At 35.6% G+C, this 563,032-nt stretch overlaps 5 protein-coding genes and 1 non-coding gene across 18 annotated transcripts; 2 read left to right on the top strand and 4 right to left on the bottom strand.

Moving 5' to 3' along the window:
- Positions 1-82,937: 82,937 nt before the first annotated feature.
- Positions 82,938-93,371, top strand: PolG1 (DNA polymerase gamma, catalytic subunit tam). Of its 2 annotated transcripts, XM_069824348.1 has the most exons (4): positions 82,938-83,075; positions 84,569-88,540; positions 88,835-88,910; positions 91,047-93,371. In XM_069824348.1, exons 2-3 carry the CDS (start codon positions 84,654-84,656, stop codon positions 88,857-88,859), a joined length of 3,912 nt encoding a protein of 1,303 aa, XP_069680449.1. In that variant the 5' UTR covers positions 82,938-83,075; positions 84,569-84,653; the 3' UTR covers positions 88,860-88,910; positions 91,047-93,371. The 2 variants fall into 2 exon arrangements, with proteins under 2 accessions (XP_069680449.1, XP_069680448.1); XM_069824347.1 differs by lacking the exon at positions 88,835-88,910 and having other exon boundaries at positions 91,047-91,221.
- A 65,883-nt stretch (positions 93,372-159,254) lies between these two features.
- On the bottom strand, positions 159,255-344,910 carry LOC138698435 (E3 ubiquitin-protein ligase TRIM33-like). 2 transcript variants are annotated; one of them, XM_069824342.1, is made up of 14 exons: positions 344,274-344,910; positions 233,102-233,319; positions 228,381-228,506; positions 228,105-228,253; positions 224,646-224,756; positions 224,308-224,502; positions 223,986-224,098; positions 221,208-221,842; positions 210,217-211,062; positions 207,898-208,084; positions 184,862-185,015; positions 165,056-165,248; positions 164,275-164,427; positions 159,255-159,652 (listed from the first exon to the last, which is right to left on the bottom strand). In XM_069824342.1, the coding sequence occupies exons 1-14, from the start codon at positions 344,608-344,610 to the stop codon at positions 159,488-159,490; spliced, it is 3,582 nt and encodes a 1,193-aa protein (XP_069680443.1). In that variant the 5' UTR covers positions 344,611-344,910; the 3' UTR covers positions 159,255-159,487. The 2 variants fall into 2 exon arrangements, with proteins under 2 accessions (XP_069680443.1, XP_069680444.1); XM_069824343.1 differs by having other exon boundaries at positions 210,217-211,029.
- A 205-nt stretch (positions 344,911-345,115) lies between these two features.
- l(1)G0020 (RNA cytidine acetyltransferase l(1)G0020) lies at positions 345,116-375,468 on the top strand. Of its 4 annotated transcripts, none has more exons than XR_011331869.1 (18): positions 345,116-345,384; positions 351,063-351,511; positions 353,297-353,507; positions 355,355-355,559; positions 356,267-356,388; positions 357,126-357,262; positions 360,162-360,291; positions 362,036-362,184; positions 362,458-362,539; positions 364,850-364,966; positions 366,505-366,681; positions 368,285-368,426; positions 370,457-370,601; positions 371,025-371,263; positions 373,603-373,775; positions 373,919-374,155; positions 374,237-374,398; positions 375,326-375,468. XR_011331869.1 is itself a non-coding variant. In XM_069824344.1 (18 exons), the coding sequence occupies exons 1-18, from the start codon at positions 345,277-345,279 to the stop codon at positions 375,408-375,410; spliced, it is 3,054 nt and encodes a 1,017-aa protein (XP_069680445.1). In that variant the 5' UTR covers positions 345,116-345,276; the 3' UTR covers positions 375,411-375,468. The 4 variants fall into 4 exon arrangements, 3 of the variants coding, with proteins under 3 accessions (XP_069680445.1, XP_069680447.1, XP_069680446.1); XM_069824344.1 differs by having other exon boundaries at positions 374,253-374,398; XM_069824345.1 differs by lacking the exon at positions 345,116-345,384 and adding an exon at positions 348,620-348,673 and having other exon boundaries at positions 374,253-374,398.
- A 13,304-nt stretch (positions 375,469-388,772) lies between these two features.
- Positions 388,773-496,204, bottom strand: msps (msps cytoskeleton-associated protein 5). 5 transcript variants are annotated; one of them, XM_069824336.1, is made up of 37 exons: positions 495,978-496,204; positions 486,219-486,307; positions 482,620-482,813; positions 480,630-480,836; positions 476,042-476,213; positions 473,426-473,555; positions 469,028-469,248; positions 463,763-463,957; positions 461,426-461,606; positions 461,203-461,315; positions 458,780-459,145; positions 456,768-456,916; positions 455,017-455,238; positions 454,522-454,545; positions 451,114-451,297; positions 449,811-450,008; positions 446,926-447,162; positions 444,748-444,910; positions 442,261-442,430; positions 440,981-441,166; positions 439,101-439,220; positions 438,571-438,723; positions 436,534-436,737; positions 436,187-436,322; positions 435,899-436,092; positions 434,322-434,551; positions 431,228-431,410; positions 423,378-423,551; positions 418,373-418,447; positions 416,869-417,190; positions 414,019-414,206; positions 411,997-412,162; positions 408,905-409,078; positions 406,478-406,603; positions 403,946-404,138; positions 398,613-398,938; positions 388,773-389,590 (listed from the first exon to the last, which is right to left on the bottom strand). In XM_069824336.1, the coding sequence occupies exons 2-37, from the start codon at positions 486,273-486,275 to the stop codon at positions 389,495-389,497; spliced, it is 6,429 nt and encodes a 2,142-aa protein (XP_069680437.1). In that variant the 5' UTR covers positions 486,276-486,307; positions 495,978-496,204; the 3' UTR covers positions 388,773-389,494. The 5 variants fall into 5 exon arrangements, with proteins under 5 accessions (XP_069680437.1, XP_069680439.1, XP_069680440.1 ...); XM_069824338.1 differs by lacking the exon at positions 418,373-418,447; XM_069824339.1 differs by lacking the exon at positions 431,228-431,410.
- Positions 467,874-467,950, bottom strand: TRNAC-GCA (transfer RNA cysteine (anticodon GCA)). Its single transcript has one exon. It is a non-coding gene; the product is annotated as a tRNA-Cys (tRNA).
- A 3,439-nt stretch (positions 496,205-499,643) lies between the features above and the next one.
- Positions 499,644-545,426, bottom strand: LOC138698433 (protein SPT2 homolog). Of its 4 annotated transcripts, none has more exons than XM_069824333.1 (8): positions 545,237-545,426; positions 539,059-539,199; positions 538,795-538,930; positions 537,297-537,460; positions 534,129-536,004; positions 530,081-530,204; positions 517,526-517,717; positions 499,644-516,182 (listed from the first exon to the last, which is right to left on the bottom strand). In XM_069824333.1, the coding sequence occupies exons 1-7, from the start codon at positions 545,294-545,296 to the stop codon at positions 517,534-517,536; spliced, it is 2,685 nt and encodes an 894-aa protein (XP_069680434.1). In that variant the 5' UTR covers positions 545,297-545,426; the 3' UTR covers positions 499,644-516,182; positions 517,526-517,533. The 4 variants fall into 4 exon arrangements, with proteins under 4 accessions (XP_069680434.1, XP_069680435.1, XP_069680436.1 ...); XM_069824334.1 differs by having other exon boundaries at positions 499,644-507,004; XM_069824335.1 differs by having other exon boundaries at positions 499,644-506,735.
- Positions 545,427-563,032: the final 17,606 nt, after the last annotated feature.

Genomic DNA, 563,032 nt, shown 5'->3' with positions numbered 1-563,032 from the left:
ACAGCTCGATTAAGCGTATTTATAGGAGATGTTGACGAACATCTTAATGTTGCACAATATTTATTGGACTTAGTACCTTTGAAAAGTAATACCACAAGAGAAGAAATATTCGATGTCCTTTCCTCGTGTGTACATAAACACAATCTACAGTGATCCAAACTAGTGTCTAATGAAAAGAAATACAGGAAGATTCGCAAATTTTCTGAAAGCCATGTTTGGAACTATATATATACCTATACATACACACTAAATTTATGGTGGTTGCACGAAGTGATCACGTTATGATTTCGTTTAGAATTCATAATTTGGAGTTTGAACAACTGTCAAAATTTACTTTACTTTTCTTAACTGCAATATCATAGATCAAAATCAAATCCAAAGAATAGCCTCCCTATGGATATAAAAATGAAACTCAAAACATCAGATTATTTAGGGACAAATTAAAGAAGTACCTAATTTCTCACGCCTTCTATTCTGTAGGTGAATTCATGACATTCCATAACGATTCATGAAATTGATACTAAAACATTGTGTTGTACTAGTAGACTATAGTGTAAACCTCGAGTGTATATATTTCATCTAGACTGTGACTATAAATTAAGACTTTATAATAGTATTAAGTTTTTTGACTTGTTCCATATTCTAGCTGTGAAGCAATGTATGAATACCATGGAATGTCAATAAATACAATACAATACAATCACTGAGTCTCCGTTTTTTAAATCTTTCAGTAGTGAATGCCCGATGTTCTGCTGACCAACGAGGCATGTTTATTCAGTACATTTACTGAGATAATTCAGATTTGTAACAAAACAGAAATCGAATAACTTCAAGGGAAAAATTGTTCCGGGGCCGGGTAGAGCGCTGGTACGTTCAACCAGAGGTCCCGGGATCGATACCCGGCCCCGGAACAATTTTTCCCTTGAAATTATTCAAATCTGCTTTACAGGGAGCTTCACCTGAAAGACTAGATTTGCATAATATATACGTCACTGTGTACGTTAACAGAAAACCACAATTCCAAGTCACACAGAGATTGTGTGCACTCGTTGTGGGTCTCTGGCGTTTCGTCAGCCCACGCGAGTCGTGTGGATATAAAGGGAAAAGTTGAGACGGTGTCGGGTGGAGTTCCCGGGTAGCTCAGTGGTAGAGCGCTGGTACGTTCAACCAGAGGTCCCGGGATCGATACCCGGCCCCGGAACAATTTTTCCCTTGAAATTATTCAAATCTGCTTTACAGGGAGCTTCACCTGAAAGACTAGATTTGCAAAACAGAAATCGTTGCCATGTAAACCTAAAAAACTAATACTCTAACCAAATACTTTACTATAATAATACCGAACAGCTGTATACTAGCAGCATTGACGTGAGTGCGAAATGTTGCGGAGCTGACATCTAGCGGAGAGGTGTGGTATTACGACCACAAATACAAATTAACATAGTGGGAATCGAACTGTTGTTGAAAACGTGAGGTACTAATGTGGATTAATATATGAGACACTTAAGAAATGTTGAATAGTATTTAATGTAACATCATTATATATGAAAGCTGCATATTATGAGAAATATTGCATACTTCGCATTGCTTTCCGTAATTAATTGTTACATATTTTTTCTTTGCTTTAGTGAGACAAAATTAATTCTGACATTAAGAATGAACTTACAATAACGATTCATATACCCATTGCTGACAGCTGCAAAGAGAAAATTGGTAGTAATCTGATGCTTGTAATAATTAGTAAAGGCATGTGGACAACAATAAAACTTAGTTTGATAAAACCTTAAATTTTCCAATATATTTTAACGTCTATTTATTTATTAGGCCTAAATAAAAAAGGCTAATTTTTATTGTTCTATGAACACAGAGACGAAGCCATTAGGCGTATTAAAGAATGTTGTTGACTCACGTTTTATGATCCCTCGGAAATCTAAAGTACGATTTGGAGCAGTTTGTAATGCTGTAATTGTAGCAGTTATAAACAGCACATATACACCCTGACATTTTAACACAGCACTAATTAATAAAACTATTTACTAGCCCAGCATCAATCTACAACTGTATCTTCTTTATACTGTGATCAGAGTCAGTGTATATTGGTTTATATTAGAGAGTACCGAATTCTCGGCGGCGATTTTTGGTTTCAGAATGATTAATTATATCTGTTAACACCAATAATTTTTTAAAAAGAGAAAATTACCAGAAAAATTTCGGTTACAGATTTATTATTAGTATAGATTACCAGTTGTGAAAAAGAAAAGAAAATTAATTAAAATTAGAAAGTCTAAGGAAAAGTTTCTTTATAATTATTGTTTATATTATAATTTCAAATTTTTACAGAATAAAAATAGATTTTTAAATATAGTTAAATCGATTATGGAACACTGATTCAAATTAAATGAGTTAATAAGAAACTAACGGATTATTAATTATACATGTTAACACCAATTGTTTTTGGAAAAGCGAAATTTACCAGAAAAATTTCGGTTACAGATTTATTATTAGTATAGATTACCAGTTGTGAAAAAGTAAAGCAAATCAATTGAAATTAAATAGTCTAAGGAAGATTTTCCTTATAATTATTGTTTATATTATAATTTTAATTTTTTACAATATAAAAATAGATTTTTAAATATAGTTAAATCGATTATGGAACACTGATTCGAATTAAGTGAGTTACTAAGAAACTAACGGATTATTAATTATACATGTTAACATCAATTATTTTTGGAAAAGCGAAAATTACCAGAAAAATTTCGGTTACAGATTTATTATTAGTATAGATTACCAGTTGTGGAAGAGAGAAGCAAATAAATTAAAATTAAACAGTCTAAGAAAAAGTTTCCTTATAATTATTGTTTATATTATAATTTTAAATTTTTACAAAATAAAAATAGATTTTTAAATACAATTAAATCGACTATGGAACACTGATTCAAATTAAATGAGTTAATAAGAAACTAACGGATTTCATGGAAAAAATATAACTAGATTAAATCAAACTTTTCTCTAGGCGTCCTGTACATACGTATACGATAAAATTACTTTTTTTTTTTCCAGCGGAGACACCAAAATAAGCTAGAAGGTGTCATGATGTCCGCGACATCACGCTGGGCAGCATTGCGTGTGAATGAAATATGTAATTCTGAGCAAAACAGAAGGTCCTGGAAGAACTACTGTCTGTACTAATCCAGTGAACGCTAAGAACAGGACCGAGTTTCGCGGAATGATAAGCCGTATTCTACAACTGACTACCGGATGGAAAATTTAGCTCGTGCTCTAGCATTCAACTACAGGAGGGAAACTTCAGATCGGTTTCTAGCACTAAGTCAGAGGGAGGAAAACTTCAGCTTGTGTTCTAGCACTAAAACCACAGTCTAATATATACAGTCACGAAGCTCAATATTTAATAAATATGCATCCATAGATAGTTGCTAACCACTAGGATCGCTGCTACCGCCTCATCACATCCCCTTCCCTAGCAGACGATAAAATGTATTGTACTTTCGATATCGTGTTCTTTTGAAAAAATTAACACCTTCCTTCCACTACTGAAATATGAAATACATAAGGTTTATATATTATTTTCATAAAGTATATATTATATTTTATAAACTCACCTTCCTGAATCTTTCGGAAGAAGGATAACTCTGACCTCTTTTTCTACAATTTATAGTACTACAAACGTCTCCTTGTCCCATATTATTATTCAAATTATTGTATTTTAGACATTTACAGTTATTACAACCGATAACGAACATTTCACAGTTTACACAACTTTTCACAATGCGAAATACTGCACAGTCAATGCCTTTTCGTTCTAGACCAGGCCGTAATGTATGTTCGGGGTTTCTATTTCAGTGTATGGAGCTCAGTGAAATATTATATTATAACTGTATTGCCTTTCATTGCTAAATTTTATTTAGTGTAATGTGTCCATAAATTCCGTTTACTTCTTATTGCTTATGTTGCAGAAATAATTACAAAACTGTGTTATTTTAATGTAAAGAGAATTTTACATGTTAACATAATTTGTTCGCGTCAACATTTTAAGTTTAGAATGGAAGCTATTTTTAAGTTTAATAAATAAAGAATTTATATTGTGATTTTAATTTAGCACATGTACCTTCCTTAATTGTAGACAGAAAATTTACCACACCACTCCTATGAAATTAGTGTACGTACGATTGTGTTACTTCGTCTCTTAAATAGTAGATAAATACAATAATTCAGTACTCAATTGTAGAATTAAAATACGGACAAATTGAATGTCCGAGGTATCATACATGACATTATACTTAATTATAATGTATAATTGCGAATATAGGAATATAAGTTAAATATAGTAAACATAACCTATAATTTCCATATGAATGGCAGGGCATTGGAGACCACTAAAATTAGACAGAAAGGGGCAACTGATACAGTAAACATAACCTATAATTTCAACATATCTAAATATCCGTGCAGTGCAACTGATATTTATTGAATCGTGCATAAATGAATGTCTAAGAATTTCGCAACATTTAATCGAAATCAAGGCCGGTATTAAACATACGAACCAACGTAATTTTCACACCAAAAATAATATTACACCTTAACTCGCAAGTGAAATATGTCGGAAGTGTCTCATAATCATTGTTTTAAATCTTACTAATGCAATTACACTACATTTTAGAGAAATATGTTACTCTTTATTCATTCCAACGAATTTATATGGTTGAAGCGCCGCTCTTCGTAATCGGGTTAAGCGAGTTACATGGCGATCACGATGGCATGGCACAGTCTATTGTTCCTAGTACTCACAGCGCTCCAAGCGGCTAGCAACTATCGCGATAAATGCAAAAAAATCATCCCGAGCTTCGTGACTGTATATACTGTATACTAGACTGTGCTATAACTCCAATTCTGAAAACTGTAGAGTATAGGAGACGAAACAAGTCCTTTGCGCAAGTGGTGAGTGGAGTGGACCAGACCAACTAGTGCTCTGGACTGAGGGGAGCGAGTGACTGCAGAGAGGGGATCATTTCTATCTGAACTCAACTGCAGTTACGATGCCGCCAGCGTACCTTACCCTTTAGCGACTGCGAGCTGATGCAGCCCGCAACACACTCCCGCAATGATGGACTTTCCTCTTCCCCTACTTTTCAATTTGATGTCACTTAGTGTGACACTTTGTAAACGTAACGTTAGCTAATATTTATTGCTGGTCCTTCTACAGTTCCAGACATACCTATCTTCCGCATCAGTTCTGTAAGCACGATATTTATCTTCGTGGTTCTTATAACAACCCCATTTCGCTTTATTTGTTTTGCAAATTATCAAACATGTATATTCCAACATTAATCTTCCCCAACCTAATTTTTCAGACTGCAAGACTTTATATGTTGCGAAAGTTGCATCCTCTTTTCAACGGATGAAACTGATAGGCCTAATCCACTTACGCTCGTTTGAATGTCAACCTGTACCAGCACACCAGAACTGATATTCTTGTAAATGCAGTCTTCATGCCACTTTTGTTATTTTTTTTAGTTGGTATTTAACTGTATCAACTACTAGGTTATTTAGCATCGATGAAATTGGTGATAGCGAGATGGTATTTGGCGAGATGAGACCGAGGATTCGCCATAGATTACCTGGAATTCACCTTACGGTTGGGGAAAACCTCGGAAAAAACCCAACCAGGCAATAAGTCCAAACGGGGATCGAAACCGCGCCCGACCGAAACCTGAGACCGGTAGGCAAACGCCTTAACCGACTGAGCCACGCCAGTGGACTTTTGTTACGTAATTTGCAATCACATTATATTCGGTATTTTAAGACTATACGTCTCAGGACGCTGGTAAATGCTGCCTTTGCTCTACTCACAATTTCTCTCTCATATAGATTACAATGACTAATAATCATTACTGTAATAAGTAATTTTATTCCCTTATACATATATTTTATCGTTAATGTTCAACCTATTTTAACCATCTTTTAACTCGTGATTTTATATGTACCCTTGTTTTTCATTATGTATTCCGTTCATCATATATACAGTGAGTTCGTAGCTCGGCCGGACCGTTCCGCGGCGGCCTTGGACTGGGTAAAGATTGGCGAGCCTGCCGCCAGAGTAGCGCTGTAGCTACCGCTGACGCGCCAGTCAGTCGAGTTGAATCTGTCGTGAGGGAAAGACGTCTGTGCGCGTGTTGTGAGTAAAATTGTTTAGTCTCGTGGTGATAAAGTGTCTATGCGAATGATTCTCAGGGGCTCCGTCCGCGGAATTGATGAAGATGACAAAAATTGCTAATTCCATCTAGTCTCTAGCGGGAAAAACGGAAACTACTTCCATCAAGCTAAAATTACTTTCTGAGAAAGTAGTTTGCGTTCTTCTTGCTACATGGAAGCATTAATATTAGATCTACTCGTCACTGGAACTATCTCGATCTTTCTTGCTTGCCAAGTACTCAATGATTCTCGAAATTAATTTTATTTTTTATATACTGGACAGGCAGCGTTTATTATTCGTGGTACGTGGAATCTACAGGAACATCATTTTATTTTTACTAACATTTCTGATATTAACCTGGCTATACCTTTGGGTCAACGATTAAGAACCGGAAACGCCGTTTGCTACCCCCTTCCACGACTGGAGTTCGATGATATTGGCGTAATATACAAACAAATTACTTTACTAGGTACAGGAGGGAAGAAAAGTAGTTCATCCATTCACGTAAACTAGGAAATATCGCGATTTTGAGTTTGATAATTTTCATTAGGTTTTTGTTTAATCAAAATACAGTACAGTATTAACAATGAGTGTTTTTACTCTCGAACTGAGTTATCCATGAGGACGTATTTATTATGCAGTGTATATTATACTGTCTACAACACATTAGCATACAATATAGAGAATGAAGTTAAATAGAAAAATAATCATAATATGGATATTTAAACACATTTTTTAAAATGGTGGCCGTTCATTTCGATACAAGCTTCAATTCTTTTGTGCATATTATCGCACTATAGACTATTGTACGTAATTCCAATTACCAGGTTCGTACTTCGTATTAGTAACTCATGTTGAAATAATTCTGTACCTACTCTATAAAAGAGACCTTACGTACTGTAAATTCAATCTTCACTTCTGCCAGATCCGAAAGGATAAAATTACTCAGACATGCTATCTACTGTCCGTCCAAGTGGTTACGTCGCAGCATCGTAGAAAGGGAGGAAATCACGTGACAGTTAATTACTTAACGAGGTCCTTTTGTTTAAGTTATTTTAAACAATTGTATGGGTATAATATTACTTAGACGTCCAATTCCTAACAGAAATTAATGTTCCCAGAAAAGAGCTGACAGCCCAGCCACTAGCATTTACAGAGAGGCGAATAGAAGCAGGTGGGGGAAACCGGGATGCGACGTAGGCAAATGGAAAATGATGCAATATTGAAAGCTCTTTCATCACTGGAAAACGCGAACATATTTTTGGAACGTACTGTTTACTATGACCGTAAGGCTACTATGACTGTATATGCGGTCTTGGATCTGTATGGAGGACAGTTGAACTTCATTAGTAGAAGGGGTGGGAATGAAGTACATTCAAAAACTCAGGCACAATAAAAATTGAAGTAAAAATAAAATGATGTCCCTGTACAATCTATTGACTGTTACGTTACCTCAAAAAAAATATATACCATATACCAGCATGTTAATTTGATAGCAGATGTGTTGGCTAAACTTTCATTGAACCGGAACTGTGGCTTAAGACGGGCTCCCTAAAACCTAAAAGTCATTAGACATCAACCATTGCTCAGTCAAAGGGAGATAACAACAGCTATAACCTTACTTTCAAAGAAGATAGTGCGAATATGTTGAACATGATCCTGTCTCTGAGTCTACGATGCCTAGTATAGAGGTATTGAAAGTAACAAAAATATTGTGATTTATATTTGGACATGGGATTCACTGAGTTTGCTGATGAACATCCACAGTGTGTGATACATAACAAAGTTTTTCCCAATAGTTTTATGTCTCCTGCCAAGCTTAGACGGTATTTCTCAATTCAAAACTTCACAAATAATACTGCAGACTACTTCGAAAGAAAAAGTGACGAACTCCATGTAGTTCAGACAAAATTTTACCTCGTGTAAAAACAAACGAGAAAGCACTGAAAACGTCGTACTTGGTTAGTCATGACCAGGCTCTTCCTGGTAAACCTCACCCTTGCTGAAACTCTTATGAAACCACTATTAGTGAAGGTAGTGAAGTGCATGGTGGACGAGAAAACTGCAAACTTGAATCCACTGTGCCCTTGTCACATAACACTGTGCATGATGGAATCTAGAATATATGAAAAGACGTAAAAATATCATGATTTTCCGTATCAGTTCAACGAAATTTTCGTTACAACTTGACAAATCCACGGCCTTTGCCGGGTTAGCTATGTTAATGATGTTTGTGCGGTGTTAATTTTCAGGTTCTTTCGTGAAATATTTTGTTCTGCAGCCATTGTCATCCTCTACAAGCGGTACTGAAATTTTTTCTTCTTCATTGAAAAGTCGATACCGTGGGACAATTGCATTGACGTGTGCACGGATGGTGCAAAGGCCATGGGAGGTCCTGTTGCTGGCGCTGTTACAAGGATGAAGAAAATTAAAAAAACTGAACAAGTAGTCACTGTGTACTATACCAACACGTCCTCGCAACGAAAAAATGCCAGCTTATTAAAGCAGGTCCTAGACAACGCCGTCAAAATTATCAACTTTGTTAAGGCACGACCTTCGCAGTGTAAATTACTTAAAATTCTGTGTGAAGATATGGGTAGCTTACACAAGTCATTGTTAGTAATATTACACACAGAAGTGCGATGGTTGTCGCGCGGTAAAGCGTTGTCTCGATTACATGAACTTCGAACGGAAGTTCATTCACTTTCGAATTACCAGAACAGTTTGCTAGCAGATTATTTGAATGATCAGGAATGGTTGTACAAATTATGTTACTTGGCAGACTTTTTCAAAAATGAATTCAGCACATACATACAAGGTAAAAGGAAGATTATATTCGATGCTGATGACGAAATTGTCACACTGAAGAAAAATATAGCGTTCTACATAGAAAGCGTCGACATTAAGGATGTTACGTTTCTCATAGACTTCAAACTTTATAGAAGAAAACAACATAACAATGAATGTCTCATTCATAGCAATAATGAAAGAGCACCTTGAAAATTTGCTTCAAAATATGAATTCATAATTTCCAAGGGACACTCAGGAATCGATTATAAAGAAATATGAGTGGCTTGTAGATCCATTTCCAGTGATGTCAAAACCAGCAGCCCTCACTGCTTCAGATATGAGGTCCTTATAGACATGGTTTCGAACAGCCACTGTCAGGCATAATTTAAAAGCAAACCATTTCCGAAATTTTGGGCTATGTTAGGGGAGGGTCTTTTGATATTAAGTTCAAAAGCTAAATTTCTCTCACTGCCTTTTGGTACTGTGTACGTCAGTGAAACGACCTTTTCGAGGTACACGGCTACAAAAACAAAATATCGAATTTGTTTGGAGACAGAAGACGATATAAGTCTTCAACTGACTTCTATGACACCGGACTTTGACGAACTCTGTCGCAAGAAACAGGCACATTCTTCACATTAACTTCGGGTGGGTCGACCTGGTTGGCGAGTTGGTATAGCGCTGGCCTTCTATGCCCAAGGTTGCGGGTTCGATCCCGAGCCAGGTCAATGGCATTTAAGTGTGCTTAAATGAGACAGACTCATGTCAGTAGTTTTACTGGCATGTAAAAGAACTCCTGCGGGACAAAATTCCGGCACATCCAGCAACGCTGATATAACCTCTGCAGTTGCGAGCGTCGTTAAATAAAACATAACAATTTAACAACTTCGGGTGAACATGTTACATTGTAACATTTTTTAAATGTCTTAACTACGTGTTAATATCATTTTGTAGATTTAAATAAATTATATCCAGTACTTATTTACTATTGTTTCCTTTATATATATATATATATATATATTCATACTTCCGTTTATGTATCGTGTGAAATATAATTCATAGAACGTAGACAGATAAAACTAAAAAGTAAATATTTCTTGGGGCTCCACGAGAAACTTTTGCTTCAAAAAGGGCTCCGTGGCTGAAAAAGTTTGGGAACCGCTGCTTTAGAACAACGTATTTTTCTCTATGATGCGTATGTGAAATATTCTTCTGCAAGAAGGTGTCGAAGAGAATTTGAATATCGGTTTGCAGGTGTTCGACTTCCTAGCAGGTCAACTATTCATGATCTTGTCAATAAAGTCAGACGTACAGGATCTTTTTTGAACAAGAAACGTGTTCAACAAGAGAAGCTTGATGACGTAGGGGCCCGGTTAGAGCACTCACCCCGCAAATCACTGCGACGCTTAGCACAAGAGGTTAACATTTCCAAGACGTCAGCTTTTGTGGCAACGAAACTTCTGAAACTTAAGCCATACAGGGTAACTGTAGTTCATACTTTACAACCACAAGATCCTGTAAGTAGAGTTAATTATTGCAATTGGTTTGTTCAGTCCGTTCATAATGGTGACGTGGACCCACTTTTAACGTTCTTCACTAATGAAGCGTGGTTTCATCTTCACGGTCACGTTTCTACTCAGAACAATAGATACTGGGCTACCGAAATTCCCCATATTATTCATGAAGTTCCTCACCACGCTGCAAAGGTTGGGGTTTGGTGTGCAGTGAGTACGAGTAGAATTATAGGTCCCATATTTTTCGACACAATAGTTGATTCACACGTTTATGTAACTTCATTTTAAATAATTTTTTTCCGCAACTAACAAGAAATGAACGATTGAGTGGCTGGTTTCAGGAGGATTCAGCTACAGTGCACACCGCTGCGAATTCTATGCATGAATTGCGAAATCTGTTTGGTGACAGAATAATTTAGTCGAGGATTGTGGCCACCTCGTTCCCTTGACCTATCTCCATGCGATTTTTATTTATGGGGAACGTTAAAGAATAAACTGTACGCATCAAATCCGCACACGTTACAAGAATTGAAGGATAACATCACTAGAGAAATACAGGCAATCAGTCAACATGAACTTTTGTGAGTGAACCAGAATTGTTTTCGGAGATATAGGGAATGTGTTCGAGTTGAAGGTCATCACTTTCAACATCCGTTGTGATGCAGGTAAGCCTAATGTTAGTAGAGTAGTTAGTGTTCCATGACTTGCCGGTCGTTTACGTGTAACTCTGGCGGCAGTCCAAGGCCGCCGCGGAACGGTCCAGCCGAGCTACGAACGCACTATACGTATCTTCACTGTTTGTAACATAAAAATTTAGTGATCTGATGATGGTTCTGTGGAACCAAAAACGTTGTTTTTTATGTAAAAAACAGTATCTTTGTGTTCATCACATTGTTGAATTCACAAGTCTGACGGTCTTTATAATAAAATCTTTGAGAATTTACATAGCTTATCGGACCAACATGGTTTTCAAATAGTATTATAACATTCGGTTTTAAAAGTTTGGAATAAGCTATTATTACGTATTATTATTATTATTATTATTATTATTATTAATACTAATATTATTACTATCATGAATATATCACGTACCTCAAATAATAGAGGGTCACTTATAATATCCTAGATGATTGGGAGTTTCAAAAAGTTACTGAATTTAAATACTTAGGAAGTATCTTAATATATAAAATTGAATGTGGATATGTATGTACTCTATACAAATCTACACGCTTTGACCGATATGTGCCAAAGTTTGCACATTTAACCTTCATAACCAGGGGAAGAACATAGGCTACATTAAAATTGTGCAAATGGAAGTTAAATTAATTAAAATATAAAAAATAAAAATAAATAGATCAAATATTCATGTACAATATTAAAATGCAAAATCTTCTACAGTCAAATCGTTCTTTATTATTGTCTGTTATATTCAACATCGACTTTCACGAGGCCTTGGAAATTTTAACACGAAATTAAATTACATTGTTGTTACACATCATGAAGGCTAAAACTAGATAATTCATTCAATAAGTATCTTTACGCAGTCCAGGACCGTATTATGAATTCCTCGATGCAGTTTTGTAGATAGTGAGCAGACAGTTTTATACAACTGAATTCTAGAATTCTTTGAAACTACATGGATTGCTACCACATAATTTACTTAATATTGAATAACCAATAGTACTATTGCGAAATATTAACCCACCAAAATTATGCACGAATAAGAACTGGTGTGAGAAACTCATACGAAACCTAAAACAATTGTCAATATTAACTGCAAAAATAAAAGGCAATGTTTTTATTCCACGTATTGCTAGGATACTCATTCAATTTTAAGGCAAGTGCCATTTCAATGCCACTAGCATTTGTAATGGTCACATTAAAATGAAGCTCAAGGACAGTCGCTCAAAGTTGCACACATTAACTTAAAAACTGCGTGTTTTTCACATCCTCAACTATATTTTATACAAAGAAGTGACAAAAAAAAAAAAGATTTTACACATATCAATAAGCAATTCAATGATACTTTTGTCATGTTGTTAATGTAGTATGTGAATGTACATAAGCCCACTGAAAATAACATTATATTAATTCTCAAAATATTGTTGTTCACGTCCGAAAATATGTTGCTGCGAAATTATAATTGTATAATCACGTTGCCAATGTCGTATGTTAAACGTTGTGGAAATAATCTCTTAATTTCTAAAAACCTGGTATACGTCTCTCAAAATATTCGTCTCTCTATGTTAAAAAACGACTTATTGCGAGTTTATATTGTATCTGTATTCTGTGTATGAAATAAGAATTAATATAGGCCTAATATGTTCTGAATTTGTGAGATATAGCTTCTCAGGTCATATTAAAAATAGGCATGCAGTTGTCAAGGGGTAAAAATTCTTCCAATATAAATTAAATGATATATGTATATATTTATTCTTTGGTAAGACCGAAAAGTCTAACAACCAGTTTAATTAAAAAAAAAAGAAGCAAAAAGAACAACTCGGGCAACGCCGGGTGCTTTCAGCTAGTAATTAATAAAACAGGCTTATTTGCGAATGAAATTGAACATAGACTCGTTACGGAAAATAAGTGTTACTACTCCCTTCATAAATTACTTAGTTCCAAACTCCTCTCTAGATTATCAAAATTAAGATGCTATAAAACAATAATCCTACCAACTCTCCTATATTGCTGTGAAACTTGGATATTAACAAAAAAAAAACAACAAAATCCCTTTTTGCTTTTGAGAACAAAATCTTGAGGAAGATTTTTGGTTCCATTCAAGAAAATAACACACGGAGAATTTTGAACATGGAACTAAGGGATATTTATAAAAATCCGGACATAATAGCCTTAATAAAAAGTCGAAGACTACGTTGGCTTGGACACGTTCTACGGCGTGATGAAGACTCTCTTCTATGCAAAGCTTTCGACTATTCTCCAAGATGTACGAGACCTCTTGGTAGACTTCGTCTCCGTTGGCAGGACCAAGTATATGATAATATTTCTACAGTGGGAGGACGACAAGAAGATTCAGAGAACAGAGACGAATGGCGATATATCGTGAATGAGGCTAAAGACCTCTTAGGGTTTGAAATGCCCTAAATTAATTGATTGATTGATTATTACTATCACTAGCATTATCATGATGATTGATAGTATCATTACTATCACAATCATCGTCGTCAACATTTTCATAGCCATAGGCAGGGGTTTAGTTGGAAAATAAAAACATCTGATCTGTACTCAAATAACACTTTAAAATGTACACGTTCGCTTCTGGAATTGAGAGCCTATTGTCATTGTCAATAACAATGATTAAGAATTGATCGGTAAGTAACATAGCAACCATGATGAGACAGCAAATTGATGTATTATAATTCTTTCTTTTACATGTGATTTCAAATTCTGATGTCTTTACTTCCAGTGCATAGTGATTTAATAACGTACACGTCACCATATGCTAAGAGATAACATAAGTACAATACCAAACTATGCTTCACTGAAAGAGGACAAGGAATTAAGATGAAAACAGATCTAAAAAGGGTCAGAGGTATTTCGGATTCAGGTAACATGTTTTTTCCTAATAATCCTTGGCTAATACAGTCCAACTAGTCTAATTCCAACGTTTTTAATTTGAAATCGTGAATAATTCGAACTTCTCCCACGGTCTCCATACACTCCGATAAAATTCCATGTAAAAAAATAGTTTGTGATTCAAATTTTTTCGGAAATTCGAAGTAAAATTCAGTACCTAAATTATGAATATCAGTCCGCAATATAAGCCGAGCAAACTGTAGCCGTGTCTTCAGATAAAGAAGAAGGGTCAGAACATCCCGAGAAACCATTGCCTACAATCGACCAAGCCATGGATCACATTCAGGAATTTAAGGTGCTATGTTAGAGGGCAACACAATGTGAGTGAAACTATTTTACAATTGTTATTAAATAAACTGAAAGAATTTTGCATGAATCAAAGATTGAATGTTAAAATCAAACAAACCTAAGTAACAAGCTTTTTTAATTAAATATGCTGTACTTTGGGAATATTGTGCAAAATTTTGAATAAATAGTTTTGTTCTTACTATATTACATTGATTTTTTTATACAAGAGGTGCGACATATGATTCCCATATGGTCTGCACAAATTGATTGTTTTAAACTATTTATCTTCAAAAAGTTTATGTATTTAAATCAAAATGCCTCTGGCGTAGAAAGCAAGAAAATAATTGAAACTTGAATAATTTCGAGGGAAAAATTGTTCCGGTGCCAGGTATCGAACCTGGGACCTTTGGTTAAACGTACCAACGCTCTACCAACTGAGCTACCCGGGAATGGATATAGAAGGAAAAATTGGATCGGTGTCTGGTAGAGTTCCCGAGTAGCTCAGTTGGTAGAGCGTTGGTACGTTTAACCAAAGGTTCCGGGTTCGATACCTGGCCCCGGAACAATTTTTCCCTCGAAATTATTCAAATCAACTTTACAGGGAGTTATACCTGAAAGCTTGATTAGCATAATTGGAACTTATCTATTTTTTTAAATCTTGGATAATTCGATTATTTTTAACGGTCTCTTCAACTTCGAATTAACCAGGTTGCACTGTATTTTCGGTGGTGCACTAATAACTGCTTAATATCTACAGCATCACAGATTTGAATACACGCAGATTCAGTTATCACCTCTCATTCAGCCATAACTTATTCCACAATTCTTAGAATTGAGAGTAAGTAGTGTCATTTAAGTGCATGAGCGATCCCGTTGACCACCAGAGGCCTTGGCTCAAAATGGTCCAAATCAAGTGTTTATATTTGGAGCAAAACGTTATTCGCTGAACAATAATGCTGTGTTTTGTTGCTCCCTGAGTCCTGACTGCTTCAACTTGTTAAAGCAAGAGTAACTCTTAAAGCTGTATGACAGGGGCAGCACTGGCATCCCAATATCTGAATCTGAAATGCAAGCAATACTCACAAAAACAAGTAAATACTGCTGGGCAGCAATAGAGTTGAGCTTAAACGATATTTCCAAGTATCTGTGACAACTGTGACTGTGACAATTAAATATCTGTGACTTTTATCTGTGATTTTGTCACACCGATATTTTATATCGATAAGTAAGCAGAATATGCATGAATTACACCGATATTTTGTCACAGCGACAAAAATTAACAGGAAATATGGAAGAGCAGTGCAATGTGAATACGAATTCTCTATACACGCCACACATCAGTGATGGATATGGGAAAATGCAACAAATAAGTTATGTACATGTACCATTAACAAATAAATACTAAGCTAACTCAACAGAAACATGTAAAAAGTTAACCTCATATACCAAGAGGTTATATCGTAGTTGATTTTAGATATGGAATCAGTTGATAATTTTTTAATGTAGTTGGGTATGGAGAAATTGAGGTTATGTGATTATCCTAATCGTTTTAAAAATTGATCCTTTCTATTGTATATAATATAATGGATAAATAATTATTTTAAGTCGTGCATCAACATTATAATATTGAGTCAGAATAAAAATTAACGAAACATCAGTATTCGGAAAAACAATGGAAAATAATTACAAAACAAAACTGTTGTTCAGATAGGATTTTACACAAGATAAAGTATTGGTAACCAATGGTATTATTATTATTTAAATCGTGTAATCATTATATAATTTATAATAAGATAGTGAAACTAGCGCTGAAGTAGTTTCGGCGAATTCGGATGTGAAAATCGTTGCATATATAAGGATTTTTTTTTTTTTTTTTTGTGGAGAGACAGTTCCTCGGGTTAAACTAGCGCTGAGGTAGTTTAGGTGATTTCGGAAGTGAAAATCGTTGAATTTGATTTTTTATGGAGATGCAGTTGGTCGTATATCCAAGGCATAACAAAGCCTAAACTAACCAAACCTAACCTGTCACAGATTCGTATATGCAAGGTTTATATGCGGGAGTACGAAGGGAACTACCTCAACGCTAGTTTAGTCGTTGATCGTATATGTCTAGGCATAATAAAAGCTTAAACCAACCAAACCTGACCTGTCACAGATTCGAATATGCAAGGTATATAAGGGGAATACGAAGGAAACTACCTCAAGGTTAGTTTCGCGAAATAGGTTGCCCATCATATTAGCCAGTTTTGTCTCGTTCGGTTTTAATTTAGTGGAAAATACTTACACATTACTATGAATTGACAGTAAGCTTAATATGAAAATGTGAAGATCTCGGGGGAATATATAAAATATTTATAAAACATATATACAGACTAAAATATGAAAACAAAATGTCAGATTCATGATTATATTATTATAATGCCGCTAATAACTTTGCAACACATCATCACTTTGAAAAAAATAATATTGAACAAAATATCACGAAAAAATAATCAAATACCACCGCCCGATTGCTGTTATTGTATCATGCGCATGCGCAAACCCACGATGTAGAGGAGAAAATATCAGTCACAGACGTTGCAAAGGTGACAGAGTACTGAATACGGAGCAGATTTCGATAGCGATATTTTGTCACAGATATTTCGCGTCATCAGAAGCAGGTTTATCTGTGACAAAAAAATACTTGTGACAAAATATCGGTTTGTGAAATATCGGCCATTCTAGGCAGAAAGAAGTGGGCCAGATTCTGTCCTGTGCGGTACGTTTCAAATACCTCGAAATGCGGGACCGTTCTCAAAATGAAGACGGTTCATCAACCTAGCCGCGAACTTTGGACCCTGACTGATGCTGGTCTTTACCTGGGTGAAGGGACAGATTTGGTAGCCATTGAAACTGATGCTGCACAGACGAGGTACATTCCCACCCTCGGGGAACGTCACGAGTATTCACACGGATAGGGGTGGAGGCGACGGCTGCACCATTTTGCCCGGTTGAGGGTTGAGAACTGCAGGTTGTTCTTTGTCTGCACCTCGCCCACCCAGGTCTGGAACCAAACAGCACGGTGTCATTTGAGATGGTGGCATACAGAAGTAGACAGGAAGAAGAGAAGGTTGTTCACGCGGTGCTTACTATCAGATCGGCACTTCTGATGGTCAAGACTCCAGCCACCTCTGCCCAAGTAGGAGGCCTTGCTCCACTGGGGATCTACGGCTTTTATTATTATTATTATTATTATTATTATTATTATTATTATTATTATTATTATTATTATTATTATACTCAAAACCATAACTTTTATCACAGAACTTTGGTAAAATATTTTATAAAGTTCCTTGTCAAAGTTGCCAAGCCACATCTATGTTCTATTCTCATCCTTCAGTGTATGACAACGCAGAATTCCTGCACGGATATATCATACGTTTTTATTTTATTGGGTTATTTTACGACGCTGTATCAACATCTAGGTTATTTAACGTCTGAATGAAATGAAGGTGATAATGCCGGTGAAATGAGTCCGCGGTCCAACACCGAAAGTTACCCATATTGGGTTGAGGGAAAACCCCGGAAAAAACCTCAACCAGGTAACTTGCCCCGACCGGGATTCGAACCCGGGCCACCTGGTTTCGCGGCCAGACGCGCTGACTGTTACTCCATATATCATACGTACTTCGGTACATCATAATATGATATGCGTAAGTAATCACAGAGGGTGCTATTCATAGACATTTCGCTAGCCCGTGCTACGAGCGTGCTTAACTAGCTCCGGCTATCAACTGATTACTTGTAAAGGATTGATATCATAGTATATCGCTAAGACTGGTTTATGAATACGAAAAACGTTAGTTCGCTGATCATCCACCGGAAGCCCGCGCAAAGAATGTCTATGAATATGGCCATTAGTGATTTAAGACGGCGCTCATCCCGTCGGATTCCGGCTACTTATTCACTCGTAACGAGTGCACCTCTGTACATAGTGCGTTCGACATTGTGCCACTGTCACATATCTGTGACATAGTACATGACAGTAGGCCACCAAAGGGAAAACTGAGAGTTATAACTTAAACTGATGGGATTCGATCCGGCATCGGAACTGGAATCCAGTGTCGCTTAGTGAATAAAGCGTCAGCACGTAGAGCTAAAAACCCGGGTTCGAGTCCCGGTGCCGGAGAGAATTTTTCTCTGTTCTATTCATCATATTAAACGCAGAATTCCTGCACGGAAATATCATATGAACTACGGTACACCATAATAATATTCAATTTGCTTGTTTTCAGTAAGAGTCTCTATGTACTCATTGTATTTCCTATTTTACACTACCCATATTATCCACTGATGCTCATGACTTAAAAAATTATTAGTTCATTGATTCATTGATTGACTGAGTAATTGATTACAGGAGAAACTAAAAAATGGAGAAGTGAGACGAGGGAATGAAGAATTTTATTTATTTTTGGGGGGTTATTTTACGACGCTGTATCAACATCTATGTTATGTCTGAATGTAATAAAGGTGATAGTGCCGCTGAAATGAGTCAGGGGTCCAGCACCGAAAGTTACCCAGCATTTGCTCTTATTGGGTTGAGGGAAAACCCCGAAAATACCTCAACCAGGTAACTTACCCCGACCGAGATTCGAACCCGGGCCACCTGGTTTCCCGGCCAGACGCGCTGACCGTTAACTCCACAGGTGTGGACCAGGAATAAAGAAAGAAAACAGATAATTATTACAAGGAGACAATTTCGAAGAGAGAAATCACAATAAAAACAGGAGCCGCTATATGAATTAATTTCAGGTGCAATCTGAATGCTGCACTTAAAGAGTGGCTTGTAAATAATTCATTTTGTAGCCTTAGTAAGTTTTAAATACAAATGTAGGCAAAAATGTTCCCGTTTAACGTCCATTTGCTTTTCTTTAATAATAGTCTAAATATACTCATTGTATTTCCTATTTCACAATATCCATAGCATCAAGGGACGCTCATGACTTAAATAAATTGATTCGTTCATTGATTGATTGATTGATTGATTACAGGAATAATTAAAAAGAGCAGAACTGAGACGAGAGAAAGGAAGAAATGAGATAATAAATATTACAGGGACAAAATTTCGCAGAGAGGAAAGAAGATCATACAATAAAAACAGAAGCTACAATATCAATCACTTTCAGGTGAAGTCTGAATTCCGGTCTTAAAGAGTGCCTTGTAAATAATCCATTTTGTAGCCTTAATGAGTCTCAAATACAAATGTAGGCAAAAATGTTTCAGTTTAACTTCCAATTGCTTGTTTTTAATAATAGTCTAAATATACTCATTGTATTTCCTATTTCACAATACCCATAGCATCAATGGATACTCATGACGTAAATAAATTGATTCGGTCATTGATTGATTGAATGATTGATTGATTCATTCATTCATTCATTACAGGAATAATTAAAAAGTGGAGAAGTGAGTCCAGGGAAAGGAAGAAATGTGATAAAAATATTACAAGGACATAATTTCGCAGAGAGGAAAGAAGATCATACAATAAAAATAGGAGCTGCAATACGAATCAATTTCAGGTGAAATCTGAATTCTGCTCTTAAAGAGTGGCTTGTAAATAATCCATTTTGTAGCCATAATGAGTTTTAAATACAAATGTAGGCAAAAATGTTTCCGTTTAACTTCCATTTGCTTTTCTTTAATAATAATCTAAATATACACATTGTATTTCCCATTTCACAATACCCATAGCATCAATGGATGCTCATGACGTAAAGATATTGATTGGTTCATTTGTTGATTGATTGATTGATTGATTGATTACAGGAATAATTAAAAAGTGGAGAAGTGAGTCCAGGTAAAGGAAGAAATGAGATAATAAATATTACAGGACACAATTTCGCAGAGAGGAAAGAAGATCATACAATAAAAACAGGAGCTGCAATATGAATCAATTTCAGGTGAAATCTGAATTCCGGTCTTAAAGAGTGCCTTGTAAATAATCCATATTGTAGCCTTAATAAGTCTTAAATACAATGTAGGTAAAAATGTTTCCGTTTAACTTCCATTTGCTTGTTTTTAATAATAGTGTAAATACACTCATTGTATTTCCTATTTCACAATACCCATAGCTTAAATGGATACTCATGACTTAAATTGATTCGGTCATTGATTGATTGAATGATTGATTGATTGATTACAGGAATAATTAAAAAGTGGAGAAGTGAGTCCAGGTAAAGGAAGAAATGAGATAAAAAATATTACCAGGACACAATTTCGCAGAGACGAAAGAAGATCATAAAATAAAAACAGGAGCTGCAATATGAATCAATTTCAGGTGAAATCTGAATTCCAGTCTTAAAGAGTGGCTTGTAAATAATCCATTTTGTAGCCTTAATGAGTCTTAAATACAAATGTAGGCAAAAATGTTTCCGTTTAACTTCCATTTGCTTTTCTTTAATAATAATCTAAATATACACATAGTATTTCCCATTTCACAATACCCATAGCATCAATGGATGCTCATGACGTAAAGAAATCTATTGGTTCATTTGTTGATTGATTGATTGATTACAGGAATAATTAAAAAGTGGAGAAGTGAGACGAGGGAAAGAAAGACATCAGATAATAAATATTACAAGGACATAATTTCGCAGAGAGGAAAGAAGATCATACAATAAAAACAGGAGCTGCAATACGAATCCATTTCAGGTGAAATCTGAATTCCAGTCTTAAAGAGTGGCTTGTAAATAATCCATTTTGTACTGAGTGTTACATAGAAATGTAGGCAAAAATCTTCCCGTTTAACTTCCATTTGCTTGTTTTTAATAATAATACTCTAAATATACTCATTGTATTTCCTATTTCACAATACCCGTAGCATCAATGGATGCTGATGACTTAAAAAAAAGATTCGTTTATTGACTAGATCATTCATTGACTGATTCCAGGAGAAACTGAAAACGTGAGAAGGGAGACGAAGGAAAGAAGGAAGAAACGACAAAAATTTGCAAGAAAACAGCAGAGCAGAGAGATGACAAAAGGGTATACAATAAACAAAAGAGCTGCTATAAGAACAAAAGTGAAGCAGCAAAGAAGAAAGACAGGTATGAAACAAAAACAAGAGCAGCTATAAGAACAAAAGAAAAGCAGAGAAAAAGGTTCGCACAGTGAGATAACGTAAAATAATGCCTGCTGCAAGAACAAAAGAGAAGCACAGCAGAAGGATGGCAGAGGGGCATAAAGAAAAAAAAAGGGCAGCTATAAAATATCAGAGAAGCAGAGCAGAAGGATGCCAGAGGGGCATAAAGAAAAAAAAGGGCGGCTATAAAAAAATTAGAGAGGCAGAGGAGAAGGATGCCAGAGGGGCATAAAGAAAAAAAAGGCGGCTATAAAAAATTAGAGAAGCAGAGGAGAAGGATGCCAGAGGGGCATAAAGAAAAAAAAGGCGGCCATAAAAAAATTAGAGAAGCAGAGGAGAAGGATGCCAGAGGGGCATAAAGAAAAAAAGGCGGCTATAAAAAATTAGAGAAGCGGAGGAGAAGCATGCCAGAGGGGCATAAAGATAAAAAAGGCGGCCATAAAAAAATTAGAGAAGCAGAGGAGAAGGATGCCAGAGGGGCATAAAGAAAAAAAAAAGCGGCTATAAAAAATTAGAGAAGCAGAGGAGAAGGATGCCAGAGGGGCATAAAGAAAAAAAAGGCGGCTATAAAAAAATTAGAGAAGCTGAGCAGAAGGATGCCAGAGGGGCATAAAGAAAAAAAGGCGGATATAAAAAAATTAGAGAAGCAGAGCAGAAGGATGCCAAAGGGGCATAAAGAAAAAAAGGCGGATATAAAAAAATTAGCGAAGCAGAGGAGACGGATGCCAGAGAGCATAAGAGAAAAAAAGGGCGGCTATAAGAGCAAAAGAGAAGGAGAGCGAAGGATGGCAGAGGAGCAAAAAGAAGAAAACAAGGGCGGTTATAAAATCAAAGGAGAAGCAGAGCAGATGAATGGCAGAGGGACAAAAAGAAGGAAACAAGGGCGGCAATAAGATCAAAAAGAACAGAGCAGATGAATGGCAGAGGGAAAAAAGAAAACAAAGGCGACAATAAGATCAAAAGAGAAGCAGATCAGATAAATGGCAGAGGGACAAAAAGAACAAAACAAGGGCGACAATAAGATCAAAAGAGAAGCAGAGCAGATGAATGGCAGAGGGACAAAAAGAAGAAAACTATGGCGGCAATAAGATCAAAAGAGAAGCAGAGCAGATGAATGGCAGAGGGACAAAAAGAAGAAAACTATGGCGGCAATAAGATCAAAAGAGAAGCAGAGCAGATGAATGGCAGAGGGACAGAAAGAAGAAAACAAGGGCGACAATAAGATCAAAAGAGAAGCAGAGCAGATGAATGGCAGAGGGGCAAAAAAGAAGAAAACAAGGGCGACAATAAGATCAAAAGAGAAGCAGAGCAGATGAATGGCAGAAGGACAAAAAGGAGAAAACAAGAGCGGCAATAAGATCAAAAGAGAAGCAGAGCAGATGAATGGCAGAGGGACAAAAAGAAGAAAACAAGGGCGACAATAAGATCAAAATATAAGCAGAGCAGATGAATGGCAGAGGGAGAAAAAGAAGAAAACAAGGGCGACAATAAGATCAAAATAGAAGCAGAGCAGATGAATGGCAGAGTGACAAAAAGAAGAAAACAAGGGCGACAATAAGATCAAAAGAGAAGCGGAGCAGATGAATGGCAGAAGGACAAAAAGGAGAAAACAAGGGCGGCAATAAGATCAAAAGAGAAGCAGAGCAGATGAATGGCAGAAAGACAAAATGGAGAAAACAAGGGCGACAATAAGATCAAGAGAGAAGCAGAGCAGATGAATGGCAGAGGGACTAAAAGAAGAAAACAAGGGCGACAATAAGATCAAAAGAGAAGCAGAGCAGATGAATGGCAGAAGGACAAAAAGGAGGAAACAAGGGCGGCAATAAAATCAAACGAGAAGCAGAGCAGATGAAGGCAGGGGGACAAAAAGAAGAAAACAAGGGCGACAATAAGATCAAAAGAGAAGCAGAGCAGATGAATGGCAGAGGGACAAAAAGAAGAAAACAATGGCGGCAATAAGATCAAAAGAGAAGCGGAGCAGATGAATGGCAGAGAGACAAAAAGAAGAAAACAAGGGCGACAATAAGATCAAAAGAGAAGCAGAGCAGATGGATGGCAGAGGGACAAAAACAAGAAAACAAGGTCGGCTATAAGATCAAAAAGTGAAGCATATCAGAAGGATGGCAGAGGGGCATAAATTAAAGACAATAGCTTCTATAAGTACAACATAGGATCAGAGTAGAATGATGGCAGCTGACATATTCCCAGCAATTTGGCAGCCATGTCCAGCTTCACGTCGAAGTGCAGTCCCGTGACGAGTTGGGCCACTTTGAGCAAGATGACATCGAAGCTGCGACATCGTTCTGACCCGCGGCCGTCGATCGAATATATGCTTGGGCAGGACGAAGTGGGTAGCTGCAGACTGGAGTGCTTGGAGGGCGAAGACAGGGCAACGCCAACAGCAGCACCGGAGGACCAAACGCCATTTCTACACTATACATAAGTGACTGACGAAAGAGAGAAACGGAAGACGAGAGTGGAAGTAAAGAAGGAGTTTTGTGAGAGATTAGATAATTAGTTAAATTAGTTAGATAATGGCAAATTTCTGTATTAGATTAATATTACACAGCTGCCACGAACTAGTTTTTTCTTTTCGACTTTTAATTTTTATTTTCATCTGGAATTTATATTATTAATATTTTAAAATACTTGTGTACATATGGTACTCAGAATTGTTATTCTTGAGATATGTTATAATAATATAATATTGTACAGTACAATCTTTGTAAATGTATTTAATTTTTTCTGAAAGATATTCATAGTCGTGTAGAGAAGAAGACAAATATGCCTAAAGAAATAATATACCAAGGAAAAAGAAAGGACGAACAGAGAAATTACTTAAAAAGAAGAGATATATATAGAATGAACCCTAAATAATATCATTAATTTCGAAGGCTTATTCTTTCAGATATTTCAAAAAAAGAAGTATAATACAATTTTTCTTGTTTTTACTACCTTTTCGATGAAAATTTTGTTTTATGTGGTATATTTCATAACGTGTTTTCGGAAAGCCATTGATTTAATTCTCAATTTTCTCAGTCAATTTTGAAAAACAGCGTATTACGTTAAGTGACTGAAAGACTTTCAGTTTTGTCCTTAAATGTGCAGAAATTCGATCGGAACAAAATGTAACATTTTAAAATTCCTTTGCATAAAGAAAAGTTACATTTGTTCCCATAAAATATAGGAACATTCAAAGGGCATAACTAAAATTATTTCAATCGCTTATTATCATAATACATTGCTCTCTGAAATTGACTTAGCATATTGGACCTTAAATCAATGGATTTCCCATCGCGCGGTATGAAATGTTTCAAATAAAACATTTTTGTCTCGAAAAGATGCAGAAATGAGCAAAATTGTATTAAGCCTTTTTGTTTGAAATATCTCAAAGAATAACCACCTGAAATTAATGACATTGCTTACGATTCACTTATATACAGTATATATACATACATATACACACGATCGTTATGTGCATACACACAAACACGCACGCACGGACACACACACACCGATCGTGTTGAACAGGAACCTCGGATGTCAAAATATTCAATTTTACAGTAGACCGGAAGAACATTTTAAAATCTTGATAACGAACAAATATCTGATTTAAATATCTTCTTGTAAAGTTTGTATCCATGCTTTGACCTAAAATGTGTTTGCAGAATATTCGGGATAGGCTTTTTTGATATGGATCAAATTAAATCTCATTTCATTCATTTTTTTTACATAGGAGGTTGCTGTTGAACACCATCGATATACTGGGTGTTCATTTCAAAGTGTGTCATGACGTCACTGTTGTGAGTCAGCGATTTGAAGCGAGTTTCACCTTTTATGTCAGAGAAGTTGCCTATTAATCAAGGCGTTCAATCTGAACTTGAGAATGTGTATGGTATAAGTTGAACATCGTAGCAACAGATGACGGTCTGTACGGTCTGTGTGCTACCATAACCTCTTTCGAACTGTGTTTTGCTCGGGCAAGTCGTACGCAGGGTATTTGTTATCATCGGTTGCTTACGGCAACATTCCACAACACAAATCAAATGCTCTGTGTCCATGTTGACAGTCGAAGTTAATGTCGACAAATACTGTACGTAAGTAATCGTCTTAACCCTCTTCCCATATCCCGACAGTAAGAAAAAAACTCACCCGAGTACGTGTTTCCAAACAGTTCACATTCTTGCCACTATTGGAGTTACCGTACGTATCGGTAAGTACTCTTCAGAATGAACGCCGTACTTGCTAGGCAACTTCTCTGGAAGATTGGTAATACGTCTCTGCGGAAGTGTAGGAATATTGAATTGTCTAGGCTCATCGGCTAGCCACATGACGTCATACAGCAAGCCATGACACAATTTGAACTGAACACGCAGTATAGACTGGAAGTAGTGTAACTGTGTAGATTTCAAGTGCTTATTCCTTGATAATTATAATAATGATAACAATAATAACAATAATAATTATAACAATAACAATAATAATAATAATAATAATATCAATAATCTACCGAGGAGGAAAAGATACATTGGCAGACTTTGAAAGAGATGGACAGAAAAAGCAGACTGTAACGGATCACGCGGCCTAATACTTGTCAGGATGATGATAATGATGATGATGATGATCATCATCATCATCATCACCATCCGTGGTGCTACAGCCATTTAAGGGCTCACGGCAATCAGCTGGCTGCTGGTTTCACGTGCACATGCATAACCAGATGTGGACAATCATCCAACCGGAATGGATGTACAGTAGAACCCCGATTATCCGCCACCCTATTAACCTATCCGCGGATTAACCGACTGTCTTCCTCATGCTTTTTCTTCTGCAGAGAAAATACGAAGCTCTGCATATTATGTCGGTATACTGTATGTATTTTTTATAGGTAGAGTTATTGCAATCCTTTACCACTAGCATTACACAGGTTGTCATTATCGGCAATCATAAAGTTACTTATGGTAGGGGTGTTTTCCCAAATTGTAAAATAGTCGCATTGTGCTCTCAGAAAAATGTCCCCAAGAACTTACACACAACTGCAAACCCGTGCACCATTCAATGTTGTCCTCCTGCTTGAATGGCCGTACTATATTACTTGTATGCAAAATGTCTTCCACGAATGTCAAAAGAAAAATAAAAAAATGTACAAATAATTGAGCGGCTGAGGAAAAGAGAAATTGTGGTACATGTCGCATCAGAATACGAGATTGGCGTTACAACTTGAGCGATTTAATAGAAAGCAAGGATAAAGAGCTACATATTACTGTACTTAATTGCTTATTATTAATTACGAGCATAATAATATGTTAGTGTGAAGGCATCAGTGATTGCAGCGTGGCAGGAACTTTAAATTATGTATTGTACACTTAATTGATGAAAATCATTCATAGCTCGGATTATCCGATTTTTTCGATTAACCGTTCAGTTCAGTCAATTACCACGGATAATAGAGGTTCTACTGTATTGTGTGGTTAGCATGCTGAACCCTCCCAGCCGTTATAACTGGCTGCAGTTGCCCTATTTCGCTACCCATCGCAGCTTCCCAAGTGTATCACGATGCTCGGTGGGTACTGGTCCGAAATTACATGAGAAAATTTCTTCCACCATAGGGACACGAACCAGAGCGTATTCCGTAATGCGAGTCCTAGGCAGATAGGCCTTCTCAGAGATCTTTTTCCCTCCGACCTCCCAACTAACACTCTATATGCATTGCATTTCTGGATTCGCACATACGATCTACATGCCCTGCCCATCTCAAACATCTGGATTTAATGTTCCTAAATTATGTCAGGTGAAGAATACAATGCGTGCATCTGCGTTGTATCTCCATTCTCCTGTAACTTCATCCCTCTTAGCCCCAAATATTTTCCTAAGAATTTCAAGCTAACACTTTTTTTAATTAGGAGAGTTCAAAATTGTGAATTATAAACGGCAATATCAGCGGTACCATGAATAAATTGTTTCAAACCACATATAATGATTATTGAGAAAGTATTGTATGTTATCTCGTAACTGGGGATCGGAAGGTAAGACACTAAAAATTGTGTTTCAGGCTCCTAAAAGGACACTAAAAATTGTATTCCAGGCACCTAAAAGGTACAAAAAATAAAAATTTAAATAAAATTTACCATTAAAATTTATTCGACACACAATAATTAATTTGGGCTATTTTCTTACACGATGTTTTAATTAAATGCCAGTATTCGCTTTTTTGTTCATTATGTATACACAGCAAATTAACATAACACTGCATGACCACTTAAAAAAATAGATAAGTGGTATTTGTCCTACAGAATGTGCACTTATTCGTCTCCATGTTCATAATTTGAATGACAGTACACAACAAGCAACTTTTCAAGATTAAAACACTCGCTCTTGTGACGTCTATTGGACAAAATCTGTTTATATGCCGAAAAGGATCTCTCAAATGCACTGAAGTGACTGGAACGTGTTTATACAGTACCATCCTGGCTACATTAAACTCCTCAGGAAGCTCACCACCGATCTCACTTAGAACTTTATACACAGAATTAATGGTTTCATAGCCAGGATTTCTTGAAATAACACTTTTTAGCTTCTCATATATTTCATTAGCATACTACACATAATCTGTTCTTTGCATTCAAAAACAGGGATATGGATTCACAAAATGACAGACTGCTGGATTCCAGTTGTTGAATGGCATCTGCTACTAAAGTGAAATGCACATCGATATATGCTAAGTCTTCTTTAAGTCCTTTTTCTTGAAACACACACTGAGCTTCTTTGACTGACAGAGAATCATTCTCTGAAAATTCCTTAACAGTTACTGCTATTTGTTCAAAGTTATTCGCATAGTATTTCACTGCTCTCAACCATGTTCCCCACCTCATAACAACAGGAACAGGGAGTAAGGGAGTGTCAGGTAACTTCTCTGTAAGTACAAAGATAATCCTAGCAGTGGCGTATGCTGAACCTGGAGTTTAGATGCTCTGTTAAAAATATATAGTTGGTCTATCTCGCACTATTATTATAGGCCTAAGTGAAATATTGGGTCAACATTAACTGCCATTTTAATATATAATTTAGTATTATTTATATTTAATAACTAGGCGGCGGATGTTGATGACCTAAAAATCGACTTAAAGTGATCATTAAAATGCCCTTAAACTAATGGAAAAATGACATAAAATTAAAAGAAAATGACATTTAAATATTATTCAAAGTACTTTATTCATGTATTGTGGGTCCCTATCACCACGGCATGGCGCGTCCTCAGGTTGCGGATAGAGGAGACGGCCTCCAGATATGGAGGGTAGCTGCGAATATATTGAATAAGCAGTCGTGGACAGCCGATAAGGGGTGGTCCTCCAGCTTGGGGGTTGGGCGAAGGGCTAACAACCCATCACCGTAAAAAGCAGCTTGTTACGAATCCCTACAATAAGCCTCGGAATAAGACTGATTCTCTGGCACGACCACAGCAAAGGAATAAGGGATTTGAGGGAGGTGGGATATGATGATAGAGACTGGATTAATCTTGCACAGGATAGGGACTGCTGGCGGGCTTATGTGAGGGCGGCATTGAACCTTCGGGTTCCTTAAAAGCCATTTGTAAGTAAGTAAGTACTCGCACCACAACTTCTTAAAAATTAATCACCTTGTTTCAATGTCTGCCCTGCAAATGCCGGAGAAAGGAGGCAACTACAAATAACGTTATTCAAAATTGCATTATTTATGATCAAACAATAAGCATGACCAGCAAAATAACCTGTTTGAAGTTCCACAACCCGCTAACTATTCTACATTTTCATATTGTGAAATAGAAAAATGTCTAGTATATTGTTCGCTTTTTGTTTTATATTGTTGCACTAAATTCGGAAGTGGCGGGGTAGATCTACCCTTATTCACTATATGTAATTTCTCTCCTAATGGGCGAGAAGAGAATGGCTTCTGCAAAAGATATTTTACAGTGTACATTTCCAAGTGTTATTATCATTAAATAAGTAATTTAAATAGTTAACCTACGCTGGCACTCAACTATGAACCCTAGTAAAACCTAAACACAGTAAATTCACTCACACAAACAGTAAACACACATGTCAAACACAATATTTTGTAACGCTACAGTTGACAAGTTGACCTGCCTGTATACAGGACGATCTGCGAGCTTGAGAGAAGCGAGTATCCCCACCATGCCACTTTGCGCGCGCAGAGAATTATAGCAGTAACTCTCAGCAGGGGATGTTCTTTTATACTGACAGACCAGACCTCATCTCACTTCGTCAGGCAGAGCGTACGTTATAAAACAAAAGCCGTTCTGGGGATGGTGTGCGCATTCACCAGCAGACATTTAAAATATTTAAATGGTAATAAATTAAAATTAGTCTTGAACTGTATACGTCAACTTCCAATGAGATTATCACGCATTTAAATTGTGATAAATTAAAATTATTGTTGCATTCCATAAAACAACTTAAAATAAAAAATGAGATTACCGAATTTACAGGGTGTCCAGCGCACACCTTGAACACCCGCAATATATGCCCCTGAATCCTAGACTGTGTGCTTCAAGCAGATACGTCGTCTATGCTATGCAGGAGAAGGGTAGATAATAATAATAAAGTAAACCGTTATCTGAACTCAAGACGGTGACTGGTCGGTATGAACGATGGGACTAGTTACTGGTGACAGACTACAGTCACTAATCGCGATCGAGTTTGTAGTGTGTCACCGTCCCGATCGCGATCAGGAGCTAAATCCTGTTCCCAGAACTAGATAATCGCGCTGAAGCACGGCCCAGTGGACGAAAGTAACATTTTAGTAATCTTTGGTTTCGAATCACCTTGATTTATATTATTTAGGAAGTCGTGATAGCTTCTGCTGTGGAATTTTGTTACTCCTGCCATTGTATTATATGAAACAGAAATGAAAATGAATGGCTAAAAAATGAATTTGGTTACTATTAGACGTAGTGGGGAAATTTAATGCAGATGTGAGAAAAGTGAAAAGAAATATATTAACAAATGACAGACGCACTATTCATATTTCATATATATAGAGAGCAATAGAAGGCTGCTGAAAGATGTTTAATTTCAATAAATAATGTATTACAAACTGGAACTGTTTTCTTTTTCAGATTTTCAATTTCAGTCTCCATTACGACGCTATCGTTGAGGTTAGGGTTGATTTTAAAAATAGGTTTTATTACAAAATAATATAAATTTTTGGGACGATGATATAAATTTTATAGGTAATAAAATCGCTTTTCAAAATAATATAAGTAGTAAAGATATAAATTGTATCAGTTTACATTGTAAAGCATATAACAATTTTAACAAATAAATTCCCATGTCAATCTGCAAGAAACAACAGAAAAAAGAGAAGAAAAACAATGAACAAACATCAAAAGAAAGTATGAACTTTAGATGTTGTCCAGGAGGGAAACAAACATATACGCATGTACATACAGAAAATTGTTTCCTCTATGGTAATTCAGCTGTTGACCAGACGAGACCAAGCGTGACCTAGTGTGTCACCGCATTTTCGGTAATCGCGATCGGAACTAATCGCAATTATCGACCTAATCGCGATCGGGTTTGTAGTGTGTCACCGTCCCGATCGCGATCAGGAGCTAAATCTTGTTTCCAGAACTAGACAATCGCGCTGAGGCACGGCCCAGTGGACGAAAGTAACATTTTAGCAATCTTTGGTTTCGAATCACCTTGATTTATATTACTTAGAAAGTCGTGATAGCTTCTGCTGTGGAATTTTGTTACCCTTCCATTGTATTATATGATATAGAAACGAAAATGAATGGCTAGAAAATGAATTTGACTACTATTAGACGTAGTGGAGAAATTTAATGCAGATGTGAGAAAAGTAAAAAGGAGTATATTAACAAATGACAGATGACCGATTACCCCTTCCATTGTATTATATGAAACAGAAACGAAAATGAATGGATAGAAAATGAATTTGACTACTATTAGACGTAGTGGAGAAATTTAATGCAGATGTGAGAAAAGTAAAAAGGAGTATATTAACAAATGACAGATGACAGATTACCCCTTCCATTGTATTCTATGAAACAGAAACGAAAATGAATGGATAGAAAATGAATTTGACTACTATTAGACGTAGTGGAGAAATTTAATGCAGATGTGAGAAAAGTAAAAAGGAGTATATTAACAAATGACACATGACAGATTACCCCTTCCATTGCATTATATGAAACAGAAACGAAAATGAATGGATAGAAATTGAATTTGACTACTATTAGACGTAGTGGAGAAATTTAATGCAGATGTGAGAAAAGTAAAAAGAAATATATTAACAAATGGCAGATGAATTATTCATATTTCATATATAGAGAGAGCAATAGAAGGCTGCTGAAAGATGTTTCATTTCAATAAATAATGGATTACAAACTGGAACTGGTTTCTTTTTTAGATTTTCAATTTCAGTCTCCATTACGACATGAGTCAAATTGTTTTGTCTCGTGGTGATAAAGTGTCTATTAATAATGGTTGAGTACACTTTAGAACAACGTATTTTTCTCTATGATGCGTATGTGAAATACTCTTCTGCAAGAAGGTGTCGAAGAGAATTTGAACATCTGCATCGGTTTGCAGGTGTTCGAATTCCTAGCAGGTCAACTATTCATGATCTTGTCAATAAAGTCAGACATACAGAATCTTTTCTGAACAAGAAACGTGTTCAATAACGCCGTGTACTGACAGAAGAGAAGCTTGATGACGTAGGGGCCCGGTTAGAGCACTCACCCCGCAAATCACTGCGACGTTAGCACAAGAGGTTAACATTTCCAAGACGTCAGCTTTTGTGGCAACGAAACTTCTGAAACTTAAGCCGTTCAGGGTAACTGTAGTTCATACTTTACAACCACAAGATCCTGTACGTAGGGTTAATTGTTGCAATTGGTTTGTGCAGTCCGTTCATAATGGCGACGTGGACCCACTTTTAACGTTCTTCACCAATGAAGCGTGGTTTCATCCTCTCGGTCACGTTTCTACTCAGAACAGTAGATACTGGGCTACCGAAAATCTCCATATTATTCATGAAGTTCCTCACCACGCTGCAAAGGTTGGGGTTTGGTGTGCAGTGAGTGCGAGTAGAATTATCGGTCCCATATTTTTCGACACAATACTTGATTCACACGTTTATGTAACCTCATTTTAAATAATTTTTTCCGCAACTAACAAGAAATGAACGATTGAGTGGCTGGTCTGAAGCAGGATTCAGCTACAGTGCACATCGCTGCGAATTCTATGCATGAATTGCGAAATGTATTTGGTGACAGAATAATTAGTCGAGGATTGTGGCCACCTCGTTCCCCTGACCTATTTCCATGCGATTTTTAGTTATGGGGAACGTTAAAGATTAAACTGTACGCATCAAATCCGCACACGTTACAAGAATTGAAGGACAACATCACTAGAGAAATACAGGCAATCAGTCAACATGAACTTTTGTGAGTGAACCAGAATTGTTTTCGGAGATAAAGGGAATGTGTTCGAGTTGAAGGTCATCACTTTCAACATCTGTTGTGATGCAGGTAAGCCTAATATTAGTAGAGTAGTTAGTGTTCCGTACCCATGACTTGCCGGTCGTTTACGTGTAACTCTGGCGGCAGGCGCGCCAATCTTCACCCAGTCCAAGGCCGCCGCGGAACGGTCCGGCCGAGCTACGAACACACTGTACGTATCTTCAATGTTTGTAACATAACAATTTAGTGGTCTGATGATGGTTCTGTGGAACCAAAAACGTTATTTTTATTTAAAAAAAAACAGTATCTTTGTGTTCATAACATTGTTGAATTGATAAGTCTGACGGTCTTTATAATAAAATCTTTGAGAATTTACATAGCTTATCGGACCAACATGGTTTTCAAATAGTATTATAACATTCGATTTTAAAAGTTTGTAATAAGCTATTATTACGTATTATTATTATTATTATTATTATTATTATTATTATTATTATTAATACTAATATTATTACTATCATGAATATATCACGTATCTCAAATAATAGAGGGTCACTTATAATACCCTAGATGATTGAGAGTTTCAAAAAGTTACTGAATTTAAATACTTAGGAAGTATGTTATATATAAAAGTCAATGTGGCTATGTATGTATGTATGTATGTATGTATGTATGTATGTATGTATGTATGTATGTACTCTTTACAAATCTACACGCTTTGACCGATATTTGCCAAAGTTTGCACATTCAACCTTCATAACCAGGAGAAGAACATAGGCTACATTAAAATTCTGCAAATGGACGTTAAATTAATAAAAAAAATATGAAATAAAATTATATACGATCAAACATTCATGTATAATATTAAAATACAATTTTCTGCAGTCAATTATTCTTTATTATTGTCTGTTATATTCAACATCGACTTTTACGAGACCATGGAAATTATAACACGAAATTAAAATATAACATTGTTGGTACACATCATGAAGGCTAAAACTAAATAATTCTTGCAATAAATATCTTTACTCAGCCCAGGAACGTATTATGAATTTCTCAATGCAGTTTTACATAGTGAGCAGACTGTGTTTTATCCAACTGAATTCTTGAATTCTTTGAAACCACAAGGATTGCTACCATATAATTTTATTTAATAGTTAATATTGAATCACCAATAGTACTATTGTGAAATACTGACCCACCAAAATTATGCAATGAAACAAGAATTGGTGTGAAAAAACTCATTCAGAACGTAGTGACAGAAGTGACAATATTAACTGGCAAAACGAAAGAAGATGTTTTTATCCACGCATTCTTATGATACCCACTAACATGCGTTTCGATTTTAAGCAACAGCAATTTCAGTGCGACTAGCATTTGTAATGGTCATATTAAAATTAAGCTCAAGGACAGTTGCTCAAAGTTGCAGACATTAATTAAAAAACTTCGTATTTTTCACATTCTCAAGTATATTTTATACAAAGAAGTAGGAAAAAAAAATATTTTACACACATCAAAAATAAATCCAATGATACGTTTGTCATATTGCTAATGTAGTATGTGAATGTACAGCTGTCAAAAGAAAAAGTGGCCGCTCTCCTGGAACAAAGTTCCCTTCGGGTATTTTCGCTATAATTCGGAGACAGGCGATGTTACATGTTGTTGGACCACGTTGCCTGATATCTACAATTATAATTGAAGTATTCTCTCTGTGATTCGATAGCGTAATGGTAGCGTTCAGGCCTCTTACTCATGAGGTCCTGCGTTCGACTACAACCTCGTGCTTTTTATGTTCTTTTTTGTTATGTTTTTGAGAGAGACAAACTATACATAATGGCTCCTTTCTCTTTTACGATTATTTTAGTAATTAACATCAGGTTCATTAATATATTATGCCATGACTTTATCATTATGATATTGTGGCTGCAAATGGAAAGAAGAAAGATTTTATTCTCAATAAAAATATCTTTCGTGGCATAAACAAAACAAATTTACTGGCGTCGGCCTTAAAACATTCAAACAATTAAGCGTTCAAAAAACAAAACAAAAAACCCCAAAATTCAATATTTAGTCTATCTTTCTCTTATCTCGATCATCTTGCAGTCGAGTGGGCATGGAATTGACTAGTCTTTGCAAATAGCGACTGTTCTTAGACACGATATTCCAGGCATTCTGAACATACCCACATACATGAGTGTTCTGTCCATGGGCAGGTCTTTCATTGCAAACCCAGCAATCTCCAATCTTTCCTATTTTCTGCCTTCCTCTTAGTCTCCTCATATGATCCACATATCCTAATGTCTTCTATTATTCTTTTCAACCAGAGACCCAACCAATTCCTTTTTCTCTTTCTAATCAGTTTCAGCATCATTCTTTCTTCACTCACTTTTTCAAACACAATTTTATTTCTTATTCTGTCTGTCCACTTCACACGCACTGTTCTTCACCACATCCACATTTCAAATGCTTCAATTCGTTTCTCTTCATTTCGTCGTAATGTCCATGTTCCTTCCCCATACAATGCCACACTCCACACAAAGCACTTCACTAGTCTCTTCCTTAGTTCTTTTTCCAGAGGTCCGCAGAATATCCTTCTTCTTCTGTTAAAAGCTTCCTTTGTTCATGTTTGCAGTTTTTCTTGGGAAGGATGGGCCTAAATGCGGTAACATCCCGTTGCTTTCCGCACACCACTATCTCTTTCGCATCTTATTAAATTCCAGGGGACCCAAGCATGGAGATGAGGAGAGTGGATTTGACTAATTGGGCCCTCCGGACTTCACCGAAAGTCACGGCAAGGGTTAAATATTAATTCTATCAGGATGTTTGACCCGATCAGAGACCGGGAAATCTCAATTAGCCTTTGCCCCCCGCATCCTGGACTAGCTTCTACGAATCATCAGAAAATCTTAGAGTGTGATTGGGCCAATTTTTCCGAAAATGTTTCCACACTTTTGCCCTCGTAGCTCAGCGGACGAACGTCGAAATTTAGATGTCAACGTCTCAGGTTCAATTCCTCGTTACTCCTTTTCATTTTATTGTGGTTCAAGATAGTATAATGTAATAATACAAAAAGAAAAACTAATACCAGTATTATGCAACTGGATTTTTCCAAACCTAATATTAAATTTACGTTATTTATATCGCTAAAGAACGATTACAATATAAATAACTAGAATATTATTTATACAGTATCACTAAAGAACGATAACAGAATATAAATGATAAATATCGGTTTGTTTAATTAATATAAGATATTATATAATACTTATTTAATTATCTAAATAAAATAACCTATTTTACAAAGAAAGATGGTTATTTGTGTTATAATAATTACTTACATAAAATACAGATTATTTATATTGCGAAAGAACAATAACAATATAAATAACTTGAATATTATTTTATAATGCTAATGAAGGAAAACAGAATATAAATGATAACTTGAATATTATCTATATCGCTAAAGAACGATAACAATATAAAAAACGTGAATATTATTCATATCGGAATTTCACAGATTTATTACAGATATATTTAAGAAATTGTAGAAGAATAGTAATTAGTAACAGTGTCCTACTTATTCTTCTTGGAGCCAAATTTGTAACTTTTAAAAGTGTGGTTACTATGTTGAAGTGTATGTGTTGTAACGGATGCTTGATTTGTTATGTATGTGAGTCAGTTATGTGATGCTTGATGTCGTCGCAATGTCGTAATTATAGTTTGATTGTGTTTGTGTGACCATTGTGTATTAATTTATGATGTATGGTACGGAAGGCCGCGTATTTGTGTTATAGAAGTGTTACGATGTGTGTTGTTAATGTTTTTGTATGTTTCAAATTGATACCTGATATTTATTTTGCAATCGCAATGCCTAATTTACGGTTTGTTTATGTTTTGTTTACATCGCGTAAGCTAATTTAATTTTCTTTTCTATTTCTCTTTATGCTTATCTTTTTTGTGTATGAAACTATAGCCCTAACATACATATGTAAAATAGGGCTAACCACCATTGGAGATACAATAATAATAACTGTTATTCATATCGTTATAAAACGATAACAGAATACAAATGATGACTTGAATTTTATTCATATCTCTAAAGAACGATAACAAAATATAAATAACGTGATATCCATAAAGAACGATAACTGAATATAAATGATAATTTGAATAGCATTTACATCGCTAAAGAACGATTAAAAAATAAAATGAAAACTTGAAGAAGGCCCGAACCCATAACCTTTGAATCATTAAACAAGCACTCTACCGCTGGCCTACGAGGCGCACACATGGAACACTTTCATAGTTCGGGAACTGCTTGTACAAGCACATGCATTGTGTAACATCGCCGCGACCCGAAGTGGACTTTGAAAATATTCGCTGTTCACGAGTGCGGCCACTTTTTTTTTTTTTGACAGCTGTACATAAGCCGACTGAAAATAACACTGTCAGGTCAGTTATTAAAAGTAAAAATAATATCACATGTCTCTCAAAATAATGTTGTTCCTGTCCGAAAATGTGTTACTGCGAAATTATAACTGTATAATCACGTTGCCAATGTAGTAGGCCTATGTTATGCGTTGTGGAAATAATCTCTTAATTTCTTAAAAAAAAAAAAAAAAAAAAAAACATGGTATACGTCTCTCAGAATATTAGTCTCTATGTTAAAAAACGACTTACTGCGCGTTTATATTGTATCTGTATTCTGTGTATGAAATAAGAATTAATATAGGCCTAATATGTTCTGAATTTGTGAGATATAGCTTCTCAAGTCATATTAAAAAAATAGGCATGCAGTTGTCAAGGGGTAAAAAATCTTCCAACATAAATTAAATGATATATATATATATATATATATATATATTATATATATATATTATATATATTATATATATATATATATATTATATATATTATATATATATATATATATTCTTTGGTACGACCGAAAAGTCTAACAACCAGTTTAATTAAAAAAAAAAGATGCAAAAAGAACAACTCGGGCAACGCCGGGTGCTTTCAGCTAGTAATTAATAAAACAGGCTTATTTGCGAAAGAAATTGAACATAGACTCGTTACGGAAAATAAGTGTTACTACTCCCTTCATAATTTACTTAGTTCCAAACTCCTTTCTAGATTATCAAAATTAAGATGCTATAAAACAATAATCCTACCAACTCTCCTATATTGCTGTGAAACTTGGATATTAACAAAAACAACAAAATTCCTTTTTATTTTGAGAACAAAATCTTGAGGAAGATTTTTGGTCCCATTCAAGAAAATAACACACGGAGAATTCTGAACAGGGAACTAAGGGATATTTATAAAAATCCGGACATAATAGCTTGATAAAAAGTCGAAGACTACGTTGGCTTGGACACGTTCTACGGCGTGATGAAGTCTCTCTTCTACGAAAAGCTTTCGACTATTCTCCAAGATGTACGAGACCTCTTGGTAGACTTCGTCTCCGTTGGCAGGACCAAGTATATGATAATATTTCTACAGTGGGAGGACGACAAGAAGATGCAGGGAACAGAGACGAATGGCGATATATCGTGAATGAGGCTAAAAACCTCTTAGGGTTTGAAATGCCCTAAATTAATTGATTGATTGATTATTACTATCCCTAGCATCATCATGATGATCGATAGTATCATTACTATCACAATCATCGTCGTCAACATTTTCCTAGCCATAGGCAGGGGTTTAGTTGGAAAATAAAAACATCTGTACTCAAATAACACTTTAAAATGTACACGTTCGCTTCTGGAATTTAGAGCCTTTTGTCATTGTCAATAACAATGAGCAAGAATTGATCAGTATGTAACATAGCAACCAAGATGAGACAGCAAATTGATGTATTATAATTCTTTCTTTTACATGTGATTTCAAATTCTGATGTCTTTACTTCCAGTGCATAGTGATTTAATAACGTACACGTCACCATAAGCTAAGAGATAACATAAGTACAATACCAAACTATGCATCACTGAAAGAGGACAAGGAATTAAGATGAAAACAGATCTAAAAAGGGTCAGAGGTATTTCGGATTCAGGTAACATGTTTTTTCCTAATAATACTTGTGTAATACAGTCCAACTAGTCTAATTCCAACGTTTTTAATTTGAAATCGTGAATAATTCGAACTTCTCCCACGGTCTCCCTACACTCCGATAAAACTCCATGTAAAAAAATAGTTTGTGATTCAAATTTTTTCGGAAATTCGAAGTAAAATTCAGTACCTAAATTATGAATATCAGTCCGCAATATAAGCCGAGCAAACTGTAGCCGTGTCTTCACATAAACAAGAAGGATCAGAACATCCCGAGAAACCATTGCCTACAATCGGCCAGGTCATTGGCCACATTCAGGAATTTAGGTGTTATATTAGAGGGCAAAAAAATGTGAGTGAAACTATTTTACAATTGTTATTAAATAAACTGAAAGAATTTTGCATGAATCAAAGAGTGAATGTTAAAATCAAACAAACTTAAGTATCAAGCTTTTTTAATTAAATATGCTGTACTTTGGGAATATTGTGCAAAATTTTGAATAAATAGTTTCGTTCTTACTATATTACATTGAATTGTTTTATACTAGAGGTGCGACATATGATTCCCCTATGGTCTCCATAAATTTAGTTGATTGTTTTAAACTATTTATCTTCAAAAAGTTTATGTATTTAAATCAAAATGCTTCTGGCATAGAAAGCAAGAAAATAATTGAAACTTATCAATTTTTTTTTAAATCTTGGATAATTCGATTATTTGAACGGTCTCTTCAACTTCGAATTAACCAGGTTGGACTGTATTTTCGGTAGTGCACTAATAACTGCTTAATATCTACAGCATCACACATTTGAATACACGCAGATTCAGTTTTCACCTCTCATTCAGCCATAACTTATTCCACAATTCTTGCAATTGGGAGTAAGTAGTGTCATTTAAATGCAGGATGGACTGTATTTTCGGTAGTGCACTAATAACTGCTTAATATCTACAGCATCACAGATTTGAATACACGCAGATTGTCACCTCTCATTCAGCCATAACTTATTCCACAATTCTTGGAATTGGGAGTAAGTAGTGTCATTTAAATGCATGAGCGATCCCGGTGACCAACAGGGGCCTCGGCTCAAAATGGGCCACGACAATAATAATATTTGTGGCTGAAAATAATAAGGGAAATACCGGTTCTTAAGAAATGGAAAGAATAATGAACTTTATAAATCAGTGTGTATCATATGAAGGTTTAAATCCTCCCCTTTTCATTTTCAAGTTTACCTCAGCGGTCGAGTTTACCTCAATTTGCGGTATGGAAATAGGGAGAGGAGTTCACCACGTGATGTATCCTACGAGATAAACCCTACAGTTTTGAAGCTACTAATTTTGACACTTCTCATAGGAAATATAGCGTTCCAATGATGGATAAATATATTTAGGAATGAATTGAATTAACCGTCCACGTATAAGCAATTATATTATTTCAAACTGTGATACGTGATCAGGGCCATTATTCAGTTGTAAGGAGCAGAAAGAATTACGTTTATTCCCAGCTTCTGAAACTTGTAGATTAACAGCGTGTGAAATTCTTCTAGAATTCTGAAGTAAAATTAATAAGAACCAAGTTCACTTACTGTATAGCATAAAAATATAAAATAAATTACGCAAAACCCGTTTTCTGATGTGTAATAATATGTCGTCTGCACACTTTTAATTTGCCTGCCGCTAGGGCGCTGGCGTCGCGCCAGCTGTCAAATGTTGGCATATGTTATACGTATGAGTTGCGTGAATGTATGTATTAGACTGTGATGAAGACGGTTCATCACCCTAGCCGCGAACCTTGGACCCTGACTGATGCTGGTCTTTACCTGAATCAAGGGACATACAGTATTTGGTAGCCATTGAAACTGATGCTGCGCAGACGAGGCATATTCCCACCCTCGGGGAACGTCACGGGTATTCGCACGGATAGGGGTGGAGGCGACGGCTGCACCATTTTGCCCAGGCTGAGGGTGGTGAACTGCAGGTCTGCACCTCGCCCACCCAGGTCTGGAACCAAACAGCACGGTGTCATTTGAAACGGTGGCATACAGAAGTAGACAGGAAGAAGAGAAGGTTGATCACGCGGAGCTTACTACCAGGTCGGCACTTCTGATGGTCAAGACTCCAGCCACCTCTGCCCAAGCAGGAGGCCTTGCTCCACTGGGGATCTACGGCTTTTATTATTATTATTATTATTATTATTATTATTATTATTATTATTATTACTAATATTAAAGTCCAGGATAACAGAGAAAGTATGGAATTGAACGGGTTATACCAGCTCCTAGTGTATGCGGATGACGTGATTATATTAGGAGGAAATCCACAAATTATTATTATTATTATTATTATTATTATTATTATTATTATTATTATTATTATTATTATTATTATTGAGGGAAGTATTATATGATATTCTCATTGAATTTGGTATTCCCAAGAAACTAGTTCGATTAATTAAAATGTGTCTCAGTGAAACATACAGCAAAGTCCGTATAGGTCAGATTCTACCTGATACTTTTCCAATTCACTGCGGGCTAAAGCAGGGAGATGCACTATCACCTTTACTTTTTAACTTCGCTCTAGAATATGCCATTAGGACAGTTCAGGATAACAGGTAGGGTTTGGAATTGAACGGGTTACATCAGCTTCTTGTCTATGTCGATGACGTGAATATGTTAGGAGAAAATACACAAACGATTAGGGAAAACACGGAAATTTTACTTGAAGCAAGTAAAGCGATCGGTTTGGAAGTAAATCCCGAAAAGACAAAGTATGATTATGTCTCGTGACCAGAATATTGTACGAAATGGAAATATAAAAATTGGAGATTTATCCTTCGAAGAGGTGGAAAAATTCAAATATCTTGGAGCAACAGTAACAAATATAAATTACACTCGGGAGGAAATTAAACGCAGAATAAATATGGGAAATGCGTGTTATTATTCGCTTGAGAAGCTCTTATCATCCAGTCTGCTGGCCAAAAATCTGAAAGTTAGAATTTATAAAACAGTTATATTACCGGTTCTTCTGTATGGTTGTGAAACTTGGACTCTCACTCTGAGAGAGGAACATAGGTTAAGGGTGTTTGAGAATAAGGTGCTTAGGAAAATATTTGGGGCTAAGCGGGATGAAGTTACAGGAGAATGGAAAAAAGTTACACAACACAGAACTGCACGCATTGTATTCTTCACCTGACATAATTAGGAACAATAAATTCAAACGTTTGAGATGGGCAGGGAATGTAGCACGTAAATGCGAATCCAGAAATGTATATAGAGTGTAAGTTGGGAGAACGGAAGGAAAAAGACATTTAGGGAGGACGAGACATAGATAGGAGGATAATATTAAAATGGATTTGAAGGACGAGGGGTATGATGATAGAGACTGGATTAATCTTGCACAGGGTAGGGAAAAATGGCGGGCTTATGTGAGGGCGGCAATGAACCTTCGGGTTCCTTAAAAGCCATTTGTAAGTAAGTAAGTATTATTATTATTATTATTATTATTATTATTATTATTATTATTATTATTATTATTATTATTATTATTATGTACAGTTATATGTTCAGACTGTCAGTGTTCATTAGGCCCACTTGACAGGTCATATAATAGGATGTACGCCTCTTTAGAGGCCTTTCAGCCCGCCTTGGGGATAAGGAAATAATTTGTCCTGCAGCAGAAAATATTTAAATGCAACAGTACCTACGTTGTTGTCTGCTAGAATTAAGTAAAACACGTGAACTCTGTTTGAACGTTTGAACTGACCGGTAACGGCTACGGTTAACCGAGTAACTTCGATGCTCCGCTGCTAAGCACATAAACCGATAGAACCGAGTAACTCAACAGTTCTATTCGCTCCGTCCCCAGCTCTAAGTCAGTGTATGACAACGCAGAATTCCTGCACGGAAAAATCGTACGTACTTCGGTAGGATAATATGATATGCGTAAGTAATCAATTAGTGATTCAAGACGGCGCTTATCCCGTCGGATTCCGGCTACTTATTCACTCGTAACGAGTGCACCTCTGTACATAGTGCGTTGGACATTGTGTCACTGTCACATATCTGTTACAAAGTACATGAGGGTTGGCCACCAAAGGGAAAACTGATAGTGATAGAGATAGATTTATTTATATTAGTTCACAAAAGTACAAAACTTAATAATTTAACAAAAAGATCAATACACAAAAACAGTTATACCTAATAAATATACAATTCCCTAAACTAATTTATTTATCGCAAATGTCAATAATTTATTGGTTCAAACTTGCACTTACGTCTAGAAAGGGAAAACTGAGAGGTAGAACTTAAACTGATGGGATTCGATCCGGCATTGGAACTGGAATCCGATGTGGCTTAGTGGATAAGGGTCAGCACGTAGAGCTGAAAACCCGGGTTCGAGTTCCGGTGCCAGAGATAATTTTTTCTGTTCTATCCATCTTCATTATATGAAAACACAGAAATCCCGCACGGAAATATCATATGAACTTCGGTAGATCACAGTAATATTCAATTTACTTCTTTTTAATAGGAGTCTGTATATACTAATTGTATTTCCTATTTGACACTACTCATATTATCCATGGATGATCATGACTTAAAAATTATTAGTTCATTAATTCATTGATTGACTAATTAATTGATTACAGGAGAAACTAATAAACGGAGAAGTGAGACGAGGGAATGAAGGATTTTATTATTTATTTTTGGGGGGGTTATTTTACGACGCTGTATCAACATCTATGTTATGTCTGAATGTAATAAAGGTGATAATGCCGGTGAAATGAGTCAGGGGTCGAGCACCGAAAGTTATCCAACATTTGCTCTTATTGGGTTGAGGGAAAACCCCCAAAAAATTACCTCAACCAGGTAACTTGCAGCGACCGGGATTCGAACCCGGGCCACCTGGTTTCGCGGCCAGACGCGCTGACCGTTACTCCACAGGTGTGGACCGGGAATGAAGAAAAAAAAGAGATAATAATTATTACAAGGAGACAATTCCGCAGAGAGAAAACACAATAATAACAGGAGCCGCTATATGAATCAATTTCAGGTGAAATCTGAATGCTGCACTTAGAGAGTGGCTTGTAAATAATTCATTTTGTAGCCTTAGTAAATTTTAAATACAAATGTAGGCAAAAATGTATCCATTTAATTTCCATTTGCTTATTTTTAATAATAGTCTAAATATACTCATTGTATTTCCTATTTCACAATATCCATAGCATCAAGGGACGCTCATGACTTAAATAAATTGATTCGTACATTGATTGATTGATTGATTACAGGAATAATTAAAAAGAGCAGAAGTGAGACGACGGAAAGTAAGAAATGAGATAATAAATATTACAGGACACAATTTCGCAGAGAGGAAAGAAGATCATACAATAAAAACAGAAGCTACAATATCAATCACTTTCAGGTGAAGTCTGAATTCCGGTCTTAAAGAGTGTCTTGTAAATAATCCATTTTGTAGCCTTAATGAGTCTTAAATACAAATGTAGGCAAAAATGTTTCCGTTTAACTTCCATTTGCTTGTTTTTAATAATAGTCTAAATATATTCATTGTATTTCCTATTTCACAATACCCATAGCATCAATGGATACTCATGACTTAAATTGATTCGGTCATCGATTGATTGAATGATTGATTGATTGATCGATTGATTGATTGATTACAGGAATAATTAAAAAGTGGAGAAGTGAGTCCAGGTAAAGGAAGAAATGAGATAAAAAATATTACAAGGACACAATTTCGCAGAGAGGAAAGAAGATCATAAAATAAAAACAGGAGCTGCAATATGAATCAATTTCAGGTGAAATCTGAATTCCAGTGTTAAAGAGTGGCTTGTAAATAATCCATCTTGTAGCCTTAATGAGTCTTAAATACAAATGTAGGCAAAAATGTTTCCGTTTAACTTCCATTCGCTTTTCTTTAATAATAGTCTAAATATACTCATTGTATTTCCTATTTCACAATATCCATAGCATCAATGGATGCTCATGACTTAAATAAATTGTTTGGTTCATTGATTGATTGATTGATTACAGGTATAATTAAAAAGTGGAGAAGTGAGACAAGGGAAAGTAAGAAATGGGATAAAAAATATTACAAGGAAACAATTTCGCAGAGAGGAAAGAAGATCATACAATAAAAACAGCAGCTGCAATACGAATCCATTTCAGGTGAAATCTGAATTCCGGTCTTAAAGAGCGGCTTGTAAATAATCCACTTTGTAATGAGTCTTAAATACAAATGTAGGCAAAAATCTTCCCGTTTAACTTCCATTTGCTTGTTTTTAATAATACTCTAAATATACTTATTGTATTTCCTATTTCGCAATACCCGTAGCATCAATGGATGCTGATGACTTAAAAAAAAATTCGTTTATTGATTAGATCATTCATTGACTGATTCCAGGAGAAACTGAAAACGTGAGAAGGGAGACGAAGGAAAGAAGGAAGAAACGACAAAAATTTGCAAGAAAACAGCAGAGCAGAGAGAAGACAAAAGGGTATACAATAAACAAAAGAGCTGCTATCAGAACAAAAGTGAAGCAGCAAAGAATAAAGACAGGTATGAAAAAAAAAACAAGAGCAGCTATAAGAACAAAAGAAAAGCAGAGAAAAAGGTTCGCAGAATGAGATAACGTAAAATAATGCCTGCTGCAAGAACAAAACAGAAGTACAGCAGAAGGATGGCAGAGGGGAATAAAGAAAAATAAGGGGCAGCTATAAAAAATCACAGAAGCAGAGCAGAATGATGCCAGAGGGGCATAAAGATAAAAAGGCGGCTATAAAAAAATTAGAGAAGCTGAGCAGAATGATGCCAGAGGGACATAAAGAAAAAAAGGCGGCTATAAAAAAATTAGAGAAGCGGAGCAGAAGGATGCCAGAGGGGCATAAAGAAAAAAAAAGGCGGCTATAAAAAAATTAGAGAAGCTGAGCAGAAGGATGCCAGAGGGGCATAAAGAAAAAAAAGGCGCCCATAAAAAAATTAGAGAAGCTGAGCAGAAGGATGCCAGAGGGGCATAAAGGAAAAAAGGCGGCTATAAATAAATTAGAGAAGCAGAGCAGAAGGATGCCAGAGAGGCATAAAGAAAAAAAGGCGGCTATAAAAAAATTAGAGAAGCCGAGCAGAATGATGCCAGAGGGGCATAAAGATAAAAAGGCGGGTATAAAAAAATTAGAGAAGCAGAGCAGAAGGATGCCAGAGGGGCATAAAGGAAAAAAGGCGGCTATAAAAAAATTAGAGAAGCAGAGCAGAAGGATGCCAGAGGGGCATAAAGATAAAAAGGCGGCTATAAAAAAATTAGAGAAGCAGAGCAGAAGGATGCCAGAGGGGCATAAAGGAAAAAAGGCGGCTATAAAAAAATTAGAGAAGCTGAGCAGAATGATGCCTGAGGGGCATAAAGATAAAAAGGCGGCTATAAAAAAATTAGAGAAGCTGAGCAGAATGATGCCAGAGGGGCATAAAGAAAAAAAGGCGGCTATAAAAAAATTAGAGAAGCAGAGCAGAAGGATGCCAGAGGGGCATAAAGCAAAAAAGGCGGCTATAAAAAAATTAGAGAAGCTGAGCAGAATGATGCCAGAGGGGCATAAAGAAAAAAAGGCGGCTATAAAAAAATTAGAGAAGCAGAGCAGAAGGATGCCAGAGGGGCATAAAGAAAAAAAAAGGGCGGCTATAAGATCAAAAGAGAAGCAGAGCAGATGAATGGCAGAGGGACAAAAAGAAGAAACAAGGGCGACAATAAGATCAAAAGAGAAGCAGAGCAGATGAATGGCTGAGTGACAAAAAGAAGAAAACAAGGGCGGCAATAAGATCAAAAGAGAAGCGGAGCAGATGAATGGCAGAAGGACAAAAAGGAGAAAACAAGGGCGGCAATAAGATTAAAAGAGAAGCAGTGCAGATGAATGGCAGAGGGACAAATGAAGAAAACAAGGGCGACAATAAGATCAAAATAGAAGCAGAGCAGATGAATGGCAGATGGACAAAAAGAAGAAAACAAGGGCGACAATAAGATCAAAAGAGAAGCAGAGCAGATGAATGGCAGAGGGACAAAAAGAAGAAAACAAGGGCGGCAATAAGATCAAAAGAGAAGCAGAACAGATGAATGGCAGAGGGACAAAAAGAAGAAAACAAGGGCGACAATAAGATCAAAAGAGAAGCAGAGCAGATGAATGGCAGAGGGACAAAAAGAAGAAAACAAGGGCGACAATAAGATCAAAAGAGAAGCAGAGCAGATGAATGGCAGAGGGACAAAAAGAAGAAAACAAGGGCGACAATAAGACCAAAAGAGAAGCAGAGCAGATGAATGGCAGAGGGACAAAAAGAAGAAAACAAGGGCGAAAATAAGATCAAAATAGAAGCAGAGCAGATGACTGGCAGAGTGACAAAAAGAAGAAAACAAGGGCGACAATAAGATCAAAATAGAAGCAGAGCAGATGAATGGCAGAGGGACAAAAAGAAGAAAACAGGGGCGACAATAAGATCAAAATAGAAGCAGAGCAGATGAATGGCAGAGTGACAAAAAGAAGAAAACAAGGGCGACAATAAGATCAAAAGAGAAGCAGAGCAGATGAATGGCAGAACGACAAAAAGGAGAAAACAAGGGCGGCAATAAGATTAAAAGAGAAGCAGTGCAGATGAATGGCAGAGGGACAAATGAAGAAAACAAGGGCGACAATAAGATCAAAATAGAAGCAGAGCAGATGAATGGCAGAGGGACAAAAAGAAGAAAACAAGGGCGACAATAAGATCAAAAGAGAAGCAGAGCAGATGAATGGCAGAGGGACAAAAAGAAGAAAACAATGGCGGCAATAAGATCAAAAGAAAAACGGAGCAGATGAATGGCAGAGGGACAAAAAGAAGAAAACAAGGGCTACAATAAGATCAAAATAGAAGCAGAGCAGATGAATGGCAGAGGGACAAAAAGAAGAAAACAAGGGCGACAATAAGATCAAAAGAGAAGCAGAGCAGATGAATGGCAGTGTGACAAAAAGAAGAAAACAAGGGCGACAATAAGATCAAAAGAGAAGCAGAGCAGATGAATGGCAGAAGGACAAAAAGGAGAAAACAAGGGCGGCAATAAGATTAAAAGAGAAGCAGTGCAGATGAATGGCAGAGGGACAAATGAAGAAAACAAGGGCGACAATAAAATCAAAAGAGAAGCAGAGCAGATGAATGGCAGAAGGACAAAAAGAAGAAAACAATGGCGGCAATAAGATCAAAAGAGAAGCAGAGCAGATGAATGGCAGAGGGACGAAAAGAAGAAAACAAAGGCGACAATAAGATCAAAAGAGAAGCAGAGCAGATGAATGGCAGAGGGACAAAAAGAAGAAAACAAGGGCGACAATAAGATCAAAAGAGAAGCAGAGCAGATGAATGGCAGAGGGACAAAAAGAAGAAAACAAGGGCGACAATAAGATCAAAATAGAAGCAGAGCAGATGACTGGCAGAGTGCCAAAAAGAAGAAAACAAGGGCGACAATATGATCGAAATAGAAGCAGAGCAGATGAATGGCAGAGGGACAAAAAGAAGAAAACAAGGGCGACAATAAGATCAAAATAGAAGCAGAGCAGATGAATGGCAGAGTGACAAAAAGAAGAAAACAAGGGCGACAATAAGATCAAAAGAGAAGCAGAGCAGATGAATGGCAGAAGGACAAAAAGGAGAAAACAAGGGCGGCAATAAGATTAAAAGAGAAGCAGTGCAGATGAATGGCAGAGGGACAAATGAAGAAAACAAGGGCGACAATAAGATCAAAATAGAAGCAGAGCAGATGAATGGCAGAGGGACAAAAAGAAGAAAACAATGGCGGCAATAAGATCAAAAGAGAAGCGGAGCAGATGAATGGCAGAGGGACAAAAAGAAGAAAACAAGGGCGACAATAAGATCAAAAGAGAAGCAGAGCAGATGAATGGCAGAGGGACAAAATCAAGAAAACAAGGTCGGCTATAAGATCAAAAAGTGAAGCATATCAGAAGGATGGCAGAGGGGCATAAATTAAAGACAATAGCTTCCATAAGTACAACATAGGATCAGAGCAGAATGATGGCAGCTGTTATTTTCCCAGCAATTTGGCAGCCATGTCCAGCTTCACGTCGAAGTGCAGTCCCGTGACGAGTTGGGCCACTTTGAGCAAGATGACATCAAAGCTGCGACATCGTTCTGACCCGCGGCCGTCGATCGAATATATGCTTGGGCAGGACGAAGTGGGTAGCTGCAGACTGGAGTGCTTGGAGGGCGAAGACAGGGCAACGCCAACAGCAGCACCGGAGGACCAAACGCCATTTCTACACTATACATAAGTGACTGACGAAAGAGAGAAACGGAAGACGAGAGTGGAAGTAAAGAAGGAGTTTTGTGAGAGATTAGATAATTAGTTGAATTAGTTAGATAATGGCAAATTTCTGTATTAGATTAATATTACACAGCTGCCACGAACTAGTTTTTCTTTTCGACTTTTAATTTTTATTTTCATCTGGAATTTATATAATTGATATTTTAAAATACTTGTGTACATATGGTACTCAGAATTGTTATTCTTGAAATATGTAATAATAATATAATATTGTACAGTACAATCTTTGTAAATGTATTTAATTTTTTCTGAAAAATATTCATAGTCGTGTACAGAAGAAGACAAATATGCCTAAAGAAATAATATACAAAGGAAAAATAAAGGACGAATAGAGAAATTACTTAAAAAGAAGATATATATATATATATAGAATGAACCCTAAATAATATCATTAATTTCGAGGGCTTATTCTTTCAGATATTTCAAAAAAAGAAGTATAATACAATTTTTCTTGTTTTTACTACCTTTTCGATGAAAATTTTGTTTTATGTGGTATATTTCATAACGTGTTTTCGGAAAGCCATTGATTTAATTCTCAATTTTCTCAGTCAATTTTGAAAAACAGCGTATTACGTTAAGTGACTGAAAGACTTTCAGTTTTGTCTTTAAATGTGCAGAAATTCGATCGGAACACAATGTAACATTTTAAAATTCCTTTGCATAAAGAAAAGTTACATTTGTTCCCATAAAATGTAGGAACATTCAAAGGGCATAAATGAAATTATTTCAATCGCTTATTATCATAATACATTGCTCTCTGAAATTGACTTAGCATATTGGAGCTTAAATCAATGGATTTCCCATCGCACGGTATGAAATGTTTCAAATAAAACATTTTTATCTCGAAAAGATGCAGAAATGAGCAAAATTGTATTAAGCCTTTTTGTTTGAAATATCTCAAAGAATAACCTCCTGAAATTAATGACATTGCTTACGATTCACTTATATACACTATATATATATATATATATATATACATATACACACGATCGTTATGTGCATACACACAAACACGCACGCACGGACACACACACACCGATCGTGTTGAACAGGAACCTCGAATGTCAAAATATTCAATTTTACAGTAGACCGGAAGAACATTTTAAAATCTTGATAACGAACAAATATCTGATTTAAATATCTTCTTGTGAAGTTTGTATCCATGCTTTGACCTAAAATGTGTTTGCAGAATATTCGGGATAGGCTTTTTTGATATGGATCAAATTAAATCTCATTTCATTCATTTTTTTTACATAGGAGGTTGCTGTTGAACACCATCGATATACTGGGTGTTCATTTCAAAGTGTGTCATGACGTCACTGTTGTGAGTCAGCGATTTGAAGCGAGTTTCACCTTTTATGTCAGAGAAGTTGCCTATTAATCAAGGCGTTCAATCTGAACTTGAGAATGTGTATGGTATAAGTTGAACATCGTAGCAACAGATGGCGGTCTGTACGGTCTGTGTGCTACCATAACCTCTTTCGAACTGTGTTTTGCTCGGGCAAGTCGTACGCAGGGTATTTGTTATCATCGGTTGCTTACGGCAACATTCCACAACACAAATCAAATGCTCTGTGTCCATGTTGACAGTCGAAGTTAATGTCGACAAATACTGTACGTAAGTAATCGTCTTAACCCTCTTCCCATATCCCGACAGTAAGAAAAAAACTCACCCGAGTACGTGTTTCCAAACAGTTCACATTCTTGCCACTATTGGAGTTACCGTACGTATCGGTAAGTACTCTTCAGAATGAACGCCGTACTTGCTAGGCAATTTCTCTGGAAGATTGGTAATACGTCTCTGCGGAAGTGTAGGAATATTGAATTGTCTAGGCTCATCGGCTAGCCACATGACGTCATACAGCAAGCCATGACACACTTTGAGCTGAACACGCAGTATAGACTGGAAGTAGTGTAACTGTGTAGATTTTAAGTGCTTATTCCTTGATAATTATAATAATGATAACAATAATAACATTAATAATTATAACAATAACAATAATAATAATAATAATATCAATAATCTACCGAGGGGGGAAAGATACATTGGCAGACTTTGAAAGAGATGGACAGAAAAAGCAGACTGTAACGGGTCACTCGGCCTAATACTTGTCAGGATGATGATAATGATGATGGTGATGATGATCATCATCATCACCACCATCCGTGGTGCTACAGCCATTTAAGGGCTCACGGCAATCAGCTGGCTGCTGGTTTCACGTGCACATGCCGAACCAGATGTGGATGATCATCCAACCAGAATGGATGTACAGTAGAACCCCGATTATCCGCCATCCTATTAACCGATCCGCGGATTATCCGACTGTCTTTCTCATGCTTTTTTTTCTGCAGAGAAAATACGAAGCTCTGCATATTACGTTAGTATACTGTATGCATTTTTTATAGGTAGAGTTATTGCAATCCTTTACCACTAGCATTACACAGGTTGTCATTATCGGCAATCATAAAGTTACTTATGGTAGGGGTGTTTTCCCAACTTGTAAAATAGTCGCATTCTGCTTTCAGAAAAATGTCCCCAAAAACTTACATACAACTGCAAACCCGTGCACCATTCAATGTTGTCCTCCTGCTTGAATGGCCGTACTCTATTACTTGTATGCAAATTGTCTTCCACGAATGTCAAAAAAAAAAAATAAAAAAATGTACAAATAATTGAGCGGCTTTGGAAAAGAGAAATTGTGGTACATGTCGCATCAGAATACGAGATTGGCGTTACAACTTGAGCGATTTAATAGAAAGCAAGGATAAAGAGCTACATAGTACTGTACTTAATTGCTTATTATTAATTACGAGCATAATAATATGTTAGTGTGAAGGCATCAGTGATTGCAGCGTGGCAGGAACTTTAAATTATGTACGGAACTGTATTATACACTTAATTGATGAAAATCATTCATAGCTCGGATTATCCGATTTTTTCGATTAACCGTTCAGTTCAGTCAATTACCACGGATAATAGAGGTTCTACTGTATTGTGTGGTTAGCATGCTGAACCCTCCCAGCCGTTATAACTGGCTGCAGTTGCCCTATTTCGCTACCCATCGCAGCTTCCCAAGTGTATCACGATGCTCGGTGGGTACTGGTCCGAAATTACATGAGAAAATTTCTTCCACCATAGGGACTCGAACCAGAGCGTATTCCGTAATGCGAGTCCTAGGCAGATAGGTCTTCTCAGAGATCTTTTTCCCTCCGACCTCCCAACTAACACTCTATATGCATTGCATTTCTGGATTCGCACATACGATCTACATGCCCTGCCCATCTCAAACATCTGGATTTAATGTTCCTAAATTATGTCAGGTGAAGAATACAATGCGTGCATCTGCGTTGTATCTCCATTCTCCTGTAACTTCATCCCTCTTAGCCCCAAATATTTTCCTAAGAATTTCAAGCTAACACTTTTTTTAATTAGGAGAGTTCAAAATTGTGAATTATAAACGGCAATATCAGCGGTACCATGAATAAATTGTTTCAAACCACATATAATGATTATTGAGAAAGTATTGTATGTTATCTCGTAACTGGGGATCGGAAGGTAAGACACTAAAAATTGTGTTTCAGGCTCCTAAAAGGACACTAAAAAATTGTATTCCAGGCACCTAAAAGGTACAAAAAATAAAAATTTAAATAAAATTTACCATTAAAATTTATTCGACACACAATAATTAATTTGGGCTATTTTCTTACACGATGTTTTAATTAAATGCTAGTATTCGCTTTTTTGTTCATTATGTATACACAGCAAATTAACATAACACTGCATGACCACTTAAAAAAATAGATAAGTGGTATTTGTCCTACAGAATGTGCACTTATTCGTCTCCATGTTCATAATTTGAATGACAGTACACAACAAGCAACTTTTCAAGATTAAAACACTCGCTCTTGTGACGTCTATTGGACAAAATCTGTTTATATGCCGAAAAGGATCTCTCAAATGCACTGAAGTGACTGGAACGTGTTTATACAGTACCATCCTGGCTACATTAAACTCCTCAGGAAGCTCACCACCGATCTCACTTAGAACTTTATACACAGAATTAATGGTTTCATAGCCAGGATTTCTTGAAATAACACTTTTTAGCTTCTCATATATTTCATTAGCATACTACACATAATCTGTTCTTTGCATTCAAAAACAGGGATATGGATTCACAAAATGACAGACTGCTGGATTCCAGTTGTTGAATGGCATCTGCTACTAAAGTGAAATGCACATCGATATATGCTAAGTCTTCTTTAAGTCCTTTTTCTTGAAACACACACTGAGCTTCTTTGACTGACAGAGAATCATTCTCTGAAAATTCCTTAACAGTTACTGCTATTTGTTCAAAGTTATTCGCATAGTATTTCACTGCTCTCAACCATGTTCCCCACCTCATAACAACAGGAACAGGGAGTAAGGGAGTGTCAGGTAACTTCTCTGTAAGTACAAAGATAATCCTAGCAGTGGCGTATGCTGAACCTGGAGTTTAGATGCTCTGTTAAAAATATATAGTTGGTCTATCTCGCACTATTATTATAGGCCTAAGTGAAATATTGGGTCAACATTAACTGCCATTTTAATATATAATTTAGTATTATTTATATTTAATAACTAGGCGGCGGATGTTGATGACCTAAAAATCGACTTAAAGTGATCATTAAAATGCCCTTAAACTAATGGAAAAATGACATAAAATTAAAAGAAAATGACATTTAAATATTATTCAAAGTACTTTATTCATGTATTGTGGGTCCCTATCACCACGGCATGGCGCGTCCTCAGGTTGCGGATAGAGGAGACGGCCTCCAGATATGGAGGGTAGCTGCGAATATATTGAATAAGCAGTCGTGGACAGCCGATAAGGGGTGGTCCTCCAGCTTGGGGGTTGGGCGAAGGGCTAACAACCCATCACCGTAAAAAGCAGCTTGTTACGAATCCCTACAATAAGCCTCGGAATAAGACTGATTCTCTGGCACGACCACAGCAAAGGAATAAGGGATTTGAGGGAGGTGGGATATGATGATAGAGACTGGATTAATCTTGCACAGGATAGGGACTGCTGGCGGGCTTATGTGAGGGCGGCATTGAACCTTCGGGTTCCTTAAAAGCCATTTGTAAGTAAGTAAGTACTCGCACCACAACTTCTTAAAAATTAATCACCTTGTTTCAATGTCTGCCCTGCAAATGCCGGAGAAAGGAGGCAACTACAAATAACGTTATTCAAAATTGCATTATTTATGATCAAACAATAAGCATGACCAGCAAAATAACCTGTTTGAAGTTCCACAACCCGCTAACTATTCTACATTTTCATATTGTGAAATAGAAAAATGTCTAGTATATTGTTCGCTTTTTGTTTTATATTGTTGCACTAAATTCGGAAGTGGCGGGGTAGATCTACCCTTATTCACTATATGTAATTTCTCTCCTAATGGGCGAGAAGAGAATGGCTTCTGCAAAAGATATTTTACAGTGTACATTTCCAAGTGTTATTATCATTAAATAAGTAATTTAAATAGTTAACCTACGCTGGCACTCAACTATGAACCCTAGTAAAACCTAAACACAGTAAATTCACTCACACAAACAGTAAACACACATGTCAAACACAATATTTTGTAACGCTACAGTTGACAAGTTGACCTGCCTGTATACAGGACGATCTGCGAGCTTGAGAGAAGCGAGTATCCCCACCATGCCACTTTGCGCGCGCAGAGAATTATAGCAGTAACTCTCAGCAGGGGATGTTCTTTTATACTGACAGACCAGACCTCATCTCACTTCGTCAGGCAGAGCGTACGTTATAAAACAAAAGCCGTTCTGGGGATGGTGTGCGCATTCACCAGCAGACATTTAAAATATTTAAATGGTAATAAATTAAAATTAGTCTTGAACTGTATATGTCAACTTCCAATGAGATTACCACGCATTTAAATTGTGATAAATTAAAATTATTGTTGCATTATATAAAACAACTTAAAATAAAAAATGAGATTACCGAATTTACAGGGTGTCCAGCGCACACCTTGAACACCCGCAATATATGCCCCTGAATCCTAGACTGTGTGCTTCAAGCAGATACGTCGTCTATGCTATGCAGGAGAAGGGTAGATAATAATAAAGTAAACCGTTATCTGAACTCAAGACGGTGACTGGTCGGTATGAACGATGGGACTAGTTACTGGTGACAGACTACAGTCACTAATCGCGATCGAGTTTGTAGTGTGTCACCGTCCCGATCGCGATCAGGAGCTAAATCCTGTTCCCAGAACTAGATAATCGCGCTGAAGCACGGCCCAGTGGACGAAAGTAACATTTTAGTAATCTTTGGTTTCGAATCACCTTGATTTATATTATTTAGGAAGTCGTGATAGCTTCTGCTGTGGAATTTTGTTACCCCTGCCATTGTATTATATGAAACAGAAATGAAAATGAATGGCTAAAAAATGAATTTGGTTACTATTAGACGTAGTGGGGAAATTTAATGCAGATGTGAGAAAAGTGAAAAGAAATATATTAACAAATGACAGACGCACTATTCATATTTCATATATATAGAGAGCAATAGAAGGCTGCTGAAAGATGTTTAATTTCAATAAATAATGTATTACAAACTGGAACTGTTTACTTTTTCAGATTTTCAATTTCATTCTCCATTACGACGCTATCGTTGAGGTTAGGGTTGATTTTAAAAATAGGTTTTATTACAAAATAATATAAATTTTTGGGACGATGATATAAATTTTATAGGTAATAAAATCTCTTTTCAAAATAATATAAGTAGTAAAGATATAAATTGTATCAGTTTACATTGTAAAGCATATAACAATTTTAACAAATAAATTCCCATGTCAATCTGCAAGAAACAACAGAAAAAAGAGAAAAAAAACAATGAACAAACATCAAAAGAAAGTATGAACTTTAGATGTTGTCCAGGAGGGAAACAAACATATACGCATGTACATACAGAAAATTGTTTCCTCTATGGTAATTCAGCTGTTGACCAGACGGGACCAAGCGTGACCTAGTGTGTCACCACATTTTCGGTAATCGCGATCGGAACTAATCGCAATTATCGACCTAATCGCGATCGGGTTTGTAGTGTGTCACCGTCCCGATCGCGATCAGGAGCTAAATCTTGTTTCCAGAACTAGACAATCGCGCTGAGGCACGGCCTAGTGGACGAAAGTAACATTTTAGCAATCTTTGGTTTCGAATCACCTTGATTTATATTACTTAGAAAGTCGTGATAGCTTCTGCTGTGGAATTTTGTTACCCTTCCATTGTATTATATGATATAGAAACGAAAATGAATGGCTAGAAAATGAATTTGACTACTATTAGACGTAGTGGAGAAATTTAATGCAGATGTGAGAAAAGTAAAAAGGAGTATATTAACAAATGACAGATGACAGATTACCCCTTCCATTGTATTATATGAAACAGAAACGAAAATGAATGGATAGAAAATGAATTTGACTACTATTAGACGTAGTGGAGAAATTTAATGCAGATGTGAGAAAAGTAAAAAGGAGTATATTAACAAATGACAGATGACAGATTACCCCTTCCATTGTATTCTATGAAACAGAAACGAAAATGAATGGATAGAAAATGAATTTGACTACTATTAGACGTAGTGGAGAAATTTAATGCAGATGTGAGAAAAGTAAAAAGGAGTATATTAACAAATGACAGATGACAGATTACCCCTTCCATTGCATTATATGAAACAGAAACGAAAATGAATGGATAGAAATTGAATTTGACTACTATTAGACGTAGTGGAGAAATTTAATGCAGATGTGAGAAAAGTAAAAAGAAATATATTAACAAATGGCAGATGAATTATTCATATTTCATATATAGAGAGAGCAATAGAAGGCTGCTGAAAGATGTTTCATTTCAATAAATAATGGATTACAAACTGGAACTGGTTTCTTTTTTAGATTTTCAATTTCAGTCTCCATTACGACATGAGTCAAATTGTTTTGTCTCGTGGTGATAAAGTGTCTATTAATAATGGTTGAGTACACCTTAGAACAACGTATTTTTCTCTATGATGCGTATGTGAAATACTCTTCTGCAAGAAGGTGTCGAAGAGAATTTGAACATCTGCATCGGTTTGCAGGTGTTCGAATTCCTAGCAGGTCAACTATTCATGATCTTGTCAATAAAGTCAGACATACAGAATCTTTTCTGAACAAGAAACGTGTTCAATAACGCCGTGTACTGACAGAAGAGAAGCTTGATGACGTAGGGGCCCGGTTAGAGCACTCACCCCGCAAATCACTGCGACGTTTAGCACAAGAGGTTAACATTTCCAAGACGTCAGCTTTTGTGGCAACGAAACTTCTGAAACTTAAGCCGTACAGGGTAACTGCAGTTCATGCTTTACAACCACCAGATCCTGTAAGTAGGGTTAATTATTGCAATTGGTTTTTGCAGTCCGTTCATAATGGCGACGTGGATACATTTTTAACGTTCTTCACTGATGAAGCGTGATTTCATCTTCACGGTCACGTTTCTACTCAGAACAATAGATACTGGGCTACCGAAATTCCCCATATTATTTATGAAGTTCCTCACCACGCTGCTAAGGTTGGGGGTTTGGTGTGCAGTGAGTATGAGTAGCCATGACTTGCCGGTCGTTTACGTGTAACTCTGGCTGCAGACGCAAGGCTTCTAAACTTCTCATAGGTTGCATTATTATTGAGCTTGATGGCGAGGGATGGACGGGGAAAGGAGAGCGATTCTGACGTCACAAGATAGCTAAGCGCGCCAAAGCTCAAATGCTTCAAAGCAGTATCTCGTGTTTTTTCTTGTTTATGTTGTTTTGAATGCATTATGCCAGGTCAAAGGTGTGCTGTTGCGGTATGCAACAATTCTAAAGATTTAGAAATTAGAAAAAAAAAGTGGGTAATTGCCTGCAAAAGACAGGATAAATTCAATCCTGATGGAAGCAGATTATGCTCTGATCATTTTAAAGATGACGATTTTGTTTCTGATTTTCGAGTAGCTTTAATGAAAATAAAGCCGAAACGACCGACAATGTTAAAGCCTGTAGGTAAGTTTAAATAAATCACGTAGCTCTATACAAGTAGCCTATGTTAATACCAGCTTTATATAATTAGATTAGGTTCATCTATGTTAACCTACAAATTATTTTCTTTCTTTTGTAATCATGCTACTTATATAAAAAATACTAACTACTAATACTAACAGTTGCATACCAAAGGGGTGGAGGGTTAACGACTGATACCAGTGATGTTTTTTCACTATAATTCTCATCATATTGATTTTATATTAACGATTTATGACATTTTGGCATTATAGCATAATCAATGGGTTAATCATAATAGCCTCCAGTGACAATTCATTGTTGAGTTATAACGATTATTGTACATGAACGTGTTGTTGACATTTCATTACCGATACATGCCCCATTTTCCAAACTTTAGAATGAGATATTAAAATCAATCAATGTTAGATTTTTTATAAACATCCATTTACAACAAAAACACCACCATCTTGGCCCTCTTTAAATTTTAGTACATTATTCTATCTTTTGAAGGTTTAACCATGCCATCACCAGCATGGCTAAGTACTTTCAATAATACTTAAAAATTCTGCAATGAGTTTCATGGCAAGAACACGATTAAAAAGGGGCGGAATATTATAAAAAGAACCAAAGAATATGTGGCAATGTTCGTACATAACGTTCCACGTGAAATTTTATTGTTGATTGTACGGTCAAAACTAGGTTCTTTATACGACTCTAGTATGTGAACACAAGACTGGAAACTAGCAGACGAAAACGGACGTCAGACACTGAGAGCAGACGAATTGTTAAGAAATACAGAAAAATAATGCAGTGACAAGTACAGCTTTTATATACAAGGTATAAACATTTTCAACGTATTTATTTTATTCCATGATACGTATACACTGGGTTTATATTCCTTCTAATGTTTTTATTTGAGGCGATTATTTTTATAATGCACGCGTATCATTGAAATAAAGGACCAATCAGCATGGACTCTTCACCCGTCATCAGCCAACTAGCTATTTGATTGGCTGTTGAAAAACGAGCTAACCTATTGAGAGTATAGAAGCCTTGCTGCAGACGCGCCAATCTTCACCCAGTCCAAGGCCGCCGCGGAACGGTTCGGCCGAGCTACGAACGCACTATACGTATCTTCACTGTTTGTAACATAAAAATTTAATGATCTGATGATGGTTCTGTGGAACCAAAAACGTTATTTTTATGTAAAAAACAGTATCTTTGTGTTCATCACATTGTTGAATTGATACGTCTGACAGTCTTTATAATAAAATCTTTGAGAATTTACATAGCTTATCGGATCCACATGGTTTTCAAATATTATTATAACATTCTGTTTTAAAAGTTTGTAATAAGTTATTACTACGTATAATTATTATTATGATTATTATTATTATTATTATTATTATTAATACTAATATTATTACGTTCGAATAATTTTATATTGACAAGATAATGTTATTATTTAACTAAATTTTCTCATCAGAAGCAATTGCTAAATTACTATAATTTGGTTTAAGAGACCATTACTTGCTTTCAGTTATCTGATGATTCATTTATTTTATCATGAATATATCACGTACCTCAAATAATAGAGGGTCACTCATAACAGATGATCGGGAGTTTCAAAAAGTTACTGAATTTAAATACTTAGGAAGTATAATTATTGAAACAGGCTTATTTGGGAAAGAAAGTGAACATAGACTCGTTACGGAAAATAAGTGTTACTACTCCTTTCATAAATTGCTTACTTCCAAACTCCTTTCTAGATTATCAAAATTAAGATGCTATAAAACAATAATCCTACAAAATCTCCTATATATTGCTGTGAAACTTGGATATTAACAAAAAAACAGCAAAATCCCTTTTTACTTTTGAGAACAAAATCTTGAGGAAGAAAAGAAAATAACACATGGAGAATTTTGAACAAGAGGGAACTAAGGGATATTTATAAAAATCCGGACATAATAGCCTTAATAAAAAGTCGAAGACTACGTTGGCTTGGACAAGTCCTACGGCATGATGAAGACTATCTTTCACGAAAAGCTTTCGACTATTCTCCAAGATGTACGAGACCTCTTGGTAGACCTCGTCTCCGTTGGCAGGACCAAGTATATGATAATATTTCTACAGTATCAATATTTCGATAGTATCATTACTATCACAATCATCGTCGTCAACATTTTCCTAGCCATAGGCAGGGGTTTAGTTGGAAAATAAAAACATCTGTACTCAAATAACACTTTAAAATGTACACGTTCGCTTCTGGAATTGAGAGCCTTTTGTCATTGTCAATAACAATGAGCAAGAATTGATCAGTAAGTAACATAGCAACCATGATGAGAAAGCAAATTGATGTATTATAATTCTTTCTTTTACATATTATTTCAAATTCTGATGTCTTTACTTCCAGTGCATAGTGATTTAATAACGTACACGTCACCATAAGCTAAGAGATAACATAAGTACAATACCAAACTATGCTTCACTGAAAGAGGACAAGGAATTAAGATGAAAACAGATCTAAAAAGGGTCAGAGGCATTTCGGATTCAGGTAACATGTTTTTTCCTAATAATCCTTGGATAATACAGTCCAACTAGTCTAATTCCAACGTTTTTAATTTGAAATCGTGAATAATTCGAACTTCTCCCACGGTCTCCCTACACTCCGATAAAATTCCATGTAAAAAAATAGTTTGTGATTCAAATTTTTTCGGAAATTCGAAGTAAAATTCAGTACCTAAATTATGAATATCAGTCCGCAATATAAGCCGAGCAAACTGTAGCCGTGTCTTCAGATAAAGAAGAAGGGTCAGAACATCCCGAGAAACCATTGTCTACAATCGGCCAGACCATGGGCCACATCCAGGAATTTAGGTGCTATGTTAGAGGGCAACACAATGTGAGTGAAACTATTTTACAATTGTTATTAAATAAACTGAAAGAATTTTGCATGAATCAAAGATTGAATTTTAAAATCAAACAGACCTAAGTATCAAGTTTTTTTAATTAAATATGCTGTACTTTGGGAATATTGTGCAAAATTTTGAATAAATACTTTCGTTCTTACTATATTGCATTGATTTCTTTTATACAAGAGGTGCGACATATGATTCCCGTATGATCTCCATAAAATTAGTTGACTGTTTTAAACTATTTATCTTCAAAAAGTTGGTGTATTTAAATCAAAATGCATCTGGCATAGAAAGCAAGAAAATAATTGAGACGTATCTATTTTTTTAAATCTTGGATAATTCGATTATTTTTAACGCTCTCTTCAACTTCGAATTAACCAGGATGGACTGTATTTTCGGTTGTGCACTAATAACTGCTTAATATCTACAGCATCACAGATTTGAATACACGCAGATTCAGTTTTCACCTCTCATTCAGCCATAACTATTTCCACAATTCTTGGAATTGGGAGTAAGTAGTGTCATTTAAATGCATGAGCGATTCCGGTGACCAACAGGGGCCTCGGCTCAAAATGGGCCACGACAATAATATTTGTGGCTGAAAATAATAAAGGAAATACCGGTTCTTAAGAAATGGAAAGAATAGTGAACTTTATAAATCAGTGTGTATCATATTAAGGTTTAAATCCTCCCCTTTTCATTTTTAAGTTTACCTCAGCGGTCGAGTTTACCTCAATTTGCGGTATGGAAATAGGGAGAGGAGTTCACCACGTGATGTATCCTACGAGATAAACCCTACAGTTTTGAAGCTACTAATTTTGACACTTCTCATAGCAAATATAGAGTTCCAATGATGGATAAATATATTTAGGAATGAATTGAATTAACCGTCCACGTACAAGCAATTATATTATTTCAAACTATGATACGTGATCAGGGCCATGATTCAGTTGTAAGGAGCAGAAAGAATTACGTTCATTCCCAGCTTCTGAAACTTGTAGATTAACTGCGTGTGAAATTCTTCTAGGAATCTGAAGTAAAATTAATAAGAACCAAGTACACTTACTGTATAGCATAAAAATATAATATAAATTACGCAAAACCCGTTTGCTGATGTGTAATAATATGTCGTCTGCACACTTTTAATTTGCCTGCCGCTAGGGCGCTGGCGTCGCGCCAGCTGTCAAATGTTGGCATATGTTATACGTATGAGTTGCGTGACTGTATGTATTAGACTGTGATGAAGACGGTTCATCACCCTAGCCGCGAACCTTGGACCCTGACTGATGCTGGTCTTTACCTGAATCAAGTAACATACAGTATTTGGTAGCCATTGAAACTGATGCTGTCCAGACGAGGCATATTCCCACCCTCGGGGAACGTCACGGGTATTCGCACGGATAGGGGTGTAGGCGACGGCTGCACCATTTTGCCCAGGCTGAGGGTGGTGAACTGCAGGTCTGCACCTCGCCCACCCAGGTCTGGAACCAAACTGCACGGTGTCATTTGAGACGGTGGCATACAGAAGTAGACAGGAAGAAGAGAAGGTTGATCACGCGGAGCTTACTATCAGGTCGGCACTTCTGATGGTCAAGACTCCAGCCACCTCTGCCCAAGCAGGAGGCCTTGCTCCACTGGGGATCTACGGCTTTTATTATTATTATTATTATTATTATTATTATTATTATTATTATTATTATTATTACTAATATTAAAGTCCAGGATAACAGAGAAAGTATGGAATTGAACGGGTTATATCAGCTCCTAGTGTATGCGGATGACGTGATTATATTAGGAGGAAATCCACAAATTATTATTATTATTATTATTATTATTATTATTATTATTATTATTATTATTATTATTGAGGGAAGTATTATATGATATTCTTATTGAATTTGGTATTCCCAAGAAACTAGTTCGATTAATTAAAATGTGTCTCAGTGAAACATACAGCAAAGTCCGTATAGGTCAGTTTCTATCTGATACTTTTCCAATTCACTGCGGGCTAAAGCAGGGAGATGCACTATCACCTTTACTTTTTAACTTCTCTCTAAAATATGCCATTAGGAAAGTTCAGGATAGCAGGCAGGCTTTGGAATTGAACAGGTTACATCAGCTTCTTGTCTATGCGGATGACGTGAATATGTTAGGAGAAAATACACAAACGGTTAGGGAAAACACGGAAATTTTACTTGAAGCAAGTAAAGCGATCGGTTTGGAAGTAAATCCCGAAAAGACAAAGTATATGATTATGTCTCGTGACCAGAATATTGTACGGAATGGAAATATAAAATTTGGAGATTTATCCTTCGAAGAGGTGGAAAAATTCAAATATCTTGGAGCAACAGTAACAAATATAAATGACACTCGGGAGGAAATTAAACGCAGAATAAATATGGGAAATGCGTGTTATTATTCGGTTGAGAAGCTCTTATCATCCAGTCTGCTGTCCAAAAATCTGAATGTTAGAATTTATAAAACAGTTATATTACCGGTTCTTCTGTATGGTTGTGAAACTTGGACTCTCACTCTGAGAGAGGAACATAGGTTAAGGGTGTTTGAGAATAAGGTGCTTAGGAAAATATTTGGGGCTAAGAGGGATGAAGTTACAGGAGAATGGAGAAAGTTACACAACACAGAACTGCACGCATTGTATTCTTCACCTGACATAATTAGGAACATTAAATCCAGACGTTTGAGATGGGCAGGGCATGTAGCACGTATGGGCGAATCCAGAAATGCATATAGAGTGTTAGTTGGGAGACCGGAAGGAAAAAGACCTTTAGGGAGGCCGAGACGTAGATGGGAGGATAATATTAAAATGGATTTGAGGCAGGTGGGGTATGATGATAGAGACTGGATTAGGCCTAATCTTGCACAGGATAGGGAAAGATGGCGGGCTTATGTGAGGGCGGCAATAAACCTTCGGGTTCCTTAAAAGCCATTTGTAAGTAAGTAAGTAAGTATTATTATTATTATTATTATTATTATTATTATTATTATGTACAGTAATATGTTCAGACTGTCAGTGTTCATTAGGCCCACTTGACAGGTCATATAATAGGATGTACGCCTCTTTAGAGGCCTTTCAGCCCGCCTTGGGGATAAGGAAATAATTTGTCCTGCAGCAGAAAATATTTAAATGCAACAGTACCTACGTTGTTGTCTGCTAGAATTAAGTAAAACACGTGAACTCTGTTTGAACGTTTGAACTGACCGGTAACGGCTACGGTTAACCGAGTAACTTCGATGCTCCGCTGCTAAGCACATAAACCGATAGAACCGAGTAACTCAACAGTTCTATTCGCTCCGTCCCCAGCTCTAATTCAGTGTATGACAACGCAGAATTCCTGCACGGAAAAATCGTACGTACTTCGGTAGGATAATATGATATGCGTAAGTAATCAATTAGTGATTCAAGACGGCGCTTATCCCGTCGGATTCCGGCTACTTATTCACTCGTAACGAGTGCACCTCTGTACATAGTGTATTGGACATTGTGTCACTGTCACATATCTGTTACAAAGTACATGAGGGTTGGCCACCAAAGGGAAAACTGATAGTGATAGAGATAGATTTATTTATATTAGTTCACAAAAGTACAAAACTTAATAATTTAACAAAAAGATCAATATACAAAAGCAGTTATACCTAATAAATACACAATTTCCTAAACTAATTTATTTATCGCAAATCTCAATAATTTATTGGTTCAAACTTGCACTTACGTCTAGAAAGGGAAAACTGAGAGGTAGAACTTAAACTGGTGGGATTCGATCCGGCATCGGAACTGGAATCCGATGTGGCTTAGTGGATAAGCGTCAGCACGTAGAGCTGAAAACCCGGGTTCGAGTTCCGGTGCCAGAGAAAATTTTTCTCTGTTCTATCCATCTTCATTATATGAAAACGCAGAAATCCCGCACGGAAATATCATATGAACTTCGGTAGATCATAATAATATTCAATTTACTTGTTTTTAATAGGAGTCTGTATATACTAATTGTATTTTGTATTTGACACTACCCATATTATCCATGGATGCTCATGACTTAAAAAATGATTAGTTTATTGATTCATTGATTGACTAATTAATTGATTACAGGAGAAACTAAAAAACGGAGAAGTGAGACGAGGGAATGAAGGATTTTATTATTTACTTTGGGGGGGGTTATTTTACGACGCTGTATCAACATCTATGTTATGTCTGAATGTAATAAAGGTGATAATGCCGGTGAAATGAGTCAGGGGTCCAGCACCGAAAGTTATCCAACATTTGCTCTTATTGGGTTGAGGGAAAACCCCCAAAATTACCTCAACCAGGTAACTTGCAACGACCGGGATCCGAACCCGGGCCACCTGGTTTCGCGGCCAGACGCGCTGACCGTTACTCCACAGGTGTGGACCGGGAATGAAGAAAGAAAAGAGATAATAATTATTACAAGGAGACAATTTCGCAGAGAGAAAAAACAATAAAAACAGGAGCCGCTATATGAATCAATTTCAGGTGAAATCTGAATGCTGCACTTAGAGAGTGGCTTGTAAATAATTCATTTTGTAGCCTTAGTAAGTTTTAAATACAAATGTAGGCAAAAATGTATCCATTTAATTTCCATTTGCTTATTTTTAATAATAGTCTAAATATACTCATTGTATTTCCTATTTCACAATATCCATAGCATCAAGGGACGCTCATGACTTAAATAAATTGATTCGTACATTGATTGACTGATTACAGGAATAATTAAAAAGAGCAGAAGTGAGACGAGGGAAAGTAAGAAGTGAAATAAAATAAATATTACAGGACACAATTTCGCAGAGAGGAAAGAAGATCATACAATAAAAACAGGAGCTGCAATATGAATCAATTTCAGGTGAAATCTGAATTCCGGTCTTAAAGAGTGCCTTGTAAATAATCCATTATGTAGCCTTAATGAGTCTTAAATACAAATGTAGGCAAAAATGTTTCCGTTTAACTTCCATTTGCTTGTTTTTAATAATAGTCTAAATACACTCATTGTATTTCCAATTTCACAATACCCATAGCATCAAGGGACGCTCATGACTTAAATTGATTCGGTCATTGAATGATTGATTGATTGATTGATTGATTGATTACAGGAATAATTAAAAAGTGGAGAAGTGAGTCCAGGTAAAGGAAGAAATGAGATAAAAAATATTACAAGGACACAATTTCGCAGAGAGGAAAGAAGATCATAAAATAAAAACAGTTGCTGCAATATGAATCAATTTCAGGTGAAATCTGAATTCCAGTCTTAAAGAGTGGCTTGTAAATAATCCATTTTGTAGCCTTAATGAGTCTTAAATACAAATGTAGGCAAAAATGTTTCCGTTTAACTTCCATTTGCTTTTCTTTAATAATAGTCTAAATATACTCATTGTATTTCCTATTTCGCAATACCCATAGCATCAATGGATGCTCATGACTTAAATAAATTGATTGGTTCATTGATTGATTGATTGATTGATTGATTGATTGATTACAGGCATAATTAAAAAGTGGAGAAGTGAGACGAGGGAAAGTAAGGAATGGGATAAAAAATATTACAAGGACATAATTTCGCAGAGAGGAAAAAAGATCATACAATAAAAACAGGAGCTGCAATACGAATCCATTTCAGGTGAAATCTGAATTCCGGTCTTAAAGAGTGGCTTGCAAATAATCCATTTTGTAATGAGTCTTAAACAGAAATGTAGGCAAAAATCTTCCCGTTTAACTTCCATTTGCTTGTTTTTAATAATACTCTAAATATACTTAATGTATTCCCTATTTCACAATACCCGTAGCATCAATGGATGCTGATGACTTAAAAAAAAATTCGTTTATTGACTAGATCATTCATTGACTGATTCCAGGAGAAACTGAAAACGTGAGAAGGGAGACGAAGGAAAGAAGGAAGAAACGACAAAAAATTTTCAAGAAAACAGCAGAGCAGAGAGAAGACTAAAGGGTATACAATAAACAAAAGAGCTGCTATAAGAACAAAAGTGAAGCAGCAAAGAAGAAAGACAGGTATGAAAAAAAAACAAGAGCAGCTATAAGAACAAAAGAAAAGCAGAGAAAAAGGTTCGCACAGTGAGATAACGTAAAATAATGCCTGCTGCAAGAACAAAAGAGAAGCACAGCAGAAGGATGGCAGAGGGGCATAAAGAAAAAAAAAGGGCAGCTATAAAATATCAGAGAAGCAGAGCAGAAGGATGCCAGAGGGGCATAAAGAAAAAAAAGGGCAGCTATAAAAAATTAGAGAAGCAGAGCAGAAGGATGCCAGAGAGGCATAAAGAAAAAAAGGCAGCTACAAAAAAATTATAGAAGCTGAGCAGAAGGATGCCAGAGGGTCATAAAGATAAAAAGGCGGCTATAAAAAAATTAGAGAAGCTGAGCAGAAGGATGCCAGAGGGGCATAAAGAAAAAAAGGCGGCTATAAAAAAATTAGAGAAGCTGAGCAGAATGATGCCAGAGGGGCATAAAGGAAAAAAGGCGGCTATAAAAAAAATTAGAGAAGCTGAGCAGAATGATGCCAGAGGGGCATAAAGGAAAAAAGGCGGCTATAAAAAAAATTAGAGAAGCTGAGCAGAAGGATGCCAGAGGGGCATAAAGAAAAAAAGGCGGCTATAAAAAAAATTAGAGAAGCTGAGCAGAATGATGCCAGAGGGGCATAAAGAAAAAAAGGCGGCTATAAAAAAAATTAGAGAAGCTGAGCAGAAGGATGCCAGAGGGGCATAAAGAAAAAAAAAGGCGGCTATAAAAAAAATTAGAGAAGCTGAGCAGAATGATGCCATACGGGCATAAAGGAAAAAAGGCGGCTATAAAAAATTAGAGAAGCTGAGCAGAATAATGCCAGAGGGGCATAAAGGAAAAAAGGCGGCTATAAAAAAATTAGAGAAGCTGAGCAGAAGGATGCCAGAGGGGCATAAAGAAAAAAAAAGGGCGGCTATAAGATCAAAAGAGAAGGAGAGCGAAGGATGGCAGAGGAGCAAAAAGAAGAAAACAAGGGCGGCAATAAGATCAAAAGAGAAGCAGAGCGAGCAGATGAATGGCAGAGGTACAAAAAGAAGAAAACAAGGGCGCGTATAATATCAAAAGAAAAGCAGAGCAGATGAATGGCAGAGGGACAAAAAGAAGAAAACAAAGGCGACAATAAGATCAAAGGAGAAGCAGAGCAGATGAATGGCAGAGGGACAAAAAGAAGAAAAGAAGGGCGACAATAAGATCAAAAGAGAAGCAGAGCAGATGAATGGCAGAGGGACAAAAAGAAAAAAAGAAGGGCGACAATAAGATCAAAATAGAAGCAGAGCAGATGAATGGCAGAGGGACAAAAAGAAGAAAACAAGGGCGGCTATAATATGAAAAGAGAAGCAGAGCAGATGAATGGCAGAGTGACAAAAAGAAGAAAACAAGGGCGGCTATAATATGAAAAGAGAAGGAGAGCAGATGAATGGCAGAGGGATAAAAAGAAGAAAACAAGGGCGACAATAAGATCAAAATAGAAGCAGAGCAGTTGAATGGCAGAGGGACAAACAGAAGAAAACAAAGGCGACAATAAGATCAAAGGAGAAGCAGAGCAGATGAATGGCAGAGGGACAAAAAGAAGAAAACAAGGGCGACAATAAGATCAAAAGAGAAGCAGAGCAGATGAATGGCAGAAGGAGAAAAAGGAGAAAACAAGGGCGGCAATAAGATCAAAAGAGAAGCAGTGCAGATGAATGGCAGAGGGACAAAAAGAAGGAAACAAGGGCGACAATAAGATCAAAAGAGAAGCAGAGCAGATGAATGGCAGAGGGACAAAAAGAAGAAAACAAGGGCGACAATAATATCAAAAGAGAAGCAGAGCAGTTGAATGGCAGAGGGACAAAAAGAAGAAAACAAGGGCGACAATAAGATCAAAAGAGAAGCAGAGCAGATGAATGGCAGAGGGACAAAAACAAGAAAACAAGGGCGGCAATAAGATCAAAATAGAAGCAGAGCAGATGAGTGGCAGAGGGACAAAAAGAAGAAAACAAGGGCGACAATAAGATCAAAAGAGAAGCAGAGCAGATGAATGGCAGAGGGACAAAAAGAAGAAAACAAGGGCGACAATAAGATCAAAAGAGAAGCAGAGCAGATGAATGGCAGAGGGACAAAAACAAGAAAACAAGGGCGGCAATAAGATCAAAAGAGAAGCAGAGCAGATGAATGGCAGAGGGACAAAAACAAGAAAACAAGGGCGGCTATAAGATCAAAAGAGAAGCAGAGCAGATGAATGGCAGAGGGACAAAAGGAAGAAAACAAGGGCGACAATAAGATCAAAAGAGAAGCAGAGCAGATGAATGGCAGAGGGACAAAAGGAAGAAAACAAGGGCGACAATAAGATCAAAAGAGAAGCAGAGCTGATGAATGGCAGAGGGACAAAAAGAAGAAAACAAGTGCGACAATAAGGTCAAAAGAGAAGCAGAGCAGATGAATGGCAGAGGGACAAAAGGAAGAAAACAAGGGCGACAATAAGATCAAAAGAGAAGCAGAGCAGATGAATGGCAGAGGGACAAAAACAAGAAAACAAGGTCGGCTATAAGATCAAAAAGTGAAGCATATCAGAAGTATGGCAGAGGGGCATAAATTAAAGACAATAGCTTCTATAAGTACAACATAGGATCAGAGTAGAATGATGGCAGCTGACATATTCCCAGCAATTTGGCAGCCATGTCCAGCTTCACGTCGAAGTGCAGTCCCGTGACGAGTTGGGCCACTTTGAGCAAGATGACATCGAAGCTGCGACATCGTTCTGACCCGCGGCCGTCGATCGAATATATGCTTGGGCAGGACGAAGTGGGTTGCTGCAGACTGGAGTGCTTGGAGGGCGAAGACAGGGCAACGCCAACAGCAGCACCGGAGGACCAAACGCCATTTCTACACTATACATAAGTGACTGACGAAAGAGAGAAACAGAAGACGAGAGTAAATGTAAAGAAGGAGTTTTGTGAGAGATTAGATAAATGATGGAAGGAAGGAAATAATGAGGAAAATTAATTAGTTAAATAATGACAAATTTCTATATTAGATTAATATTACACAGCTACCACGAACTAGTTTTTGCTTTTCGACTTTTAATTTTTATTATCATCTGGAATTTATATTATTAATATTTTAAAATACTTGTGTACATATGGTACTCAGAGTTGTTATTCTTGAGATATGTTATAATATAATATTGTACAGTACAATCTTTGTAAATGTATTTAATTTTTTCTGAAAGATTATTCATAGTCGTGTAGAGAAGAAGACAAATATGGCTAAAGAAATAATATACCAAGGAAAAAGAAAGGACGAACAGAGAAATTACTTATAAAGAAGAGATATATACAAAATGAACCCTAAATATTATCATTAATTTCGAGGGCTTATTCTTTCAGATATTTCAAAAAAAGAAGTATACTACAATTTTGCTTGTTTTTACTACATTTTCGAGGAAAAATTTGTTTTATGTGGTATATTTCATAACGTGTTTTCGGAAAGCTATTGATTTAATTCTCGATTTTCTCAGTTAATTTTGAAGAACAGCGTATTACGTTAAGTGACTGAAAGACTTTCAGTTTTGTCCTTAAATTTGCAGAAATTCGATCGGAACAAAATGTAACATTTTAAAATTCCTTTGCATAAAGAAAAGTTACATTTGTTCCCATAAAATGTAGGAACATTCAAAGGGCATAACTAATATTATTTCAATCGCTTATTATCATAATACATTGCTCTCTGAAATTGACTTAGCATATTGGAGCTTAAATCAATGGATTTCCCAACGCACGGTATGAAATGTTTCAAATAAAACATTTTTATCTCGAAAAGATGCAAAAATGAGCAAAATTGTATTAAGCCTTTTTGTTTGAAATATCTCAAAGTATAACCTCCTTAAAAATGACATTGCTTACGATTCACCTTATATACAGTATATATATATATATATATACATACATATACATATACACACACGATCGTTATGTGCACACACACACATAAACACGCATGCACGGACACACACACACACCGATTGTGTTGAACAGGAACCTCGGATGTAAAATATTCATTTTTACAGTAGACCGGAAGAACATTTTAAAATCTTGATAACGAACAAATATCTGATTTAAATATATTCTTGTAAAGTTTGTATCCATGCTCACCCCTAAAAAGTGTTTGCAGAATATTCGGGATAGGCTTTTTTGATATGGATCAAATTAAATCTCATTTCATTCATTTTTTTTTTTTACATAGGAAGTTGCTGTTGACCACCATCGATATACTGGGTGTTCATTTCAAAGTGTGTCATGACGTCACTGTTGTGAGTCAGCGATTTGAAGCGAGTTTCACCTTTTATGTCAGAGAAGTTGCCTATTAATCAAGGCGTTCAATCTGAACTTGAGAACGTGTATGGTATAAGTTGAACATCGTAGCAACAGATGACGGTCTGTACGGTCTGTGTGCTACCATAACCTATTTCGAACTGTGTTTTGCTCGGACAAGTCGTACGCAGGGTATTTGTTATCATCGGTGCTTACGGCAACATTCCACAACACAAATCAAATGCTCTGTGTCCATGTTGACAGTCGAAGTTAAAAGTTAATGTCGACAAATACTGTACGTAAGTAATCGTCTTAACCCTCTCCCCATATCCCGACAGTAAGAAAAAAAACTCACCCCAGTACGTGTTTCCAAACAGTTCACATTCTTGCCACTACTGGAGCTACCGTACGCATCGGTAAGTACTCTTCAGAATGAACGCCGTACTTGCTAGGCAACTTCTCTGGCAGATAGGTAATACGCCTCTGCGGAAGTGTAGGAAGATTGAATTGTCTAGGCTCATCGGCTAGCCACATGACGTCACACAGCGAGCCATGACACACTTTGAACTGAACACGCAGTATAGACTGGAAGTAGTGTAACTGTGTAGATTTTAAGTGCTTATTCCTTGATAATTATAATAATGATAATAATTATTATTATAATAACAATAATAATAATAATAATAATAATAATAATAATAATAATAATAATAATAATATCAATAATCTACCGAGGGGGGAAAAGGTACATTGGTAGACTTTGAAAGAGATGGACAGAAAAAGCAGACTGTAACGGATCACTCGGCCTAATACTTGTCAGGATGATGATGATGATGATGATGATGATGATGATGATGATGATCATCATCATCATCATCATCATCATCACCATCCGTGGTGCTACAGCCATTTAAGGGCTCACGGCAATCAGCTGGCTGCTGGTTTCACGTGCAAATGCCGAACCAGATGTGGACGATCATCCAACCAGAATGGATGTACAGTAGAACCCCGATTATCCGCCACCCTATTAACCGATCCGCGGATTAACCGACTGTCTTCCTCATGCTTTTTCTTCTGTAGAGAAAATACGAAGCTCTGCACATTACGTCGGAATACTGTATGTATTTTTTATACATAGAGTTATTGCAATCCTTTACCACTAGCATTACACAGGTTGTCATTATCGGCAATCATAAAGTTACTTATGGTAGGGGTGTTTTCCAAACTTGTAAAATAGTCGCATTGTGCTTTCAGAAAAATGTCCCCAAGAACTTACACCAAGTGCAAACCCGTGCACCATGCAATGTTGTCCTCCTGCTCGAATGGCCGTACTCTATTACTTGTATGCAAAATGTCTTACACGAATGTCAAAAGAAAATAAAAAAATGTACAAATAATTGAGCGGCTTTGGAAAAGAGAAATCGTGGTACATGTCGCATCAGAATACGAGATTGGCGTTACAACTTGAGCGATTTAATAGAAAGCAAGGATAAAGAGCTACATAGTACTGTACTTAATTGTTTATTATTAATTACGAGCATAATAATGTCTAGTATGAAAACATCAGTGATGGCAGTGTGGCAGGAACTTTAAATTATGTACGGATCTGTATTATACATTCATAGCTCGGATTATCCGATTTTTTCGATTAACCGTTCAGTTCAGTCCATTACCACGGATAATAGAGGTTCTACTATATTGTGTGGTTAGCATGATGAACCCTTCCAGCCGTTATAACTGGCTGTAGTTGCCCTATTTCGCTAACCATCGCAGCTCCCCAAGTGTATCACGATGCTCGGTGGGAACTGGTCCGAAATTACATGAGAAAATTTCTTCCACCATAGGGACTCGAACCAGAGCGTATTCCGTAATGCGAGTCCTAGGCAGATGCCTTAGTAATTAGACGTAGTGGAGAAATTTAATGCAGATGTGAGAAAAGTGAAAAGAAATATATTAACAAGTGACAGACGAATTATTCATACTTCACAGAGAACAATAGAAGGCTGCTGAAAGATGTTTCATTTCAATAAATAATAGATTACAAACTGGAACTGGTTTCTTTTTAAGATTTTCAATTTCAGTCTCCATTACGACGCTATCGTTGAGGTTAGGGTTGATTTTAAAAAGACGTTTTATTACAAAATAATATAAATTTTTGGCACGATGTTATAAATTTTATAGGTTATAAAATCTCTTTTCAAAATAATATAAGTAGTAAAGATATAAATTGTATCAGTTTACATTGTAAAGCATATAACAATTTTAACAAATAAGAAACTGCAAGAAACAACAAAAAAATTGGAAAAAAAAACAATGAACGAACATCAAAAGAAAGTATGAACTTTAGATGTTGTCACAGTCTAGTATATACAGTCGCGAAGCTCAATACATAGTAAATATGCAAACATTAGATAGTTGCTCACCACTAGGATCGCTAATATCGCCTCATCTCAGGCAATCCAAAATAGAACCTTCACAGGCTATTGTTTCTAGCACCCTCAAAACTCAAGCTTCGTGACTGTATATAGTAATCTGTGATGTTGTCCAGGAGGAAAACAAACATATACGTATGTATATAGAGAAAATTGTTTCCTCTATGGCAATTCAGCTGTTGACAAGACGGGACCAAGCGTTACCTAGTGTATCACCACATTTTCGGTAATCGCGATCGTAGCTAATCGCGATTAGCGACTGTAGTCTGTCACCAGTATTAGGTACAGAGTCTTAAGAATTCCATCACAATATGTGTCCGAAATCTTTGTACTGTATACTATAAGAACTATAAGGTTTTTTTTTTTTTTTTTTTTTTTTTCAGTTTCAAGCAAAAAAAATAACGAGTGCTGTTAACTATATATGCCTATACAGAAAAGGGAAAAAGAACAAATAAAAATAAAAAAAAGGTACAAACTGTACAAAAGGCAAATATAGGCAATATAAAACTTCACCACAACATTCGACTTTTCGTGATTCGTATACATAAATTAACAGCCTTAAAATACGTACACTCAAACAAAATAGACATTTTCCTAAACTTCCTTTCCCTACTCGTAACACTGGTATTTTATTTCCTATGTTGTCTCTCATAACCTGGCTGTGATGTCGAAACAAGACAGCTCTCATTCGTTCTGCACGTGATCATTTAAAAGAATGCCCACTGATTTCGGATCGTCACTGAAGTGAGTCAGCATGTCAGTGGCCTGTAACTGACGGGCGTCTACTGACGTATCTTCTTCCATTTATGTAACACAGCTTCTCAGGAAGGTCCAGAAGTTAAGTGAGCCATTGTTTCTTCCCTCTCAATTAATTTGTCATTCGTTATTAATTTTTTTCACAATCTAAACCATAAATGATTACGTCACAATAAGAATGCTTGCGATCAATTGGAGTCAATGCCAAGTCCTTGTGGCGAACACTGCGTTCTTTTCCCTTGCGACATACGCAACCCTCACAACACGCAGTTCTTATTGCATTCGTACGGGAGACTCGAGATACGATCTTCCAAACGTTTTCAGCTTCTTCTGGCAGTTATAAAATAATTCAATTTCCGGATTTCGTTTGAGTTTTGGTAATTTCTTCAATGTTATCTGTGTACCAATTGCAACAAAATACCATCATAATCATTACTAAATTTATTTTGCTATCTGATATTCTGAATATAAACAAATATTTAGTTGTAACTTATTTATTTACTTACTAGCTGAAAGCACCCGGCGTTGCCCTGGTTGTCTTTTTTTTTTTTTTAACTGGTTGTTAGACTTTTCGAAAATCTCAGAAACTCAACTATAGACAACCAAAACGAAATGTCTTTACTAAGATTTCCTCGTCCATAAAGATGAAATATTTACATACCATAACCTCTTTCGAACTGTGTTTTGCGCGGCCAAGTCGTACGCAGGGTATTTGTTATCATCGGTTGCGTACGGCAACATTCCACAACACAAATCAAATGCTCCGTGTCCATGTTGACCGTCGAAGTTAATGTCAACAAATACGTAAGTAATCGTCTTAACCCTCTCCCCATATCCCGACAGTAAGAAAAAAACTTACCTCAGTACGTGTTTCAAACAGTTCACATTCCTGCCACTACAGGCGTTACCGTACATATCAGTAAGTACTCTTCAGAATGAACGCCGTACTTGCTATGCAACTTCTCTGACACATATGTAATACACCTCTGCGGAAGTGTAGGAAGATTGAATTCTCTAGGCTCATCGACTAGCCATATGACGGCATACAGCGAGCCATGACACACTTTGAACTGAGCACTCAGTAGTGTCATTTACATGAATTAATGAACTTCTTAGCCGAATGCCTGAAAAGGATTAACTCAATTTAAAACTGTAGGTCAGGCAGCGAAAGAAAACATATCACGTGCCATACGTTCAAATGTTTTTTTTAAATTTGTATGTATATACAAGATCTTAAAAATAACGTTTACAACGTTTCAGGGGTAATAGAGGAGGTAAAAAGAAATATCTTTTGTAAGTGACAAAACTTTGGCAGATGCGCCTTTTATTGTGTACGTAAGTGTTCGTATAATCCATAAAGAACAAGATCAATTGTCGTTTTAGATGTGGTGTTCAAACTGCAGTTCATTGAAGGCATTGCACAACTGGTACCTTCGTACTATGGAGTGTTCTGCAACGCTCAAAAAGGCCAACATTGTCTCTAATAACATGTGCAGCTTCAACAACGCGAGCAACCAAGTCTCCTACCATATCTATCGGTGTCTCATGCACAAAACATTTCTCGTCTCCCCACAAAAAGAAATCCAGTGGGGTTAGGTCCGGTGATCGAGGTGGCCACGGTACCGGCCCAACCCTGCTAATCCAACGATCGGGGAATGTAGCATTTAGGTGGTTCCTGATACGACGATCAAAGTGTGGGGGGGCACCGTCATGCTGAAACCATATTCGTTCTCTGATGTTCAATGGGATATTTTCTAAAAGTTTTGGTAGAACGTCGCGTAGAAAAACAAAATAATTATCACCATGGAAACTGTTAGACAACAGACAAGGCCCTACAAGGTGGTCGTGCACAAACAGAACTAACCAGTGTGTGTTGTGACGGAAGTCAAGTCATCTTTTCCTTCAGGCCATCTAGTGGCAAAACGGCGCATCTGCTAAACTTTTGTCACTTAAAACAGAGGTTTATTTTTACCTCCTCTATCATCCCTGAAACGTTGTAAACGTTACTTTTAACATCCTGTATATATAATATATAAGTGTGTGTATTTATTTATTTTGGCGTAGTTAAGGCCGTCTTTTCCACATCACCGGAAATACAAATAAAATAATAGAAAAATCAAACTATAAATAAAATAAAACCAAACGAAAATATATACAGGCTACAGCCACACAAACTTTAAATGAGTTAGCATTGCTTTGATTTTCATTCTCCATTCTCTTGGCGCTACAGTCTAAGTAGGACCCTGGCCTCTCCTACAGCTCTCACAGAAACTTTCTTGTTCGCAGCACACCTCCAGCATTGCTTTGAAGCTCAGCAAAACAAAAACGCACCCCTCGGCCCACTTAACGTTAACTCAATGTTCTACAGATCTTATATTTTATCTCTGCCGGTCAGTGACTGTTAAATTCCAAATGGCTTATCTTAGCCGTGGAAGTCAGCGTGTTAAAAATCATTACAACCTTTCTGCCGTCTCCTTTCCTCCCCACCGCAAATGTGACGTTGCACAGAAGCAGAGATAAAATAATTATAAGATCTGTACATTAATCTATGCTATGCTGATATACATTTCACGTAACTTCATATCTATGTACGCTTTCACTTAAATTTCAGAGACAGCTGACGATGAACAGGGAATTCCCTTGTTCCCAGTCTGAACCCGTTGGGGTGTCATCGTGAGCCAAAATTTATCTCTGTATCGGTCGTACCAATGAATCAATATAGCATATACGTATATTTTAATTTATATTGGAAGATTCTTTTACCTCTTGACCGCTGTACGCCCGCTTATATAATACCCAGTTGTTTTTAATCATGACTTGAGAAATTATATCTCACAAATTCAGAACATATTAATTATATTATTATTATTTTATATACAGATACAATATAAACTCGCAAGAAATCATTTTTTAACATAAAGACTAATATTCTAGGAGACGTATGCCAGTATTTTAGAAATTAAGATATTGTTCTTTTCACAACGCATAACATACTATAAAATAACACAGATATTGGTACAGTAGAACTGGTAATGTTCACTCGCGGAGTTACGAAGTATCTCTCTGTATAATAATATCTGTTCGATGTAATTATACTTAAAGGAAATACAACAGAAAAGGGGTTATTCCAAACATAAAGAAAATATATGGAAGAAATGAATCTGAACATAAAGCAATATGATCTGTAGTAACAGACGGGACTCGAAATATGACTTTAAAAAGTATACTAGGTGAACTAACGTGTTATTAAGAGATCTGGAAATAAGTGAGGACATAAAATGTCGCCACTGTATAACACACCTCACTAGCTTAGATTTATTTAAAATGCTATCCATAGAAAAATATCTATAATCCTATCTTAGATCTCTGCCGCTACCCTACATAGCTGCTATGTTTGCCTGTATATTCAGTATATCTCCGAACAATTACTTTCTGAATGAAAACTTGTACAATCTCAACAAAGATCGTGACTAGCAGACGAAAATTTACGAGTTGTATTAAGAGTGGCAAACTGTGGCGTATTTTCCTAGGTTGTTGTGGTACAGTAAAAATTAAGGTGAATTATAATATAATTCGTCCATCTATAAATCATTAACGTGTAGACTACATGAGATGCGTTGAGAGTCCGCCACTGGGACCCGAACGGAGTGCTCTATACTCCTCGATTGATATTTACTTTAATAGGTTATTTTACGACGCTTTATCAACATCTTAGGCTATTTAGCATCTGAATGAGATGAAGGTGATAATGCCGGTGAAGTGAGTCCAAGGTCCAACACCGAAAGTTACCCAGCATTTGCTCATATTGGGTTGAGGGAAAACCCCGGAAAAAACTCGATTGATATTACCTCATATGTAATGCGGCTTGTGTCCAGTGATGTCATCGTGAGTACGAATTTGCCAATGTCTGATATAAACACTTAATGTTTTTTTGTAGGGATGTCAGTCCTACGTGCCCGTCATCGTTATCCTCAAAGAAATTTACTCTGGTACTAATTTCTGTTTGAGGCTGAGTAAATCCCAGGGCCATAGTGCGGCAGGAAGGATTGGATGAATGGAGAAAATCCATGACCGCATCAGGAATAGAACTCGCTTTAACTGCGTAATTTTATTTAGACCCATGATATGTTATGTTCACTAGATATTAAGATAATATAGTGAATTATGTAACCTTAATTTGATAACGATATAAAATTTTTGTTTTAGTTTACTTACTTACAAGTGGCTTTTAAGGGACCCAGAGCTTCATTGCCCCCCCCCCATCACATAAGCCCGCAATCGGTTTCTATCCTGAGCAAGATTAATCCAGTCCCTATCGTCACATCTCACCTCCCTCAAATCTATTTTAATATTATCCTCCCAGCTACGCCTTGGCCTCCCCAAAGGTCTTCCAACTAACACTCTATATGCATTCCTAGATTCACCTACACGTGCTACATGCCCTGCCCATCTCAAACGTCTGGATTTAATGTTCTTAATTATGTTAGGTGAAGAATACATAGAGTGCAGTTCTGTATTGCGTAACTTTCTCCATTCTCCTGTAACTTAAAGTTTAGTTTTAGATTTGAGTCTAATCTGATAACACATAGAACCTAAATAGGCCTACATATTTAGGATAGCATGTCCCTGTCATAAAAAAAATGAAACCAGTGTCTTAATTAATTACAACACCACATTAAGTTTTTACTTCTACAGTATATTTTTGTTCTTCGAGAAAATCAAAGCAGCTCAGCAGCTGACTTAACTCGTCGCAACAATCTGTGACGTCACAAGCATTCGCCGCCATAATAATACATCGGTCATTGGGAGATAACCAAAAAATAATTATTATCCGGTGGATTTAGCGTTGAATTAAAAACCAGAGTCCTTGGATAAGTCGAACTCTGTTACAAACCAGTGATCTCAAGAGCCATACTTCGGCAACACTGTAATTAACTGTCACCCGAAGGCCTACCCTGGCCTACCATACAGGATACGTGTTAGTGCTAATGCCGATTTTCAATGTAAATTAATGTTACAATATAAGTGTGTGTCGATGGAATTATGTTCGCGGTCGTACCAAACGTTCATTGTTGATGTATTATAAACTAAATGCGTGTTGGTGATAAAAAAAACAAGACAATAAATGAAAATAAAATGGTTGCAGTCTTTGGCAATTTTTACGGTTATTGATGACAAAGTAGCCTAATTGACTATTCTACTAAATATTAAATATTGTACAACTACATTTTTATAGTCTTATTTGAGGTTTGTGTGTATCAGAGTTCTAGTCAAATTGTTGGGTCTCGCCTGCTATATCAATAAAGTTACGCGTTGGTTTTCACATTCATTGTAAACAGCTGTTTTGTGATCCCATAAATGTTGCAGTTTTGTTGAAGATTCGGAATGCCTGCTATACGTCAGAACTACCTATAATTTGTAGATGCATATAATCACTTTGTTGGTTTTCAAGGTTTGTTTATTAATATTATTTATTTTGTAATACATTAGGTATAAACATGTTTCTTTTCACTTCGTATTTACAGGATTTAAAGTTCACTGAGTTTACGCTAATTGACACATACATGTACTTAATAGATAATGTTGCGTTTTGTTACGTATTAAGTTGAAGATATGTTTTTTTCGGTACAGATGCATTATAGGGGCCAATCTCCTTATTGGTTGAATGGTATGAATGCTACTATATCGATATGTATTGTTGTAATAATCGACATAAAATATATTGCCAACTTCTAAATTAACAGTCGGTTTTATTTTGTTGACTTATTTTCCTACACAATCGACCCTATATTCACGTTGTTTTTAAATGATTAATTGAAGATGGTTTGCTTATTGTTTATTACATGCACATTTGTATGTAATTTCTATTCCATACGTTTTTTTCTATCCCAAGATCATTAAGAATGGTGAATATTATTGATGCTTGTTTCCTGTATTTCTTAAAGTAATGTTATGTGGCATGTTAGTTTTTATTTATCGTTATTTACGTAAAAATGATGCGCCAAAAAATAAAAAATAATAATAATTTCGTACTCACTCCACATCCTATATATTCACATTTGTTTTTCAGTGATTTATTAAAGAATGTACCGGTGTTTAAAAGACTAATTTAGAAACATGTTACATAAATCATCCTTGTGCCAAAAGAGAAAGCTCCCTGGATCAAATTGTCGTATTTTGCAGTGGTCGTCAGTACTCGCTGAAATGGGTAATAATATAATATAATTATGTTGTACGTAGCATTTAGAAACAGGTTACATAAATCATCCTTGTGCCAAAAGAGAATGCTCCCTGGACCAAATTATCGTATTTTGCAGTGGTCGTCAGTACTCGCTGAAATGGGTAATAATATAATACAGTATAATTATGTTGTACGTAGCAAACGGGATGATGATCCGACGTGTAGCACATGATGTAAAAAGCGGGGTTTCGGGGCTGCAAGCCCCGATGATGATCCGACGTGTAGCACATGATGGAAAAAAAGTGGGGTGGACAGGCACTGAAAAGTGCCTTTTCGAAAGCATAGTGATGCGCATTTGACAAACGCAGTGTACGTACTTGCTAATAATCCCTTTTTATTTGTCGTTATTTACGTAAAAATGACACTCCAAAAAATAATAATTTCGTACTCACTCCACTTCCTATATTCACATTTGTTTTTCAGTGATTTTTTAAAGAATGTACCGGTATTTAAAAGACTAATTTAGAAACATGTTACATAAATCATCCTTGTGCCAAAAGAGAATGCTCCCTGGACTAAATTATTGTTGGGATATCTATTGTCAATTGCTTTTATTTGTCAGTAGGCATTGACTGACAAGCAACAAGTTATACTAAATATGTTTAGGATTAGTATAAAACTGGCCTATGTATCCTATAGTGGGCGGGACATAAGTAACATTCACCCAAAAATATAATACAAAGTGACTAAAATCACATCGGTAGTAACAAATTGTTTAATTTTTTTTTATTTTTTAATTTGGTAGCATTTAATGATTATCGAATATCGAATGCTAAAAACGCTAATCGAACCATTACTTCCGCTGACCTTTTTTTTTTGCGTATAATGTGTGATGGGTGGCCCCTATAATGCATCTGTTCCGTTTTTTCATTTTTTCATAGATTTTTTTACTTGGCTTAACTGTATTTACATCCTCATACTTTTATTATAATAGGTATGTCAATAGTTTCTTCTTTTACATTTTATTTTAGGCCTATTTGCATAATTTACATTCTTAGCTTGTTTTCTGTAGTTATATTTATTTAAAATTATATTTTAAAAAGTTTACAACGAATAATTTAGGATACTAGTATTGTTATGGTGACTGGCCAGGTTCAAACTAAAACTGGCTTTCTGGACATCTGAAATATTTATAGAAAAGCATGACATATTCACATGAAATTAAAATGCATGATATCCTACATCTTTCACGTCAGAGGTGAAACAACATTATGCGGCAAAACATTGTCAATTTACTAGACACAAATTTGTTAACTAAATGGAACTTAAGAATACTGCGTAGGAACTTACGTCTTTATTGCACTATTGATTTTATTATTTTCGGTGCAAGGAATATCTTTTTTATTTATTTATTTACCTTCGCACTATCAATAAAAACATGTTTTTTTTTGTAATTATTTTAAGTGACAGCGTTTGTATGTAAGTAGCCTACTTACACCGTATTCTGAAGTATAGCTAATTGATTGCAATAAAACACAATTTTCGAACCCGTAATAATTGACATTACTACTCTGAATCTTGATCTTACCTTTGTGCACGAAGTAATATTGAAAAAATACGCGTTACGTATAACGAAAGCAATGAGCAAACACAATATCACTTTAAAATCTCCCGCCTCCACTCTGCGTTGCCAAACCTACCCATGCTCCGGCTTGTAGAAGGCTCTGCAAGAGCTCAATGTTGAAAACAGGTCCATAGTGCCATCTATCTTTGAGTCTTGTTCTGCTTGCGAGATATTGAATTACAATCGACCTCATTATATATCGATTTGTATTGCATGTATGCATTGCGCGTGGCCGATTCACAAACACCACATGATACTACATATTGCAAAATTGAAAGTAACACAGCGTGTTTATTAGGGTTATGTTTTTTTTTCTGTTTCTGGACAAATTATTAGTGAAGTTCGTATAATAGAAGGTAATTTAAATCTTCTTATATTCTTTCGATTGTTATAGACACATTCCACAGTTCAGTATCTGAAATTCAGAGTAATACAGTTTGTTTCCCCAATTTGTTGGATTCATACATTTGAAATGGGTATATACAAAGTTATGCTGTACGGTATTTAATATTTCGGATTGTACAATTTTACAGTTATGTTACATCAGGTCAACATTATAAACAATAATTGGGAATTGCCCGTAATTAAATATGTGATGTGAGTTGAACACCGATAACTTTCTCACGGTTTAGGTTTATTTAACTACCTATAAATAATAGTCTACTCTTACAATATTTGTTGTTTCGTTTCTTGCATAAATACAAAACATTATAATCTCCTGTTTTCTTAGTAACATGGAAGGTGTAAGATGCTCCATTTAATAGCTATTTATATGTAGGCCTAGCCTAATTGTTTGTTTTCTCAATTATCTTTTTATTCAATAATAACTTATATGCACATAGTAAATTAATTTTTCGCTTTAATCTTTAAGATATTTCGGCCAATCTTCGATATCGCCCCACACCACACACAGGACACACAGGTTAAATACGGGGATAGCTAAGTGACATTAAGCCGAGATATTTGACAAGGTCAGCGGGTTAGTTGAGGGAATTATTTAAGTGTTACGAGGCTGAAGAACGTGAAATTTATTTAAGTACCTTTTTTCTCCCATTTGTAGTGTGGGGGGGGATAGCAAAGTTTCACCGGTATTTCTTTACAATTGCGTTACCACGTTAAGGTAAAAATAATGTATTTATGTTCTTGGCTTCTAGTTGAGTCATATGTAGGCCTATCGCAAACAAAAGAAAAAGTGAGTGTTGGCACCAATTTCATTGCTGTGAAAGTGGGGACTGGCAGAAAGGGGCGGGCAGGCAGGATCGCTCCATCGAGGTGGAAGGGGTAAGCGGCAGGGGGAGGCAGTACATCTCATTTCCTGGTTTCCTTACTGATCACAGTGTAAAAGCAATTTTTCATAAGGTCGAATCAGTGACGGGTTAGGTTAGGTCAGATTAGGCTTTTGGTTTGCCTTGCATATACTCACAATTGCCTAAAAATGTGCTCTTTCTTCCAAAACATACCAAAACTAACTAAGCCTATTAAATTAATCTAACCTAATCTGTCACTGATTCGACATTAGAAAACTCTCTTTTTCTCCGTGATCAGCATGGAAATGATAGGCCTATGTATGTGCTGCCACTCCCTGCTGCATACCACTTCCACCTCAATGGAGTGATCGTGCCTGTCCCCCCCCCCCCCCACCATTTCACAGCAACTTTCCACCTTTATTTCGGTGCGAAATTGGTTTCAGAACTCAATTTTCCTTTTGTTTATGGCACACGACTTGACATGACCAAATAGCTAATAAATTTGTACCTGATCGTAGTAACGCAATTGTAAAGAATTAGCTTCGTGTTAAATACAGTGTATTTCATTTCAATTTGATAAGAGAACTTTATTAATGTTACAGTTTCATCACAATGCTGGTCCATAAAATACAACTGTTTTGAGTGTATTTATATTCTATTACATGAAGAATTTTAAGACACCAACTCATGTTAGGGAATCGTAGTAATATTGTGAGAAGTCAACATATATTTGGACATAATAATAATTATAATGTGTCTTCAGTACTACGTTACGTGTGGAATGAGAGAGGACCACCGAAAGTCGGCAATGGGCAGACGGAGAAAAAATTTGATATTCCTTTAGATAACCAGAGTTGGATCTCATCACAGAAAGTGGATAGTTGTAAAGATGATGTTGAAATTACTCCACCTGCTGCAGCAAGAAGTCTAGAGTTGGCTTTATCCGAGTGCATTCCTCATAGTGTCAGCACCATTTCTGTGAGTCAGAAGGGAGCAAAATTGAAATTAAAACGGAAACAAAAAGACAGCTTACCGAATAAAAGTTCCGAGAGAAATAGTGTTGATGTGTTAGAATTTAAGGGTAAGAAAAGGAATGCGAAAGTTGATGAAGAATGTAAAAATGAGAATTTAGAAAGAGGTTTGCAACAAACGCGAGAAAGAATGCACAACAGAACATCAAGAATAAGTGAAGTGAATATTCAGATGCTTTCTAAAGGACTGTTTGAACAGGTGTTTGGTAAAATGGAGAAATGTCAAAAACCCAGACAGGAACAAATCATACGAGCTCAACAGGAGTTGGCAAAGCATGACTTTCTCTCTTCTGAACAGCCCTGCATGGAAGATGTCAATTTTAAGCTCCCTTCCTTAGAAGGTGGAACTCTACAGAACCACTTTCGTATAATTGGTGAACAACAGTGTCGGCCATACAGGACTCTTCTTGAAGGTTTAGTCTGCGAATTGCCAGAGATGCCAAAGGAATGGTGTTTACAACCAGGCTGGACTAAATACAACAGAGATAACTCTTCTCCTGAACCAGTTCCATTTCCTGCTGAAGATGCTCTTGTGTTTGATGTAGAAGTCTGTTGTAGTGCAGGGGATGTTCCTACAATAGCTGTAGCCGTGAGTCCCAATGCATGGTATGCTTGGGTAAGTGACTCTGTGATCAGTGGCAGCAGTGGTTCTGTTGGACAATATTATTTGACCAAGGACTTGATTCCCTTGGAGAGTGGTCCTCTGCAACGAGGTGTTGGTCATGGGATCACTACTCCCAGAATAATAGTAGGACACAATGTTTCCTATGATCGAGCTCGAATAAAAGAACAGTACTGGCTTGAGGGCACAGGAATGCGTTTTATTGACACAATGTCTCTTCACGTGTGTGTTAGTGGAGTAACAAGCTACCAAAGAACACTGCTGAAGTCAGCCGTCACGAATTCTTCTGAAGACTCTGATAAGGAATCCAGAGAAGATGAAGACTGGCGGCAATACAGTTCACTCAACAGTCTGAGTGAAGTGCACAAGCTGTACTGTGGCGCAGCCCTGGACAAGACCACTAGAGACATATTTGTGAGTGGTACACTGGAAGATGTGGCTTCACAGTTTCAAACAGTGATGAAGTACTGTGCAGGAGACGTGGCAGCTACTCATAATGTCTTACGAGAATTGTTGCCACTTTTCCTTTCTCGTTTTCCCCATCCTGTTACATTGGCTGGCATGCTGGAACTCAGCACTGCATATCTTCCTGTGAATTCCAATTGGAATCGTTACTTGACAGATGCTCAACAAACTTTTGATGATTTAGACACAGAAGCAAGGTACCTGCTTGCTAGAAGAGCAGACAATACATGTCAATTGCTTCATGAAGACAGGTATCAAGATGATCTGTGGATGTGGGATCAAGATTGGAGTGTACAGGAGTTGAAACTTAAGAAGTCTGTTGGTAAAAGAAGTAAGGATGACAACAGAGTTAAGAAAATCTTAAGTGAAGAAATTGATAAGGAAAATGAATATAATGGTGATGATTTAAAGGAAAGGAAGGGGAGAAAGAATCTCAAAGTACAGAACAAAACTATATCCAGTGAAAAAGAAAACAAATTAGAGGAAAGTAGAAATTCTAGTTTTAATAATGACTGTGATAACTTGGATGAACCTGACATACTAAGTGAAAAGTTTCAGTACCTAATAGAAACTCGAAAATTGCTTCCTGCTAAAATGCCACATCTGCCTGGTTATCCTGCTTGGTATCGAAAACTATGCCCTAGACCAACTGTGCCAGAATGGATTCCGGGCCCACAACTTATTAGCACATCCATGCAAGTTACTCCAAAACTTCTATGTCTTTCGTGGGAATCCTATCCTTTGCATTATGTGCGAGGACATGGCTGGGGATTTCTTGTACCCTACAGTGTTGATGGTGCAACTGCAAGTGAACAAGTGCCACGAGTTCCACTTAAAAAACTCTTGGAAAGTTGCCCCATTTCTGATCCAAGTCGTTTAATGGCAGGACCTAATGAGAGCAAGGCTGCCCTTTCTACCTTACACCAAGCTGTGGAGGCAAATGTGTCCATGAAAGCTTTCTACAAGAGGAAGATACCAGATGAAACGCCAAAATGGTACAGAGGAACTGGCATTTGGTGCAATGTAGACATAGGAGGCTGCTGCTGGTTCCTGAAGCTGCCTCATAAAGATGGAAACAATCACAGGGTGGGAAACCCCTTAGCAAAGGATTTTCTTAACAAGTTCTCTGAGAATGTGCTGACTGGAGCAGATGCAGGGGCAGAGAAGGTGCTCACAATTGGTCGAATGTTGTCATATTGGAGAAACAACAGGGAACGGATTGAACAACAACTTGTCATATGGCTAGGTAAACGGGATCTGCCTCGTACACTGCGAGAGCTAGATAATGAGTTTGGTGCAATAATACCCCAAGTTATAGTCTGTGGAACACTGACACGTCGGGCTGTGGAACCTACTTGGATGACAGCTTCTAATGCCCACAAAGAGAGAATTGGTTCTGAAGTGCGTGCTATGGTGCAAGCACCTCCAGGATACAGCATTGTTGGTGCTGATGTGGATTCACAAGAACTGTGGATAGCATCTATAATTGGAGATTCCTATTTTGCAAAGATTCATGGGGCTACACCTTTTGGCTGGATGACCCTCAGTGGTAGAAAAGCAGATGGAACAGATATGCATAGTGTCACGGCAAAGGCTATAGGTATTTCACGGGACCATGCCAAAGTGATCAACTATGCTCGTATATATGGTGCAGGACAGCAGTTTGCCGAGAGACTCTTGAAACAGTTTAATCCTGCCATGTCAGATAGTGAAGCAAAGGCAAAAGCTAGCAAAATGTTTGCGATGACAAAAGGAAAAAGAAAGTATCGACTCAAAGAGTCTTATCGTGAGGTCCTGGAAGATCGTTTATATAGTATGACAGAGGCACTGAAACTCAGAGCCAAACATGGCATCACACTTGAAGAAATGTTCGAGCACCCTCAATGGATTGGAGGCACAGAATCTGCTATGTTCAATCGCCTGGAAGAAATAGCAAACAGCAAGACACCAGTAACACCATTTCTCAATGGACGATTGAGTCGTGCTCTGGAGCCTAAAGAAGGAATGGATGACCGTTATCTGCCAACACGAGTGAACTGGGTTGTTCAAAGTGGTGCTGTTGATTTTTTGCATCTGATGCTGGTCAGCATGCGCTGGCTTCTTGATAATCAAGCTAGATTTTGTCTCAGTTTCCATGATGAAGTTCGATACCTTGTACCAGAAGAGCAAAAGTATCAAACTGCTCTAGCTCTGCATGTCACAAACCTACTGGCTCGTGCTTTCTGTGCACAACAGTTGGGCCTTCATGACCTTCCACATTCAGTGGCATTCTTCTCCTCTGTGGAGGTAGATACAGTTCTTAGAAAGGAGGCACACCAGGACTGTATTACACCTTCCAATCCACATGGTCTCAGCAAGGGCTATGGCATCCCTCAAGGAGAATCTCTGGATATCTATCAAGCACTACATAAAGCTGGTGGAGTGCTGAAGGCAGCTAACAGAAGAACAAAGAAGAGGTACTGGTACTTGATATGAATATTGTACCTACTGCTAATTAGTTCCTAAAACCACTATGATTTTTGTAAGAATTTAGAAACGGTAGTTTTCTTGTGTGTACTTAAACATGAGATCACTGAAGAATGTATGTGCTATTCATAGTTGAGACTAACCCAATAGTAACGCAACTCAAACTGAAGCATGTGTCTGAATAATACTATTGCTGACTCTCTCAAGATGTGAAAGTGTAACAACATGACGAGAATGCAGATCAACAGGAAGTTAACAATGTTTTTACGTGGTCTTTCTTACAGACCTGCTGATGTCACTGATGTTTAATGTGGAGAGCTGTTTGATGCCAAAGAATTGAACTCATCACAGCAATAAAAGGCAAGAACAAGAATATACATTGCTTACACTAACCAGATGGAAAGTTTTCAAGATTGTGGTTTCCATTCAAAGACAATAGAAGTGTATTTTACTTGAACTTTTTACCACATTGTAACTGTAATTGAATCAGTTGTTTCAGAAACAGCACTTCTTCACTTCTTGATGGTATTATGACATTCATATTTTCGATGCCAATCCATAAAGGACCATCGTTTTGTGCAGAAAGAACATTTCTTTATTCTTTGTTCAGATTTAAAATATGAAGAGAAAATTGTTTGGTTGCTGCTGAAATAGCACTTCTCTTGCAGATGTATTGTTTCTGCTCTGGATTATGATGGTGCTAGCAGACCAGTTTTGCAAAATGACGTCTAGTAAAAAGAAAATAAGGAAAACAGACTATTTATTCACTGAAAGAATATATAGAATTAATTGCCACTTCGAATATAAGCAATAGGTTTATGATACAAATTGTTGACACTGGTGATATCATTGATTATAAGATCTAGTGAAAAACGTACTACAAGAAATCTGTTTTGTCTCTAGAATCAGCAGGAAGGGTGAGGGGTGTAAAACGAGAAAAGAAAGTTGCTTTTCAAGTAGGCTAGTTCATGGAATTTGAGTACAAAGAAGAAAAGTCAATTTTGTGACAGCCATTAGACCTTTTCTTCCCCTCTATATTCACACAACATATAGTACCAGTGAAGATTTTTTTTTTTACTAAATATTCTGAGACTGCACAGTTATTATGAATGTGAAATGTTGAGTGCTTGATGATTCTCTAGGAAATAAATGTGGTATTATTTTTAAGTTCCAAGGTTCTGTATGGTGATTTCAGATAGAATTACTTAAAAATTGACATACCAGTACTCATTACATAATTCACAAAATATTACACATTTTTATCTGTTTCAGAAACAGCACTTCTCCATGACTTCAAAAATATCCAAAATTGTTCTACAAACACAACTGGGTCAGGAGTATTATCAAATGTTTAATTATTTATGGTTTAATCGACAAAAGAACTTGTTTAACTAGGTTTAACTTGGTTCTTGGAGATGTGCTGTTTCTGAAACAACCGATTTAACTGTCATTTCATGTGTCCCTGGATCACTATATATTTGTTACATAAACTTTCGTCATTAATCTACAGTGAGTTATATAAGATTCAACTGTGGCTCTGCAAAGATGACAGTCTTTGACCCCATGAGATCAGTATTCAATTCCTAATATCCAAAAGAGCTATGGGGACGAGTGCTTATCCTGCTGACCTTATTTTGCTGATTGGGCCAACACTCCAATCCTATTGTGTAACTCTTCATAGAGATCTGTTCACTTTAATATTGAAATGTGAAATTTTGCAAGCCTGAAGAAGTATAGTAAATTAAAGAAGTTCCACGCCATAGTGATATGGTCCAAGACATCTGATGTGAAAAAAGTTTTGTCATGAAATTTTAGGTATATATGGTACCAAAAGTCCACACAGCATCATAAGGAATTTGGGAAGATACAGTGAGTAGCAAAATCTGGTTTCGTAAACCAACTGTAATGGCTTGGGAAATTATCATGCTGTCCACAAGTTACCCCCTTTTTGGTTGGATTATCGTTCGCCTCTGCTGAGGCATGTGGATGTGAAGCCAGCAGTTTGCTGGTTGGCCTTAGCCCTTCATGGGCTGTCGTGCCAAAGATTTAGTTAAATTAAATAAATTGGTAATGAACATAAAATGTCATGTAAAAATGTATCTTGGAACATTATGAACCACGTTTTCATTATAGAGAAGGTTGTTTTTACTCTCACTGAAATGTTATTGTAAACAGAATATGGCTATAGAGTTCTTTCACAACCCTCATGATTAGTCTTGTCTTTGGATGATGATTATAGATAAGCAAGCAGTGTAACTAATTTCTAATTGGTAAATTCATTACATTTCCTTTACATATTTTAATTACTGTCCAGCTCTAATAATGATTTACAGTCAACTCTCAATTATCTGCGATAATAGAGGGGAATACTATTGCAGATAATTCAAAATCGCAGTTATTGCACATTTTCTACTTAAAACCCGTTGTAAATCAACTTACAATTCATGTTGAAATTTTTAAACAACTGTCACATATTAAAAAAATTCTTTCTTTCAGATGTCACGAGCAACCAAACGGAAACATGTGATCAAGGAGGTGCTTCTGGACGATTTGGAATTGCCAAAAGATAACCAGGAAGTAGTTCGTGTACTTGCCAGTAGAGGAAATAATCTTCACGAGGTTGAAGATGCTGCAGGATCACAGTTCCTAGTCTCTATGCCAACCAAGTTCCGTCGTAATGTCTGGATTAAACGTGGGGACTTTGTGTTGGTGGAACCAATTCTGGAAGGCGATAAGGTGAAGGCTGAAATAGTTTCAATACTGACTTCGGAACATGTGAAATACTTTCAAGCTAACAATCAGTGGCCGCAACAGTTTCTAAAAAAGAAAGACAATGAAGAGGAGGATGAACTCTTTGTCAATACAAACAGGTTGCAGCAATATCGTACAGCTAGTACCAGCAGTAGCAGTAGTAATAGTGAAGAACTGAATAGTTCAAGTTGTTCAGAAGAATCAGATGAAGACACAGACACACAAGGTACTTAAATATCAAATTTTGAGTGATTTGTGTAATCCCTGTTTGAAACTACAGTTGGTTCCTCATTGCCAGAATGATGCCAATATTTTTATTCTCTTATACCAGAAATCTCATTTATGCATAACATTATATACAGTTTTCGAGAATCGTGTAAATAAATCTGATACAACATTTAAGAATTTACAGTTTTCTTCTTTGTATTTATTATACACGTTGTTTCTATGGCCTGCAATGAAGTATTTCAGCCTAAGAGGAAAGTCTGTGTAAATTATGCTAAAGAAATCTAAAATTAGTGTTTATATTTAATAATTAAGTGAAACTGTCGAAGTGCTGAACAGAATTTATTGTTCCAGCCAGATATTATATATATTGATACCAATTTGACAGTGAAGAAAATGTATTTTGATAAATAGATTATGTAAATTTTGAAATGGAATTGGCTCAGATTCTTGTTTAGAAATGTGTATTGGATATTACTAACACCATTGTCTCGTTTGATGAGTTATGATCACGCAAGATTTAACACAGCAAAATATCTTACCAAGACATTTTAATCAATATCTAAATACTTTCGCCATAGCCTCAGATAAATTTTGCTTGAAAATCTTGCATAGTAATTTTTTCATCAATCTTTTTACAACAAACTCATTTGCAAAACTGGACATTAAATCCAAGTGCAGGGAATTTAAATCATTTAAATACAAGCCCATGGGTTAAGGCTGGTTTTGTTCTACTAACTACTAATACAAATTTCAGAAACTAAACTGAAATAGCCTAATTATGTTAAAACATTGTGCAGTGTTTTCAGAAAGGTATTGTATGATAAGATTTAGAACTATGTCAGCACTTTTTAAAAGACATTAATCCTTCTTTTGTATTAATTGTTATATATTTGTTTCCCATTAAAATATGTTCTTATTCTTTCCATATCCAGGCATTTCAAATACTTTTATTTTTACATTAAAATTTACATTGAAAGTACAAAGAAATTTCATTCATTCCATAGGTCTGCTAGAATAATGGCATATTAAATAACTTCACTGTCAACAGAGAAATCAATAGAATCCATTTAGATGGTGAATTGTTTAATGTTGTTTGCATACTTGTAAATTATATTTAAATTTCGTTGCAGAGATGCATTTCAGTTTAATTTAATTTGAAACTTCCAAAATATTATGATCAGGAAGTAGCAAGTGTACTTGTCAAAAGGAGAAATTAATCTTCACAAGATGGCGGTGATGTATGATCACAGTTGGTTGGATTATTTCTAAAGGATGTTAAGGTGAAGTTAAAAGAAATTAGATTACAGAAGACTAAACACTCCAAGTGGCTCTGAGAAACCAAGCGAGGACATAGATACAGAAGGGACTTCAATATAAAATATAAGTTATGTAACCCTTCTTTGAAACTTTTATTTAATTTAATTTTACTTCTTCTGTGGAATGGGGAATGGAAAATGATAGAGCCTTCAACTCTGCAATAAAATGTTGGCATAATTATTCATAGCATAATATCCTGCGAGATAAAATAGAATTATAAATGCATGAAAAATGTTTCGTTAAAAGCCTGTACGGGTAATCATTAAACTGATTACTGAAGCATAAGTTTCAGACGGTAAAAAATAATACTGATGTGTTTGTGGTTTATTACATCTTTTCCAAAACCAGTATTTTATCTGAGGCTTCATGCAGATAATTGTTCAGTGCTCAGGAGTAAAATAACTATAAATTATGACTGCAAAAAGTAAGTATATGTATTATTAGTAGAGTGACTATATAATGTTCATATTTTTCATATAGTTGATAATGTAGAACCTTATGTATAATAAAGCATTTCATTAAGAAGCGGCTTTGTTTTTGTTCCTTTCACCTATCCTCTTAAAGTAGGCCTCCCATAACTTTAGGACAGACTGTCTTTGAAGACTTTTCAGTTTTTAATAGTAGATTCAAATTAGAGCGAAATTTCTAGTATCAACATTAATTAATTACTGAAATCAGAAGTAAACACTGAAATAATGAAACAATTGTCTTTAGAGACAATTAATATTAGGTACCCTCCACAAAACTGGCTTCTTTCGTACACCAACAGAGCCTTGATCTCCAGGGAACAAGGTGCAGGTGTTACGTGCTGTCTCTTCTCATATTTTGGATATGGAACAACAAGTTTTGATGGAGAAATCATTGCAATAAGTGAAAGTCTCAGGAACTTCTATGCCACATCAATAAATTTAAGAATGCAGTTATATTGTTAGACTCCAAAGCAGCTATTCTATCAATAGTGTCGAGACACACACACACACACCATCTCAAACAGTAGAAATAACTAAAATTCTCTCTCAATAACACTCAATAAAAGATAATTGATTAAATGGCGATCTTACTCGTGTTAATTGTGTAAGCTTGTGCTGCTTACAGCTGTCGGTGCTTCTTCACACCATCCTCAGAGCCTACTAGATCTCGGCGTCATCTCGAACTTCACTGCCTGTTGTGTAGGTGCGTTCAATTGTTGAAATGTGGTGTCAAATAGTGTGTGTTCTGAAATTGATCTGTGTGTTGACACAATTAACACGAGTAAGATCACCATTTAATCAATTATTTATATTCAAGTGTTAAAAGTAGTGTACGAAAGATTCAACATGGAGGATCAATAAAAAAATTATATTCCAATGGATACCATCCCATTGTGGAATCCTGGGAAACTATAATGCAGATGCTTTACAAAGAAGGGCAGCACTGCTAAGACCTGTTACTAAATCTACGTATTACTCTGTGAAAAGATTTATTAGCTCTACATACTTAGACTCCAACAAACAAAATCTGATAACACAATTTTAAGGGAAAAAATGGAATTCTCTGCATCATAATCCACAGTTAATTCCTGATTTACCACGTAAATTGTCTGTAGCTACATTTAGATTGGCAACAGGCCATGACTGTTTGACCAAACACCTGCACAGAATTGGAAATATATCAGTCCTCTAACTGCCCATTGTGCAACTCAAACCAAGAAATGGATTCGGAACACCTAAAATCTGTGCTTCAGTTGCTGACCATGACAATATCTTTGAAAAATATTGGTGCAAGAGGTCAAATGACTTTATTGTCAAACGCCTAGCATTGGAAAACAACAACATTAATTAATGTATCATTTCACAAAACTGCGACAGTTATCGAAATGATAATTTAAATCAATGTTATAGCAACAATTTGTTCTAAAAATAAAACCTAGTCAAATATAAACATCTTTCTTTTTTATGTGGTTATAACTACTGAGAGACAAAATATGAAATTTCATATTCTAAACCATGCCTGTTAGAGAGTATAGGAACAAAGATATTCATGATGTGTAGAATGCAATTAACGCAAATTTCATAAAATTATTCGTTTTTGTAAATTTCGCCTTCTCCCTCAGTTAATATTTTCATTACTACCACTCAACCAGGTTTTACAGGGATTGTTGTAGTTTAGTGAACTGTTCGAAGACAGATCTGAACCTCTCATGTGTTATCCAAAAGGCACCACTTATGAGGAAACTAGGCCAGAAGATAATGGGGCCAGCAGCAATCTGCTTGTCAACATTTTTAAAATAATTATACACCTTAAACACTTTTTCGCGCCTGCCTGTGCAATACTTGTCTTTATACAGTCTCTTCTTCCATTTATTTATCTTACACACACACACACACAGTATATGTTAGTGTTACTTATTCTATGTATTGAAACACTCACACATGAACAAATGAACTAAGGAAGTACTTGTTACAGACTGATTCCGATTGGTTCTACCGTACAAGCTTGTGACATCACATACTAGAAATGCTATGGCGCATATAGCAGCCAACAGCCTTCCAAAATGCCGTCTAGTTTAGCTACATATTATACTAATCAGACTTCAGCATAGGTGGAGTTATGGGGAGGCACTGCCCCCCCAAACTTGTCTCAACTCTTTTTTTTTTCTATTAACATTAGAAAATATTGAATTCAAAAGACCTTTTTTTTTTTTTTAATGATTAAGTTTCTATGCTTAAATTGTTGAATTAATGTCTTCAGATCATGTGTCTGGACTATAATATTTATTTTAAATTTCTGAATATATGAGAATGTCTGTATCATTTGAGGAATGGAAATACTAATGTTTCTTTTGTAACAGCCTGTGTTCATGTTTCAGAAGTCTGCAGGTGTTCAGGCCACCATTTGGAGAAATATGAGTAACACTGCACAATAATGCAGAAAAAAGAAAAGTGATCCTGGTAAAATGTGTAAACTTAAATGTGAGATTAAATAAAATAGAGTTTACATATCTTCAGGAAGGCAAACTTCATACAAAAAAGTTTCTGTTAGCACTGTTACATAGTTTTATTTATGTATCCATGTGTTTCTGTACGAGAGAGAAAAAGATGGAGATTGTTTTAAGTTATGCCCTATTAGTCATAATTTGTAGTAGACCTACAGTTCAAGCCAAATACAATTTGCTCCGAACGTCGCTGATATGGATGTAACACTGTAAGAAACATGCCTCCGAGAAAAAAAAAAGGCTTTATTAAAGTATCATATTTCTATATACTGTACCATGGTCATGCTATAACGGGAGAGGAGGTAAATGATGTCCCCTATAACCTCATTATATCAGAATTCTTTGGTTTTGCTTTGCCTCCCCCCCCCCCCCCAAAGGAAACAGTTCTCTCTCCACCTATGGACTTCAATTGTGTACAAACAATTGTTCTTCTTCCAACACATAGTCAAGTAAGATGTATTGCCTGATAATAGATGTAAATATCAATCAAGAGGATTTACAGAGATTATAAGGATATACTGTAATAAAGATGTTTTCCGGGAAGCACTTGGAATATACCTTATTTTATTTCAAGGAGTGCAGTTCGGTGGCTCCTTTGAACACCCACTTACAGATTTATGACTTCCTACACAAACAACTCTGACAATTCCATCCTGTCCCCTCGTCCCAACATTGCACAGTTGCCACAATCCTGACGACCCTCGAAATTATGCAGTGAAACTGACGGGATTCTTGGAATTTGGAAAAGATACGACAACTCTGCCTCCACGTGGATTTGACGGGAGACTGTCAATTCTTCTGAACGAAGGTTGTGATTGGTTACTGACAGGATAAGACAAGATTTCCGTCACAGTGAGGAAGACATTTATTTATGACAACCAATTAGTAGGGGGCAGTAGAAGGTCTGTTGGCAAAGTCCTTTCTATGAAACTGCACTCCATGAAATAAAATAAGGTATACCTAAGCCATCCATTTCATTCTATGAAGTCAGAAAGGTGCGATGCTTAAAGGTAAGAGCAACCGAAGTACCATCAAGATTGTTTGGCCAAACACCTGCATAGAATTGGAATATATCAGTCCCCTAACTGCCCATTGTGCAACTCAAACCAAGAAATGGATTCGGAACACCTTAAAATCTGTGCTTCAGTGGCTGACCACGATAATATCTTTGAAAAATATTGGAGTGCAAGAGGTCAAATGACTTTATTGTCAAACCCCTGGCATTAGAAAACAACAACATATTAAACTACCAAATATAGCATAATACTAATATAGAACCATTAAATCATGTGATACTGAGTGATATTTTCATTGTACAAAACAATATTAACTAACAGAAGGTGTAATTTTTTGCCAGAAAATGCAGAAAAGTTATTTGTGTTGTATTGCACCAGTGTTGAAGCCAGCCTATAGTATAAGAAGATTTTTTTTCTGTTATCTTCATTGTTGAGTTGCCTAATTCTTGCATGCAGGTAGGGTTTGATGTTGAAAAACTGTTTACTTGTGCAAACTTATTGTATTTTATTCAATACCAATGAAATATAGGCAAGTATTAATTTCTAAAGGATAATTTTGTAAATAATATTGTAAATCTACTCCAAATTACTTATGAACGAAGATATTTTCGCACTGAAAAATATGTGTGTTCCTTCCCCTCTCCTATTTTGGCAGAAGAAATTCATATTGTGCCAGTCTCTAGTTATAACTTCGAACAAAACTATGTATTACAAGAAATATTTCGTCTCAACACACTATCACATTGATTTAACTTAATGAAAATGGTTAAATTCATTACTATTTCCTTATAAAACGGTAACAGAACTGGTTAACCCTTTGTTAGGCACATGGGGTACAGGTGTATACCAGACATTTTCGTTGTGTGATATCTTTTTTCTACATATTTCTGCACATATGCTGCTTCAGGTACCTTCCTGCTTATCTGTCTAGAAAGATCTGTGCTACTTCTAGATTTAAATTGTCATTTTTACTTGTAAAAGTAAGATGTTATACATCTTGATTACATAACTTTTAACACTATATCACTTCGGAAAAAGTATAATGTGTCTTTCACGTGTTAAATTTTATTACCTGTTAACATGTTTCGGCCTGGTATTGGCCATCTTCAGAACTGGCTGTTGCTGCTGAAATTCTCAACACACAACTCAATTTCAGAACACACACTCTTTGACTCCACATTATATACATTGTACAAAATCTTAACGAGGACCTTGAATCTATATCTGCATGGGCCAGAAAGTTTGGTTTGACTCACAATGCAAGAAAATCACAAGCAATCCTAGTGGGACATCAACGTCTATTATGCAATATTACTCCTGATCTTCCAGTCAAGTTAAACGACACAATAATCCCTTTTGCTTCCTGTGTTAAAAACCTTGGAGTTTACTTTGATACGCATTTAAACTGGAATAACCAAGTAACCCATATTACCAAAAAAGTGCTTTCCATACTACATTTCTTAAACAGCATTCGAAAATTCCTTCTAATATCACTCAAGAAAATACTAGTGGAAACACTAGTAATGCCCCACTTCGATTATTGTGATTTTCTACTGACTTACTTCAATGTCAACCAGTCGCAAAGATTACAACGTTTTCATTATTCTTGTGTTCGCTTCGTCTGCGATGTCTGTCACGCTGACCACATTACCCGATCCTTCCAATCTCTAAACTGGCTACGGCTTAACGAACGTAGAAATTTTCATTCTTTTGTTCTCCTTTTCCAAGACCTTCACACTTCTACACCTACCTACCTTGCCTCCCGTTTCAGTTATCTGTCATCATATCATAATCTCTTCACACGCACGCAAAATAGCCGCATATTAGCCATACCAACACATAAGACATCATCGTATTCATCATCATACACAATCTCGCTCTCGCGCTTGTGGAATACCCTACCGAGTGACATCAGAGACTGTCGGAATTTAGTAGCATTCAAAAGCAAACTGATTAAGCATTTTCTTACTGCGTAGAGTAGGTTTAATTTTTACTTAATAAAAGAAATGCTTTTCTCTTCTTAACTTTTACAATAAACTGTCTAGCTTTTATTAATCAGTTAATCTTTTAGTACTTTGATTTTTATTGTATTTGTAAATTTAATATTAATTGTAATTGTAAATGTATTCTTAATATTGTAGTTGTAATCTTCTGGTAGAGGAGAAGAGAAGGCCTGAGATGGCCTTATCTCTACCAGGTTAAATAAATAAATAAATATATTATACTACACAAACACACCCCCACGGGAAACAAAACCAAAGGCGCCAAGACCAGCAACAGCCAGTTCTGAAGATGGCCAATAGCAGGCCGAAACATGTTAACAGGTAATAAAATTTAACACGTGAAAGACAAATTATACGTTTTCCGAAGATTTGTTATTTAGTGAGCACCAACAGACCACACAGCCTTCAAAGTTACAACGATAAGCATGTGGTGTACAGGTGTAACCTAGTGATTTTAGTTCTTTTGTAACTTTCTAAATATTTCTGCATTTGTTTCGCTTCAGGTATCTTCCCGCTAAACTGTCTGGTGCGTAAAATTGAGAATTTTTGTTTAATGGGTGCCATCTTATAAGTGGTGCCTTCTTGGTATCACTTGTGAGGTTCAGACCTGTCTTTGGACAACTGACTAAACAACAACAATAGGACCACATAGCTACTCTTCTAAGTTATAGCTTCAGCTAAGTTTGGAGGTATATTTTTCACTTATTACTGAATATATCTACAACTTATTATTATTATTATTATTATTATTATTATTATTATTATTATTAGCCTATTATTATGGAAGGACTATTTCAGCAGTAAGATTCAGTTACTACTAATACCGCTACTGCTTTGAGATATCTCGTTTTTTCACAAATAATGTCATAGGCAAAAAGAAGGGAAAAGTTAACTCTAAGAAAACTTTAGATCCTGATGTTTTATTGAATTGGTTCGATAATATTAGTGAGAATGAAGAATCTTCTGCAGATGATGAATCTGAGGGGAAGAAAACTACGTTACATTAAGTGATCATGAGACAGATTCCGAGCCGGAATTGTCCAATGCAGAGGAAGACGGTGCTAATGTGGCACTTTCAAGTAGGCCTAGATAGTTTGTAAGGAAAAACGGGAAGACGAATTGGAACGAAGTGTTAATTTCAGTCTGAGTCTATTCATATAATAGGCTAAGATTAAACATTAATATAATCTAACATTATAATGAATATTATAACAATGAAACTAATTTTATGTACCAGTTGCGAAGTAGAAGACGCAGATAAACTAAAAATAATGTTTAGACGTCAGCTGAGCGTCAAGAGAACTTAATAATTTGAATTTAAACAGTGGGATACAGCTGTACCCTATGCGCCTAACCATGTCACAAAAAAGAATGTGCCTAACGAAAGGTTAATAAAAGTTATGTAAAATTAAATAAACACCAAATTACATTTTATGATATGACTCCATGTTTGTTTACTGGCTTGACAATGAAATTAACAGCTAACATGCTCAGGGGCGGATCCAAGGGGGGGGGGGGGATTAAGGGGATATATCCCCTCCCGAAATTTTGAGAAAAATACGAAACAAGAAACAAAAATAATATTAATTTTAATTCGTGAATGTACATAGGAATTAGAGAGTTTTCCACGTAAATTCTCTTTGCTAAAATGTTAAATTCCAAGAACTGCAGGAAGACAAACACAGCGTTCTTACTTCAAGACAGAGAGTCTTGAAGAGTATTTTAGGCTTTTAATTTTCCTTCTCTTCTTAGACTATTTTATTAATCAGCTCAAGGACAGGTTTTTAAATCATAAGGGAATCCTAAAGTCCATACAAACTTTGCTGCCTAAAAACATTGTGCGAGCATCAGATGAAAATTTAGAAACTGCTGTTGAGGCTATAGTAAATCAGTGGCCCAATGATGTTCATGCATCACCAGGGTCTTTCTTCAATGAATTGAGGATGTGGAGAAGAAATTTCCTTGATCAGAAAAATTTTCACCTAATACCTATTGATTTTATATCTTTGAACAGGTGCAATGAAATTATTTTTCCCTGCACTCGCAAGGCGCTGAAACTTTTCTGCACGTTGCCTGTAACTACAGCAACACCAGAACGGTCGTTCTCAACATTGCGGTATTTGAAGACTTACTTGAGGAGCACGATGGGAGCATACAGCTTAAATGGACTGGCCTTGATGTATATACATAAAAATGTAGAAATAAATGCTAATGAAGTACTGGATGAAATGTCTAAGAAGCCTCGTCGCCTTCTTCTGTAAATGTCATTCTGTCATTGTTTTTGTATTGCAGTCATTGTAAATGTTAAAATTAAAAAATTATGGTTTATTTAACAACGCTCGCAATTGCCGAGGTTATATCAGCGTCGCCGGTGTGCCGGAATTTTTTCCCTCAGGACTTCTTTTACATGGCAGTAAATCGACTGATATGAGGCCTGTCGCATTTAAACACACTTAAAATGCCATCGAGCTGGGTTGGAGTAGAACCCTTCGAGCACAGAAGGCTATACCGACTACACTACTCAGGCCAACTTGTAAATGTTTGTGACTCAGAAACAAATTGTGAGTATATAAACTTATTTCTCATTACTCTATTTTTACTATCTCCTCAAATCCCTCCCCGAAAAAAAAATCCTGCGTCCGCCCCTGAACATGCTTATAGGACAGTGGGTCTATGAAACGAAACAATTCAGGCACACAATTGGATCTCAAGACTGCACATGTTATGTCATTGAGGAGAAATATGCTAGTACATGATATGGCAAAAATCGAATTTAATGGTATTAAATAACTAATGACGATTAGTAAGAACTAGTGTCCTGCAATGTTCGAACATGAGAGAGGTAGCGAAGTCATTACAAACTTCGTCTTATGTCATATGAAAAACTAATCTCAAAATCTGTGCTAAAATCCATAAGCAATTATAATATGTAGAAGTGGGGTGAAGGACAGCAAATATTTTTATGACAAGATGAAACAAACATGACAGGCCTCCCTAGTCACATCAATATTACGAAAAATAATATCATTAAAGGGAGGATTTATGAGATTATTTTGGGAAATTTTGATTAAGTCTTTGAGCCCACCCAATGTTTTTTAAAAATTGGCGCCACTGACAAAGAATGATACTGAAACTGATCAAAAGGAGAAAACGGAATTGGTTGGGTCACTGGATGAGAAGAAACTGCCTACTGAAGGATGCAATGGAAGGAATGGTGAACGGGAGAAGAGTTCGGGGCAGAAGAAGATATCAGATGATAGATGATATTAAGATATGTGGATCATATGAGACAATTAGGAAGGACTGGAGAATGCTGGGTTTGCAGTGAAAGACCTGCCCTTGAGCAGAACATTATGAATGAATGAATGTAAGGGTGAAGAAGAGTTGCGTGGGTTTTTGTTTCGTCACGGTATTTTGTGTGGTAAATATGTACGGTATGTGAAAATATTGTGGCTCAAGTTTTAACCCTTTCTAACCCAAATTAAATTTACAAGCAATCCATGTTGAAACAAATAGCTGTATTAGGACCAATTCAGTGACCAAGTTACGGGAGTGGCAACATTTGCAACAAAACTATATTGATGAAAATGTATTGAAATAGAAGTTATCCAGCAAAATTTACCTACATATGTAACACACAAGTATATAAATGCTATAAAGTTAATTATTGCCATATGGTATCTATAGGTAAGAAAGGGTTAAGGCAGATTGGAAATCTGGATAAATATCTAGGCCTTAAGTAATTACTGGTTCTGTCTTTTCGAAAAGAAAAAAAAAACATTCCAAAACCCCCTCTTTTTGCCCTAAAAATTAAAACACTTAGAAAAAATGAACGGAAAGCGTTAAAATTTCTTATTTGTTTTTGTGATTTTTTTGTATTTTGAAATTACTTGCGAAAATTGGAAGTTTTCAGATTTTTTTCCTTGAACTTTTTCGAAATTTTAAAAGCTTTCTGCTTATTCTTCCCAAGTGTTTTAATTTTTGGAGCAAAACTCGGGGTTTTTGGAATTTTTTTTTTCGAAAGGACAGAACCAGTAGGTACTTATAGAGATTTACCGATATGATTACGATTCCATCATATTTCATACAAAAAAGATATTTTTGTGAAAATAAATAGAAAAAGAGTATCGTAGCTAAATTTTGAACGTATTTATTCATTTAGTTTCTTATAAAATAACAAAACCATTTTTAAATTTACCTTAGATTACACGTTAAAAACACGCGTTGACGTAAAATTGAGGCCATCCGAGCCAAAGTGATGTAGGCTACTGTAAGTAGCATGGGAGATGTTCTGAGATATTTGACTTTGAAAGTTAGAAGGTAGCATACCTCCAGTTCAACATTATTTTGTAATGTTTACAAAAAGGTAAAGGAGCTCATGCATAACACACTGTCCCTCAGAAGATACAACATTTTAAGTCTATACGCCAGTGCGTTTCTCTCATTTTTCGTAAATTTGTCACTTATATCACTGTGGTTCTAACGGCCTCATTATTATAGTCTACTACAGCACAGCACTTCAAATACCCGCACTCTGTTTTTTTGGTAGGTTATTTTACGATGCTGTATCAACATCTTAGGTTATTTAGCGTCTGAATGAGATGAAGGTGATAATGCCGGTGAAATGAGTCCAGGTTCCAGAACCGATAGCTACCCAACATTTGCCCATATTGGATTGAGGGAAAACCCCGGAAAAACCCTCAACCAGGTACAGACCGATTATTTAGTCCTGACAGCTCAGCGACGCGAACGAGGGGAAGTAATAGGAGTAGTGAGGAGAGCTCCGGAGTGGAGATAAGGGCGAGCAGTCGGTAAAGGCAAGTGAGTGAATAAACCAAACACCCCTTGGCGTAACTAAATGGACTCGCCTGTCCCACGCGCACATCCGGGCACCCGGTTTCGCGGCCAGACGCGCTAACCGTTACTCCACAGGTGTTGTATGAGTATAATGTAATCCATGTGTAGGCCTATAGTGTAACCAATAAAACTCATTGCTTAGTTCTAATATGTGTCATTTTACCTTTGCAGTTACTGTACTCTAATAAGTAACTTTTTTATTTCTCAATGGTAGGCTATTTAAAATATCAGAAAACACGAAGAATTATTTATCTTCAATTGAAAATTAAAAGAGTACTGTATGTAGGAAATCGTGAACTCAGTAGTTGACTAACAGCTGTTAACAGCATAGCAGACGATTTAAATATTAAAGGACGCAATAGAAATATTATGAACTTTATTGTGAGATTTTTGCACCCCGTCTTAACGTTCCGAAGATGCTGGACAACTTTGTAAACCAACATTAAACTTATACGCACAGTGTGTTTAGAAATCGAAGCGTAATTAGAAAAGGAAACCGTAGGTAATATCCTACTGTTCACAGACATTTTTACATTGCCAATTTAAAAGTCTGTCTGAAATTTAACGCTACGATTGTGTAACGTTTGTAATTAATACTGTCGTCACATATTCTGTATACTATGCGTGTTTAGGCTACCCAATAATGACAGAATTATTGTGTGTCAAGTTGGTCAATCAGTCATTTCATTCACTAGAGTATCTTCTATCTGCCAAAAGTACCTACATCCACATCAATAATATAATTAATAAGAGCAATAATTATATTTTTCTTTTACTTACGTTATTTTTTTACAAAGCGAGGAAGACGACAAATTCTTGACTACCAGCACACTTCTACACATCCACAGAACACATCCATAGTACGTAGGTCTACTATCCACATTTCGATGCACTTGAAATTATATTAAATTAATTTATTTGTATTTCACACAAGAATAACGCGTTTTACTTATTTCCTTATCACAGCCTAACTTTAACTCGTTCGTTAGTTAGTTCATGAACTTTTACAAAGAACAAAAAGATTCACTATTTGGATTGGAACTCCCTCCAAACGCCAAAACATAACATCACTCATCTTACCCATCGAACTGCTTCAGTCTTCGAAGTTTCCAAGCATCTGTTTTACGGTAGATCACATGACATCACAAATCACCCATACAGTTTACATTGTCCGTAACCTTCCGCGCCAGAAACTTAGAAAGCATAATAAAAAAAAAAGTAGCCAAAGAACATTATATGCAAGAATGGAACGAAAGATGGGTCAATAGTGATAAGGGAATTCTTACAAAAGAGCTGTATTTTCCAAATGTCTATGATCGTAATGAATGTAAAGTAATAACGCCAAATTTCGTACTGACACAGTTTTTGACTGGGCATGGAAAATTCGGGGAATACTTAAATAGATTCCATATTCAAGACGATGCAACTTGCATTTGTGGGGAGGAATCTCAAGATGTCAAACATGTATTATATGATTGTCCAGTCTTTTGCCGTGAAAGATACGAGCTTGAGTTGTTACTAAACACTCTAAATTATACATTTACCAAACCGTTAACCAATATACTTACCAACTCCAAATCATATAAGTATTTCATGTCCTTCTTAAATAGAATATTCGTGAAACTGTAAAATGTTAAATTATTCCGGGGGAAAAAAATCGTATTAGTTCTAATCAACTATAATGAAACTGTAAGTCTTCAATTTCGCATACTATAATATTGTACTACTGGTTTTAATTTTTATTTTAATTAGGCATTTGATTTCTAATTTTGAGCAATTTCTTGTAATACCTGATTATTGCCAATTGTTGTTACTAAATAATGTATTTAATTCGTAAATTTTAAGCCATCTCTTAGTATAGCTATTTATTGCTTCTAAAATAACATGTTTAATAGCTATTATATATATATATATATATATATTTCTTCCTATAACCATTAGATATAAATATAGAGACATGCCTTGAGGCTTTATGAAACGATCCATTCTTTCATTAAGGTGCATTCTTGTACATAATTCATGTGAATTGTAACCTTGACCACAATTTTGTATGATAATTTTATTATTGTTTATTGCTTATAAAATATGTATTTTGATACCAACTATAACCCTAATATACCTCAGGGTGAAATAGGATTTATTAAATTGGATAATATTAAAAAAAAAAACAAAATTCGTTGTTTTGATTCAAGTCGATTACCGGACCATATTACCAATAATTGGAGCTTAGTAGCTACTGGCATTCCGTATACTGTAGCTTTTATTTAGGCTAAAGAGGGTATGGTACAATATCAATTAAGTACTAATATGCATGGAAGAATTTTATTAACCTTCCGGCTGGCGCGGCAGCGCATGGTGTGCTCCATGTCATGATTTTCCGATTGTGTGTGGAGGGGTTAAGTTCCTATTTCTTCTGTGCGCGCCTATTCCTCCATTCGAGTGTTCGCTTTGTATTAAAGTACAGGGACATCATTTTATTTTTACTAACATTTTTAATATTAACCTCTCTATACCTTTAGAGAACCGGAAACACCGCTTGCTCCCCCCTCCAAGACTGGAGTTCGATGATACTGGCGTAAAACACAAATCACTCTACTAGGTATAGGATGGAAGAAAAGTAGTTCATCCATTTACGTAAACTAGGAAATATCGCGATTTTGAGTTTGATAATTTTCATTAGGTTTTTCTTTAATCAAAATACAGTACTGTATTAAGAATAAGTGTTTTTACTCACGAAATGAGTTATCCATGCGAACGTATTCATTATGCAGTGTATACTGTCTACATCACATTAGCGTACAATATAGAGAAAGAAGTTAAATTGAAAAATAATCATAATATGAATATTTAAACACAATTTTGAAAATGGTGGCCGTTCATTTCGATACAGGCTTCAGTTCTTTTGTGCATATTATCGCACTATAGACTATTGCATCTAATTCCAATTGCCAGTTTCGTCCTTCGTACTAGTAACTCATGTTGAAATAATTCTGTACAGTACCTACTCTGCGTAGCCTACTGTAAATTCAATCTTCACTTCTGCCCGACCCGAAAATATAAAATTACTCAGACATGCTATCTACTGTCCGTCAAAGTGGTTATGCCGCAGGATTGTAGAAAGGGGGGAAATCACGATACAGTTTATTACTTAACGAGGCCCTTTTATTTAAGTTAAATTAAACAGTTGTATAATATTACGTAAACGTCCAATTCCTAACAGAAATTAATGTTTTCAGAAAAGAGCTAAGACAGCCCAGCTTTTACAGAGGGGCGAGCAGAAGCAGGTGGGGGAAATCGGGATGCGACATAGCAAACGGACAGTACCTGTGCGAAAATATGATTCAATATTGAAAGCTCTTTCGTCACTGGAAAACGCGAACATATTTCTGGAACGTACTATACCCAGTAACTCAGTACTGCTTACTATCTGCGGTCTTGGTTCTGTGTGGAGTTGGAACTTCCTTAGTAGAAAGGGTGGGAGTGAAGTACATTAAAAAACTCAGGTACAATAAAAATTGAAGTACAAATAAAATGATGTCCCTGTAGAATAAAAATGTATAAGAACGCTCTTAAAAATATTCCTTTAGCATTATAGAAAAGGCCGTTTTTTAATGAAAAATTGTGTGGCGCACAGTGTGCTTTGCGCGCCTGGTCGTGTTACCAGAAAAGACGCGCCCGCCGAAGGGTTAAGGGCTTTTACGTTTTAGAGCTTTTACAGTACGATTATTTAGTCCTGATAGTCCCTGGCGATGTGCGCCTGGGTCAGAAGAGTCCATTTAGTTTCGCCAAGGAGTGCTTGGGTTAGTCTCTCGCTTTCCGTCGAAGCGATCGGATGTCATGCGTGCGGTAGAGCGGTATGTTTCTAGTACAGTTAAGCTGTACTGCATTCCTTTACCGACCGCTCGCCCTTATCTCTACTCCGGACCTCTCCCCACTATTCCCATTATTTCCTCTCTTTCGCGTCGCTGAGCTGTCAGCACTAAATAATCGGTCTGTACTGCTATTTTAGCAATATTTGTTACGTCGAATGCACTACAAATAAATTTCCTTCTCCTTGAAATACATCCATTCCTCAATGGCGCCATGTTAGTCGTTCAGATTAAATAATTAAAGACAACTTAGTATTCACATTGTCAATAGATTTCAGTCAACCAGCCAACTGTACGATTTTTCCAATGTATGTAGCCCTGCAGGGTCCGGACAAAGGAATCTGCCGGAACCAAAATATCCAGTTTTATACATAAAATTCTAAACATTTTGAAATATATTTATTTTAAATTAAAATGCTCATGTTCTCAAAATAAATATGAACTTAATTTTTAATCAATTCTAATTCATAAATAGAATATACCATACTATTAATTATGGATTCGTATGTGCATTTTCGACTTTTTATGTTATATTACGTTTGAATCACCATGGCAATCCAGCGCCTAGAGCGCTGTACTCGGAATCCTGTGGACCCGAGTTTGATTCCCGACATAATCTCAATTTACGATTTGTGTTGGGCAAGGTAACATAGGGGGTTTCTCTGGGAGCTCCTGTTCCCCTACGGCATCCCAACAAATATCCATCACAATTTTATCGCGGGTGTAGCCTCCTATGGCGACTCTGTCGATAAATAGGTCTACACATTACTGGCTTCATTTGATTGAATGGCGACCTTTGACTATGTTACAACTTGGAACTACTGTACTCACAACATTGAAACTTAAATGAGTTTCAATTTATTAAATTAAGTCTTTATTTAGAATTAGAGGGGAAAAAATTAAATAACAGGCGAACCTCAGTTTTTTTACTTGGTTATTTAACGACACTTTATCAGCTACGAGGTTATTTAGCGTCGATTGGATTGGTGATAACGAGATGAGGCCGTGAATTCGCCATAGATTACCTGACATTCGCCTTATGGTTGGGAAACCTCGGAAAAAACCAAACTAGGTAATCAGACCACGCAAAATCGAACCTGCGACGGAACGCAACTCTGAATCAGCCGGCAAGTGCCTTAGCCGACTGAGCTACGCCTATGGCTCGAACCTCATTTCCCAACTTACCAATGAGCAACATTATGTACGCTAACATTTTTGTATATTATGTGAATTTTATTAAATGTTACAGTACACAGGGTGATTCACGAAGATTGTGCAATACTCTAGGATGTGATTTCTGGCATCATTCTGATGAAAAAAGTTGATATAAACATGCCATATTTTTTTAATTGAGTTACGGCCTCCTGAATGTTAAACATAAACGTAGAAATTATGAATGTTTAAGCATTTAAATTATTTACAACAATGGTACTGGTTGCATTATAAATTCATTAAAGAACACGGACTGGAAGGTCCGGGGTTCGATCCCAGGTGGTGAAAGGATTTTTTTCTCGTTGCCAAACATACTGAACGGCCCCAAGGTTCACTCAGCCTCCTATAAAATTGAGTACCGGGTCTTTCCCGGGGGTAAAAGGTAGTCAGAGTGTGGTGCCAACCATACCACCTCATTCTAGTGCTGAGGTTATGGAAAGCATGGGGATCTACCTCCATGCCCCTCAAATGCCTTCATGGCATGTTACGGGGATACCTTTACCTTTTTACATTGACGTTATTACTCACCTGAAATATCTGTATTAAAGCCGGTTTCCAAAGACCCTACCTTCTGCATCAATATGCATAGCCACCCGAGTGTGAATAATCATAGCAGTTGATAAAGTGTCGTAAAATAACCTATTATAAATGATAATTATGAATGGCGTAACTGAAGGGTATCATACTATGAAAACGGTGTGACATGACAAATAATTTAATTATAATTATATCAATCATTCAATGAAATTTTGTAGCATGTTGTAGTTTTCTCAAGTCAACATCATTAATTAATTTATGCTAATAAACCTGTAAGTAGCATATAAACCTTTTTCTTTATGCCCCTCTGCCATCCTACCACTTTTTTTTTTATCTTGGGGAATTTAATTGAAGTGAATTTATTATGGCAGGCAGAGTAACTATCTCATGCCCCGATGTTTTAATTTCCTACCAGTGCACTTCATTAGAACCAGGTACTCAGCTTCGAAGCCGTTAGCCCTGTGAACTTCCGCTCTGCTCCTCTTTTGTTCTTATAGCTGCCCTTGTTTTTTTTTTCTTTATGCTCCTCTGCCATCCTCCTGCTCTGTTTCTCTTTTGTTTTTATAGCCGCCCTGGTTTTTTTTTCTTTATGCCCCTTTGCCATCCTTCTGCTCTGCTTCTCTTTTGTTCTTATAGCCGCCCTTGTTTTTTTCTTTATACCCCTCTGCCATCCTTCCGCTCTGCTTCCCTTTTGTTCTTATAGCCGCCCTTGTTTTTTTTTCTTTACACCCCTCTGCCATCCTTCCGCTCTGCTTCCCTTTTGTTCTTATAGCCGCCCTTGCTTTTTTTCTTTATGCCCCTCTGCCATCCTTCCGCTCTGCTTCTCTTTTGTTCTTCTAGCCGCCCTTGCTTTTTTTTCTTTATGCCCCTCTGCTTCTCTTTTGTTCTTCTAGCCGCCCTTGTCTTTTTTTCTTTATGCTCTTCTGCCATCCTTCTGCTCTGCTTCTCTTTTGTTCTTATAGCCGCCCTTGTTTTTTTTTCTTTTTGCCCCTCTGCCATCCTTCTGCTCTGCTTCTCTTTTGTTCTTATAGCCGCCCTTGTTTTTTTTTCTTTATGCCCCTCTGCCATCCTTCTGCTCTGCTTCTCTTTTGTTCTTATAGCCGCCCTTGTTTTTTTTTTTTTTTGCCCCTCTGCCATCCTTCTGCTCTGCTTCTCTTTTGTTCTTATAGCCGCCCTTGTTTTTTTTTCTTTTTACCCCTCTGCCATCCTTCCGCTCTGCTTCTCTTTTGTTCTTCTAGCCGCCCTTGCTTTTTTTTCTTTATGCCCCTCTGCTTCTCTTTTGTTCTTCTAGCCGCCCTTGTCTTTTTTTCTTTATGCTCTTCTGCCATCCTTCTGCTCTGCTTCTCTTTTGTTCTTATAGCCGCCCTTGTTTTTTTTTCTTTATGCCCCTCTGCCATCCTTCTGCTCTGCTTCTCTTTTGTTCTTATAGCCGCCCTTGTTTTTTTTTCTTTATGCCCCTCTGTCACCCTTCCGCTCTGCTTCCCTTTTGTTCTTATAGCTGCCCTTGTTTTCTTCTTTATTCCCCTCTGCCATCCTTCTGCTCTGCTTCCCTTTTGTTCTTATAGCTGCCCTTGTTTTCTTCTTTATTCCCCTCTGCCATCCTTCTGCTCTGCTTCCTTTTTTTTTCTTATAGCCGCCCTTGTTTTCTTCTTTATTCCCCTCTGCCATCCTTCTGCTCTGCTTCTCTTTTGTTCTTATAGCCGCCCTTGTTTTCTTCTTTATTCCCCTCTGCCATCCTTCTGCTCTGCTTCTCTTTTGTTCTTATAGCCGCCCTTGTTTTTTTTTCTTTTTGCCCCTCTGCCATCCTTCTGCTCTGCTTCTCTTTTGTTCTTATAGCCGCCCTTGTTTTCTTCTTTATTCCCCTCTGCCATCCTTCTGCTCTGCTTCTCTTTTGTTCTTATAGCCGCCCTTGTTTTCTTCTTTATTCCCCTCTGCCATCCTTCTGCTCTGCTTCTCTTTTGTTCTTATAGCCGCCCTTGTTTTCTTCTTTATTCCCCTCTGCCGTCCTTCTGCTCTGCATCTCTTTTGTTCTTATAGCCACCCTTGTTTTTTTTTTTCTTTTTGTCCCTCCGCCATCCTTCCACTCTGCTTCTCTTTTGTTCTTATAGCCGCCTTTGTTTTTACTTTACTTTATGTTAAATTTCGTTTGATAATTAGTAGTACATGTGTCAAAATCAAGTTCAAGTGTGAATGATTAAGTGTATATATAGTTTGTGTTTCTTATATTTTCGATGGATTCGTGACTTGTTGGAAAGAACTTCAAAAAGTGTAGCATCTTAAATTGTTTCTATGCTTTTTTTTTCTCCTGCTTAATTTGAAGAGTACTGCATTCGGAAACATTCAAGCAGCCACTGAACTCTGGAGACTTACCTCACGGCCGAAAGTCTTAATAATTTTTGCCCATACACAAGGTGTTTTTGCTGTGGATTTAGGATTGTACAGACTTACCTCCTGTGTGTATGGAGCTCTCGAGAACTGTATCGTTCTTAAGGCTATGGATTGGTGAAAATAACGAAAAAACAATAAAAATGGAAATTGTGTTTGTAACTCTAAAAAATAAAATAATGTTTCAGTTTTGTTTTGGTCCTATGACAACTTAAAGCGCCTCAAGGCTAATTTAAAGGGACTAGAGCATGTGTGGAGCTGAAGCCCTTTAAACTGACACTCAGCTGACATTCTGACAGACTTTGTTTTTCATTCTAACTCATTTTACTTTTCATTCAGTTCATATTTCGCTCTGTTATGTAGGAGAAAAATTTGTGTGGTAGACCTGTATAGGAAGGAAGAATATCAATAATTATATCATATACATGCTGTACTTTGATACTCATTTTCTCGATTTTTCAATTTTAAAAATTTTGTAACATTCAAAATGCCTAATTAATGCAGTTTTTCTCCAATCCCAGCGAAATTTTGCAGAGATGTCACACAAAAGCATGTGAAATAAATTGACACATGTGTTTTCTTCTGCTATTGAAAGTATTGAATTCACCATGTGTTGAGGATGTGATAAGTTTTAAAAATTGAAAAATTAACAATTAAAGAGTTCATATTTTTTTCTCAAAAAGTAATTGGAAAAATATGAAAAGCATGTGTCACATTTTACATACATCTATCAGGAATTAACTGAATATAAATTTAAAGAAAAATTATGTAAACTTTGAAAATTGGGACGATAATTCAATATTAAAACAACAATAACAAAAATTAATTATAAGGAAACTAATTGGAATATCAAAGTGAAAATTCGTGTATTGCATGTCCAAATTGTATGAAATATGTGGTAAAAGTTTTAGATTAATTGGTGTAAAAATGTAGAAGTTAGAAATTTCACAGATTCATAGCCTTAAACATCTATCCCTCTTTACGAAATTCGAATGTGTGAACCTGGAATCTAACAGCAAGTACAGCAGTTACTCGCTGACATGGCTGAGCTAATATTTAAATGCTATCTTCCTGATTATGAATAGAAATGTAAAAATTCACACAAAGGACAGTCTCTCGAAGTAAAAAAGTGAGTGGGAACATAGTATCTAGAATTTACAAAGGTTTTTATTCTCTCTTCTTTCTAGAATCCACAGTCCTGTGTGTGTAGATATTGAGGGCAATAATACAAACAATTAAGATAAAACGTTCATTTCTATTTTAAAAATGAAACAATATAAATAACAGTATTACATAAATGTTCATTTCATATGAAGCAAACGAAGGTACTTGAAGATATACAAATCAACATTACACAAATAAGACAGAACTATTACGACATTATTACATTTCTTTTGGAATAAACATCACCCAATGAAAACAAAAATTTGGAATAATAATGTAATTCAAAAAATACACTGAAAAGTTATTGATCTACCAATTTATAAGTTGTCATGTTTAAGGAGGAGATGAAAGGAGCCTGGTTAATCATGAATTTTGTTAAAATAATTTTTTTTTCTGCGTAAATTCAAATTAATATGTATATACATTTAAAGATGTGTGATCGGATATTACAAATTTTTCCAGCATGGAAGTGGAGTGTGCATTTAAGAAAGGATTAATGCATTTCATTTGAGAAAAAAAAATGACAGTTACTCTAATTTGTTCTTTCCAAAAATAAAAAGAAACTACAAAATCGTGAAAACTTCAGGAGACGTTATCCTATACATAAAAAAATTATGCATAATGCAGACAGTGGCAGTATGATTTAAAATTATTAAATATAGCCTACATAAATGCATAATTCTGGAAAGCATATGCTGTCAAGTATAAACAATTAACACAGAGGCCTATTAACACGCAGGTGTTTTAAATTTTCTTACGGGGGGGGGGGGAAATAAACTATCATCCATAATAGAACAATATATTAATAATAATTTCACAAAGAAATATAAATAGGGTAATTGTGAATGAATTACAGGAACGCCATTTATTACCTTTTTAAAATAGCTGAAATAAACTATAAAACGAAAGTATTCAAACAAAAAAATCGTGTTAGAAGATTGAATTTGTGTATTTTTGGTCCAGGGAGCATCCGCTTTTTGGTGCAAAATAATTCGTTTGGCATGTTTCGTAATTGAAATTATGAAATGGCGTTCCTGTGCTTCACATTTAATTTTAATTTATTATTATTATTATTATTATTATTATTATTTCTATTATCACAATTAAAAAACAGAAATTTAGATAAATTAGAATACTAGAGCCTTTCAGATAACGATAAAAAATAAAGATAGAGTAGCTGTTCGCTGCTGTGAAAAAATTCAACAATTACAACGTTATGTATGGTAAACTAGAATGCTAATAAGACAATGAGATAGTTTGAAAATAATGGATTAATGTTGGAATGAGAGCTGCAAGCAACAGAAGAAGAAAACCTGTTCCACAGCTGCTTTGTACATGATCTGATGGAAATCGAACCCAACTGCGACTGACCATGAGAATATAACAGTTGCATAAAACTCCTGTCGAACATAAAGAGTAATTTATATTTGCTCCGTATATTTTCTAATTGAATTCATGGCAATATTAGAATATCCATTCAAGTTAATGCGAAAATTTAATTTTTAAATATATATAAAAAGTCTTTTGATTATTTCTTAAGGCCTTTCACATTGTAGTATTAAAACTAGGAACTCTTAAAACTTCGACTTACAAGTGATTAAACACTTAAGACGATAGTGCTATTTTATAATCACTTTTTTGAGATTAATAAAATGGTGAGAACAGTTAAAACTTACATAAATATACTTAAAATGCTTACTTAATTTGGTTTACATGTTGTACTAGGTATTACATAACCAATAAAGATATGCTTTGATATACTTCCGGTTTCAGATCTGGGACACTAATAAAATTGGCAGTGAGAGAATTTCTCAAAAATACTGAAACAGCACTTCATACTAAAAGACTTCTTAGTACCGAGTACTTTCTTGAATTTTTAATTTTTAACACTAGTGACTATATAAAATTATGGTTAAATTCTACAGATGGTTACCGGTACAGGAAACGACTAAAGCCAATGTAGGCATTCGTGATCACAATCTAAACATAAAGAAGAAAAAGATGTCGCATAAACAACAGTAACTAATAAATAAAATCATTGATTTATATTTTTCTTAAGTAATTAAACACGTCACCTTTAATTGTCACAATGTTCAAAGTCTCATATTTTAAATGTACAATTACGGTCCTCTTGGAAATTTTGAGTCCAGTTCATTCTATTAGTTTAAAAATTTTAAGTGGAAGAATGCTAAAATTTACTATTTTATACGAAACATTTTATAGATGTTTCCCCTGTTTTTTCAATTATATTTCTACGAATTTCGAAGTCGAATAAATAGTTCATTGTAATGAATGAAATGCTAACTGCTTATGAAAGAAGTGCACAAAATAAAGTACCAGTTCCACTTCAATGATTTTTATCCTGGTCTCTTTATTTTAATAAGCCATGGTACCGTACCGTAATTCTTTGGTCCTAATGTCAAACATTCATTAATAGATGGAAATACCACAAGATTTTAATAAAATAGTCTCTTTTATAATATACTGGTACACTGACAATGTTCGGTGAAAAGAACTTTACAGAAGGTTTTCTTTTGTTTTGGTACTGATCACTAAGTTGATCACATAATTTGGAAGGTAAACTAATTCATGTCTGTAATGAATTAACGAAATGTGAAATTCATAAAAGCAATTAAAATTTACTTACTACTTTTCTATTGTAGTAGTAATTTTTATACTAAAATTTCACACTAATGTAAGTTTAAAATGACACACTGTTAGCAAGAACGTCAGTTTTTCATGGTCAAAATCCAAGTTAAATTAAAATGCCAGTGAGTCCAAATAAAATTTGTAATGAATAAAGGCACAGCCAGGGAAGATTTTGTCAGGGTACTCAACATGATACCTATAGTGAACGTCCTATGGAGGAAATAACCATAAGAATTTCTAAAGTTGGCGCCAATGCCTGAGTATTTGGGTATGACACCATGCAAGACTAGATAATATTTAGTTAATGTACCGGTACTGTACATACAAGTTACAAGTTTAGCATTTCTTTTATGTTGGCCAAATGTTTGCTTAAAATATGACAACATATTAAGCATCTTAGAGGCAATACATCTCTGATAAAGGTAATTATATAATTATTATTAACTGAACTGATAATACCAAAGAAGTCATTTTGTTGATTTTGATAAAACTATTTTGTCTTTAGATCAATATCATAAAATCTACAATAATAGTACTTTCTGTATTACTATATTTTACACAAAATTGCCACTATGCATGTACTGTCTCAATTACGTCTCTGATTATAGAATGAATAAATATAATATTTTTAACTCAAACTGAAGGAACGTTAGTTATTACTTTCAAAACAGCGTTTTCATATATTCAGGTTCTGTTTTCTGCAATATGTTACCATTGTCTTGCGGTGAATCAACAATGAAACCACAGTAATCTTGCTTGGACCATTCCATCTTTACTTCATCTTTATACAATGTTCTCAAATATAACGTTGTCATTTATATCACAGATTTTGATATACCACAGGTCTTACTGTTTTACATTGGAAAAAAATAGCCTTCAAGCGAATTTTTTTTTTTGCTCTGCAGGCACGATTAAAAAAATAATGTACGCAATCATGGAATAGAGCTTAAAAAATACCGTAAATATGATTGGGATTCACCTGGGTATATATTCAGAGTCCATTTGAAACGAGAATCAATGGATTTGAGGAAACTACATAATAGCTGTCAGGTATAGCGTAGTTCTCTTTTAATGTTGATCAGAACTGTGCCCCACAAACTCATGTTATAAGTGGTAAGTACCGTAGTCTTAATTTTTTGTTTTAAACTATTATAAACATTTTGCAATGAATGCTAATTGTTTCTTGTTCCTGATTCTGATAGCTTTATACAGTACTTTTAAAATATGAATTAGTAACCATTTGGTTGTTGTAGCAAACAATTTTCGTAATAATAAGTAAGTAATAATAAGTCATATGGATATGCGAAATTTTCACCATAATCAAATTTGTTTATGAATTCTTAGTTATGTATTCAACTCTAACATTGATAATCATAGACACACATATTATATGCAAATATATTTATGGACGTATAATGTGCATTTTGTTCCTGCACAATTGTACCAACAGTGGTATAAAAAGTATCTCCAAAGATTACATATTGTGGTCTTTGAAGAACTCACAAGCATTAAAAAAATATCTATTTTTATATGTTGTTGTTGTTTAGTCAACTGTCCGAAGACAGTTTTGAACCTCATAAGTAACACCAATAAGGCATCACTCATGAGGCAACTAGGCCAGGAGATAATGGGGTAGGGTGGCCAGTTCCTTTCCCCCTCCAATGCACACATCGCCAATTAGCTACATATTCCACTAATAAGACTTCAGATGCATACAAACAATTGTTTTTCCTCTGACACATTTAGTCAAGTGAGATGTACTGCCTGATAACAGATATACATATCAGGCAGAACCTCAATCAGAGGTACTATTGTTATATAGAGTACAAAATTATTTCTTGGAGCATGCTAATCATTGTAGACAAAAAATATTTCGGAAATGGACAATTAAATATTTTACATACAGTACGTAAATTTGCAACATTTTAAAAATAAAATGCGGAAAGTACAATATATTTTATTTAAAGTGAGAAAGAATGAAGAGGTTCAAATTAATTAAAATGCATTTTTAAAAAATTATAACATAACCTCTTCAAAATATGTTGGTGTGGTAGGAACAGATTAAGCATTTGCAACACTTCTGATATTTAAGTAGGCACTCCACTCGGTTTCACAATGTAAAAATTTAGATTTTTAAATTGAAGTTGTTCTTTGGATTAGGGAAAAAAGGACGCAGTTACAGTTTGGATACAAGAGTTGCTAATATGAACAATAGCTGCAAATATTACAATAGTATCAAATATTATTAATGAGCTATTAACCCACAAAATTATTACTCCAAATTTTTGTTTTTATTCTTTCTTTGTTTGGGCTCTTTCAAAATGATTTCCTCTTGCTTATAATAGCATTTGTCTTAGTCATGTAATAATACAATCTAATCTAACATACCAGAGAATTATGGTTGTTCTGAACAATTACCACAATATTGGTGCATTAATGAATCTTTCCTGTAACACATCACACACATATTCTACATGAATCTAAATATGATTTTGAATATATTCGAGGGATGATGTAGAGCCTTGTCTAATACTACTCCATTATGCCTATATATACTATTGAATGCCAAGCTTCTAACCATCTAAAATATAAATTTACAGAACGTAGTACAGAGTTATATCAATACGAGTAATAAGAGCTCTCAAGACTTACTTATTTTCATTTAAAGTTGCAGAAATCTTATTAGCTGCTATAATACATGTTTTAAAAAATTACGTCTCAGATTACATGAATGTACATATAGTAATCATGTACGGTACTGAATGTGTAATGTTTCTTCATAGGTGCGGTGTTCAGTATACTGTAAGTTATATGACATTTTGTCAAAATCCTCAAAAGACTTGACACAATGCAAACATGAAATTGGATTTTTAGGTTATGTGATAGGACTGAGATCTGAAATTCTTTTCCCTAAATAGAGACAAGTTATAATACTATTAATTTTATGAAGTAGACAGCTGAAAAACACGACTAAACATTTAAAATAGAATACTGGATATTTGCCTTATTAGAATATTTTATGCTTTGTGCAAGAAGTTATGAGAATGTTTATTAACTTCATTTTGATGAATATTGCATTACAGTACTTCATTTATGAAGTTGGCACGAATATCCAGATGCAGTTAAACGTTTATTTCAGACGTTCTCTACCTTTCTTTGTGATAATGATTTAACAATAATACACAACAAAAATAATATTATATATTCCAATTATTATTGCTATTATACTCATTCTTCTAAAACTTCAGAAGATTAAATTTGATAATTTTACTGCAAGAATTTAAATTCCAGCTCTCAGTTGCATTTATATCACGTTAAAGTCCTAAAAATCCATTACTCTCGATTTGTATACAAGTTAAAATTAAGGTGTTTTTAAAATGTATGGTACCCTTATTAGCATGTAGATTATATCATACAAATAGGTGAACATGCTTCTAATGTAATCATCAATGTTCCTTAAACTTAAAAAAAGAAGTCTCGACATCATTCTGTCTGGGAACTCTTTTACATACTTCCCAACTAGATTGTATACAACATGTGATTTGGCAGTTTATCTCCGGTTTATCATACCACATACGCAAATATGCACAACAAATGACAGTCTTTCTACTTACATACTAATCGATTTACATGCTTGCTCTTTTTATCTTATAAAGAATTTCTTTAAGAAGAATAGAAAGAAAATGTTCCTCAGGAAATAGTTACATAACAAAAAGGTTCGTAAGAAACAATAGTAAAGATATAAGTTCATTCACTCTACTCTTCATTCCATTCTTCACTAAATATTAAATTATGTTAATGTTCAACAAATTTTAAAGATATAAATGATAATACATAGAGGGTTGAAAGTGTGGCAGTTAAGATTGGAATATGTGATATCACGTCATAGTTAACAACTTCTTGTTAAAGACATAAGCTGTTTATAATATTGTGAAGAATTTAGGGCCAGTCATACTGTATGAAGAGTGTAGGAAAATATGTTCGTTGGCATTGACCTTCACATTTAAAATTACTTGCAATTTAATATTCACAGTTTTTATTATGTACTGAAAAAAAAATCGCTAAAATGTTACATTAAAATGGTTTTGAAACGTGAGAGAGGTGAAAATATGTAATGCTCTGAAAGGTCTCTATTGGAAACATGCAACAACAACAAATAATGACATTGGTTATTTTACACTGTTGGATTGTTCTTATAATATTTACCATTTCCACTCTATCTTAGAGTCCATAGTTTGTACACAGGCCTCATCAATTTCAATTTGATGTTCTATTACATTGTTGTAATATGCATACAGGTTTGTAAACACTTGAGCCGAAAAACCATTTCGTTCACTTTAAGAACTACTTTCTACCTCATACATTATGGAAAAATAAAAATATTTGTTCAGGGGCGCACCCAGAAATATTATTTGGGGGGGGGGGAGATTTTTTAATTAGTGTCATAGAGTAACTTTAAAGAGCTTTATAGTCAAGGTTGCCAGGCCATACGACAATTCTCCTTTTGTACTATAATTTCACCCAACAAACGATATTCCATTTCATTCATTCATTCATAGTTTTCTTCCCAAGGACAGGTCTTTCACTGCAAACCCAGCATTCTCCAGTCTTTCCTATTTTCTGTCTTTCTCTTTGTCTCTGCATATGATCCATTATCTTAACGTCGTCTATCATGTGACATTTTCTTCTGCCATGAATGATATTAAAAATCCTCCCTAAATTACGATAATTTGGAGTTAATTTTTAGACTATAATAAAATAACTTTTTTTTTTACTTATTTTCTGTTATCACTGATCACATTGGTCTACGTCTATGAAAATGTAACTTAAATTGATAAGGATGCTAATTGCCTGCATTTACATTAAAAATGACGAATAATTGCTATTGATTCGAAATTAAGCAAGCCATTCCTTTGCGACATGGAGCAGTTGTGAATTGTTGACCTTTGCAAAGCAGTAATTGTTGTAATCTTTAACTTACATCGAATTTAGTATTTCTTGCATGTGGTGACAAAGGAATAATTAAAACACATATAACTTGTCCCCTACCAGGATTTGAACCTCGGCTCTCTCGTTTCAGTCAGACTTGCGACTTGCTAACCGTTATTCCACAGCAGTGGAAGATTTGAGAAGTACAGACTGCATCACTGAGATGTGATTGGCTGGCTGAAGCTGCCAGACATGCTCCGAATAAAAGCTACAGGACTTCGAACATTATCGAAAATTAGATCTTTTTTTTTTAAATAGGCCTATATAATGTATTGGGTTGGTGTATAAGTTCGTACTGCTTTTGTTTCCCATTGCAATAGGACATTTGTAATGGATGAAAGTAGAGAAAAACGCTACGAACTTATATCCATTTACATACAGGCATGTTTAAAAATAAATGTTTCAAAGATCACACACTTTCCATAATAATAGATACAGACACGTCAATACAGTAAATAGCTTTATTCTCTCTCCCTTTCCTTCCTTTCTTTTTCTTTTGTTTGTTTGGGAGGGGGGTTGCGCCACTAGGTGCGCCACTGTATTTGTGAAATTCTATATTTACTGCTGAAGTGAATTAAAGTTGAAGCATATATTTATCTTTTGAATAATGTAACAGGTATATGAAAAAATCTTCAAATCTTATTGAAATTTAAAATGATGTGCAGGCACTGGTCTACAGTTAAGTCTCATTTAATTAATGTAATCTGATATAAAATTTTCACGTAAACAATTGGTCAATAAAATACAAACACCTTATACCTTTAGACTGTATCTATGATTTTCGGCACATTGGTTACACAGAATGTCATAAATTTCGAAGAAAAACAATTATTTGCTCATTTTTTGCCCATTTGTGTTTAAATCATGACGATATTAGAAACACTAAACACTTTAAATACATCCTGTAATAAATCCACCTTGAAAGATAATGTTTTAATGAAAAGAATTAAATTAGTTTAGATTATATATAGAAGATTCATAAGGTCTGGGTAAAGCTTGGGGTTCCAAGTAGAAAAACTTTGAACAGAAACTCACATCCACCAGATTCAATATATAGCACTATGAGCACCTATGTTCAGTTGTTATACTTAGAGCTGGCCATTCTAATGGTGATAATTTTACATTCACTTTTATAATTATTTCAGGTTATGTGTATGTCAAACACATCTCTGAAGTTTGGCTAAATGGTAACTATGAACATTTAATGAAATACAGTAACCTTTATATTCTACTGACAATGATCTTACAGAATAACCAAAAATGATCCAGCTTTCATACTGTCACTTTACGTGATTTACTTTCAGTTATGGCACATGTAACATATTTGTCACTGAATCCCGACCTATTTGTTAAATCGCCTGCTTAGAACCATGTTGTTCTAACTCCACTTTTAAAAAAACTCGTTTTTTGTATCCATTATGTTCTAACTCCTCTTCTGTATAGTTTCATACATAAAATTGTACATTTTGCGATCAGAAAGTGTTAAAAATAACTGTTCCATATTGTTCCAACTCCATTTTCCAAGCACTGTTTAGTTCCATATTATTATAACTCCACCAGTCAATGACCAACCAATGATGGAATGATGTGAGCTGAGACAGCCAATGAGAAGCAAGCTAGGGCAGAAGGCTTTTCCTAAACTTGCATGAGAAAGTTAATGTGATACTGCGTGCATTTACTAATAAACAGCTTAATGCCACTTGCACTGATACATTTTTTGGAAGAGGATGACCATGAAGTACAAAAAATAGAAACAAGTATCAAGAAACAGGGCATAGTGCAGTGCAGGAAGTAGACACAATGCACAGTGTGATTGATCGTCATGTCAAACGACTTGAACTTCATTCTCCTTTTGCAATAATAAGGGCCCTGATTTCGTGTAGAACTAACAAGCAATACAAAGTACATCAAATGAGATTTAATAGTTTTTATGACTTCAAGACTGTAGCTAAACTAAGTAACTTGAACAGCATTCCATACAGTAAAGTGAAGCATATTGTATACACAAAAGGCTGTGAAGATATTGTGTACAAATTTTGATTCTCTGATAATATGTTTAAGATTACAAAGTTTCTGAAACCTATTACAACAAGAGCAAGGCAAAAACAGCGTCGAGTTGATAACATATTGCCTGCACCAAAACAAATAACAGTCAAACCAGTTATAGAAGCAAGTAAAGTTCAAGATATAAAGTCCCTATACAAATATTTTTCAGGCGTGGACAAAATTTTTTGGGATTCAGTGTTAAAAAGGTAACAATGTATGCACTTATCTCTTCAAAATGTAACCTGAAAGGAGTTAGAACATTGAATTGTCAAAATCTGTTAACATGTTTGTTCTAACTCCAAACGTTTTTTCTATTTTTTGTAAAATCAATTTATAAATAAGGCAACTGAAGAATAAAATAAGCTTTCCCATGCTCTGTTTATTGCTTTGCAAACCCCTTTCCTCACAATAGTCGTATTACTATGATTTGGGTAGTCTCCAAAACTTCATTGTGCTCCCCTGAAAAATTGATAAAAATGGAGTTAGAACAACTTGGTTCTAAGCAGGCGAAATATAGGTGGCAATTCCTTGAAATTAATGGAGTCTAATGTTACCAACCATACTGCACAGATAACAGTATTTCTCATCTGTGTCAGAAATGTGATTGAAATGGTCAATACTTTTGAGTTTTTAATCTTGGTTTACATAATTCATTTAACAATATTGTACACTTATATCGCCTCAACGAAAGTCCAGGATAACAGAGAGGGTTTGGAATTGAACGGGTTATACCAGCTGCTTGTCTATGCACGTGAATATGTTAGGAGAAAATCCACAAACGATTAGGGAAAAAACGGAAAGTTTACTTGAAGCAAGTCAAGAGATAGGTTTGGAAGTATATCGCGAAAACACAAAGTATGTGATTATGTCTCGTGACCAGAATATAGTACGAAATGGAAATATAAAAATTGGAAATTTATCCTTTGAAGACGTGAAAAAGTTCAATTATCTTGGAGGAACAGTAACAAATATAAACGACACTCGGGAAGAAATTAAACACAGAATAAATATGGGAAATGCAGCTTTTGTCACCCAGTCTGCTCTCAAAAAACCTGAAAGTTAGTATTTATAAAACAGTTATATTACCAATTGTTCTGTATAGTTGTGAAACTTGGACTCTCACTTTTAGAAAGGAACAGAGGCTAAGTGTATGCGAGAATAGGGTGCTTAGGAAAATGTTTGGGGCTAAGAGGGATGAAGTTACAGGAGAATGGAGAAAGTTACACAAGCAGAACTGCACGCATTGTATTCTTCACCTGACATAATTAGGAATATTAAATCCAGACGTTTGAGATGGACAGGGCATGTAGCACCTATGGACGAATCCAGAAATGCATATAGTGTTCATTGGGAGGCCGGAGGGAAAAAGACCTTTGGGAAGGCAGAGACGTAGATGATAGGATAATATAAAAATAGATTTGAGGGAGGTGAGATATGGTGGTAGAGACTGGATTAATCTTGCTCAGGATAGGAACTGATGGCGGGCTTATGTGAGGGTGGCAATGAACCTGAGGGTTCCTTAAAAGCCATTTGTAAGTAAGTATATCAACTCAACAATGGTACAAAAAATGGCTCACTGTAAACACTGTCATATCTATACTGTGATTAAAAATGTAACCAATGTGGATTTTGATGAAGAATAAATAATATGGGCACCTGTTTCAGGATCTGTGGTGGAACAAAAGACAGAATTTCAAATGCTTACCATAACAACACTGTAAGTCATAGCCCAATGCTAATTTTATTATTACTTAGGCCATGAATGAATGTAATGAATGACACTACCTCCCATCGCTAGAGGTATAAGGGTGGTGAAAATGTGTATAAAATTAGCTATGTTGTGAGGCCTCTCTCAGTAATATCTGGACATTGAGGGGAGCTATATATCTGTGCCACCACTAGTTTGATTTGTAATCTCGAGTTTTGCAATATTAAAACGATAACGGACACTTATGATGGACTTTGAGTGAATCATAGTGAAAAATTTTGTTCTGAGCTGGGGCTAATTTCGGAATGTCGCTTTGTACGAAGATAAAATATATTACATGCATTTCATTAATTATTTCTCTTATCATAGATCCATAATTTCGATCTGTAAATCTAAACAAAAATAAAGAATTAAAACCAACACAACTGTAGTTTCATTCTTGAACCTGGGTGACGTATTCTACATGCACAGTGTATCCCTAATACATTGTGAAACTTTTTTATTGGTTTCAAGATTCCTGCATTATAACACTCCACACTATTGTGCCTGCTTGTATGAATTCCTGCTATGTCTCTTCTGAGACCTCCACACTATCATGAGATGTTACAATGCAAAGATATCTGCAGCTTTAGTCCCTATGTTTTTCTGCAGAGATATCTGTCTACGAAGCAGGAAACTTGGTTAGATGAAGAATTGGATAGTACATTTCGCCTCAAACCATCTCACTCAGAAACAGGATTCTTTCACATAATGTAAATTTTGATGTACGACTTTAGTCTTATGTTATTCTGTAGAGATATCTGTTTATAAAGCAGGGAACTTGTTGGATGAAGAATTGGATAGTACATTTCACCTCAAACCATCTCACTCAGAAACAGGATTCTTTCACATAATGTAAATTTTGATGTACGACTTTAGTCTTATGTTATTCTGTAGAGATATCTGTTTATAAAGCAGGAAACTCGGTTAGATGAAGAATTGGATAGTACATTTCACCTCAAACCACCTCACTCAGAAACAGGATTCTTTCAAATGATGTAAATCTTGATGTACGACTTTAGTCCTTATGTTTTTCTGCAGAAATATTTGTCTACAAAGCAGGGAACTTGCTTGAATGAAGAATTGGATAATACATTTCACCTCAAACCATCTCACTCAGAAACAGGATTCTTTCACATGTAAATTTTGATGTACGACTTTAGTCCTTATTTTTTCTGCAGAGATATCTCTCTACAAAGCAGGAAACTTGGTTGGATGAAGAATTGGATAGTACATTTCACCTCAAACCACCTCACTCAGAAACAGGATTCTTTCACATGATGTAAATCTTTATGTACGACTTTAGTCCTTACGTTTTTCTGCAGAGATATTTGTCTACAAAGCAGGGAACTCGGTTGGATGAAGAATTGGATAGTGCATTTCACCTCAAACCATCTCACTCAGAAACAGAATTCTTTCACATGATGTAAATCTTGATGTACGACTTTAGTCCTTATGTTTTTCTGCAGAAATATTTGTCTACAAAGCAGGGAACTTGCTTGAATGAAGAATTGGATAATACATTTCACCTCAAACCATCTCACTCAGAAACAGGATTATTTCACATGATGTAAATCTTGATGTACTACTTTAGTCCTTATGTTTTTCTGCAGAAATATTTGTCTACAAAGCAGGGAACTTGGTTGAATGAAGAATTGGATAATACATTTCACCTCAAACCATCTCACTCAGAAACAGGATTCTTTCACATGTAAATTTTGACGTACGACTTTAGTCCTTATTTTTTCTGCAGAGATATCTATCTACAAAGCAGGAAACTTGGTTGGATGAAGAATTGGATAGTACATTTCACCTCAAACCATCTCACTCAGAAACAGGATTCTTTCACATAATGTAAACTTTGATGTACGACTTTAGTCTTATGTTATTCTGTAGAAATATTTGTCTACAAAGCAGGGAACTTGGTTGAATGAAGATTGGATAATACATTTCACCTCAAACCATCTCACTCAGAAACAGGATTCTTTCACATAATGTAAACTTTTATGTACGACTTTAGCCGTATGTTATTCTGTAGAGATATTTGTCTACAAAGCAGGGAACTTGGTTGGATGAAGAATTGGATAATACATTTCACCTCAAACCATCTCACTCAGAAACAGGATTCTTTCACATGTAAATTTTGATGTACGACTTTAGTCCTTATTTTTTCTGCAGAGATATCTCTCTACAAAGCAGGAAACTTGGTTGGATGAAGAATTGGATAGTACATTTCACCTCAAACCACCTCACTCAGAAACAGGATTCTTTCACATGATGTAAATCTTTATGTACGACTTTAGTCCTTACGTTTTTCTGCAGAGATATTTGTCTACAAAGCAGGGAACTCGGTTGGATGAAGAATTGGATAGTGCATTTCACCTCAAACCATCTCACTCAGAAACAGAATTCTTTCACATGATGTAAATCTTGATGTACGACTTTAGTCCTTATGTTTTTCTGCAGAAATATTTGTCTACAAAGCAGGGAACTTGCTTGAATGAAGAATTGGATAATACATTTCACCTCAAACCATCTCACTCAGAAACAGGATTATTTCACATGATGTAAATCTTGATGTACTACTTTAGTCCTTATGTTTTTCTGCAGAAATATTTGTCTACAAAGCAGGGAACTTGGTTGAATGAAGAATTGGATAATACATTTCACCTCAAACCATCTCACTCAGAAACAGGATTCTTTCACATGTAAATTTTGACGTACGACTTTAGTCCTTATTTTTTCTGCAGAGATATCTATCTACAAAGCAGGAAACTTGGTTGGATGAAGAATTGGATAGTACATTTCACCTCAAACCATCTCACTCAGAAACAGGATTCTTTCACATAATGTAAACTTTGATGTACGACTTTAGTCTTATGTTATTCTGTAGAAATATTTGTCTACAAAGCAGGGAACTTGGTTGGATGAAGAATTGGATAATACATTTCACCTCAAACCATCTCACTTGGAAACAGGATTCTTTCACATGATGTAAGTCTTTATATACGACCTCCAAATTTATTTCTCTTCCAAAGGTCATCATGCTAAGAATTTTCATCACCTTTTCAAAATCCATCACCCATGGTCAAAATTAAACCTACTAATTTGGAATACAATAACAAGTACAAATTAGCATTTCACATGTTACAAGTATCCTGTTGGCATGCAATCCATTTCTCTACATTTAGTTTTAAATGGAAAATATAAATAATGATTGTCAAGGATGATGAAATTGCGTTTCCTGATTTAATTTCGTTTTTATATGAAATGTTGAGATGACAGAATTATAGCTGTTTCTTGCTGAAAACTAAGTATCAAGCTTGATCATTTGTATTTGCTGTGTGTTCCAGCATTTAATTTTAAAATTCCATTTATGATACGACAAATAAATATGAGGCTATAACACTAAGACTGTTACCCTAAATGTGGTACAAACACAGTACAAAACTGCATGTGATATAAATGCATAACTCATGCCACTTTAGACTACAGCTCTGGTCTGCATAAATTATACAATATTACTAACAAGTATTACAGAATCCCTGGATATATTTTACATGGAATGACATGACAACATTCATTGTAATTATGTATTTTTTAAGGATGTTCTTTCTATCTTCTTACCACACAAATATTATTCACATCCAGTGTCTCTTTCCATGTTACTACCTGCAAAAAATCTGAAAAAAGTGACAGGGGATTCATTGGATCCCTGTAATTGCGTGAAACGTTTATGTTCTTCTTTGGGTATTGTCACAGTCTAGTATATACAGTCACGAAGCTCAATACGTAGTAAATATGCATCTATAGATAGTTGCTAACCACTAGGATCTCTACTATCGTCTCATTACAGACAATGCAAAATAGTACCTGTACAGTCTATTGTTCCTAGTACCCTCATAAACTCAAGCTTCGTGACTATATATACTAGACTGTGGTATTATTGTGATATTTAGATTTTTAAGGAATTGGTTTTTATTTATAACGAATATGAATATGATTGAGAGTGAAATAAATTTAATGCAATTTATGTGTTTTATGATTCATGATTTCTTTTCATTTCTTTATTGAGTATATACCATATATCTGTACAAGTATTTACAATGAAATTACGTGTTTCATCTCAATGATCCATTGCTAAGCAAGTGATGTCAGAATAGCGTGAAGTAACTCATTGCCATTGCTAAGCAACTGATGTCAGATGTTTCGTAACATTTTATTCATTTAACACTCGAGCATAAACGTTTCACATTAAAAACAACAAAAATTGGGAAATATTTTACAAGCTTATGATAGAAGTAGGAGCTGATACATTCATGTGCATCTCTGTGCTTCAACTGATACAGTGTTCATATTAAGTAAAGATAGCAAAGAATGATAGAAAATGCAAAATATAAATTGAAAATGTATTTGTTAAAGGGGGATAAGGTTAGCTTTATTTAGAACACTTAATTTATTTTTTGAACTGATCACAACAAAGCTAATGAAAGGGAAGTACTTTATTATGAACCCATCAATGGATTATAAATTTACAAACAAATTCTGAAACTGTAATCATAAAACGAAAAAGTCTAAAGATATGTTCTGAAATAATGACCTTTCTAAGTCCGTGGTATATACAATGCAAAATATATTTAAGTTCTGTCTTGTTCCAGAAAGCCTTCATTTTTAATAAATTTTATGAATATTTTATTACAAAGTTCTGTAAAAATGAGGGAGTAGACGAAAATAAGAACACAAAAATAGCTAATACAATATTCAAGGCAGCCGCAATGGTGGTCTTGTGGCTAGAACGCTGGACTTATAATCCTGTGGATCCAGGTTTGATCCCCAGTGTACTCCCATTTTATAACTTGTGTTGGGCAAGTCCAGGTAACACAGAAGTTTTCTCCGGGAAACTCTGGTTCCTCTGTGGAATCCCTATATGCTGAGAGTGTGGTAGGTAATAAGCATTAGAATGATGATTATTTGTACGTTTTTTCTCTATATTACAGAGAAGAGGCTCGAAGGCGAAATCTTCAGACTCTTGTGGGTGTACTGTGCCATACCGTACAGTGATAGTTAACAGAGGGGGAAAAATAATCCAAATTTTAAAAAACAACAAGTTTTTGATGAAATACGAACATTTTACCAAAACATTATGAATTTTTTTTATGTTGAATGGATTCTACACATAGTGGATTGTGAAAATTGTTGTTTACATACTGCTAGCAGGTTCCGCGCCGTGGCGTAGCGGTCTAAGGCATCCTGCCTAGGACTTGAGTTACGGAATGCGCGTTGGTTCGAGTTCTCATGGGGGAAGAAATTTTCTCATGAAATTTCGGCCAATGTATGGGATCGGTGCCCACCCAGCATCGTGATGCACTTGGGGAGCTACGGTAGGTAGTGAAATCCGGTTGCGAATGCCAGCTGTAACGGCTGGGGGGATCATCGTGCTAACCACACAATACCTCCATTCTGGTTGGATGATCGTCCACCTCTGCTTCGACATGTGGGCGTGAGGACAGCAGCCGGTTGGTCGGTCTAGGCCCTTCACGGGCTGTAGCGCCATGGATTATTATTATACTGCTAGCAGGAATGGTTTAGAATATGAAATTTAATATTTTTTGCCTGTCACTGGTCATGACCCGTAATTAAAGTAGAATCTCTGACATGAAAGAAGTTCTAAATATCATGTGGTAATTACTCCGCGTTATTAATGAAAGTGTACATTTAACTTCGCTCATCCAAGATTTTCAAGACGATATACAGTTTTTTTTTTTTGCATATAATACAGTGCATACATTTTATATTCCTCCGCTCGTGGAAGTAGAAGTGAAGCAAAAAAAAAAAAAAAAGCATAGCTGCACACAACCCAACATGATGCGCAACCAGTGAAGTATAGAAAACATGCTTCTCTTTTTCAAAGATGATGTTCAAAGTGTTCCCCATTTGCTGTAAGGCAGCTGTTGTAGTGTCTAAATATATCTGTGTTCACAAGCTGTAGCTCAACTTCCGAAATGTAGGCTATTCGTTGTTCTGCAATTCATTCAGTGTATGTGGATTTGATTTATAAACTCTGTCTTTTAAACTGCCCCATAAATAAACATCGCAGGGAGTTAAGTCTGGGGATTGAGGAGGCCATAACCCTATACTAATCATCCTCTCGTCAAACACATTAGAGCCACTGGCATAGCTCAGTCAGCTAAGATGCTTGTCTGCCGATCTGGATTTGTGCTCGGGCATGGGTTCGATTCCTGCTTGGGTTTTTTCCAACTGTAAGGCGAATGTCAGGTAATCTATGGCGAATCCTCGGCCTCGTCTCGCCAAATATCACCTTGCTATCACCAATTCCAGTTGATACATAAAATATTTAAATCGTAAAAACCACACACACAATGAATTTCGAGCTGTATGGGCAGTAGCTCCATCTTGCTGAAACACATCGTACTCTCATTCTTCTTCAGTTAGTTGAGGAAAAAACTGATCCAAAATTAGGATTTTGTATTGGTCAGCATTGTTTCACGGGGGGGGGGGGATAAGGTCGATTATTCATTTTGCACTTGATGCACACCATACACTGACCTCAGAATCATGTAATGGACTTTCACAAATAAGTCGTGGATTATCTACTAACCAACACCGATCATTTTGAGTATTAACTCGTCCATGCAAGTGAAATCGTGCCTCATCACTAAAAACCACAAATTATGGGTCTAAATGAGTGTTATGTACAGACTGAATACACCAGTTGTAAAAATTGATTCTCCTATGTGGTCTCCAGATTCTACGGAGTGCACTTTGCACTTCTGTAACTTTGTATGGATGAAATTTTAGTAATTTTATCGCATTATGTGCTGATGTACGGCTGACCTCAACTTGTTCGCTTACTTAATGAGAGATTTTCGCAGTAATTGTTCTAACCGAGCACTAGTATCATCCAACTTTTCTTCTTTAAAACATGACATCTTTGTCTTCTTTTCTTGTTCAACACTGATCCCGTTGTTTTGAATTTATTCACTATTGATGAACTGTGACCAATCAGGTGGGTAAACCCCCAAATTACTGCAGAAGCATGTGGTGTGGCATTGACAACTGTGCAAAGAATATTGTTAGTGAAGGAAAGAGGGTTTGTTTGGTGTCATTCTTACAGTAATCAACAGTTACAGTCATTATTGTTTTTTGATAATTTAAATTCTCTCCTGCGCTGTGTGAAGTACGATGTGGCAATGTTGTACACTGCCTAGCTCTATCTGTCTCTCTCAATGCAAATGCTAGCAGAAGACTGACTTCCGAATTACCATCGACTCTAGTATCAAAATTGTGAATGAGAGCATGAGGAAATGTGTTGACAAAAAGATAAAGTGTGAGAAAACAGCTTTCAAAGTCTTCATGCAATTTAAATTCAAGAGTGCAGCCATTTAAATGTTACGTAATTCTTTTATGATACCAAGTGACACAGAGCACTGAAATTTGGTCCAATATATAAATAAGAGATTGCTGATTCGATTAAAAGGAACGAAGAGGTATGTGATTTTTGATTGAAAATTATCTAAATTATTTTACCCGCCTCCTTTTTTAAAGATCAGAGACGAATCTCCACTTTATCGAAAATCGAATTTGGGCCTACTGCATTGTAGCCACAGATGTCACTATGTTACTGAAACTTATGATCAAACTGTAGTTGGTATATTTAATAATGCATCATGAAACAGAAATTACAAAATTGCTAATAACTTCAATTACATTCCAGAAAAATTATGGTAGCTTTCTGACATGAAGGGGGTGAAAATAATATATGTAGTATTTATTGGATATTGGGTGTTATCTGAAGCAAAGAGATGAGCCATGAATTTACGAATGAATCCAAAAATTGCCAAATTCAACTTTTCATCATCAGATTAACATAAAATATGTCTCTAAAAAAAGCAAAACATTTATACGTACATCTTTCACACAATTCAAAATACAGAACAGTCCATAACAACAAACTAGTATTATTCAAATGTATTTAAAACATATTGCATACATATTCTTAATCTCTTTCATACACAACTCTCATACTAAATGCACGTACACATACATAAAACAAAGAATAAAAAATCAGACAAAATAACTATGATTCTTTCAATATTTCATATTATCACATGCATATATATAAGTTCTAATTCCTGATATATGGCATAAGAATAGTGTAATTAATGTTTTACGAATTTAATTTTAAATGTAAATTCACTGTAAAGAGAGCAGGATACAAAAATAGAAAATGCTGAACTCTCGGTCCAGGTACAGATAGCAAACACACAAAATCTACTAAATGTTGACATTCAATGATGTACTGTACTTAAACTAGATTATGCAAACACAACCACGTACATCATACTAAATATTAATGAGATGTGGTTTTCCTCTATATAATTTACAAGACTAAATGAATGATAGTTACACCAGCCATACAAATATGAATTTCACATCATTTAGCACATGTATATATAAATATGGATTCAGATAAGGAAGAAAAACAATTGCGGTTTTTGGTTATATATGTATATCATCGTACTACATACCTTTAATATTTGGTGGAAGTTCGTAGGTAATTTACTTAACATCTTTGAACTGATAATGAGCAGTTTTACTAGAGAAATTGCATATCTCACAGACAGGAACTCAACATACAGTAAACTCTAGATTTAATGGACTATTGGTGGTGGTGGTGGTGGGGGGGAGGTCCGTTAAATTCGGAATTTAAAAAAAAATAATATTTTAAAGTATAACACTATAATCCGAACATATTAATGTTACATATTAAATGTACACATCATTTTTGTTATGTTGAAATTATAATAATATATCACCACGTCACATAGAGCTGATGTACAGATATGGAATTAAAATTTGGAGCGAGTCTTGATGGGAGTCCACCTACAGACGTGGACAAATTATTAACAAAATTGACGATTTTTATGATAATTCTGTTTACAAAATTTGACTTTTCAATTTAGACTACAGTTGACAATTTTGCATATTTTCATCATTACAGTAGACAGAAATATGCAAAAATGTCAATTGTAGTTTAAATTGAAGAGTCAAGTTTTGTAAAAATATATAATAAAAATCTTCAATTTAGCTAATAATTTATAAATTAGCAAAAATGTCAACTGGATTGACGAGCCAAATTTTGTAAAAATATAAAACAAAAATCTTCAGTTTTGCTAATAATTTGGAAATATCCAAAATGTCAATTGTAGTCCAAATTGAAGAATCGAATTTTGTAAAAATATAGAATAAAAACCTTCAGTTTTGCTAATAATTTGTAAATATGCAAAAATATCAAATGTAGTCCAAATTAGAGAGTTAAATTTTGAAAAATATACAATACAAATCTTCAATTTTGCTAATTATTTGAAAATACACAAAAATGTCAACTGTAGTCTAAATTGAAGAATCATATTTTGTAAAAATATATAATACAAATCTTCAATTTTGCTAATAATTTGTCCACATCTGTATATGTAGGCAACAATTTCACATGACTGTCCACAAGTAACATATATATATATATATATATATATATATATATACAGAGACTCTTATTTACTGCACATGCACAGTGTGTTCTAAGCGAAACTTATACAATAAGGGAGCTCAAAATTTTATTTTCGTATCTGTACATTATCATCTCATTACATACGGTATGCTTCAGCTGGCGATTAATCATGGCAATTGCATGACGCGAAATAGCATCACCACATCACATAGGGCATTTTATCCCATTACATGAGGCGTGCTTCTGCTGGCGATCACAAAGAATAATTAAATTAAATTTAAAAAATATAACAATAAAAATATCCGCAAAAATTATATCTTAAATCTGAAGTCTGATGAATCGAGATCCGTTAAATCGAGGGTTTACTGTACTTCACTTTCGCTCAGCACTTTTATATTTTGTGATTATCTGTAGATTATTTACTCCAACAATCTTGAACTGACGAGCAGTTTTACTACAAAAACCAAGTACACCATAAGTAAAAAATTCAATTCACTCAATCTATAGCTTAGCATACAGCTTTAACCAATCTTAAACTCAGTGCTGTCTTATGAGAAAGTCTTAGTTGTAACTGTGTAGAATAATCAATCTGATACAAACATTTACAGTTAAAACTAAAATTCTCAATATTATACAGAACAACCTAATTAACCAAACATCATCCATTATCTTTAAATATAATTTTGAAAAGTTATCTATCATTTTAGTGTTATTTGAGGCCATTATTTCATGAAACTTATGAGAGACAACAGTACACCAATGATTTATTTATTATATAGACTGTATGATTGAAGATCAAATTTTCAAAATGCTTTCACTTCATCAAGTAAAGAATGAGTCCTCTTATCTTTAAAAAGGTAATAATTCAACCATTTTCCACTGAGATAATTTATTAGAAAAATAATTCTATAGATGAATTATTTTATAATATACGATTTTTCAAAAGTAAGAGGTAAATTTATTCTTCATATTCTACACAATCTTAAAAATTCTGGCACTGACTTAGGCCTATTACAAGAGAAATAAAATTTTTTGCATTGTCATGACGAGTTTGCTTCTGCTTGTTCTCGTGGTCGTGATATCAGTAGGCACTTTTCTGTATCTTGGTCTGCAAGATTGCCAGATATTAACCTAGCAGATTATTGGTTATGGGGCAATCTAAAGAAAAGAGTGTTCTTGAGCAAACCTACGACAATTGATGAGTTGAAGGACTCCATCGCACACATTGTGGCAAAATGCGAACTCAGATCTGCTGTATACAACATTGAAGAGAGGCTGTTACTTGTACAAGAAGAAAATGGCGACCACATACAACATCTGTGTAATATGCCAGTGCCAGAATTTTTAAGACTGTGTAGAAAATTAATTAGCCTAAGTATGAGCAATTACAGATACCTCTTGCTTCTGAAACGCCATATACTAGTATATCTGATATGAATACAATAATCAAATGAATTTAAAAAATATTGCCTTATCCAAAAAATAAAAAAAAATAAAACACTTAGTTCTAACAACAAAATAAATAGTAAGCTCCCCCAAATGTGAAAAAAGATGTGGAAAAATCCAGCTTCTGCTACAACATAATGCATACAAGGTGATTAATGACGAATGTGCATAATTTGAGGAAGTGATCCCTCAGATTGTTGTGTTAAAAATAATTCCTATGAACCTGCATCCAATTTTCAACAGTTGCAGAGCTACTGAAGTTTTCTGAGCTTCAATCCTCAAGTGGTAAGCAGTAGTAGTCCAACCCCTTTCATGGAGGTCGCGATTTTTTAGCCACTCAAAAGAACATGAGCCATTTGCACTTAAGCAACATTACCTAGTTGTAATGAGACTCAACTGTTGTTATATAGGAAGTTAAATATCACATGTGTTCAGACAAAATATTGTAGGCACGAAGAAGATGAGATGTATGAACTAAGTTCCATGGAAAGCATTATCATTTCATTTATGGCTTCATTAGGTGCACACGGTCTTGTGAATTTACAAAGTTCCATTCATGTTGCCATACACATTTTCTAATGCCAAGCATGCAATCATCTTCCGAAATGTGCTGTAAGTAGTGCAATCTATGTGTGTCAGTGTGTTTTTATTGTAAAACACAATATATGCAATAAAATAAGAGTTTATGTGTAATTTGACATTTATGTTTGTATTGTAGACATGCATGAAAAACTAAAGAGGCATTATTAGTTTGTGGAACACTACCTACAAGATATATCCGAGAATTTTGAATACAGCACTTTGTAATACGGTACTGCAGAAACAATTCTTCCAGAAAAGTAATCAGAATCCAGGAAAGGAGGATCGTGCACTAATAACATATTTATTATCAAGCAATTAAAGAAACAAAGAAGAGCTTTTAACTGTCCAACTTATTTAATATTTATAGACTTCATTAAAGCATTTGACAGAGGAAGAATACCTACTCATATTGTCGAAATATTTAAGGAATTATATGTATGAAACACAAAAATGGGGACTTATGAAGTGTGTTGTACATCACCAATTCTTTAATTTATATTTAGATAATGTAATCCGTCAATGGAAACAGGAGTAAATATTTACATGTACCAACTGATTACAATAGAAAAAAATATAACATTCCTATTTGCTGATGATCAAGTTATTATTTTGTATAGTGAAGACATACTGCAGAAAGTGTTATTTGAAGTCCACAAAAGAATTCTCAACTATAATTTGATATCTACAGTACATAAATAAAGTGAAGTCCATGGCATTTCAGGAATCCTACCTCATAAGATGTAAGCTCGTATTAAATAATAAGACGAATGAGCAAATAAATATGTTTAAATTTCTAGGATCCACATTACTGTACATGTTGTTTTCTAATGCCAGGCGTTTGACAATAAAGTCATTTGACCTCTTGCACTCCAATATTTTTCAAAGATATTATCATGACCAGCCACTGAAGCACAGATTTTGAGGTGTTCCGAATCCATTTCTTGATTTGAGTTGCACAATGGACAGTTAGGGGACTGATATATTCCAATTCTATGCAGGTGTTTGGCCAAACAATCATGGCCTGTTGCCAATCTAAATGCAGCTACAGACGATTTTCGTGGTAAATCGGGAATTAACTGTGGATTTTGATGCAGACAGTTCCATTTTTTCCCTTGGGATTGTGTTATCAAATTTTGTTTGTTGAAGTCTAAGTATGTAGATTTAATAAATCTTTTCACAGAGTAATACGTAGATTTAGTAACAGGTCTGTAAGTAGCAGTGCTGCCGTTCTTTGCTAAAGCATCCGCATTCTCGTTTCCCAGGATTCCACAATGGGATGGTATCCATTGGAATACAATTCTTTTATTGAGTGATATTGAGAGAGCATTTTAGTTATTTCTGCTGTTTAAGATGAAGGTGTGTGTTTAGAGACTATTGATAGAATAGCTGCTTTGGAGTCTGCTTTACTGTACATAAAAAAGTGGATACTGAATATAAAATTGAAAAAATCTCAAAAACGTCTGGAACAAGTAAGAGGGCACAAAAATAAAGTAAGGAAAGACGCAATCATAAATAAGATCATGGCAGCTTTAGGAGCCTTATACATGCGCAATGACAACTAAAGATGAAAGTATATTACGAGCTGCGTAAATGAGATTTCTAAGGCCGGTTTTAGGGGTGACAAGAACAGACTCAGAAATGAGGAAATAAGAAGTCAGTTACAAACTTTTAATTTAAATCAAACAGAGCATTATAGATAAAATTGGTTAGAACATGTAAATAGAACGAATGAGTGATTAAAGATATCCAAAGCAAATCATTTATCATACCCTAGGGAAAACGAAACATTGTCAGACCAAAGGAAGTGGATATTAATGGATTATTTGGAACTAGTAACAAGTCTTAAAAGGTTTAAAGTCTGAAAAAGAAGAATAATTCATGTGTACATTCAGGAAAGTAAACTTCTGTAATATTTTATTTTAGTATAACCTACAGTAGCATGTTAATTTCTATATTATAACATACTGTATGGGATATCAGCAAAGCAATGAATCATGACTCGTCAACTTATCTAGCTTGCATAGCTGAGTCAGCACATTTAGACAGCAGGTAATCTACAGGCCACAAACTGAGATTGCAGCTGAACTGCCGCACAAATCAGGTGTTGTAACTTTTGAAGCCTTCAGTAAGACTGAATCTGATAACACAGGGTTGTCATGTTTTGACACTTTACATGATGAAGGGTCATTCTGAATGACTTTTTCATGCTCTCTGCAAAAATGAAATCCATTTCCGTCAAACATCCACAGTTTTTATGTAATTCCTTAAGTGTACTATATTTAAATTTCGTGCATAATCTTATACTGCATTCGATATAATCTATCGTAAAGTGATTGAACATAATTGACTGTGAAACAATCAATACATTTTAGAAAATATGTTGGTAGCTATGAAAAATTTAGGATGCAATATGAGCATTAAAATCCATTTCCTTCATAGCCATCTTGACTTCTTCCCTGATTGTCTTGGCAATTACAGCGAAGAACACGGAGAAAGGGTTCATCAAGACATGAAAGAAATATAAAAGAGTTATCAAGGCAGGTGGGATGAAGTGATGATGGCTGACCCCTGTTGGTCTATGAAAAGAGAAAATATGGAGCTGCAACATAGAAGACAATCTCCAAGACAGAACTTCCAGATGAAGAGGAAGCGGTATTGCAAAATGAAGTTTCTGCATGAGACTTGGAATGAGTTGAACCTAAATTGTGAATATGAACAAGATAGTGCTGTTTGATTTTGTTTACTGTATAGACATTTTCAAAGATTTCTTGATTTATGCATGTAGCACGTATGGACGAATCCAGAAATGCATATAGAGTGTTAGTTGGGAGGCCAGAGGGAAAAAGACCTTTAGGGAGGCCGAGACGTAGATGGGAAGATAATATTAAAATGCATTTGAGGGAGGTGGGATATGATGATAGAGAATGGATTAATCTTACTCAGGATATGGACCAATGGCAGGCTTATGTGAGGGCGGCAATGAACCTCTGGGTTCCTTAAAAAAGCCAGTAAGTAAGTAAGTAAGTAAGTAAAATGTGTTAGTATTGCATGAATGGAGCTATAAATAAGACAATTCTTCAAATCATTATAAAAATTTTTTCATATGTGATAGGCAAAATCTGACTTCAGATCCCTTAACAGAAGCCAACAATGAATCAAAATCAACCTTCGATATTAAAAGCCTCGAACCAAAATTTAATTTCGCAACATTGTGTAATTAATTTAAAGTAATGAATACGACACCTTAGTTTTAATGTTCTAATTTCCATTTTGAATTGTATACTTTAATTTTATAAATTTGATCTCTGTTTTTATTGGTAACATACAAACAACAATAATTCTATTGTCAATGAAAATTGGAGCTATGTTTATAGGAACTTTTCTTATCATAGCAACTTCAGTGATCATCTCTTCAAGTTATGCATGTTAGTCACAGATAATATCTATATTCACGAAGGTGAAGAATGCAAAGTTGGAGCATGAGCACAATGGAGCATGTAATAACAAACAAATTTCACAAACTTTCCATACTACCAGATAGTCCCACTTTACAAAGTTTTCCAAAATTTAAATTGATATTATGGAACACATACTTTTAGAATATCCAATACATAAACCCCTCAGGAAAAAACTAGAGAATAATTGGATTCATTCCATCAAAGAAAGCTGCTTCATTGTAACCTTAACCCATCGAAAACTGTGAACAAAGCAATTGCAATATACTGAGGATATTGTGATATCATTTTTATTCTTGAACGTGGAAAACATTGCACAAAGTCTTTTGGATAAATACCAATCTTGATACGCAGCACAGAGGAATTCAGCTTAGCTTCGCAAACGTTCCTGCTATCTACAGTTAATTCATTTTTAATGTTCCCAGATTCAGTGATGACATGGAACACAAGAATCTGACATATCTATATTAGCTTGAAGCAGTTGAACATATGTCTGGAACCCTGTAACTAAACATTTGACATTTTATTTTAAGATAATAAGTTTTCCATCTACATTTTTTACCGCATTTATTGTGCATTACGATTTCTAAAATAATTTTACTCCATTATTTCTTATTATTTAATTTTGTAAACCCCAGAAATGCTCCAAGGGTCCACTTAGTTTCATATGAAATTCAATAATAGCTCTTTCACAGAAGTAAAAGATGGTTAGAGTGTACTACTGACCGTATCATCATCTTATAGTAACAAGTTCAAGCATGGGGTCTCCACCTCCTAGACTCCCATATGTCTCAATGACATGTGGGCGGACATCTTTACTTTATTATAATCTATTAAACAGACTTCACTCGACATTTTACCTTGAGATAAAAAGTTTTTATTTACATTTTTTACCATATTCTTTGGTTTTCCAATTGTCTCAAATTTTCTTCTGAAAGAGAAAATACAGGAATGAATATAAAATGTGTGCTTCCCATTTTGGATAAAGCATTCTAAATATCTGTAATACAATTTGATCCTGAGGCATATCTTTGGTTACCACATCTAACTTTAGGTCTGAGGTCTATGGATTCAAATACAATGATTAAAGGTACGGTCACACGTCGCTACTTTTGCAGCGCTGCAGTACAAAAAACTCTTGTACTGCGACGTGTGAACAACGGTGCAACCCGAAAAGTAGCGGCTGCCGAACTTGCTGCCCGCTACTTTTCCATGCTGCGCGCAGCTTAAAAGTAGTAATGTGTGAACAGGGTTCTCAGGGTTGCAGCCGCAGCATTTTTGATATCGGTTTTGTTGAAACTTTTGCTGCAGTTGCAACCAGTGTTACCACCCAAATGTGCCAATGATACTTTTATTGTTTGGATATATTTTAATGTTAAATGTGATGAAAATAAATTATTTGTAACAGTTATTAAATACATAACACAGTCTGAGCATAATTGCTGACGATATAATTCATTTTTTCAATTTTCCGTAGCGTAGTTCCAAACAGGTGGGTTGCCAACATTGATTATGTGAATATATTGTTGGTTATCATTTAAGTATATAGGCGTTTTTAAAAGCTTTATAGTAAAAATAATGCCAATTTCTGAATACTAGATATGACAGAAAAGCAAATAATAGATAAGAAAGCTTTCGCATGAGTTTCTTAATAATTCGAACATAATCGCAAAATGTATATTGAGAAGTCAACACAGAGATGGAAACCTGCAGCATGACTGCGGCTGCAAAAGTAGCGCCTTGTGTGTGAACAGACTCGCAACCTCCAGTTGCAACTTTTGCTGCACTCGGGTTGCGCAGCACGAAAAGTAGCGTGCAGCGCACTACTTTTGGCTTACGTGTGAACATGACACGCAACTTTTGCAGCTGCAGTACAAAAGTTGCACTGCAAAAGTAGCAATGTGTGACCGTACCTTAAGGTTACTATCATGGTTTTCTTAGGAAGAAGAGACTTATATGAAAAATTTATTGGCCTTAACCAGACCTTACATATCAGTCCATAAGTCGAAATGGATCAATGAATTCTAACATATAGGTATACAGAGTTATTCAAAAGTCACTAAAGATTTGAAAGTTCCGCAATTTTGTTAAAACGTAAGTTTATAGAAAAAATAACACAGTTTTGTACATAAAATGGAGTTTATGTTCAAGAAAACTTCTCTTTCAATTGCTTCACTATTGTTACTATAAAAATTAAAATAAACATTTTTTTTTAATTCACGTAAGACAATAATGGTTTTGATCCTACAAATGCGAATTGGCCTTATTGAATGTTATTATGAATGTAATAAAGATTGTTTATGAATTTAATGAAGATTGTCACAGCGCATTGAGAAAATTAGAACTCTAGATGGATTGAATTATATTTGAATACTGAGATGGTTTACAAGAAGTTAGAAAATTGGATAAAATTTAGAATATGGAACATGCAAAGTGAATTAAGCTGCAAAATGACAACAGATGGACTACTCAACAGGTATATCCTCAGAAATTGGTTTATGTCTGAATAAACTCCACTTTTTTATGGACAAACTATAGCCTACTACTATTTTTCTATAAACTTATTTCTTAACAAAGAGGACTTTAAAATCTTTCGTGACTTTAGAATAACCCTACATATAGCCTACTAATATGAACATTTTGTGTATTGTAAAATATTTTCTTTGACAAAAAATGTATTTATATGAGGAATAGGACAAGTATAAACTTGACTTCTTTTAATCAAAGTAATTTTTTATGTTTATTTCAAGCTCGTTTTCTCCTCAAATGTAAAAATAGCAGACACTGATATGCTCATAGAGAGAGAGAAAGATTTGTTAAATAAAATCTCTAGTACAGAATTCATAAAATTTCATATAGCCTTTCAATAAATCCTACAAGAATGTTAGAATATAACTACAAAATTGCACTGCTCTGTTTGATGTATATTTTGATCTCCATAAACAGCATTATATGCTGCTGATAAACAAGCATAATGGAAACTATTTTGTGTTTCTATTCGAGAAGTCTGGTGCTGTAAAATAATGTAGTAATTCATTTGTTTTACTTCAGAGGCTGTGGGAACTCATTAATTAAAAGCAAATGTAACTTGAATTCCACAATAATAAATTGGAGTGTATGAGGAGAAGAAGAAGAAGAAGAAGAAGAAGAAGAAGAAGAAGAGGAAGAAGGAGAAGGAGAAGATGATGATGATGATGATGATAAAAATATTCGTTTAACGCAAAATGACACATATATACATTATTATTTTTTTACCACATATTATGGATTTTCAAGTATAGATATTCTTCCCTTTAGAAGTGTAATTGGATGCTACCAGACTGACAGAGTCCAGGAAAGTCTAGCTGGAGCCATTCACCAACCAGTTTGCACCTCGACACAAATTCATAATAAAAGTTTTACATTTTCCAAATCATGTGATTAGACTATGTGAAATGTCATTTTGGGGTTAGGAAATGAAAGTTTTCATGATCTAACTAAAGCCTATTAATATTTGTGGAATTGTTATTGATTATTGATACCAAGAAAAATTCTGAATCATTCTGTATGTGGATGTGAACAACTGAGCTTTAGTAATACACAGTCTATTCCCAAAAGGGATGTAACTCAATATACAGATAAACAGTTCCAACTAGAACTTCATCCAGAGCCAGAATATGGATGGAAACTTGCGAAATACAACTCATGTAACATTTTGACGTAGAATATATATTTTCCCGCATGAAGTGGGCACACATTCTGGGATCCATGGTGAAACAAAAAATATTAGAATTTCATATGCTTATAACAAGATTATCAGTCATATCCGAACACTAATGCTATTAGTAGTTAGACTATGAAGCAATATTAACTTGTATGCCCATACCCAATGACGCCACCTTCCTTGCTATGGCCATAAGGATGCCGAAATTACATATAAAATCAGCTGTGCCATGTGGCCTCTCTCAGTAATATCTCGGCATCAAGAGCAGCCACAGACCTGTGCAATCACTCGTTTGATTTACAATCTCGAGTTCTGCAATATTAAAATGATGATAGATAAATGATACACTCTGAATGAACCACAGTTAAAAAATTTGTTGTCAGCTGGGACTAATTTTGAAATGTCACTTAATATGAAGAGAAAGTATATTGCATATCCGTAATTAATTACTTCTCTTATCGTAGTCCCAAACTCTCCATTTGCAAATCAAAACAAAAATAAAACAACTGATGAAATCAGAGGATGATGGATATAGTAACGAAACAAGTCAATCAGCTAAAATAACACTATAATTTAAATATTAACAGTTCATCAGTGATTAAGTAAATGTTAAAAGAGTGTAAGCAAGAATGAAGAAAAAAGAATAAAACATTCAAAGCAACACAAGTATTATTTCATTCCCAAAACTGGATGACGAATTCTATGTGTCGGTGTATCCCTGATACATTACAGATTTTTTTTTTTGTAAGTGAAACTGTTAGAAATGATAAAAAGCAGGCGATCGGTGATCACTTGCAAAATATTTAAAATGCGAATAAAACATATGCCTATGAAGTACAATATTTTATAATATTATATCCTTCATGATATACATTTGAATTTAGATTTTGATGTGCTTCAACAAGGCATATCCCAATTTTTATGAACTTTTATTTTTATCATAAAAAAAACTCATTCATTTATACATTGTACTGTCATCAATCAGTTTGCACAATCACTGATCTGATATACTGTAGATAAACAAAATGATTCACTTTTCATCTAAATAAAATTAGGCCCTTAGTAGAAACAAATATCAACACTAGAAACTCAATTGCAGAATTTCGTAATAGCATCTTGATACGAAACCAATGACTTGACACAATGCAGTGTAATAAAGATATAGATTAATTCTCCACCATTATCATCATTCTTCCACGTATTAGGCCCTATATGTTTCTTGAATCGTGTTATACGTCTCTTTTCCTTAGGCATGTCAGTTAGGCGAGTTAAAAGTTACAGAATAAGTTCCATTCTTAGTCCACACATGAAGAACCCTTCTTGTCATATAGTTTCTGTTGTCAATCTTTGTTTTTATTTTTATTTTATTAGGTTATTTTACGATGCTTTATCAACATCCTAAGTTATTTAGCATCTGAATGAGATGAAGGTGATAATGCTGGTGAAATGAGTCCGGGGTCCAGTACCGAAAGTTACCAGCATTTGCTTATTTTGGGTTGAGGGAAAACCCTGGAAAAAAACGTCAACCAGCTAACTTGCCCCGACCGGGAATCGAACCCGGGCCACCTGGTTTCGCGGCCAGATGCGCTAACCGTTACTCCACAGGTGTGGACTCAATCTTTGTTGATCAAATCATATCTTTGACAAATATTTTTTTAAAATTCAAACATGACATTTCACAGTCTAAATAATTAAAATAATTCATTTGTTTAAGAATTAAATCATCTTCTATGGACAATATATCACTTTCAGATGTTTTGGCCTTTCCTCATCTTTGTGATGAGGACATCATACGAAATATGCTTTACAACGAATAGTTCTGCATGATACATTTGTTAAAAAACCCAGAAGTAATCCCACAAGCACCACGGAAAACTGCAGTTGCACAGCCTTCAGGCTGCTTACAGGACAAGATTGCTTGGCAAGCCACTTACATAAACTACAAATTCTGACTTCACCATTGTGTCCCCTGTGCAACGGTCAAGAGAAGATCAACGAGAGCCACTTGAAGACCTGCAATGCAGTATCTGCAGAAGACACTGTAGCCCAGAAGTATTGGAGAGCACAAATGCTAATGGCTTCATTGCTAGATGCAAGTCATTGAAACAACAACATTTGTTAAAACTGAGTTAGTTTATAGGACAATATGTTGTTTCGAGGTGAATTTCCTGACGTTAATGTTCTGAGTATAGAAGCTGTTCAAAGGCTAATGAAAAATTTTAAGAGTTGGAAACATTACTTACAAAGAAGCAATCATTAAAGGAGGAGCTCATTTTCAAAATGTCTCTTGTACACCTGATAACAAATGAGCTTTCTGTGTCTATGCATTCTTCAAATATAACTTTACATACAACTGTCATTATTTGGCTTCAGAACGCCCTCTAAATCACTAAAATCTTGCGTTAAAAGTGACTATTGGAATCAAACTGACTCTTGTAAACAGCAAAAATTACGACAAAATATTAGTTCCAGCTTTGGAATAAAAGAGTCCCATGCTCCCATTTGATCCTAAATGCACCCAACCACTTTGGTTCCATAATGTCTCTTGCCTAGATGGTAAGAAATTTTAGACCTAACGTTTTTCGTGATTTCCAACAAAGTTATGGGAATGGACAAGGGTCATTTTGAAAATAAGCTCCTCAATGCTGGATTTTAACAGAACAGAAGCTAGATGAGATTGCTAATGATTAGAACACACACCAACAAATTCACTTAAACATCTTGCCCGAGATACGAGAGTGTCTAAATCGTCAGCATGGAATTTCTTAAATTAAAATCATGTAAGACAACCTCACTACACCAGCTTACTTCTAGAGATATAGGCAGTAGATTAAATTTTTGCTGCTGGATTTTACGATAAGTTAAAGACAGTGTGTGTGTGATATGCGTGAATAAATTGCTCTTATAAGTGATCTTGCCTAACACTCGTAAAAAATATTTCATATGTGGCATTTCGCTTATCCTTATCAAAAAGGCTCTACCCTATATTACTGAATTCTTCACGCAGTAAAGAAACATTACTTATTATCTCGCAAAGCCAGAACGACTAAAATCATGAATCTATGTAACGATTAATTTTGGTCCTACAGAATATATCTGTTACGGTAACAATGGTTATTACAGGAGAAAAATTCGTTACGGCACCAGGGATCGAACCCGGGTCATTGGTTCTATGTACCAAGTGTTCTAACCACTGAGCTACGCCAAAGTTCAATCTATAGCACCAGATTGAATCCATAATAACCATTGTTACCATAACATATATATTCTGTAGGACCAAAAATTAATCTTTACATAGATTCTTCGGGCAACCAAAACCTCTTCAAGTGATATCTCTATCCAGTACTTTTGCTTCCGTAAAGTCTCATTTTACAAACCTATGGATCAATAATTGGCTCTCTTCTGACAAAGGAAAAATTTTACAGTCTGTACAAAAGAAACCAAATGACCTGGAAATGTACAAAAACTTGCCCAGACATGTTCAATTTTTAACAATAGCCAGAACAGGTCACATTGTCACTCAATTGTACCTACACCGATTTCACATTTCTGATAATCCTACTTGTCTGTGGTGTAATAATCATGATGAAGATCTGGAACACATTCTTCTATACTGTCCATTCATAAACCACAAAAGAAGTAAATTAAAATCATCAGTACCAGTTGCAGAAGACACAGCCCTGCAGTATACACTGACTACACCCCATCTCTGGCTACTAGCAACAGGCATCTATAATGAACACCGATCAAAATACCCCTCATTTCTCGTGAAAAACAACAACTGAATAGATTACAGTGGACTATAGTGGACTTTATGTTGTCAGCAAACAGCTGGATACATTAAGAAGATTGAATTGAATAGATTCTTCGGCCAGCAGTGCATAATACTGTGGAATCCCGCACTCAATTGAGTGCGCTCCTTGTACAATGGCAGTTGACTTAGCCTAATATATGTCAACATATATGTTGAACTTGGAGTCGGGCTACGAGGGGAAAAACACTAGAGGAGAGGAATTCGATCCGGTGCTGTGGATTGAACTTCGGCATAGCTCAGTGGTTAGAGCACTTGGTACGTAGAACAAAGGACCCAGGTTCGATCCCCGGCGCTGGAACGAATTTTTCTCCACTAATAACCATTAAAATCATGAAGCTGTAAGCTTAATCACTTAGTGCAGAACTGAATACTGCTGAACAGGCAAGGTAACTTGACTTGCCAGCTGGTGACATGTTCACACCCAGTAATAGAGAGCAGGAAAGCTGACTCATGGTCGAATAATCTCAATGTAATTACCTAAAAGTGAGTAATTTTTAACATGCTTATGCTTTTTTTTCCATCCTTGTGGCAATCTTGTGTAAACAAATCTTTGCCAATAATGTGCTGCTGAATATAATAAAACTGCCATGAAGAGAATATTTTAAAATACACATAAATATTTACAAACATACTGAAAACTGATGTAATATAAAATAAAAGCAATGTTTATGTTGGATTTTGTATAGTTTTATTTCAGGATAATATTTCATATTTTAGCTTATTTTTATGAATTATATCAGCATAAGAAAATGAAAATTATATTTCCTAAGGACACTATGCTTTGCACCTAAATGTAAGGTTTTCACTTTTCTTTGCGTGTTTATAAAGTGAAACTTAAGACATAAATGTTGTCATTTTCATATAAATTCACATTTATTCATCTATATACAGATTTAAACTGTTTAACCACGCAATGAACACAAGGGTCGTTTATTAAAATGGATTTACACTGCAATAAAGAGTTATTGCTTTTTAATTAACAAGGAACACCCCTGGGTTCGAACACACAGAATCGCACCAGAATGCAGTTGAAGGTCATGTACATGCCCTTTTCAAATGGGCACTTTTGAACGTCTGCACAGGGTTGTCACTAAGGTATCCAGCTGACTGTCATGTGTAATGAAGAATCGGTCAATAGATCTCTGCAGACGATTGTATATAATCGAATGCATTCTGTCATGTAATTTGAGCTGAGGCATGTTGAAACGTAGTTTTATGTAGTCCATGATCCTTTTGGGGTACATTTTATACTGTCTGAAAAAAATTCACATCTAAGGGGTTGAATATATTTTGTAGTTTTCGGTGGGATGAGTTTTAAATGAACTTATTTTCCCTCCCTTGGAGGCTCCTGAAGTATACTTTCATACTTGTGTCCAGCCAGGAATCACAGAGGAGAAGTGACTTGGCTTTGTCAGACAGATTCTATTCCAAACAAATGCAAACAAGTCCTGCAGGTGTTGTTTCGTCATCTTTCCGCTCATACTGGCATCCACAATAACAATTTTCTTCAATTTCTCGTGCCACACAGGGTCCAAATTTTCCATTCCGTTCCTGGAAGCACATATACAATTTGCTTGCTAAACGGACATCCATTGACAATGCAACGTCTATCATGTAGCTGTGTGTTGCGCTATGAAATGATAGCATCGTCCCTTTGGTATGTTTCTCACCCTTTGTGGACAACTTTCTTTTGCATGTAATCTCATAGCTGAATTGACTCTGGTTACAGTTCCAAACATACTCAACTGCATTCAATGCACTGCTTATTGTTATCATAACTGTGATCTAACATTGCGATACTTCCACTTTGTATGACATTTTCATATTTGTTCATAATCATGACGCAAGAAAACGTGTGAATGACTCATCCTCTACACCAACACAATTTTCAATGTGCACCTGATGTATTTTCAGTTCAACCGATTGCAAAACATTAACTGAACTGATTGCTACTTGTCGAACCATTGTGTTTTGTCTCACTACATGTTTGGAAACCATAATAATTGTTTAGTCCATGTGTGCCATCAATACATTTTTTCCATTCCAAATTCCAAAAGTTTTTCTTCTTGAAAGTTTATCTTGATGGTTAGCATAAAGTCACTGAGAGCAAAATCACTTACCATTGTTCTTGTTCCTTCCTTATAATATTTATTTGTGTGTCTAATGGCTAGTACATGATATTTACTATCATTGACTGAGGGAAAAACAAGAAAGTGGTGAACAAAACTACGGATTAAGTAATTAAAAACATTCGGGCTCTGGCTTCTCAGTAGCGGTCGACTTCCGTGGAGGATTTCAGAGCAGGGCATTTTGCAAGATGTTGTCTATCCATGTCTTCCTGTTGATGGCAAAAAATGCAGGATGCTGATGGAAGGATGCCAAGACTATTGAGGTATTTACCCAGGATGTCATGTTCAGTGTTAAGACGAAAGCTTGCAACTGCCAGTCTTCTGGGTTCAGGAGGTATATCCTTCAGTAATTTCCTACCTTGTTGCGAAATGTTTATGTCCAGTTCTTGTTGGTGATAATTTTTTTGTAGTTGCTTGATATATTGTTTTACTGAGCTAAATGACAAAGGTTTCCGTGGGTTTATTTTGAGATTGGCACCCTTCTTAGCTAATGTGTCAGCCTGTTCATTCCCATGTAGATTACAATGTCCTGGGATCCATTGTAACACAACTGTTTTGCCACGTTCTTTTAAATTTGCAAGTATTTTTTGACAATTATTGATTTGTTCTGTGTAGGGGTGGTCAGTTTTATTTATGGACAAAATGGCTGCTTTTGAGTCTGAGAGGATGACGGCGTTTGTGAATTTATCCATATGGAATAAAAGTTGATTTAAGGCAACATGTATAGCTTCAATTTCTCCATCATAGGCAGATAGATTATAACCAACTGGAAGATAGAAGCAAAATAGATTACTACAAATACCAGCTCCTACATTTCCTTGAGGGTCTGTTTTCGAGCCATCAGTATAAATTCTTATCCAATAGTCTTCCGGATATCTGATGTTGACGGTTTCAAGGGCCAATTGTTTTAAATTTTCTTTACTGTGTTGATTTTTGGTGATTTGTTCTAGGAGGTCTATTTCTGATTGAATTATATCTATCTGAAGTGGGTTTTGTGGAAGTATTAGAGGTTGAAGGAGATAATATAAAACTGGATTGTCTCTCTAGTGCAGTGTTCGTCAGCACTCGTTGAAATGGGTTACGGGTAAGCAGTGCATGGCGACATGCACCCTCGTGCAGGAGAAAGCATACCCGCCAGCAGCCACGAATGCACGCTGGTGCTGTAAGAGGCCTGCGGATAAGAGAAGCTAGGAGTGCAGTGTTCTGATGACCACTACTCTAGTGCATAACTACGGAGTTTAACAAACGACTGTCACCACTGAAAGCAGGAGCACGTATGTGACCTTCAAATGCATTCTGGTGTGATTCTGTTTGTTCGAACCCAGGGGTGTTCCTTGTAAGATCCCACAAAATATAAAAGGCAAAAATTGAAAAGAGACATTCCTTCCTTTAAATTCAAGCTGTCTGCTGTTTTACATTTTTTAGCCATGAAAAATGTTCCATGCATCACAGTTTTACTCCAACTTGCATGAATATTCTTTGATACAGGGTCTTTATGTGTAAGAATGCATTTTATGGTAGCTTTGTTGATTAAACCACAACAAATATTTTATAATGAAAAGTATATATTATCGATGTAGATATTTATTATAAAGAAAAGTTAATTTCTCTGTAGGTACTTGATAATATCAGTTTGAAACAAATATTATTGTAATATACGAAAGTACCAGAAAATGTCATTATTATTTTTCTCTTTGAATTGACTTGAAGCAAGTAAGTTTTACAAAATTTGCATCATTTCCACCAATTAAAACTACTGTATATTAAATTTTGATATCACAGAAACTAATGAAGATTAAGTGTTGAAATTTTCTACAACAGTTTCTACAGTTACACATGTGCAAAATTTCAAATCAATGGCTTAATAATTATCAAAATTAGAAAACTCAGTTCCTGTCCATAACTTGAGAAAAATTCGTTCCGGCACCGGGAATCGAATCTGGAACCTCTCAGCTCTGCATGCTGAGCGCTCTTTCCAACTGAGCCATGCCGGGACATGATCCACAGTGCCGGCCGAACTCTCCTTCTTTGTATCATCAATGGCCCAATGGCTTAATGAAAATTTTCAAATAAAATTTCGAATTTCAAATTGGTTAATCATAAACAAGCATAGTATAACAATTCTTCATTAGAGTATTTGTCGTACATACATCTTCACACAAATAGTAGGACTATGCACTGTATTGCACTCAATAGTGTGCCGTAATAGCAAGAAAAACAATAGCATAAGCAAATTGTTTCACTTATGGAGGGGGGGAAATGACAGCAGGAAAATATATTACACAAAAGTGATTTAGAATGTCAAAGCTACCTCATATCGTATAAACCATTAACATTCAGTCTTATATCAGTTTAACACAACCTTGTGTTATACGTAATTGTTTGAGATATGACATCATCCCAGTAGCGAACCAGAAGAGGGAGAGGGGACAAAGAAAATTAAGTTCAACTTCATGTACAAAAATTGTAACAAATTAAAATGCGTTTCTTCATTTCAGTATTTATTATATTACCTACATTTTAGTTACTTTTCCTCGAAAGCAAAGAGGGACTATCTGTGCCACTTCAAGATGGAGTCATGTACAATCTTACGACTACATCTGAATTCTTACAGATTTGTATAAGCTGGAACAAAGTCTTCAAATTTCTTACGGTATAATTCAAGTGCAACAAGCTGAGATTCATTCCACAGATGTTTAAATGGAGTCTCAAACCCTGAACAACCATTTCATTCTTTGTCTTTTTTAACATAAGCCTGCCAACGTGAAAACAATTTTCTTTATTTCTTTCTTTTTGTGAATGGCCTCTCGTACCCTCCTTCACAAGAATTCTCTGTCTTCCATAAATGTTGGAAATATGTTCGTTTGCGTCACTATTTGCATACACAACTGATACACTTTTGGCACCCCTAGCTGTCTATGTCTTCTACTCACAATGATTTACCACATAATTATATACATCAAGGTTATTATAACATCTACAAAGTCATTCTTGAGTCAAGAATCTCTGTACTGTAACCAAACAAATCCCAATATCACTGCAATCCATGAAGTCTTTTTTATGCAGGTAATTAAGTATGTAAATGTTTACATAATAGTTTTCATCTAGCTACAGTGTGTTCGTAGCTTGGCTGGATCATTTCACAACGGCCTTGGACTGGGTGAAGATTGGTGCGCCTGCTGCCAGAGTAGCACTGTAGCTACCACTGACGCGCCAGTCAGTCGAGTTGGATCTGTCGTGAGGAAAAGACGTCTGTGCGCGTGTTGAGTAAAATTGTGTTGCTGCCGCGGAACAGTCCAGCCGAGCTATGAACGCACTGTAGCAGTGAATATATCAGAAATTAATTACCAGATGTTGTACATACAGTAAAACAAAAACGGGAAGAATCAATGCGAAATTATAAAACTTTATGGTAGGCAATATGAAATTGTTTTGTTTAATTATTACCTGAATTTTATGTGTATGGCTCAATGAGTACGGTATTCGTATGGATCAATTATGAAATATATAGGTGCATACTATGACAATACAACTTCTCCTAACTATTTCAGTTAATGGATGAAGAAATGGTGGAATGATGGCAGAGAAAACGAGAATACTCTGAAAAAACTTGTCTTTATCCACTGCAATCTAACCATTAGGCTAATGGTACACCTGCATGAATTTAAAACTGACTCATAAGACTGGCATCTAAGATTATGAAATTAATGTCTGATGAAGTTAGTTAGTTACAATCTGTTTATATTTGTTTAGTTCAGCGTTGAGCTCCCTTTGGTTGGCAGCACAGCCATAAAAATGGTGGCCCTCTCATCCCGTTAAAAGAAGTATCAAGTAAAGTTTTGTGGAGAGTAAAGGTGGGAGCCTTAACCTCCCACTACTTTCTGGGGTGGTCTGACCTATAATGGAGACTTTACCTTTTATTTTGAAGCAACTAACATAGCTGAACTTAACATAAAGATTGTTAAAAGATTAATGTTATCATTTTTGTATGTTTATGTTACTTAAATGAGATAATAGGTAAAAATTTCATCAGGACAACTAATGTTTTATTTATACGGTTCTGATGAAATTTTCACTTATTTTCTTAATTAAATAACAAACATACAAACGACTCATAACATCGTCATCAGGTTCTAATCTCAAATCAAATAAAGTGGGTATTTTGTTGTTCTGTGTGGCTTTCTGTTGACCACGAGATATATCTTGTAGGCAACAGGCTTTCCCACCAGCATCCAATCAGAAAATTCCATTGAAACATTTAGTGCTAAGCATGGCTGGGCAACAAACAATGGCCTGAACAATCTTGCTACCAAAAATTCCTTTCTCAGTTTAACGCCTCTGATTTTTCTTGTTATTTTAATGTGTTTCTCTGTCGTCATAGTAATATGCATTTCTTTTGTTTTAATCAATCAATCTTTGTAATGTATGCAGCTGTTTGCTGACAACATAAAGTCCACTATAGTCCACTGTAGTCTATTCAGTTGTTGATTTTTACGAGAAATGAGGGGTATTTTGATCAGTGTTCTTTATAGATGCCTGTTGCTAGTAGCCAGAGTTGGGGTGTAGTCAATATACACTGCAGGGCTGTGTCTTCTGCAACTGGTACTGATGATTTTAATTTACTTCTTTTGTGGTTTATGGATGGACAGTATAGAAGAATGTGTTCCAGATCTTCATCATGATTATTACACCACAGACAAGTAGGATTATCAGAAATGTGAAATCGGTGTAAGTACAATTGAGTGACAATATGACCTGTTCTGGCTCTTGTTAAAAATGTTTGAACATGTCTGGGCAAGTTTTTGTACATTTCCAGGTCATTTGGTTTCTTTTGTACAACTGTAAAATTTTTCCTTTGTCAGAAGAGAGCCAATTGTTGATCCATAGGTTTGCAAAATGAGACTTTACTGAAGCAAAAGCATTGGATAGAGATATCACTTGAAGAGGTCTTGGTTGCAAATATGTTGCCTGTTTTGCAATATTATCGACTTTCTCGTTTCCAGGTATACCACAATGACTAGGTATCCATTGAAATGTTATTTCCTTTTGGAGTTCTTTCAGTTTACTTAGTTGTTTCTGAATTGGAATAATTCTATGTGCATATAGGTTTGGTACATATTTAATTATATTAAATATAGCTCCCTTGGAGTCGGTAAGTATGCAAATAGATTTTTCAGAAATTTGAGTAACACACTGAAGAGCTAGCAATTCAGTGTCTAGTGGGTACTCACCTTGTCGTGGTGAGGGGGCTTAAACTTGTTGTTTAAGCTAACAAGTAACAAAGAGGTACCCACATAAGCTGCATTACCACCAATGCAGTCCCACTATATTTTTCACTGTTTATATTCATGGAGTCCCTCAGTGTAAAATTCTCCGGAGGTAAAATAGTCCCTCAATCGGATCTCCGGGTAGAGACTGCACTGAGAGATGCCAAGAATCGTACTAAAGTACTTATTTGGAACACCAAAAGTCACACAGTCCAGTCAATCAGAGCCAAATTTAATATTGAAAAGAACCATATAATGAGACAAAGAGGCAAATATAATACCAAAAGGATTGAAGTATGGTGTCAGTCCAATGCAGAAGCAAAATCCATTCTCTGTAATATAAAAATGAGACTAAAAAGAATAAATTCTTTTGTTTTAATAAAAAGATATTTATGTCAAGTTACGAATGTCAGAAGAAAAAACACTGCACCATAATAGAACAAAAAAACTAAAGTAGCTGACGAAGAAATCTGTAAAACTGAAGATGAAATGTAATGGATAAAAGTAATTGACTGATTGTCTAACAGACAAGCTTCGGTCAGGGTCGCTACAGTATATTATGATGATGATGATGATGAGATTCTGTGGAAGAACCACTATGAATCACCCAACAATTGAACACTTGGCTTCCTGCAATCAACTGTTTTCTGTGTTCAATTTATGAATAACTAGTTAACAGATTTATATGAAATAACTCAAATAACCAATGTAGAAGCTATGGATTAATATGTGCTGTTAGCTACATCAAACCCTTAGGTCACCAATTTTTAAAGAGGATTGTCACTTGTGATAAAAAGTGGTTCTTTTACGCACTCTACACAAATGAATCAGTAGATATTCTGTATTCAAGAAAACCATTTCGAAATTACTATGGATGATCAGTCTGTTGATACTAAACTGATCTCCATGTCAGCTAAGAAAGATAAGTTTTTGTGAACATAACCACATTATAGATTTTCTGAGGGGTGATATACTCCACACTGAATGCCATAATATGAAGTGTTTTATAAACTGCTATGGTGACTCAGTGCTAGAATGCTAGTCTTATAAGCCAGGGACCCAGGTTTGAATCCCACTCTCCTCTGGATTTATAACTTGTGTTGACAAGCCTGTGGTCTAGGCAATACGGGTTTTCTCCAGGTACTCCAGTTCCCGTGTCATCCCAACAATTCTCCATCAACATTCATTACAAGTGCTCCGTACAAAAGAAACCAAATGACCTGGAAATGTACAAAAACTTGCCCAGACATGTTCAAACATTTTTAACAAGAGCCAAAACAGGTCACATTGTCACTCAATTGTACCTACACCGATTTCACCTTTCTGATAATTCTATTTGTCTGTGGTGTAATAATCATGATGAAGATCTGGAACACCTTCTTATATTCTGTCCATCCATAAACCACAAAAGAAGTAAATTAAAATCACCAGTACCAGTTGCAGAAGACACAGCCCTGCAGTATGTATTGACTACACCCCAACTCTGGCTACTAGCAACAGGCATCTATAATGAACACCGATCAAAATACCCCTCATTTCTCGTGAAAAACAAAAACTGAATAGACTACAGTGGACTTTATGTTGTCAGCAAACAGCTGGATACATAAAGAAGACTGAGTGATTCATTCATTACAAGTGCAATGTGGATCCATCGCCTGTGGTGCACTCTGGATAGTCTTTAACAAACTAAGTGGTGGACATTTCTTGGCATAAATGACATCTATGAGCCGCTCATAGAGTCGGGGTGAATAATGATAAGAGCCCTGGCATTGGACCAAAAAAAAGTGTTTTTATAAAATAAATTAATCTACCATATTTATTTATAGAATATACATTGCTGAGAGCATATTTCCTGCATATAATATTTTTATGATACAAAAGCAATGTTCATTCCATTGGTTAAAATTGATTATTTGTCATATTATAACAGATTAAAGAATATGTGAAAATTCATTTCCACACATAACCACAATCTCGTAATTCTGTCATCAGATGGATGGATATTAAATTACCATTCTTGCGTGGAATTTAGTTTACATTTTCAACTGTATTATGCATATGATGCATAATCACTATCTTTATTCAATTGAAAGAAAATTCATTGCCTTGGCAACACTTCAGTACATCAATTATATTTGACACAAGCCAAGGTTCAAGAACTGCAAGGTACTGAGGTTTTACTGCATCCAGCTATAAACCCAGATATTACTCCAGTCAATGACTCATTTTCTGCATGAACAACAGAACTTCAGTAATTCTTGTGCAGTCCATATGACATTATAAGAATTTTTGTTATCTTGAAGGTCACAACGTAAAATTACCAAACATCTACTGGAAGAAATACAGCAGATTTTCACTGAAAGTAATGGATTTTATTTTGAAAAATGGTCTACATTTGTTATTATTTTATTTGCTGTTAAATACTGGGTCGAACATTAAGTTACTATTTTCCCAAAATCTACATATTCTTGTGTAACACATCAGTTTAACAGGATGATTAAAACTGTTGTAATTTAGTAAATAAAGGCTGACAAAGGTCGTCAATTTAAGCAACAATGTATGAGAAATCAATAGCTGCCAGTTTTTCTTTGTTTCTCATTAGAGGTGCAGCTTTAATTTGAACGATTTTGTTGACATAGATTGCAAACTTACAACCCAACAAGTGTATTTTTACTTCAGAATTGATGATATTGCCATAAAAATAGCGCTGTTGCGTCAAGAAAGTTTACTGAAAAGTTTCATGGTGTTATTCCTCCCCACAAGACAAGCCAAGATGAAACTGAATGAGGACAAGGAATTTTGTTATAAAGTTTGGAAGGTGTTAAAAATGTCAGATGTATTGAAAACAATGGTGGGCAATGTGAACAACACTTTCAATTTTATTTTGATTTGTCGTAAATAGAAATATTGGTGCAATATGTGGTGAACTTACTTACGGCCCAATCCGTAAATGTTGTGTTCATGCCTAAATACTTTAGAATCAGCCCAGTATTATTGCCTGTAACTCGTAACAGATGTTACCATGCCCAAGTTAGATCTGTAATCTTCTTTTGATAATTCTATCAAACCTATAAATGTATTATCATAGTTACAGAAACACCTTATAAATAGAAATTCACAATACACAATATGCATATCAATGAAAGCATTATACAGTTAAGATTTTTTTCATATGGTGATCAGATAACATTTTTGCCATATGTCTTCATAATGCCTGTCTCTCATCCCTCTAGAAACACAGTCTACAGTTTCTCAGCAAGGATGAAAATATTTCTAGCATATCAATATGATAATCCTAGAAATTAATATATAAGGGGAAGCAATATGCTCTGTAATTGTTAAAAGCAATTACTTTAGCATAACACCACAGTCTAGTACATACAGTCACGAAGCTCAATATGTAGGGAATATGCATCCAATGACAGTTGAACTTTAGTTACTAGCCACTAGGATAGCTACTATCGCACAGTCTATTGTTCCTAGTATTCTCAGTTGCTAACTGCTTGGAGCATTGTGTCGCGAAAAATGCAAAAAATCACAAGCTTCGTGACTGTATGTACTAGACTGTGATAACACCATGAAATATCTTCCATTCCTCCAAAAAATGAAGTGATTAATTTTTAGCTGCCACATAGATGCATGGACTTTTGCTGAAATAAAGAATAGTAAGATCTGTTTCTTATTAATGGATGAAATAAATTAAATGAGAGTGAATTTAGTGTTAATTTTCAAGTATGTTTCTTCCCATTTCTTGTTTTATTGTGTGTGTATGTGTGAGTCATATCATATTTTCATCTGTGTTGCTTATGAACTTGTTAAGAAGTAAAGCACAAACCTGAAACACAATGTTAATGCATCTTCCAATTATTTCACAAGTTCAAGCTGACACTGAACTTTCAACAAATTTATTCATTACTTACATCTCCATTTCATTTCAAGAACAAAAGAAAAGAACTGAACATTACTGAAGATTAAATCGTGAATGAATTTTTGTTTGCAGTGTAGTAAGTATTTTAGAAAGGATGGCATTAAAATCTTTTGATATTTAAGCTTGAAAACTTGTATTTGAGAAAATATATTTTACTGATATACAGGATATCACTCACCGGGATTAAACAACTTTAAGAATTGTAGTGATGACTCAAAATAGATTTTTAAGCAAAATGCAACAACAAATTGTAATCCATTTTGAATCTTGCGTACACTACTTTTAACACTTGAATATAAGTAATTGATTAACTAGCGGACTTACTCATGTTAATTATGTAAGTTTGTGCAGCTTACAGCTGTTTCGGTGCTTCATCACACCATCCTCAGAGCCTACTAGATCTCTGCGTCATCTCGAACTTCTCTGCCTGTTATGTGGGTGCGTTTGATTGTTGAAAGGTGTTGAAAAGTGGAGTCAATACAATACGAAATATACAAACACACTAAAACACACCCCGATCAAATTCTCAACACATAGATCAATTTCAGTATACACACACTATTTGACTCCACTTTTCAACACCTTTCAACAATCAAACGCACCCACATAACAGGCAGAGAAGTTCGAGATGACATCGAGATCTAGTAGGCTCTGAGGATGGTGTGATGAAGCACCGAAACAGCTGTAAGCAGCACAAACTTACATAATTAACACGAGTAAGTCTGCTAGTTAATCAATTACTAACAAATTGTAATATAAATATATAACAATTTACTTGCAGGATAAATCATGTTTATTACTCCAGGTTTGCTCTGTAATCAATAACAAGTTCAGAGCCATTACTGTAATCCAAGTCGTATATAACAATGCAATCATTATTCCAACACTGTAAACCAATGCATTAAAAATTATGTACGTGAATCAAAAGGTGTTGGTTGATAATTATTCGACACATATATACAGACAACAGTTTCTTCATACAACTTAATACCATCATGATAACCTCGAAACACAACTGCTAGGTATTGTAACACTACTAGTTCCACTTCTTAATTTCTAACCTAACAACTTCTATATATAACAGAGAAGGGAGCAACCAGAGGAAGACACTTACTGGGGGAACTAATGTACCGACACATCACAAGATTTCTGCAGGGTGAGAATACTGGTTGTGATGAGACAAGAGGGATTCCTTTTCCAGTTCGTTACTTACATAGTTCACTCATAGTCTTATCTACTTACTGCCCACACGAACAGTTCTGTTTGTCACCCACAGTCTCTGGGTTGTTGACATCTTCATGATGCTGTTGAATTGCTCCACTTGGAGTGTATAGCTCACGTCATTCTGGCATGACAATGCGTCGATATTTCTTTTGAGGAGGAGAATCAGATTCATCATCTGAAGGTAATGTTTGGTCATATGCATAAGCTGGTAGCCACTTTTCTAATAGCTGATCAAAAAATTCTTCAAGTGTTCTTGCGTCCTGATATATTTGACTCTCTTTCTGCAAGAAAAAGATAATTATATTACTATGAATACAGGAGAACCCACAATTAACATTTCTTCTTAGTCCCTTCAATTTTCCTGTTATTTTAATATTGTGATGGTAGGCCCGTCTGAAATGTTCTGGCTGTGTCTGGTTGCCTCGGGAGTGTACACACGCATGCAGCAGAAAGAAAGGCGCAGGGAGACGAGGCTCGAGCTTCGGTGGGCGCTGGGGCGCGGCATGGAGCGAGGGGAAAAGAAGCTACGGGACAGCACGGTGGAGAGAGCAGGGAAACGTCTGGAAACAGACTGTTGTGGAGGTCCAGATGCTTCACGACGCAGAACATTCTAGACGATCGTGGTAAATAAATAACACTGTGAGTGCCAACCAAGTCAGTCAGTAGTGAGAGAGTGAGCCAGCCTTCAGTCAGCCTTGGGCAGTGGGCGAGGTGGACCTGAGTTCGAGTGAGTCTTCGGAAGTCAGTCTACACGTGAGTTTCCGAGCGAACAAGGAAGCCAGCCCTTGAGACCAGAGTTCGACATGCTGTGGACCAAAGCCGGAAGACCGGGATTCGATGTGCAGTGAACTTGAGTGAGTCTGTAACTGTGGCAGTATCCAGGCAAGTGCGACGTATCCGGAGGCTTGGGTTCGATGTGTAATGAACTGTATCTGGAAGGCTTGGGTTCGACGTACAGTGAACTTGAGTGAGTGAGCTAGAAGAACTAGCCAAGGTGAACGAACTGTGAACTGAGAACTAACAGTTTTGTTCTGTACATAATGCTTTGTGAACATTAGTTGAAATTAGGAGTATATTGTTGTTCTTCCCAATAATACCCGTGTATTGTCACTGTCGTTCTGTGGAGTGCAATAACGACTACTGTGTTGAGTGGAATACCCATTGTTGACGGTTGTGTGGTTAAAGGTAGAAATAAAAGTCACATTGTTGTAATATAAAAATTACAATATACTTCCTCCCTGTATTTACGCTGTAATTAATTTCAAACGTCCGGCAATTTACGTTGTTTCCACCAAATGGAGAAAAAAGTTGGCGTCCAAGCGAAAAATTGAACATAAAATTGCGATCACAAATGTAAATTTTTCTAAAAATGCAGTTAATTTATGCAGACTCGAGTATAGAAAATTCTGTGACCACGTGTTTTTTTCATGAAGGATAATGTGATGATTGGTGAGGAACAAACCTGAAGGACATTCTCGACACCCATCTCCAGGATAACAGTGCTCAGCTGTGAAGATAAAAAAATTTCAATAGACATACGAGGTTTGTTTGTCCATAAAGTATCCCGCCATTTTGAATAATCCTGAGAATCTGTCATGTAACCTTGATATAACATGGCAGTCAGTCAGGGGAGTTTATTGCGCATGTGTGAACAATCAAATCCCCTATCAGGCTTCTCAGTCAGCAATGAGACGATATTGGGCACAGTGTTGCCATGTTTAGCAATGTCGCTAAATCTAGGGAATTTTGAAGGCTCGGCAACAAATTTTGTAAAATACGATTAGCGACTTTTCTGCTGATTTTTGTATTCTTCCACTTTTTCATTTCTTATAAGTTAAAATATTCAACTGAAGTTATGCACTTCTTAGTTTTAGAAAAGGCATGGGTGCATGACTGAGTCGTCTAATGATTCATACGTGAAAGCCCTGATCTCATATATTTGGGATCAGTGATCAGGGGTGAAAGATGCTCACGGGTTAGGTCTCTCTCTCAATGCTACTGCTCCAACACCGATAAATGATAAATGGTGGCAACTCCAGTTAATTCTTGGTTCTTTCCCACAATGCGGAGATTTTCCACTTCGAACCAACCCGAGGCAATTGAATTTTGGAATTTTGTGCCAACAGTTTGTGTGAAGCAAATGAGACTGTAGCTTGTGCTGATTTTAATATATAAGATTTAAAAAATGTTAAATTCCACAAAAACAATTGTGGCCAAACGCTTGAGTGAAAATTTCCACACTTACAATTTGCCAGAAAGTGTAGTGTCAATGACTGGATCAAGTGCAGTGTATTCACAATCAGCTGTTACCACACCTTCCACCTCAACATCACTAGTTGTACTAGTAGACTATATTGTAAATCTCGTCTGTATATATTTCATCTAGACTGTGACTATAAATTAAGATTTTATAATAGTATTAAGTTTTTTGACTTGTTCCATATTCTAGCTGTAAGCATGTATGAATACCATGGAATGTTAATAAATACAATACAATACAATACAGTAGCAGTAATAAAAGCAGTAGCAGTAATAGCAGCAGTAGTAGTAGTAGTAGTAGTAGTAGTAGTAGTGACAGAAGCAGCAGCAGCAGTAGTAGTAGCAGCAGCAGCAATAGCAGCAGTAGCATTAATAGCAGCAGTAGTAGTAGCAGCAGTAGTAGTAGTAGTAGTAGTAGTAGTAGAAGCAGTAATAACAGCAGTAGCATTAATAGCAGCAGCAGTAGTAGTAGTAGCAGCAGTAATAGCAGCAGTAGCATTAATAGCAGCAGTAGTAGTAGTAGCAGTAATACCAGCAGTAGCATTAATAGCAGCAGTAGCAGTAATAGCAGTAGCAGCAACAGCAGTAATAGCAGAAGTAGCAGTAACAGCAGCAGTAGTAGTAATAGCAGTAGCAGCAGCAGTAGTAGTAGCAGTAATAGCAGTAGTAGTAGTAGCACAGTAATAGCAGCAGTAGCAGTAGCAGCAGCAACAGTAGTAGATTTTATTATCGACAACTGCACTATATAAAATATTCAGTAATGATGGTGTGGTTTATTTTACGACACTTAATCAACTACGATGGTTACTTAATGTCTGAGAGAAATTAAAGTGATAATGCCAGCGAAATGAGTTCAGGGTCCAGCACCAAAAGTTACCCAGCATCTGCTTTCAATGGGCTGTGAGAAAACCCCAGAAAAAACCTCAACTGGGTAACATCCCAATCAGGATTTGAACCCGAGCCCACTCATTTTATGGTCAGACATGCTAACCATTACTCCATAGTGATGGACTATAGAGAATTTCACGTTAAGAAAAAATTATTCAGCATATGGGGCTGTTCTATCAAATGACCAGTTGTCATAGAAACTGCTATCTACCAGTGGCGTAGCGTCAATGTAAGCTAAAAAGCTTAGCTTCCCCAATTAATAATAATTTCATAATAAACCTTCAGTCTATGGACAAAATTATTTATTAATTTTAATATAATTTATATTTACGTGTTAAATATTGTGATGTGGCAGCTCAGGATGATTTGTGATGCAGCAGTAAACAAGAAGCCTGCACACACCAGCTTCCAAGCAGACTGGTTTCTTACACTCATTCTTCTGTGTAACCCACCCCACAGATTTTTCATCCCTTTCTTACTAAACAAGGCTAGCAAGAAGCTAGCTTTGACATTGAAAATAAGTAGTTTCCGAGTTATCCCTTTTCGTCAGTTGTGTTCAGTTGAAGTGTTAGTGTGCATTGTGGCTGATATAATAAATAATGAGTGAAATAACAGTTCCTGACACCAATTTACTTGAATTTTTTAGGACAATTCTATTATCAAGACTGACTTACGACCAAAAGTGTGATCTAAAAAACAAATGACCGATTCCCTTGCTGTCAATGAAGGACACAACCAAAAGACAGACGCATACTTACGTACAGTATCTATTGACCGTTAATATTGTGATTCCTCTATGACAGGGAGTGAGCTAATGTTATACGTATACGTGTCTATTTGTTAGAGAAACTGTATGTGTAAACCGTGAAATCATATTTTACTACATACCATTTGAGGTCATGCCTTATTTTTGTTACTTACGAGATTCCAATCAATCTTCGACTGCTGACTTGACATTGACTACTATTTATTTTAGGACTATATTTTTGTAATACATTTTCTCATATTGCATGAAAGACAACTTGAATTAGCTTCCCCTGCTCAAAATTTCATGCTACGCCACTGCTATTTACCACATAGCTTGTACAATACCAGCAGTAGTAGTAGCAGTAATAATAGCAGTAGCAGTAATAGCAGCAATAGAAGCAGTAATAGCAGCAGTAGTAGCAACAGTAATAGCAGCAGCAGTAGTAGTAGTAATAGTAGCAGTACCAGCAGCAGTAGTAGTAGGCCCATAAAACCAATGCTTTTTTCTTAACGTGGAATCCTCTATAGTAATAATAGTAAGATAAACTAAAATGGTACTGTCTGCCCTAATAAATATAGCACACTTCGCATTGAACAAGCTGTCTTGCTCTCCAAAGAGAAGGAGAGTAAATGTGATGTATGACTTGCTCTCTTAAAAGGAGTGAGCAGAGCGCTGCCCCTCAAAAGTGGAAGTAATTTGACTTGGCCTGTTAATAAGTAACCCAGCACTACTACTACAGTAAAGAAATGGGTTTGGTACTGAGTGGTGGCCTTTGCAAAAAAAACTGACAAAATTAAAATAAAATTCTTGAATTATGCATATTTTATCCCATGAAATAAGCTAGTGATAAATTTATATAAATTATTTACAACACTATATCTGAACATATGGTGGAGATAAACCAAAATAATACTGGAATACATGTTAAAGTGTTCTTAGTCAGTTTTATGATAACTGACAAGGAATTATATTTTCAGGATCATATGATGTTTTATTACTCTTACTTACTGTATTAAAATTATATGCATTCTTGAAAATGAGACGGATGTCAGTGACAAGTTCTTGCAGACTGCAGTAATGATCTATGTCATTAGGATCCAGCTTCCGTCGAATTACATCCAGTGCCATTGGCTTCTTTATCTTTTCATGATATTCTTTTACCTAAAAGTGCAGTATAAAAATACAAGACGACGGAAATAAAGTAACATACAGCACTATATTTTGTAACCAATTCAAGAACGAACAAGAACCATTACATAAATCATGGTACTCAAAAAATTAAATTATGTTAAACTAGTTTTACAATAAATTACATTGTTGTAATGATTGTAAACAATTATGTAAATGTAAAAACTTAGTAATGTATAATTATATAAACCAGTGTATAACGAGATAAATTTGCAAGTGTAAAAAAACTTAGTAAAATAGAATTACAAATCAGTTTACATGGAATGGTGTTTCTAAAAGCAAATAACTTTGATACACACTGAAAAATAGTTTTGTTATTATTCAAAGCTATTCTGGGGCAAATGTGAATAATGTTTCTGTCAAAAAATAATCCAAATTTTCAATTTCATTAGTTAAAAAAAAACTGATGAATTGAATAAGTATCAATGAAGACCTTATTTTCACAACAAAGAACACAGTTTAATAACGAGAAGTGACAACAACGTAAGATATAGACTAACGAAATAAACACTTAATATATAAGCAAATACCAGTAAGACATGCGATACAAATATATCTGAAAACACCAGCATTCAAAGCAATGAAATGTGAACAGACATACCTCAGGTCCCACGCTCTCCCTGAAGTGAAGACTTGGTTCATATTGGCAGTACAATTCTAGGACAATTCTCTCAGCCAACTTCTGGTCACGACGACTCAAGCCCCGCCCTCTTCGTTCTGCCGCTGGGCTGGGAGGAGCATCAATTATTTCCTTAAGGTTGGTACACAGCAGACACTGCCACGTTTCACTCTCCCTGCCAATCAGATGTCATGCACACTAAAGGATGCTGTCCAAATGTAACAGATACAAAACAAAATAATTAAAAGGTCATAAAGAAAATACTGGCAAAGAAACTGAAGGAAAAAAAAGAAAGGTGTGGTCATGTGAGTCGTAATTTTTAAACTTGCAATAGTTATTTGATACACTACTCTGTTCCTTTCTTCATATTTTCTGGGTATTGGAGGTGTCAAAAAAAGTACTGTGATGCTGAAAAAAAAAAAAAAAAACTTATTCTGAAATTTTCACGGATATATTACTTACTTACAAATGGGTTTTAAGGAACCCGGAGGTTCATTGCCTCCTTCACATAAGCCCGCCATAGGTCCCTATCCCGAGCCAGATTAATCCAGTCTCTACAATCATATCCCACCTCCCTCAAATCCATTTTAATTTTATCCTCCCATCTACGTCTCGGTCTCCCCAAAGGTCTTCCAACTAACACTCTATATGCATTTCTAGATTCCCCATACATGCTACATGCCCTGCCCATCTCAAACATCTGGATATACATCTAAATATGTTAGATGAAGAATACAATGCGTGCAGTTCTGTGTTGTGTAACTTTCTCCATTCTCCTGTAACTTCATCCCTCTTAGGCCCAAATAATTTCCTAAGCATCTTATTCTCAAACACCCTTAACCTATGTTCCTCTCTCAGAGTGAGAGTCCAAGTTTCACAACCACAAAGAACAACTGGTAATATAACTGTTTTATAAATTCTAATTTTCAGATTTTTCGAGAGCAGACTGGATGACAAAAGCTTCTCAACCAAATAATAACACGCATTTCCCATATTCATTCTGCGTTTAATTTCCTCTCTGGTGTCATTTATATTAGTTACTATTGCTCCAAGGTACTTGAATTTTTCCAACTTTTCAAAGAATAAATTTCCAATTTTTATATTTCCATTTCATACTATGTTCTGGTCACAGGATATAATCATATACTTTGTCTTTTCGGGATTTAGTTCCGTGTTTTCCCTAATAGTTTGTGGATTATCTCCTAACATAATCACGTCATCCGCATAGACAAGAAGCTGATGTAACCCGTTCAATTCCAAACCCTGCCTGTTATCCTGGACTTTTCTAATGGCATATTCTAGAGCAAAGTTAAAAAGTAAAGGTGATAGTGCATCTCCTTCCTTTAGCCCACAGTGAATTGGAAAAGCACCCGACAAAAACTGGCCTATATGTACTTTGCTGTACGTTTCACTGAGACATTTTAATTAATCAAACTAGTTTCTCAGGAATACCAAATTCAATAAGAATATTACATAAAACTTCTCTCTTAACCGAGTCATATGTCTTTTTGAAATCTATGAATAACTGATGTACTGTGCCCTTATACGCCTATTTTTTCTCCTCACGGATATACATGTTTTCATATTTCCTGATGAAAAATGGGCTGCTGATATACCGTTTGTACTTTTCCTTTATGCTTATTTATAACAGAACTTTTTCTTTTCTTTAGGTTATTTATAACAGCTCTAAATCAACTATCTGTTGGGAATGTTACACTGTTAATACTAGGGATGGGACGATACCGCTTTTTGTAGATACTAGATACCAAAATTTTGACACTGATACCTAGTTGTTAAAAACAATGTCCTGCATGCTGTTGAATGATTAGACACAAACGAACTATAGCTACAGTACTGACAGTAACACTATAACCTGCTAAAAGAAGTCATGAAGCTGAGAGGGAAGGGTTAGGGAAAATATAATATAGTATGTATTTTATAGAGAATTCTAATCATTTCGAAAATATTAAGATTAGCACCCTTTTTTCCTTCTCCCAAGAACTGTTATTGTAGGTAGCTAGATAGTATGCCTCTTCTCACACCATCGTTTTCACCCCCTCGCATCACTGTTTTTATTTTAAATTACAAGTATTGTAACTAGTTCTACGAATCTACGGTTTATTCTTATTTTATATTTAAGGTATTGCTTATATAATTATTTATAACTTAAGCTGTTTTGACAAGTCGACAGCTACAAACTCAAAGGTCGGTACTCTTCCCACTCCACCAGTTTTTGTTATTCAGTATTCACTAATTGAACCAACTGGCAATAGGAAAAGGGTAGAGACGACACATGCATTGTATTGGACAGAGAACAGGCATATTTCTATTTTCTAGTCACTAATTGAGGGAACTGTGCGTGCCAGGTACAATGATTTTTGCCTTTTGGAGAGAGGATCTTAACATGGTCACTATGTGCTGAAATTCTTGGATTTAGGATGCAGAAATTGAAAGTATCGAAAAGGTATCGAGGACTTATCGTGATGTATTAGACATGCTTCGATACTACTGAGTATCGTAGGTATCAAGGTCCCATCTCTAGTTAATACACTGACTTTCCATTTTTGTTGCCATCTATTGCCCAATCAGCAAATCTGTGTACTTCTAACATGTTATCTGATGGCCATATATTGATAGCTTGCAGACATGTATGTCCATGTGTGATTATGGATTTAGGTCTAGAAAATTAATTCTTTGTTGTAGTAGAAATGGAAATGAATTCATCATTTGTCTTTTGATTCATACGATGTAAGAGTAATGGAATGGAGAAAAATCCTCTCCGGCGCCGGGATTTGAACCCGGGTTTTCAGCTCTACGTGCTGATGCTTTATCCACTAAGCCACACCGGATACCACCCCGGCGTCAGACAGAATCGTCTCAGATTAAGCTCCAACTCTTGTGCTCCCTCTAGTGGCCGCCCTCTGCACTACGTCATAGAGGTCTATGAATGTAGGACCGAAGTCCACACATGTGCTGAGGTGCAATCATTATGAGTGACTAGTTGGCCGGGATCTGACGGAATAAGCGCCGTCTTAAATCACGAAGTGATTTACGCATATCATATATATTATTTTAATGTACCGAAGTACATATGATATTTCCATGCAGATATTCTGCATCATCATACGATGTAAGAGTAATGGAACGGAGAAAAATTCTCTCTGGCGCCAGGATTTGAACCCGGGTTTTCAGCTCTACGTGCTGTTGCTTTATCCACTAAACCACACCGGATACCACTCCGGCATCGGACAGAATCGTCTCAGATTAAGCTCCAACTCTTGGGTTCCCTCTAGTGGCCGCCCTCTTCACTAAGTCATAGAGGTCTATGAACGAAGGACCAAAGTCCACACATGTGCTGAGGTGCACTCGTTATGAGTGACTAGTTGGCCGGGATCCATTCCATTACTCTTACATCGTACGATGACGCAGAATATTTGCATGGAAATATCATATGTACTTCGGTACATTAAAGTAATATATATTTTGATTCATAGTTATTTATGATCGAGGAAACCATTAAAAACTAAGATCAAATCGGCAAGCCCAGGATTTGGACTTGCAACCTCTCGAATGTGAGTCTACCTTTAAAACTTTTCACAATATTGACTCATTGCTAAGATAGGCAGACAAAAAAACTACATAAAAATCATCACACATTATCTCTTCATTCTATAACAAAAAATCGCTTTCGCATTCCTTTTTAAAACTACATTTACGTGAAGGCCATGAAGTTTTGGACAGAGCAGCATAATGGTACAATTATACTAGCTGTAGCATGTTCCGACCTGAGGCTTGTTGTTGACATATGAACACAACCAAATACCAGTAGGTGCTCCGCGCTGAATAAAGGTAGGTTCACATCATAATCTCAAGGATGCAAATCCAAGTTGAACATCACTGAGGTACAGCATAGAACAACTCATTTTTATTTTCAATACTTTCGTCAAAAAACCTTTGTGGAGATAGGGTCAGCAAAAATTCCACTGTCAATTTTCCAATACTCCTACAAGGACAAAACAAAATACAGACGCGTAAAAAAAATTAATGAGAGAGGCTCGATTCAAAATAAGCCTCAAGTGAACATACGGGTCTTAACAGAGGAAAATTTAGACGAAATGGGTTTTAATTAGAACAAAACCCTCTAAAAATCTTTGTGTCAATTAGCTCAGCAAGTAGGGATGTCTTAAAAGCTCAATTCAACAGATCCCTAAACTGTTGCAGTTAAAACTGTACAAAACCTATGTAGTGCAACTGCCTTTTCTACTAGACGATACAATTAGGATAAATTTTTGTGATTTGTTCCTGCAATCAGTACATAATGGCTTAGTAGACTCTACTTTGGTATTTTTCCATGACAATGCATGGTTCCTTCGACCTAAATCCATGTGATTTTTATTTATGGGGAAAATTAAAGAGATTAGATTATGCAAATATTCCTCGCACCTTGAATCAACAGAGGGAAAATATCCGACAAGAAATATGGAACACAAGTCAAAATGAACTACAAAAAATGTTCGGGAATGAGCTGAAGAGATGTGAAGCATGCTTGAATGCTGAAGGTCACCATTTCCACAATTTACTACAGTAAGATAAGTTTTTTATTTTAGTTCATCTTGCCGAAAATTACGATCACAGTTTGGTGGGAGATGGGCTATCCCTTTAGCATGCAGAGGCTGCAAGACCATAATACGAGCAGTCCACCCAGTGGCATACTACCACAGAGAGTGAATGTGTTTTACATCATCATCATCATCATCATAATCCTCTTCAAGACTGTCAGCAGAAAGAAGATTCTTCCATACATGTCACCATACTATGGTAAGGTCTATCGTATCACTTGAAGTGAGTGTTATTATATACTGCAATTTTAGAAGTTTCGAAATGAATAATGTTTATACATTTTAAAGCTGACCAACCTTTCTGAAAATTAAAGCTACAGTGCATAATGATTTTTACAGAACAGAACATGCAACATGAATTACGTGCAGCGTAAAATTTAAACAGAAGAGACTTACGTACATTACAACAATGTTTTGCTTGAATAATCCCTTCTGATAACCAAAATAAACCAAATGTATAATCTCAATATCACATTCTATTGCTTTCCAGATACAGTTTACTGAGGTCTTTCGGGAATTCTGCTAGAATTGAAGAGTTGTATTTCACTTCTGAAATGGGGGCACATGAAAGGCAAAGTTCATTATCCCGGATAAAATAATAAACCATATGAAAATTAGATGAATTGAACTATGACGTGGGTGAGAAATAATCAACATATTTTGCACGGAACCCTCTCATTTATAGAATTTTTTTCATTATCAAATATACATGACATGAGACTCTGTTAAGAATTTCTACCCTACTTTAAGAAATTCAATACTCTTGTGAGGGTTTGAGTCTAATAGTACTACTAAGAACAATTTATTTTGTCGCATTGTGCCTATGCTGTGGTATCTGTATTTGCTTATAGAAATAGGCTATAATACGAAATATATAGGTAATTTTTATGAAATATTCACACACATATATGCAAGAGAAAATGTGGCCATTTTATGAGTTAAAACTCAATTGTGTTAGTAGATTTCCACGATGCTATTAAAATATTTGGATAGTAGCATATTACCAAAAATAATAAGTTGCAATTTGAATAACTAAACAGTCCTGAAAGTAACTTCAAGATTAATTTTTCATAGAATGAATACTAGCAACTATCATTACAAAAGAAAATGTTGTTGTTTTCTAATGCCAGGTGTTTGACAATAAAGTCATTTGACCTCTTGCACTCCGATATTTTTCAAAGATATTATCATGACCAGCCACTGAAGCACAGATTTTGAGGTGTTCCGAATCCATTTCTTGGTTTGAGTTGCACAATGGGCAGTTAGGGGACTGATATATTCCAATTCTATGCAGGTGTTTGGCCAAACAATCATGGCCTGTTGCCAATCTAAATGCAGCTACAGACGATTTTCGTGGTAAATCGGGAATTAACTGTGGATTTTGATGCAGAGAGTTCCATTTTTTCCCTTGGGATTGAGTTATCAAATTTTGTTGGTTGAAGTCTAAGTATGTAGATTTAATAAATCTCTTCACAGAGTAATACGTAGATTTAGTAACAGGTCTGTAAGTAGCAGTGCTGCCCTTCTTTGCTAAAGCAGCCGCATTCTCGTTTCCCAGAATTCCACAATGGGATGGTATCCATTGGAATACAATTCTTTTATTGAGTACTAAAGAAAATGTAAGAATAAATATACTTCAATATATTCAACAGCTATAATTCATGCTACAATTTCATAAAAAAAAAATAACTTCACAATTTGCATGCGTTAAAAACATGCCTATAATTAAACAAATAATAAAGAAATGTGTTACGGAAACACATCCTTATTAACACAAGCATACCGAAATTAACTACTTATGACACATAGTTTATGGAAAAATATAATATGGAAGATTTGCGTTATCAATAATAACAGCAACTTCAGTACATAAATATAGCATTGTAATGTTCAATTAGCACTTGTAAATTGAAAAGAGAACTGAATTTAAAAAATCCTTTATATTTGAATGAATTTCAGATGCCAACAAAGTATAATATTATATGCAATTACAATTTCAACAAGATAACAATAATTCCTTAATCCGCCAATGCACGGGTAGGATCTCACAGTTTCATTTCCCACAGTTGGCACAAGCTCATCACTTGTGACGCTCAGTACCTTCCTGTTGATACATGTTCAGTTTTTCAGACACACGTGGAACAAAGATCATTTAGTTTGTCGTCTGTGAGATATTATTGTGCTGTGTGGGTTTGACAGACCCAGCCCGTGCAGTCATGTAAGTTCTTTCAACTCAATCATTTTTTTATGCTCGACCATGCCGAAATGTAGTAATTATACACCTGGTAGCAGTCCTTTAATGCAAGTCATTAAAGTACACCTACAGGTGTTTTCAGCCAATGACAACTCAGCTTACAGGTGTTCAGCCAATAACAAGTCAGCTTTGTACCGTTATAAAACCGCAAGTATCGATTATTCTCGGATATGCAATCGAAAGAGAATTAGCGAAAAGTCACAGAGGCTGGAAATCCAATACTGTCGCAGAAGGTTATGTTCTGTTACTATAATAATTAGCGTTAATTGTAAATAATATTCAAATAAATTCAATTTGTCATCTCGTTTTTCAATGTCGAATTCAATAATCAAGGTTATACCAAGTTTAACGGGATTACACAAGGTCAATGACATTATTGTTCCTCGAAAAAAATCAATACTTTCGCGTCTGCACACATCTCACAATTCACGACCTAGAACAAGGTCACTTCTGATCTTGTCAGATACAAATAAAATGTATACATCTGAATAATTTCAAGTTAGAAATATGGTCGAGCATAAAAAGTCGTATGAAACTCACCTATAATGGTAATTAAGAAGCTCGTATGAAAATTATGAAACTCACTTGCGCTCGTTTCATAAACATCCATACTCGCTTCTTAATTACTCCATACTCGCTTCTTAATTACTATCATTATAGGCTCGTTGCATAATGTACTATTATATTTCAGGTATTATTTAGTTAATATTACTGTCAATATTATTACAATATGTAAGTTGTGTAACTTGTGTTTTCATGTGACAACAGCGAAAATATGATGTTTAATAGTTTGTATTAATCATAGTTTGCGTTTTAAGTTTCATTATAAATTCATGTCTGAAAATTTATGCTGTATTGGTAAAAAAAGAATATATATGACTCGATTGTTATGTGTTATACTATTCTGAAATTTGTGAAATTCACCAATTTTTTATGTTAACTGTATGACTCAAATAAATATTTAATTTTTAAAAATTTAAGTCATGTTTGTAGGAGCCGATAAGCTGAATAATGAAATTGATATGTTAAGTTTATTGCCATCTTGTTTGAGCTGCTCTACCCACACGATCGACATCAGTCGCCTCATGTAACAAAAACAATATCAGGCCTTCAATGCTACACTTCACAATCCATCTTAACTGAACCACATAACAAGTAAATGCCATTCAAGCAAGACCTTGTATCATCTCACGATAAAGATTACAACATACAATACTTGTTTTAATGCATCACGCACCATGTTGTAATATCAAATATTATTTTTAACATTAATTATATATACTTTCAATTTATTATTATTTAATAACTGATATATGTAAAATTCTTGTATTTCACTGATGTTAAGTGTTCATATTTTGATCATATCGTATTCTGTGCACTGAGAGATGGCAAGAATCATACTAAAGTACATATTTGGAACACCAAAAGTCACACCGTCCAGTCAATCAGAGCCAAATTTAATATTGAAAAGAACCATATAATGAGGCAAAGAGGCAAATATAATACCAAAAGGATTGAAGTATGGTGTCAGTCCAATGCAGAAGCAAAATCCATTCTCTGTAATATAAAAAATGAGGCTAAAAACAATAAATTCCATGTATCATTGGGTAGTACATTTAAAGACCGGGAATTAAAACGAAAAGGCAACATTAACGAAAAAGATATAGACACTTTAAAAATTTTACAATGGAACTCTAAGTCTTTAAGAAACAAAATAGTATCGCATTCTAACCTCATGGCATTTTAATGCCGAAAACATTCATCTAGCATAGTTTTAATGTATTAAAATGGGAATATAATTCTCAGTGTATTAAGATAAGCTAAAACAGACAGCAATAAACTTAACATATCAATTTCAAATAAATATACTTTTTTCATATTTATAAAATGGATCTGAGATACCTAAAATGTGCAGTTACGTAACTTTTCATGACCCATTCACTGGCGGGTTAAGTGCTCCTAGAGACAGTGGAAAATTACGCAAAAAGGAACTGTAATTGTTTGCAGAGAAAAACAAACGTCACAAAAAATTTAGACATGACCAGTGGTGTAGTGTCAGTACTCAAAATTTGAAATGGAAAAATCGTACGTACATATTTGGGGCAAAATAATTAATTTTTGTGGCGAAATTCAGAGAGATGTATGTACAAAATTTTAATTGCGAAATGTTTTCCTTCAAATGGTCATCTGTCTTCATTGAACATCCTTATCAAATACTTCTGTTAACAAACTCCTGTCATATGCCACTGGCTAACTAAATAGCCACAAGAAGTGCATGTATGCACATGGTGTTGAACATGGCATCCAACCAAATCTACTTTTAAAATTTCCTGACATTTCCCTGTTTTCCAGACACATAGTCATTCTTTCTTTGATGTTACAGTTTATAAAACGAAGTTGAAAATAAAGTCTCATTCTATTAAATAATTTTTTAACTGTATTTTTCAATTTAATATTAAAAATAGACGCACATTTAAGTGATCATTAGATTGTCAAACATTTTTAAGTTCCATTCAATTTAATTTATTAAAAAAAATAACACATCACAACATCTTTATTGCTGTAGAAATATGATTTCCTCTTTTATAACTATCAAAGCTTGTCGGGCTTCTTTCACTACACCTCTTTTCTTTTATTCTAAGTTTTTATCACCAAAACAGCCTTTTTCTTCATTACATTTTTAGCACTTTGTTACTTCAATGTTTTCTATTCTCTTTTATATTCTGAACATACAAATACATGGACATTCCTTACAGCATGAACTATATTTTTTATTAATGGAGCCCTTTTCAATTCCTCTAATGTTTGAAATAGCAATATACAGACGTGGACAAATTATTAGCAAAATTGAAGATTTTTATTATATATTTTTACAAAATATGATTCTTCAATTCAGACTACAGTTGACGTTTTTGCGTATTTCCAAATTATTAGCAAAATTGAAGATTTGTATTGTATATTTTTAGAAAATTTGACTCTTCAATTTGGACTACATTTGATATTTTTGCATATTTACAAATTATTAGCAAAACTGAAGATTTGTATTATATATTTTTACAAAATTTGGCTCTTCAGTTTAAACTACAGTTGACATTTATGAATATTTCTGTATACTATAATGATAGAAATATGCAAAATTGTCAACTGTAGTCTAAATTGAAAAGTCAAATTTTGTAAACAGAATTATTATCATAAAAATCGTCAATTTTGTTAATAATTTGTCCATGTCTGTATACTCATCTCTCGGCCTCAAGAGATTCTTGCAGTAGATCCTAAGTCCTTTATTTTCAGAAAAATCACGCTCAAAGGTAGCATTCCACGAAACAATATAAGGAATCTTTTTCACAAACGAAACCAACTTTCTGTTTTAAAACTCAGAAGAACACTGCAAGGCCAGAAGTGAACAGACAGAATAAGAAATGAAGCTGTATTGGAAAGAGTGGGTGAAGAAAGAATGATGCTGAAACTGATCTGGAAGAGAAAAAGGAATTGGTTGGGTCACTGGCTGAAAAGAAACTGCCTACTGAAGGATACGCTGGAAGGAATGGTGAATGGGAGAAGAGTTCGGGGTAGAAGAAGATCTCAGATGATAGACAACATTAAGATGTATGGATCATATGTGGAGACTAAAAGGAAGGCAGAAAGTGAGAAAGATTGGAGAATGCTGGGTTTGCAGTGAAAGACCGTCTTAAGGGCAGAATACTATGAATGAGTGAATGAATGAATATCACTTTTCAAAACTGGTTCGTAAAATGAACAGTTAAAAGGCAAATTAGAGAAAACTTCTCAAATATACAGTGAAATCTCTGTAAAACGTTCTTCAAGGGACCGCATAAAAATAGCATATTAGCGGAGGGATCATTTTTTGATTTTTTAAATTTTAACACAAAGGTATGAATCAGCATAAACATTTGTTGAAGAAATTTAAGGATGAAATAATGTAAATATGCAGGATAAAAGGCTATTTTATTTTCTTTCTTTGCAGAAAATGTCAGAACAAATATACTGTCTTATCAATTGAAGTGCCCCTTTATTAAAAAAGTAAAAAATTATTTTCCGTCTTGCTCTTAATCCAGTACTATGAATAATTGTATTTTCCAAGCAATTTAAATCGGAAGTGACATCAGCAAATTGACTACTAGAAACATTAATGAATCTACGAATCACAGACACCGCGGCAAGGGCTTCATTGCGTAAAGAATTTGGAATGTCTACCGTTTCCACTTCCTCTTCGTCTAGTCATTACTGACAATGTGATTTAGAACTGTCAACAAAAGAAGGACAGGCTCTGAATACAGTAGTCTTGCAGGTACTCAAGGGTCGCATTCAATTCTATTGTATTCATCAAATAAAGACTCCTACAAATTCTTGAATCTGCGGGTGCTAGCGGTAAATGTAGAAGTCCAGGAAAATTTTCTCAGTATCATTCAAAGTACAATATTTTCGAATTTTCAGTAGATGAGTGTATTAAACGGTCATGATGAGCATATTAAGCGGTGGATTTTATGTGGTTTTATATAGGGATGTCAAGGGACCAGACGAAAAGAGTGTATAATGCGGTATAGCTTAACAGATGGGTGTGTATTATCAGGGTTTCATTGTATTATTACTTTTGTTTCATCAATACAATAAATTTTTTTAAAGTGCAAAGTCATATGCTGAAAGATTAAAGATTGTTAGAGGTCCTTTATGTATTTTACATTTATTACGTTAATTAAGCATATTTTACAAGTCATGTAGAAAACTTATTTTTAAGGGTCAAGTCCCAACCCTGATGATAACTAATCTCTCCACATATACACCAATGACACTGAAAGTAAGTTTTCACACCTTTGCAATCAGTATATATATATATATATATATACCAGGTGTTTCAGACCACCCGTATCAACTTTTTTTCTCGAAAACTATATGATACTGGTTGTTCATAAAAAAATTTTAATAACCAAAACCTATGTAAAGAATCGATTGGTGGCAGTACCATTTCCTCTAACAAACCAGAAGTAGGCGTACCTGTGGTCAACTTCTGTATTTCGAATAAGAACATGGGTCATTAAAGGTGCCATTGGAAACTACTTTTACTGAAACTTTTTTTCCTAACTTTTATTGTTTACTCACAAAGCAACAAAAGCTGTATTTTCTGAGAAATGTTGTATGATGTTTATGTATGTACACTCTTCATATTAAGTGTTCAAAATGTCAGCCACCTTGTGCAAAACAATGTTTTGATCTCCTCCTAACATTCGTGAGTCAATGACCGATGTTCCCATTTGAAATTTCGAAGTTGACCTACTTCCGGTTAGCTATGGGAAATGGTACTCCCACCAATCGATTCTTTACATAGGTTTTGGTTATCAAAATTTTTTTATGAACAACCAGCATCATATAGTTTTCGAGAAAAAAAGCTGATACGGGTGGTCTGAAATACCCGGCGTGTTGTCTATAAGGTGAAGATCTATGTGAGCAGTTTGAAATGAAGTTTCAACATGACATTAGTAGCTCTCTTGTGAGTCAAATCCACAGTACTAAAAATATTTATATACACCAATACAGCAGCATGAAACAACAGCCATGCTTTGAAGTATTCCATTTATGTAAGAAACACATTCCATATACTTAATACTCCATTAATGATTCACAATCTTACTTCGCCAAAGATATTTATTATTCAGAAATAGGAAATCTACTGGTTTAGATAATCAGTATTTCAAGTAATGAACAAAATTTACGGTAAAATGTTACACAAACATATATGATTCTACATCTTGATTACACAACTTTTAACACTGTATCACTTCGGAATATGTATGATAATAACTTTCTTGTGTTAAATTTTAACGTACCTTGTTGACATGTTTCGACCTATTTTCGGTCATTTTCGGAACTGGTCGTTGTTGGTCTTGGCGCCTCTTGTTTCCTGTGTGGGTGCGTTCGTAGTGTAGCATCAAAGTCATCCACACCACAGACATCATCACAAAACAAAACTACTTCACATACAATAACAAATATTACACACAAACCGAAAGCCTACCCATGGGATCACCCATTTCCAGCATACTAGCAGAAATATTCTTACACCACATAGAACAGACATACATACTAAACAAAAACAACAAACACGCAGACAACATCATATATTGGCACAGATACGTAGATGACATACTAATACTATACAAAGGAAACAAAAGACAGATCCAAAACCTACATCAACACATAAACAACATACACCCAAAGCTACACTACACATTAGAAACTGAAAACAACAAATCCATAAATTTTCCTAGACATCACAATAACAAAAGTAGACAACAAACACACATTCAAAGTATACAGAAAACCCACAACAACAACAACACACATACACAACACATCCAACCACCCCTCACAGCACAAACAAGCTGCATTCCGAACAATAGTACACAGACTACTCAACATACCAATGAACCAACAAGATTACAACGAAGAGCTAAACACAATCAAATACATAGCACAAGAAAACGGATACAACCCCAACATAATAGACACCATAATACGTAAGACAAAACAAAAAAACAAAAAACAGAAGAATACAACACAAAGACAAGAACACAAAAAATACATCACACTAACATACGAAAACAAAAACACACATAAAATTGCAACCTCATTCAAGAAATTAAACTACAACTTCGCATACAGAACAAATAACACTCTACAAAAACATCTCAACACACAAACAACACAAACACATACAACCACACAGGCGTATACAAACTCAAATGTAACACCTGCAACAACTTCTACATAGGATAGACAGGTAGATCATTTCAAACACGTTACAAAGAACACATCACAGCCATAACAAAATTACAAAACACCTCCACATATGCAGATCACATCACAAATGCCAACCACACCTACAGAGACATCAACACAGACATGGAAATACTGCACATCCAACCAAAAAGCCAGAAACTCAACACACTAGAACAATATGAAATATACAGACACACGAAAACACACTCCAACGATATTCTCAACACACAACTCAATTTCAAAACACACACACTCTTTGACTCTACACTACAAAACGCACCCACACAGGAAACAAGAGGCACCAAGACCAACAACGACCAGTTCTGAAGATGATCGAAAATAGGTCGAAACAAGTCAACAAGGTACGTTAAAATTTAACACAAGAAAGTTATTATCATACATATTCCGAAATATATGTGCGTTTTTATTTAATAAGAAAGATAATTATAATAACCACGAACAAAATTTAGGACACTGAGATAATTAACTTAACGAAACAGAAAGGCAAATGAACGAATTGCTGAGCAATTATGAGCCAATATTTTGCAAAATTTAATTTGCAAGCAATGGGAGAAACCATTTGCTTTACTGTTGTTTTATTTAACATGTGTTTTAAATCACACACTATTCAGAGTCAGTAAAATGATAATCTGGCAACAATGGAACACTGTTGTAATAAAATGGCAGCAGGGGAAAACCAAAATACTGAAAGAAATTCTGCATCATATCTGATCAGTACACATATCTCATAGAATCTGCCAAAAATCTCTTTGTTGTGAAGTTCGGAGTGGACTGAATCCACAGAAAGACATTCAATGCCACTTTCCTTAAATATGGCTAAAAGAAGCAAAGAAAAGTTCCAAAAACCACAAGGTGCAAATTTAAAAAAAGATCACAAGCATTCACCATAATGCCTTCCTATTGTTTCACTTTACAAATCGCATTGCATACAGAGTCATTCAAGAGATTTCTAAAAAAATCGAGGTCATGTTCAGGGCTGTAAAAAAATCGAATTTAGAACAGGAACCCATCAACAGATTCAACTAGAGACAATATAGATCGCTACACATTGCTACATTTAACCCACTTTGCAGAATCTGTAACAGTGAATCATTGAAATAACTGTGTATATTTTGACGTATATGTTTTATTATTATTTACATACACCACATCTCATTTCCAGTTATAATGACTATTAGGGATCATCCTGTTAACCACACATCATTCACCTCTCCTGAAGTATGTGGGCAAGAGCCCAGCAATTGGTTGGTAGTCCTTGGCCTTCTGTGAACTTCAGCACACAGGATTATTATTATTATTATTATTATTATTATTATTGTTATTACTAAAGGGCAGAAAGATGTACGTTATGCCTTAAGTTCAGTATCAACGGACTATACTGCTGTCATTCACTCACATAAACAGCGGCAAGAGAGTACAGTCTGGTAATGAGAACCTCATCACTCCATTCGATCAATCTATAAATACTGGAATGAAGTTGTAATATAGTTATGATGATTTAAAATCTTATCTCGAATGTTAACTGCCACTGCCTGGACGATTAAAGGATGCATTACACTGAACCATAATATATATTCGTAAATTATCGAAAGAGAAAGTTCGTTGCCTCTCATTCAAACAGTTTTTCAACATCGAAAAGCTTCTTTCCATGTCACAAGATGTTAGAGGTGCAAATGAAAAAAGCGTCGTAGTATGTTGTTTTTGCCTCCACTCAAAATGTTACAAATAACTGTATAACCGGTATTTTTTTTTGCAGAATTTGTGGAATTTTTCTTTCACCTTTTCACCTCTAAAATGTGGATTATTAAGTTTCTTGAACGGAATATTTGCAGAAATCATTATATTACATAAATCCACATTAAATTCAGATCGTGTATGTTTTTCATTATTTGATATCGAAGACCTTTGTACGTTTTTGGTATGTTTCTTACTGTTACAATGCCGCTCTATGTAATATTTCCTATGTATTTTAATTTCACATTTTCGCAAGACACAGAAAAAATGTTCTCCTTGCAGAATCAAAATTTCTCTTCCGTGTTTATTTCTTAGACTGTTTAATTCCACATCTTTCGACTTAAATATTTTAAATTACTTTTATACAACACTACCACCTGCACAAAGGCAATAAATAATAATTTAAATACCTGGCTTTCTTTCCCTTTCGACTAGAAGTTGACACTGAAGGTCATTTGTTGGTTCCTACTTGTACTGTCGCCCTTTCATAGTGCATTTATGTTATTGCGCTTGTACCTGTGATGTCATATATACTTCAGACCAAACTAACCTGTATCGTGTGGTACCGCACATTTTTCCATCCTCTAGTTATTACATTAAAAAAGATGTGCATGCATAGTTGCCAACACATACTTTTATATTAGAAACCCGAAAAAGTTTTGAGTAGACTTATTTAGAAGTTTTAGAAAAAATTCTTCAATAAAGAAGGAACAATTTTTGGACTAAACAAAATAATTTAGTCACTAAAACTATCCTACTTATTAATTTCAAGGGAAAAATTGTTCCGGGGCCGGGTATCGATCCCGGGACCTCTGGTTGAACGTACCAGCGCTCTACCACTGAGCTATCCGGGAACTCCACCCGACACCGTCTCAACTTTTCCCTTTATATCCACACAACTCGCGTGGGCTGACGAAACGCCAGAGACCCACAACGAGTGCATACATTCTCTGTGTGACTTGGAATTGTGGTTTTCTGTTAACGTACACATTATATATTATGCAAATCTAGTCTTACAGGTGAAGCTCCCTGTAAAGCAGATTTGAATAATAATCGTTGTGGGTCTCTGGCATTTCGTCAGCCCACGCGAGTTGTGTGGATATAAAGGGAAAAGTTGAAACGATGTCGGGTGGAGTTCCCGGGTAGCTCAGTGGTAGAGCACTGGTACGTTCAACCAGAGGTCCCGGGATCGATACCCGGCCCCGGAACAATTTTTCCCTTGAAATTATTCAAATCTGCTTTACAGGGAGCTTCACCTGAAAGACTAGATTTGCATAATATATACGTTACTGTGTACGTTAACAGAAAACCACAATTCCAAGTCACACAGAGATTGTGTGCACTCATTGTGGGTCTCTGGCGTTTCGTCAGCCCACGCGAGTTGTGTGGATATAAAGGGAAAAGTTGAGACGGTGTCGGAGTTCCCGGGTAGCTCAGTGGTAGAGCGCTGGTACGTTCAACCAGAGGTCCTGGAATCGATACCCGGCCCCGGAACAATTTTTCCCTTGAAATTATTCAAATCTGCTTTACAGGGAGCTTCACCTGAAAGACTAGATTTGCATATCCTACTTATTGACTGTTTACGTTATCTACAGATAATAACAACAATCAGGTACACAAACTGTAAGAACAATTGAATTCTTAGTTATTTTCTTTTCATAAACATCTGAGGAAGTAATTTATAAATTTTCCTTGAGTTCATACAATGATCTATTAGTACACAAGTCATCGTCGTTAACATCAATCCATGCATCCATCCATCCAAGCATAGAGTCCAATGAATATCACCATCTCGATTCTGAATTTTTAGTCCACCACTTCTTTGGATGGACCAAGAATCTCTTCCCATGTGAACAGAAATAAAGCATAACTTTTCGTATTCCATGTGGATTCATACATTGGACATTATTTTTCCAGTGGAGTCAATCATTATTTTATAAAATGTATGAATGGTTGTAACTGAAGTTTCTGCATGACCTTTTCATTTCTTTAATGATCCATTGAGTGTATCCTGCCGTTGCTTTCGTAAATTTAATTTCATTTGCTGTCATTCAATATATGTATTTATTTCTTATTGTCTATGCACTAGGGAGGATTGGAAAGCAACACACAACAATTTCTTTACAGTATACTATTTTGGTTAGGACGTTCAAAGTTGGCAGATAGTTAGTTTGAATCTTGTGTTACAGACAGTAACGGCTTGATTAGGTGTCATCCTGGCAGAACGAGCTGTAACTACTGAGAAAAGATAGAACGTGTTCTAGCAATGTCTACTTGTGAAGAGCAGCGAGGTATAGTTCGTTTCTTCTGAGAGAAACAAAAAAGTCCGAGTGAAATCCACAGGGAAATGTTGGAGGTGTATGGTGCTGATTGTCTAGACCAGCGTTTCTCAAACTTTTCTAAAGTGGGGACCACTTTTTTAAATCAGAACAGTTCCATGGACCACCTTACTCTTGTTCCCTTTGAAAGCAAAGAAATAATTAATTAAAATTAATTTAATTCAATTAATTTTATATTAGTATTAACTAATTAAGTTAATGTTAATAGAAGAAAATTTCTTATATCGTCATTTGCAAAAACAGAAATAAAAAAAAATTAATGCAGAAACATGCCCGATTTTCAACAAGTAAAGATGCAATTTTGCATGTTCTATTATTGGTGTATGACATACAGTACGTGACCATTTGAATGTGCAGACTGAGTGTCAGCAAAACTATTAAGAAAGTCATAAATACATGAAAAGGTTCAGTACTTTGGTCCTGTTATGAATTCGGGTGGTCCCTAGCTGGGTTACAGGCACAGCGCCAGATATGCAGGGAAAAGATGGCGAGAATACCACGTTCATAGTGCTTTAAATCCCTCTTTTGTTGCTGAGAGTAGTGGGAAGGTGATAGACGGGTAGGGTAAATAAATTTCATAAAATGTCAGTACTGGGAGAAAAATTGAAAGGTGATTGCCATGTGTCATTTACAAACTCTGAGATTTTCAGCTATAATGTGATACACAGTTCGTTTGAATTTTATTTTTTCTTCTGTCTTTTTCGAAGGACCACAAGGGCAGACCTCAAGGACCACAGATGGACTGCAGACCATAGTTTGAGAAACGCTGGTCTAGACCATAGCAAAATCTCCAGGTGGTGCAGGTTCTTCGAAGAGGGCCGAGTAAATCTTAGCGACAAAGCATGTTCCAGCCGACCAGTGACTGCTGCAACACCACCCAATGTCACGAGGCAATGAGGTAGTAGTCATGCACCCTACAGCCCAGACCTCGCACCATCTGAGTTTCACCTCTTGGATCAATGAAAAAAAAATTCCTAGGAGGTCAACACTTTGGTTCGGATGAAGAAGTGAAATCAGTCGTGTGCATGTGGTTATACTGAGTTTTATGAACGAGATGTACTGAATCTGGTGTCACAATGGGGGAAATATGTGGAGAGATTTGGTTGAAAAATAGGTAAGACTTGTAACTTTTTTCTGCATTATTTCATTTTGTTTATCTATTAAATGCGTTGCCACAAAAAGTTGTTGTGCATTACCTTTTGATCCTTCCTCGTATCATTTCCATAACACTGTACAGGTCTTGCTACTGTTTTATACAATCTCATTGTGTGTCATTTCAGTGCACATAAACTTACAAAAAAAAATAGCTCGAAATGTATATGAATGTTAAATTCCATCATTCTTCAAAAGACTGTGTATACAGTGTTACACTGTGGGGAATAGGTACATGTAAACACACACTTAACTGTCACAGAAATACAAAAAGCTTCATACTCAAAACCTCAAATTTGTTTTAAAATTGGCGAATATGCATTGAAATTAGTTTATGATTATGTTTTCTTTATAAAATTCGCGGGTTAGAAATGCCAGAAATGAATTTTTGATGATACAAAGGAAATTTTCTACGTCCCTTATTCTTGTCAATGAGACATGATGTAGGTATTTAATAATCTACCAAGCTTTTTTAATTCCCCCTTGCGGGATTAACCCTATACTTTGGGTTTTCTGCCAAACACCAGACAGATAGATGGTGTTATTCCCGTAAAGCAGAGCTACCATCATGGTAGGTAGCTTTCATCACATGAATTTATAAATAAGAACAAATTGGGAGGAGCAATGTGTAATTATTTTAGCACTATAGACACATCATCTCTTTTACAAAGTGGTTCAGATGTGGCAGTGCTTATGAGTAGTCTATAGCATAGCAGTTGAATATGGTGGACATGGATTGTGTTCAAAAGTTGTTATACCTGAAGCCCTGTGTACATTTCCGAAATTTGAATGAAACTCTCTCAAACATTCTGTATAAATGCTCATGAAAGCATAATGAACTTTTATTGAATGGTGCAAAACCGGTAATACTTACTCTGGAATGGCTTTGAGGTTTGGAATATGGCAGTAAGAATGAAACACTTTCGGGCATTTATCGCAGCACACCAATTCTCCTCCATCCATGCACACTGCACACCAATCCTCGTTAGGGTCATCCTTCTGTGTTTCCCCTCCATTCTTAGCATGCTCTGAAGTTGAAAAACAAAAAAATTAATAAGTTCGAAAAATCAAAGTACAAATCTTAAAATAAAAAGAGAAGAAATGAAAATTAGAGAGCTGAAAAAAAATCCTGAAATGTCAGTGTTCAGATTCATTTACTCTAGATATTCTTTTAGGAAAGGTTATATTTTTAAGTATGACCGCTTTCAACAGTCTAGTACTTGTATTATTTTCGGCATTGGATTTGAGGATTGAGGTTCAATTGATGGAAAAAATGGATTTTAAGAACAACAGAAGCTCTCCGTATGAATTTTGGAAAAAATATGAAGGATCGAAGTTCAATTCATGGAAATAATGAATTTTAAGAAAAATAGAAGTTCTTCGTACGAATTTAGGAAAGAATATAAACCTAGCGTCTCCCTACAATGCGATTTTAAGGGATATAGGACGACCTTGTTCCTCAATAAGAGGCAAAAAATTTCCGACCATTTTCTCGCTCTCTTTTCCTATTTCATGGACAATCTTTCTGCAAGTTCTGATAGACTGTAGTAATCTCTAATGTTCGAGTGAGGTGAACAGAAACATGTTCCTAGCATTACCGGCATTTGGAAAGTTGTGAGAATTTTCACATAGTCACCAAAATTTTAGGAAAGGAAAGAAGAGCGAAAGAAAAGTATAGTAGAGGAAAGACCGCAGAGGGAAACAAAAATAAATTAAAAGGAAAATAATAGAAGAGAAAAGAAAGGAATAAAATAATAAAATGAGAAAAAGGATACGGAAATGAAGTAAAAAGTAGTAAAGGGAAGAACAAGAGAAAGGACGAAATAAAAATGAAGGGAGTGAAAGTACAGAAATAGAAAATAAAAGATGAAGTAAAGAAAATGAAGTGAGGTAAAATAAAGAGGAAATAAGGAAATCAGTAGAAATTAAAAGTAAGAAATAGAAAGGAAATGAGTGGAATATAAAGAAGAGAATTATAAAAGAAAGGAGTGGAGATCAAAGGAAAGGGATAGAAAGGAAATGAATAGTGAAGGAATATAAAGGAAAGGAGTAGAAATTAATGGAGTAAGAAAAGGAAAGGAAAGGAGTAGAAATTAAGGCAGTAAGAAAAGGAAAGGAAAGGAAAGGAAAGGAAAGGAAAGGAAAGGAAAGGAAAGGAAAGGAAAGGAAAGGAAAGGAAAGGAAAGGAAAGGAAAGGAAAGGAAAGGAAAGGAGTAGAAATTAAGGGAGTAAGAAAAGGGAAGGGAAGGAAAGGAGTAGAAATTAAGGGAGTGGAAAGGAAAGGAAAGGAAAGGAAAGGAAAGGAAAGGAAAGGAAAGGAAAGGAAAGGAAAGGAAAGGAAAGGGAGAGGGAGAGGGAGAGGGGGAGGGGAGGAGAGAGGGAGGGGGAGAGGGAGGGGGAGGTGGAGTGGGAAGGGAAAGGGAAAGGGAAAAGGGGAAAGGGGAAAGGAGAAAGGAAAGGAAAGGAGTAGAAATTAAGGGAGTGGAAATGAAAGAAGAAAAAAGGAAAGGAAAGGAAAAGGAGTGAAAACTGAAAGTAGTGGAAATTAAAGGAAAGGAATAGGAAGGAAACAGATATACATGGAAAATAAACAATTTGATTATAAAGGGAAGGAGCGAAAATGAAAGAAAAGGGATACAAAGTAAATGAGTGGCAAATAAACGAAAGAGATATAAAGGAATGGAATGGAAATTAAAGGAAAGGAATAGGAATGAAATAAATGGAAAATACTGGTTAGAATTATAAACGAAAGGGATAGAAGGGAAATAAGTTTAAATCGAAGGAAAAGAAATGTGTGGAAACTAAAGGAAAGAAATATAAAGAAAGTGTATGAAAATTAAAAGAAAGGTATAGAAAGAACTATGCATGAAAAGCATTGAAAATAGAGGAAAGGAACAGAATATCAGAAAAGGGAGTAGTGAAAGGTAACTGGTTATAGAAATAGGCATAACAGGTCAGTTAGAACTTCGGGTTTCGATTTTCACTGAAGTGTTTAGACAAAATTTTCAATAATGTTGGTGAAGGAAAGAAGATTAGGCATACTTGTGCCCAAATAAAGGTTGCTTCTTATAATAAACCATATTATGTCTGTGAGGAAATTTATGTAAGATTTTCCAAAATTTTTTAAACAACACAAACTGCATTCTACATAAAGAATGTATTGTCACAGGATTAGAAAAAGTTAAATTGTAAGTAGCTATAATTTTTTCGAAAGAAAAGCACTGTATTAAATATATAGAAGCTTCCATATAAATTAAATTAAATAATTATGGTTACATTTATGTATAAGTCTATGTAAGGTTTAATTAAGCAAATACTGAACCCATGCACCTGACATAGTAATTCAGTGAGATATATATCATACAAAATTCAGAAACAGTACATGCAGAAGAAATGATGCATTAATCATATACAAATACACTGTATACCCACCATGAGTAAAAAAATTCCATTTGATCCATCACCAATACTATATTCACATTTACCCAGTTGTTTTGGCAGGACAGTCATGCAACCATGTTACCACATCATGGTCCATTTCTTTTGAACTGGTGTAAATCCAGATGTGTTGAAAGAATACATTCTTAGTCTGAGTAATAAAGTGAGAGGACATGAGGTGGCTAGATCCTTCTTGTAAAGGATCACAGCATTCTTTAAAGCAGTGTTTCTCAAACAATGTAGCCGTGTGAAACCTCACCAAAAAATAAAATAAAATGAATTAATACTTTGCAACTCCCTGCAAAATCTTATAACAGCAATCAATTCAAATTGTTCAGCTGTCTTGAAAACAATATATTTGAAAAGATTGATAAACTGGCACTTACTAGTGTTAATTGTGTGGCTTACAGCTGTTTCGGTGTATACATCATCGTCAGAGTCTACTGGATTGTAGTGTTACCTTGATATCGCTGCCTGTTGTAAGGGTGTGTTTGTGTGTGGTTATGTGGAGTCAAATAGTGAATGTGTTCTGAAATTGATATGTGTGTTGAGAATTTGATTAGGGTGTGTTTTAGTGTGTCTGTATATTTCATATTGTTCTAATGTGTTGAGTTTTTGGTTTTTGGGTTGGATGTGTAGGATTTCCATGTCTGTATTTATGTTATTGCATGTATGGTTAGCATTAGTTATGTGTTGGGCATATGTATACGTATTGTGTCCTCTGGTTATTGCTTTAACATGTTCAATAATTAACACTAGTAAGTACCAATTTATCAATCTTTTGTAATAAGGTGTTAAAAGTAGTGTATGCAAGATTCAAGATGAATATATTTGAATTGACATATTTGTATTATTGGATCAGCATCATGGACAACAGTTGGAGCGAAAGGAAATTGCAGGCAATATGCAATAATTAAACTTTAACTGAAGAAAACAATGCAATTGGCACAGGAGGAGTTAGAGGTCAGTCGGCCTTCTCTGCACTAACACAAAGGCCTGTTAGTCTTCTTTATGCTAAACTTAAAGCTTGCTGTCTGTTGCTGATGATAGCAATGTGGCAATACACGTCAATGTATGCGAGTTTTGATTTGCCATATACACATGTTCAAACACAAACATGTCCTGAATAATTTCAAAGGAAAAATTGTTCCGTGTTCAATGCCTGGCCCCAGAACAATTTTTTACTTGAAATTATTCAAGTCAGCTTTATAGGGAGCTATACCTGAAAGCCAGATTTGTATAACGAATATGTCTTGTTTACAAGTGCCTATCATGAAAGAAGTCGAACAGGGAAACATAATGTGTTCAGTAAAAATAAATTCATTCATTCATAGTTTTCTGTCCAAGGACAGGTCTTTCACTGCAAACCCAGCATTCTCCAATCTTTCCTATTTTCTGCCTTCCTCTCTGTCTCCACATGTGATCCATATATCTTAATGTTGTCTATCATCTGATATCTTCTTCTGCCCCAAAATCTTCTCCCGTTCACCATTCCTTCCAATGCATCCTTCAGTAGGCAGTTTCTTCTCAGCCAGTGACCCAACCAATTCCTCTTTATCTTTCTGATCAGTTTCAACATCATTTTTTCTTTTTCCACACTTTCCAACACAGCTTCGTTTCTTATTCTGTATATCCATTTCATACACTCCATTCTTCTCCATATCCATATTTCAAATGCTCCTAGTCGTTTCTCTTCACTTCATCGTAATGTCCATGTTTCTGCCTCATACAATCCCAAACTGCACACAAAGCACTTCACAAATTTCTTCCTTAGTTCTTTTCCCAGAGGCCCACAGAAGATGCTCCTTTTTCTATTAAAAGCTTCCTTGGCCATTGCTATCCTCCTTTTGACTTCCTGGCAGCAGCTCGTTACTGCTTATAATACACCCAAAGTATTTGAAGATATCTACTTGTTCTACTACCTTATTTAGAATTCGAAAGTTTACCTTGATGTACTCTTCTCCCTATTTCACTTCCTCCTGACATTTCCTCTCCTATCCTGACTTTGACTCGTTTCATATAAAGATTACTGAACAGCCTTCTCTCTTTCCAATCCACACCAGTTTTTTTTTAGGATCCTCATCAGAAAATATTAAAATATTTTTCTTCAATTGGCACTGCAAAATGAGCAAATTTATAACAAAATGAAGTGAGCTGTCTACATCGGGTGAATTGATAAATAAAAAGAAAAGATTGTACTATGACGGTTTGTTAAAATATAAATTTATTCCATCAGAAGGTAAGCCACAATGTGCTGTTTGTTTTCAAGTCATATCTGCCTGAACTATGAAGCCATGAGCACATGGAAACCAAATACCCAATTTTTTAAAACAAATCCTTTGAAATATCTTTTTGGTTGCAGGAGTGAATTTTGGTGAAATTTGACAGTGAAGGAGATGTGGACACCTCAGGAGATGGCATAATGTATATTCTGGTTTATCGAGACACGATCAGATACATAGGTGCAACATCACGTCCAGATCCAATATGGAAGAGATCCGCCATCACAGCCAACAATCCGGGAACGGCACCAAAAACTTATAGAGACTGGGAGTATGCTGCGACAAAAGGGCAGTGGGCAGCAAAGCACAACTGTGGAGTAGCTACAATGAACATGTGCAAGGTGTATTTGTCCTTGAAGGAATCCTTCCTTGATGTCAATTCTATCCAGCATGTCAACAGCAAATGAGTGGACGTGGACGATTATCTGGCTGAAGAGATTGCACTAGCTGAACTTCGTAAGCGTACAGCCTCAGATTCTTGTAGAGGACTTTGTTGACAGTCGAATGTGGCAAGTTCAATTCCCTGGCAGCACTGTGAATGAACATACTATAGTTGCGACGGTGTTATTTCCAGTGTGACTCCGCCTCTTTGCTTACGTCTTAGGAAGTGAAGGCTCTATAAAGTCTAGGTAGGTAGTATCGGTCGCCATTTTTGTTCTTTCGTTCCCGAGCTACCATACGAGGAATCTATTTGCCACACCGTTAAACATTATCATGCCGTAGCTCCTATGATAATAAATCAAACGCACTGTAATTCAGCAAATAATTGAGCGGCAAATAACATCTTCGTGTGCTTTCTGCGAACGCCAACGAAAGAGTCAAAATAGCAGGCAATTATATTAAGTATTTATCGAGCCTTAAAAAATGAGTAATGTCTTCATAAGCAAATCATAAGACGCACACGTTTAAATGTAGCCGACCTGCAACGCGATTGGCTGCTGGAAATTAGAGCGACGGGACTATAGTGTTTACTGATCGTGTCTCGATAAACCAGGATACGCATTGTGTCATCTCCTGAGGTATCCACATCTCCTTCACTGTCAGATTTCACCAAAATTCACACCTGCAACCAAACAACGCATTTCAGCAATTTAACAAAATTTCCATAAAAACTTTTGACAGGTTTCAAATAACATGCAGAAAACTGCATCCAGATATCGTGTCTCAATAATTTATTATTTACATCCGAAGTTGTAAAGGTTTCATGTGGACACCCTGTATTGTGAAACGTTAAGAGTAACAAAGATGTGTACACCTATATGATTGCAGTAAACCTCACACTGCTTGCTGCTATCAATGAGCCATTATGTAAAAAAAATATTGGACTTCAATCTGTGGTTTTTAGTATCTTTTAACATAATTGTGTGTCTAATACAAAGGATAAACTGTAAGTCATGTCATTAATTTCAAGGTGTTAATCTTTGAGATATCTGAAATAGAAATGTTCAATACAATTTTGCTTGATTTTGTTTAAGTTTCGAGAAAAAATATTTTAAATGAAAACTTTGTAACGCATTTTAGAAACCTACTGACTGAATTCCCAATTTCTTCAATAGATTTAAAGAGCAATGAATTCGGATAGTAAATGATTGGACGGATGTTAGTCTTCCCTTAAATTTGCAGAAATGTCATCCAAACAAATATAAATTTTGTTCTTGAGAGCAATTTTAAATTGTAAGAAACCGCGACAATGCTGTAAATAGTTTCTGCCTGGAGTGAACAGATATGCACAGCTTGTGTTTGCACATTAGATCGATGATAGAGAGTACAAGAAATGTAAGTTGTTTTATAATAAACTATATATATATATATATATATATTGAAATAGCCTTGCAGATTTTCAGAGCGAATAGCTCATGTATGTAAAAAAAATTATAATATATTGTTGAAAAGTTCGTTTTTTTTTCTCAAATGTTTAACAACCTCTTATTCTGCAACTATTGCAAATAGAATCGTGATTTTTGCCCATATCGACAGGAAAACTATCAAAGAATAATTTATCCTTCTGGCATAGTTCAATAGTGTGGACGGTTTTTTTGTAAATCTAATTAAAAAAAAAAAAGGACTATAAATTCAAGTCACTGCATGCTGCAAGTTGGTTGCAACATAGCGTCAGAGAACAACTCATCTAGCGAGACACACAGGGTTACCGAATTAGTTGACCTCTTATATCTGTATCACGAGTAGAGTGTGTTAGTGGCGATGTTGTCAGACTGCTGAAACTTCAAACTTAATTTTCTAATTAACCATATATTTAAAACGTAATATAGGTTTTCTATTCATTTCAGTGTACACTATAGTCTATTTCAATCTGCAAGGTTATTTCACTTCCACCCTGTACATACATAAAACTGCGTTTGAAGAGAGCTCTGAAAATTTACTTCATCTTATGTAAGTTTAATAATAGTAGTAGTAATAATAATAATAATAATAATAATAATAATAATAATAATAATAATAATAATTTATTTTATTTTATCTGGTAGAGTTAAGACCTTGAGGCCTTCTCTTCCATTCAACCAGGTCTATAATTAATACACACAAGTTATAAGTTTATGTGTTAAATTGAAGTGGAAGGGGGGTCAACTATTTCTAATTGGCTGAAGCAGAATACTGCTTGCACCTTCTCTCTGTATCTGTATTTTTTTTTTTCTTATAACATTAAAAACATCCTAAATGGCAAAGACTTCCCACTCCCCTATTCAAAACATGTCCAGTGAAGGGGTTGTTCACCGAAACACAACAGACTACTGATTACAATGTTGCAAGATAGCGCAATTCACATGTATAAAATTGCTCATTTTTCTATAAAACTATCCAAAATACAGCAAAATGGTATTTAGCATTTTTGTTTCTCTTTACTGAAGAAGTCATCCAGCAAAATCAATGACATGACTTGTGTTTCACTTGAGTTCGTTTTCTCAGAATATGTGTTTTACCGGTATTGTTTTTGTACACATAATCTTTATTTTGTCATTCTCTTAACATAGCAGTATGACCACAGTTTGAGAAATGCTGCTCTAAAGGGAGAAAACTGATACATATTAAGTATTTCTTCTTTGACAAAACTTAGAATAGGAAGAAATTCTTATTTGGCATCCTTTCTAGAAATCATAGGTACTTCATGATACATTTACATAAAACCAGGAGGAAGCAGTAGACTGTCTATGTACAATAACCTGTTACGATTTGTACGTCACTGGATATCTAACATTGTTAATTTAGTTTTATACCTTGGGTTCAATGGAGAACATAGTAACCACTAAACCAGCAAAGACAACTTACTTGGTAACTGATTTTGTAAATCTTTAATTTCTTAAAATGTTATAGGAGTTTTTAGGTTTTCATGGTGAATGTTTTCAGAAATAAACTTATGAGTATTTCACTAAGTACTTAACATTTCCAAAGTTCCCGAACTACATACAGGTTCTAAATCAAAGCAGATCATTAAGACCACAAGGGTTGACTATTCTGTTAGGCTCGTTATGTCTGGCTATTACAAACAACTAAGCAAGATTAACAGTAGTGTGTATACAAAGTTTCTCCACAATGACACACACTGGGTAGTTAGTCTAGCAGCAACAAGTTGGTACCACTTTCCATCAGAGCCATTAGCACAGCCTTCATACGAAGGAGACAGTATGAAAAGGTTCCAGTGTAGTGTGACATTTAGCTTTGTAACAAATGAATGTTACTGATGTTGACAATGCTGTCTGTTGAAGAACAAGTGTTTTGAGTGAAACACATCTTCCACAAAAGTGATAAGTTTGTGGAAAGCATAACATTTAAATTTCAGAGACTTTTTCCTAATTTGATGTGTCCGAACTGCGATACTGTGTGGGATATAAGATATAATAAACGAATTTAGAAAAACTACTTCAGTAGGGTGGTGGAATTAGCTCAAGAGAAATACAGTATGTCTTTGTGAGCAGAGCATAAGGCTAATCAAGAATACTTAACTTACATCCATATAAATTTATAGTGGTTCATGAATTAAAAGAATCTGATCATCTTTGGATTGTTCCTGTATACGACAAATTTTGCTGCAATGCCGAAAAAATAATCTGCAGGAGTCAACAATGCTCCAAGAAGTGTAGGCTACAATTTTGAAGTGAAATAATTACGTGAAATCGATCAATCAATAAATGTGAGTTAAAGTATTAGCAAACAAATGTAAACTCATCAAACTCTGTCTCCGACAGCAAGGAAAGCACTTCCAGCATCTATTGTGATTGGTGAGTAAGTTTATTTTAATTTATTAATTGAAGACCTAACAATCTAAATTTACTAAGTGCCAATTTTTCAAATTTCATTTTATTCACTCTAAGGGAAGAACATCCATATGAGAATATCATACTAAATCGTCTTTGTCGTTTTTTCATTTTTTTTTAGTTGGTTATTTAACGACGCTGTATCAACTACGGGGTTATTCAGCATCGATGAGATTAGTGATAGCGAGATGGTATTTGGTGAGATGAGGCTGAGGATTCGCCATAGATTACCTGGCATTCACCATAACAGATGGGGAAGAGCTCGGAAAAAACCCAACCAGGTAATCAGCTCAAGCGGGGATTGAACCCGCACCCGAGCGCAACTTCAGACCGGCAGGCAAGCGCCTTAACCGAATGAGCCAAATAGGTGGCGTCTTTGTCGTAGCTCAACTGTAGGTGACTCATTCATGTGCCAAAAGACGGTGTTGTAGGTATCTCAACATGCATTGCACAGTGTGTTTTTCATTATTATCTCAGAAAGTTGTTTTTGGCACTTAGCACATTTAGAATGTTAGGTCCTCTATTAGTAAATCTGACACCAATAATTTTTAAATTGCAATCATTTGGAGACTGGTCAAAGATGTGTACAATTTACTAATTAGTTAATCTTAATTATTTGCAATTACCAATTATTTCTAAATTGAAATCATTCAGAGACTGGTCAAGGAGAGTACAATCACAGTCTAATACATGCAGTCACGAAGCTCAATACGTAGTAAGTATGCATCCATAGATAGTTGCTCACCACTAGGATCACTAATATCGCCTCATTACAGACAATGCGAAATAGTACCAGCACAGTCTATTGTTCCTAGCACCCTCACAACTCAACCTTCGTGACTGTATATACTAGACTGTGGTACAATTTTGTTTCAAAGCAGAAGTCAATGCTGTCAATTTAACTGTGGTTGTAAGTATTACGATCGTTAACTTGTTGTGGCATGACACACAACAGAAAACAGATGCATAAAAATGGCCTCAAGCTTTGGAGTATACATATTGTAGAGAAACCACAATATAGCAGTCCAGTTGCCGACAGAGCTGCTGCAGGCTCCAGTTCTGTAGAAAGCATGTTATTGGTAATATGCAGTACAGAATTACTAATTCAACACTCTACAAACTATGAATATAAAATGTTACAAAATACAAGCAGTTAAAGCATAATTTACTAATCTGTCGCACCTGTTTAAGAACTGACATATCACTCACTGCAGTGTCCATTGAGAAATGAAAGCAGTGTTTTCCCAGGCGTTATATTTAGTTCCTTTAGAGTATATGGGCTATTCCATATGAAATCGATCAGTAAAAAACCTCGCAATTTTTATACTCTAATTTTTTCCTTACTTATACAAGGTGCTGAGGGGAGTGTATTTTCAAAAATATACTATCGAAAGTCAAACGGTTTTCGTATTATTGAGCGACAAATTTAGCGTATTTTATAAAAACAAGCCTCTTTCAGTGCTCAGAACTCTGGAACCATTTACTGCAGAACATTGAACGAGAGCTTATTTTGAAGCTGACATTTGGTAGGTTATGTTAAGAAGTAATCCTTATTTTTATTGTACACAGAGAGACAGATAATCTGATTTTACTTGCTTTTAGGCTTTTTGGCCATTTGTAAAAATGTAAAAAAACATTGAGAAAAAAACCTTGCATTATTAAGAGGGATTCGGCATTGTTTGCTTAGTGGCTCGGCAATAAGTTTCGAGGGTATTAAATAGATTATTTTCACATGCCTAAACTTGAACGGCGCAGTACCGCATGTGCTAGCCGAGAGCTGAAGATAAGCGAGTGTTGGACGTCATTTTACTCCTGTGTTTATGAAAACCTGTGATAAAGCTAGCACAGCCATGACTGCTAGATGACACATCACGTGTTTATGTCTACTGGCCTTGCTTCCCTCAGATATCTCCCACCTCACAGTCAGCTGGTTAGTTCACGCGCGTACTATTTATTTTCTTTATTTGATATTTTCAATACTTTCTTATCAACGTCCCACCAGTAAAAAATATGTGTTTATTTGTACTTTCAATGCGGAATCTAACCATATATTTTAAAAATATTTTTTCGTGGCCAAAGGCATCTTAATGAAGAAAAATCTAAATTTCTCCATTTCTATAAAAAGTAAGAAAAACTGTTTACATGAGAATATAAACTTTAACTTCTCCGCATCAAAATAAACCATGATTTTGATCATTGGGTGAAAGGGTTTCGGAGCCACAACAGTTTACAGTTGCTAATTTTATGAAAATACGATAAATTTAAATATTATTAATTTAAACACTACTAAATTCTGATGCCTCAAACTTTGCACAAAGCATTACATCACAGTTGTCTACGGACAGAAAAAGTTTCATGGTATTTAAAAATTGCAAGGTCAATTTTCTCTACATTTCGGTCGATTTGAGATGGAATAGCCCATATGGATTATTTATGTCCACTTTGTCTTTAGAGTTGCCCAAAGATAAAAGCCACAAAGGGCTAGGTCGGGAAATCGACAGAATGAACAAAAATAATCCACACACACTGAAAGATATTTGGAAAAACATCGTCTCTATTTCTCCAACTGCAGTGAATGAATAACATGTCAATGTCACTTTTTAAACAGGCTCCAACTAGAAGGCAAACAGTTTCAGTACCTTCTTTCTTAATTTGTGTGATTAAATATGTTTAACTGGTTATATCTAGTAACAGTTTATATAAACAGTTCACAGTATATAGAATTATGGATATTGTGCTGCTTGTCTATCATCGAAAACATGCTCTCTGCATTATCAGTAAGTTACTGGAGCCCGCAAGTGGCTCATCTGAGAGCTGAGTTGCTGAACTATTTCCAACTAAACATTGAAGTAGACATAAACAAAACCGAAATATATTACTCCGCAATCGCAAGCTAGCTACCAAAGCAGCCACCAGGGCGCATTATTTTCAGCAAGTGAGCACGCAGGGCAGCCACCGTCTGATATATTGCAGACATTTCAACACATTCATTGAACTAACCCATAAAATGCTCACAGAGTGTTAATATTTATTATTTCTCCACTGGAAATAGTGGATTTTCTTTTTCTGTAGATTCGTGATTGAATGTTATTCTTTGAAGAGTGGAGAATTTCTTTAATTCTACAGAAATTTATTTGAGGTTGGCAACACTGAATCTCGCACTGTGTTATACCAGCTGTGCTGATGTGCTCTGTGAAGCTGCAAGTCACCTTGGAAGGAATTTAATGCCTATTACGCATGCGCGTTGCCATAATACACGTTACAATGATTTAACACGGAATGTCTGAAAGTACTAATATAAACATGTTGTTTAATTCGTAAGAAAGTGTTCTTATAAGCATATTTAATTCACTCGTATTTCATGTATATCATACATTTTATTATTTTAGAAGGAACTATTTTAATGAGAGGAAGAAGATGACAAGCATGAGTTTGGAGACGACGTGCGTCCAATAGCCAATCAGGAACCATTATGCCACGTGCATTTATTTACATTTACTTCAATCTTTAGCTGGAAAGAGAGTATGTTGCGGGGTCTCTACAATTTATTTACCTAATAGTGTCTACTGCTCTCCTATATGTCACCATCAATGATTACTTTTTGTTGTATTTATTTATAGTCGCTTTAACTCCTAGATATCCTGATTGTCTGTAGTTTACTGTTGAGAATGCTTCTTGCTGTTGTACTGTCTATTGTTGTTGTTTATCAACTGTCCGAAGACAGGTCTGAACCTCACAAGCAACACCAAGAAGGCATCACTTATGAGGCAACTAGGCCAGGAGATAATGGGGGAGGATGGCCAGTTCCTTTCCCCCTCCATTGCATACATCGCTGATTAGCTACATATTACACTAATCAGACTTCAGATGTATACAAATAATTATTCTTCCTCTGACCTATATCGTCAAGTGAGATGTACTGCCTAATAATACATGTACAGTACATATCAGCCAGAACCTCAATCAGAGGATTACTGTCTATTATTCTGTGGTAACTGGGGTCCAATTCGGCATATGTCTTTATTTAACTGAAAATTAATTATATTCAGTCGAAGAAAAACTCCGATTTGATTGGTTGGCACCAGGAATTGAACCCGGAATCCTCCGAATGCGAGACCAGTGCCTTACCACTGAGCTATCTCGCTCGGTTCAATAATTGTTTATGCCACCATCCTGAAAATAAAATAAGGCGCAAAAACAAAAACAATATGAGGAATAAAAGAACTACAAATCTGTTAATGTATTCTGAAGGACGGACATTATACATAAGAAAAACAAGAACTGAAAGGACTACAGTGGACTATAGTGGACCTTATGTTGTCAGCAAACAGTTGGATATATTAAGAATATTGATTGATTGATACATAATGTAAGAAACTAATGTAATTGTAACTGAATCCAGTCCAGAGAGATATAATTACATTCATTCTGAAACATTACCTTCATGAATAGCCATCACCTTTAATATTTACTTAATTACCTTCCTATACATCCATCACCTTTAACCATTACAATCACATACAATAATGACAATTATATACTATAAATCTAAGACACTACAGAGATGGTACATTATGCAGCTTCTGAACTTTCCTCCCTTTCATTATACTTGCCATTGTTTGGAGAAAAGAAACCACTTTTTTTTGTGCAATCATTCAAATTATGACTTGGGGGAGAGGGGAGGAGGAACGTTTTCAAGAACAAAACAGAAGGAGAAAAGAAAGGATGAAGAACATCCTCTAAAACATATGAAAACTAACATCTACATCATTTCCTATCAGACATGGAAACTATCATTGAAAACATTGTAAAACAACAACTGGGAGTAAAGTGTAAAGAAATGTCATATTAAAAAATCTCAAAGAAATTAAAAAGAAATCTTCACAGTAAGTACTACATGCTTTCTTCAGACTATGGGAAGATCATCAATGAAGATTTTTTACAATAATAATTAAGAAAGCAGATTATGTCATAATTAAGGGGGAGGGGGTTACAGGAGTGTTTACAAAAACTTTTAATTTGTGTAATTTATTCCACTGAATTTAGTTTAGCTGTTTTATACTGTAGCCTACTATATTTATCTGATTTATATTCATAAAATGTTATTTTTTTTTACACCTAAAGCATTAATGTCTGTGCTTTTTAATGTAACGAAATTATATTAGTTACATAAATTTTGAGTGAAGTCTGGACCACAGCTCAATGACATTCCAGTGACTACAGTTTTTTTTTTCTGATAAAGCTCTTTTGTCTGGACAAGTCCTCCTTTTAAGGCATTTGTCTGGGGTCCAAGCGGATTTTTTAAAAATCATGAAATGTCCTCTTTTTCGTAACCTGTATGCCTGATATTTTAGAATTATCTGATTTGACGCTTTTTTCGAGTAATTTGCCTGAAGGTGGCAGCAGCATTGACGGAATATACTCTCTGCCAAAGATCATAACTCTATTTGCTTACAAAGTAATATCAAATTCACATTTTGTGCGGTCTTTTTATGTATTTTGATAATAATTATAGTTCCCTTGGTTTTCATGTAGTTAACTGTAAAATCATTTTATATAATTTTTATCATAAGTATACTATAATAAAATATATATTGATATAATTTTAAGTATAATATATGTCTAAGCCTAAATCTAAATAGATATTTTCTGTCCTCTGTGTAGTTTCCTTGATTTTCATATGTATCAAGTTTTATCGTAATTATTTTGTAATATTAACATACTTTTAAGTATGATATGAGCCTAAATCTGTACTGTAAATATTTTGTAAGAAAATAGATATTGACGTAATTTATAGTATAATATAGGCCTAGTCCTAAATCTAAGTACATAGTTTCTGTCCTCTTTTTTCGAACAATGTCCTCCTTTTTGAAGCTTTGTGTCCTCTTTTCTATCGAGGTGAATCTGGTCACCTTAGTCTTTCATAAATGAAACTCCTTTACGGACAGAGAGCTACGTGTATTTAAAACAAGAATATGTATTTAATCAATAATTGTGTACCGTACTGTCACAAAAAAATGAGATTTAATCACTGATTCTGGTTCACGTTAACACTTTGTTTAAAAAACTTAAAATTGTTAAACGACACGTTAAAAGTATTAAAAATTTTTAAAAAGGTTATGTACCTTAGACAGACGGAATGTTTCGATGCCGGTGCTGCGTCATCTTCAGTATCTTATGAACTACTGAGATTTAATGTCCTATCCAACGAGCTAGAGTAAGAATATAGAGTGGCGTTCACGTCTGTATCAGCGCTCTTAGTGGTACTAGCTTGAACTACCGGCCACCATATTTTAACTTGTTAGCTCTCTTTAACAGAAGGAAACGTGGTGATTTTTAAATTCCGTAATTAAGATGCCTCTTGTGTGCTCTGCTTATAACTGTAGCAACCGAAGCGACAAAACAAAGAATATGTCATATTTCAAGTAAGTAGTCTGCCATAATTTCGTATTACTATACATATAAAAAAAAACAGTTATTGACAGATTCTGTAATGTGTTCATTGTTTTTACAGATTCCCACTGAAAAATGATTTGTTAAGTAAGGAGTGGGTTTCACAAATGAAGAGAAAGAAATGGTATCCCACAATATATAGTGTTTTGTGTTCCGCACATTTCGATACTAAATACATGTATTTTGTAAATGAGAGGAGACTTTTGTTGCCCAATGCAATACCAACCATATTCGATTTTCCATCTCATTTAAAAAGAAAAGAGACTTCTAGGCCTCCACCGAAGAAGCTTTCTCTTCTGTGGCAGAGGAAAATTCAGTAGAACACCACCAGCCACAAGAATTCAGGTCTGTATAACATACTGGCATGAATACGACTTCAAGTAGCCTATGTCTGTCTGATGAAACTGGAGCTTACGTGTCTTCCACTGAAAGCGTGTTCGATCTCGCCTGCATTTTCATAATGCCATCATTCACAAGATGTAACTATCCTGGACTACCCATTCCGTCTCATCCTATAGGAACCACGCCCACTTCTGTACGTGTATCCACATCTTAAAGCTTCGATGTTAACGTAAGATGTATGGAACAAAATATTGTTGCTTGGGTTTACTGACGACTATTAAAAATAAATGTTAGTAAAATGGGATATACGAGTTATTGCGATATAAAATAAAATTCACAAGATGCAACTATCCTGGACTATCCTTTCCGTCTCATCCTATAGGAACCACGCCCACTTCTGTACTTGTATCCACATCATAAAGCTTCGATGTTAACATAAGATGTATGGAACAAAATGTTGTTGCTTGGATTTACTGATGACTATTAAAAATAAATGTTAGTAAAATGGGATATACAAGTTATTGCGATATAAAATAAGATTCATAAGATACAACTATTCTGGACTGCCCTTTCCGTCTCATCCTATAGGAACCACTTCTGTACTTGTATCCACATCTTAAAGCTCCAATGTCAATGTAAGATGTATGGAGTAAAATGTTACGTGAGTTTCCTTCCCACTGGTAAAAATGGGATATACGAGTTATTGCGATATAAAATAAAATTCACAAGATGAAACTATCCTGGACTATCCTTTCCGTCTCATCCTATAGGAACCATGCCCACTTCTGTATTTGTTCCACATCTTAAAGCTCCAATGTCAATGTAAGATGTATAGAATAAAATGTTGCATGGGTTTCCTTCCCACTGGTAAAAATGGTATATACTCGTATGAGTTATTGCAATATAAAATAAGATTCACAATATGCAACATGTTCTATTCTGTCACTTTCCGTATATCCTACAGGAACCATGCCCATTTGTTGACCAGTTAAAACATGGTGGACATAGGTTCAAAAGTTTCAAAGATGGCAGTGCGATCGCCTCTCTATATTCTTACTTCTAGCTCGTTGGTCCTATCACCCGTTTCCAATTGCTATATTTCGGTTTCCCTAGGAACATTTATTTCGAAATGTAACAAAAACTTTTGAAGCTGCTATTCATGCGACCCCCACACTCTACAAATTTATTCCTCGAAAAGAGTTTCTCTTTAGAAGGATTAAGGTATTGTTATGGCTGCAATAAAGGGATATGTCAATGTAAGAAAACTCTAGACCTCTACATAATTGGAAGTGTAAAATCTGTACCCTGCAACAAGTTCTACAATGACTACCTATAACAATATCTCCAAACCTTTTTCGCTTCGGAGAGCCCTAGAAATGTTTAACTAAACCTCAAGGAACCCCAGCAGACTGACTCATAGTGTTTGCACCTAGGCCAAAGTATAGGCTTGTGTTGTACAGTAGATCATTCATATCACAGATAAGCTTATTATAGTTTAAAAAAAATTAAAACAATATTTATTCATAGAAAGATATTCACATTCAAGTTATATCTTACAAAAGCCATTATTAACAGATGCTGTATTCCTATATTTGGGCAAAACCATTTCCAATTTGCAAAACATTTTTTAAAAGATAAAAGTAAACAGTTCAAGTGTATAATTTGGTTTCACTGTCAGCTCAGTATGCAATTTGTGCTTGTGTAGGCCTATAGTTTTATTGTAAAACCACAATTTTAACAGGCAAACTCGAAGTTCTTCTTTGACTGTCAAAACCCTATTTCATTGTTAGGTTTTAATGTTTGTGAAACAAGAAAAAGCTTGTTTACACAAATAAGCTCTGAAGGATTGGAGTAATACGCTTAAAGCATCTGTGAGATTACAGGAAACTCTTTTCTCACCACTGACCAAAACATATCTAAAGATTATTCACTGAATTTCACTTTTTATATTAGAACACATTTCAATTCAGCTAATTGCTCTTCCTCTTCCAAACTCAATAAACCTTCTACATTGTTAGAGCGAATCTATGAAAGGATTCCTGATATAGACGTAAAGGTCTGATGATAAAGAAAGGAAGTACTTGTCAAGATATCCTAACAGAGATTCCAAATGGTCGGAAATTAGTGGTATAATATCTACATGCCTGGAACTGAGATAAGTATGGAAACATGTCAACACAATCTTTCAGAAGATGTTTTTTCCAGCTAAGTTAGTGCAGTGTCTGACGAAAAGAAAGATATGGTTCAATTTCGACTATTCATGAAAGATTTAACAGTATCTATGGAATCCCTATCATCAGGTTGCGGAACCCAGTTGGGAAACGCTGACCTATACAGATACAGTATGGTCCTCCATGATCATTAGATAAAAAGTATACCAATTTCTAGCTATGGGATTATCTAAAAGTTTTACTTTGTCACCCTTTTAATACTATAACATTGAAACAATCAATTACTTAGGAAATCTAGAACACTATGTAGGACTCTCTTCTGAATGTTTTATGAAGTCCAGAAATGGGTCTATTAATGACTGAAGAAGAAACAGTAGCCATATTTGAATGTTACAGTACTTTGTTTCTACATAAATAAACCTCTTCTTTTGTTAATTAAATGTTTTTATTTTTATGTACTTTAACAAAGTTTCAGTGATTTAAACATGTTTTGATTATTAATAATCATTACATCAGATTTAAAATGGTAAGAATTGTTCGTCAAAAGACAAAATTAGCTTTTGTTTGAAATATTTGTCATTTGTTACAAACATTTAAGGATATGATGTTATGTTACGAAAATAATAAGATACTAACAAAACGTTTCTAATACAAATATGTCAATTTTCTAAAAATAACGCTTTTTAATACAAACTGTTTGCACATTCAGAGCAAAAGACAATTAAATAAATATAAATTTTTACCAATAACAAATTATAACCAAAGAGAGGAAATGAAATCTTTACATTGCTTTATTGGTAGGTTATGCAAGATACTACTTTGAAATTTATACTATTGCATACATAACTGGCAAGTTGTGTTTAAACTATGGGTACACTCAATTTCTAAAACATAAAATAATATCAAAACGGTCAAAATTTTCAATCACTCCTACATTATTAGGAGATAAAATAAAGAGTGTGGCAAAATGACAATACAAAATTATAATTACAATAAATCCAGTCATAAAATAAATGAAATCATACATTAACTACCAAAGAACATAAATAATTAACATAATGAACTCATTACCAGTATGCATTATAAAGAGACGTAAAAATGCAAATAACATTAGCACAAATCACATGCTCGTACATAGCAAATAATAAAGAACAATAACCAAATTAAAATTTTCTGTCAGAAGAAGAAAAAACTGATAGCACATTACAATAGCTTGTTTACTAAATCTCATATCTTCATCCTATGGTGAGTTATAAAACCAATAAAATAATTGAGAAATTTACGATATGAATAAGCTGAGTGCGCTCCTAGTATAATGGCAGTTGACACTGGACATATACGTCAACATATATGCCTAACATGGAGTCAGGCCATAAAGGGAAACACTGAAGGAGGAAAATTCGATCCGGTGCTGTGGACTGAATTCGGTGTAGCTCAGTGGTCAGAGTGCTTGGTACATAGAACCAAGGACCCGGGTTCAATCCCCGGTGCCAGAGCGAATTTTTTTCTCCTCAAATATTAATTGTCAATATTACAGACATTATTCTGGCTGATAAATTAATAAATCTATAATATTAATGTGTATTCCCTGATGATTGCAGCATTGCACAATCTTATAATTAATGTATTTTAAAATGCGCATTTTTCTGGAACACTATTCAAAACCTAGCAAAATGGTATTTGACTTTTTTTGTTGCTCTTTACTGAAAGAATCATCCCACCAGAATTAATGACATTACTTAGTTATGGTTCAGTCTATATATTTATTTCATTTCACGTTGTTAAATTTTCACACGATTTCTACATTTATTGTCCAAATACTTCAGAAGACTTCTGAAGATATTTTATTAGTAGTGTTCAAGACTCAGAGATTGGCTTTACAAAAGTGAATATTGCACAAGAATACAACCTCTAGTATGTTTAGTGTCATTTTTTTTTTATTCTTTGGCATTTGTACATATATATGTATCACAATTTGTAAAAGTCAAAATGGTAAAGTTTGCCAAGAGAGTAGATCAAAGCCTTCTATTTACTACAGTCTCCTGAACACAGAAATTTTGGCAAAAACACTAACTTTTATATTAATCAATAAGTTCATAAAAATATCACAATTTTTTAATACCACATTTTTTTTTTCATTAATCTCAGTACATTTTGTTTTTCAAGGTAAAAACGTAACACTCTATTTACATATACATAATGCACACAGGTGTAAGCTACCTCAAATCACAAGTGAAAAATAGAAATTGAAGTAATATGAGACAAATGCGACCATCAGCAAACTAAAAACTGCAATTAACTTTACTTAATTTTTTCATAATTAAAAAAAATGACAAAATTCAACTAGCATATCAATTACTATAAAAGATGAGCATTATGAACAGAACTGTATATTCGTTAATTAATTTTAAATATATTATACTACAGTATATTGCAATTTCATAAAATACTGTTTAAAATGTAAGAATAGTAACAAAACAGTTTAACACACCTCAGTCCGAAAAAATAGCAGAGAAGGCGAAGTTAACTCTAAGAATTATCTGCTTCTAATAAAGATCATATGGATTTTAAGTCAAATTTCTTCTTAACTTCTAACACAAACTGGCTGTGACTCATACTTCTTATTGTCTTTTGTTTAAACTAATATCAGCTAGTACAGTTTAATACATTTTCAGTATCGAGCTAGACTCTACACAGCTCCACATTTATAGTTCAGAATTTTGATAGAGCATGGTCATAGGAAGAAAAATACAGAAGATAAAATTGCAAATTCTAAATGAGGCAATAGAGCAAGTGGACAGCTTCAAATACTTGGGGTGTGCTATAAGCAGTAACATGAGCTGCTGCCAGGAAGTCAAAAGGAGAATAGTAATGGGCAAGGAAGCTTTTAATAGAAAAAGGAGCATCTTCTGCGGACCTCTGGGGAAAAAACTAAGGAAGAGATTAGTGAAGTGCTTTGTATGGAGTGTGGTATTGTATATGGCAGAAACATGGACGTTACGACGTAGTGAAGGGAAGCGAATAGAAGCATTTGAAATGTGGATATGGAGAAGAATGGAATGTGTTAATTGGACAGACAGAATAAGAAATGAAGCTGTGTTGGAAATAGTGGGTGAAAGAATGATGCTGAAACTGATCAGGAAGAGGAAAAGGAATTGGTTAGGTCACTGGCTGAGAAGAAACTGCCTACTGAAGGCTGCACTGGAGAAGAGTTGAAGGTAGAAGAAGATATCAGATGATAGACGACATTAAGATATATGGATCATATGAGGAAACAAAGAGGAAGGCAGAAAATAGGAAAGACTGGAGAAAGCTGGGTTTGCAGTGAAAGACCTACCCTTGGGCAGAACACTAAATGAATGAAATGTAGATCTGATCAAAGAAACTGTATACATTTTTAATATTGGAGTGCAGGAGGTCAAATGACTTTGTCAAACGCCTGGCATTAGAAAATAATAACAACATTTTTAATAATCTCAGATGTAACTGTTATTCCCATTGACTCTATGACAGTAAAAAAAATCAATCATATTTAATAGCATATCAAGATTTGAAAGCCAAAAAATTACAGGAACTGCATAAGATGTCAAGAAAAATATTAATGAATTTCATCTCATGCAGGTCTTTTCTGTAACGAAATAAAAGATTTCATGGCCAAAATAATTAACATTTATCATCAGAAAACAGCATTATAAAACAGGAAGTTAAGTCATACTAAACAGATGATTGGAAGAATAGAAAAATAAATACTATAAGACAATATTTCAGCATTTAACTCATTTAATAGCCAAAGGAAAAGCAGTTGTAAGCTTTTTATTGCTAGGCCTATCTTATCAAAAGAAGTGTTTATTTTAATAGTCAAGAAATCATTTTTTCTTTTTCAAATTCAATGTGTAGTGTGATTTACGACAAATAACAGTCCTAGTAGTAGTGATACCGAAGACAGTGGCAAAAAAAGATGACTACAGGATATAAATCACAGAGGATATAACTTTTTTTAAGTCAAATACTGCTTAGGGAATAGGTACATAATAGCCGAATATGTCTCATATTACCACATTTAATATCTATATTGGCATGAACACAATAAAATAAGAAAAAAAAAATGATGTGAATCTTTTAGTATTTGTTTTTCTAGTTTATCACAGACAAGTGATGATCTTTTAATATCATCACTATTAAAACGAGATTCACAGACTGAATGAAAATGAGTGATCAACTGTGACTCAAAATATGAGACCAATTTCTTCTGAAAAAATTTGTACAAGTTTCTAAATGCAATACATAACATTTCTGCTTGAAGCGTTATTCATTATATGCTTAATAAAAGCACAAGTTCAATTTTTGCCTGAAAATATTTTAACTTAAATCAAACAAAAATAACATTTTAAATATTCAGAATCATCAAGAGGTAGATGTTTTTGTAAAATTAATAATTTTTTAAGAAGCACATAAAAAGTTACAATAAGTCAGTCTTCAGGACAATAAAATATAAATACTGAATCACTTATAAAAAAATGTTCAATAACTGAATCATATTTGTCAATTTGTATACTGCTGGTAACTATTACACCTTAAGTTTCAATATCAATAATTCATAGTTCTAAATACTTCTGTAACAATTTCTACAAGAAATGAAAAATTAAGTACTACTTTTTCCATATAAAATGATTTCTTCTACGTTTAATACAACTGGTATAATAATATAAAATACTGATATAAAATAGATATAAATGCAAACAGACATAAATATGGACTTATCACATATTAAATTTTATTGGAAGTCAAAAAACCAAATACATTAGATCCACAAACTTTACTAATATAACCATGCTGCAAGCGTCAAGCACTATAAAGAGCATAGCAAGTACAGCTTACCTGTCTTACTTAGCACAAACTTCATACCACCCTTATTGCAATGATTTTTTTCCACTTTGAAAACAAAATGCTCACCATCAATAAGGATAGCTACTGGTTGTGGGAGAGACATATGAGAAGGGCCGGCACCCTCGTCCAGTCCTGTTGAACTGTCCACCAATGGTGAATCACCTGCTCCCATTGTTTTCTGACCCTCTGGTACTACTTCAATGCCGTTACGATCCAGCTTTGCAATTGTTGCCATCAGATCATTGACAGATTCCTAGAGATAAGTCATGTACTATATTACTTAATTTTGCAAGAATAAGTGAGGAGCCTGTTATCAAAGACGAGATGCCATTTTCATCTAAATTAGTTAAGGATCGGTTCTTATAATATTTTTCGCGCTCTTTCCAAATATGTGATCCGTTTATTTCAGAAACGGTAATTTACATGCTTTTGTGAACGTTGAAGTATGTTGTTACTTTCATAATCTGACACCTCCATACATAGTTTGTTTCAAATGCAGACATGACCATTTCAGCCAATCAGATTGCCGGAAATGGCTTAAAACGGTCATGGTAACCAGTCAATGTTTACATTCTAAAGAGTTTGCATGTTTTAATAATTACATTCCCTTTTATTTCCAAATTTTAATGAAATATAGGGATTTTTGGGCCTCTTGAGTTCAATATGGAGCGCAATACATTTGGGAGTATGCCTGAACTGACTAGAAAACGTAAATTGAATCCTGAAAAAATGGAAACGTACTAAAGAAAAGTGACTGAAAATTAATCCTTCACCAATTAAAATAGGAGTCAAAGTAAAGCCACAGAAACTTGTGAATTTTCAGAAGTTTCTAAATAAACACTTCGGAAGTGAGTGGAAGGAAAACACCTTTCTTCCGTGGTATAGTACTGTAATCCAGAATTCTAATAAAAATGTAGACACTCATTTTGAATGTGCTTGTTTTGAATGCCTTTTAAATGAATTGCAGTAAAATAAGAACTAAAAAGTGAAAATTATATTATTATAAGAACTGAATAGTAACAACATTATAGATTTAATTTTTCTAAGTTTTCCAGTTAAATACTAGTTTCAGAATAAAATCAGAACATCTATAGAATTTTCTCATCTTTATCCCGATTCTGGGTTGTGTGTTTCAAAAATGAACCCTGTACCTCTGTTTGATTCAAAAGTGGACAACGTAATTTTTAAGTATGTTTAAAAATGTTTTAAACTAATATTTTTAAGTGAAGACCTGAATTATTTTGTTAATAAAGTTACCAATATGACACACAAAAATTGTTATACTTTATACTAGAAGTTAACATAATGAAACAAAAACATGGCTATACTGACAAATAATAAAAATGGATCTTGTCCATTTTTGATACTAGGCTCCTCAACTGTAATAATTACTAAGACACTAATTTAATCAATAATGATAGCAATGACAAAATAATACTATTAATAATAACAACAGTAACATCATATACAGCTGAACTGTAATATGATGGGTATAGTTTAGAAATTAAATGCAGAAACTGTTCTATGCAATCATTTAAAACGAAGTTGGACATCAATTATATTGTATAATTAGTTAATATGAGATCACGCAATGAAATTAATCTTCAGTCAAACTGAACTAAGATTTTTGGTTTATAAACACTAATTCAAGAGCACTTCGTCTTGATCTAATATTAAAACTAACTAGCGATTTTTCTCAGCTCAAATAGTTGAACTTAGTTTAGTACTGCAGAAAATAAACAATTCTTTATCAAACTAAAGAAGAGTAGATGTTGCTCCTATATGTAAAATATGAGTAGAGTTTATATTAATTGAATACAGAGAAAGCTCTGCATTAATATTTCACGTTTATAATGCTACACTGTGTTGTTGAATTTACTGCGTTGTAGGTTATGTTTTCCAGATTTAACCTGTTTCACTACAATAAAAGACTTCTGTAATCTTTCGGAAAAGATTTCGTGAAATTATAATCTGTATCAATTTGTTCCCGAACATTCTTTTGAATGCTGGTATCAGAATCTGTCCATTTATTATCTATAACTATGGATATATTTCATCTTTTGGGTTGATAAAAACTCGACTTTAATGCGTTGTGCAATTGTATTTCATACTGCTTGCTTGCTCATCATGGTAGCTACTAATGAAAACAATAGGAAGTGATATGCACAGCAAGGGGCAGTCTACACACGTCTACTAATACTGCCACTAAATCCCAGCTGTGTTAAGTTTGTTCGTTTGGCAATAGGATAAAAAGTTCTGTTTATATTTGACTGTCTTTTGTAATATAGCATTCTTAAATTGTCGAAAATTGCAATCATATTAATGATATTATGAGGAACTACTCGGGCAATTGCCAAATTAAAGCTATATATTTGACAAGCATACCTGACAAAACTTATCAAGACTTTTCTCCGGGTCATCATTTCTTGCCTGACTCGGACTTGGAGTCTTGGGCACAGATGAAGTAACATGACCACCAGGCATTTTATTTGCATCTCCTCCAGCCATGTTGGACACAGGAGCGGGAGCAGGTGCCGGTGCCGGTGTTGCCCTCTGAACATTCTGCTGCCCTTGTTGCGAGGCTGACTGCGTCTTTAGTGTGATCTTGAAGGACTCGTCTAAAGGCAAGGACTGGGGAGGAGGACGGGATGAGTTGTGATGCTGAGAGGAAGAGCCGAGTGGCAGACCTGACCCATTCACCATGCCGCCCGACTGCTGTGGGATGTGCCACTGGACACCTCCACCCTGGTGCATAGGTGGTGGCAGAGGCTGGGAATGCTGGTTCGAGCTGTGGGGACTCTGCACCCTGGCTTGCAGGACTGGCCTCATATTAGGATTGTTGTACATCACAGCATGGGGGGATATTCTCTGCTGTTGTTGTTGCTGTTGCTGGTACATCTGTTGCTGCTGATGTTGCATGGCTCCAGAGTGTTGGCTTGGATGGGATGCTGAATGTGGATTAGAGTAACGGGACAAGGAAGGTGGACCAAGACTAACAGGATACTGTTGCACCCCTGATGGTGAGCGGTATGCCACAATATTACCCATTGGTTGTGGCTGACCAGAAAGACTAACGCGAATGACTTGTCCACTTCCAGTATTGTACATTCCATGAGGATTGTGGTGTGAGAGAAGCCCACGGAGATTCGTGTTCATGCCGTCAGCTCCAAGCGTTTGCGGGTGTGTGGATGATGTCACCTGTTGATGATGCAGCATGCCTAATTGTTGAACCTGCATTACAAGAGAGGAGCAAGATGGAGACACACACACACACGCACACACACATTCATACAAGAGAAAGTGTGTGAAGGAAGAAAGTTACAAGAATGACAGATTATGAAGAACATTATTTTATGTCCTAATTATTATTGAGACAGCTCACTATACAGTAAACATAAGGGAGAAATGTAGATGGCATTAGTAATGCCTAAAACCAAGAAAGTAGACAATTAAAATATACATCAAATTTATTTTACTGCATTGTGATCATCAATTTCACACATTTATTATTATTATTATTATTATTATTATTATTATTATTATTATTATTATTATTATTATTATTATTCTCACCATCATCATCTGCTTCATAATTTTTTTAATATCTGACTTGTCTTTATTTTTCTCAAAATACACAATTCACAAGATATGCTGCATTTTTTACATTACAAAGAAAACATGCGTCATTTCAATAGCATTAACATCATTGGTCAGGACTTGGATGCAGAGAATCTAAGAAAATTATTTGCAATTACAGAAATAATTAGTAGAACCCAGATATGTATGCAAAAATACACAAGCATATCTGCATGCCAATGTGCACAAGACAAGAAATACTCAGCCTTCATATCAGAAAGATAAACTATAACAAAATATGTAAACCACAGTATCTGCCTCACTGTCAATTTTACATTGCAAAAAAGTTTTTTTTTTTTTTTTTCGAAATAGAAATAGAAAAGCCTTAGTTGCTGTGACATCTCTGACACTGAAACCTTCTGAATTGGTTATTATGTGTGAAATGAGAAAATGCACAACTTCCACCTCAACAAACATACAAGCTCATGTTTATTTCACCACTGCTTTATACTGTCAGCCTTTTTTGATAGGCAGCACTAAATTACATTTAGCGAATGAAATGTCATTAAGTCGGAAGTCCATCTTTTAACGAACTGCAGATATTTTTCCACTAAAAAAATCCATTTAATATGCAAAATCAAATAGCTATAAAACAGACAAGCAAAACATTTTTTAAAATATAAGTTTTTCATACATTCCAGAATATTATTTTTTTTTTTTAATCCAATGCCACCAGGTTGTCTTTTCGACATTTCTGGTCTTCTCTCCTGGCTGTGGCTTAATTGTAACCCACTTCTGAGGTTGGGCACCTGGAAGGCGGAGTTACATTACCCCGATGATGTGATAGGATGATTATGATAATGTAGTGCCAGGAGAGATCTTAAATCTAAACTTAACCTAAATTCCAGACCATGGACGAACACAGGAATAATCCCCTTTAAGGAAAAATTCCTGTGCTCTAACCGGGAATCGAACCCGGGACCTCATGAACTATAGCCAGAAACTCTGACCACTAGACCATGAGGCTGGTCGTTTTAAAAATGTAGATAGATAGAAAGCGAATCCTCGCAAGATCCAGAACCAATGACAGGTCAGATATGGCCCGCTTAAGCTTTTACCAAATAAAAACCCAAACAAACCAAACCCAAACCGTCATCGATTCCAGATCCCACGAAAACTCGCCCCCTACCTACCTACATTTGAACTAGTTTTTACTAGTTGAAACTGGTTTTGACAGATTTCGGTTTTAACGATAACAAATACACCAAAGAATGGATGGTATCAATCAAAATGAGCAAATTTACTTGAGCAAAATGTGTTCTCTGTGCTATGAGGCATTTTTGAGGATTGCCAATAACAAAAGTTTCTTGTGTCTGCAGACAATTTGCTCAGTGACAGAAGAAAGTTTTACTTCACTTATTGCTTCCGTTCATGTCTGCGACAAGTTGTCTACACTTACTAGACAATAATTTAATTCAATGAAGATAGAATAATCAGGACATGATATTCATTTTTAACTGCAAACCAGTCGAATCAAATCGAATTCCAGGCAGGTTTTGTTTCATCATGAATATTTAATTTATAAAAGTTACAGCAGATAAAATTAATTATTATTTACTTAATTTCTACTATTACTACCACTACTACAATACTATAATCCTCCACGGCTGCTGCTGTTATCATTTCACATATTTCACTCAATATTAGAATATAGAATAGAATATTAATATAAGCAACATGCTGTCTGCATATAAATCTGGGAACTACTGATTATTAAACAGATGAAGGTACTATAACATACAAACTCCCACAAACATACCCATGCATTCATTCATAAAACGAAAGTAAAACAAAAAAGTGTACATTAGAAGTAAACAAATATAAACTTTCAGTGGTACTCCACATTCACATAATGCAAGAGATACTAGTCAAATTCTATCAGTTGGTGTAATCCTTGCATTTCTGTAAGTTCAGTACTTATATTTGTAAGTTTGTTGAATTATTCTCACAGTATGATTTATAGAGGTACATGCTTGGTAAACTCTATAATTCATTCAAAGATCGGATGCATCACCTACTACAACATAAAAACAGAGAAACTTTCCAACTTAAATCATGCAAAAGTATTTCACTTTGTATCAATAAAAGCAATACATTGGTGTTTTAATAACTCACATAACATGCCAAAGCAGTGCAGCCAGAGTTGATCTATAAATGTTTTAAAACGCATGCAGGCCTTACGTAGCTAACTGATTCTAGTTTATAAATACAATGCCAATCTTTTTATTTATTTTTTTCTAGAGATGATACGTTGATACTATTGATACTCAAAGAGATATCAATCGATATTGATATCTCTAATTATGAGCTCAATACTTTTTCGATACTTTATTAAAACAACAATTTCTAATTTGTTACAAGTAGCACATTTTATACTGGTCACAAGAAACACGTGTCTCATTCATAAGCTTTTAAATAATAGATAGTAAGTAATGGATGCACCTATAAATCTGGTCCTATAACAAAAGTAACTCTCCCTATTTGCAGATGGTTTGGCGACAATATGTGAGCTCCAAATTTCTTTAAAATCACATTCAAGTGCAATAAAATATGCTGAATTGCAGTTTGGGGTAGATATTTCTGAACGTGCTTTTACAGTAATTTATAAGACTTTCTGTTTTTGCCAAAATGTCAGTTAAATTAGGATTTAACTGTGTCACATACTTTTATTGTGTGTATTGTGGACAGATAATGGTAACTACATAGCACAATATAGTTTAATTTAACCTACAGGTATTCAAGTTTTATTCATTAATATTAATACATTATTATTTTGTACTTACTCTAGGGTCTCTTCAATATAATTGTGAAGGCATAAAATTTCTCTTAATAGAATATACAGTCCGTGAGTAAGGAAATACAGATATATTTGTATGATATATTAACACTTTCAAAATAAAAAAATGAGTTATTTTTGATTTGATAAAAGAATATGAAGGTAATGAAGTGAGTATTGAAGTATCGAGTGATGACACTAAATACAAGTATCGGTATTGAGAAAATTTGGTATTGACCCATCTCTAATATTTTTTATTTACAGTCTGATCCATTTGGGTATGGATAATATTAATTTATTATTATAAAGCTATTATGATAGTAGGAAAAATTTCTTGCTGGCCTATACTTGTTTATCCTCTTCAAAATGCTCCCCTTCACCAGCTTTCTGACCGGTTTCTCGAAGATGTGGATAAGTTAATTAAAAGTTCGGTGAAGGAAATTTTATGTTTGCCAGGAGACACGCCCGACGCGATGTTGTACACCGAACGTAAATATAAGGGTCTCAGCCTTTTCAAAGCTCAATGGGAAGCATATTTACAGCATCTCAATATTTGCAACACATTATTGAGAACCTCGAATCCTCTTGTCGTTTCTACAAGGAACATAGCAGCAGAAAAGAAAGTATGTTCCAGGAAGTTAAAAATTCCACCTGAAGATCAGGATATAAGTAACATCAATGTCCATAAACTACGACAAAATCTTAGGAAACAAGAGTACGACAAATGGTGTGCGCTTCCACATAAAGGAAAAGGTGTTATTTTATTTCAAGAATATACTCCCGGAAATAAATGGATTTTTTCTAAGGAGGGTCTATCTTCCTCTGAATGGCGGGACGCAATTAAGATGAATGCTAACGTAGCACCAGTGAGAAGTCTTCATGGGAGATCCTTGGACGGTTTCCGTTGCAGATACTGCAACGAGATTGAAACCTTAGCACACGTCCTAGGATCCTGTCAGCATGGAGAACTCCTGAGAAATTCACGCCATCATAACATCCGAAAACTAATAGCACAAGCCCTTAGAAACAAATCCTTCGAGGTCCATGAAGAGGTGCACTGCGTTGCGTCTGAAGGCGGCGGAATTAGAAGAGCGGACATCGTGGCTCTAGACAAGACTAATAGTAAAGGCTTTATACTGGACCCAACTGTTAGATTTGAGATGAGCCAGACCCAACCATCAGAGGTCAATAAAGAAAAACAACAAATTTATAAGCCTACTATTCCGTATTTTCGAGAAAAATATCAGATGGAAGGCACCTGGGAAGTACATGGTTTAATGATCGGAGCGAGGGGCACCATCCCACGATCAACTGTAAACACTATCAAAACATTTGGAATCCATGACATCATTCCAAAAATAATTACTTCAACCATTAAAGGGTCTGTGGCAATTCTGAAAAATCATTTATACGGAATATCATAATACCCCCCCCCCTTTTCTATTCGTTAGTGTGTGATTGTTACAAATATATGTAAAAATTTATTATTTCTTAAACTTAAGCTCCTAGTTCACATTTAAATTTGGCTCATCTATCTTACTGTAATCATTACTATTCTTATATGTGTGTTATTCTGTGTTTTTGGCAACCCAGGATGCCTGGGCAGACTATTTCTTGAAATAAATTATATATGATTAAAAGATGGGAGTTTCCATATATTACAATCAACAACGCATAATCTGAAAGGACAAACGAAAATTGTACATGATTAAAATGCCTACTACAAATCAACAGCGGGCACAATGTGTTCTTTGGTATGCGAAATCTGAGAGTGTTAAAAGAGTTCAAAGGGAATTTCGACGTGAGTAAGATGTGCATAATGTACCTAAATACGATTCCATAATGTTATGGTATCGAACATTTGTAAAAACAGCTTCTGTGTTTAAAAAAAAAAAAAACAGTACAAGAAGCAGCTATCACTTGGCTTTGTCGACCTGGTTGGCAAGTGGGTATAGTGCTGGCCTTCTATGCCCAAGGTTGCGGGTTTGATCCCGGGCCAGGCCGATGGCATTTAAGTGTGCTTAAATGCGACAGGCTCATGTCAGTAGATTTACTGATATGTAAAAGAATTCCTGCGGGACAGAATTCTGGTACATCCGGCGACGCTGATATAACCTCTGCAGTTGCGAGCGTCGTTAAATAAAACATAACATTTTTCTCTTGGCTTGGCCCCCAAACTCCCCAGATCTAACCCTCCTGACTTCTTCGTGTAGGGTTTTGTTAAAGACATAGTCTATTCGCAGAAACCTAGGAACATTGATGATCTGAGAGTAAAAATTACTCAAGCTTTTCAACAAATCACCCCTCTTATGTTACAAAGGACATGGGCTGAATTGCATCACCGTTATGAGTTGTGCAGGGTGCGCAATGGAGGTCATGTTGAGCTCTGAGGAATCTCCCATCTTTCAGTGTTGTATGCACAAAGTTTCAACAAATGAAGTTCAGTAGTAAATGTTTTACAGTATTTTATTTTATCCATACTCAAACAGATAACCCTGTATATGTAAGCTTGTTTCTAAAAGAGGCGTGATATTATACGATATCTCGGCCAAAAGAACTTACTCCTTGCATTGTTGGATACAATTTTTTTTTAAAGAAATGACTTCTTTATAAACTTTTAAGTAAATGCTCAGAAAAGGCACACACCAAAAAAGTGAATACAAATATAATTTTGTATGTTATTTATTTTATATAAATGTTAATATGAGGTACATTATTATTATTATTATTATTATTATTATTATTATTATTATTATTGTCTATGTTTATCACGTAAGTTTACTATTTAAAAAAGGCTGTTTACAGTCACAACCAAACTTCAAAACCCCTTATAACGGCAATTTCAACTCACATCAAAACCAGACCACCATTTACTCATCTGCGAAACTTTGCAATGTTGACCCCTCCCTATATGAATCAACTCTGGCTGGTCCAACTTTTGCTACATTTTCACCTACATAAATTAAAAATATATGCAGATAATCTTGCGCTGGAATCATGTCTTATAATCCAATTATGAGAATGAGCAACATTACAGTTTAATTAATGTATCATTATGAGAAAGTTTATGATTTATAGTAAGGTGAAAAAGACAAACAATAATAATTCACTACAAACACCACATAATCCTGCTAGCATTATGTTTAGTTTCTGAAAAGGAAGTAATAATCAGAGTTGCCAGATTGAGCAAAACGTAACTTTACTTTCCAAACTTCACTGGCATCAATAACTGTTTGCCTATTAAACCAATTCACATGAATGCCACTGCATTCTTATCAAATATTTTATTTTATTCGGAAATATTCTATTTTAATGTCCAGCTCACAATGAACACTTACTGTTTACTGTAAGTTATTCTGTTCTTACTCCTTATGAAATGGAATCTAACACTGCAATGAATGACATTTTCTGATAGTGTTTTTCATAAACAATACATCCCATAATTTACAAAATTTAAACAGAGTAAATAAGTCATAACACTTATTTACTCTGTTTTCATCTTTTCATCTTGAGTACAGTGTTAAATTGTGAAGTCCGTCATTACTCATTACTAGGGAACGGATTTCAGAGAGAGAGAGAGAGACGGGGAGGGAGAAAGGGGGAGTGGGAGAGGGAGGGGAGAGAATGAGGAGGAGGGATGGAAGGGAGGAAGGGAGGAGGGAGTGAGGGAGAGATAGGGAGGCAGGGAGAAATAGGGAGAGGGAGGGAGAGAGAGAGAGAGAGAGAGAGAGAGAGGGACAGAGAGGGGGAGAGCGAGAGGGGAGAGAGAGATTGATTTAGGACTTTATGAAATCCAATTTAGGATTTTTAGGAGTTTAGATAAAAATAACAATTGAGAATTTTTATTTTAGTAAATATTCCATTTTAGGTGGAATTTATGTACAAAGAACTGGTGCTGACAATGAGTGGTACTAAACTGAAGATTCAAATTCTATAAGTGAAAAAAACTGATTGGTCAGTTTCATTTCGCATAACAGGGGTGCATTTGCGAAAAGTAATTTGTAATCTCTCGCCTAATCTGAACAACCTACCACCTCTTTTATGCTAGGATGGATTATTCCAAAAGAATTTCGGTTCTAGGAAATTAGGTAATATTTTCTTTTCTCTCCCCCCTTCTCAGACCAATATGGAACGAACTTGCCAGAATAATGTTGGTCTGCAAGAGATTTTATTATTATTATTATTATTATTATTATTATTATTATTATTATTATTATTATTATTTTTACATTTTTAAAAAACATTTTGTAGTTGCTTTTTTTTTTTGTAATTTCTGCATTTTTAGTACCAGTGTTTTTATTTTTTATTTTAAATACTGTACATGCAAATAAAAAAAAAAAAAACGTTTTTTAAGGCACATGCACATAGTTTTTAGGCATCTATAGGACTTTATGGTTCATTTCGGCATTTTAGGTCCTATAAAATTTTAATAGTGTATAGTGTACATGGAACTTACAAATATTTTAATAACATACATCTAGGAAATAGCAAACAAAATAGATACAGAACTAGAAATCCATTCCCTACTCATTATTATAGCTATGTGAATGAGTAAAAGAGAAAATTATTTCAGAAAGTATAGAAAAGATGCTGGAGGGGCAATTGGTAAGCAATGTATGGAATTTACATGTGAGCAAAACTTGCATTTTCATATGGTGGTACAGTACTGTGTTATTTTGTTTTAGACTTGTTAACCGTAAATACGTATGAATGACAGATCAATAAAAAAGTTACAATTACAAATAGTTGATTCCATTTTGTGAATAGGGACGCACTTCACAAATAACAATCTTTGTTGTAACAGATTAGTAAAGACCAAAAAATAAATAAATTTAAAATCTAGTATTATTTAAGAGTGCAAGAAGAACTAACGAAGAAAAGACCAATGATTCAGTGAAAACTGGATAAATTTACTGAGAAGACAAAGGACGTTCCCTGCATAAACATAAGTGAATAAAGTTCTACTGTAATATTGCCATTTTTGTGCTTCGCTTGTGGTGAAACAATTAATAGATTGTTGATTTAGTTCTTTGTCCTTTTATTAACTTAAAATACAATTTTTTTCTTTATGAATATACAGGGTGTTTCACGAAAATTGTGTCAAACTCTAGGATCTGATTCCTGACATCACTGTGAAGAAAAAAGCTCATATGTGCATGTGTCCATTTTGAATAGTTTTGGGTAAAATCAAGGTTCTCTCTTCTGTAACATGCATCCTTGTGAACTTTTCTCCCTTTGGACATCTGGAGCTGTGTGTGTTACAGAACTGCTGATAGCAGCGACACTAAGTCTCATGGCATTACAGTCAGGATTAGAGATAATGCAACACCAGTACAACATAACTACCTAGCATCCGAACAACGAAAGTTAGGGAATGCGGCATGTGTGGTTCATACTCTGGCAACTTCATGTATTGCTGCAAAAGGAGGAGGTCTCTGAAAAGCGAGTTTAATACAGATTTTTCAAGTGGGTAATAATGTGAATGTTCTTTAATGAATTTATAAAACACACTGTACCATTCTCGTTAAATAATTTAAATGCTTAAACCTTCATAATTTCCACGTTTATGTTTATCATTCAGGAGGGTGTAACTCAACTTAAAAAATATAGCATATGTTTACATGAACTTTTTTCATTACAATGATATAAGAAATCAGATCCTACAGTACGGCACAATCTTCGTGAATCACCCATTATTTAAACCTGCATTCACTTTGGTGATTTTGGGCTGTTTCATAATCATAACATACAATTCTGATGGTCAGGCTGCCCTGATTGGAAACAAACTGCATTATGATGAGTATTCAAAAAATCTGACAACACTGTTTTAATATAGTGAAACCTCTCATTTACGGACATCGAAGGGACATAACAATCTATCCGCATCTGGGAGGTGTCCTTTATTGGGAGGGAGGCTCCCCAAACTAACAGTAAATTTATAATATGCATTATGTATCCCTTTATGCTTTAAATTAAATGTATTACTGTAGTTTAATTCTAAAAACAGTGTATTGTACTACAGTAAATTCTTTGCAACTTTGAACTACAGTAGATAAAACTGTAAAAGAAAATCACAGTACTGTGCCTTGCAATTTTATTCTATGTCTACAGTTATGCAGTATTGTAATTTACAGTTTTCAACTTAACCTTTACATTCAGGTGCCATGTCTCTCGAAACAGAACCACTGATTGAAGTGAAGAGAATAATCCTACTAACCCAATCATGTGTCGAATACAATTTCACGATCGTGGAAACCTTGGACCCATCAGACAGGTTAAATTTTATGACTTTGTTTATCCACCCGCTACCAGCTAGCAAGGGGTAGCCGGCTGGGCTAGTGGTAGCCTAGGAGACCCTTATTGTCGTCTTTCATATTTCTGTACAGTTCTCAAAACTAAATTTTCCATTTTTGTAACACATTAGGTCTTCAAAACCAAGTTCTGTCCGCAGTTAGGAGGTAAAACAAGCTTTAAGACTGTGAAACAGCTGTTTGTGTCCGTGTCGTCTGAGAGTGTCAGTAAACAAGAGTTAAATTTATCATTATTTCTGTATTATATTAGTTGGGACATAAAAAATCTGTCTGTATTTGAGGAGTGTCTGTATCTTGGGGGTGTCCGTAAGGAGAAGTTTCACTGTACTTCAAGGAAAAAAAATAGCTGTCTACTCCTATAACGTGAATGTGTATGAGTCTATCCTTCAAATCCTACAACTTTGTAAGGATTTCATTACAATATTGTGTTTCCCGCATCATGTCCCTTTCCTATTTCATGGCATTTGTAGGCATTACAAACTATGAAGATGATGATGATTATGATGTACGAGGAGGTAGAAGAATCACATTGTGGTTAAAAAGCTGGATCTTTCACAAGTTCACATTTTTGTTCCAGGCACAAATTCATATGCCAAGCTACAGATACACTACTTAACTTCAGCATCCATGTGCATAGCATGAAAGAAACTCACCTGCTGAGGAGGAGGTTGGGGTGGTGGCTGCTGCTGTTGTGGCATGTTGCTACCTCCATGTCGAAGCAAGTTCAGGTTGCGAGACACCTGTACGCCAACCAGGCAACTTGTATTAGGAGGTGCCAGTTGCTGATGAGGTTGGTGAGGTGAAGGTTGATGGGGAGATTGCTGATGAGACGGTTGATGGGGAGATTGTTGATGAGGAGATGGTTGATGGGGAGATTGTTGATGAGGAGATTGTTGATGAGGAGATTGTTGATGGGGAGACGGCTGATGAGGCGAAACCCGACTGTTTGGTTGTTGCTGAAGATGTGGAGACACCCTGTTTGTTTGCAGAGGATGAACCCCTTGTCCCTGCTGTGCCACGTGACCCTGGACCTGCCCTCCAGAGTGGTGGTTTGGATGAGTGTGTGAGCTGCGCTGTTGCTGCTGTTGTGGGGTTAGTGCCTGTTGTTGTTGCGGTGGCATTGGTGCTTGCTGTTGTTGTTGTTGTTGCTGCTGCTGCTGTTGTTGTTGTTGGTGATGGTGGTGGTGTGGATGAGGATATGGTGGAGGAGGATGACCTGTCGATAAGGCAGTGTTTGGAGAAGTGTAGATGCGGCCATCTACAACAATTCCTCCAATGTTTGATACAACTGAAACAAAACACGAATCTTATTTCAGAAATAATTCTGGCGAAAGCTGAACTGGTTGTAAATATTTTGGTTCGTGAAAGTTTAAAGTAGGTCAAATCAGACAACATGCGTAAATTAAATCTAAATCTGCCTTCAAGTTACTTGCCTAAAGTTATGGAAGAGGTGCACATTGGACTAAATACCAGGACTTTTGTGATCGTCACAAGAAAAAGAAAAACAAGAAGCAGCAAAGGAGAAATAGGGGCAGAAGAAGAATAAGAGAGGGAATTACATAATGTAAATGTAACCAAAAATTTAACTATTTGTCTACCATGAGAAAAAATTTCGGAGAAGTGACTTACTTCGATAGGAGTTAATACTCATTATTCCTCTCACAAATGGTGGTGATAAATGGGGACTGGTGGTTTCATTCATCATAAGTCATTCTCGTCATCTCATAAGATGTGTTCTGAGTGCTATTATTTTAATCAGGGTTGAAAGAGAAAAAAAAAGTATGCACAGAGCGACATAGACAAACTCCATTATTAGGCAGTTTCTTCTCAGGCAGTGACCCAACCAATTCCTTTTACTCTTCCTGATCAGTTTCAACATCATTTTTTCTTCACCCACTCTTTCCAACACAGCTTCATTTCTTAATTTGTCTGTCCATTTCGCACGTTTTATCCTTCTCCATATCCACATTTTAAATGCTTCCAGTTGTTTCTCTTCACTTCGTTGTAATGCCCATGTTTCTGCCCTATACAATGCCACACTCCACACAAAGCACTTCACTTAGTCTCTTCCTTAGTTCTTTTTCCAGAGGTACACAGAACATGCTCCTTTTTCTATTAAAAGCTTACTTGGTCATTGCTATCCTCCTTTTGACTTCCTGGCAGCTGCTCATGTTACTGCTTACAATACTCCTCAAGTATTTGAAGCTGTTCACTTGCTCTATTCTCTCATTTACTATTCGCACGTTTACCTTCTGTATTTTTCTTCTGACAACCAGGGCCTTCGTCTTGTTTGATTTATCTTCATCCCATATTGCTCACAGCTGTCATTTAGCTCCACTAGCATAAACAAAATAAATTTAAGCATAGCATATTTTGATAACTGCTGTAATGGTAGCTTGCATGTGTACCATGCTTGATGCATGCTTTACTAGGTGACTACTTTATCCTTTAGTTATTATTAGATAAAGACTGGATAAACCATGATGAAAGATGAGTGGAACAGAGAAAAATTCTCATATCATATGATAAGCGAAAAATAATCACTTTGTGATTTAAGACGGCGCTTACTTCATCGAATCCCAGCCACTTAGTCACTCATAACGATGCACCTCTGCACATGTGGTGGGCATTGTGCCACTGTCATACATCTATGACGCAGTGCATGGGGGCAGGTCACTAGAGGGAACCCAAGAGGTGGAACTTAAACTGAGAGGATTCGATCCGACATCGGGATGGGAATCTGGTGTGGCTTAGTGGATAGAGCATCAGCACATAGAGCTGAAAACCCGGGTTCAAATCCCGGTACCGGAGAGAATTTTTCTCTGTTCTACTCATCTTTCATTATAAGATGACGCAGAATTTCTGTACGGGAATATCATATGTACTTCGGTACATCATAATAATATTGTAAACCATGTTTTCTCAACCATAAGTACACCACGACCACCCTAATTTTATTTAAGTCGGTTATTTAATGACGCTGCATCAACTACATATTGTTATTTAGCGTCTATCAGATTGGTGATAGCGAGATTATATCTGGCGAGCTAAAGCCGAGAATTCGCCTTATGGTTGGGGAAAAACTTCGAAAAAACCCAACCAGATAATCAGCTCAAGTGGGAATCGAACTCATGCCCAGAAGCAATTCTGGATTGGCAGGCAAATGCCTCACCGCTCATCTTAATACTTACTTATTTATTTTGCAAATGGCTAGTACATGACCAATGGAGTCACTGACTAAAAAAAAAAAATAATAGGAAAGTTGTAGCTAACTGAAATAAGACATCTTCATCCTGGCTTCCCAGTAACGGTCAACTTTGGAGGAGGATTGGAAGGCTGGCTCACCTTAATATAGTGGATGTTATTTTTAGGTTAAAATGCATATAAATCTGGATGCTAGATATTAGTTAATTCTTAAAATGTTATTTTACCTTTAATGAGATCAGGTAATTTGTCCATAGCTACAGCAATTCTGACTGGAATTTCAGGGTTTGGAATATCAGCTCTTCTACTTTTGATCCTCTGAAGATGATTTGTAACAGTCCTGCAAAAATATACACACAGTTCTCATTAATACCGTATATTAGGAAGGCATATAAAGAATAATAATCCTAATACAATGAAATCTAATACAGCATATTGCCACAGCATAATTCAAGAGAATGAAAATTATAATCTACTTTACAATAACTGAATATTTATTCAAACCATAGACAGCTAAGCTCCCAAAAAATAAAAAGCAGGACTTCATACCTTTTGCTATAGAGTAGAGCCATATCACTGCCTTTGTTCAATGCATTATTAACGAAATCAATGCAATGATCAGTAAGGTTGGATAACTGCTCAAGAGCAACTTTCTTCTCCTTCAGAGTTTTCTGTTTCGCATCACAGACTTCATTCAGTTGGAGCACCAGCTGTTTACCTCGTGAACTAATTGCATTCGTCAACCTGATAATAAGTATAATATTACTATAGTTACTATTTAATTCAAATACAGAATTAAGCTAAATATAAGAAAGGAATATGTATCTCTCTGATGCAGGCAATTAAACGCTTATACTTAGAAACATCATAGGGCTGAGCATACTTACTTCACAACCATAGCTGTGATTTCTTTTACTAATGCTTTCTTCTTTTCTACAATGAGCGACTGACGATCATCTATGACTTTCATGGCACTTGTGAGAAGAACCCTTTTATAACTGTAAATTAAGAAATTGATTACTGAAGATTATAATTTATCTTAAATGCACAACCTTTGACAAAGAATCCTGACTTAGTCGACATTGAAGAGGTTATACAAGATTTAAAATCTGGGAAGGGAACTTGAAAAGATCGAGTTTTCTCTAAACAAATTAAATTTCATGGTAACACCCTATTGAAAAGGTTTCATACTCTTTATTTTGCGCACGCACGCACGCACGCGCGCGCGCACACACACACACAGAGGGAGTGTTCAACACTAAATTCAGCTTTTTTGGTAACTATGCACTGTGACATCAGAAACCTTTACCTTTGTACCATTAACTAGGAGTGCCTGCTACTTCAAGCGGTTATCTGCTCATTCCTGACTTACAGATTCCATTCTCTGGCTAATGTGTTTCAATATCTGGAAAGTTTCCCTACTCTTCTGGGTTAATTATGGTAGGTAGTAGACATAATAGACAGAACAGATTAGGCGAGCCTTCCAGGTTTTCATAAACTTTATCACGAGGATGGAATCTGTAAGTAATTCTGTAATGATGGAAGAAGTTAAATCCAAACACACCATTGCAAAAGATATAAGTTAACAATGAACCAATCACTCATTCTTCAGTATACAATTCGTTACATGTAAATTTTCAAGTGGTCAGTTTTTCATTACTATTTCTCTTACCAGTACTATTCCAGAATGCCATGGAATTATAAATTTGTTAAAAAGAATATTTGTGGGTTGCAGTGAAGAAAAAAATCAAACATGCAGTTTTTAACATGAGAAAAATATTGTTACTGGGTTATTTTCAATAAATTTGTATCTTCTTCAACAATAAATCAGTATCCAATAGTGTACCATTTCGATTATAGAGAAATTAAGAAAATGAATAAGTAGGCCTACTGTTCAACTTTCGCAGAAATGCACGGAGCTGTCTAAATTATATATATACTGTACATGGGCAGATCTCTAGCATCAGAACTCAAACTGACGTCTCCATATGATCCCTATGTCAGAAAGAAGCTCTGCCAAATGGGTTATACATCAATGAATTCCTTCTGGGAAATAGTAGCTACTGTTAAAACAATGGGATGAATTTAAAATTAATATTTTGTTAAATTCGATAATTTTTTATGTGGGAGTGGGGGGGGGGGGCACTATGACCCAGTACTGCGACCTTTTACGGTCTATTTCACTAACCCTCAAGCTAAGTGCATTCCCAAACCCACATCTGCTGACTACACTGAATTTCACTGCATACCAGGTTTTGAACAAGCCATCGAATTCGTTCCTAGGCCAGCCTTCTTTGTGTGTCGCCAGCCAGCATTTAGGGAATGCTATGGAATGATAACAGAATGGAGGAATGCTGACAGAATGACGTAGAGTCTAATATGGGGAAACGGGAAAACCCCGAGAAAAATTCCAATTGCGACCTTATTCGCCACAAGTGTTATTTGAATTTTTTTAATGAAAAATCCTGGGTTGACCAGGACTCAAACCCACTGCGACTACGTCTTTATTAGAGGTACAAACGGAAAAAGCCACTTTTATGTGTAACAGGAACCAGTGACGTCATGCAATAACAACATATCTACAGTAGTATTGATGTCAGATTATGTAACGTTAAACAAAGGTATAGAACGAGTCTACATCATACAAGAGAAGTATCGTCAAAAATAAATTAAATCATTGAGCGAGTCCATCTCATATCAGGGAAGAAGGATTAAGTTGCTCAATAGGTAAAGTATAAATTAATCAAACACAATTCATGTATTAATATAATCTGTACAATTATGACATAGTATCAATAAATAATCTACAACAGAATATTATATTAGTACTATTTAATCTTCATAATCTTCCCATTAAAATTACGTCAGGGACATTGCTTGTCATCCCCACTATATAACATTTACAAAGAGAAAACTTCAAACATTTGGAAGAAGAAATGTAAGACAATAATAATTCCAATTGACAACATTATATATTCATTAAAATTTACTGATGATCAGCTCATTTTAGCTCAAGAGTATGAAAAGACAGAATATATCACCAAGAAATTGATAAAGGAGTATAAAAGTAGTATCTAATGTAAACATACAGAAAAACTATATGGCTATTGGAGATATTAATCAAAATGTAATACCAGGAGAAGGAATGGACATGATTACACATGCTAAAGAATACAAATATCTTGGACTGAAAATTAAAACAAGACAAGGAAATTAAAACAAGAATCAATTCAGGAAAGCCGACTATATCTACCCTAAATGGGGTTTTATGGGATAAACATGACGTTACTAAAAAACAAGTACTATGACTTATGACTCCGAAATAATGAGTTTGAACTCTCAATTTTAAGGCAAAATTAATGACAGCAGAAATTGATTTTTGAGACGTTCTGCAAGGATATCCAGGAAAGATAAAATTAGAAACAAAATTATTAGAGAAAAAAATCGATGTTCAGAGTTCAATTTTATATTTCACGAAACAAAAACAAGTGTAAGGACATATTAGAAGGATGATAGATGAAAGGATACCAAAGAGAATACTACAGGATGTTCCATAAGTCTAGAACAATAGACCAAATCTCTGAAATGCTATTTCTTTTCTTTATAGGTACTTCTGAAGTCAGAGTTACGTCGTTAAGTAAAGAGGAATGACATTCAAGTGATCCTGTTTGTGGTAGCTGCAACCGCAGGGAAGTTTCAAATTTAATCAGCTGCACCCCGAACAAGTGCTGATTACACACAGTTACATGGGAAAACTTGTTGTCTGCTCGTCTGTTAATATTCGCAGTGGTCCATGAAGCAGTTTGTCTTTCACGTATCTCAGAATTCTTAACGAGATTTCCCATGCAATTGTGAGTAATCAGCACATGTTCTGGGTGCAAGCAATTAAATTCCAGGGCCATATTTCCTGCGACTGCAGCTACCAACAAACCTCTTTACCACACATCACCACTCAGGGTTCAGAAGTACCTGAAAAGAATAAACAGTATTTCAGAGACTTGGCTTATGGCTCCAGATTTATGGGACATTCTGTAGAATGGACACCACAGGGAACAAGAAAATAAAGAAAATCACCCATTACTTGAATACATAAAATCAACACAACAAATGGTAGAATGGAATATTAATGAAAATTTATTAATAAACAGATAAAAATGGAAAAAAAGATAAATAAAAAATCCTGAATTTTGCAAGCACCTCCTCCCTCCCTAAATAAAGGTATAGTCACGGAACCAATGAGATTTAAAAATCGTCCGCCACTTTTTACTAACTGTACTAATCTATATTCGAGAGTATGACAGAGCAATGCTTTACATTCACTGAAGATGAGAAAATCCAGACATTACCTGACTTCAGACAAAAGTCCACTTATCATATTCTTCGTTTCCTCTGCAATCTCATGGATAAATTTGTACTTATGATCTCGGTGGTCAGTAAGCTGACAATCTCGACATGTCAGCTTGTCACATGTCTCACAAAACAACGATAAACTTTCCTGAAATAACCCAAAAACAACAACCAACATTTAATACCACAGCAGTAAATGGGAAGTTCTACTGATCTAAAAGAATACATTAAATTCTTGTTTTAATACATGTATTCCTTCATGTAGGAAAGTTTACCTGCCGATGCACAGAACAATAAAGATTTTTGGGTACACTGCTGCTTGCAGAAGCATGATTTTCTTGCTCCGCCTCTTCCTTAGGTTTAATGGTATGTTCTTTTGTAATTTTCAACCTTTGATGTGCCTGTATGAAAAATAATACACATGTATTTTAAGTAAATTTTAAAATAGGAATACAGCAGCTATTAAATAAAAACACAGTCTGTCCCAGAAACGCCTACATTTTTTTTTTTAAATTACACTAGCAGTCAAAAGTTTTCGATCACCTACTACAACTATGGATTTGTGGTTAAAACAGAGATTTCGTTTTGAATATTCTATCATATCATTATGCTAGAGAGAGAAAATATTTATTTTGTTGGTCTATTTAGTTTTTCCGATGTGTTTGTACAGTAGTGGCAAAAAAAAAAAAAAAAAACAGACCAACCCTTGTACAAATTTCAGAGCCTTGTTCAAGTGACAGCACGAGAGACTGGTAACTAAGACTTCCGTGGTTCGAATCCTGCCTGGGAAGGAAACTTTTTTTTTTGTTCCTTATTCAAATTTATTCCCAATACTTTTCGATAGCAGCGATATTTTACTACTTAATTAACTTATTATTCCCAGAACATGAATTTTACCAGCTTATTTTCTAATGGCTTTCGAAATGGGCTACGTCAGCAGTCGAAACTACAACAACTTCAATAGATTACTCGCTATCTTGTGAATGAGGGCGTGGCATGTGCAGTGGCTCATTTCGGGGTCCGTTTTTTTTTTCCCCCAATTAGCCTTTGTCCCCCACATCCTGGGCTAGCTTCTACAAATCATCGGATAATCTTGGAGGAGGATTGGGCCAATTTTTCCGCATATGTTTCCACACTTGTGTTCTCGTAGCTCAGCTGAAGAACGTCGGAATTTAGATGTCAACGTCTTAGGTTCAATTCCTCGTCGCTCCTTTTCATTTTATTGTGGTTCAAGATAGTATAATGTAATAATATAAAAAGAAAAAACTAACATCAGTATTATGCAATGGTATTGTTCCAAACCTAATATTAAGTTTATGCTATTTATATCGCTAAAGAACGATAACAATATAAATAACTTTAATATTTTTACAGTATCACAGAGTATACATGATAAATATCGGTTTGTTTAATTAATATAAGGTATTATATAATATATATTTAATTATTTAAATAAAATAACATATTTTACAAAGAAAAATGGTTATTTGTATTATAATAATTACATAAAATACGGATTATTTATATCGCGAAAGAACGAACACAGAATATAAATAACTTGAGTATTATTTATATCGTTAAAGAACGATAACAGAATATAAAAAACGTGAATGGCATATCGTTAAAGAATTATAACAATACAAATGATGACTTGAATATTATTTATATCTCTAAAGAACGATAACAGAATACAAAAAAATATAACTCGAATATTATTTATATCGCTAAAAGAACGATAACAAAATATAAATAACTTGATATCGATAAAGGACGATAACAGAATATAAATGATAATTTGAATATTATTTATATCGCTAAAGATCGATTAAAAAATAAAATGAAAATTTGAAGAAGGCCGAACCCAGAACCTTCGAATCATTAAGCAAGCACTCTAGCGCTGGTCTACGAAACGCAGATACGGAATACTTACATAGTTCCGGAACTGCTTCTACAAGCACATGCATCGTGTAACATCGCCGTGACTCGAAGTGGACTTAGAAAATATTCGTGGTTCACGAGTGCGGCCACTTTTTTTTTTTTTTTTTTTTTTGACAACTGTACATTGAAATAAAGTATATAGTTGTTTTCATAGCTGATCGAAAACTTTTGACTGGTAGTGTACATTCAATATTAAGCCTTTTATTTTCTTTTTACCATTAAAAGTCGTTATCCAGCATGTTTACCCAACCCTAACGGCATGATTTGGGCTGCCTACTCGAATAATGTAAACTTCTGGGACACTCTGCATAAATTTAGAAAGAAATACACTTCATACGGTAAAACCTATCTTAAACAGACACTAAACTTTCTACTGAAAGACAACCATTAACAAAATTTGCCACTAAATTACGACGAAGAAATTCTGGAACTTAGAAACTAGTTGATTTATTTTATAGGAATAGTGACCCCCAACTACAGTACAGTCTTGTCTGGCACAAGTGTTACCGAGGATAATGAAAAATTCCATGCCAAATTGGGACTCGAACCCGAACCATCTGCGTGACAGGGCGAAGGTCTGACCATTCAGTCACTGCAGGGACAGATCATATTGTTACTAAGCTTCACAGCCTACACCTACCGCAAAGAAAGAATCGACTTCTGGCATTTCTGGTGAAGCACATGGAAGGTACAGGGCCAGAGTGTACCACAGCACAGCAGCTACTCAACCCAAAGATAGATAATAAGTGGGCAAGTATCTTGTGTTCATTACTGATTAGCGCAGAAATATTATATACAACATAACTGAGCTAAGGATCTGTGAGTGGTAATGCCGTTTTCACTTGCCTTGTGGCGCCGGAAAGATGAGTGACGAATTCAGTTTCTATTGGATAGAAAAAATTAAGCAAGTTATAAACTGTACACAGATTTTCACGTCAATCAATATACACAATCCTGTGATTTATGAACTATTATATTTTATGCTCATCGACAATGAAAGCTAAAAAGTGGAAACAACAATGCCTATTACTTCTCCTCCTTATTGGATTCTTCTCGGCCTAGTTGGTGCTGCTCACATCTTGACATTTCTTTTCTCTGAGAACGGAATCGGTAGGTACAAAACTCATGACAATATGACACATTTTATACAGAACAATTCCACGTGTAACTAACATTTACAATACATTTTTGCAGCAAAATGTCTGCTTAAATATATTGAAATTAGAATGTCTCTCTGCTTGATTTTATAGAGGAAAGTGTACAATTAAGATCTGTACATAAAAACAGACGATTTTCAAAGAAAACGTATACTATTTATTTACTTCCAAAGTGTGTGACTGACTGACATAAATGTCAGTCGTGAACATGGGTCTCCACAGATTTTCTGAAATGTGTTTCCTAATACAATTTTTCAAAATATTGTTTGGAGAGGAAGTTTTTATCTTCTGTTTAAGTTAAAAACGATCTCTGAACCAATGAAGTTCTGGCCGAAAAAGTGCTGTGTCATTGACTGACTTCGTTCTCTGACTGACTGACATGTCTGACTTTTATTTTAAATTCCGTATTATGGAACAGCAACTAGTGCAAAATAACATAAAAAACTTAATTAGTAACATACATTTTTTTATAATTTATTTTACGATGCTTTATGATGGAGAAACAATAAAAAGGTCTATGATTAAGCAGCCAAATGAATCTATCCAAGTGAAACAGAAAACTTCGAGAGTACTACGTTATCTAGGCACGTTCCTAACAATCCGCCACTGATCACTCTAGCGATTATGATACAATGACACAGGTCTCAGTTCATATTTCCCATAATGCCCATGGCTGTTATATATGTTCACAATAATACTGCCTGTTGTCCTCCCTCAACTCTTTTCAACTTATCTCTTTCACTTGCCATTTATACCGCCCTTGCTTCTTCAGACGAATTTTCTATCCACATTGTCTTTCTGCAGCGGATTTCCCCATACGTATATTGCTCCACCTAACACAGTTCACGTGTAAATCCAACAAGGTCTCTCTATCAACTGTGTACGCGGTGAGAATGAACAGCATAACCGAGAGCACATGTCAGTCAGTCACAGTGCCGCAGCGAAAAATGAAATCACTTTAAAAAAATTTTGTAATACTTTTTTGTTAGCAATGCAATGATAACGTATAATCTCAAACGAAGAGTATTAATCTGTCAGTTATTGTGCTGCGTGGAAGAGTTTTTATATGTTTATCATGACTGACTGATCATAGCTTACAGTATACACTAAGTTATTTAGAACCTTAGGTTAGCCAAACTGTTTTCATATTTACTTCTAGGAAAGACCAAAGCGCAAAACTGAGAGGTCCTGGGTTCGATTCCTGGTGACGAAACGAATTTTTCTCCAATAATAAGTACTATAGTGGTAATAATAAACACGTAATATAGAAAGTGATAAGTAAATAAATTAAATGAAGGGACATGAGAGGACATAGACGATGAATAAGGAATGAGTAAAGGAGGCGTCAGTCACACAATGTAAAATGCTGTTAAGTAGCGTAAGAACGGGAATGCTGACCCGAATACAGGAATGTGAAGGGCCAGCAGGGCCGAAGAAATTGGGAGACAATAAACCATATCCATATCCAAATAATAACAATAATAATAATAATAATAATAATAATAATAATAAACAAGATCTTCCTGCCAGAAGACGTAAAAGTAAAACCTCTATGTCACACTATGTTTGTAACTTCGAAAACAGATGACGCTGCCGACTATTCATTCATCAGTCTCTACCCACTTCTCCCTCACACATTAATCAATCATTCAACCAGACGATAATCTACATTAATATTCTCTATCCGTTTCACACACATACGGTATATTCATAAGCGAAACTAAATTCATTGTTTGCAGATCTTATAAAGTGTAATAAGGAAGACAGGTTAACGCAGTAAAAACTCAGATTTGGGATGTGACCTAAATACTGTACTGGCCTTGAATATAATACACACATGTTACATATGCCTTTGTAAGTATTAAGAGGATCGAACAAATCTGTATTATTACAACACTCACCTGAACACAGCCATCACAAATGTACTCCGCACACTCGACACACCAACTGGTGGCAACTGCGTTGTCCACTTGGCAACTTGTACACTTTAATTCACTAGTTTTAGGTTCATTTTGTACACTTTCTGTCTCACCACCAGCTTCAAGCAGAAACTGGTTTTCTATTATGTTCGTAGAACGGCAGTGCACCCGGCAAATGCAACAGATGATTACATTGTTTTCTGAAACAGAGAACATCAAATTACATTTAATTATATTTTATAAAGATAAAGTAAACAAGCTCTCTCTACCCAATTCTCGCTCACGCATTAATCAATCATTCAATCAGACGATAATCTACATTAATATTCTCTATCCCTTTCACACACATACGATATATTCGTAAACGAAACAAAATTCATTGTTTGCAGATCTCATAAAGTACAATAAGGAAGATAGTTAACGCAATAAAAACTCAAGATTTGGGATGCGACCTAAATACTATAATGACCTGGATTAATCTTGCACAGGATAGGGACCAATGGCGGGCTTATGTGAGGGCAGGAACCTCCGGGTTCCTTAAAAGCAAGTAAGTAAAGTAAACATACCCGTCCATGGTGCAACTGAAATTACACGCTGTGTCGAGTTATGCAAGAAAAGTTTACTTGCATAATATAAAAACAGTGCAACATAAAAAATTGCATATGACACTCGCATCTCGCGCTAGTTTCGACTTGCAAACTATTTAAAAAAATGGCATCGTGTACACAGCAAACAGAACAAAATTGCGCCACAGTCTAGTTATACAGAGTGATTCACGAGGATTTTATCGTCACTTACGGAGCTTATTTTCGAAGATATTCTGAGCAAAAAAGTCATATAAACATGTGTCCTAATGTCAATATTTTCAGAGTTACACTAAATTGAAGTTGTAAATAAAATAACTTTTTTCTATAGTTTTAAGGTAAAAGAATATTACAAATAGAGAATGAAATATTCAGAAGTATCGTTTCTTTAATTGGCTAATGTTCTGAAGTTAAAAACATTTGTTATTAATTGTTTTTTTACAGATCTTGGTTTTCAAAATTTAACCGAAAATTACATTATTCTTACGCACTTACTACTAGCTAATTAAAGAAATAATATTCCTGAATAATTCATTCTTTATCTGTAATATTCTTTTACCCTTAAAACTAAAGAACAAAGATATTTTACAAACAACTTCAAATTGATGTAACTCTCAAAATATTGAGATTAGGACACATTTTATATGACATTTTTTGCTCAGAATGTCTTCGAAAATAAGCTCCGTAAGTGACGGTAAATCCTCATGAATCACCCTGTATATAGTCACGAAGCTCAATACGTAGGGAATATGCATCCAATAACAGTTGAACTTTAGTTGCTAGCCACTAGGATCGCTACTTTCGCACAGTCTATTGTTCTAGTACTCTCAGTTGCTAACCGCCTGGAGCATTGTATCATGAGAAATGCAAAAAATCACCTCAAGTTTCGTGACTGTATGCACTAGACTGTGATTGCGCCATCTGAAAGATAATTTACGTTGCGCAAACGTCACCTCAATGCGCTTGGATACTATGCATGTTTGGCGAACGGGATGAGTTTTATGAAGATTATTGTAACTGTTTCATTTTCAAGCACACGTGTTAAATATAGTATGATGTTTTCAGTAATTACAAACCATTTAATATACAGTATTTCATACGTTACAGATAGAGAATGGCTAAGAAAGCGCAATGCATACATTACAAAGACGCTGATGTTTTATATACCTACAGTTGAAAAAATATTTGTGGAAAAGTGCTATTAACAAAACTGAACTTTAGATTAATGAGCTACCAGGACATATTAAACAAAAATGACGTCCACAAAATCAGGAAGTTGCACGGAAAACAAAATACAAATAAATGAGTGTTCTTCGATGTTCATAAATAAAAGTGCATTGCATTTAAACAGCCCCTTTCAAAACTTCATAAATAGTTTCACACCTCGGGTATTACACGTCAAATAAATTCGGAATAGGAAACAGATATATCAGTGACTGTCACTTAAAGAACTTTGAGATTCTGGCTGATATCTACGGTTACATCTATTATCAGGCAGTACATCTCACTTGACTATATGTGTCAGAGGAAGAACAATTGTTTGTATACATCTGAAGTCTGATTAGTGTAACATGTAGCTAATCAGCCATGTATGCAATGGAGGGGCAAAGGAACTGGCCACCCTACCCCATTATCTCCTGGCCTAGTTAGCTCATGAGTGATTACTTATCCTCCTGACTCCTGAGACATTTCTTGTTTTATTTTAAAGTTCGATATAATTCTACATTAAAAAAAAAACACAGTGACATGAGGAAATATGTTGAAAAAATTCTGCAGGTTACAGTTAGAGCACAAATGCACGTACAAATTATATTATACTTCGATTATCTGCACATTAGAGTCCTGCTTAACCGGTTACGAAAGATGGAACAGACAGATTGCTACTGAACGCCTGGCGCTATAGACAGTATGCGAAGCACTTCCGTCTCGCGGAGTAGTCCAATGTTCGGTTTAACGAATGTTCAAGTCTCACTCGGGTGGACGGCTCTGGATCATGAACGACAGATAATATTGAGCCATTCGGGAGTCCCAACAATCGCTGCAAGAACGCGATTATCATCGTGTACCTTTCAAATGATATTTCCTCCTTTCTTCTCATTGACTGAAACACGCATCATGAAGCTACAGTCATTAGAATTGAGAGTGCTTTTATTTTTGTTAATAACTTATCTTCCTAAAAACGATTTATTAGAGAAATAATAATACATCGGCTTAGAATAATTAAAAGACAGGCTATATTAACAACTACTCTTTCAGAGGTAGCCTGTGTATTTTGAGTTTAAAGTATGAACGTTACAATAGTGTGTACATATTTGCTCTTGTCTTTTGTAAGTAATTGTAATTTATTTTATTCTTGTATTTGTTTACACGTCAGATTTCATCTATGCATTACGCTTATTTCCTTTGTTGTTATCGGTGTCCATTAGTTTATTTATATATTAGTTATGAAGATAAATGTACCAAACTGCCCAATCAATTATAACCCTATTTCAAGTTAACTTACTTACTTATGGCTTTTAAGGAACTCGCGGGTTCATTGCTGCTCTCACATAAGCCTGTCATCGGTCCCTATCCTGAACAAGATTAATCCAGTCTCTTTCATCATATCCCACTTCCCTCGTATCCATTTTATTATTATCCTCCCATATACGTTTCGGCCTTCTCAAGGGTTTTTTTCCCTCCGGCCTCCCAACTAACACTCTATATGCATTTCTGGATTCGCACATACGTGCTACATGCCCTGCCCATCTCAAACGTCTGGATTTAATGTTCCTAATTATGTCAGATGAAGAATGCAATGCGTGCATCTGCAGTAGATAAGAAATGATGGGGAGAGACAGGCTCCCCACAGGCTCCCCATTAGACAACACACGATGGGGAGAGACAGGCTCCCACAGGCTCCCCATGTGACGTCACAGGTGGGCGTGGCCAAAGTATGGCGTCATGGGCGTGGCTAAAGTATGACGTCACGGAGGGGGCGGGGGTGGGCTTAAATTATGACGTAGGAAAGGGGCGTAACTTAAATTACGTCATAAGAGTTTAAGGTTAAAGTGTGACGTCATGCAGGTATGTAATGGCATGACATGTTCATACATGTTTATCTCCTCAATGTGGGGGGCTTAAATTATGACGTAGGAAAGGGGCGTAACGTCATAAATGACAATCTAAGAGTTCAAGGTTAAAGTGTGACGTCATGCGGGTATGTAATGGCATGACAAGTTCATACATGTTTATCTCCTCAATGTGGGGGGCTTAAATTATGACGTAGGAAAGGGGCATAACTTAAATTACGTCATAAGAGTTCAAGGTTAAAGTGTGACATCATGCGGGTATGTAATGGCATGACAAGTTCATACATGTTTATCTCCTCAATGTGGGGGGCTTAAATTATGACGTAGGAAAGGGGCGTAACTTAAATTACGTCATAAGCGTTCAAGGTTAAAGTGTGACGTCATGCACACGTGCAGGTATGTAATTGAAGTTGTGGTATGACAAGTTCATACATGTTTATCTCATCAATGTTGCTATGTGTGCAAATATAATGCTGAGTCATATCCGGCAATTGTTCTCAGGTGAAAGACACAAGTTCATACATGTTTGAAAACTGCTATGTGTGCAAATATTATGCAAGATCACATCCGGCGAGTGTCCAAGAATTAATCTATCACACTGAAACACATACATTCTTTTTCTTAAGATTCTAATGTAATGGTAATTTAATTGATTGGGGAATGGGTGTTGGAATGTGGGACATAAATGGATAAAAAATTAATCTAGCACACTTGTAAATTAAACAGGATGTGGCTGAAGTGACGTTATAAATTTGTAATTGAAGTTGGAAATGGGGGTGGGGGGGGTAAAAATGTACTTTAAGCCAATTGTTGAGTAATTGATAAAAAATATTAAGATTCTAATGTACTGGTAATTGAATTGATAAATAGTAATGGGAAATGGAAATTGGAATGTGGGAATTATTGATGGCGTAAATGGTTGTACTTTAAGCCAATTTATAAAAAAATTAATCTAGCACACTTGTAAATTAAACACATACATTCTTCTCATATTATTATTATTATTCCAATGTAATACATTTTGAGTGGTTTGTTTAGCGTATTTAATTTAAGCCATACATTATTACCAACATTAAATTCACCAAAATGTGACATTATTATGATTTAGAGCAGTAATTGTAGCAGATAAATCAACGTAGATGTATATGTTGTGTAATGCATAAGTGTGCAAATATCATGCAAGCTTGCTGAATCACTTCCGGCGACGATGCAATTGCTGAGTAATGATAAAAGCATGTTCTTTAAGCACCTGCAACGTGTCATATTACACAAATATTGCATGATGCAAATAATATGCAAGCTGTTAATTCACATCCGGTGAAGACGCAAGTGCTGAATAATGACCACCTTATTATTATTATTATTATTATGGTTCCAATTTAATACATTTTGAAGTAACATTTATTGGATTAATTTTAAGCCATACATTACCTAAGCAGTTCGTAATATAGTAATTGCTTCTTCTTCTTCTTCTTCTTCTTCTTCTTCTTCTCATTATTATTATTATTATTATTATTCGTCATAAAGTAGATTAAAGTGCGACGTTATAAATATGTAATAGAAGTTGGAGTAATTGAAGTTGGAAATGGGGGGGGGGGATTTGATAAAATTCTAATGTAAAGTTTTTTTGACAAAGATCTTTTATAAAATATGTGATAGTGTAATAGTTGTATAAATTCGAGCGTATTATTCATCATCTTGCCCCCCCTCCCACCGCTGTCTAAACTTGTTCAATGTCAATTATCCCAAACTGCAATACTTCTTTCATTACACTTCTAAATAATTCACCTCATCATCCAGCCATATTACCTCCAACCGATATGTTTGTAGCTCTATATGATACAATTACATATAACTCCTCACACATTCACACTTATACTGATATAATTAAGCAATTGTTACTCACCTTTCTTTTTCTGAAACTCCAACTTGTGCATTTTCTTTCCATTACCTATCTCCACCTGTCCTTTGTATAGTAGAACAATGTCTGACTCATCATTCACCTTATTCAACAATGTGTCCGACATACTGCTAAATCGTTGTGGAAGAAAAACTGAAAATTCCTCTAGAATTGCGAGGATTGTTGCCCCGTATCGAGTTCTTTTCTTCTCCATGCTTTTTATTAAATATGGTTTTCCAGGTGTTAACTCTCCAATATTGTAAATCTTGTTCACGTATTCTCCGGTCCCCAAACGTGTAAGCATCGAGCAGAAATCCATATTGATTTACTACTACATATCAATTTCATAGCCTTAATATAGGTGGTTATTATGCTACATAATCAAAAACATGTCTTTTATCATTACTCAGCAATTTCATCGTCGGATATAAAATTAGCAACCTTGCATAATATTTGCACACATAGCAGATAGCTATTATTTACTTGTAATCAATACAATATTTGTGTAACATAAAACGTTGTGAGAACAATCGCCGGATGTCAATTAACAGCTTGCATATTATTTGCATCATGCAATATTTGTGTAATATAACACGTTCCAGGTGTTTCAAAAACATATTTTTATCATTACTCAGCAATTGCATCGTCGCCGGAAGTGATTCAGCAAGCTTGCATAATATTTGCACACTTATGCATATGTAATAACATTACACAACATATACATCTACATTGATTTATCTGCTACAATTACTGTATTACGAAATAATAATGTCACATTCTGATGAATTTAATGTTGGCAATAATGTATGGCTTAAATTAAATACGCTAAACCACACAATTTTACTTCAAAATGCATTACATTGGAATAATAATAAAATGAGAAGAATGTATGCGTTTAATTTACAAGTGTGCTAGATTAATTTTTTTATAAATTGGCTTAAAGTACAACCATTTACGCCATAAATTATTCCCCCATTCCAATTTCAATTAACATTTTATAAATTGGCTTAAAGTACAGCCATTTACGCCATACATAATTCCCCCATTCCAATTTCAATTAACACTTGCGAATTTCCCTCACCCATTACTATTTATCAGTTAAATTACTATTACATTAGAATTTTATCAAATCCCCCCCCCCATTTCCAACTTCAATTACTCCAACTTCTATTACATATTTATAACGTCGCACTTTAATCTTCTTTATGACGAATAATAATAATAATAATAATAATAATAATAATGAGAAGAAGAAGAAGAAGAAGAAGAAGAAGCAATTACTATATTACGAACTGCTTAGGTAATAATGTATGGCTTAAAATTAATCCAATAAATGTTACTTCAAAATGTATTAAATTATTAATCAATCCAATAAATGTTACTTCAAACTGTATTAAATTGGAACCATAATAATAATAATAATAATAATAATAATAATAATAATAATAATAATAATAAGGTGGTCATTATTCAGCACTTGCGTCTTCACCGGATGTGAATTAACAGCTTGCATATTATTTGCATCATGCAATATTTGTGTAATATGACACGTTGCAGGTGCTTAAAGAACATGCTTTTATCATTACTCAGCAATTGCATCGTCGCCGAAGTGATTCAGCAAGCTTGCATAATATTTTCACACTTATGCATTACACAACATATACATCTACGTTGATTTATCTGCTACAATTACTGCTCTAAATCATAATAATGTCACATTCTGATGAATTTAATGTTGGTAATAATGTATGGCTTAAATTAAATACGCTAAACAAACCACTCAAAATGTATTACATTGGAATAATAATAATAATATGAGAAGAATGTATGTGTTTAATTTACAAGTGTGCTAGATTAATTTTTTTATAAATTGGCTTAAAGTACAACCATTTACGCCATCAATAATTCCCACATTCCAATTTCCATTTCCCATTACTATTTATCAATTCAATTACCAGTACATTAGAATCTTAATATTTTTTATCAATTACTCAACAATTGGCTTAAAGTACATTTTTACCCCCCCCACCCCCATTTCCAACTTCAATTACAAATTTATAACGTCACTTCAGCCACATCCTGTTTAATTTACAAGTGTGCTAGATTAATTTTTTATCCATTTATGTCCCACATTCCAACACCCATTCCCCAATCAATTAAATTACCATTACATTAGAATCTTAAGAAAAAGAATGTATGTGTTTAAGTGTGATAGATTAATTCTTGGACACTCGCCGGATGTGATCTTGCATAATATTTGCACACATAGCAGTTTTCAAACATGTATGAACTTGTGTCTTTCACCTGAGAACAATTGCCGGATATGACTCAGCATTATATTTGCACACATAGCAACATTGATGAGATAAACATGTATGAACTTGTCATACAACTTCAATTACATACCTGCACGTGTGCATGACGTCACACTTTAACCTTGAACGCTTATGACGTAATTTAAGTTACGCCCCTTTCCTACGTCATAATTTAAGCCCCCCCACATTGAGGAGATAAACATGTATGAACTTGTCATGCCATTACATACCCGCATGATGTCACACTTTAACCTTGAACTCTTATGACGTAATTTAAGTTATGCCCCTTTCCTACGTCATAATTTAAGCCCCCCACATTGAGGAGATAAACATGTATGAACTTGTCATGCCATTACATACCCGCATGACGTCACACTTTAACCTTGAACTCTTAGATTGTCATTTATGACGTTACGCCCCTTTCCTACGTCATAATTTAAGCCCCCCACATTGAGGAGATAAACATGTATGAACATGTCATGCCATTACATACCTGCATGACGTCACACTTTAACCTTGAACTCTTATGACGTAATTTAAGTTACGCCCCTTTCCTACGTCATAATTTAAGCCCCCCCTCCGTGACGTCATACTTTAGCCACGCCCATGACGCCATACTTTGGCCACGCCCACTATGACGTAATACTTTGGCCACGCCCACCTGTGACGTCACATGGGGAGCCTGTCTCTCCCCATCATGTGTTGTCTAATGGGGAGCCTGTGGGAGCCTGTCTCTCCCCATCATTTCTTATCTACTATCTGCGTTGTGTAACTATCTCCATTCTCCTGTAACTTCATCCCTCTTAGCCCCAAATATGTTCCTAAGAATTTCAAGCTAACCCCTTTTTTAATTAGGAGAAGTAAATTTCCTTCAATTACTCTATTTGTGTAGTTACAAAATGTCATCAGAGTTCCTGTATGGTGAAATGCGCTTGGTATTCTGTCCTCTATATCTGTGGTTCTGTCTAGCCAGGCGCAACCGCTTCAAGGCCGGATATCCGAACGAATGTCCAACCTCGCCGGTTGATCTGCAACCGGTCGAATATAAACCGGTTGTAAGCTCTGTTCTGCAGCACTCTGCTGCACATACATCTTATATCATAATCATGTGTGAAGTATGGTATAGTATACTTTACTCTCAGGATTCAGGAAGTTATTGGTACCGGTATCACTTATGAGGTTCAGACCCGTCTTCGGACAATTAACTAAACAACAATTAGTGGTGAGGTGTAATTTGAAGGCCTGTGATTTTGTTGCTGCGATAGGTTTGTCGCTGGTTCCGACTGTGACTATAGTTCGAAAAACACAGCTCCGAAAAATCGCCATCTCCGACCTACATGTGACAGTTTCAGGCAACTGCAAGTGAATAGAATTATACCAACATCATTATAGATACTAACTTGAAGGCAAGATAAATGGAATATAATTAAATATCGTCTCACTCAAAAGATTAACGTCGGCAACTCTTTGATATTCGAAGCTACGTCCACACATCGCCGAATGCACTCATCGAATCATTCGTAAATATTCTTAGGCGAATATACGAGCCCATATATAGCAATAACACCGGTCAGTAGCCACCGGCGTAGCTCAGATGGTAACGCATTTGCCAACTGATACGGAGTTGCGCTCGGGCGTAGGTTTGATTCCCGCTCGGAGCGATTACCTGGTTGGATTTTTCCCGAGGTTTCCTCCAAACATAAGGCGAATATCAGGTAATCTATGACGAATCCTTGACCTCGTCTCACCAAATATCTCGCCATCACCAATTCCACCAACTCTAAATAATCCATTACAGCGTCATTAATTAACCAAGTAGAAAATAATACATTTCTTATATCTTACCATTTAGGACTTTCAGGTATTTTTTTTTCAGTTTATTGGGGTCAAAATTATGTTTTCTCTTAATTTTAATAACTATTTTGTCATTTTAAAATTAATAATTTGCTTTTATTTATTTATTTTTTGCATTATAATTTCCAGCGAAAGATATGGAAACGGGAATGCATGAAGAACTATTCTCCAAAACTGATTGAACATATAGGTTATTTCCCTTTCCTTAAACTCTCTCATGATGGAGCCGATGTTGTTCTTTTTTTAAACTATGATACGGCACAAAAGTCTAACAAATTCTTGTGCCACGTTGAACAGCGTGTATGTGTTAAATGTTAATTACTTGCTGTCGTACGAAGTTCGCGACCCTACTCTTCCGGTTTCTGTAATGCTGCTTGTACACGATCAAATGTTCTTCACAAGACTTTTCAACACTTGCCCAAACTTGACAAGTTTTATTATCATGTCACGAATAATACTTTAAAAGTCGTCTTTAAAGTAAACAATAAGAACGTGTTCTAATTGATCAAGTTTAAGTTCTACCTCTCAGTTTTTCCTTTGGTGGCCTACCTTCAAGTACTGTGCCACAATGTCCAACGCACTATGTACAGAGGTGCACTCATTACGAGTGACTAAGTGGCCGGGATCCGACGGGATGAGTGCAGTCTTGATTCACTAATTACTTACGCATACCATATTATTATGATGTACCGAAGTATATATATTTCCGTGCAGGAATTCTGCGTTATATGATGAAGGATGGATAGAACAGAAAAATTAAACTGAGGGGATTCGATCTGGCTTCGGCACTGGAATTCGATGTGGCTTACTGGATAAAACGTCAGCACGTAGAGCTGAAAACCTGGGTTCGAATCCCGGTGCCGGAGAGAATTTTTCTGTTCTATCCATCCTTCAATTAAAATTAAGTTAGGCTAGGCGAATACTAATCGTAAACATTTTGTTTTAAAACAATATGCAATCGTAATATTCTTTGTTTTAGGGTACCGTGGAGCTAAGTAATACAGATATTGTTTACTTCATTTACAGTGATTTGCCCAAGGGCAGGTCTTTTACTACAAACCCAGTATTCTCCAATCTTTCCTACTTTCTGCCTTCCTCTTAGTCTTCGCATATGATTCATTTACCTTAATGCCATCTATTATTTGATATCTTCTTCTGTCCTAAACTCTTCTACCGTTCACCATTCATTCTAGTGCACCTTCAGTAGGCAGTTTCTTCTCAACCAATGACCGAGCCAATTCCTTTTTCTCTTTCTGATCACTTTCAGCGTTATTCTTCCTTCCTTCCTTCCTTCCTTCCTTCCAACACAGCTTCGTTTCTTATTCTGTCTGTCCATTTCACACGCTCAATTCTTCTCCACATCCACATTTCAAGTGCTTCTATTCGCTTCTCTTCACTTCGTCGTAATGTCTATGTTTCTTTCCCTATACGATGCTACACTCCACACAAAGCACTTCACTAGTCTCTTCCTTAGTTTCTTTTTCCAGAGGTCCGCATAGCGTATTTATTCTCCAAATATAGGTTATAATGAGCTTAAAGACAGATTTTAAACTCTTGTCAAATTTTAGCAATACGAAAGTCTTTGACACATCTGTTTCTATATTTATCAACTAGCCGTACCCGTGCGCTCCGCTGCACCTGTTAAAAATAAATATAAAATAATTACATAATTAAAATAGGATGTTTGGTCCAGGGAACATTCGTGTTTGGTAGAAGGATAAATCGTTTAATATGTTACTTAATTTAAATTGTACTTAAATAATTAAAATGCGGTCACTTTGGTCCAGAGAGCAATCATTTGGTGGAATGACAATTACTTTAACATGTTTCTTAATTGTTATTACATGCAGCCATAGTTTAATGAAGATTGACATATCATTTAGTTTTAATGTGTATATTTTATATTACTTGCTATATGTTTCAGAAGTTTCTGTAATGACATTGTAGAATTATGTCCATCTAGAGAAACTACAGCTTCCAATGGTGAACTAATAATTAAACAATTAATTAGCTTCCGATATTACTTCATACAAACACAGAAACATTCTCTGTAGGCTATGTTTAATAGCTTTCGATGTTGTTGTCCAAGGCCCCTTATAGACGAAGTCATTTGTTTTTATTTCAGTACAGCGCCTTAGATGGCGTTGTTATTGTAATTTTAAAACTCATTTATCTCATTAAATATCAGTCCTATCAAAATGTTGTATAGAATAAAACTTATCGGAAATTATTTTTAAAGAAACTTTTGTTATGTAACATTTTTTCATGAAAATTTATTAATAATAAAGGAGATATTTCGATTTATTTAATTCAAGCCTCCTTATAATCTCCCTTTTAAATAAAGTATTTTGAATGTCATATAGCCTAAAATCTAAGTTACAACGAACTTAATTTATATTCAAATTTTCATATAAATCGGTTCAGCCATTATCGCGTGAAAAGGTAACAAACATCCAGACAGACAGACAGACAGACATACAAACAAAAATTTCAAAAAAGCAATTTTCGGTTTCAGGATGGTTAATTAAACGTGTTAACACCAATTATTTTTGGAAAATCGAAAATTACCAGAAACATTTTGGCTACAGATTTATTATTAGTATAGATGTCTGACAAGTTTTCTTCTAAAGTACTGAACTTTGAAAAAAATTTGAACGTGTATGTGTGGACACATAAAGTGACTATTACTTGAACTATTATCGATTTATTAGTACTAAAACAATGTGCAACATGATCTCAGTCCATAATACTGTATATCTAAGACGCTCTAACGGAATGTGTACTATAAAGTTTGTTAAGTTTATAGCCACAGAAAAACAAGATTCTGCCGTTTAAGTTTAAACTAAAAATCTTGAAATTAATACGCGCCATTTAGCCGCCATTAATTCCACGCCATGTGGCTCAACGCGCCATTTAATCTCACTTTCCGTGAGACCTCGGGCGGCTGACACGGTAGCGAAAGAGTTAAAATAGTACTTTAAGATTCACATCGAGGTCAGAGTCGGAGTCAGTAGTACTCTCTTATCGACTCGATCCGCCAAAATTGCTTCCGACAGGCCTACTTCCCACATGCCCTTGACATTTATCTCGGCTTTGTTTTTATTAGTGTTAATACTGACAGAACATTTTATTCGTTTCTTACATCCCACTTCTCCTTTTGTTCTGCCGTGTATATCTTTTTTTTTTTTTTTAAGTAGGTTATTTTACGACGCTTTATCAACAGCTTTGGTTATTTAGCGTCTAAATGAGATGAAGGTGATAATGCCGGTGAAATGAGTCCGGGGTCCAACACCGAAAGTTACCCAGCATTTGCTCATATTGGGTTGAGGGAAAACCCCGGAAAAAACCTCAACCAGGTAACTTGTCCCGACCGGGAATCGAACCCGGGCCACCTGGTTTCGCGGCTAGACGTGCTAACCGTTATTCCACAGGCGTGGACGCCCGTGTATATCCCCTAATTTACTCATAATCCCAGATCAGACACGTAAATTCTTCATTTTTCATTACTGATTGTATCAAAAATTCGGCACCGCACAAGTAAGATGATGGAATTAAGTATACTTCAACCACATTATTAAATAAAGCTCAGATATAATACTAATTGGTAAATTGAAGACGTGTTTGAGGTATGCAATATAGCACTCCCATATCCAAAAATATATGCAGGATCTTAAAAAAAATACACAACAATTCTAAACGATTGAATTTATACAACTACAGAACATGCAAGGTGATTCGGATGGAATAATAAATGTTTTGGGTGGTGGTAGTATGAACTATGATATGGTTACCAGACGTCCTCGTTTCCCCGGGACAGTTACCGAATTTTGTTTCTTGTCACTGAACAAAATGTCTCCAGATATCCGCGGATTTTAAGTGTTAATTACGAAGATGGATCGGAAAGTAACGCACAATAAATAAAAAACAGTTGGGAGTATAGTCATCTGCGGACAGTTGAACATCTGCATCGGTCGCAAAGCGATGGCCGGCCAGAAATTTTTTCACGGGACCAAACAGATTAAAGTCCGACAATGCAAGGTCTGGACTGCATGGTGGAAACCGGAAGAGTAGGGTCGCTAGCTTCATATGACATCAAGTAATTAACATTTAATACATACACGCTGTTCATCGTGACACAAGAATTTGTTAGACTTTTGTGCCAGAACAACATCGGCTCCATCATGAAAGAGGGTAAGGAAAGGGAAATAACCCATGTGTTCGATCCGTTTTGGAGAAGAGTTCTTGATGCATTCCCGTGTCCATGTCTTTCGTTGAAAATTATATTGCAAACAAATTTAAAGCAAATTATGAATTTTAAAATTACAAAGTAGTTATTAAAATTGAGAGGAAACAATGTTGACCGCAATAAACTGAAAAAAAGTACCTGAAAGTCCTAAATGGTAAGACATAAGAAATGTATTCTTTTCTACTTGGTTATTTAATGACGCTGTATCAAGTGCTGGGTTATTTAGCGTCGATGAAATTGGTGATGGCGAGACGGCGAATTTTAAGTGTTAATTACGAGGATGGATCGGAAAGCAACGCACAATAATTAAAAAACAGTTGGGAGTATAGCCATCTGCGCACAGTTGAACTTCTGCATCGGTCACAAAACGATGGCCGGCCAGGAACTTTTTCATGAGACCAAACAGATGAAAGTTCGACGGTGCAAGGTCTGGACTGTATGGTGGATGCTGGACCACCTCCCAACCAAATGTGTTGATTTTCTCACGAACAGAAGCCGCAACATGGGGGCGAGCATTGTTATGAAGTTTGACATCGTCAGCATTAATATTACGGCGTTTGTCACGAAGGGCACGACGCAACTTTACCAACGTTTGAATGTAGGCTGCAGCATTCACAGTATCCCGTGTTTAGCAAAGTCCACCAACAGAACACCATGCATATTCACAAGCACTTTCTTATGAGATTGCGTCACTTTGAATTTTTACTTTACTGGGGAAGAAGCATGTTTCCACTCCATAGAGGCCTGCTTTGTTTCGAGCGTGTAGTGGTACGTCCAGGACTCATCACCAGTGACAATTTCTTCCAGAAAGTCAAGCCCTTCTGCAGCGTAACGCCTTAAGTGGTTCAAGCATGTCATCATTCGTTGGCACTTGTGGTCATCTATCAGGTTCTTAGTAACCCAGCGGGCACTAACTTTATGAAATTTCAATGTGTCATGCACGATATCGTACACCGCACCGTGTGACATGTTGAATTGCTGAGATAAGGTTCACAGTTGGATCCGCCGGTCGTTCAAAATTGCCGCCTCAATGCCTGTGATATTTCGCTGGGTTGCAGCTGTTACCGGCCGCCCGGAACGTGGCGAATCACACGGCTGTCTGAGAAAAATGTGCACCACCTGGAGATGTTGCTACGGTCCAGACAGTCTTCCCCGTACACACCACACATATCCTTGTGAATTTCACTCGGGTTTATGTCCTTTAGCCCGCAAAAATCGCACACTTTCCTGCTCTTTACAAGTTGACGAGAGTAACATGCGCGCCATCTTTGTTGCGTAGTTCACGCTTCTCTCGCTAGAGCTGCACATGCAAAACAAATTGTGTCTGTAGTGAAAACTTCAAACTATATCTCGGTGAAATGTCAACATCCCAACCGCAATACCAACGCAGAAAAAAATTATTGTGCGTTACTTTCCGATCCACCCTCGTATTATAATTTTATGAATATGCTGTTGAATATCACTGTGCCTTTGGTATTCATTCACAAGATAAGATATCTGTGGAATGTATATTGCTGAGACGTTCTCCAGAAAGATAAAAATTTGAAGAAACACTCCATTATTTTTCTTCCAATGTAGATGGTCTTTGCTCAAAATGGAGTGAATTTTTTTTTTTCATTTTTTTTTCAGAGAAAATGAATTTCTATGTATAATTCCAGAAGTTAATCGAAATATCTTCGCATCTTCCTGGAAGTAATGTTCAGTGAAGAATTTTTTTCTTTTACGAAAATGTCGTAGAGATAAAAACAAATCCAGAATGACGTTAGAAAATGGGATCCAGAGAAGATCTGATTTGAAAATACCAAGAGTTCAAGTAGTAATTAAATAGAATGAATATTTGTAATGTGTAAATAGAATGAGTATTTTAATTCTTTAAGGTGCGTAAAAACAATAAGCGAATGGCAATCTAACAGAAACGCTAAAGGTAGTTTTTTCATATATCGATATCTGTCACCGGAAATTGTGAAAAAATCTGATAACCTTAGACGATGAATAAAAAAAAGTTCATATAAACATACTCCAATTTTCAGTAAGTGTGGACACAGTTGTTTGAATGTTACGCATACCATGCGTTACAAGTGGCAAGAAGGAAAGACAAATGAAGACATTTATTGCTTATTTACATGGTACCAATACATTTCAACAGTTCAATTCAATTTTCCCCGATGTTGGCAGCAGTAAGTGTTCCTCTTCTGAGGTCGTCTTGTTATTTTATGAAGACAGCACTATTCATAATGCCAGCTGCCAATTTGTCCCTTGTTGCTTCCCCCCCCCCATAAATCATCTTGTGTCACAATGATTGCAAGCCAAAATGTGACAAAGTGATGGCGGAGTTATATTCAATCACCGGTTATCCCGACATACCCATATATGAAAATGTGCATTATGATTTTTTGGTAGATACCGACTTATTTAAATTGGGGAGGCGGCGAATTCGTACACATTCTACCCGATATGTGATCAACTGACTTTATAATATAAGTATTCATCATTTATCATAATTTATTAAAAAAAATCAACCAACTTTAGCAAATTTAACTAAAAATATTGCATTAAGAATCAGTTAGATAAACTTAATAATAAAAACTGTAACAACGGCGGGGTATCGAACGCGGATATAGTCCATTTTATATCATGGAGTGCAGTTCGGTGGTTCCTTTGAACACCCATTTACAGTTAATATTTTAGGACAAAAATTCGCTCTGGCGCCGGAGATCGAACCCGGGTCCCTGGTTCTACGTACCAAGCGCTCTAACCACCGAGCTACGCCGAATTCAATCCACAGCACCGGATCGAACTTTCCTCCTTCGATGTTTTCCCCGACGCTGGAGCGAATTTTTCTCCTAAAATATTAAGTGTCAATAATACAGATAAATTCTATAGGACAAATTAATATATCTATAATATACCCACTTACAGATTTACGACTTCCTACACAAACACTTCTGACCAGTTCATCCTGTCCCCTCGTCCCAACTTTGCACAGCTGCCACAATCCTGGCGACCCTCGAAATGAGAGGATTCGTGGCCGTCTGGACGCCACGTGTTTTGAAGAAGAGAAAGTAATATCAAGAGTTGACTGCTCAATGAATACTACAGAATACACTCTCAATGATACTTTCGTGCTAACTGACGGGATTATTGGAATTCGAAAAAGATGTGGCAACTCTGCCTCCACGTGGATATGAAGGGAGCCTGTCAATTCTTCTAAACGAGGGTTGTGATTGGTTACTAACAGGCGAAGACAAGATTTTCGTCACAGTAAGAAAGACATTTATTTATGACAACCAATTGGTAGGGGGCAGTAGAAGGTCTGTCGGCAAAGTCCTTTCTATGAAACTGCACTCCATGACATAAAATGGATTACACCAACTTTCTTGCGTGGACGTCTAGCATAATAACCATTACACTACCAAATGCACGATGGGGAGGTTGCCATCAAGATTGCCTTGTATAATAAAATTATTAAATGGTTCAATATTTTGTTTGTTTTTCACTAATTATAATTAATAAATACTAATTGGTTCAATATTTTGTTTTTACTGCATTTTGTTTATTTTTATTATAATTAATTACTAAATGGTTCTACATTCTGGTTTTAAAATACTTTTTTTTTTACCATTCGTAAATGTTTGCGTCTGATAAAATGATTCCCGAACATGAGCAATGCTCTTTAGGGATCCACTGTATTTTAATGCGTATATTTCTATTTAAATAAATTAGCTATTATTACATTATTACCGGTACCATACTATTATTATTGTGTGCATGGAAACTGCACGGAAAAGTTTCCTCTTTTAAACCAAGCACTGGCCAGAAAAGAACTTGGACAAAATTCATTGCCCAAGAGGCCGGTCAGTTATACTTCAGCCAAGTGTATACAGGGTGATCCATAAGTACCTGTACAAAGTTTGTGGGTGTACTGTAGAGGTATAATTGAGACTAAAATGTTCTATACAACTTTTCCCGAAAATCCTTACATTCAGAGATATGATACATAACGTCCTATCTTGCTAGGCATAAAAACATGGGTCAGTGAAGCTTCGGATGTGTCACGTTCGGCTACTTAGCGACTGCGGTAGATGTTTGTTATTCGTACACCCCACTATAGTTGATTCCGACTTGCTAGGACTTTGTTTACTGTACGTAGGTGTGTTTAATTGTAAGGCGCTGTTGCAGTTCTTACAGTACCACGTATCATAAGTAACCATTAATTTTGGCTTTAGTTCAGTAGGCTTCAGTTGTGTACAGTACGATAGATAGTGCAACATAAGTCGCTTGGCCAGCCAGATCACCGGACTTCTACTTTTGGGGTCGTCTGAAGACGCTCGTTTATGCCAATCAAATTCTGAACGTAGCAGAACTACAGCAGTGAAATCAAAATGGCTATGAAACTGTTCGGAATGAGTTGAATGGGGTCTGTAAAATTTCAAGATCAGTTCATACCTACATACAGTAAACAAAGTCCTATCAGGTTGGAATAAACTGTAGTAGTGTGTACGAATAACAAATATCTACCGCAGTCGCTATGTAAGAGAATATCCAAAGGCTTTACTGGTCCATATTTTTGATACCTATGAAGGTAGGACATTTTGAATCATAACTCTGAAAGTAAGGATTTGCGAGAAAAGTTTTATTTTTACCTCTACGTTACACCCACAAAGTTTGTACAGGTATTTATGAATCACCCTGTATACAGTAGACTCTTGTCAATCCGGCCATTTTTGCACTGAGGGGCGCCGAATTACTAAGAGTCCTTAAAAAATGTCATTAAATTTAATGTTATAAGCTGCACCAACCACTCCATTGCAATTTTAAATCGAAACTAGAACGTTCCACACGTGGCCGGCGCGTGCATACTTATTGGGTTGGTGCATAAGTTTGTAGCGTTTTGCTTCGCGTGTTTCTAAGGACTGGGTGGGGTGTTTTGAATAGAAGCATTTTAAATGTGGAGAAGAATGGAACGTGTGAAGAGGACAGACATAATAAGAAATGAAGCTGTGTTGGAAAAAGTGGGTGAAGAAAGAATGATGCTGAAAGTGATAAGGAAGAGAAAAAGAAATTGGTTGGATCACTGGCTGAGAAGAAACTGCCTACTGAAGGATGCACTGGAAGGAATGGTGAACGAGAGAAGAGTTCGGTGCAGACGATATCAGATGATGGACGACATTAACATACAGTGGCTCCCATTAATATTCGGTTTGACTGACATGTAAGATTAAAATAAATACACTAATTATTTTCAAAAAATTTAATGAAAATAAAAATTTGCACTATAATAAAAGCAAAAGTACACTCTCTGTTAAATTACATAGATTTACAACTAAATGAAAAAATCTCCTCTGTTATATAAATAAATATTATAAACATTATTACATTATTTCTAATAGAAAATATTGCCTCATTAATATTCGGTTTGTTCAAAACAATATTTTGTTGAACATCCCTTTTGCCTCAAAACAGCCCTCAAACGCCTTGGCATGCTCCTGGATAACTTCGTAGTAAATTGGGGACTAATTTTCCTCCATTCTTCCTTTAATCTCCGTTTCAGTTCTGTCTTGGAAGTGATAGGAGTTAGTCTGATCTTGCGATTAAGTTCCTCCCACAAATTCTCAATCGGATTTAAATCCGGTGATTGTGCTGGGGTTCGGACAGTTGTATAGAAGCCATAAACGCACTTTTTCAGCTGTGCGTTCAAGATCATTGTCCTGATAGTACTTGAAACTATTTTTAATTCTTAGACTCTCTGCACTTCGTTTTAAATTATTTCTCATAATGTCCAAATACACATGCTGATCCATCCTTTTTCCTATAGAAACAAGTTCACCAACCCCACCTGCAGCCATACAACCCCATACCATGACGTTGCTCCCATCAAGTTTCACTGTTGGCAATAGGTTCTTTTTTTCGAGTTCTTCAATTTTCTTACGCCACACGTACTGTTGTCCATCCGATCCGAAGTCGTTAAATTTTTTAATCAGCGAATATCACATCGTCCCACCAGTTCTCCTCGTTATGGACATGTTCCCTTGCGAACTGAAGCCGCCTCCTTTTATTCATTTCATTTATGTAAGGTTTCCTCCTACATATTCTCCCTTTAAACCCGTCTTTCCTCAAAACTCTTCGAATTGTTTCGGCACCTACCTACTTGCCAAACTCCTCACGAACACATGCTGCAAGTTTCGTTGCACTTAGTCGAGGATTTTCTTTTATTTTCTTCAGGATGGAGCGTTCTTCACGTTCAGTTAATTTTTTCGGCTGCCCTTTTTGTGGTATGGACTCGAGTCTGTCTTCGTTTTTGTATCTTCTTACTATATCCCCAACTGTACTCTTACTCACACGTAATATTTGGCTATTTCTGTGTACTTTAGCCATTTTTCGTGATGATAGATCACAAGTTGTCGCTGTTCAAAAGTTGTGCTTTTTCCTTTGCGACCCATTTTACTACTTGTACTCCAACCTCGCCTGAGCTGTGCACAACGTGTAGACAGAATGATTGCACGTTCGCTACTGAACCCTACAATACTGTCAGCAGAAAACTTGCCTTAGATTGGAAGCAAATAAATCAAAACCGAATATTAAAGAGGGTGAACTTTGATGTTAATTACCGATTATTTGTTATTACATCGTAAACATTAAACTTTCGATGTAAACTTTTTAACGGTATGTACAAAGTGTTTAAATGTTCTATCTGCAACGAAATGAAGGTTCACTTGAACGCAGAACAAAACATCAATAGCGAAATACTGTAAGATCAATCACGAACCGAATATTAAAGGGAGCCACTGTATATGGATCATATACGGAAACTAGGAGGTTAGTAGGTTATTTTACGACGCTTTATCAACATCTTAGGTTATTTACCGTCTGAATGAGATGAAGGTGATAATGCCTGTGAAATGCGTCCGAGGTCCAGCACCAAAAGTTACCCAGCATTTGCTCATATTGGGTTGAGGGAAAACTCCGGAAAAAAGCTCAACTAGGTAACTTGCCCCTACCGGGAACAAACCCGGGCCACCTGATTTCGCGGCCAGACGCGCTAACCGTTACTCCACAGGTAAGGCAGAAAACAGGAAACAATGGACAATGCTTGTTTGCTGTGAAAGACCTGCCCATGGCACAACACTTATGTATGTATGTATGTATGTATGTTGTAAAACCGGTAGGCTACTACCAACATAAATAATCTACAAAACATTTCAAAATAAAAAAAAAAACAAAATAATTAGAAATTGACGGTAAAGACAATGTGGGCTGTTTTAACGCGTCATCTACAAGTTTTGTGTCCACATTGGTTCATTGTCGAGCCTCAGTTACTGAGAGTGCATACAAAGAATAAACTGTGTATGTTTTTTCCTTCTTATTTATGTGATAAGAAATAAAACTGTTTGTAAACATTGTTGCTAGTCACCATTGTTGGTAGTCTCAGTTTTACAACAATGTTCATTATTGAGGTTCATTCTGTTATCCGTTTGTGTATAATATAATCAGTTGGAGTGAAGAAACATCCCACATAGTCGCCTATGTAACAAACTGTAACCAGTCCTCAGAAGGTTAAAATACTTATTCCTAAGTTGCTAACATGCTATTTCCTCTTTTGGACATTTTAATAAAAATCTGAACAATAAAAAATATATTTGTCATTAGCCACGTGCATGTTTAATTCCAAGTAGGCCTAGGTCTGTAATTTATATTTAATTTAATTACACTTACCTGAATATAGAGTTGAATTGAAATTACAATGCAACACAACTGAATTATGTATTGGTATTAATATTAATACCGGTATTACTAATTAATTATTACGTTCAAATTTCACAAGATTAGTTAGGTACTTCCATTTCATCAGATTCCTTCTACTGCAAACCAAAATTATTGCTGTTAGAAAATAACTGCCAGTTGTATTTGTCAGTACTCGAAATTCGAAACAAAGTTGGTAAAAGAAAATTCAACCTGACCTCTAGAAACCACTATAATCCACTAGGATATGTAGTAATAGGAGAAAAATGATTAGGTTCCATCCTTAGGGTATTAAGTAAGCTGACCCGGACTATACTATAGTCGCGACGCTGTTATTCCCGGCGTGACTCCTCCTCTTTGCTTACTTCTTAGGAAGTGAAGGCTCTATAAAGTCTAGGTAGGTAGTATCGTTCGCCATTTTTGTTCTTTCGTTGCCGAGCTACCATAGAGGAATCTACTTGCCACACCGTTGAACATTATCATGTCGTATCTCCTATGATAATAAATCAAACGCACTGTAATTCAGCAAATAAGTGAGCGGCAAATAACGTCCTCGTGTGCTTTCTGCGAACGCCAACGAAAGAGCCAAAATGGCGGGCGATTATAGTATTTATCCAGCCTTAGGAAATGCTTTACATCTTAATCAGCGAATCACAAGACGCATATGTTTAAATGTAGCCGACCTGCAACGTGATTGGCTGCCGGAAATTAGAGCGACGGGACTATAGGCTGCGGATTTTGCACATTTTTTCCCCTCTTAACTTGATGATATGCAGACAGAACATTAACGTATAACTCGTTGTTTCGAATTAGTATGCAGCATTTTATTGTGCATATTTGAGCATATTTGTAACGTTACGGCATGTTTATACTTCACGAGCATATATTTGCATATTTATACTATTTCAATAAATAAATATTTTATTCTGTAAAAATATAAACAGCGAGCACAATACTCTCTTCCCCACCTCACTCGACAGTGTGTACCTAATTAGCACAGACTGCATTATTAAAGGGAGCATTGCGCACTTGTTTCTTTTCTTCGGTCTTTTAATCTATCCTATCTGGCAGTATTCCGTTTCAACAATAACAATTAGACTAATTGATTTATATTTTAACAAAAAAAAAAAAAAAGACAATAAAGCCGACTGTCTGCTTTTCATGCGTACATTCAGTTTGTATGTTCCGATCATGGTGATTTGTTGTACAGCTGTCAAAAGAAAAAGTGGCCGCTCTCTGAATATATTATAAATTCTCTTCAGGTATCTTCGCTACAAAATGGAGAGAGGCAATGTTACATGTTGTTGGACCATGTGGCCTGATACCTACAGTTATAATTGAAATGTTCAGCATGTTACTATTATAGCGTAGTGGTAGCGTTCCAGGCTGGTATTCATGAGGTCGTGCGTTCGAACACAACCTAGTGCCTTTATGTTTTTTAAGAGAGAGTGAGAGAGAAAATATAATTACTCTTGTCTCTTTTAGGACTGTTTTAGTAATTAACATCATGTTCATGAATGTATTATGCCATGTCTTTATAATTATTTATTATGACATTATGGCTGCAAATGGAAAGAAAGAAAGATTTTATTCTCAACAAAAAATCTTTCGTGGCATAAACAAAACAAACTTATTGGTGTTTGCCTTGGAAAATTCAAACAATTAAAAGTTCAAAAAAAAAAAAAAAAAAAAAAAAAACGAGAACAAAAAGCCACTATTCAATATTTAGTCCACCTTCCTCCCATCTCGATCACATCTTGCACTCGAGTGGGCATGGAATCGACCAGTCTTTACAAATAGCGACTGTTCTCAGCTACGTCATCCCAGGCATCCTGGACGAGCTTCCACAAATCATCAGGATGTCTTGGAGGGGGATTCGGCCAATTTTTCCGCGTATGATTCTTTACTTGCAACCCCGTAGCTCAGTCGGAAGAACGTTGGAATTTAGATGTTAACGTCTCAGGTTAAAATCCTCGTCACTCCTTCTCATTTGATTGTGTTACAGGATAATACAATGAAATAACATAAGAAGAAAAACCTAACATTAGTGTTATGCAACTGTAGTGTTCCAAATCTAGCATTAAATTTATATTATTTGTATCACTAAAGAACGATAACAGAATATAAATGATAACTTGAATATTATTTACAACGCTAAGGAACGATAACAGAATATGAATCATAACTTGAATATTATTTATATCGCTAAAGAACGATAACAGAATACAAATAATAACTTGAATATTATTAATATCGCTAATGAACGACAACAAAATAAAATGATAACTTGAAAATTTTTATAACGCTAATGAACGAAAACAGAACATAAATGATAACTTGAATATTATTTGTATCGCTAAAGAACGATAACAGAATATAAATTATTACTTGAATACAGAATGTACCTAATTTCAATTGTATGTGACTGGTGAACGGTTGAAGATAGAACCTTACGGTAACGTTTATATGAAAGAAAAACTCAACAAGTTTCGAATCCTGTCGGTAGCTGGTGCGCAGACACGGTTTCTTTTCGTAGATTGTATTGATTGTCAAAATTGCGACACCGCAGATGAAAGCGCAAATTGTGTTGTGGAATGCGGAGTTTAAATCAATTGTTAGAGTTCAAAGGGAGTATCGGCGAGTGTTTAACCATGATACTCCAACTGTTAAAAGCATTAAGAAGTGGCACGATACATTTTTAGTTACAGGATCGGTGTTGAAGAAGCATGGTGGTGGTCGTACAACATCCGACGAAATGGTTGCAAATGTTCAAGCCGCGTATGAGCGAAGCCCGCGAAAGTCATTAAGAAGAGCTTCGCGGGAACTTCAAGTACCAAAATCAACATTGCAACGAATCGTCCACAAGCGTCTCAAACTGTATACGCATACAAAGTGCAGTTAATGCAACGTCTGGAGCCGGATGACAAATCCAAACGAGTAGAAGTCGCCAATACGATAATAGGCCGTCTCGGCGATGATTCTGATTTTATGTCCAAGATTTTCTTCTCGGACGAAGCCATGTTTCATGTGTCAGGTAAAGTAAACCGGCATAATGTGAGGATCTGGGGATCGCAGAATCCTCACGCTATACAAGAGCACGTTCGTGATAGTCCCAAGTTAAATGTGTGGTGCGGTTTCTCACAGCAGCAGGTCACTGGGCCGTTTTTCTTCGCCGAGAAAACTGTATGGTACCACATATCTTGACATACTGTAGCAGTTCTTCTTTCCACAAATTGAACACCTGCAGCCTAACATCCTTTTCCAGCAAGATGGCGCTCCTCCACACTGGTTCAATGACGTTCGTACGACTTTAGACAATGTGTTCCCTGGCCGTTGGATTGGTAGGGGATCGCTTGGCTCCCGGGATCTCCGGATTTCTTTCTCTGGGGCTGCGTCAAAGATAAATTGTACGTCACTCCAGTCAGAGACCTTCGTGATCTTCGGGAGCGCATCATAGAAGCTATTAAAAGCATTCCAGAAGACATGCTCCAACGTGCTTGGCAAGAAATCATTCATCGCCTCGATATCTCACAGTGACAGCTGGAGCTCACGTAGAGATATGGTGATGTGCATGTCGAAACTTGTTGAGCTTTCCTTTCATATAAACTTACTGTAGGTTTCTATCTTCAACCGTTTACCAGTCACATACAATTGAAATTAGGTACATTCGAGCGGTCCACCCTGTATTATTTATATCGCTAAAGAACGATAACAGAATACAAATGATAACTTGAATATAATTTATATCGCTAAGGAACGATAACATGATATAAATGACACCTTGAATATTATTTATATAGCTAAGGAACGATAACAAAATAAAATGATAACTTGAATATTATTTATAACGCTAAAGAACGATAACATACTATAAATGAGACCTTGAACATTATTTATATCGCTAAAGAACGATAAAAGAATACAAATGATAACTTGAACATTATTTACTGTATATCGCTAAAGAACAATAACAAAATAAAATAACTTGAACAAGGCTCGAACTCACAACCTTCGAATCATTAAACAAGCACTCTACCGCTGCTCTTCGAGACGCAGATATCGAATGATTCCATAGTTCCGGAACTGCTTCTACAAGCGCATGCATCGTGTAACATTACCATGATCCGAAGTGAACTTGGAAAAGCTTCGTTGTTCACGAGTGCTGCCACTTTTTCTTTGACAACTATACGTGTACAGAGTCAAGGCTAACATTATTCCTAAATACAAAAGTTTACGTAGTTAGAAAAAGGTAGGCTAAGCTTTCACATTTTTTTTTTTTAAATTTATTCACAAATACTTCTTTCATTTTTGTTATTTACAAAGACATTATTATCTACAATTACGTGTTTTAAAGTTAAAGAATGTTTTAATTAATAGATGAAATGCACACAAAAAAAAATTCCAAGCGTATCAGTCAGTGGTAGAGGGGCAGAGAAGGCCTGACGGCCTTATCTCTACCAGGTTAAATAAATAAATCTAATCTAATCTATTTGCAGACTGAATCTCACATAAAAAACACATCGAAAAATTACTTACAGTCTTTGCTTAATTTGTATCCAAGAGAATGTACAGTACGATTATTTAGTCCTGACAGTCGGCGGAGATGTGCGCCTGGGTCAGGCGAGTCCATTTAGTTACGCCAAGGGGTGTTTGGGTTAGTCACTCGCTTGCCTTCGGAGCGATCGGATGTCATGCGTGAGGTAGAGCAGTATATTCTAGTACAATTAAGCTCTACTGCATTCCTTTACCGACCGCTCGCCCTTATCTCCACTCCGTAGCTCTCCTCACTACTCCTACTACTTCCCCTCTTTCGCGTCGCTGAGCTGTCAGGACTAAATAATCGGTCTGTAATGTAAATGTACATCCTCCAATATATGGACAAAACTTATTGTTGTAAAATAAAATAATTTAGCCTGTACATATTTTCAAGTTTTAATGCATATTTTCTTAACTTTTTTTTTTTGCAATAATTGAGGATTTTTAGTGCATATAAATCGGCAGCCTAATTATTACACATTGGACTCTTGTGAACTATGCTTAAACTCCTTCTTACGGGCACCACATCTAATCATCTATACTCAGTGTCATTCTTAACTTTTAGCACCTAAAATTCGCAAAACAAGAGTGAATGAAATAATTCAGTTTCAAGAAAGAAAAGTGAATTACATGATAGATAAGCAGAGCTTTCCGGTTTAAAGCTCAGAGGAACGACACAAGAAATGTAAGTTCTGTAGATAAATTTTTCCGGTCAGTGGATATGGCCCGAAGGCCAAAGAATCGATCCACGGTTTTTTTACCGTGAAAAAAAAAAATAAATATTAATTACTACAGGATTTTGCTGCTAGAGCGCTGCTCAAATAATACACTACGGCAACTAGAAGGGAAAGACTCGTCAATATTAAAATACTGCTTTTGATTTTCTTGCTACACAATGCGTACCATCGTTTCAAACGACCACGAAAGATTTAGATGAACGAAACCTCTGCAATTACTCCTGCTAACGAAGCACTATCTTAATCCCAAGACTCGGGTTCGGTTCTTGGTAAGGTTTCTTCTCTCCCACTTTCTCCCCCCTTTCTCTTATACACAAATTTCTTGCTTTCTCTGCATCTTTCCAGAGAAAGTGGGACAACCAACAACTCGACTTGGGTATTAGATTTCGAACGTACAAAATGAGAACATCATACCTATGTGACACTTGTCTTCAGGGCGCTGAAAGTCGAAAACCATCGAACGTCATTTTGAACGTAATGCTTTTCAGTCGTCTTTACCTAAAACGCCAATGCCAGGAAGGGGAACAGCCTCTCTCAGAGAGCTTAGCCTGTCCCGCTACAGTGGTTGTTGTACGTATTAGGTACTTATGCTGACCACCCTGTTCATAATACGAGTTCCCCGTCCCTGGCTTATACCCTGTGTTCATTTTCAAGTGGGATTTGTTTTTTGTGCCCATGAGGCCATGAGTATGAAGCGAGTTTAATCCTCAAAGCATCGGTAATTTATTTAACAAACAAAACACAAGCATGTACTGTTTTAGAATGCTTTGGTTAGGCTCGGCAAATAGATCAATGACGTCCGCAACGAAAAGCAAGTGCCGGACGCTCCTATTTGAAAATGAACACACGATACATAATGGTTAAGGCATAGTTCTGATTACACGAAAAACATGATGACTGGTTTTAACCCTGCCTACAGTATGGATATAGTTTAGGTCTGTCATGCGGATCCCACGCTATGAAGTCCTGTCGTGCATTCGCGCAGTATTAATTAAGTTACAGAAATATAATCGGTTTACCTCTGATTGAGGTTCTGGCTGATATGTACAGTAGTGGCAAAAAAACCGGACCGACTCTTGTAGCTGATTTCAGAGCCTTGTTCACAGTGACAGCACGATAGACTGGTAACTAAGACTTTCGTGGTTCGAATCCTGCCTGGGAAGGAAACTTTTTTTTGTTCCTTATTCAAATTTATTCCCAATACCTTTCGATTGCAGCGATATTTTACTACTTAACTAACTTATTATTCTCAGAACATGAATTTTACCAGCTTATTTTCTCATGGCTTTCGAAATGGGCTACGTCAGCAGTCGAAACTACAACAATTTCAATATATTACTCGCTATCTTGTGAATGCGGGAGTGGCATGCGCAGTGGCTCACTTCGGGGACTTTGATTATTCCGTCGGTCCGGTTTTTTTTTTTTTGCCACTACCGTACAGTACATCTCATTTAACGGTATGTGTCAGAGAAAGAACAACTGTTTGTATACTGTTGTTAATATTGTTAATAAAATAAAATTGACAGAAATAGAATCTTAGTTCTTCCCTGAAGGAGTAAAAAACTCGTGCTCAAGGAGATATCTAAACACAAAGATAAACACAAAGATAATTTTTTGACACAAACTGGGTTAAGAAAAAAAATTACAGGAATAAATTAAATTTAAAAATACAATTTCAATTTTAACAATTTAAGTCATACAAATACATATACATATTAAATCAATATATATTCTTTAAAAATTAAATTCCTAACGCTGTTTTTGAAATTCCTGATACAAAAATTTTCCAAATTTGGGTATTTATCAATTATTTTATTGTATAACCTTGGACCAAAGTAGGTACCATGGCACAGAGCTATGCTTGTGAAACACTTTGGTTCCTCTAGTCGTATAAAATCGGATCTTTTAGTTCCATATTTATGATGATACAATTTGAATTTATTACGGTTTTTATGTATGAAGATTAATAAGGCAATATAATAAATCTGTTTAATTTTCAAAACATTAAAATCAATAAACAAAAGCTCAGATGAGTAATCAATTGGTTTATTAAGGCATATTTTAATAATTCTTTTCTGTATAAGTATTAGTGGAGTGAGATTAGAATTACAAGCATTTCCCCGTCCTAAAATTCCATACTGGAGAATGGATTGAAATAAAGCTAAATAAATGAGACGTAAAATATTAATTGGTAAATATGACCGAAGTATAACAAAGATATAAATTGTTTTACGTAATCTATTGCATAAATATGTAATATATTTGTTCCATCGTAAGTGTTGGTCGATCGTAATGCCTAAATACTAAACTTCTGAGGATTCGGTTAATATATATATATATATATATATATATTTGAAGTCTGACTAGTGTATGTAATACGTAGCTAATCGGCGATGTCTGCAACGGAGGGGGAAAGGAACTGGACACCCTACCCCATTACCTACTGGCCTAGTTGTCTCACAAGCGGTGCTATTAAGGTTCAGATCTGTCTTCAGACAGTTGATTAAACAACATAATCGGTGTTATGCAAGTGATCATTGAGGAGTGCAAAAAGCAGGAATGTTGCATGTTAAAAATAGGGAACGGATTTTAGATGCTGAAAAGGCGATTTAGAACTTCATAAACTCCAATTTAGAACTTTTAGGAGTTTATACAGAAAATTGAACATAGAATTTCCGAAACAAAGAAAGCAATTAATGCTCTAAATTCTCTTTGGTGGAACAAACATATAACAAGAAACAGGAAACTGCAAATTTATAAAACAGTAATTCAAAGTATTCTGAACTATGGTGCAGAAGTATGGAAAATTTTTACAAGGGAACAAAATACAATTTTGGCTACAGAAATGTATGTTTTAAGAAGATCAGCAGGGAAAAGAAAAGAAAGAGTAAAAAACAGACAGATAAAAGAAATTATGAAAGTAGAGGATTAACCAGACATTATTGACGATATAGAGAAGAAAAGACTACAATGGTATGGACATGTAAAGAGAATGACAAGGAACGACTGCCACGGCAAATTATGGAATGGATACCGACAGAAAGAAGGAAAAGAGGTCGTCCAGCAAAGACGTGGATAGAAGGGGTACAGACTGCCATGACTTCCAGGAATTTGACACCAGAGCAGTGGATGGATAGGGAGGATTGGCGTTTGGTTTCCGGAAGACGGCGTCAGCAGTCATGAAACCAGAAGAAGAAGAAGAAGAAATTTATATGGTAATTATTAGTTAACAATTAATAATTTTAATTGCAGTAAATATTCCATTTCAGGTAGAATTTATGTCCAAAGAACTGATGATGACAATGAGTGCTACTGAACTGAAGACTCTAAATTCTATCAGTGAAAGAGACCGATTGCTGATTGGAGCTTCATTTCGTATAACGGGATTGTATTGATGAGAAAAGTAATTTGTAAGCTCTTGTCTAACCTGAACATACCACCCCTTTTATGCTAGAATGGACAATTCCAAACGAACTTGGGTTCTAGGAAATTACGTAAAAACTTCTTCCTTATCCTTCTAAGACCAACATGGAACGAAATTTCCAGATTAGTATCTGTAAGAAAAATTTATTTATTTTTGTGCGAGATCGTGCGTATTTGCTTGGTTTCCGCACAAAACCAATCAGCGGAAAGTCTAAAATTCCACATTCAGTATTCCCAACCTAACACACATAACAATTTCCCTCTTCTTACCGCTTAAGTGACATATTGATTTTACTGCTTTAGGCCTTTAACATATTATTTTTAGAGACGTTCAATATAGTAGTCTAATAATTATAAATTGGAAACTTACCACTGCAATTTCACCTAAATTGCACTGTTAATTATTGTTTTTAAATATTTGCAAAAAATAAGTAAACTCTACAACTTCACCAAAGTTACTGCATTCGTGATGCAAGCCGTGAAAAAATCAACAAGATTCCAGACTCATCATAGACTGTGGGGGGGGGGGGAAGACAGACGTATATCACGGCCTGCTGGAGTATAGTAAACACAGAAAACATTTTAAAGCAACAATGTTGAAGATAGATATTTTTGTTTTGCAAATTTGCCATCATTGAACAGAAACCAAGATGGAGATTTCATTGCAACTAATTAGAAATTTCTCTTTCAGGTATGTAATAAACGATCTTCGCACAAAATAATGTACGATACACGCTTCACCAAAGTTACACAACTACGTTTCGCTTTTTCAGACTTTTCCTCGAACATGAAAACTTCAACATACCGCTCTTGTAACGCATATTACTATTACATTTTAAATAGCATTTTTGTAGTTTTTGCGGCATTTTTGCATTTTATTACCGGTATTTTTATTTTAATTATACGAAAAATACTAAAAAAAAGGTCTTTTCCGGCACAAATATAACTTTTAGGCATTTATAGTTCATGGTTCATTTAGGCGTTTTAGGTCCTACAGAATTTTAATAGGAGGAGCCTGTGTACACTTGGTCAAAATGAAAGTGGCCGGCCTCTTGAGCAGTGAAAATTTTCTAAGTCCTTTCGGGTGAGCGCGCAGTTCACTACCGTAAACCTCCGTGCGCCACTTTAGTTAACTCCATAATACAAGGCGCTGATTTGGGCTACCTCTACAGCATGATTCGAATCTCCGTAGTGAATTTTTGTTTTGTCCTTTCTTTTATTTTTTACAACTCCTTTTAGTGTAATATACTTATGTTACTTACAGATAATTACAAAATCGGTGAAAATTTGTGGTTGTAATTCCAGGAAATCAGGATATATTTTGTATCAGAATTATGGTTTTTCTTCTTGTTTACAATTACTACGTTTAGGTCCTGATGATCATGGATTTAGCTTACTATAATAATCATATTTCCTGTAGCACAACTTGCAAATTAATTATTGCCAATTATTTAACAGTCAACATATTTACTGAATGTTCCTTAGGCAATACAGTGCAAAGCAGCAGGGATTAATAAAAACATAGCATTTTAATATGAAATGCTCGTACTTGTCATCTTTAGTGTTACTTTCATCTAGCGTCAAAAGTTTCTATTAACACGAAAAAAATAACAAAGCGAAAGGAATTCTAAGGATAAAAAAAATGACGAAAACCTGTTATATTTTCACGGATGCATTTAAAAGGCAACGAAAAAATTTTAGTAACTCCACGAAGACTTGAACTTCCAACCTCAGGAATTCTTACCTTACGCTCTACCAACTACGCTAAAAGTTTTACTGCAGTCAGAATGGCATTGTAACGAATAATGGTCGTACTCCACTTGAGAAGCTGTTATACAGTATATAGTGTTTATGTTACAATATTCACTGTTTAAACACTCTGAACGATCTGTCTGTTTTAAATCTCGTATATGAATTATTTTCTTGGAAGATTTTAGTGTTCCCCATTATACCTACTAGAAGAATATACGAAATCTTTTGAACAAAGCTGTTCCGATGTCACAATGAGCCCTAAAAGAAACAGGCTACATACTCCCCCACACACTGTAGTTTAAAAATTAAAGCCTTAAAAAAATTGCAGCCTTGGTTTTCGCTTGTCGCGCTGCAACGGTTCGGATCCCTTGCCTAGCGAGGACAACGACGGCCCCCTCTTGCCACTCGCTCTGCACAGGCGACTGCCTTGCTTGTGCTATTTCTCCCTCTCATGTGGTAGCTATTAGGTTGCTTTAGACTTTCGCCTAATATTCCTTCAAACGGAACGGCAAAAATCGAAGTGAAACAATTTTTAATATTATCGTAAATCTTGTTAATAAGAGTGCATACGTATGTTACGAATGGCAAACTGCTCTGCACATGCTGGTAAATCAACTCATGTCAAAATTATACAGAACTTTTAAACATAAAAAATTTAATTAAACCATAAGGAAACAAATTAAACAACAAGCTAATCAGGACTAATGACTTCGCAGCTGGATATCTGGATAAGTGAGTGCACTTATTTTTTAAATTAACATGAAGATATCAAATTAACTCACTGTGATTCCATCCCTATTTGATTCTTGTTCTCCACTCACTCTGCCCAGGCTCTTAATATTCCTCTCTCTCATGTGGTAGATATTAGATTACGTCCATTTTCATCTTTTCCCTTCCAAATTTTCTTACGTTTCTCCAACGAAATGGAGAAAAATGAAGACAAGTGGTCTACAGGCTTGGAGCTCACATAGATTCCTCCTCTTTCCCCTCGTCATTCCAAACAGAAGTAATCGAAATACAGGGTATATGGGTTATATATGAAGAGTCCACTGCAAGAATGATGGATGTCACTTTCTTGTCGAAAATGAACCAAGACTGTCAATGCATAGCTTAAGACATATAGAATGTACATTGAGAGTTATATGGCATTAATACTGATAGTCATTGTCCAGTAATGATCGGAAAATCACAGTTAAGCTTTGAGCGCTAAGCATTTCAAACTTTCAATTGCTTCTCCTGCAAAATGTATTCCAAATTACATCCATCATTCTTGCAGTGGACTCTTCATATAATATACATGAATATCAATTTAAACACACTACATTACAGTATTAAAGAAAAGTATATATGAGGTGTGATCATTAAATTCCGAGACCTGTCCCATAGATGGAAATAAAATTACCCGATTTAAATTTAGCTGCAATTCCCTTCAAAGTAGTTCCCTTGGGCAGCTATATACTGATCCCAGCGCGTCTGCCATTTTGGAATGCCTCCTGAAAGTCGCGTTCTTGAAGTATGTCATGCACCTTCTACTATTCGCACCTCCACAGTGCCAAATCGGCGACCCTTTAGCTTGAATTTTATCTTCGGAAACAAAACAAAGTCGCAAGGGACCAAATCTGGTGAATACTGAGATGAGGAACGACGACCATCTTGTTGCGGGTGCAAAATTGGCGTGTTGTGAGAGCTCTGTGAGCTGGCGCATTGTAGTCATGGAGAATTTGATGTTGGCTCTTTGCTACAGTTTCGAGTCTATCGTGATTTCGTAAATGCGCGAATGCACGTGCTAACAAAACCTTGTGTAACACAGGTCTCAATGAAGATAGCGCTTTGAAATTTTGTGTCGCGTCTCTTCAAGGTCGTCTAGCGTTACTGCTGCTCGCGCGTGTCAATCACGTGATCCCTTCGCCCACAACAGACACAGTCTCGAAATTTAATGATCACACCTCGTATGTTGTATTTTACTAATTTACGTTGAGTCTAGACATTTCACGCAATCACTGGTAATTTCTTAAATTCCATGTTAATTTTTAACTATCTATATCTTCTTCAGTCACTCGTTAGTCAGTGGATCGTAACTTTATATAATTTCGAATTACATTACAACAAATCCAAGCTTTGCTTTACTTTTATTTCTGGAATCTGGCATCTATTTACCGCTTACTAACAAAGCGTTAACTTTTCAAAGAAGTGTTTTTTATTTTAGTAGGTTATTTTACGACGCCTTATCAACTGCTCAGGTTATTTAGCGTCTGAATGAGATGAAGGTGATAATGCCGGTGAAATGAGTCCGGGGTCCAGCACCGAAAGTTGCCCAGCATTTGCTCATATTGGATTGAGGGAAAACCCCGGACAAAATCTCAACCAGGTAACTTGCCCCGACCGGGAATCGAACCCGGGCCACCTGATTTCGCGGCTAGACGCGCTAACCGTTACTCCACAGGTGTGGACTTAAAGAAGTGGTTCTCGACCATTTTTATGACAAGGCCGCCTCCTCCTCATTTACTCACATTGCTTTAGTGCGGCCTCATAGTCGGATGTTTACATTTTTATATGACTTATTATTATTACTTACAAATGGTTTTTTAAGGAACCCGCACGTTCATTGCTGCCTCACAAAAGCCCGCCATCGGTCCCTATCCTGTGCAAGATTAACTTTGTAACTTTCTCCATTCTCCTGTAACTTCATCTCTTTTAGCCCCACATATTTTCCTAAGAACCTTATTCTCAAACACCCTTAATCTCTGTTGCTCTCTCAAAGTGAGAGTCCAAGTTTCACAATCATACAGAACCGGTAATATAACTGTTTTATAAATTCTAACTTTCAGATTTTTTGACAACAGACTAGATGACAAAAGCTTCTCAACCGAATAATAGCATACATTTCCCATATTTATTCTGCTTTAATTTCTTCCCGGTGTCATTTATATTTGTTACTGTTGCTCCAAGATATTTGAATTTTTCCACCTCTTCGAAGGATAAATCTCCAATTTTTATATTTCCATTTCGTATAATATTCTGGTCGCGAGACATAATCATATACTTCGTCTTTTCGGGGTTTATTTCCCATCACCGTAAAAACAGCTTGTTACGAAATATTACAATTATTATTATTATTATTATTATTATTATTATTATTATTATTATTATTATTGTTCGATGTTCTCCATTAATTGCTCTTAGGATCCCCAGGGGGCTGCGGCCCGCCGGTTGAGAATCACTGTCCTACAGACCAAAATCAAATCCTAGTTGAGCTTTAGCGAACATTCAGTGTTAGAGACGTTCTTCCAATTCTACATTATAACTTAGAGACAGTTAAGCACTAAAGAACCAATAAGTACACTCTTGCAACCAACCACAAGAGTTCCATCGTCCCTAACAGGGTCTCAACCAGATAATCTCGGATGCAATGGTACACATAGAAGCATAGTACCGCTAGACTACACAGAACGACAGCAATGAAAGTACAGTAAATAAATATTAATTCGTGTTTGCATTCGCTTCAAAATGTAATGCGGCAAAATGAAGTTTCGGCACAGCAAAAAAATGAACTTCAATTAATTATGTTAGCCTTGTTTATTTGCTTTGTTTTTTATTTCTTTACTGATGCATTTTTCATGATTTCATTACACATTGTTTTCAATTAAAAGTACCGTGCTCCAACATTTATTTAACAAATATTGAACTACAAAAAATAAACATAAAACGACGAGCTTTGTTACACAGAACAAAAAGTCATCTAAAAGGATCCATACTGTAGCAAATAGTCACATTTATATTTAATGTGCTGTAGGACACAGAATCGCAATTAAATGTGCAAAGTGCAGCGAAATTCGAAAAACAAACATCGTGATGACGTCAAGAGAAGTAAATTTTAACCATAACCATAATGTAGTAAATTAAATTTTAATAGCTTTCGATGTAAAAAGATCTGAGAATGAATTAGGGCATCAGTGTCCATTACGTGATTCGCGACTCTCTCTGTAGTCACTATGACGTGAAACTGAGGACTAATTTCAGCAGCTTTTGTTTTGTTGCAATGCAATTTAGCCTACATAGGCCTATGCAAACAATAAAAGCTTTATTTTTATATCGGAGTAATGATGATTATGTATTTAATTGAAATTCATTTGGAACTCATTATTCATATATTATTTACTTCTAACTTACTTTGAATATGTTTAAAGATTTACAATAATTATCATACTGCTCAAATATATACAATTAATTAATTTTCATATTATACATAATGAGAAACTAGTTCGATTAATTAAAATGTGTCTCAGTGAAACGTATAGCAAAGTTCACATAGGCCAGTTTCTATCTGATGCTTTTCCAATTCACTGCGGGCTAAAGCAAGGAGATGCACTACCATCTTTACTTTTTAACTTTACTCTATATTTCTACAATATGCCATTAGGAAAGTCCAGGATAACAGACAGAGTTTGGAATTCAACGGATTACATCAGCTGCTTGTCTATGAGGATGACGTGAATATGTTAGGAGAAAATCCACACAAACTATTAGAGAAAACACAGGAACTTTACTTGAAGCAAGTAAAATAGGTTTGAAAGTAAATCCTGAAAGGACGAAATATATGATTGCCTCGTGACCAGAACATACTACGAAATGGAAATATTAAAATTGGAAATTTATCCTTTGAAAAGGTGGAAAAATTCAAGTATCTTGGAGGAAAAGTAACAAATATAAATGACACTCGGGAGGAAAGTAAACGCAGAATATATAAATACTTTAAAATATATAAATACTTTAAAAACCAGTTATATTACCGGTTGTTCTGTATGGTTGTGAAACTTGAACTTTCACTTTGAGAGAGGAACAGAGGTTAAGAGTGTTTGAGAATAAAGTGCTTAGGAAAATATTTGGGGCTAAGAGGGATGAAGTTACAGGAGAATGGAGAAAGTTACACAACGCAGAACTGCACGCATTGTATTTTTCACCTGACATAATTAGGAACATTAAATCTAGACATCTGAGATGGGCAGGGTATGTAGCACGTATAGGCGAATCCAGAAATCCATATAGAGTGTTAGTTGGGAGGCAGGAGGGGATAGACCTTTGGGGAGACCGAGACGTAGATGGGAGGATAATATTGAAATGGATTTGAGTTGGGATGCGATGTTAGAGATTGGATTAATCTTGCTCAGGATAGGGACCGATGGTGAGCTCATGTGAGGACGGAAATGAACCTTCGGGTTCTCTAAAAGCCGTAAGTTATACATAATGATTATACACTAACTTTCCAGTGATATCTAACGTATTAATCACTGTTCTGGTTACCGTACCGGTTCAACTCTTCCTCCCAGGTCATGTATGTAAGCAGCGCTACTCAAGTGAGTCGGCGCAGGGGGCGTACTTTGAAGGTGGTGGTGTGTAAATGGTTACATGTCATCTGCGACAAAGGTATCTATAGTTTGACAGCTTCAAGTGAAACCCCGTAAAACACGCCAACTTCTGGAATCTCTTTCTTTCTTTCTTCTCTCTCCCTCGCTCCTCGTCATTCAGTCACCAATCACCACGTAAATATCTGAGAGGGTGTGTGTGGGGATCGCGACCAATAGAAGAACCACTCTCCAGTATTACCACAATAACGGATTCTTCATTTTTGCCTCGATTGTCGGCTAGGAAGGTTCCATTATGCTAGCATTGCAGGCAACTGGTCAACCTTTTAATGCTTTTGTTAGCAGGTTTGACAAACTGTGAGTGGACCTGCAAGTACATAGTGCATAGTGCTCTCTCCCTTCCCCCCGTGCTTTCTCACTTGCTCCTCCCCAAGACAGCCAGCGCTCACGTAGTAACTCGGTCAGGGTTTCAGTTCGATTTGTCAATCTATACACATGTTCGGTCACTTTTTGAGTACCTACTAGTATTTTGCAGAAACGTACAGTAACATAATATATAATGAAGCGCAGGTTATGCACTCACGTCCACACCTGTGGAGTAACAGTCAGCGCGCGTGGTCGCGAAACCAGGTGGCCCGGGTTCGAATCCCGGTAGGGGCAAGTTACCTGGTTGAGGTTTTTCCCGGGGTTTTCCCTCAACCCAAAACGAGCAAATGCTGGGTAACTTTCGGTGTTGGACCCCGGACTCATTTCACCGGCATTATCACCTTCATATCATTCAGACGCTAAATAATCTGAGATGTTGATACAGCGTCGTAAAATAACCCAATAAAATATTATTCACTTTATTTCAATTTTTCAAACATAAATAACTAACTACAATAAAATGCAACTACTTCATTATACAATAACGAAAACATAAGTTAATGCCTACTAATAATATCGTTGATATCTAAAAATTCCTCCGCCACACAAAGGTGTTGGTCCACGTCTCGAAAGAAAATAACTACTTGTGCATTACTAACAATATCCGTACTTACAATATCCGTACTTTCATCGAAAAAGATATAAAATGCTTCAAACTCTTTTATCCTTAATGATAATTGTCATTCGACATCTGGATTAACTTCTTCTATACGTCGAGTCATAATTCGAGCTGATGGGTTAATCTAACGTGAAATTGACAGTTTCTCTTAGAGTTAAGGCTGGTTCACAATAAACCGGGAACGAGAACCAGAATGAAAACGAGAAGCCGAGGACGTGAATATGAAATTTTTTTATTCACAATAAACCGAGAACGTAGAAGACTATGCATATCGATATATATATATATATATATATATATATATATATATATATATATATATATATGTCAATAACGATATGTAAAGTCGATATTACGCATTCTGATGTTATTTGTGTAAATCAATGGCGTTCTCTTATGAGTACAAGTCAGCCAACATAAACACAGGTTAACCAACTTCGAAATTTCAACTGAAACATTTCAATAGGTACGGTACTATAAATATGCCCATGCATCTTTATTATCACAACCTATTTCAAGTCTACCATAATGTAAAATAATTAGAGAAGAAACATTTGTAATAGGTAGAACAAAAATGAACACAACAGTAGTTATTGAATTGAAGCGTGAATATGTAGTGTGTAATACAACCAATACAGTAATAAAATATGATTCACTTCCGATCGGTGTTCAAAGATGCAGCTATTGAAAGCCACGTATTCTCCTTCATTTTCTCATCTTTATACGAGGCGCGCCGCTTATCGTAAATGTGAGGATTTCAATATTAGAATCTCATCAAATAAAATTTGTTCCATGATGCACAGCACAGAACAAAATAATGCATAGGTTATGTCACGGTCTTCTTGCTACAAAATATAAGACGACAAAATAGCTTTTAGATGGCAATAGAATGAATCTAGTGGGCTGTGATCGGAAACGTGAACGCCAAAGTTGAAACTTGGCCAACTCTCCGTTCCCGATCTCGGGCTCCGGCAACCTTTTCGTTAATTGTGAATGCTCACATTTAAATGTATATATTTTAACAATTTTACCGTTTTCGTTTTAGTTCCGATTCTCGTTTCCGGTTTATTGTGAACCAGCCTTTACTGTTGCAACAGTTATTTGCAAGCACGGTTTCACGGAAGATCCTTCTGAGAATGGCCGACATTCTCTCTTAAAAATTAATTATTCGATTTTGTAGCTAAACAGCAGCTTGGTTCCGAACCTAAGTCCGTGTCCTGCTGAAACGTTAAAAAATAAAGTGCAAAAATAAACGGCTGAGCTACTAAATCTACAATTAAAAATAAATCAAAGTTACCTTAAATAAATATTTCGAGAACTCGATAAAATATAACATATAATAAGGATATAACAATTCAAAAAATACCTCTTTCGATGTCTTTAGATATTTCAACATCTACAAACATTCTTTCTCCCCTAATTCAGCATACATGCCACGTGTCTAACTTTACAGTGTCTTCAATATTACATTTGCTTGTTGCAATAATTGTATCACATAATAGACATGTTATACGTCCGTTAATTACAGATATAAAGTATCTATCATGCCAAGGACTACAAGGTCCGGTCTCCTTACCTCTTCTTTTGCTCGATTCCGCGTGCTCTGCCGTGATGAACTGACTCCGCGACATTTGCGACAGTGCATCATTCCCGACAATGCTAATATTTCTCTCGACAACTTGATAAACAAGTGAGTCATTTGCGACAGACCCATATTTTATCTTTATAATCGCCTTTGTGTGTCTCGTTACTTACTGGCTTTTAAGGAACCTGGAGGTTCGTTGCCGCCCTCGCGTAAGCCCGCCATCGGTCCCTATCCTGAGCAAGATTAATCCAGTCTCTACAATCATAACCCACTTCCCTCAAATCCATTTTAATACTCGTATTATCCTCCATCTACGTTTCGGCCTCCCCAAAGGTCTTTCTCCCTCTGGCCTCCCCAAAGGTCTTTTTCTCTCCGGCCTCCCAACTAACATTTTATATGCATTTCTGGATTATCCATACGTGCTACTGTCCGCATTTCACGAGAAGATCCCAGCAAGGAATGCGAGTTTTTCCCCCACTCTTATAACCTATCCCCAACACAGTACCAGCCGGCCATTGGCTGAGGCCTGTTTGTACCAACCAGCCAATGACATCACTCCCATCCACCTGCTCCTTCAAGAAAGCAGAGTTACTGGCTTACTCTCTCCTCTTACCCCGCAAGTACCATACTCCCCTCGCAGAGATCTTCTCGTGAAATTTGGACAGCACATGCCCTGCCCATCCCAAACGTCTGGATTTAATGTTCCTAATTATGTCAGGTAAAGAATACAATGCGTGCAGTTCTGTGTTGTGTAACTTTCTCCATTCTCCTGTAACTTCATGTCTCTTAGCCCCAAATATTTTCCTAAGAACCTTATTTTCAAACACCCTTAACCTCTGTTCCTCTCTGAAAGTGAGAGTCCAAGTTTCACAACCATACAGAACAACCGGTAATAGGTATAACTGTTTTATAAATTCTAACTTCCAGATGTTCGACACCAGACAGGATGACAAAAGCTTCTCAACCGAATAACAACAGGCATTTCTCATATTAATTCTGCGTTTAATTTCCTCCCGAGAGTCATTTATATTTGTTACTGTTGCTGCAAGATATTTGAATTTTTCCACCTCTCCAAAGGATAAGTTTTCAATTTGTATATTTCCATTTCGTACAATATTCTGGTCATGAGACATAATCATATACTTTGTCTTTTCGGATTTACTTCCAAACCTATCTCTTTACTTGCTTCAAGTAAAATTTCCGTGTTTTCCGTAATAGTTTGTGGATTTTTTCCTAACATATTCAAGCCATCCGCATGAACAAGCAGCTGATGTAACCCGTTCAATTCCAAACTCTCTGTCATCCTGGACTTTCCTAATGGCATATACTAGATCTAGAGTAAAGTTAAAAAGTAAAGGTGATAATGCATCTCCTTGCTTTAGCCCGCAGTGAATTGGTTACAGTCCCATAATTTATCTTTCTACTCCTCTTTCTGTGTCCCGTTATATGAGTTCACTTGAAAAGCAGCAGATATATCGATTTGCGGGGTAACTAATTGCATTTCTCTTTCTAGTGGGAAGTAATTGCTGATTTTCCCTCCGAAAGAGGTCGAATACACTTGTTCTAAATTCGATATATTATCGATTTGTAGGAAAATTAATTACATTTTCCTTTTTAGACGGAAATTAAAAAAAAATAACGTGCTTCTATCTGTCCTTTCAGTTCCGTTCTAAATTCGATATATTATCGATTTGTAGGAAAATTAATTGCATTTTTCTTCTTAGACGGAAATTAAAAAAAAAAACAATTAACGTGCTTCTATCTGTCCTTTCAGTTCTGTTCTAAATTCGATATATTATCGATTTGTAGGAAAATTAATAGCATTTTTCTTTTTAGACGGAAATTAAAAAAAAAATTAACGTGCTTCTATCTGTCCTTTCAGTTCTGTTCTAAATTTGATATATTATCGATCTGTAGGAAAATTAATTGCATTTTCCTTTTTAGACGGAAATTAAAAAAAAAATAACGTGCTTCTATCTGTCCTTTCAGTTCTGTTCTAAATTCGATATGTTATCGATTTGTAGGAAAATGAATAGCATTTTTATTTTTAGACGGAAATTAAAAAAAAAATTAACGTGCTTCTATCTGTCCTTTCAGTTCTGTTCTAAATTCGATATATTATCGATTTGTAGGAAAAGTAATAGCATTTTTCTTTTTAGACGGAAATTAAAAAAAAAAAAATTAACGAGCTTCTATCTGTCCTTTCAGTTCTGTTCTAAATTCGATATATTATCGATTTGTAGGAAAAGTAATAGCATTTTTCTTTTTAGACGGAAATTAAAAAAAAAAATTAACGAGCTTCTATCTGTCCTTTCAGTTCTGTTCTAAATTCGATATATTATCGATTTGTAGGGAAATTAATAGCATTTTTCTTTTCAGACGGAAATTAAAAAAAAAAAAAAATAACGTGCTTCTATCTGTCCTTTCAGTTCTGTTCTAAATTCGATATATTATCTATTTGTAGGAAAATTAATAGCATTTTTCTTTTTAGACGGAAATTAAAAAAAAATAACGAGCTTATACCTGTCCTTTCAGTTCTGTTCTAAATTCGATATATTATCGATTTGTAGGAAAATTAATAGCATTTTTATTTTTAGACGGAAATTAAAAAAAAATTAACGAGCTTCTATCTGTCCTTTCAGTTGTTCTAAATTCGATATATTATCGATTTGTAGGAAAATGAATAGCATTTTTCTTTTTAGACGGAAATTTAAAAAAAAATTAACGAGCTTCTATCTGTCCTTTCAGTTCTGTTCTAAATTCGATATATCAGCTCTGTTGATGAGTAGCATAGTGAGGAAAGTACTCTATCAAAATCTGGGAAAATGGACTGTTCACTCAAAGTAATAACAAGCTAAGCGATTTTTATATAACGGATATCAATATCGTCTGCATTCAAAATCTAAAGATGGAAATAGTTTATCATGGTTATGTATCAAAGAAAGAAAGCATCATTGTAAGGGTAGAATAATAGGTGGTCAATATGAACTATTGAAATTGTGTACAGAAAACACATGCACACCAGATGTAGCTGCCAACGAAGTTAAGGAGAAGTTGCATGTTGTGTAGAAGAGAGTCAGAGAAGAGGAGGCATTGAATTGGTGCACGTTTACCGTCAAGAAATATGTCCTATTTTAAACAAAGGCTATGATTTGGTCACAAAATAATGGTACATATGATTCAGTGCGAAGGAGTTTACAACGTATAAAACGTAGGAAATTAAATGTCCTAACAGATCCTCATACGTCTGAAGATATTACTATTCCTCATAAAATATTGAATATGAACGACAGCAACAATTTTCTGTTAGCTAACGATTCTTCACACGGAGGAAGAATACTTATTTTTTGCTCTGCAAAAGCGACTGAAGTCCTGCAATCGTTCAGAAGTTATTTCATGGACGGAACATTCAAAAGCTGTAGTAAGCAGTCTCAACATATCTATACCATCCATGCTGATTTGGGAAGCACCTTTGAAGAAACTAGCATTGTACCTATAATAGGCCTATATGGTCTCCTAGAAAGAAAAGACAAGGGACCACATTCTCGTTTTTCCAAACTAATAAAAACAAAAGTACTCAGTGGAATCCTGAATCAATTATAGTGGATTTCGAAGAATCTGCAATTCTTTCACTGAAACAAGTGTTTCCCGAAGATGAGGTTAAAGAATGCAATTATCATTTTAACCAGTGCATTTGGCGTAAGGTTCAACACTTGGGTTTAGTTCAATCTTACGAGGACCAAGCAATTCGACTTCACATCCGTATGTGTGCATTCATTGGCGTTCTTACAGTATGAGGACGTTGAAAGTGGCTGGTTATGTGCCATGGAATATTCACCTAATGACCAGAAAGTAACAGAATTCAATGACTACTTTGTGAATCAGTACCTTGAAAGTGACAAAATACCCATCAGTATGTGGAACTGTTACAAAAGAAGACACAGAACCATCAATGCAGTGGAAGGATGGAATCGCAGACTAAATCATCTTTGAAGAAGACCACATCCCAACTTCTTCGTTTTAATTACAGTCAACTCCGGATATAGTGAACCTCTACGGACTTGCATATTTCGTTCACTATATCCGAAGTCTCTCTTCCCTAACCTTAAATGACAGAAATTAATGAAATTGTGAACAAGAAAATGTGAACAAAAAAATAAAATATTTCATTTTTGTGGAATATATATACTGTTACTCACAGTTGATTTACTTAAACTATGCTGTCGACCCATGTCAGCTTGCGAAAGACCACGTTCAATGTCACTTACAATATTCGCCTTATCTTCCAAAGAAAATACTTCACGCTTCGACATTTTTATTAGTGCTGTTTATCGATCAAAATTATTTAATCGATTAACTATTTGAATTTAATTGATTTGAAAAATGTTTTCATATATTGTAATACACAATTATTGTTAAATTTAACTTGTATTCGGTGATAAGCATAAGTATCCAATGTTGTACTACATATCTGTATATATTGTATCGTTACATTACAAAACAACTATTTTAATTATTTAATAACATATTTATTATGAAGCTTATAATTTGTGTCAATTTCTCCGGGAATTTTTGAGACAAACATAAATAACAAAAAGTATGAAGACTCACCTAGTTGATGCTGCTTCATCCATGATTTCAAACATGTGAGTGCATTCACATACTCCGAATGAAGTGGCGCTCTACGTTTAGTAACAATGTTTCCTGAATCACTAAACACGAAAAAACTTTTTTCCTGTCAACTACTTCTCTATGATCGTTCAATTTAAATCCAAACGTTTCGCCGAGTTTACCTCTCAAATTCTCATATGACATAATGGAGTTTACGCTTTTCACAGACCACAGAAAACTGATTTTTTTTTCCTTTATCAAACTAAACACACAACCTTCATATAGAAAGTCAGTACAGAAACTGCAAAAGTACAGCGGTCGAAACAGAAGACTGGCCCCTATTGTAATCGAATTGCCAGATTTTAGTAAGAGAAGATAGTTACGCTCTCACTTGCACAAAGTATAGACATGGCTATTTTATAAGGGATGAGGGGGGTCGAATCCCAAAAAGGTATGTATTTCATATGCTAGGAAGATGAGCTGACAACAAGGTGGAAGTTTTCTTAGAAGACCATAAGACTTAATAAGGGTTTTGCATTGTGTTTCAACTTTCAATAGAGGTAGACTAGGTCGCTGTACTCACATCTCACTCTCTTTCTGAAGTGTTTGAGCAAAGATTTTCCCTACGATACTTGCTTTGCAGTTAGAAAATAACAGTATTATTGTGCTTTTAAGTACGCAATTTCCAAGAGAGAAATATTGTCGGAATTTTTAGTATGAGTTTGTATTAACAAAATAATAATTAATATCAACTACAACCGATTCATTTTAATCGACTCGCTTAATGGATTAAATATTCATGATCGATTAATCTTACAACAGAAATTGATCGATTAATCGACTAAATTACACAACACTAATTTTTATACAATACAGATCAGGTAGAAATGACAAACGCTGTTATGGTGTGACTGCATACTCAATCTTGGAATTTCCTGGGTCACTTAATGGAAACTGGGAGAGGGTTGATGGAGTTTGAAAACCATCGAAATCTTACCTTCATTTATGCTCTGGACATAATGTCCGTCCCGTTTTAATAAAAGAAGGCAATATCATTTTCCGTTGTTTGGAAATGTTTCTACGAACAAAAGGCAACCCTTTGACGGGGAGGATTAGAAATAACAGTAGAGTTGAGTGCCTGAGAACAGAATGTCAACCCTTCGGCGGTGGAGTGAGGCAAGGTCGTCACGCGTTGCCTGGATTTACAGTACAGCTCATTGCCTAGGAAACACTAATCCTACCTTTGTCCTTTGTTCTCAGCACATTCTTTCAATTTTATACAATAAGGTCTGACTTCAAATAAGAATTTGTCAGGATACAAGGTTCACTATAGCCGAAGCGATGGTTCACTATAAACGGAAATATTAATGTACTTTTTAATGTATGTGGGTCGGGACGAACGATTTAGGTTCACTATAGCCGAATGGTCACTATAACCGAGTTCACTATATCCAGAGCTGACTGTAATAGTCTTAAAAAGAAGCCGAATACAATTTATGTGGCAGACATACTGTCTTCGCGCTACGAGTTGGCGCGGGGAGTAGATAGGCGGGACGGGGGAACTTTACGCTACACTCTGACCTGAAAACTTCGTCCACTTACTTGGCTACACGGCAACGGAGTCAGACATAAATGATTCCGCATCTTCGGTGCTGTCGCTATGACTATCATTATCACATTTTCAAAATTTCTGGAGTATGATCTGTCCATGATAATCGTCTGTTTATGTTCCAGCCGTGTATATTAATTCGAATCTCTCAACAAAGCCATTAGCCCCACCGCCCCCATCCTGATGAACAACAATGAGTGTTCTGGACACATTTACGGTAGTCAAAACTCCCGTAACATTTTTATCGTGCCAGAACTTGGGAAACGTTAAATTGGTAGTCCTATCTATCCGAATTTCGTCCAGATATAAAATCGGTTTTTCCACTTTCCTAAGCTTTCTTATTTGCTGTAGATATCTTCACGTATTCTAATTTACAGTGTTTTCCTCAATTTTTTTTTTGTGCTGCACACTTCATCCACCTGAAATCCTTTTTCTTCAGTATTCGTCTTAATGTTGTCTTTTATTTCAAATCAATTTTCTCTTGTAAAAGGGTAGACGTTTGTTGCAGCTTGGTACTATTTTTTTACTTGTTATTTAACGACACTGTAATAACTACTAGCTTCTTCAGTGTCGATTGAATTAATGATGGCGAGATGGTATTTGGCGAAATGAAACCAAGGATTCGCCATAGATTACTTGACATTCGCCTTCCGCTTGGGAAAACCTCGGAAAAAACACAAACCAGGTAGTCAGCGCAAACGGGAATCGAACTCACTCCCGAGCACAACTGCAGATCAGCAGGCAAACGCGCTACCTCCTGAGCTACGCCGATGGCCCTCTTTCTTTTTCAAATAAAAATTCTCAATTATATCTTTTTTGTCAATCTCCCGTCGAAGTCATCTACATTTGCGTTTCGGTAGTCTGGACGTTTACATTTTTTTTCTCCCTCAGGTGTCGACAACGCACTTTCTTCTGTGCAGTCTTTCATTTCATTCCTTATACGCTGTATTTTTCTTGTGGATAGATTAGAGTACTTTTCTACCTTTGCTGTAGGTTTCGTAAGAGGAATGCAAAGGCACTGTTGTTCTTTTTCTTCATCACAGAATTATTTTGCACTTCTAATAATATTCCTTTCTTCGCTATAGATTGTCAATCCTTGTTTCCTCTTCGTCGACATATTTACAATAAACAAAAAACTGCTATAAACCTAAATAACAGTATACAATAACGTAAATTCTATTAACAATATTATTATCAACACTATTAACACGAAAAGCAAAGGATAACTAAAGCAATACACGATTTGTGGTATACTGAAAACAATTGTCTTGTTGAAACTAATAAAACACTACAGTAAAAACCCCACTATTATTTTCACAAAGTCGCAAAGATTCATAGACACGTGTAGTAGATGTTTGTGAAACAGGAATATTGCAGTGAACAGCGGGGTGCGCATGCGCGACTGTTTCCCCTTCCCCTTTCTAAGTACTTCAGCGATGAAATATATTAAAATGGACGAAGTTTTATGTACGGCTTATAGAAAATATGATTTAGACACACAATATATCAAAGACTTACTGAAAACAGATGCACAAAGTAGGACCATGAAAATATTGTTTTCAACATCCTTTTACAATATGCAACTTTTTAAATCGCCTATCTCGTCTACTTCAAGGAGGGTAGCTAGTCCCAAGCCTAGAAAAAGTGTGACGGAAAAGATATGAGTTCTTAAAAATCTTCTACTGTCGCAAATGACGCGCATAAAAATTGTTAATAGGTTAATACGTTATGCAGAGTGAAAAATAAGTATGGAATATTGCTAATAACTTCTTACATTTTAATTTTACAAAAAAAAAAAAAAAAAGTTTTATACAAAAATTGTTAGAGATAAACCACACAATATGATACCAGTGTTCGAAAAAAGTTAGTTGTCCACGCATACAGAGTGTGATAGTAAACTTTTTTTAATGGCACCCTATATTAAAGTTTACATATTCCGAATCTCCATTAAATTTTAAGTATGAATGCGTAGAAAATGTACCCATTCACGCGTTTCGTATATTTTAATTACTTATTAAACTTGTTTCATGTACTTCAAACTTGAGACAAGTATGTAAAATCATGTTGAATACACCACAAAAAAAAAACAGTATCACTAACCAAACTACAACAGATGCTCAAAATGAGAACCATTCACAGCCAAACAAAGTCCCAATCTATCACGAAAACAGTCCACTGCAGATACGAGATGCAGCAGATCAGTCATGTAACTGTGAGAAAGATAATGGACTGTTTACGTGATAGACTGGGACATTGTTTGGCTGTGAATGGTTCTCATTTTGAGCATGTGTTGTCAACTTTGGTTAAAGTGTTTTGTTCAGTTTTATGGCCTACTCAACATGATTTTACATACTTATTTGTCTCAAGTTTGAAGTCCACGAAACAAGTTTAATAAATACTTAACAGACATGAAACGGGTGAGTGAGTAAAATTTCTAACATTCATATGTCAAATTCAATTGAGATTCTATGTATATTTTAATATAGAGCGCCATTAAAAAATTAAGTTTATTTTCACAATCTGTATGCCTGAACAACTTTTTTTTTCGAACACTGGTATCAACTGTACGGTTTATCTCTAACAGCTTTTGTATAATTTATTTTTTCTGTAAAATTAAAATTTAAGAATTTATTAGCATTATTCCATACCTATCGTTCACCCTCCACATTCAACTACGGTATATGTCTTTCGAACTGTACTCTATCCTCATTGTAGGATTGGAGAAAAGTTCTTGACCTCATTGTAGGATTAGGGGAAAGTTCTTGACCTCATTTTAGGACTGAGGGAAAGTTCTTGATCTAACTGTAAGGAAAAAATAAAAAATGTTTACACTCGAGCAGCACTGTTACTACATCCAACGAGAAATTACACCTGTGGAGTAACGGTTAGCGCGTCTGGCCGCAAAACCAGGTGGCCCGTGTTCGATTCCGGTTCGGAACAAGTTACCTGGTTGAGGTTTTTGCGGGGTTTTCCCTCAACCCAATATCAGCAAATATTGGGTAACTATCGGTGCTGGACCCCAGACTCATTTCACGGCATTATCACCTTCACCTCATTCAGACGCTAAATAACCTAAGATGTTGATAAAGCGTCGTACAATAACCTACTAAAAGACAGCGCTGGAAGGAGTGTCCTCATGTTGAGTAAGAAATATAAATAATAAAATAAAAAAAGAGTTACAATGAGATAGGAAAGGAAAATGTGGCCGAAAATGAGTAACTCCATGAACAGATGGGGAAATTCCACTAATTGCTTTGGAAAATCGAAAAAAGCAAAATAGGTAATCAAGATGATTCTAGCGAATAATGGAGCACAGTTTCTACCCGAACTCTACAGAGATGATTCAACGAAATGGGGATAAAATGTTGATGACCTCTAAAGAAAGCAATGAGTGAAAAAGTGTTGGACAGAGGGAGACTGGAATAAGGTATGCAATCAGATGCACTTACATGAGGCATTACCAACTGAAACATTCTCATCAACAAAAGTAACTGGGTGTGAAATCAAACAGAACTGGCACATTTTTTTTTCATTATCAGTTAACTTATCTTAAGTAAGCAAAATTCTGGTTCAAATTCATTGCGCCCATGTGCTACCTCCGATTTGCACGGTCGGCAAATTTTGCCTGAGCCCTCTATCAAGTACAAGTGTCTTTCTGGCGCCATAAACATTTGACACAAAACCCAGCTAGCATGGTAACAGATCTAAATGTAATGCGAGAGTTAAGACAGCTTCACTTAAAATGAATCAAGCGTGGAACGGAAATGGACAAGATTTTTTTACAATTCTTGCTAAGATGTTCCATGAAGAACGTAAGATTTGATTTAGAAATAAAAATAAGTGATTACTGAAAAATTACAGATACTTTTACTTCAGTATTGTCCTATCCATGCAGGAAGACGTCTGGCCGCGCAATACTCTTGTCGCAACCCCACCCCAAAGTATACACTTACTTACTTACTGGCTTTTAAGGAACCCGGAGGTTCATTGTCGCCCTCACATAAGCTCGCCATTGGTCCCTATCCTGAGCAAGATTAATCCAGTCTCTATCATTATATCCCACCACCCTCAAATCCATTTTAATATTATCTTCCCATCTACGTCTCGGCCTCCCTAAAGGTCTTTTCCCCTATGGCCTCCCAACTAACATTACATATGCATTTCTGGATTCGCTCATACGTGCTACATGCCCTGCCCATCTCAAACGTCTGGATTTAATGTTCCTAATTATGTCAGGTGAAGAATACAATGCGTGCAGTTCTGTGTTGTGTAACTTTCTCCATTCTTCTGTAACTTCATCCCTCTTAGCCCCAAATATTTTCCTAAGCACCTTATTCTCAAACACCCTTAACCTATGTTCCTCTCTCAAAGCGAGAGTCCAAGTTTCACAACCATAAAGAACAATCGGTAATACAACTGTTTTATAAATTCTAACTTTCAGATTTGTTGACAGCAAACTGGATGATAAAAGCTTCTCAACCGAATAATAACAGGCATTTTCCATATTTATTCTGTGTTTAATTTCCTCCCGAGTATCATTTATATTTGTGACTGTTGCTCCCAGGTATTTGAATTTTTCCACCTCTTCAAAGGATAAATTTCCAATTTTTATATTTCCTTTTCGTACAATAATCTCGTCACGAGATATAATCATATACTTTGTCTTTTCGAGATTTACTTCCAAACCTATCTCTTTACTTGCTTCAAGTAAAATTCCCGTATTTTCCCTAATCGTTTGTGGATTTTCTCCTAACATATTCACGTTATCCGCATAGACAAGCAGCTGATGTAACCCGTTCAATTCCAAACCCTCTCTGTTATCCTGGACTTTCCTAATGGCATATTCTAGAAATCTAGAGCAAAGTTAAGAAGTAAAGATGATAGTGCATCTCCTTGCTTTAGCCCGCAATGAATTGGAAACGCATCAGACAGAAACTGACCTATACGGACTCTGCTGTACTTTTCACTGAGACACATTTTAATTAATCGAACTAGTTTCTTGGGAATACCAAATCCAAAGTAGACGCTAGTGTAAAATATCAGTTTTTCTTCTATTTTGATATAGGCCTAGATCTCTATTAAAGTATATATTCTATTGTCTTTTATTTATAAACGTACGGAAGGTGCCGCGCAACACAAAAGTCACTTGCAAAAGACAGAAAACATTATTTACATTATTTTGAAATGACAAATATAAGATCATAACAAAGGCGACAAGGACCACGATAAGGTACAATGCAAGGACGAGATCACAAGAACCACGACAAGGATCACGTTCACAATGACAACGACAAAGACGACAAGGACCTTCAAAGATCACAATAAGGATAACGACAAGGACCGCGACATCATGTCGCGATACTTGTCGTGATCCGTATCTTAGTCCTTGTCATTCTTATCGTAATCCTTGTCGTGGTCCCTTTAGAACTTTCCTTTAGGAGTCCAAACAAATATTTATTTTTATTTTATTGGGTTATTTTACGACGCTTTATCAACATCTAAGTTATTTAGCGTCTGAATGATATAAAGGTGATAATGCCGGTGAAATGAGTCCGGGGTCCAGCACCGAAAGTTACCCAGTATTTGCTCGTATTGGGTTGAAGGAAAACTCCGCAAAAAAACCTAAACCAGGTAACTTGCCCCGAACGGGATTCGAACCCGGGCCACTTGCTTTCGCGGCCAGACGCGCTGACCGTTACTCCACAGGTGTGGACTCCAAACAAATTAAAGTCACATGGTAACAAATCAGGGCTGTAAGCTGTGTGGCCTTGGGCCTTTTGCTCTTAAGAATTGAATCACAGCTCGCTGCATCACCTTTGGATGAATCTCGAACACTAGTATGTTAACAGACGTCTGACCTTTACACACTTCCTTTACATAGAATCAAACTATTCTCAATTGCTTTACGCAAAGTGATTACTATGCCATATACCACGTGATCATACTTCAAGGACAGCAGATACCACGCGGGACGGAGCAAACGAGTTTCATTTGATCAAGCTTCGTATAATCACTTATAACGCAGTAGTTAGTGGTGGACATTTTTTAATCCTCACTTGGTTCAGGACGTAACCAAAAAATCTTGGTCCTCCAGGAGTTAAAAGAGAGAGAGAGAAGCTAATGGAACACTTCTACTGACATAAAAATTCTCCAGTAGCATCATCAATTACAGAAATTATTCTGCGGAACTCCTGCCACGGGAAGTCTAGAGTTACGCGAACACAATTACGGCTTGCAGCTCAGATGTCGCTCAAATCCGAAACTTAAAGGGGAAAAAAATACAAACAATATAACAGACCGACTATGGACAATGGTTGAAATTATTTTGTTGAAACAATCAGGATTTAGAAAAGAAATATCCTGTAGACAGTACCTTAATTTTAAAAGAATTACACAAAATCGCTGAGAATTTGACTCCGAGATCCACCCCCATTCTATTGACTGTAAATTATAATAAATCCTTCGACACTATAGGCAGAAACTATGAGAAATAATAGAACAAAACGGCATCTCTGTACATAACTCAAGTTCATCGTTCGGGATTAAGTGGTGGTCTCTTTTATCAGGAGACGCACGCACGCACGCACGCACGCACGCACGCACACACACACACACACACACACACACACACACACACACACACCCCCCCCCCCGCGCGCGGGAATAAAATTCTGCCGCATTCGTTTTACAATTTACTAGACACAACCACAAAACTACATTACATATAAACAGCCTAATAGTTTGCAAAAATTATCCTGGAAAAAATATATAATGAAAATAATGGGGTGGAGCAGTCTAAGGCGCTGGTAAATAAACACAGGATCCGGCAGTTTGTTCTGACGAATTTCAGTTCTTAACCCTTAAGTTCGCAAGTATCCTATAGGATACAACTGGTTAATAGACTATATACTATAATTTTAATAGAACAACAGAAAAAATTGGAAGGAAAATTAAAATTTCTCAATATTATAATATTGTACAACATATCAAATATGGACATTGCGGTAGTTGTTTTCTTTACAGACCGACACGGTTTAATAAACTAATGTCAGAAATGAAGTTTTGCCAATTTAAGGGTTAAGTGAATATAAAACTAATACAGGATATGACTTGTACAATGTAATTTATTGGCATGTATTAATTTCGCCTCCGTGGTCTGTTCACAGTATAAAGAAGATATTTCTTCTTTATACTGTGGTCTGTTGGTCAGTATGCTGGTTTCCAGATCTGGAGGTCCCGGGTTCAATTTCCGGGCTCGGCTCTCGATGAATTTTTCTTGAAGAAGAAAAATTCCCTGGGTGTCTAGAGTCTGGAAATTTGTATGAATGTGAGTGTGCCGGGTTAATATTAATTAGCCAATTATCAAAAACATAAAATACATCAGGACTGTCGCTGGATAGCAACCTGAACATACGTTTCAGCGTCACATTGTTGACAACTTCATCTGCCAGCACAACCATGAACCATTAATAGATGCTATAGAGTCACCAACAAAGAAAAAAAAAAGTGATCCCCTGGGTATCTTATTGTATGTTGCACTCTTACTCGGAAATAAATTGGTCATGACAAGTGGGTTCTGACGTGTTTGACAGAACTGTAAAACGAAATGAGAGCAGCAACAATAAACTAAAACACTGTCTAGGCACTGCATGAACGGCCAATATACAGTGAAAAGGTAACCGTAAGGTGTGCTGTTCTCCTAGTCTCTTCATTGGTCGCTACATTTTTCAAGACGAAAATGAGAGAATTACAGTGAATAGTGACAAGTATCGTAAAATGTTACAGACATTATTCAGAGATATCCTAAACAGAGATTGACATTTTGGTTTCAACAAGACGGAGCTACGGCCCATACTGTCAGATATACACTGGGGTTGTTGAGAAGTCTTTTTCCTGGACCCTTAATTTCTCGGTTTGGCATTATCAACTGGCCGGCTCGATCTCCAGACCTTACAGCTGATTTTTTTTTTCTGTGGGGATACTTCACAGAAACGGTGTTTCACACCAGACATACTGTATCAAGAATCTGAATAAATGAGGCAGAAATCCAAGAAATCGACGAAGCCCCAAGTTTATTGCAAAGTACCATGAAAAATTCCTGGCTAAGAACCATAAGAAACAAAGGGGATCACATCCTGGGCTCACGTCACGTTTTGTATTTCTAAACTTTACAGTCACTTTAGGACAGCATACTAAAATTCGTCAGAATCAACTGCCGAACCCTGTATGAAGACGATGATTTGTAGATCACTTCTGATAAAATAAAGACAAGTGTTACAAAATATTAAAAGCAGGGCGTGGACCGTTCTCGTTGTCTGCCCACAATTGCGGTCCCCACTTCCCATCTCTACGTCCAGGTCCACGTCCACGTCCACGTCCACGTCCACTCCACAGGAGGGTGGTACATGATTTCCTATCTGCTAATGTCCAAACATATTTGGCATTCAAAACTGACATCTCCGATCTCGAACCAACGTATAGTGAACTAATTCTTACTCACGGCATTACGCTGCTTCTCAAATTCACGTCAGTTACGCTGCGATTGTAACACGTGACAATTCAATATTCATCTTCCATTACTTATCAGTCGTGAACAACTTACTTCCAAATGGCTCTCAGGGAACCCGAAGGTTCATTGCTGCCCTCATATAAACCCACCATCGATCCCTATCCTCAGCAAGATTTTTCAGTCCCTACTATCATATCTCACCTCCCTCAAATCCATTTTAATAATATTATCCTCCCATCTACGTCTCGGCCTCCCCAAAGGTCTTTTTCTCTCAGATCTTCCCCTAACATACTATATGCATTTCTGGATTCACCACACCTGTTACATGCCCTGCCCATCTGAAATGTCGCAAATAACTGCACCAAAAAAAAAAAATACTATAATGAAATACTCCTCTCAGTCCGGGATGAGTTTCGGTTTCCTGTTGCATCCTATACGTAATAATTTTCTGACATGTAAATAAATATGTGAGAAAATATTCAAAAAGGAAAGAACGTGGACCATCCTCTTTACCTGAGAGTCACAATACCTGCGAGAGAGCACTGTTACCCAATGGCTAGAGCGTCGGCTTTCTACGCTGGTAACTCGGGTTCGAATCCCGGTTTGTCAAAGTGGTATTTGTGGATAAGGACAGTGTTTAGTAATAGGTTTTCTGGGGTTACTTTCTCATACCGGCTTTCCACCATTGCTACAAAATCATGCGATGCTATGTAGTTTGTCTTCCATAGTCCACCGAAGGAAAAACCTACGACAGCAAAGAGAACTACAGATTCGGCGCATCGCTCATAGATGGGAACGATTAGGTACATGATATACATTCAAATACCCCCCATTGGATCAGAAAAACAATAACTGCGGTCTTTGCAGCGGTAGTTGGTTCGTGACCTCTTTTCGAATTACATAATATTCCAATAAAGATGTACACACCAATAACAAAAGTCATAAGTGAAATACACAATGCACATGCACGGAAATGAACGCATTAATATTCATAGACCTAATTAATGTTCACAATACATACATAGAAAAGGTGACCTAATTAATATTTAGAGCCCTAATTAATATTCGCCATACGCACGTACGGAAATTAACTCACTAATATTCAAAGCACGCAGACACTGCGCGGTTTGAAGCTGTGGAAATTCTATACTACTATCCGTAACTTGCAAAATATATTCTACGCTATAGTCGTTACTTCGAGAAAAATATGTGTGACGAGTCATCATAGAGCTCGGATGTTTGGCAAAATGCCTTTTTTACTGGGTGGAAGTAAATCGAAGTGACAGGGCCAATTTTTATTTTGCCTATTTTGCCTTTGTAAGGTGTTTCTTACTAATAAATGCCTTTTTTTGTCATTTTAAAGCAATATTTCTTGTTTATTTGTAATTTTCTAATTAATTGTAATTTAATGTGTATGAAATATAATATTCGAAACAATGACTAACATTACTAACCATACTTACTGGCTTTTAAGGAACCCGGAGGTTCATTGCCGCCCTCACATAAGCCCGCCATTGGTCCCTATCCTGAGCAAGATTAATCCAGTCTCTACCATCATATCCCACCTCCCTCAAATCCATTTTAATATTATCTTCCCACCTACGTCTCGGCCTCCCCAAAGGTCTTTTTTCCTCCGGCCTCCCAACTAACACTCTATATGCATTTCTGCATTCGCCCATACGTGCTACATGTCCTGCCCATCTCAAACATCTGGATTTAATGTTCCTAATTATGTCAGGTGAAGAATACAATGCGTGCAGTTCTGCGTAACATTACTAACAATAGTAAATAAAAGTAATTTATTTCGGTGCTTAATCTGCTAATAATCGTGCTTTACTACTATTGGTGTAATATGAATAATAATCGACAATCCACAGTTACAAATATAATATTGTCATGTCTTCACGATACCAACAATCAGCTTCATAATTTTAAATATTAAGTTTGTTCTCATAGAAGTTGTCACGTAGCATTTTCAATTGTTTGCTTTCATATTGTATCTTTTATTTCACTTTTAACCACACCTGTCAACAATGTGACTTTTATTCTTAATGAGTCACCCATTGTTCACCCATAACAATGGGTATTCCACTCAACACAGCAACAATTACAATACACGTGTATTATTGAGAAGAACAATAATGTACTCCTAATTTCAACTAATGTTCACAAAGCACTAAGTGCAGAACGGAACTATCAGTTCTCAGTTCACAATTCGCTTGTCTTGGCTAGTTCTTCTAGCTCACTGTACATCGAACCCAAATCCTCCGGATACGTCGCCTTCGCCTGGCCCCTGCCACAGTTACGGACTCACGCAAGTTCACTGCACGTCGAACTCAGATCCACCTTGCTTGCTGCTATCCAAGACTTAACTTGAAGGCTGACTGGAGACTAACTGCTTCGAAGACTGCTCGCGCTTTTATTACTGAACCGTAATATCTCGAAACTTCGATTCGCGTGGCTTACGGAAACGTCGAGAGGATTACGCTTCTAGAGGCTTCCCTGCTCTCTCCGCTCCGCGCCGTCCCGTAGCTTTCTTTCCCCTCGCTCCGTACCGCGCTACAGCGCCTATCGAAGCTCGAGTTTCGTTTCCCCGCGCCTTCCTTCTCGCTGGATGCGCGCGCTAGTTTATGTTCATTGGACACTGATAAATATATACCTATCAGTGGCGGCTCGTGAACTTGTGGATTGGGAGAGCTGCAGTAGATTTCGGTACATACAAATTTCACTTCTTGATACCATTACTAATAAGTATAGGACAAAAATAAATGCACTGCATATCGAAAAACCAAAATTTTCTGACTTAGTTGGGAGTTGTCTGTGGGACCATTTGCTAATCCCTAAGAAAAACTAACACCATCAATTTCAGTCTGAATTTCAGATCGGCAGACACTCAACTTACAAGCTACCAGTTCGTCCTGAATTGTCTTAGAATAACCTTGAACAGTGACATGTTCCAAATGATTTTTGAGAGGCTCGTTTAGATTACTCACGAACTGTAGCAACCCACGAAACACATCAGAGTTCTTCGAATCGTTTTTCATTATGTCCCCTAAGGGGAAGTTCATATTGGCCACAAAATTTGATACAATCAATATTTTCTTTTAAATAATTTCACGATTTTTTCTCACTTCTTTATTATGTTTGAGAATGTTTGTTCTGTTCGTTTCACTTAATTGCACAGCAGTATGAGTTGCGTAACATAGCCAATGAAACAACATTTTTCAGGTGAGACTGCGAAAATTCGTGCATTTTGCTTTTTAGGGGCAAATGTCCTAAATCTGTCACACCACTCCTAGTCCATGCAGTATCACCACCGAAGCGGAGGCAAGGAAAACAAAATACAGATTTTTTTTTTTTTGTTCACATCCACGTAAGCACAAATGCTTAGCGTAAATTTCATTGTTATACTTCCTTACATATATGCACTATTTCGGCTGGATGAAGCTTAAGTAAGATTTAAGTCGTGTAACGGACGACCCTTTAATTTCACTTCATTACATCAATATTCTCCGCAAAGGAAAGTTGAGAAAAATAAAATTAATATTCTGTAATTAACACACACTCATGCTTGCAAATTTGCACTGGTTAAGTTACGATATTAAGACGTCACACCAAAGCAACACTCAGATATACTGATGGTCAACAATTTTCTAAAACTAGAAAAGAAGTCTCTTTCGTATTTTACGTCCTATAGGCTATCGTGCAATCATTTTGAGTTAAGGCAAATATTAGGTTCTGCTGGAGGCTGGATATATACGTAATAATAAGGCAAAAGAGAATATTAATTTCGTTATATTAACTCGATAAGATTGTACAACAATAAGTATGTGAAAAGAAAATAATTTTGTCGTTAAGTTTCAAGGGAATAGAATCCATTTGACGCAGCATTACAATAGCGGTATGGGAAGAGAGGAAAGGTCCCTTGTGGCCTGGCTCTGCAAGCCACTGCAGCGAGATATGGGTTTTAAACAGCGGCAGTTTCCCTCTGCTTCCCTTCATCTCTCTGCCCCCTGACCATGCAAGACACACTCTCTATGAGCTGACTACCCTACAGAACCCAGGACGACTTTGAATGCAGTGTCAATTCCAATACGGTCGACGCGCAAAAAGATTATGCATAAGATAATAGTACATATTCCCGGCCAGATGAAATATAAAGCAATTTACCAATAAAAGCTGTAACAATTCTTCTACAAATTAAAATAAATATTATTTTTATTTTCCTGTCAAAGCAGGGAGTGCTGCAGCTCCGCAGCTCTTATGGACGAGCCGCCCCTGATACCTATACTTCGTGACAAACCTCCTGAACGTGACCTTCAATGGCTTAAGCTCCCGAGAATCGGAGGAGTGCAGCGTTGCCTGGTCAAGAAATAGACCTATCGTTACTAAGAGAAACTAATGATGTTCGGAAATATTTTATTCTCTGAAATCCAGTATCTTGTTAAGATATAGAGAGAATGAATTTGTAAGTACTCCCGAAAAAATGTATAATGATTTTAGCTCAGACCGCTCCCTCTATACAATAAAATTATTTTTAAGAGGCGGGCTGTAGCGCAGTGTTCGAGCGGGAACCCAACGGGGAACATTTCTCGCCTTCTCTGTCTCAAGTCTATTTCCGTCTTTCTCCTGTACGGGCCAACGATATTACTACAATTGGTAGCTACAGACTTTGTAAGAGGAAAGAATATGATAGGGAAAGCATTAAGCGGCATCCATGCTCTAACAGTGGATCAAAACATACATCTATTAGTCGTTCAGAAAGAGATTGACTACCTCCTGGCCCTGAAGGTTATTGATAGTGACAATCTCGTTCCGCCGTTATAAGTTTAACTGATTAATAGCATCTAGTGACCGCTAGACTTTGAGCCAAGTTTTTATTCTTCCTGCGGCTATGACCGATACCTAACTCCTTACCCCACTTCATCTCCCAATAGCAAATACACCAGCTCCCGTCGTCACAGCGATCTGCTACATGCTATATGCAGGAGGTATTTCAGTATTGTGTTCTTGATTTCACAATCGTGTATATAATGACGCTGTAAGTGCTAGGGTAAGTAGCGTCAATTGAATTGGTGATAATAAATGGTATTTGCCGAGATGAGGCCGATGATTCGCTATGAATTACCACACATATGCCTCACAGTTGGGGAAAACTTCACAAAAATCCCTACCAGTAATCAGTCCAAGTGGGATTCGAACTCACATCCTAACAGAACCTTGGAGTACGAGTCCAGCTTGCTAATCTCTGGGGTACGCCCGTGATTCAAGTGTTCCTGAAGTCAGAATGGTAGATTTTCCAAAGCATACCATTCTCTGCTTTGATAAACTTTTGAGTTCGCGTGTGAAATGCGCTTTGCTTGAGTCAAGGATTTCGTGACGGTCCTTATGCGTGCTGTGGAGTCCGAAATGTAATGGAATAATCAGTCTTACGTTTCCACTTTTGTGTGGTAGACTAGGCAAGTAATGGTCGGACAAGCTCATGATACAGGACGCGGGATATATTGCTACTTATATATAAATATTATTTTTCAACATAATCCCCTTGTCTATGAAGTAATCTTCCAATCATTTTTCCCAAACTTTTAAATTGCAGTCATAATACTTGAGACTTTTATGACAAAAAGGATTGTTTTTATTGCAGAGAATTCCACGAGACACATTTTCTCTTATTTTTTTTTTGATGCAACAGTGTAAACGAGAGGTTAATTCTGTTCACTAATAGTATGATCTCCACAAATCTTACTTTTCAGGACCTGAACAATTTCAAGGGAAAAACTGTTCCGAGGCCGGATATCGAACCCGTAACCTTTGGCTGAGAGCGCCAACGCTCTACCCACTGAGCTACCGAGGAACTCTACCAAATTCCGGCTCAATTATTCCCTTTCATATCCACATATCTCAAGTAGGTTGACAACACGTCAAAGACCCACTTTTCCTGTGTGACTTTCCCCTTGAAATTATTCAAGTCGGCTTTACAGGAGCTATTCCTGAAAAGTCAGATTTGTACAGAGTGGGGCATAGGAACCAAGTGTTTTTAAAATAATCATAAAATAGTTAGTTTTTGTTTTCGACACAATTTATTGGTAGAACATTTGTGAGAACATACCATTTCAATTATGAGCGGAAAATTACATCTGGCATGCGATGTCCGTCTGCGTTGACGCATTGTTGAAGGCGCTGACGAAAATTGACCTCTACTCTTTCCAGAAAATTTCTGTTGATTTGGGTGATGTTTTGACGTATTGCGTCCTTTAATTCATCTGATATTCGGGGCTTATCCTCGTAAACACATGCCTTTAGGTATCCCCATAGAAAAAAATTATATGTAGATAGATCAGGGGACCGAGGGGGCCATGAAACATCACCAAATTTCGAAATGGGACGATTGGGAAACAGGGGGCAAAGAACTGCCAATGATGCTCTGGCGGTATGCGCCGTGGCCCCATCTTGCTGAAACCACAAACGTTGACAATCAGTACCTCTTCTTTGTAATTCAGGGATGAAAAAGGTTTAATTATCTCAATGTAACGCACAAAGTTTACAGTAACTGTAACCCCATTTCCTTGAGAAAAAAAAAACTAGGGACCGATGACGCTAAACTGTTCCACCGCGTATCAAACTGTTACTTTAGGGCTATGCAGAGGTTTTTCGTTAAGTGTCGCGGATTTTCAGGAGCCCAATACCGAAAATTTTATCTGTTAAATGCTCCATTAAGGTGGAAATGGGCTTCATCACTCATTGCAACCATCATGTTTTCATACTGCTCGTGGAGTGCAAGCATTTTCTGTGCGAAATTCAATCGGTGGGGGTAATCCCTTACATAGAATTTCTGCACAACCACCCATCTTGTATGGGTGTAAATGTAAATCGTCATGCAAAATCCGTCTTACCATACGATTGCTGATTCCAATTGCAGCTGAATATCTAGGAGCAGAGGGGCCTGGCTGCGTAGTGTCGCTTGTTTAACTCAACATTTTCTGGAATACGCACTCTGCGTTGGGGGCCGGGCAGTTTATTCTTCAGCAGTGCGCCTTTTGTTCAAAGATTGTTAACCCAACATAAGATTGTGTCACGCACGGGAACAGAATCATTGCGATTAATATTGAATCTGCAGCAAAACTCACGCCGTACCGCGATCACCGACTCGACGATCCTAACAAAACAATCATACGCAAACATGTGTCTACTGCTCCATGATGCCGACTGCAGGTGAAATGCTATGAGCCACGGAATGGAATGTCACATGCCGCACGTCTCTCCCTTTCATAATGACCGAGTACAAGCCATTCCAAAAACACTTGGTTCCCATGCCCCAACTTGTATAATACATGTCACTGTTCGTTAACAGAAAAACACAATTTAAGTCACACAGAGAAAGTGTGCACTCAATGCTGAATCTTTTGACGTCTTGTCAATCCACTTGAGATATGTACATATAAAGGGAATAATTGAGTCGGGGTCTGGTAGAGTTCCTGAGTAGCTCAGTCGGTAGAGCGTTGGCGCGCTAAACCAAAGGTCCCGGATTCGATACCCGGGCTCGGAACAATTTCTTTGAAATTATTCGTATGATCGTTGTTCAAAAATTCAACCATTAAAATTCCTTTATCATTCCATAATACTGTGGCCATATTTCTTGATGAGGGCTGTGCCATAACTTGCGACGTGGAGGAAAATCTCGATGACGCTACTCCATGTTTCGAATTTTAGTCTCTGAATTAAATTGGTCCACTCATGTTTCATCTGTCATAAATCGAAGAAGAAAACTTTCTGAATCCCGCTCAAATAAAGCCAAATACGCTTCAAAGTGTTCCGAAAGCAAAATTGTTCGTACTCACCTGCCAGACATTTATGGAGAATCAATCATTTGGTTACTGTATCTCAGCTGGTTTCCCAACAATATTGCTTTGAATGTGATGGGTCATTTCATAGACTGATAAACAAGAAACAGTTTTTTTATCAGGCAGTATCAGTGTGATCAACACAAATTCCACTTCATGATAGGCAATTTGAAATAGATAATATTAAATTAACATGTGTTTTGAAGATTAGGTAAGTTTCGTCCAATAAATTGTAACTTCTACCCTAATTACCTCGATCTCCATACCTTTTGCAATCAAAGAAACGTAAACACGCAAACTCTATGAAGTATTTGTTGATTACAAAATTTACAAGCTGCAAGGAAAATAGGAATTGCAACGCAAACAAATGCCCTCCGTTAGACTTCCTTTCTACGGAAAGCATGATCACAATAATTCGCGCGAGAATTACGTCACTATGCTCAATGTAGGGAAATTATACATTTTGTATAAATTAGAGTGCATTAATGATAAAATATTAAATAAAATGTGATTAGAGCGTAATTTAAGCAAGGTTTATTTATGAATGTCTCATTTGGTAAAAATATGATTCGTCAAGATAGCGAATTCCACAAGTTTTAATACGAGTATGTAGTGCCGTCTATTCCACCCGCAATGCTACGAATATGTAAATAACGACAAAAGAGTTTAATAATTCAGTAGTCACCAACTGAAGTGCTGGGCCGAATAACGGTCTATGTTACAATCTGCTATTTGTGCAGGAGGACCAAAAATGTTACATCGTAATTTCGCTCATAAATTTACTATCGGACGGGCAACATAGACCGTTATTCCATCAATATGTTTTGTACACTAAGCGAAGTATATGATTGTATGTTAATGAAAGTCATATTACACATCATAGAAGTTAAACTCCACAGAAATTCTACTGGGGAATGCAGACAAAAAGTTTTATACAATCAGAATATTATGAAATATACAAAATCAATTACAGGATTAAATTATGAACTAAATAATTATGACATTTATTTTAAATGCTACATATTAATATGAATTAACACCATGTAATTTATTAAAGTTACACTCAATGTCATATTATGAATAAACATACAATATTGATCAAATAATAACACTATTATTAGAAAATGATTGATGTAGGGACACCATTAAATTAATGAAAGTTGTAACAACAACAAACGAATAAAGAAAAGTAAATATTACAATTAAGAAATTGTTGGGGGATGGAATTTGACACTTTGTCCCGAATATTCACTATCTATTCCAAGAGATGGCTTATCTCTTAAGCATAAATTTTATTAATAATGAAGACAATAACAATCACAGTTTTTAAATGCTGACTGTAAGAGAGTAATACATTTTAAACAGCTTCTTCCTGACATCAAGAACAAGCTGTGAGCACATCTTCTTACAAGAATTTCCAGAAATCTGTTCCTGAAACGAAATAGTACCTAGATAAACTATAGTGGCAAAACACAACATAGACCAACTAACACTAGGTAAAGTGTAAATTAAAATAAAACTAATAAAATACTGCAAAAATAACAGGATCTTAAATTATTTGGGAGATCTTTCGTACTAACTTGAGACTTCGTCTTCCTTCTTGTATACTCAAGATCACTCTCAGCGACTTTCGTGACACACCTTTCCATTTATTAATATTAATTTGTCTGGATCCTTTTCTTTTTAGATTTATTCGATCAATATCTACAGTAGAAATCGTCACTGTCTTGTAGTCATCCATTTTACATAATAGATCAACCGAAACCTGATACACAGAGTTCAAATGCCCAGTATTCGTACGAGGACAGCTGAATGGGAAACTCTTCCGCAGCTTTCCTACAGTCCCGACTTGGCACCCTCCGACTATCATCTTTTCGATTCCCTACAGCAGTGGTCGTCAGCACTCGCTGAAATGGGTAGGGTGCATGAAGGGTAAGGAACTCTGCTCCGTCGTGCACAAGGGATAGAGAGATAGCATACCCGCCAGCAGCGACAATAGCACGCTAGGACTGTGTCTTTCCGCGGAAGAGACGCTAGCCTGTGCGTGCAGTGTTTTGATGACCGCTGTTCCAAAGGAACAGCTGCGAGGCCAACGCTACGTCAATGTCTTCAGGAAGCTGGAACGGACTTCTACCGCAAGGAAATTTTCGATCTTACAGAACGGTGGGAAAAATGTGTGCAGAGAAATGGAGGCTATGTTGAAAAGTGACAGAAAAGTCTGTAGATTAAGATGATGTACCTGGTTTGTCTAAAAAATAAAAATTACGATTTATAACAATGGGTTGCTCATGACTAGAGAAGAGAATTACATGCAAATGCATGTTTTTATAGGAACATAGGACATAGGTCAAACTTAGTAATTATCCATTTCATTACTTTACGGTTTCAAATATGTGTACTTCTTCCGTGCATATTTGCTGTTTTGGCCTTTTTGGGGATAAAAACATGCATAATGCATAATTAAGCAATTTTTAGCTTAATAATGCATATAATATATAAAGTATATTTAGTTTAAATGCATGTTTTAACGGTTTTGGTGGACACCTCAGTTTCTCGATTTTTATAATCCTCATTTTAGTTTCAGGACTCAGGACTGAAGAAGGAAAAGAAAAAAAAAACTAAATAACAGAAAAAGATCAATTCAAGTTTGCACCCATAACTTCTTGCAATGAAGAGAGGTTATTCTCTGCCTACAAAAACATACTGAGTGACAAGGGCAGGAACCTCACAGAAACCAATTTAGAAATGATGTTAGTTGTTAACTGTGCAAAAAGTGAAGTGTATAAGAAATTTGGAACAAAAATGAAAGTGAATATTTTAATATATTTTTCGCTTGATCGTGCATGTTTCATAGTTTGATAGTGCATGAATGCATGCATATTTTGGGATTTTATAGTGCATGAAATTCTCGTCTCTACTCATGACTTTCAGTATAACCCTCGTACTAATTCTTGCTGTTGACTATACTACAGAAGACTGAATAGTCGAAATATTGGTACTTTCCCACATTATTTTAATAGTTATTTTACGACTAAACTAAACTAATAAAACAAACAAACAAACGAATCGCCTCTCACAGGAAGAAACTAATAATAATAATCTATACTAATAATAAATCTGTAACCGAAATTTTTCTGGTAATTTTCGATTTTCCAAAAATAATTGGTCATAACATATATAATTAACCGCCCTGAAACCGAAAATCGTTTTTTTGAAATTTTTGTTTGTATGTCTGTCTGGATGTTTGTTACCTTTTCACGTGAACCGATTTATATGAAAATTGAAATACAAATTAAGTTCGTTGTAACTTAGAATTTAGGCTATATGGCATTCAAAATATTTTATTTAAAAGGGGGGTTATAAGCGGGCTTGAATTAAATAAAACGAAATATCTCCCTTATTATTAATTTTCATGAAAAATATTACATAACAAAAGTTTCTTTAAAAATAATTTCCGATAAGTTTTACTCCATGCAAAATTTTGATAGGACTGATATTTAATGAGATAAATGAGTTTCAAAATTACAATAACAAGCCATCTAAGGCGGTGTAATGAAATAGAAAACAAATGACTTCGTCTATAAAGGGCCTTGGACAACAACAATCGAAAGCTATGAAACATAGCCTACAGAGAATGTTTCTGTGGTTGTATGAAGTAATATCGGAAGCTAAATTAACCGATTTGTATAATTAATTATTTATTCACTATTGGAAAGTGTAGTTTCTCTAGATGGACATAATGCTATAATGTTATTACAGTAACTTCTCAGTGAATCGAGGACAGGTAAGATTAAAATAGCTTCTTATGCACAGAAAACGTGATAGGCATTCGTTTCCTGTATTTCCTAAAATAATTTTTATGACCAAATGAGTGATCTCTAGATCAAAATGATCGCATTTTAATTATTTAATACAATTTAAATTAAGTAACATAATAAACGATTTATCCTTCTATCAAACACGAATGTTCCCTGGATCAAATGTCCTATTTTAATTATGTAATTACTTTATATTTCTAACGGGTGCAGCGGAGCACACGGGAACGACTAGTAGTAGTAATAATAATAATAATAATAATAATAATAATAATAATAATAATAATAATAATAATAATAAAATCACCTTTCCACAAAAGACATGTTCAAAACTAATAAAAATAGCACAATCACTTTTATTTTTAATATATTTTTTATCAAAGTGGATAAAACGTTGTAGGCTACCCTAAGATATACTTATCGTAACCACATTATAATACTCGACTGGTTTCCAATCTCGTATTGTAATATGAAACGTTACGTACGATACTCATATCGTAAGTAACTATTAATTGCTACGTGACATGTAAAACGATAAAGTATGTGTCATTTAATTACACCATTAAGTCATACACAAAATCTAGGTAAAATATTTCCATTCATGAACACGTTGTGACATACTCAAGCACCTACGTCACGAGACACAGCGTCTTGCATGCGGTCGTTTAAAACTTCTATTATTTATCTCAAGGTCTTCGTTACGAACGGTTGGCCGACTTATTACATATTAAAATGAAGTTCCTTTCCGCTTCCACTTCGTTCCAATTCTTCCGCAGACTATAATAAACTTCGAAAAAGATTTCTGTAATGTCAGCGAAAAGGATCTCTCATGTTACAGAACGATCGTTTCTGAGATGAAGAGTAGAGAGATAAAAAAAATGGCAATAAGACGTATGTGAATGAATGACTTGCGCAAAACTTCAGAAGTGTACATTAGGCTCCAAGAAGAGCGAATTTTGAATAAGAACCCAAGTTCTGGATGTATCTGCTGTTGCAACGAGGCCCTTAAGGCGCATTTACACTCGAGTAGCATTCCTGGCAACAAATTGTATTAATGTTGGTTGACAAGAAATCCTGAAACACTTTTCTGTAACATGGTATAAAAACTAAATCAACGCTGTTAGAATTTAGTTGAGTTCAGGATGCTGAGACATGAATATGAGCTACCATTCTGAGGAAAGAAAAAAACACTCTCTCTCGCTCTCACTCTGTTTTTTTTTTAATTTCACGATAGATTTCATAATAGATTACTAACACCATCGTACATAGGCGGGGCTGATCATATGATAAAGTTTAAATGCCGAAAACAAAGAAGAGAAGTGGCAAAATGTTCCTTTGTAAACCGCACAATAGTAGATTGGAAAAGCTTACCTGTGACAATATTACAGGGCGATCCTCTCAAAATCAATACATTTCAGGAAAGGTCGAGAAGATTAAGCTGAGAATAGTAAAGTAGGTGCAGTGTAATTATCTAAGTTGTTATATAATTAACTAAATTCATATGTAATTACGTGACTTGTAATTAGTTACAGTAGGTTAACATTAGTTGGGTTTAATATAAATACTTGGAAGTTAGGTTTACTTTCACTTAGGTATACTTACAGTAGGCGTTATGTATAGCATTTAGTCTCTATTTATAGTCCTAGTTTTATTGCATTTGTTTATTTATAGTTTGAATTAATTTTACGTTTAATTTATCTGTGTTATTTTATTGCTGTAATTATTGTAATTTTATTATATACTACATATCACTGTCAACGGGTGTACACCCAATTACAGTGTCAATAAATCCATACATACATGAAACTGTGCCGTTACACTCCTCATTTTTATTACCTCGATTCTTTCCACATTAACGCTTCCGAAATTTCTTGTCATGCATCATGTTTCTTGTTTCTATTTTTATAGTCCTTGCACTTAACATCCCACAAAACCTGCCGATCTCTGTATACTTGGTCAAAATGAAAGTGGCCAGCGTCTGAGAGACTAAGTTCGAATCGGGTATTTCCGTGAGCGCTCGAGACAGCCAGGCTTTGTTCAAAAGATTGCGTATATTCTTTTAGTAGTTACAATGGGGAACACAAGTATTAATCACTAAAATCTTCCGAGAAAATAATTCATATACGAGATTTAAAACAGGCAGATCATTCAGTGTGTTTAAACAGTGAATATTGTAACACAAACACTATATCAAAGCAACGGAAATGAAATTTCTCGGACGGACAGCAGGATATACTCTTTTAGATCGAAAAAGGAATGAAGAAATATTAGAACAATTAGAAGTAGAGTCAGTGGAAGAAAAAATAAACAGATTAAAAGTAAATTGGCTACACCATGTAAAACGAATGGACAATTCAAGAATCCCCAAAATGATGATGCAATATCAACCCAGAGGACATCGACGATTAGGAAGACCCTTTAAAAGACTGCTAGATGAGGCCGAAACAGGTCTACACAGGCCTAATTCGTGACGGATGATGATGATGATGATGATGACACTATATACTGTATAACAGGTTCTCAAGTGGAGTACACCATTGCTCGTTATAACTGCAGTAGTACCTATTCTTCGTAGTGGTAGAGCGTTAGTTAAGTGTTCGTGAGGTTGCATGTTCACATCTTCATAGAGCTACTATTTTTTTTTTTCTTTTTAAATGCAACAGTGAAAATATAATAGGTTTCCGTCATTTTTTTAAATCCTTGGAATACTTTCCGCTTTATTATTTTTTTCCGTGTTAATAGAAACTTTTGACGCTAGATGGAAGTAACACTAAAGACGACAATTATGGGCTTTCATATTACAATGCTGTGTTAATTATTTTATTAATCCCTGCTGCTTTCCTCTCTATTGTCTAACGAACATTCAGTAAATATGTTGACAGTTAAATAATTGGCAATAATTAATTTGCAAGTTGTGCTACAGGGAATATGATTATTATACTAATTTAAATCCGTGATTATCAGAGCCTAAACGTAGTAATTGTAAACAAGAAGAAAAATCATAATTCTGATGACAAAATATATCCTGATTTCCTGGAATTATAACCACAAATTTTCACCAATTTTGTATTTATCTGTAAGTAACATGAATTATTCAGACCTGTCTTCGGACAGTTGACTAAGCAACAACACATTGAAGTTGATGGAGAAGTTTGTACGTTGGCCAGACTGCTAGCTTCAGTCAGCTGTTCATAGTGTTATGTACGTACTGTATATTAATATTTTTAAAAATATTATTTTCAAAATATACTACCGTCCAAAAAATTATGTACAATACATGTTTGTGAAGTGCATTTACAAAGTCTCTTAAAAAAACTCTGCTCATTTTTTCAAACTTTTCCTCGATTTTATAAAAAGCACTTCTCACCCTTGCATCGTAACATACTAAATGCATCCCTTCTCTGACTTAGCTTTCTTTTATTTTCTATAACATGGACTGTGATCACTGGATTCGTATTCGGGAGATCACAGTTTCAAATCCCGGGACTAGGCAATCTAGTCAAGGGATTTAGTGATTTCCTCTATCAATAAATAACTAAGGGCCGTATTCATGGACATTCTTAGCGCGGGCTTCCGGTGGATAATCAGCGAACTAACACTTTTCGTATTCATAAATCAGTGTTAGCGATATGATATACGATATGAATCCTGTACAAGTAACCAGTCGATAGCCGGAGCTAGTTTAGCACACTCGTAGCGTGGGCTAGCGAAATGTCTATGAATAGCATCCTTAAAGACTAATTATTTAAACAATTTCTTCCCATTTCCACTAAAAAAATAAAATAAAAAATATACAGATACTATTCCGCGAGATCTCAATTTCTGCTGATCGTACAAGGTGGACTGGCCGCTAGATGGCGTTGGAATTAGCGGACTGGTCGATAGATAGTCGCTAGATGGCATTGGAGTTAGCGGACTGGTCGATAGATGGCACTGAAGTTGGCGGACTGGCCGCTAAATGGCATTGGGGTTAGCGGACTGGTCGATAGAATATAGCAGCAATCCAATGTACTGAAATGACTTCTAAGTTAAAACGACTATAAACTTGACCTATTAAAAATACTGTGATAAATTTGTGCACTTTTTCCTAGGTAATCAGTGTTTATTTATTTTATTTTATTTGGTTATTTAAAGACACTGTATCAACTACGAGGTTATTTAGCGTCGATGAGATTGGTGATAGCGAGATATTTGGCGAAATGTGACCGAGGATTCGCCAAAGATTACCCGACATTTGCCTTACAGTTGGGGAAACCTCGGAAAAAACCCAATCAGGTAATCAGCCTAAGCGGAAATCGAACTGTGGATCGGCAGGCAAGCGCCTTAGCCGACTGAGCTACGATGTAATCAGTGTTTATTAATTTCATAGTTCATGCGTAACAGCAATTAACCCTAAGTACAGTGATAGTCCGCCGCTGTGTAATAACGGTAAGCGTGTCTTTCCCGAGTTCAAATCCTGATTGAGGAAACTACCTAGTTGGGAATCTTCCCTAGATTTAGGCTCCGTCAACCAACTGAAGCAGAAATGCTGCATTAACTTTCGACGTTGGACCTCGGACTAATTTAGTCTTCATTAATTTCAACTTCATCTATCATCTTTCAATAGTTTTAGATCGACAGATGATGCAGCAGGATACAGTACCGTGACTTGCATATAGATGACACCGATCTGAGGAAGCTGTAGAAATCGCTGGAGAACGAGGGGCTTTCGAAGCGGACTCGTCGGGACTGGGTGATGTGTAGCTGAATCGATAGATGGCATCAAAGAGTGAATCACGAAATGTACAGAAATGCAGTCCTACGGACTTACAAAAGTTATCCATATCAAAAGAAGGTAAGTACACTAGTCTTAGGCTGCGGTACAAGCCTTCGGACCCCAGTGTTCTCCCCGTTTCCCCAAAATATGCACTAAATATTTCGGCCACTATCCATCCCATTCTTTTATTCTCGGATCACTAGTGGTGAGATGCTGACGGGACTATTCCAGGGACGTGTGAGGATGTCTGCATGAAATCTGGAACGCAGCGATTCCTAGCACAGGCAACTGGTATGGGTGAGAATACTGACAATGCACCTGTAGCGTAATTAGTCCGGATCAGCTTACTTAATATCCTAAGGGTGAAACCTAACAATTTCCCCCCCCCCATTATTACATATGTCAGTGGATTATGCGATTTTCTAGTTTGAAAATTGAATTTTCTTTTGTCAACTTCTTTTTCGGTAGTACTGAGAAATACTACAACTGGTAGTGATTTTCTAACTGTTATACTGGCAGCAGTAACAGCCGTTGACAGTAGTGAAATTTTATAAAATTAAAATTGTTCTAGATTTCTGAGCCGATTACTGGAAGCTAGTGATTGTAGTCGGATAGGTGCAAATAATTATAACATACGGTGTGATACATGCACTTCGGTGATTGACGGAAATGTCATTTCACATTTTAATTAATTTCTTCCGTGTCTAGATGTTTATTACAATAATGCCAAAGAGAGGAAAGAAAGCGTGTGTCATTCAGAGTATCCTTCAGGAATCTATAGTTCATATGTACGATAAACGGAAGAAAAACGATAATGAAGAAGGAATTATATGCACAGAGACAGCAATTAACTAGAATAGCAAAATTATTAGAGTACCTACATTTCAAAGTGGCATTCGGTTTTCGGAGTTTGTACTAATCATTTCCTGTGATCAAACAAAATACATTTTAATATTAGATCATATTAATCTACTAATTTCCAATATAACGTGCGAGAGGTCCAGGAGGAAAATATAGGCCTACTCTTTCACAAATTATTGAACCATTTAGAAAACTCCTTCCAACATAAAGGTGAGATGTGCTAAATAAGTAAATAAGTAAGACACCGTTATTGTTAATACTATATTATTATTATTATTATTATTATTATTATTATTATTATTATTATTATTATTATTGTACATGGAATTGTGATTTTACCCTCTTTGGTGATATCTGATATTAGTTGGCAACACTGAATTGACGGCCAAATTAGCCTTTTAGGAACTGCTCTTACGTGATCCTCACTATAGTTTACTATGATGGACATAGCGTCGGAGTTCACTTTCCCCTTTCAGGATGACAATATAATTGGTAGGTGCTAAATGTTAATATTGTATTGTTTCTCGCTAGGCTATAGTTTATAAATATAGAAGCTATGCCTCCACTTCTTTGAGATGTCATTCAGTATTTCCCTTTTGGTACTGTTAAAGATCTTTAATTCGCTTAACCATCGCTTACAAATTAACGCACGATTTACAAGATCCATTGACATGCCCTCATTTCTTTGAGATATGATTCTCGTCATTCAGCATTTTCCTTTTGGTACTGTTAAAGATCTTTAATTCTCTTAACCACCACTTACAAATTAGCGCACGGTTTACAAGATGCATTGCCCAGTCCTTGTGACTCTGTTGTCTATTATTACAAATCGAACTCTTGTGAACTAAGCTTAAAACCCTTCTCACGGGCACATCTATTCATTTACACTCAAGTGTCATTCTTAGCTTTTTGCACATAAAATTCCGGGCTCTACGTCATTATGGCAAGTACAGAGAACGTATTGTGATCGTTCAAATATTAAAACAAAATGTCAGGTATCGAAAGGCAGGTTTAATTAGTCCTCAGAACTTCTTAATGGACTCATTGTGCCCACTTCTTTAACAAAAGGACGGAGTTAATTAAACAATCCTGAAACCTCAATCACTTTTAGGTACTCACAATCCCTCTTGGTAGTATTCTCTGATCAGGATTTATGATAGAATAACTCTTCTCAGGTTCTCAGCCAGGTGAGTTGGAGATTACCTTCCAAGCTTTCGAAGCTAGCTCTGCCATCTTCTTCAGGGAATGAAGTGAGTCATGCAGGATTTATGATGCCAAGCAACTGATAGGCCTATCTTCTTAGGCATTATGAATCACACAGCATACATATAAGCGGTCTCTTCTTCTAGCGCACAAAGTCCATATAAATTGAGGTTTCCATCACAGAAATCTTTCTTCTCCATGCGTTTTCAAAGGAGATCAAAGAATGATTAGGAGAGAGCTGGGTAGTATCGGACATCGGGTAATATCAGACAGTGCGTTTCTTTCATCTACTACGAGATGATAGTACATGAATGGCTTGGTTACGTTTCTGTGATGTCGCATACAGAAACGTAACCACGTCATTCAGGTACTATCATCTGGTGGTAGATGAAAGAAACGCACTGTCCGATATTACCCGATGTCCGATACTACCCAACTCTCCCCGATTTTTGCGAGCGTATATTATTATGTTCTAATCAAATGTGATCAGTGGTAGTTGTATGGACATACTCGTATTTTGGGATCTGTGAGTCTCAAATTTAAATAATATTCTTTCAACTTCTACCATTTTATAAAAAAGCAGCGTATCAAATATTTATATTTTATGGTTACAACACTTCCTACTTTAATAAACTTATTATTCTTCTTCTGTTCAGGACTTCTACTATATGAAATGATCTATAATACAATACAGGAAACTAATTTACCAATATCGTGTTGTGTTGTGGAAAAAGAGTTCAATATTTTGCTACATTACTGTCTAGCAATACTCGAATAACAGTAACCAATATTATCACTCCTCACACCATGTACATGTACATCTCTCTCTCTCTCTCTCTCTCTCTCTCTCTCTCTCTCTCTGTGGTTTAAGCAGATATACAATGTGAGTATGTAAAAGTATGAAAAACTGCTTACAGCTTTTCTACTCTTCATTTTAAGAAGAAACTCTAACTATAAAAGTTACAGGATTCGAAAAAATTCATCACAATTCAATTTAACTAAAGCCTGAATACGATGGTTACAATTCTTAAGAAAATATTTGGGGCTAAGAGGGATGAAGTTACAGGAGAATGGAGATACTTCCACAACGCAGATGCGCGCATTGTATCCTTCACCTGACATAATTAGGAACATTAAATCCAGACGTTTGAGATGGGCAGGGCATGTAGCACTTATGTGCGAATCCAGAAATGCATAACTTATAGAGTGTTAGCTGGGAGGCCGGAGGGAAAAAGACCTTTGAGAAGGCCGAGACGAATATGGAAGGATAATATTAAAATGGATTTGAGGGAAGTGGCATATGATGATAGAGACTGGATTAATCTTGCACAGGATAGGGACCGATGGCGGGCTTATATGAGAGAAGCAATGAACCCGAGGGTTTCTTAAAAGCCCTAAGTAAGTAAGTTAGCTTGAAATAGGGTTATAATTGATTGGACACTTTGGTACATTTATCTTCATAACTAATATATGAATCAACTAATGGGCACCGGTAACAACAAAGGAAATAAGCTAATGCATATGATGAAATCTGACATGTAAACAAATACAAATACAAAATAAATTACAATTACTTACAAAAGAGTAGAGCAAATATGTATGAACTTACTATGTAACGTTCATACTTTAAACTCAAAATACATAAGATATCCCTGAAAGAGTAGTTCTTAATATAACCTATATCTTTTAATTATTCTAAGCGGATGTATTATTTCTCTAATAAATCGTTTTTAGAGACATAACAAGTTATTAACAAAAATAAAAGCACTCTCAATTCTAATGATTGTAGTTTCATGATGCGTGCTTCAATCAATGAGAAGAAAGGAGGAAATATCATGTGAAAGGTATACGATGATAATTTTATTGCGTTCTTGCAACGATTCTTGGAACTCCTGGATGGCTCAATATTATCTGTCGTTCATAATCCAGAGTCGTCCACCCGAGTGAGACTCGGATATTCGTTAAACCGAACATTGGACTACTCCGCGAGACGGAAGAGCTTCGCATACTGTCTATAGCGCCAGGCGTTCAGTAGCAATCTGTCTGTCCTATCTTTCGTAACCGATTATGCAGGACTCTAATACACATTTACGCCTAATGTTAAATACAGTCCAGCTATGGCAATATTTTTCACGCGAAGTTTACGTTTTCTTGCAACAGTCTTAATTTGCACAATAAACAGGAAAAATAGTGTATTTTTAATGTTCTTTATTTTTACAGCAAATGATACAGTATCTAGTTTTTCATGGAAATACTTGGTACATACATAAATCTTTTGACTTTCTCTTATTTATATACATCGAGACTGACTAAAGTACTTTTGCCTGCTAGTTACTAACTTGACCACCCTTTGGGAACAATGTTTCCGGTCTGTATGAACATAAAATAATTTTTAACGATACTTCATATAGTGAGTATTTGGCAAAAAACTCTGCATATTTCAGCACGAAGGAGGGAATTTAACAGTACCGTACTCCAGACAACGAATCTTTTCATTCTACTTGGTAGGTTTAACAGTCAGTTCCAAAGTGAAATGATGGTGTGACGATGGGGTGAAAAACAGAAGTAAGTACACCTTCTAGTGTGGTGGAATGCCGTAGCCATGGGTTTAATTTTTAAGCAATAATTATTATAGTTACAAGAGGCCTTTAATGAATTCGGAAAATATTGCAACTTTTTTGTTCATTTCACTGATTTGAAGTTAACAATGAGTTAATATAATAATAATTATATGGATAATAATTGTGTTACACCTTCGTCGCTTTTGCAGTTGAGACCTTTGGTCCGTGGTGTAGAGACGCTAAAGATCTACTGACCCAAATTGGTACACGCCTACTGTCCCGTACCGGCGATCCTAGATGTATCAATTTCCTTCGTCAACGCATTGGAATAGCGGTTCAGCGAGGGAATGCTGCCTCCATCCTGGGATCATTTCTTAACTCTATTTCGATGAAAGAGTAATGGAACGGAGAAAAATTCTCTCCGGCGCCGGGATTTGAACCCGGGTTTTCAGCTCTACGTGCTGATGCTTTATCCACTAAGCCACGTCGGAAACAACCCCGACGCCGGTTAGAATCGTCTCAGATTAAGCTCCATCTCTTGGGTTCCCTCTAGTGGCCGCCCTCTGCACTACGTCATAGATGTCTATGAACGCAGGACCGAAGTCCATACATGTGTTGAGGTGCACTCGAATGAGTGACTGGTTGGCCGGGATCCGACGGTATAGGCGCCGTCTTAAATCACAAAGTGATTTATTACGCATATCATATATATTTTGATGTACCGAGGGCGGCCACTAGAGGGAACCCAAGAGATGGAGCTTAATCTGAGGCGATTCTAACCGGCGTCGGGGTTGTATCCGGCGTGGCTTAGTGGATAAAGCATCAGCACCTAGAGCTGAAAACCCGGGTTCAAATCCCGGCGCCGGAGAGAATTTTTCTCCGTTCCATTACTCTTTCATCATATGATGACGCAGAATATCTGCATGGAAATATCATATGTACTTCGGTACATCAAAATATATATGATATGCGTAATAAATCACTTTGTGATTTAAGACGGCGCCTATACCGTCGGATCCCGGCCAACCAGTCACTCATTCGAGTGCACCTCAACACATGTATGGACTTCGGTCCTGCGTTCATAGACATCTATGACGTAGTGCAGAGGGCGGCCACTAGAGGGAACCCAAGAGATGAAGCTTAATCTGAGACGATTCTAACCGGCGTCGGGGTTGTATCCGGCGTGGCTTAGTAGATAAAGCATCAGCACGTAGAGCTGAAAACCCGGGTTCAAATCCCGGCGCCGGAGAGAATTTTTCTCCGTTCCATTACTCTTTCATCATATGATGACGCAGAATATCTGCATGGAAATATCATATGTACTTCGGTACATCAAAATATATATCTATTTCGATGGATGAGATCTTTCTTATTGTGTTAATTATTCCACTACATATTACCATCCATAAAGTCCTTGAACTTGAATATCCTGTATAAAATATAATAATCTTACATTAAATCCGCTGGGTTATGATAATAATGATAATAATAATAATAATAATAATAATAATAATAATAATAATAATTATTATTATTATTATTATTATTATAATGTATATAAATCTACAATATGATTAGTAAGTTATATGTTTAAATTGATTTTCACATCAATGCAAATTTGGTAAAGGCCATGTAGTGAGTTATTACACGATGTCATATTATTTTATTGTGATATCATCGCGAAAATTTTATTCGACACGAAAAAAGAAATTAGATTAAAAAATTATACCCGAAATCTTAAGAAATGTATCAACAGTAGGCTAATCTCACTAAAGGTTTTTATTTATCTAGAGAAAATCAAAACTCGAGTGGGATTTAATTGACTATTACACGATTAGAAGAAAGTATATAAAGATTAGAAGTAACGAAGTACTCCAATACAATAAAATATTAATTGACTTACGAAAATACAACGTCTTCAAATGTATTATTGTACCATTTCAACATTACAAATATTACGCTAGACGGCAGTAGTGTGTTATGATTAGCTAGTTTCTTGTTATCAGTTGTGCCAACTATGGAATCATTGAACTTTGTGGACGGTTACTATTCAAGAAGGCTTTGTTGATTCAGTTTCATTTTTATTAAGACAGTTGCCTTCCACTTCAATTATCCGGATCCCAGTAATCAACGTCACTTGCCAGATGATTTTCAATAAATCTTAATATTAAACAATCTCTCATACGTTACTATCCATAATATCATATAGCAGAAGCTATAACATAACCTAAATAATATAAACAAGTGTTCGAAAGGTTTTAATTTGGGAAGATGAAATAAACAAGAAAAGTTTTTAAATTAAGGACGATTAAATAAAAAATAAACATGAATAATTTTAAAAGAAAGAATTATTGAAAGTACAATTTTCAAATTTGAATGTTTTAGTGGTTGGTGGTTCAGTTGATGTTATATTGGACGTGTAAAAGAAGTGGAACTCATTGATGCACATGGTTTATTCAACTTATTCAGGATTTCCGAATGGTGCTCTTCATTTATTTGTAAATAGGGTTTCAGGGAAGATGCACAGCTATGACCAGTGATCTTCATTAATTCTTGTTCTTGAATGCCAATGCGAGTCATATTTGAAACTGCTGTGCATCGACTGGAGTGGTTTGTAATTTTCTATTTTTTGACGTCCAGATCAGTGCAGTTTGAAATGTTGCCAAACAAAGAAACAAATGCTAGGGTAGTGATAAAACCAAACAAATACTAGGGAAGCAACAAAATTAAACAAATGCTAGGGAAGCGATAAAATTGTGCGATAAGCAGCCATGATTGGTTGGGAAAGACGTCCTTTCGTACCGTTTTATCGGTCAAAAGTAGTATGACGTAGTAAAAGTGTAATAGTCAACATAAAAATACGGCTTTGCCCATAACCTTCATAAAATTTAAAATAGTGAAGGTACAAGAAGTATTCCATATGTTTTACTCTGTATATAAATTCGCTTTAAAAATCCTCTTAATTTTCTATCGGTGTGGGAAAACACTTTATAAAGTTCTACATTCTAAATACAAAAGAAGTCAAACCTAAATTACCTGCATTCTTACCGAGCTGCAAGATTTCCATGTGGTAAATACTGCATTGACTTTTCCCGACCTCTTGTTTCCTTTAACTCGGCAAAGGACTCTAATGAAGGAGAAATCGTACAAGTTTGGGCTGTGTTTTCCAAAGACTGCATAACAATCGGAAGAGTGTGTTGTTAAATTATTTAATAGGCCTAAGTGGCGAGATACAACTTAGGTGCTCGATAAGGACTCCCGAAGAGTGCTGTAACACAACGAACACTTGAAGATATGGTTGGGAGGATGGAGTTGAGCCTAAGAAAAAGTAAGAATTTAACATAACAGGTTTGAAATTTGTAAGTTTTATCCCTATAAGGTTTCGGTGATTCATAAATTGAATCCAGGTGATCCAGTAGCGCGCACACGATTTCCTGAGAGGACGTCAGAATTAATCCACGACAAAATCGTTCACCTCCCTCCCCGTTTTTTACTGACGAAATCTGATTTCACCTGAGCAGCTAAGTGAATGACCAGAATACTTGATACTGGAGTGCCGAAAATACACATTTTTCTCATGAAGTACAACTATAAGATCAGAAAATGGAAATAGGATGTACGCTTAGTATGCGGACAATAATTTGATCCTATAAACAATTAATTAGGAGCGTTATGTGAACAAAATTCGTGACAGTTCTCACAACTGTCTACGAAGCAAGAAAATAATTACGCACTTTTTCAGCCAAATGCGCAGTAACACGGATAATAAGCGCAATATTAGTGAGGAGGGCTGCAGCACGTATCCCAGAGCCTCACATATCGCTATAACACAGAAACTGGAATGAGCTGCATGCAGTGATTTTTTAGGGCTCTCCTTTCTTAGGGAAATTAAAAACTTATTTAAAGTATTATGTAAAGTAGTTAATTAAGTTTATAAAAGTAATTAAGTTTAAGTTTGCACGTAATTAATCAATTATCCCCCGTTTGGTCAGACTGGTTGGTTTCTTCCGAGATTTTCCCCAGTCGTGGGGCGGATGCCGGGTGGTCTATGACGAGTCCCCGGCCTCACCTCACTTCATCTCCGTTTGGTCTGATTACCTGGTTGGGTTTTTTCCGAGGTTTTCCCCAACCATAAGGCAAATGCCAGGTAATCTGTGGCGAATCCTCGGTCTTAATTTCACTACATCTCGCCAAAAAATTGTATTGTAAAATTTTGACTTGTTCTACAACTTAAAGCTTCAATGCTAATTTAAGATCTGTGGAATAAAATAAATGAAATGATATGTAAACAGAACGCGTAATTAAGTTGATACGTAAGTTCATGTGTAAATAAGTTGAATCCACTACTGTGGAGTAACGGTTAGCATGCATGACCGTGAAACGAGCAGACCCGGATTCAAATCCTGTTTTTTCGGGGTTTTCCCCTCAACCTATTAATAGCAAATGCAGCGTAACTTTCGGCGCTGGACCCTGGACTCATTTCGCCGGCATTATTACCATCTAATTCAGATGCTAGATAATCGTAAAAGTTAATAAAGTGTCGTAAAATAACCAATTAAAAAATTAAGTTGAGGTATAATTATTAGGTTTACTTTAAACAACAGCTTCCTTCACTTATCTTACTATTATTCTACTTGTATTATTCTCGTATTGATATTACTGGGTATTGTTAGGCTTTTGTAAAAATTAGGCAAATAGATTCTGTATTAGATTAAGTGATTCTGTCACCTGGCATATGCGAATTCGCAGTATTAATAAATAAATAAATAAATAAATAAATAAATATTATCGTACCTTGTTTACATGTTTCGACCTATTATGGGTCATCCTCAGAACTGGTCGTTGTTGATCTTGGCGCCTCTTGTTTTGTTTTCTGTGAGGGTGTGTTCGTGTGGTGTAATGTGGAGTCAAAGAGAGAGTGTGTGTGTGTGTGTGTGTTCTGAAATTGAGTTGTGTGTTGAAAATTTCATTGGGGTATGATTTTGTGTGTCTGTATATTTCATATTGTTCTAGTGTGTTTAGTTTCTGGCTTTTTGGTTGGATGTGCAGTATTTCCATATCTGTGTTGATGTCTCTGTAGGTGTGGTTAGCATTTGTGATGTGTTCTGCATATGTGGAGGTGTTTTGTAATTTTGTTATGGCTGCGATGTGTTCTTTGTAACGTGTTTGAAATGATCTGCCTGTCTGTCCTATGTAGAAGTTGTTGCAGGTGTTACATTTGAGTTTGTATACGCCTGTGGGGTTGTATTTGTTTGTGTGTTGAGATGTTTTTGTAGAGTGTTATTTGTTCTGTATGCGATGTTGTAATTTAATTTCTTGAATGAGGTTGCAATCTTGCGTGTGTTTTTGTTTTCGTATGTTAGTGTGATGTATTTTTTGTTCTTGTGCTTGTGTTGTATTATGTTTTTTGTGATTATGTTTTGTCTTACGTATTATGTAAACCAGGTACGATAGAATTTAACACAAGAAAGTCATATAATACAGATTCCGAAGTGATACAGTATTAAAAGTTGTGTAATCAAGATGTAAAATAAATAAATACCATACACGTGTATAGAACGCAATGGAGGACTTTTGGGCAACTGCTCTGAAATTCAGGTAAGGTTCTAATTTCTTTGAATAAATAAATTCACTAGCTAACGCTAAAGACCACTTTCTAGACAGTAATACCATGGATAAATATATAATAGGATACGAAACTGCGGTCAGCACCATCTGGCGGCGGGGGGATGAAATAAGATGATCAGCGCCCAACGTCGTAGGTGGTGAACATTAGAACTACGTGTTGGGTGCATTACCCAGAGTTCTCTATTTATCCGTTCGAGATATTGCTCGACGAGACAAGATGGCAGACAGAAACTTGCTAATAAGTGAACATAAAGTGATACTAAGTGTGTATAAGCAGTGTATGTTAAACAGCGATGTTTGTGGACGTTGTAAAAATAGTGTTGTTGAATGTATTGTAAAGTAATAGTAATATAATAAATTGAACTATCTAAGTAGTTCTTGCAGACTTTTCCATTGCGCTGTACAATAAATACCTAAAGAATACAATCCCAATTATCTAACCTTTGCTTTATTTATTTGTCTCTGTCTGGTTATATTTTAATTGGGTAGTGTAAAATAGATCGTTTCTTTTATCTTCCTGTTGGCTCCGGTCAGAATTTTCAGTAGAAGATGCTGTGAGGAATAAAAATGTAAATGTTTTATTTTAAATTGGGTTAGTTTTGAATATCTATGAGGGTGGGAGGGAATACTTTCTGCACAGTTTAACATTTTCGTCACCAGGTGCGCTGCTAAATGCATGGAGTAATTAGTTACTCTTTTCGCTACTTGGTGCTCTGCTAGATGTAATAACGCTCCTCCTCCCAACAGGTGGCAGCAAGATCAATTTCTACAACAGCGCCTCTAGTATGTGTTACGGGAAGCTCAGTAAGCTTCGCATCCTATTATATATTCATCCATGGCAATACTGTGAAACGGTAAGAATATTAACCGCAAATGCTGGCGATCTGCTTGCCAAACTATAATGCTGAGAGATGGTCCGTTATGTTTCATTTGCCCTGTATAATAGTGAACTGGTTCAATTTGCGACTTCAGAAACAAAATCATTATCACTTCAGTTAAACAAGAAATATCATTCTGATTTGAGAAGGAAAAGCAATGACTCAGTACTAGAACTGATTTTCATGTTATATTTCGAAATAGCCGGGCCGAATAGCTATGCGATCTATGCCGCGCTCCCCTAAATGTGCGTACACACTTAGCAAACGAACAACAAACGAATGATGAAGCGAAAACTTCGTTGTTCGTTCGCTGTTTGAAGCAACGTACAAATCATCAGCAAATTGTCAGAAAACATTCACGTTCGCTGATTATCCGCAATAAAGGCAGACGAAAATATAACTATAGCAAGCGCAGCCGTTGTTATTATAGGCAGTTTAACAAAAAGAAAGTTAAAAACCAAAAGGCGATGGTGGCAGACGCCACTCTACGAAAGTCACTATCAATATAGAGGCACTGACTTGCTTCATGATTTACGTCGAATGGAATCGGGACAATTTCACAACTTCTGTCGCATTTCAGAAACAGACTTCGAAATATTACTGTGCAAAATAAGGCCAAAAATTTCCAAGAAAGACACAGGCTGGCGAGAAGCAATTCCTATTCAGGAAGGACTATCATTAACACTTCGATATCTCGCTTCAAAGTGTCGAAACAGCTAATTAGCAGGATTGTTCCAGAAGTATGTACAGCTATAATTGAGGAACTGGAAGATTTTATTAAGGTACGACTGCAAGACAGGAGAAAGTTTCAGTACACGGATACCTCACTGACAATAAAGGTAAAGGTATCCCCGTAACATGCCATGAAGGCACTTGGGGGGCATGGAGGTAGAGCCCCATGCTTTCCATGACCTGGGCACTAGAATGAGGTTGTGTGGTCGGCACCACACTCTGACCGCCTTTTACCCCCGAGAAAGACCCGGTACTCAATTTTATAGAATGCTGAGTGAACCTCGGGGCCGTTCTGAAAGTTTGGCAACGAGAAAAAATCCTGTCACCACCTGGGATGGAACCCCGGACCTTTCAGTCCGTAGCCAGCTGCTCTACCACCTGAGCTACCCATTATCTTAAAATACTAAAAAGAGAGATTTGTCTGTGTCGAATGCGCATCATGCTTACGAAAAGGTACTTTTCAGTGCCAATAATTTATTTTGTGACCACAAGATTAGAACTTTGTTTTTCTGGGCGTGAATTTGTCCAAAAGGAACTACATATGTTTATACGCGAACCAAGTTGACTCGTACACTTCATCACTCTCCATTCCAGATCTTTTTGTGGACTTCTGTCTTTCTCTCCGGAATGATGTCAGTAGGGACTCAATTTTCTCTTTGACTTCTGCTCCCTACAATAAACAACAAACATGCATCCAATGAAAATAAATAAACAGAAATAATTTTTAAATTTTGCACTTGTTTGACTCGCCTATCTTGCAGCTGAACATCTTTCCAATAGCTTCCCAAACATCATGTTTTCTTACTTTATTGTGGTAAGTAGGATGCTTGGGATTCCATGAAGTTTCCTGCTCCCTATATGCATTAATAAGATTTATAACAGTGTCTTCCGTCCACTCCAGTTTCGACATCCTGTTGCTGAAATTGAACTAAGCGCTGCGTTCTGCTACGAACTACAACCTAGTGGCAAATCCCGTCCACAACGAATACAAACTTCTTTTGATGTACCGACAAGCGACGGATCACTTTCGAAGGCAAACCAAACGATCGGTTTGACTTTGCTGCGACGTACACACGTACCGATTTCAATCAGCGAATGCATTCGTTTGCCGTTCGTTGTTCGTTCGCTAAGTGTGTACGCACCTTAAGGCGGCGAGGTCTGAAGGTTCGTGGGTTGAAATACCATGACTGGATGTCCCTTCTTAATGCTGTCCTCTGTGTGTCTCAGTGGAGGCCCCCAGGCTCTGATGAACCCAGGACTAGGGGAGGCTCACAAATGTGTCGATGTGTACATAATAGTCTGTGTCCACAGAATTGTCTCCTCCTCTACAGGCATTGGTGTGTGAGACCTATTACAGGGGAAGTTAAACGAACAATAATAGTTATTTTTGCAACTAGTGGGATATACCGCTCGAATGTTTTGCAAAAACGAGGCGTAAGCCGAGTTCTGTAATTACATGAGCGCTGTAATTATGTTCATCCCACTAGTTGCATACAATATTTTATCCGCGTTTATTTAATAATGCGTTTAATGCGTTCAAGATACGATCGTTGACTGAGTGCGATATGTAAATGATTAGGGCGGTAATGAATGTCATTACCATGGTGTTATCACGATGGACAAGTATTAGACTGAAAATGTAATTGTTGGTGCAGTGTAATTATCTAAGTTGTGTCATGTAATTAATTAAGTTGATATGTAATTAATTACTGTGATATGTAATTAATTAAGGTGATATGTAATTACTTAAGTTGGTAATAGTTGGGTTTAATAGAAGTACTTATAAATTAGGTTTACTTTTGCTTATTGTAGGCGTTATTATAATATAGTTTTTATTTGTAGTCCTAGGTTTATTGCATCTATTTATAGTTAAAATTAAATTTACATTTTATTTTCTTTATTGCTGTAATTATTGTAAATTTTATTAATAAAATTATTGTAATATTATTGTAATTATAATTATATCACTGCCACCGGGTGTATACTCAATAATTGTAGTGTTAATACATACATACATACATACATACATACATACATTATCAAACCAAGTTAGGTTTACTTTTGCTTATTGTAGGCGTTATTATAGTTAGTTACTGCATCTATTTATAGTTAAAATTAAATTTACATTTTATTTTCTTTATTGCTGTAATTATTGTAAATTTTATTAATATAATTATTGTAATATTATTGTATATTATATATCATTGCCACTGGGTGTATACCCAATTGTAGTGTTAATACATAATACATACCGGTACATACATACAGACATTATCAAACCAACTCGGATAAATATATACAGTATAAACACTGGGCTTTCATTTCATAACTGTTTCTTTCAATTTAATTTAATTTAAACAAAACACACATCCATTTAGATATGGAGAGGGAAGTTTAAAACCAGTATCAATTGCATTGTAGATTTCACCCCCTCACTCCTTTAAAATTTCAAATGACACTCCGACATTGTACTTAAATTTGAAAGAGTATGCAATAATAATTGTTTATACATACATCTCAATCTTTTGCCTCACATCTTTTGTTTTTTATCATCGCCCGGCAACCTGGATTGTTGTTACTGTCAGTGGGTTGCAGAATGAAAATAGTTTATTTTGGGTAATTTCCTAAATTTAATTAATTATATTTACTAAATTAATTGTTCAAAATGTGCTCAATTGTTGACTAAACATTAATACAGCCTATTTTGGAAATCTACAGAGCACTGCCTTAATATCAAAACCAATCATCATTATCATCATCATGACAAGTATTAGGACGAGTGGCGTGTTACAGTCTTGTTTCTTGGCCGCACAACATAAATAACCTAAATCCAAACTTCGGCTTTTATTATCCTCTATCCTGTTTTAAACTTTTAAAGAATATGTTTATAATACGCAACCATAATATTGCTTAATATCAATTTGTGTTCCTATCTGAAGTAACCTATAATCAACAAATTAATAAACTTTGTAGATTTATTCACTACAGCTCTAATCAACCACAATCTTCGTTGCCAGGCAACGTTAGGAAACAAAACATGTGAAACAAATGAGATGTATAAACAATTGAATACTCTTTCAAGTATCAAAATACTGGGTTTCTATTGAAATTTCAAAGGGGGGTCCTGTTTTAAACTTTTAAAGAATATGTTTATAATACGCAACCATAATATTGCTTAATATCAATTTGTGTTCCTATCTGAAGTAACCTATAATCAACAAATTAATAAACTTTGTAGTTTTATTCACTTCAGCTCTAATCAACCACAATCTACGTTGCCAGGCAACGTTAGGAAACAAAACATGTGAAACAAATGAGGTGTATAAACAATTGAATACTCTTTCAAGTATCGAAATACTGGGTTTCTGTTTGAAATTTCAAAGGGGGATCCTGTTTTAAACTTTTAAAGAATATGTTTATAATACGCAACCACAATATTGCTTAATATCAATTTGTGTTCCTATCTGAAGTAACCTATAATCAACAAATTAATAAACTTTGTAGTTTTATTCACTTCAGCTCTAATCAACAACAAAAATCCACGTTGCCAGGCAACGTTAGGAAACAAAATATGTGGAACAAATGAGATGTATAAACAATTGAATACTCTTTCAAGTATCAAAATACTGGGTTTCTATTTGAAATTTCAAAGGGGGTGATCAAAATACTGGGTTTCTATTTGAAATTTCAAAGGGGACGGGGGAGGAGATGAAACCTAAAATGTAATGAACACTGTTTTTAAACTTCCCTTTCAATATCTAAACTGACGTATTATTTGTTTAAATTAAATAAAATTGAAATAAAAGTTATTCAGACTGGGAAGTTCTGAAATGAAAGCCCTTTCTGTGTGTATGTTTTATGTCTGTTTTATAAACGTTGCCAACGTATCTGAAATGTAACTAGGGATTGAAGTTAAACTGCATTCTCTTGCGAATTAGACGAAAACTCAATTAGGCACTTAACGTGAAGATCATTTCAAACATATTATCAGCAATTTAAAACGTGTCCTAAGTTTGAGTAATCCAATATACTGTGGAGTGTTTATGAGCAAGTGTTTGTAATTTATACTGCACGTTTATTTCATACCATATCATCAAAGATTCCACAGACTACTTTCACAATATTACGTGCATTTCTTATAAGAAAACTCAATTCGTGTCTTTTGGTCAGAGTCCAATTTTCGGATCCGCAAAGCAAGATGAAAATCATGACTTCTCTCAGTCTCTAACAGATCAGACATCGGAGTGAACTCCAGGGATTCCCTTGGTTATTTTACTCCACAGAACGTTAGCCGTAGAGATTCCAGGGGATTGGCCTGTTGGGGAAGGTGATACGGTGCAACATTTTCAATTTTTATTACACCGGTGGCAATGAAAAATGAAACAATGGCAGAGGAAACTAAGCGACGGTACCCGAGAACACCTGGCCCAATGCCATCTTTGTCCAGTTGGCCGTCCAAATTTAAAGTAGGTCTCCAGTATGGAATGCCGACGCCCGTCATGAATATGATCAAGAACTTCAAGCGAAGTTGTAAAATTGCACCTCGGTATTTTCTAAATTAACTCGATAGTACCAAAATAGCGTCCCTATCACAATTTTCATAAGATGCTTTATGAATGAGTAGGCCTAATCCTTGGGATACGATATTGGAGCCTCGTAAGATAAAGATCAAACTGATACCGTCAAGCAAGAGGCGGGCGGTGACGTCGCGGTTAAGGCGTAACGCTGCAAGCCGGAAGGTCGCGGATTGGATTTCCGACGGGGTCATGGATATTCTACAATGAACAAATTCTTCCGGACACAGTATGGCCGTGAGGTTTACACAGCCTCTAAAAGAAATAATAGAGGTATTTCCTAGGGAGTAAAAGCGGTGGGCACATAGAACTGACATCCCTACTCCCATTAATGCTCTCTGTGCAAGTGGAAGCCTTAACCTTCCGCAACTCTGGGCTTCATAGCCTATAATGAGGATAAATTTACCTCTACTTTCAAGCTAAATATTATAGCTAGAGCCCGGATGTTTGGCAAAATGCCTTTTTTTACTGGGTGGAAGTAAATCATTATTTGTATACAGTAGATATAAATGTAATTTCGAGTGAATCAAAGCGATAGGGCCAATGTTTATTTCGCCTATTTTGCCTTGTTAAGGTGTTTCTTACTAATAAATGCCTTTTTTTGTCGTTTTAAAGCAATACTTCTTGTTTATTTGCAATTTTCTAATTAATTGTAATGTAATGTGTGTATGAAATTTAAATATTTGAAACAATGATTAACTTTACTAACAATAGTAGGCCTAAATAAAAGTAATTGGTGAATGTTACTTATGTCCTGACCACTACAGGAACTTGATAAAGTACCTTCAAAATGCCTTGGATTTAAATTGAGTAGTAGATAATTGATGTGATCACTGGGAAGAGCTGTAAGCCCACCCAACCCGTCCTAAATACATACCTTACTTATATACGAAAATCGTCGTGCGTGAACGAAGAATACCGCCATATTTCTTTATTATAATAATAATAATAATAATAATAATAATAATAATAATAATAATACTAAACTGTCCCCCATTGAGGGTAGCCCTTACGGACTCAGTATATCCTCAAAAAAATTATTATACATATGTAAACATAGATATTAAATTTTAAAAAAGGGAAAAAAAGAAAAGGGCGTGAAACATTACAATTGCTATTAATGTGGCACCATGTGGGTTTCAGTGTTGCCAACATGGTAATAATATACACACCTAATCAAATCTTACCTAATCTTTCTCATAACACTACACACCTAATCAAACCTAACCTAACCTGTCACATAATACTACACACCTGTAGTAACATTCCTCACACTTAGTATCATTTCGTTTTCATGTATTGCCGGCTCTGCCAATCTTATCGGTTTCCATCCAGTGGAAGTGGATCGTACTAATACTACTAATAAGCAATGGCGACTTTCGTAATTACATTTTACATGTTTCGTGATATACTAAATGTGTTAATGTAGTAATAATTCTCTATATATGGTACGGTAAGATTTTAAATGTGTTGTGGTTGTGATAAAAGTATTGAAAATTGGTTTATAGCGCCACATTAGCAGTGACAAAAGTGTGCAATATTCGTTGAGTGGCCGGTGGATGCTCTACATTGACCAAGTAATTTATTTCGGTGCTTAATCTGCTAATAATCGTGATTTAATACTATTGGTGTAATATGAATAATGATCGACAATCCACAGTTACAAATATAATACTGTCATGTCTTCACGGTATTATACCAACAATCAGCTTCACGATTTTAAATTTTAAGCTCTTCTCATAGAAGTTGTCACGTAGCATTTTCAATTGTTTGCTTTCATGGTATAAGATCGGTTTGCTAGAATGCTTAAATTCAGTAAACCATTGCAAAGTAAACTTCATGTTTACGTTAGTGAATTTGGTGCCATGTGTTTTCAACCGATGGAACAGTTTTGTTATGTAAAGTTTGTGAAAAGACAGTTAATCACGAAGAAAAAGTATTTATAAGTCAACATGTGTCACCTACGAAGTAAATATGTGAGTTATGTTGATATAATTTAAATTTATTGCTAAAATATATTACGCCTTTTTAAAATGTGTCTTTTTCAAGGATTATTGTGCTTTTTAAAAAGTTGTATTGCCTTTTTCGCCTGCGTATTTTAACTGTTATAAATGCCTGAACATCCGGGCTCTAATTATAGCATACTACTGACTCTTCTGGTAGGGAGGTATGCAATGGAGGAGGAACGGAACTGGCCACCCTACCCCATTATCTCCTGGCCTAGTTGCCTCATAAATGGTGCCTTGTTGGTATCATTTGTGAGGTTCAGATGTCTTCGGACAGTTGACTGAACAATAATTATTATTATCATTATCATTATTATTAAATAGCTACTAAGATAACTTTCACGGACAATATACCTTTAAATAAGATAATAGGCTACTACAGAGTGATTTATATGGAACTAACACTTTTTTTCTTTCTTTATTTCAAAACGAATGATGCTAGCCACAATTTGTTATACCTCAAATGTAGAGTATCTTTGGGAGATTACTAACCTCTATAGCAAATGTTGAAAATTCTTTATTTATTCGGCTGGAAATTCACTTAATGACCAGTTTTTAACTTAAACTTAAGAAGGAATTTTGATTTCCTGTCACGAGATGCGCAGATGTTTATTCTTTATTCCTTATTGTTGGCAGCTGTTTTCGAAATTTTGTTTTAGTCACTGAAAATGCAGTACACATTAAATTAATGGCTGTTCCTTGTGAAGCAATACTGGATTACGAGTTCAATTGCAGCTATTCGAAGGGCATACCAGAGAGAATTTGGTGTTCGTAATCCCTCCCAAAGAAACACAATACTGGGACTGGTAAACAAACTGGAAACAACTGGATCTCTAAAAGAATAATAATTTTGATGACAATATTATTTCGAATAAATTTTATTCAGCTTCCTCCAAGTGAAGGCTGCTAGAAGACAAAGCTTACCATAAAATTGTTGTTATAATGGGGGAAAAAAAACAATGGAGAAGAAAAAGAATAAAAAATAGCACAATTAGAAATACGAGTAATTGGAAAAGACTAAACAAAAAATCATTAATTCCAGAAGAAACAGAGTAAAGAATAAACATCTGCGCATCTCGTGCCAGGAAATCAAAATTCCTGCTTAATTTGGCGTTAAAAACTGGTCATTAAGTGAATTTCCAGCCGAATAAATAAAGAATTTTCAACATTTGCTATAGAGGTTAGTAATCTCCCAAAGATACTCTACATTTGAGGTATAACAAATTGTGGCTAGCATCATTCGTTTTGAAATAAAAAAAAGAAAGAAATGTGTTAGTTCTATACAAATCACTCTGTATTATCAGCACACTCCATTTTAAACTGCCGTACTATTCCACTCATTGCGTGTTACAAGTATGGTTTCAAGGTTTATGTGGAGTGGAGACAATGCGCCAGCTACTGCCCGAGGCCCCTCTCTGAGATGTTCACGCCTGTGCCTCGGTGTCCGATGGGGACGCTGGCGGATCGGGGTAGTATTCCCAGTGCTGAACGACGAACGCTTCGCTGCGGACCTCGCTAGTGTCCGTAGAATGATAATGCCGCCTGGCTGGCTTGGCGTCCCGCTGGTGTTCAGGGATCCAAGCGGTCTATGATAATTATCTGATGGCTGCTCGGACCTGCCTGAATCGTCTCTGCGGCATTTGCGGGGCTGAAGAGCCACCCGTAGAGTCAATCGCTCATCACATCCTTACCTCCTGGGGGTTGTACGCTTAATGGACCTATCCGTGCGGACTACATGCAGGACTTGACTTTCAAACACTCGCACACAACTGAAGTGTAGCTGATAGTGCTTTGCTTGTATTTGTGCGATCTAATCAATAATATCAGTATTCTTGTAATGATAAATAACTAGGCCTACTAAGTATGGGATAATAAACAAGTTTATAGAAATTTATGGAATACAATTATACTGTAATTACGCGTAGCAAAATGGGAAAGTATTGTGATGCTCTAAAAGAAACAAATTTCGACATATTCACGGAAGTATTGTAGACATCTTCAGCATCCGTGATTGCGAAAAAGTTCTTTTTTTGTCAAGCTATCTTCCTGCCTACTCATAGGTACTATTATATATATATATATATATATATATATATATATATATATATATATATATTCAATGACGATATTTCTCAGATTTTCTTCATATCTACGAATTAGTTCAACGATCCAGATCAGAAGAACGAAGACCCAGTGACTTCACACATTAATTATAGCTCTAATATAGAGCAAATTATTCACCTTATGGGCGATACTGATAATAACGAATCCTCAATATCCAAGATAATTCATCACTATATGAATATGAATGATATTTGCTCTTCCTCTACCACTTCAACTCCTTGCCTGGTTTCAACAGCTCTATGTAAGGCATGTGGCAAATCTTTTTCTCAACGGGGTATCAATCTTCACATTGCCCGATGTCATGAATCTTTGAATCATAATCCAACAGTCAATAATATTACGGAAGGATTCTTTTCATGCCCTATTTGTCCTTCTACAGATTCCAAGATTTTCAAATCTGCTAGAGGATTAAAGATTCATTGTTCTCGAGTTCATTCTCAATCTTTTATTCCAGATTCTTCTACACCTAATTCTATACATGATTTTTTCTCTAAACTAAGTACCTACAAGAAAAATGTTAATGTATTACGCCGAATACCTAAAGGCGCTAGATCTTCAGCTGCCAGTCACTTAAGTCAACAAATTGATTTTTGTTTATAGCACAATACTACTTCCTCCTGGCATGATTTATTTCTTTTCGCATATTTAGCTCTTCGAGTTCCTGATCGTTCTGGTAATAAATCTCTAATATCTAAAATCAAAGACAATGTGACAAACTTCCCATCCAATCCTCCTCATGTCAGGAATCGTTCATATAAAGGTGATTCTCCTTCTAATCACATCCGTCGTGTAGAACAGAAAGTTTCGGAAGGAGATATCCGTGGCGCTGTTCGCTTCTTATCTTCGGATATGGGAGTTGCAGATCCAACAACTGCTACATATGATGTTTTAAAATCTAAACATCCATCTCCTTCTAGACCTTCCTCCTTCCCTGACCTTCCTGATCCTACAGCACCCAGCTTATCAGTCACCAGCGAAGACGTCTTGAAATCTCTGCAGAGCTTTCCACAAGGTTCCGCGGCTGGTATCGATGGTTTACGACCTCAGCACCTTAAGGATCTGGTTTCTGTATCTGCAGGTGATTCCGGTAAACGGCTTCTTTCTTCGTTAACCCACCTTTGCAATTTTCTGTTACATGGCGACTTAGATCCTGGGATTTGTCCTGTATTTTACGGAGCTTTCCTTATTGCGATCAATAAGAAGGATGGTGGCATCAGACCTATTGCCATTGGGAACACTTTCCGAAGATTGGTATTCAAAATAGCTTGTGTTAGTGTCAAAGAAGAAATTAGTGCAAATTTTAGACCGAATCAATTTGGCTTCGGTTCACCTCAGGGCTGTGAAAGTATTATTCACTCATTGCGCTCATTCATTTCTGCCAATTCTCACTCTGATAAAATCGTTCTTAAGTTAGATTTCAGAAATGCCTTCAATTGTATTGAAAGAGATACCGAGAATGATGTAGATCAGCGTTTCTCAAACTATGGTCCGCGGACCACCTGTGGTCCTTCAAAAAGGACAGAAGAAAAAATAAAATTCAAACGAACTGAGTATCATACTATAGCTGAAAATCTCAGAGTTTGGAAATGACGCATGGCAATCATCTTTCACTTTTTCTCCCAGTAAGTACTGACTTTTATGAAATTTATTAAAATTTATTACCCTACTTGTTTACCGACTTCCCACTCTACTCTCAGCAACAAAAGTGGAGTTTAAATCACTATGAACGTGGTGTTTCTCGCCATCTTTTACCTGCACATCAGCTGATGACATGTAGCTAAGTACATTGGCATCTTTCAGATGTATTCTCAAAACTAAACGAACTAAATCTCTCTGTACAAGGTAATTCTTTGACTCTTCTCAATGCACATGAGAAAATAAACTTGGTTTGAGTCTGATCCGTAAAACAGAGGATTTCACTATTTCCAAACCTAGAGTCTTTTTTGGTTGAAAATGATGTTGTTATTGGAAGAGAATTATGCAATGACATATGTTCGCATTTCGAAACTCTGAGGTTACAATTTGAAACTTATTTTCCAAGTAAATATGACGAATTTTCATGTGCTCGTGATCCATTTCATTGCGATATTGAAAATAACAAACTTTCATTGAGTGAAAGAGAACGGTTAACTGAACTCTCGAATGACACCGGACTTAAAATGAAATTCCAAGCGGAAAGTATGGTTAATTTCTGGATCTCATCACAAATGAAAATAGAATATAGTGAACTGTACAATGGTGCATTACAGATTATAATTCAGTTTGCTTTCATATATCTGTGTGAGAAAGGGTTTTCATCACTAACTCTAATAAAAACAAAGTACAGAAATCGACTCAATGTATGTGAAGATCTCCGACTTAAGCTTACTGTACCAGCATGCGTCCAAATATAGAACTGTGCAAGAATCGGCAGATTTATCCATCTCATTAATGTGAGTACCAACATTTCTTTTATTTCATTTAGTTAATAAGTTAAAGATTATCCAAACTCTAACAGCCTTGATTTATTAAAAAACGAAACTGGATTTCTTTCTATTAACATTAACTTAATTAGTTAATACTAATATAAAATTAAGTGAACTAAATCAATTTTAAATAATTAAATCTGTTTTAAAATATAAATAGGCTATACCTACTGGTATTAAAATATGCTACAAAAATGATAAATTTGCTTTCGAAGGGACCAAGAGAAAGATGGTCCGCGAAATTGCTGAGACTTAAAAAAGTGGTCCCCACTTCAAAAAAGTTTGAAAAACGCTGATGTAGATGAACTGTAATAATTTTGCACTTGAAAGGTAATGGATCTATTTTTAAAATATTAAAATGCTTGTTTATTCAAACTGCATATTACACTAATCAGACTTCAGATGAATACAAACAATTGTATTTCCTCTGACAAATAATCGTTAAGTGAGATCTACTGCCTGCTAATAGATATACTGTACATATCAGCCAGAATCTCAATCATGGGTATAATAATAATAATAATAATAATAATAATAATAATATTAAATGCGCACAAAGTGCATAGTTGTTTGTATTCGTTTTTCGATCGGATTTTGTTTCTCAATGCAGTAGCGGTTGCAATCTTCTCACACACCTCACAAACACACTCGTCACTGAGCACACTCTGTGACGTAAACCAAGCACTACTTAACGGGTAATAAGTAGAAACTAGAAATTTTAGATGCAAATAAGGTGCCTTGATTTGGTTGAAAAGGTGCAAATTTCAAAAGTAAATATGTATTAAAAACAGTACAAAAACCAATTACATTACATACATTCATTCATTCAATGTTCTGCTAAGAGCAGGTCTTTCACTGCAAACCCAGCTTTCCCCAATCTTTCCTATTTTCTGCCTTCCTCTTTGTCTCCTCATACGATCCATATATCTTAATGTCGTCTATCATCTGATATCTTCTGCCCCGAACTCTTCTTCCGTTCACCATTTCTTCCAGTTCATCCTTCAGTAGGCAGTTTCTTCTCAGCCAGTGACCCAGCCAATTCCTTTTCCTCTTCCTGATTAGTTTCAGCATCATTCTTTCTTCAGCCACTCTTTCCAACACAGTTTCATTCTTATTAGTCTGTCCACTTCACACGTTCCATTCTTCTCCATATCCACATTTCAAATGCTTCTATTAGCTTCTCTTCACTTCGTCGTTATGCCCATGTTTCTGTCCCGTGCAATGCCACACTCCACACAAAGCGTTTCACTGGTCTTTTTCTCAGTTCTTTTTCCAAAGATCCGCAGATGCTCCTTTTTCTATTAAAAGCTTCCTTTGCCATTGCTATCCTCCTTTTGACTTCCTGGCAGCAGCTCATGTTACTGCTTATACCTCGGCCGGGTTTGGACCATTGATATCGTACTACTTCCTTTGATGATGAACCAGTCTCATCACCGTGTGATCTAATGGAGCCTGTAGATTTACCTCTGCTGGCATTTCTCTTATAATAATGAATACACTTCGGAATAACTATCTTTGTTAGCATTAACTGTAATATTATATGGAGGATATACGTCTGCATTCTGAGTTTTGACCTGCTTACGGATAAAGTAATACTGAAATATCGTGAGCTTGGCATCAATGTACAAATCCAACGCTTGTTCTCCTGTAAGTTTCTTAGGAAGACTGGAGATTCTGCTTGAGGACACAAATGTTTTATTTTAAGCCTTGTAGCCCTCTTTGGAGAGGAATTTGATATTTAACTATTTATGCTGCATCTCTTCGACCCTGGGACCGTAGACTAATTCCTGAAGCAAACGTTAATTCCTCATGCGAAGTGCTTCCAGAAGACCCTCAACCCTTCTTTTCTTAATCTTACGGCTTGCTTCTTTAAAATTTATTCTGGATCGACCTTCCAAACTCTCCCTAGAAAGTCTTGGTTCTCTAAGTTTTCACTATTCCAGTGAAGTTATTGGGGAGAATTAGTATCCCTGATAACCATTTTGAATTTTTTGATAGGAATTTTGCTTCTGTACGATGACTAGTCTGCTTACTTTTTTCGTAGTTGGTTACTACTTCATTTAAGTTCATTATGTATAGATTTAACAATATATTTAGTATTTAAATTATTCATTGTACTGTATGTTCAAGAACTATTGAAGTTTTCTTGTAAAAATTAGGCTCCTCCATCCAAACTTCGAAAAGCGCTTGCCGTCGAATTTCTACAGTGCCACCTAAAAATAATATAACGTCTAAGGTTGCAGGCGGTAGCAGCTAAATTTTACGCCGCGTGAAGTTCAATATCTGATTAGTGTGTGGGTACAAGAATTAAAAGTTAACTCAGGTTTACTTGTAACATACAGCCTCTTATACATGTCATTAATAAAAAAAATTAGTAGTTACAAACTACTTAGTAAAAGTGTCAATCAAATCAATACTAACGTATTATTGTTTTCTGCGTATAAAATTAAAGTACATACTTGATCTATGATCTCCGTCAGAGAAGCTTTCGATTCGGTTGTCAGTAACAATTTAAAACAGCCACTGACTTCACGAACAAAACACAAATGAAGAGCGGACGGAATCTGTAACATAAACTTCGTGTTCTGCCCCACCTCTAACAGAAAACATAACATATCCAGGTGTTTTGTACACTGTTACACCACCCCATTATATTATATAAGCCAGTGTAACACTTAAATTTCGATTATTAAGAAGTTGATATCCTTTCTTTTGTCCAGCTAGATTTGCATTCTGGATCACTGTGAGTTAGTGCTATAAAGCTCTGTCCAGATTTCGTCCCTCTTCTGTTCTCTTCTATCTATTGCTATCTGCAAGGCAGTAGTGTCCGAATTTGCACTATTAAATATCCTTCCTTCGCCCTTCTGTACGTGTGAACCTGGATACACCGAGCGTCCTCTTGAGGATTGTGGCCTTCACTTTCTCCCATTTTTCCAGGTTACTTACTTTCATTAGGTCCCAGAAGAGTTCTACTCCGCAGACCACTATAGGAATTATCTTTGCATGGAAGAGTTTCATCACTGTGTTCAGGGACAGTGCTTCAGGTCTGTCATCGCTCTAATGGCTGTTATTTCTTTTTTCGTTTGTATGCTGAAAGTAGCCCTATTGGTCTGAAGAAGGATGCCAAGATACCAGAACTGGTTGCCTATTTATATTATTATGATGTACCGAAGTACATATGATATTTCCGTGCAGATATTCTGCGTTATATGATGAAAGATGAGTAGATGAGTGGAGTCATCATATGATGACGCAGATTATCTGCACGGCAATATCATATGTATTTCGGTACATCATCATAATATAATATGATATATTTCGTCACAGCACTTCTTTACATGTAATGGTGTACCTCACATTTCTGTATCCGGTGCCACCATTTACATATTATTACAATAACACATTATTTGCAGTACACGTCTACACAAATACTCCCAATTACACTATGTACCTTTTTTGTTACTTGGTCAATCTCCCCTTCAGTATTTCTCCTACATTTCATTTGCTATTCTCTATTTGTTCATTAATCCTAATATATCTAATATTATATACTCCTTTCAAACCCCCTTTTTCCTCTTAACTACCATTCACTAAAATCTTAATTTCAATTTTTCTCTATAAATTATCGTATTGAATTATTTGTCTTATTTGTTCTTTGACCTTTTCTCCTATCTTTCTCTTATATTCATTTACTGTTCCAACGTTCAAATGTTAGTACTAATTTTATGCTGTCACTTACTCACTTCTCTCAACCCTTTTTCATTATTTTCACTCATTCCTATTTGCGCTCACTTTCACTTTCTCACTATTCCGCTTACACCTAATCCTTTATCACTATTCTCACTTCCTATAAATACTTATATTTTATTCTACACATCTGCTTATACACTTCCTCTCTCCCCTATACTTCTCGATCTTTTACAGATCCACTTTACTTGCACTTTTTGATCACATCCCCACATTTCTTAATCATATCTAATATCTCTGCCATATCCTCAGCTGTCGCAGGTTCTGACCTTTCTTTACTGTTTCGTCTCTGCCTTATTTCTATCTCTGTCTTTAAGACTTTTCTGAAAAGAATCTATGAAGAACCTCCACTCTTTGGAATTATAGTTAATGTTATAACATTTTAAGACTGCAAGGATGTCTTGGCAATACACTAAATTTTCTTCTTCAGCAAAAAACGGAACAAGCTCCTTCTCACGATGCTTGTACTATGAAAAATATGTACCCTCAGCCAATACTTTCTGTTCTTATAACCTAGAATCTAACGGTTCTGCTGATTCTTTAGGCAACTTTAAATCCCTCACTAAATCATTAAGCTCACTTTGATTAAAACATCTATCATCACCAGAATTGTCGATTCGTAAGTATGATCCACTGGAGATTCAGTTTCAGTGCTATTGTATGCAGATAGTAATGTATCTGATTCAGGGGGTACTGGAACGGGAATATCAGGACCATGAGGTACAGGTCGAATGGCAGAGGGAATTTTAGGATACAGACTATCTTTCTTGTTTTTAGCAGTATATCCAGCTACCTTAACTGTACAAGAATAACAATCGTCTCCATGATTTGTAGGTCCCTCCAAATCATAGGGATACCAAAGGGCAATGACTTCCTTTTTCCATTTTTTCAACTCAACTCTTCAACACAACTACGACATACTTTATGAGGGCATCAGGATTTGTCCTGGTCTCCTAACTTAATGCCAAAATATTGAAAGAAAGTATTCTTTACAAAAGCTGTTATATTCTGTCTCTGTTTTACTAACGTATATGAACCATATATATATATATATATATATAGCAAAACAAATCTGGATCATTTACACAACCACGTTTCGACATTTCTATGAAACAACACTATTATGTTGTACTCTCGCAGAAAAATGAGAACTCACACACTTCACTTTTACACAACCAACAACACAAAACTGAACCTCTAATTTTTAAACAACTTTCAAAAGGGGTTAAGTTTATTACCTCAGTAAGGAAATCTGTAGCCTCATAAGCTGGATTGCACTTCCATAAATAAATGTACATACCGTATGGGGACCCTCTGTAATTTCTCTAATTCATTGTTTTAATAGCAATCTCTAAGAGTAAATATTTCTTTCATAATTTTTTATGACCTGAGACACTAAACATTTCAACTTCCTGTTTATAGAAAACGTTGGATGCAGACAGATAAAAATCTCCAAGAATAAACAAAGGATGTCTTAACCTCGGTCCATTTTAAGAGGGAGGATACAATTTTGTACATCCCCCAAGGGCGGATATAGTTAGTAGATTTTAATAAATATCAAATATAAACGTAATAAAATATATTATTTCACATTTTAAGTAATAAAGTTTAAATTATAAGCTGTCGTGCCTTTCTAACAAATGACAAGCACAGTGTAATATTACTATATTACGAAAAATATTACTTACTTACTTATTGGCTTTTAAGGAACCCGGAGGTTCATTGCCGCCCTCACATAAGCCCGCCATTGATCCCTATCCTGAGCAAGATTAATCCAGTCTCTACCATCATATCCCATCTCCCTCAAATCCATTTTAATATTATCTTCCCATCTACGTCTCGGCCTCCCCAAAGGTCTTTTTCCCGCCGACCTCCCAACTAACACTCTATATGCATTTCTGGATTCGCCCATTCGTGTTACATGCCCTGCCCATACGAAAAATATTGAAAACATAAAATTTTTAATTGTAAAAATCTGACGTGGTACGCGAAAACGGATTTCATTTTTGTAATCCGTGTGAAATTGTGATTCAGAAACGCTCATTTATTTCAAAACAAAACGGTGATTACCATTCGTGCTCAAGCTCGGCTCGCCTAGTGTATACGATACGCAGTTTAAAGAGGAAGACGCCGTACCTGTGTAGACTGTCGCACAGCGTTGCTCTTGTGCACCATGGAGGGGTTGGAGATGTGATGATTAATGACGCAACACAGTCTTTGTCCACTGCAAATTCCACACAAAGTCACCGGGATTGGAACTCGGATTACCAGTGTGAAAAGCGGACCTAGTCGAACACTTCCAATGAATTTCCAGAAGTGCACAACTCGCACCCCCACTAGAAGAGTGTTACATCTATGAAATTGTCGATTTTGAGATAACACCATTTTCATATGCAGAAAAACGTATTCTACCATCTGAATTAACGTTGTAACTCTAGTTCGTCAAATAGGCGCTAGAAAGCGCATGTAACGCTCTTCGGTTTTGTATTGGGGAATTGACGAAAGAGCGATTAGTGTTACATTTCGGAATAACTCAGTGCTTTGCTAGTTTTCACGGTTTTGAGGTGGTTAATAGCGTTGCATGTAGAGTTACAACGTCTTCGGTTTTGGATAAGTTGCTTTTTTGTATTCCTTATCCCAGATGACTGTTACATGAAGAGATACAACGTCTTCCGCTGTAAAAGTCTATTCATCTCGCATTGATAGTTTAAAAGCAGTGTTACATGTTGAGATGTAACAGTCTTCGAGTAATTAAATCTCACTTTGCCTTCATTTTAGTCTTCTTAAATTTGGTTATAAATAAACATGTAACTGTCATCACTTATATAGTATGTACATTTTTTTAGTTGTAACAGCATATGATGTAACATATTTAATTACACATAAATACTATTATAACCGTTTGCCTCTTCATTTTACTTTCTAAAGAAAAATATTTTTTAGGCTCAATCCCATATACGATACTGGTGATAGAAAGCTCCTGAAAATTACATTTAAGAATTTTGGAGTGCTACATTTTTTTATTTAACTTTTATAGTAATTAAATACCTACTTTAAAGTCGTATATCATACTAATTACTCTAAACTCACATGTTCAGACATGGAAAGAGGTAAGCGGTTAGTAAAATGATCATCAATGGAACCACCAACAATTAGAATTGCGAAAACTTACGCCATAATCCTATATGTAAAATGAATGATGAAAACAAAAATGAGGAGCCTGAAGTTTGTCGCAGAAGAATATTGGGAACCATTGCCTTTCGAATGACTCTTTTCTCCCATTTGTTGATAACCATATTCTGAAAGACTTATATTGAATAATTTTTCTTCTAAAGAATAATTCCTAGATAAAAATAGCTATTCAGAGTCTCTTTCCAGCAAGGAAAATCACCCCTGTAGAATTTTTCCAAAAGCTACTCAAAATCAATGGTTCGATTTCGTTCCTGTTGGAAAGAAGCAAGATTTAAGTCTCTTTTGAGTTGTGAAAGCATTCCACAGGTTTATTACAGTTCTTACGCCTCTTTGTAATGCAGTATCACTTAGACTGAAATAATATTTTTTTCAATGTTTGTTTTACTTTCTTAATTTATGTTAGTATAGTCAATTGCTCATAGATAAACATCAGTATTTATATAATGTGTACCGAACTGTATAAAAAAAGAGAAAATAATAAACTTACAATGGTATCTCAGGGACTTTGAACATGAAGAATGGCATTAAGTTGATGATAAATAATCTAATGTAATAATTATTGTAATGAATGACTTTTATTATAAATAATTGTAATGCATAACTGTGATAAATCCCATTTCGGAAAATAGATAATTATAATAGGTCTACCTATATAACTACATACACACATTTCAGTGCTTCCTTATTCTGAGAAAATAACTCAAAGTTCATAGAAAAAGTTTTGTTTTCCATTATTATTTCCTTCAGCAATTCCTTAAATCATTATAAACAAATAAATATTTTCAATAACATTAATTGAAAATAATTATTTTAAAATACAATTAATGGTATTAACGCTACATCTCACTAAAATGCGAAGAAAGCCTTTCTCGCATATGGTTACATCGTGTGAAATTATGTTTAAAATCACAATTCCTTCAAAAAAGTTAATTTCTGTTATGATTGAACTCCCATGTTGTGAAAAAGTTACAAATCATTGTCCACAGCAGTCGCCAGCACAATTCTAAAACTGACTAAATTTCAAACTCCATTTCCCGAAAGTAAGATATTTTGAGATGTAACACTCTTCTAGTGGGGGTGCGAACTGTCCTCATGATCATTGCCACAAACCACACACTAATCATGACTAGGTTATTACTTTCGTTTCTTTAAGTTCCATACAGAAGAGCAGGTACCCAAGTTGGACAAAAGAACGCTTTACAGCATGCTTCAGGTCAGCACCATTGTATATACGAAGAGTAAGGGTCTTGCCTGGTTTTTATACGATTATGGCGATACTTATGGCGTGTAAAGGGGAAAAGTCCATCCCAAAAACATAGAATTCTGCACTATCTCTTAAATTGATCTTGTTCCTCTTGAAGTTTCGTTTTCTTTGCTCCTTTCCGTAATGGGGTTACCGTCAGGTTACATAATTATACAATTATATAAGTATAGGATGACAAGACGTTCTCTTTTGTCCGGACATGTCCTCCTTTTTAGGCCTTCTTGGTATCGCTTGAGAGGTTCAGATTTGTCTTCGGTCTAAACAACAAACAACAATCTAAATGGATGATAGACGACATTAAGATATAATGAATCATATGTGGAGACAAAGGGGAAAGCAGATAATAGGAAATATTGGAGAATGAAAGACCTGTCCTTGGGCAGAAAATTATGAATGAATGAATCTAAATTATCTAGTTCTTGTCAATTTTGCCAAAGAGTGATAAACAAGCATTGATGTAGCACTACCAGTACCTATAATGTTTTATACAAGTTACATAAAGGCCTTGGCCCGAACTGATAGGGGTCGTGATTTACAAAATAAAACAAAGAACACTTTATTAACACATATTTAACTTATTTTATATTTAGAAACAAACAGCTTTGAATATAAATAGTAAAAAAGTTTCAGTAGACCCAGTTATAAAGTAAAAAATACAGCGATATGTGTGTTTGGTTTTCAGAAAGTAGCTTCTGAAATCTGAACTCTGTATTCCATTAACAAATAGTGATATTTTCAAGTTTAAGGAGATTTCTCGTTTTGTTTTCTGATAATCATTTTGCATAAATACGATGTTGTATATGTTATCAAAAATGTAATCTTTTGCAGGTCTGGGTATTATTACATTACATTTATGGCATCTAGCTACGAAATGCTTACACTCTTGAACAAGCTGAGAAGTCCAGAAAACAAAGGTAAACAAATTAGGATACTGAGTAATAGACAGTGCAAGCCATTCGATTTCTATTGAACTATTACAATAGTGCCATGTTGGTAACAGTTTGAAGTACTAGAAATGGTATTTACGTAATGTTTAGTGTCTTTGTTGGACCATATACTTTTATTTTGGTAATTCTGAGGTGGTATCCACTATCTTCTGTTTTGGGTAAAATTACTGTTTTCGATTTTTCGGGAATTTCTGTTTTGCTAATGGGATAAAGTACTAGCACAGTAGTAGGGGGTCAAAACAAAAGTCTCAACCGAAAGTGGGTCGTGCTTTCAAAAAGTTTTGGAACCAAAGACCTTATTAAATTAAAGTATCACCTGAAATGTGCAACTATGTAAACAGAACTAGAGAAATATCGATGAAATTGAAGATAGAAAGTATTAAGCTATTACAAACAGTTAACGAAGATAATGAGGTAAATACTGTGCTCAATAGTCAAAATGTGTGCTGATCCTAAGCATGTATAGCACGATCATGTCAACAAAAATTACGGCAACCCTAACCAACAACGATGAGAGAAAGGTAAGGAAAAAACATTCCTAGCATCACTTTAATCATTGAGAACTACTTAAATCAGTGCAAACTGTGCATATGTATGCCTGATTGTAAATAATATCTTAAAAGTTTAAGTAAAGTAACAGAACTGTTTCAGTTATAAACTTTATTCTGGTATTATTTAAATATAATAATAGCTTTCCTTATCAGACTCAACTATCAGTTCATCTACTTTAGTCTCTAGTCTAAACATAAATTTGTTCCTTATTTTCAATTTGAGAATATGGCAACCCTACATAGTTATCAAGTTCAGTGTTTCCTGATAGCAATATTTGCAACAGTGGTGGTGGTGTGGTGGTGGTGGTGGTGGTGGTGGTGGTGGTGGTGGTGGCGGCGGTGGTAATGGTAATAATAGTAGCAGTAGCAGAAAGAAAACATTTAAAGTTAGAATATGATTGATCAAGTGATGAGTTATTTTATGATCGACCATATGACACCTTTCCTCCACTCCACACCAACTTCAAACTGTTTGTCTTGCAATGTTCCACCACCCTCATGAGACATGAAGTTAACGTGGTCAAGTAGTAGTTATTGGAGTTATAGTTTAAGAAATGGTCTGTTGAATATTTAAAACGAGATGTGTTGTGACAGGTTACATACTTGTCCTTGAAACAATTAAATTTCCTTTCCCCTATGGGAAAATAAGACAGAGAAGATGAATTGCAGACAAAGAATGACATACTCACTGTATTGTAAGTTATACTCAGTGCATTTCGAACTGGTGGATCAAGGTAACGCACAGAGTCACTGGACTGAAAACTGTGAACTGAAGCACTGGTAATCCCGGTTATACCAGCTGACTTTTGTTGAAGTGAATGGTCCAGAAATGAGGTGAGCACGCTTGGCAAACACAGTCCATAGCTTGACTCTGATCTGCCAGTTCGAAATGCACTGACAATAGTTAGTTATCAGTGATAATATTCAAAATGACCAGTCTCAATTTCTGGACATAATTCTCCAAATCTGCACAAAGTACTTTCAGGGACGAAAAGGGAAGTCAATGAAAATATTTGTTAGATAATGTCAGAGTTCAAATTGTGCATTCATCAATGTTACTTGCAAAAAATATACTGGATGTCCCACTTGTCATTTAATTTCCTTAATAATTCCGACATCAATGAAGATATTGCAATGAAATTGAAACAGAAATACCTTAGTAGTATTTATTTTATTTAGTATTTACCTCCGGGTTCCTTAAAAGCCAGTAAGTAAGTAAGTATTTATTTATTTAACCTGGTAGAGATAAGGCCGTCAGGCCTTCTCTGCCCCTCTACACACCTTCGTTGTGTGAAGAATGAAATGGAATGTGTGTTGTGGTCAGCTTCGCTTTCGCTACATGGAGTAGCAGTCCGCCAGCCAACCTGTCTGTGGCCTCAGCGCTAGCCCGATCTGATGCCGCCTGATTATTTTTTTAATGGGGATATCTCAAAGGAAGATTTTTCCGAAACAAACCACGAACCATAGACGCCTTGAAAGCAAACATTACCGAAGAAATTCAAGCAGTGACAGATGTACTGGCAAGAAATTTCCAAAATATACTGTCTGATGCAGATGGTGTTCACTTCCAGAACATAATACCGGTATGACGATGTTGTCACATTTCTCACAAAACGAGGTAGGTCCTCTTCAAATTTCATTGTAATATCTTCATTAGTCTTACAATTACCGAAGGAATTCCGGGTTCGGTAGTGAGTGGGACACCCAGTAAATTCTGCATTCCCTTTAATTTGTGAGAAAAATTTCAAAGCAGTGCTGGGTTCTTATCATATTTAATTTACGTTTGTTTTGATGTGATTTCTGCAATAGTAGCCTATTTAGGATCCACCTCCTATAAGGTGCTTATAAAAATATATTAGTCTTCTCGATAACTGTAGGCTTACTGTATCTCACAGTTGAAGGAACTGTGGTGCTGATTTTTATAGAATATTTCTGTGGTTCCAAGGCAAAAGACGATATGTAGCGAAAATGAGATTTTACGATTATGTGATAGCTACAACCTGATGGTATCTTTATTGTGGCAAAATATGACATGCATATTTATATAATTTTTCTCTCTAACCCGTATGAAACATATCATTCTATTAGCCTACTAGTAAAACCAGTTTAAGTTAAGTCCAGTAATCCAAATTTGTAAAAACAGCAATTATGTAAAACTTTATTAATGCATGAAAAATCATAATAAATTCTTTGTATAAAGGCCTAATTGGTTTGTTACCTACATTTCGGACTTCTTCGATTTTACTAGAATACAGAGCACTGAAAGATTAAGTTGGGGACTGTAACTTACTTAACTTATTTTACACAAAAAGTGTACTTAATCGGTTTTACTAGTAATAGGACTCTTCAAGGAACAACCACTCATATAAATTGAGGGAAAGAAGACAGAGGACGGACACTGGAAAGTTTTCTTTTCTCAATCGTACTATCAGGGACTGGAATGTTTTAAGTGCAGACTTACTAAAGGCTTTACCAATAACCAAAAATGTATTTAAAAATAGGCTTAAGGACTTTACTAATAGACGGTAGTATATTATACACACTACTTAAAGGGTGTAATTGATATCTTGTTATTTGAAGTGTTCTATCAGTGAGGAAGTGTGTTGTGTCAGTGAAGTGTGTAGTGTCAGTGAAGTCTATTGTGTAAGTGAAATGTGTTTGTGTCAGTGAAGTGGCTGTGCAAAGTATTTGAATAGTGAAATGGTTAGAAGTGTTAGTGAAATCAGGATAGAATCAGTGCAGTGAGTGAGTTGACAGCGAAATAAGTGTAGTGTCGAAAGGTACTTGTGCAGGTATGAACCTGTCACACTAGTGGGTCTTAGTTCGAACTTAGGATTAAGATAGAAATTAGATTTACTTTAAACATTATTTTAAGTGATCATGCTTCATTTAATTTAGGATGCTCATTATTATTATTATTATTATTATTATTATTATTATTATTATCATTATTATTGTTTTTTTATTAGTTGTGTTTATTATTAAGTGTAATTAGTTACCACTGCCACCGGGTATATACCCATTTGCAGTGTGAATAAATACATACATATTACCGTATGAATTTATACAGTAGTTCAAACTTTAAATTCTTGCTCCTGAAAAATTACAACAACAATAATGACATAGGCCTGGGCTATCACACTTTGCTTTGGAATCACAGATTTCTAACACAGAAAAATTGTTTTTCTAGACCGATAGTCTTCGAGTACTGCAAATAGCTTATAAAGATGGGGCAATAGGCTGTAACTTTCTAACATACCGCATGTTGCACATCGAAGCTTGACTTCTGTCAATGAACAAATGTTTCGACGTGTTGAGCTCATAAAGGGAAACTAGTAAGTAGGGAAAGGATTTCTATGTAACTTACATATTTACTAATAAAGCTAATATCAATTATATTTCGCAGTTATCTTTATATTTCACAATGTGTAGAGTTGAAAAATGCTAGCCTACTTTAATTTTCCATATTTCAGAGTTTCATCATCATCATCATCATCATCATCATCATCATCAGTAGCTCTACAACTCATTGCTGTGTCTTGGCTTCCTCAAGGACTCGTCTCCAGCCATCGGAATCCAAAGCTACCATCCTCCAATTTCTCACCCCAAGAGCTCTCGCATCACCATCCACTCCATCAATCCATCTTGATCTCAGCCTTCCTTTCCTTCTTGTCCCATTCGGCTGTGTTAGCATTACTCTCTTTGGGATCTCTGCCTCTTCCTTATCAGGTGTCCTGCCCATCTTAGCCTGGTTAACATTATATATTTAGAGACTTCCACATCTTCATAAAGAGAATACAATTCTTGGTTATACCTTTTACTCCATATACCATTTCAGAGTTTAGTACATATTTTAATTAAACTGGGATTTCCCGGTCTCTGATCGGGTCAAAAACAGAACTGATATTTAACCCTTGAGGTGAATTTTGGTGAAGTCCAGAGGGCCTAGTTAGTCAAATCCAATCTCCTCACCTCCTCGCTGGGGATCTTTTAAGATGCGAAAGAGAGAGTGGTGTGCGGAAAGCAACAGGAAGCTACCGCATTTATCTTTCCCAAGAAAAACTGCAAACATGGCATGATGAGTCTTTCCACGGTAAAAGATTTCAGACGTAAGTGAATCGAAGTTTAGGCCTATATTCTAAGATGGAAGAACAGTTGGAAGAAGAGCAGTTGGCTTCAACAAGGGAAAAGGTACGAGAGACGCAATTGGACTGCTAAGAACAATCGGCGAAAGATATGTACCTAGAGAAGAATAAAGAAGTGTCTGTAGTATCTGTGGACCTAGAAAAGGCTTTTGACATAGTGGATTGGAATAAACTTATGGGGATCCCAAAAAGAAATAGGTATGGATTGGAAAGAGAAGACTAATCAGTAATCTTTATATGAAACAACGAGTCAAAGTCAGGATAGAAGAAATGTCAGAAGGAAGTGAAATAGGGAGAGGAGTACGTTAAAGATGCCTTTCATCACCTAATCTACTTGGAGAATTTAGTGAAGAACTGTTTTCTGAACATGGGAGAAGTGATAGTAGGAGGTAGAAGAATAAAGTGTATAAGATTTGCTGATGATATGGCGTTGTTAGCAGAAGAGGAGATGATACTAAGGGATATGCTACTGGAGCTAAATGACGGCTGTGAGCAGTATGGATGAAGATAAATGCAAATAAGACGAAGATCATGGTCATAAGAAGAAAAATAAAGAAAGTAAACTTGCGAATTCTAAATGAGGCAATAGAGCAAGTCGACGCTTCAAATACTTTGGATGTAGGCCTACCATAAGCAGTAACATGAACTGCTGCCAGAAAGTCAAAAGGATAGCAATGGCAAAGAAAGCTTTTAATAGAAAAAGGAGTATCTTCTGCGGACCTCTGTAAAAAAACTATGGAACAGACTAGTGAAGTGCTTTGTATGGAGTGTGGCATTGTATGGGACGAAAATGTGGACATTACGACGAAGTAAACAGAAGCATATGAAATGTGGATTTGGAGAAGAATGGAACGTGTGAAGTGGACAGACAGAATAGGAAATGAACCTGTGCTGGAAAGAGTGGCTGAAGAAAGAATGATGGTGAAACTGATCAGGAAGAGGAAAAGGAATTGATTGGGTCACTGGTTGAGAAGAAACTGCCCACTGAAGGATGTACTGGAAGGAATTGTGAATGGGAGAAGAGTTCGGGGCAGAAGAAGATATCACATGATATACGACATTAAGATACTGTATGTGGATCATACAAGACAAAGAGAAAGGTAAAAAATAGGAAAGATAGGAGAAAGCTGAGTTTGTAGTGAAAGACATGTTCTTGGGCAGAATACTAAATGAATGAATATTTTCCATATTTCATATAAAAAAGTCCACATTATAGGCTAGGTATTAAGCTTAACAATAAAATAAAATAAAATTCCATTAACTTTTAAAAATACATTTCAACAACAGAGTTTTAAACATTTTCAGTAATTCCTTTAAAATCAGAGTTATTTGAAAATTAAGGAACTGTATTATTTTAATTTTGAAGTTTGTAACAGAAAACAGCTTTGCAGCTCCACAATTACATGCCAGTCAGAATATACAGCTCAGTTCATTCTTTAAAGACGGTAAATATCCCAAAAGTACCACATTCAACCACTTTAAAATTAAGAAGTTACATTTCAGAATTTAAAGATGATAGTTTATCAACAGGCAATAAAATATCGTCTATACACAAAAGTCCCTAATCCAATAACATATTCTAACCAGTAAACATCAGGTTAACAAACAACGAAATTCCAAGCAAAGACAATTGTTTTTAACAGAACCAACAACATCTTTGTTTAGTTTGATTAAATTGTACTATTAACGTGGATAGTAATTTTTCATCATTCTAAGTCCATAGTTAATTCCATATTTTGATAAAAAAAATAAGTAGGCTACATATATAGGCCTATATATAGGTATATATATTTTTTTTGCACATTTCAGACATTTTTAGTCCATATAAATCCGTTCCCTGCTAGTAAGTAAGCGTCAGTGAAATGGCGAAGAAAGTAAACATAGCACTGAGAAAATGATTCACCAAGACCTAAGTTTTCAAACGTGTGTACAAGATCAGCGCCCAAAGAAAGCAAAGCAATGAATTTTGTTCCCAACATCTCCAATATCATGACAGTCACGACTTCCTGCGTAAAACTGTAACAATCGATGTGACTTGAGTTTGACATTATATTCAGATACCTACACAAAGACTGTATTAAAAAAAGAAATACAAATCTTCAGATTAGAAAGAAAAAGAAAAAAAACACACACGCGCGCGCGCAAACACACACACAAATTAAAGTAAAATCATTTGGGAAAAGTAATCGCTATAGTTTATTTGGTATGTGGAAGGACCGATATTAACTTTAATCGATTTTCTCTTAGATCAATAAACAGCATATTATAGTCTAGAAGTCGTTTGAAAAACAAAGTGAAAGAAACCATAACGTTCAGAAAACAATGAAAATTATCTAAAGGCATCATTATCCTTCATGACAACGCTCATCCTCACTACGCAAAATTTACATTATTCAACACTTTGCTAGGAGGTGCTGCTACATCCTCCATAGACAAGATTTAATATCCCAGTGCGACTATTATTTATATGGAGCAATGAAGAAAAACTGAACTTAGGAGGTAAAACATTTGTACTGCGCCTGATGAAATATGTGCGGAAATGCCTGCGCGGTCAATTAAAGATTTTCTTTCGAAAAGAAATAACAAAGTTCCCTGTTTGCTGGCAGAAATTCGCCGATAAGTAGGAGACTAAGTAATTAAAAGACAAAACAGACTGCCTATTTTAATGGGATAAAAATTGACTAGATATTTAAAAATTGGTAATATCTCTGAATTACAAACAGGATTCCTCCAATGCTAAATAAAATCAGATATATATGGAAACTATGAATGTAACTGACTAGGATCTGCCAAGATAACAGAACCTGTTCATTCTGCAATTATTTTGACCCCCCCACTAAATTTAAATACCGTAACACTTTTCCTCTTGAATAACAAATAGGCTACGTCACAAAATCCGGGTGCTTTCTTAACTTACACTATTTCTAAGGTTAACATGAATTCTACTTATTTGGATTAACAAAATATGACATAACCTCACTTACCAACCACCTCGCCATCCAGTTGATTTTGTTCAGTCAATTTAGAAGACACACAAGGGGTGCACGCTGTGTGCAAGCACTCAAGAAGTTTAGGACTGTCCCCAGCACCAAGTGTATGCTGACAAAAAATGCATTTAACAGAATTCCAGGGATTAGTGGGAGGTTCATCTCCCGTCGTGGGGCTTGGAGCAGCATCTTCACTCACTTCAGTCTCTTGCCTCTCTACTACATGTTGTTCACTGTTCTCAACTGCAGTCTCATCAACTTCTTGTTTAACTATCCCAACTACTGGTTGCGGTTGCGGTGGCGGTAACTCCTGCCTCTCTTCTATAGTTTCCATTTTATGGGTGCCTGCACTTTATTACGAATATGAAATTCGTATAGCCTACATGTAAACTAAACGCATTCAAGGCATGACAAAAGTATTTCAAACCTTTGCTTTCGATTTTATCTCAGTAAATGCGAACATTTCACCACGTTTGCTTCATATTTTGGATAATACATTGTAAACAGACTTAAGTATAAACCTTACATGCTCCGGCCATTTCAGTGTATCGGCTTTCCAAAAATTCGAGAGAAAACACGGCTTCACTAACGTCAAAATTTCGACTTGCTCACCGGGCGCAATAAAATCGTATTATTGTTTCATTCATTTGAATACGGCGGTTAAGAGATTTATGAAATCACACACGCAGTTATTGTAAGTTAAATCCATGCTCTCGGTCAAAAATTGATGACGGTATCACCGCCAAAAACTACAAATCAGCTGAGATACCCTAACGGATGTAGCGGATTTCGATTCGAAAAGCCTTCCATTTGCTTTCGATTCCTTCCCCATGGTTTCCGAGTACTGTCATGGCCAACCTTGAATAAGTTTATATTTGGCTGTGGAATGAAGTTATTGTCAACTTCGTGAGTGCTAACGAGATATCGAAATAGACATCAAGGACATAATACACGTGGTATTGAATATTGATATTTATTTTCAAAGGACTAAGAAGTCACAATGGTTAGAAAGAAAATAGATAACCGTATTAGAGTTTTAATTGAAAATGGTGTTACTGTGGGGCATCGAACTATGTTTGTTGTTGTTGGAGACAAAGGACGTGATCAAGTAAGTTTTTGGTAAATTAAGATACTCTTAAATCGTGTATGCTATTCTTTGATTAAACACAGTGACGTAGATAATAGCACCCTTCTTGTATGGGAATTCCCCGAATTCGATGTTATGATTAGCAATAATAATTTATAATGTTCACTATTCATTTGCCCTTTTTTTATTTACAACACGTTGCTCTTTTAGTGGCCTGTTTTAATAGGTTATGTGGGATTATGGAAGGCTAGGTTTTTCTTGTGGAACTAGATAAAGACATCAAACTGAAAATTTGTATGGCACTTCCTCATTGTTATTAATGTTCATTGTCGTCCTCGGTGGTATTCCTTTTACTCTACGGGCCTTTGGATCGTACGTTTGCCGATTTAAATTCGGTCGAGGGCGATAAATCTTTAGCATGGCTTCCTTCAGGGAGACCAGTGTAGTAGATTACAGCATGTAAAAAATCCTTGCCCCGGAAGAGAGCAGCAGTAAAACTACTACTAGTACTACTAGTCAAAATGCGCCTGCCATTTCTTACCCACTTTGAATTCCGACGTTGAATAATTCTGCAGTTGAAAGCATTTTTAAATAAAATAGGCCTACTATGAATATCAATTAACGTTCATTAATTTACTGAAAATATTTAGATGGATGGTAAAGTTGAAAGACAAAGAACTGAATCATATTTTACATATGTGAGCACTAAATCTCAGGAACTGGTGACTGTCATATGTACGAGGGTCACTCCAAAAGTAATGCACAACATTTATTTAAAAATTACATTTTTATCCTACAGCTTTGCTATTTTCACAGAATGTAGATACATCCTTTAGGAACAAAATGTCACTTTTCCACATAATCCCCATCCCTTTCAACTGTCTTACGCCACCTTGGAACGAGGGCCTGCACAGTAAAAGTCTGGACCAACACATCAGCCACTCTTTAGCAACGTGCGCGAGGGAGTCGTCATCTTCAAACCTCGTTCCACGAAGGGATTACTTCAGTTTACCAAAGAGATGGTAATTGCATGGTGCCAGATCAGGACTATAACGCGGATGTTTCAGTGTTGTCCATCCAAGTTTTCTGATCTGTCTGTGGTCTTGTGACTGACATGTGGTCGTGTGTTGTCGTGCAATAGCAGAACATCCTGCTTCTTCTGATGTGGTCGAACATGACTCAGTCGAGCTTGAAGTTTCTTGAGAGTTGCTACATATGCATCAGAATTAATGATGATTCCGTGTGGCATGATATCGACAAGTAAGTCGACCTGGTTGGCGAGTTGGTATAGCGCTGGCCTTCTATGTGTAGGTGTAGAACAAAACATAAATTTAAAAAAAATGTTGTGCTTTACTTTTGGAGTGACCCTCGTAGGTAAAAATCATTTTGCCAATTAGTATCTATCTAAATTATGTTATGATCTCCTAAATTATCATATATATGAGGGGGATCCAGGAAATAACGACCGTTTTGTTGTAATAATTAAAAAAATATATATTTATTTGAAAAAACAAAGTCTGTTACATAACTGAAGCTTCCTTTACTTCTCTACATAATCATTTACATAATCATTTACATAATCATAAACATTTGTCGTATCTGTTCACTAGCTTTAGAATTCCCGTGTTATACTCTTCTGCCGCAAGTTCATTAAGCCAGGTGTTCACTGTCTTCTTCAACTCTTCATCACTTCCAAAACACGTACCACCCAGAAAGTCTTTCAGCTTAGTGAAGGTGAAAATTGTTAGGAGCAAGGTCTGGACTATAGGGCGGATGATCAAAGATTTCCCAACCGAATTGAACCAGCAATTCTCGAGTTGAAGCAGCAGTGTGAGGGCGGGTGTTGTTGTGAAGAAGCACAACAACTCCTCTCGAAAGCATTCCTCGCCTCTTGTTTTGGATGGCTCGCCGTAGTTTTCGTAAAGTCTCACAATAACGATTTGCATTGATCGTAGTGCCTTTTGGCATGAAATCCAGCAAAAGGACACCTTTGCAATCTCAAAAGACAGTAGCCATGACTTTTTGTGTTGAGAGAGTCTGTTTGAATTTTCTCGGTTTCTTGGGTGATGAGGGATGATGCCACTGACGTGATTGTCGCTTGGTCTCTGGGGTGTTGTGAGACACCCAGGTCTCATCACCAGTCACAATTTGATCAAGAAAGGCGTCTCCATCTGTGTGATATGGCATCAAGAATGTCAATGCTGAGGCCATTCTCTGAGTTTTGTGTTGGTCACTCAGTTGCCGTGGAACCCATCGTGCACAGATTTTGTGGTAGCCAAGATGTTGCGACACAATTTCACCAAGCAAAGAACGAGAAATGTCAGGAAAGGCAATATGCAATTCGTCGAGTGATGTGCGCCTGTCTTGCAAGATTCTGTCGTTCACTTTAGTCTTCAGGTCTTCCGTGATGAGTGATGGGCGTCCGGGTCAGTTTCATCGTGGACATTTGTTCGCCCATTGTTGAACATTTCGCACCATTTTCTCACATTTCTTTCATTCATTACAGTATCACCGTATACTTCTTTCAATTGCCGGTAAATTTCTGCAGATTTCAAATGTCGGGCATTCAAAAATCGAATCACACTCCTCACCTCACAATCGGCGGGATTATCAATCACGTCGTTCATTTTGAAGTACCGGTAACACAAAATGCACAATGGCGACTTGTTGCAACCAGTACTCACAACATTATGAGAACACATGTTAAGGAAGCCAGTTGACCTTCAAACAAGGAAGGGGAGTCAGCTGCGCGGCGGGTATGTGCGAACGATCGTTATTTCCTGGATCCCCCACATAAAATAAAAATTTTTACCAGTGAGCAATGCTTTTGGATAAATTTCTGAACATGATTACCTTCTTTTTCCTCTTCCCGCAATGTTTTAACCTTGTGCACACAAAATAAATTATTGGCACTGAAAAGTGCCTTTTCATAAGCATGATGATGCTCATTCGACAAACACAGACAAATCTGCTCTTTTTAGTGTTTTAAGATAAGTTAATTATTGACCATGAGGTAAACTATATTGAAGTTTTCCCTTTCTTTTTTCCTTGTGACGTATGTTGCTGCATGGCGGTCTTTTAGCAACCAAGACTTAACATAGATGCCAGGGTTGAAGTTGATCAAAAGAGGACCAACAATTATAATAAAAAGCAGGTTCCTCATGCTGTTAACTAGTAGGGATGATCTCAGTGAATGAGACAATGAAGTTGTGTTGGGAGAAGCCTCACAATATATTGGTAGTGCTAAATTCGGACATTTCTAGGTTCCGTGATGAAAAATATAACAAAAAGTTGTTGGAACAGCATACTGGTACGTTCTGCAAAAAAAAATAAATAATAAATAAATAAAGCACTGGTTACGAGCAACTCCTCTTCATAGAGTAATAGCCTAGATCATATATGTAACAGATATGTCAGGGTTATAGGCTTTGAGGTTAACAACTTTTGTCAGGTTTACTATGCTGCCATCTAGTTGTTACATAAGGAGTCACGTCATAATACCCATTTGAATTGCATTAGCGACTGTGCTGCCCTCTCATGTTCGTTTACGGTGGACAGGTGGTGATCCTGGCGGTTGTTCTCTTCAAAGTGCTGCCGATTTTAACGTAGCAAGGAGTTATCTGTTACATACTCGTATATGATCTAGGGTAATAGCTTGCTGGGATATGGGTAACCGAGACTATTCCTGAGGAGTGGAGAACAGGGATGATAGTTCCAATACATAAAAAGGGTGATAATATGATATGTGAGAACTATAGGGCAATAACTTTACTGTGTACAGTTTATAAAATTTTGACTAACATCCTATATAAAAAAATGTTACCATATATGGAAGGAATAGTAGGGGACTATCAGTGCGGATTCAGACCGGGAAGATCGACGGTGGACCAGCTATTCATAATGAGACAAGAGACAGAAAAATGCTGGGAACAGAACATCGATTTACACTGCCTCTTTTTAGATTTTGAATCTGCATATGATAATCTAATACTTAGGACAATATGGGGACACATGCATCAACTCGGTTTTCCAAGGAAACTGATAAATGTATGCAGAATTGTGTCATCTGAACCAAAGGCAACAGTGAAATTAGGAAAGATCACAACTGAAAATTTCAAATTGGAGAAAGGAACCAGGCAAGGAGATGGGCTGGCACCTCTCTTGTTTAATATAGCCCTACACATTGCAATAATAAAATCAGAAGTCCAAATTAATGGAACTATTTTTAATAAGACACAACAGATTTTAGGCTATGCGGATGATGTCATCATCACCGGAAGAAGGATACAAGATGTTGAAGAAGCCTTGATAGCATTGGATAAGGAAACTCAGAAGCTGGGATTTAAAATAAATACAAAGAAATCTAAATTTATGTCAGTCACCAAAAGACAAAATGATCAAGTGAAGGAAGTTAAAATGGGAACATATAAGTTTGAAAAAGTAAAAGAATTTACATATCTCGGATCAATATTGACAGCAAATAATGACCTAAGGAATGAGGTACAAAGAAGAATAAATCTGGCTAACAGGGCATATTATTCACTTTTACCAATTGTTAAAAATAAAATAATATCTAGAGAAATCAAAATCAAGATTTACAAAACCCTAATAAGACCCATTATAACATATGGTACAGAAACATGGGTTCTGAATAAAAATACATGCAAACAACTAGCAGTATTTGAGAGGAAAATCTTAAGAAGGATATTCGGAGCAATTGAAACAGTGGATGGATGGAGAGCCAGATATAATAATGAGATATACGAACTGTACAAGGAATCGGATTTGGAGGCGCACATAAGATGTCAAAGACTGAGATGGTTGGGACACGTCACAAGGATGGAAACAACAAGGAAAGTGAAGATTGTCTTCAATAACAATCCAGATGGAACCAGATTAAGAGGAAGACCGAGAACAAGATGGTGGAACTGTGTACGAGTGGATGTGAATAGATTAGGAATAAGGAATTGGAGGGAGTTGGCGATGGATAGAGAAGGATGGAAGAGAGCCATAGAGGAGGTTAAGGCCCACCTGGGCTGTAGTACCAAATAAGAAGAAGAAGAAGAATAGCTTGCTGGTTGTATCCAATGCCAATTGAAGGGTTCAGAACCATAGTGGGCCAAGCGCCATTTACTAAAATGGTAGAAAACAAGGGTTAAAATGAAGTTATTACCATAATTCAATGGAAACATACAGCAAGTAATATAAAATATTCACATTAAAATTAAATGATATGTCAGTCTTCATTAAACTATGGTATTCACTTAACTTTAACCCTTGCTTTCTCCGTTTTTAATAAATGGCGCTTGGCCCACTATGGCTCTAAACCCTTCAATTGTATAATTGATTTGACCATTCTATGATAAATGTTAATTTTAAAAATTTGAAGCAGGAAAGATGTTGGTACTATATACTGTTGTGTACCGCCAGAAGAAAAACACTGCCAGTGAGTAAGAACTATTACGTCATTGGCATTCAATACCATGATGCTAAAAACACATATTTTTATTAAATGTGCCAATTAATTGTATTGAAAGTATAGCAGTTTAGGGTAAGGCCAATCTTTCGGCCATAAAGTTGGAACTCTCATTTAAATATGTCTATTCCAGTTGTAAGTCATTCAGTTATAATCCCGAAATTGTATTAGCCTAATTACACTCTGTTCGCTATTATTTCTTTGTTTTTTTGTTGTGTTTCAGGTTGTAATCTTACACCATATGTTGTCTAAAGCATGCGTGAAAGCGAGACCAAATGTTCTTTGGTGTTACAAGAAAGAACTTGGCTTCAGTAGTCATCGAAAGAAGAGAATGAAGAGTCTGCAGCGTAAAATCAAATCAGGGAAAATGAACGTGAATGAAGATGATCCATTTGAATTATTTGTTGCATCTACAAATATTCGATACTGTTACTATTCAGAAACACATAAAATTCTAGGAAACACTTACGGCATGTGTGTGTTGCAAGACTTTGAAGCCCTAACTCCGAATCTGTTGGCAAGAACTGTGGAAACTATTGAAGGTGGAGGACTGATAATTCTTCTTCTTCAGTCAGTGACGTCTTTAAAACAGCTTTATGCAATGACTATGGATGTACATGAACGGTATCGTACAGAAGCCCATGGCAATGTTGTTGGGCGCTTTAATGAAAGGTGGGTATACATATATATTCATAAATGGTCTCATTAGATTGTATATTTGTGCAACATGCTATTTGAGCTCCTTGCAGAAAATTGTACTGCACAGTTAGGACATTGTCATAGGCCTATCTTATTTTTATTACATATTACGAAGTCGCATTACAAGATTGTGGATGTGTTTCTAAAGAGTAAAATTACATACTGGTGAAACTCAATCTTATGAACTAATAACTATCAGTGTCAATTGAGGGGCTTAGAACAAAAAGCAGGTAAGTGACATTATTAAAAAAAATGAGGTAAGTGCGTGTTGTGATAGCCCAAAAGATGTTTATTTGGGATAAAATCAGGCAAGTGATCACACTGTGCAGTGCTACTATATGGGCATCATTTCACCAACTAGTGTATAATATTCCATTGCATGTAGAACTTTAACTGTAATTTTCTCAAAACTAGGTTTCTGTCACCTACCTGCTTTTTGTTCTAAGCCCCTCAATTAGTATTACACTGCAGGACAGGCTGTTATACCTTACAGATGTGCTTCCCTTCGAAATTCTAGAGGTGGTCAAGAATGATTGATTGATTGATTGATTGTTTAGTCCACACCTGTGGAGTAACGGTTAGCGCGTCTGGCCACGAAACCAGGTGGCCCGGGTTTGATTCCCGGTAGGGGCAAGTTACCTGGTTGAGGTTTTTTTTCTGGGTTTTCCCTCAACCCAATTTGAGCAAATGCTGAGTAACTTTCGGTGCTGGACCCCCAGAGACATTTCACCGGCATTATCACCTTCATCTCATTCAGACGCTGAATAACCTAAGCTGTTGATAAAGCGTCGTAAAATAACATACTAAAATAAAAAAAAAATAAAAAGTTTGATTGTTTATTCATTCAGTACATTACCATATACATGGATGTATATGTAATTTAAAAAAAAATTGGTAAAAATACATTATGGAATAAAAATACATTTAAAAATAATTGACATATCAAGTAGTAACTTATAACATATATTGTAATTTTAGAATTCTTTCACAGAATAAAAACATATGGTAAATGTATTTGAAATTAAAATATAAGTTAAATATTTATTTAACAAATGTTCTCCAGTGGCTGAGAGCATTTAACCCTTTATTCTATATTATTATTATGGAACATAGATTTTATTATTTTATAATATTAGCCTACTTATATGAAAATAATAAACAGTAAAATATTAAAATATGATATCGAATTATAGTCTTTGCTCTGATAAGTGTATTGAAGTAGGCAGCCAATCATGAAACATCATAACACGTGCATTTGTTGACATGAGGTTTCACTATTGAGTTAGATGGATAATACATGGGTAGTGCTGAGATCACGAAAGCATGGTGCACCTTCATAACATGAAGAGGGAATACCGTTTTACCTTTCATCGCACCTAATTTATATAATACCACAGTCTAGTATATACAGTCACGAAGCTCAATACGTAATGAATATGCATCCATAGATAGTTGCTAACGACTAGGATCACTAATATCGCCTCATTACAGACAATGCGAAATAGTACCGGCACAGTCTATTGTTCCTAGCACCCTCACAACTCAAGCTTCGTGACTGTATATACTAGACTGTGATATTATCATACTTCCACCGTGTTTTGTACTCCATGTAATTTAAAATGTATACTAAACAAAATCAAACAAAACCTAGTCTAACTACAACATGTCTAAAATATCCTAAATATAATCATAGGCGTAACTGAAGGACTTTAAAAATCACAAGACTTATAAGTAGCTAACACTATTTGGAATTTTTAGGTTCCTGCTGTCTCTTGCATCATGTGCCCGCTGTCTGGTGGTGGATGACCAGCTCACAGTCTTGCCTATTTCATCACATAACCTGCAAGTTGAACCAGTTGGAAAGCCAGATTCTCCACCAAGTGAACAGGAACTTGCAGACCTGAAAGAGAGCCTACGAGACACACAGCCTGTCAGTGTCCTTGTGAACCTCTGCAAGACTGTGGACCAGGTAATTCTCTAATCTCATTCTTCATTGCTATTGAAATAAATAAAAAATATTTGAATGTTTCCTTCGGCTCTTACAGACAAATGCTGGTGTATTCTGAAAAATAGACGGTAACAAACTTCTACCACATCACTTTTTCTTCACACATCAGTAATGAACTAATGAGTTGCCCCATTTGCCATGAAGAAAGCATTGTACAGTATAGTTTGTTAACGAAATCAATCTATCATTCCAGTCAGATCTCATGAGCAATCTAGCTAAGTAGTCCTAATAAGTTGGTCCAACTACTCAGACAATCAGTTCAACCACTTTGTCAAGTCAGTCCTGTTACTTACCGTTAGACATTGTTAGTATAATCACTCATCAGTTTAGACACTCAGGTAGTCAATCCATTCAACCATTCAGTCCAGACATGCCCTCAGTTCTGTTTAGTCATATCACACAATTGGTCAGTTCAGTGACTTAGTCTATCTAGTCACGGAATCAGTTCAGTGACTCTGTTACTCTATCTAGCCACTCAGTCTGATTCATTCAGGTTAGTTCTGTTCAATGAAGTCACTTCACTCTGTCAGTCTACTCATCCATTCACTTTATTGACTAAGTTATTCAATCTAGCTACTCAGTGTAATTCACTGAAATTAGTCAGTTCCATTCATTAAAGTCACTTAGTCAATCTAGTCACCAGATCAGTTCAGTGACTCAGTTATTCAACCTAACCACTCAGTCATCCAATCAATCTAGTCACCAAATCAGTTCAGTGACTCAGTTATTCAACCTAACCATTCAGTTGAAGTCACTCAGGTTAATCAGTTCTGTTCATTTAAGTCATCCAGTCAATCTAGTCACCATATCAGTTCATTGACTCAGTTATTTAACCTAACCATTCAGTTGAAGTCACTCAGGTTAATCAGTTCTGTTCATTTAAGTCATCCAGTCAATCTAGTCACCATATCAGTTCATTGACTCAGTTATTCAACCTAACCATTCAGTTGAAGTCACTCAGGTTAATCAGTTCTGTTCATTTAAGTCATCCAGTCAATCTAGTCACCATATCAGTTCATTGACTCAGTTATTTAACCTAACCATTCAGTTGAAGTCACTCAGGTTAATCAGTTCTGTTCATTTAAGTCATCCAGTCAATCTAGTCACCATATCAGTTCATTGACTCAGTTATTCAACCTAACCATTCAGTTGAAGTCACTCAGGTTAATCAGTTCTGTTCATTTAAGTCATCCAGTCAATCTAGTCACCATATCAGTTCATTGACTCAGTTATTCAACCTAACCATTCAGTTGAAGTCACTCAGGTTAATCAGTTCTGTTCATTTAAGTCATCCAGTCAATCTAGTCACCATATCAGTTCATTGACTCAGTTATTCAACCTAACCATTCAGTTGAAGTCACTCAGGTTAATCAGTTCTGTTCATTTAAGTCATCCAGTCAATCTAGTCACCATATCAGTTCATTGACTCAGTTATTCAACCTAACCATTCAGTTGAAGTCACTCAGGTTAATCAGTTCTGTTCATTTAAGTCATCCAGTCAATCTAGTCACTATATCAATTCAGTGACTCAGTTATTCAACCTAACCACTCAGTTGAAGTCACTCTGGTTAATTAGTTCGTTCAGTCATGTCACTTGGTGAATTTAGCTACTTAGTCCAGTTCAGTAGATTAGTAAAGTCGCTCACTCATTCTGGACAATCATTCATTAAGTCTAACTAGTGGGCCAGTCAGTTTAGTTGTAACTTAGAACACAATACAGTGTATTAAAATTCACATGAGATAATATTCTTTCCCTCTCCACCCCAGATACTTTAACAGACGTAAATATTTATTGTGAATTGTTTCAGGCTAAAGCTCTCTTGAAATTTGTAGAGGCGATAGCAGAGAAGACTTTAAGGTCTACAGTCTCTCTGACAGCTGCAAGAGGACGAGGAAAGTCAGCTGCCCTGGGCCTTGCAATGGCAGGAGCAGTTGCATTCGGCTATTCAAATATATTCGTCACTAGTCCCAGCCCTGAGAATCTCAATACTCTCTTCGAGTTTGTGTTCAAAGGTAAATTCTGTCTTCAGGTTGTTTAATTCTGTGGCATGATATATTTAAACTACTTCGATCTGCTCTTAATAGAAAACGAAAATGAATCAATACAGGCTAATCCACAATTAAACAGGAACGAGAATGGGAAGCAGAGGACGTGAACGTGAAGATTTTTTATTCACAATAAACCGAGAATGGAAATGACTATGTATATCGATATGTAAAGTCAATATTACGCATTCGTATGTTGTGTATAATTGACCAATGTCATTCTCTCATGAGTCCAAGCCAGCCAACATAAACACAGGTTAACCAACTTCAAAATTTATGACATAGAATATTTAAGAATTCAATTCGCGTGGTAATCTGGTCACATATACACGTAGCATATATTGAAAGTGATTGTACTAAATTTTCTGAGTTAGTTAGAAATTGTGGATGAAGTAGAAATAATGTCAAGGCCTCCTTGCTACAGATAGATTTATGATGACAACAAAGTGAATCTCGTAGACTGTGATCAGAAACGAGAAACTTTCGCATCCCTGTTCCTGGGCTCCTGTAAGCTTGTCGTTAATTGTGAATGCTCATATTTAAACATATATATTTTAACAATTTTCCCTTCCTGGTTTATTTTGGACCAGATTTAAACTGTGACATATGAGAATATGTAGATCCTGGTAATAGGATTTTAGGATTTGAAACTAATATTTTCTGCTCTCTTCAAGGTTTTGATGCACTGGAATACCAAGAACACTTAGATTATGATCTCATTCAGTCAACTAATCCTGAGTTTAACAAAGCCATTGTTCGAGTCAATATTTTTAGGGACCATCGGCAAACAATTCAGGTAAGGAGATACAGTAGATGAACGTTACTTCATTCATCTAAAACTAATTATTCAATATACTTAATTTATTTTTCTATTTTCGAGCATCATTTGTTTCTGCAATGTGCTTCCAGTAACTATAGGTCTGTAAATTATAACTTGAGAAGATACGTTATATTGCCTGTTGGCACATGTTTGAATTTTTTTTAATACCCTTCTTTGTTTCCAATACAAACATGTTGCATCTCTTACTTAGGTTTTTCTTTGTACATTACATTTTAATATGGTTTAGATTATGTGCTGGAGAGTCATATTCTATATAATTTCTGAATTTTACAGTTTCTTCATTTTGTCATAAAGTGTGAAGTTCTCTGCATTTAATATTGATATTGATTTTTTGTGTATATTTATTTCCTCAAAGTTTTCTTTGTTTAGTAGTGACTTAATTCTTACTTATTGCCATTTTTGTCTGTTCTTGTTAGTTATTTAAATTTTGATTTCTGTTTTTCTCATTCAATCTGCCATTTGTTGCCCACCAGTCGTATGTGAAGTAGAATCCACTGTAAAATTTGTGAAATTCTTAATTATTTTATGTTTCCAAAAATTGATAGTTCTGTGGATTGCTATTAGATAATTATGATTTATACTTTAGAGTTAACACTTTTTTTAAAATTTTGACACCCTTTTAATAAACTAGTCAGTTTTAATATAATTTTTGTCCTATGATATGTATTCTTTAATGTTCATGTCTTTTACAGTACATACATCCAACAGATGCACATAAATTGGGACAAGCAGAACTTCTCGTTATTGATGAAGCTGCAGCTATTCCTTTGCCATATGTTAAGAGTATGCTAGGACCATATCTTGTATTCCTGGCTTCAACAATCAATGGGTAATTAAATTAGTTAATTGTCAAAATGTAATAAAATATAAAGTGAAACCTCTTATTAAAGAGATGGATAAGAAAAGCTGTACATGCAGGAAAACATTAAAATGCATAAAAACACAATAGAACAAATAATAAATAAATTGGTTCCATAACACATTAGACAGAAAAATGTTATTACAGTATCTACGCCAGTTTTCACTTCTCCCTGGAATATATTCCCCAATAATATGACTGTGCTAACAGTTCTGTTATTTTGAAAGGGAGGGAATAAATACGAAAGAATTACTTCAGCTAAAACTATCAAGGAATATATACATTTCTTGAATGCAGTAATATATCTTTTTGCATGATCATGTTTTTTGTTTACAGATTTTGTTGTTAGGCCTTGAAAGTTAGAATTTCCACACAGAAATATGTTGCTAGGGAAATCACTCTTCATAACATAAAACTAAACTGAAATAGACCCATGAAAGTGCACTTATTATTACTTAGTTACCATTACAGGGCAGTTTTGCGAAGGCTTTGGAATAATATTGCTCTAAATTTTCGATGCAGAATATATTGTATTTGCAATTTTAAAAATATGATCTACAAAAAATGTTGTACAATATAAGTGAAGTGCATTACAAAATCTCGATTTTGCAAACAGCACTTCCCAACCTTGTATCGTAATATACCATAAACTGGGGTTACTTTGAACACAGAGGAAACTTTGAACATTTTTTCAGAAAATCATATTTAGGTTTCTACATGCTGCACTTGTTATAGATGGAGGTAAATCATCATAAAATTATTCTCATACCAAATTTACCTCCATCTATAACAACTGCAGCATGTAGAAACCTAAATATGATTTTCTGAAAAAATGTTCAAAGTTTCCTCTGTGTTCAGAGTAACCCCAGTTTACGGTACTATTAATGCACATATTATAAGTGCTAATTGCTAACTACTTAAAGTAATTTTTGGAATATGAACCAAATTAGACCAAGACTAAAAGGAGAAATAAAAATTAAAAGCCTTGAAAATCTTCTAGTATGTGTAGCAATGTACCAATTGAACATGTGTATTAATTAAGCTAACATCAGATGAGAAAAGTCAGTCACTTATTTGTCAAATGTTCTGCATTAGAAACCTACTAGTGGCTTGTGTAGCAAATGCTGCTGCAAACTAAGTTCGTTAGACGTTCAAATAAAAATTTTTCAGATTTATTTTCAATGAAGAATACTTGTCTTTTTGATAGATATTCCATAATAATGAAACATACTTCCTCTGAATGGATTTTTTTAGGCCAAATACTTTTTCTTGAACCTATCCAACTTCAGTTTTTGAGTTTCAACGCGGAAACGCAAGTATCAATGTCAGGACGATAGCAGTAGCTATTTGAAGTCATTGTGGATTGTAGGCAAAAGTTAAAAAAATGTCAAGTTTGCTAAGCCTTCGAACAAAAGCATTTTCGTATAGCTACTGCATGTAGAACTTGAAATGTAGAGCGTAAAATCATTTTATCCTACTAAGAGATCTTGCTGAAATGATCTGGAGACTACAAAATTTTCTAGGCCTCTTATTTTATCAGTAAGTAATACCTTTTTATCTTTCCTTACGAACTGTAATTTTTGCGCTCTCTCAAGCCAATACTGAAGACAAAGACACATATCAATATCTACACTACACCGCCATTAAGTATATGAAAAAGACCCAACCCCACTGGGTTAATAAGTATAAAAATATTTGATTTTTAATAACAATATTATTATCTTACTTAAGTTTTGTAGTTATATATAGCAGCCACTCAGTAAATTATAGAAATGAAGATCTAAATTAAGATATTCTCTACATTTACTTACATAACCTCAAAACGTTTCACTTTCATGCCATCAATATTATGTACAATTAATGAAAAATAGATGCATCATGATATTAACTATAATAATATTTAATTTCTAATGATAATAATGTCATCAAACCACCTCAAGTTTCGTAGATTTGAATATCCAATACACAGCTGTACTCAGAAAATTATACACTGCAGAATCAGTTTTTAATAACAAATTGAATTGAGCTCTAAATATGTCGGCAATCCTGCAGGTCATGGCCTTCGTGTAATAGCCTATTGTTTATTGTAGTGTGTGTTTTGTTCTGAAATTCAATCAAGTCGGCCGTGATTCGATAAAATTAGTTCTCAAAACTGACAACAGATGGATTTCGGAAAATAGGAAAATTATGTAGGAAAATTGACATTTCACTGAAAACTACTACTTTTCCGAAAAACTTTGGATTCCAAGCTTCAAAATGAGGGGCCATTTATTAAAATCCGTTCAGTCGTTTTCCCGTAATTTCCATTACCAGTTCAAATTATATATATATATATATATAGATTTTCCTCTACTTTTACTAAAATTCTTTGGTTGGTGGGAAAAGGCACATAAGTCAAAAAAATGAATTTTTCAGGAGAGACTTTTTCTTTAATTTTCTCTTAACTGGATATAAGTATAATAGTAAAATTCATGTATGTTGGTTAAAGTACTGACTCTTTTCAATTTAAGATACAAGAAATTTTATTATTTAAAAAAGTAGAAGGAATACTTGACTTATGTGATTAGGTACAACAGAAAAATCGACTTTTTTGACTTATGTGCCTTTTCCTGCCGACCAAAGAATTGTTTCTGCCATTTCATATAGTCTCCCCTCCTTCTTTGTGATGTGATTCCTTGTAGACAATTTTCCATAAGTTATTTCTAAAGCTTCAGCTTTGCTGATCAGATTTCCATTGAGTTCCCATTCCTCACATCCTTAGCATAAAGAGAATTCAGTAATGTCTCGCCAAGAAATATAATGGAAGTAAAATCCGTATTTTGCATCCTAGAAGCATGCATTCTACTCACTGAGTTTTGTTTTGTACCAGGTATGAGGGCACAGGTCGGTCTCTGTCTCTGAAGCTGCTACAGCAGTTACGAACACAGGCAGCCCCCATTGGTGCAGCAGCAGACAAGAGCAAGAACCAGTCTGCAGCCACTGGCAGAGCTCTGCACGAGGTAATTTACAATTTGTCACCCAAATCTCGTCTCATTCTCCACTAGTTTTACATAGAATACGTCTTTGTTTACACTGCATATAGGGAGCCAAATTCACTCAGTGTGTGTCACGAAATTATACGAGATTAGAAACTCGTACTGTGAGAGAACTAACAGAGATATCCAAATAAATCGCATTGCACTTTACAGTATAGATATGCAGTCTGAATGAAAAGGCATTGCTAGTTTGAGAGAAATGTCAAAGCATATGATTATATCATAGACCTAGCTATAAAAATTTAAATTATGGTTTATTTAATGACACTTGGAACTACAAAGGTTATATCAGCATCACCGGTGTGCCGAAATTTTGTCCTGCAGGAGTTCTTTTACATGCCAGTAAATCTACTGACATGAGCATGTCGCATTTAAACACACTTAAATGCCATCGACCTGGGCCGGGATCGAACCCACAACCTCGAGCATAGAAGACCAGCGCTATACCAACTATGCTACCAAAGCAGACACCTAGCTATATATAGATTATATCAAAGATCTAACTTAGCCATTGTAAGCTTGTCAATGATAAATAAAATATTGTATAAAACGAGCACTGTAGCCTCAGTCTATTTCAGCAAACTGTTTAGATATATCCTATGTGGAAATATTGCCACAGCCCCTGCCTAATTTTTTTTTCTTTTTTAAGGTATGTAATTCTGTAGCATTAAAACAAGGTTTATATTGTTACGTGAGTGAATAGGCTACCATACGAGAGGTTTTTTTACTTAAACTGAAAGAAAGAAAGAAAGAAATTTACAAAGCAAGACTGCCACTACCACAATAATAATAACAATGATAATAATAATGATAATAATTATTATTGTTGTTCTTGTAGAGTCAACTGTCCGAAGACAGATTTGAACCTCTTAAGCAGGCTTAGGATCCGGGATACTTCAGCAACGAATGTACGCACAACTTGACTATAGAGTTCCTTGAACATGTAGACAGACATACTGTGAATGTAAACAACGACGTCAATGTGCTGCATTACAATCTATTGTTAATAGTACAATCTAGTGACAGTGCAAAATGAAGTAGGATTCATACCTCACAAGTTTTCATGTCCCTCAGCGACATTGAAGTCGTTAGCATTACAATGAACAACCATGTAGTACATACTTGCAACTAGTTCGAAAAAACTTCGCTATGAATTGAAAATGCACTGTGATGGCCTGAGTTCGTTTCGTAGGAAGAATACTGTACCGCTGATCACGAACTAGATTGTACACTAACGCACAGGTAAACAAAACTCACCACACCACCTCACTCCATCTATACTCCATTGCACTGTTAATTTCACTTCATTCTTAAGTTGTCTTGGATCCTAAGCCTGCTCCTAAGTGACATAATAAGTCATCGTTCATGAAGCAACTACGCCAGGAAATAATGGAGTAAGGTGTCCAATTCCTTTCCATCTCCATTGCATACATCACCGACTAGTAACATATTACACTAATTAGACATTATTATTATTATTATTATTATTATTATTCCAGTTGTTGCCACTGCCGCAATCACAACCCAGAATTGCTAAGAGTCAGCTCCAGACAAAATCTCTTTCAAATTTCTTTCTGTTCTCAGATTTTCTCTTTTTCATATTCTTGTTTAATTGTATATGTGTTTTTCTGACTTTTATCCAGCACGCTCTTGTTCTTGATACGAGTCTTTTAAGATTTGATATAGGTATTTAATTTTTCCTTTATAGGTTGTGTTGAATGAATCTATCCGATACAAACCAGGAGATAAAGTGGAGAAGTGGTTGAATGATCTGCTGTGTCTTGATGCTACATCAGTGCAGCCTATTCTGTCAGGCTGTCCTCCACCAGAAAATTGTGATCTGTACTACATTAACAGGTACATCTATATCATGGAATTTTTATATTAAGTTTCTCGGATTATTTTTGTAGATTGTTTTTTTCTTTTTAGAAAACTGTGATCATTCCTATGTATAGATCACTTTCATATTAATACAAACTAAAAAACATAGTTGTAATTGTTCAAAATTAAGAATAACAATTTATGCATCAGTTTTTTAGTTTACTAGTTGCACAACAAATAGTTTAATGGTTATAGTAAATTTGTGTTATTATACTAGATTATATCGAAGTAAAATGTTTTCTGTTCCAGAGATACATTGTTCTGTTTCCATAAAGCCTCAGAAGCTTTCCTTCAGCGTTTGGTTTCTCTGTATGTTGCATCACATTACAAGGTTGGTAAACAAAATACAAGTCCGGTAAAAACATATATACTAGTGGCTTGTGCAGCAAATGCTGCTGCAAACTAAGTTCGTTAGACGTTCAAATAAAAATTTTTCAGATTTATTTTCAATGAAGAATACTTGTCTTTTTGATAGTTATTTGCTTCCATAATAATGAAACACACTCCCTCTGAATGGATTTTTTTTAGGACAAATACTTTTTCTTGAACCTATCCACCTTCAGTTTTTGAGTTTCAACGCGAAAACGCAAGTAACAATGATAGGACTTTCAGTGGGTTTTTCATGTGGGAGTAAAGCAATAGCTATTTCAGGTCATTGTGGATTGTAGGCAAAAGTTAAAAAAATGTCAGGCTTGCTAAGCTTTCGAACAATAGCATTTTCGTATAGCTGCTGCATGTAGAACTTGAAATGTAGAGCGTAAAATCATTTTATCCTACTACTAAGAGATCTTGCTGAAATGATCTGGAGACTACAAAATTTTCTAGGCCTCTTATTTTATCAGTACGTAATACCTTTTTATCTTTCCTTAGGAACTGTAATTTTTGCGCTCTCTCGAGCCAATACTGAAGACAATGACACATATCAATATCTACACTACACCGCCATTAAGTATATGAAAAAGACCCAACCCCACTGGTTTAATAAGTATAAAAATATTTGATTTTTAATAACAATATTATTATCTTACTTAAGTTTTGTAGTTATATATAGCAGTCACTCAGTAAATTATAGAAATGAAGATCTAAATTAAGATATTCTCTACATTTACTTACATAACCTCAAAACGTTTCACTTTCATGTCATCAATATAGCATCAATATTATGTACAATTAATGAAGAATAGACGCATCATGATATGAACTATAATAATATTTAATTTCTAATGGTAATAATGTCATCATACCACCTCAAGTTTCGTAGATTTGAATATCCAATACACAGCTGTACTCAGAAAATTATACACTGCAGAATCAGTTTTTAATAACAAATTGAATTGAGCTCTAAATATGTCGGCAATCCTGCAGGTCATGGCCTTCGTGTAGTAGCCTATTGTTTATTGTAGTGTGTGTTTTGTTCTGAAATTCAATCAAGTCGGCCGTGATTCAATAAAATTAGTTCTCAATACTGACAACAGATGGATTTCGGAAAATAGGAAAATTATGTGGGGAAAATTGACATTTCACTGAAAACTACTATTTTTCCGAAAAACTTTGGATGCCAGGCATGAAAATGAGGGGTCACTCATTAAAATCCGTTCAGCCGTTTTCCTGTAATTTTCATTACGAGTTCAAATTTTATATATATATATATATATATATATATATATATATATATATATATATATATATATATATATATATATATATTGTTAGATAACCGTAATAAAAATCTTATTCTTCTCTCTGTGTTGGAGCATTCTTCAGTTTTTTGCATGAAAGTTGAACAGTTTTATCATTTATTTATTCTTTAATAAAATGTACATTAAATGTTTAAAAAAAATTCTCCCATGTTATCCTATTTCTATCAGTTGTAAGATTTTCCTAATGCCATTTGATTTATTCTTCATATTGGCAAAACATTTTAGAGTCATCAGATTTGGAAAAAATATATGCAAATTAATAAGAGTGAAATCCGGGAAACAGTCACTACTGTAAAACTTTTGTGTAATAGAAAGTGAAATGGAGCAGAAAAGTAATGAAATGACAATTGAATTTAGATGATTATTATTAGGACTGTAAAGTTTTAAAGTATGTCAGCAGCATTTTGGCTTTTATACACATTCTAGAGCCAGTACCATAGTTCACACAGATGGAAGCAAAACAGGAACAAGGAAATCAGGAAGTGGTTAGTTGATGATTACAAATAATGCTAACCATATTAAAATAAGCAAAAGAATCCACAGTCACTGTTCTACCTTTCATTCAGAATTCATAGCAATAAGAGATTCACTAAAGAAAGTGACTACATTACAGTCTTCCAAAACTGTGTGTGTTCTGGTCAACAGTAAAAGCACAATACAGCACCCAAAAGACTACAAACATATCAATAAGTATTGTTAACCTCTTTCAATAGATGAATAATACCAAAATGCATTCACAATGTTACGTTGCATGTCAAACTACTGGCAAAAAAAAAAAAAAAAAAAAAACTGACTCATATGAAGTCGAAGGTTTCTTTTTTACATCAGTACTGGATAAAATTCAATCCACATTTCTTCTAAATTAAAATTCTAGATATTTCGCACATTCATACTTTAGAATGTATGTTTGTAATACACATTTTATTAAATCATTGTTACAGAACAGCCCTAATGACCTTCAAATGATGTCTGATGCTCCAGCACATCATCTGTTTTGTTTGCTTGGACCAGTTGATCCAAACCAGAAGTCCTTACCAGAAGTTCTGGTAGTCATACAGGTGAGATATACATTCTAAAACTTGATTCACATTTGAGTTTAATCAGCAGAAAGTTCCAAAAGTGTTGATTAAATTTTGATGTGAGAGAATCAATTTGTAACCGAATCTCTTATAAGATTTAATTATTATAAATATTCAGACAGTATTGTCATAAATACCATGGCTCAAGACATCTCGCTGTTCCATTATTGACTCTCGATATTTTTATTTGGAGATTAAAGTTTCAAGATTTATATATACAGTAATAAATTACATTTAGAATGCTTAGAAACTCAATAAAAACCACAGTAACATTAAATCAATATAGATATATGTTAAATGAAGTCACTGCAACATTCAGAATTCATACAGAATGTAATTATACATCTTGATTACACAACTTTTAACACTGTATCACTTCGGAATATGTATTATATGACTTTCTTGTGTTAAATTCTATCATACCTGGTTTACATGTTTCGAACTTTTATGCGTCATCCTCAGAACTGGTCGTTGTTGGTCTTGGCGCCTCTTGTTTTGTTTCCTGTGAGGGTGTGTTCGTGTGGTGTAATGTAGAGTCAAAGAGTGTGTATGTTCTGAAATTGAGTTGTGTGTTGAGAATTTCAAGAACACTAAAAATACATCACACTAACATACGAAAACAAAAACACATACAAAATTGCAACCTCATTCAAGAAATTAAATTACAACATCACATACAGAACAAATAACACTCTACAAAAACATCTCAAAACACAAACAAAGAAATACAACCACATAGGCATATACAAACTCAAATGTAACACCTGCAACAACTTCTACATAGGACAGACAGGCAGATCATTTCAAACATGTTACAAAGAATACATCACAGCCATAACAAAATTACAAAACACCTTCACATATGCAGAACACATCACAAATGCTAACCACACCTACAGAGACATCAACACAGACATGGAAATACTACACATCCAACCAAAAAGCCAGAAACTAAACACACTAGAACAATATGAAATATACAGACACACAAAAACACACCCCAATGAAATTCTCAACACACAACTCAATTTCAGAACACACACACTCTTTGACTCTACATTACACCACACGAACACATCCTCACAGGAAACAAAACAAGAGGCGCCAAGACTAACAACGACCAGTTCTGAGGATGACCCATAAAAGGTCGAAACATGTAAACCAGGTATGATAGAATTTAACACAAGAAAGTCATATAATACATATTCCGAAGAATGTAATTGTCAATCAAATCATTTACATATTAGAATACTAGGTGGAATTTATAAAAAATCTTAACTGTGAATATTTACTAAAATATTAATTTAACAAAAGAAAAACAAAAGGAAGCAAAAGACAGAAGTTTGTACTATGAAGCGAGAACAAGTTTTATAGATTTCAAGCATTGTTGAAAGCTTGTTATCCTTCTCACAACTTTCATAGAACTTATGTATCCATCCAAATGAAGACAAATAGCATAATGTCCTTCTGAGTATGTATAATGTGTAATATGAAACAACATTTGGTGTGTTAATCAGGTCTGCTTGGAAGGCCAAGTGTCGAAGGGCAGTATAGTCGATGGCTTGTCAAGAGGTAAAAGAGCCTCGGGAGACCTCATTCCTTGGACTGTGGCTCAGCAATATCAAGATCAAGACTTCCCTATGCTCTCTGGTGCAAGGATAGTAAGGATAGCAACACATCCTGATTATCAAGGGGTATAATATTTAATATCTTTCTATGCGTTTTGTTAAGTATTCAATAATATGAATGGTTTCATTTATTTGTATTACTTTTTAGTCTACGCAAATTATCATACCTTTTCTCTGTTACGAGAAGAGCACATACTTTCCTTTGGGCCAGATCTTCATACAGAATTGAACTTTAATCCCTTTAAATTACATTCAAGACATCTAGAATGCTGATATAAAGATAGGAATAGTTATGAAGACGACTTTGGGCCAGAAGAGCGGACTTACCGGTACCTAATCAATCAATCAATCAATCAATCAATCAATCAATCAATCAAAGGACATTATGGAGCATGTCGACTCCATGTCAATTTCACAAAATGCTTCCACTCTGTTCTGTCTTTTGTTAGTTCCTCCCAGTTGGCAATTCCCATTTCCATGCATTCCTTTTGAATTGCATCTTTTCATCTACTTAGAGGTCTTCCCAGTGGCCTTGTGTTGTTAAAGATGTTCAGTGATGCCTATTTCAATGGCTTTCGAGTTTTGGAAATTTATTCCATGCGAGAAAGTGGGTCATGAATCGAAACAGTTTTTCCATAGTTGTTCGAGGGGTATGAGGTGTCGGATTGTCCTGTTGTAAGAGAATTCTATTTTGATTAATTAATGCCAAATACATCTCTCTCAAAATGTCATGAACTCATGCTAGCTGTTGATAATAAAGATCCCCATCAATTGCACGTCCATTTGGAACAAACTCACAGCAAATCACACCTTTATAATTCCAAGAGACACATGACATTGTTTTGAGGTATTAGGGTTGCGGTAATATACCCATTTTTCATCTCATGTGACAAGTCTCCTGATAAATTTAGCATCCATGGAATTAGTGATAAGCTGACAGATATCCACTTGCATTGAGCTTGTTCAGATGTCAATTCATAAAGTACAGATCTACAACTTCCATATGATTTTCTAACCATCTTAATGTGGCAATGTATTTTATGTTTTGAAGCACCAAGTTCTTCTGACAACCTACGAGTATACTTTCTTGTGGATTTTCTTCCAAAACTATGCTTGCATTCTCAATATTCCATACCTTAGGTCTTCCAGGACGTGTACATCTTTAATGTCTCCTTCTCCGTTATTGAAATTCTACACATTTACTAATGATACCTTCACCCTCGACTTCACATATTCTTCGATCCATGGCAGCAGCTTTATAATTCTGTTTCAGATTTTATCACCTCCATTTTATATTCTTTGTATTAACAATTGAAGACTGTCACATGCTCACAGTATGCAATAATAGCCTGTAAATTGCATTACCCAACTGAAGGAAATCATTAAAATCTTACAAAACATCGAACTAAAAAAAATCGACATTGTTCATGAGATGATCTAATATTTTCTGAGACAACTTGTTAGTTTATAGATTGTATGTCTGGCAGTTTCCCCATCAAATTAATGAAATCTACGTTTTATCATACAGATCTTTACTATATGAACTTGTATTTTTTAAGAGTAGTGTGATGCATCAGTAGGCAAAATAGTGATATAGTTTACATTTGAAATGAACGTACCTTGCAAAACAGATGGTTATAAATATATTGAAATTATTTGCAACTTGCAGATGGGATATGGCAGCAGAGCCTTAACTTTGTTGAAACAGTATTACGAATTTAAAATTCCAAGCATCGAAGAGGATCAGCTACCTGCAGAGCATATTGAAGGTGTTGCAGATGAGAATGTGGGCCTCCTCGAGGAGCAGATTGGTATGCTACTGTCATTCTGGTCTCAGCAAAAATAATGCTATTTCAAAGCTAAAAATTAAATTCTGTAATTAAGTACACAATTAGATTTACTTCCACGCAAGCTTGTTTCTTTGTTATTTAATAATTAAAGTAGCAATATTTAAAGATAAAACACACATGTTAGGTCAATAATTCAGTGTTCATAGATTTGATAAAATACATTAAAGGTGATATGTTACAGATTGTTAAAGATATTAGTTATAGTCAGACATGTTTCGGAGATGCTTCTCCATCTTCAGTGACTATTTACCACGACAGGTGGTTCAGGTGATCGAACCGTGAGATATACAGTCTAAAACTTGATTCACATTTGAGTTTAATCATCAGAAAGATCCAAAAGTGTTGATTAAATTTTGATGTGAGAGAATCAATTTGTAACCAAGTCTATTAGAAGATTTAATTATTATAAATATTTATACACAATTTGATCCCATGATCCGTTTTGAGATGCATGAGCAACAGCCACAAGAGGTGTGTCGTGAAAAACAAGTCATATATGAGCCTTGTTGTCAGCATCTTGGAGCACAATACCACATTACACATTGGACAGTTTTTGGGCTCATGTTCGGTGCCCGTGGCACGACCCCACGTGAAACTTTAAATCAACTTAAACAATATAAAATTTCTGATGCAACGATTGATGCCATAGGATCTCACGTGTTAAAATCATCCTTAGCTATAATTAGTAATCATTTGTACCCAACAAAATTTTTATTGTAAATGATTTCCTACGTTTTCTTATCTTAATGTTTTTTCTTTTTCTTTCCAAATGTCACAAAATTGTTTTGTTTACTTATTATTCTTTATGAATTGATTAGTAGGCCGATCTATCGAACCCTTATTTAGGCTTTTGTTTAAACAAATTTCATTGTCATAAATACCATGGCTCAAGACATCTCGCTGTTCCATTATTAACTCTCAATACTTTTATTTGGAGATTAAAGTTTCAAGATTTATATATACAGTAATAAATTACATTTAGAATGCTTAGAAACCCAGTAAAAACCGCAATAACATTAAATCAATATAGATATATGTTAAACGAAATCACTGCAACATTCAGAATTTATACAGAATGTAATTGTCAATCAAATCATTTACATATTAAAATACTAGGTGGAATTTATAAAAAATCTTAACTGTGAATATTTACTAAAATATTAATTTAACAAAAGAAAAACAAAACGAAGCAAAAGACAGAAGTTTGTGCTATGAAGCGAGAACATTAAAATATTTACGAGTTTTTATAGATTTCAAGCATTGTTGAAAGCTTGTTATCCTTCTCACAACTTTCATAGAACTTCTGTATCCATCCAAATGAAGACAAATAGCATAATGTCATTCTGAGTCTCCTTTAAGCCAAGCAACTACACGGTTTGATCACCTGAACCACCCGTCGTGGTAAATAGTCACTGAAGATGGAGAATCATCTCCGAAACATGTCTGACTATAACTAATATCTTTAATAATCTCATTGTATTTATTAGTGTTCATACAACTGTAACATATCACCTTTAATGTATTTTTATAAAATAACAATGTCAGTTTGTTTTGGCTTCTACCACTGAATAATGTGTACATGTGTTGAACAGTACAAATGTGGCATTTTTGTACTTCCTTGTAATAATAATTTAAAAAAATAATGTTGTAACTTATTCTTTTCAATTTTTAAAATATATTTTTATAGCCATCTTTGTTCCGATAAGCTTGTTGATATATCAATGTTTTCCTAAGTCCGTCAAAAACTTAACTTATATAATAGTGTGATATTTTTTATTTCATTCTACTTGATGAACGTTTTCGGTTTTTATAAACCATCTTCAGATCACATTACCTCAGTATAACAGTTCAATAGAGGTAATGTGATCTGAAGATGGTTTATAAAAACCGAAAACGTTCATCAAGTACCCATAGAATGAAATAAAAAATATAACACCATTATATCAGATAAGTTTTTGACGGACTGTAATGATTGTTATTCTCTGTAACAGAACCAAGAAAATCTTTGCCACCACTTCTTCTGAAATTGAGTGAGAGACCACCAGAGCACCTGGACTATTTGGGTGTGTCATTTGGGCTCACAGCACCTCTGTTGAAGTTTTGGAAACGGGCTGAATTTGTGCCAGTTTATTTGAGGTAAAGATTCTATGCTGTATATCAGGAAATTTATGTATGGGAACATTATACTCCTATAGAATTGCATTCTATTATCATATATATGAATATAAGGCCTAGTAGAAGAGAAAACTTCTAATAGATTTACAATCTGTTACCAATCCCATAGTTATTCAGAATTACCTACAATTAATTAAATCTCTAATATGGCTTTCTTTCACGTGTTTCTTGCAACAAGTACCATTTAATGATCAGTCTTAGACAGATTTAAGTCTTAAAGTCTATACAATAAATAATTAATTTACTTCATGAATAATTTTTGGTTCCATTGTCATCTTCCAGCAAAGTTTCCTGTCTCTCTTCTGATGATGAAATCAGAAAGTTACTTTTAAAAATTGCATTTCATTATCATCCAGCATTTTTTTTTTTTTTGTGCACTTTTAGGCAGACAACGAATGAACTGACTGGTGAGCATTCATGCATCCTGCTACGTCTGTTGGATACTTCAGATGGCTTTAATGATGGTGATATGGGCCACACTAAGAAACAATCGTGGCTTACAGAATTTTGGGCAGATTTCAGGCACCGCTTTGTGTCCCTGTTGGGCTATCAGTTCCGTAATTTCACCCCAGCTCTTGCTCTCAGCGTGCTTCAGAACAAAGCCTGGAAATTGGAATCTTCAGGTTTGTATTAGTGTGTATAAACTTACGAAGTCTACAGTTGTTTCACATAAGTTAGACTTTATTAAATAGTGCTAATAAATAAAATGTTAATGTGAATAATATCAGCCATCACTGCAGTTTAAGTTTGGAATCTATCAAAAGAACTGGAGATTTATTTGTTTCTCATTGTGTTTTATTGTGCTGGCTTAAGGTTCCCTCTCACTTAGTGGAATTGATCTGAATGAAATTGAAATGAAAAGTCTGCTGCTCTCACATCTAGTGAAATCAAATCGAACCGAACTAAGCATGTTGCAGTTTAAAATAAGTCGTATCATAGCTTTAGCACAGTTACGTGAAAAGGCAGAAAGAGAAAAATAAATATCCAAAACAAGAAAATGAAATACTGGATTCATGATATTTTAACTAGATATACACATGGACAATTTTCCACCTTATTTCAATATATTCTAAGAGATGAAACAAAATTTCTTTTTATAATGCTTTGAATATTAATTTTTACCTGACGTTCCATTAATTTACTTATTTCGCCTATACAGGAATAATTTTATTATTACAGTAGTATTTTTGTGTTTTATCATACAGTAGCAGATAATTCTGAACAAAACTTATTACCTTCTTTTAGTTCATATTACGGAATTATAATTTTCTCTATACATACCATTTCAGCAATAATTATTAATAAACAAATTACACTATCAAAAATGGATGTGGCTCATTTGTTTTTTTCACGAAGGCTTCACGAAACAAGAAGCTGTTTCGGCAGTGGAATAAATATTCTAGCTCTTGAATTCTATTCGATTTGATGTGCCACTTTCTATTATCTTCCATTTAAATACATTGTGAAGAAAAATTCTGTTCAATTCAATTCCACTAAGTGGGAGCAGGCCTTTAGACAGAAGTCGTTATTATTATGTATGGCCAACTACGTATTTGGAAATGTAGCAGAGTATCTCAGTTCACATTGGATGGGAATTAAATGGAACATATGGTCCAGCCCACAAAAATAAGGAGTGGATCAGGACAGCACGTTTGCACATCTACTTTTTATGTTAGGTTAAGTTCTTTTCAAACTGAAATGACGAGTGAAGCGTACAGTTAAAATTACTCTAACCTAACTTAACTTAACATAAAAAGGAGATGTGCAAACGTGCTGTCCTGATCCACTCCTCAAAAATAGACGTTCATGCTAATTCAAGAACTGACTAATCTTTGACCAGAGAGGAAGAATCTTTTCCCTTGTAAAAGCAATACAGAGAGAGTGACTGAATGTGAGAGAGGGAGAGTTTTTGTGTGTGTGTGAGTGTGTTTTTTTTCTTTCAATATTCACCGAAATCAGGGTAAAATAACACCATAAAGTCACACCTCTGTTAATACGAGGCGCGTCCATAAAGTAACCTTCCCACTCGTCTCCCAGCTAGCAAACCATATGTTGCGCGAAGCGACTGAGTGTACGTGATAGAGTAATGTCTGGCATGGCACATGCGCTAGCGGAACTTTGCGAGTGCTCTCAGTAGCTTCGGTGCATTGGTTGAAGATGGACGTTCCTATTCCAGCTCCTGCCGTGTGAAGTATGGTCAGTAATAAAGTTTTTGAATGCACAGGGCATAGCGCCGATTGAAATTGATCGTCAGCTGTGCCAGGTCTATGGGCAAGCAGACGGTGCGTTGCTGCTGTAGACAATTTTCAGCAGGATGCCAAAATGTGCATGACGAGTGCAGTGGGAGGCCAACCATCATCACAGACGACCTTGTGGAGCAACACAGCATCTGCTTGCTCATGACGTTAGGCCCATAGACCTGGCACAGCTGACGATCAATTTCAATCGGCGCTATGCCCCGTGCATTCAAAAACTTTATCACTGATCGCACTTCACACACGGAGGGAGCTGGAATAGGAACGTCTATTTTCAACCAATGCAACGAAGCTACTGAGAGCACTCAGGAAGTTCCGCTAGCGCGTGCGCTATGCCAGGACATTACTCTATCACGTACACGCAATCGCTTCGCGCAACATATGGTTTGCTAGCTGTGGGATGAGTGGGAAAGTTACTTTATGGACGCGCCTCGTACGTATGGCGTAATAAAATACCAGTACAAGTGTACAAGATGCTCTTGTGGAATTCAGTTTTTTTTTTTTCTGATTTATAACATGGAGAACATAACATACAAATATTACTCCATACTTTTGTGGATTAGGACCTGGGTATTTGAAAGACACTTTCTATTTATTTCCAGTACTATCAATTCAGAACACAAAGACTTGCGTGTTCGAAGTACTGTGAAATGTGTCAATATGGAAGATAATAAATAATACATTACTTTCTTATTCTGTTTTTATAGTGCTAAGCAAGTCTGAACTGGATGTTCATATGACTAAATATGACGTGAAGAGATTGGAGATGTACTGCAACAATCTGGTTGATTATCACCTGATAATGGACTTGGTACCAATTCTGGCTAGACTTTACTTCCTGAATCATATGGGAGATACTCATCTGTCCGCTGTACAGTCAGTAAGTTCATGCCACAATGACTTGTAATTAGATTAAATGTACTCAGTCACAGAATAGTTTTTTCTGATTCGACCGGCTACTAGAGATAAACATAGATTAAAATAAGCAATGGAAATAATGCATATTTTAATTCATTGTTGCAGGCTATTATTCTTGGCTTGGGTCTTCAATACAAAACAGTAGACAATCTGGCTACAGAATTAGAGTTGCCATCATCACAGCTCCTGGGCCTGTTCAACCGAACAATCCGTCGATTTGTCCAGTATTTAAGAGGAATTCTGGAACAGTGTGTAGAGCAGAGTATAGTCCAGGCTCGAACAGATGTCTCTTTCGATCCTGTTGCTAAGAGCATGCATGATGAACTAGAAGAGGCAGCAAAGGTAAATAAAGAATGAGAAAATAAATTATTAATATGAGATTTAGTTACATCACTGCACATGTGTGGACAGTGATAGATGCAGAACCTCTCAATTTCAGGAACTGAAACACAAACAGCGACAGGAACTGGAGAAATTGAAGAAAGAAAACCTTAGCCAGTATGCAATTAAAGGTTCAGAAGAAGAATGGACCAGTGCATTAGGCTCCTCAGGGAAGAAGATTAAGAATATTATTTCTGTCAAAAGGTGAGTACTGTTAATATGTGAGCATCATTGTACTTCATTTGTGTTATCGTAGGCAGACTTTTACTGACCTCACATCTTGACAGCCAGCCATGCATCTAATTAATATCACATCGAAAAAGCCCCCTCCTCCTCATTCCTCAAGAAAATGGGCTAATGATGAATCCCAAAAAAGAAAAGCCGACTTCATATAACAATGAATTTTATATTCATCATTAATATTCAGAAAAATCGAACACTTTATAATTCAACAGTTCATAGCATAAATATGCGTCAAAAAATAATTTTCATACTCCATCAGTGAGTCTATCGTGCTATAAAAAATTAAACTCAAAACATAAGATTATTTAGGGCCAAATTAAAGAAGTACCTCATTTCTCACGCCTTCTATTCTGTAGATGAATTAACGGCATTCAACAACGCTTCATGAATATTTGTCTTGTATTAATCATTGATACTAAACTTTTGTGTTGTACTAGTAGATTATATTGTAAAACTCTCCTGTATATATTTCAACTAGACTGTGACTATAATTAGGACTTTATAATACTATTAAGATTTTTTTTTGGCATATTCCATATTCTAGCTGTGAAGCGATGTATGAATACCATGGAATGTAAATAAATACAATACAATACAAAAACTGATTTGTGAACCTGTAATTATGGACATCTTTACAACGACTTTTGAAAGAATCTAACATTTTAAAGATGCATTTCACACACAATAAGCTGGAAATGTTGGGTATATGGATTATGTATATACATTTATATCAAAACACAGTACAGTGTCTAAGAAAGTGCATATTGTATTTTCTTGCTTTAATTCGAGTATACAGTAGTTTCACGCAATCTTTGGAATTTCCTTACATCCCCTGTCAATTTTTTTCTATAATCTATATACCTGCAACTGATTTAATTTACATTTCAGTGGAGAAAAGAGACCATCTGAGACAGAAGACATCATTGAAACACCTGGCAAAAAGAAGAAACACAAGAAGAAATTTGAGCATTAATGTCATGTATCTACTTCTATTTGAGAGTTGTAAAAAGTCAATAAACAAATCACGACCATTTTGAGAGTTCAATTCTAATTACCTTCATAGCTTCCATCAACGATGAATTTCAATTTACCATCAACATTTATATCCTTAAAATAAAGAACCGATAAAATTTAGAAAATTCTATTCCGGAACATTTAGAAACATGTGCATATTATTAATATTGTCAGCATAACTTCTACATAACAAACATTTTTGCATCTTGTGACATAGTCCTGACAATCTTGATCGAACTACTTTAACAGTTAAGGCAAGACACAGTCATTGCAAATAGTGTATATATTGGTTTTTCCTTTACTTTGCATAGGTCATCTAACCAATTTACTCAAGCATAAGAACTTTCCAGTAATTACCTTATCGAAAAAGACAACTCATGCCATTTTGCTTTCTATTTGCATATGCATCTTACCAACATAAAATCTAAAGCATAGTTATTTCCAAGATTGCCACATTATTTCCAGCTATTTGCAGCCTACAATAATAATGTCATTTGCTATAATAACCATCATGATCTGTTGTTTAAACACCTGCTCCCATTTGTGCTGTAGGGCGACATTCTGAATATCCTCACTCAACTTCACTCGCGAATTTTTCCAATTTAACTTGTCGACTTCTGATTGTTGCTCAATTGAGATTGTAGCATGGTTTGTTACGAATCTTTTGACATAACTATGAATGTTCTATCGCTTTACATTCTCGAGTTACACTGCCTCAGCTGCTCCATAACCCTCCAATTCCTGTTTCAACTTCCCCCCTTCTACACATCACTAGATGACGTCACCTGCTCCAACTCCACAAGTTGAATATATTTATTAAAAACCCATTGTGAACAACCGGACTTAAATCAGTGAACTTCTGATCCACTACCCAGAGTGTTGAATACAAATTCATAGAGGAAATTACGAATGTGTATGCATTATTCACTTACTTACTGGCTTTTAAAGAACCCAGAGGCCCTCACATAAGCCCGCCATTGGTCCCTATCCTGAGCAAGATTAATCTAGTCTCTATCATCATTCCCACTTCCCTCAAATCCATTTTAATATTATCTACCCATCTACATCTCGGCCTCCCCAAAGGTCTTTTTCCCTCCGGCCTCCCAACTAACATTCTATATGCTACATGACGTCACTTGCTCCAACTCCAGAACAAGTTGAATATGTTTATTAAAAACCGATTGTGAACAACCAGACTTAAATCAGTGAACTTCTGATCCACTACCCAGAGTGTTGAATACAAGATCATAGAGGAAATTACGAATGTGTATGCATTATTCACTTACTTACTGGCTTTTAAGGAACCCAGAGGTTCACTGCCACACTCACATAAGCCCGCCATTGGTCCCTATCCTGAGCAAGATTAATCTATACTGTTTTTGCTGTAAGAAAAATCCTAATGTAAACATAAGCACGTTGCTGTCATATCCGTGATTGGCTCCCAGTCGAAACATTCACATGACGCAGGAAAATATAGTTCGTATTCGGAAACCACAATCTTGTATTATTTGAGAATAAAAAATTGAATTCTAGTTGTTAAATACGATGAAACATATAACTTCACTCATATGTAAAACGCTATGTAAAAGAAAAGCTACTTTTATATTTTGTTACATAATATGAACGTGGATGAATACCAACAGTAATACCGAGGTAGTCTGTTCTTGTAACAAGCTGGCGTCACTTGAGCTCGTAGTTGTTCACATAAGCACGTGGTACTGAAGTATGACTTGTGTATCCTCAACTGTCCATTGTGAAGACAGACTTAAAAATAACTTAATTGCAGTAATTATAAAGTAAATGTTTTCTAAGGAAACGAATGCATAGTAGTGAGGCTAGGCGTACTTAACGAGTAACTGGAAATGTTTAATATGAAAGAGAATGTACTGCAGTAGGCGGGAACACGTACTGAGAATCTGTGGTGCCAAACAGCGGCCAATGAAGCCTCACTTCAGTCACGTGCTATTGTTTATATTAGGATTTTTCTTACAGCGAAAATACTATAGTCTCTATCATCATATCCCACCTCCCTCAAATCCATTTTAATATTATTTACCCATCTACGTCTCGGCCTCCCAACTAACACATTATATGCTACATGCCTTGCCCATCTCAAACGTCTGGATTTAATATTCCTAATTATGTCAGGTGAAGAATACAATGCATGCAGTTCAAGCATTATTCACTAAATTTACGAAAAATGTTTATGGTATGGATTGACCGATTTTTTCGAGTTCAGTCAATCCTCTTCATTTCCACAGATAATAGAGGTACTACTGTATGGGGATAAATTGACACATTTTAATGGATGAGAGGACTGTGAAAGGAGTTTAAAGGTATTCATACACTGGTTCAGAGAAGGGGATATATTATGTCTTTTGGGAAGGTTTTTTTTTTATCTTGGATTACACTACAATGGAATATAGGCTAGTGTTGTAATTTCAATTTAAGGCATGTTTCTATTAATAAGTTTATTGTTATTTTACATTCACACATTACTTTTACACTAGAAACCTGATAACTACATGAGAAATTATTTAATGTATTATGTTACTTTGTGATTTGGCCTGTTGTTTTTCACTTTAATAGTTTGTGCAGCTGAGATCTGATTAAGATAGAAGGAAGAAGATAAGGTTATATGGACAAGGAAAATACACAGGCTCTTGTAAGATACAACTTTTTCCAAGATCAGAAACAGAAGTTAGCCTCTCCAGCAAGCTTTGGACGAGGCCAACAACAGGCACATACGTCATGGTATCCTTGTAGTTGTCAACATTTTGACAACAGTACACCCAAGTTCTCCACTATGTTTACAAAGCCATGTTCACATTACGAGCCCACAGACACACACAAGAAAAGTGCTCAAATCTGTTTCATGTGAACCCCACTGTATGCACATGAAAGTCTTAAATTTTGTCTTGATAATCCATTTTGAATCTTGCGTACACTACTTTTAACACTCGAATATAATTAATTGATTAACTAGCGGACTTACTCGTGTTAATTATGTAAGATGTGCGGCTTACAGCTGTTTCAGTGCTTCACGCACCATCCTCAGAGCCTACTAGATATCGGCGTCATCTCTAACTTCTCTGCCTGTTATGTGGGTGTGTTTGTTTGTTTGTTGAAAGGTGTTGAAGTGTGGAGTCAAATAGTGTGTGTGTATATTTCATACACATACAACCCAAGAACCAAAAACTCAACACACTAGAACAATACTAAATATACAAACACACTAAAACACACCCCAATCACATTCTCAACACACAGATCAATTTCAGTACACACACACTATTTGACTCCACTCTTCAACACCTTTTAACAATCAAACACACCCACATAACAGGCAGAGAAGTTCGAGATGACGCCGAGATCTAGTAGGCTCTGAGGATGGTGCGTGAAGCACTGAAACAGCTGTAAGCCGCACAAATCTTACATTATTAACACGAGTAAGTCCACTAGTTAATCAATTAATTAAATTTTGTGTTTTCTGTAACAAGAAGGAATAACTCTTACACGAGATCTTCTATGGTATTATTATATACAAGGCATGTAAAAACTACTTTTAAACAATTTGACAAGTGATGGATGGGAGCAAAAGAGATATGTTACGGTAGGAAACTATGGGTCAGAAATCTATAATTACTGCACTGAGGGTTAAGTTCCCTAACATGAATTGCTGTAAACAGGCAACTTCTTTAACACTAATGAAAGAGTGGTGCCTGATGTGCTACTCTATTATACAGGGTGAACCGTAAGTAAGTCATTAATTTCGAAGGGTTATTCTTTGAGATATTCCAAACAAAAAAGTTTAATACAATTTTGCTCGTTTTTGCTTCCTAATCGAGATAAAAACTGTTTTATATGAAATATTTTATAGCATGTTTTGGGAAAACCATTGATTTAATTCCCAATATGCTCAGTCAATTTAAGACAGCAGTATATTATGATAATGAATGATTTAAAGAATTTCAGTTTTTTTTTACTTTAAACATGCAGAAATTTGATTCGAACAAATGTAACTTTTCGTTTTGAAAAGGAATTTTAAAATGTTAGATTTTTTCCGATCAAATTTAAAGGACAAAACTAAAATTCTTTCAATCATTCATTATCATAATACATTGCTCTCTTAAATTGACCGAGCATATTGGGAATTAAATCATTGGCTTTCCCAAAACACGCTATGAAATGTTTCATTTAAAACAATTATCTTGGAAAGGAAGCGAAGATGAGCAAATTTTATTAAACTTTTTTGTTTGAAACATCTCAAAGAATAAGCCTCTGAAATTAATGACATTTCTTACAGTTCATCCTGTATTTATGGTACTACAATAGGTTGTGGGGTGGGAACACTCACAAAAAAAAAACTGCCTTGTTGGATGGGCAATCATCACAAATTACTTTCTGATTGGTGCAGAATGTAGAGAAGCATTCATTAGTAATCCCAAGAGAAAATTTGTATCATTATCCGTGGACTTTAGACAATGTGACGGAGCACAGATGTATTTTCCTGAGATTAATCCCTTTTTTTTTTTTTTTTTAATGGCATTTTCACTACATTTTATTTTAGTATTATTTTAAATAATCTGATACACTTTTATTTTAAAACATTAATAAGTATAATAGACGAAAATAGTAAACTTATTACACTTTATATGCTAGTCCACTGCCTTCTTTATTATTCATGGATGTTTTCATTGTTACAATCGATATATGGGGCCTATACCTATATACTGTATTAATAGAAAAATATTAATTTTATTATAAATGTAGATATAAAAGTTTAAACTGAAACTCATTAAAACATTTAACTACACATTTGAAATTCAAATTAATTTAAAGGAAAATACGATAGGTAAAACTTGGGTGGCGGTCACCCATACTTACTGAGTCAGGAAATACATGTAAAAATGTTGGAATATTTTAACTTTTACATCTCGCTGGACGGCATGTACTATCTGATTTATAGGAAGACCTGCTTCCCATATTCTTATAATGCGTCCACACATCACCTCAGACATATAACACACATGGTATTATCTAAAATTGATTCTCAATATATAGTTTCAAACAGCTGACTGTTATTATGGTTACATACTAGTAAGGTTTATAATGCCTTCTGTATATCGGTATGTCTTTTGTTTCCTGACTGAAGTCCTCATAAGATGATAATTCTCGGCTTGACCAGGAATACTAATGAATGCTTCTGTACAAAATTATCAAGTCTTCCTGGAAGAGGTGCTACCAGAATTGCTATAGAAGTATCATTGTAGATATGTAAAGTTCAGTGGTTCAAACACATAATGGTACTCCTTTCACTTTATGCGTGACAACTTCTGGGAGTAATGGGATTGGAAGTGGAGAACCAGTTTCCTGGCCTTCAAGGTCTCCATACTTGGCACTTCGGATTTCTTTCTTGGGAAATACATGAGAAAATTAATTTACTCTGAGCTAATGGACTCTGAAGATCTCATTGCTCATGTTGTTGAGGCTTTACAAACAATCGAAAATGTCTCTGGAATTTTCGAGTGAATACAATAATCTCTTCTTTCCAGGCGTACTAACTACCTGCAGTTTCAAAGCAGAACTGTAGACTTTATTTTGATAGTTTTTGTATCTAAAAAGTAAAAAATTCCTACATAAAACAGCTGCTACTGTCACAGTACCATTAACAGTGTCACATCAAACACATTTTCAATGGTGTTAAAGATGTTCCCTATCTCTACAGCAATCAAGGTTATGGAAGTTACATCCATAGCAGGGTAATTACACATTTCCGACCCATAGTTACGTCTTTTTCTTTCATTTCTTTTTAAATAAATTTTATTTCTGCTTCTTTTATATGTCTTTTTTGATCCAATTTATTACCTCACAAGTTGTTTAAAAATATTTTTTCCACACCCTGTATAAACAAATACAATATTCATGGAGAATCAAAACAGATTATACTTTTACGTAATAAAATTTGTTCGCATAAAATGTAATATTGCTTAATATAAAAAAATAGATCCAATTTTTTAAATGATTTTAGGCAATAGCAACTTCAAAATAATTTCACTGCAACACAGTTAAGAGAAGTAAGATCTTGTAAACGGAAATATTAGAATTTTATACTGAAACAGGAAACAGACTATACAGTGCTTGTAGCTTGCCAAAACGAGAACTTGTAATAACTTGTATCTAATTCCTTCCGAAAATTTCCAACAACAAACTTCGATTACATAAATGGAAACTATATTGTACTAATGCTATAAAAATTCAGTTTGACTACACGAAGTACAGAATTGAATGAACGTGATTTCATTTGTACTAATTTAGGGTGTATGATTAAGTTATATTTGACATTAAATTGTAATTACATTAGTTCGTGTTACATTCCTATCTGTTATACATTTCATGAAAAAACTAATAAATATGGTAACTACTTATCCTTCCCAAAACCGATCAAATGCAGATTATTTATGTACTAATGATCCTGTTACTTTGTGTTCTTGTTTTAATACTAATAGATGCCAAGAAAATAATTAAAATATTATTCTCAATAATAGAACTGAGTTGTAATAGTTCTGTCGACCATTTAGGCGAGCTTAATATTGAATTGCTTCCACTGAAAAATCAATTGTGTCTTGTTTGTTAATTGGCGAAACTGTCACCACCTGTGAATGACACTTTTAATTTACTAATAATTACAGTACAGTCCTTTATAGGCAAAGGATTACAACATTCATACAGGGAAAGGGTCCACTGGTCTGTAACAAACACATGGCCAAGGGCTTCATTTCTTGAAACGAGATATAATAATAATAATAATAATAATAATAATAATAAATTTAGCTTCCCTTATGAAAAGGTTGCCAGATTTGACAAAGCGTATTACATAATTTGGAAGTACACCTAAAAGGTAAAATGATATACATTTGAAACTGTTAGGGAAACGAATATACAAAATGTCAGAAAAATTTACACCTAAGTAGCATTTGTGCTCATTTACAGTTAAGAAAGGGGAAAAATAAATAAATAAATATCAGATAGGTTATAATGATTTGAATGCCATATACCGCGAGAAAAATAATAGTACGGATTTGTTGGCATTGATATCTAAACCAATCAACAGTCATCGGTTAAGATAACTTCAAATTTCCATTATCACTCCCATACAAGTGATTTCTCAATATGTGAACCGATCCTTTGAGGGCACTAATGGCTATTTCCTTCACAATACTGTGTGTTAGCCCCAGGTTTTTACATTTGTTGGCAAAGAAGGAGGGTATGGTACCTCGTGCTCCCACCATCAGACCTATTACATCAATGCGGGACAGGCTATATTTATCTTATCTTTATTTTATAACTATCAACGGTTGCACAAGAAGCTTAGGATTGAAGACATTAACTTTCCTGTCCCTGTGTCGTAAAAGCTAACGAGGAGCACTGTTTGGGGTGTATTCACACCCCAAGTACTTTTTCGGTCTTGGAGAGGGGAGACTTAGATGTATACATTGTTGCATGAACCTGCATAGAATTGGAATATATCAGTCCCCTAACTGCCCATTGTGCAACTCAAACCAAGAAATGGATTCGGAACACCTCAAAACCTGTGCTTCATTGGCTGGTCATGATAATATCTTGAAAAATATTGGAGTGCAAGAGGTCAAATGACTTTATTGTCAAACGCCTTGCATTAGAAAACAACAACAACATTGTTGCATGATTTAAACACGTTAAGAATTAAATTATTCATGATCCAATTAAAAAAGTAACCCATTGTCACACATGCACATACACATGCATCCGATTTTCAAGCATGATTGACAGTAGACAGAGTTATCACTCTCTATTTCATCTGAGGCAAAGCAAGATCTTTCTAAAATCAGCAGGCAAACGTGATTTACCATCAGAACCATGTGAAGAGGTAGACATTTATTATGAAGTAGATAACATGATTTCGGATGTCATACTTCTGATGCCATAGTGTCTATCATGAGTAGGGAAAGGAAGTTCATGCATTTGCATATTTGTTTTCTATTGTTGTGTGAATATGCTGAAAGATTATCTACATGAATCACAAATTTCTGAATACAATGATATTACTTTTATTGTGCATAAAAAGTGCATATTTTGCCTTTATTTATAGAAGATCATATTTTAACATTTCGATCGTCCAGTTCAAAAGTGCGACAACGTCAGAGCTCTTTCTGATTCAATATTGAGGTAAGTCATATTTACAACCAAAAAGAAAAAAAAAAACTAAATAAACTGCTTTAGAAGTAATTATAACTATGGACTTTACTAATTCATTATTAGTACATTTCGAAATCTATTAATAATGAACTGGAATTCATTTCTAATTGTCGTGGTTATGAACCAGAAATCTGTTCCTTTCTAGGTGATTTATTTGAAACTTTCAACTGAAGATATCTCAAAACTTGTTTTTTTTTAGTTGTAGCACTTTTGAACTAGACGATCGATTTATGCAGGAAAACTGCATATTATATATGTTTATTTGCCTTTCCTTCATTTTTAAAAGTGTGTAACCTCGTAAACATAACTAATTTATGTTTATGAATTTTGAACGTAATGATGACGCAAGTTAGCAATTGAAGCAGTGAGATCAATAACCATTCAAGTCCACTTCTGGCCATTCATTTTTTGTAAATTTGAAATTAAATTTTGGATATTTCCACAAGTGTTACGACTTTATGTACTACTTTTTCTTGATCTCTAAAATAACCAGAAATATTACGCGCAAAAAATAATAATTAGGTAAGAAATAAAAAAAGTTTGAGTTTTTCTCGAAACTTGTGTAAATGCTTCAATTGGTATTCCTTTACTGCAATCTTTAGCAGATTTCGATAGAACAATATCCAGTTTAACATCAGTTCCTGGAATGTATGAGATAAAATGAACGAGAAAACAGCAAATATTCTTTCCAAAAACTGTGGCTATTATCAACTTAAAGAAATTCAAGATATTCTCGAAGGAAAAACACCCCAAAAACAACAAAATTTTCTATAGAACAGCTCACAGCTTTTGTGCAAGTCCCTCTTACTTCTTGTGACGCAGAACGAAGTTTTTCGTGCTACAAAGTTATGCTGAGAGACAACAGGCGAAGAATGACAACAGAAAACATACGTCACTGCTTAGTTGTGAACTGTAACAGCATAAATGGAGCATTCAGCAATGAGCAAGCACTTCAAAATCTATAGACTAAACCTTATTATTCTGTTAAAATAATCTCAGACTGATAATGCATATTTTGTAGCATATTTATCTATACGGCATAAATGCATACATATTCTTCACGTTTTTAGGGCATGAACTTCCTTTCCCTGATGAGTCATGAGAACTTATCATCCCCCATAAGAGAATTTACATAAGGGGCAAGATCCTCTTCTTACAGTAATTTGCTACGTTTTAGCATCTGCTACTGTTCTGGATTTTTTTCTTTCTAATGGTGGGTACCTGATCTGCAATGAAGCAATGGAGGTATGCCAGCAAGGAAAACAGGAATATCCCACACTAGCTATTCAGCCAATGGTGTGCTGATTTCATTAAAAATTCGGATAAAAAATTATGCAAATAGTTTGATAACGTTGAACAATACTTTTGAATGGCCAGGGTTTTAAAAATTTTATGCTGGCTTAAGAGTCAGGCAAAAATTTCCCTAGCCAGTTTGTCTAACTAAAAAACGCAATTAAATCAGAATTTTTTTTCACTCATCAAATAAAAATTTTCACTCATCACAGACGAGCAGAAGAGTGCTTTTCAAATCCTGTAAATGGCCATTATGTATTTTACAACACTACTTCGAAGAAAAATCTCAATTATTAGAGGAGGGAAGGAACAAGTAACTGGTCACAAATTATTATTTATTCAGTAATTTGTATTTATTAATTCAAATCAAATCCAAAGACTACTTGTAATCATGAATTACAGCAGGAATACTTTTATTTATCTCACATTCATTTAACCTTTGTATTCCTATGAGGAGTGTGACCTCCCCAGCTTCAATTATTGAATATCTTCACATGTGATTTCAGCAACACATGTTAATTATTTTGTCAGAAAACATTATTATTATTATTATTATAGCTCGCGCAAGAAACGACTACCGAAAAGCAATGGTGGCGTTACTGTCTGTTTTGACGTGTGTATGTAGGCACGCTGAGGGGGGCGAGAGCTGCGGGCCGATGGAAGTACTGTCTCTTTCAAGAAGATGAACAAATCAGAACATCACTGTGGAAATAAAGAACGTAGCAAGAGAAAAATTCGAAGCTAATTAATCGCGCAACATATGTTTACGAATGAAATAATAATAATACCGTGCGATACAAGACACGTATTCACATGCAATGGAACAAAATAAAGTCGTAATGTAACTATCACAATGCAAGACTGATTCTATCGATGTCATTTCTCTTCCGACTGTACTCTTGAATATCATTCAAGCTATTTCGTGACCTTTCCTGTCGCCCTCTCTTCCTTACCGCATTGTTTGATTCACATTCCTTCCGTCAGTACTCCCTGCTTGCAAGACCTATACCTTATTTCCAATTGTTACCTCTCCAAATGTAAAGGAAACTTATAAAAAAAAAAATCAATCCCCTATTAATCTTCCACAGAAACAATATAATAACACCATCAATGTACCTCAGACAGTAGTACATTTGCCTGCTGATCCGGGATTGTGCTTAAGGATGGGTTCGATTATCGCTTGGGCTGATTACCTGATTGGATTTTTTTACGAGGTTTTCCCCAACAGTAAGGCAAATGTCAGGCAATGCTGTTACTCTAGCTTCCCAGTGAAGCATAACAAAGTTCTCTTTCTCCAAGGTTTCCTGTCTTAATGGTGCTCTAATAATAAATAAATTAAAAATATTCGTATTTTAACTAAACTTCTACAATTATACATAAATAAAATAAACTATTAACACAAAAATTATTTACACTAAAGAGTAATTTCCAATGAACTGCAGACAGTTCAGTTACATTCTTTCTATTCAGCTTTTTCGTCTTTCTATAATACCACGGATCTTTTCATATCTTGCTTATCCTGCGTGAGATAGTGTTCTTTTCTGACATCATTAAAGAATCTCTCATTAATGCTGTTTTTTAATCAATGGTATTCTTATCTCAATAATTGCATTAAAATATATCAAGAGAAATGATACATGTTAAAAAATGAAACAAATGTACAACTTCCTAAAATGAACTAGCTAGACATAGAGAAGAGCCAAATAATGCTAGAGTAGAGAAGAAACAATTCATTTTAAGATAATGTGACAAATGCCTGAATCTGAAAATGAATCAATATTATGTTGTGTGTGAGGATCGAGCTATAAAATACTGATGGCTGCTACTGTTATATTCAACCAAGAACACAATGCACCAATATCCCACGAGTTTCTAGTGGTTAAGTGATACTATCCTTCCATAATTCAATTCTTTGAATCAAATTAATTACTCACTGCAATGACGATAATAATAATAAATGTAACATACTTGATTATCACATATCTGAAGTACTGAATCGTTGAAGAGTAATGGTTTTTGTAATGTTTGCTCTATTGCATAACGTCATACATAAAAACACGTCTCTTAATAGTGAAATTTGGGTAACATGGAAAGAATGATAGTGTATACAGTACTAAACTTTAATCTCTCTTGAAACGTTATTGTGTAGTTTAACCCACATATTCATTTTACTGAAGTATACCTAATCTAAAATGTCTCGAGAGAAATTCCTAGTCTCTAAAATGTAAAGATTATGGGAACTAAAATAAAAAGACAATTCTGCTTTCTTGCTTGACACGCCATTGTTCGTATCCATGTCAGTCGTAATTTCGTCACTGAATCACTCGACAACAGATAAGCACTCTTCACTGTGTCAATATCTTTGGGCTGAAAGTGAAAATTGTTCTTTTTAATAATTATATTTGCAAAGAATATTTCTTAGATAAGAATTACATTCTTCACAACTCACTACCAAGTTAGCTTAGAAAATGAATTCTTTACACCCTTCGCATACTTGCACTGACAAGTGAAGTTGGACTTGCTAAGAAATTCTTTGCATTCATGGCAACTAGTATTATTCCTTAATAACATCTAAAAAGAAGAGACTGTTTACAGAATTAAGTATTCTAGAATTTATTATGACTTCCACCCATTTCTCACGTTAGTTTATGACCACATAATATTAAACTAACAATATTAAGATTATTATTTACCTTCCGAAGTATGCAGCAATAAATTAATGCCAAAAAGGATGTAAGCCTAAGAAATTCTGAAAACTTCGTTCAGTAAACATCTCGCTTTAAAATGTGTTTAATGTGTTTATGGGCCCTTATTCTATCTATCAATCACTTTATCTTAAAGAGTGATACTCTTCAAACACATAGAATGTCATTTTCTATGCAGTTTAAAATGCCCATTATGTCACGTAATTAGATTAGACTAAGTCAGCAGTACATGTAATGTACTGAACAAGCCTCTTATAAATGTCATGTTACATTTGCATTCATGTTTGCAGAATCTATTGTAACAACAGAATCAAACAGAAATTCATTTCATGTATGAATTGACCAACCAAAATCCATACATTGTCTCATTTGTTTATTTTTCCAATACATTCACTCTCACAAATACTTAGGGAACCTTTTATGTTCTATGGTGTAAAACTTTCCCAAAAATTTTAGCGTCTTCTTTACACACACGCACATTCATCCATCTCAGTCTGCATACCTAGAACTGCGACATAAAATAAATATTCCGATGCAACAAATGAGTATTGAAACTCTTGTAATGGTAATAGAAGTTTCCCTGCAGAAAGGTCAACATCTCAAGCAACAAAACCCACTAAGTATGTGAAACATTATACACAGTTTGTATCGTTACATGGGCCAATTAAATTAAGGAGGAATATATTTTAAATACTAGTATATGGTATCTTTTGTCTGGTTATGTCAGTATTGCTGTCCGATTACTTCAAATGAAAACAGTCAACAGCACATGCATTTCTTTAAATATTTTGTGCTTCATGCTGTGTAAGATCAACAACTCGCTATTTGTATTTGAATGTTCTCAATACAATATAAAATAAAGTTATTACGTGTTTTCCATCACCAAATCCAATCTGTAAGTAATACTCTAAATTTGCTTGTTATCACATATCAGTCTTTCTGCTGTAATCTAAGAATATAAATAAATTAAAAGCATTTAGTCTTTTCTTGTTAAATTGGAATATGGACTATAACATGAGCTGCAATAGATACACACATTTCGAGGAAATGAGTTTAGACTCATTCATAACCAACTGTAACCGTGAGACAGAACATTAGATTTTATTAAAATTCAAAGCAACAAATAAAATTCTTTAAAATAAAAGTAGTAAATTTCATGCCTGTCGCAGTAACTGAAGTCCTTCCCATTTTCTACTTTGACACAACATTCTACAATGGATTGAATCTTCAGAGTTAAGCCCTTTCCGTAACTAAAATATGTTGTATATACTATTACCAGTCAGTCTATGTTCATAAAAAAAATATTTCACGGAAAAATTACAATTTAATGCCTGGCAAGAATATGAGAAAATCTTCCACTTGCGACCACAAAGCATGTCTACCCCAACATTATTAGTCTTCAGAATCCGAAATTATCGACAAATAGTGGAGATGGATTATGTAAACTGAGTCCATGACCATTATTGTAAGAGTATGTTATTTCTGTACAATTAAAGTAATAATCTGAACAATTTAATGTTTAACGGATTTCGTAAAAGTAAAAGAAAAACCTTACAAAGTTAAAGTGCAGCATCAATGGATAACATTCAAGCTGCAGCTCACATATTTTGTTACAACTGCAATCTTGTCACATATTTAGTGTTTAACTCTACGCCTTCAAAGCATGGGAAAGATGTTCAGATACTGTACTTAACTATACAGAATCATTAGATAACACTGTATCCTAAGGCTACAGACTATCTTGCTGAGCCTTTCTTCCAGACATTCTATAGATTCAGATGGCATCATAATGCTAAGACTACAGATCTTATCTTGCTGAGCCTTTCAATGCTTCCAGGCGCTTACGCAAGGATTCCACCCCAGAAATCCCACTGTTACTCGAACTACGTTGAACTGGCACAAACTGCAATGAAAAAATGTAATAGTAGTAACAACTTTCTTAAAAATAATTTACGAAAATTACTATACTTACATCATATCAGTTACCACAAAATGTATATGAGTAGCTTAATATCAAAGACGGACATCTGTCATCTCCATAGTTTTGATCTAGAAGCAATTTCTCAATTCACAGTGTTCTTTGTAATATTTAACACAATTTATTTTATAAATGTAGTGTTAGAGTAGGCATATGGTTTCACTATAACTGGAAAGAGCATGAAAAATTATTTAAAAAACCACAGCTATCTAAATTTTTGATTGAGGTCAGATGTCCGTCTTTGATATTAAGCTACTCATATATTATTTTAATTATTATTAAATCATTAAGAAAGTAATTTAAATTTCGTACAAATAATTCTTGCAACGTCAGGAGTCAATTTATATTTCAAAGTACATCAGAACCATCCTCTGCTACATCTATTATCAGACAGTACATCTCACTTGACGATATGTCAGAGGAAGGACAATAGAATCAGTCATTCCTAAAAGGCCCTTATTCAGAAATTACAACAGCAATCAGATCTCCATAAAAATGTCTTATTCCAGGAATAGAGCACTTTCAAAAGTACTGTGAATTTTAAATTACGAGTATGTTTTATTTAACGACGCTCACAACTGCCGAGGTTATATCAGTGTTGCCAATGTGGCGGAATTTTGTCCTGCAAAAGTTCTTTTACATGCCACTAAATCTAGTGACATGAGCCTGTCGCATTTAAGCACACTTAAATGCCATCGACCTGGACCGGGATCGAATCAACAACCTCGGACACAGAAGGCCAGTACTATACCAACTGCGTCATCCAGGGTGACCAAGCACCGTGAAAAAAATTTATGGTTCATTTAACGACGCTCACAACTGCCGAGGTTATATCAGCATTGCCGGTGTGCCGGAATTTTGTCCCGCAGGAGTTCGTTTACGTGCCAGTAAATCTACTAACATGAGCCTGTTGTATTTAAGCACACTTAAATGCCATCAACCTGGGCTGGGATCGAATCAACAACCTCGGACACAGAAGGCCAGTACTATACCAACTGCGCCACCCAGGGTGACCAAGCACTGTGAAAAAAATTTATGGTTCATTTAACGACGCTCACAACTGCCGAGGTTATATCAGCATTGCCGGTGTGCCGGAATTTTGTCCTGCAGGAGTTCGTTTACGTGCAAGTAAATCTACTGACATGAGCCTGTTGTATTTAAGCACACTTAAATGCCATCAACTTGGGCTGGGATCGAACCCGCAACCTCGAGCACAGAAGGCAAGTGCTATACAGACTACACTACCCAAGCCAACAAGTGCTGTGAATATTGTGAACCTTGCTTACATCTTAATGAATGCGTGAAATAATGCCCCTTCTCAACAGAAATGTGTATTAAAGTTAAACAAATACGCTAGCATTCTTAACTGATTTTAGAAGGAAAAAAAATTGGAATAATGTCCTTTTAGAAATGACCGATTCAATTGTTGTATAAATCTCAAGTTTGATTAGTGAATTATGTTAATAGACAGTGACGCATGCAATGGACCGGGGAAGGAACTGGCAATCTTGACCCATTATTTCCTGGCTTAGTTGCCTCATAATTGGTGCCTTATTGGTGTCACTTATGAGGTACCAACCAGGACTGCTGACTAAACACACATACATCAGAACAATCACACAAGAGTAATGGCTACTTTATTCTGCAATCTGTTCACTTCAATAATGATCTTGGAGCTGTTACATTATCACTATGAATTGGGGGATAACATTCAAATAATTCATTAGTGTTGTTAACTAATGCTGAGTTTTTGGCAAAACCAAACACATTCTTGTTCTTCAATACTTCTCGCACACAGTGGGTTTAGAGGAAAGGGCTGGAAATCTCTGAAGATGATTCTGATCCATTTCTTCCTGAAGATTGCACAATGGATAGAGTGATGAAGAAATAATTTTAATTTTGTTCAGGTGTTTTGACAGTTATGCCCTGTGAGTAATCGAAAGGAATGGACCAAGATCCTAAGGGAGGCCAAGGCTAAACTACAAGGGCCGTAGTGCCGAAGAAGAAGAAGAAGAAGAAGAAGAAGAAGAAAAGAAGAAGAAGAAGAAGAAGAAGAAGAAGAAGTAGTAGTAGTAGTAATCGAAAGGATGAAATTTCAATTTTCCTTGGATACTCAGGAATTGCAATCTGTTGTAAGAGGGGAGTCAATTGAAAACCGTACATACTTTTTTTTTCATTTAATTTATTGAACAAGAGTGAAACACAAGTGTATCAATTTTCGACATAGTCTCTTTGACATTCAATACAGGTCCTCCAGCACATAGAAAGTGCACGGATTCTTCTGAGGGGGGGGGGGGAACTTGTGGTCAGGTGCACAGCCACTCATGCACTACCTGGTGCACCTCACCAGAACGAAATGTCTTTCCTCCCATCGCCTCTTTGAGTGGTCCAAACATGTGGTAATCACTGTCCATCAATCTACCACTGATCTCAGCATTGTTAAGTTGTTACCAATTAGTTCTTCTCCAAGTCCTTTCATACTAATTTATTTCCTGATCAGGAGAATTCCCTTTGCTTGTAAAAATTACTTCTATTCACAACAAACTGTGTGTGGGTATGTGTGTATTTTTTTAACTAATGGTGATATCTGACTACGTCATTCACCCATATGAAACCAGTTGTGCAGACCAATACAGACCACAATATAACGAGCTGTAAAGTACCAACACTCACTCCATTTAAAGTTAAGCAGCAGGTGTTACAACATAAAGAGCAACAGGACATTAAATTTCTTAATCATAAAACAAAACTTAAAATCCTGCATACGAGGCCTGTCTAAAATGTATCCGACCTTAAATTTTCCCACGCAAAGTATTGATTCTAAGGCGGCGCCACTGTGCACGGTGGAAGGAGGAACCGTAATGCGCATGCTTGAATTTTTTCACCGCATTCGCTTGTACCAGTCACTGGCTGGTGGTCGCCAAGTAAGGTGCTGTTCTAAGTGTTTGTCGGATTAGTTTTCTCGCAAGATGACTGAACGAATTGAGCAAAGATACTGCATCAAATTTTGTCAAAAGCTTGGTGACTCTCAAAGTCAAACAATTCGTAAGATTCAGCAGGTGTTTGGGGAAGATGCGATGGGTGTAACACAAATTAAGGAGTGGTTCAACCGTTTCAAAGATGGCCGCACATCAGCAGAGAGTGAGCAGCGTTATGGCAGGCCCCAAACTGCTCGGAGTGCAGCTGTTGTTGAGAGGGTGCGAAATTTGGTGATGGCAGATCGTCGTTTGACCGTGCGGGAGATTGCCGAAAAGGTTGGAGTGAGTAAAGATTCTGTACATGCAATTTTGCGTGATGATTTGAACATGAACCGAGTGGCTGCGAAATTCGTGCCCAAGTTGTTGTCCCCGGAACAAAAAGACCTCTGTCGTGACGTTGCACAGGACCTTCTGGACACCACCAACACTGATCCTGGGTTTCTGAACACCGTGATAACTGGAAATGAGTCATGGGTGTGCAGGTACGACCCAGAAACAAAAAGACAGTCGTCGCAATGGAAGCATCCCGAGTCTCCAAGGCCGAAGAAAGCGCAGCAGGTGCGAAGCAAAATCAAGGTGATGCTGACTGTTTTCTTTGATGTCTGTGGAATTGTGCATCACGAATACACACCGGAAGGACAAACGGTGACAAAGGAGTACTATCACGATGTTCTCCGGCGACTCCGTGATGCAGTTCGGCGCAAAAGACCAGACATGTGGACGGCGAACAACTGGCACTTGCATCACGACAACGCCCCCGCACATTCATCCCAATTGATCCACACTTTCTTGGCCAAACATGGAATTACAACCGTTCGCCAACCTCCCTACTCTCCAGACCTGGATCCTTGCGACTTCTGGTTGTTTCCAAAATTGAAGACACCACTGAAAGGATCCCGTTTTGAGAATAGAGAAGAGATAATGCGGAACGCGACGACGGAGCTGAACACCATTACAAAAGAAGACTTCCAGAGGTGTTTCCGGCAGTGGAAGGATCGGTGGGCTAAGTGTGTGCAAGCACAAGGGGCCTACTTTGAAGGGGATTAGGGTCCCAATCCCGTCAGGTATTTGAAATATTTTTTCTGGCTAAAGGTCGGATACTTTTTAGACAGGCCTCATATTGGGCAATTGGCAGAAATTAAGTCTGACACTTTTACATACAATAATTCCATTATGGCAGACGGTACATTGTGTCATGGTACAGTTGGCACCATTGAGACTGATGGCAAATAAGCACCCTCCATAATACTGCATGTTCATGTAGCGCTATGCTCTGTAGTGTTGAGGTGAATGACCGCTATCCAGTCTATTATAAGAATGGTTCTTGTTGCTTACATCAGCTCTGAAGATACCACAGCTTTCAGTAGGTTGAGAATGTGCACCGACAGTTTATTGCGACTCTACTTGTTTAATGAATGAGAAGAAAGGAACAGTGCTACATGGGGATAATTTTGCAATACTATTATTATATTAACACAAAAACTTCTAATATACATAAATCTTACTTTATAGCATTTGTAAATTGTAAGCATCATTTACAATGCTTATATAGATTGTTTGCCCTGGTGGTAGGTATGCAACATCACCATGATGCAGATCAGCAGTTGACACTCTTCCACATTTGAAGACCTTTATCCTCTTTGCAATTGTTCGTCTAATGCTTCACATAGCTGTGCATTTTTGGTACATAAAACTGCTACTTCCAATAACAACAGTGCTTGACTTCAACTAACTTACATTGTACAATGAACGAAGTTGACAAAACACTTAAACTGAAAGCATACTCCACTAATACTTGTTCAGAAAAGAATAATTAAAATATGCCTTAATAAACCAGTTGATTACTCGTCCAAACTTTTGTTCGCGATTTTAATGTTCTGAAAATTAAATTTATTATATTGTCTTATTAAACTTCATACATAAAAATCGCAATAAATTCAAATTGTATCATCATAAATATGGAACTAAAAGATCCGATTTTATACGACTAGAGGAACCAAAGTGTTTCACAAGCACAGCTCTTAGCCATGGTACCTACTTTGGTCCAAGGTTATATAACAAAATAATTGAAAAATACCGAAATTTAGAAAATTTTAATATAAAATTAAAAATAGCATTATGAATTTAATTTTTAAAGAATATATATTGGTTTAATATGTGTATGTATTTGTATGAGTTAAATTGTTAAAATTGAAATTGTATTTTTAAAGTTAATTTATCCCTATGTTTTTCTTTCTTTTTTTTTTCCTTGACTCACTTTGAATCAAACTCAAACCACAAAAATGGATTCGGAACACCTCAAAATCTGTGCTTCAGTGGCTGACCATGGCAATATCTTTGAAAAATATTGGAGTGCAAGAGGTCAAATGACTTTATTGTGAAACGCCTGGGATTAGAAAACAACTTTTTGTCAAATAATTAAATGTTTTAAATGTTATGTTTTATTTAACGATGCTCGTAACTGCAGAGGTTATATCAGCATCGCCGGATGTGCCAGAATTTTGTCCCACAGGAGTTCTTTCACATGCCAGTAAATCTATTGACATGAGCCTGTCGCAATTAAGCACACTTAAATGCCATCGACCTGGCCCGGGATCGAACCCGCAACCTTGGGCATAGAAGGCCAGCGCTATACCAACTCGCCAACCAGGTTGTGTTAAGTATGTGTTTAGATAACTTCCTGAGCATGAGTTTTACTCCTTCAAGGAAGAATTAAGTGTATGTTTGTACATGTTATTTCACTAACAATCTGTATTCATACTACTTCTGGTGGTAACATTAAAAACATGACATATACTTTCTAACATATATAAGTATTACACATCTTTTAGGTCCCTGAAATTTTAAATGTTAAGCAAAGAAGCGAGTCACTGTCCAACTGTATGTTGTCTCCCAATCAGCTGCAGTCCTCAACCAATATCCACCTACCAATCGCCATGACACTAGAAGTACACTCAAAACTCGTGTAAATAGACCTATAATGCCAATGGTCACGAACAAAGCTAATAAAACGTTACAGACTATGTGTTTATTGTTATTATTAGAAATTATTGCCACTACACTATCACTAATGCTTTCATTGTAATTTGTTATTACAATCTCCATCCTATTATCTATCATTGTGGCTTCTATGTACTTCTATAGTTATCTTCCCACTAGAAGATGATGGTTCGACCTTTCTCTCTGAACTTTATGACTGATAGAAATGATATTCTTTTACTCTCGATCAAAACACTTTATTTTTCGTCTTCTTACACGTGCACCATAACTTACTTAAAATACTCTTTAAACTTGTGTTCCCCAATGAATGATGGGTGATTTCGAGTAGAATAAGTATTTTGCCATCGACGTTTCTTCCATCCTGCACTCAATGATGTTCCTTCAGCTCCATGTTATTTCTGTTCAGGCAAAATCCTCTCCGCTATTGTTAGATATACCTTGTTTTCCTTTGCTACTCTCTGTACCTTATTTTTTACTACTCTGCTTATTTTGTTATAGAATTTTATACATTGAGAATGATTTTCTTGTTCATTGCCTTTTAGCAGATCTGTTATATTTTAGTTTAAAAAGTATTCACGACATCCGCATACAGCTCAATTTCTTCTAAGGAACTGAGCAGTGCTCCTCCCTTTTCTACCCCAGTCCCTTTGCTTTACCCACCCCTGCACAGGACCACCATTATAAAGACTCGCTTGCTAATTGTCTCTTTCGTCACAAGTTCCAGAAAGATTTGAGAGACTTATATCTCGTGCATCAGAAGTGATGTTATACAAAACACAAGCAGGTTCAGTGGTCCAAAGCAATGATATTCACTGGTAATTTTTTTTTTTTTGCTAGCATTTAATTTTGACATTAATCCTACCTTCATAGACATCTATGACATAGTGCAGAGGGCGGCCACTAGAGGGAACCCAAGAGGTGAAACTTAAACCGAGAGGATTCATCTGACACCGGGATGGGAATCCGGCGTGGCTTAGTGGATAAAGCATCGGCATGTAGAGCTGAAAACCCTGGTTCAAATCCCGGTGCCGGAAAGAATTTTTCTCCGTTCCATTACTCTTTCATCGTATGATGATGCAGAATATCTGCATGGAAACACCATATGTACTTCGGTACATTAAAGTAATATATAAATATATTTTATTTTGAATCCGCAGTGACTAAAATACACTACCTGACAAGTTGAACGTGTACAACTTTATTGTTCCCTGAAAGAGATAGCTAACTGATTTTACCAGCAGTTTCCAAACAAGTAGAATGTTAGGACTTCAGAGAATGAATCAGAGAGTGACCAGCAAATAGGTTTATCTACTGTGCATTCAAGAGTCAGCAATGACATTCAAGATTGAATATTAAAGCTGGCAACTTCCTCCTTTTTTACCAGCATCATGTAAATGTTTATCAGCTTGCTAATTTTCCAGCCAGATTTTCGCTCCATGGAAATGTCAAGGCTGTGACAGAAGCTAGCAAGCAGTGACAAAAGCAGTACCATGTATATCGCGTGTAAAAGCTTTAAGCAAGTATACCCAAAAAATTCCTGGGTTCATATTAATTTACTACACTATTTTTTGACGTGAAATGTCTATATTCGAGGTACAAATGAGAAAATTTGTAAGCTTTGGGATGAAAAGTTAATTCTGACATCACTCGTGGTACTGTGAAAACGTAAGTGTAACATGAACTTTGTACCTCATGGTTTCCCATGCAGTTCATCTTACTCCATTATCTATTTAATGTGCTTCATATAATAGTCATGGAAATATTTTGGTATATGGGTTATGTATGTACACGAATATCACAAATAAAATACACTACAGTGTTAAAGAAAGTACAGTACATACTGGATTTCATTACTTTAATTCGAGTATAGATGTTTCACACAATTGTTTGGGATTTTCTTAAATCTTCTATCAATTTTTACTGGAATATTGTTACTTCAAGTCTTTTCCTTTATGACCTGATAGAATCTCAAAGAATTCTGTCGAGTTTTGAAAACAATTTAAGATCTAATTGGCTACCAGCTGGGGAGAAGCAATTTTAAAGATTTGTTCCAAGCTTAAGTACCTCTAATGTGTAAGGATGGGAATTTAAGAGGTGATGTTACAGGTTACACTTTATTTTGTAATGAAATTAGCCCCACACCACTATGTGACATCTGCTGTCAGCTGGTGCCCTTGCAAATACAGGAAATGTTACCAGTACAACCAAGATAATGGCAATAGTGAATAAACACGTGTCTTTATGTCTGTGTGTTCATTTTTAATCATCAAGCATAAGATAGCACCATTTATGGTTTGTATTATGAAAGAAGCCACATTACTTACAGCTGCTAACTAATGGATTAGAAAGGAAAGGAATTGCTAGGGAAAAGTGAACAGATACTGTCACATTTTTCTTAGTTTTTCCAAGACTAATTATAATGCAAAATTATAGATTTCAACACAAAATTATTGTACAATTAATAATTTTAAACTATTTTTTAACAGGTCACACAACCATGGTGTGCAACTCTCATCAATTTATTAAAGCAAATAAGAAAATTTGGGAGATTACATACCAATTTCATAACTTTCCCTCCAGAAAAATCTGCAGTGGCAACATGATTGCCTCAATAGACATTTACACTGAATTGGTATTGCATAATCTTCTATAGGTTCTTTAGGTAATCTTAATTAAGATATGGATCAAAATCATCTTCACTGTCCCAGTCTCTCAATTTTCCAATCTTGCCGCTAAATAAATATTTGAATGCAAAAGAGCAAATGGCATTGTCAACTGCTCAAATTAGATACCAACGAACATAATTTAAATAGCCTTTCTTACCTTTTTTAAAGGTGCATAATTAAAATTTCTTATGCTTTTACATGTAGTTCTTCCCTTTACTCCAGTCGTATCATTCAGACCGACAAATTTCAGTCATGAACCTTCTCATGCAATGGTTGTATGTAACAAAAACGAACACAACTAACCTCTTCGGGCCTGTCATCGAGCATAGACCTCTTGTTAAGATTCTCGTCATTTGAAATATTGTCATCTTTGTCCCGTGGGACTTGCTGTTTGGAGTCCAGTAGTAGAGATGAAGGACTGTGACCTGCTTGTTCCTGTAATGCCCGCAGCCTCTCCAGATAGTACAGAGCATTTTTTGAGCCCGAGCTAGATTCAGAGTCATCACCACCACTGTCTATTCCAATACGGGCCTTCATAGCTCGAACGTGATCCATGGACATTGGATTCGGATTATGCATATTACTTTCAACATCACCTTGAGGTGTCACCGGACTGGAATCCATTATTCCTATACAACACAAATAACCGAAGAAACTGTACATTTAAATGAATAACAACAAAATCTAAGTAAAGCGGTGTGTGTATCAAAACAGAAAACTGTAACTGAATATAAAATTACAGCAATCAAAATTAACAGACAACACAGAGTATATGGACTATTCCATCTCAAATCGACCGAAATATAGAGAAAATTGACCTTGCAATTTTTAAATGCAATGAAACTTTTTCTGTCCGTTGACAACTGTGATACAATGCTTTGTGCAAAGTTTGAGGCATCAGAACTTCATAGTGTTTAAATTAAAAATATTTAAATTTATCGTATTTTCATAAAATTAGCAACTTTAAACTGTTGTGGCTCCGAAACCCTTTCACCCAATGATCAAAATCATGGTTTATTTTGATGCTGAGAAATTAAAGTTTATATTAACATATAAACAGTTTTTCTTACTTTTTATGGAAATGGAGAAATTTAGATTTTTCTTCATTATGACGCATTTGCCCACGAAAATATATTTTAAAAATATATGGTTAGATTCCGCATTCAAAGTACAAATAAACACATATTTTTTACTGGTGCACCGTTGATAAGAAAGTATTGAAAATATCAAATAAAGAAAATAAACACGTGCGTGAACTAACCAGCTGACTGTAGGTAGTCGAGACAAGCAAGGCCAGGAGACAAACACGTGATGTGTCGTCTAGCAGTCATGGCTGGGCTAGCTTTATCACAAGTTTTCATAAACACACGAGTAAAATGACTCCCAATGCTCGCTTATCTTCAGCTCTCGGCCAGTGCGTGGAGTACTGCGCTGTTCAAGTCTAGGCATGTCAAAATAATCTATTTAATACCCTCGAAACTTATTGCCGAGCCACCAAGCAAACAATGTTGAATCCCTCTTAATAACGCAAGGTTTTTTCTCAATATTTTTTTTTTTACATTTTTACAAATGGGCAAAAAGCCTAAAAGTAAGTAAAATCAGATTATCTGTCTCTCTTTATACAATAAAAATAAGTATTACATCTTATCATAACCTACTAAATGTCAGCTTCAAAATGAGCTCCCATTCAATGTTCTGCAGTAAATGGTTCCAGAGTTCTGAGTGCTGAAAGAGGCTTGTTTTTATAAAATACGCTAAATTTGTAGCTCAATAGTACGAAAACCATTTGACTTTTGACAGCATATTTTTGAAAATGCAATCTCCTCGGCACCTTGTATAAATAGGGAAAAAATTAGAGTATTTAAAGAATGCGAGGTTTTTTACTGATCGATTTCATATGGAATAGCCCATACTGAGTATATGAAAATATCAATTTTCTAAATTAAACTAATCTCTTCTTCTAATTTTAGTTACAGAAACTGTACTGGAACTAGCCAGAAGTGCTGACTGGACAGATTTTTTTTCTTTACACATTTGCTATTATTTTCTTGCTGTAGGAAGACAATTCTCTCAAAACCATTTTCTTCACAACACATTGTTGCTTTAACTTAATTTTTCATGTGATAGTTATGCAGACAGAAGCAAGGCATACAGCCCATGCTGACAAGGAAGGCTCACCAAGTGGTAATGTATTTTCACAATTGTTCCCCCACACGTTCCATTTGAAATAAGAAATCTCCCTATAAATTTCTACATTTAAGGAGCCTAGTTTTCGAGATATAAGCTGTTCAGAGCAGAAGTGGTGTAAGTCAAAATTGGGTAATGAGGTTTAAAGTAAAAATTCTGTAAAATACAGCACAAAGTAGCAATTAATATGTCTTTCGTGCTAACCATTGATTACTAATAGTTTAAATAAATTCAATATTAATTGCTACTTTGCGCTGTATTTTACATAATGTTTATTTTAACCCTCATTACCCATTTTTGACACACCACTTCTGCTCTCAACGGCTCGTACGATTATTTTCAAATTCTTCAATCCAGAGCTGTAACAACTAATGCAAACAATGCTACGTTCTAGACATATCAGGCAATAAATCTTATCTAGCTGCATACCATACTATCAAAATCTCCTTCAATAAAATAAGTTATGAAAATGACATATCAGATATATAATATTCATGAAATTGACTATAGAACAGTCAATGAAGAAATGATAAGAAAATATAAGCATACATACCTGAAATTACTCATTATAATGATGACAGTAGTGGAAATCGTAAAAATGCTGAAAACACAGTGGAACTTTGCACCCACGAATATTTCAGAAAAAAAAAGTTTCTCACAGTTAGCTTTGGAACAGTTCTGTACATCAACACGAAAACAGAATTCTGCAGGAGTGACGAATTTATCAGGTTTGTTGTCAAGGTACCTGGCTTTATGCCAGCCTTATTTAAACATATTTATACAACTAGCAGATGAAAACTGATTGTGTTAAGGAATGCAATTTTAGCTCATTATCTCAGTGATGCAATATAATATTCATGCCAAGTAACAAAATACTATCAGAGAACTTCGGAATAAAATTTTTCCAAGGCCTAAAGCCATAAACATCAAGAGGCTGAATAATCAGAGTTGTGTGCTTTGGAACTGTCAACACTTCCACCATTTTACCTTCTGGAGTTATTCTTTCTATAGCCTGTTTACCATGGTAACTGATCCACGAGTCTACCAAAAGAATGCTACGATCAGTGACAGATGGAAAGCATACCTCTTGAAACAACTTGAAGAGGCAACTTTTCATAAGCTTCCCTGATTTTGAGGCCAATGCATAAACATTTGGGGCCTTAAACATTTTCTTCTTCACGATAGCAATGGAGATATGAGAGATATGATATGATATATATTTGTCATTAAGCACTTTCTTCCTGTGAGATGGCACTTCACATATTTGTATACAATGCCATCCACCTTATTACACAGCAAATTTATTCAAGTCATAACTTACTTCCGTCTCTTTCACTTATGTTCTCTTTAAATGTATCTTGTCACCTCTCGTTCACCGGCCTATCCATCTATATTTCCCCACTTCTCCATTGCTGACCCCCACACTTATATCCTCCCCTCACTTCACTTCGCTTCCTATTGATATCCTTGTCCCTCCCCTACTATTTTCTTGTATTTTCTCCCACTACTTCCCCACTACATCAACTTCTTAAATCATAATGTTTCTTTTTATTATTCACCTTTATTCTTTCATCACTGCTACCTGAATCCGTTCCATTTTTCTTCACTTGCCTTGTCGTTTTCCCCTGACTCTGCAACTCACGTACTCCCCTTGGAATCACCTCAAAATGCTGATTGCAGGAATTTTGACGCGTTTGTAGATTTCTGCTACGTGTTGATATTTCCTCCTCAGATGACGTCAAAGGCTTTACTCGATCGCTTGAAGTTGCTTCTTTCCGCATTCCATGTCTGTCTGATGAACTCCGTGTCGTGCTTGCCTTGCTATTTTCATGAATGTTGTCCGAACTGATATAATTTCCAATGCTCCTCGATACTAATAATGGAGATATGAGTATATGAATGTCAAGCGATTGTTTTGAAAAATCTTATCTGAAAGGCTAGGCTTTCTCCAGATGTAGAGATTTATAGAGAGATTTCTTATTTCAAATGAATATGGGGAACAATCGTGAAAATACATTATCACTTGATGAGCCTTCCTTGTGAGATTGTAATACTTGAATAGTGTGTGCTTGAAACAGTGATCCACAGGTCATTTGCCTATCTGAGTGACAAGTTGTGGAGAGGGTAGCTTTGGTTGTTGAGTTGAAGGAAAGCAATGTCGAGATAAGAGGTAGTATGGTTACCATTCTGATCACCTGATATGACTAGACCTTGCCTGGAATTTCTCTCTCTCACCCTCCTTCCTCATACTGAAATATATTTCAATGATACATGCAGGCAAAACAATCATGTTCAAGTTTAAAATTTACAGCAGATCTTCGGGAATAATGAATGAAAATTGAATCACATAGACAATCATCCTACCTTCTTGCATTAAATTATTTTTTATAGCAAGACTTTTCTGACATTTTAAATTTATAAAATATTTTACATATTTACGCAAAATACGAATATCGAATTGAATTTAATGCAGTCTGTGCAAGATAGCCAATAGAAATATGACACTTCCTATACCAACATTTCAAAATTTAACCATAGTTATGACAGCATTATACAAGGGCTATTCAGAAATCAACTTCCAATTGGCTACAAAAAAAAACACACAAACAATGTTACAAACTATTTATTGCCTGGAAAACGTTCCTGGATAGTGACACTATTTTTCAACATAGTCTCCATACATATTCAAACATTTGTCATAGCGTGGGACTAGCTTGTGTATTCCTTCTTCATAAAAGGACGCCACCTGTGTACTCAGCCAGGTTTCCACTCTGTCCATGAGCTCCTCGTTTTCAGAGAGTTCAGAAATTGTGAAACTACGTCTTCCATGCACAGTTTGTTCCATTTGTCACAAGCGAATGACGTCGTTGACTTCCCTCATTGTGCACATCTTCACGCCCATTCTTAAATTTTCTGCACCAGTTCCGTACAGCATTATTACTCATAATGTTGCCACAAACACGACACAATCGACAATGAATCTCAGCAGCGTTCACTCCTTCTGCGTGAAGAAATCGAATAACTGAACGGACCTCACAACTCACAGGACGAGTAATAAAAGCGTCCATTATCAACAGCTGTTTCTCACAGACTATTGAACTGAAATGAGTGCGCGATGCATGGGAGCATTATCACGTCTATACTCGTGGCTACTGCGCAAGCGCCATCTTCCTGTAATGATCTAGCAATCCACAATCGACGATCGGAAGTTGATTTCTGAATAGCCCTAGTATTAGAATTTCAGAAGGAAAACTGCTTAAAATCACAAACCTATTGCCAATAGAAAATAAATCAAGCTTCACTGATTTAAGATTTTACTTCCCTTTTTCGTCACTGTCCCTGTATTCTCATTTTCATAAACGTATGTAATGGTGATAAAGTGCAAATATTATTCTACTTCTATTAACTCCTAAGGAAATAAATTTAAATAAAGCTCTCATGCAACATACCTAACGAGCTGATACTAGATGCTTGAGATTGAATTCCATGCATCCCGTGTTCTCCAGCTCTTTTCCTGTCCATGTCAATAGTCTGTAGGCCTCTCTCAATGTAATCTTGGAAAAATTGTGAAGATTTTCGAAGAAAAGGGTCTATGTCAGCTTCTGGATGTTGCTGTTTGAAGTCATATAAAAGTGACAAGCCCTGAAAAAAATATATGACAATCTAATAAATAGGTAATTGTTACAGAATGGATTTAAATATAGAAACATTAATAAATCATTCATTACAGATATATCATGGTTAGTATCTGTCAGTCAAATGATCCACATTATCGAAACACTTGAAAAAGTGTTAATACAAGTTATTGTTCGTCTACTGCAGTATGTACACAGTATCTTTTCTGTGTCGTCTTCAAAGCAATTCTGGGATGATTGCAATTTTCAACCATGACAAGATGTATGTCATAGTAGTCTGACCGGTGAAAAATGTTCTAAATTCTTGCTAGCCGTCAGTGCATTCATATTCTTCACTTGTACGTTCGTGAATGTGGTTTACTTCTGCAGTTGTCTTTTCCGTTCATGTAATTTCTAAATAATCACTTCCACAGTCTATTCACTGTCTTTTAATCCTCAGATCAACAAATACACGTGTATACTTCCTTGCTATTGGTACAATGATTTCTATGAACAACTCTCTAACATGTCATGTCATCTAGGGTTCGCTTATTCGCGGATGATTGTATGGTATACAGGGAAATAAAAAGTTATGAAGATACTACTCTTCTTCAGAATGACCTCAATAGAATAAACGATTGGGCAATAGCCAACAAAATGAAAATAAAGTCTCTAAAGAGCAAAGCCATCAGCTTTACAAGGAAAAGAAATAAAATAATCGCATCGTATGCGTTAGGGGTGAAAGCATTCCGGAAGTTAAATGTAAATACCTCGGAATAACATTTAGCAGCGATCTCGGCTGGGGGGAACACGTTACAGACACAGTGGGAAAAGCATGGAGAGCGTTACATTTTGTGATGAGGGGTACTAAGAAAAGGCTCTGATAAATCCAAAGAGATTGCATATAAATCACTAGTACGTCCAGTAATGGAATATGGTGGTGCATGTTGGGATCCTTACAGATTAGAACATATTAAGACACTGGAAAAGATTAAAAAACGGGCTCTCAAGTGTTGTCGGAAAAATTCACCATTAAAATGGGACACACTCACGGACAGGAGAACGCGAATTCGATTATGCGCACTGTTCAAAACGTACAGAGGTGAGCCTGCCTGGAGAGAAATAAAAAATAGGTTGCAGCCGCCAAATTACTCTTCAAGGAACGACCACTCATATAAACTGAGGGAAAGAAGGCAGAGGACAGACACTGGAAAGTTTTCTTTTCTCAATCGTACTATCAGGGACTGGAATGCTTTACCTGCAGACTTACTGAAGGCTTTACCAACAACCAAAAATGTATTTAAAAATAGGCTTAAGGACTTTACTAATAGACGATAATTATACACAGTATTTAAAGGGTGTAATTGATATTTTGTTATTGAAGTGTTGTATCAGTGAAGAATTATATTGTGTCAGTGAAGTGTGTTGAGTAAGTGAAACGTGTTCCTGTCAGTGAAGCTTCATAGTTTATAGTGGCAGTCCAAAGTATTTGAACAGTGAAATGTTTTTGATGTGTTAGTGAAATCAGGATAGAATCAGTGAAATGTGTCGTAGTTCCAGTGCAGTGAGTGAGTTGACAGTGAAATGAGTGTAGTGTTGGAAGGTACTTTTGCAGATATGAACATATCATACTCGTGGGTTTTAGTTCGAACTTAGGTTTAAGATACAAATTAGATTTATTTCAAATGTTATTTAAGTGATCGTGCTTCATTTAATTTAGGATGTTCCCTGTTGTTATTATTATTATTATTATTATTATTATTATTATAAATTAGTGTTAGTATAATTATTAGTATTATTAATTGTGTTTATTATTGTCATTATTGAGTGTAATTAGTTACCATTGCCACCGGGTATATACCCATTGCAGTGTGAATAAATACATACATACATACATACATACATACATACAAGAGTAATTCCATAATATATGTTTTGCGTGAAGTATGTACTTATTCATATTTCCACAGATAAATATATTTTACAGTAAAACCTCTGTTAACGGAAATAAAGAGGGCTGATCCCATTTTAAGTAAACAAAATTTCGTGTAATAAATGCATATCTGTTTTAGAGTTAAAAAGTTAGAAACTGACTCTCAAGTTGTGTACATGAAAGCATCACTTATATTAATAAAAAAATATATATATTATTACCATAATTATTTCTGAAGCTTTCAAGTTGCTTGCATGAGCTTTCTCCTCTCTCGCAAAGTTGTCACTCACAAGTACACTAAAAAAAGAAGAGAGCAGAAAGCTCATGCAAGAAAAAAAATTGATATATCACATGTAGTACGTACAGTATTACCAACTCTAACTATTGAGTCACCACTTCTTTAAGAAAAAATATGCCATCGTTCATTTACACACCTCTTTTGTCTGATCCTTAGATCCTATTTTCTTAAATATTTCAGAGAGAAGCTCATGCGTAGTCTTTGAAAGTCTATGTTGTGATTTAGACTCTTTCTTTGGTGGACTTGATTCTTGCTTCACAGTCTGTAACAGTATGTAAAATTCACTTCAGTATCAAAGAAAATGTTCATTTTCAGTCACAAAATCTCAACAAATACAGGCTATAATTTACCTCTGTTACTTTCAGGATGAAACATGCACATTATTCAAAACAAATTTTTATTCTTATACATAGAACTATGTAAGCAATTGTATTCAATTAGAATTGGAGTCTGGCTGGGCGGAAGAGAAGGCCTACTGGCCTTAGCTCTGTCAGATTAAGTAAATAAATTATTATTAGAACCTCAGTTATTCAAAATGTATTAATTTTACTTTCAGTGTAATTTTATGCAGGTGTTGAAATATCAATCCCCTAACTGCCCATTGTGCAACTCAAATCAAGAAATGGATTCGGAACACTTCAAAATCTGTGCTTCAGTGGCTGACCATGATAATATCTTTGAAAAATATTGGAGTGCAAGAGTTCAAGTGACTTTATTGTCAAACACCTGGCATTAGAAAACAACTTTCAGTGTAATTGCAAAAATAATTTTTTTCCTTCTTGGCCCATGTCACATGCTATATTATATAACTTTTATTGTGAAATAGGTTGTTGGTGAGCCATTATGTGACTGAAATATGATAAAAGGAATTAATTATAAAATATAACATATTCACTATATATTTACTGAAGCAGGATCAACTTGCCAATGTTTCTTCTACATTAAGCATCAGAATAAAACCACAAACTTTGATAAAGAAATTGAAGGATCCCTACAGATATCAAAATCAGTTTACAGGGTACATAGATCATTGTACTTAAGATATAAAGGCCACTATTTAGCTAATAATATACTCCAAGCCAGTGGTTCCCAAACTTTGACTCACAAACCCCTTTCACAATGACATGAATTTGGCAAACTCCTTACTAATACAAATAATATTTAGCGACTTTAAATTAACTTAAAGTAGTTGTAGCTACAGTGAAAAGACCCACCTTACGATTCCCCTCCAAAAATGACGCAATAATGCTTACAATAGCGAGACTACATACAGTAAGTTAAAATAATTATACATATTACCGGTACTTTACATTTGAAACATTAAAACCAAAATTAAATAGGTAAGTTAATCATACAATAGCGCATTTTCCTATCCTTAAAGTCACTTTATTACAGTTCACACACTTTAATTTAAACATACACTGAGAATTACTCTATTGATATTATTGAAATGTTTTATGTAGTGACAGAATTTCATGCGGGCTTATGTTGCAGGGTAGTCGCAATATTTTAAATTTCTCTCTTAACCTAAACATTTTCATTACAGAATTACTCACCTCTTCTTTTGAAATTCGATTAGATGGACGCACCTACTTTCGATGGCACAGAGCTTTGAAGCCAGAAAAAGAGAAGTTAAAGGAAACCTCACATCACTTTCAGCACAAAGTCTATCAGAATTTATTTCTTAGATATGGATATGAAGAAGAAAAAGATCTCTCGCACGAGAGGAAGGGAGGGAGAGGGGGAGGGAGGGAGGGAGAGAGAGAGAGAGAGAATGTATGCGCATGTATATGTGTAAAATTAAGACACTATTTCTCTCTCATTAAAGTAAATTTCTACGCATCTCTCACTTTATTTCGCATGTTAGTGACTCCAAGATCCAAAATAAAAGTAACTTCAGTAAAAGTATTTAAACATAACAATGATGAAGAGGTCACTTGCACTGCACACTACAGTGAGACATTTTCTGTCCTTGTCGCACATTTATCTGCTGTCTCTTTCACTTATGCACCATGTATCAACACCATTCTGCTGCCATCACCCTATTGGCTTAGGTCATATGCCTTTTTATTCAGGAAGCACTATACAATCTTACTTAGTAAAAAAAATTCTATTAAGGTACCACAGTACTATTCCAAACAAATGCTAACAGCAAAGTGAACTTTACATAAAAATAAACAAAGTTGAGAGTGATTCTGCTTCCCCCCCCCCCTCCCTAGGCAAGGTCCTCGAAAAAGCAGTCTTCTTCTTATCCAATTGTCGACTTAATGGTCACAAGAAATACAATAATTAAAAGAAATGAACTTATTTTAATAACACCTACTAAATGATAGAACCTAGTGTGATTGTTCTTCTAAATTACATCTTTACTAGTAATAACATTTTGATATGCTATGCTAATACAATTTAATGATTGATTCTTTGCTAACATCAAATTAAACTCACTTCTAGACTGACAGTACACAGAGTTTATTTACAAGTGTAGTATAATACATCATTAGAATGGGATTATTAATATCTTGGCTTTGTACATGCAGGCAGCAGCTTTAACATCTCGACCAACCTTGATCAGCTTCATAAGATAGGTCTGCAACTCCGATTCATTAAGGTTATCAATTCTACTGAGATGCAGTAAGATTCTGTTGCCTTTTATCTTTGTCATACAGTGGAGAATTGTCTTTATTGTCCTCACAGGAGTATCTGATTGGCGTTTCTTCCATGATGATGAAGGGAAATCCTGTATAAAGGAAAGTATATTTCATTTTCATCTGTATTTTACTAAACATAGGTACCACAAAGCATGGTTAAACCAAACCCATTTCACCTAGAACTGAAACGAATGTTGGTTGGTTTGAACTATGCTGCGTCAGTAACAATAACTGAAGAGTGTTTCTTCAAAACTCGATAGAAGACAAATTTTGAGAAAATGAGTTATACAGGGTGGGTTAAAAGTCACTTTCCCCAGACACTTCCTTACATTTAATTACATTCAATTTACATTTGACTACACATTTCTTTACAGAATCTGTTCAAAATGGAGGCCCTGTTTTTCAATACACAATTCACTAGATTACCAGGAAACAATTGGCATTCATACAGTCCTTTCTGTAGATTGAAAACTCAAAAAAGTTTCATATCCATTGTTCAAGAATTAAAACAGAAAATCAATATCCTGAATTTAAAAGAAAACCTACAAATTAAACCAAACCCTTTAACTCTATTAAATATGGAATATAATCTAAATTTAACAGAAGAAATACTGAAATCAGAAGTAAACACTGAAATACTAAAACAATTGTCTTTAGAGACAATTAATATTAAATACCCTCCACAAAACTGGCTTCATTTATACACTGACGGATCCTTGATCTCCAGAGAACAAGGTGCTGGTGCAGGGGTTACGTGCTGTCTCTTCTCACTTTATAGATCTCTTGGGTATGGAACAACAAGTTTTGATGGAGAAATCATTGCAATAAGTGAAAGTCTCAGGAATCTTCTATGCCACATCAGTAAATTTAAAAATGCAGTTATATTGTCAGACTCCAAAGCAGCTATTCTATCAATAGTCTCTAAACACACACCTTCATCTCAAACAGCAGAAATAACTAAAATGCTCTCTCAATTAATATCACTCAATAAAAGAATTGTATTCCAATGGATGCCATCCCATTGTGGAATCCTGGGAAACGAGAATGCGGATGCTTTAGCAAAGAATGGCAGCACTGCTACTTAACAGACCTGTTACTAAATCTACATATTACTCTGTGAAAAGATTTATTAAATCTACATACTTAGACTTCAACAAACAACATTTGATAACACAATCCCAAGGGAAAAAATGGAACTCTCTGCATCAAAATCCACAGTTAATTCCCAATTTACCACGAAAATCGTCTGTAGCTGCATTTAGATTGGCAACAGGCCATGAATGTTTGGCCAAACACCTGCACAGAATTGCAATATATATGTCCCCTAACTGCCCATTGTATAACTCAAACCGAGAAATGGATTCGGAACACCTCAAAATCTGTGCTTCAGTGGCTGGCCATGATAATATCTTTGAAAAATATTGGAGTGCAAGAGGTCAAATGAATTTATTGTCAAACGCCTGGCATTAGAAAACAACAACATTTAATTAAATTCAATTTACATTTGACTACACATTTCTTGACATTTTGTTCAAAATGGAGGCCCTGTTTCTTAATACACAATTCACAATGCTTAGACACTGATTTACAGATAGCAGAACATAACTCACGATTTTCATCGATTTTCACGAATGACTACTCGATCATCTGTCCCAACTGATGCAGATCCTGATGTTTCCAAGCAAAAACATCATTTTTCATCACCAATGCTGTGTTCATACTATCCTTCCATCATTATTGTAGCACAAAAACACGTTGTTCTGTGATTAATTTGGGATTCATTGTAAGAAACTAGCAGTTACTGCATACAAACGCAACCCAACACCATAAAACAAAACAACAATAACAAGACATGCTATCAGAAAAAATAGTCAACGCACAAACATGGTTGTCAACCCACCACTTATTACACCAGCTATTTGTTTAATAAAGTTATGACATCTGTATATGTATACAAGTATGAAACATAGGAACGAATATTGGGGAAAGCATCAAAATCCACAGTTAATTCCCGATTTACCACGAAAATCGTCTGTAGCTGCATTTAGATTGGCAACAGGCCATGATTGTTTGGCCAAACACCTACATAGAATTGGAATATATCAGTCCCCTAACTGCCCATTGTGCAACTCAAACCAAGAAATGGATTTGGAACACCTCAAAATCTGTGCTTCGGTGGCTGGTCATGATAATATCTTTGAAAAATATTGGAGTGCAAGAGGTCAAATGACTTTATTGTCAAACGCCTGGCATTAGAAAACAACAACAATAACATATTGGGGAAAGCGACTTTTGATCTACCTTGTATATAGGATGTTTCTTATCAATCCATGAACTCGGAATTTGCATATCTCAACATTTTAACGTGTCTACAGAATAGGGAATCATTAGAGTTTTTTTGTAACTTGATACAGCATATATTCTCAGTCTGTTCATATTAATGTGAAAAATAAATAATGTGATAGGTTTGTGTATCACATATCATTAATGAATCATATTTATATCATACACCCATCGCAGACATGTTCTCATCAATCACATATCAAATTACTTTTCCTCAAGTAATACAGTAGAAAACAGAACACTCCTAAACATATTTCAGAAGAATTATAATTTTTTTCTCTGAAACCATAAAAGAAGTAAATCAAAATCATCAGCACCAGTTGCAGAAGACACAGCTCTGCAGTATATATTGACTACACCCCAATTTTGGCTACTAGCAACAGGCATCTATAATGAACACTGGTAAAAATATCCCTCATTTCTCATGAAAAACAAAAACTGACAGTCTCTGAACAGCAACCAATTTCCATGTCAAAGGGTGATACATTGAAATAAATATTTGTGAATAATGCATCAGTTTTGTCCAACTTTTTTATAATTATAATCAGTTTATTCCATTCATACTCATAAAATACTGCACTTCAGTTGTGCAATACTTTCCATGCTTCTTATTAAACTCTATTTTCAGAGTTTTTGTTTTACAAAATTAAGTAAATGTACTGACCTTCAGAAAGAGGTGAATATCATACAAAACCATATCGAAGTCTGTTTCTCCTTCCCAATTGGGAAACAGCTTTACTACTTTCCAGAGGCACTTCATGACTAATTCCATAAATCGGGAAGATGAGGTGGAGCTTGCTGCACACTCATACAAGAGTTTTATCAGAGCACTGTAAGTTGTTAAGAAACATCAAGTTTTAATGCACTGGAAATATATCACTAAGATTGCACCATTTTACATCACATCTACTGCAGCTACAAAATTAGCTCTCGTATTCATATATAAGCTGAAGTAGCATACAGCATGATATTTTCTACGCTCTGTAACCAGAGCTGCACAAATTAAGTCTCGTTCGTGATACATAGACAGCAGATATTTATGTAATGAAAGTTAAAAATGACACTGAGTATATTTCAGTGGGTAAGACGTTGGTTAGAACCATTTTGAGGTTTTGTTCAAAACACAATGAAATCTAACAGATGACAACTGGGTCACAGATTGGAGGATGACTCTAGTGAAGCGCACTCATTATTTTTAAGTAACATTTCAGATTGCTCATTTGAATTTGCATTTGAAAAGTGAGCACTACCTTTTCATGCCACCCTCAAAGTCTATGTTAGCAGAAGCTCTAGCCAATAGCATGGAATGGCACATACTCTGTTAATTAAACAGCGAACATGAAGTTAAGCCATTTGCTACAATTGGCTAATGCTTTCAAATCCAGTGGTACTGTTTATACCAGAAAGGTGGTATTGTTTGCTATTTTATAACAATAGTGAGTTGGAATATTAGCTTTATAAAAATCTGCTCCCTAGTCATACTTATACACTGTATAGAAAATTCTTTCTAATGAAGAAATGCAGGCAAGAGCTCTAAACATAAAAGAATACTACAAAATGCCGAACTGCAATGAGAAATTGCTGTACCAAAATATGAATAAAAATTGAAAACAATGCAGAAGTACACTCTCCTCCTATAAGAACTTTTCGCCAAGTGTCAGAAACTGATGTCAGGCAGCTTTATTTTTTTTTTATATTAATTTTGATTCTTGCAATGAACCGGAAGCATGTGCAATTTCTTCTGAGGCTAACAGATTCATTTTTGCGTGGTAATCAGCAAAATTTTAAATTCTACAAGAAATCTCCTCCAGGTTCAACAAGCTCTATTAATTTCCCATCCCAATTAGTATTCAAGGTGAATATTTAGTCAAACAGCCTGAAAAAATGTCAATAGATATCAATAACACCACCATGATTCTCGTGAATACTCATCTGCATATACTATAGAATGCAAAAAAAAAAAAAAAAAAAATATCACATATAGCATATACTCTCTCTATATTGTACATCTAGCAACTATCACAAATAGCTTATTTTCATACAGTTCATTAACTTAAAATTAAACATGTTCCTCATTTTCTGTAGTCCACACCTTGCCACTTATTTTTTTCTTCCTATTTTTAATCTGAAGAATGTGATCATTAAAGGCATTTTCAGTCTTTTGAACAAGTGAAAAACAAAGAAATCGTAAGGACTTGTCAAAAATAGCTTCCATTTCACGTTTTAAGAGTGCCATAAGTGCTGAGACAAGTGCGTGAATTACAACAAATGAGGACTACTTCAAGAAAGATCACTATTATAGACATAGGTGTGATGGAATTGAGTAGGGGAAATCATGATCAGTTTCTATTGACCAGTCCTTAACACCTTTCTAACTGAATAGTGTCTGCAAAGGAAGGTAGAGTGAAAAGTTTATCCTATAGTTTCAACATTAACACTGGAAAGAATCACTGCTTATTAAAAACCCAAAGACACAAACAGGGAAGGACGAGATGAAGAAAGATGTATAAACAAGGAGCAAGAGGGGCGGACAAAGCAAGAGAGCTCGTAAAAAATATTTTCGAAACAATTTACAAGTAAAAATCTCACTTGGCAGTTAATTTTCATGCAGGCACACAACTCGTCTTCATATCTTCTCAAGCACTTCTAGCCTCTAACTTATGATACCAAATAATAAGATACCTACCATGTAACATTGGTGTGATCTGAACGCTCAATAATCCTCACCACCAAAGTATTGATTATTCGTATATAAGAATCACCATTTTCTAACTCCTCCATGTGTCTATTTACTAGGAGACTGATTAGCTGGTCTATGAGATCACGCAACACATCCTTTGAGACTCGTTGAGCTAAAATTGGATTGTTGTAGAACTGCAACAAGGAAGAGCCATACAAGACTGTGACAAATTTAAATTACAGTTGAACTCTGTTATAGCGTCATCGAAGTAACTAAAGAAATTATGTCGCAATAAGTAAATACATAAATAAATAAATAAATAAATACATAATTACATAAATACAATAATAAATAAATTAACAAATGGATAAGTAAATAAATAAACAAATAAATAAATATGTAAATAAATAAATAAATAAATAATACATAATAAATAAATAATGGATAAATAAATAAATACATAAATACAAGAAGAAATACATTTACAATATACATATTTTGTACACGGCTATAATTTAATATATGTCAATTCTTTTTTTAACTTTTTGAAAAAAATAAATAAATACAGTAGGTAAGTAAAATTCAAAGAAGAAATACATTCACAATATACGTATTTTGTACACCGCTATATTTTAATACAGGCCTACAGTACAACATTTTATAAACCTTTACGTCACTTTTTTTTTTTTTTTTTTTTTAACTTTTTGAAAAAAAAGAAAAAAGAAAAGAAAACTACTTTAGTACGATTCTTGGCATCTCTCAGAGCAGTCCCTACCCGGAGATCCGATTGAGGGACTATTTTACCTCCGGAGAATTTTACACTGAGGGACACATGTTATTCTTTATTTTGCAGAAAAGACAGCCCTGCAGTATATATTGACTACACCCCAACTCTGGCTACTAGCAACAGGCATCTATAATGAACACCGATCAAAATACCCCTCATTTCTCGTGAAAAACAACAAATAAATAGACTACAGTGGACTTTATGTTGTCAGCAAAAGGCCGGATACATTAAGAAGATAGACTGGGGGAAAAAAAAAAAAAAAAAAAAAAAAAAAAAATTGTACTGGATTGCAGAAAATAGTGAAATAATAGTAAATTGAAGGGTAAGGGGGATATATTTGCAGAAAGGTGAATATAATGAAAAACATGCACTAAACATAATGCTACGAACAATTCGGCATAATGCTTACCATTTGGCAGAAAAATGTTGAGTTGTTTCTATATATCCTTTATGTCACTTGTTTTTCTAACTTTTTGAATATACAGAGTGTTCCGCTTATAAGTATAACAAAAGAAATAGCTATAACTTCTGAATTAATACAAGTATATAGTTGAAACCAACTGCTACAAAGAATGAAAACTGGGAATTTTTGTTACCTTATGTTCCATAAACCTCAACATGGCTTCCATTGGTGGCACGGGAAATATCCAACCGGTATTCAACCTCGACCCAAGTGTTATGAAGCATCTGTGGTGTAACATTGTTGACAGCAGCATAAATTCTTTCTTGTAAGTCTGCCAAATCACGTACTGGCGTCCTGTAGACCTGGTCCTTAACAAACCCCCACAGGAAAAAATCAGGTGGTGTTAGATCTGGTGATCTGGCAGGCCATGTGATGTACGGTGATCCTCTTCCGATCCATCTTGCAGGGAATTGTTCGTCTAAGAATGTGCGAACCATGTTGGCAAAGTGTGGTGGAGCCCCATCTTGCTGGAAAATTGCTCCATCTGGGAGTTGTGGCACAGCATACAGTTGCAACATATCCAGGTACGTGTTTGCAGTGACTGTCTTTTCAGCAAAGAAATAGGGACCAATGATTCTGTCACGCATGATCCCACACCAAACATTCCATTTAGGGGAATCCCGTTGGTGTTCAATTACGACACTTGGATTTTCCGACCCCCAGATGCGACAATTGTGTCGGTTTACTTTTCCACTGACGTGGAAGGTTGCCTCATCTGAGAAACAGACTCGAGTTAGAAATGTGTCGTCATCGTCCACTTTATCCAACATTGTTTCTGCAAAGCGTTTTCGTTCCAGTTTATCATTCGGCGTAATCATCTGATGAAGTTGCAGCTTGTACGCTCGCAAACGCAATCTTTTATGGAGCACTATATGCACTGTTGTTGGTGGGATGTTCAACTGCACACTAGCCTGTCGAATGGATTTCCGCGGGCTTCTCTGAAATGCCTCGCGAATGCGTTCGACATTTTCGTCAGACACTTTACGCTTGGAATGTTTACCTGCATTAGACAACAAACTTCCTGTTTCTCTGAGCTGCCTATCCCATTTCATTATTGATACGTACGTCGGTACAGCTTCCCTCGGTCTAAGATTGTACTGACGGCGAAACAAGCGCTGTACACGAATTATGGATCTATGTTCTGCTAATGACAGCACACAAAAGGCTTTCTGCTGTGGCGTCCACATGCTGACTGACTAAAGATACGATACGAATTCTCTTATTTAATGATCTGCGCATGCGTGAGTCTTCTAAAAATAAGTAACAACAATGGATTAAAACTTCCCAATTTCCTCTTTACAATGGTACCAATCTTAACCCATTTGCATGCATTGTTATGAAATTATAACTATTTCTTTTATTATACTTATAAGCGGAACACGGTGTATATATATATATATATATATATATATATATATATATATATATATATATATACATATATAGTACTGAATTGCAGAAAATATTGAAATAATAGTAAATTGAAGAGTAAGGGGGATATAATAATTATAAGAAGTGTGATCAAATTAACTTTTGTTAATATTCATGACAGCAAAAGTGTCCGCATTTGAAATGTACCAAATAAAGACTTTAAATATTAACTTACCGTCATTAGCAGCATGAACAGTGTTCGGTATGCCCTTGTAACTTCTCCTTTAGGCGTGGACATGCAATTGTTTGAGGTAAGCAACCTCAGCTGCATGACACAACCAAGGATAATTTGATCCACTTTGCCCTTCAGTTTGGGAGCCTTATCTGTCTGAAGCAAAGATTCCAACTGAATGGCAGTTTGTATTGCCAACTTTATATCAGGACTGGCAATGTTGGGTATGCACGAATCCAGCACTCTGTCAGTCTTCTCGTCCATGTTATTCATTACTTTCACTTGGTAAGGCTGAAGTGCTGGTGGAGGTGACAGAGTTTGATAGCTGCATCAAAGGAAACTGATTTTAATATTTCACTTAACGTAAAATACAAGAGAAAGTGAGAAGCTTAAGAAACATAATTAAATGCTGGTATAATTTTACTGTTCATTCTGATTAAACAGAAGAAATCAGTTTCAGAACTACACCATTGCTGCTGAAAATGCTTAATTCACACAACAATTACTTCAGTCTGGACAATTTTGAGATTGAATAGTTTCAAAGGAAAAATTGTTCCGGGGCCAAGTATTGATCCCGAGGCCTCTGGTTGAATGTACCAGCACTCTACCGACTGAGCTACCCAGGAACTTCACCCGACACCATCTCAATTTTTCCTCTTATATGCACAACACTCGAGTGGGCTGACGAGACACCAGAGACCCACATTGAGTGCACAAAAAACTGTGTGACTTGGAATTGTGATCACACAGACTTTGTGTGCACTCGATGTGGGTTCCTGGCATCTCGTCAACCCATTCAAGTTGTGTGGATATAAGAGGAAAACTTGAGACTGTGTCGGATGAAGTTCCTGGGTAGCTCAGTTTAGAATGCCGGTACGTTCAATTAGAGGCCCTGGGATCGATACCCGGCCCCAAACAATTTTTCCCTTCAAATAATTCATGTCTGCTTCACAGGGAACTTTGCCTGAAAATTAGACTTGCATAATTTTGAGATTGTGTATAAAAATTCCTTCCCCTTGTCAAATTGCTACGGGAATAAAAAGCTCAGTCTTGGAGAATATTTCCTGACAAGGGGTCCAACACACAAGCTTCCCTTTCTTCGTCTTTCCTATTGGATCCAATACACAATTCAGAAATATCTGCTGTTTCTAAAATAAACTTGCACCATGTTTAACAAATGTTAAGCCAGACTGTCCTTTTACTTGCTTCATTTTAACCAACACCAAATATAACTTACGTAACTATTTTATTTCGTGTATATCAATGATAAATCCTTGACACTTGCAACAATGTGTATAAACTCTATAAGAAAACTGAATTATCTGTTTTACAATGAACAAAACTTGAAATTTTATGAGCTTGTTTTAAAGTTTCCCCAACTTTAAAACAAATACACTTCTGTTCAAGAAGAAGAAATATTAAGGTTCCCTTCCCTTTTACAGAAACCAGGATATAACCATGCAACTGCCTTAGTGCACATGCAACTTCAACCTAATACTTGCCATACCTCGAGTAGAACTGGCCCAGAGGGTTGCAATAGAGATGTAAAGGATCTAGCCCCATAAAACCATAATTTATTGTACTAGAATCAAATTAAACAGAAGGAAAGGATATATTCAATTTTACCCTATTTGTTAACATTCCTTAAATAATAGAGTTTGAAATTTAACACAAGAGTAAACTACAGAAAAAATTAAACAGAGAAAAATTAGACTAGTGCATAACACAGAAGTGTAACATAGAGATGATCAGGCGAAGTTTTATTCATTACTAAAAGTTTTTTCTACAGCATGCACATTTGTAAGTCAATACACTATTTCCCTTCCATATTTATATTTTTATTCATCAACGAAAATATTACAGTGAAACCTGTTCAAATCGGAACCTGAATAATACGGAATCCTGTCTATTTCGGAACAATTTATTGGTCCCAGCTAAATTCGTATGTATTATGTATAATTTTTACTGAATAAAACTGAAATAATATTTTGGGTACATTGCTTTAATGTAAACTATATTTTGAAACACCGTGTAATTTCAAGGAATATACGAAATATGTACGTCATTAAGATAAAAACAAGTTTTCTTTGCTAAATTTTAGAGGGTGTGTTGGCCTGTCGGTCATAAATTTTATTACCCTGTTGACTAAAAGATTTTCACATCCGTATACTGTCGTAGCTAGGCAGAGCGCAAGTGTAGTGATTTTCTGGTAAAATAAGGAAAGTTGCGTAAAATGTGGAATTAACATTAAGTGATGAAGTAAAAGTTATCAAGTTAAAGGAAAATTAGAAACGAAGTGTGTGTGTGAAATAATGTTGAAGTTCAGTTGTGGAAAACTCAGGTGTGACACTTTAAAAAATAAAAATCATAATGCGTGAGTGGCTTGCGGCCAATATTGGTGACATAAAAGGAACCAGAAAGAATCAGTTTATGTGGAAATAAATGAACTGTTGTGGTAGTGAATTCTTCATGACCTTTCAAAGAACATGCCATTTTCTGGATCTATTCTGCAAAGCAAGCCATTGAACTGGCAAATAAATTAGATAAACCAAAATTCAAGGCTTCTAATGGATGGCTCCTAGTCCAATTAATAATGTGCAGTGATACACAGTCCAGTATTATAGTATAGTGTTAGATATTAAATTGAATGAGATTAGTAAACTTTAGTAGTGTTTAATGATTAATGAGGAGTCACAATAACATTTATATAGAAAATGATATTTTAACCAAAATAATTCACCAACGGAATAAGCGACAGAAGGCTGATTTAATGTAAGTAGTGTTAAACGGAATACTTTGTACTTCTTGCAGTCTGCAGCATGCCATTTTGTTTTCATGTATAAGAATGATAAAATATACCATTTTAATTTCACACCTGAATAATACGGAAACCTGTCCACAATGGAAAAAAATTAGGACCATGTCACTTCCATCTTGAACAGGTTTTATTGTATATGAATTTCTTTATATCATTCACATATGTACTGCTAAAAACAATCACAGCAATAATAATAATAATAATAATAATAATAATAATAATAATAATAATAAACTTTATGTTCACAATTAAGTCTGATGCAGAACATTCACAAATTAATAAGCAGTGTAAATAATTCAAATGAAACATTCATGCAATTACAGAACTCTAATAGGCTAAAAGTTTCAATTGAATTTATCAATGCAGTTTTCTGTTGTGTGTGTGCTAGAAAATAGCAACTCATTTATGAACATCAAATTAAGAAGCCGATGGTGCAATTAAAGTATCTTTCAAATACAGAACCATTAGTAGCATTTGGGCTATCAGAGAGTTGCTCAGAAGTAATCGTGGAGTAAAATGAACACCGAGAGAAGCTAAGTCACACCAGTTAGCTTGGTTTATAGTTTATAGCGAGTTAACATGTTACTAAGTTCTGTGTTAAAATTGTACAGAAGTTGTACTGTTCATTCTTAGTTACATCACAACATTAAGTGTAGTCTAGAGTTTTTATGTACTATACCTATGTAAAAACGAACTCGTGCAGAACAGTGGTAGGGTGATTGTAGGGGAAACTATTGACAAACAGAATCTCTTAACAACAAACCATTACTAGATGCAAAGTTCTTATGGAAGAAAAATTAGATGAAATAGTTGAATGACTGGAACAAAAAAATTCGTCAGCTTGCTCAGGAAAGAGTTACAGTAGAACTTGGTTACAGCGACCTTGTTTTGTGCGACACCTCGACTATAACGTCAAGTATTCTGTGGTCCCAACTAATTCCCCGTAAGACATATGCTTTTTTACCTTGCTTAATATGACAAACATATATGCGTCTACCTCGCATATAACGTCATTTTCAACCTCAGTTTGGAATACAATTTTCTAAGAACCAAAGTATTTTAAGAAATATTTTGCTGAAATCTGGCTGTTCCCTTCTATCATAGACCTCTGGAATGCAGGCAGATTCTCCAGCCCATTGTAACCTGCCCAAATTGATGCTATCAGTTTCGACAGGAAGATTTCAGTACGTGCACGCATTTTAACGCAGTATGGCCACTAAAAGAAGTGAGTGACACTTTAGAAGCATTAGAATTGTGAACATTTCTATGAAGCTAGGAGAAGGAGCAGTGAAATTGCAACTGAAATAATGAACATAGAATTTAATTTAGAAAGTGTATATTGGGCAAGTAGGAGACAACAGAGTAAAATGACTGATTACTACACTCCTCAGTAAATAAGTTTGGTCAGTAATGAACAAACTGTTTTAATACAGAATACTGTATTTATAATTGTACATGTATTTTATTGTGTTCATGGTATGCTTAAAAGTGAATACATAAATCTAAAATAAGCCTAATTATGTTTATTATATTTCATTTCCCACCTCACTAGACTGATAATATGAATCTGTTACTACGACACTCGTTTATAACAACATAATTTTCAAGGTCCCTTGGATGCTGTTATAACCAAGTTCTACTATATTTCAAAATCCTCAGAAAGAATTGCCACCCAAGTGTTTAAATCCATGGCGCTACAGCCCTTTCAAGGGCCAAGACCGATCAGCGGCCTGCTGGCCTCACGTCCACATGCCGAAGCAGAGGTGGACGATCATCCAACCAGAACGGAGGTAACATGTGGTTAGAATGATGATTCCCCCAGCCGTTATAGCTGGTTTGTGAAACTAGATTTCCACTACCTACCGTAGCTCCCCAAGTGATGCTGGGTGGGCACTGGTCCCATACACTGGCCGAAATTTCATGAGAAAATTTCTTCCCCCATGAGGACTCGAACCAGTGCGCATTCCATAACGCAAGTCCTAAGCGGGATGCCTTAGACCGCGACACCACGGCACAGGACAGTGTTTAAATATAAAATATATAAAATTACACCAACCCATGAATTCCTACTACACGATCACGCAAGTAGAGTCCACTCTTATAACTGGATGCTGGAGAGTAATCCTGAACTGAAGACAACCTCGGAAAAAGGATGTGACACCAGATTATTGAAATATGTGATGCAGGTGGAAAATTTAATTTTAAGGCATTTATTTATAACAAATGATTGCGTTCAATGGCTGAATAAACTTGTATCCTTGCTAGTCAAATGGTTGTGATAGTAAATATAGGCATAATGAAATATGCCCCTGAAATAATTTTTCTTCTCCTGAAACATGAATTAAGTTATAGGTTTCTTTGTTACATACTCATTCCAGGAAGGTCTTCAATTAATCAAATTTACAGATGAAGCATGGTTCAAATTACATGTCACGTCATTTCACAAAACAACTGGTACTGAAGGGCAGAAAATCTCTGGTTTGTGAATGATGTTCCATTACATAATGAAAAGATGGGTGTGTGGTGTGAATGCACACAATAATAGCATCTATTTCTTATGAAAGCACTATCGATGCTACAAGATATTGAGTTCATTCTCTATTTGCAATATTCTTTTACCCTTAAAACTAAAGAAAAAAGTATTTTACGAACTTCAAATTAAACTAAAAAAATATTGAGAACAGGACTCGTGAATCATCCTGTATATTCATATATTTATAGACGCACATATTAAACAAGCTGTAATGTATTTTATGCTCGACCATGCCGAAATGTAGTAATTATACACCTGGTAGCAGTCCTTTAATGCATGTCATTAAAGTACACCTATTCATTAAAGTTCAGGTTTTCGATTATTCTCAGATATGCAATCGAAAGACAAGGGAAAAGTCACGGAGGCTGGAAATCCAATACTGTCGCAGAAGGTTATGTTCTGTTACTATAATAATTAGCGTTAATTGTACATAATATTCAAATAAATTCAATTTGTCATCTCGTTTTTCAATTCTAAATCAATTTCCAGGTTATATCAAAATTAGTTCATGTTATTCTCTACATTACCTCAAGGTCAATGACATTATTGTTCCTCGGAAAAAATCAATACTTTCGCGTCTGCGCACATCTCACAATTCACAAGCATGCACAAGGTCACTTCCGATCTTCAGTCAGATACAAATAAAATGAATACATCTGAATAATTTCAAGTTAGAAATATGGTCGAGCATAAAAAGTCGTATGAAACTTGCCTATAATGGTAATTAAGACACTCGTATGAAAATTATGAAACTCGCACTCGTTTCATAAACAAACATACTTGCGTCTTAATTACTATCATTATAGGCTCGTTGCATAATGTACTATTATCCACTGCTAATGTGCTACTACATTTTGCATGTACCTACAGTCCCCTAACTGCCCATTGTGCAACTCAAACCAAGAAATGGATTCGGAACACCTCAAAATCTGTGCTTCAGTGGCTGGTCATGATAATATCTTTGAAAAATATTGGAGTGCAAGAGGTCAAATGATTTTATTGTCAAACGCCTGGCATTAGAAAACAACAGTGCCTAAAATTGAACACAGAACTAATAACATAAAACCTACTGTACCAATGTAATTTGTAAATTAGCACAAAGATTATATTATCGTGACTTTATCTGCATGCACACAGGTACTAAATAAAAAGTTAACTTACCCTGTATTTACATTTGGTATGCTGACAGGCGTATCATTAATAATATCATGCAAGTCAAATTCAGCAAGTTTTGGAGCATTTAAGCTCACTCCTTTCCCTTCAATACGCTCTAGCAAATCGAAATCCAAACCAAATGGACCTGATGACACTGGTCTTGGTTTAGGGACAGTAGTCCTGTGAATAAAAAATAATACAATGTTACAAAAACTTTCACCATTGCCATTGAAATTCAATACTGTCTACGAAAGAGATCATTTAATCTCTAATACTTATATAACTGATAAATTGAGTAACCAACAGTAAAGTACAAATTCGTTATTCAAAAAGATTCTCATTAGAAGTTCAAATAACATTACTGCGTACCTTTAACACTTTTTATGTGTGGTTTTTCCTACTGAAAGTAGTTCTAATGTGTTCCGAATTTATTAAAATTTAAGCCTCAAAATGCAGTTCGAGATCTCGTAATATTTAACAAAGAACAGTTGTAAGAAATTATTTATTAATAACGAAAAAAAAAATTTGCTCCAGTGCCGGAGATCGAACTTAGGACCCTTAGTTCTATGCATTAGGCACTCTACTCCTGAGTTATACTGAGGCTCAACCCATAGCACTACCGAACTCTTCGCCTTTGGTTTTCCCCTTTTTGGCCTACTCCATGTTCGACATATCCTACAGGAGCGCACTCATATGAGTGACTTAGGCAGCTGGGAACCAACCGTTATGTACTGATTAATAGACGATGAAATCTATGAGATATTAATTTTGAATCCAAGAGAATTATCTATCGTGGTTATTTTTTATTAATAACAGAGAAAAATTTGCTCCGGTGCCAGGGATCGAACCCAGGACTTCCAGTTATACGCACATAACCACTACAGAGAATTCTGTAGGATAAAAAATTAATGATTTCATCACATAGTTGTAAGAAAGCCCAAACTGAATTCAGTATATTCAAATTAATACCTTCGCAATATATGAAAATATATGAATCACATGTATTGAATAAGTCATTTTACTCATTAATTCATTTACAAGATTTACCTAAAAATAAATTTTTACGAAAGAACATGTAATAAAATTAAATTTGAAAGTAATGGAAGCTAATTATCACCTATTCATTTTTAACATGAAACATGAATCCTACTTCCCTACAAAAAGAACAAATATAACACCTATATAGGCTCTATGGTGAAACAAGTAATTCTGATCTACAACTACCAATATTGCACCAGAGTGAAGCTGAACCCAATATAAATATTCACAGCAAAACATAAAAAAATTTCAGTGTCAATTTACAAATATACAGTGTCCCATAACTAGCGTATTTTAGTGTACCTAAAAGTAGTTTTATATTTATATTATAGGGTTGATCAAACCCTACAGTTTGGAGTAGTTGACAATCATACATAGTGTTACAGAAATTAGTAGTAAATACAAAGTTATGTTTTTTAAATAGAACACCCTACATTTCATACCAAAAATTTGTTGTGCCCTTCATCCTGATTCAAATGATATAAGCAAGAAGTGCAATAGCTTTGTATTCAGGTCATTAACAAAACAAAACTAATCAAGTCTGTCTTGAAGAGATAGTTCTGACAAGAAGTTAATCAGACAATTCTGAGCAAACTTTATATATATAGCGGCCATTGAAGTTCCTTGATAAAAGAATGGACCTAACAAGAATCCATCTAGAATCTCATCCCATACATTAGTACTTCACACCTGTTGATTGGTTTCTTGCACCCAATGGGGATTTTCTGCAGTTCAGTAGCGTGCATTATCCATTGTTTTGAAACCTTGCTTCTTTTTTTTAGTTGGTTATTTAAAGACGCTGTATCAACTACGAGGTTATTTAGCGTCAATGAGATTGGTGATAGCGAGATGGTATTTGGCGAGATGAGGCCGAGTATTCACCATAGATTACCTGGCATTCACCTTACGGTTGGGGGAAACCTCGGAAAAAACCCAACCAGGTAATCAGCCCAAGCGGGGCTCAAACCCGCACCCGAGCGCAACTTCAAACCGACAGGCAAGCGCCTTAACCGACTGAGCCACGCCAATCTTGCTTCATCTGTTCATAAAAACTTTACATGGGATACTGGAATCATTTTTATTTTAACCAGTACTTCAAAAGCGAAATTCAAACATCTCCCATAATGTGTATCCCTATGATCCTGTACTACATGCAACTTGAATGGCCGCAATTTATGCTGTTTAAAAATTCGATGTACTGAACTTTTGGATATGATTCTTTTGTAGTATCTCTTACAAGTCATTTTCTTCTTATGTCCTGGTTATTTGTTATTTGAAAATTCTTTACCACTAAGTTTTTATTCAAGTCTGACGAAAAGTATTTTTAGAAGGTTGTCTTCATTCTGGATAATGTTCAAGATTCAGTCTGCAACCATCTCGTGATTTTTTCCTGCTTTCTCAATATATATCATATTCACATATTTATTGCTTGAAAACATGTTGCAGCATCTTTTAGTAACAAACAGGCACAAGCTATGAAAAAATTTTTGTTGCCATTGAAACATCATGGTCTACTTCATATTTGTACTGCAATTTACCTTTTTGAAGATATTTTTCCATGAAATAGTTTAAAATGTACACATGATCTTTAAATTCTTTTTGTGTTTGTTGAATACAAAGCTATGGTATTTCATGCTACCATCTGAATCAGGTTGAAGAGTGCAACAAATTTTGGAATGAAATACAGAATGTCCCATTTAAAAAACGTGACTGTTACTACTAATTTCTGTAACACACTGTATACTGTAATTGCCAACTACTCCAAACAGTAGGCTTCGGTAAACTCTATACTGTAAATATGAGACTATTTTTAAGTATACTAAAATACGTTATTTATGGGAGTGTATACTACAGCAGTTAGCAGCCATGTACTCCACATACGTGAAGAGAAAATTCCCACTATATGACACACAAACAGAATTATTTATAATGCCTTGGTTGTTATGGCTGTGTTTACATGAAAGCACAACATTGTTATTACTCGACCGAGGCTAGTGGAGTCCTGCAGCCTGGAGCGCCACTTGTACTTCTCCTGCATTCATATAGGTCAACATTATAGTTCACATTATGCCCGCGTCTCCACTTGCCTCAGTCGAATTATACTGACATACTACAGTTGTGTTCATTTCAGAACTTTCCACCTTGAATAATTTTAGAAGTGCATGCATGGAACATGATTGAGAAAAAACCACGTTGATTTAGTTTTCAAGAGACAAGCTCAAAACCACTGCTGATTGGATTTTCTGTTCCACACATCACCCCCACCCACACACATTTTTTCATTTCAAAGGGTTGAACAGAAAACTCAATCAGCAGTGGTTCTGAACTTCCCCCTCGAAAACCAAAAACAATGTGTTTTTCCTCAAAATCTGTCCCCTGAACACCTAAAATTCTGTGGTGTTCGGGTAAAGGGGTACAAGTCATTTTTTTGTCCAAGTGGATTTTTGTTCCCCAGATGAACACACAAGTTAAATTATACAAGTGGGTGTGCAAAAATCAAAGAATACTAGCAGTTGATGTGTTTTATTTGTGTAGAAAATTATTTGTAACAAGGGTTCCAAGTTTAATTTTTATTTATCTCCGAACTCATTTTTATGACTTATCTCTCTTTACCCAAACACCACAGAATTATTCATGGTGGGAAGTTTTCAAGTGAACACATAATATACAGTGTGTTCATTAAAGTATGGAATATTACTCATAAAGTATTAAGAGTAAAATTCCACACTTAATAAACATTCTGTATAAAATAGAATCTATGTCGAAAATGTTATCTACAGAATGTTTCAGAATAACTATTCCTAATTTTCAGATGTGATAGAGGGCACGTAATGAAACATTATACAAGAAATTATATTTTCAAAGGATCTCAACATGAAAAATAATTGGTTTATTTAAATTTGATGGTTATATAATAAATTATTAAAACATAATGAAAATAGTTTTGAAAAAATTATAGAAACTGTTCAAAATTACAGTCTCATTAGCATAGCAGTAAGCTGCTCCATATGCCATGTGCATGTCTGTTAATAATTCAGAATTTGTAAACCGATGTATTTTTAATGATTGGAAATAGATCTGACAAGTGATTTTGTGACATAACGAAAACAAATCAATTTCAATTGTTTCCATGGTAACGGAAACTGAAACATAAAGACAGCCATGGATGATAAGGTTAATGAAGAGTCTCGACTTTTATTGCATTACCTCAATATTTAAGCATTTCCGAAAACTACTTTATCAAGAAAAAATTATGAATAAGTTATTCTGAAACACCTTGCATAACATACATATTGCCATTTGCCATATCAAAGGTGAACCTAATCAAAGTTGATCTCAGATGCTATTTTTATCACCGTTTTCATAACACAAGAGAAAAAATGTACAGCTTTACATGGGACAGAAAAATGTATTATCCTGTGACTTAAAACCGAAAATGAAAGATACAATTTACTTCAACTTAATATATTATGCAATATTAACACAGTAAAAGTTGAAAGAGTGAGAAGAGTAAAATGCTGAAAATATCAACCATCACCAATCAAGCATACCTTTAGCAGTCCATATTAAAAGTACTACAAAATACATATCTTAACTCACAGAGAGAGACCACCACAATACAATCTACACCACATGAGTCACATTCTAATATTTTCCAGAAAATATTTGTAATATGAAACAGATTTTCAGACATAATTTCTTTGTTTGTAGTTCACGATGAAGACTAATGTAAATCACACAGACTTGACCATTATACATATTACAAAACCAAAGGAGTTTACAGTAGAAAACTAGTACTAATAAATGACTATCCTGAAACTCCGCTATTTGCATATAAATATAGATTGAAGTGCATACAAACATCATTTCCCTAGAACTGCTGTATTTCACTCTCAAATGAACAGCTTTATGTCAATATATATACATTTTTTAACAATGGCTACTTAACTGCATCATTCACCTAAGCATCACCATCTAGGAGTGACATGTTGAAGCTGTTTCTGTCACCGCTTTACCATTATCCTCTGTACGGCATGGGAGGTACACTACATATCACTGCAAGATTACTATAGGATCAATGATGGAATGCCAGTAGGAGAAAAAGAAGTACCCCACAAAACCTACCACCAAGCACCATCTTTGTACACTGTAAATTCCAATTAGATCCATCAGGATTCGAACCTAGGTCACTAGCGTGGGAAGCATGTACTCTAGCCATTCAGCTACATAGCACCAACTATATCTATATGCAGCATATTAAACAATATGTAGGAAACCTTTGGGAAATGTATAGAAGACCTAAAGACAAGCAAAAAATTTCATGTAAATATAAATAATAAATTTCGCTTTATTTTTTCAACAACATGTACCTTTTATTTCATGTGAAAGACGATACCAGGACATTTCAAAACAGGGCTTCAAATCGCCCGCCATTTTGGCTCTTTCGTTGGAGTTCTTAGAAAGCACACGGGGATGTTATTTGCCGCTCAATTATTTGATGAATTACAGTGCGTTTGATTTATTATCATAGGAGCTACGACATGATAATGTTTAACGGTGTGGCAAATAGATTCCTCATCTGGTAGCTCGGCAACGAAAGAACAAAAATTGCGAACGATACTACCTACCTAGACTTTATAGAGCCTTCACTTCCTGAGACATAAGCAAAGAGGAGGAGTCACACCGGGAATAACACCATCGCGACTATACCTAGTGAGAGTCAGTGGGTGCCGATTTGCTAAAGATTATGCTTTTCATGTCACTTATTAATCCATGGTGTGTGTGCGTGCATGTGTACATATTAATAAAACGCTCGTACGTGATAGTGTTAAAACAATTCATTTTGTTTTAAAAATTGCAAAGAAAAACTTTGAAGATTTGTAGTTATGAAATATGGCAACATCAATTCCTTTGCTGTCCATGTCTTCCCTTGTCAAGGGCTTTAGACCTCTTAAATGAGCTGAGTAAGGGTGGTATGAGTGTTGTGAGGTAGGTTTGTGAAAGACATGGAACACTACTGCTAAGCTATTTAGGTCAATGTTTTAGATCTGTTGTCGTATAGTACAATGAGAAGAGCACTAAACACGAATTAGAAGCTCACGAAGTATAACATAATAACACAGCTTCTCTCGAAGTCATGCATGGTAACAAAATACAGTCAGTGTGAACGTCACATAACCAGCATTGACATCACTATGGTCAATACCGACCTGGGCATGAAGTTTTCATACCTTTCGCCCATCAGTGTGATCCATACACTATTAGTAATATTGCCATCATTACAAATATCCAGTATTACTGACTGTGAGGTCAGTCCTAGTTGATATTCCCAGAGTATAGTCCGGGTCACCTTACTTCATACCCTTAGGGTGAAACCTAATCATTATTTCCCCCATTATTACATTGCTAGTGGACTATGGCAATTTTCTAGTTTGTAGGTTGAATTTTCTTTTGCCAACTTCGTTCCGAATTTCGATGCTGACAAATACTACAAATGGTAGTGATTTTGTAACTGTTATGTTGGCAGCTGAGAGACAGAAGTCGGTACTGGTGTTCCACAGAATTAAAATTGTGCTAGATTTCTGAGCGGGTTACTGGAAGCTAGTGAAATTTGAACATACTAATAATTAATATCAGTATTAATATTAATACATAATAGTTATTTTGTGTGTTGCGTTGTGGTTATAATTCAAGACTATAGTCAGGTAAGTGTAAATAAATATAACATACTTGGGTATGATAATGCAGGTGGGTAATCAATAGAAATACCACGTCATATTTTAACGAATTTCTTTCATGTTTAGATTTTTATTACAATAATTTCAAAGAGAGGAAAAAGCATGGCAGCGACTCCACCAAGAAAGTGTAAAGCATGCTGCAAGAGTGGGGGATAACTTCCCTACTGGCGTTCTGTTCTTTCAGATTTAACCGAAAGAAGATAATGAAGGAATTATGCTCACGGAGACAGCAATTATAACTAGAATAGTAAAATTATTAGGAGTAAGTATTCTTAAGTATACATTTCATGGTGATATTCAGTTTTCGGAGTTAGTACTAATAATTTCATGTGGTCAAACAAAATACATTTTTAGGTTAGGTCTCGTGAATAAATTGTTTAGTCAAACCAATGAATTTCAGACAATCCCTTTCTCATATAGTTTTCCTGCGAAAATATGTTACAAATTACTGAATTATTTAGAATAACCTTCCAACATAAAGGTAAAGGTAAAGTATGGCAAGTAAATAAGTCAATCAGTATGTAGCATCGTGTCATATCTGGTAACAGTTGGCAATAGTGACAAGACGGCAATATTTGCTGTTCAGGAACTGTTCTTACTTGACCCTCACTATACTGCCTTTTTCCTGTTATAGTACACTATTTGTCTACAATTTGCTACCATTTTTAATACTATTGCAAATAACGAATTATTGCACATTTATCTTTTCACAACCACATCCACAAGATTCATACAATAAATGTTTTCCTGGAACAAGCCACCCTGGAAATCCCAAGACTTGATGTTGACTACCCAAGTATTCTAACGGCATAATATATCTGTTTTCAGTCCATTAACACTACTCTTAAAATTCCATCACACTGCACATAGCCAAATACTAGTTATAACCAAGCAAAAAACCCACACAAGAGTTCCTCAAAGGAAATCTCGTACTTCAACACAGAAAATAGGGCAAGAGAAATCCCATTATCACTGATATCTACAACACTACACTACATTCAAACGAAACTTTTTAGTCATCCTTCTGAAACAAATAGCTACAAGGTCACATACATAACTTGTTTACATTTGTGTACTGACATTGGTGCAATTGGTGCAATGAACTCATCGCCGCTGCCATCTTTTCTAACATAGTCAGAATGTAAAGCAACAACAACAGTCTTCAAACTAGGGCTGATGGTTGTAGAAGTGACATCATCTTCAGAATCGCTCCAGTGACCTTTCACTTCCGCACTTAATTCTCTTTCTTGTTGCAAAGCCCTGCTATAGTGCAAAAAAAAAAAAAAAGCAAGCAGGATACATGAAGGAAGTAGGATTTGAAGGTGCAGGTTAGTAAAAGAAAAGTACACTTCTTACATCAAAATTATAAAGGGCAAACATGCATAAGAATTCCAAAATATTACATTAATATTATAAAACATGATCAAATTAAATCTACTTGTTTTCCTCAGATTTCAAACAGTGAAAGAGTGCTTGTAAATTAGCTTTAAAAAATTATCTTTCTAGTATAAAATCTGTTCAAAACAGATCAAAGTGGCAAGCTCAAGAGAATTTTGGTCCTTAATTGTGTGATAAGTAGATCTCTGATTTTAGGCTAAATTTCCTTGTAAACAGCAATGAATAATTGATCAAGCATTTCAAGAACATACTGAAACTTCCGCTAGTATGTTTGCATTAGTATTTACTATGGTTAAGTTTATTTACAAAGAAACGTGTTTCACTTGATCATGTCTTATATCTGGTAATTTGAAAATAAAAAAAAACACCTAAGCGAATTTAGAATTTCTTGACAAATGATGTTCCAGTTCATCTGAAGCGTGTAAATTTGTTTATGCTCGACCATGCCGAAATGTAGTAATTATACACCTGGTAGCAGTCCTTTAATGGACCTCATTAAAGTACGCCTATTCATTAAAGTTCAGGTGTTCCACCAATCAGAAAACACCATTATAGCAATATGAAAGCACAAGTATCAATTATTCTCGGATATGCAATCGAAAGACAACTAGCGAAATGTCATGGAGGCTGGAAATCCAGTACTGTCGCAGAAGGTTATGTTCTGTTACTATAATAATTAGAGTTAATTGTAAATAATATTGAAATAAATTCAATTTGTCATCTCGTTTTTCAATGTCTAAATCAATTTCAAGGTTATATCAAGATTAATGTTTATTTTACTCTCTAGATTATATCAAGGTCAATGACATTTGTTTCTCGGAAAAAATAAATACTTTCGTGTCTGCGCACATATCACAATTTACGAGATATTGCACAAGGTCAGTTCCACTCCCCAGTCAGATAAGAATAACGTGAATACTTATGAATAATTTCAAGTTAGAAATATGGTCGAGCATAAAAAGTCTTATGAAACTTGCCTATAATGATAATTAAGATGCTCGTATGAAAATTATGAAACTCGCGTCTTAGTTACTACCATTATAGGCTCGTTGCATAATGTACTATTGTACACTTGCCTTTATCTCATTTTGTTTAAGATGAAGCATATATAGTTCCACCTACATGAGTAAAGTTAATGGACATTTCTCAGAACTACATTGTGTAATGGTTAATTTTAAAAGCAGATGCCAGAAATATATGGAAAATGGAGGCAGGTAGTTCCAGTATATCTCTGCGTGACAAGAGTTAAATACTTTTATTTTGAAGTGTTTATTAGTAATAACTTACGAAAGAAACCCTGATACCTGTTCACAGGCGCTACCAGCCTGACCTGCCGTGGACGGACAAGCTGAGTACACAGGTCCAATGCTCACTGTTCACCCAGTACATACGTAAATAAAATTTGGCACTACCTTTATCATCTAACGTAACCTGCAGTCTCTAATTTTTATCATTCATAAGAATGCATTGTTCTGAACTCAGTACTTAATCATTGGAAATGAGCATAGGTGAACAATGTAACATGTTTCAAAAAATGTTAACACTTATATGGGTACTGATTCAGTTTATGTTTGAGAAATCATACACAGGACTTTGGAGATAACATGATTTCATTTCTTCAAAATAAGGTAGGTCATGGTATTTCCATGGTTACAATAAATTTGCTTTCATCCCTATCGTAAAAATGGCTACAGCGATTTCACATTTCTGATAATCCTACTTGTCTGTGGTGTAATAATCATGATGAAGATCTGGAACACATTCTTCTATATTGTCCATCCATAAATCACAAAAGAAGTAAATTAAAATCATTAGTACCAGTTACAGAAGACACAGCCCTGCAGTATATATTGACTACACCCCAACTCTGGCTACTAGCAACAGGCATCTATAATGAACACTGATCAAAATGTCCCTCATTTCTCGTGAAAAACAACTGAATACATTAAGAAGATTGATTTGTAAAAATAGCTACAAGATTCAGTTTAGAGCAACAACGAAAACTTGCAGCATAGATGGAGGTGTTAAAAGTCCCCAAGAATGGAATGAATGCAAAAATATGAAGCCTACTTCAACAGTGATCCACCATCAAGATTAACTATTTACTGCATCTATGACAAGTCAGTCAAAACCAGCTCAGTTGCTGACAATTAAAAAATGAACAGTGGTCGACCACATAAGAGGCTTCCTTACATAGTCCAAACAAATTAACAAGATGATACAGCGCAGAATGTAGTCTCTCCACATCAACTGTAAGGAAAATCTTGAAGAATCTTTGAATACAGCCGTAACTTATACAACAAAGATGGATTAGTAAAGGACCAATGTAATTGCTGGATCTTACTCCCTGTGATTTTTGGCTATGGGATATGCTGAAAGACCTATATATGCAATCAAGCCATGTAATGTTGGAGAGAAAGAGAGAGAGAAGGGGGGGAGAGAGGGGCAGATGGAGGGAGGGAGAGGGGAAGAGAGGGAGGGGGAAGGAGAGAGAAATATATATTCCTGCAACAATTTCACAAGAAATGCGCATCCAAACACTGAACACCACATTGGAAAGCTTCATTGGAAAGCTTCATTATAATAATGAACATGTGTTGAACATGATAGTGAACAAGTGGAGAAATTTTGAATTTAATAAGTATCAAGCACTACTCATTTAAATGTTAACATTTTTTTAGAAACAGATTGTATTTAGTACTTGCTTTCCTTAATATCTGCGCAATAACTTCTATTCATGTCAACCGGCTAAGTGCTAATCTTTAATAGGAAGTACCTCATTGTAGGAGGAGGTGGCGAAGATTCTTCTTGTTCAACAGGTTCCTTCTTGATGGTCCCTTCACTCCCTTGACGTACCATCTTTTGTGGTTGTTGCTGTTGTTGCTGCTGCTGTTGCATCTGTTGTTGCTGTTGCTGCTGCTTGGTCATGGGTGGAGGTCGAGCAACTCTGTTCTTTGCAGCTCGTTTGATGCGTTCTTCTAATAGTGATAAATCTTTATCTGAAATCTATTACAGTAACTAAAATTACAAAGTCTACTTTAAAAATATTAAAAGTAATCATCTTCTAAAATCTCTAATAAAATAAACTAGTGTCAAGAAATTATATACTGTATATACACGAATACTTCACACATATTTTTTTCCAGAATTTAGTGAAGAAAAACTAGGATGCATGCATTATTTCGAATATGGTTGATAATTACGGTGACATCTGATGGAAACAGTATAGAATTATTAATAAATGTTTTACATGGTATTAAATAAAATAAAATAAAATAAATATATTAACAATAATTTAGGGAAACTGAACATCATTTAAAAAAAAACAGGACATTTGGCATCCCGAGCATACTTTTCTCGGGACAGGGACAAGAAGCTGAAAAAGGGGAAATCCCATTCAAAATGGGACGTCTGGCCACCCTATATTAAGGTACGGTCACACGTCACTACTTTTGCAGCACTACTTTTATACTGCAGCTGCAAAAGTTGCGTGTCGTGTTCACACGTAAGCCAAAAGTAGTGCGCTGCACGCTACTTTTCGTGCTGCGCAACCCGAGTGCTGCAAAAGTTGCAACTGGAGGTTGCGAGTCTGTTCACACGCAAGGCGCTACTTTTGCAGCCGCAGTCATGCTGCAGGTTCCCATCTCCGTGTTGACTTCTCAATATACATTTTGTGGTTATGTTCGCATTATTAAGAAACTCATGCGAAAGCTTCCTTATCTATTATTTGCTTTTCTGTCGAATCTAGTATTCAGAAATTGACATTATTTTTACTACAAAGCTTTTAAAAACGCCTATATACTTAAATGATAACCAACAGTATATTCTCGTAATCAATGTTGGCAACCCTCCTGTTTGGAACTACGCTACGGAAAATTAAAAAAATGAATTATATCGTCACCAATTATGCTCAGACTGTGTTGTGTATTTATTAACTGTTACAAATAACTTATTTTCATCACATTTAACATTAAAATATATCCAAACAATAAAAGTATCATTGACACATTTGGGTGGTAACACTGGTTGCAACCGCAGCAAAAGTTTCAACAAAACCGATATCAAAAATGCTGCGGCTGCAACCCTGAGAACCCTGTTCACATGTCGCTACTTTTAAGTTGCGCGCAGCATGGAAAAGTAGTGGGCAGCAGGTTCGGCAGCCGCTACTTTTCAGGTTGCACCGTTGTTCACACGTCACAGTACGAAAGTTGCGCAGTTTTTTGTACTGCAGCGCTGCAAAAGTAGCGACGTGTGATCGTACCTTTAGTTTAGCATTGATAAATGGAAACATCAATCACTGTTCCTTGAACATGCAGAGTAAATTAGTCTTAAGAATATATTAATTTTAATTACCTGTCCAACCATTTTGTAAACCCTATCTCCTTCTATGAAGTATGCTTGCACTACACAGTTCAGTGCTGCATTTCTCACAGAATTGTCTCGGTCCGAGATCTGGCGAGCAACTTCTTTGAGGGCAGCACTGGGATTGGGTTGGCACACCACCACTCCGTAGTTCTCAATCAAAGATCCAAGTTGTTCAAGACACTCTAAAAGCATCAGCATATTACAGTAGATTCGTGTAAAAAAACAAGTTTAAAAAATCTACATATAAAAATTTCATTACTCCAGAAAACTACTCACCTGTACGCTGTCTTGCATTTTTTGATTTCAAACCTTCCATTACATATCCGAAGAGTTTTGTAGCTGGGTAGACACGTTCTATTTGCCTGAATAGAGCTCGGACGCCATTTCTAACAGCATCCTTAGGGTCTCCAATCTGAGTTAAAATACACAGATCTACTATGAATTTGTGAAACACTAAAACCGTCACACTATCACACTAAATATATTTGTCACACTATAATTTTTGGTTATTGACAAATTAATTTCACGGCCATTATAAAAATTTATCAATAGTATACAGAAATTAAACGGGAAAAGTCTGCAGTATACAGAAAAAAAGGCAGCACAAGAAAAAAAAATCTTACCTTCAGGATGAGATATGGAATGAAAGACGAGGCCTCATTGTCGAACATATTGTAATCCTCCTCAATTAGCATAGCAAACACAGTTTGCAAATATTCCAATCCTTTCAGTAAAACTGATGGATTTGTATCGAAGAATCGAAGAGTCATCCACTTCAAAATCAAATCCAAGTTGGCAACTGTGGCATTTCCATTATTAGGCAAGTCCTGGAATTATTAACTTCATTAAAAATCTTCAATACTACTCTACTACTCTAATATTTACTGAACTGAGAATAATTGTGACCAAATATGAAATATATTATCTGAATCTGAGAGTTAGTGCTTGCATATTTTAATGCATAACTCTGAAAAACTCAACTATGCATTAAAACATTACAAGAAATGCATTATTGAACACACAAAGAAGACTACAGTCAAAACATAGATCATGCAAAGAGAATCTTTGTAAGGAAGAGAAGGAAGAAACTTTATTATTATTGTGACAGCTGGGTGTCGATCGTGCGGGAGACGGGCAACGCGGCGGTGGGAGGTTGTGCACGCATCTGGTGCTTGCCAAGAGGGGAAGAAAGCAAACTGCTGCGCGAAGTGAAGGGGGGAGCAGCACCGTGACATTATTCTCGAAACCAAATCGTCTAGTGACGGAAATGACCAGAAATCGAAAGCTCGCGAAGTGTTGTCTAGCAAATAAAAGGAAACCAGCCTTCGAGAGGAGTTTTCAGTTTTTCGTCAGGAAGCCAGCCAGTCTTGTGTAGCAGTGAAGCCAGACTGGAGTTCGACTTGAGTGTGTGTCCGCAACTGTCCGAGGGTCTAGGCGGAAGCAACGCAGTTGGAAGACTTGAGTTCCGAGTGCAGTGGACCGCAGTTGGGGGACCTGAGTTCGAGGTTCAGTGGACTGCCTCCGAAGGTCTGTGGTTCGAGATACTGTGAACTTGAGTGACTGAGCTAGAAGAACTAGCCAAGGCAAACGAACTGTGAACTGAGAACTGACAGTTCTGATTTGTAAATAGGGCTTTGTGAACATTAGTTAAAATTAAAAGTTCATTGTTGTTCTCAATAATCCAAGTAAATTGTCATTGTCGTCTGTGAAGTGCAATAACGAATACTGTGTTACTGTGTGGAGTGGAAATCCCATTGTTGATGGGAGTACAATTAAACTGTGAAAAGTGAAGAGTTATTGTTGTAAGAATAAAACTACATTATTGTTTTGAATTTTAAAAGTTACATTATTTAAATCTTCTTTACTCTTAACTTCACACCATGATTTTAGAATTTTTAGATAGTAGAGAAGAAGTGATAAAAGAATATGGTAACATTTACAAGAACCAGTGAAGTATAAATTTGACATACAAGTAACTAATTTTCTAAAGAAGGCTTAAAATTGTGTTTCAGACTGAAACTTATTGTTCGCATCTCTTAGACAGGAATGACTGAAGTTTGTAAGAACATCCTGTATCATTATTCGCTGTTTGGTGACATCTATCTATTCAGCTACACAACTCCCAGATCCGACAGAGTCCATGCCAAAGCCCTTGAATGCCTCACCACACCCTGAGTGTTCTACAGCTTCCAGAATCCGTGGATGTAATAGAGTAGTGTAATCAAGTCGGCCGCCATTGTTATTCCTTTTCAACATGCTTGGGATAGGAATATTTGAAGTAAAACTCAGATATTAATTTGAAGGGCAAAAACTCCAAAAGAATCTTCATATATTTCAGAACATTGTCAGTCAACATACTAATGTATAAAAACTTCATTTAATAATTTACAGCATAAATATACATTTAAGTGTTCAATACATTCCTTCATTACAGTGTGTAGCCCTTGCATAATTTCCCTGTCTTCAATTTTTTAGAAAAAGGGAGGAAATTACGCAAGTAAATATGATAGTTCACCTTCCATAATTCATTTAACATATTTGTTAAGATTAAATGAAATATTAAATTCTTAGAAATCGTTATTTCTTGCATAGAACAGGAACATTTTAAGTAGTACATTAAACATACAGTACCTATTTGATATTCATAAATATATACTTACTTCACTCAATGCGTCAATGGCCTTGAGATGGAATTTGAAGTCTGAATGAAACATGTTTGCCATAAGAGTCTTATTTACATTTGCAACAGTCATTTGATCTTTCAACAAATCCACAAATTCCTCTCTAGGTGTTGTGAAGTTCCACTTTAACACCTGCAAAACAGCACGTAAATTAGGAATCTGCCTCATACCTACTTTGTCCACTATAAATCTTACAAAATATATCTGAATCTAACCCAGATCCTTTTGACAAGAAGTGTCAGTTCAGTTGTTGTCGGATGTATCTAACTTAATTAGTTAATCACCATCACGCCATTTCTCCATAATTTGTTATGATCTTTATCACTGGTGCAGTAGCAATGAAAATAACTGCACTTTTTCAGCTTACCAGGAGACGACCTCCTTAGGACTCTCTTGATTAATGTCCTATAGAACAAACGACCATGAAAATTCTAGAAACTGGTGCCTAAAAGTACGTTCAAGTGCTACATAATATTAGGAAGAGAAACATAAATCGACTACACATTCACCTTGAGTTTCTGCTCATCGATTGAGCGTTGATTCTTCAAGTTGTTGTTCTGAAGAAGAGGTGATGTGTCAACATCCTCATCCTTTTTGCGTCCAGTTGTCTTAGATGCTCCAACACCTGCCTAAAATGCATGAAACAGAATTTATAACAGATCAAAATATGTTTTTATGTATTTCTTTTATTACAGTGCTAAATGAAGCACTGAGCTCATGACAGGTTAACAAAATGATACATGTCTACACTTGATAATCAATATTATGATATGTATATCAATCACAGATATATAAAATTTATCGAACCAAGATTAATAAAGAGATAACCGATAAACATGTTCTGAGTATATTTAATAAGTGCCTTTAATTTTTGTACACATACACAATGCGCTTTTCGGTTGAAAAAAGGCATTTTACTAATAAACAGCTATTATCCATGACCATAATGAAAAACATGTCTTTACTAAATATTTTTGCGTTTGTAAAGTAGGCTTTTATTCAACATTACTTTATTCCACTAGTGAGATAATGACTTTACCTCACAGTTTGAACTTTATCTCACAGTTCATTAGTATTTTCCTAATACCCGGGTACCACGTATACTTTTCCATTCAACTATTACTCAAGAAGTTAATATATTAGTTACTAGATGTCACCTCTATTTCTTTATTACCATTTCTTAAATATACATACACTCAATCTCCTTCTCTTTTCTCTATCTACTATGTCGCAATTTGTGCATTGCATCCACATCTAATATGTATTTTTTTTTAATTTTGTAATAATTTACCTTTTGGGACGCGATGAGACTTGAATCTGCGAAGTTGGGTTTATAGGATTTTAAAACAACACGCGTTAATCAACTGAGCTAAACAGACACGATGATAAATTACGTTTTAATATTCCTTTTTAGTTTACAGAAGTAAAATGTGAAATTATTTTAATCACATTAGTCTCGTGAATACTTCTAAATAATCCCTGAAACTTCAAAATGACGAAAATACACGTTTAAAATGAAAAAAATATGTATTAAAATTATATAATTAATTATAATTTGTTATTTATCCAACACCTTAGATACCATTCTTCACTAATCATGGCCTCCTACATCATAACCTACCTAGTACACGTATCGATTCTAAAATCCATGCCATTATACGTGATTATATGAGGAGTTATTTTCAACATATTTTCTTTTATAAAACAGAATTTTTCGTTATGGTCATGGATAAAATAACGTATGGTACTTGTGAGGTAAGTTCATCTTTATTGCACGAGTGGAAAGATCTAAGCACGAGGCGTCAGCCGAGAGCTTAAATTACACGAGCACAATAAATAACTATTAAATAGAATTTTTCTCGTGATTTCGCAATCTGATAGAAAATTCGCATTTTTTCTCGCACTTTCAATTCTGCTAGAAAATCATGCTAAATCGTCTTACAGACGAAGAAAAATACTTTCTACCCCACAATTAAAAAATTCGCGGATTTCGCAAAATGCGAAAATTTCAAATCTCTACTTACATGTTGTGAAGGTGGTGAATAATGGTGATTTAAAGTTGTTAGTGGTTTATAATGGTGTCCCCATATTTTACATTAAATCTATCTTCTAAGACTCCAGTTCAGTCAGATCTATCTAATCTGAATTCATTATCATATTCATTCATAGATACAGCTGGCACAAAGTTATTGCTCACAGTTATGCTGGCTTTCTTAGGAAAGATACACATAGCTGAAACCCAAATTTCCCTTAGCAGAACAGTCTTTACTTTATTGCTATTTTGAATGCTGCTACAACTCCTTTTGGTCTATGTACGAGTTCTTTCCATAATTGCTGTACAGTGGACTCTGAGGTTTATCTGGCATTTGCTACAAAATGTTCAACTTACTTTCCCTTTAGAATTCTTTCCAGCTGCTGCTGCTTTGGCACCACCACTCTTCACGACCTTATTCTGCTCCATATCATCATCAGCAGGAAACGCGCCTGCTGCTCCCTTCTTTGAAGCCACGGGCTTCTCTGGCAGATTAGGACGAGCTTTGTCAAGGGCACCTACGACAACAGTACGCGACCCAGTCTGTCGAAAAAAGCATAACACTTGTGAAAATCTTGTTTCAAAGTGAAGAAAGAAATTATTTATAGTTTACAATGTATAAAAAGAGGACAGCAACTTCCAGCATGTGTGTTAATGGCAAGTGAAGTTTCAGTCCGAATATAAAGATTAATGATACGGTATTCAGCATTTCATGTCACAATTTTGCAACAGTTACAGCCTAAATGCCAATTTGATAAAATTGGTATCTTTCACTTCTGAGATTATTGCACATCATTAAAGTGCAATATAACTGCATTACTAACAGCAAAATTTAAAAATCCTTTAAAGCAGGTGCTCCATTAATTGAAAAAGAATTATAGAAAACAATATTTACTATACTGCAATAACATAACTATGGAATTCCTTCTGCATAAGTGAGTGTCCAACTATTACTCTATTAAGTTTCTATATTTATTAATTTAACAAGTTGCTGAAATTGTTACAATATTGGACATGTTGCATACTCTAGGCTAACTTTCAAAATTGTTAACTTAGGCTGAGTTCTTGGCAATAAAACCATTAACTCTCTTGCTCTCCAATATAGGCATTTAGTGCTATTGGGCGAGGCCAGCAGAAAAGTATGCAACACTCACGAGTAAAGTATTTCTATCTTTGTCTTCCACATAGTTCCTACTGTGGTGATGGGATTCCATGTGAATAAAACGCAATTTTAAAGTTATTAGTTTTGTTTATAAGCTTGCAAACCTCTAAATTAATTGATATGAGTTTATATCAACTGGAATTTTAAGATCAGTGACCCTCTTTTAACTACTGCAAGCAACAAGGGAGCCACCAGGCTTAACGTCCCCATCCGACGGATGAATCACTATCAACAGTGACATATGCCTTCTCTTCATATGCACCGCAGAGAGATTTGGTATTTAACCCAGGGATATTAGTGCACAATCTAGTGATTAGAAGTTGTACACCACCATCTCTTCTAGTCTAGAGACAGAAATTTTACATGAAAATTTCTGACCCCGATGTCTATACAGTATTTATATTCATACTTTACAAGGCTTATTTTTGTGTAAAACATAGTAGTGTTACATAAAATACAAATATTTAGAATTTACCTTCAGCTTTTCAGTTGCTTTGGCCATTGTAACGTATCCTAAATGAATCATAAATGGAAGAATAGCCTCCTGGGCATTCTTCCTCACATCCGCATTTCGATCCTCCACATTTGAATACAAGTGTGGCAAACACACCAGTAATTCATCTTTTGGTATGGATTTTGGAGGTACTGCAAATAACCACAAAGTTGCAATTAAGTAAAAATCAGTAGTTTGGTCTTTATAAACACTGTTTCATTAATATGTATATATACTGTATATAATTCACACTTCAAACTTCGCTTATAAATATAAAATTCGAATTTGATGTTTTCCAGTTTAATTCCTAACAGATGAATGTACTTCAAACATTTATAGATTATATGAGGTGTAGCACACAGTTACACAGAACGAGAAAGAGAGATAAAGAGGGGAAGAAAAGAAGAAAAAGGGAGGGAAAGAGACAAAAAGATAGGGAGAAAAAAAGAGGAAGATAGAGAGATAAAAAAGAGGGATGAAGAGAAATAGAGAAAGAAAGAAAAGTGGGAAGGAGAAAAGGAGAAGGAGGGAGAAAGAGAGAAAGAGAAAGGGAGAAAGAGGGAAGGAGAAAAAGAAAGAGGATGGCAAAGAGAAAGAGAGAGGGAGGAAGAACCAAAAGGAGAAAGAGAGAGGGAGAGAAAGAGGAAGAAAAGTGAAAGGGAGAGGGCGAGAGAAAAGAGAAAGAAAGAGAAAGGGAGGAAACAAGAAAAAGAGAAAGGGAGAAAGTGAGAGAAAAAAAGAAAAAGGGAGAGAAAAAAAAGAGGAAAAGGAGAGAGAAAAAAGAGAAAACAGATATAAAAGAAGAGGGAGAGAAAGAGAAAAAAAGAAATTTTCTAATGTCTTTAAATTATTAGTAATGCCGAGAGAGAGAGAGACAGAGAGTAGTCCTCCTGAAACTCAAAATTCAGTGAAAATACTAATTGAAGAGTCCACTGCAAGAATGATGGATGTCACTTTCTTGTCGAAAATGAACCAAGACTGTCAATGCATAGCTTAAAGACATATAGAATGTACATACACAGTTATATGGCATTAACACTGATAGTCATTGTCCAGTAATGATCGGAAAATCACAGTTAAGCTTTGAGCGCTAAGCATTTCAAACTTTCAATTACTTCTCCTACAAAATGCATTCCAAATGACAGCCATCATTCTTGCAGTGGACTCTTCAATTACAATACTGAGCCTTTAATTTAGTTGTAGAAACAGTAGAACCTCGATTACCTGTCTCTCAGTTAATCAATCATCGAATTATCTGACAGTTCTCCTGAGTTTCCTAATTAATCACGAAAACCCAGCTAAAATTCTATCTGCAAGCTTGAATATACAGAATAGCCCTGTGCAAGGGTACTATGTAATGAAACACGGAATTAGCCATGCACTGGACTCCAAAATCGATATTTCAATACTCGAGTTTTGGAAGAAAATGAGCATTTAAGATCTATCTTCTTAATAAACACATGGAACATGATTAAATATGAAAATATTACGCGATCATGAAGGTAACTGTATTCCAACAGAGATAAACTTACAGACGAGTTTCAAGGGTTTGAAGAGAATGACGACAGTGAAGAATGTTAATGCAAGACATTAAAAAGTTGGAGGAAAATAACCAATTCTTCGATGTGGATGAAGAAAACAATCAGTGGCTGGATACAGGCTTGGCACGTCTAGTGTGAGTGACAATGATATTGTGCGGGAAGTAGAGATAGTGCCTGAATCACGTGTTCCACTACAAACAGCATCTGAATCAGGAGGTTTTTGGAGGAAGAAGATGACAGTCATTTTCGGACGTTTTACGTTGGAGAATTAGAATTGAAATCAAAAAAAGTTACCAATAGTACATTTTCAGTAAAAAGGAAGAGACTTCTTCAAAAGAACATAAAAGGAAAGAACAAGCAGAAAGGATTATCCATATTTTTCAATTAACCATTTCCCTCCTCCCTTCATTATGCCAGATACTCGAAGTTCTAGTGTAGTTGGCAACCCCAGCACTCCCAAAAGCATTAATTGTTGTAGCAGTGTATTTCAGAATAACAGTCCATGTCTATCTGGCTGAATATTTACATATTTAATTAACAATATGTCAATAAGTACGTAAATGTCTGAGGCAACTACGTGAAAAAGCACCCTGAAGTATGTAAATAGTCTTCTTATACTGTATATACCCGTAATTTCAAACCCAACAGATTTCTGAACAATCATCACAAACGCATGGTCGACGTGACTGCAACCAAACTACAGTATCTACACTTTTATCCTACCCACTGAACATTTCAAATCACTATCAGTACAAATTAACATAAGCTTATCAGACGATGTGGATAGTTCAAATGGATTGCCACTAGCAATTCTCTTGTAAACATGAAACAGAACATGTAATGTCCGTCAATCTGTTATATACTTTAATGTTACTAAGAACAAAAGAAAAAGAAAACTGAGAAAAATATTTTAAGTTGCATTACTTACAAATAGGAAGCTTCTCTGCAAGCCACGCCCACAGTTCCGCCCTCAGTGTTGGACTACCAGCCTTCAGAGCATCTCCAATCATTTCTCCATCAAAGAACTCTTTAAAACCACAATGTTCACCCCACGTATTCACACAAGATATTGCAGCTGTACGAATCCAGGGCTGAAAGAGTGAAATGAGAGTTAGCTGGGCATTCAATAAAATTTAATTTCTATTTGTTGCTAATGAGGAGTGAAAGTTTGAGGATATCAAAGATCTAGATATGCACGACATTGCTCTTGTGGACAATTTAACACTTTCTGAAATAACAATCTGGAGTTGCAGATTTAATTCAATATTTCCACTGGAGTTGCAGATTTAATTCAATATTTCCAAGAAGTATTTGAAACAGAATTTGTAGATGTACGAACAATGGGTAACTGCTGACCAAACTAATTTAGAAATTTTGCAGTTTTCAGTTGACGAATTTATAGATAAACCTTCGATCAAGATAGAAGCACTTAATTTCGCAAACGTGCTTCGTAAATTTGGTCTGATTCGCAGTTTATTGCAAGTTAAGAAACATTTGAACAAGGTGAAACATCATTTGTTTTCTCCAGATTTTAGGTATACATTTCCCCCCCCCCCCCAAAATTCGTTAAATTCGTGGCTGTTAATTATTCCTATCTCTACTAACTGCATACTGAACTGATACAATTCAATCACTTAATTTTCAAGAAGAATGCAAGAAACCCAGGAACAAGAGAGCCGAGTTTAAATAACAATTTTAAGCATGTTGTGATGGAAAGATTCAGGCAGTCCACATGTCAGCATATACTTATAAAATACCATGTGACCTATCATTCTTGTGCCAACTGTACATAGTACATTAAATTTCACCAATAACAACTACATCAGTAAAGTCCCATTATTTCCTTAATATCCTGTGCACATTTTTGTAGAAAAGGAGGGGAAACATGTCAAAAGTTGGGGAGCATAATTTATTCATTTGTAACTTACAATTAGCAATAAGTGGTTGTAGAAATCAGCGAAAAGAGTACTGAAATTGGGATAGTAGAAAGAATGGTCTAGTGAAGAATTTATAGATTCAAGTTACTACATTATAAATGAAGAGTAGATTTTTATTTTAGTAGGTTATTTAACGATGCTTTATCAACATCTTTGGTTATTTAGTGTCTGAATGAAATGAAGGTGATAATGCCAGTGAAATGAGTCCGTGGTCCAGCACCGAAAGTTACCCAGCATTTGCTCATATTGGCTTGAGGGAAAACTCGGAAAAAACCTCAACCAGGTAACTTGTCCCTACCAGGAATCGAACCCGGGCCATCTGGTTTCACGGTCAGACGTGCTGAGCATTACTCCACAGGTGTGGACTGAAGAGTAGAACAGAATAGATTTAATGAAGGGAGGAAGAGATAGTAAGCTGGATGGCATTAAGAAAGGGAGTAAATTAGGATTAGTTCCTAAACAGTAAGTACGGGAAAAAAAAAAAAAGATAGGATAAGTATAGTTTAAATTTTCGAATTTAACAATAGGCAACTGAAAAAATTATTATGAGAATACTGTAAGAATACAGCAGATTCCACTTAATAGAACATGTTGGGATCATGCATTTTGGTCCAATAATGTGGCTGGTCCTCTTAACCAGAATTAGATAGCCTACATTTATATTGATGTGTACGGTATTTGTCTCTCTAAGCTTGGTCCTAATATGCAGCTCTATTGGACCAAAACGAATGTTCCCGTGGTCCTATTAAGCAGAATTCACTCTATATAGTAAAAATTGTCACTGTATACAAAAATGTGAGGTCGACAATTACATGTAAAGAGTTGTTTGACAAATATATATCACATCATTTGTAACTTAGCTAATTATTTTATCGAAGTTTTAAGTTGCAACACATCCCTGAGTTATAGCAGTTATTTTAATGTAACAGGACACTGTAGCAATGTACTGTGCAGAAAATAGGGTGGAAAGTTTTTTCAATGTCAAGGAATTCATTTCATAAATAAGCACTAAAAATTACAGTGTGCAGATATGTAATTATTATCACTCACTCCCAGAAGAAAAACATTTAATCTATTAAAAATTTCATGTACCACAAGAATTACAACTGCAGCAGTGTAGTAATTTAATGACATTTTGTACGCACTTTTAAATTTTTGTAATGTCTTACCTTGCTATCTCCCATTCCCTGAAGCATTCCCGGAAACAGAGTCCGTACATGAGTCTTGCACTGGACACCCATTGCATTCCCCAGCTGCTGGCAGATGCCTATAGCAGCTGCGGCTATTTTACTGTTACTGTCTACAAGACGCTGTGCCAGCAGAGGGGGCAGTTCACCCAAGTTGCTGGTGATTAGCTTGTTCTCATTCAATATGTTGGCCAGCTTCTGTAAAGTCTCGTTTCGAACCTGTGTTCAAACAAATTAACATTTCTTATTTTATAAATCCAGAAATGCGAGAGCCACCACTACATGTAAGCAGTTGATAAATATACACAAACATTTGACAAACCGACTTTTCTAGGTTACTTATGCTATCTTAAGTATACTTCAACTAAATATCCTTCAAATAGTGAAGTATTCTTACAAATTTCTAGATAACTACAAAAAAATTATATATATATATATATATATATATATATATATATATATATATTTTCCCCTTCTCAATTCTCACGCAAAAATTACAACCGAAATGAGGTCTCTTATTATTTTCCAAATTAAAGCTCTTTCCAATGCTGCTTTGAGTAAAGATGAACAGTAAGTAGATCATTCAAGTCTTTAGCATCTACAGAATTTAAGACGAAGTAAACTTTTCATGAACAAAAACTTTTTTTCACTGTGTGTGTACATGTAATAATTTGGAACTTTAAATCCAGACGTTTGAAATGGGCAGGGCATGTAGCACATATGGGCGAATCCAGAAATGCATATAGAGGGGAAAAAGACCTTTGGGGAGGCCGAGACCAAGACGTAGATGGGAGGATAATATTAAAATGGATTTAAGGGTGGTGGGATATGATGCTACTGGGTTAATCTTGCATAGGATAGGAACTGATGGCAGGCTTATGTGAGCGCGGCAATGAACCTGAGGGTTTCTTAAAAGCCACTTTTAAGTAAGGTGTATGAGTAACATTTGCTGTCTAAATGGCAACAACAGATCCCTATATTTACAAGTTGACACTATGTAATTAACAAATAAAACAATGAACACAATAGTGCTATACTAATTCATAAGTTAACTGAATGTCATCCAGAAATATAACAACCGAAATCTAATCCAAAATTTGTCAATACTCTGGCTTCAAGAAAGACAATTCATTTAGTTCAATAGTTTGCAACAGCTTACATTTGGGGACTTCCACCCATTTTGCGCCTGTTTCCCAATGTTGTTCGTGTCTGTGGCACTCCGTAAGTCATGTGTGTCTCCTGAGTGGTGGTGCTAAATGAACAACAATACTGGCTAAAACCAAACCTCCCGAAACAAAAAGTAAATTCAATTAAAAAGCCCTTCTAAATAACAGTTGCAGAATGGAGGGTACTTGAACAATGGCTGGCAAAAAGAACACATGTTGAAATTATTAAGTCCTAATGCACCATTCATATGATCTGCAGAAAAATTGCATGTCAGATGATATTATGCTCTTGCATGTAACTATTAGTTTAGATTAAATCTATTCATAGGTCTCATATATCTATGCTATAAATCACGTGACTAGGGTTTAAAGACACCTGGATTTAATTGGCCATGTCTGCTTTTTACAGATTTGTCCTGTGTGCAGTCAAGCATTTCAGAAAATTAGAAATTGTCCCATCCTTCTCTCTTAATTCCTAGTGAACCAAAGAGATACACTGTCTGAAGTCCAGGAGCAGAATTATGTTTGTAAAATTTAATTTAAGACATTATTTTGTATGGATTTCCACAAGTATCTACTGGATAACGACCAACATTACTTGCTCAAACAAAGTGGGTCATCAGAAAAGTATATTAATCAGAAAATTAAGCTTATTTATAATCTGCAGAGTTGAAGAGTTTTAATTATTATCGACAGTTTGGATCAATTTTATTGTATTTAAGATTAACAATTTACCTTATACAAATATGTATAAGGTGTTGAAAATAATTCACAACACATCATGTTATGTCCATGTATTTTGTGGAAAATTCATTTTCAGACAAAAATGTCCTGCTTTTCATTTTAATTTTATAACCCTATATGCAATTCCTTGCATACCGATTTCATCGTAACACTGAGTTACGCAATTAAATCTTTTTAAAATGTATAAAATGAAATTTATCATGCTTAAAAATGTATTAGAGTTCTTATAGAAAAACAATGGAAAGCCACTTAAAAAACTGTATTCCTTACCATCAAACTCTTATGGTGACAAGAAAGAAATGTTACTGCAGACTAACCTTCGATGTAAAATTTTGACAGGTTGCAACAGAATGGAATCAGAATCCTATTTTATACAAATACAGAGTTCCTACAGAATTTTCTAACCCCCCTCCCCACGACTTTTCTCAGACTTTTCTTGACAATTTTCATAAAGTTCCCTGACCAAAAATGTTATTTAAACTGTGAAATATTATTATACGTTTTCGATCTCCTCCCCTTCAGCAGACCCTACTCAACCTTTGAACGAAAGCTAAGAAAGTAAATTTTTATCAATAATCCCAAGTAAAAACTTGCTAAAAAAATTTTAGATCCACCAACCATTTACTTCTGTAACTATGCAATTTCCTCGGGGGGGGGGGGGGGGGGGATGTGTATTCATTTGAAACACCTGTCTACTTTGTGTTGTCTTGTCAATTAATTTTTCCTCATGATTGGGAAACGTTTTCATTTCCCTGACTTTCCATGACTTTTTGAGGCTTTCTCTGAACTCCATTACCCTAATTTTTTTCACCGACTTTTCCTGATTTTTCATGATTTTCCCGACTATAGGAACCCTGAAATAATAAAACCAAAAACATTGAAGATATGAAGGCAGACGTAACTCACTTTCCTCATTACTAAAGAATGTTAAGTTCACTATAAGTGAAGCGAGCTTACTTTCCAATTTCTGTCTACTAGTTCAGAAAGAAGGGCTTCTGTAATGTGTGAACTGATATCAACGTGAGGCATCAGATCATGGATGTTCAGTTTATCATTTCCTGGCTGGTCTTCTTCTTCCATGTCTTCGTCCTCTCCTTCTCCATCGACCTTCTTACTCTGTCCTCGAATTGGTATTGGAGGAGCTTCACCAGCATGCTGCAAAAAAATTTTAAAAACTCAACAGAAACATCTCAGCCCTGCAGTATATATTGACTACACCCCACCTCTGGCTACTAGCAACAGGCATCTATAATGAACACCGATCAAAATACCCCTCATTTCTCGTGAAAAACAACAACTGAATAGACTACAGTGAACTATAGTGGACTTTATGTTGTCAGCAAACAGCTGGATACATTAAGAAGATTGATTGATCAGAAACATCTAAAAATTGGGTTTACTTAAGCAACCGTTTGAGTGGGGTCTTGCATATTATGAACTACGAATGTACAATATTAATCATTGCTTGTAGACCAAAGAATATAACCACAGTCTACTATATACAGTCACGAAGCTTGAGTTTTGAGGGTGCTAGAAACAATAGACTGTGACGTTACTATTTTGCATTGCCTGTAATGAGGCGATATTAGCGATCCTAGTGGTGAGCAACTATCTAATGTTTGCATATTTACTACGTATTGAGCTTCGCGACTGTATATAGTAGACTGTGATATAACTCTGATACTCTCTGACACAGACATGGAATCGATATCATTCCTGGACAGAGGTGAAAGAAGGCATCAATTGTTCGTAAAATTCGATATTTTGAGTGCTGGTTTTTAGATTACAATAATAAATTGGGAGTTGCCACTGAATTTAAACACAAACGTTCATTCAGTATTATATTGTTATAGCAAAAAGATTCGTCCTCAACATACAACTATCCACTTTTTTTTTCTTGTATTTTTTTTTGGCAAAAAATGTGGACTCTTACAAGGACTTGCATATTGTTCAATCGGCTTGAATATTGCCTAAAGCAGTCTGTAATTGAACTATTTAGGTGAATATTTTTCTAATTTCCATTCATAAAAAATCATGATCCTCGGTATCCAGCTAAACATTTTCCAGCACATGATTAGGGGGTACTTTGGCTACCACAAGCACACAAATTCTTTTGTATACTCAACCAAAATAAAATATTTTCACAAAAATAATTAAATTATTTTGATTGCAATAATTTTATCAATTTCCTTGTCAGGTTCAACTTTATATACATTCATGTGGCAGCTTCTAACTTAAATTTAATCCATACGTTTATTACCTTCTCAAATTCTGCTTGTATCTGCTGCTGAACTTGAGGTTTCTCATCTTCAAAGAAAACGGATAATTGTGTTCCTATGTACAGATACAGCGTGCCAATTAAGGTAATGGCAGCATTGCGCACTGCAGGGTTTGTGGCAGCCATTGCTTTCTTCACATTGTCCATTATAGGCTTTGCTTGCACACTGTAAAATAATACATTATTAAGAAATAAAAACTTATGCAACGAAATCACAGCTAAGTTCTATTACAGTTTTGCTTTAACCCTAGTCGAAAATTGCTAGACTGAAGTAATGAAAGACCCACCATCTTAAAATACAATACTTTCCATATTCTCTACATCGATACACTGTCAAGCAGCAAATGCACACTCCAATACAAGGCCAACAGCTGAATGCAACACTGCATATCATTGGCAACACATGGAAAATAAAATTGTTGTCACTTTTGCAGTACAATACAAATTTACATGTTGGTACTGTATATATAACACAGCATCCCCATTAAGCTTCGGTCCTCTTGTCCAGTCACTCCTGTTTCCCCTCTCTCCACCTCAAAGACACGCCAGAGGGATGTCAACAGAAACAGTCCCACGACATTCTCTTAACTTGATTCGGATTCAAATTACAGAAACTCCAGTCTTGTAACACAGTTGGGGACCCTGTTCATGTGCAACAGTTTTATAGAGTTTCATCTTCAGTTTTTGAAAATCCCGACCTACTTAGCAAGACTGAGTCAATTTGATAGGAGAGCTATATCATCTAATTTCTGTTCAGTCAAACAGTTGCAGCATTTACTACAGTACAGAATCTTCATATCACAGAAATTCACAGAAAAGATTTTTACACTACATACATTAAATTTATACGAAAATATGAATCTTACACTAGGACAGTGTACAAAAGAAAACAAATGGATTCATTTAACTGTAACTGATCAACAAGGGAAGAGTGATATACATTCACTCAACACTGGCTATTTATATACTAATGTGTAGTTGTACATTGCAACTACTCTCTTCCCAGCTAAAGATTGAAGTAAATGTAAATAAATGCACGTGACATAATAGTTCCTGATTGGCTATTGGACGCACAATGTCTCCAAACTCATGCTTGTCATCTTCTTCCTTACATTAAAATGTATAATATACATGGAATACGAGTGAATTAAACATGCTTATAAGAACAATTTCTTACGAATTAAACAACATGTTTATATTAGTAGTTTCAAACACTGCGTGTTAAATCATTGTAACGTGTATTATGGCAACGCGCATGCATAATAGGCATTAAATTCCTCCCAAGGTGACTTGCAGCTTCACAGAGCACATCAGCACAGCTGGTATAACACAGTGCGAGATTCAGTGTTGTCAAACTCAAATTTCTGTAGAATTAAAAAAATTCTCCACTCTTCAAAGAATAACATTTAATCACGAATCTACAGAAAATGAAAATCCACTATTCCCAGTAGAGAAATAATAAATATTAACCCTCTGTGAGCATTTTACGGGTTAGTTCAATGAATGTGTTGAAATGTCTGCAATATATCAGACGGTGGCTGCCCTGCGTGCTCACTTGCTGAAAATAATGCGCCCTGGTGGCTGCTTTGGTAGCTAGCTTGCGATTGCGGAGTAATACATTTCGGTTTTGTTTACATCTACTTCAATCTTTAGTTGGAAATAGAGTAGAGTCACACAGATGCAGCCATTATATGCATGAGTCACTGCCTGTACTGATATTTTTTATGAAGTGCACTTGCATTGAATATGAAATGTACTGTACAAGCAACATGCTGAAATAATTGTTGGCATAGTTAAAAAACTCTGTAACCTCAAGTCTAGAAGCTAGAAAATTGAAATATTCAGATACAGCTCCATTATATACATACACAAATTACACAGTGAGATGAACAGCAAAATCAGCATTTGTCTTTTATTAAAAGAATTTGAAAATAATATGACACGAGAAAAAAACAGTATAAAACTGTCAAATTCCTTTGCTGAATCTTCACATGCCAGGCACATGCATCATATTAAGACAGAGGTGAGGAAAACGTCCAATCACAGCGATTTGTGATCCAGATGACCTATAATCCACCAGAAAGTAAGGAATATTACTGATCAATTTCAGAAACAAAGAATTATAAATATGTTGTTGTTTTCTAATGCCAGGCATTTGACAATAAAGTCATTTGACCTCTTGCACTCCAATATTCTTCAAAGATATTATCATGGTCAGCCAGTGAAGCACAGATTTTGAGGTGTTCTGAATCCATTTCTTGCTTTGAGTTGCACAATGGGCAGTTAGGGGACTGATATATTCCAATTCTATGCAGGTGTTTGGCCAAACAATCATGGCCTGTTACCAATCTAAATGCAGCTACAGACGATTTTCGTGGTAAATCGGGAATTAACTGTGGATTATGATGCAGAGAGTTCCATTTTTTCCCTTGTGATTGTGTTATCAAATTTTGTTTGTTGAAGTCTAAGTATGTAGATTTAATAAATCTTTTCACAGAGTAATACGTAGATTTAGTAACAGGTCTGTAAGTAGCAGAATTATAAATATTAAATTCAGATTTCCTCTAGTAAATTTTAACACAGCATTAGTAACAGATTGTAACTGTAGTCTAATGCCTAGGATATTGGTTGATCATCATTCTCCTGTATGAATAGAATGCAGAAATACAAAACTGTAAGGTTCTCAGTGGCCAACTCAAATAATGACTGAACAAATTAAGCACCCACCAAGTCTTGTTTCTGTGAGTAGTTCAGTGAACTATTTTGGTTTCACAGATGTGATCACCTACAATTTTATTTATTTAGTTTTTTACCAATTTTGAAATTACAAATAAAAATAACTACCGATTTCAGTATTCTGAATAATGTCAGTCTCAACATCTGCTGAACTGTGGTCAGCATTTCTGACTGCAAAACTAGCAGGCCTGGTTGAGGTTTTTCTCTCAACCCATTAAGAGCAAACATTTGGTAACTTTTGGTGCTGGACCCTGGTTTCATTTCGCTATCATTACCACCAACTTTACCCATCCTGCCTACTTCAACACTCATAATATGTCTCCTATCATATGGGGCTAACAGAATCAGATATAATGGGTGCCCCAACCTCAATAGAATTTATCATCATAATCGCGAAAAAGTGGTCAGAGGTACAAATAGCTAAACGTCACTATGCATAGCATTAGTTATAAAAAATCTGCTGAACCAAATTTTAAATTTATAACTTTCTTAATGTAACTTATTCCTGTTGTCTCAGAGGAAAGTTATCCCCACGCCTGTTTTAACATGACATATTAAACGACTGATTTTCTTATCAAATGCTGCCTTCTTAATCATAGCAGTATGATTATGTAGCAGTATAAACATCATGCAAAATATAGAACATCAATCTACCTCCAAGAATTATCAATCTTCGGACTTGCAAATCACATCAGAAGAAGATGAAATACCCATCAATTTGAAGCACAAAATAGAACAGTAGTTAGCATTAGGCACTGCACAAAATTATTAGAATATAAGTGATTTCACACTGTTAGAAATGTAAAATGGAATTAAATCTTATTTCTGAGTGTTATTTTGTGGAATAAAGTGCTTTTCTCCTCATAATCCTTAATAAAATCGAAACTTTTGCTTTGAATACCGAACATGAACACAAATTACGGTATTAGTATCCGTAAGGAAGACTTTTCAAAGTTTTCAAATGAAATTCAACAGATAACAAAAACTTTCTATATAACTATGGTTTAGTTGTAAGAATGTTAGTAATAAAGATATCATTATTCAACTATTTCTAATTTGAGAGAACAAAGAATTATTCTGTACTATACAAGCGACAATACCATTAGTCATCAGCCATAGTCATTTTTTAACAAGTATGTCAACACCAACCTCTGGAATCCGAACTCCCTGATGGCATTAGAGACCCAAATGAGTGCTTCTTGCTGAACTTTAGGACTCTTCTGAGTGAAGGCGAAGTTCATGACCTCTGTGGCTACCATTTCCAACTTCGTAGCTTCAGCAAGAGATGTCAGTGTTTCTGCTGCCAATGTTCCATTTTTAACATCGCCTAGTTTATCAGCAATATCAGTTATGCAATACTCTAGTGTAATACTGGAAAGAAAATATGCATCATATTTACTCACAGAAATTTTTCCTTAAAGGAAATTTTGTGTGTTCGTCCATGGTAATTAGGTTAAGTTTCGATTTAATATCCATAATCATACATGATTGCGAATGATCTTTTTAAATAATTTCTGCTCACTAAGTCGAGAGATAAAAGTGCTCACTAAGTCGAGAGTTAAAACTGTTATAGGTTTGAGACTCCTCTTTCATACCTATGACAGTTTTAACTCTCTTGACGCACTTAATTCGCAGAAATTCGTGAAAAAAAATCATTCCCGAAAATCAGGTGTCCCTATTGACTGCCCATCACAGCATCCATCATTACAAAACGAAATGTCAGGGTAAGCATTGACTATGTGGGCAGCATGGTGAGGCAACGAGCTATCAGTAGGTACTGTAGCAGTGGGGATGCAATTGCAGTTATGACAATAAGTAAATTTCATCACAGATGCAATTCATCCGACTACAATTTACGAAGTTTCCCCAGTTCATGCACTACCTAGATCATAGTGTATAATATTGGGCAATTAGTACACAAGAAAGGGGCAAAAAATCTCGTAAAAATAATATTACAGGAGATCAGTAAATATTTTCACTAATGGCTAATTAATTCAATTGAGTCCATTTCATTTTAAGTACCTACTACATAAATATGATTTAATGAAAGCCGGAGTACAATTCACTGTAACAGAGTTCAATAGTATCAGTAGGGGGCTGGGATTTCAGTTGTCATGTTTGGAACTTTTTCTATTACATATTTTGCACTGAAACACACGTGTGTAAATACATTAACTAAAGTTGTTATAATATAATTTATAACATAACAAAATGAAAATACAATATTCAGACTTATTCGGCTTTCATTCATTCCTACCCAATGAATGGTCAAGAGTATTAGGCATTCACATTACTGTAAGTTTAATTTGATCAATATGTGAAAGAATTGTCACAAAAAGAAACTGCCATTGCAAACCTCCGACAGTCTGCCCAATGAAGCAAAACAAGAGTACAGCAGGTGGCAGGGCAAGCTGAGATGACATCACAGGACATCGAGTTGATGATCACTGGCCTATCATACATCAGGGTAATGTAAGAGTATCTTCACCTTCCAGGCACTCCAACCTCAGAAGTGAGTTACACACAAGTCACTGCTAGGAGAGATGATCAGAAATGTCGAAAGACAATCTGGTGACATTATGGAGGATAGAGGACCAGTGGCTACAGAGGTAACTGAACAAATTAAGAAAAAATTTACTTTTCATTCCTGCCTTTGCAAGCTTTGCATTCTTAGTAAACAAAAAAGGAGAATCTATGAAGTATTAAGAAATACAAGAGTGTTTCAACAATAAAATGACTTAGATCACAAAAATAGAATGTAACTTGACTTGCAAATATATATAAATAATAATTAGCTACTCTTGACCTCTTTCAGAGGTGAAGAACAGAATATGGTTAAAAGGTTTTAATATGTATCTACATAAAGAAATTACAGTATTATCAGCACACAAAATACCAACCCTGTAAACCTAGCACTTTCAGCTAACAGCTTTACTGCTTCCAGGCGGGCTTTCAGAACTTGAAAGTTGGTATCTTTTAATCCAGGCTTCTTATTTAAGGTTCTGATTAAAACTTGAGTTGGTATTTCACCTTCCATTTCAGCAATAGCCTGAAACAAAGAAGCCTTTATAATACACAAGTTCTGAAAAAATATCAAAACTGGTGTACATGATAATCAGAACCAGAAGTTAAAATTTAAATAATTTCTACATATTCAGTACAGAATATTATACAATAAATTTAAATGTAGAAACATCGTAGCTTAAATAATATTATGAATATAATACAATATAAAAATTACATAACCTATGGGATGAAATGGGTGAAAATTATATTTTTTACATTTTAAGCAAACGGTATTTGTCAAATACAGGGGGGAGAGCCATTAATCCTTCCCATTGAAGGCTTTAAGGAACCAACCTGGACAAATACCCAATATCCCATCCCTACCTTCCCGTGGTGCAGCTGTTAGTAAGCATAATTTTACAAGCTGAACTAAAGGGAGGGGCTACTCATCAATTAGCACTGGTCAGCTTGAGTTAATGACCGAATTTGGTATAATTTTCCTCTATCCAATACCTAATTCTCTCTTTACCCTTTCCTATCCAGTCCTCTAACCGAACTCTTACTTTCTTCGACCCCGACAGTATTAGAGCATTTGAGGCCTAGGGGTTCATTTCACTTTCCTTCCTACCCTTCCTACTTTTCTGTTCCTAGTGCTGACCTGCTATAGCACTAAAATCGTCCTCCAGTGGCTTAAGGAGGGAAAGTTGGTGATCAACAAGATCTCCCAACTAGGTCCAGTGGACCCGTCACCAACAGCAGGTGTGGTCCTCCAGACATTCTGGGGGTTGTGTGTGAATGAAGTAGCCACCAAAACGTTAAAATATGGTGTTCACTTAAATTGGCTACAACTTGTCATTTAACCACTCCAATATGAAATAAGTACCATTAAGGTAAAATTCATAACAATATCTTTGAAAAATATTGGAGTGCAAGAGGTCAAATGACTTTATTGTCAAATGTCTGGCATTAGAAAACAACAACATTTTAAGCTAAACTTCATTTTTTCTACAGTATACAGCAACCTCTTGTTATTAGTATTAAATATTGTTCCCATATTTCATTAATATCAGTTTAATAGTTTTGGAGTTATTACAATAAAATTTTTTTTTAAATATATCTACTTGCACAAAAGGCGGCCGGGTAGCTCAGTTGGTAGAGCAGCTGGCTACGGACTGGAAGGTCCGGGGTTCGATCTCTGGTGGTGACAATTTTTTTTCATTGCCAAACTTTCAGAATGGCCCCGAGGTTCACTCAGCCTTCTATAAAATTGAGTACCGGGTCTTTCCCGGGGGTAAAGGGCAGTCAGAGCATGGTGCCAACCACACCACCTCATTCTAGTGCAGAGGTCATGGAAAGCATGGGGTTCTACCTCCATGCCCCCCCAAGTGCCTTCATGGCATGTTACGGGGATACCTTTACCTTTACTTGCACAAAATATATGTTACAGGCTTGAAAAAATGTACACCATCTTTGGCATGCACATAATTTAACAGCAGAAGCATAATTTGAATTTTGAATGTATGAGTGACCTGACAAAAACTTAATACAGCCAGTCTGAAGATTCTAGATTTTTTTTGTGTGTATTTTATTTTTTTAATTTTGAAAATATTTACATTAACCAAATAAAGGCTCTGAAGTGTTGCTGACCAAACATATAAAGAAAAAGGTCACTGATTATCTACCCTTCCCCAAAAAGAAACGAAAATGGGGTTTTTTTTCGAGAAAAAAAAAAAAGACCAACATTTCACCCATCTTCTCTCTTATCTGCAGAATACTGATTTAGATTGTTTAAATTATCATAATTTCAAGAGAAAATATTTGAAGCAGATTTAGTTACAACGATCAGAAAGAAAAAAAGAGCACTAACAAGTGGCTATGCAATACAATCACAATAAACAAGCCAAACCTGTGTCAACTGCTCCACAGCAGACAGGCGTGTTTTCCAGTTACTGTCACTCAGGCCTGAGATTATTTCCTCAGATAAAATGGTAGCTGCCTTTTCATCAACTTCTTCTTGACTAAGGTCTTTTTCAACAGCCTTCACAGAGGACTTGCCTTTCCCAGCAGCTCCACCACCAGTCTGTTTCTTTGGCTGTGCTTTCTTTGGTGCTGGTGCTGCTGCTGTGGCTGGCCTCTTGACAGGTTTAGGAGCAGTACTTCCCGCTGTAGTCTTTCCTTCATCTCCACGTCCCATTTTGGCTGGGGCCGTAGCTGGCCGTTCAGTTTTAGGAACTTTTGCTACTATAACAGCCTTGTCACAGCATTCTTTGATCTGTTTTGGAAATAAAGATTCTTTTTTAGATCTTTACAAGGGAGACAAGAAATCACCAACATATCCACTAAATACAGTATATACCAATATCACCATTCTTCGCATGTTTTACATGTTTCAAATTCAGTTTTTGTATAATATTGCAAATGTTATCATTGTTTATAGCTTATTTTTTTGAATTAAATAAGTGACAAGGGATTCATCGAAACATTTGGGCATGGTTGAAATTATAAGGGTGTTTAGAATTTTAAATAAAATGTTCATACTTTTTTATTTGTCTTCATACTCCCCACATTTAAATATAACTAAAGAGCATTTTCGTTAATTGAATCTTCATTCAATCAATGCAATTGATAGTCAAAACTGTTCACACATCAATATGATTTGATTCCAAGAGTTGTTTGAAATTTTAACGAATAATATGACATTATAGGGAACTGCATTAATTTGGAAATTAATACCACAGTTAAGTACTTTATATTTAGATTATATTAAATTAACTACTTCTGTCTTTATAGTTGCTGCATTTATTAATCTCCTGCATTTGTGTACGAATAATTTTTCATTAAATTAAAATGAATTTGAATATTTTGTTAAGCATTTACACATTAAAAAATGAATTCATTATAATTTCACATGCATTTGTTTCAATTCTAACCGGGTTCGAAACTACTGTGCTTCATCTTAAATACATGATGTTATCTATCACCAGAGGTGTAGGCCTACTATAATTAATGATTTCACAATATTAACAGTAAGTGTGACGAGATTTCTCGAATGTCAAGAGCATAAATAGGCCTATTTTACATTAAGAGACAAATGAGATCATTTGTTAAGTAATTAAATTTTCTTTCGAGTTCTACACAAACAGCACAGTTAAAATTTAGCATGATCCAAGGGCTTTCCTCCTAACTTGACTACTGAAGCATGGAAGACAAAGAGAACAATAAAATTGTATATATATATATATATATATATATATATATATATGCAGTGAGGGAAGTGGGGAAAAAACCAGAGGCAGTATGCTACCCCAAAACTTTCCTCTGGCATACCTCGATTTAAAAAAAGGCATACCCCCTCCCTTACAACATAAACATAAATGATGTATACAATAAATTGTTTCGTATAATCAGTAACGCAAATCTTTGAAGCTTATGCAACACATTAAATTTCTGAAGAAAATAATTTCAAGTTACTTCAATTATTTACTACATCATTTTACAATGTCCTTTGAGACTTATCATTTAAAATAATGTTAAAGATTCAAAGTGCCTTACTTAATTATAAATAAAAAGTGCAAAAAAAATGAGTCACTAAATTGGCAACAATGGCCACCACAGCCTTCTATATTTGAAATACTACCGTTGTAAACATTCCAGGGGTTGAGCTTATCAAATAAGCGTGTATAAATACACACTAAATAAAGTTCCAGAAGGCTGTGGTTTAGATTTACGAAGCAAACAAATAGTACTCTTTGCTGTGAAGAAATGTGTAAACAAATTTTTACGATCACATTTTTTCAGTGACAATATGTCATTTTTCAATAAAGGTATGTTTTCTGGCCATAGAAACCAGTAGCGGTATTCCATACCATCTCACTTCACTCACTGTATATATCGTCGCCTGAATGCAAGAACTAGGTAACTTGATTTTTCATATTTTGTGACATTGCCTATTTACTTATTTATTGCACTAAGGAATATGTCTCGCTTTCTTTTACCTATTTGTTATATTGGAAAATAGATGCGCTGATATCGTTCGATCAGTTACCTAGATCCTGGATTACATTTTGCGCAATTTTTGCTATGCTATAAAAGAGGTTACTAAAAACCGCAAATTTCGAGTAACCTAGTTCTTGCATTCAGGCGACGATATGTAGAAGAGCTCATGAAATGCAGAGATGAAAAGTGGAGATTCATGAGATATGCAAATATTCTTTAATTTTTTTATTCTTTAATTACAGTTATGAACATCAAACTAAACACAATGTAACCAAATGAATCCATTTTTATGCTGTAAATGAATTAATGCTTTATAATGCTGAACTCTGTTACCTTAGTCATCTTAATGTTGTCCAGATCTGTCATGAAGGGCATGATCTGCTTTTCACTAACAACTTTCATAGCTGTACCCAAAGCCTCCGCAGAGTTGTCTCTGACTGTTGGGTCTGCAAGAACAGTAAATGTGTATTGTGACAAAATATTCTGCCAAATATCCTTAACAGAAACGAATTCTGCAAGTCATTCTGTATTATTTAAGGTTATGTATAAAATGTACCTGGTTCATTTAATGTCTTCAGTAATGCAGTTGTATAAGCTTTCAGCAGCTTTTTGTTCAGCATCATGGGAGTGCACTTCGTGAAACATCTTGCAAGGAAAGATGCTGTTTCAGCTTTTACTTGAGGATTCTTATTTTCTAGAGCTGCAAGAACGTCTTCCTGTATAGCTTCAATAGTGGTCTATAATAAAAATATGTGAATTAAGAAACAGAATCAGTATCATGAATAATACATAAGGAACAGGACAGCAAATTTACAATTAATACAAATAGTTTTAAGGGGGGAGGGAGGAATTTAATGGTCAAGGTAAACAGAAAATTTGAATATGTAAGAATGTCCTAAATGACAATACACAAAATTATGGAGATAGCAAACTTTTACACAACACGAAACTCTGACTTAATCTGATTGATACACACACAGAAGGAATATATAATGAAATTTACTTCAGAACAGAAAGAGTGACGACCCAAAAGCAATTTACCGTACGAGAAAATAGAGAATTTTCAAACAAAGTGAGGCAATGGTAAAACATAGCATCTGGTTGCCAGACAATAGAAAATTCAATTTCAATGACTTCCAGGTGTTTGCTTTTAGCACAAGGAGCTAATTATTTGAACTACAGCAGTGAGATTCAATTTGCAAAGACACTGTTTGCTACTCCCGTACAAAAGTTAGTGTCCATCGATAGAAGTTGATATGCGTCTGGTGGACTAGAGAAAGGATTGTGTACTATGAATTACTTCGCAGGAATGTAACCATAACTGCTGACATTTACTGGCAACAACTCACATATGCCTTGTGGCCGCAATTGAAGAAAAATCACCGGAAAGACTGCATCAAGTACTACAGATGCAACACTATAATGCACAACAACACTCTGCTAACATGATAAAAGCAGCTATTCAGGAGCTTGATTGAGAGGAGATTCCACATTCCCCATATTCTCCCGATTTTGCGCCCTCAGATTTCCACCTTTTCCCTTATCTATCCAACAATCTTCAAGGGAACTCCTTTGATAACGAAAATGCTTTACAAACTTGGCTTGATCTTGTAACTCCAAACCAGCAAATTTCTTCACATGTGGATTCGGGAAATTACCTCAGCATTGGCAGTATATTAGGAATATATTACTGAGCACTCACAGATACAAGAGATTATTCTGCCACAATTATCTCGAGCAGGTACCACTAGTAAATTTATTAGAAACATAGCAAGCCTAAGTTAACGAGAGATGAGAAGTATGCCATAGTTCTTAATTAGCAACATAATTCATGGCACAAAGTTTAAAGAACAATGAATTCATGAAATGTTCAGAGGATATTTTCACTTCCTCTCCCCAAATTTCGTAGTGAGGATTCAGATGCATAAACTGAGCAATACAACATTTGTTATTTTACATATATAGGTGTTTAAAAAAAAAGTATCCAATATTTTAGGAGGTGCTAGTATGCATAAAAACAAGAAAATAATGTTTAATAAACATGGGTCCCACAACACTTGTTTACAGGAAGTGCTCAATGTGACATCCATTCATGGCAATGCATTCTTCTGCCCTTTGGCGTAAGAAATCACGCACTCTTTGAAATTTACCATAACGAATAGTCTAGGAGATTTAGGTTTGGGGAAAGAGCTGGTCAAGGTATGGGCCTCCTCGATCAATCCAGCAGTTCTGAAATATCAGCATCAGGTGTCCACGCACATTGCAGAGAAAATGTGCTGGTGTGCCATCGTGCATGAACCCTATCTGTAGTCTTTGCTGACATGGCACATACTCCAGCAAGGTAGGCAATACCTTAATAAGAAAGTTCTGATGACGAGCCCCAGTTAATCTCTGTGGTAGCACGTATGGCACTATTTATCTATCGCCAAGAATGCCTGGCCATACGTTGATTGAGAATCAGTGCTTATGTCTTGTTTCTTCAACTACATGGAGATTTTCATCAGCCCACACATGCTGATTACCAAATTTCACAACATCATCTCTGCTGAACCCTGCTCATATCTGCAACCAGACTTTTTTTTCAGTATTCCATGCCAAGGGTGTCAACTACAGTATGATTATCTGGTAGTCTGCTGTATTGTAGGGCAGAAAAATGCATTGCCATAAATGAACGTCACATTCAGCACCACCTACGAACAAGTGTTCAGATCTCAGAACTCAGAAAGTATGTGTTGTAGGACCCATGTTTATTGGGCATTATTTTCTTGTTTAGATACATACTATCGCATCCTAAAATATTGGATACTTTTTTTTTTAACACCCTGTACAGCTAATTTTTTAACTTCTTAAATTTATGTTACATTAGTTCAAAAGGAAATCAAGATCAACTCACACTCAGGTACACTGCATCTATAGCTTCTCTTAATGCAAGGACTACATTTTGTTTTTTCTCCCTGAATTTTTCTAGGATGCAGGGTATACAAGCTCCTGCATAAGGCTGGAATTTCTTCTTTAGGCCATTAGCCAAACCTGCAAGACACTTTCCTGCCACTGCAACGACCATTACGTTTGTATCCTTGGATATGACCTGAAAAACGAATTAACACTATATAAAATTCATTACTAAGTGCTAACTAAATTTTAATTTAAAATAAATATTTAATTAAATCATGCCTCACATTGTAGCAAATGTCTCCATGCAACAAACTCAGAACTCTGTAATACTTAACAGGTTCCAATGTTAATCAGCATTCTCTTCTAGCCAGTTAGCATATGATCATTTAGAGTGTTAGAAGGTATTAGATATTAAACTCCACTACATACTAAAATAAGCAGTAATTATGTATTTTAATAGAAATATGGAACCGAAGTCCTTAGCTGAATATTCACAAGGAATGAACTAGCTTCTAGTACCCAGCTACTTCAACTAGTTACAGTATTTTTGTTCTTGCCTAACCCTTCTCCGGGCAACCAGGGTCCGTCAGGCCCTGGCACTACTATTTTTGTGAATAAAATTAAAGCTATAATTTCTACCTACTTGAAATTTCATGACTTTGTTAATTTCTGTGTTTTTTATATCTAGGGAGAAGGAAAATATTGTAGTATTTTGCACAAATGTTCTAGAACACTTTTACTTCTTTAAAGTCTTAACTGGGCAAGCAGGGTCTATTGGACCATAGTATATTTTATTGGTTTTTCTCACTTAGTAACGAGGTTTCACTCTTTCAAACCATTCAGTGATAATCTGACGGCAATGGAATGTTGGCAAAATTATTTCCGAAGCTCAACAACAATGACATTTTAAAAAATGAACCAATTATGCATTATAATAAACATAAATAAGTCAGTGTGAAGTTATGCTACCATAATACGGTGTAGTTTATAATAGAAAGAGTGACTGAATCACCTTTACTTTATTTTTATATGGGAGTAATTATTATGGAAAAGCCAAAGAAAGTCAAAGAAACAAAGGTACGGTCTTTAGCTGTTACAGTATATCTGAATGCATCTTAGTTATGCTGTTATACTGAAGAGTTGTAATTAGGTCAAATATTCTGACCGACTCAGCGTAAGTACTTGTGTAAAGAATCCATTCAGGATTTGATTAGAGAACCTGACCTAGGAAAAGACGATTCTAGCTATGAGCCAGATGATAACACCGATAATAGCAAATCTGATCATCAGAGTGAAGCATCAGAAGTTAGTAATCATCACTTAGAGCCACAATATGACCCTGAAACCCATGATGATGATCTATCAATGAGAAAAGCAGTTATCACCAATGTGATCCACAAGAGGTTAGTGTCGACCATCTAGAACTAGGATATGGGGGGAAGCATTCATTCAAACTGCTAATTTCTTTGGTAAAGATGGCACAACGTGGAACTCTCAGCGTTTTCCGACAGGCCGAGCTAGGGCTCACAATATTATCAAAGGGTCAATAAATAAAGTCACTCTTTCACCTGGGAAATCTATTGATGCCTTCAATCTTTATACTGATTCAGTTATAAGTGACATAAATAAATAATCAAGAGGCTGAGTGGGTGTATTTAGAAAGAAATGTTGCACACCCATATGTAACATTTATTTCAATGTACCAAAACCAAATAAGGCAGATGTTCTTTCTGCAATGCACCACACACAAACCATTTCGGAAGAAGAAAAACCACAAATTATTCTTCACTGTAATAGCACAAAAGGATATATTGACACAATCGATCATTAGTGAATACATATGCATGCAAGAGACGTACAAATCGCTGGCCATTTGCATTTTTATGAATCTTTTAGATGTATGTGGAATTACTGCATTTGTTGTGTGGATGAGCCTTCATCCTTCGTGGAATCTTGGAAAACAGAACAATAGGAGGTTGTTCCTTGTAGTTGTTGCTGAAAGTCTCATCCAACCTCAAATTGAAATAAGATCTAGAGTAGGACTTCAGAAAAAACTGTAATGACCATTGCTCCTTTCATGCCAAGAGTTAGTAGGCCTCTCCATCAACTGCGTCCCAACCACAGGAGAGCACTAACAGGTGTCATATGTACCAGTATGAAAAAAGTCGCAAACAAAAACAAAACTGTGACAATTGTGGCCAATCTGTGTGTAATGAGCACAGTGAAGTGACCCGTGTGTGTAAAAACTGTAAGAATGATGATGAGTGATGACGTGTGTGTGAGAGTAATGACGTGTGAGAGTGACGACATGTGAGTGTGAGAGTGATGATGTGAGAGTGTAAGTGATAATATGTGAGTGTGTGAGAGTGATGACATGTGAGTGAGTGATAATGTGTGAGCATGTGAGAGTGATGACATGTAAGAGTGTGAGTGATGACGTGTGAGTGTGTGAGAGTAATGACGTGTGGGAGTGTGTGTGTTGTGCTAGAAATGAGAAAATCTAAAATGTGTGTAAATGTGTGTGAGTTTTACGACGAAAGTGAAAAAAAATTGTAGATCATACATTAAACATGTTCTTTTTATCGCATGAAAAAGTACTAAAATTATATCATTTATGTATATCATCATGGATACTTTGGTCACTATAATAATATCATTATTAAAGAAGATTAATTTTGTGTACAATAAAATGATTTTCTTCTGTCAATGTATTAAAATGGCATGTGGGTCCGACGGACCCTCCTTGCCCATCAACGTTACAAAAGTAGGTTGCCCGGAGAAGCGTTAATATCACACATTATTTCAAATTTAGAAATTGTACATGTAAGGACAGATCCCATAAATTGGTCGAAATAGAAGAAAATATCTTCAGCAATTTACTGTAATTGAAATCTATCTTTGCAATTGCGTAAGCTATGTACAATAAGACATTACATTAAAATTTAGCAGTGTCATCTATGAATTACTTTTACTTTCCTCATGAAATGATCAATGTCGAGTGAGCAATATTGAAGAAAAATGCACCTATATTTACCAGCATAAAATACTAAAGGTAATAACTAAAAACAGATTTAAATGACTATGTTGAATGTCAATTTCAAAATTTATCTTGGAGTGGAATTACAGCATTTTTAACACAATCTCTGCAATAATTTTTAAACCTGTTACAGTATTTGATTTTATTTCCAGTGAACATACTCTTAAATGCTCTTTGCATGTCCACATTTTAACTAATGGTAGGTACTCCATTTACAACATTAACCCAAGCATCTCCATCTAGTGGGTGATTAACAGAGCACTGGTGGAATGCCAATAGAGAAAACAGAGTTTCGAACATCATCGGGATTCGAACCCAGGTTACAAGTGTAGAAAGCAGATACTCTAGCCGTTCGGGCAACAGTGCACCTTAATATTTTCTTAATTACCTCAATAATTCGAATTAAGTTTCAGTGCATTTACATAAAGATTATATTAATTATTAATTCAGTGCATTTGCTTCCTTCACCACGCCCCTTTCCTCAAGCAACTATGAACATGGCCAGACCACTGTAAATATATGATGTGGGGCAGAAGATCAACTCTGTTACCCAAGTTCATTTCTGGATTGATCTTTACGGAAATCACTATGTCAAATTCCCTCTTATCTTCTTCATACTTCTGCAGGACAAAGTTATACAGAAGCACTAAAATTGAAATATTAACTACTGCATAATCAACTTCTATACACAAACATACAAACTAGATTTTACCAGCTTGCAGATGTCCTGCCCGCCAGCACTTTCTTCAGACTAAAAAACATACTCCAGTTACACCGCATGGTGTACTGTTGGGGTTAATCATAACACTACAGAAGATACTGTACTGGAACAGATTCAACTCTCAAGAATATTGAAGTGTTAAATACAGGTCATTTATTAAATCTAAGGTACCACCTGCATGTCAGGAACTTGTTACCATTTTTAGAAAAGTATAAAGCAAGAACTTAAGAGGCTTAAAATTTGATACATCAAATATTCATATGTATGAGGTCTCGCCCACCTCATTGAATATTACATGACTAATATGAATTAGTCTATTGTATTATTACTGTTAAATACGAGAAAAATTCGTACCGGCACCGGGAATCGAACCCAGGACCTCTCAGCTCTGCGTGCTGAGCGCTCTTACCAACTGAGCCATGCCGGGCCACGATCCACGGCATCGGACGAACCTCTCTCGTAATGTTATTTTTACAGCCTTACTGCCTACACTTGAGACGAAACACGTCATATATGCAGGAGCGCATATTTTAAATGACTTTGTGGCCATATTCAACATCAGTTTCATGACAACTGCTAACATCAAATATTTTATGTATTAAACCGTTAGCAGTTGTCATTAAACTGATGTTGAATATGGCCACAAAGTCATTTAAAATATGCGCTCCTGCATATATGACGTGTTTCGTCTCAAGTGCAGGCAGTAAGGCCGTAAAAATAACATTACGAGAGAGGTTCGGCCGGCGCCATGGATCGTGTCCCAGCATGGCTCAGTTGGTAAGAGCTCTCAGCACGCAGAGCTGAGAGGTCCTGGGTTCGATTTCCGGTGCCGGTATGAATTTTTCTCGTATTTAATAGTAATATTAAAATTTGATGTTTTAGTGCACAATATTAATCTACTCAATCTAAAAAATTTAAGACACCGACAAAGGTACAAAAGAACTTGAATTTTAGTTTTCGGACATTTTGGAATATCTTTTCATAAAGAATATGAAATTTCTCATGTTTCTCTCAATACTATAATTAAATAAAGTAATAATAAAGTAATAACAGTTAATTTTGTTCACAAAATCTAGTATACCAGAAGGAAGTTAAATGTTAAAACACCACAAAACTGAAGTGATCACACAAATGTGTAACTTAGATTTGAAAAACAGTTACTACCACTACAGTCTTAGAAGGTTAGTAGTTAAAATACAATAGAAATTCTAGGAATAATACCAATTGAAGTCTTAATGGTTACTGTACAAGTGATCAAGCTCCTTGAGGCCACTCACAGACTGCATGCGTCAGCTGCACGGCTGACCACCATCAACCAACATGCGACAAAATGATTAGGAAGCACCATACTGGAGAGAGTTCTATGAGACTCCTCACACTACCGTGGTTAAAGAGGGATGCAGCGTAAGATGCCCCATACAATCAAATGCTTCCTGCACATTTTGCTGCGTGCTGTCCAGCAATCAGGGTCGATGCTGGGGCACGCAGCGTGCAAGCAGCCTTACTTTCTTGAGAGCGCGGACTACGTCCCCGTAGTCTCCACTCTCCAGTTTCGGGGTCTGCAAGAGTTGTTCCAGATTGTCCACCGCCTCCTTCCTTTCCTGCCATTTCTTTGCTTCCAGTTTCTCATAAAAGTCCTTTGGTAGTTTCGACAGAATATCCACTGGCTCCATCAGCTCATATGGGTCTATTTCTGCAGCTCCGTCCACCTCATCCTCGGCCTCATCTGCAGGACAGCAACTATCATCACTTGTCCAAAGGTCAAATGATCACTCCTCCACAGCACAGCGATGTAACGCATCAGAGGATTTCTCATTTTAGATGTATGAACATTATGCTATTTTCCCCATTATGCAAAAAAATCTCACGTATTTGAAGTGAGGGGCGAAATACTGTAACAATCTATTTGGTCAAGTATTTCATAATTCTACAGAAATACTTTAACAAAGGAGGCGCTCTTTTTCTTTAACAATAGTATAGAGTACTAAGCACGTGATTTTACTTTCTGACACCCAATAATTTCCATAGAATAACCCAGAACTCATCCTCTGAGGTTCTGACTGATATGTACGCTCCCCCACTCTTCCTACAGAGCTGCGCAAAGAGTAGATGAGTCCACTTACGAATTATAGGGGGGCTTTGCCTTGAACTCTGTAGAACATGCCCGACCTTCCCTTCTATTCCTACCCCATCTAAAGAAACGTTCCTGTACTGCACATCGTGTCTTGACAAAATGCATGAGCTGTACATCTCACTTGACAATATGTGTTACAGGAAGAACAATTTTTGTACACATTTCAAGTCTGTGTAGAGTTGCCAGGTTTTCAAACAAAACACAGGAGACTTTGGAAATAATTGTCAAAATCATTCCATCAAGCTATTGACACGTTTTACCTTTGGGAGCAATTTATATATAGTATAACTGTACGCAAAAGTAATTTAAAATTAATCTCATAGCACTATTAATACTTGCCACTTGCTTTGTATTCATTCAGAAACTTTTACAATTGAAATTTCCCTTAACAAAACAGGTTTAAAATTAATCAGAATTTGTTATTGTAGATTACATTTAAAAATATATAATTGGAATACTAGCACATTTACTATTCATATTTACCATTTTAATTAATTAATTAATTGCGGGAGGGAATATTATCAAATATGTCAGACAGGAGAACCCATTAAAATACAGGAGACCTGGCAACCCTAGATTAGTGTAATATATAGCTAGTCAGCAATGTATGAAATGTCGGGAGAAAGGAACTGGCCACCCTATCCCATTATCTTCTGACTTGGTTGCCTCGTAAGTGGTGCCTTCTTGGTATTACTTGTGAGGTTCAGACCCGACTTCGAACAATTGACTAAACAACAAAAACCTAGAATTCTTCCCCTGTTGTACTAATAATGAATGTATTGCCACAATATTTTTTACATCAGACATTATGAGCAAACAGATCATTTAATTGTAAAACACGATTGTTCATTATATAGAAATACGACCTCCTTTGATCATATCTCCATTGGCACTGAAAGTGCTGCCATGCTGGTGTGGTCCAAACTTTCCTCCCCCCCCACCCACCCAACAACCACTGTCCAGAAATTTACACCTGGACCTCTCGTGCAATCTATCAGCACATGCCATGTTAGCTCAATGATTATGATACCAGCCATTAGTTCCAGAAAATTATGGCATCTACCTTGGGTAAGTAATTTATAATAAATATTTGCAATTAAATGGATGGTGTGATTACAAAAATATAACAAACATAGGAAACATAAGAAGATACGTCAGAAAGTTGGAGAGAAGAAAGAAAGAAAGACAGAAGACAGACAAATACAGTCATCTAGTAATGAAATATTTAATCTTATCTCTCTCTTAGTTCCAACAGCCAATGTGGTGATACAGATCCATTCATTACTATGTAAAACAGGTGAATAGTTCTAGGTTATTCTATAGAAAGTATTCGTAGTACTCAATTGTTAAAGAAAAAATGGTGCCTTCTTTGACGAAGAATTTCTGTAGAAATATATACATTTCTTTTTTTGTAGGTATGCTGACGCACAACACTACATAGTTTAAGAATCTGTAAAATTATCAGAATCTTCGCAACAATGCTAAAATATAATTATGTAATTTGACGAGAATATATTATTTGTAATTTTGTCTGGAGGGAAAGGATTCCTTTATTCGCTATGAAAATACAACAGATTACAAAGCTTTACTTTCTTTGAAAGTAGACACACTAAAGATTTTTATTCTCCTTAAAAGCTCACATCCTCAGAGTTTAAAATTCAATAATTTCTGCTCAATGACATAATAATAATAATAATAATAATAATAATAATAATAATAATAATAATAATAATAATAAGAAGAAGAAGAAAGAAAAATAAATTAACATTTTGCGACCTCCCACCAAAATGTGTATCTAGAAACAGAACATAGTAACAGTTTTCTGACCTACATTTTGTTAAATGTTCTCTCCTTTCCAGCATTACGAAACACAAAAAATGTACAATTTATTTCCTGTTCAGTAGTATAAGAAAATGATAACCTCATATTATTCATATACCGGTAATAGTAATCTATCACATCAGTTAAGTGAAAAATCTCATCTGTGTTAAATTATATACTACACGGTTAATCTGTGGTAAACACAGAACATAACACATCACTAATGTACCTAAGAAATCTCATAAAACTATTATCAAAAATTAAAACTTTTGATTACATTAATTGCTATGTAATATGAAATCTAAAAAAATACAGAAACAAGAAATATAGGTAGGCATAGGAAACGATGGATCAAACATGCAACAGATAACAGTTTAATACTTTGAAGATATCTTTTTCTTCGAGAATACTATAATCTTAGTCAACGCTGCTCTTTTTCTACACTCCCTGACTATCGCCACTCCAGAAGCTAGAAGGCAGCAGTTCCATCACTGGACTTACCTCCTTGCTAGCACAACTAGAGGAAAACTCTTCTGCTTGCAAGACTAGAAATAGATATAGCCAGATTCTACATAAATATCAAAATAACTGACTTTAATATGTTAACCAAATGTTCAGAGCAAGAATCCATAGTGCAATCTTCAATAACAAACCAGGAGAGACAAGAATACTTGACTGCATCTAGAAGAGAGGTCAAAACTTTCGTAGACTTCAACAGTCATTTTAGAATGTTGTTATAACCTGTTAGAATGACACTCCTGCCATTCTAACAATACAACAAAAACCGCACTTTATTATTTTTTTTTTTTATTCTCAGCACTTAAAAGTAGTGGCAACTGAATTTTTCAACTCCTATACATAGGGACCATATTTCCTGTGCGATTTTGGTGTTAAAGTTGCCATTATTTTGGTGGGCATTTCGTGAAATAAATTGTCAATTAAATGTATCATGTTATGTTCAATATAAAAGTTTGTTATTTTTTATTTTTGTTTACACATTACCTATTCATCTGAAATCTGATAAGTAAAATATGTTACTTGTCAGCAATGTATGTAATGGAGGGGGAAAGGAACTGGCCACCCTAGCCCATTATCTCCCGACTTAGTTGCTTCATAAGTGATTCTTATTAATGTCACTTATGAGGTTCAAACCTGTCTTCGAACAGTTTATTGACCATCACCTATCAGCATTATCAACATTTTTTTTATTGTAGGTAGAGTCCCAGATGCCTCTACAACAGCATGTGAATATTATGACGCATTTCTTAAATCCAAATTGATATTTTACTTAGTTTTGAAATACATCATTATGTAGGATTAATTTCTTGTAAATAAAACACAAATTACAGTAGATTTTCTCCCCCCCCCCCATTTCTCTCTCCTAAAATTGGGGTACACGGAATATTCACGTATATGCGATGATTATTAATGCCATTTCAGATGTCCAGTAATTAAATGCCACTTTAGTTACACATTTTTCTTACTTATACATTTTTTCCTTTCAGACACCTGCAAAAACATGTAAATGAAGTTTTACTTGCCTCATAAGGTCTATAAAGAAATACAGAAATTATGGTCAATCAAACAGAATTTTCATATGGGTATTGCTTTTCCTTCTACATAAATTGATCTCATGAAAATTCAACAAACTCTGATACAAACAATGTGGACTCCCCCTATAAGATAAACCTTGAATTACTTGCTCTGCAACATGTCAACAATTACAAAAAATAAATCCCTAGTCAACAATTATTGCAAAAAAAAAAAAAAAAAAATCCCTAACTTCCATAACCGCTGAAGTTATATAAAGGATTCAGGAAGCACTAAATTGAGATACATTGTACATGGCAATTTAATATATCTAATAAAAATACGAGTCCTAATCAAAATGTGCTATAAAGTTCTTACAAGAACAACAACACACTCAGAAAAGCCAAGTTTTTCTCACCTTCTCCATCTCCTGAGGCAGCTGCTTCTGCAGCCAACTTTGCTTGTTTCTGTTGCTGAGATTTCAGATATCGAGTGGGTACAGATTTGTCTCCTTTCACTTTTTCAAATTCGGCTTCCAGTTCTGTAACCTATACAAACACATTTTTTTCTGAACCTCTGAACTAGTTTCGTAGATGTCAACTGATTAAGTACCAAACAAATAAATTAATTCAACACAAGTAAATTTTTTGTGGTACTACGAATTTTTTCCCCCTACTATTCTTAATGTTTCCAATACTTAAAATAACTCGTTTGGTTTTGCTTTTCAAGGGCTGGACGTTTAAAATACCACAATTGAATATGTTAAGGGTATTAACCTGCTATTAACATTAACTGATAGTGAAATGTAGTCTGAAATATTTTTGATTATGTAACCAAATTTTAATTCTACCATCTCGAGGCACTTCCCTTTACTTCATACCATTGTACAAGGAGTGTTCCATATTCATTTACACTTTCAAATTTCTCACCATCCATTTGGCTTGCAATTACAGTTGCAAGCATGTACTACATTGGTCTGCCCACAAGTGGCGACACGATACAAAGGAGTGTAATTCCTGCAAATTACAGCACATTTCCCCAACTGCTGTCAATACGTGAGTGGACAGCATGGAGAGTGATCACCAAGGACAGCGCTGGACGACATGGTTTCTGTGGGAAGAGGGTGTCAACACTGCGATTGGTGGCACCGTGGTGTGAGTATGCACTGTCACGAAAAACCGTGTACAACTGGGTGGATGGCTGGAAATGTGGCAGCACATCAAAGGAGAAGGGAACCCGTTCTGGAAGAAAAGTGACTGTGACAATGCCAGTCAACATCTCTAGAGTGGAGCGACACATTCTGGAGAAGAGGTGCATCACATTCTCGAAACTGGAGGCGGTCACAAGACTTGCCAGAATAACTCTGCACTGCATAGTGCATGAACACCTTAAGATGGAGAAGGTGTCTGTCAGGTGGGTCCCCAAGTCCCTGACTGCAGCAGACAGACAACAGCACAAGGACGTGAGCAGTGATCTCTTTCACTGCCACCAATCGCCTGTAAATATCTGCAGTGTTTACACCCTCTTTCCACAGAAACCACGTCGTCCAGCACTGTCCTTGATTATCACTTTCCATGCTGTCCACTCACATAATGACAGCAGTTGGGGAAATGTGCTGCAGTTTGCAGGAATCACATTCCTCTGTATCGTGCTGCCACCTGTGGACAGACCAATGTACTACATGATTGCAACTGTAAAGGTTCCTACTTTTGCTGTGCAACTTTTGTACTGCAGCTGCAAAAGTTGTGTGTCGTGTTCACACGTAAGCCAAAAGTAGCGCGCTGCACGCTACTTTTCGTGCTGTGCAGCCTGAGCGCTGCAAAAGTTGCAACTAGATGTTGCAAGTCAATTCACACACAAGACCCTAGTTTTGCAGCCGCAGTCTTGCTGCAGATTTCCATCTCTGTGTTGACATTTCAATATACATTTTGTGGTTATGTTCGCATTATTATGAAACTCATGCGATAGCTTATTTGTCTATTATTTGCTTTTCTCCCTAACTAGTATTCAGAAATTGGCATTATTTTTACTATGAAGCTATTAAAAACGTCTATATACTTAAATGATAACCAACAGCATATTCATGTAATCAATGCTGGCAACCCTCCTGCTTGAAACTATGCTAAGAAAAAAAAAGAATTATATTGTCAGCAAACATACTCAGACTGTGTTGTACATTTAGTAACTGTTACAAATAATTTACTTTCATCACATCTAACATTAAAATATATCCAAACAATAAAAGTATCATTGGCACATTTGGATGGTAACACTGTTTGCAACCGCAGCAGAAGTTTAAACAAAACCGATATCAAAAATGCTGTGGCTGCAACTCTGAGAACCCTGTTCACACGTCACTACTTTTAAGCTGTGCGCAGCATGAAAAAGTAGCGGGCAGCAGGTTCGGCAGCCGCTACTTTTCAGGTTGCACCATTGTTCACACGTCACAGTACGAGAGTTGCGCAGTTTTTTGTACTGCAGCGCTGCAAAAGTAACGACGTGTGATCATACCTTAATGATAAGCTAAATAACGGACCATGGATGGTGGGAAATTTGAAAGTTAAATCAATATGGAACACCCCTCATATCTACAACTTTAGCACTTTACTGATGGCACACCGTATCCTTAAAATTGGAAAAGCCGAATGCATGCTTCTTGGATTAGAACGAACTAATTTGTGTGTAATCTATTAATGTGATTCATTGAGCCCGAAAGATATTAATTGCTAATGTAATGATAATCTTAAAACCTTAACCTTGTACTGTTGTGTTATAAAAAATTAGCTACAGTATTAAATTTGAGTCTCAGTTTCTGCTGAAAATAAATACAATAAATTAATAGCAACTTCATGTCCCTCAAATTGAGAAATTTAAACAATTCCTGAAACTGAATATAATTTCATATTCTTTATATAAAAGTAGATGGCACTGGAAGCTCTTATGATGTTGACGCACTGAAGACTAAATCCCAACTCCCTCAAAGTCAATGTTATTCCAAAAAACAACTAAAAGAACGATCTCTTTTCATACTAACCTGAACTGGCTTCAAGGAGTTAAGTTGAGGTTTGAGTGCGTCACCTATCCACCTATAAATCTCAATCACCATAAGTTTTCCTTCATCCCGGACACCTTTGTCTCTATCTTCTAGTAACACTGGCATCTTCTTTATTAATGGCTTTATGTTAATAACCTTTGGACCAAATTCCCTGCAACAAACAAAATACTTCAACATTGATCAATTTAAAAACCTAAGTATGTTTTAAAAACGAAGATATTAACTCTACAAATCTGAAGACTGTGAAAATCAAATATTTACGTGGACTAAATTTCATTCCAATTATATAGCAACACACCATAGTGATAGGTTCTTTAAAATTACTTATAGAAATGATTACAAAAGTATGCAATAAATGAAAACTGCATATTCTACTTTGGTTGTGTTAATCACTGCTTTTAATAGCTATCTGCTGACAAAGAATAAAACTAATTTAAACTTTTGTCAGATTCATTACTATATAATGTGGCCCCAGAAGAATATAAAATACTTCAGGATAATACAGTCTGGGTTAATAGTACATTATGCAACGAGCCTATAATGATAGTAATTAAGACGCGAGTATGTTTATGAAACGAGCGCAAGCAAGTTTCATAATTTTCATATGAGCGACTTAATTACCATTATAGGCTAGTTTCATACGACTTTTTATGCTCGACCATATTTCTAACTTGAAATTATTCAGAAGTATTCATTTTATTCGTATCTGACGAAGATCGGAAGTGACCTTGTGCATAACTCGAAAATTGTGAGATGTGCGCAGATGCAAAAGTACTGATTTTTTCCGAGGAACAATAATGTCATTGACCTTGATGTACTCTAGAGAATAACATGAAGTAATTTTGATATAACCTGGAACTTGATTTAGAATTGAAAAACGAGATGACAAATTGAATTTATTTGAATATTATTTACAATTAGCGCTAATTATTATAGTAACAGAACATAACCTTCTGCGACAGTATTGGATTTCCAGCCTCCGTGACGTTTCCCTCGTCTTTCGATTGCATATCTGAGAATAATCGAAAACCTGAACTTTAATGAATAGGTGTACTTTAATGACATGAATTAAAGGACGCTACCAGGTGTATAATTACCACATTTCGGCATGGTCGAGCATAAAATAATAAATTAAATCATATATACGTATCTCCAAAGTGTTTGTGCTTAATGTGAAGAAAATTTATTAGAACAGGGTTTTCAATAATGTATCATCATATTGTTCTAAACGTTGAAATAATGCGTCTCTCCACTTAGAAGTTCGCTCGAGCATTAGTAAATCCCCACCATTAGATTTCGGACATATGTATCAGGTCAAATCGATTTAAGTACTACATTATTCTGTCAAGTATTTTTACATTCTTCCTAGGACACCCCGCATGACTGATAAGTTCTTAGGAAGGGAAATATTTAATCTGAATGTTGTAAATATGTATGATTTTACAATTACTTAACATTACAAAATTGAAATACTCCAATTAATAATACGAGTTATTAAAAGTAGACCCATAAATATTACGCATATTTTAACATATAACTTAAAGCCCTTTAGAGTTATCTGATAATGAATAAACTTTAATAGATGACATAAACAAAAATCTGATACTCCTCAAACATTTCAAAATTATCATCTTTAGAAACGATAAATTTGAATTATATACCTGTGAGTGGCTATATATTTTTATAAATGCCCCAGTTAACGAACGGTATGGTGCAGTATGTTGCTTCCCCCCCCCCCCTCATGGAGGATTAGATTCGAATACTAATTTTTATGGTGAAATTTTAGCTATTCTTTCAAGTTTACAAAATCTCCTGTATCGAATTGATAAATTTAATGACTGCGATACTACCCTTACTAAAGCATCTTACCATAACATTAAAAAATCTTAGTATTTTTTCCAGTACCATGAAATTTTATGACAATTAGTGAAATTAAATTAATCATTGATACTTGAGTGGATCCAATTCAGCACATTGCAAAGTGAAATGTAATGAGGCAGCTGATTTCTTGACCAAGAAAGGTAGCAGTAAAATTATTCCAAATTCATCTACACCCATGTCTTAACACACTATAATTACATCGGAATATACAATCTAATAAAAAATGACAGAGCTTTTAAAGCAAACAGAAAAAAAATGGAGATATTATGCAGGGCATATAATTTAAAATAGTAATTGAACTACGAAAATTTACAATGACAACATTTCAAATTATTTATGGCCATGATTGCCTCAACATTTACATAGAATTGGTACTGCAGAATCTTCTACAAGATTGTAATCTTAATGAAAGTAAGACTCATCTTTCCCATCATCCAACTTTTACTGAATTTACCAGTCTTCCTGTTAAATACTGGAGTTCAAGAGTGTCAATGACATCAACTGATAAACATTGGATATCAACCAAACATTATAAAATGTCCCAGACTGATTATTTTTAGAGATATAGTGTATTTACCACGTAATACATGCATAGAAAAATGTGAATCTGCGACAAATGATAGCAGTGATGCTGAATCTCACAGTGAATGAGATAAGGCTAGTGTTAATAATAACAATAAAGTGTCTTGTCTTATTGTCACTATACTCATTGTTACAAGTTATCTGTTTATACAACTCCTGCTAACTTTTAATTTAGTGAGACACAATCAATATATAAATTAGTCGCAGCCCATATATTGTTACATATTCTATTGATTATTTCAACATTTGACTGACACACCTTTAATACGCGTCCCCCCCCCCCTCCAATAAAATTTTTTTTCTCGCATAAAGGACGCACCCTAATCCCCATTTCAGTTTGGTTGAGAGGCTTTCCCCTCTACTCACACTCTCTACCGTCAGTGAAGGGGAAGGTGCTACAGTCCGTCGTAAAAATGTTCGACTAATTGACTTACAACACAAAGTGTCAAAATCTATATTTCGAAAGTCTATACCAAGAAGTCAATTCTATTTTTATTACTGTCTATATCAATAATTTGCATATTAAAAATATTTAATGACTTCAATATACGACAGTTACTTGTAACATAAGAAGAAATAAATACTAAAATAGGCGTACAACTGACATATTAAATTTAAGTATTTCGATCTTAATAAGCATAGGTCTACTAAACCAGTAGTAATGCGTTTCTACGTTCAGCTACACAAATTATAGTACTATGCAGTGAATTTTAGTGGAATTATGAATAATAACATAATACAAAGCCTGTATTATGACATGCATAATAATAAAATTAGAACTAGAAATATTTTTATAGACTTTCATAATCTGTTTTGTGCGGAAATCAAGAATTAATTTAAATTAACATACCTCTTTACGTCTTATCTTATCGCTATTATCTTCATCACCGTTCACCGCAGCTAATATTTTGTCTAAAGTTGGCAGTTCTTGACGAAAAAAGAATTGGTGAACTTTAGATCTTATTGCTGATTTTGTGAATTCGTCGTATTTTTCTAACAGTGGAACAGTTTTGCGAAATTTCACCGGACTCTTTAATTTATTGTCATTCATCTTCGCCCCTCTTCTGATGCGATAAACACTTGCTTTTCCCACTCCCGTCAGTTTCCCCGTCATCTCAGCAACCTTTTCTAAACTGTAAGTTGGATTTTCGGTACATAACGTTTCAAATAAATTCAACACACATCTCTGCTGACCACTTCGCATTGGTTTACCTTTTTTATGTTTTATAATGCTGCTGGATGCCATAATGTTCGTTAAATAATTTACAAACTACGATAAAATACGGTCCTAATCCTAAATAAAAAAAAACTATGTACTTATATAAGAAATTAACACTATACTATGTACACTATTTCCTATACCGATATTCACAAAACTCTACGAAGTAAACTGTAAGGACGAAACAAATCTCAAACCACTCAGGGCAAAAGATAAATGTTTTCTCCACCGCTAGTTGCTACACTGCGACAATCTGCACTGTGTCGCTCCCCAACATTCAAACCAACATTCGTTAATTTTATTAGTAGCCAGTTGAAAATATTATAACAATGACACTAAAATATACTGAAACAAGTCATTGTCAAACATCTGTATGGCTGCATTTTATATCCCCTAGTGTACTTTAGTAAATATTTTATTTTGTTCTGTGTACAGCGTAGGGGGTGCAGGTATAAGAAGTAACAGCTACTGTTCGGTTGCTAACGGTATCTGGGGAATAGGGAGGGGGGAAAAGAATGTCTTCGTGCCCTCTCAACTTGCAAGAAATGCCGTTTAGGTTTTTGTTATGAAAATCGAAAAAAAGTGCATCTATTACGTGGGTAAATATGTAATTTATATTGGTATTTCTTTTCTTTAATTGTATGTAATTAGTTTCTCTACTTCTGGAACTACCTATTCCTCAACCTGTCGTCTAATTAGACATTACAATGTTAAATTATATCATATAAAAGAATTAACATTACTCACATGAATTCCTAAATACATAATTTGTAACACAGATACCAGACCTGAAGATAACTGAGTATATAATTTCCTAACAAATCGTGAAACAAAAGGTAGATCACTAACAATTTAAGAGAACAGAAAATCTACACTAATCCATACCTGAGTGCCTGAGTTATTGCAGATATACATGCTGACACTATTTTAGGATTTTTATGATCCATTCCTTTAATAATCTCTTCTTGAACAGCTTCAAACTTCTCTATCTCTACATACATAAGTGTTATCTGAACAGCTAGTTCTTTCGTTTTTGTTTTTGGGGCAGCAATGCATTTTGTAATAATTCCACTCATTACTTCTCCCACAGTTCTGAAATAGAAATTAAAAAATTAATTTTACGTCACAACTGAACACTTCTACACTAACACTAATAATTTGTTCCCATTACTTTTGCTTATTTCATTCTAATACAATGACTAGATGTGTCTAGAACCAAGCCTTAGAATCAATTACAAAAACACACTTATAAATGTAACAAGCATTATTATATTAAATCTATTACATATTTACATACTAAGCCTCATCCTTTTATCAAAAACAAACCCCAGCATCAAAGTAGTAGTTCTCTAGCAAGATAATCTAAGGAATTCCAAAACGTTTTCTTGCACATGTCATCTGCTTTTGAAATCAAAACAAAACACACTTCATTTTCCAAATGAAGTAAGATTTTAAAACAATATTGTTAAGATGAAATTATTTATTGTTCCAAGACTACATTTCACCAAAATGAATTACATTTGCAGACATTAAAATCTTTCGAAGGTTCTATTCATACAAGTTTCCTACAACTCATGACAACGCACATACTGTCAAGTGAGATAGTCTGATAATCAGCCTTCGAGACTTCGGACCCAATAGAGCAGTTCAGTGGGAAATGCGCATAACAGCATAATGAGTATAGTGGTAAACCGTACAGCGGGTGGGGGTACAGTAGAATGAATGCCAACAAATACACAAAGGAAAACGCTCTGGATTTGAAGGTTCTGATGAATAATTTGGTTTTCATACAAACCCATTTTCAAACTGTGTCTGAAACTATTACACTGTTAGAAAAGTCAGAGCAAGGGATGCCGGAAGCCCTCAAATTAGTTGAGAAAATGACACAGATTTAATGAGACACCAAGTACGCCGGTTACTGAACGTGTAAAACAGAAGTGGAAATCAATTTTATGTCAAAATAACGGATACGAAACATTGTGTAATATAAACAGCAAATTAGTGGACATAGAGTCACCCGAGAATAAAGGACTGTCTCTTAGAAACTGCAATGATGTTAGGTTTCTTCGTTTTGCTCCTATCACGTCATGTGACGTAAAACGCAGCTTTTCACAGTACAAACTGTGTTTGGCAGATAACCGAAAAAGATTTACATTTGAGACACTAAAAATGTATCTTGTAGTACATTGCAGTTCGGTACTGTAACTGCACTTTCTAAAGACGACCAATAGGATAAATGAAGAAATTAAAATTGCTACAAGTTTATTTCCACCATTAACACTGTGTATAATTAAACACAAATGTTTATAAAAGACAAGAGAATAAATGCTTTTCACATTCCTTTGACATTGCCATTGTGTAATATATATTTACTTTCAGAATGTACATATGTGTGTGATTCCCCATATTACAGTACTCTACTCTAAATAGCAACATTGTTACCTCAACATATCTCTACCTTTCACTACCTGCAGCGAGACAACAACCTATAGTACATGCACAGTAAAGTTATTGTATCAGGTCCCAAGTCTTGAAGCCTGCTGATAATAGATGTACATATCAACCAAAACCTCGATCAGAGAGAGAAGGTATAGCCACTTCTATCCCCTTGCCAATTTTCAGACATTCGAACCTAAGTCCACTCAAACATACCTCACTAAGCACAATACCATTAACTTTAGACACATTTATAAATGAGGGAGTCAAAAGCAAAGGGGTATAAGTGCACTTAAGTTATTTGTGAGAAAATGTAGTTGTAAGTACTTAAGATTTCGTTCATTAAAATTTTAAATGTTTTAACTTGTCTTGGATGCACTTAACTCATGTCACTTGCACCCCTTTGCTTCAGACTCCCTCAAATACATTTGATCCTTACTTTCCAGCAGAGCCGGAATTCTCCACGAAGGCGAGAACAGCTTCCAAGCCCTTCTCCTGCGCAACTGCATTGCTATCAATAACGAACTTCTTAACAAGTCCCAAGTACTTGTTGAATTCTGGAGATTTTTCATCATCAATCTGACGGAAAAGCTTCGCTGCTTCTTCATAGCCGTGCAATCGTGCTTTCCAAAGCTGAAAATAAGACAAGTTTCTTGTAAGCAATAAAAATATAAAACAAGAGGGAAAACGTGGTAACAATGTCAATGCTGTATTAGAAAAGACTAAAATAAAGCATGTTCTGAGAGAACAATGTCTGGACAAGTTTGTTACAAGTTAATGTAAATTTAAAAAACTGGCCGCTCTATTAAATCACTTTCCAAGATTAAGTTCTTTTTTCAAAACATGGAAGTGAAAGAGGAGTAAAATGGAATTGTTCCAAATTTATTATCAACATGAATTCTCACTGTAGTTAGGAGATGTAGTTTTGAAACTTCATCAGAACATAAACTTGTAAGGGGACATGCTTCTTACATTATATCTGTAAGCAACATCCACTACATGCCATCTCCAGTCTTTCCAGTAAAAAGTAGCCCTCAATTTAACCAGAAATGAGAACTCTGAACCAAATTAAACAGAAGGGCCCAAAAGAACGTAGACACTTTTGTACAGGTTGTACAGGGTGCTACAGATATATCTGACAGTTTTTAAATATTGCTGTGATTAGAGGTCAAATGACTATTGTCAAATGCCTGGCCTTAGAAAACAACAACAACATATTGCTGTGATTGAAACTGTTGGGGTATTTTTTAACTCGAAGCTAATTAGTAGCAAAGTAGCATTGGTCGGCAGAACATCATACTTTTGTGGTGGAATCATTTTTAAGAAAAGTGTCTGCTTGCGAACCCTGTATGCATTTCATCAGCACTTCAATGTTCATAGTAATTAACTGTTCACTGCCATAATACAGTTAAGTTGTGGGTGGAAAACTTCAAACAGCTACTGTTTTGAAGAAGAAATCCAGGAAAACTGTGTAATATAATTCCTGAAAATGTCGAACTAGTGTGTCACTCTACAGTGACATCCTTAGCAATTGTCATGTGAACATGCTAGTGGCCTAATAACGTCAGACCATAATCAAGTGTACCAAATATTGTGTAAAGATTTACATTTTCACACATATAAACTGGTTACAATTCAGGCATTAAGTCGTAAGGACAAAAGAAACCAAACCACTGTTTGTGGAGACATAAATGTTGTGAATGCTGACTACATTAACCATCTTATCATGACTGAAGAAGCTTAATTTTCACCTTAGTGGCTATGTCAACACCCAGAACTTTCTATACTGGTCTGTTGATAATCCTCATGTGTTACATGAGGAACATTTACATACTGTTAACAACTTGTGGTTCCAACAGAATGGGGCAATGGCACATACTGCAAGGAATTCAATGGAAGTTCTCAATGAAATATTACCAAGTAGAGTAATCTCATGAAAGGGGAGACGTTGAATGGCCTACAAACTCGCCTGACTTCAACATCTGAAATTTCTTCCTCTGGGAATATCTCAAGAGCAAGATGTATGAGAACCACTAAGGACTGTGATACAGTTGAAGCAGGACATCAAGAATGAAACTGCAGCAATTCTCTCTGAAATGTTGCATAAAGTCATGCAGTTTTCAGTGACTGCAACAATGGACGTATTGATTGCTGTAAGTGTTGAAAGATAAATGCTTCAAGATAAAGTGTAGTTCCATATTAAGTTCATTTAGCAAACTTATATTAGTTTCAATTTTAGAACCAAGTTTATCTGTCACAACTGTATATGAAGTCTTTCAAAGTTGAACTGAATTACGGCAAGAATATGTAGTGCAATATTCTATCAAATGGTGGCAAAGTCAACAATGTAACTAGCAGCAACAGTCAAAATGGTGGCACAGTTATCATTCAGGTACTGCAATCTCATTTTGTGTTTTTTTCAATTTTAAAATGTTGTTGTTTTCTAATGCCAGGCGTTTGACAAAGTCATTTGACCTTTTGCACTCCAATATTTTTCAAAGATATTGTCATGGTCAATCACTGAAGCACAGATTTTGAGGTGTTCCGAATCCAATTCTTGGTTTAAGTTGAACAATGGGCAATTAGGGGACTGATATATTCCAATTCTGTGCAACTGTTTCACCAAACAGTCACGGCCTGTTGCCAATCTAAATGCAGCTACAGACAATTTGCATGGTAAATCGGGAATATTATGATGCAGACAGTTCCATTTTTTCCCTTGGGATTGTGTTATCAAATTTAATTTTAAAATGTATGTGAAGTATAATGACAATAGTGTCTGTATTTGCAACAGAACCTCCAACATGTCTGCCAATTAGACACATATGTGATAAATTTGAGGTTGACTGTATCGACTGTGTGTGATGTACATAAGCAAAGATCCAGTACGCCTTGAACAACAAATTCTGCTTTCTCACCTACAGATATGCCCATATGACTCGTATACATACACAGACCTTATTTATCCAGAAGATCTGTGGTGTGCATAATTGAATATGATGCCAGGTGAAAATATTATAGGGGTAGTGCGACTTATGGCCCTACCAGTATGTTGCTGGTACAGTTCAGATGTTCAACAAAACAGTCAGTAAAACAATGTGCACGTGAAACAGGAATTAGCAGATCAAGTGCACAACACATTCTTAAGAATGTGAAATGGAAAATATACATCCCATGTCATGAATAAAGACAACCCTATCAAATAATGTGTATGATAGTGTGTGAGTTCAACACAAACAAGAAGAAATATGTAAACAAAATTATTTGGTATGAAGAAGTACAATTTAGCCTGAAGGGTACAGTGAATAGTCACAATTGTGTGTATTGGGCTCCATTCATGTGGACAAGGCAGTCAATTTACCAAGACTCAATGTCTGGTTTGGACTCTCATCCAGAGGTGTCAATGAACCATTTTTTTTTTTTTTGAAGGCATGATTACTGGCTTTGTGTACCTCGACATGCTTTGCACATCCATTTTAACTGTCATTTGTGTACTATACAGAATGAGTTCATTTTCAACAACACAGAGCACCACCACACCACCAACAAGATGAAAGAACCTACTCGAAGAGACCATACCAGTCACTGAATAGGACAAAGAGGTGCTCTTTAGTATCCACCATGCTCATCCAAGAAAACTCCTTGTGACTTTTATTTATGAGATTCTAAAAGATGTGTATCACAGAAAACCAGATGCAGTGAAGAAATTGAAACTAACAGTCAGTGTTGCTTGTAACGTAGTTCTCCAAACCCAGAGGTCTGGATGTTAATGGAGAACACTTCAAGTATCTTTTGTGATGTTAAACATGTCTCACAGCTACTAACTGATGTAGTGAGGTATCAATTTAGTACTAAAAGTTGTACGCAGATTAAGGTGCAAAAAAAAAAAAAAAAAAAAAAACACACACACACACACACACACGAAGTTCCAGGTTAAATTGCGTTCATGCTGCTACTGATGACCTAAAAATTGAGTCTACTGAATGTTTGCATCAACTTAGACTGATAGTACAATAAGAATGTTCTATAAGTTCTTACCTTATGTACACACTGGTCCTCAACTGGCAACTTTACATACTCTGTATCTTCCTCCATCCTATATTTTCAGAAGATCGAATATGGAAAACCTACAATTCAAAAAATAAAGTAACGGGTAAGTAGAATTCCAACTTAAATTTAGGTTTATCTAACATTAAGAAGCATGCAATACTAAACCAACCTTAGCTGAAATGTAATTAAAGGAATAACACTATGAACAAGAGCCATCAGGTTAATAACGTGAAATAAAGGAAGAAAGAGTGAACTCTCAACTCTATCAAATTTCAATGTTACAGAAATATTAAAACGAGTCAAAATCAAGATAGGTGAAGGAATGTCAGAAGGAAGTGAAATAGGGAGAGGAGTACGTCAAGAATGCCCTTCACTACCTACCCAATTCAACGTCTACTTGGGGGATTTAGTGAAAAACTGTTTTCAAAACGTGGGAGGGGTGATCGTAGGAGGAAAAAAGAATGAAGTGCGTAAGATTTACTGCTAATATGACTTTGTTAGCAGGAAAGATGATACTGAGGGATATGCTAATCGAGCTAAATGACGGCTGTGAGCAGCATGGAATGAAGATAAATGCAAACAAGATGAAGACCATGGTTATCGGAAGAAAAATAAAGAAGGTAAACATACGAATTCTAAATAAAGCAGTAGAACAAGCAGACAGTTTGAGATACTTGGAATGTACCATAAGTAGTAACATGAGCTGCTGCCAGAAAGTCAAAAGGAGAATAGCAATGAAAGCTTTAAAATAGAAAAGAAGCAACTCCTGTGGACCTCTAGAAAAAGAACTAGGCCTAAGGAAGAGACTAGTAAAATGTTTGTATGGAGTGTGGTACTTTATTGGGCAGACACTATGACGAAGTGAGAAGAAGCGACAAGAAGCATTTGAAATGTGGATATGGATGAGAATGGAGTGTGCGAAATGGACAGACAGAATAAGAAATGAAGCTGTGCTGGAAAGAATGGGTGAAGAAAGAATAATGCTGAAACTGATAAGGAAGAGAAAAATGAATTGGCTAGGTCACTGGCTGAGAAGAAACTGTCTACTGAATGATGCACTGGAAGGAATGGTGAACAGACATTCGAAGCAAAAGATAACAGATAAGATATTAAGATATATTAATCATTTATGGGGACTAAGAGGAAGGCAGAAAATAGAAAAAATTGAATAATACTGAATTTGCAGTGAAAGACCTGCCCTTGGCCAGTAAACTATGAGTGAATGAATGTAGTTTTCAATAAAATTAATAGCAACATAAGTTACATGATGGATATTCAATGACTCAACAGAAGTAAAGGAAGAAACTTAAAATAGGTGCATGAAAATTCGTTGCTCCAAGGTTCCTCTAGTCTGATAGAGGGCTATCTGTCTCTCTGCAGTCCCACCCGAAGTAACTGTGGGCAATGTTGACAGAAAGGCCGCAAGTAAAACTTTAATAAAAGAATATAGGCCTCTACCACAGTGAGTAGTGACAGTTAAAAGATATTCCCTGTATACCACTAATAAACTTGAAATGTATACAAACAAATTGTTCTTCTTCCGACACATATCGTCAAGTAAGATTTACTGCCTGATAATAGATGTACATATCAGCCAGAATCTCAATCAGAGGTAGAATGGTTAGATTAGGGCATGAAATTTCATGTCCGAAAACAGTAGCCACTCTAAAAACTTTGATCACCACCATTTTCATGAATAATTTAATATTCACGATTATGAAAAACCTTCCCCTCTCCTCTCATTTAAGTTTCTTAAACTTACAAGACCTATGTTTTTAATTGCAATAAACTACATACTTTAACATTTCATGTTAGTGTAGCACTGTTTTTCTGCACTGAAGTACCACCTATCAATTGCAGCAGTTGAGTCAAACTCAAAGAGGGAGGGCCCATTTATAGAAACTCTTAATAGATCATGCAAAGTCTTCATCTTCAGCGAGTTCCTGATAAGCTGTCTTAAGACTGTTGTGACAGCTGAAGTGTCTCTCACATGATGCTGTCTTACTGGTAGAACAGCATTTTGCTGCAAAACTTCGTCAGCATCTGATTAAGTGTCATTGAGGAAAATAGACGTTTGTATCCTGGCCACTCCTCTAGAAGAAGATCTACTTCGAATTACATACTACTCTGAATTAACTGCCATCGCACTTTCAATTTCTTACAACTCTTCGAAACCGGCATCAAGCACTTCTTTCTATCCCTCATCACAAAACGTCTTTATACTCATTCTCCTCCACTGTAGAAATATCTCACCTCTGGAATTCGTTACCTAATGACATCACGGACTGCAGGACTTTTATCACAATTCGAAATTAAATTGGAAAATTTTGTCTTATTTCATGGTTTTTAGGTAGCCTATTTGTATTTTTTACTCTAGATTAAAATTGCAAGTTTCTTGTTAATGTTCGTTAAGTAGGATATAGACCCTAATTAATTACAATACTTAATCACTCATTTAAAATTTGTGTGACTAACCTGTGTATAATTTTGTGTGGCTTTACTTTGTTTATAGTGTGATTTTTCTTTTTTATTTCTATTATTATATTTATATTTCTGTGATGTGGAAGAGAATAAATAAATACCTACTTTTTCACTATATTGGCTAGAGTTCAAGTACAAGAACAATCACAACTTTATTTCTCAGGCACTGTAACTAGTCATGTCTGCTTGACAAAACATCTAGCCCACATTAAAATTCTGTAACAGAGTTGCATTTTATGCCACTGGTGAGGATATGGATGAGTCTCATCTGAATGAATGTGAAGCCCTGGCACAGGAGTTGTGTAATGCTGTAAAATACTGGAGAGCAAGACTTCTAATGACGTCGAAGTTCAATGCAGCACACTGAACAATAACATTACTGGTAACATTGGTTAATATAGTCCAGGCCATTTAGGAAGATGTTCCAAGAGAGAAAACCTGTGAGAGTGACTTCTCGAGAAGACTCTGCAACACATTCAGGTCATCTGAAATATTTCATAGCACTCTATGCATGAGAGCCTGAGTAACTCTGTGATCAGACTACCATACTGCTTTTTAAGACCTTGCAATGAAGACTTGAATTACCAGTGTCACACAAAAGTGACTTGCCAAATGAGAATTCATATTATTTTGATATAAATGTAAGATTGCCATGGTCTGATGGTCAGCAGGTTGACTTCCAGATCTGGAGATACCAGGTTTGATTCCCATGCTCAGATCCCGGGGAATTTTCCTTTAATAATAATAATAATAATAATAATAATAATAATAAATACGATATAGCAGAACTGCCACTGAGCCAAAACCTGAACACAAGTTTCAACATCACATTGTTGACATGTAACGCCATAGTTAGCACAACCAGAAAGTGTTACTAGATCCTAGAAAGTTCACAATTAAAAAAAAAAGTAAGACTATGACAAACACAACAAGGACAATGATAAGGATCAGTACAAGGATAACTATTACTTACTCACAAATGGCTTTTAAGCAACCGGCGGGTTCATTGCCACCCTCACATAAGCCCACCATCGGTCCCTATCCTATCCCACCTCTCTCAAATCCATTTTAATATTATCCTCCCATCTACGTCTCGGCCTCACCAAAGGTATTTTCCCCTCCAGTCTCCCAACTAAAACTCTATATGCATTTCTGGATTCACCCATACGTGCTACATGCCCTGCCCATCTCAAATGTCTGGATTAATATTCCTAATTATGTTAGGTGAAGAATACAATGCGTGCAGTTCTGTGTTGTGTAACTTTCTCCATTCTCCTGCAACTTCATCCCTCTTAGCCCCAAATATTTTCATAAGAACTTTATTCTCAAAAGCCCTTAATCTCTGTTCCTCTCAAAGTGAGAGTCCAAGTTTCACAACCATATAGAACAAACAAGAATAACTATAAGCAGCTAACATAAGAACCATAACAAAATCAATAATAAGGATAACAATCGACAACAATGATCATGACAAAGACGAGGACAACAATAAGGACCATGATAAGGTAACAACAAGGATAATATGGATCACAACATTGAATGATGTTTAAAGAGTTCAAAAAATTTCTCGGGTTGAATACAAAAAATTGGTGATACCATTAGTATCAAATGCATAGGGCTACTTTTCCTTAGATAAAATGTTTCCCCTCCCCCAAAATTATTTAACACCATTTTTCTGCACTTGTTCCATGAAATTATTGTTGAAGTTTATGATCTAGGATTTTGTACACACAGATACAGAAAGTATTTAATGTTGTGACTCTCTCTATTCAATGTTCAAGGACTGTAAGCTTAGGTAGAAGAAAATATTGACCTGAATGATGAGCTTATTATGATAGCACATTATGTGAATTTGTGGCCTCGTGACAGGGGCAATTGGTATATTGGATGTTTGTTACAAACAGAAGTAGAAGAATCAACCCGAGTGAAGATTATATTTCTACACTCCAGCAGACCATAATCTTACGCTTACCATGCAAGACCTAGGCAATCGGTATTGATGCAAATTCATTTACAAACAACTGTCCAAGGAAGAACTTACAGTCTCCAACCTGCAGAATATGAGTAAAGAAGAAATATACGTCATTTAAATATATATATATATATATATATATATATATATATATATATATATATATATATACATATACATACCGTATTTGCTCGCGTAATTTGCGCCCCCCGCGTATTTTGCGACCCTACTTTTTAAGGGATTATTTTGAACTTCATTTTTGCTCCGTGTATTTTGCGCACACATTTTACGTACATATTTTTTTCAGTGTAGTAGGGATTTTCCTTCCCTACAGTTCATCGTAGGTCATTCACCAGCAACTGAAGTACCTGCTTCAGAAAGAAACCCCAAAGTCCCACTACTTTAACAATGCTTGTCCTTGGTAGAGACAAGTTACCGGTATAGAAAATTAGCCCTACCGTAAATACTTACCTATACATATACTAATTGTGATAAACTCAGAACAGGACCACTTATTTGAAAAATCCGCATATTTTACGCACCCCAATTTTTCAGTGGCCAAAGTTAATTAAAAAGTGCGCAAATTACGCGAGCAAATACATTGTGTAATATAGTAACTTCAAAAATATTGAGTTTCACCTCAAACTTACATATGTTCAACACATGCAGGGCATTAAAATATATATACAGTACTTATTTTTTTTTATTTCAAAAGTTTCTTTTTTTTAAACCTTCAGTGAACATTTTTTTTTAATGTTAATTTATTTTTCATGAGCACACTGTATTTTTAAGAATATTACGATGTATTTATATACTGAAGAAAGCTGATTTTATATGCTTCTAGGCAAGCCCAAAACTATTTTTGTATGTTCATTAGTTTGTAAGTTGTGATAACATTTGTTAAAAGTACGTGTAAATTTTCACTTCATTTTTATTTCTTTTCCAAGCAATAAATCAAAAACTTTTACATAAGGAGATCCTTTTGGGGGGGGGGGGGATATTGTAATTTCTTACTATCTTGGTTACTCCCTCAGGCCTACACAAATGACGCAGATATTCCGAAAAAAAAAAATACCAAATTTGTAAAAACTTTAGGCTCAATAAACTCAGTCATGAGACCATCTCTAATCCATCACACAAAAATCAACATTCACAAAACTCTAGTCCGACCTGTCTTAGATTATGATAGTAAAGCATGGACTATCAGAAAATGTGACACCTCTAGAATTACAGCAGCATAAATGTGATTTATGAGACGCACTGCTGGCTACACAAAATGGGGTCATAAAAAGAACAACAATATCCTAGAAGAGTTATGGGTACTGAGACATAATGACTTTTCTATTTTAGCTCTTGAACTTGCAAACGACATATAGATCCTACTGAAACATTCCTACGTCACAGATTTACAAAATTTATACGATGCATTAAACAATGCTTATAGTAGGCTATCTTTTGATGAAAAATTAAGTCACTTATCCCTAACAGAATATTTACAGGATGCCCTCAAATACGGTAATTATAAAATAAATTGTTACGCATGGTTCATCAGCTAGGTACACATATCTCATAGAATTTTAGTCAAACCTCTCTAATTTTTTTCTGGTAAAATGAGAATATATCACATGACAAAATGAATGCAGTATTTTCTTAACTAAACACCACATAGGCACAAAAGTAAAAAAAAAAAAAAAAAAAAAAAAAAAAAAAAAAAAAAAAATTATGAACTTTTTTTTTCCAAAATTTTCTCTAATTTTGAATTTTTTAAAATTTAATGATGAAGTTTAAAAGCAAACCACTTCTTTCATTTTAAAGAGTTAATTAATATGTACCCGGCACAAAAGTTTAATTACTATCTTCATTAATTTATGAGATAAGTGTACCTAAGTTTTGACAAATCAAGGTTATGGGAAATTCTAATTACCGTATTTGGGGGCACCCTATAAATATTCTGTTGGGGATAAGTGATTTAATTTCTTATCAAAAGATACTGTAAGCATTGTTTAATGCATGGTATAAATTTCGTAAACCTGTGACATAGGAATGCTTCAGTAGGCCCCATATGTCATTTGCAAGTTCAAGAGCTAAAATAGGCAGTCATGTCCCAGTAGGCCTACTCTTATGGATAGAATCTGTACTGGAGTACATTACAAGATTAAGGAATAACTGGAAAGATTATGTAAACAAAATGTCTATGCAAAGAATCCCTTAAGGAAATTTTGTGGTATCGCCCTAGAGGAAGAAGACCTATTGGACACATGGTTAAGAGATGGCATGAAACCGTAACGAACCACATGGTCTAACACTTGGATGGAAGATGACATAAAAACATGTTCACAAAATTTCATTGACATTGAAGGAGATAGGATTGAAAATGATGCTTAAGTGTGTCGATTTAACATGGAACGATTCAAAATGATGTATCAGTGCACTGGTAATGTCATCAAAGATGTGAATGACATGTTAGGCCTAGTGCCATAAATATTCACATTTCCTAAATCAGATCAGCAACTCAATCTAGTTAATACTGAACTAATTTCATAACACAGAAAGGAATTTCAAAAACTATGCAACCATCTATAGTTTCAATATAGGGCTAGTTATCTGTACAATAACAAAACTCAAAATGTTAACCTCATGATAATGTTTTCAATTTCCCCTAGATCATACTTAAATTCATATTGAATACTGTATTTTAATTAATGAACTGGTCGCAGATTAATTTTATGAATTTAAAAATATTCGTAGTAGCCTAAGTAAGAAACCATAACCTCTACTAAATCTCGGGGCATAGAAATATTTCCATTAATACAATTTGAAATATCTACGTTCATATTTAGATTCAAAGAATAGTTACAGAAAACTTGTTCTCAAAATATATTTACTTACCGGTAGATGCTTCCAAGTAAAACATTACACGACATCTTGGGAAAATCTAAAGACTGTGCAGCTAAGCTCTTTAAGAGGTGTCAAATGTACATAGGGTACTATAGAGAATAAGCGACAGGAATAGGCCGCTACACCATTTCTTCAGAACCAGCCATCATAATATTGGTATTTTAAGTGTTTTCAAGTTTTCCATTTCGTAGCAATGATATACTGACAGCTCGAAATTATTTTGTCCAGTAACAATTCATGACCCGTCGTAAGTAAGGGGGCAAGAAAAAGCAGAGCCTTCACACCAGGGTTTAAGCCACAGTCGCATTTTACCACTCGACTTCTAAAAATGCAACAAACTTTCAATGTAAATGTGCAAAAATGCGACAACCACATTGGACTTCAGAAACGAAGATGGTAATGGAGAAAATGAAATCAGAGATGTCTTTGGACTAATCTGAATTTAAATGAAATGCTAATGGCATATGCAATGTTCAAAAAGGTATTGAGCATGTTCAGGAATTGATTTCAAAGAGTTGGTGCAATTCACGCAAGTTTAGTGAACAATTTCTTCTAATTGATTTATACAATTCCATCGCATACTGTAAATTGTGAGCGAGAATATAGTTGCACGAATTTTGTAAAAACTGTAATTAGAAACCGCCCTTTCAGTAGAAAGAGTTAGCACTCTGTTAACAATAAATCTTGAAGGGCCTACTCTGAAAGGACTTTAATGTTTAGAGCGCTCATAAAATAACGTATTTCAATGTGATAAGTTCAGCATTGATTCTAAACATACCACGTCTAATGATTTACTTACATAAGTATATCTGAAGTGTGATGAGATTGAGTGAGAGTAATAAAACTCCAAGAAACAAATTAGGCCTATCTTTCTGTAGAACTATATTTATAATATTACACAAGCTTTTCACAATTTGCACAAATATAATTTTTCATTTGTGCATTTTTGCGACAATTATTTATTTTCTAGCTTAAACTCTGCTTCACACATGTGATTTTGGTCATCCAATGTCAATCACTACCACATCTCTCACAGTTATAGTTGTAAGTTACTTTGTTTAATTTATATCAATTCTCTAACAAGTTACGTTACACATGAAAACTTAGACCCGAAGTTTTGTTTCTTTGCAAGAATATAAAGAACCTGCCCCCTTTCCTAGGTTCCATTTCCGTTACATACTATTGAGGGTAATTCTGTACAAGAAAGCTACCAAACGAAGGCAAATGTTTTCATTGGAAATTGTCTGAAATGAATGCACCACTATTAGTATAGACGTAGGGGAATACTTTGAAGGATCACGGCATGAATTCGTTATATTAGCAATGCTGCAACGTACAAATGGAGGGAATGCATTTCAAGAGTCATTCAGTTACAAATATGGCGTGCTCAGGATCCCACACGAGATTGTGCGAGTGTTTAGACAAGACTTAAGACGAAGTAGTAGAATTGGAGTCTCCCCTCAATTTTTCTTTTGTTGCCGGTAGGCCTACATATAACTCGACTAGGAACCAAGTTAGGTAAATAAATCATATTTAGGCTTACCTTCGGTAGCGCTCTTGTACAGAAATACCTTCACGAACTTTTCCTTCAATGTACAATATGATTGTCCTTCATATAACCACATTAGGCCTAACTTTCAGTTGCAATTTTCTCAAACCAATAATGAAAATTAATCCTTAATTTGTACAGGAACAAGACGAATTATATAGCAAATTCACGATCAAAGAATTAGAAATTATATACCTACCGGTATACGAATCTATGACAGGTTGGGTTTGATTAGTTTAGGCTTTTGTTATGCCTTACATATAATCAACTGCATCTCCACACAAACAAAAAATCCCTTATAAATTAAACTATTTTCACTTCCGAAATCATCGGAACTACCTCAGTACTAGTTTTACCGAGATTTTACCTGTATTATAGGCATAGGCGAATACCTCAAGGACTTTGGAACTATAGTTGCTGGACTGATGTGAATTCTCATCAACTATTAAGCAACTGTCATCGTAATAAAAATGGTAGACCCTAATTATAGAACGTGAGTGGCGTTGGATATTTAACAAGTGGTTCAAATAATGGGTCAATTTAAATCAGGGTAAACAAGGGCAAATATTTCACAGCTGTTGCTGTTACAACCATCAAATAATATTAGTCTATCAATACGAGGTTACCTACACCTACGGAAATGGAGACGTATATTATATTTGCATTTCTACATTCGCAAGGACGAAGTCATTTCATTCCAACTATGCTTACAAATAACTTGCATCTATGCGACGTGGTTGAAGATTAGTTCAACAACTATTTACTTCTTTCTGACCCAATTTGGCATTTCGTTTATGAATCACCGTTCCCCTTTATCCTTCACGAACACAACTGACAGCTAGCTTACCTTCTGTTACACCCGTGACTTAGAGCAGCTAATATTCCTAACGATGCAAATCAATTCTATACGAAATCAATCTTTACAACATACAAAACACGATCTTGTTAAAATATGAAACATCAAAACGTTAATACAAAATGCTGAGAATCTTCGTACACTAAATAGGCACCTCACAATACAAGGAGCCCGACCGTCTACCAATACAATTTCAAATGCTAACCGTCATATAACCCGGCGTTTCATTGGCTGTGCACTTATAAACGGTTTAACAGGAAGTTCACCCACAATTTGTAAAAGGCAATATGAAACGCCATATTAGGTCCGATTATGTCTAAAAGAACTACTGCATAACAACTATTTTGTTAAATATCGGCAAGATATAATGTTTAGAGACATATTACAATTTATTTTTAAGTAACTAAATTTTGCGCAGTTCCAACCATACTTTTATAAATACCTTTAATACAACAGGAAAATAATTTGAAATTATTTAATTCGGACCAAAAATGGCGTAATAATTTAAAATAGCATAGGGGGCGTGGAGGTAGCGCATTCAAAACGCACTTACCTTTCATACTAGGTTGATCTAGGATACTAGGTACAACATGGATGAATACTATTACATATGATTTATAATGCAATCACAGATGCCTGCTACGTGATGCGATAAGAATCAGTATCTTTGATTTCAATATACTGCTTCAGAATAGCCTACAGTATCGTACAGTACCCTTTACCTCGCCTCACATCAAAAGTTCAAAGTTTCTTTTATTTTATTAAATACAGAGGTACTTTAAGTCATTGACCTATTATAGGCCTATGTGAGATACAGTACAATAATAACAGCTGGGGAAAATATGACAGAAAAATTGCAGAAATAAGGAAACCACAATTAAATTTCTATAGGCTCTACTCAAAACATTAGGTTCCTGGCTTCCAAACACTTCTCCCAAATTGATGATTTTGCAGTGCTGGTAAGACATTATGTTCAGAGTACATATCTGAAAGCAGTGGCGGCTCGTGGTTGAACAATTTGGTGGTTTGTGCGAATCTGGCTTCCAAGCATTCAGCTAATTTGAATAATTTTAAAGGGAAAAATTGTTCCGGGACCAGGTATCGAACCCGAGACCTTAGACTAAGCACGAAAATGCTCTAACCCTGAGCTATCCAGGAACTACACCAGATGGCGTGCTTCAAGGAAAAGAGTTTGTCTGCCAAGTCGTTTTATCTCAGATATTTTTTCCAAAATAGCCTACGCACTGAGAATGGCTGTACAATAAACTAAAATTCGAAAGCCACCTTCAAACATTTATCTCGCACATTGGCACATGCTGATGTAAGTGAATACTTAGGTGTAAGCAGTGGTGTACAAGAGGAGTAGAATCTATTTCTACTCCTCTTGGTGGTGTATTTCTAAATAGAAAAGTGCCCTGGCTCTGGGATTTCGGTAGTAAATTGCTGTCAGTAATTGTATTCATCACTGTCTTCATTGTTAATGTTAATAATAATAATAATAATAATCATTGCGATTTCCGCAGGAATACTTATGGAGTGTCAGACAAAAATACATAAGTTCGAATCTAGATAAAGAGATTGTTAGGTGTGCAAAATTGACTTTACTTCATTGTTTAAATTTAAATAAAATATCGTCACTATCATCAACACCACCACTTGAGCCTTTTGGCCCATTCCATCACCACTAGAATTGCTGACTCCACCGGTCTCGGACAACCCACATTTCTCCTCCTGAAAAAACTGAACATACTGAAAAACTTTCTTCAGGATGCAGACTTCTTCCAACCTAAGTGATCATTCGATTTTTGTTGGTAATCATCTATGCATTGTATAATTCCTTCAATTTGTAGTTTCTTCCTGATAACCCCGCTTCGTTTGTGTTCAATTAATGATATTCCTGCCACTGAATGTAGAAACCTATCTCGGAAGCTTCTATGTGCCTTTTATCTCTTTTTGACAACGTCCATGTCTCTGCTCCATAGAGCAGTACTGGTAGTGCCACTGTTTTATAGAGCTGCAGTTGAGTTTCTTTAGATGTTCTGTTCCTTGGACTTCTTAATACCTTGATATTTATTCAGATTTTTATACATGTATATATTTTTTCTGATAAGCTAAATAAAATGTATAAAATATGACTTTGTATAAATGGAAAATTTGGCGATAATATGAAAACCAGAAAAGTGCCCTGACAGTGGCGTCGCCAGGATCAGGGCAAGAGGGGTGCGGATGGGGTGCGAGCTGTAAAAATGTGGTACATAAAAAATCCAAAATGTTCTCTCATGCACTTGCGCGCATACTATACAACTGTTTATTAATATTACTGTGTCTTATTATTATTATTGGTGAATGTTACTTATGTCCCGCCCACTATAGGAGACATAGGCCAGTTTTACACTAATCCTAAACATTTAGTATAACTTGTTGCTTGTGTAGGCAGTCTTTTACATTAGATTTGCGAAAATTGGTTTATAGCGCAACATTGGCAGTGATAAAAGTGTGAAATATTCGGGTGAAACGGGCGTTGAGCGACTTCCACCGATTTTGGAATAGACACCGACCGACGCACTTGAACTGCCAACATAGAACACAAAAAATCACACTCAATTGCTTTCACCATCTTGACGGGATAATAAAAGCCTAAACTAACCTAACCGCGTTGGTGTCTATTCCAAAATCGGCGGAAGTCGCTCAATGCTCGTTTAACCAATATTCGTTCAGTAGGCGGTGGATACTCTGCATTGACCGTTGTTGTTCATCACATCCATAACGATACACTAAGGGACGTAGGTTTTTTCACATCCAAGAAATTATTTGTTTGTTTTTGTGCTTCAAAATAACTTATGCCTAGTATTTTTTTAATAAATTTCCCTTTGGGGTGCGGAAAGGGGTGCTTGCGCACCCTTTCGCACCCTCCTAGCGACGTCCCTGTGCCCTGACACCAATAGGCCTCGAAAAGTAGTACCTTGTCACTGCCAGGGCCCAGCAGGCCTCAAATATATCCCTAGCTGTAATCAAATGAACCTCATACCATAACGATGAAAGAGTAATGGAACGGAGAAGATATGTTAAATATCATAAAGCAGAACTGGAAAGAAAATACTTTAAATAAGAATGAAGATGCTCACAATACCAAGGTAAAATGAAGAAAAACTGTCAGAAGGTAAAAGATGGGCGGATATTGGAAAAACACAAAATAAAAATATTTGAAATAGAAAAATGCATCTCAAAAAACTTCAAAATTCTCCAATGTTAGCTCAATGGAATGGCGAAAATTGGAGACAAGTGGCCAAGAGGCTTGGAGCTTACATAGACACTTTCTCTCAGCCCCAATTTCCCTTGCTAAGGACGCGTTTTCGTGTATTTTTTTAAACATTTCTCTTCCCATTTCGCCCACTGACAATGACTGTTCTACGCTGTCAACTAAACACAAGAATGGAGTGGAAACACCTGCTGTATTGTACAAAGCTATCCAAGACTCTGCAAGAATTCAGAACCCAAGAACCTAAATGGAATTTACTGGGAGGTAAGAGGCAAATGGGGTTAAAGAATATAATTACAAGCTACTGGAAAACAACTTTCTCAATAGCTATTCTCATTGCAAAATCTGAGTTAAAGGGACATTCCTAGAAAGGAAATAGAAATAAAATAATGCAATAGTTATACCACATTTGTACATATATTTGTCAATATATAAGCTATTATAATGATTTCATAAAAATCTGTTTTTAATAACATAATTACTGTATACAGTATAAGCCTTCTTCATAGTTAGTACAGTGGAATGAAAATATTTACACACAGTTATACAATGTACATTATGTGTTAAGAAACAATATAATATGAAATATTTACAGCAAAACCTTCACCTTTAATGTACAAGGATAGCCTGATTTTAGCAAGATGTCAGGCTGTCACTATAGTCTTATTGTAGAGATCCTAGCCAAAAAAAAAAAAAACTGAAGTAAATATTTTCAGTAATGTTAAGATTCTCAACTACTTCTTCGTAGATAGCTTATTTTACTAAACAACTATCCTACGAGATTCACTGTTGCAATCCATTTTTCCCCCTCTACAAGCGTTTTCATGCCACAAATTCGTGGGCAACACACACTGGATGTGATGGAAATTTGCATTATCATCTGGGCACAATAACACAGACACAGACACACAAACATAACAATTTTATGGAAACTGGTAATTTTTTCTTGATATTAACGCAAATGTTCCTAAAATCTTTAATGCTACGCATTTTGTAAAGCATAAGCCTGAGCTTTAAAGCACAATATTTTACAGTATACTGTATAAAATAACCATCCAAACTAATCTGTAATTTGTGCTACATTTGGAGAAATATCTTTGTTATTATTTTAGAGATGAAATTGTGCAAGGTTCAGACAAAAAACAAACGTATTATTTTATATATACCACTCATTTAAACAGTAGTTTCAAGGAAACAATTTGACTTCAGCATTCTATTTGTCGACATATCAAAATGAATTCCATACTTACTCTAGCAACTCATTCGTGAAGGTTATGTGAATACGAATACTTCAGAATATTAAACGAATAACATAGCAAACTAAACTACTCACAATGAAATTAATTACGAAATTGTTGCAATAAGCATAAATGCATGCTTGGGTCCCTTAGAAACATAGAAATCAATGAACAGATAAACTTTTCTAAATACTTCACGAAAAGACAACAAAATTTTGCGCTGGTTATTATATTAATGTAGAAATGAAATTTAAAAAAAAGGACGCTCAGAAGAATAACTGAAATAATATTCAATGTAAATCCAATTTCATATGGTACATTGGGTAGAAAATAAAATGTAATTTATGTATTTAGAAATTAAATTAATATTAAACAAACAAACATCTGAAGGAAATACACAAATTTTGCAGGTGAAATTGGTTAAGTTTTGTAGGTAGTTTCAGTTATTTATTGTTATTATTATTTATCATCATCCAATTCACATTTTTTCTAGATATAGAAGTCACTGACATTCCACACATCAGCTCTTTAATAACAAATAATTATGAGTAATTGAAATAAGTTTACATACAATTCACAAAAGATCACTTTTAAGAACAGCTAAAGCAACCAAGTAGTCATAATCTTCCTTTATAAATCAAAATCACTTATATTTTTTTAAACATTTGCTGTTACACAAACACTGTAATTAAATTTATTTCATAACCATAACAGTTCAGGTTTCACTGTAAATTATTAATGTACAATTACTTATAAATATTTACGTACAACTCAAACCAGAAATAAGATTATATTTATATTATACAAAGAAAAATATATTACATTTGTAAATAAGTGTGAAGATTCATTTGCTCCCAAACTAATCCCAAGGACATGAAGAATGTATAAAACTTTGCATCTTGCATGGCAGTAATAAATGTGTTTCATCTTTCAGTGAATAATTTTTGGCCCTGACTTATCAAGGTTTAGATATACCATGTATCTCCAGTTTTTAATAATGAATCAAAGAGTTCATACATCTACAAAGGGACAGGGAACAACCTATCTCAGACGGCTTAGCTTCTCTCGCTATCTTAGTTGCTGTTGTATAAGGTATGCATGCTGACTGCTCTGTTTACAATAAGAGTTTCCATCCCTTGTCTACACAGAGGTCATACCTTTTCCATATCCTATTGAACAAACAAGACATACAAAGCAAAATTTTGATGATGAAAATAATACTCTTTAATTAACAAAAATAAGAAGTCCAAATTTATTGTTCATTGCGTCTTCATTAACCTTCCTCTATGACGAATTTTTATGGTTACTTTTCATTTTATACAACAAAGTTCTTGTATGAACAGTAAGTACAAGAAACAACAAAATTCTAATTTATGTAATATAACAGTAACTTCACTATGAAATCCATAATATATGCAAAAGAACCTCTCAAGGAATAACTGCTAAGTTTACAACTCCAGTACTCCGTCAAAATATTACATTTTACAGTAGACCTTGATAGAAAATAATTTTTTATAAGATATTAATGTACAATGAGTGTTATTATTCGGTTGAGAAGCTTTTATCATCCAGTCTGCTCTCAAAAAATCTGAAAGTTAGAATTTATAAAACAATTATATTACTGGTTCTTCTGTATGGTTGTGAAACTTGGATTCTCACTTTAAGAGAGGAACAGAGGTTAAGGGTTTTTGAGAATAAGATACTTAGGAAAATATGTGTGGCTAAGAGAGATGAAGTTACAGGAGAATGGAGAAAGTTACACAACACAGAACTGCATGCATTTTATTCTTCACCTGACATAATCCAGACATTTGAGATGGGCAGGGCACATAGCACGTATGGGTGAATCCAAAAACACATATAGGCCGGAAGGAATAAGATCTTTGGGGAGACCGAGATGTAGATTGGGAAAGGAGAAACTGTGGCTCATCTTGCAACAGAATACAAAATTGGCATTATAACTGTGTGCAACTTAATAAATACAAGAATAAAGTGTATAAAGTATGTAAATCTACAACACGAAAACTCTACTATTCCCATCTTTCCATAGACAGACAAGGAGTTTCCTTGGCCTTTAAAAACCAGTTGTTGACAACTAGACTTAAGTGAACTTCTGCACCACTACCTAGCATGTTAAACACAGGACCACGGAAGAAATAACGTAAATACGCATTATGTACTTAATTTATGAAAATCTTTTATGGTATGGATTACCCAATTTTTTTCGATTAACTTGTTCAGTCAATTCCTTCATCACCATGGATAATAGAGGTTCTACTGTTCTATTTTTCTTTTGATTTCCCAATAAATAGATATCCACAATATCATTTCTTTCTTGAAATATTTTAAATAGTCATTCACAAATGAAATCAAATTCTTTCCTTTCAGTCTCTAGTCATTATGTGAGTGAAGAGCTAAATGCACTCTCTGGTTTATCTGTTCACATTACCATTGTTCTCAATGAAGAAACAAAAGCTTCATACAATTTGTTATATTCTGTAACAAGATAGAATTCAAGAAGATGCATTTCCAAAACAAAGAAAAGTGTTTTAAGAGATCTCAGAGAGTTAGGGAGACAAAAACCCAATCGTGAGGTAATTTGATGCTTGTTACGTCAAAAGTGAAAACAAACATTTTAAATTCTTTTCGGAGTTTACTTTATACCTACTGTTAAAATATAAAAAGTTTGTAACTTTTAACAGTATTTAAATTGAATTAAAAAATAATGTACTTTTAACTCTAAATCACTTAGGAATATAATATCATGCTGAAACAGGATAGAATAGCAACTCAATATACATTACCTTTTTTAAATAGAATTTTAACACTTTTAAAAGTTTTAAGTTTTAAAGCTTTTATATTCTAACAAACATTATACTTGCTGGCCATATATGAAACAGAAAATCATTAAAAGGTTCTTTTGTATACACATCCCCACAAAAAAAACATATAACAACAGAGTTTTTAAAAGATGAGAAATGAATTCACTACCACAATGTATCACATTTTCTGAACACAAAATATCAGAATATAATACAGAAGTAAATCTGAACGTTATCACATAATAATAAGAACGGAACTAAACATATTTTTTTTTCTTTCATACAATACAGTGTCAGTGAGTAATCACTTAGTTGTCTACGCCAGAAACATAACCATACTAGTAACGCTGACTGTAATTTTTAATCTGGCTTACTATTAACCAATGAAATGAATTGAATTCAAAAGACACTGAAAATGAATTCTAGTTTTATTTTATTTTTTATTTTTACTTGTAATTCTCAGACTGAATGCAAAAATTGTTTAAACGTTGTGTGTTTCCATTCAACTTCTTTTGGTTCTATAAACGAAATTGGTGTAATTGTACATATCTTAATTATATCAAGAAATGAATTTAACATAGCATAAATTATTATTAAATAGAAATTAAAGAAAGTAACATATATATTAGCATGTTTAAAATGACAAAAGGCTGTGAAAATTCATGTAAATGAATGTTCTTAAATACATAAACGTCTCGCAATTACTGTATTAACAATAATTAAACATTAAAGTGCATATGCTAACATTTCGAAACAAAACAATATTATCTCTACCTGTTTAAAATTGAAGGTAGTGACTTGTAAAATAATTCAGTGATAGGTGACTGAAAAACAAAGCATGTAGTGATAAATTTGCATCTTACACAAGTTAGGGCTTAAGAACATTATTTTATCTAATTTTTTTTTAATAAGTCAATCAACATTTTATTTAAGCTCCAAGAAATAAAAGATCTTTCGGAGCACAATTTTATGAATACAGAATATTGTAGGTTATATATAACTGGCTACTGTAGTTTAAAATTCATCAATATCTAGTCTACTTATTTACACAAATTTCCATTTCTTCTCTACCTTCTTCGAACCTTAAAGAGAGAAATTTGTCAGATGATATGGATAATATTGTATGGATACAGATACAAACACAAATAGCATCTACAATTAATTACGTAAGTATGGTTGTCACTACTTTATCACAAAAACACATGTCAAATAACTTTAAACAAGTTAAGATGACAGGTATTCCCTGTTAGAATAATGGGCTGGGCACGTTAAGATTCACAGTTTTCTGTAGAAGAAAATTTTATGCAAATTCCACTTGACTGCATTAATATTTTCATGATGGAAATCCAGCAACACACATTTCACATAAAATAGTTTTATCAGTACAGTTGCAGTCTGTAAGTGTGGTTTGTTGCAGAAGCAGCAACATTGAATTACACTAACAATTCATTTAAAAATATATACATATTATAGTGAATGATCTGGTTGGCGACTACCACTTAGCAATGCCACTGGTGGTAGTGGGCAAGAACAAAGCCACGCAGAAGCCAACAGTTATTCAGTTGAGCATATGCTTTCGAGTAGTCAAGATGCGAGTGTTTGTACAGACACATTTTTATGACATGAGGCGAGAAAAACAGCGGGTTACTAGAGGTCCGCTCCCTGCCTGGTCTGTGATGCACTGGCTGTTAGAGGTGTGGCATAGTAGATCCTCAGTCACCATATGGCATTCGCTGTAGTCACAAGTCGTGTTACAAAAGTCTTGATTCTTTAAGTTCACAAAGTTAGTGATTATTGTGTATTTAGGTAATGCCTACCAACAAATTCTCATTGCATGAATGCGTGTATATGTATAAAACGTACATAAAAGGCAGAAGGTCGTGTGCGAAAACAATATGTAAATTTCGATTCATTCATTTATCAGATGATGTCAGTTGTGTGTGGCAGCAAATAGGGGCCATTTTCAGCAACGACTGTGAGCATGGTAAGTCCAAATTATTCAACATTTATTGTTAGTACTGTTATGTATTTTAGAAGTGCCAGAGAAATGGTTACATGTTTGCCAGAAACCACGCTAGCAGTAGGCCACAAGTCACCCACTGTTTTCTCGCCTCATGTCATAATAACGTCTCTGTAGTTTTTCTTTGCACTTAGTGAATTATGAACAAAGCAAAATACCTCAATTTCAGTGCTTCACTCCACAAAGAGTTTTCATGTATGACTCATGTGTTAACAGAATCGGCACGTGAAGCCCTGAGATAGTTCAGAGCTCAGTTCCCTGGCATTAGAGTTCCACAACATTCCATATTATAGCAACTTCGTCAATAAATTGTGGCAGTCGAGAAGTGTTGAAGATAAGAACTTAAAAAAAGAGAATATTGACTGAGGACACTTTGGGTAACATTAGTTTTTTAAGTGAAGAATTCGCCTACTGCTTCAGCATATCTCTCAACAGACAGGTGTTTTGTAAGGTCTCATGCAAAGGGCTACAAAGTTATTTAAGTTAAAACCACACAAAATTACTGCGGTGCAGAAATGACAACCTGGTGATTCTGAACACAGGGCAGATTTTGTAGTGGGTTTTAAATAAAATGCATGAAGAAGATACCAGATCCCAGTCATTTCATAAATGGAATTACAGTTAACCCTTAAACTGGCAAAACTTCATTTCTCACACTAGTTTATATAAATATTTTTTTAACAAAAATAATCTGCCCTCAATGAGGGTGACTATAAAGATCCAGAATAAAAGCACTACAGAATAATTTAGAAAGACAGGAATTGTTTAGTAAGAAATCCAGAGAAATGCAAACCTAATAGAATCATCAATGGCCAAAACATAAATGGTAATGTAATATCTGGATTGAATACTTAAGAATATTCAACAAAATTAATTTTAATTTAAAAAACTCGGAGACCGAGTGCTTTTAAAATATTACATGTGAATTTAGGAAGTGTGCCACGTGCACCAAACAAAAGACCAGAAACACTCCACTGACTAGTGGGAAGTTATATTTCTCACTTAGGTAAGGGATGTAGGACTCATAAATGGATTTCTTCTCCTCATCAACGTGTTGTGCCTGCAGGGCATCTCTCTCAAACCGGTTTGTAGGATCAAGAACTATTCCCTTAGATTGAGTCATGTGGATGGCTACAATATCTGCTCATCTGTTCGAATCTAAGGATGAAACGCAGTGGATCTCGTGTACCTCCCATCCACAACGCTTGAGGACATCAGCAATACCGATTCTGGCCTTATGGTGTCAATTGTTGCACAGCAGCTCTGTTTTTCGACAGAATCCCAACACGTGACCAAGAGTTTCCATCTTGTTGCAGCAGGGATGGCAACAACAGGTTGTGTTGAAACTTCTGCCAGGCACAGATCTAACCGCAGATAGGTTGCTGGACATTTTAACTGCATTAATGTATTCTGAAATTGATAAATTTGCTTTTGATGACATCCAGGAATTTGCCTTGGGGCACTCAGAATATAGGATAACACCTTTGCCCTTATGAGGTAATTTACACTATGATTCAAAACTTCTGTTCTGCAAGATCTCCCTCAATTGTTGTCGACCTTTAGTGTTGGGTGCAATAGAAGACTTATTGATGTATAGTCTACGTAGACTCATTTAATAATTATTTTGTTCAGACGAGTCCATCCAAGTCTGAAGAAAGGTTTTTGATAGTCTTGTCGGACTGTAAAGAAAACAACTATTTCAATGTCCATATTTAATATGTTGTGCAATATTATAGTATTATGAAATTTTAATTTTCCTACCAATTTTTTTTGCTATTGTTCTATTAAAATTATAGCATATAGTCTAATAATCTGTTGTATCCTATAGGATACATTGCCAATTTAAGGGTTAATGATGCATAGCACAGTTTCATCAGCAGCTGGAATAAGAAGATCGACACTTTAACATCTGCTTGCTTAGTTGGGATGAAGTACATACATCTTAAAATATCTATATTTAATGACTTGCTACAGAATCAGTTGCTGTTGTATTGCATTAAGAAGAATGAGAAGCTTGTATTGCCAGCACATATTCTGCTGGTAGTTGAATAATGACAGGATCACTTGATATATGAAGCGTTCAGAGCTAAAGTGGATCAAGTTCATGAAACGTAGTTTTGAGATAACAGGACTTACAGTCGAGCCGTTCTTATTTCCGGCAGCAAATCACACGACAGCTTCTGATCAGCTGACACGTTGCTTCACTGGCAGTGGTTGTCGTCAAGGTTATGCAGACGACATATTGCTTCCCGCTCACGGTGGATGTTACTGTGTTGTCAAGTCTACCCTTGTACTCTTAACGAAGTTTTAGCACATGTCTAGTCTTAAACATCGAACGAAAAATTATTTCCTACGATAAATAATTAGTAATATAATATGAATACATAATATTATATATTATTGTTATTGTTGATCCTACCATCCCAGGACACAGAAGACTTACCACGTTGTGCTATAATTGGTTTTTCCGATCATTTGAAGTAACGATTTTCGTAAATACAGAAACAATATTAGAAATTACTAAAATGGAAGAAAGCTGTAAAATATAATAAATAAACATTTTTTATGTGAATGAATAACTAAAACCACACAACCTGTAAATTAAGTAAAATATGTTAGTATTAAAAATTTTGTCATAAGTCATTGCTACATAAAAAAATTACACGAAGAACCTTGCCTACCGGTATTGTTCAATTTAGAGGTGCTACGCCTAGATCGCTACAATCATTGTTAGTACCTGCCGCCGCCATAGTTCTCAGTTTATTTTCTTCTTTGCCGGATTGTCCGTACTTCTCTGTCGTTATTTGAGAAACCGTGAACTTGTTCACATCACACGCATCACTTGCATTAAAGGCAATAAACTATCCTTATTTTCACGTTCATTTTCGAAATAATCTCTAACGCTAAGAATCATTTCTCTGCTTTGTGAATTGATGGCCTTCCGACTCCACCGCGGCATTATGATGCTGAAAACTCAGCGATAACACCGCACTAACAACAATAACACTGCACTACTGACTGATTGTTCGACAACCTGCTATTAGAACTGTGTTCGTTCACTATTGGCTTGACAGAGATTTGGCAACACCGCTATTGCCTACCTTCGTCGCGCCGAAAGTCGAGAAGGCGTGGCCACGCCAGAAATAAGAACGGCTCGACTGTAAAGTTAACTTGCTCTAGTGAATTATCTAATTTGACTAGCAATAATTTTATTGCTCCATTCTCAAATTCTAGATTTATAAAATATAAACAATTGTGATATTAATTGATGCAACGCTTTGATGACTTGATCCACTATGGTTCAGAACATCGTGAACAAATAATCTGAGCCAAAAGTGATGGAGTCACCTACCGGCGAATGCTTGGAATTAAGACTTGATCCATTACTGCTCGGAAAAGATCGAACTTCAGATAATCAGAAAATGAATTCAACTCAATTTATGAAAATTTGTGACTTGATGCACTTTAGCTCTGAACGTCTTATATACAAAAAGTAAAAATTACCCAAATTAGGAAAAAAGCATGTATGAGATTGCTCAAAACTCAAGACTGCACAGATTAACGTCATTCTAACAAACCAAATAAATTTAATATTTATAAAATTACACTGAATTCCTACTTTATGTTTGCATTTATATATGAACTAATCTCAAACAGAATATTAATATTATTTTTTTAAACAAAGGCTCTGAAACTATGAGTTCAATGAATGGCGTCTGTCTCATTACTCAGAATGTACTGCAGTGTACTGCCTTAGTTTGCTTCCTCTAGTAATTACAAGCATTAACTGAAAATCATCTTATGGAAACATAAATACTTATTGTGGGTAAATGGGCCGAAAACTCACAAATGATGACAATGTACGTATTGTTGGTGGTGCTTGAAAGACTGTAGCATACAATTAATGGAAGTCCAACGTTAGAACAAATTGCTTAGAATGACAAATGAGAAAGTATCTCAAGCACATGACATTACCTCTTGCTAATAAATGCTAGTCAATGAATGATGTAAAACAACCTAAGCAAGTTAATACGAAATGAGATTAAATTAGTAACTGCACAATTCAACAAGTTACTAAAAACAAAGATACTTTGCAACTCATTCGTCCAATAACATTTCTCTTAACTAAGCACATGTACACACATTACTCAATGTCTACACTTATGTTTTTAAAATGTTACTTATACAAAAGTTGCATTATAATTTCCTAAAATACAATAATTATAAATTACGAAAAAGCTATGATTGCATATCTTTCAAGAAATTGGAAATATTATGCTTCCTCATAGTATAAATGTTATACTGGCACAGTTTACTTCATATAAATACCACATTTCCAAGAACATAAGATAACTACGTATTTATAAATTATTATAACATCATTACAAAGTAGTTTTCAAAACAAGGGGGAGAGTGGAGCCTTTATTTTTAACAACTGATTTTGTGAATAGAAAATGAAATGACACAATTGATAACAAGAATACGACAAACCAATAACTGTAGAAATAAAGCTCTGAAAAAATATTATCAGCAAGAATATTATAGCATACTTGCACAATGTGAGTGAGATGTGGAGAGGAAATTACACGTAGAAGATGGAAGATGGCAATTTCTGGATTTTTTACTGCTACTGATACAATGTACTCCCCATCATGTGAGCTAACGACAGGGAGAATGGATACAGATAATCTAGAATCATCAATAATTCAGAAATCCTACTTTTACTGTATATATTTGCAAGGATCATGTTTCCAATTAGAAGAAAATTCAGTTTGTGGTCCTCCAAACCACTTCCACAACACCTAATTGTCACTTTTTCTTTTGAAGACTTACGTATGTCCAGGAGCAAATCAAGAAGTATGACTATTATTTTTTAATTATTATTGATAAAGAAATCATGAATGATTAATCAGCAAAACAGATAATCAGCAGTATGCTGTATTATTACTACGCTACATACTGGTACTATTGTTGTAGTAGTAGTAATAGATGACAGTCATTGAGTTGTTTAGTCAACTGTCCAAAGACAGGTCTGAACCTCACAAGTGATACCAAGAAGACACCACTTATGAGGCAACTAGGCCAGGAGATAATGGGGTAGGGTGGCCAGTTCCTTTCCCCCTCCACTGCATACATCGCTGACTAGCTACATATTAAACTGTACTTCATTCCATAACATCTGACAGGTGACGTAAATATTACCAGCACAAGAGGAAAGAAGTATATTGCTATTCAACCAATGACACAGGTCTCATTCCACACTTGACTTGAAGTTGGGCGGGGGAAGAACACTTCAGACCACCCAACTTCAAGATAAGCATGGAAAGAGAGCTCTGCCATTGGTTGAATAGTAACTATACTTCTCTTTCTTTCTGCCAGCAATGTTTACTTCTCCTGTTAGACATTATGGAATGAAGTATAGTCAGACTTCAGATGCATACAAACAACTGTTTTTTCTCTGACACATATCATCAAATGAGATGTACTGCTTGAAATTGGTTCTCGATTAAGAGCAGAACTGGGAAGTCTGAACTGTTGACGCATGCGCAGATGGTTTAATCTGAAGTTAATGCTTCGAGACTAGGCAGTTTTAAAATAAAAAAATAGTTGATCATGTGTGACTTGGAAGGTGATAGTGATGTATTATATGACGAATTAAGTTTGGAAGATGAATATAATTTTAATATGAGAAGAAACTCCGAAGGTCGCGAAAGAACAGTTCAAATAACGTTCAAATAATGTAAAATTCGGAACTACAGTAGAACCTCTATTATCCGTGGTAATGAAGGGGGTGGACTGAATGGTTAATCGAAAAAATCATATAATCCATACCATGAAATATTTTCGTAAATTTAGTGGATAATACACTTTGGTAAATTCCTCTGTATTTAACACGCTAGGTAGTCTCATTGTCAACGACGGGTTTTGAAGGGCAAGAAAACTCTTTGTAATGGCTGCCTGTGGAAAGTGAAGGTCTCGTGTTGTGGATTTACATAGCCTACTTCATACACTCCAAACTCGTATTCATTGCGAGATGAGCCACAGTTTCTCTTTCCCCAAGCCACTCAATTATTTATACTTTTTCCCCCGAAACTTAGCACAACAAGATTTCTTTCGACATCCGTAGAAGACATTTTATATAGAAGTTATACAGTACCACAATTCGAACAGTACACCATACTGTGTAAGGGAACAGGCTTGTAATAACACTCTCTAGAAAAAATAATGTGCTAGTACAATGTACAGTACTTTATAAATTTCTGCAGAAAAAAGCGAGAGAAACACAGATGGATAATCCACCAATCGGTTAATAGGGTGAAGGATAATCGGGGTTCTACTGTAGTTCTGACAACGTACACAATTGGCGCATGCGTCGAAAAGAAGTTTGGTATTAGTTCAGAACGTTTTCTGAGTTGTTTGCTGGAACAAACCTTAAATCTCTCAAAGCATAGATGAGAGGTGATAACCTGCGCACACATTCTGCTTCCAATACAATGCCATTCAGTCATCACTGAAAGCTGGAGTGGAGCACAACATGCTTTTGCAATTGAAAGCTTTTACAAGAATAATAACAGTTTTGAGGTTCTAGACGCGAATTTCGACATTTTAATTTATGGCGTCATGATCCTGTCCCATCTGTTCATGCGACTTATATTTCCACATCAATTAAACATCGCGACATTCTCTACCAAAGGGCGTCTTGTGAGTAGATCTTAAATCATATGAAAATGAAGACTTTTTTGACACTTCGTGAATGTCTCACGAAGCACATTTCCATTCAGTGTAGTGACTTAAAGGATGTCACTTTAAAAAAAATACATGACAGATTATGTATTTTATGATCTCATATGAGACTTGAATGTAATATAGAGTTCCTGTGGATAGGTTACAAGCCTGTCGCACAGTAGTCCAGTGGTAGGGCTGCTACCTTAATAGCCTTCTGGACAGGCATTTATATGGCATTTCCTCCATATATGTTGGAACAGTTATACCTCAGATTTCAATATGGAAATCTCAAAAGAGAAAACGAAAGTCATGGCATTTTCGGGAGAGAACCCAATTCCAAGTAAGATCATGATAAATAATACTTTAATTGAACGTGTTAATTCATTTAACTATTTAGGTTATAACCTCTCTTACATCACTGATGAAGATATGTCAAACAAAATATCTAAATTTATAAAAATCACTGGTGTAATTGACACCGTCTTCAAATCCTCCCATGTTCAGAAACATACAAGGCTAAAGGTATATAAAACACTAGCTCGACCGGTCCTCACTTATGGTAGCGAGGCATGGACAATCAGAAAAGCTCATGAGCAAAGGCTGACGACAGCTGAAATGAGGTTCATGTGACGAACAGCGGGATGCTCTTTGCTGGAACACCGTAAAAATGTGGACATATTGCAGGAACTAAAAATGGATCCTATAGTTAATTTTGTTCAACAATATCGACTTCAGTGGAAAAAACATGTCGAAAGGATGGATCGCACAAGATGGCCTAAACAGATTCTTACTTATGTACCAAGAGGAAAGAGGAAATTGGGAAGACCACGCAAGCGCTGGCATGAGACCGTAACAGATCCTGTAGGGTCTAATACGTGAGGGATATGATGATGATGATGATCTCATATATGCAATTCTGAAAAAAATAAATTCTTCAATCAATAACCAACTATTTATAATCTAGTTTCTCTGCCGGACCTTGTGTTATAAACAGTGGCAGTGCGACAATAAGAGCAAAAGAGCACGTGAACACCTTGTTTCCATTAATGCACGACTAGTTTTATTATTTAATACCGTATTGATGTAGTGGGGATGTATAATATCAGAATTGAGTGTTTTAAACTTCCCGCATCTTTCATAAACTTCTTATGTAAACTTGGCAACATCCATTCACGTACAAGCCATGCTCTTTTCAAGAAGGTTACAGGAATTTCACGTATGCGCAGGAGAAAATTGTCTTTCATTGGCCGCATATGACTTGTCAAGAGCACAAAGTGTTAAGTGAACAGTGAATCTATCCTACAGATGTCAGGTGCATCGATGCCTATCGTTCACATGCTATATCTCGAGGAGGAAATTAATAGTCTATATTTTAGCATGTAGGTGTCAGCATCTCACTGTTGGAATGTTTACTTTGTTTGGATGTGTGTACAGTGCTGCTACGAGAGTGTAGTGTGTGAATTACTATACTTCAGTGTCAGCATATAGCAGATAGCAGAGTTTGACTGGCTGAATGTGATGGTGGTATGAATTTAAATATCTGTATGGTGATGTATATTATTTAAGAATAATATTTACTGGCATGTATTTATAGTAATCAGTCTATGCGAATGGGATTATAGTACTGGTATAGGTTATAGTGTATCAGTGTGTTGTGAACCAAAATATGTTACTGAAAACACACTTTTGTAAATAACGGCATTGTGATATATATTAATTTTTAACAAACGTAAACAATGAACTCTGTTCAAGTAATTTTGAACAGTAAAGAATTGGGTAAACTGGCTTACCAGGAAAAATTGGAAATAAAAAGACTGGGTTTCATTATTATTATTATTATTATTATTATTATTATTATTATTATTATTATTATTATATGTTGTTTTGAATATATATACGATTTTTTCGATAGTGAAACATTGCAATCATGACATTTCATATTAGGCTAAACGTACGATTTCAAATTCTCTTCGATTTTGGAACAGAAAATTGTGAACACACATTATATTTTATCACGAGCCGCCACTGGTTATAAATATGTAATACAGTAGAACCTCGATTATCCGTCACCCTAATAACCGATTGGTGGATTATACGACTGTCTTTCTCTTGTTTTTTTTTTTGCAGAAAAATACGAAGCACAGTATTTATATTAGTACGCATTTTTTCTACAGAGGGTCATTACCAGTCTTTACCATTACATAGTATGTAGAAGGAATGCTACCATTACAGGCAGTAGAAACACTTACTTTTAGGAGGAAGTGTTTTTCACAAGTTGTACAATAGTCACTATCTCCTTTAAAAAAAAAGGACTCCAAGGACTTCCACACAATTGAAAACTCGTGCATAATTTAATCACTCTGTGCAAAATGTAAAACGAAAATGTGTTAGCGGTTTGGGAAGGGAAAAACCGTGGCTCATCTCGCATAAGAATAATGAGATTGGCAGCAGTAATGTGCGCGATTTAGTAAAATGAAACAAGAACAAGTACTACATATTACTGTATTTCACTGTTTTTATATTTTCATTAGTTATAACCAGCATATTATATAGTGCAGTGTGTAGTATGAAGACAAAAGTGATTGCAGTATAGTAGAAGTTTCAAATTACGAAACTGTTATGCTCTTAATTCATGAATATATTTTATAGTACGGATTATCCGACCTTTTCAGTCCAGCCCCTTCATAACCACGGATAATAGAGATTCTACTGTATTACAGAGAATCATGTTCCCACAACTTCGAAACACAAAAATAAATTGAATTTAGAATGTCTGGAGGAAAGAGATTCACCGCAATTCGAATTTTAGCAGGAACCAGTAAGGTTTCAAATTATCCATAATGTCAATTTTTTTTAGTATTGGCGTGAATTCAATAACGATCATTTGATCTTAATACATAACATAATATCTAAAGTTCACTTCTAAAAGATCAAATATAGTTATTGAGATTACTGACTGATTCTGCGGCCCTGCAAAGAATTCGAGCTGCTGGTACTGTCAACTCACCTACTCCACTGTTATGGGTAGAAGAATGCTTCTGCTACTAGTAATGAAAACATTTCACTCACCAGGAATGCCACTAACTAACTGTACAATAATGAAGATTCCCTGAGCTGCTGACGAATGTTTTCAGCAGGTACTACACAACTCTAAACGATGGAACATAAAATAACACAAGAATCCCAACTCACTGTTTGCTGTTTGCGCACTTTTCTTTTACCACCAGAGTTACAGATTCCAGTTTCAGACTATGTTCTTCTAGTATTACCCATTATCTGAAATTCTGAAATCACCTCACTATTGTAAAAGAAGAATCAGAAAGGTAAACAATGGCTGGATTTAACAGAACTTAACATTCTTAACTAAAATGTACTGGATTTTTAGAATTCGAACTGAAATTATCTGAAGGAATCTTTCTACAAAACAATTCAATTCAAAGATTTTTGCTCTTGCTGTAGCATAATTGCAGACAATGATTCTGTTCCAATGAAAAAGTTAGAGTTCATATGTGACAACTAGGTTTCCCACGTAAAATTACGACACACAGCATCCACTTTTTGCGTTTTGAAAAATATTTACAGGTGGAGTGTAACGTAAATTAGTAATAGGCCTATATCAATACAGGGTCATTCAAAACCTCTGCGACAAACTCTGAGGGGTGATAGACCTAACAATAAGGAACCTTTTTTGTTAAACAACGTATGTCTTTTAACATGTCGTTTCAAAGTTACCATTGAAAATTTTTTTGCGAGGGCGTACATCAATGTATGTGAATATGTGCACCCCTGTTTGTTTGTTGAGATGTTTGTAAGAGATGAGGAGGTTCCTGTTGTTTGTTTACGTTTAATGTTAAATACCTCTTCCTTTCAGTTCAGTCTAATCATCAATTGAGAATGAATGTCTACACTTTACCCAAGTTAACCGACATGATAATGTGTTATGGGGAGGCTCGCGGAAACCGAAAAAGAGCTCTCCACATGTACAAACAACAGTTTCAAAACAGAAATCACCCTCACCACACAATGTTTGCTAGACTTCATCAGCGCCTTCGAGACGATGGGTCTCTTTGTCCCCGGCGCAATGGTGGAAGACCACGTAGACATCCATTCTCAATTGATGATTACACTGAACTGAAAGGAAAAAGTATTGAACATTAAATGTAAACAAACAACCCTTCTCTTCTCTTACAAACATCTCAACAAACAGGGGTGCACACATTCACATACATTGACATACGACCGCGCAAAAACATGTTCAACAGTAACTTCGAAACGATGCATCAAAAGACATAGGTTGTTTAATAAAAAAGGGTTCCTTATTGTTAGATCAATCACCCCTCAGAATTTGTCGCAGAGATTTTGAATCACCCTGTATAATCTTGATATTATGTAAAACTTTTTTGAATGTATTCAAAATTAAATTATGTATTTCTAACAGCTGTATTACTTGCCCATTTAAAATTTTAAATAGATAATCATCAAAAAGTCTATTTAAAACAGGAATAGAGACAGTTTTTTCCTTGCAGAGCAAAATAACTATGACATCAAGAGTGTCCTACAGAAAATCATATGAAACTATATTACCGGTATATTATCAGTACATAAATACATACAGACAACAAAATAGAATTGGTTATATTATCTATCTTATAATAATAACGCCTATTAAATACGTTTCATTTGAACTGAATTTTTAACGAGATACATGCAGTTATAATTTCCGAAGATTTCACCAAGATATAATTGCATAAGGATGGCAGCATTATATCATTAACCCTGTATTATACTTACTTTCTATCTTCTTCGAGAAAATCTATATTTTAAGAAGTAAACGAAACTCTCAGTTTTAAGTTGTTTCTCTTCTTATCAATTACGTTTAAAAATTAAATTTCTTACTTTCTAGTAACCCATAAGAAATCTGCAAGTCGAAGATTTGCCATCTGTTTTAAAATGGACTCTCTATACAGTGACACTGTTCACATACATATTGCTGGCCCAGAACCAGACTGTTCCAAGTCCATCTTACTATTTTTTTTTTCAGAAGAGTTATTTTACGTTCCTGACATTCAAAGCTTCATGAAATAATCGGGAATAGCTTCACAGCATCCTTATGGAGAACAATATTTACAATTTTGTTCGATTCATATATGCAGACAAGAACTGGAACACAATGAAAAACAGATTTCTTTCTTATATAAAGTTGAACTTAGAACAGTCTGGTTCTCAGCCATAGATATGTCAATAGCAAAAGATGCTTCAGCATTTCATTGTTTGGTCTATGTACACATACATAGAGTTTCTTAAACAAAAAAATAAGGTCTCCCTAATAAACATATGTCTTGTCAACTATTTTGTATCTATGCAACATCTTATAGTTACAATAATTCTCATACCTTTTCAAGATGAAATTTTGAAAACATATCTTATGATAGAGGAAATATGGCATTTGTAAAAAATTTACTATCAGTTCTTACACTTAATGTTATAATCTTCTCTTCTTTTTCGCCATCGTCATTTTCTTCTTCTTTGCCGCAAGTTCTCTTTTCTCCATCTCCATATCCTCCAGATCTTCCAAGATTCCCATCTTGGTGCTAACAAACTCTTCCTTTAATTGTTGTGAGAAGCTAGATTCCATACATTCATCATCATCATCTACATCTCTATACCTGTTAGGAGAGTTCATAAAATTGATTACACATTGAAACTACAGACCTATTCAGACATAGAGAGATCAATAATGAAGCAATAGCAGAATAATTACACGGAAAAACTTAGTACTCAAAAGAAACTGGCCCACAACCATTCTGTTCAACATAAATCGCACAGAATGTATAGAAACTAGAACTCAAATATTTTGTGAGAAGTTATCTAACAGAGTAACTGACTGAAAGAGATGTGTTCGATCTACTGTGTTTGTTAAGATTAATGAGAATTAAAACATACGAATTCGAGGTGACTGACTCTTCTCATCTCTTATGTACCACTTGACTCTTCTCATCTCTTATGTATCACTCTTGTTACTGCGTCTGAATTAGGAAAATACATTTAATTTTGTAAAGTTCAAAGCTACAGTCTCAATCCCTTTTCTTTTTTGTTCATTTCTTTCAATATACAGGATGATTCACAAAGTATGACCTGAGCTTTAGAAACAGTCTATAGGTAATTTTGAACAAAAAACGTCGTATGAACACGTGTCCAATTATCATTAGTTTTTTTTTATTTATTTGTAAAAATCCATACTTCATACTGTGAACCAGGCCTGTAACTTGTTCGCTTCTTAATACAAACAGTGGGGCCTGCAATAAGGGAAGTGGAGTTCAGCTTTCACATGAAGTACGGGGACAGGGATAGGATAGAGCAGCTTGGTGACGTCAGCTGTAAATTAGTAGGCCTAGCTTCAGCATTTTGCAATCTTACACTGGACTATGTACCTTTAGAGACCATTTCTTGTACATTAACAACTTACCTTGTGTACCAGAAAAAAGTACAAACAAGAGAACAAATACTTGCCCATATTGTGAATCTTGCCGTATGCAAGCTAAGAAATGCTACATGTGCGATTCACATCTGAGGCCAAAAGTGTTGAAGTTGAGAAAAAAATATCGGAACATCTACTTTCAAACTGAGGTATGCTTATGTTTTCTTTAATACAACCATCTACTTTCTTAGGTTTCAAACAGCTGTAGCTCTTGTTAATTGACCTATATCCATGTGAAATCTTTTGATCAACATGACCTATAGTAACTGATTCCTAAAGTGTGTGTCATACCTTATGAATCACTCTATATATAGAGGAACTGTACTGAATATGCTCAAAAAGTAGAATTCTTGTTTATACTACTCCCAAAACTATAAAAATGTTATCTAATTTCTGACATATAGTTTTATGTGACTAGTAAAATATATTTGACATACACAACTTTTTCCACTGTGTTTAGTTAATTTTAAATTCAAGTTAAAAGATGAATAAAGACGTTACAGTAAGACACAACCTCACACATTAAAAAAATAACTCTGCACTTAAAAATATTAAATAGATGAATATTTTTACTGAATTGTACAATTTGAACATAAACATTTGTGCTGCAGCAAATGAACTTACTGTATCTTAAATTATATTTACAGTAAAGTCTGATATTCTGCAGATTCGGATATAATGTATTGGGAAGAATTTCCACAAAAAAATTATCATTACCAGTTAATGTAAGTTTGGTGAAGTATTTTTGCTTCAACATTGAGATTTCCGTTCCCCCCTATAGTGTACGCACGATGTAATGTAAAATGGGGTAACACCGATATGGTGAGGTAAAACCGATCATTTACACTTCTTAGCAATAAAACTGCTACATAATGTACATTATTATTTCAAACAATGTAAGCTAAATGAAATTAGATTCATAGATAAGTAAACAATAATACATCATAGCAGAACACTGTAGCTGCAAACCAACAAAATCCCACAGCTAATTAATTTAACAAAAATTAATGAAAATCAAATTTTTCTGGTTCTACAACAAACAACTTCTAGGCTGTGCATTTGGTGGACAACAAAGAGTAAATAATATTATAAACGTCTTTTTAGATTATTTTTTATAACAGGTATGTAAATTAATAAAACGTAATTTTGAAACCCTTTTCCTGGTTGCCTTGAGTTTGAGATACTGTTCTTCTGTAGGCTAACACCGGTCATTGCTACAAACTGCTGGGTCCTCAAGGGAGACGCAACTACAACCCAAATTATATATTAAAATACTTTTTTTCAAATTCGAAAGGCTTTGAGTTGCAGTAATTGTGAGTTCATCATATATTTGAAAATTGAAAATATACTTCTTTAAAAACCGTATCAATGATCGGTATTACCCCAGTAACGATCTAACACTGTTAAATAATACAAACCAAATACGTGATTGCTATGAGGTAACATCGATCAATAAATTTATTTTTAACACCTTATATTTGGAACAAAAAATAATAGCAATAAAAAAAACCTATCTTTAGTAGGGTAAAGCTATATTGTATGTGTATTGCATTTGTTTGTTTATCGAAAAAATCTTGTTTAAGAAACTATTATTAAAAGAGACTAAAAATTGATCAGTATTCCCCACTTTACGGTATACAATGTATGCAGAACAAATGTATGCAATCCTATTTGAATCCTGCGGGACAAAATTCCGGCACATCTGGCGACGCTGATACAGTGAAACCTGTTCAAATCGGAACCTGAATAATCCGGAATCCTGTCTATTTCGGAACAATCTATTGGTCCCGGTGAAATTCATATGTATCATATGTAATTTTTTCTGAATAAAACGGAAACTGTCCAACGTGGAAACGGAAACTGTCTGCTACTGTTCAAAACAGAAATAATATTTTGGACACACTACTTTAATGTAAACTATATTTTGAAACAGTATGTGCTTTCAAGGAATGTACGAAATACGTAGGCCACTAAGATAAAAACAAGTTTTCTTTGCAAAATTTTCGAGCGTATGAGGGTGTGTTGGCCTGGTGGTCATAAATTTTATTACCCTATTGACTAGGCAGACAAGTCCCTTCAAAGATGTTCAATGCTTCACTCCTGTATAGTGTCGTAGCTGGGTAGAACGCAAGTGTATTAGTGATTTCGTGATAAAAAAAAAAAGTTGCGTAAAAATGTTCCACTAGCATTAACTGTTGAAGTAAAAGTTATCGAGGAAAATGAGAAAAGAAGCGTACGGAAAATAATGTTTACATTTATGAATGGAAAACTCAGGTGTAATGTAACACTTTAAAAAATAAAGGCCATATCATGAGTGAGTGGCTTGCGGTCAATAATGGTGATGTAAAAAGGAAACAGAAAACAACTGATTACATAGAAATAAATGAACTGTTGTAGGAGTGGATTCTTCTTGCCCTTTCAGAGATCATGCCAATTTCTGGACCTATTCTGCAAAGAAAAACTATGAACTGGCAAAGAAATTAGATAATCCAGAATTCAAGGCTTGTAGGCTCCTAGTCCAATTAAATAATGTGCTGTGATATCCAGTACAGTAGTATAGTGTTAGATATTAAATTTAGTGTAATTAATAAACTTGACAGTGCTTAATGAGTGAGTTACGACACAATTTATACAGGAAATGAGATTTTCATCAAGATCATTCACCATTTAAATAAGCGACATGAAGCTGATTTTACGACAATAGTGTTAAACACAATATTTTGTAATCCCTACAATTTGCGGCATGCCATTTTGTTTTTCATTTATATAAATGATAAAATATTTCATTTTAACTTCACACCTGAATAACACGGAAACCTGTCCACAACGGAAAATAAATTAGGACCGTGTCACTTCCGTCTTGAACAGGTTTCACTGCATAACCTCTGCAGTTGCGAGCGTCGTTAAATAAAACATAACATTCCTATTTGAAATTCTCATTTATAGACATATAGCAAATTAGCTTCAAAGTTGATTTGTATAATTTTAAGTTATTTTTGTAATTTGTGTGCCTGATACATAAAATTAGGTATATTGTGCATTATGTTGCAGACTGTTTTTCCTGTCCCCCCAATCCATAGTTTACAATTCTACAGTTCGTCTCGCAATACACTGCAGACAAGCTATAAGATGAACCACTGAGATGTGAACCAGCATGCAGCATTAATGCTGTTGTCAAGCGCACAGCAAACAAGGGCATTAATAAGCCAGTGGCTGCCTAATGAGATGGTTCATTTATTAGGAGTTGAGTGTTTATTGTGTATACAACATCAGGGTTTATTACAGCTCTGCATATGATTTCCACTGAACAACGTGTACTTATTTACTATTCATATGTGTTAATACATTCAGCTTGTCAAGGTCAGAGTCGATTTGAGGAAAGATTTCCACGTGTATAAGTTCCAGGTTGTACAATAATATAATAAACTCCAGGTGATAAGAAAGTGTTCAACCCAAGAAAACGAACATACAGCACAGGGTTCTCACTAAAGAAACATAAGATAACGGTAGAGGTATGATTTTTCAGCATTAACGAAATACGCGAAATGTTTGAAAACTTAATTATACTCGCAAGAAACACAAATCTCATAAAAAAAAAAAGTAATCTGGAAAATCAATGACATTTAACCACAGTCTAGTATATACTGTACAGTCGCGAAGCTCAATACGTAGTAAGTATGCAAACATTAGATAGTTGCTCACCATTAGGATCGCTAATATCGCCTCATTACAGGCAATGCAAAATAGTACTGTCACAGTCTATTGTTTCTAGCACCCTCAAAACTCAAGCTTCGTGACTGTATATAGTAGACTGTGATTTAACTGCGAAATGTCGCGAAATCTGACGATTTCAACGAAATAGCCTCATAGTCACGAAATTAGTACTTTAAAACAATTTTTTTTTATGAAATACTTGTAAAAAACAGATAATCGTTTCAAATAAAATAACAAATGAATTTGGTTGTCTCCTGAAGCTTTGCATGAGCTGTAAACAATGATCCTACAACATCTTTGCAGAGACCGAAGAGTTTCCATATTATAGTTCTAATTTACAGGCTCTTTGAATCAGACGAGGATCACAACAATTTTGCTTCAACATGTCTTCGAGTGCTGTAGTTTCCTGTCTCAAACACTGATAGTGAGAGAAGATTTTCGACATACAAAGATATTTTATCTGATTGACGAGTTCGTTTGCCATGTTCAGATGTTGAAACTATTCTCAGCCTTTATATGAAAGAGCAGGATAGTTAAGTGCTGTAAACTGGCAAGATCTGCTTTTTGGGATCAAATTGAACATGCCCCAGTTTGTGGATTGGTCAGAATACTTTTCAATTTCGTAACAATTAAAATTAGTAACTAGATTTCTACACGTTAACACTAATTTTGTATGTAGCATCCTGATATTTTCACGAAATATTAACACAAACCTCCATCCACGAAATATTCACCGAAATCATAATAAAATAAGTACCAAAATAGAGGCAAAATAGTCACCACAATATCATATCCCTGGATGCTGGTCATTACTTGGAAAATTTTTCTAAAAATCTATTCAGCGGGTGATCCTGAACATAGGAGAAAATTTTGTTAGTGAAATCTGAATAATGTACATAATATAGAAACAGACCAACATTCAATATTCTTCTGAGATGAGGTTTGGTTCCACCGCCATAGATATGTGAACACACAAAATAATCATTACTCTGGAAAACCTGATATCATTCACAATGTGCCCCTCCACAGTTACAAAAATTGATGGTACATCATAAATGTCAAGGGAATAACAGGACTAATTTTTCATGACACCAGAGTTGATGCTCAAACATATGTGAAAACGATTTTGCCCCATCCCTACTTTCTCCTCTAGATAATTAACTGACAAGGAGTGTAATTTTGCCTTTTTCAACAGGCCTCTGCCACAGCTAATACAGCCAACATTTCGATAACAGAAATTAAGAGTGTTCGACTAGAATACACTTATTAGTAGTGTTCCAGTATTGCCAGAAGTAACTGGCCTTTTGCTTGAGATGATGTAATGAGCTGTAGGGGGATGAGTGGATACAAATGACTTCATAAGCGAGTAGTATAAGCCAGAAGTAACTGGCCTTTTGCTTGAGATGATGTAATGAGCTGTAGGGGGATGAGTGGATACAAATGACTTCATAAGCGAGTAGTATAAGCCAACAAAACCTATGGTTATTATGCCAAATATTACAATAGGATGCAAATATCTGCCTACAAAAGCTATGGTTATTATGTCAAATATTATAATAGGATACAAACATCTTCATGAGAGAGTAGTGTAAGCCTACAAAAGCTATGGTTATTATGTCAAATATTACAATATGACACAAACATCTTCATGAGAGAGTAGTGTAAGCCTACAAAACTAGGGTTATTATGCCAAATATTATAACAGGACACAAACATCTTCATGAGAGAGTAGTGTAAGCCTACAAAACTAGGGTTATTATGCCAAATATTATAATAGGATGCAAACATCTTCATGAGGGAGTAGTGTCATCCTACAAAACTAGGGTTATTATGCCAAATATTATAATAGGACGCAAACATCTTCATGAGAGAGTAGTGTAAGCCTACAAAACTAGGGTTATTATGCCAAATATTATAATAGGACGCAAACATCTTCATGAGAGAGTAGTGTAAGCCTACAAAACTAGGGTTATTATGCCAAATATTATAACAGAACACAAACATCTTCATGAGGGAGTAGTGTAATCCTACAATACTAGGGTTATTATGCCAAATATTATAATAGGACGCAAACATCTTCATGAGAGAGTAGTGTAAGCCTACAAAACTAGGGTTATTATGTCAAATATTATAATAGGACGCAAACATCTTCATGAGAGAGCAGTGTAAGCCTACAAAACTAGGGTTATTATGCCAAATATTATAATAGGATGCAAACATCTTCATGAGAGAGTAGTGTAAGCCTACAAAACTAGGGTTATTATGCCAAATATTATAATAGGACGCGAATATCTTCATGAGAGAGTAGTGTAAGCCTACAAAACTAGGGTTATTATGCCAAATATTATAATAGGACGCAAACATCTTCATGAGAGAGTAGTGTAAGCCTACAAAACTAGGGTTATTATGCCAAATATTATAATAGGACGCAAACATCTTCATGAGAGAGTAGTGTAAGCCTACAAAACTAGGGTTATTATGCCAAATATTATAATAGGACGCAAACATCTTCATGAGAGAGTAGTGTAAGCCTACAAAACGGGTTATTATGCCAAATATTATAATAGGACGCAAACATCTTCATGAGAGAGTTAGTGTAAGCCTACAAAACTAGGGTTGCCAACTTTTTTTAAGAAAATACGGGAGACTAAGGAATCGACAAAATTTCACATAGAAAATAGACAAATTTTTCTGTTCAGTTACTAAAAAAAAAACTTTATTCTACACTTCGGCAGCTAGGCTTAAATTAAGAGTATTTTCAGAGAGATTTTGTCTCACGTAATAGTTGAAGCCAACTGCAGTATTCAGCTCTGATTTGGTTAAATGCGTTGTGCTCATGTTTCGAACATCTATACAATTATTATTGTTTATGAGCTGAAACATCCTCTTCGTATGAGCATTACTACTTGATATGCTTAGAACAAAACTAGCCAGTTTTTCCAAATTTATAACATTAACATGGTTTGATTTTAGATGGGTGAGAACTAAAACCCATTTCTAGCAAGCATTACTTTCTAAAAAGACTGCACATTTTAATGCATTTCTTCAACAACAAAATTCATCATATAAACAATCATCATTCACGGCAAAATTAAATATTTAGAATAAAAATTTGTACACTATACAAAAATAAGGGAGACACTGGGAAATACGGGAGGGTCGGCAACCCTATACAAAATCTATGGTTATTATGCCAAATATTACAACAGAACACAAACATCTTCATAAGCGAGTAGTGTCTACAAAAGCTATGGTTATTATGCAATACAATAAAGTTATTGAAATTATTAACACATTGGATAGCAGAGATTCTGCTTCAATCAAGATTGTACAGTCTTTAGTTTCAGATAGCTTATTAAAAAATATTACGTTCATACAAACGAACTTTGAAGACTTGTCAAAAACAATCACCCTATTAGAAACCGGAGATTTGGAGATGCCTGAAGCTCTGCAATTACTAAATAAAATAATACAAACAATTAATGGAGCACCAGCTACATCCGTCAGTAAGTGTGTGAAGCAAAAATGGAATTCAGTTTTAGGCAAAAATGGTGAATATTCCGTATTTTGTGACATCAGATATATGCAGCTATGTAAAAATGCAGGGCAATCTAGTAGTGTACCTCAGCAACATTACAATGATATTCATACAAGTTATTTTCATTTTGCACATATTATCTCCTGCGATGTAGAGAGAAGCATTTCTCAATATAAGCTTCACTTAAGTGACCATCATAGGCGGAGTTATGGGGAGGCATGGGGGGACACTGCCCACCCAAACTTGTCTGATCTCTCTCTCTCTCTCTCTTTTTTTTTTTGTATTATTCTATTGAATTCAAAAGATCTTTTTCACTTTGGTTTTGATGAATTAATGTCTTCAGATCATGTGTCTGGACTATAACACTGTATTCATTTTTAATTTCTGAATGTGTAAGACTTCCTATACCTCATTTGAGGAATGGAAGTACTGTAATTTTTCTTTTGTAACAGCCTGTACTAATGTGTTAGAAGTCTGCAGATGTTCAGGTCGACACTTGAACATGTAGGAATAACATACTGCACAACAATGCAGAAAAAAGAAAAGTGATCCCAGTATAATCTGTAAACTTAAATAAAATAGTCAGAATTTACATTTCATATGATATCTTCGGAAGGTAAGCTTCATATAAAAAAGTTTCTGTTAGTACTGTTACGTGGTTTTATTGATGTATGCATGCATTTCTGTACGAGAGAGAAAAAGAGGGAGATTGTTTTTAAGTTATGTCCTATTATAATTTGTAGTAGACCTACAGTTCAAACCCTATACAACTCGGTTCCAAACATCGCGAATGTGGATGTAACACTGTAAGAAACATCCCCCCGAAAATACCTTTATTAAATGATCACATTCCAATATACTGTACCACAGTCAAGCTATAACGGGGAAGGAGGTAAATGATGTCTCCCATAACCCCATTATAAGGGGATTCTATGGTTCTCTCTCCACCTATGGTGATCATCACTCCTGGAATTTTCACTTTGAGAATTTACGTATGTATATCATTGTGCATTGCAACACCACTATCACGACATTGCAATTAAGGAAGGAAGGACAGTAGCACATTTTCTTTCACTGTATTGGGTTGATGCAAAAGTTCATAGCGCTTTTCGCTGTAACAAAATTTCTTATCTGAGATGAATACAAGACAGAAATTAATCAGTACCTAATATATTCTCCCACATTATCCTGCTGGGGTAGTTTTTCCATTCTGTGTCCGCAGAAATCTGCTGATTTAGAGTTAAAGAAATCATCAAGCCAAGTTCATAAAGGATCTTCATTATCAAAAGAGTTCCCTTGAAGATGTTGGACAGAGATGGAAATCTGAGGGCACAAAATCGGGAGAATATGGGAAATGTGGAATCACCTCCGAACCAAGCTCCTGGATAATTGCTTTTGTTATGTTAGCAGAGTGTGGGTGTGCATTATTATATTGCAGCAGCATTTGATGCATCCTTCCCAGTTGCTTTTCTTCAACTACAGCTGCAAGGCATCTGAGTTGTTGGCAATAAGTATCAGCAGTTATGATTACATTCCTACATACATAGTACAACGTATTCTTTACTCCATTAAATGCATAACATCATCTTCTGTGGATGGTCACTAACTTTTGTAGGGGTTGTTGTGTATTGAAATAATAGAATCATTTTCTTGCAGTGCTTTCTCTGATGGCGTTCTCCCCATACAAGGCACATATGTTTCGAGCAGCGTCCGCAGCCTTTGCTTTTCTATTAAACTCAAACAGATGAATATGCAGGAAGTGTTCTTTTTTTCCACTTGACACTTCATCTTCTTTAGCCAAACTTTCTTCAAATTCTCAAAATTCAAGGCATATTTACAAGCACAACATTCCAAATAATAAATGACAAATGACAAACAATCTCCTAACAACGCAGTGTTATGATGATGAACAAAAACGCTATAAACTTATGCAAGAACCTAATAATTTTCTCTCTCTCTGTTTCTTGTAAATTTTATTTTCAGAGTTCTCATTCATAGAAACAAGTTTAGTTTAATACAATATAACAGCAATATATATTGTACATAATATATTACATGCAATATATTGTAAGTAATTTCTATTACTGGTAAAGTGCATTTCAGAAAAGGGTATTCTTTCCTTCCCTTGCCTCTATCTACCCAGCAAAACCTTCCCTGCTCCTCCAAATCCAGTGCAGCAATGCATTCCACTCCATCCTCTATAGGTAAGGTAGGCCATTATACCCTAGACAGAGGGATCGGGTATTAAGTTGCAAACACTACTTATTAGTACGGATCCATGGTCCCCTAGATCCCCTGACCTAATACCTTATGACTTTGTCTATGGGACAAATTAAAAGATATTGTATATAAGACAAACCTATACACTCTGGAAGAACTGAAACTTAATATCCGTCAGAATATTTCCACTATTTCTCAACAAGAACTACAGCAAGTGATGTGCCAAATATGTGTCGACAACAAAGGTGGCCAATTTCAATACCACCTTCCATAAAACTGCAAAGTAACATTTTAATAGGAGTGTGGATAAGCTTCAGGGCTTCTACCGCGTTGTCTTGGTGTTAGTGGCCGACGTTTCGACCGCTGTGTTGTGGTCATCTTCAGAGCAGTTGTTGGATAAGGAAATAGTCTGCAAACTCGTATATATATAGTAGTCTCGATGGGGGGAGTACTTGCAGTGATAGATCATAGTTCTCCTTCTGGCATCTGATTAGTCCTACGTTGTCCAATCCGGTTGAGGTCTGTATGAAGGGAAGTATTCATATTAAATACTGGCCCCCATAAGGTCCGAAAGAGTGACCTTGATACTGTGCCCGATGTCCGGATGAAGGGGGGGCGCCGCATACATGTGGAGACCTGGTTTCTCGTTCCTAAGTATAGGTCGTAGGTTCTCCTTCTGGCATCTGATTGGTCCTACGTTGTCCAATCCAGTTGAGGTATGTATTCATATTAAATACTGGCCCTCATAAGGTCCGAAAGAGTGACCTTGATACCGTGCCCGATGTTCGGATGAAGGGGGGCACCGTGTACATGTGGAGACCTGGTTTCTCGTTCCTAAGTATGGTCTTGGAATAGACTTCCCCATGAGTTGCTGAGTTGTAACCCCATGTCATTGTTGATGTTGTTGGGATGTTGTTTGATGTAGAAGGCTTCTTTAACCAGTCTTCTGTATAAGTTGTCTTCTTTATCCTTATCCAACAACTGCTCTGAAGATGACCACAACACAGTGGTCGAAACGTCAGCCACTAACACCAAGACAACGCAGTAGAAGCCCTGAAGCTTATCCACACTCCATGTACACCAGCCGCGGAAGCCTACGCGAACACTTAACATTTTAATAGCTTTTATTTTATAAATTGTTAAGAAAAACGTATATGTTGCAACATTACCACTCTATGATAACCACACAGAGCCACGAGTGCCGCTCTCGATATTACCATAAATGCCGCACACTGGTTCACACTTCATGGCTACCTCTGTATAATGAAAGGTTCAAGTATGTCTCCCAACAGCTGCCTTATATCAGTGTATTATTGTATTTCTCACTTCATTTACGAACTGTTTTAATTTTGAATACCCAGCACTGGCCTCTATATAAGCATTTTGCTAAGTATCAAATTCAAATGACAATCGCACCAAAATGGAAGGGGTTGCAAGTTTGTTTCTCTCTCTAGCTGACTTTATAAGTGTTGGCTATTACCCGCTAGAGGAATCTTCTTTGAACAATACATGGTATTCTGTAGAGAAATTATTTGTCAGACCAGTAGCTCAGTTATTATGGAATAATTATTGTCATGTCTTTGTAAAAGTCAATGGACTTCTAATCCTATTCGGAATTAATATTTCCCTTTAAAAGTTCCTGAACCTTTTCTTGAATGTAGGTGTTTCGCCAGATTACCCTTTTCTAAAATAAAACAAAAACATGTACTTTGCAGTACAAAAGTCAGTTCAAGATAATAGGGCCGAGAAGTATTGAAGTAAATATGGATATTCTTTTCAAAGAAACTATATATTGTGATGCATCAAAAGAAAACCCCAAGTCTTAAGTTGTCACTTCAACTCAAAAGTTATAACAGGAAAACTGCAATGAGGTGCTAGCCGCAGCAAAATGCTGGGCATGCGACCACCTGAACAACACTGTAGAGTTCCAACAAAAATGTAATTTCAAGTCCAAAATTAAGAAAACAAACAACTACTTAGGAAAAAAGTTAATTAAAAGACAGAAATCACTACTCAAAATTACTACCTTCGAAGTGATTCATAATCGAATAGAAGAAAATTATTTACTCAATCCATTACCTTGACTTGTCATAGCCAAAGATTTCTTTAATGTGCTTTGAATAATCTTCATCCTCAAGTGGCCCGTCATCAATGAAGTCATCCATTTCAGAGTCATACTCTTCATCAGAATCTTCAATACGACCTGCACACACACAAAAAAACTTAGCTAATGTAGATATCAGTGTTTGAGTGATTACCATACTCACCATTAGATTCACCAACCAAGAATGAGGGTAAAGCTTTGTTCAGAAGGAAGAAAGCCAGAGTCTTATAAATTTAAAACACCTAAAAGAACCCACTCTCTCTGAATGAGAGGTTCAGGCAAACTTTTATTGTCACTTTTTGCTAAGGTCAAAATTTATCTGTAACTGTATCATTAAGTCAGATGAGTGTACCAGGAAACAGTTGATACAATGATGTTGCCACATAGCATGGCACTAGCTATCACAAGGGGAACACTGGATTTTTTACTTTTCAGTTGTCATAATTAGGGTTCAGAAGTTTCGAATTTTCCTTTCTTTTTTCAAGTGCTGTAATTATATGCTGATAAATTATCTATTTTTTTTTTACCCATGGTGGGTGTTTGCCTTTGTCCCGTTCACCCAAGCATCCCCATCTATGAGTGCATTATCCTCTGTGCAACATGGGAGGAGCCCTCAGGCACAAGCCTGCCAATCCGGAGTTGCGCTTGAGTGTGGGTTTGATTCCCGCTTGGGTTTCTTCTGAAGTTTTCCCCAACCATAAGGCAAATGTCAGATAATCTATGACAAATCCTCTGCCTCATCTCGCCAAATATCATCTCACTATCACCAATCCCATTGTTAAATAACCTAGTAGTTGATACAGCATTGTTAAATAACGAAGTAAAAATAACCATGGGAGCGAACTATATAGCATATGATGAATGGTGCAATGTGGACTGTCGGTAGGGGAAGTGGGAAGACCTTGCAAAAAAAAAACTACTACCAAGCGCCCTATCTGTCCATCACAAGTTCCACGTGGATCCACCAGTATTCGAACCTGGGTTACTAATATGGACAGCTGATGCTCTTGTCATTTGGCTAACAATGTGCTTAATTATCTATGTGAATTAAACATTTTAAATTTTATTATTATGATGTACCAAAGTACATACGATATTTCCGTGCAGTAAGTTCCGATGCCAGATCGAATCCTCTCAGTTTTCCCTTTGGTGGCCTACCCTCATGTACTGTGTCACTCGTAATGAGTGCACCTCCATACATAGTGCGTTGGACATTGTGCCACTGTCACATATTCTGTGACAATACATGAGGGTAGGCCACCAAAGGGAAAACTGAGAGATAGAACTTAAACTGAGAAGATTCGATCTGGCATCAAATCCAGTGTGGCTTAGTGGATAAAGTGTCAGTACATGGAGCTGAAAACCCGGGTTCGAGTCTCAGTGCCGGAGAGAATTTTTCTCTTTTCTATTCATTTTTATTTTATTGGGTTATTTTACGATGCTGTATCAACATCTCAGGTTATTTAGTATCTGAATGAAATGAAGGTGATAGTGACAGTGAAATGACTCCGGGGTCCAGCACCGAAAGTTACCCAGCATTTGCTCGTATTTGGGTTGAGAAAAAACCCTGGAAAAAACCTCAACCAGATAACTTGCCCCGACCAGGATTCGAACCCGGGCCACCTGGTTTCACGGCCAGACGCGCTGACCGTTACTCCACAGGTGTGGACTGTTCTATTCATTCTTCATTTTAAATTACATTGTACATGGCCTATTTAGAATTATCAAGTTTTCAGAATATAAATAAGAGATAGTTGCAACTTAACTGGAGGATAATATGAGGAGCTTATGACAGAGAGAAAAAGAAAGAGAGAGACAAAAATCTGTGAGCGTCATTTCAGAACATTATATACTAGAATGTTAAAACACAGTATAAGGAAATATTACATTAGTCTAACACGATTAAAGCTGTTATATTAATTATTAATCAGTAATTCAGATTGGGAAAATGTAATTGTAAACCTTGTGTTCGCAGAAATTAGTAAATAAATATTTTATGTTTCTAAATACAAACACTTTCCCTTTGTTTCATGTGAAGAAGAATCACTCATTTTGGTTTGGAACCTTTTTCGAGTCTTTACACATATTACATACAGTCCAACAACAATTAACCAATAACCATGCACAACTATTGCTCGGGAATAAAATTACTTTTAACTGAAATAGAATCAACTAGAAGTTTAAATTTATTTGTTTCGTTATCGCGTTTCTAAAGACACTGATATTAATAAAAAAATTACTGTTTATCATAATTCTAAGTAAGGAAAAAAATAAAAGAAGAAGAAAAAACCCCTGGCTGTCTATGATATAATGTCTGTACATAAGAGAGTTTTAGTATCCTGTACAGATTTCATACGGGATAAGTTTTTCAGGTCTCAAATACTGGACACCAGGCAACCCTGGGTCTATTGCATACAACTGCACATTTTCGATTTTCTCATAAATGCACCAAATTTTCAATATGCTTTAAAAGCATACACTGAGTGTTTTTCTGGGTATAGGACATAAGCATTTAACATTGCCATAAAAACCTATGTACCAGTACAAAAACAATGAAGAAACAATTTAATCAGTAAGCCACGTTTATAAATTAGCAGACTTTGACAATTTGTAAAACCAGGCTTTGCCTTAGCAACCATAATGACATTCTCTTGTTTCACAAATTGTCATAGTCTGCTAATTTCTAAATATGGCCCACTGATTAAGTTATTTCTTTATTGAGTTTACACATAGGTTTCTTACGGCAATGGTAAATCCCTGCGTTCTATACCCAGAAAAACAGTCTGTGAAGCTGCAAAGGAGATGAAATACGTGAATCTCCATGTTGATTATGAAACCATCATTTAAACACTAGGTCTATATGTAATATTGACTTGCCACTGGTTTCCATTGGTACACTGCGTAATTCATTCACATTATAGGTCTACATAATTTTAAAAAATCTGATCAACAGACGTGAGAAATTCGACATGTCCTCTTTTGTACCAAAGATATATCACTATGTGGAACAGTTAACGTCATGTGGTACAGGGTACAGATGAAATGATACAGAGCAAAAAAAAAAAAAAGCTTATCAACCAACAATGTTTATGCAGTGAATAGGAATTATAAAGAATGGACACTGAGCAAATTTCTCTGGTCTGTTTTTCTGCGCGCATGCAATCCAATAGGATATAATTCCACTTTCAAATGCTAGAGGTCAGTGTAATCAAGCACCCGTAAATGGTGGAACAGCAATCCTGATTCACTGGCAAGTCTGCTGAACAGTATTTCTGCTGAATAATTTCGAGGGAAAAATTGTTCCGGGGTCGGGCATCGAACCCAGGACCTTTGGTTAAATGTACCAACGCTCTACCAACTGAGCTACCCAGGAACTCTACCCGATAATGATCCAATTTTTCCCTCTATATCCACAGACCTCAAAGTGGGCTGACAACAGTCAAGCAACCAACATCGAGTGCACACTAACTCTGTGTGACTTAAATTGTGGTTTTCTGTTAACGAACAGTGACAGGGAGTTATACCTGAAAGCTTGATTTGCATAATACACGTCACTGTTCGTTAACAGAAAGCCACAATTTAAGTCACACAGAGTTAGTGTGCACTCAATGTTGGTTGCTTGACTGTTGTCAGCCTACTTTGAGGTCTCTGGATATAGAAGGAAAAATTGGATCGGTGTCTGGTAGAGTTCCCGGGTAGCTCAGTTGGTAGAGCGTTGGTACGTTTAACCAAAGGTCCCGGGTTCGATGCCCGGCCCCGGAACAATTTTTCCTTCGAAATTATTCAAATCAACTTTACAGAGAGTTATACCTGAAAGCTTGAGTTGCAGTATTTCTGCTGTCAACTGCAGGTGCAATGTCAGCGCTAACTCTAGGGAAAAAGGCAGAACCTCCCGCTGATGTAGATAGAGCTGGTTTGAAGGTCACATCAAAGGTACCGACGCACAGTGTCCATACTTATAATTTCCTATATGCTGGTTTATGCACACATTTACTGTCAACCTTAAAAATTAAATAAACTTACGTTTTGCTGGAGGCTTTTGTGGTTTTCTTCTAACATCTCCAGGTGGGAACTGTCTTGGTCTTACATCCGCAGGAGGAAACTGTTTTGGTTTTACATCTGCTGGAGGAAATTGCCTCGGCTTAACATCTGATGGTGGAAATTGCCGCGACTTGATGTCCTTGGAAGGTAACTGGGTTGGTTTCCTATCTCTTATTTCCTTAGACGAAGCTTCATGCCCAAGTTTATTCTTTTGAAAAGACTCTTGAGATTTTGAGGGAAGAGCTCCACGGGCTGATTCATTTGTGTTCTGTGAAGCGGCTAGTGGTTTCACAAGATTCTTTCTCATAGCAGCCTCTTTCCTCATCATTTCTCTCACATCCATTTTATTTGACGGTTTTGACGGCAACTTTAATCCTCGGTTCATATCATTTGAACCAGAGTCACGATTCCTCGGAACCTTTGCAGATGGTACTTCTGGTACACGGAACTTACTTGTTTCTGATGACTGAGATCCACTACTCCGTTCTTTCTCTTGCAATTTTGCCAGAAGACTTTCCTGCAGCTTTTTACTGTAACTTGAGAGATTGTTATTTCTACTGTCATTATTATTACTACTACTACTACTTTTCTTTTGTTCTACACTGTTTCTATTACCACTACTGTGTCCAGAGGCACTAGATAAAGGTGTGTGATTAGTTTTAACTGATGGTTTTCCAGGTACACTGCTATTTCTAATGTCATCTCTACTCCTTTCCTTACCAATCTTGCTGTCACTATTCCCCTGAAGTTTTACATTTTTATTGCTGCCACTGCTGCTGCTATAATTGCCACTATTTCCTCCACTACTGCTTGAACCATTAAGTTTTGGAATCCTCTGATGTGATTTGACTTCCTTTTCAGATTTATAACTGTTGTTCACTTTTGGAATTCTTGGAATGCTCGAGGATCCATCATCTGAAGGTCGGCTACTCCTCTGATCCTGGTTATTTTCTGACAGCCGATTCCGCTGGTCTCTATTTCCGTCACTTGACAGTCGACCAGACCTCTGATCTAAGTGTCCAGTCATATGATCTCTCCCACCATTTCCTGAATGTCTATTAATATTCTGTTCTCTAGGTACATCTCCAGACAGTCGATTAAGCTTCTGATCTCTGTTTCCATCTGAATATCTATTAATATTCTGTTCTCTAGGTACATCTCCAGATGGTCGATTAATCTTCTGATCTCTGTTTCCATCTGAATATCTATTAATATTCTGTTCTCTAGGTACATCTCCAGACGATCGATTAATCTTCTGATCTCTGTTTCCATCTGAATATCTATTAATATTCTGTTCTCTAGGTCCATCTCCAAATGGTCGATTAATCTTCTGATCTCTGTTTCCATCTGTAGGCAGTCTATTGTTCTTCTGGCCAGAATCTGCTGGAGGACGACTGTTTTTCTGATCTCTATTTCTTTCATTTGCTGATTGAGGCGGTCTGTTTTTCTGATCCTGTTTTGAAGCAGACAGTGGAGGAAGCTTCCCTTCTTTCCTCATCCTCCACTCCTTTTCCTTCAAAAACTCTGCCCGCTGTTTTTTAGTCATTGGTCGTTCATCTTCATCTTCGTCTTTGGGCTTAGGCTCATATTTTATAGGTTCAAACTGCTTTTTCTCTGCAATTTTTAGTAACTGGTGGAAGTCCATTGGTGGCGGTGGTGGTGGACGACGAGGTTTAGCTGGTTTCTCTGGCTTTTCCTCTTCATACTCTCTGGTTTCTTCATAATCAGGCTGACTTTCACCTTTATCTGCACCCTCTGATTGTTTAAGTTTCTCTTTTTCTTCTTTAGTTTTTCTTTTCCGTTTGTGAGGCATCATTTCTTCTTCCTCCTCCTTCAGCAGCGCCATTCTTACTCGAGCCTTTGAGGAAGAAAACAAAATTTAGAAAGAAGCTATTTATAATAATGAGGACTTTGTAACAAAATCTGTGAAGTCCATTTTCAATCATAAGAGTGTCTGAAACACATTCATACCCATGAAAGGGCCCTATATCTAGACAAGATTGTACTAGCATCTAGCTCACTCAATTACTTCCATTTGAATGGAGATTTTGGCCCATGTAGCGCCATTCTCAGAGTCTAAATAAATTTCAAATTCTGTTACGAATGAAGGTGAACTTCACACATGTTGTTTCGGAGCTCTTCAATTGAAAATGTTGTCAATAATGTAATAACAATTATAGTGAGGTTCATGTAAGATTAGTTCCTGAAAGCTAATATGGCCGTCTTTTTAATATTGCTGTTACCAGACACCACCAAACCCGATAAAATCATGCTATGTACAGAAATAATAATAATAATAATAATAATAATAATAATAATAATAATAATAATAATAATAATAATATATTTGTTCTATTATTAAAAATAAATGCATTTTATCTGACAATATGAAATTCGTTGGTTTGGTCAAAAAATGTATGATTCAAGAGACTTAATCTTATTTGAACATATGAAATGATTAGCATGAACTTCGAAAACCTAATACCACTTTAAAATGTATACTGTAATAAACTATCTGTGGTGCTACAGACCACAAAGGGCCAAGACCGACCAGCCGGCTGCTGGCCTTACGGCCACATGGCGAAGCAGAGGTGGACGATCATCCAACCAGAATGGAGGTATCGTGTGGTTAGCACGATGAACCCCCCAGCCATTATACTGGTTTGCATAACCAGATTTCGCTACCTATTGTAGTTCCCCAAGTGCATCACGATGCTGGGTGGGCACAGGTCCCATACACTGGCCGAAAATTTATGAGAAAATTTCTTCCCCCATGAGGACCCGAACCAGCGCGCATTTAGTAACACAAGTCCTAGGCAGGATGCCTTAGACCACAATGCCACAGTGGGGGATATTCAGGAGACATGTATTGTACATATATTTTCGAAGATAAAATGACACGTAAAACTAAGTTACATAACTAGGCTATTATGCACTAAAAGTGAATAATAGTCAACACTATTGTTCCAAACCAACCATAAATTATAAACTCTGAGAAGCTAATAAAAAAAACTTCAAAAACATAGTTAATATATTTACAGTGGTTTTTATATATATATATATACATATATATATATATATATATATATATATATATTCTATTTACTTAATTGTATTTTCATCATGGCTTGTGTTGTTTATGAATTATACCTTTGTATCATTTAAATCTGCTACACTAGACTTCAAAAGAGGCTTCCTGGAAGATTTTGTTTCCTCAGAAGGTATGGAACTGTATTTTTCCATAAGTTTTGAATAGAACGCAGATGCTTCTTGCGACACATATCCATAGTCATCCTCATCAGGCTGCGCCAATCCTGTAATAATACAATATTTTTTACCAGTTTTTTACAATATTTTTCACCAATCACAATCAACACAAGTTGGCAAAATGGCAAATTTTTAATGACTGACAATAAGCTTATTTTTGTTTCATCAATTTTCCTGATCTCTAAAATCTGTCAAATTAATGATCAACTTTGAAAAAGAAATTTTGGTACATCAACTAAGTGATACTGTCAAATTGTTGAAGTATTTCACAGTTGATCTTGAATATACTGGTTGAAAATTTTAACTCATTGTACAAATTTCGTGAATCTTTTTAGCAAAACGGCAGATAAACTTGATGCAGGGGTGCTGAATTTGGAATGTTTAAAATACATGCAATGTGAATATCCTGTACCGGCAAGAAATTGTGAATATCATTCGTTAAAAATGACAAACCCTTGCAACAACTTCCTATGACTTGTTCTGAGAAAGGATGATATTAAAATTTTTATCTACATAAAGATTAATTTTTTTGGTCCTACAGAATATATCTGTTAAGGTAATAATGGTTATTAGAGGAGAAAAATTCGCGCTGGCGCCGGGAATCGAACCGGGTCCTTGGTTCTACATACCAAGTGCTCTAACCACTGAGCTACGCCGAAGTTCAATCCACAGCACCAGACCAAATCCCTCTCTCCTCCAGTGTTTTACGGCATAGCTCCGTGGTTAGAGTGCTTGGTACATAGAACCAAGGACCCAGGTTCGATTCCCGGTGCCGGACCGAATTCTTCTCCTCCAATAGCCATTGTTACCTTAACAGATATATTCTGTAGGACCAAAAAATTAACCTTTATGTAGATTCTTCGCCAAACAGTGCATATTACTGTGGAATCCCGACCATCAAGTCACTCAATTGAGTGCGCTCCTTGTATGTCAACATATATATCGAACTTGCAGTCAGGCCATAAAGAGAAAAACACTGGAGGAAAGGGATTCGATCCGGTGCTGTGGATTAAACTTCGGTGTAGTTCAGTGGTTAGAGTGCTTGGTACGTAGAACCAAGGACCTGGGTTCGATTTCTGGCACTGGAGCGAATTTTTCTCCTCTAATAACCATTAAAATTTTTGGTCTCTATACTATGAAAATGAATAAAGAATTCGTCAATTCTAAGATTCCAGCACAATGGAGGAAATGTGGGGTAAATATTGACAGCTACATGCTAGATGTGCCTAGAATTCCCATCTTCAATTTCCACAATTATCTGATTTTTATAATTATTAACACAAAATTCACAATTGACAGAGTGCAAAGTATGATAAAGTGGCATAGCAAAGTGTGGTTTTGGGTCTTAAACTATTATACGCAGAAAAAGGATAATAATTACCTCCCAATGTAACAGCTGTATTTTCATTATCTACAGCATCGGCTATGGCGGCTTTGTTGGCAGCTTTAGTGCGGTTAAGCATGGCAGCAACTCTCTTCTTTGCTTTACCATCTTGAGACCGTAATGCCAATAATTCCTATAAAAAGTACGAAAGTTGGGAGAAGCAAATTTTATTCAATATATCCTTGTATTCTACGAGTAAGTATATTATCTTTTTTTTTTTATTGTATCACGACAACTATTTATTTTTATCAATATACTTACGTCTCTTTTCTTTTTAGCTTCAATTACTTTCTGTTTTTCCTCTTCTTCTTTTCTTGCCAAAAACTTTTGGATATTTGCTGAAAGTGATTTTGTTTTTTGTTCCTTTTTGGGTGGATCAAATGACGACTTATAACATTTCACCTGTTGAAAATGAATGTTCATTTGTAACAACATGACAGTATTGCACCATTCAAATTCAACTGTATGTTTCAAATGAAGCTATGGCCTGTGAGCACAGTCTAGTATATACAGTTGCAAAGCTCAATACGTAGTAAATATGCAAACATTAGATAGTTGTTCACTACTAGGATCGCTAATATCGCCTCATTACAGGCAATTCAAAATAGTACCGTCACAGTCTATTGTTTCTAGCACCCTCAAAACTCAAGCTTCGTGACTGTATATAGTAGACTGTGCTGTGAGTCTGTTACATAATATCAAAGTATGTTGCTAAAAACATACGAAATCGAAATATTTCTATAATCTGTTCATAAATACCATACATGGATTTAATATGTTATGTTCAACATACAATACCCTAAAACATAAGCTAAATATGTAAATCTACCTCTAATATTTTACATATAATTATCATAGTTATATGATCATTAACAATGTTGTAAAATAGAGTATTCAGAAGTGCACAATAAGAATTATCTACATATTAAGACTTTAGTAAAACCTGAATTGCATAAAAGTTAAAACACTATCAAACCGTTATCCTGGCTCAGCTCAATGTTAGTACATTTGAAGGGTACACGGGAAAAACAAACAATGTCACATTTCCATTAAGGGTGAGATAATGATCTATTTCAGTATATTACTGCAAAATTTATTGCTGTTTCTACTTGAGATGAAGGAAATGATGAGTGTATCCGTGGTTTTAATTCTCCTTTACCACTTTTGATAAAAATAACACTAAAGTTTGTAGTAATACAGTGAATTGGATAATGACATCATCCTTAACAGCATTGTGACCTTGTTCATTTTTTCCGTGTACCCTTCATTTGGCTTATAAACTAGGGTGCCTGGCTTCAAACTCTAATTGATTCACCATGAATTTGTAACTTATGTTAGGCAAGCCTAAGGTCCAGGCAATACAGGGGTTTTCTCTGGGTACTCCAGTTCTCCTGTCACAGCCCAAGAATGTCCCACCATCATCATCATCATCATCATCATCATCATCATCACTACCATTCATTCATTCATTCATTATGATTGCAATATGGATCCATCTCCTGTGTACACTCCGGGTAGTCTCTGACAAACTGAGTGGTCTATGCTTCTTGGTAAAGGTGACATCCTATGAGTACACTAGTAGATTCAGGGCGAATAATGGCAAGTCTTGCCACTGGACAAAAAAAAAATAAATAAATAAAATAAAATAAAAAATAAAGAACTACCTATCACGAAATACTACAGAAATAAATAATAATAATAATAATAATAATAATAATAATAATAATAATAATAATGGCTTTATTTAACCTGGCAGAGTAAAGGCCGTTAGGCCTTCTCTTACACTCAACCAGGATTAAAACTTGCTTACACAGTTGAACATAAAACTGGATCGGAATTAAGTAATTACATACTGATACAATTTAGGTACATAATGAGATCGAAAGAGGTAGTTACATAAAATTTACCTCATAAAATAAAAATAAACATAGTGAAATACATATTAATGTTGTTAGAATCAAGTACGAATCACATAAAAACAGAAGCCGATAATTCAATAAAAAAATGTACACAGTAAAAATAAAAATAAACACATTAGTATACATATTAGTATTAGATTACAATTAAGTAGGATTTACATAATTAAACCAGAAACCGACAATTGAATAAAATGTACACAAAAAAATAGATTAATTAAAGACAAGGTTTCTTATTTTAGATTTCATGAACGTGGACATGGAGGTAAAGCTCTATGTTTTCAATATCTCAGCACTAGGAAATGGTGATTTAGACACCCAGGGCTGGACTTAGGAGTTGGGGGTCCCATGTTTACAGTGTAGGTCTGCAGTATCTATACTGGGAAATATAGTTTACTGTTGACTTGTACCGCTATTACACAATGGAAATCAATCGAAATGTGCATTTAGGAAGTGTATGTGATTTAATGTGAAGTAAGCGTATATGTAAAGAAACAAAAATAATATTTTTATTATCATTAAATAGTCTAAACAGCTAGAAAATCACCTGTTTTATTGACTGTGAAATGATTCAGTGAAAATATTACATGCAATTTTAGTCAAAATGTAAGAACAGCATTATTAGGAAGTAATTTATATCTTTGGTTTGTAATATTTTAAATATGACGCTAAACTGGAGAATTAGCACGGTAGCTTTGAACCGTGCCGTTAAGTTTACCACCAAATTTAAGTAAATACACAATGTCGCCAACATAAGAACATGACGTTGGTGTGTGGCATCTTCAGAAGGAGAAATTTGTTTTTTTTTCTCTCTCTCTCTCTCTCTCTCTCTACCTCTTTTGTTCTGAACATTACTGAGAGATAGCACCACTGTTAGCGACAAGGTGTATTTGCGTAAATATTGTGAGTAGATTATGTGGCTTAGATGGGAGGGTTGGGACAGAAACAGTTTTGCTGTAGCGCATGCGCAGACCTCTCATGCAGTAGGAGCGTGATCCTTACTTGAATTTATTTTCGCGTGTACTTTGCAGATCAAATGAAGACGATCCCTTCTTGCTCCAGTTACACACCTTGCATATACGAAGATTAGGTTTGGTTAGTTTAGGTTTTTATTAACCACTTCCGTGCATGCGCAGACAGGCAAGACTTGTACCTTTTTGTCATTTCCTTCTCGAAACATTCCACTATGTCTTGTAAAGTGTTCATTTTATCTCGAACTAAAATATCGTCGCATTTTCTTTTGTTTCATCACGGCCGAATTGGTTTATCTCTTTGGTATCAATGTTTCTAGTCGGCCATGGCCCTTATGACAGTTTTTGTTTCGTAATATTGATAAACAATAATATAATGAAAGCGGTGAATAATTTCATGGCCCCTAAAATTTATTTTTCGTAAAAGGCTAGGTATTTTTCTCTAGGCCACAAATAAAACGGCAACGCGGTCATAATTACGTACTTACGCTTTGACGAACATTAACCGGAAATTTGCTTCCCGTCATTTGAATGATATTCCGTGAAACAGACCTTTTTCCCTCTTCATTTCGTTGTGATAACTTACTTTAAGATCTTACTACATTTGTATTTCCTTTTAATGCATTCAAAATACCACCGTTGTACTACATAAACCTTGTACTTGACTAATGGAGTGATTTATTAAGAATATAGTCGCGAATTTCACTACCACCATATCGATTGCTTTTTGTTTGACATGGCTCGGTATGGCCCGGTGACTAGTGGCGAGCGAGTAAAATCGACTGCCGACATTGCTCTACCGTGCGTATTATCCAGTTGTTCCAAATATGATTTAGAGGAATACAAATAAAAAGGCACATTAGTATTACACTTGTAATGTGAAAAAATGGTGTTGGCTATGCTTGGGATAAGGGATTAAGAATGATCAAGCTAGTGGTAAAATATTTGCATGCACTTACTTCCTGATAATGTATGCTGTAGACTATGTAAATACCGAAATTTAAAATTGTTTCTGTTCTCCATAACACTAAAAATTGGTGTTAGATGTATGTTGCAATAGGCTATGTTCTCTTGTGTATTTGACATGAGTAGAGTGGATTATCCTAGTGCGGGGCTCCATCAAGCATGGGGCCTGATTAGGATAAATCGGTCCAATTGGTTTAAAGCCAGCCCTGTGGACACCACTCTCTAATTGCCTTTCACTCCAGGGAAATAAATACGTAAATATTGCAAGTTCAGGGTTGGATTAGGTTAAATGGTGGGATAATTAAGTGACACGTGGCCGAGGAATGTGACAAAATTAGAATTAGATGATGGGATAGCTAAGTGACAGGAGAACAAGGACTGTGACTAGGTTTGAGTGGATTAGGTGAGGGGACAGCTAAGTGATAAGAGACTCAAGAGTGAGACAAGTTTAGAGTGGGTTAGATGAGAGGATAACCGACAAGAAACAGATAACTGTTACAAGAATACAGTGGGTTAGATGAAAGGATACACAAGTGGATGCTGCTGAAGTAAACAAATACCAATTACTGTTCAACTAATTATCATATTGCTGAACATTAACAATGTTACTGGACTTTGCTACGTTTGAGAAACATCTGGTTTACAACGTAATGTAGCCTAAAATGACATTTAGATTTAGGCCTATTTAAAATGTTTTAAGTAGGTTTAAGTTTCAATATAAAAGTATAAATAATTTAAAATTACGATGTGTGTGTATATATATATATATATATATATATATATATATGTTATTTGGTTAACTGTCCCAAGACAGGTCTGAAACTCACAAGTGACAACAAGCAGGCACCACTTATGAGGCAACTATGCCAGGAGATAATGGGGTAGGGTGGCCAATTCTTTTCCTTCTCCACACTGCATATATCGCCGACTAGCTACATACTACACTAATCAGACTTCAGATGCATACGAACAATTGTTTTTCCTCTGACACATATCGTCAAGTGAGATGTACTGCCTGATAAATAAGAAATGTACGTATCAGCCAGAAACATGTGTGTGCGGTCTGTGTGTGTGCGTGTGCGCGTTTGCGTTAAGAACTGTTTTCAGAACATAGGAGGGGCGATAGTAGGAGGAAGATTAAAGTCCATAAGATTTGCAGAAGATATGTGGTTGTTAGCAGAAGAAGAGACAATACTAAGGTACTGTATGACAATGGTGCTAAATAACAGCTGTGAGCAGTATGAGATGAAGATAAAATAAATGCAAACAAGACAAAGACCATGGTTGTCGGAAGAAAAATGAAGAAGGTAAACGTGCGAATACTAAATGAGGCAGTACAGCAAGTGGACAGCTTCAAATACTTGGGGTGCACTATAAGCAGTAACATGAGCTGCTGACAGGAAATCAAAAGGAGGATAGCAATGGAAAAGGAAGCTTTTAATAGAAAAAGGAGCATCTTCTGTCGACCCCTGGAAAAAAAACTAAGGAAGAGACTAGTGAAGTGCTTTGTGTGGAGTGTAGTACAGTATGGAGCAAAAACCTGGATATTACGACGATGGGAAGAGAAGCGACTGGAAGCATTTGAAATGCGGATATGGAGAAGGATGGATTGTGTTAAATGGACAGAGAGAATATGAAATGAAGCTGTGTTGGAAAGAATGGGTGAAGAAAGAATGATGCTGAAACTGATCAGGAAGAGAAAAAGGAATTGGTTGTGTCACTGCATGAGAAGAAACTGCCTACTGAAGGATGCACTGAAAGGAAATGGTGAACAGGAGAAGAGTTTGGGGCAGAAGAAGATATCAGATGATAGACAGCATTAAGAAAGACTATATGAATCATATGCAAATACTAAGAATAAAGCAGAAAATATGAACGATTGGAAAATGCTGGGTTTGCATTGAAAGATCTACCATTTGGTAAAACAGTGTGAGTGAGTGTGTGTGTGTGTGTAAGCTATATAGATACATATCGCATATATAGAATGTGTCCTGAATCTTTATTGCAGTTACGTCTGAGGGTTAGATTTAATTAACATATACAATATAGACAATTACTGTAATTTTGAAAGTTAACTCAACATTTACAGGCTGCTAATTAGTTACTTTAAGTTGTTGGCATGCACTGTTGTATTCCATACACATGATATAAATATTATTTGTATCATAAGTTTGTTTTTCCACATTAGAGCATTAATTCACTCAACCCCATGTCCATAAAAGCCATTCTGTACATAGTAGCTCATGTCAATAACAATTAATGTAATACTTAACATGTTATGTAAATATGTGAGAGAAAGATGATCTTCCTACTCATTACATATAAAGCCATGATCGTAAATTATGTCCATAAAGAAGAGCAACAGTACTGTAAAAATCGCCTCTCATTATGGTCATTACAAGAGAATTAGTCATAGTTACAAATACACTCATTCAATAACCGGTTATATGCTGCGGAAAAGTAGTGTCATTCAATGCATTTGCTTATAAATTTGAAATTTTACATCGTAACAGATGCATGTTGACCACATAATGTGGATTACCCAATGGCGAAATAGTGTACGTATTTTACATAGTCAATTCTCACCTCCTTCTTGACAGAATTCTCATTCCTTTTCGCAGCATGTAATAATGTCCCAAAATCCATATTGTACCAATACAAATACTGGTATCAAATCAATATTTAATTATTTAAGTCATAAAATTAGTGCTGCATGACGTGTACATGTCACAACCATTTTCTCGGGCAACTCTTCCTACGGAATCGTCTGACCTAAAAGTGCTACCAACATTACTGACTTACTACAATCATTATTTTTCTCCATCTATTTCAAATATATAACAAACCGTGAATATGGTGAAGGTTATGCAGGATCAAACAAAATCATAGTTTATATTTTGGTTGTTTATTTGTAATATAAGCCTTTCATTGTTTACCGAAGTTGTACAGAACATTTTGGTAGACTTGTAAAAGCAGAAACGCGTTCTAGAATATGCAAACGATAGTATGCTACAGACCTGTACAAGCAGAAACACGTTCTAGAATATGCAAACGATTGTATGCTACAGACTGTGTTATGCAATCGGTATTGGTTACATATGGTTACATTAATTAATAAAACTCACCAAGTTATATACTGTATTATTATTAGTATTATAACTCGTTGATAAAACTTATCGGTCTATTAATTATTAATTAACTTGTTTTGTATTATACATATAGCACAACTGATGAATGATCGTTTGCGTTTGTAAATTTAATAATCTGATTGGCTATGCATTGTATATTTTTGGTAGAGCCATCGATGTAGCTCAGTCGGCAGACTCGCTGGGCTGCTGATCAGTGGCGTATACTGGTTAAAGGGTTTGGGCTACCACTGACCCTATTATTACACAAAATATGTTTTTAAATCCCTATAATAAAATTCCTTACATATTTATGTAAATTCCAGACATCTTGATTGGGACTAAAATACGTTGATGACTTCGTCCTTGAAATTACAGTTGGGCCACTTGCAAAATTTCTGTAGAAATGACTTTTCAATGGATATTAGTGCCAAGCCGGATAAACGTTCTTGTGTATGAGTTGATCTACATTAGGATTTTATTCTCTTCAACGCAGAAAATGTTCTTTCTACCGATGCTGACGTAGCTGGTATTGTCACAATTAATGTTGCCAATTTAAGGACTTCAGGAATAACTTGGTTCAGCTGGTTTTCATATATGGCAGATAATATTTCATGGATAGGTTTGTTCGAAAAATCAAAGACTTCTGCTGAATATATTACACTTAATTCATTTTTCAAACGTACTTGATCAAAATGACTGTTATAGGACTGAAATAATTTGTTTAGTGCCTCATTCGGGAAGTTTTCTCTATAAGCAGAACATTTTTGAGAATCTAGAAGATGTGTGAACTAAAGCTTTCCATAATCAGAAAATCTGTCAGTAATTTCCATGTGCATACGATCTAGTATGCTGTAGTACAGCTGCCTGTATTTCAATTCATCATCTCCTTTTCTTCGCTTTAATGGTGGTGCCATTGTATTGGCTGAAGAATTTTCATTTTCCATATTACTCCATATGGACGGAAACCCACTACGTCTGAACTCGAATATAGTATTTTTTCACTTTGATACCTTTTGCAAGCAGTATGCTATGTCTAGACTTTTTGTCCGAAGAATATTGTAGAGCACATCTGTATGTGCGAACACTCTAGCATAGACTTCAAGAAGAAATATATTCTGAAACTGTGTGAAAAAAATACAAATATCCTTGAGCCTGCACAATTACATCATCAACCCAGTTTTCTTCAGAGTCATTACAAATGATATTTTCAAAGAAAGCAGTCAGTTGTTCTCTGTATTCCTTTACTGTATTTACAAGCCGAGATGTAAAATTCCATCTAGTTGGTGCTACTTTTGGGAGTTTCTTTTTCATAAATTCTCGAGTTTTCTGATCTTTTAGGAGATGATGAGAAAAATGCAGCTAAACCCAACAGTGTTTTGAAAAAAAAAATGCGGCATTCTGGAATGGATGAAGTAGTTTGTTGCAAAACTAAATTGAGAACATGGCTGTAACAATGGACAAATAGTGCTTGAGGATACTTTTCTTGAACTTTTGTTTTCAAGCCATTAATATTTCCCGCCATAACTGAAGCACCATCGTATGTCTGTGCAATTAACTTATTGCCGACATTGTATTCTGCTCTAACACCTTCCACATGCTGAAACAAAGTAGAAGCAGTTTTGTCCGAACTGACATTTGTGAATCCTATAAACCGTTCTTGAACATTGGCAGTACTGTTGACGTGTCTTAAAACAGTGGACAATTGACTCTGATTAGAGCAGTAACTTGTTTCATCAACAACAATGGCCACAAAAGGTTTTATGTTCTTTATCATAACCCCACTTATAGCAAATATTAAGTCATTCTGAATTGCGAGAGAAGTACCACGAAATACTGTTGAACTCTCAAGATGATTGGCCAGTAAATGGTCAAATTCACTTAAGGAACTTAAATATTCAATATAATTTCCTATATTGTCTGTTTCCACACTCTCGTTATGACCCCGAAAAGCCAATTCTTGTTTTCCTAGAAAGCAGACTGCATTAATAAGATGCAGTAAAATCTCCCGATTTTTTTTTCACAAGAGCATTATGTTGGTTGATGTGTAGAGCTTTTTGCTTATCTAGCTGTAAATTAATTCTTGTCTTCCCAAAGTTTGCAAAGTTCATGCTACTACAAATATGAGCTTTTGATTTGCCGTATTCTAGGACTGCCGTTCGAAGGGAGTTCATATTAGAAAACCTCTCTTTTGACCACACATTAGTTTCGCGGGCTAAATAACAAACATGGCCAGCAAAATAGTTTAGACAGTTTAGAAGTACCACACAACCAATTCCACTTACCATATGATGTTGAAGTGAAATGGCGTGTGTACTCTCGCTGTTTTTCTTTTACGTCCATGGACAAATTTAACTCAGGAGTTGGTCTTTCCATTTTCACAATTTCAACTTTCTCGTTGTTATGTACGACGGTTAAAAGGCACTTTTAATAAACCTTCTATTACACAGTCATTTTCAACACAAACCTCTCCAGAAACTTGTTCTGCCATATTTTTCACAATATCACTTAATTGGGAAATTAAAAACTTAATAATTAACAATTAATATAACTCTTAGACACTCGAACAAATCACAGATTTAAAATAAGGCACTGCAAGAACACAATCACATTCAATTGCTAGCGTACTAAGCGTATTGCTGCTTCGCGCCTGCGAAGAAACCGATCACGAGAGCGGCAACTCGCCCGGCCTACACTGCACGAAGGAAACAAAAGGGAGCGGGGGGGGCAGTTGTGCGACAGGACAGCGTGAGCGAAACGGTCACAGGCTACCTCACGTAGCAAGCGGTTTCTCCAGCGATGCCGCCTTGACAACTTGTTTCTTTTCGAGAGCAGAGCGCGCATATAAATCTAACAATTACTTTAATTTTAATTACTATGGTAAAACTAATAATACAAAATTATTACATTATGTTATATTATAAACTTTTTCTTTTGTAATTTCCTTGGGCTACCGCCGGTAGCCCCGGTAGTCCGCAAAATACGCCTCTGCAGTGCTGATCCGGAGCTGCGTTCGGGCTTGGGTTGGATCACCCTTTGGTCTCATTGAATGGTTTCTTCCGAGGTTTTCCCCAACCGTGGGACTGAAGCCGGATGGTCTATGGCGAGTCCTCGGCATCACTTCGTTTCACCCCTTTGATTTGATTACCTGGTTGGGTTTTTCCGAGGTTTTCCACAATCAAAAGGCAAATGCCTAGTAATCTTTTGGCGAATCCTCGGACCCCACCTCATCATTGTAGAAAATTACTAAATTGTAAAACTAAAAATTGTAAAAATTGTAATTGTAATATTGTAAAATTTTGACTTGTTCCACATCTTACAACTTCATTGCTCATGTAAGATCTATGGAATATAATGAATGAATGAATGAATGAAGCTTGGGCACACCATTTCGAATTGCTTCGAAAATTCACCAGGACTTAATACTACCATTATACAGTACCTTCACAGCACACAACACCTCTTATTATATTATTGAAGAAGACATTTTTTTCATTACGTCTATGAGGTTTCGGTTAAGTGGAGAGTGGAAATGTGTTCATTTGTCATTTACAGAGCCATCTTCAGTTGCGGCTCTGGTCATGTATCATCCCTCTCATTCATCCCATGTGTCTTTGATGGTAATTTACTAGTTAAAAAGTTACATATTTGCAGTTGCACTAAATTTACTGCTATATTTGTGATTATATAAATATATTAATTTTCTGGAATTTGACTTAACAAAGACGTTAATATTCGGACTCATTACTGAATAGAACGTCTATAAACAAAGTGAGAAGAAGATTATTAAAACTTCATTTTTAATTCATCCTATCACGATCGACTGTGATCTCGCCCTTGAACACAAATAGATAGTTTTTTTTTATTTTATATATATTTTTATTTTTTTGGGTTTTTTACGACGCTGTATCAACATCTAGGTTATTTAGCGTCTGAATGAAATGAAGGTGATAATGCCGGTGAAATGAGTCCGGGGTCCAGCACCGAAAGTTACCCAGCATTTGCTCGTATTGGGTTGAGGGAAACCCCCGGAAAAACCTCCATCAGGTAACTTGCCCCGACCGGGTTTCGAACCCGGACCACCTGGTTTCGCGGCCAGACGCGCTGACCGTTACTCCACAGGTGGGGACTCAAATAGATAGTAACGCGAAGAAACACAGTCGGTCGGCTAATATTACTTTCTCATTATATGAGTAACAAGTATTTAAAGAGGAAGTCTAATGATGCTAAAAAAAGATTTCGCTGAAATATAAGTTTTCAGAATCCCTTATCCCGGTACCGAGAAAGTGGTTGTGTGCAATTGGACATGCCATTTATTGCACACAGCAATAATTTCTCCTCCTAAACTATTGGTCGGATTTTGTTCATATTCAGTAGTACCTACAGAATGTACGAGTCAATTTATCCAAGAATGGTGCAAAAGAAATACATACAGTAGAACCTTGATAATCCGAGAAAGTTCGATAATACGAACGCACTACCAAATGAAGGGTTACTGGAAAGCACGGATGCCATCAATGAAGAATAGTTAATATGATATTTCAGCTGGCCTGATTTGGCCCATCCATTAATATTCATGAGTGAAAATTGGAAATCTAAAACCATTCACCCAGTCCTTTTGACATTTTTACCACATTATTTTAAATTACAATAAAAACTAACACAATTTGAAATCCCTAGGCTAAATAGTTTCTGAATTATAAATTAATTTATGTTTTTATAGTTACGTCGCGAAAAATATCCTCAGTGTTATAATCTTTTTTGTAATGTGTCAATTTTTTTGTGACGACATTCACCATGGATACAGTTTTCAAATTTGGTATCAATTTGGCATGTAGAAATTTATTCTACCCTGATTTTTCAAAAATGAATAAAAATAATCACCATAATAATTAATCGTCTGAAATTTGCACTTCAATAAATCTTTGAGTCAAAACACAACACCTATTCTTCTTTCTCGTGCTTTTCTTAACTTATCTGCACTCTATAGGACTAAAAGTAAAACACTTGAAGCTTTTTATATGATGCAAGACGCAAAAAAATATTCTTTGAGAAATAAGCAAATAAACATTTGTTACCAAAGATTTTCATGTGTGTTTACTTGTTCAAAACTGCCCTGCTCCATACTCAGACTTCTTCTAATTTTCTTCTTTAGAAATTTTCTGAAGTCTGGTATATGTTTTTTTAAGACTTAAACAAAAACTTAAATTTTCGATCAATTCGGTCCAAATTTCACGCATGATTTACCATAACGTGAAACGTTTATAATCGAGTGCCAAATGAATAAAACTGTTACGAACATTTTAGCATCTGACACCACTGTTTTACAAAAGTATTTGTTGGAAAGGATAATGAAAGATTTTTAAAAATTTATTTTGTAAATTCATGCACTGTACATAAGGATTATCATAATTTACTTATAATTGTTGTTTTTGGTACGACCGGTGTCCGTTGACTGATCATACCTTTATAATTAACTCTGATAATGATTATTTAAGTAAAATTCAATGCACACAACTTTCGGTTTAATATCATATCCGAAATATTCTTCAGGAATACTTAACTTACCTCACTTTGTTGGTTTAATTAGGCCTAGTTTATTTTTCTCTACCATGACAAGAGCACTATCTTCGTATGAGAACGACTGCGCATTCTCTTTCCCATCCATTCTCCTATAACCACATTGTACAAAGTTGTGTACACTCACATAGGAGCGGACTCCACGGGGACAATGGGGGCTCATGCCCTCTTGCTTACACAGGCACAGAGGCAAACATGGTTTTTGACTCCGTAATAATAAAAGAAAGAACTATGTGAGATTAACATCATTACCATCATCATAAGTTTACCACCTGTACAGAATTGTCCCTGAATTTATTTGTAAAAATGTTAATGGCCAGGAATTTTCTGTCGAGTATACATTAAGGCAAAGCATTACAGAATAGGCTATAGCCACCGTACATTGACAATCGTTTGTAGTTTTCTGCAACAATGAACGCATCTGTAAAGTTGAATTTAGAATGGCCGGTCAGACAATTCTGAGCCATGTTTAAATTTAGGCATATACAGGGTGTTTCAAAAATACGGGGCATAATTTCAGGTATGTATTTCCCACATGTAGACAATCAAAATAGTTCATTACAACATGTGTCCGGAAATGCTTCATTTCCGAGTTATGGCCTTCACAGCATTGAAATTCACCGGAACGTTTTTCTTTCCGCAGGTCGTTGTCATTACAGAAGATGTTCAAAATATCCACCTCCTGCTTGAATACAGACCTCACATCGATGTCTCATTGACCTGCGAACACGATCCCAAACTCCAGAAGTATTGCGTATGTCCTCAGGATACAATTGATACTCTTTCAACAGTCTCCAGACAGTCGTATGAGGAACATTGACTTGCAATGCTATCCTTCGTGTGCTGATAGAAGGAGTCATGTTCACAGCCTCCAGAATCTCCTCCTGTACTTCTGGAGTTGTAGATCTTGGTCGTCCCCTTCCCAAACCAGGAGAGGTAAATTTTCCATACTCGCACAGAGGGTAATGGAGACGTACAAATGTCTTCCGATCTGGACATTGTCGCTGTGGATACCTCTCCTGGTACAAACGACGAGCCAGCGCAGCATTGCCGTCCGCCTTACCGTACATGAAGTGTATCTCTGCCAGGTCTTGATTTAAATACATGTCGCACAGTCTAACGCCTACACAACACTGAATGTAACCTTCGCCTCGGAATGAACTGTCAGAGTGCCCTCTTAATGTCTCCTTTGACGGTAACGATCTGCGGAAAGAAAAACGTTCCGGTGAATTTCAATGTTGTGAAGGCCATATCTCGGAAATAAAGCATTTCCGGACACATGTTGTAATGAACTATTTTGATTGTCTACATGTGGGAAATACATACCTGAAATTATGCCCCGTATTTTTGAAACACCCTGTATACTAACGGTGTCTATAAAGTTGAGTTTACGGTGACTAGCGATATTATATACAGAGACATTGTAGCACAAGAAAAGAAAGGAGGAAACTTAGCACAAGAAAAGAATGGAAGGAAACTCAAACCCACGAATAATTAGATGATAATTCTTCTGCACATATCGAAAGGTACGTAAAAATATATCTTTGTAATGCTATGTACCGATGGAGGGCTTATGTGAGGACGGCAATGAATCTCCGGGTTCCTTAAAAGCCATAAGTAATGGATAGTGTCTTTGTCGTATTGTCGACTTCCTCTAAGCAACCCACGGAAACACTATGCGGCGTCGGCGTATCGTTTCAAAGGATAGAAGATATTATAACACTATGAAGAACACGCATGAATTACCGCAAGTAACGCACGTTGATAGCCTGGGAGCTCGAGTTAACAATTATTATTTAACACTTTATTTATTTAATGTAAAGTGACATCAAAAACTTTTTCCTTGCATTTTAAACTATTGTATGTCCTGATTGTACCTATGCAGTGTAAAATATTACCATGGCAACTAAAATTTACCATTAAGTAACGCCTGCATGATATAGTCAGGAAACAAGATACAATAAAAATGTAAGGAAAAAATTGTTGATGTCACTGTACGTAGTACAGCAAGTTTTGAATTTATTACATTTTTACATTTATGGCAAATTACGCATTTTATAAGTATTTTGCATGTCATGTATTAATTAATCTTAACGTACAATTCCAAACTCTGTCTAATACGCACTAATAAATGTAGTATACATCACTCCTCAGAGCTTAAAAAAACACTCTGTATTAGAAGGCTGGATAATTGTACATATTACTTTCCAATAAAATTTATAAACATAAAATTTGTGTCTAATACTAAACACGAGTTTTTAAAATTATTTTTAGGTCCAGAACGTGCAAATCTATTAAGTAACCTTAAGAAATGTCAGAATACTCAAATGTAAACAACTTGATGGAATATTTTTGCCTAGTTGTGCAATTTCTTTGGAACTCGCCTGTGATTTAAATCAGTTCATTGTCGGAGAAACAATAAAGAGGTTTATCATTAAAGTTGCCAAATTAATTTGTCCAAGTTAAATAAAGTTTTCGAGAATTTTACGTTTTCCAGACGCTTTCCTAAAAAATTCGCCACTGACCGCCTTTGCGATCTATTTATTTATTTTTTTTTAGCTAGTGAGTACACATTAAAATTATAAAACAAAAATGTTTCTAGCCACTACCGTAAGAGCCAGGCTCGTGTACGGTGTTGTACACGTGTACGTGTGTGATTACGATAAGATGACGCAGGTTACAGTTCATATTTGTGCTCATGGCTAAATCTGAAGTAAAATTAAACCTGACCGATCGAACATAACCCTTCCCGTACAGCAGTGGTTCCCAACCTTTTTTGACTGACGACACACTTTAACTGAACGCCCACGATATCGCGACACACTTATTTGATAATAATAATAATAATAATAATAATAATAATAATAATAATAATAATAATAATAATAATAATTATTATTATTATTATTATTATTATTATTATTATTATTTATTTATTTAGAATATTAACGTGCAAAACAACAGCACAAGGCCAATTACAGTTTAGCACAAGATACAAAACAAAACAAAACAAAGCAAAACAGAAGAAATGATGATGAGAATGAATGATGTAAATGGGAGCGAGATGGAATACAATCATATAATAGTCATCAATAATCTTTGACCAAATGCAACAAAATAAATAGCAATATCTGACAATAATAACAAGTAAGGATATAATGATAAACTCAAAGGTGTATACTACACATTAAATGGATCCAAGCTTAATCCATGCAAATTAGCATATTTTATACATCTGCAGACCGGAGAGAGATATTTTGAATTTTTATTATAAAAAATGTTATGAAATCTTAAACCCTTTGCAGAAATACGAAGACTGATATTGCTTATGAATGATTCACAATCAATATCACCCTTAATGACTTTACAAAAAAAATAAATAATCAAGATCTTGACGTCTGGCAAATAAACTGCAGCAGTTAAAATATTTACAGTTAATCTCCTAATTATAGTCATCGGAATTTGGTAAAAATCTATAAGAATACAAGGAAATAAATTTTCTTTGAATATTCTCCAATTTAGCCGCGTCAGTGGAAGTAATGGAGTTCCATACAACAGATGCATATTCAAGCTTGGATCTAACCAATGTATAGTATAAAATTAATAGACACATCGGAGTAGAAAAAGAATAAGTTATAGATCTAATTAGACCAAGCATTCTTAATGAATGGGTCTAAATATATTGCACATGATCATGGAAATATAATTTTGAATCAAGTATGACACCAGGATCTCTAATAATAATAATAATAATAATAATAATAATAATAATAATAATAATAATAATAATAATAATAATAATAATAATACAGTACTTAATTAATTACTTACTGGCTTTTAAGGAGCCCGGAGGTTCATTGCCGCCCTCACATAAGCCCGCCATTGGGCCCTATCCTGAGCAAGATTAATCCAGTCTCTGTCATCATATCCCACCTTCCTCAAATCCATTTTAAGGTATTATCTTTCTATCTACGTCTCGGCCTCCCCAAAGAATAATAATAATACTTACTTAATTACTTACTGGCTTTTAAGGAACCCGGAGGTTCATTGCCGCCCTCACATAAGCCCGCCATTGGTCCCTATCCTCAGCAAGATTAATCCAGTCTCTGTCATCATATCCCACCTTCCTCAAATCCATTTTAATATTATCTTTCCATCTACGTCTCGGCCTCCCCTAATAATAATAATAATAATAATAATAATAATAATAATAATAATAATAATGTTAACTTCTTTGTAGTGTCGGACATCCAGTGTTATAGATAGGTTGATGTTAACACGCAATCGAAAATTCTAAAAGAACAGGCAGCAACTTGAGTGACATTAGAAAGAAACAAAGGTAGCCTACGTGTCAAAAATCCCAACCTATCTAAACTGGATGTCCGATAAAAGATTTTTATTATCGTTTTGAAAACTCACCTATTTAAATTAACGTGAAGTCTGCGCTTGGTAAGTTGCACAGACTTTCTCTATACGTGGCCTTATGGTTGAAAAACTGAACTGAGAATTGTAGCAGGTGTTCACGTTTCATTGGTAAAGTCTGTCTCAAAATAAAATGTACCATATCAAAGACTTCGTTGCAAATAAAAAAATGCGTTGTACAGAGACTTTCTGGATGGCATAAAATTTATTTTTCAACTCCAAAATTTCGCGACACACTCCATGGAGCTACGCGACACACAGGTTGGGAACCCCTGCCGTACAGTACCGCCACCTGTCGAACTTGTATGGAACTTCCTGCTTTACAATCTCAATATCCACATTAGCCAACAGGTGACGCTGAAGATTGTAACCTTAACAGACTCTGACAGTCGCATAAAATCGGGTATAAACAATATTATACGAGTACAAACTACACGTGTCTGTCACTTCGTCTGAGGACATGTTAAAGGTATACACAACTTCAGCGTGTGTGTGTGTGTGTGTGTACGTAACTGAAAGCCACAGGCTCAAGGGTTAGAGCGCTGCTCTTCCAATGACGCGACCAGGGTTCGATACGCGGTCAGGTCGTGATTGAATTGTATTTATTTACATTCCATGGCATTTATACATAACTTCACAGCTAGAAGATGAAATATGTAAAAAAAAATTGTGGTGAATAAAGCAGAAGTTGCAGAGGGGTACTCCCGTTTCCCTCTAATATTCCACCAACGCTTTCCACCTCCCCCTCATTTCATCTATCATCTGCAAGAGTAAAAATAGACTGGAGTGAAGTTTTGGGGATAGGACGGGTTTCTGATGCTGATATAAGAAGTTGGGGCTTCGGGCCCATGAAGTTATTATTATTATTATTATTATTATTATTATTATTATTATTGACAGATTGAGACCCAATTGAAGTACAAATCAGAAGGCGTAAGTAGAAGTGGATAGGACATTAGTTAAGGAAACCGAAGGAGGCTATTGAAAGACGGGCATTAGAGTGGAATCCCCAAGAAGCCGAAAAGTGGAACGCCCAAGAGCAAGGTGGCGAAAAGGTGACTCACGAGCACATTGTGACTCGCAATGATAGCTGTGCATTTTTCTTACTTCCTGCTTTCTCCAACCCCCACCCTCTCACTCACTGGAATCAAACTCCGTTCCATTTGCTTACTTGTCTCTGACCTGAGAGTGGCGTATCGTCCAATGTCTCTCTTGAAACCACAAAAACGAAAGTTTCAAGGATGATGGGAGAACGCATTTTTTATGCCAATATGATGAAAATATTAAATGTATGATTTGTTCACAAGTATTACGAGGAAAACGGTTGTTTAACATAAAACGGCATTATATTACATGTCACTCATGAAACATTAAAAGGTGAATTATCATCATCATCATCATCATCATCATCATCAATCATCTCTGTACGTCGATCCTTTTTCAGCAGATGTACGAATAATGCCGTTAGATCGTAAATTTAAACTCACAGATTTACAATGTGATTTTAATGAAAGCTAGATGTAAGGACTTGACAAATGTTGAACTTTTCAAATCTTTGCCAAAAAATAAATATCCGAAGCTTCGTTCTTTCGCTTCGTGATTAACTACGACCGGCAGTAAGTGACATAATTCCTGATTTTGAAACTCTGTCACAGATACATTCTGAAGATAATTAATAGGTTGTGATAATGTGTCCTATGTTTTTTTGTTCATTTCTTTCTTCGTTACACGTACTAAACATTACTTTGTAACCTTATACTGTACAAAATTATATTTAAGTGCTTGTATTATTAATATTGTAGTTGTAATCCCTTGGTAGAGGGGAAGAGAAGGCCTAATGGCCTTATCTCTACCAGCTTAAATAAATAAAATAAAATAAATAAGGAAAATGAAATTCGTTAATAAGTCAGACAGTTGCTTCACTTCCCCTTTGGGTGTCTGCCTCCCTCCATAGGTGCTATGCACGTTGCAGGTTACACAATGGCTCGGCGCACGATGACATTTTCGCCACGGCTGCTCAAGAGGCACATGGAGGAGATCTGTGAGAGAAGAGGTTGAGAGCACTGGAAGAGTGTGGAATGAGGTCAAGGCTATTGTTGCCAATCGTGTTCGATGGAGATCTCTTATTGATGCCCTATGCTCCACCAGGGAGTGAAAGGAACTACCACTACCACTATTATTATTATTATTATTATTATTATTATTATTATTATTATTATTATTATCAGACAAGCCATGCTATGGTCTATAGGCCTAGAGGACAAAGTAATAGGCTACTTCAGCTGTCTTTTACAATGACCAATACGTAGACAGTTCTAAAATGACCTACAAACAGGTTGATTGCAATATGGATTAATAATAAACAGATGTTACGTAAGTTTCGGTCTGAAGGTGATTCTAATGGCTTTCGCACTTGTCAGTTTGAGGGCACACAATCTGGAACAAGAAATCGGAGAACGCCATTTCAAAAGCCATTAAGCACAATTTTTATACCAAAAAGATTTACAGCTGTTTACGATTTTTCCGCGTTGGATGTTTACAGGTCGCACCTGAATATTATTTTGCTGGAAGTAGTCATTTTCTATTGTTAAACAAAAGAAGAGTAATACATGTGTAATAAATTTAAAATAACTTAAGCCCAGAGTTAACATATCTTGAACTATGACTCTTCTAAGCTTTCATACGTGAGTTCTGAGATTTTGTAAATAACGATAATTTATAACTCCGAAACAAAAAGGAAATACAATTTGAAACAGGTACCACAAATCTTGATACATTTCTGGGAACAATAGTTAGCCATTTATATTTATATTTATTATTATTATTATTATTATTATTATTATTATTATTATTGTGGTTCTGGCTAATATGCACAGTCTTAGAAATAACTGATGCCGAACAGGTATTTAAAAGTCCCAGAAAGGAGGTACTGCGCATGATCAGAGGACGAGCGACCAGGTTCACAAGCGAACCACTATACCTGGTAAGGTTTATCTTGTCTCAGTACCAATAAAACCAAGTCCCTTCAAATGAGGGTGGAGATTATAGGAGGGTTGTAAATTTTCAGGATTCCTTTCAAAACCTTGTTATTGTACAGGCTGCCGGAACTCGTTTCTTGAAAGACAAGCTCAGTGACGGAACTATACAGTACGAAGAGAGATATTTTGTTAATTTATTTTGCGCTACAGAATGTATCAACTAGTCCCTTCCGCCACTGGCATCGCTTCACTCTCCCCATCGCAATAACAACATAGACGAGGTAAGACATATCTCCTTTCTCTCTCTTTTCACAGCAAGACAAGATTCATCACACAGTCTTTAGTTCAGGTAACAAAATTCGTTCTCTTTCGTTGTATGTCGTCCTTAAGAAGCTACAACAAGTGCCAGGGAAAAGAATTTAGCGTAAACAAGTAGTGCGATAATAATATATTACGATACAAGGTTGGGGAAGTGCTTTTTACAAAACTGAGGAAGTTTGAAAAACGAGCAGAGCGAGTCTTTCAATTTCCGAGATTTCGTAATGCACTTCACAAACGTGTGTTGTACAACATTTTTTGCATGATCATATTTTTTAAATTGAAAATATAATACATTTTGGATTGAAAATTTAAAGCAATATTATTCCAAAGCCTTCGCAAGACTGCACTGTAATGGTAACTAAGTAACAATAAGTGCACTGTAATGGGTCTATTTCAGTATAGTTTTATGTTATGAAGAAAGGTTCCCCTAGCAACAAGTTTCTGTGTGGGAATTCTAACTTTCAAGGCCTAACAACAATAGCTGTAAATACAGAAAAAACCACGATCGTGCAAAAAAAAAAAAAAACCTTTTCACCACCACCAAGGGTCGCGCCATCAATTATTGTTTCTAAGGCTGTACATATATTTTCACTTTATCTGAAAGTACTGTACATCTCACTTGGCGATAAGTGTCAGAGGAAGAAGAATTTGTTTGTGTACATCTGAAGTCTGATTAGTGAAACATGTTACCAGTCAGGGACGTATGCAATGGAGGGGCGAAGGAACTGATCACCCTACCCAACAATCTCCTGACTTTGTTGCCGCATGAACGGGATCACTTGTGAGGTTCCAACCTATCTTCGGACGGTTGACTAAAAATCTAAGGAATACGTAAAGAAAAAGTAGAGGTCATTGTTTCAATGCAAATCATTCGCGCGTAAAACCACCGAAAGAACTACGAGGAAGGGCGCATAAATATTTTGCGGAAGTTACCTTATTGTCGACCAAAGCGTGTAGTTTCCATGACCTAGCTTACACTGCATTCAGATTTCTATTTTAAGTTGAATACCAATTTGTCAGACAAGAAAAGGGGAAGAAAAAAAGAATTGTTAACAACAATGTGCTTATTGATGAGGGGAAAAGAATATCTGTAGGATTGAAACATAGTTTGCGATATAAATAAGCCAGCATTCTGGCAATATTAAATTTAACAAAAGTACGGCAAATTCTCGGATTCACCTCGCTAAATTCCATCTCGCTCTCATCAATTCCAACAGTGACGGTACTTCAGGCCTACAACTGGCAAAACTCCGTTGTAGGAGGTTACTAAATCTTACCGCTATGCTGGAGGCGGAGTTTGGAATTTCCCTCCATTAATGTGAACCATTGTCGCTACAGATTGACAAGTCATCTGACGCATCACTGCTATCAGTATGCGCTGCTATTGGCTGACAATTGAAGAGTCCACTGCAAGAATGATGAATGTCACTTTCTTGTCGAAAATGAACCAAGACTGTCAATGCATAGCTTAAGATATATAGAATGTACATACAGAGTTATATGGCATTAACACTGATAGTCATTGTCCAGTAATGATCGGAAAATCACAGTTAAGCTTTGAGCGCTAAGCATTTCAAACTTTCAATTGCTTCTCCTGAAAAATGTATTCAAAATGACATCCATCATTCTTGCAGTGGACTCTTCAATTAGGAAGGAGGAGGTGAATAGTATAGTGTCACTCTTTAAGATTGACGCATGCGCAGACCAACGGAGTTTTCTAAGTTGTTCCCCAGTATAAAGTGATTCTTATAGAACCGAATCCGATAAATTAGTTACAAAATGGAAACTGTAACATTGATTCGTTTCAAACCATTTTTAGAATGAAGCGCACCTACTGATGACCATACATAAATAATTATCAACACACGACAATAGCGTCCACAACAAATGAAAAATCAAGTACAATAAAAATGGCGTATTTTATTCAAGAACACGTGCCAATAAAATAGCGTATTCCAATGAAAAACGCGTGCTAAGTTTTATTTAATTTTTAATTGATTTATCTAACAATGCTTTATTAATTGCGATGATTATCTAGCGTCTGAGTGAAATGAAGTTGATAATGTCCGGGGTCCAGCACCGAAAGTTACCCAGCATTTACTCATATTGGGTTGAGGGAAAACCCCGGAATACACCTCAACCAGGTAACTTGCCTCGACCGGGAATCTAACCCGGACCACCTGGTTTCGCGGCCAGACGCGCTAACCGTTACTCTACAGGTGTGGACTACAATAAAGTATTCTAATACAATAAAATATTAACTGAATTACTAAAATACTAAACTGCCTTGAAAATGTATTATAGTACTAACTCATCATTACAAACATTCCGCTAGATGACAATATGCATTATGATCAGCTATACTCTTGTTACCGGTTGTGCCAACTATACAGTCTTCATTGATCTCTATGGACGATTACTAGTCAAGAAGGCTTTGTTGATTCAGCTTCATTTTTATTAAAACAGTTGCATTCCACTTCAGTTATCAATATATCGATGGCTGAGAACCAGACTGTTCTAAGTCCAACTTTTTGTAAGAAAGAAATCTGTGCTTCATTCTATTCCAGTGCTTGTCTGCATATATGAATCGAACAAAATTGTAATATTCCTCGTCATAAGGTTGCTATGAAGCTATTCCAAATTGTTTCATGAAGCTTTGAATGTCAGGAGCTTAAAATAGCTCTGCTGAAAAAAATAGTAAAATGGACTTGGAACAGTCTGGTTCTGAGCCATCGATATATTAAACAATCTCTGATACGTGACTATCCATAATCTCATACAGCAGAAGCTATAACATATAATAATAATAATAATAATAATAATAATAATAATAATAATAATAATAATTCTTTATTTATACTGGTAGAGTTAAGGGCATAGGGCCTTCTCTTACACTCTACCTAAATAATATAAACAAGATAAATGATAGAAAAGTTTTAATTAAGGATGATGAAATAAAAATTAATCATTTTAAAAGGTACAATTATTGAAAGTACAATGTTGGCAAAAAAAGTGACAGAGAGGTGACAAAAACAAAAATGTTAGAGAGATGATAAAAACATTCTAGGGAGGCGAGAAAAATTATAGGATAACCAGCCATGAATGGTTGAAACATGTCGTTCTGTACTGTTTTATTGATCAAAAGTATTATGACGTAGTGAAAGTGTAATAGTCGATAAAAAATCTCAGGCGTATTGGGATTCGAACCCGGACCGCCTGCATGACAGAATGAAGGCCTAATCACTCGGGAGAAAGATATGGTTACAGTATTGTGTTCAATTATCAATATACATTAAACAATCTCTGATACGTGACTATCCATAATCTCATACAGCAGAAGCTATAACATAACCTAACTAATACAAACAGTATAAATGATAGAAAAGTTTTAATTAAGGATGATGAAATAAAAATTAATCATTTTAAAAGGTACAATTATTGAAAGTACAATGTTGGCAAAAAAAAAAAAGAAAAATGCTAGAGAAGTGATAAAAACAAAAATGCTAGAGAGATGATAAAAACATTCTAGGGAGGCGAGAAAAATTGTAGGATAAGCAGCCATGAATGGTTGAATGAATGGTTTTGTATTGTTTTATTGGTCAAAAGTAGTATGACGTGGTGAAAGTGTAATAGTCGATAAAAAATCTCAGGCGTATTGGGATTCGAACCCGGACCGCCTGCAAGACAGACTGAAGGCCTAACCACTCGGGAGAAAGATATGGTTACAGTATTGTGTTCAAGGAATTAACTGTGAATGTTCGGGATTGCATAAACTCATCTAAATAAGGGGCAGGTGACACATGTTGTGTGTAATTTAATATAAATATAAACTACATACTACAAACAACCATCAACATCAATGTATGTCAACCACAGTTGATTTTATATTATATTGTATCTCGCTTCTTATTATTAGTATAGGCGTAATTGCGCTGGAGTTTTCGAGACAGTCTTTC

The sequence above is a fragment of the Periplaneta americana genome, chromosome 4 (assembly GCF_040183065.1).
Source record: "Periplaneta americana isolate PAMFEO1 chromosome 4, P.americana_PAMFEO1_priV1, whole genome shotgun sequence".
Classification (NCBI taxonomy): Eukaryota; Metazoa; Arthropoda; class Insecta; order Blattodea; family Blattidae; genus Periplaneta; species Periplaneta americana.
This window is presented reverse-complemented; position numbering and strand designations above follow the sequence as displayed.

Excerpts from the sequence above, each read along its gene's own strand:
- LOC138698435 (XM_069824342.1), bottom strand. The coding sequence starts at position 344,610 with ATGGAAACTATAGAAGAGAGGCAGGAGTTACCGCCACCGCAACCGCAA. Across the intron at positions 233,320-344,273 it reads ACTGGATGGCGAGGTGGTTG|AAAACAATGTAATCATCTGT; the intron begins GTAAGTGAGGTT and ends TCTCTGTTTCAG. Across the intron at positions 224,757-228,104 it reads GGACTTTTGTCTGAAGTCAG|TTATAAAAGGGTTCTTCTCA; the intron begins GTAATGTCTGGA and ends CTTAATTTACAG.
- PolG1 (XM_069824347.1), top strand. The coding sequence starts at position 84,654 with ATGTTAGGGAATCGTAGTAATATTGTGAGAAGTCAACATATATTTGGA. Across the intron at positions 88,541-91,046 it reads AACAGAAGAACAAAGAAGAG|ATGTCACGAGCAACCAAACG; the intron begins GTACTGGTACTT and ends TCTTTCTTTCAG.
- LOC138698433 (XM_069824332.1), bottom strand. The coding sequence starts at position 545,296 with ATGGATTTTGGGACATTATTACATGCTGCGAAAAGGAATGAGAATTCT. Across the intron at positions 538,931-539,058 it reads AAGCTAAAAAGAAAAGAGAC|GAATTATTGGCATTACGGTC; the intron begins GTAAGTATATTG and ends TACTTTTTATAG. Across the intron at positions 517,718-530,080 it reads TTTGGCTATGACAAGTCAAG|GTATAGAGATGTAGATGATG; the intron begins GTAATGGATTGA and ends CTCTCCTAACAG.
- msps (XM_069824336.1), bottom strand. The coding sequence starts at position 486,275 with ATGGAGGAAGATACAGAGTATGTAAAGTTGCCAGTTGAGGACCAGTGT. Across the intron at positions 463,958-469,027 it reads TAGTCCGCGCTCTCAAGAAA|GTCATATCCAAGGATACAAA; the intron begins GTAAGGCTGCTT and ends TTCGTTTTTCAG. Across the intron at positions 406,604-408,904 it reads ATCTTATGAAGCTGATCAAG|ACTGTGAAGCAAGAATCAAG; the intron begins GTTGGTCGAGAT and ends ATACTGTTACAG.